The sequence below is a fragment of the Lepisosteus oculatus genome, chromosome 12 (assembly GCF_040954835.1).
Source record: "Lepisosteus oculatus isolate fLepOcu1 chromosome 12, fLepOcu1.hap2, whole genome shotgun sequence".
Taxonomy (NCBI): domain Eukaryota; kingdom Metazoa; phylum Chordata; class Actinopteri; order Semionotiformes; family Lepisosteidae; genus Lepisosteus; species Lepisosteus oculatus.
In genome coordinates this window covers 14,193,054-14,760,000 of record NC_090707.1, presented here as the reverse complement: position 1 = coordinate 14,760,000, position 566,947 = coordinate 14,193,054, and the positions used below count along the sequence as shown (strand labels likewise).

Sequence of the window (566,947 nt, the reverse complement as noted above, 5' to 3'; positions counted from 1 at the left end):
ATCATTATGTACAGCTATATATGCTGACTTTGAAAAGGCGTGTTTTTTGTGTTGAGCATTTGTTAAATTTATAAATATAAAAAGAATGAAGTTAGGCTTTAAAGTAATTTTATTATCCTGTCTGTCAATCTGTCAGTCTAAAAATGAGGCATATACTCATTACTTGTAAACTCCCAAATGCTCTTGCAGTGTCTGCTTTAGGGTTCATTAAAATGCAATTAATTAATGATTTGCTGCTGAGTAGCTGGTGTCTACAGTGTCCCTTCTGCTGCATGACTCACAGTTGCCACGCCAACACTAAACTATACTGCTGCACAAAAGTAGTACAGCACTCAGGGCTAATAGAATTAATGAAATATTTTAAAACAGAGATATCAAACCAGATCACAGAACAGGTGAACAAAAACAGATCAAAGAATCATGATATGTTTTGAAGCACAAGCTGTGACACACTGTGAAAATAAAAAAAAACATAAAGTTACTATGACCTCCCTTGGCATTAACACTATTCTAATAGTTGAAGGTTGGTCCATTGCAGTTCTGTCCCGTTGGTGTCATTAGTGAGTTGGTTTCCCCACTTTTTACTGGACTTGGCGGAGGAGACGAGGCTGGCCACAACAAAACATTGACTTTGTTTTCTTGGTTGTGCCATTATAATCCACATGTCTCTTCTTATTGTCTTCCACCAGACCTGTCTAGGGCAAAATGGCATTAATCGGAGGATAGAACAGACCACTACTCTCTGTGCCACCTCAGGTGTTTTCTAGCTCAGACAAAGCTGCAAATTCCTGTCAACATTACCCCTGAATGGCCTGCAAGCACAAAGATGCTTTTCATGCAGACAACAAGCTATAGTCTTTTTGCTGATGCAAGAGTTATTTCTTCCTGGAGTTCCTCATGCTGTAGCCACTGCAAGTGATTATGCAGATAGATGTGACAGTCCTGGGACAGCGTGGTGGCACTCTGCCTTCAAGAACATAGCCTGTCCCTAAAAAATATCATTTTTTTTCCTGTTTTCTCTGGATTGCTCTGCTGCAACCGGGCAATCTTCATTAAACAATGTGGGCATGGTCATATCTGTTCACTGGTTTTACATTAAATAAAATCTAATATTTTGAATGACTGTTCACACATATCGTAATTAAAATATATTTTGTCACCTTTACCACAATTTTCAAATACTGAATACCTTATATCTCTATGAAATCACAACTTGGTATTTTTTTTATCCCAAGGAACAATACTGGTCGGAATATCAATAAAACTCTCTGCTCATTATTTGCAGTATCGAGTGTAGTACCCAGTGTAGTATCGCGTATGTGCCCAGTGAGCTACTGATCCCAAATGTAAGCTATTTAATTGTCCATCAGTACATCTTGCATACTCTTGCTTGTCTAAATCACTTTTCAGGTCTTTCATAACATTGGAAAAAAGAATTGAGAATGTTTTTTATTAATTCAATGTGTAGATGATCAGGAGATGTAATTATAGATGGCACCAATTTACAATACCAACACTGTAAAATCCATTGTCTTTTTAAACCTGAAGATAAAAGTTGTAGAATAATATATTTTAGGTTTATGTGACAATATCAGCTCATACTGTGTACTCTGTGGTAATTTATATGATCTTGTAAACGACATAAATCATGACTGCTGTTGTCCTAGTAAAACTAGCAGAAAGGATCACCAACATTTCCTATTTTCAACATTCTATGTGCTTCTCAGTAATATAATTGACTGCACATGCTCTGCATCCTTGCATTGTATTCTAGTCTATGACCAATCCAAAACAGATACAGTAACTGTCAAGACCTTTTAAAAGTATTGCTTAAGTCTTGACTGATAGCTTTTCCTTAAAATTTATATTTTAAGGAGCATTGTAAATTATATATACTGTATTCTTCCTATAATTAGGTATTGGGATAAAGCTTATTATACAACATTTTATACAAAAAATGTGTAAAATGTTATGTATTGTAGTAGTGTATGTTGCTGTATTTACATTAGATATTTTGGACTTTATCATAACGGAATTTTAAAATAAGAAAAAATTGACTAGGCTTTTTCTTTAAATGCAAATTTAGTGTAATTAGTTCAGCTTAATGAACCTGCTGCAGTTCACTCCATCACAATATTATTCTTCTCCAATTTTTCATATGACATTTGCGATCATAGCGTCCTACTAACACTGTACAATGCACAATAGTCCAGAATCAGAACACCCCACTCTTTGATATAAATTATGCAAATATATTCTATTTTTTTTAACATTAAAAACAATCATTCCAATTCCACAAAAAACTGTTTTTACCTCACCACTCAGGATTTCCTCCATTGGTCATCACAGGTTTTACCAAAAGTGGTTCCCTTTGAGTTACATGGGGATTATATTTGAGCTCTGAAGCACCAAGGGAAGAATCTGCGTATCCAGTTATCGCTTCCTGGCAATTGTTGTTTTGTAATTCATGTGTTCCAGGCTGAACAAAACATTCCGACACTAAGAGATCGTTCTCAACAAGATTGAACATTTTCTCTACTGTGTACTAATCTTGAAAGTAAGTGAACCTTTGAATATCAGAGTGTTACTTTTACAAATGTGGACAGTATGCTGTGGATGTGGGATCAGTTCTGATCTCATTGTAGACCTGCCTTTCCAAAAGCAAGTACAAAATGAGCATATGCTTTACAGTAGATTTGAGTAGAGTGCGAGTAATCATTCAGTTCTTAATGGCAAACCTTTTCTGAAAGGCAATCCATATCATGTTGGCTACGAGTTTCTCACCAGTGTTTCTCCTTGGTCATCTATGCTGATCTGATGCAATATCTGTTAGTCAGCAAAAACGCAGCCTTACCATTTCTGGAGGGCATGTCAGGGTGATGTGCACGTCAACACATTTTGAACTATTCAGTAGGTTAAGTTCTAAGAACTTAAGTCCTTTGCTTTTCTAAACGTATTATATTTGTAATGAAATAAATGAAATATTTAAAGTGGGATAAGTGGTTTTGGTATCATGGTATTAAGCATAGTATGGCATTGATATCTACCCATAAATCTAGTTTTTCTGAATGTATAACAGCAATTACAAATACCACAAAAAGCTAGCAAATAAAGCTTTATTTATTGCATTCTTTCAATATATTCTAATTGTCTTTTTTTTCTTTGAAGCATAATTTAGATTTTTAACATACTAGATTGTGATACTGTCTTGCACACAGCTAGTTAGGGTATATATACGTTTTGATCCTTTTTTAGAAATGCATTGTATTTGTGCAGGCGGTGGAAAGTTTTGGTGGGGGAAAAAAATAATAATGCAGATAAGGGAAACTAAAGTTATGTCAAACAAATTACATTCAAGTTATTAGTGGCTATTTTGTAAATATCAAAGATCCACTTGTTCCAGCGCTTGGAGCTCCATTTGCATTCTGATGAAATTCAAGTGGATGGCTGTGAACTCGGGGGTTATCTCTCGTGGTGCAGCGATGAGCCGCAGAATCAGACAGTTATGCGTCTGACCGGCTTGAGAGTCTGAGCCACGAACCTTTTTCTATTCACTTTCTTCACAACAATTAAAATATGCAAAGTGATAATTTTCCTTAAGTAGCCTTAAATGTGCGATCTATTTAAATGTGAGGAAAATTGCCTAAAGCTTGCGGCAAGAGAAAAAAAGAATAAATTATGCAAATAACAGAAAGGACTCTACCACTTGAAAGCCTAATTTTTCTGTAATAAGCATACTGTTTCATTTAATTTTTTGCCTCTTATTAAAAGTGACAGTTCCTTTGCACTGTCTGATGGCTATATCTGACACAAGCCCAGGAAATGACTGCTAGACTAAATGCTAAAGCATTTTGGTAGCTTTTAGATGATAGTTACATTCACAAAGTAATTATGCACTGGAGAGTCCAGAAATAAGGTTTAATTACACAGTAATCGCTTCTGATGGACACTGCAGAAGTGTGAACACTGCCAGACTGCAATCCATCAATGACAAACCCCTGGCCACTTTTAATTCTTCCTCATTTGCATCATAACCTCCGCACCAAGTTGCACAAATGCTGTTAAATGTTAATAGGAGCTGTCTCTCCACTCAAAATGAATGCTTAAGCCATTTCACTTTTTTCCTTTCCTCTCTCTCAGACCTTCATAACTAGCTCCTCTCCGGGAGCAAGCATTAGGCAGAGAACACAGTACATGGTCACTGTTGTGCTAATTGGGAGCAACACTTAAAGTTTTATCTCTCAAGCGCTAATAATGTTCCGTGCTGACAAACCACTGCATAAGTAATGCATTCCGAGGAGGAGAAATAGGCATGCTTAGAATAAAAATGTGGCCCACACTGTTGTTTAGAAACTAGCTGTTTGATTGGGCCCTGTAGTCATATTTAATCCATATCCTCAGGGACCTGGGACAAAATTACATCTTTATTAATTGAAAACTCTGGCTGGCTTTAGTTGTCCACCAGACCCACTTATTAATGTTCCTTTTAAAGCTTTATGAAGCTGATGATGAGCAGGGCTTCCCATTCCCAGGTTTCCTTAACCATATTTAAATATAATAGCCATGGTCATACCCACTCATCTATTAAGAACAATAGACAAGGCAAATTGGTGAGCTGGTGGGAGCAATTTGTTTTCCACTTTTTTTAACTCTTTTCACTTGTTGGTGTCAAAGCCTCTGAACTGAAGTGTACAGGCTTGTCTCGCATTTTATATGCATATCTTATTTTCAGATTTTCTTTCCTTTAACATGTCTGTCTTACATGGGTTTAGTATTCTTTACATGACTAAAAGCAACATGATGCTTATTAACGATTTTTCATTTTTTCCCCCAGAAACGTAAAGAAGAGGAATTACTTTATAGAAAAGGCAAGTACATTTTTAAGTCTTTGTATACAAATGATACATTCAATTTGTTAATCATATTCACAGCACAGTTGTTTAAAATGGAAAAAATTATTTCCACATAAATTCTGTAGTCACACCTTTTATCTCTTTAATGCTTCTTATGAGTTTACTGAAAAGTGTGAAGTTTTTTATGACTGCTTATTAAAGAGGACAATGAATTTTCCACAGAAAAAGCCTCATCTCACCCTCAAAGGAAAAGCAGGCAAACACAGTAATTTGTGGATAATATTGTTTACTGCAATAAGGTGTTATTCATAAAGGTCAGCAAAGCACACATTTTCCTTTTCTTGGAGGCTGGATATTATAAAAACTAAATGATTAGATATTTTTCACTTAAGAAGCTTAAGGTAAACTTAAGTAACAGGACGCCTGTTCAGGTAAAATGGAAGTGGAATGGTTTGTTTGGAGTCTCATTCTAGTAAAAAAAACTATTATTTTCAGAAAATGTCCAACATTATGATTCATATATATTTAATATAAAGACAAAGTTTCACAGATTTATTTGTCCATTTGTCTTTTTAGTGAAAATACAATACATTCATCTATGTATGCATGTATTCTGTGTATTTGTGAGGCTTTTAAATATGTTTTTTCAGCCTTAATCTATGATTATTAATCATTAACAGGTGGTTGATATTGGGAGATATAATAGTTCATGTTTTCTCCAGTTGTTTTTTCAAATAACATTACAGTCATATGTATGTCTATATTCCAAATGAAAATATGTATAATATACAGATATTTAAATGAGTTACTCAATTTTCTGTGGATTTTTTTTAATCCATCAGATTTATGTGTAGTGGTAATTGCTATGCATTTTTTCTGATGTGCATATTTACATAAATGTTTATTGCAATATTTCTTTTCAGTCATCTGGACTACATATTATGCTATTGTACAGTATCTAGCAAGATGGGGAACATTGCATTTCAAAAACCTCTGTTTAGATAAGGAATCTCACCAGAAACGCTTAACAAAGGATACTTAATTATCACAGTTCGTCAGAATAAGAGTGAAGAGAAGTATTATTTTCCAAAGAATGAAATACTTTATATTTTTTAGCTCCAGGAACAATATGCAAGAACAAAAGCATACCAATAATTTCAAGACCATTCACAATGAGAGATTAAAAATAGAGGGTACATTCGTAGGACTGCATGGTGGTGTAGAGTTTGCCGTTACAGTATTACAGCTCTGAGGTTCTGGATAAGAATTTTCCCTCAGAAGCTTGGATGTCTTCTCACAGACATCTTCTTTAGACTTTGTACATGTGTGCTTTGGAACATCATTGTGTGTTATGTCTAAGCTGAGGGCCTCTAGATATTGTTTCAGTTAGTAGTGCTGTTCTGTATTTACATATTTTCAATAATGCCAAGGCTTCTATTCCCTAAAGAGCTAAAGTAAGCCAACGTGATGGATGTAATGTGATGGATCCTACACTATACTTGACACACACAGGTGCATTGAACAGCATATCAGAAGAAAACATCATTCCCCACAATGATACTCCTACATCCTTTCACTTGTTCACACTCTTCTAATTATTCATATATTGTATATTATTATATACAGAGAGAGCATATGTGAGTATTTATTGAGAGAGAAGCATTAAAAATGTAACAAATACTATTGGTTCTAATCCTAATTTGTTGCATTTTTAATTCATTTCAGTATATTATTCTTGTTTGACCTCAAAACTTCAGTCAAAGCTGAGGTAAGGAAATAAAGCAGCCCAATACTTTTCGATAAGGGAAAAAACAACACAACTGTGCTAGCTAGCATATAGATATCATTCAGTTATGAGTATAGTGATAGTAATTGACATATCAAGCAAAATATTTTAGTAGAACAACATAGGACATTATAAATCTTAATTATGTAAAGTTATGCTTTTGTTGCTGTTCCAGTTTGTTAGGATACATATCTTCCAATGCAAATTATATGATAATATATGCAAAATAGGAGGCATCTTTAATGCATGCCATGGTGATATTAATAAGGTATTAAATGAATGTTTTTTGCTTGAGGATTTTTCTATGTATATGTAACATGGTTTTTACAGATCCAAGATTTAATACAAATTGCTGTAAATAATTTTTTTCTGTAACCTGCTAAAGATAAGATTTAAATTTGTTGCTGAAGTTGTGTTTTACACTAAGATGTGGTTCATCTGCATTCTCTGAAAGATCGAATGTGAAAAAAATGTCCATAGAACCCAAGACAATATTTGGTGAAAAGAATTGCCTTTTTTATCACTAACTGACTCATCCCTTCTCACTATACCTCCAGGGCACCTAAAACCTGGCTAAATTGTCTGCAGCAATCCCAGAACTATGTTTGTTCTGATAACATATTCCATGTGTTTTAAGGGTCCTTTTGTGTCAGGTGTTCACCTCTTATAATAAAGACTATTAATCAGATTTGATTTGTACCTGTTTAATGCAATACATGTATATCTGTAGAAATTGATGTAATACTGAAACAAAGTCTGTTTTAGATTAATAACAGTTTGCTTTCTTTTTTTCCAATAGTTTATAAAATGTGGTGTATTGCTTCCAACTATACTGTAAATAAGCTTTGACCTTCACAGTAGATGATTCTTTTATTAATTATATATCATTATCTAGTGACATACTGTACGGTACTGTACAGGAACTGATCAAGATTTTAGAAAAGGGAGTAATCCAGAACATCACAAAGAAATGTGTAGGGGAATGTTTGAGTTGCTATAAATGTTTTAAAAATGATTTTATGTGTTTAAAAACAATTTCATTTTCGGTATTTTCTTCCTGATAGTTGAAATACTCCATATGCTGTTTTTAACGTGGTTTGTCAGACATTTCATAGTATCTTTTGCCAGCGGAAAAGATTTGAAATCTGAATGCTGTTTGTAAGCACGTTAATCTCAGCCCTTTGAGGAGCCAGAAGAATGTTTTTACTGTGTTCATGACTGCAGTAAATTATTTTTTTACTGCTACATGTACTTTGTTCTGACTTCTTGATTCATAAGGGTTTTCTATTTTTAGCTGTGCAAAAAGAGGTATTTAAAATATGCCACAAGTCACATTAGACAGTGGATTGTCACACCATATAGTGAAATGGTGGCAATAAAAACCAAATTTGCATGGACTTATGGCATACTGTATACTGTATACTGAACATAAATAGAGACTTCTCACTTATAAGTTCCACAAATGAACAAAGTTCTTAACAGGAAAGTGAAACTCTTATACAACTGGTGCACTGACATTTTATTGAACAGGCATGACATAGGAAAATTCATTATACAGGTTAAAAGCTGTCATCAGTATAGTTGATTAACAGGCGGTTCAGCATTCAGAAGCTAGCAGCAGGTGTTGCAGCTTTTGTAGGAAGTACAAGCTGCCCATCGGTGGTGCATGCTTCTCACCAGGCTGCCAACAATGTGGGATCTCTGTCCTATCCGTTGCGTAGAACCTGGATGAGCATGTTCCTCCTCCCTGGTCTCTGAAATACGTCTCACAAATGTTCATTAGGGCTCAAATCTGCTGAAAGTGGCATCCATGACAAAGCTACTATGATTTCATTTCATGAGAAAAGACCTTGTTAGATGAGAGGCGGGAGGATGTGCATTATCCTGCTGGAATATTGTCAGGATGAGCCTGCAGGAAGGGCAGCAACTGTGAAAGGAACTACTGTGTTACGCATAGTGGGAAGCTGCTGTAATAGCCTGTTGATTTTCATATACAGTATGTAATGGAAATACTTAACACCCCCTGTAAACCACAATGTGCAGTAGTGTCTAGCGATTAATGTACAAACATGACACCATGTCGAACACTACAGGCATACTGTATGTGATGCAATCTTCAGGATGCCTTCCCCATACATCACAACATGGTTGAGGTGGCAACCTAAAAAGAATCCACAGCCAGAGAAGTGTCTACAGTACTGTATATACAGTATCCCTGCGATGACTCGAACAAGGGGGACGCCTGACTGTGCGGTAAGGTAATATGTTGGTTTTAAAGTATTTTTATGTAAAATCTGTGGGAACAAGTGCCAGTTTCTCACATAAAACCATATATGCATTAATAATCTATAGTGCACTTGTGTCTGCTAACTACGTGCCTTGCAAAAGTATTCTGACCCATCCTGAAGTGGTTCCATTTTGTGAAATTACAAAATGATGCACATGCATATTTTTAAACTTAACATTTCAACACCTAAATGCTCAACTTCAGGACTTCAAAAGGTAAAATAAGGTACAGGAAATGTCAGGCAAAGTCAAGAGTAAAAACTAAAATATACTGTATTAATTGACCTATGAACTCAATATTTGGTAGAAACACCTTTGGCAGCAATTACATCTGCAAGTTTTTTTTGTAAAACTATCAAATTTGTAACACTGGCTTTGTGTGGTTTTTGTATCAGGCTCCAGTTGCTTGAGGATCACTTTTGGACAGCAGTTTAGATGTCTTTCCAGAGTTTGTCAATTGGATTCAAGTCAGAATTGGGCCACTCAAGGACATTCACTTTCTAATTCTTAAGTCACTCAACTGTAGCTTTGGCCTGGTGCTTTGGGTCATTGTCCTGCTGAAAGGTGAATTTTTGTCCCAGTTTTAGGTCTGTAGCAGGGTTTTCTTTAAGTTGTACCAGTAGTTTGCTCCATCTACTGTACAGTAGGTTCTCATTAGTTTTGACAAGCTTCCCAGTACTCTGTGATGAGAGGCAGAACTGTAACATACTGTATTGTTGCTACCGCCATGCTTGATTATAAAGATAGTGTTGATGGAGATGCATTTAGACCAAAAAGTTATGAGTTTGTCTTATATGACCACATGACATTTTCCCACATATTCGCAGTATCAATTAAATAATTGTGTGTTGAAAACTATATTGGATTTTGAGATTTTTTTTAAGTTACATACAAGCCCCATATGTGGAGTGACTGGTGTATTGTTGACCCATAGACATTTTCTCCAATCTCAGCCACAGAGCTCTAACTTGTTCGAAGTCAGCATTGGCTTCACAGTGACATAACTAGTTTTACTTTTTGCTGTCTGTACAATTTGGAGGAACATCCTGATATAGGCAGTGTTTGAGTGGCTTCCACTTCTTAATTCTAAGGATTACTATGCTCAAAGACATATTAAGGTACTTTGAAATGTTATTATACCATTCTCCTGATTTGTGCCTTTATACAGCTTTATCCCTGAGTTGTTTTGAAAGCTTCATGGTCTTCATGGTTGAAGTATTTGCTGAAATTGAATATACAGTATGCTGAAATTCTCTACCTGACTGAAAGGCTTACAGATGTACTGTAGGTGCATTTTTTTGTGAAATCAAACCATTAAAATCATGTTTCAGATCATTTTGTGTGCCTTAATTAATTTAGGTTTTCCACACTAGGGGGTAATTATGCAACCACGTGTTTTACGTTTTTCTGTCATATTACTGTATCTGCTTCTTTCTTTTTGTTGTTTGTTTTGAATATGTGTTTGGATATTGTGTATATAATATTAATTGGTACTTCAAAGTGTCATGACTGCAAGATTTAAAGCAACAAATAACTGCAAGGGGTTTGGATGCCTTTCAGAGACAATATGTAACTGGGATTCAGTAATAATAGCAAAGGGAGGATGATTCACACATCCATATCACCAATACAATTTATAACAGGCATTAGATATTATTAGGTTATAACAGTTATTAGTCTTCTTTTGTCTATTGATCCAATAGACAATAGGTAAGTACAGTAAGTCATCCTCTAGTTATACAATATGCATTGCATAAAGGGTGACTAAATTCTTTATGAACAGGAACAGGTGAAAAACAGAGCAGTCTGATTATAATAAGTCCAGGATTATTGTGCCTGATGCAATTTTAACTGATTTTTAAATACAGTTTTAACAATAGCCAAAGTAAAAGTATGTGCTAATATTTGCAGGCAACATATTTAGGGTAACAATGCTTTGGTGACATTTATTAAGACCATGGTTTTTGCCCTTTTCTTTAAACACTTGGGCATCAGTCCTAAGACTGGAATAATTATCATCCAGTTAAATCTCATGTTTTGAACTTGGTTTCATTATAGGTGTTCTAGTACAACTGCCCTTACGATATGAGTGTTAATGTCCCCAACATACTGTAACACTGTCACCCTTTTGCAGCTATTTTTTACTACAGAATAATTCAAACCACATCCAGATGTGCAAGTAAGTGTAAATGTATGCACATCTTTCAGTGTAGCATTTTATTAAAATTCTATATTAGTTTAGAAATGTGCAGTGTTTCATGACATGGGTACTTCACCACCATGAGTTCACCACAAAAACATGAAATAAGACTAGGGACAAAATGTTCCTGAGGAAATCAGAGGTGGAGTCTTCCTTAAAATAAGGAAAGTACAGTAAGCAGTAAGCAAGCCTTGTTACTAAAGTAATGCATGGAAAGCTGTGCTTGGTGCTGGAAACAGCGCAATGTTTCTTTGCTAAAGAGGACATCTACAGTAGATCCATTGTCCACACCTCCTTCCCCTCCCCCACCTTATATCTCCTGCTGGTATTAAGGTACAACAGGGGAACCCAAAACAGTAGTTATATTAGAAACACTGAGTGGTGAATAGGTGTTACACCTGCAGGGTATGTGCAATAGCATTCCAAACAGTTCAGACTGGTTTTGTCTCCTTTGAAGAGTTCTTAATTGTTCACATTACCAGGCGAGGCTAGTTTTGTGCCTGCCGTGCTAAGGCAGGGAATGCATTTTTCTCTTGCATGGCAGTAAGAGTTGTGGAGTCAGCTTCTGATGTACACCTATTTTTGTGCAAAGAGTGGAAGGAATGATTGGGCAGCTCTCTGTTTTTAAAGTATTTTCCTGTTAAAGTTTCATTTCCTGCATAACAACATGCAAATATCTTGTAAATACATTTTCATCACAGTAGCTCTTTAATGTATTTCAAACAAATTCCATAAATAAAGCTGTCAATACAGCCTCCTCTTCTCAGGGCTTTTGAATATTTTTTAAGAAATATATTTTTTATGGCCAAAAGACGATGTAATTTACACAGAAAATGATTTTCCTATTTTTTCCTGACATATAAACTTTCATATTCAATATTAGTCATCTTACATAAATTTAGAATTGGTTTAGTGATCCCTAAACCTCTAAAACAGCCAAAATCCTTAGGCATCTGTTTACAGTACATGAGTAGAGTAAATGTTTTTGATCTAAGGCCTTCTCGCTGTACCTTTTATTAGATTTAAAAAAGAAAAGCCCATCCCTGCCTTATATGTACACAATAATACTATTAATAAATCAAAAGCAAACAAAATCACTACTAGTTAAATCATCTGCTTTTCTTTATTGTTGGAGTGCTACATTTGTAGTATCACTAGAGAGTATGTGTGCAGCTAATTAGTACATTTCACATTTAATCGAAGTTTCTCAACAAAACAATGACATTACTGAAGTTCTTAAAGCAGCATATATTATCAGAAAAAGATAACCATAAGTTTGTTTCATTAAGATCTCAACAGGAGTTCCAAGCCATATGTGTTTAATCCTGCCTTTCAAAACAACTTGAAAGTACATCTTACTGCTTAGCATAAAGTTTGCAGTTAACAGACAGGATGATGCTTTTGTCTTCATAGGGCTTTGTATTGTCAGTGTTTATTATTTATTTCCAGATCCTTTTTTACTTTATGAAGTGATTGTGAAGAGCAAATACGTTTTCTTTTAAACACAGAACATGTTGCAAAAAAATCCCCTTTCCCCACCACTCCATATCCTGTAGTAAGGAAATACACTTTAAAGAACTTAAGTGTCATATTCAAGAATTGCTATTTTGGACTGAGGAAGGTTGATGCTGTCTTGATTCTGTAAGGTGCAGTTTATCTCAGCCTAAGGGATATCAAATGACAGAAAACTTCAATGCCAGTGGTGGAATGCTGTATCTCACTGACTTTTGTGATCACAACTACTGTTGCACATGAAAAATAAATCTTACATTACCTTTTTTGAGACACAAAAATCACATATTTAGAATATATTTTAAATATCTTTATCAGTTTATCAGTATTTATAGGTTTTGCTATTAGTGTCACACAGTGTCCATCATAAATCCATTTAACAGGTTTGTAGATGTGAGTGCATATGTGTGCTGTTTGCTTCCTCCAAGATGTGGATGTACTGTATATAAATGAAGAAGCCAGGTTGGTGCAGATTCCATTGTTCTTTCTCCACCAGGATTGAGAATTGCCAATTAGTGCTGGTGATTCCTGCCATGAGGACTCTTGTCCAGTAACACCTGGCATCCCTCCAAGCGGATGTGTGAAGAGTGTGAACATCTTCTTCTTACCTTTTAAAGGTAACTAATTGGTTTCTCTGACCTGGAATTTTATCAGATACTAGTACAATGTGAGCTTACAAAGCAGTTCACCACCTGGGAATGTGACAGCTGCAATATGATATTTTAATTATTTGTCAGTCTAGAATATATTGCTCTTAGCTCTGGTATAGCAATAACAGGAATGTGAGTAATGTAAGTAGTGGAGTACTCTTATTAGTAAACCAGCAAACACTTTGATTTTAGAAGAAAAGTTAGTTCTGCAGACCACGTGCACTACTTAGCTATACAAATTTGATTGTAATCAACATAAAATCATCAGCATGTTGCACATGTCTGACTGTTACATACAGCCTTTACTTCACCAAGTCTTTGGAACCAGGAACGCAGTGTGTATCTTAAACACACATGTTTAAAAATTAGAAGATCTATCCAGCCTTCAGTTGTTTGAAAGCTGCTTGTTCCTGTAAAGGGTCCAGACAAACAGGAGCTTGTCCTGGAAGGACAGGGCTACACTCTGGATGGAATGCCAATCCACTGTTGGAAACGCACAAGATGGAGACGTGAAATAACCTAGCTTGGATGTCTTTTTTGAGGTGGGAGGAAACAGGAGCATCTGGAGAAAATACAGGCAGAATCTAGAAAATATGCAAACTCCTCATTTGAGGAGCTGCTGTCAAACCCAGGACCCCTGAGCTGGAAGGTATCAGCCCAATGCTCCACATCAACCAAAAGAAAATATATCAAATAAGATTTTATTATTTGTCTGTGATTAGCATTTGTTTTAATGGCCTAGAATAGTTTCAAGTTAGAATACAATATATTGTAATTAACACCAAAGATCTGTGAAAATAAGGTGACTGCCACAACACATTTTGCTGTTAAGTTCTGCTTATTGTGGTTAATGACTTCAAGATCAAATTCTTTCCACATTTAATTAAAAGAGAGGAGTCAAGATAGCTGTCCCCAGTTTTCACCCAATATGCACACACATATGCTTTGCAAATTTATTGTTTTGTAGGTCAGAGAATATTTTAATTAGCTAAATAAGTTTTATAGCCATCCATACAGTATTGCAGGCCTTTCAGGAAGATGGCGTAGAGAAAAAAAAAACATTTAAATTTAGTGTGATATTTAGAAATGGAAAAGTTTCAAGTACAGTACTGAAAAGGAAAATATTACATATTAAAGTTTCTTTCAATACAGTTCTACAACATGTACAGACATTTAGTTGTTTTCACCAATTTCTTACTTTTACTATAAAACGTAAGAAGTACAGCTACAGAAACTGGACGATATACAATGATCAATGTTTTAAACCTTTCCTGACCATTTATATCCCTGTGTGTCATGTTGCTCCCTTTAGTACAGTACATTAGATTTTTGCTTTGAAATATGATGCTGAACCATTCCAGTAGACTTCTTTATCAGTGGTTGTACTTGGTAAAAAGACAGAATATGTTAGATACCAGGGAAGATGGAGCACCATGCCCAAGTATTTTAAAGTTAGAACTGAAGAAAAGATACAAATAATTCAGTGGGTAATTAATCCTAGCATCTAATACTGTCATATCTTGAAGGAAACTAAGGTATCAGCATTGACAAAATGGCTAGGTATGTTGTTCCCAAGTCCCACTGCCTTTTGTGTAAAGAAGTGTTGCTTCCAGAACTGCCTACCAGTATTTTGAATGCTGGGGTTCTGGTATTATGGATTTGATGGGAATATATGCTATAGTAAGAGAGGGTGAGTCTTTATTATCCTTAAAGTGCAATTTGTTTTATAGCAGCGGATGATGTAAAGACATATTGTATAGTTATCTATTATATCCACTGATTCTTCCCTGATGCAGGTTTGAGCGGGGGTTCGAGGGCTCTTCCTGAAATCGATGACTGTCCCTTTGTGTCCATTGGAAAACAATTTTCAGATGTGCTTGCTCTAGCCAGCACAGAGCCGAATCGCACAATTAACTGACTGCTTCACTGTTCTGGTGAAGTTTGCAAAGTTAATTCCTCACGGAAGCTGCTGCTATTGTGGGTGCTAATCCCATGAACAAGAAGCAGGCGTATAATTAATCTACAACAACAGATGAAGTATTATGTATTGTAAAGGCTTCATAAACCTTTCAGTCATGACACATTGATACTTTCTGAATTTACAAAGTCCAGCTAAACCCTTTTCACAAATCAATGATATTAACTGTACAAGTAGTCTTAAAAACAGTTTAACATTGTTACTGTACCAAGTCTAATTACACACATCACTTGTAAATTAGTGTTAAGGACTGTACAATAGACATTAAAGCTTCTATTGCTATAGATGCAATTCTTCTTTGTTTTGGCCTAACTACGTCAGCCTGGCGAAATGTGCGATAGTTGTAAATGGACTGGCTGTAGTGATACAGGAAGAAAGTAACATTACATGCCAGTGTGTGTGTGCGTGCCTTTGTTATTATATATATTTGTGTGTGTGTTTGTTTGTATTAGAAAGATCCCTCAAAATAATCAATACCACATAGCTGCTATTGGACCCTTTGCTGTGATCTCTGAATGCAAGAATTCCTTGATATATATTTTCACTCCAGGGTAAATTTAACTAGTATTGGAAAGGCTGCAGTGGCTGTGGGCTCCAGTGTGCCTGCCAATGCCCACTTCTAATTAGCAGCCAGCTGTGCCGTTTAAAGCTAAGAATCTAGAACAATTTTAGACTTTCTTGCACTGTCTGTCACAAAATACAATAGCCGTGGAGTAGGAGTATCGGGCTGAACAATACCACGGTTCACAATGGTTTAAGATGAAACCCTGAACTAAGACATGACAGGATTCCTATTGTCCAGATTGCAGTGGTAGAAAGTGACTGGGTGTCACAATGGTTCTTACTGCCCTTGTGTATTGAAGCCACAGAAACAAGAGCCTCTACCAATGCTTCTCTCTAATGAGCCTGCATTGCTTCTGCATGAACTCTAATCTCACAAGGTCAGCTCTAGCCCACAAGAGAAGTGACCATTTCACTTTGTACATTTGAACTAGTTTTGCACTTTGGGATTAAGACCAATTCAGATGGAGCTAGAATTTGAACTCAAGAAACATCTTGGTGTTTAAGATCATCATCACCCACTGGCTCCACATTTAGCTAAGCCAACATGTCATCTAGTTACCCTTTACATGGTGAAATTCTGCAGTGTCTAGGGAATTAATGATGTAGTGATCTGAAATGATACCTCCACTACGGGTCTGGCACAATAAATATATTCATTAATGCTTGGAAACGAAAGTCTGAAATCTCCCATTATTTAAAAATAAAATCTTAATAAAGAATTTGGCTGAATAATGACATTATATGCATGTTTTAATTCTGTGGCAATTATCTCTTTTAAATGTAGAATTTCCAAGTAACATTTTAATTACAACAATAAATTAAGACATGGCACCAGTGTGGTACAAAGTCAGGCAGTTTGATTTCTCATTAATTTCTTAATTACTATTTAGAATCCCTAATTGACTGTAATACTAAGTTAGAGCAGTTATTTATCAGAGGTCATATCAAATACAGGAAACCATAGAAGACAGTGGAAATAGGGGTTTAGTTATTGTTACTTATTTACATTGTTCTGAAATGTCATGGCTGACATTTTCAGCTCCTGGACATTGGAATCCTTTTACTGACTCTTAACCTGTGACTGGACACAAGTAAGGGTAATGAAGCCACTCACACGTGCAATAACCAAGACATTTCATTCTTTTTCCTTGCAAATACATTTCCAAATATGTTACTTATACAACATCATTATCTAAATATACTGCTGCTTTTGACTGGGTCACATTATTCCACGGCAAAAGAAATGCAAATTGATTTTATATCCAAAGTGACATTTTTAAGGGGACTGTGCATTATATTCTTTACTGTTTCGAAACCCCTGATATGACAATCTGTTGTAAATGTCAAACTTCAGTCAGCTACCGTTTTGTAGGTTGCTGTTTATTGTGGTGATCACTGAGTAAAGCTGAAATTGGTTTATAGACAGATCAAGTTAAACTGCACAGCTTATGTTTTTTTTCCTGTGTGTCATTTCATCTTTTCAAGAGCAGATCTTTAATAGATTTTGCACCTGCATTAGCCCCTACTTACAAGATTAGTGGTCTGCAAACAGACCTGTATGTTCTGAATATTGTTTCCCACAGAAAAGTAGGACATTCTGTGATTTTATCCTTAATTCAGCTCAATATATTTGCAATGGGCGTACTTCAGTAAAATTCATGCAACTTGATAGACTTCAAAAAAGTTACTGAGCAACACTTTTTTTTTCTGTGATATAGAGAAGGTACAAGTAGCATATTCTTAATATTTCCTGGAAGGTAGACCAATCCTTGCTAAGCATTTAAACACTATTTGAACTCATCCTCTAGTGATAAAAGAAACATTTGTTAATTCATTTAAGATTTTTGTTATGCATGGTTTGGGGGCATAAAATAGTTAAATTAGGTTTATAAGAAATCCAATCAGTATCTGTCTTAGGAGGTGTGTAATTGAGTCTAAAATCTTTATTTTTGTTATAAACAGTAATAGTGAAATATATTTTTACTATTTCTGTTTGCTGCCATTTTTTTCTAATCATTTCCTGATGCACAGAACACAGAGTGAGTGATTTTCATTTTTTTTTCTCTCCAAAGCAGGTGATCAGCTCCTGATTTACTGAAAGTAGTTTTTAAAGTTTTTAGGTTTAAATTTCAAATTTAAGGAGAGTGAATGCAATGTCTTTAAAAAGGACAACTGCCTCTAAGACATTGCCCTTTCTTGTTAGAAACTTGCACACTTGTTTGAAAAATGGTTCAGACGAAAATATTTTTTTGTCTTTTTCATTTAATTTTATACGGGACTTATTTATAATGAAAAGACTTATATAATATTAAAGTTTAATAAAATATATACTCCCCACATACAAAAATATTATATTAAATCATTTTAAAATATTAAGAACATATTAAAGATTTAGAATATTTTAATGTTCAGGTCTGTACTTACATATGCTGGTACTTTGAAACAAGCATAAAAGCAGCTACATGTCTCTTGCGCAATCTAAATGTTTTTCTGCAATTCATGATTTATAACTGATAATGATAGATTCTAGTGGGTGTTAATTATGTCAGTAGGCTATTTAAAATATTGTTTTACAAAATTATTAAAAATGTTTTACCGCATGGTAATTTATAATATGCAAACTGCAATTTTTTGTTTCCCCAAGTTATTACTGTTATCAGCAACACAACGGAATCAGATAGCTGTTTTACCTGGAATGCAAAATGAAGGAATTAGCCAAAACAGCCACAAAACTAATTGTTTTATCACATTTAATCAAGAATTTAACAACAAAGAAGGATTAAAGATGTGACAGGTATTAGGATTAATTTGTGTATAGGCACAAAACAAATCCCATACTGTGTTTTGATTTATAAAACAGCAATGATTAATTGCAATTTACTGCACTATATAAATAACATTGCATTGAGCTACAAGATGTTCTTCAGTTACATATGTTTTCCCCTGACAAAATATGTTGGTTTTAAACTGGCTTTTGTTTTCATAAGTCTGCAGGAATCTTCTGGCTTTTAGGTGATCTGTCATCCAACTGATACAGTATCTAATCAGCAGCATTTCTAATTAAATTCAAGAATATATAATATAATCAATGCCTGCGAGGTAATTGCTATGGTTGTGTTAAGTCTCTTCCAAAGTTACTGTGTCCTTAGGAGGAAAATAGTTTTACTGTACAAGCTGGATACCAAAGTGCCAAACCTCTGCAGAAGCACTTGGCTTTTTTGCCCCAGCATTAAAATGGTCTTGTAAATCTTAATTCCAACAACAAGCACATACTGTAAGAGAAGGGCTCTAGAAAAGAAGAAACAGCAGCCTTGGCTCACACTTAAAATTAGTAAAGGGAGCAATGGAACTTTGAGCTCAGAGGATTTGATAGCAGTGAAAAAAAAAACAGAAACAAAGGCAAGCAGATGGCTAAAGATGAAGGTCAAATCAGATTGAGAAGTTTGTCAAAATGTGATGACATAAGCAATCTGTAAACTGTTATTGCACCTAGCTGGAGGTGCTGAAAAACATTTTGAAATTACAAAAACACTAGAGTTGCCAGCATACTGGCAGCAAAGATAGCCTGAAGTGTTTTTTTTTTTCATGGATGAATGCCAGATGTGGAAAGCAGCATATCTGGAATTAATGATATTAAACATGCTTTTCTTTATGCTCAATAATAACTCTATTATGATTGATACAAAACTGCCGACACTTTATCTGGTACAAATGGAATCGTCTGTCATTGAGTATATTAAATCATCAATTTCAGCATGATGAGGATCATTTAGGGTAACTAATCATCTGTCTAGTTTGGATGTCTTAAAGGCTGATCAGATAGTGGTTTTGAATACTGGTGGAGCAACCATGACAATCTAACCCTTCCATGTAAAGATTGAGAGAGGCCCATTATACTGGCAGCCTGTGGCAATATCATAGCTTTTTTCTACATAATACCCAGCTGTAAATAAATCACTCTGTGCCGCAAAGTTTATTGATCACAAGCACTTCCACACTTGTGTCTAGTGAAGTCTCCACAGAATAAAATGCTTCTTTATATTTTGTCCTGTCAAAATATTAAACGGCTCTGTCAAGCAGAGTCAGGCTTACAATGATGGTGTAATTCTACTGTATGTCTGAGGACTTTTCTTTGCTCTATATCCTGAATGACTATATAAAATTTACAGAGTGTATATTGCTTCAGTAACATTTTGTCTTTGGTGATTGATGTAATTATGGGTTTTACATCGAAGGGTCAAAGAACACTAGACTTTCTTTAAATTTCATATTTTGTTGTTAATTATTTCAGTAATCTATACTTGAATTCACACTTTTGCAGGTGTTACTAAATGCAAACAATAACAAGATGTGGAGATAAAAAGCAATAGAAAGAAAAAATATGAAGTTGATCTGATGCATGTACTGTAGGCTTATTCATGATTGAATCTGTTGAATCTTAAATTCTTCCAAAATCAAACAGAAGACCAGGGGAAAAGTATTTTGTTCTACAGTATATGTACACTTAAATAAAACATTAGGCACAATCTAATGATCAATGGGATCTCATGCTTTACCAAGATTGTTGCCTGTGGCATTCAAGCATTTTTATTTCAATATACAGGTCAATTACTTGGGTCATGTAAAAATGACACAATCAAAATGCTTCTTATGATCAGCTCTGTATGCTCCATGGAACCACAGTATTGACTGCTTGTAAACATTCTCTTTTATGCTTTCAGTGTAATAAAACTATTCTTACAGGCCATTTATTTTTAAGCTTCTTCCATATGTGTGTCAAAATAAAATGTGTTTAATTGTTTAGTGTTTACACCAAATAAACAATTAGCAGAGATCTGGAAAAGCTAGGAAGTAAAAATATTGTATGTTCTTACAGAATTATGCATAAAATATACAGCTTCTGCAATATTACGAAATAATGAAATCTCTCATTCAAGTAGATTCCTGTTGCTCACTGCTCTCCAATGGTCACTAGAGAGAAATCTTACATCAGAATATTCCTGTGCCATGAGAAATTCTCCAGCCATTGTCTTAAATTAACTTTAGTTTTGCTAGGTCTGAGTACAACTAAATGTCTTGCATTTTGCTTTTCAGTTGCTTCTATCTGTTGATAAGAAGTAACCCTGTTATAGTTTTGTTTGTGCTCTGCTTATTGTTTTTAGGTCAAACCCCTTAAAATGTTCATTTGAAAATTGTGAAAACTCAATTGTAAAAAGTCATGAGGCTCATTTCTATCTTTTAACGTTAAAGTTTTAGGAGATTAATGTAAGAAAATAGACTGATGACTGATGGGGGCCATCATTGAAATGTCTTCTAAAGTGATACTTTAGCATTTGGAAAGTTGCCATGAATTTAAACTTAACTGTGCTAAAAATGTCTTTGTTTCTATTAAAGTTGATTTTTTTTTCTAAAATATATTCCACTTTTTATACATTATAATACTAAATGTATCAAAGGAGTAAAAGGTCAAAATTCAGTTTTGCATATGATGGGATTTTCTTTGACCCAGCCCAATAATTAATTTAAATATATACAGTATGTATTCATTCCATGTATTTTATCATATTTAAATTGCATTCAGTAAATTGGCCATGGAGTTCTTCAGCGTGAATATCATAAAATTAGACAAGATCACTAAAATTGTGTGACTGTTAGTGCACATTCTACAACTTTGAAATTGTGAAGAAGAGGGTCTCCTATGACACATATCATGCCATGGCCTGTCCAACTACTTTAATTTAAAAATCATATGATGAATCTTGAGATTGAAATACAATTTTGTGAAGGATGAAAAAAAGTTAAGAAATATCCCAAAAACTGCTTAGGTGAATTACATTTGTTTTCCTTAAGAAAATGGTCAATGACCCCATTTGATACAGTATGTATTTTGGATGGCGAAGTATATAATCTATTAAATTGCATTATGTACTGTATATTGCTTAAGGATGTATTTATGATTTACTCACATAATACTGGTAAATATCAGCAAGAAACCTTGCAGTTCCAACTGTGCAGTACTTAACTAAAAGACATGTTTCGCTGTCCTTGTAGACGAAATTTGATTGACTTCATTTTATTCTATTGCTGTTGCCTTAGTGGTACTATTAGCAAGTGGTGACCAAATGACGTTGCTGTATTATAAATGTAATGATGTAAAATAAATAGCACTACAGTCTGTTATTACTACTATATGAAGGAAAAAAAATAACTTGGCCTTGTGTGTGTCTGGATATCAAAAAAAAATTTCTAGTGGCATTTCAATCCATAAATGCAAATGCCTGAGCCTACATCTGTGATGATAATGCATTGTTAGGATATAGGCTGGAAACTAAAATAGGAAGAAATATTTTTTTAAGCTACTGGGTAGAATCTATTGATCGATGATGCATACAGCACACAGCTAATAAATATTCATCGCTGAATATGATTTGAAACTTTAATCAAAATAGAGAAAGTGAGAAAGTGTAGCTTGAGCACTTTTTGTGCTATTAAGTCTTATTTTTTCAGGTCCAACTTTCTTTTTTACTGATATGCCCTATCGAGATCGCTACTGTATGTGCAAGCAAGTGTTAAACTGTAAGAACTCTTATTAGAGGACACCTCACGACTGGCAATCAGCGCTAATAAGATTCGTCTCCTCTTGAAAGATTCACAGAAAAGCCCTCAATCCATTCTGAGCACATTCAAAGGCATGGGACTATGCACTCCCCTCACAAGTTCATTATCATTCTCAGGTTATCCCAAGCCAAGTGAATCAGGAACGCAAATGAATTAGTGAGAATTAAGGAGCCTCTGTGGTCTGAACCCTCTCCAAATCTCAGCTAAGATGAAAGGTACACACTGATGTCTTGTGTCCCACGGTTCTTGGAATTGGAGCCCCAGTGCCAAGCCGCTTCCTCCAGAGCCCTGCAGAAATGTACAGGCAGTTAATGTTGCCTAACGTCTCCTGACCGCGGGTTTAGCCATGTGGGAAAAGTTTTACAGGGCTGCAAAACCAAATCCCCCCTCACTCGCGATTAATTACAGAAGAGCGGCAGTAGCACCTAGACGTCAATGATCCCTCTCTAAGCATGGCTTTCTCTCATCTCTGCCATTCACTCATAATCAAAGAAGCTCCAGCCGCCTTTAAAAGGTAACAGCACCAAGTGGAAGAGAAAAGGCAGTAGTGTGACATTTAGCTGTAGTATTTGAATGTGAAGTCACAGGTACCTTTTTTCTTTTTTTAAATGCTTTCTCAGCAGCCTAATTTTTTTGGAACAGAACCCTGCAAGGCTACTGTACATGCAGGTGTGCACTGCAACAAAAACAAAAAGCACGGCTTATCGATAAATGGACTTAAAACAGAATTTAGTGATATAAGGTAGATTGGTATAGTTTATTCTGACCTTTAAGACATGCTTATTCATATTCTTTTTTTAATCTAAGGGAGTTCAAAGTAACATGGGCATATTTTTGCCACCAGCAGTTGCAGTGCTGGTCTCTACTATGTGATCAGTGAAAGTCGGGTTTTGAATAAAGATGACCTATAATTAAACTTATTTCCTCCCGGAGACACTTAATTATGCTACTGTACATACAAAAGGAGGTGATATTAAGAATACTAAGACATTGTGCAGCACTATCTACATGATGTTTAAATGGGTTTGATACAAAACTGTGTTGAAATAAAGCTGAAGTTAAAAATGACATTTAAAATGTAACCATTGTCTTCTTCTAATAAACTGTGTTGCAAAACAATAAACTATCATAATTGGTGTTAAATCTGATTTCTATACATACATGTGTGCAGATACAATATATAATATCTATTGTGCCACCATACACATTTATGCTTTATTTTTAAAGGCCATCTTCTGCAGCTGACTGCAGGAACAGCAGTTAATCCCGAGCTAATACAACATCACACCCTGTCCTTGTGCTGGACAAAAAATGACCAGTGAAACCCCAGAGGTACTCTCAAATTTCTGCCTTCTCATTTCATCAGCTGAAAAATCTCTCTCAGTCACGTCCCATATTGTGAAAAGTGGCATCTGCCAGTCTGAAGGAAACAGGACAATAATATGTCTCACATGACAGTAACTTAAAATTTTGGTTCTAAAGCTGTAAGCAGTGCTACAGTGAAAACCACGCCTTATTTGCTACAGTATATACAGTACAATGCAACCTTTCCCTTAATCATTGTATTCAGGTCATTTTATTGTTTGAGTTGTTTTTAATGGGTTTCCAATGTCAGTAACCTTTAAATCAATTTGTATTCTTTTTTATAATGATTATACTATAATTGAATTATATGTATGTTTCACAAATCTATTTATTGATAACAGACACCAAAATTGATCGTGCAAAATTTACATGAAAATCTATTTCACAGAAACTAGAAAACTACAAATGATCTCCGTTTAAAACTGTTCTATTCTCCTCTGCAAGGTGAAAATCAATTTCCACTTTTTTTTCTTTAATTGAATTTTTTTCTTCATATTGTTAATAACAATATTATGTATTTCAGCCAGAGTTGTTCTTTAATTGTACAAAGCATACATTGATAATTAACTGTTAGAAATGTTTTATGAAGCAATTAATTCGTTTGATTAAAAGCAGGTGAAAATTATTTTGCTCTGGCAGCAAAATAAATGTTACAGAGATATTTCTGGATTGGTGTACAGTACCAATCATAGTATCAGCAATTAATATGCCTATGCTGTTATCTCAAGCATTTCATAATTATTTAATTATTTATTGTTTTAATACATCTATCAAACATTTGTTATTTTAAATTGCTATTCAATTGTTTCTCAAATTGTTTTTTTGGCCATTTTTGTAAAATAACAATCAATTAAACACAAAGCTAGTCCAGTCATTTACACAGAATTTAATGTGTAAAATACAGCATATGGGTATAAAAACTTGACATATTTTCAATGGCTTTATAATTTATCTTGCAAAATCTAGACACTCATTTCAGGCCTGCTTTAGTGCAAAGTCTGAAAAGCCATCTTACTGCAAACAGCACTGGCCTGCAGCCACAAAAATGCTAACAGATCAGGAGTATTGCTATGTGCGGGTGCCTTCTGGACTAGGCTGGAGGTGAAGGAGAAAGTATCACACTATCCTTGTCAGCTGCAAGGGTAATTACTGCTGGCTGAAATTACTCAACATTTGTTTATAAGCTCCCCAGAGCATGCTGTAAATAGATTGTCTGTTATAGTCCAATCGCATTAAAACCCTGCTCCTCACAAACTGCTACCTCCTGTTTGCTGTAAGCTAGACGGAGCAAGCCTGCTGCTCACTTATTGAACAGCTAGCACCAAAGAGCCGTGTTAAATGTGATTGTTTTTCATTAGCTACATCCTGTCCAATACTTCATTTGTACTTTGTAATTACTGAATACTGCCATGCTACATCACCTTCATTAACCGACTATATGCTCACTCAGATACTGTGTCCTTTTATCCCCCTTCATTCCTGCTCACAATTAGGGATTTTGAATTTAAATTTGGTCTAATCAAACACTTCTTGCTCAAAATGTACATAGTTTATACTCATCATATATAATTACGTACAGTATGTCATGGGAAGATAGCAAAATAAGATACTGTGGGATGAAACCAGATTATCACAGAAATGAACGTCACTTCATTTTCTGCTCAGGCAGTCTGAGAAATGCCCACAGCCAGATGGTCAGATGTTGGAAACACAAATACTGTACTGTTTGTAACATTGCACCACACCATACTGAAAACAGTCAAATAAACGCTAGCTTACAGGCAGTGATTGAAACAGAAGTACTGCCTTTTACATCCTCATGCACATGTTTTTTTTTCCTTTTGTAAATGAAGATATCAACAACAGCATTACAATACAGAAAGGAGAATTTATTCAACAGTCCCAGCAGTAACTAAGCTTTACCAATGACAATTAAGTCAGTCCTGTCTCACGGTTGTGATCTGTCTCTTATCGTTTTCTTATTATTATGTCTGATTGACTGCAGGTATTTCAGGAAGTGCCCAAGCAGAAGCTGAAGCTAGATAAGATTACATACTGTATAGCTTTGGCTTCTGCTCAGAGTGGCCTAACAGTTCAGAAAGTGACTAGGCATTTGGCAAAGCGCCCAAACTTTGCTGTTTACCCTTAATATATATATAGAAAAATTAAGAATAATAGAATCAAAGAAGATTTCTTTATACAGTTTATATGGTATATGGTATGTTTTCTGTATACAGTTTATATGGTACTGTAACTCCTAACAAAGATGACGTTCTGAAACACTTGATCCACAGAAACTAATTATTGGCTAATACCCTTTGACATTGCAGAGCAGTTTAACTTCTGGAAATTATATTTGAAATAGTATGTAGTCACAAAGAGACATACATAACACTTCTTTTAATGGTGGCACAGTAAGAATAATGAGAAGGGGTCAAGGAAGTGAATTGAGTAAGTTTGACGTTGTCAGGAAGAAATCATACGCAACCTTGTGAAACTTCAAACTTCTAATTTGCAAAAATACAAATAAAATGGAAAGGAACTAGATGAGGAAAGAAAGAAACGGTGTTTCTACTGAAACGAAAACAAACATTCCCTGCAGCTAAAGAGACATTTAGTTATACAAAAAAGAAAAGAAAGGCTTTGTACAACAGTGACAGGTAGAGCTAAGGCTCTTTCTCCTTTCTCCCTGGAAACCAGTCAAATAATATCACATCTTTCTGTTGCAGCCTCCCATCCCCTGCCTCAGATGTCCTCCTAATAATGGCAACTACAGAGGTGACTCTGTGCAAATAAGGGCTTAAAGCTACTGGACATCTATCATATCTCTCTGGAGCAACATTAGACCAACCTAATGGGCACTTTCGGCTTCATTATGATATTAATTCTCTAAATTTTTGAAGTGATTTCATTTGTAAAGTGACAAAGGCTGGCTGCTCAGGAGACAAACTGTTTTCATCCCCCCCCCCCCCCACCTTCCCCCCAACCCCTCCATATTGTTATGCTTACAGTCTCAGTTTCTAGAGAGTTTCAGGGAAAAGAAATTTGATAACATCAGATCTCTTGCGAGATACAAGGCAACTTAACAGCTCTAAGTACTGCCAACATTGTACGAATGACCAAAAGACCAGATGGTTCTCTACAGCAACTCTGCACAATGAGCATCAATGCAAACGTTAGATATTGCTTTGCACTTTTAACCCATAAACTACCGACTTGGGTCAATGGTTGTGAGAGGGTTAAATACTGTATCCCTACTGGTATTAATTCAAAATTAGATATAGTTAATCCAAGGTAATTTAAACTGATGTTTTTCTTAAATAGAAAAATATTTTTTCTTCCTGTTGCTGAGATTCCCTGTCAATTGAGTTCCATGCTGAAGCTTATTTACTAAATACATGCAAGACTAATCTGTAATAGGAGGCTCTCATTGTTCTGCAATCACACAGTCAGAATCAGAATTTTTTATCTGTTTTTTTCTTTTATTCTGAAAATCATAATGATGATCTGGTATCATTAATTAATCAGTATAGAACATCATCACCTGTATTAACTTTTTCATTTGTGCATTGTGTACAAAACCTGATTGAGCTTTTCTTAATTCCCTAAATGATCATTCTACTTTTGTTTCCTCTGGGTAGTCCAAAATTCCACTCAGCCCAAGTAAGATGACTTCATTTGTGTTTATAGAAGAAATACAAATTAACTCTTTAAAGCACCATTAATTTTGTTGTTCATAATGAAGACATTCAAATTGACCTTAACAAGAAGATTTTCTTTCCTCTTAGTAGTTGAGAACTTGCTCTGCCTTTTTACTGCTGGAGAGAAATCACTCATACTTCAAAGTTAAAAGGAAAGAACAAAAAAAAATCTGCGAGCTTGGACATCTTCTGGAATGTAGATGTAGACTAAGTCTGTATAGTCGGAGTTAAGAAAATTTTACACTTCTCTCCTTTTCGTATTTTTTATGACTCAGAAATACAGTTAATAACATCAGCAAGTTTGTACTGACATTTACAAGGTTTTTAGATATGATAGATGCACAGACTCCAGGCTACATTTCTCTGTTTAATAATAAAAGAGAACTGTGTTCTATGTAAAAATTTTATTGCTTGTTGCAGTCAGGCAGTGGTATCATACTTGTAGAACTGTGAAAATGAACAGCTAGATATGTTGCCAATGACATCCAGGGTGATTACAAGGTCAGAAGATCTTTCAGTTGCAACCACAGAGGTTGAGTTGTTCAACATAACTTGTAAATTGTTTCATAAAAATTACAATATTTACTACCTTTTTTAAATTGATTATGTACTACCTCAGAGAAGGTTAAGTACACAGAGTAAAACAAATTTGCAGTTGCATTTGTAAGCAGAAACAATATAGTGCATTTTGGAATGCAGAATTGACACTGTCATACTGACTACTAAAATGTGTAATGGATTTTAATATTTCATACTGTATTAACAAGCTAAGCCAAATATGTAGACTTCAAGTGACTGCTGTCATGTTTTAAAATAAATAAACATATTTTGTTTAGATATTGCAGGTTAGTATGTTCAAATCACATCTCAAACTTGAAAACTTAAGTATTAAACTTCAGCTCCTGCAGTGCTTGGAGTTAAAAATTGAGCTGATAAAAAAGCTCAGGAAGACCAAAGCAGAAATGAAAGTGGCATTTCTAAAATGCAAAAATCATTTTCCCTTTTCAAAGTGGAAATTTCAGACAGGGGAAAAAAACATCTGCTGAAGGATTTAATTCTTTCTTATGAGGATCCTAGTAGTACAACTGACGTGTTAAGTTTTGACATCACTGAAGTAAAATGATAATTGCTTTTAAAGACTAAGGAACGAAAAAAGAAGGAAGATGAAAGATAAAGAAAATGTACTAAAGACCACATTATAATGTAGAAGGGAGGCAGACCATAGAGACTGTCCACATAAATAGTCATGAAATGAGAAGTTTCTGATTCGTATTGAAGTAGAAAAATACTCAGGGAAAGGCCAGGAGGCCACACTAAATAATCCTTGACTTAACGTCCAATTCTGAATCACATATTAGCTGCAGAGATTTTAATGTAAATATGCCATTACACTGTCATTACAGTGATCAGGCTGCATGGCTTACAGGTCACATCTCAGCCACTGTTAATTTTGCAGGCAAAAGCTTTTTTCTCTTGAAATGTTAATAACTTTCTATTAGTTAATGTAGCGTGACTAAAATTCAGATTAGATATAATTCATTTTAATATCTGTGACTGGCTACCCTGATCATTTAGCAATGGTTTCCAGCTGAATACAAGATGCTAAATTGGACTCATTTACATAGAACTGTTAAAGCATGGCTTGTCTCACAATTTAGCCATCATCAAATCAATTTGATGATTCTTTTTGCTCCTTGAGGTACGAGTGTCAAGAATTGAAAAATGTGTACCAGTGCATTTTTATAGACATTTCAATATTTGTTACACAACAGCGTATGTAATGTTTAAAATTGAATTATGGTAGAAGAAAAAAAGTTGGTACTCACCAGAGAACACAGGGTGAGCTAACAATTGCTCTTCTTTGAAAGCTCAGAATTGTGTAATGTGACTTGAATAATTTAAATGCAGCATTTTAAATGTTTTTTTTTATTTGATTATAGTCTCTACAGTTTGACTCAGACTGATTTGGTACAGTTTCCATAGTTGTCAAATATCTGTGAAGGGTGTGGAAGTGTTCGCCACATTTATTTAGTATGGTCCCCAAAATAACTGATATCAAAATAAAGATCAGAAGTTTGATCTGTATGACTGCATTCACCATTGTTAAAATATTAATAACCATTTGTGAATGCGGTGACTTAATATGTGTCTTTATGTTAAAGGTGTTGAGATCTAAGACCTGAAAAGGAAAGGACAACATGGAGGCAGTAACTGTTTTTTGCATAGTCTTTTAGAATTGTCTAAAGGCGTGTCTCAGTACAAGAAGAGTTTCTGCTTATGGATGTTTAGTAGCATTCAATTAATAGGTGAAATAATAAAAGCTAAGTAGTCAAGATAAAATATTGCCGGGACTTACAGCTATGTCTCACAGCCTTGCCACAGCTGGACTAGATAGTCAACCACAACCAAGGAGCAGGATTGTAAAAAAAAATCATTACCCTTACGAATGAAAGGATGAGGTCATGTTGCAATGATAACCGTAAGAATAAATGTGAATGAGAAAAAAAAACCTATTGCACTCACTTCTAAGGTGATTGTTTTTCATCCCATAATGGCAAGTTCCTGGGAAATCAGTGCTTTGTTTATATATGATGTCAGCCCTCCAGCATGCACTTACTACTGTATGGCAAATTAATAAGCTCTTAAAGTGATAGAAAAGGAAGAAAAAGATTTGTGGAGGACCCTGAAGAATGACAAGGGGGCCAGGGAGGAGGCTTATGTACTGAACACGTAAACTAACCAATTACAGGCACTGAGTACTGTATGTGTGTATGAGGGAAAACATGGAGTATGTCTCAAATTCCAAGTCTCTTGATCTTTTCTGTCTATGTATTATTTTTATTGCCTTTGTTATCATAATCTTATCCTTGAAAGAATGATTTCTAAACACTTTTTGACAGTATTGTTCTGTGTAGGCACAAATTCTATTCAACATTTATGATGTGTGAGATTAATTGTCTGAACTTTATGTCCAGGTACTTTACGTTTACAATAACCTTTGCAAGTCAAAGGTTTTTTTCTTTCTATTTTATACTATATTTGTCAACAATATGCACTTATACTGTACATACCTCAATGCCTGTGCTTATAATAAGGTTAATTTCAATTACTGTATATTCCTTTACTGATTAAAACAAACACTATCTCCTTTTCCTGTATCTAAATACTGTATGTGGGAGTTAGTGCTAACCACAAGGTGTGGAGCTCTGGTTACTCTTCTGATGCTGTAGTATATTTCATACACCTATATCTGCCTCTTTATGAGTCTGCTGGCTCATTATAAGAGTAGAGATTGTTGTTTCTTTGATTCACTATCATCGTAATAAACAAGTACAAGTGGCAAAGTATTACAAATCTCATGATGGACACCTGCTTAATGAAATATAGGGATTCTTTCTCATTCTGATTTGGCCACACCTGAAACAAGCATTTCTCATTATTGTTATTGCTTTTGTTATCACTGCAGGAGTGAATGGTCACTTAATTACCTTAATCATATAACATTCCCAAAAGATAGACCATTTTGTTTGTATTTGAGACAGATCTGATCAGAAAGAGCACCAAACAAGCAGATTTCTCTAAGGAGCTGTACACACAAGCATGTGAAAAGAACAAAACATTTTTGACCTTTTATGCCTCCACCTCTTTTAATTAAAGAGCCCAATGTTGTTAAATACATTTTGTAATTAAACCCCCCCCCCCACACACACACCCCAAATAGAAAATAACACAGCCATTTTCTAATGGCTTTGGTGGCATGAAGCAATTCAAGAATTTCTCTGTTGAGGTGAGTTTAATGACCATGTAATTGTTTTTACCTTCTACGGTATGTCTATCTGCACCCTGCTAGTGTATCAGGTACATGAAGTTATGTTTCACTCAGTGTAGCAGGAGAGCCTTCTAATTTCTAGGTGTGTTAAGCAAATGACCAAACTGCTCCAGGAAATGCAGGTATGAAACAAAGGTGGCCCTTTATCTTATTTCCGTGCATAATGGATTGCAGGGAAGGCTCAAAGATTAGAAACGTCTGGAAGAAGGAAATGGACACTCCTACACAAGGCAGAGCCACCTGAGATTTAGACTGACCTCAAAGTGACAAATTTGACCTCTCATGCATCTGTAGCAGCAAAATATAGTGCTAGGCGGGCACTACAATTCATGAACTTTATATATGAAATTACAGCAAGACATTCTTTGCTAGACTAGAGCTATATTTAATATAATTTGATTTCAGGAAGTCAGGAATGATACTGTAAGTGTGTAATAATTATTTAATTGCAAACCTTGAATATTGTTGTGTGTATTATTCATTATTTTTTTATTTTAATCTGAGAGCAAGTCTTCAGTTACCTTAAGACCTACTGTACTCAGTGATCTGATCATGAAATTATAAAGAATTATACATGTTGAAAGGCATCATTGATAGCCTTGTATTGTAATTTTCAGTTTTTATACTGTAGGTATAATACACACCTATATAGGAAAATAGTTTATGATAAATTGTTTCCAAAATGTTTTTTTTTTCATGGTTATTTTGCTTTGCCATTTCAGTTTGTGTGAACTGTAGAATTAGACCAAGTTTTGAAATGATCTTTCATTTTCAGCTGTACCGTATTTTAGTTTGGCTAGCTTGTGTCACACACTTTGGAAATAAAAATGCTAGTGGAGCAGACTTTCTAAAAATCTTCATAATCTAATTTCAGAATTAGAAATATTGAGTAATAGGATGTGTTACTAGATTTTGAACTATTATTTCTGCAAACAAAACCAGAAATTGATAGCTAAATATATTTATTGGCTAAATAACATTTATGTCAGCAGAATTTCTTTTGAAAAAAAAACTGAAAATATCTTATGAAGATACCTAGAGATGGCTTTTTGTGGCTACTCTTCTAATGCAATTATGTTCATAGTGATTGATTTAATAAAGACCAAGACATTTAATTTTAATCCTATTTAGCAACTCAGTATCAGAGTCTTGGACATATTGCTAATGCTGTCCACCTAAAATTTCCATTTTCCAGCAAACAGCTGCATTAAATTGAATTACTTAGAAAGCTGCTGCATGCTGGTTCTCAGCAGTGTGTTTTGACCAAACAGTTTGTCTCTTTAAATGATTTCAGATGTTGCTCTTGGAAATCTTGTCTGTAAATAATGGGTTCACTAAAAAATGCCTTTTATACTTTACATGACAGTAACGCAGCTGCACGTTCAGTTCACTGTTTTATGGGTATAATCTAGCATGAGGGCTGGTTCAACACAGAACAAACAAAAGCATTTTTTTCCAGTATGAATAAGCTTGAATAAATAAATTATAATGCCCAAATCTCAGAAACTGCTAGCTTATTTTAAAGGGACTCATTTAACATGAGAGATTATTGTAAATCAATTTTCTATTTTTCATCCTTAATTTTCTTCAACTTTAATTACTTGCATGTATGTTGCTGCAAATGTAAGAAATTGTGTTATTTCAACTGAATTGTGTTACATTTTAAGCCTAGTCACCATCTTATTTTAATAGAAGACATTGGTCACATTAATAATGCCACATACATTTTAATATCTAAATATGGTATGTCATAGTCATTTAATGATTTTGGAAAAAATACTTTTTTGAATGAGAAAAACACATGAATTGTTTAACAAATTAATGGGCTATTTAAAAATGTTTTTTATACATCAGGACTAGAAAAAGATGTTTATAGGATTTAAAATGTTCCTCTTGTTGTTCTAATTCCAAGTTAAATTCCAGTAAACTTTCAGGTAACATTTAGGAGCTGTAAATGTCATGTCCCTAAATTATTAAAACATCATTAGGCTTGAATGATTACAATCCTAGTATCAAGTTTATTTACAAATCCTGCATCACAAACTGTATGGATTCATCCATTATCACGGCAAAATCCAGTGTTAATAGTTTGTTTTTTAAGAGTTTATCAAATGCTATTTGCAAGCAATGAGCTAAATGTAAACATACTCTCAATACAGTATATTGTCTCTGGCAAAATCTCCACAATTGTATTCAGAAAAATGTGACCAGATTTTGTTCTGGAAGTGTTATACAACAACATTTTGCATTGTTAATGTCTGAGGCTCTGCTGCTTCTTTCGTTTAGCTTCTGTCTAAAAATGTAATGAGGTAGAATTCAGTGAAATAAGATTACCATTTTAAGCAACCTCATTTCTGCTTTGTCTTAATGTTTCTTACAGTCTTAAATGTTTTATCAATCTGAGGTCAGCCAAGGCTTTCAGAGCTATAGCAGATCAGCATAGACATTTGCTAAGGGTGAGAACTCTGTCCTACAGAGATTCTGCCATCTCTACCCAGATAATAAGTGAAATTTACTGAATAAAGAATTATTTTCACCTATGTAATGGAGATACATATTCTGAAAATTTTAAATTTGGGGGGTTTCCTTATCAACCTTTGCAGTATTCTATAGACACTATTTGAAAAAAAGTAGTTCAAAAATTGATAATTTTCAGGCACAAGCACACCATGCAATGTGACTCCTATTAACTTCCATAAAGGTCTCAAGGCCAAGAAATACATTCCATGTAGCATGAAGCATGGGTGATAAAAATTATAGAAACTGAATGACAAATTGCATCCCTTAACAGTGTCAGGGTAAATTAATAACCTTGGTGTAGCGGTTTCTTGAGGGACAGAAGTAAAAAGAGACCTGTCTATCTGTCTAAAGTGACTCTAGGTTTTCATTATGTTTGCTATCATCTTCCAAACAGTATATAAAACAGAAAGAGGGTGTTTTAGAGAGTAAGGACAGTTGGACTGCATTACTTCTCTTCATAGTCCCCTGGTTTTGCAACACATGCTTTCCAATGACACACTAGTCTCTTGATCCCATCCTGGCAGAAGCTTTATAGATGCTGTGAAACCCACAGTTTTACTGCCTGTTAGACCTCATGATCACTTGCAAACCTTTGACATTTGAGGCCATCTTTCAGGGTTTCATTTACATGAAAAATGGGGGATATGATGGAGGAAGGTCAGGACTGTAGTAGGCCTTATGTAGCATTGGGACATTTCATTGGGTGCATGTGCCCGCAGCTCCCTTAACTCCTCAAGGAGATACACAGTTGTTTGGTTCCAGGGCTGACTGGGTGTCACACCACTGGGGCTCTTTCAGTTTTCAAGACACAAGAGATTCACCTGGACCGCACAGTGGTCTGCAAGCTTGCAATGATGTCAGAGATACGTGCACTGCTCCATCAAATCGGCAATACCTCTTCTGGAACTGTAGAGCTTGCAACATGCAATACTAATGAATGGCAGTGACAGGTGAGTGTGTCTTGTTATCCCCTTGCTCTGTGCAAGTCAGTGTTTATTGTCATGAAGACATGTCAGAATTACTAAATTAGGCTGGTATAACATGCTAAATGATTGGTTATTCTTAAATTTTAGAAATGGGATATTGAAACACTTTGGACTACCCCAACAAAAAATCTGGATTCATGAAGTACAGTATATCATTAATTGCATTTGTATAGCACTTTTCATCTCAAAGGATCCTTGATTGCTTTATACACAAGATGCACCTGGGTGACATGTGATAGCCGTTATGCTTCTGCAGCACACACACAGGAGGTTCATGAGAAATTAATTTAGCAATTGAATTTATAGGGAACTAGGCCAGACGGTTCAAGCACTAAGTGGAATCTAGCCAACCAACTAGGAATATTACCTTATTCTTATGAATAGTGCCATAGGATTAATTACCAAGTATTCAGGACTTCAGTTTTGACCTCTTATCTAAAGGTGGCATCTCATGTCACCCTGCAGGGGCAAATTATGGTCCAGAGAGACAGGTCTCCCATCCCAGTATCAACCAGGCCTAACCTTGCATTACCTTGAGATATCAAACCATCCGTGGACCTACAGTACCAGGTTCACAATTACAAAAAAACATTGAACATCAGTAATACAGTAGATGGTTCATCATGTACATCACTTTCCAAAAGTTACCATGCCTTTTATTAAATGATCCAGCTGCACCAGAGAGATTTAAGAGTTAAAGATTTTTTGAGAACCAATGGTAACCATTATGGGTTTTATTGGAACGGTTATACAGTTTTATCTTTCCTTTCCAAGTGGCCAGTAAAAGCATATGAATGTGACCCTGGGTACTTTCAAACAAACAATCAGTTTTATTTTTATGCAGCATCTTTCAATCCACACCATTCTCAAGACACTTTACATATATTTTATGTACAGTATAAAAATGTATGGTAAACAAAAGATAACATAAAATCTCATATAATTGTGAATGAAATAGGTGATGAATTAGCGGTCATATACTGTAGTAACCCTTGTAATGCTGGCCTTGGTGTGGCATCTTTGAGGATGAGTCCTCATGGAGAGCTCCATAATAGAGTGAGGGAGCAGGAGGCTGAGTGAGTGGTGGTTAGTAGCAGGGAGGCTCCTAGCAAGAGAGATAGAGTCAGGTGCAGGGAGGGCCTCGAAGAGTAATGAAATTCATTGCTGTGTCAGCCTGCTGGTAAAGTAAAGAAAACCAAAGAGTTGGTATAGGCAAATGGGATTGACTGAATCAAGGGCCTTTCACTGGTACTCCCCAAAAATGTGTGAGAGGGTGTGAGAGTCAAAAGTGAAGCTCATCGATTTGAGGGAAGCTGTGAATGTAGGGCTCAGCGATGCAAGGGACCTGAAGCATGATCTCAGAAGCAGATCATAGAGGACAGTGCTGTGGGCGAGTTAAGAGGCTCTAGGCCTGAGAGTCAGCAAGCCGAGGGTTCAGAGATCTCAAAATATGAGCTACGTGTTCTGGTTGCCCGATGAAGGGGATGTGTACTTCACCACTGTCAGAGGAGAGTGCATGTAAGTAGGAAAAAGCCAAAAGGTTTTCCAATAGGTGTTGAGAGGTGTGTCCAGAGTGGTGGCCATGCTTGTTCATGCCCAGAGTGGTGGCCACTCCTCCCATGGTGCCACACCCTGGACAAATAATTCTCTTTAGGATGGTAACTGAAGGACAGGACGTGACATCACACTCAGTGCTTTCTCTTCATGCCTCTAGTCCAGACCTAGCACTGGGTTTTGTTATGAGAAGGCCAATGTACCATGTTGTACATCAATACATCTTGGCATTGATTTTACCATTTCTTCTAAAGGTGGTTATTTTAATTAGTTCACATCACTAGAGTAGGGAATTTTCTAAATATGAAGCAGAGTTTTTACTTTCATTCATATCTAAGAAAATGAAGACACAATTTAAAGATAACAAATGAGCTCACTGGCAGCATTTGGAAACAGGCCTATAAAGTTGACCCAAGTCACATTAATAATTTGTTTCAGTGTTGAGAAGTAAAACCTTATTCTTTCTAATCTGGTAGTGAATTTGGCCACAACAGCAGATATTACATGCCCCTATGCATTTTCAAGTCCCTCTTTTTCTGTTTAAGGTTTTGGTTTATGTAGACAAACTAGTAAACCACTTAACACTGCAAGGCAATTAAAGCAGTTTGAGTAATAAACATGCTGCGATGAATGAATACATTTAGAGTAATTATCTCTTTAGGGTAATTTTCTAACTATCATGGTGCATTGTGTGATACATATGCAATATTAATAATAAGGATGGTGCTGCTGTAGCTTTGAACAAACATTGTATTAAGTAGATGTTTGTTAAGAATGTCTTTGGCAGAACAGATGATACCTGCCTGTAAAAACAAAACATCCACTTCCCCAGGTGAACCAAGGAGATATTACAATGGCTTTGGAATGGGATAGTGGAAGTTTGCTGAGCTCTGATCGCTTGAGATGAGGGTCTGACTTGTACTGTATTTATTGTGATGTGGTAACACATAACATTTTTTGTAGAAAACATTTTCTTCAACATTCTTTTTTTATTAGCCCCATTAATTATTCTTGATCTCAATAAATTTACCATTAGTGATTTGAAATCCATAACCCTAATGCCGAAAAGAGTTAAGAAATTTTCAAGTACATATTAATACGTTCTCTAGTAAAAGATGCTTAACAATTTCCACTTTCCTGAAAATATTTTTAAATAAAGCCTAAATGTGAGGTTGAAACCAATTTTATTAGTAACCACTTAAGACATTTGTCAAATGATCTTTATTGAGATTTCGAGGACATAAGCTTCTTATCAAGCATGTTATAAAACACACCATTCTGCTTCAGCACTGAATTTTGGAGATAAAATATTACAATAAACTTGACATATTAAATCTTTAGCTTACTTGTTAATTAGAAAATCCTTTTAAATTAAACTTAGAAAACGTAATAAGTGCATATTTTGACTGAAGAATGTGCTTAGTGCAAGAGAAAAAAATGGTTTATGCTGATGCTTTTCAAATGCATTTGACAAGAGGTCTAGATTTTAGGTCATCTTATTTAACTTCTAATCAACTAGTATTCCAGGTGGGTTCATTTTCCTGAGACTTATACCTTTCATATTACTTATTAATTTTAATGCTGTATGATTCCATATTTCTTTAATTTAACTTAATGGCAGGCATCTCTTTTTGCATTCTCTTCTACCATAAAACAAAACGTGCATCAATGGAGATTCGGTAAATTGAATAAGAGGCTTCACATACAAAAGCACGTACATTTCATGCAGGGGGCCATTGAGACTAAATTTTATACCTCCTATGGGAGAGTTCCTTTATTTTAAGGTACAATTCTAACCATGGTCAATTAGATGTAAATTTCTTTGCTGCTGGCAAGTAATCTAATTGTATATTCCATAAAAAAGGTTGAATGTAGATTTATTATTGAAAGTTATTTTTAATACATATAGCATCAGTGCTAAAGGCTATATTACTAAAGTAAAAGCATCCGAAGAATATGTACTTCATTCTTAGAGGACTGATATATGACAATTATTAGCCACAGTAATTTTCACAATCTGTTCTTTTTTCAAGTGATGGTTTCTAAAAACAAATGAAGCAGTTGCTATTTTGTTTAAAAAAATCAAGATATTTTTAGCTATATAGTATTCTATATACAGTACATATGCATTAGCACAGAATGTTAGCAATTAAGTAATTACTAACAAAAGCATAATTTCCTGTAATGCACATGACTGATGATGATGAGAATCCTAATGCACATAATTTTCTTTTCTTTCATATCAGGATATTGTTTCACTGCAGTAGGAAATAAAGAAAAGCAACATTTTGTTTCTGGAACATTTCGGCCAGGATTCTAAATGGAGTGTAAGACCTGTGAGGTCATTAGATTGATTAAAGAAAAGAAAAAAACATTTAAAAAAATAACTGTCCAGCTCGGACAGCTCGGAATTTGGGATGAGAGTTTGCACTGACTGAGAACCATGCTTTCCAGGCTTTCAGCAGGTGCAGCAGTGTTACCACCTTGCAGGCTGATCTCATCAAATCTTAAGATGTACTCAATACTGGGAGGGAAGATCTTTCAGAAAAAACGTTACTGCTCCAGGGTAGAACATTAGGAGCAGTAACGCAGTAAGTATTTTCCAAACCAATACTAATACTAAAGAATATGGAGACTGTGGACACTGTGTTGTAGGTGGTGCCACACTCCAGATTTGAAATTAATCCAGGATCCTGTCTAAAAGAACCTACAGGGTGGGGTGGTGGCTCTGTGGCTCAGGATCTGTACCTGTGGTTGGAAGGTTGCCGGTTCAAATCCCATGACATAAAAAAAATCCCTCAGTACTATCTGTAAGATGGGGCTGTTGACCCTAGTTAAAGCTTAGATTCCAGTTAAAATAGTTGATGTTTTGTAGCTGGTAACACCAGCAATAAAAAGTGCTGAAATCAAATATACTGTATAAAGTTCAAGTGGGTAGCTGCGTCAGCATGCGTAGGCTACAAAGGAACAAGTAATAGGTTTATTCCATGCTGAAAAAAAGAAGAAATAAATAATTTCAATGTCGTCGCTGCATAATCGTCGTAACCTAAGGAGGATTAGGACAAAAACCTTCCTTTTTCACGGTTCCTTAGGTTACGACGATTATGCAGCAACGACATCGACTTCGAGAACCAAGCCCTCGAAATGTACTCATTTTTCATCAACAGAGGATACCCCAGCAGTGTGATTGAAAGGGCCCTTGCCCGAGCCAAAAAAAAAACCCCGGACCATCAACCCGATCAGGAACTCCCGCCGTAACAACCGCATTCCTTTAGTGCTTCCTTACCACCCTAACACACTTCCTATCCCCAGGACCATTAACCAGAACTTTTCCATCCTACAGGATGATCCCTCCATTGGGGCCCTCTTTTCTGATCAACCCTATCATCTCATATCGCCGACCACCTAATCTGCGTAACCTCCTTGATCACAGCTCCCTTGACCGCCCTCAACAACCATCCACACCAGGCACTTTCCCTTGCAACAGAGCTCGCTGTATCACCTGCAAGTACACAGCCACCACCACACTCATTCAAGGCCCCTCAGGACAATTCCGGATCACCCAGACAGCATCTTGTACCTCCAGCAACCTTATTTACTGTATCTCTTGCAGTAAATGCCCAGCCATCTACATTGGAGAAACAGGAAGGAGACTTGGAGACCGCTTCAGAGAACACATCATGGCTGTGAAGATTAAAGATCTCTCCAAGCCCATTGTTTCTCTTTTCACCTCTGACGGCCACGACCACTCAAATCTCTCCGTCTGTGTTCTCAAAGACGGTTTTCCGAACTCATACATCAGAAAGACCACCCAAACTAAAATAATTCTGCAGCTAGGATCACACATTCTCCCTTCCCTTAACGACAGACTACTGTTCTTTTAAATTTTCTCCATTCATTGGAAGTTTCATTTCACACCTCTCTGCACCCATTCTGACTTCACACCTCTTGATTGGCCTCTCTTTCTGTCTCCTGCTCCCGCCTCTCACTCCTCCTCCCTCCCAACCTTTGTTCTCCCGCTACTTTACCTTTGCCTACTGCCCTGTCTCTCTCACACCTGAAGAAGGCTCTACAGCCGAAACGTTGTGTTCTCTTTCTTCTTTTTTTCAGCATGGAATAAACCTATTACTTGTTCCTATACTGTATAAATACAGCCAAAATTTGTAGAATCAGATATGATAGAGATGTACAGTATGCTTAAATACTGTATAAACTCTCTTAAAATACAAATGATCCCAATTCAGAAAAAATTGTGCATTTGCAAGACTTTATTATTTATTTTGCCAGTGTTTGGCTTAAGTATATTCCAGTATACCGTCAATTTCAGCAACACTGTAAAGCATGAAGATCTTGAATAATGTGCAACCAATGATTTCCAGCCATTTTACATTACAATGTGTGAATCAATAGTTAAACCTGTTATGAAATATTTATGTGGGTTTTTTCCTGTTGCATATTCTGATGTCATAATTGTGAAATGTTAAAATTATTATCGCACTTGAAGACTTTGGCTATGCTCAGGCTTTGGCTAACTTAACATTCTGCAAATTAGAGAGCCTGTGTTTTATGAACTGGCCTTCTTCCACTAATTTTGAATGGGCTAAAAGCTTAGGAGAAGGCATGGTGACAGTATTAATTTTATTGCTGTTGTGTTTGAATTATGTGCTCATTGAACACAAAACACAAAAATATAGTAGTTAATCAGTTCTTGCATTTTTTAGGTTTGCATGATTCCAGTCCAAGTTGTGTAATATTCTTATTAATTTACTTACATTTCCATTATCCGTCATGATAACATATAAATTACACAAAAATTAAATTGGTTACGTAATATAAATACAGCATTGCACTGGCTCTTATTTTGAAGGGGAAATAATCATTGTACTTTGGATCAAACGTTCAAAAGAATCAAAACCTACTCTACAACTTCCTTGACTGAATGTCATGATTTCATTTTTAAAAAAATTTGAAGTCAATCCTTGTGAGCACTAAGAAAATTCTACTCTCTTTCTCACATTATGGCTTTCACATATCTGAGCAGCAGAACTGTGAAATAACAAACATAATTAAAATCTTTCCTACCAACTGTTAACAATGCATTCAGTACATCTGCACAATTAAATGCTTCAGCCTTCCAATAAAATGTATATACCCTTAAGTCAAGGTTTTCTCCTTAGATGAACAACTCTGCACACCATAGAAGTCACCACCCCCTTGAGGAATAAATAGTACAGCTATCAAATCAATTGTGCATCTATTAAGACTTTAATATCAGCAATTATTTCCAAGTCCAATTAAACAAAAACAGCCTTTTACCTTTTTGACAGCAAATTGAGAGTCAACATTCAATTGACCAATCTCCAGTGACAGGATGCTGTTCTATTGAAATGGGAGGCATGGTCAGTCTGTTGATTAAAAATCACAAAAGGTTAACCAATTTGGATTACTCCATGAGCATAATTAATGAAAGGACTTAGTTATTTTTTTTCTTTTGCCCCTGCTGTTTTATCTACCTGGAAATCGCCTTAACAATGTTCTTTTTTAATTAGCAACGATTTTGTTTTAACTTACAGTATAAATAAAATAGTCTTATTTTATTCATCCTTATTAATTCTTGCACTTAAGCGAGCACCCTAAATGCTAGCTTTTAAAAAAGTATTTATTGTTAAATAAATAGAAACCTTTTCTGGTGATATTTATTACATTTATTGAGGAGATAAAGAAATGTTATGTGGTATTATTCCATCTTAACATAACTCCTTAATTGCAGTAGACTATATTTTAAGGTTGTAATTAATTGTATTCCTTTAGACAGTTATATTAGTAATTTGAAATGAAAAACAAAAAAATAAATAGTTTGTTGTTTTATCCTATGATTTCCTATCTTTCAGTATTTTTGAGGGAAACAAAGACATATAATGTCTTTATTAGTTATTCATATGAAAGTCATAGAGAAAAAGCTAAATCATTTAGTTTCCTCCAACAACAATAATACAATATAGAATATAGAGTATTGTCCTTGCTATAAATGCCAGAAAGTAACACACTTTACAGTAATCATCTTCTATAATGGAGTAGTTTTAAAAGGAATGCATACTGTAGGAGGAAGGTCAAATACATATGTACTGGCTTGTTTAATTTTATCTTTTTAAAGTTGTTATTATGGTTTAGATTAACAGACTTTTGTCATCAATTTGTCAAAATTATTTCTGGGGAAAAAACAGTACAAAATAACTCCCCTTCTTCCTATCCATCTAACCCACCCCTTCTGCCCCAGTATCCACAGTCTCTACTCTGTACAGGTGAAACCCTCCTACTTCCCAAACCACAGAGAACCCAAGAATCCCAGAGATACTTTGATAGTACAGTGTATGCACCATTTTCTAACCTTCCTTTCCTTTCTCCAGCCCTGTAGACCCGAAGAGTTTCTTATGTCTGACATCAAGAAAGTAGAGAGCCCACTGACACCAGGATCATGATGATTTGCCATTGACCCACTCACAAATAACGCACCAAAGAAGTGTGAGACAAGAGGTGCTTGATGCTATCTGAAGGCACTGAGCAAACTCATGGATGTCAGTATGACCCATTAGGCAATATTTTTGAGTAGGCAAATTATGTTCTCTGGATCAGGGTAAAAGGATCAACTGCCCAACAGGGTTTATAGAGTCCAACTTCAAATGATTCCAAAAGAATAAGGCATATACAGTATAGAACCTATAACACTAATCACCAGGGTTTTACATGAGAATTTCAATACCTGGAGAGAAGAGACCAGGCCTATTTTTCTGTGTACCTTGCATTGCATTTCATGCAAACTATGAAACCGAAGCTTTTAGCCCCAAGGAACCTCATAACCATGCACGGGTGAATACATTTCTGATTGTGGTTCATACTTGATTTTGAACTCTTTAAACAGACAAAAAAAACTGTGACGCAAATGGAAAGATGCTGTATGGAATGCCATTTTATTCTAATTTTAGTGTCTTTTTCATCAATTACCATACTGTCATCAGATAAGGAATAATAATAATAATGACCAAAAATAGATGTTCGATAAAGATTGTTCATGGTGCTATGTCTGAAATGTGACACCAGGCCTCTTCCAATTCCACACAAATTTCTAGATCACTGAGTGCAATTTGTTGCAATACAAACGTAGTGGAAACGTGAGACTAGAAAAATCTGATGCTGGGCAGTACCTTCATTTTTATTCTAGAAATGTGCACCTGGAGCAAATTGGGCAGTTTTCTGGTATTAAAATTAATGAATACAAGCATGTGTGAGGATGGGTAGATTTTGAACAGTGAAGCTGTTAAGATGCTTTACAATTGGTGTGTTTGTCATTGAGGTATTCAAAGGCAGCAGGTTAGACCACGACCAGTTGATTTTATATCCTAAACATTTTTTTAAATCATTGAAGAGACTGTATAAGGAATGGAGTTGTTAGGTGACATCTTCAGAAATAATACAGTATGTCATCAGCATAAACTGAAATGTGATCAATGCCATTTCTAATGTTGACATGGACAGTGTCATACCGGCTTAGTGCTAATTCAAGGGTCACTTACAAATGCTCTGGGACAGCTGTGGAGAACAAACATAGCTTGCCAACACAGTAGAAAGTGATTGCCTATAAAATGGACTTTATACACTTGGACTTGTTTCCCTCATATACTCATATTCTAACACCAACCATATTTAGTCCCAATCCAAGTGATGATGCATGTGAAAAATACCTCTTCAGCATCTAGAGAAAGGATTGTAAGTGGACTCTTGGTATCGGTGCCTAAATAAATTATATGAAGGAACTATCCTTCCTGATCATCACAACTCAATTTCTAATACAGACATCCCATTTGATTAATTTATTAATTATTTCTGAAGATTATTTTTTTCAACAGCAAAATGTCTTTCAGAAGATAATGGAGCTACAAAAAATGACAAGAACACACACCAATAGTCTTTTAATTGAATGGAAGTAAAACAGAAGTAACAACATAATGTTTGTTAGCAAATCCATGAACATCCTGCTAACAGAAATAAGAATTCTGTGTCATGGTAACATTTGATTTCTTTCTAAGAAAGAAAATCTAGGCTACCAAAAGGCTTATTAGGCCAGTTTAATTGCAGACATGCAAGTGAGTAAATTTAAGTTGGTTATTAGTATTAAATATAAATGCAGAGGTCAGGGAAAATCTGCAGAATAATCTAAAGCTAACATAAACAGGGATGAGTCAATAAAAGTGCATAAACTATGACTAAACAATGTTCAGATCCTGAAAATAATCTTAATACAGAAACAATTACATTAAACTACCTGCACAGTTAGGGACCTCAATATTTCTTTTTATACAGTAGATGGCCATCCAAAATCTTAACTCATTCGTGCAAAGGACTCCCGTAATATATTGTTACAGGCAGAGGCAGGTAACGATGGAAGGGTCTCTAAGAAACTAGACACAATGCAGCAACATCTAAGTGTCAATGGTTCCACTTCCTAGAGCTTCAAACCAAGGGAGGTTTGCTTAGTTGTGCCAGGTGAGAGACACACTGATCAGAAGGTTTTCCTTGGTTAATTAGATTCTGGGTAAATGATTAAAAGTGTCAAAAGTGTAGGATAAAAGACAGAGGACATAACAAGGGAAGACACAGACAGAAAAGAAGAGACCCACAAGAGGAGGGGAGACACAGAACACAAAGCATGTGGCAGGCGAGAGGTCCTTGTTCAAGATCATCCAAAAAGACTCGATTGGAGCTAAGAATTTGAAACTTGCTAAGAGAGATTGCAATGCTGTTTTTTTAAGGAACTTGTATTTCCATTGGCCCTTACCAATCATGGCCTCCTAATAATCCCCATCTATGAATTGGCTTCATTACTCTGCTCTCCTCCCCACTGATAGCTGATGTGTGGTGAGCGCTCTGGCGCACTATGGCTGCCGTCGCATCATCCAGGTGGATGCTGCACATTGGTGGTGGTGGAGGGGAGTCTCCATCACCTGTAAAGCGCTTTGAGTGGAGTGTCCAGAAAAGCGCTATATAAGTGTAAGCAATTATTATTATTATTTAACTGCAGGATTGTATTCTATGTAGAAGGCAGCTTATCTCATATTCTCTCCTTTGTAGATATTTACAGTTGAATACTCGGTAAGAGTTTTCTGGGTGATTAGGACATTAGGGCCTCCGGGATGACTTGTCTGTAAACTTGTACTGCACATACTGTAGTTGTTGTCATTGTCATAAATATTTGTTTAACCAGGTGTAACCAATTACTGCACTTTTCACACCAAAACCGTACCAAGGAACAAAGAATTCATGTGTCTCTAATTATATCAACTGCTCAGGTATATTCTTGGAGAAATCCTTACAAGTTGGGGGTTATAATCATTTATTTTAGTTAATGACTAAGGCACACAGTCAATTCCTGTTATTCACCCTTTTCGTAATCCCCCATCTGTAACAATATAAGACAAACATCAGACAGAAAGCTGGACAGTGTACACCCAACCTCCAAGGGGAGCCCTCTTCATCCCATACCACATGGAAAAGCAAAGCAATGAATACACAGCAATGTCAAATATTAGTACTCCAAACACCATCTCACAATGCAGAGAATGAGAAGAAAGTATCATATACTGTAATTGCACTTCCATCCATTACCGATCAAATCTTAACCGCAAAACAACATCAGATTAATACATAAAAGACATATGTCTTTTATGACTTTGTCTTCAATGGGAACCAAACAGAATTAGTCTATACCATACATTGCATGTCAAGGCTTAACCACAAACACAAGAAGAGAATGAAATACAGTAAGTTAAAACTTCTGTGCCATAGAATCAGGATTGCCATCCAATGGAGTACATCGCAGTGGAAGGTACAGTAGTAGGGACAGGAGAGCTTAAGCCTCATGAGGCTCTCAGCACTTTACAGAAGTTTAGGAACTTGTCTCTCTCAGCAAAGTTTTGCTTAGTCTGCAGAAAAAGCTTTGTGTTTGGATGAGATTGTCTGAGAGAAACTCAGACAATGACCCTCTGCTTCTCACATTTAGGATTTCTAATTATCCAGCAAAATGGACTCTGGATCAGTATAACAGAGAAACATGCAGATCAGAATGCAAGGCATATCAGATCCAGCTGGAAAGAGATCGTAAATACAATGAGATCTGTCCAATTCAATCAGAGTCAGTAAGGATGTGGAGAGCGAGGGGGCCAGAGAAAAGCATGTTCTATAGGTAATGGAAAGGACTCCTTCCTGCCTCGAAGGCAGGCTGACCTGTCAGATGTTGCAGCGATGTGATCTGTCCTCAAGTTATTTAGCTTATCTTGAAATTTGTCAACCATCTGCAGACAGTGACTAACTTTACCTGAGCTTGTGAAGTCCTGTTTAAAAGAGCAAATGACTGCTGTTCTCATACACTGCCTCATGCATGGCCTAAAGCTTTGGCAAGCGTTTGTGCTATCATGCTGCAGAAAGCGCTGCTCTGGGCAAGCTCACTTGATCACTGGTGTCAGCTCTTTCTGAATAGACATTTGTTTGAACCACTTCCCGTCTAGTGTAGCATGAAGGGAGCCATCTCCCTTTTCCTGGATGTCATTTTGAGCTGGGGGTTAAGTCTGAGACTCTTTTGAGAGGGAGAGAAAATCATTACAATGGTTTTATGTCTCGTTATGAGGGGTGTGAAAAAGAAGCCCAATGAGGGGCTACTATCTTCCATATTATGGGATTCGCCGAGATCGGATTTTTTTTAGAAAACAAATTAGAAATTTAAACCAAGTCAAAGAGTCTCTGTTATACAGTAGATGGAACGTAAAAAAGAGTGAAAAAAAGACATGCAGGTTAATAAATTGTATGCGTCTTGAAGATGAATGAGGGACACTTCACAGTTGTTGAAGCCACTGTTTATTTAAAGTAGAAAGAATTCAGTGAAAAATAATTCTGGCCAGCAGTTGGTACCCAGCTTTGAGAAAAATGGCAGACCACCACTAAGCCCCTGACAGTGATGAAGAATGCAGGAACAGTTTCACAGATTCATCTTTGGCTATACAGCTCTGTGAGCTCAGTGAAGAGTGTAGTAATGGAGCAGTCCAAGGAAAAATAAAGCATTGGCTGCTCAGAGAAATATAGGAGAAATATATAGACAGGGAATGATAATTTCTGCATTTCAAGAGTAATATATTGCAGTAAAAATCATAAGAACTGAATTTGCACTCATTGTCAGCATTAATATAGGTTTTCTTTCTTACATTTTCTAGCATACTGTGATATTGCTGCTTGAGTCTGAATAGGCTTAAGGACATTATATCTGCACCCTAGGGCATAAAGTGAATTAGCTTTTGGCACAGTATTTAAAGTGAAAGCCTGATTGTGTAAAACACAATGTGATAAAAGTAAAATAAACTATACTGCTTTGTTTCTTTAAATGGACAGCATTATTTAACCTTTTATGTAAAATGAAACAAAAACAGATTCTTATCTTTTACTTAAATCTATTAACAAACTTATAGTGTAGGAGAATTAAGCAGGTTTCAGTTTTCTTCAGCTGTATCTGAAAATCAGAATAAAAGCAGTAATATACTGTTTTGCCAGTTTCATTAACTCTGAAATGAGAGTCTCTTTTTTTTTAATATCAAGGAGGCAAGACATACTGTAGCTCAAAATGTCTAAGAAGATACTTTTTTTTCTTGATTCTCCTCAAACAATAACAATTTCTCACAATAGTTCTAAAGGTGTACTGTAGAAACCAAACCAGTTTTTGTAGTATAATCATCTTTTACATGGTGAAATGTAGATGTTCCAAGGTTTCAAGGGCTTTTTCTTGATTTTCAGTGAAAAGTACCTCTATATTTGTGTATTCAAAGTGCCCTCTGCTGTCCACAGGCTCAATGACAAGAGAAGATAATGGAACAATTGGGGACTGAGGACAACCACACCAGGTATGAAACAGACTATTAATGGAACTATGCTTTTGCTTTAATTGAAGAAATATTCTTATCTAGTATTCCACACAAAGACCGTAACCCTGTAAGAAAGACGACGAGAGAACCACTGGCTCACAGTGAAACATTGTTTAGTGACACAGGAGTGGCTTTAAATGAACAGATTTTTTACATTGATTAATGTTGAAATACATACTGTATACATTTGTATTTTATCACTTCCATTAGCAACATACATGATAATGACCCTCATTCCAAAATGGCATACTCCACACCACAGGTTCTCTCTTTCCAGATTTATAAGGATGCTAACACCCACAGAGCACAGTGAGTTTGAGAAATTCCTGCGGTCTCTCAAAACGGCTTGTGGTTTTCCATATCTCTAAATGGATCCATAGCTCATAACCTCGTTCTCCACCAATGTTAAGGAGATTAGCATACTAACTTCCTTCACCTCAGGTGTTCTAATTGAACTTTTGGTATATGGTAATAAAAAGGCATGGTACAGTATGTGTATGCATGTACAGTACTTGTTTGGTATCAACTATTAATGGATATGTACCTGAGTGAAGGGGAGTATTAAAGATACCGTTGCAGTGTGCATAACTTGTATCCAATTAATTTAGGGTAAAAAAGGATTATTCAAATGTCCTGTAATGAGATTTTTACAAAATGAACATTAAAAAAACATAAGAAACAAAATAAAGCAGTAGCTATAGCCAAAAATAGATCCACATACACACATACTATCTATACTGTACCGGATGTATCATTCACTGTGCAATGGCTCTGAGTTTCTAGATTACCTGAATTCATTAGTCTTTCTTTTAGAAGTGAAGGAGCTTCTTTTAGGTGTCTCTCCTTTAAACGAGTGATGCTTGCAGAAAGCACTGAAGATCATGACTGTAATTTTTCTCCATATAGCTATGGAAAGCTGGTATTTTTATACAACACCTTTAAGATGATATAGACTTTGGGATAAAGGGGCTATTACTTATGTTGCTGATTGTACACCTGTGGATAAGATTTTCACTTGGTGTTGTAGACAGTTTAGCTAGAGGCAAGCTATGTTAGTAGAATATAAATTTCTGAGCAAATGGATGGTTTCATACTATTTTAAAGCTTTCCCAGTCTTAGATTATGAAGACAGATTACAATTTAATGCAAAGCAATCTAAATATAAAATAAATCATTTTTATCCACTATCCCAGCAGTAAGTAAGGATACTCCATGATGCTGTTTAAATAAAAAAAAAAACACAATTAGTTATTAAAAAATGTTGAAAATAAAAAAAATCTTTTGTCTAGTTTAATTAGGGTGCCAATTGGCGTTTATTTCACACATAGGGAATAATAAGTATGAGTTCATCATTTGCAGGCTGAGGTTAATTTTATTTTTTCTTTCTTAACTTCACCTAAATTTGACCTTAGAAGACAATGCAAATTTACTTAGCTACTGGACAATTACATTATTATTGCAGTGTTTCAAATTATGCAAGCTGAATGCCAATAAGGCTTTTACATGCAATTGCTACATATGCTTAATAGGCCAACATATTTCCCTTTTGCATTAACATATCATCAATATTCAGATATCTGACACAACTGGTGGATCAATGCTGTTGATGTGTCAGGTACATGTGTGTGTTTGCATGAAAAATCTGGTGCACTCAAAGTCAAGTGGATTTGAAAGCTTTATAGACCTTAACTAACATGCTATGTAATACAAAGCAGACACACAATGGCTTAATGATTTTTACCTTTTTAAGAAATGATTGCAAGTTTATCCTGTGAATATTATCTTCTCATTTCTCTTGGTGTAAAACATAAGTATATGTCAATGAGAAATCTGCTGTAGAGTACTATAATCCTAACTACATTTGGAGTACTGATAAGACATTGCCATTTAATGTAATTATAAACTGGGTGGCACAAATTGTTAGTATCTTCAAATGTTTAATATGCTGAAATAGCCCAGTGATGTAAATCATTTTAGCATTTGCTTGCAATTAGCTTTCACATATAATACTGTAACTAATTTCTGTTTAAAATTTGACATTATAAATTTAATTGGCTTTCATTTAAAGCTCTACTGTGACACATCTATCAAACAGCGTACCATTAATACCGATGTGTGCAGCATTATAAATGTGCCACAAATATGTTCTTTCTTTCTCAAATAAATGCTGTTGACCAACATTATTATTACCTCGGCACATAATTACTTTTTTGCTTTTTAATTTAATTGCCTCAATAAAAAAAGAATCTATAATGCATTTTTAATTACACTTTCCAGGTGACCTATGTAAAGAGATTTTACAATGAAGGCACAATAATTAGCCTGTCACAGTCCAGTTCGAGGCTATTGTCTAGTTGTCCTTTTCATTGCTATTCTTGGCATGACTAGCATTCTAAAACCCTTATATATTAGCTCCCATAACAGTTAAAATGGTATTACAATGTGTGCAGCATGAGCACATTTGGGCTTTCTAATTTGTGTCAGCTATTCCTAGGGTCACGTGGAAGACTCCCTTGAGAACTGCTAAGACAGCCCACTCCACAAGTTCTAATAGCCTCTAGAGCCTAAATGGTTGTAGACAGAGCTGTTTCCCCTAGGATTGATAATTAGCTTACATGGCAGACTTGCACCTGAACTAAATCCTTTTTCTGTGTGTTTGGCTTGTTAACTGAAATAAGGGTAAAAAGATTTCAATATAAAAAACATCTTTTTTTATGCTATAATGAAATGTAGAGCACTCGTGCGTACAGCGATTTAGATTGTTAACGGCAAGCCGGTGCTCATATAGAAGAAAAATTAAGGCCAACATTTTCTTTCTCAAGTCTGTCAATGAAAAGAAAGCTTCAGTAGTTAATCATGGATCAATAATATTTCATCTAAAAATTGTTACACTGATAACTGAATAAAATGTAGCTCTTAATTATTTTAAATGGAGAGAACTTTATTACATTAAGGCCTTAACTGAGTCTAGTAAGATAAGTACAGTAGGTAGAGAAGCAATTGGTTAAGGTTTATACGTAACATACTATAGACTGTTCAATTGATAAATTCAGATGTACTGTTTGGATGACTACACAGATAAAGATTATTTTTAATATGATAAAGAATGAATTATCTAAATAAAACTTTGAATGCTATCTCCAAGTATATTTGTGAAATAATAATCAATCTGAATACTTTGAGATAATATCCCTATATAATTATGCTGAATTTAGACTTTCATAACTGAATTAATTGAATATCTAAGCAAATGGTAACACTAGTGAATAAGGTGAAGAATTTTAATTTTGAAATATTTGGAACTAATCTCCAGCTGCAGCTCATTTGACTAGCTTACAAGAGGAAACTATGTCCTTTGGAGCTGACTGACTTTTTTTTTTCCAGAATGACACGGAAATCCAGATTGTGGAATTTTAAATGACTGTTGAGCTAGAGTCAGAAGATAAGCCCCCAGGCATTTTGTTTGGAAAGAGATTTTAGCATTGCAAACCCACTGAAATTCAACAGGTTCTGCAGCTTTAAACTGCACTAGCTGTTCACGGTAAGCCTCTACATTGCTGAGTGACACATTAAAAAAGATAATTATCTTGTGAACAATAAAGTGATATTAAAGGCATTCCCCAGACTAATGATGTCAATAGACTGTTGGAGGACAGAATTAAGTTGGATAATAATTAGGAAAAAAAATATCTAGTTCAGGAGGTATTTCTAATACTTCTCGTGCTCAGCAGAGTTAAATATACTGTTTGGTTCATGAACCAATAAGGAATACATACATTTTAGTTTGTGAGTGACAAATAATACTGTGCACACAGCTGGACAGCAGCTGGAGATTTTGGAGTATCTGCTGCATACAAAACAAGGTGGTTTTAGAGACTTGCATCTACTGCTCAGCCATCCAATTTACTGCACAAAAAGCTTTATTATCAGAAAGACTGTAGAAAAGAGAGATATTTAATAAAATCCTAAAAAGTTTTTATGAGACTCAAATTTGTCTCTAGCTTGCGGTGTAAATTTCCCTTGAGCATTTTTTTCCCTGTCTGTGTTGTGTGAAGAGCACTTTCATACATCAAATATGAGAGAATGAGACTTAAAAATGGCTTTGAGATCATGATCCTACTCTTTATCCTGGTATGAGAGCCCTAATGGCAATGAAAAGGATGGCTTTCAATGGGCCTTAGAGCACCACTTATGGCACCTAGAGGTATTTAAAGATGGACTGAGCATCAAAAGAAATGCATGTATACATGTATGCTTTTAAAACAATAAAGCATACAGGCTTGAGATGTTTATTAAAAGTTTATGGCATATTTTTAATGAATTGATCATGAATGATTTGAGTGAGGTGAGCTGAGTGAGTTTGCTGCATAGGCCTCGCCTATGTCAGCGCTCTCTCTCACTATCTGGGGTGGGACAGAACCAGAAAGACTGTCAATGAAAGGCCATGATGTGGGAGTCTGCATGTCACAATATCTTACCAGGAAAAGCACATCATCTTTCATCATCTTCATGATTGTTTTCACACTGCCAGTCCCACTATATCAGACATGCCAGGTCCCACAAACCTGTGCTTCAGCAGTTCAACTGTGAAGAGGCAGCTGCACAGTCTTCTTTTACAAGCTAGGCAGCCACAAAGGGGCCCAGTGCTCACTAATGTTCATTGACTCAAAAGCAACACCTCAGAGGTATTCCCATGCAGTGGAGCCATGCTCATTTAAAAGATGAATCAAGGTTTTGTATAGACCACCCTGATGAATGTCAATGAGTGTGGTGCAGAAGTATAGAGCAATTAATGAGGAGGTCTAAATGTAATTATATGGACAGAACTTGACTGAATGACAACCTGAAATGCACAGCATTACATTCATCAAGGCCTGACTTGTGCAAGTTAGTTCAATACTGTATATCCTGACAGAACAACACTCCAATAGGGCACCATTTATGATGTTCTATGCCATGAGTACCATACTTTCCACACATCTGAACATTTATAGAATGAGGCTGTACAGGGGGTGACACCTGGGGCTCAAAGACCAGTGAATAGGCATATTCTTGCCTAGGTTCTGTAAAATGAATGGGACAGCATTTGCAACGGGGTGCATCACAGATACATCTTGTATTGCTGTCAATATTAGCCACTCATTCCTCTAACCTGTAGCTTTCACAGTATGAACCCTACTGATCAACACTTTTGATGGCAAAATGTTAATCAACACAATGAATTCATTTATTTTATGTTTGTTAAAAAAGGACACATCAGCTGTTAACATTGCTGCCTTGAAATGCTGGGGCCCTGAATTCAATTCCTGTGGCGCTATTGACATGGGGCTTGTACGTTCTCCCTGTCTATACAGTAGGTTTCCTCTGGGTGCTCTGATTTCCTCCCACAGTCCAGTGACATACTGTACAGACCGTAGACTAACTGGCCTCTAGGAAAATTGGCCCTGGTGTGAGTGTGTGAGAGTGCCCTCCAATGGACTGGCATCCCGTCCAGTGGGTATCCCGCCTTGAGGCCATTGCTTGCTGGGATGGGGTTCAGCTCCACCGCAACCCTGGATTGGATAATCCAGTTAGAAAATGGAAGGATAATCGTTCACCAAAATGTCAATTGAATTACTACAAGACAAACATTGTCCCAGTAACTTTATGAATTCGTTGCAGTGATAAGTGATTGGTTTCTTAGTTGATAAGTATATATTAAGCCTTCTTTTTACTTCATACAATAATTTTACCTATAGCTCATATTCTGCTATGTCCATAAGCTCTGAACAGTCACCAGCATTTAGTTAGCAGAGTATTGTTCCTCCTTGTCTATTTAAGAAACAATAGGAGTTCTAAAAGGTTTTGTGCAAAGTGAAAAACATGCACAGAATTAAAATAAGCATAATATTATGTTGTTTTATTGAAGTTGTCTCATTGAAAAGCTGGTATTCACTGTGACGAGTTGTAGCATATTCTTTGTTCTGTTTAAATTCATTTTAAAACCTTTAAAGTTAACATTACTTTTTTTAAAATGCTCATCCGTTGAATTACAGAAGGAATCAAACAGTGAATTTGTTTAAGGAGTACATAAAAATACAGTAAATACAGGAAAGGATTATTGCTGAAGGAAAAGGCCACTCTGACAGAGAGGTTTTCCAAAAAAACATTATGATTCCTTTTCCCTTGCAAGGCAAACCTACATTGGGACAAGAAAAGAATTCCATACCAATTTTTTTTTAAATTGTATTTATATTATCCACATTAATGCTAACTAATGGATAGATTAGCATTTTTCTCCGTTTTTAAAGCCAAAGACCCTGAATAACTGTTATGGGAAAAAAATGAAAATGTGTACACAAGCATTACAGAGAACAGAAAATATTGGAATTGGTTAAAAGGTTATAGAAATGATGATTAATGATATTCAGCATTAAATATCACCTTGTGACATTCTTACAAAACCTTGCTAAGACAGAAACATGAAGTTATTACTAATGACTGTTAATGTGTATATGCTTCATGTAATTTCATAGTATCTTATTTTAATGTCTGTAGTTTAATGAATTGCTATTTAGAAAAGAAACTATTTCCATTTACTTATTTAATGTCATTATTGACCAAATTAACCTCATGTGGGTCTTAATTACATTTAGTTCCATTTGGCTGATCATGCAATTTATATATCATTGCATTTTACAAATTCACACCCTTAGATGCATTTAGTAAAAGTTTGTATACAAAATGCAGTATTTTGTGGTCTGTTGTTCATTATTCTGTACTTAACTGAATGTGTAGTGATGCTTAGTATGTAACTCATCAGCACTCAAGGTATATTAAAATTACATTATTTTCATCAAGATAACTTTACAGACTGCCTTTTTTAAATCTGAAACCATGTGGTACAATAACAAAAGCTGTACTGATTTCCTTCATTCTGGTCTTAACTTGTATCAATTAATAGACTGAATGGTGACAATCTGGGATTTGTCAGTTTAATATCAAACATCATGTTTACTGTACTTTTGAGCTATATGGAGCCATGTACATTATTTGATGCACTTTCTGTGGGATTGTACATTCACTTCTATAATAACTATTAAAACCTATATACACAAAAAAGTGAGTGTAAGGAACAAAACTAGTTGTATCTGTCTCCTTGCCGTGAAATAACAATGAAACCAAAGACTAATAATATCAACCTACCAGCTGTGTCTATAACACAAAGCAGAGCAAAAACACCAGAAATGGTAAATACGCAGTTTTTGTTTTTAATAGTGATAACAGGAAAAGTCTGGTGTAAAACAACACTAATGCACATTAGTAAACCTCAGGCTTTTTTCTTTTTGAGGGAGATGTTTTGGGATTATATCTTTATCTTCTCAATTTCATATGTGTCGAGTTCTGATAATGAATGTTAAGAATTCCTACATGGCATCGAAAAGAACAGTCCTGGCATATTACATACATCAATGTCAGGAGAAATACATTATCAGTACAGATGAGTTTATGCAGCTGGTAAGGCAATAATTTGTATTTAGGCTGTAAAAAAATTTAAATAAAAAATTGTAGCAGGGTGGATGCATTTGTCAAAATATTATTTGTTTTGTCATGTTACCGTCCTTGTTTTTTTAAAATGATTATTTGGTGGGATATGTAATTTCAAATTTAATTGAAAAGCAAAATGTTATGAAGCTTTTATGAAGAATATGATTTAAAGCTTAATTCAAAATTCATTTATAGTGCTGTTACTACAAAGCTACACAAAATAGAGATAACACGAAGAGAAAATGCTACAATTAAGAGGGAGTTTAAGTGCTTTATTTTAAAATGTTCACAGTGTTGTTTTGCCACTCCCAATATCTTGTTCAAGAAGGACAATATCTTGTCCTTCTTGTTCTTGTTCTCTTTCTTTTAAGGAGCAGGTTTTAACAAGACCCAGCAATACAATACATACATGCCAAGTAGTCCTGTAATAGATACATCAAAGAGTTTAAGGACTTGAGTCTGTTGGGCAGTTATTTCAGGAAACACAATTCCTTGTCTCAAATCATTGGTACAGTAATGAAAGAAATTAATGTTCAGGAATATGATTTTACATCAATAGCTTTGAGCACTGTTTCATAAATCCTCACCGCAAATAACTAGAAAGTAGATGAGATCGATAAAACTTTCAAGTCAAAACCCTTACTGATGTGATATAGATTCTATTAGTTCTCCCTCATTAAGTTTTTTCTTCTGGAGGTGCTTTTATTTTTCTTCATGTCTTAAACGTGTTTGGTAGGAACAATCATCAGGTCTTGCATGAGGCTTCAAAAGGGAAACCAGGGGGACCTTCTGTTTTGCTTCCATTGAACTTTAATCAAGGTAAGAACTACGTTTTATCTTTAAAATGATCAAAATGTATGGATCTCACAAAAAGCAGGACACTGACAAGTCCCTTAAGTCGCGTTTGAAGAAAATTACCTTGGGTCATCTAAATAACATATTTCAAGCTTTTTATATTCAAGAGAAAATATATTCCAATCTTTTCTTTTTTGCGTGCCTTTCTGAAAGCTCCTCCACTGTGACTGAACAAACCACAGCCCTGAAGCCAGTCACCTCCCTCTATAGGCACACAAACTTCTAAGTACAATATGGATGCTAACAGTATCATTCAGGATGCAATCGGGATGAATACAGTACATAAGCTTCTGATTTAATTAATGTATTTTATTTGTTTATTTTATTCTATTTTATTTTTTATAGCGTTTTATTATTTTCTTTTATTAATAAAGAAAACTAACCAAATAAATTTAGCATTACTCTCACATCAACCAGGGAAGGATGAAGATGGAATACACTTTACTCCGAAAGGTGCACATCAGAGCCATCTGCTTCTTACAATACACTGTAAAGCCTGAATGGGCCATATCAGATCTCAAATCAGTTGGAGGAGTTAGATCTCACCTCTCACTGACAGCCCTGCCAACTCATGGACAACAGATAAATCAGTGGTGATTGTGCAACAAACTGTGCATAGCTTAACTGGCACAAGCCAACTCAACCTCCCTGGCTTTCATCCAGCTGTGCTTTAATGTTAGGCAGATCCTGTCACAGTTGGCTAATAACATAGTCCAGATATGTGCCAATGACATCTGGACTATGGGACTCAACCTGTGCTACAGACAAACTTTTTTACTGGATGAAGCACTTCTGAAACTTCCAAAACAATCAACTAATTTTTAAATCCTCTAATGTTTATTCTTAGGAAACAGACAAAGTAGAGCTTCAGTAAAGACTGTATTTTGTTATATTCCTTTATTTCACTCTATGCGCTGAAAATGCATGATTTATTAATAAGAGACAAGGTTAGTCCCATATTCACGAAACACATTCAAATCAGTGCAAAAAATGAAAAAGCACATGAATGTTACAAACTGTTAACAAACTATCATACAATAGATCATCTTTCAAGAGCTTGTTTTGTTTGCCCAGTATTTTGGGAAACTTTAGCAGATTCTCTTTAAAAAGCATTATAGATTTGCCACAGATAATCCCCAGAGAGAACTGTGGCAAACACAACCAGGTCATGTGACAAACTTTTATAACACAAAACTGCCATTACTTCTGCTAGCATTCAACAGTTCCTCTCTCAGTTTTCTATTATAGTGTACCATAATTAATTATTACTGTCATTGAAAAACTATATGCCCTTTTTAATAAACTTGATGTACAGTTTGGCATAATCTTCATCGTAGCTAGTAAACATGGAATAACACATATGTCAATATCATAAATATTATGATTATTTTCAGAAACATAGAGAAATATGTTTATACAAAGCAAAGACTGCATGCTAGGTTATACAGTAACTCTAAACTAGTCGTACACTATTGTACAGTAGAATAACCAATACAGAAATCTAAGAAATCACCTTAGACTGACAGATAAATTTTCTTTTGAGAGGTTTCAATATACTGTACTGTAAAATTGTAGAATATATTGTAGTTGAATCAAATGTAATATGAATTTAGTAGCGTCTCTGAAATCTTTTATTTCTTCTTGATTATCTGTTCCTTTTAAGGGTCACCATGTAGAGTCCTCACCTGCTGTATCATCTTATTCAAAAATCTATTCCTCAGGTGGCTCTTTGTGTTATAGGTTTCAATTTTATCCTAAATGTACAATACGAAATGGCTCTCTTTTAAATTATTGAAGACATGTTTCATGTTTACGAATGCTAATTATATCTCTATGTATTTTAATGTACTGGTGAAGCTTATAGAAGAAAATGAAATAAATAGTACTGTAGAAAGAAAAACATAACAGCCTTATTTTTGCAATTTTTGCATTTTTTTAAATGTGATAAAAAGGGGATATAACTCTTGTTATACTCTGTGTGTTAAAAGTTCACTCTGATGAAGCTGATTTGGGCTGACTGGCACTACAAGTAAATAGATCTACCTTTTGGCAAAGTAAGGCTGTGATCTTAGTATGTTCAGTCAGCATAGGTTCTCCTGTAACTTCAGAGCAGAGATAACTGGTTATGCTTTCTCTCAACAGCTCACTGCATTTTCCACAAGTGTCCAATTGCACTATTGCTTCAGCCTTTCTTACTGTACATACAAAATACGCACCTTGCATTCATCCCGAAAAATGCTCTGTTGTGAACAGCCGTCTACCTTCATAACTGTGGGTTGTGTTCACACTGAGCTACCCCGAAGCTGTTGAGCACGTAGCCAATTAGAGAGTTCCCCAGTGTCTCTTTGCTATGTGTCTGCACTATGAAGGTACCTGAGGCATGCAGAGCTTTAGGACATGCTTGAGTACTGACATCACCACTGGCTAGCTTGGGGAATTCTGTTTTCAATAATTCCCCTTTAGGACAAAGAAGGTGAGATGCCAAATGGGGCTGAGAATGGTTGTCATAACATTGAGATGCAGTAGATGGAAGGATACAAAGATCAGCATTTGTGTTTTTTAATGTCTGCCTAAACCCCTACTGTAGTTGTATATTTTCTGAAAGCATCTTCTTAAAAATGGGAAACATACGTTTATAGTGTTATTTGCATTGTTCTAAAAAGGAAAATGGACAAAAAAGGCAGGATGTTTATGTTGAAATGATAAATTTAAAGACAAACTGCCCAAGGCGTTTATCTCTCAAAAGCAAAATTAAATTAAAAAGCAAAATTCCTGGTCACTTTGTATTTATAAAGTCTGAAGTATTTTTTTAACACTGGGTGCATTTATTCAAGTTTTGTATCTGAAGAACTATTCACTTAATTCTATATATTTTGTAACAACAGAAGTAATATAAGTCAAAGAGCTGAAACTGCAAGTAAATGTGTTCTGGCATCTATATACTGTATGTATATAGAGGTTTCCTACTTTTCTAAGACACTGTTATATGGTTTACTGTATGTATATAGAGGTTTCCTAATTTTCTAAGACACTGTTATATGGTTTTCTGTGGTAAATTTTATTTTATTCATAATTGAGGTAATAACTCTTTTCACAGTAATATATCTACCAATGACAGTAGCAGAAAATTCATCTACAAATCTAAATCTAAAATGCAGTCTGGCTCAAATTGTAGTTCCTTTCTCATTGAATATTCAAAATGCATTGCTCATAACAGGGTTACACAAAATGTGTTGCAATTATTTTTACTGAGCTCACTTAGTAGGTGTATATTTCATTAAAAGTATTCATAATATTTAATTGATGAATTTTTTTAATGTGTTTTTCTCTGTGTAATATGGGCATCCCCATCACCATTATCTAAGGTAGCAATTATATTTCTTTTTTATTTTTCTTCAATCACATTTAATAATGCTGGTTAAGAGACAATTAATCCCACTTAATGCAGAATACCAAACCATTACTACACAGTCGAAGGTAATACCTGATGTTTTGTAGATCTTTTAATTACCAGCCTTTATCCTATGTCTTTACATCTTTAATTTGCAGGTCAAATACTCTCTGTTGAATGCAATAGTACTCCTTTATTTGATTCCATTGTTTTTCATGTATCATACAACACCCTTTGTTGCTCCACAGGTTATAATATCTATATGTTTAAGCTTGAATAGCTGAAATAAGGAAGTATGAATAACAATCTTTGAGGGTTGTGTTTAGCAAAATAAATCTTCAAAAAAATCTCCAAGCTCGCCAAAAATCTCCAAATGGAGAATTATTATTTTGCTGATAAAGTGGCAAGATGCTTTCAGTCTTAGGTTTTAAAAGAAATATGAAACATAATCATTAATCTTACCCTATAAGTAAAATGAGAACAAATTCTGTTTTGAATGATGACCCTAAGAATATCCATTCATACAGCAGGAGCAATTACTGGAGCAATTAGTGTGGTGAAATTTTTCGAGTATTTAATTTTTAGAGTTTTTAAAGTGTGAAAGATTTTACCCAAAGGCTGTGGGAGTATGAAATAAACAGCCAAGCTATATTATCCTGGCTTTATTCTAGAAACATCTGGATGATACCCTTGAATCAATTACTGTAGCTACTAACTACCAAATGTGCTTAATGGGATAAACAACAGCAGCAGCATCCCACCTGAAATATTAACCCCAGACCCAGCAGTCCAGAGCTTTATTCACTATACTACTGCCTTAAGAATGATAGCAGCAATGCACTGGCTGAGAATCGGACCAATTCAATTATACCAACTCCATTATCCCAATGAACCACCAATACCTCTATTAATTGAGTAATACTTTGTGTATGAACGTGTCAGCTTCTAACAACTTATATTATCTACTATCTCTACTATCTCATTTTCAAGACCTAACTATAATTATTTAAAATGCTCTGACAATTATGTTCATAGATTTGTCTTTAATGAGACCTACCAGCATGTTAAGATAATGGTAAATCTCTTTTTGGATTCAGCTTATCCATTTGTAAACTTTTAATATCTTAAAAGGTCAGCTAAGAGGTCATTCGTAAGTACTGTTACTGTTTTTAATTTAAATATATAAAAAAAGGATTAGAAATTAATAGAGTTGTATTTTGAACAATTAACCTAAAATATTTTTAAGCACTTCACTTAAAAATACATTAAATAGTGAGACAACAACTGTATGATAACGTATTATTATTACTACTAGTAATACAAAATCTGAAATATCTGAAAGATCTTTTGGAAAAAAAAGTCTCACAGAAAAGACAACCAAAGTTCTCTTGAAAGAAAATCTACACTGATGACCACTTATCTTTCTCTTGGATGAAAATGGGTTATGAAGATTTTTTTTTTATTCCTGAAGCATAACAGGTTATAATAGACATTTTGAAATTGATACTGACAACTAATTAAGGCACCCTTTGCTCAGGAAAATCAAAAGGACAATGAAGAAACTGTAGAAAACTGAAAAATGATAAAAAAAAAATTCAATACCATTGGAACTGGTGAGTTAAAAGTTTAAAGGTCTGAAATAAAGGAATCTGTCATACTCTACATTAGACCTTTAAAAAGAACAATCCCTTTTCCATTAGTAATAGACACCAAAAAGATAAAGATATACTTTTAAAAAGATAGTCAAAAATGTTCAATATCCTTTACAGATTCTTGTGGATTTGTGCAGTCTGTAAGATTCATTTTTCATTTTGTTTTTAATTTTCTTCATTCTTCATTTTTTCTTTCCTTCATTGTAATGCCAAACAGCTCTCCTTGAACATATTTTGAGAGAAAGGGCATTAGGTCACTTGAGGCTATTTTTATAAACCTATATTCTAATTTAAAGTAAGGAGACAATTTAAAATGAAATTAAACTAAAATTAATATGATTGAAAGTAATTTATCCATTTCATTCCTCTTACTTTATTCAGCTTACTTTAAGCCAGTAAATAACTTGTTTCTTATACTGTATGTAGCTTGAAAGAAAAAAAGAATAAAGCAATCCATTAAAAGGAAACTGATAGACATACAGTAATCTTCATATGCTTTCAAATAAAAATGCCAACTTTCTTATCCCATTAAATCTACTTATTTTGAGCTAAGTACCTGTTTAGTTCTTATCTCGTCATCAGAAGATAAAGAACCCTTTAATTACCATTGACAAACATCATTTATTTAGTTTTGTTGCATAATGTTAAAAATTATTTTGATGTAGACAAATTGTTGCAGTAGTTTTGGTTATATTGATTGTTACATGCTATATTAAATAAACCATTTATGGTTCTCTATTTATATATTTTTCAGGGCATTAAAGAAAACATGATATATACAGTATACAGTATATAGAATAACACAGGGAACAATATCCTACATATTTAAAAAAAACAACACCAAATAATTACAGTAATCACATCTCTAACTACATACTGTATCAATGGTTGCTTTGGTTTTATGTCTATATATGTCTGTGTATGTGTGTGGAAAAAATAGTTATTGTACAAATGTGAGGTTTCATGTCTAAGAATATTATAAAACATTTAGTGCAAATCGACAGAACTATGACAGCTGAATGCCAGAAACAAATTTAGCCTCATCATGTATTGCCATCTGGAATCAGGATCATTGGTACTAAATTTAAATTACAAAAAGACAATGATTCAAAGCAGAAACACTAAAAAGAAATGTGGCAGAACATGTCTGAAGAGGGAACGAGCCTTTCAAAGACTGCCAATAATGAATCAGATTGTCCAGAGCAATGCTCCGAATTTCATTGAAGAAATTAGAGACTTGAACAGGTCAAGAAAAACACAAAAAGGGCAGAGCATTGTATCCTGCACTGCAGGAAGTTTGCTGTGTTTTGTGCTGTTTACTTGATATAATAAAAACAGTCCTTTCTAGAGTTTCTTTTTTATAAAGAATAAATAATCAATAGGTTCTGTGTATTTTCACCCTTTTGAGAAGACAGATTCTGATGCAATAGGTTGTTCATACACTGTATTATACACTGTTAGTTCCTTTGTTTCTCTGAGAGGATCATTGGATAATTTCCAGTAATTATAAATTGGAGGTTATTAACAGTACTATTCATATCAGGCACAGAATGTTTTAAACGTACAGTAATATTTGCACCTTATAACCTGATTTCATCAGGAAAGGTTAACCAATGTTGGTCCTAGTTCAGAATGGAATGGGAGACCTTTATGGAAAGTCAGCTTGCTGCTGTAATGGTGGTGGACCAGTAGGTGTTACTCTTTCTTCCAGATAAGAAATTGCCCCAGTATGGTGACTGGGAACATTCAGCTGTGCTAAGAGTGGTTTATTGTTGCAATCGCCAACCAAATTATTGTTGTTATAAACTGACAAAAGAGATTGATTTTCGTATTTACATATTCATATTTAAGATGCCAAACTCGTGCTGTACTCCAGCTCAACTCCACAGAAGAAGGAGATATATTGAAAAAGATATGCTGTAACTTCAATATAGCAGTCTGCAAGCTCTAGATTACTGCTAGGTAATCAAATAAAATGTTCAATTCAAAGCATCTTTCCAATTTTATAAGATTTCCAAGAATATATTATTCTCTAATATTAATATCAAGAATATACAGTACTGTATCTACAGTATATATAAAAATTGAGTTTTTATCCCTATCTGGACACATATGAATGACATCAATGACATCATATAAGGCACAGAAAATATAATATTTCGAATCAGTTATCTTACTCATCCTTGAACCTTATATGTTTCTTATCTCATCAAGTTATGTTATAACATTACCTTTATGGCATCAGTATATGTGCAACACTGTGTGAGTCACAGCTCTCTATGAAGTGTTATACCTTGTTGTTCAAGATGAAAAAAGATATGAATAATATGAAATGTCCAATGCTTTCTTTGCCTCGTCGTTAGACAATTGAAAAAAAATAAACTGATCAATGGTGTTTTAAGTCTTTCTAGTTGCATGGTGGTATATCTTAAAAGTGCATAGGGTTCAACCAATACCACTTGGCAGTCAAAATGAAACTGGTCGCTGAGATTATTCTCATTTTCATTCTTGAAATTCCAAATTCCGATCCCTCTGGATGACAGTGTCGCTACCGATTTACTTAGTACTGCAGGTACAGTATTTGTTATGCTTAGAGACTAATGAGAAGAAATCAGACATTGTAAACACAAATAATTTTATACTAGAGAGATACTGATTTTCCTGGGTGCAGTGATGATGATCTGGGCAAAAGGTAAAGTACTTTGGCTCTATGAATTGGCTACATTACTCTGCTCTCCTCCCCACTAATAGCTGATGTGTGGTGAGCGTTCTGGCGCACTATAGCTGCCGTCGCATCATCCAGGTGGATGCTGCACATTGGTAGTGGAGGGGAGTCCCCATTACCTGTAAAGTGCTTTGAGTGTCCAGAAAAGCGCTATATAAGTGTAAGCAATTATTATTATTATTATTATTATTATTATTATTATTATTACACAAAAACAGGCTACATACTGTATGTCTGGTGTCAGGAAGCCCTTGACAAATACCAGGAAGAGCATTTTCCCATTTGACTTCAAACTCAGGTCACCTTTCTAATTAAAAAATGTGTGCAAAGTATTTTCAAAGTATTGCAGGTCCACTGATGATGCTGTAATGCCAGGTGTTAGGTTGCAGTCATTCACACTATTTAAATGATGCATGTTATAAAAAAAATCTGTTTATAACATGTTGTTTGAAGGTGTTAATTGAACTCACTTTGATAGTTCCCTCAGGCTAATAAGGACTTCTTAGAAACTTTATTGTCATGATGCTGTAAAAAATATTTTGGAACATTTTCACAGTTATGTAAAAATATATGCCTTTTATATGTTTTTCTTTTATATGTATATCTTTTTTTGTTATTTGGAGGCCGTACAGTTGATCTACAGGTTTACAATGAATTAAGTTTGACACTACTGAATGTAATTCTTTGCTCTATGATGTGTTTATTGGTACAGTGAGTCTGGGCAGGTCCCAAGTGCTGGTCGACAACTGCTCAACTGCTGATGCTAATACTGTTCTCTAGTCAATGTTTTCTTGAAGAGCCCCTTCATGCAAATTGCTTTTCCAACACAATGATGACATGTCCCAGTCCAGCATCAGATAAAGGACTAATCTGTCTGTTTTTTGCTGGTGTGTTCAATTAGTTACTGATTGCAAGCTATGAATAACATTTACTGTATTTACATACTAATGAAGGTCTGGGTAATGAAGGTTTTGGTGAAAATCAGTAGACCTCCCTTGAAATATCTATTAACAAATTTAGCACATGATATAAATGCAGTCTGAAGAAACATATTAAGCATTAAAAGAATTTTAGAACCACATCTTATCATCATACTCTTTATTCCAAAGGGTTTTTATTCTCTGTATTCTAAAAAAAGATAATATACAGTATGTTACAAAGGGGATGATGTGTTTAGCAGCTGAAGACAAACCTTTATTTTGTTAAATACACCAAAATAGAATTTGCATTTAATAATCGATGAAGCAGTAAATATTGCCTCTTAATAGGGAACGTATATTTCAGTATTTTTAAGTTTTTATTTTGTGCATATATAAGAAGTTAAAAGCAACCTTCTTTCTAAGCTCTTACTATAAATTGTGTGTCACATATAATTGAACTTTCTTCTTCCATTTTTGTTTTGAGTTCCAGGTTTAGTCCTTAAGATGTTGAGACAGTGTGTGATACAGAGTTGATATATTTAAAAATATATGTATAATGCTTGTTATATAAATATCTTCTTTATCTTACAAACATTCCCATGAGCACTGAAAAAAGGTCCAAGACCATTTACATCCCTAATTTTCACATCCATTAAATAGATGAATGCTTTGATTCTATTTTAGTGTTTATCAGTCTACTCAAGGGATTCATTAAATTGAACACTCCCTTCAAAACATAATCTATTGCTTAATTAAACTTCGCAAATATGAAATTTGAACCAGCGTATCAGGAGAGAAGTTATTGCTTTGTTGTTCCTTCATTTACACAATATTTTAATGAATATGTTGCTAAGATATATTACCATTTGCATGTAATTAAAGCATTTCCTCAAGCACTTAAGGCTTTGATTCTGCTGTCGTAGATCATAAGTCAACTTTTTTATGCTCTACGAATCTCCCAAGAATAAAATCAAAACTCATTGACTGCTGAGTAAATTTCACAGCTTGTAGCGATGAAGCACATCATTGTAATGTGTGAAATTTTAATCAGAGATGTTGTGAAGAAAGAAGATCAACTGACTGCTATAATTAATGTATTCTGTCATAGAGATTATGATGGCAAATTTGGAAAATGTGCAAGCATTTCAGGAGCAGAAGAAATACATTAAATTATGATCTATAAAATAAAAGTGAACATTGTACTTAAGAAAAGGTACTGTATACGAGCCAACCTTAATTCTCTAAGTAAACTCAATTATGAACACCCCCTCTTCCACAATTGAATTGTATGCTGAAAATCAGGTTTTTAGGGCTCCCATGTGACCATTAAAAAATCTCATTTAGTGCTCAGGCTGAACCTTCTTTAGTCCTGATCAGAAACCAGTTGACTAGCAATTGCCAATTCCAAACTGAGAGGTATAAAAAAGGCAATTCTCAATTTTAAAGGAAAAAAAAAAGGCATGCACACTTTTATTGTACTGAGGGAGAATCACTTCCAATTGAGGAGGTGTTAATTAAACCCACTAGACTTCAGGATATTTTGGTTTTTTTTCTCCACAAGGCAGGACTGTCCTCCTTCGAATGCATCCAATTACTGTAAACTCACTGGACATTTTGAGGAAAGTTAGTCATTTTCTTGTCACTTCCCCAAATTTTTAAAAGCTTTTGCCGATTTGGAATAATTTCCCCTTATTGCGTGATGTTCTGCCCTTTACCTATTCCCCTTAGTCAAGAAGACATATTCGTACTCCTGTGACATTTTTGATTGCAATGGCCTGTACATATTTCAGAATCTAGAGGAAACTTACTTATTCCATAGAACAGTGATTCTACTCCTTCTGTCCAATCCCCCGCCACGAATTCAGTTGTTCATCTAATCATTGCGAATGCTATTATGAGGGGTTTAGTCTCTAAATATTTTTTTGTTATGCCTAAAGCCCACTCGTCATTTGCTCGCTAGCTAATCCACTTTAAAGTAGTTCACAGAATATGTGCAATGCCATTTCAACGGTTCCAGCCCCTTCCTGACCCTTCCTATCACAAATGTACTTAAGGTGTAACCGACTGTTACCTGTATATGTTTTGGAGAACATCCTGTGAAGAAGTACTTTTTATGTAATAGATGACTGTTTCAGTGATGCTTACTGATGACTCCCAGGTTATACTGCCAATGTTAAGGCACAGTGTCTGTTAGTGTTAAGCTTTACTGTAATCAGCAAATCTATGTTCAGGCCCTGGGCACTGAGATATCTTTGAGCCACATTTAATCGCATTTATTATTTATGTGTTTTTGTAGAAAGGACTACTTTCTTTTTCTAAAATCTGTTTCACTAGCCCATTTTCCTTTTTTTTGTTTCTGTGTTATTTTTTATTTTCTTGTGATCATTCTACACACTTCTTTGTTTTTGAATTACTTTAGTTTTGGTACCTTTTACCATCTACATCAAATACTCTAGAATTAGGTCAAATAAAGTATTTTACTACATTCCATAGAATGTGAGTGTTGTAATATCTTGTAGGCGTTTACTTTTAAACTGTTATTTGAGCAATATCTAAGGAACTGAATTTAAACAAACCTGAATTTCTTACTCTCACACAGCCTATTTTAGTAGTCTGCTACATTTTGTTCTCCACTCCTATCATCATTTCTGACCTCATAGGGTCTTCAGCAGGCAGTTCACAAGAACACCTTACCCATCACATCCACTACAAGGGTCGACAACTGAAGCTGACTGTTGGAATCAAGAATTTCCTCCAATTTGACCTAAAACTGTGTCCAATTTCTCATTTTGTAATAGGGTGGCATTAAAATGGCAGGAGGGGGCACATGAGAATTTATTAGCACAAATATGAAGAAATTGACATGGTGATCTGATAGTTTGATGGGTAATAGCTTAGCATTGTGTACTACAAAAGAGGGCTTAGGAGGCAAGAAATAGTCAATTTTGGAGTATGATTTATGTCTAGTCAAAGATAAAATAATAATAAATACATACCATATATGTACGACATATTCTACTGATCAGACATACAATTTCTCAGCGCTCTAAATGTCAGGGATTGGGCGTTCAATCTTCTTTGATTTCAAGTCTATCAAGTATCTGATTCATGTCAGCATTCATATATGAGAATCACATAAATCTCAGTATGTACTAGCAGGTATTTGACCAGGAGATTAAAAAAATCTGCTTCGAATGTTATAAAAACCTGAAACAAAAGTATTTTTTTTACTGAAATATTGGTTTTCAAATATGCCAGGCTCCTTAGTTCCTCCCGTCTTTACCCCGGTGTTGAAAAATCGAAACATCCTTCATAATGCAACTAAGACACTCCTTGGTTTGCTCTCTGCAGACAAAAAAGAAATATTAAGCATCAAATTCCATGTTAATGTGGATTAAATAATGAATCATGTATATATAATGTGAATAGATTAAATTAACAGCTGAAGTATTCACAGAATCCATTAAGCAAGAATGGAGAAACAGCATAATAGCACCAAAAATGACAGCCTTAGCTACAGTGCACCCCCCCCCACCTTCTCCCATCCAAAACAACATTAAGAACAGAAAGCCCCACCATGCAAAATCGAGAAAAAGGCATCACCCCAATCTCCTCCTCTTGTCAAATCTGTGACACTTAGAAAGTCATGATATGGAGGTAAAGCACAGATGCCCCTGATCTAGCTGACACTGTGGATAACAACTACTGTAAATCAACCAAAAAAGTCCCTCATAGTAGAGGAGAAAAGAAAAGACAGTAGTCAAAAACAGTAGAGCAAAAAACCCTACAAAAAAATACAACATTATCCCAGTCTTCCAAACCACTAGAAAAATTCTGAATACCTTCAACAATATCAGTGACTCTCAGCTTAAATTATGTGTCACTTCAGATAAAAATATAAAACAAAAATCTTCAAATCACTGACATCTCACTTATCCATAAGAAGTATTGCAGTAAAAACAACAGCGCCTTATGCCACTTAAAGTGAGTCTTAACACAATAATGTGGCACATAGCAAAAAGGGTCTAATTTTACCTATATGCAGTAACAATAAAAGAATGCTTCAGAAATTACAGCATTCAAATCCTTGAAAAATCAAATCCTTGAAAAAAAAACTATCACTCCATCCCCTCTGACAAAGCAAGACCTTCAGATCTGATGAACTCCTCTGCCTCCCGCATCGAGGTAAGCAGATGTTGTCCGACAGCATAGTCCATGAGCACCACAGGATGCAACAGGGAAGACTGGACTGCTTTCTTCAGTTATTTCCTCACTCCTGCAAAGGCATGTGTCTGCTGCACAGTTGGTGGACTATAATCTGGGTAGAAACACAGACACAGAATGCTCAGCTGAGCAAATACAGTAAGGCCTGTTTTCTTTCAAAAACAACTGATTAGCATTGCACAGGAGAAGTCTGAAAACTAAACATTTGGGGCTTGTCACGGCCTCCAGAAAAGTGCTCTCGGTGTTTTCTGTTGGACCTCCCCATGCCCCGGTCTCTCTGTACCGAATGTAGGAGCCACAAAATGAAGGTTATGTCCAAGAATCTACAGTATGTAAATCACCATGTTTACTTCCCTCAGACATATCCACAATGCCAATAGTATTGAGACAGGAACAATCCACCAACACAATATAGCTACATTCCAGACTCTCCACAATCACTGCATGAATACCCAGTGTCTTTTTTTATTGTTTTTGTTCAACTGAGACCAAGTCCACTTTTGTAAACTATTGCGGAACATGATCATATGAGCGTGTACCGTATGCCCTCGCAACACTCTGTGAGATCACCGCTGCCAGTTCAGTTTTTGTAAGAAGCGTTTTTCAGGTTGTTCAGTGGGAGCTCTTCTGAGTTACTGGGGCAAAGACTCAGCCTTTTTCTGCCCTGATATCTGAGCTAAATCGTGAATACAATAAAATGAAACAAGACAAGGGGCACAAAAACACCAAAAAGGTGTGTCAGGCAACAGGAACTTTAATTTCAGGTTGCCATCCTGGAATCCTGGGCATGTGAACTCTTATTTGACAATATTCTGTGTTCTGAATGGTCCAAAATTGAATAGCTTCAAGAGACTGACCAAAGGTTTTATAGAGACTAAAAGCAGGGGCCTATGAAACCTCTTAGTACCTTGTTTCAAGCATGACAATGCTTCCATTATAGTGTAGACCTGCTATAACACTTAATGGACTGGAATCTTTTGCATGGTTAAAGCAGTCATAAATGCACCTAAGTACCAACATACTACAAATTCTGAAATGCACATACTGTAAAAAGAATATTTTGCAGCTGCAGCCATTATGTTTTCTTATACAGTGTACTACCCCACAAAAATGCTAAATTAGATTTTTTGTGTTTTTAAAAATACATCATTAAGGTTTTGATGAAAATACCTATTACCTGAGGTACTCAAACAACAAAAAGGAACTTCATTTAAAACAGAGTATAAAAACTCACCCATGTTATCATTTGCTCTGCGTAAATGATCCTGACATTCCTAGTTAATCCCTTTGGAAATTATCACTTTCTCACAAGGAATATAAGAGTCTGTGTATTGCTTTCAGGAACGTTATGATAGATAGATGTCATATTCAACTCAGGGACAATGTGAACTTTGCAGAGCTCTAATAGAAAATGCTTATGCTGTCTCCTGGCATTGTGCCAACACTGTTTTCTCTCCACTGTCATATATATAGTATAGAACTTTCATAAGAGTCCTAATGAAATTGGATACAGGTTTAATGTATTTGGCAGCACAACACAGTCCTTCTTTGGTGTAAGCAGAAAATCCCACATGCCATTATTGTGGCTTTTTTAGTTTTCCCTTTAACCAAACACTCTGAAAGGAACTGCAGATCTCTTTACAAAGATTCCCTACTTGTAAAGGAAATGCCTTTTGATGTACAGTGTGTAAACAAGGGTTCCGTTTGGCTTCCAAGCTTTGCCAGGTGCTTTCATATTTTGTTTTCCTGACAAGCACCACTAATGAAACCAGAACGCACTGTGAAGGTATTGAAGTAGGACTTATCTGGGATCTGCTTTCTAAAGACATTCACCACGAAGAGTGTCTATGGAGTTGAGCTTGTTATAATTTACTAGAGGCAACACATACTGGGAACTGAGCAACTTGCACTATCATTAGTTGTCTTGATATCTGGCTGAAGGATGTAAATTGGTAAGTCTTTTTACAATGGCAGACACTTTATACTTTAGATAAAAGACCCTCAAGGAGCGAGAAGACTGATAGGCAATCTCAACTACATAGCAATTGAATCGGCCTGTGCATTGGCATGTCTGCCCAGACAAATTAAGGACAAACATGTCTCTCAACGAGGCAACTTATTTGTTTTTCTCTGCCAACAGATTCATCACTGCCGAGGTTAAACAGGAATAAAAATACATTAGTGTCATGGTAAACTGATAAAGAGAGGTACCCAAATCTAGCATTCTCAATGGTAAAAGTCTTACATCCATATTGATCCGTGTTACATAAATCTTGTTTTCTGTCTACAGAAGTGAATCAGGAGTGACCTTGGAGGTTAACAAACATTGTAACGTCTTTCAGCTGGGGCCGATGCCTGTGCGATCTACACATTGTGATCGCCAAGTCCCATCTTGTCATTTTACAGCCAGGGAGCTTAACTAATAGCTGGCAATCATAACACAATTTAATGGAAGTGGAGACTTTTTGCAATTGTTGCCTGTCTTTTTTTTCACCTTAACAAGGGTTTGGATTCATGCAGCAGAAAACAATCAACACTGAATTAGTCAGCAGGAGCCCAAATTGTGTAGGAACTTTAAGTAATTGGCATGTAAGTTTCCTGCAAAGCCTGTGCCAGGAACGATTAAGCTGATGTGATTTGTTTCAGTAAACTTTTACAAAAGCAAAGCTTTCCTCTTTTCTTGGCTGCTTAAACGTCGTAGCACATTAGCTTATCACTTCTGCCCATTATCTGCAACACAGGCTAATATGGTCCCAGTTAAATTTTGTAAAGTGCTTCTGTCTTTGGATTCAAAGAACAACCTGTGAAATTAAGGGGCAAGTGGAAAGGATCAACAAGGTAGTCTACTGTACCAACCAGCTTGCCATCATGATTATTGTAAGTGAGTGTACAGAGGATGAGTGGTAGGAAATATTCAGTATGTCAAGCTTACAGCTGTACAGTATATGGAAACAAGTGATACAGAATTCCATCTTCAATTCATTTCATTATCTAAGTAATTCATCATTACTATTCCTTTGTTTGAAAGATTGTGATTATACCCTGCAATATTCTCCTGAGATTTATTTAATTGCTGTGGATATTATTTTCAATATCAACTTTCTTTTATACTGTAGCTTTTAAGCAACTTATTTACACAGACCGTGTCTATATACTTTTATATCAGGTTTGATACGCAATTCTGCTTCACTGTCAGAAATAGCTCACATCAATGGCAGTCATATCTTCCTAAAAAAAACAGCAGTGATGTTAGAGAAATTAAGACACAACGTCCTGTGAAACAAATATATACAAGAAAAGGCAAAGTTTACTGCAGTGTTGCATCATAAGACCGTCATGTGGAACGATCCCTTTCAAAATATTTTCTTAAAATTGTTTTTGAAAATAATTGATAAATGCAATGTTACTATAGCATCTATAACAGATCTGAAATTTAACTTTTGCTTGATTGCTCATACACATATAATTACATTTTATTTGAACAGGTATTCACCCAGCAATTGAATTGCAATGATTTTAACTAACAACATTATTTATTTTTTGAGGCGTTGCTGGTAATAACTCCAAATTGATATAATTCAGCAGTATTTTATTATTGCATTCAACTTGTATCATTAGTTCAATAAATGAACTTTAGAGTTCATTATTTTATTTAGAATTATTACAAAGCAACAGATATTGTTTTATTTTAAAATTCTATGCACATCATTACACAAACTACCCCTAGAAATGAGGGTGCTGTGGAAAAATTGTCCCATGTTTTTCTTTTGTGAAATGTAGGTAATGAAAGAATTTGGCCACAATTGTAAATAGGATAATAGTGATTTTTAAATGTATTTTGCTTGATTACACATATATCATCAAAATAAATTGTGATGTAGAGTAGATACCTGGATTTAATTTCAACCTTGCATGAAGTACATAATTGATTAACTAGAAGAATTACTCATTAATTAGAAAAATGTCAGAAAATGCAACACTCAAAGATACATGTAGCTGATCCTGAAGTCAGGTGGGACAATTTGGCACTTAATTGCCTTAAATGAATGAGTAAATCAATGCTATCACTACGCATTCTTTTTTCCAGGGAACTGTCTCAGTGCTGCTATTAACAAGTTTCAGGCTATGGAAGTTCAAGTGTAAAACTCTGTTACATGTATCAGTCTGCTGGAGTGAAAAACAAACCCTCTCAAGGCAAACAGAATCCCACTCACCCCGCTGCTGGCCAAGTCTGAGACACCAGAGATCTGATTTACCCAGCAGCTGAAAAAGTAAAAAGTAAAAAGAGAGGGAAAATGTGCTTGAAAATATATTTACTCTGAGGCTGGGAAACATACAGGTGCTATGGGATCTTACCCAGAGGAAAGACAAATATCCTTGATCAAAATGAATTTAGAAAAATGCATGCATCCAAAGTCCTGGTCAACCACTTACACTTACACTTTGATTTTGAAGGCTGTGAATAAGATTTGTTTGAGCTGTTTTCCCTAAACTGCGATAACGCTTTGACCACTCTTTGAGTGACCACTCTTGGGTTATAATATGAATCTTTCCTTTGCTTTAAATTGTGATGCCACTAGTCATCTGATCAGACACCAGGGCTGAAGAAGGAAAAAAAAAACTCTCCTAATGACTGCCTCTTATGCATCAGTGCACCTACTAATGAGCTGCCAGGAAAAGGCTCTACAAGACTTTGCTAAGGTACAGCAGGAATGTGAGAAGCCTGAGCTATCACTTCCCTGCTGTGATCCCTGCCTTTCTACTAACAGGGAGCCAAGGCTCCAAGCTACTAATGAGTGTTAGAGAGAGTGTCCAAACCAGCACTTGCTGCTTAGAATCCACCTGCCTGCCTTCAGATTTAGTGCATGATGCATGACAGTGGGAGGCAGTGTTATTTCTTCTTTTTAAATAATTTAGATTATATTGATTTCCACCCTATTTGGGATTTTTTTTTTTCCAGTAAGAGACTTTCACCTACATGGTTTCCTCTTTCAGAAAGAAGTCTATGGAATTGAGGATCTCTTTGGGAGAAAGTCTCTGCAAAATAAAGAAGCTGGTGCTTCTCCGCACAGATTAATTCTTCCAAACAAAAATAACCTTTCACCCTTTCTCGGGTTTACCACACTGCACTAAAATAATTAATTAATCTTTTCGTAGATGTTCTGTGTAGAAACCATATTTTTAAGCTGTCAAAATATTAATGTATCAGTTTGCTAAATGAGTTGATAATTTAATCACACTTCTCCCTCTACCTATTTTTAAAATTAAAAGCAAGCTGTTTTTGTCCCAATTATTGTGGCTAGAGTTACAATTCAATTATTTTATTATTTTAAATTTTAATATTAATAACTTACAATTTTGTGCCACATAATGTTCTATCTGTTATAATGTATGTACAATACAAAAAATACCAAAAAGAGAGTTTAAGATTTTTTTGTGCAAAATACAAAATAAATAGTTTTATAGAACTTATGTGTGGTCTCATTAACAGTTGCTTTTTTTAGGGTTTAGTAGCAGTTGTAATTTTTTAGTCAAAATTGTGTTTTTCTTAAAAATGCATTGTATTGAAGTCTACTTGCAAAAAGAGATTATCAAACGTAAAAAATGAATTTGAAATAAATTATGCAGTTAGTGTTCTGTTTAACCTCTTATCAGAAACAGAGGGAAAATTAGTATTCTTCTATTGTCAATATGCTGATCTGTAAACTCTGCTCTTTAAATATTCATTAACTTAGAACATAGTCTGCTCTTCACACTGATTTATAATTCAAATTATATGAATGTTAGATTTTGTGACATTTCCCTCTTAAAGACAGCATTATCTATTACAGCTGTGGATATGTTTTAAGAGGGTATTATAATATTATAATTTACACCAATGTTAAGAATGCTTTAATTTATCTTCTTTCTAATTATGTGGAAAAAAATCATACATTCTACTCTGAAGCCTACGATGTAGAGTTTCTAATGGTACAGTGAGGAAATGAAAATCCTCAAGCTTTTTTTCTTAAATGTTCAGTGCCACCTAGTGTAACCAATGAGGTAAAATGCCATATGGCCTCTTTTAAGATGCATTTCTTCTGCACACCTGGCCCTAGGAAACCCAAAAAGAACTTCTGCCTTTTTTAGTTGTACTCTGTTATCTGAGTATTGTAATCTATCTCCGTCATGCATGGCAACTCACAACTACTTTGGTTCACATAATACGTGTCACACAGAACCATTAGTCTAAACAGGTCACTCTAAGGTCATGTATCACTGAGTGAAAATATGGGCAATGTTCTTCTCAAGTGTGAGCTGGACAATGATCTCAATATCTAATCTTTAAACCTCAAGGGCTATGTGAGCATTAGTTACACTCTTTAAAAAAATGAAAAATTTCGGCACGAAGAGTTTGGCCTGAAAAGGAGCACAATCGGGGTATTCCTTTTTTTAGACTTGAAAATGACACTGTTGTTGACAATAAAAAGAAATACATTTTCTTCAGTTCATGGAAGTTGTAATCATAATTGCCCATGGGCAGTATTAAAAAAACTGTTTGCAAGACAGCCATGCAGGACATTACCTTATATCACTGCCCTGTATTCAATTACAAATAACATTTATTTTTTGCAGTTGTGGTACATGTACAGTGATGTTGATTAGCATTTCCATAAGACAAAAATTCAAAGAAACACAAGAAAAAATCCCTACTTAGCCTACTGACCTCTACTTCATTACAAAATGTAACAACTTGTTTGCTGGGTGAGCACACTGTGATTATTCATTGTAGCATTATTCATAAGAATATTTTCACTTTTTACTCTGGAGTAGGTAAAGTCCTTTTGGGCACAATGACAGATTGACAGTGAGGATGTTCTATGTGTGATAAGCTGCGTGGGGTTTCATAAATACCTGGGCCTAGAGCAGAGTGACTGAGTGCATGGTCTATTTCATCTGCAGGGAGACTGCAGGAAAGGGCAGGAGTCTGGTGAGAGACTGTGTCCCAGCCTCAGCCATTTTTGCAGTACAGGAAAAAGATACAACAAAAGGAGGAGTGGGTCCTGATGTGCACTTTCCAAAGGAGATTAAGATCAGCTTTGCATATTATCAAGAAGGTTTCAAAATGAAGACAAAGAAACACAGATTAAAAATTTGAGCTTGCAGTGACGATAGTGAAATACAGAATGTAGAGAATTGTGCATGCTGAACAGTAGGGAGGAAACAATAAAACAAATGTCAACCAGAGAATGCATATATAAAATGTTAGTATGGTTATAAAATGGTTATGCATACAGTATAGTATATACAAAGAGGACCTAAATCACATCCAATGCTATTGGTTTCAATACTAATTTTCTGCATTTTAAGTGACTTGTGCTATATTTAATATTCTTAGTGCTTTTATTTTTTAATTCCCTTATGCACAGTCTAAGAAGTAGCCTTTTAGAATCAAGTTTCCCTGCTGATGATATCCATTGTAATTGGAGACGTCTCAGTTCTTGGTCTGACCTTGAGGGACATATTTAGATTTCAGTGTATCATGTTAAGAAGGTCAAATCTCTGACCAGATGACCAGTAGCTTCAGAGCTGACACTGCATGTCCCTTAACAGTAAATGAGTATAGTCTACCACTATTGAGTACTCTGATCTCTAACTGACAGCATGGAGTTTGGTCATATGAATGTAATTAATAAAATAAAAATAGTTTCAACCACTTACGTGTATTTAGTATTAGGAAATACTAAATACACAAGAACACTTAAGAAGCAAAAAATTAAATCATACTAACCCTATTTCTCATTTCATCTGAATCTTCATTTGTCCAAGCTACAGATCTGCATTGAATCAGGAAGAAATTATTCAAAGTGGTGTTTTAAATAAATACTGAGAAATACAGTGCTTGTCAGTGTTAAAAACAGTATGCATTTCTCCATATGTACTAAAGAAAGTCTGTTGTAGAATATTATTTAAAATATTATATGGTCTCTCTCTTCCAAACTGATTTCAGTGCTGCAACAACTTTTTTTACATTATGGTGAAGAAACTTTTTTCTGGCATTCTAAATGAGGTCTTATGACTGCATTGTAGAATTTGGAAATAGAATCTACTGATTAAATGCTTCACTTAACTATGCAATACTGTATATCCTATTTTTGGTTTTTATTTTTATTGTTTCCACATTTTCTGTAACATACAGTAATATTTCAGCTCAGATAACCTGATCGATTTTTTCAAGCTTAGGGTATAGATTATGTATAGGTATGTGCTAACAACACACTCTATATATTTACTAATTCCACTTGTCTATATTCACATACCTTTATAGCTTCCACATTGTTCTGTTTATATCTGTTTTGGTATTATGAGCAGACTTGACTGACTAGTTTACTAACTATATCGAGAATGTAAACTACCGATATAAAACAGCAAGAACACAGGTTCCTGTGGTAATCATCTGAACATTCATCATTATGTGTATTTTCTGTTTTTTATTGACCAGTTCTCTACTGAAACCATCTCCTAGCTGTGAATTAAAATTTTATAAGGAGCTTTAGCAAATGTCCAACGCAAATCTGAATATGCCATATCATCTGTTTGTTTCTGTTTCCTTCACTGTTGTTGTTGGTTCAGACAACTTTCTAATCAGTCAGTTAGACATGACCTACCCTTTCTAAAGCTGTGTATTTTTCTCCTAGAATCCTCATACAATACTGATGATCCTCTAGTTCCTGTTCATAATGTTGCAAATAATGGAAGAAAGACTGATTGGGCTATAATTACTCAATTTAATATTGACAGTTTCCCTTTTTATGGATAGGCTGCACTGGCAATTTTCCAGTGCATGGATGCTACACCTGCCTTGAGTGACTGAACAGTTTTGTTAATGGCCTATGAATCACATCTCTTTGTTCCTTAGGTACAATTGGTAGAATACTATCAGGCCCCGGAGGTTTCTCTGTAGTGCTCTTGTTGCCTCTACCCTTCTGTCTCTTCTATTCTTATGATATTTAATACTGAACTTTGTACAATTTCTGCCTGAGGCATGATGTTAATTTCTTCTTGATAAACACACAGTGAAATACTACTTCATTCATTCTGCTTTTTTTAGCCATATGCTTGCAAATCCTCCTACTGCCTTTCGATTTCTTAAATCATTTGGGCCACAGCTTTCTTGTCACAGCATTCTAGCCTCATTCAGTCTAATGGATTGCTTCATTGCAAACCCTTATGTGTGGACCAAAATTCACCTTTTGGTCTGGGTATTTCCACACAAAAACACCAATCCATTCCCAGTAATCCTTTCTGACCAAAAAAAATAATTTGCGTCATAACCAGCCCTTCTTAATCAGTAAACATAACTGGTTCAAGTCCTATCCTTCTAACAACAGTTACAGGAGAAGTAGAGTATTATGTTGAAGAGTTGGGAGAGAACAAGAGGCAGAGTCATCAGTGAGCTGTACTTTGTGCCCAAGGTGAAGGATTTGCTTTGCTCTTGCCTTCCACCCATGTGAAGGCCTGTGGCTGCCGGCTCACAAAGGCTGTTGTGCCACACCCAGGTGGAAGCAGCACCTAAGTTATGGATGGCATGGGTCTCCTCCTATCTTAAAAGTGCTTTGGGATCCTTTGGCATAGAAAGTGCTTTGGTAATGCAAAAAAATCATTAATATTTACTTATTTGTGCTGACATTTGTAATAGAATACCAATGTCACCATTTCAATTAAATAATTTCTAACTTTTCTACTATAAACTGTTATGACATACAGTATTTTCTGACATTTCCAGTCTGTTAGAAGACTCCACATTCAGAAAAAGGCTTTTGACTCAGGAATTTCATGAACACCATTAGGTGAACAACAGTGTCACCTCCTGGTGATACGCGTTTACATTCCTCTTAAAAAATGTGGTGTCAATTTGTGTCGAACTGAGTGAGATAAAGATAATAATAATAAAAATAAAATAAACTGTTTGTACTAATGTTTATTGGTTTTGGATGATGGGATATTTAAAGGATTTCTTCTGCTTTCTAGAAATTACATTTTGGGCTGCAAAACAGAAACAATTCCAAATTTAACTAAAATTAAATTATTATTTTAAAAGTACATTTATACTAAAATCCTATGCAAATGAAATAGCGTGGCCAGCAACAGGTAAGATGTCTGACTGTAAAATCGGATTTATCATTGTATTGTTGTGAATATTTTTTTTTTAATAAATTCCAATGGAAATAATACTGAAGGAAAGGAATGTATTGTAGCATTAACAAGTGTCACCTCCCATGAAAGCTGCATAATTGAGTAATCATAGACAAAGCTAATGGCATACTTTACCTTTTGTTATTTGCTTGTAATGTTACATGTATAATGTGCTTGCTAATAAAATATAAATAGCTGGCAGTGCATTTTGGCAGTCTGCCTCCAGATTTGACTCCGGAGGCAAGGCCTGTCTGTTTTATTTGCTTCTTGTTAAACTTCAAGACTCATCAGCATTGCTGCAGCTGTTGTAAAACAGATTATTAGATGTATCTCATTGTTATTGTTTGTTGTCCCTCTTTAACCATTAATGTTTTTTTAATTACATTTTATTTCTAATGAATTCAACAGTGGCTCTGAAAGGAAAGGTTACTGTGTATTTATTGATGGTTTTACAGTACCTTGTAAAGGAAATCAGACTGTAGAGTATTTGTGTAGAAAACTGTTGAGAAAAGACATGGTTAACATTTTACAGACGATTGACAACTGGGGCTTTTATGACTTCATATTTCAAGTGATATATGGTTATATATGGTTATATGGTTAAAAACTGGAAAGTAAAATATATTAACTAAGCACAGTGTTATGGTTACTTTTATGGAATCTAGATGATTTAACATCTTCTGGCTTATTATAAAATAGAATATGTAAGTTAAATACAGCTGAATGACATTTCCCTGTCTGAATCATTATGCGTTTTATTTGTGATGTACCTGTATATAGAAATTAAAGGGGTGCTGCAATGGTATTTTATACTTTATGTCAGGGTTAGAAAGAATCAGCATTGCTGAGTGCATTTCAAAACACAATAAAAGTAAAATGTACACAGTAACTTGTAAAACCTCCAATTTACATCACAAAATAGACAATATTTCCAGATACGTGCAGCATCATATTGCTGTCATTGTCTAAAATTCAGAACAAGACAACAAAACACCCGGTGAGGTAAGCAGCCGCATTACATTGTAAACAAGCAGGGTTGTGAATACAGTACATCTCTTTTAATTCAATTGCAATATTGTTCTTGACTTCGAGACAGTTTTGCTGACAAATACAGTACTATTTACTTATTAACTCTGCTCTTCTTAACACATTCAATCATTTCTGCAGAGAAATGTCTGCTGCATAAACTGTACTTATTCACTCGCACATCACATTACTTCAGTCAATGAGTACTGTTTCTACAGTGACTAATGAGCAGGAAGGGCCACTTCACATTGCAGTTTGAACAAACTCTTGCTCTCCCCCATGGTGAGACCAGTGGTTGGCAACAACAATGGTGACCATATGGTACACTGTTACAAAGTTCATGATTTTGTGCTTAATTCGAAATTTGTTAAAATTTTCTTGCCCTTTCTTGACTTTCTGCCTGCAAGGATAGGCCCTGACTCCCTAGCAATTCTGAATTGGAAGAAGTGGTAGAAAGTGGATGGAGAGATAAAAATTAATGTTTTGTGCTAATATTTACCTCTGCTGTCACAAAATTGAGAACCATTCACTTTTTAGAGTTTGAATTGCACTTAAATTATGTTTTAGCTTGATTTCTAAGTGTTAAAAATGTGTACAGGATTTTAAATTGGCATGAAGGTGAGACCAATAGTAACTCTATACATTGGAAATGTTACTCCTCACAGAATCTACAAAAACTCTGTTTTTCCTGTTTTGTTTTTCTGTAACAGAGCAAGCTATTTATTTTGTCCTCATTAACTGAAATAAAACCAGTTTGCAGGTATTGTCTTGTGGGATTCTGTCTGTTTCCCCTCATAGAGCCTGGATAAGCATGTGATTCTTCTCTGGTCTCTTAGTCACAGATGCCTCAAGTTGTCACAGTTAATCCCACAGATGTTCAATAGGGTTCATGCAAGTAGGGTAGCCATGCCATATCTGTCACATTCCCATCTCACCTGAAAGCTGGTATAACAGTACGTGGACTGTTGTGACTTGGGATATGCCAGATAGTAAATAACTAAAAATACTGTAGAGTATGCTAAATATACTTTATTTAACATGTGTTCCACTGAGATGCTGATCTCAGGTGATGATGATGATGAACACGTGAGTGAATATTAACCATAACAACCTCATAAGAGGACATACACCACAGGTTATGCAAGAAGCCTGTCATCACAGATAGCAAAAACTGTCCATAACCTTTCTTTTGTTCTTCTGTTCCAGAATTGATTGGGAATCATAGATGGACAGCAAATTTCAAGTCTTGCAACAGTTTGTCAGAATCAAGACAGGATTCCCATGGTAAAAAGCAGAAAAATAGAAAAAAACATTTCTGTTTCAACAGGTGTCAACACTTATCTGATTAAGGGATTCATATTCTAGCAGGTGGTCTTTGCTTATTCCAGGACATGTAGATGTAATCTCAGAAGTAGCTATCCAGCTCCTCTTTCTTTTTTAATTACAGTACATCTCCATTATGCAACGTGTGCCTGTGGTGTACCTGGGAGACAAAGTTCATAATTCATCATCTACTGGATTTGAGCAAAACAGGAATTAAACTACTATTTGTGGTTCAGAGTAAGAGTCATGCAAGTCCTTAGTAGCTGCATTTAGAATAGGGATTTGAAAATGACAAATGAAATAATTTGGAACACTATGTAGGAGAATATGACTTTTGCTTCCAATATTAAATTCAGAAGAAAATAACTAAATTTAATTCATCAGCAAATGATGATGATGTTAAGTGTTTTAACCCCTGAAATCATATCCTGAATCTTATCCTACTCCAGTGAGTGCACGATAAGCACCATCTTACTCATTTTTTGGAATCATCCAGATGTTGTTCTGTTTTGGAAAAGGAAGCAGGACAGTTGTATAAAAGGGGTATACAGTATATGTCAGAAGGTTTGGAAAAGGTATTAACAAATTAATCATAACAATACAGGACTCTGAAAGAAACTCACAACCACCATTACAAACTGTTTTGTTAGATTAGATGCCTTGTCCATGTTTGTGAGGCAAAATTCAAAAGGTTTAGATTGTTTTATTATTATTGAACATAATATTATGTTTATAATATAAAAGGTAATATTGTAACGCATTCCACGTGCACCCTTATTCCCACACACTCGCATTCCACTCATTCCACGCATATCCACGCGCACCCGCTTTCACAAACGCTCACGCCGTAAGTGATTAGCCTATCACTTTTCCCTGCCTTCACTATTTTACTTTCCTTCTTCCACCTGTTCCTCGCTCACTATTGTGGTTAGTCTCCTTGAGCTCCTGTCCTCCTCCTCCTCCTCCTCCTCCTCCTCCTCCTCCTCCTCCTCCTCCTCCGGATTATTACTGACCTTCGCCTGTTTCCTGGTTTCTCGCTCTCGCCATACTGTACGTCTTCGGATTTGCCTTGTGCTACTGCCCTCTACCGGTTTTTGGATTTATTGCTCGTTTATTGGATTTAGATTTTTTTTTGCCTAGTGTTTTTGGACTTTACTTCTTCCCTTTTAGTCCTGCACAGGATCTTTTTACTCTACCAATCCTGATATGACTTCCATCACTACCTTTTAGATCTAATAAAATATGGTATCCAGTACTTCTGCAGGTTTTGAAAATGGCTCTCTAGTGATATCTTAAGGATTATTGCAAAAGTCTATTTTACTGTATATGGAGACTAAACTTGTTACAAAGAGGACTTAAACATCCCTTGAAAAACTTCCCAGCATTGTGACATGGTCTGTGTGTATATATATATGGCATAGTTGTAACAATTTACAACAGTTTATTTTAGTAGTGTTACTTATTCATATTACACATCAGAGACTGTAGAAAATAACTGCATACAGTACTTTCTTTTAAATGTACAGTATACCAGAAAAAGTAAACAAGGTAAATCCCCCACTTCAGTACCAGCTGCGGTAAAGTCTTTATTATTACAACTGAACAGAATAAGAATGACTGTAGACTAGAGATCAAAAACACTGAAGACAGCAGTTGCAATATTTGAATCTAGACTACTGTGATGCCTAGTCTGTCAATGCCATTGTAAGGATCAATCAAGCTGGAGCTGTATTATGCAAGATCTTCTGTGACACCATAGGATACAAGCAGGTTCAGACATCAAAGATCAGGAGATGTTATAAAATGATCTGTCTTAACTGGCTAAAAAAAGGAGCGTAGGAAGTATTTTGGAGATTTTTATTTGATATAGTATATCTATAATATCCTGTTTATCCCTTAGGCACGCTTAATGCACCATTGCCCATAATATTTGGGCTGACTAGAAACATTTCTTGCCCAGTAGATCTTTCTTTGATGCCAATATTGTTTTTACAGAACCTTAAGTGTGTTTCCAAAACTTTGGAAAATGTCATAAAACCAGGAGTTTCTGGGTGAGTTCACAGTTCTGATACTTTATGTTGTATCATGTTTGCAACACTTATGCAACCATATCTCCATTCCATCTGTATTGCACAGTCCGTATCTCATGTTTTATTTCTTTCCTCTTGTTTGTCTCTTGCTGTGTTTACAAATTCTAAAACATTATTATTTTTCAAAGAAACAGGAGATAACGTCTGGGTTTACAGTTACTTTAATGCAGGGGTGCACAGTCAATCGATGGCAAGAACGTTTGGCAAAAGGGCTATTTGACTATTTACTTTTTTCGATAGCCTAAAATGTATTCAGATATGTGCATGTAATGTCATACATTTTACTGCCCTTGTGTGTGTTTAACCCTTGTCGAATGGGTTGTAAAAGTCTCTTCCCTGCGTGTTGGTTAACACTGGGGGAAAGGCCACAGGAGCTCCTTAGTGCCTGTGCTACCCAAGAACATTCTCTTGGTTATTGCCATATAAACCCCTCATTCTTATCCGTGACAAATTCTCCAACAGTTTGATAAGTTTGATTGCCTGTTTGACAGATGTAGTGTTTAAACGAAAATGATGAAGCAAAGAGACCGAAAACTTAGCGTTACCAAAAGGAAGCATGATTAGTTTTTTGTACTTTCGCATTCATATCTGCAATGCTAGCGTCTACGCAAAAAAGGGAAATATAGAACAACATTTTAAAACTGCATAGAAATCGTATGATGTGGGCTTTCCCGATAAAAGTAAGTTACAGCAAAGAAAAGTGGAAAAATTAAAATCTCAACTAGCAGCAGTCGGTTTTCACGAGGCCTAAGAGGGAAAGCGGCAATCATCGCATTGTTGCATGTGAGCCACGTCCTGGCTGAACACAAAAAGCCATTCAGGGATCGAGAAGTAATTTAAAAAGCGTTTGTTGAGGCTGCTGACTTGTTGTTTGGAGATTTTAAAACAAACATTTTTGTTGAGGTTCAGACAGCTGTTGCTTGAAATCAAAGTTTCTCAAGTTGTCGAAACATGGTGAATATGCCCAATTAGAGGATGACCAGTGGCTTCTGGATTTAGCATTCCTCACAAACATGACTGAACTGCTGATGAGCTGAATGTCGAGCTGTAGGGACAAAATAAAAATGTCATCGACATGATCAGCAGTGTCTACACGTTCCAAAAAAAATGACAAGTGTACTCAAGTAAGCTTCTCGGTCCTAATGCTCACATTAAGGTAGGATCTTCTTTTTTCTAAAATTTTTCTAAAATGGGGAACATTACTTGTTCACTGTAGCATGAGTCACTTGGTTTTATTTGCTGTCATTTTAGTGATGGGTATCGTTATTGTACTGACCAGAGCATCAAATTCTCACTGGTAGATCGCGCTGGACTGGCAAATGAAAAAGTAGATCTTACATTAAAAAAGGTTGGACACCCCTGATATACACAATGGTATGTTTGGTTTCTGATTGGTTGTCTTATTCTTTGAGGACTCTTTTTTTGCATTAGAACATAGTACCTGATAGCATTTAAGTTTAAATGGCCACTTTAGTTCCAAGAACCCTGCAACTGTTTCATTTTCATTTTTTTATCTCCTTTCTGTCTCGTACAACATCAACGGCCTTGTATGTCAAAATGTGCCACGCTATTTTGAGTTTGTCAAGGTGTAGACTACCTTCTTGTCCATCAGCCTAATAATCAGGAAAGAAAGAAAAACCTGGGATATACAGTATCTGGCTTTTCCTACTCATGAGTTACCCCTAATGAGCAGAAGCCAGCTGAGGCCAATGAGGATATTGTCCAATTCCTGTTTTGCCCAATCCATCCTCCTGTGAGAAGAGTTGCTCTGTACCTTCTTCTGATCTGTTTTAGCAGTTGTGAAGTGTAGTTAATTACTGAGTGTGAGCTGATTCCCTGAAATATTCTGACAAACATACTATATGAAAAATGTGAAACTAACATGAAGAATAATAACCAAAGACAGAAAAACCAAAGGTTTCTTCTGATGATTGGAAAGTAAACTGTCAAGCCTCCAGTTTAAATGGGCATCTTAACCCCAAAAGGGAACAAACCGTAAAGGGAAGGGGGTTTTCCGTATCCAGACATATTAAATATGAATTTGGTCTTAAATTTAATTTAGTTGTCGCTTGTAACTTCTAAGGAAAATTTAAATTAAACAGAACAGTGAATGCATATTCATGAAATATTTAAAACCCATGACAAAGAAAACAAGGTAAATGTCACTAATGCTGTATACAGTATATTATATTGATAAATTTCTGATATCTATATTTGATTTGAGTTTGGAAATGATTATATACTGTACTTAAACTTTAAACTTTAAACATATATAATTCTATTTAATGCTCTCCACATAATTCAGAAATACTGCACATATACAGTACGGTATATAATAATTATGTCAACTTCAGACAAGCTATTTACCAACAACATTTTGTAGTATCTAAATGTACAGGGATTGTAAAATATATTGCTGATTACTTTGAAAGTGTATTTAAATCAGAACTTTGAGTCTGCTTACAGTACATTTTCTTTGGAGAACAAATTTCTAAGTTTGCAAGTCTTTGTAATTACCACTAGATGGCTGTATAAACTGCTTTTTTCCACAAACCATTTTCTTATGGAATTATTAAATTTTCAGGGTTGCTGCCATCATTATAAAATCATTTTAAACAGATTGATCCTTAAGATACAATGTTAATCTGATTTATAAGAAACTCCAATGTTCTTCAATCACTGTCTTAGTTAAGAACCAATTTTAGAAACTGCAAGTGATACAGTATGTTCCAGAGCAGTGTGTTTTTAGGCACTTAAAGGCACTTTTTAGGAAAAGCAATGGCTTTTAGGCAAACAATACTTAATAGGCTTTTGGTTTACTGTATGTCACTTCACATACTATGATGTGTCAAATTACTATCTGCATAAATTATTGTTTCTTGGGGTGTCATTGGAATGTAATGGTTAGCCCTGGTGCCTCACAACTCTTGTATCCTGGGTTTGATTCCAGGCTGGGGTGCCTTTAATGTGGAGTTCTCCCTGTCTGTGTGTGGATTTTCTTCTGATGCTCCAGTTTTCTCCTACATTTCAAAGACCTGCCGGATAAGTTAATTGGTGTTTCTAAACTGCGGCCCATCAAAGGTGTACTTCTGACTTGCACCCAGCTAGATTAGGTGCAAACTCATTGCAACTGTTTACAGAATAAAACAGACACTGAAGATGGACAGATGAATGTACCTCCTGTCAGTTAATAAACACAACAAACAGCTCAGCCCTTTAGGATTTAGACATTTTGCATTAATCCCACCCTTACAAATAACCATAAACGAACTTTGCTTTTTCTCTTTTTTTCTTCTTTCTATATTAGACAACATGAAATGAAAACCATTTTAATTTTCAGAAACAATAAATACCGTGTTCTAGTAAAGTGACGTAAAACAGAAATCTGATTAGGAATTGCAATATCTGACAGGCAGTTTTTATTTAAACTGTTCTTTATACAAAAATGCCATTACATATCTGGAATGTTAAAAAGTACGGTTAATTCCCTCTCAAATTTGAATTTCTGTATATATTTTTACATTATAAAATGTGTTTTCACACTCAAATTTTTATTTTAGGAAAAAGGAGCGTCAGTAATAACATATGAGACATTAATGAAGGTTTTCAAATTATATGCACATTTAATAACTGTGAAGTAATATTCTGTCACAGATACCAATTATAATCTCTTCTCTGAGGCAATTGCAATCTTTTAATAACCAAACGTAAGCTTAATTACATTTCAACGCTTCAGCCTGAAATTTAATTTGATGTACTGTATGCTGGCTAAATTTTTTTTTAAGAATACCCAATAAATACAGCATTTTCCTGACTCTTTTCCAGTCAGAAAGTTTCATGAGGTTAGCCTGCAATCTTTCATGAGGATTCCCTAAAGAAATGTCAGGATTGTTGTTGTTTTTTTTTTTACTTTGCTGCATGAAAAACCTTGAGAGAGACCATGCCTCAGAATACTAGCCAGTTCTGGGAGAATAAATATTTATAACATGTGGAAATTCTTGGATTATTGGTCAGAAAGGGGAACCTGACTGAATAGATGTGTGGATGTACTGTAGTTTCTGTTAGGGCGGAGTGTTGGCTCTGTGGCTAAGGATCTGCGCCTGTGGCTGGAAGGTTGCCGGTCCAAGTCCCACAGCCAGCAGAGGAATCCTACTCTGTTGGGCTCCTGAACAAGGCCCTTAACCTCCAGGGGTGCTCTACAGTGGCTAACCCTGCGCTCTGACCCAAGGCTCCTTTCACACTGTCTGTGTGTCTCATGGAGAGCGAGCTGGGGTATGTGTAAAATCAAATTCCTAGTGCAAGAAATTGTGTAGGACTAATAAAGTGATTTTACCTGACTTTTTAATACAGTGTGCTGCTAGTTTTGGTGGATAGTGCAAGATGGCAAACAGGGTTGATCATAAAAGGTGTATTGGTTTCCATATGAGTAACTCTCCTATATATTGTATCTTTACCCACAGGGCTTTGTAGCCTAAACTCAATACTGGGCTAAGAGTGAGGTCCTGAAATCCACACCTTCCAGTGGTGATTTGTCAGAACCTCCCACTACTTCTTGAGAGCCAGGAGATCTCGGTGAAGAGATATTGATGTGTGCATAAGTATTTCTGTATCATTATAACATATATTGGAATCTTATGGTGTATTTTAAAGGACAGTACCAGTAGTCTAGTATGACTGATAGAAAATTAAAAGATCTGGATAAATCAAGTTCCAGTATGCATTTGCAGTAAGTAAAACGAACCATACACTGGGATGTGGATGGGTTTCTATGGTTACTCCTAATCACATGGACTGGAAAGAACAGAAAGTAATGAGCCTATTGAACACAATCAGTGCTTTGATAACAGTAAACTGTGCATTAATCATGTTTTAACACAAAATAAATGTAGTACTTTCTATGTACCTTTCATATAAACAAATGACCCTGTATTATTAATCTATAATTCAATAAAAATATTTATCTATATCTATAATAATAAAAATGTCTGTGTTCATATGGCATGATATACTGAGAATAAAAAACACTGTTTATAACTGCAACAAAGCTATCAGGAAAATCATTTTTGTAGTAGGGTACGCTGACATTGTATTGGACAGACAAGACTCAAGTGAACTTATTATAATAAAGTATTTGTCATCAGCAGGGCTGTCCTAAGGCCTCCAGAATGGCCCAACAGGTAAAGGCCCTTGTTCAACCGCAGACTGTAATATCATTGGTTCAAGACTGGGTCATAGGGTCATAAAACTAGTTGACTGAGATCAGAATTAAAAGATTCCCAATTAGTGCCAGACAATTGGCTGAGCAATACTAAGGGTAGGGTGAGATTATTGAGCCACAGATCTCTTGGTTGTCAGCGACACAGTGGCTTCATCGGTCTCCTGGAAATTTCCAGATGTGATGTACTGTGGGTGAGAGACCTCCAGTACAGAGTTTTGATTTGTTAAAAGACCACTGATGTAAAGGTGGACAAGATTTGAAAAGTCTGTCTCCCCTGTGTACGGTTACGAAGTTTCTAGCTGTGAGCCCAAGAGGTGAAAAATACACAGTCGGCTGTTCCACCTCAGGTGTATATCACACAAATTATTGGCAGTTCTTAATGTAATTAAACAGGATTGATTGTCAAGTGGTCTTCTAAGAAAGGCACAGGATAGTAGAGTGTGTGGTCACTGCTGGAAGCAATAGTTATACACTGTACATCTGCCACAGCTGGCTATTGATGCCGTTTTGTAGGATTCCATCCCCTTCCTTTCATGGATCCTGGACAAGCATGTGCCTTTTCATCTTTCTCTGACTTCTAGATGCCACATATGCTCACAGCTATCCCCACAAATGTTCAGTGGATCTCAAATCTCACTGCCAGGCCCTTCAGCTACAGCCTCCTGGGGTGTGTTTACAACAGCTGGGTTCTTCAAGTCTAGTCGCACAGCGTAGGACAATGGGCTTAAGACTCTCCCTTTATCTGGAGCACTATCTAGACTTTCTCGGATCTCTTTATTGTGTCAGCTAATTAGTTTGCATCCAACAAATATGCCAAACTAAAATATATTATTTCTCTTTCGCATTTTAAGTCACCACAAAACAAGTAAAACAAGTCTTGTTTCTTTATCTGTTCCTGATGGCAAGCAAGGGCTTTTTTTATTCCATTCAGCCTGATCCTCTTTTTCCAGGGTTTGAGTCTAGTTGTCTGGGCCTCCATGTAGCTCTGGCAAAGCAAAAGGTTATAAATCCATAAATCCTTCACTGCCTTCCTTGCCATTCATTGCATTGTTAGCTGGAGGAGGGGAAACATGGGACTTGTAATTTCTCCATGGCACTGAGTCATCTCTACTTATGGCATCACAGTGCATAACCTAATTCATGCAGCCCTCAAAAGAATTCCAACAAGTTAATTAGGAAAGGCAAGGTTTAAGAACATTTTCAGAAACCTCAGTGTTTGGGGGATTTATTTGATATTATCTTTTTTGTGCTTTAGATATGGAAAAGTGCATATCAAACTGAGAAAAGGTGGTACTTTCTTTGCAAAAGGAGTACTTTACGTAGAGTAATATTCTGTATGAGTCTGGTGTCTGGCCATATTGGTGAAGCTAATACTTTGGTTTTTATCAAGAAACAGATTTTTCTTTTTAAAGAAAAATCATAAAATCGGTAAGGTGCCAACATATAGGTCTAGATAGGTGAAATGGCCTCCTCTCATTGTTCACCTCATTTAACATTCTTATTCTTATGAATATTGGAACAGCTTTTATTTTATGTACAGAGCTCCATTCATAATGCATCATTTCAATGTGATGTGCTTTACAAACAACAATCAAGCAAAAAAGACAGGTACACACAAATTAATACAGTGAATTAAACAGAATTAAAAGCACAAGTATATAAAAGTTTGTTAGACAGGATGTGAAAGTGTTGAATGAATTCAACATTTCACGTGAGGTGAAAGACAATCCCACAGATTTGGAGAAATGAGACAGAAAGCATGGTCTCCTGGTGTACAGACAGTTGTTTTGTAAAGAGAGCAACTGACAGACCGGTGCAAAGGGGCTAATGGTTCACTGTGAGGTTACAGCCAAACTATTCAAGCCCTTAAAGGAAAATAGGATCTGGAGTTTTTTTCTGAAATGTGCAAGGAACCACTACAAGAAATCTAAAACAGAGGATTTATGCTTATACATTTTAGTTTTGGGTTACAATATGAGCAGCAGAGTTCTAAACCTGTTGAAGCTTTTCTGCATTTTGACTACACCAACAAACACTCCATTCCAATAAAAAAGCCTGAAAAATACAAATGCATGCATTACCCTAATAATGTACAGTATACTGTATATGATATATAAAAAATAGATAAAATACAGAATTCCAGATGTGACAAACTTTGTTAAGGAGGAACATGCAGTATATGGAGGACAATACATGTTCAGATATGTTCATATATTCAATATGTGTTCAATATATGTTCATGAACAATATGTTTCTATTGGCTACGTTTTAAACCAGCAGTCAAATAATAATAACAGCCCTCTCTAGATCCATTCAGCAACATTGTCAAACACTATCAACACAGACAGTGCTAAGGTCCACCAGCACAAAAAGACTGTTTAAGTTTTTGAACATCTATGAATTAAAGATTCAGTCATTTTTAACAAATAACTTTACAGTATATCTTTTTAGAATTTTTTTATAGAAACGAAACGATTGACCCTAACTGGAGCCACAAAAATGACATAAAAATTGTTGAACTAAATTATTGTTCATATAATGTCAGATGGTACAGTAAAAGCTTACTGTACATGTCTTTTCATCTACCCAGTGAAAGGGAATGGGGAGCTACTTTTGGCTAACTTGGCTTGCTGAGGTTTGCCTCCTTGCCTGATAGAACCAGCAAACAAAAAGAAAATAAAGGTTTCAGCTGCTGAATCCAAAGATGACAGTTTCCTTTGTGATAAGCCATACAGTCACAGCTTGTTAAGTCAGACGATGACAGTGATAAAAGACAAGGCCATCAGTTTACACCAGAATGTGACCTATCTTCACATATACAGGCACTGGGATGCCTTCCCACAAGCATCAGACTGAGAGTCCCTAAAGATAGAAACACTGGAGAATAATGCTGAGCTGCTTATCTGGTAGCAAATGAATGGAAAATGTAAAGAGCACAAGGTGTTTTGCTTGCTGCCTAACAACAATCATTAGCCCTTGAAAATCAGCCATTTTTCACTGAAAGGGCAGCATTGTCTTGTGTGTATTTAAATTGCAATGAAAAACTAACTATAAATATAAGCAGATAAAATGAAAAAATAATCCCTTACCGTTTACTATTAAATGAACTACTGTATGTTGAGAAATACCCATATCCAGTTTTCATAATATATGTAATGGAATAATGTACCAAAAACTAACCAAAGGATTCCAAACTGAAGATTTGATTGGTTAAATACTGTATATTTGATTATTTAATTTATGGAATGAGAAAATACATTGTTTTTAGATCTATCACATAGTGACTAGGAAGTCTGAGACTGTCTTTAATATTGTTTGTATGTTTTGCTCAGATGCTTTCGTGTGTGTTGAAACTGAGGTAAGCACTGCTCTTTGTGATCTGTCCAAATGTATTATTTCATGGAAGGGACAGCAATAATATAGACCTTTTTTTAGAAGGTGTAAACTCATAAACAAGCACTATTTTGACAGTAAGGATTGTTGCACAGTCTAAAAGTGTCCTTGAAGTCAGAACTGCTTACTGTCAGAAGAATCATTGTACAAGTATTGGAAAAGAAGGCTAAAAGAAGGTCGTTTAGTCATGTATTGCGGTTTACTCTTGCTGATGAAATTAGTTTTTTAATACATGGCAACAGGCAGCTACTCTGAAAATAAGCAAACTATTCCATATTCTGTTGACATGCATTGTTTTAGTTTTTCATTATTTTTCCACTGAGCAAAGTAAAGCAGTCTTTAACTGATGTGTAACATGTTGTTCATCATGCAACATACTATAGAAATATACTTCTGTGTAGACTAACAACACTCAAGTATACTGTAGATTCAAGAAACTTATACAGTATGTACAGTATATCAAGACTGAGACATTTGCCATTCTATCTTTATAGTGGAACCAGCATGATTTTTGTGTTTCTCAAATGATAATCTAGGTTTGAAGCAGTGAGTACCTAACAGGATTTAACAACTGACTTGTAGTTATTTATAGTCAGCTGTATACATATTTAATGTGTTTGCTTAAACAATTAGGATTGATATATATTTTTTGAAAGATTGCCTTTTCACTAATTCCTACTGTATCTTCAACAACTGAAACTTAAAGGAGGAACCACAGTCCAAATTTCTCAGACAGGTTATTACTGTACATCTAGGTGACAAATTAAAATAATTGACGGTATTGCATAACTTCACAATTTGCGAAATAAGAACAAAATTACGAACTTTGTGAAAGTACTGCATGTCATTTTGGCCATTGTCCATCAACCATTTTTTCCCAAACCACCTGTCTCGCCACAGGCTACAGCAAGAGTTTGCGCAACTGTCTAAATGAAGCGGCGCTTTCTGCTCAGTCACCTTAATGGTTAAAGTAACGCGATTTGCGAGCAAATAAGTACAGGTTGTGCTGCAGACATTTCACCACAGAGTTGTTCCACAATGGTCTGCAAGCAGAGTTAACAAGTAGTATTTGTCTGCAAAACCGTCTCAAAGTTGACAGCAATATTTCTATTGGTTTAAAAGAGATTTACAGTACAAATCCGTTTGTTTAAGCGTACTGTAAGTGTAATAGGATCTTTTCACCTTACTGGAAGTTTTGTTGCTTCGTTCTGAACCATAGAATATGGTGCATACCAGGACATTTAATCTATTTTGTGACGTAAATTGGAGGTTTTACATGTTAACCTTTACTTTTTACTTTCATTGTGGTGCGAAACGCACTCATCAATGCCCATTCTTTATAACCCCAAAATCTAAAAATATTATAAAGCATATTGCCAACATTACAGGTTGTGCGAGCCGGCTTACCAGCGCTTTGATGTCACCTCCCTTTCCTGTGAATAGCAGAGACCTTAGCCGTCGGGCTGATGGAAGATTTCCCTTTAACTTAACTGACTGGATCCCTGTTGAGGGGGGACCGACCTGAGGTGGCAGCAGTGAGGGCACATACCCACGTGAACCCGAGAGCGCTACAATACTATACAATACTGATTATATACTGTAGCTCACTGCAGGATACTAGTTATGAGGGACTGATTTTCAAAGGGAATGTAAATACCTGCGAGGGAGTGTATTCGTTTGAATCATTTTACTAATAATCTGTATACGGTACAGATTGTTCTTAAAATTCTACTTTGTTACTTGCTCAAAGAGTATCATGTGATTTATTGTTTCACCTCTAACCTCAGAAATCCATAAAGGCATAAAAAAACACACTTAAACAGGTGTATTTAACAATCACCTTATATCACCTTATATCAGAACTCTTGAAATGCGGTACAAGTGGAAGAGATGAAGTGGTTTTCTGATGGATAGAAGTGCCACATCACTGATCCTGTTCTGACTAGGTATATTACAGTCGTCCATTCAGACCCTACTCTGCCACATCACCTGAAGTCTTTCAGGGCCACTTTGTTTACTATTGCATCTTGAGACCAAGGGCTGTTTCTCACCCTTATAATGTGACCATGGATGAGGTCTCTCATAGTCACAACTGATCTACCCGTTTCATGTTTGTCATCTGTGAAATTTGTAAACAAAGGTCATTATACAGTATGTTAGTATTTATGTTTGGCTTATTATAGTAAATATTTATTGTAAAGTTCTGTGGCTAAGGATCTGTGCCTGTGGTTGGAAGGTTGCCAGTGTGTATCCCGCGACCGGCAGAGGAATCCTACTCGGTTGGGCCCCTGCACAAGGCCCTTAACCCCAACTGTTCCAGGTGTGCTGTATAAATGGCTGACTCACACTCTGACCCCAAGCTTCTCTCCCTGTCTGTGAATCTCATGGAGAGCAAGTTGGGGTATGCAAAAACACTAATTACTAATACAGAAATTGTATATGGCCAATAAAGTGATCCATCTATCTATCTAAATGAATTTGTGTATTAGTTGCTGTGCATCTTTGTCTTGCACATTGTGGATCCACAGTGTTGTCTTTGTTTCCTCTTTGTTCCACCAATTTGAATCGGGCTCCAGACCCAAACTCACCCCTGGTTTAAATGGAGGATCAGTCCATCCAGAGGAACAGGAGGTGAAGCTTAGGTTATCTAACCTAACACTCTTGGTCTTAATGGTGTGGTACTGTATCCATGCTGCTACACAGTGTAGTTTATAGGGCAGTAGCCTTGAACACTGCACTGTTAGTGGGAAATTCCCTGGAGAAACTACAGTTTAATTTCTTATTTTAATGTTTTGTCTTTTCTCTTTTGTAAATGTTTTTTCTTTGCATGCAGTAAGTAAACGGGCACTTTCTACACTTTTGTGTCTGGCCTTTACTTCCCTGACTTGTGTGACCACCCCTGGATACACTGTCTGGTGGTTTAGTTACACTTCCTTTCGGTGTTTGTGTCTCTTTTTGGACATGGCAGGCATACTCTTGACTGAGCTATGGACTTAAATGCAGATGGTTGCAATGCACCAATTTCACCTTACTAAATACAGTGGGCAAACCTCAGGTAGAGAGTTAGAACAGTAACTCAAGATATCCAAATTAGTGATGAAGTGCACCATTCACTCACAGAGAAAGGAGGGTGGAGCCAGGTAGCATACCAGGGTCAGATTGCAAGTCCATGGGGTAAGAACAGGTGGCATCTGAACAGTTAAACAGAGAGGTAGTGCTGTGTTATTTTACAATATATTGAATGCATCATATTGGTAATATGTTGGGAGAATGTAATCTATGTGTCTATTGATTCTATTTGTGGCCTTTGGATTCACATTGTTAAAACATACAGAAAATTAATGCCATGCTGTTTGCATCTACACAATGGTTTGTTAATGCATGTTGGACTTTCTGCATCATAAATGCATAATTGAGAACATTATTTTGCTTAATTAAAATTAAAGAAACATCTTTGATCTAATACCAAATTCTAAAATAGAAAGCTGTACAGGGAAATCTGTGTGTTCTTACTTCTCAAAGGCATTTATGTCTGCTGTTCTAAAAATATCAGAAGCAATAACCAAAAATTCATCTTCCACTGCAGTACAGTTGTCTGACTCCAGCAAATCAACTGCTTCTTATTGCTGTCACACAGCTCACTGTCTCCAAGACCAAAGCTTCAACTATCTGTCTCTAAATATCGCATCTATTTCTTTCACTCACTTTGCCTACACAGGTATTTTCACATTTTTAATTTACAGTTTAAACTGCATTTGGTTTAAAGTGGAAGACATTTTAGAACCCTATGTCATTGAATTCATTAGCATAGCTACAGAGAAAGCATATCTCTGATCTCAGGAAGAAAAACAAACCAGAACAGCGACAGCTTTAAACAATACAATGGTATTTATTGATTTTTGTAGGTAATTCACAGGGATGGTTTGAGAATATAATCTTTCATACATATAAGCATCTAATCTACATTGTAAAGATCTCTCTGAATTAGTGCCTTTATCCATAAACAGGAACCATTATTCCTTGTCTTCTTGCTTACTACAGCCTTTTAGCATCAAGAGTGCTATGGCACTTCTATTAGACAACTGTATATTTTTAGTACTGTAAACTGTATATCTTTAGTTTTTCTGTTTTGGTTTCATCCTGTACAGAACATTGTAGCTGTGTGGTTATGTTGCCAGTATTAAAAATAGCATAGTGACAGTATTTGAGGCCTTACTATAAAATATTACATGCTGCTACAGTATGTAATGGCACTATGGGATTCATATTTCTTTAGGGGATGCTGGACATACATATATATTTAATCAGAAGAGCAGATGTGATTTCTCTTCATACCCAAAAGCATACCGTGCCTTGAAGGGAAATGTACCCATTATAGAACATATAACTTGGGTCAATAAATATTGCCCTTCATCCTCCATTACTCTTACAAGAGCACATGGGATGTGCCCAATGTTTCCTTGCTAACTATATTGGGCCTTCATTTTTAAAAGCATAATCTTATTTCCCCATACTGTATGTTCTCTTGTAGGTTCCAATATTTCTTTAAAACGATATATAAATCTTAAAATCTTAGAACTGTTAACATCCTATCAGCCTGTCTCTAGTTGAGAGTCTGAGGCTAAAAGTCAAAATGAAAACCAAACAAATTCGGCTAAAGAAAAATAGATGAGCCTGAAGCTGAAAGGAAAGAAAAAAAATTTCAGAAGAAGACTACAGAAATTGGCCATACCAAAATCAACAATATGGTACACTTTTTAATGAAGAAGAAACCATGGCTAATTAGCAAAACTAGGTCAGCAAAAAAACTCTTCTATCATAAACTGCAGATGTTTATCAACTGTCAGGGAATTCAACAACAGCCTCCAGAGTATATGGGTGAAGGTATAAAAATCCACAGTTTACAAAAGTCCAAGAGCAGAATTGCCAAGGATACACTGCAGGATTTAAACCTCTTATCAGCACCAACAACAGAAAAGTCGAATTGTGCCTGCAAGCAAATTCTAATGATGAGCCAAGAGAGTTTTAGAACAGAACTTTGTGGACAGATAAGACCAAAATAAACCTTTGCCAAACTGATGGAAAGGTTACAGTATAGGAAAAGAAAAGAACTGCAGATGATCCAAAGAATACCAAAGAGCTCATCTGCAAAAGGCAGTGAAGATAATGTCATGCCTGGGCTTATATGGCAGGCTCTGGAGCTGGCTCACTCGAAATCATTGATGTAACTACAGTACTGATGGCAGCAGCAGAATTAAGTCTGTATGTATGTAGAAGAAAATACTTCATACTTCTAGTTTAGTGTTTCTCCATATAGCATTGACCAAAAACATAGATAATTTTTAGGAGAAAAAAGTGGAAAATCTTAGACTGGCCAAGTAATTTTTCAGATGGAAATCCAAGTTAGCATGTATTTTAAAAAAGCTGAAGAAAATATGAAAATCAAAACACCGGAGGAATAGGCAAGAACTCAAAGTGGCTGCAACAAAAACTTGGGACGACCTCTCAAATGATTACTAATACTGTAGTGACCTCAATGGGCCACTAACTTCATGCAATTATTGCCTCAAGGGGATATGCAACTAAATACTTACTTACACACTCAGGCATTTACTCAGGCATTTACCAATATTTAAAATCACTGGGTTGAATATAATGTGGGTTTTTGTTCTAAAAAGATCAAATACATACAGTATACTGTATATGACAGGAAATACCCCAAAATAAAATGTGTACTATGTTGTACATACAGTATTATGTACATGAAGCAAATCTAAGCTCCTTGACTATAAAACAAAGAAAGATGTGAGATCAATGCTGCAAGGGAATGGGTTACATTTTGAAACCAAGCTTCAATGTATTTCTGCATTACAGACCTCACCATGTGTGGGTGACAAATTCTTGACACACATCGTTCATATCATTGGCTTCAACTTTTAACTGCAGAAGCTTCCACATACAGTAAATTGGTACAGAATGCAACTCTGTTAAATTGTTTTGAACTAATTCAACAACTCATGACCAGAGCCGTACAATCAGAGGAGAAGAGTGGGTGCATTATTGGTTGTTTCTTATGAATCAGAGGTTAAAAAATTGCTCTGTACAACATATTTCATATAATAAAATCCAAAGAAAAGATTTTGAACATTTCTGCACTCATTTGTTATTTTCATTTATTTGCTATATTATCACCTGAATTTTAGTCATAAATATTGTCTCAAGTATGTTCCAATAAATGTTTTGATATATCTGTTTGTATTTTGATATATAATTTGTTTTGTAACAGTTTGGGTCTTCGGACTGCCTTGTCATGAACTAGAGGGTCGTTACCTCAAGAGGAGGTAGAGAGCTGATGAGTAGTCGGCTCAAAAAAGAGGGTTCTTCACTAAGGTGAGCTAGGGCAAATGGTGAGGCTCTAGAGAAAAATATAGAAGGAATTCTCTAAGGGTTTTTTAGAGATGAAAGAGTGTACCATAGCTGTACAGTCGATGGTGTGGTTCTAGGACTAATGAAGGGGTGTCGCGTGAGAATGTAATATACAGTAGGCTTCTTAATTAGAAAATCAGGTGGTGCTGATGAAACATTTTTAGAGGGCAACCTCGGTGATGGGCCCTCTAGTGTTGAACAGGGGAAAATATCTGTTAATAATTCCACAGTCACACTTTGAATTATTAACAATTGTAAAGGAAAAGAAGTCTACAATACCTAGAAAAAAAGTTTTCCAATCCATGCTACAATCTTTGTCTGACTCATCTGATAACATGTTGTGTGTGTTCTCCTCCTACACTCTTCATATCATCTTTTTCTTCCTTTTGTATGTCTTTCCAGCCACTTCCCTCTTTCTCAGTTCAACAGCGCTTACTGTACTACCAGTGTCCTCCTCTTTCCTGTCACAATGAACGTCCCTCTGCCAGTTCAGTTCCAGTACACAGAGAAATTAATTAAAAAAATATTCCTTTATAAATAATGTAGGAGTGTGTTAACAGTGAACCAAATACAATGTGTTTCTTTATTTTAATTTAACCCATACGAAGCTCAATGTATTAATGTAAAAGACAATTCTTTCATTTTTTAGAAAAGAAACTTATTTAGTAACTTTGCCACAGAATATGATCTAATTCACAAACTAATCATACAGGTTCAATTTATTATTCATTTTCAGGAAAATATTTCCAAACACTATACTGAACAGAAAAATTAAGCCTCGTTAAACATGTCACAATGTCATGTAATTTGATTCATACTCTAGGATATCTTTGCCCTTTACAGCTGTGTAATACAGAGTGCAGAAGCCATTTGTGTTATTTTATTACCGAACCTGCTGTCTGTTTACAATATCATTTCAGCCTCAAAACAGGATCGTTTTGCCATTTATCATAATTGTATTTGCTTTTATTCAGTATACAATGATTATAATCAGTACTTCCAGATGATATTATATTTTTGGCAACTCAGACATGCCTTATAATTTTTACCTGTTCCTTCAACTTATCATTATTAGATATTAATAATTAATAAATTATTATGATTAGGGTGTAACGTAATTTATAACTCTAAGTGAAATTAAAATACAATTGAAGTATTCTTTTAACACATAATTCATATGTAATATATTTGCATAAGGTGTAAAAAAGACACTTCTTTCTTTTATAAGATGTGCATGTCCATGTTATTACATTTCAAGGTTATTGTGAATTCCATTTTGTGGGACTGATTTGGATATTTTTATAACACACAAAATGCTAGTAAGGTTGATATCTGATTAAACTATACAAACCAGGCCTGGGTGTGGCTAGAGAAATTGAACTCAGCTTTCCAAAGATGTGATAAACTACAGTTGATTTATATTTTAACGCTCAAGCTGAAGCGTACTTGGGTTCTGCAGCAGGACAATGATCCAAAACACACCAGCAAGTCCTCCTCTGAATGGCTTAAGAAAAACAAAATGAAGACTTTGGAGTGGCCTAGTCAAAGTCCTGACCTGAATCCGATTGAGATGTTGTGGTATGAACTTAAAAAAGCGGTTAAGGCTCGAAAACCCTCCAATGTGGCTGAATTACAACAATTCTGCAAAGATGAGTGGGCCAAAATTCCTCCACAGTGCTGTAAAAGACTCATTGCCAGTTATCGCAAACGCTTGATTGCAACTGTTGCTGCTAAGGGTGGCCCAACCAGTTATTAGGTTTAGGGGGCAATCACTTTTTCACACAGGGCCATGTAGGTTTGGATTTTTTTTCCTTAAGTAATAAAAACCTTCATTTAAAAACTGCATTTTGTTTTTACTTGTGTTATCTTTGTCTAATATTTCAATTTGTTTGATGATCTGAAACATTTCAGTGTGACAAACATGCAAAAAAATAAGAAATCAGGAAGGGGGCAAACACTTTTTCACACCACTGTAGCTATTTATCATTTTTGCTGTACATCCACGCAAATCTTTTTAGCAATAACGCTCTCTCTGCTTTCATAAGGTTTGATGTTGAAGTGCAATTTGTTATAACAACAATATTGAGTATTGGCACGTCCAAATTAAACACCAACTAACCATCTGTTTAAAATAGATGCTGTAATAGTTATTAGGTCCTATGGATGTCTCTTAAATTAGCTTTTACTTTGCTAAAGTAAAGTCTTTGTTTTTTAAAACTTATTATTCCTTTAATTGTGGTTTTTTTTCAGTATTGTGCAAATAGCTGATACAAAAAAACTTGAAACTATAATCTATATAAGGAATATGTTTAAGGCAGTGTAATGTAATGGCCAACTGTCATGGCTCCAGATGTTGCAGAGCACAAAATTTGAACTATTTTCTGCTCTGGTGAATTTATCATTAAATAATGAATGAGCATTTTATTAATGCTTCATTATTATGACCACTGTTATAGCCACTGTGAAGAACAGTTTTTTTCCATTGTTTTTTTTTCTGTTGATAGGTACCTCTCAAATGATAGTCACATCAGTTGATGATGTAATTTTTGAAAATGAATTAATCATAAAATTTAAGGATTAAGCAATCAGATACTCTTGTATTGCTTTCTTTGAAGTGCATAATATCTGTTTTCTTGACTGTACAGAGTGCTTGCATTGTTTTAAGTGGAAGTTGGCTTATATTTAAAATATGCTTAACCTGCTTAGTATTTATAGTATCTGAATATTAAGAAGAAAAATTCCAAATTTGAAAAAAAAAACATTCTTAGAAATTGCTTGGAGACCAAGTGGTCTCAGACTTACTGAGCTGCTTTTACAGTCTTTAGCTGAGGATAGGCCACATATGCTCAATGCCGTTCATAGCTGGGCAGGATATGATACAAATAGCAATGCCTTCACTACTGCAAACAGATTTTCTTTGAAGGTGAAAATGGTAGTAAGTTTACAATTCCCCCCAAAAATGCATATGAATATTTATATTGCAAGAAACAAAATGACAGTAGCTATTGAAAGGTTATGCTGTCATTAGAGATACAAATAATACGTTTTGCGTCAGCAATATTCTTTGTCTCTTTCTCCATTTTAAATGTGTTTCTTTGTGTCTTTGTCCTTTTTGTTTTGTCCTGCTCGTCTTTTCTGGCTAACAGATGGGCCATGAAATCTCTTAGAAATACAGAGCCAGATGTTTGTCAGTGTTGATATAAGGAGGGTTTTCATTCTGCAAACGTTTACATTTTTACGCCAGTTTCCGTCAGTCTTTAGGCCGTCTCGAACGGTAATGCATCGGTCTCTACTGAATTAATTGTATTTGAACGCACTCAAAAAAACTGAGATTCTGTGTCATTTGGGGTGAGGAATCATTGAAATTTATGTTATATAAATAATAAACTATCAGCAAATATCTTGCAAATGTTTTTTTTGAAGCAGCAATGATGAGTCAAACACAAGCTGACAATTCAGTATTATTTGCGTTGACTTTTCTTCGTAGTTTGTCAGATTTCAGCACCATGGACAAGTCACTAATCGAAAACAAAACCTGAGGAAGCTGCCGTCCAAAAGAGAAAACGCTGTACTAAAAACGGCTTTAACTTTACTGTTACAAACAAAGTGTGTCTGTTATAATGTATATGCAATGCTTATATTGTATGCATCTAGAGCTGAGGGACTTCTCTTAGCTTGATCAAAATGAGAAGTTCACGATTTTCACCAGCTACTGCAATGTCGTTCTTCCTTTTTTCTCTCCCAGATACATAGCTATTTAACATGAAAATATACACACGTGCTATGTCAGAACTGAATTTCAACCTTGTTATAGCGCACCTTTCCCTCTTAAAATTCTGAATATAAAATTTCTTGGCCAGCTCCAGCTGAGCCTCGCTTGAGTAGCCAAAGCTGAGCGTTGTGCACTAAACCCCGAGGGGGTAACGTCACTCCCCCTGGCAGATCAGCTTCAGTCTTCCATTCCCTACCATCACATCGCTTCAGAGAACGGCAAGATCGCATCCATTTTTGGTTGAATTTGAAATGTTTAGCATAAGAAAATCTGATTCTTCCATTTTTTTAATTTACTGTCTTTGGAGTCGGTGTGTCACTGAAAGACGCGGGCATGTACTCGGGCAAAGAAGCTTGTAAATAAAAAAAAAGAAAGGTAATCGGAAGTGGAAAGATTTTCTTTTTGCTGAAATAAAGATGATTTGTGACAAAAGAGAGATCATCAAGCTACAGAGACAGTAACTTAAGCAAAGGTACCAAGCGAACGGTTTGTTTACAGCAGAGCATTTGAAGATCTTTAATCATGCCTGTTCGAAGAGGTCATGTTGCGCCACAAAACACATTTTTGGGCATTATTATACGAAAATTCGAAGGACAAAGTAAGTAATTTTTGGATTTCATTTACTAACCGAAAGTGCTGAACGATAGAACAAATGTGTGTATTTAAATATATTTAATATTATTCCTGAAACAATAGGAAATTAGTTAAAATGCAAAGTGAAAATAATCATATCAGAGTTAATAATTATGATATGTTACATACTAATTGCACTGAATTAAAAATATTTATGGTCTGGAGCCTTTCTTTTTCTGTTTACTACTGTATTATATTTGATATGACAACTTGCATTAGCTGTGATTGGGTGTATTCCGAAAGCCAAAAATAGATGATGTAATAGTAGCCTTTTAATCATTCCTGGACTATGTTGTACCAAAGTTGTAGTCTAAATATGAAAGTGTGTTAGAACATAACGCTTTACTATAAGAACAACAGTTATATAGTCACGAATTAGAGACAGTTCAGAAATAAAGTGGTTAAGTTCACACGTGACGTTTAGAATACAGTTGCGCGTAAGAAATGTTCGTCTCAATGAGCTTTTTTGTCGGGTTTCCTTTCAACAGAATGTATTTTATATCTACATTTAAAATATTCAAATTAATATTTAATGGGAATGTTATGGGTGTCTACTATATAAATATATAGAGAGATTTTAAATGTGTAAGTTAACCAGGAGTCTTTAACCTATCTATTAAAGCACACTCACTGGAAGTAATACTCTACAATATTTTGGACTGGAGTGTGCACACCCTTTCTTAAAAATTACAACATTTAATGAGAGAAAAAACGTTACACATCATCAACAAGTAACTGAAGAGAAATTATAAGAGGCTATACATAAGTGTAGTGTTCTCTCATATCTATTGTATAAATACAAGATTTTAGTGTGCTGAAGCCATTAATGATTTGTTAATGAATTAATGAATGTGTTACTTTCATTCCAGTCGAACATATCTGCAGGACAGGCTTGTTAATTTATTTAAAAAGTGAAATGCTTTTATAATATTTCACTCACAAATCAATTCCTTTTGAATTATTAAGTTTGAATAGTCTTTTACATATGATGTTCGGTTTACTGCAAAATTCCCATGTTGGCACTACAACAATGTTTCAGTATGAATATAATTGTGATAAACTTGGTGTATTACACCTCATGTTGACTTTCATTACAGATAAAAAATTCATAATAGCCAATGCAAGAGTACAGAACTGTGCGATCATCTACTGCAATGATGGATTTTGTGAAATGACTGGCTTTTCAAGACCAGATGTCATGCAGAAACCCTGCACATGTGACTTTCTTCATGGCCAGCACACCAAAAGACATGACATTGCCCAAGTCGCCCAAGCTTTGCTTGGCTCTGATGAAAGAAAGGTGGAAATAACATATCACAGAAAAGATGGTAAGTCTGTTTTTCCCCCTTCCTCCCAAATCTATTAATATATTTATTGTAACATAATCTGAGGAAATCAAAATCAAAAGTCTTTCTGATGCACTCTGCTTTTACCACCACTGGTTAGATGTCCAGTTTGCATCAAGTGTAAATGAATTACTTCCTGCTTTGCTTATAATATGAGTGGAGTCATTCCCTTAGGAAGCATTCAAATGTCTTTGGAAAATACTTGCTCTCTGCTTGTGCCTTAGAAATTCAAGAATGAGTGTCTTTTTTTTACCTTTAGCATCTCATATCACCTAGAGATTGAATTTATTGGTGTTTTGTAACAAAAGTGACAAATGCGTCCAATTTCAGGAATACTGTCAGATCATAAAAAGCCACAATTATAATACAGTATATCTCATGTCTATTTCTATATAATCAGTAAGTGATCTTTTGGACAAGTACAGTATGTTAAATTAATGTGAGTAAACTTTGTGTGGTTCATTGTTTGTATTCATTGTACCATAAAAGAGGTATAATATTTTTCTCCATAGAATTTTTAAATTTGACTGTCACAAAGGATTCCCGATGTATCCCAAAGGACTGTTGTTGTACACATAAAATGAAGTAATACAGAGGGATATTGCAAAAAGGTTAAGCCTAAGACAAAACTATTTCTTAATGGACAAAAATAATCAATTGGTAGTCTAGAATTGCCATTTCATCAGCCATGAAAATGCTGTATTGCACTGTGTGGACTGCTGACTCCTAAAGACCACTTCTGGTATTTTGGATATTTTAAAAATAAATTATTTTTTTTATTTTTATGATCTGTTGCCAGTAACATTAGTATATTTTCCTTCTAAATTCTGAAATACTGCAATGAGTTTTAGAATATTTAAGTAGGATTCTTAAAAGAGCTAATTTGTCATGGTTTTGTTTGCTTCTTAGGGATTTTGTTTGTGGCAGGGGGAAAAGGGCTCCATCACATTTTTGTTTCTCCCAAAGATTGCATGGAGGCAAAACAAAACTGCTGAGGGGATATTTGGTTTACCAAATTTCATTACAATACTGTAAATTACATGGCAGAATGGTGGAGAGAGAACGTTTTTTCGCGGTGATATCATGTATCGGCTACACTAGGAGAACAGCTGCCCAATAATAGTGATCTTTCTTGTTGAAGAATAAAAAGACCATTGCATAACAGTGTAGGTGTGAGTTACTTGGCAGGTACCTCAGCATAAGGTATAACACTGCAATCCAATAAGAACTGGCACAAATCACTAGTGCAGTATTATATACTTAACTAAATTAGCAGTGGTCACTATGAATTTAATAAGGAACATTAATATTTATGTTAATCTTTGTTTTATATATAATTTAAGAAGATGATTAGCATTATTGGTACTGTACAGTAGCTCTCCATCTTCTGTCTGTTAGAATAGTTGTGTTTGATGATTCTTCTCTCCTGATCTCCAATCATGAAATTAACCTTTGGAATTTTCACATTGAAGAAAAGTGTATCTACTATAAAACTATTGCGTCTGAGCAATTCCCTAACAATCATGAATATGATGAGAAGCTATTACTACTTACAACACATTGATAATAGTACACATCGATAATTAAATTAACGTGGCCTTTGAATATGTACATTCAGCTTTCATATTATTTCAAGAGAAGTAAGCTGGACATGTGAGAGTAGGTTAACAAGTACTATATGAAAGAGGGTCTATGAAAGGTCTATGTTCTGTTTGGTTTGAATTTTCTAAGCCTGTAGTGAACTGGTAAAAAAATACCAAAATATTCTACCTTTTAAGGGAACAAAATAAAGCTTTGTGGGATTCATTTAACAGAAGCAATAAAAAATGCATATTATACATTATACCATTATTTAAACCATTATTGTACAAGAATTTAAAAATATTTTCTAATTCTGGGATAATATCACATTTTAGTTTGTAGGCAGATACATAAAATTACATGTCAGGTTAATCCAAATGTGGTAATGTTACAACAGGAATCTAACCATTAGGCAGGTGAATGTATGGTTCTCATAAAGACAAATAATGCCATTTCAGAGCTTTTGCACAACATTTACATCTATCTGTTTGAACCTAAAATATATCAGTTGGAAGGACCAAATAAAGTTGTTACAAATATATGATAAGTAAATTACCAAGCTTTTGTTCTTTAATGTAGTGTACCATCTTGGAGAGTAGGGAATGAAAAACTATTGTGAGGATCTATTTTAATGTTGATTATTCCATTAGTGGTTGAGCATTCTGCAAAGAGCTGATATACCATCTTGCGCCTGTTGCTTGCTGGGATGGGCTCTGGCTCCCCTACAACCCTGAACTGGATAAAACAGATAGGAAATGGGTGAAGGAGTGGATAGTATAGCACATTCTGAAGTTACACATGTTGCAGTTTCCTCCTGTAAAAAAGAGTGATACTTTCTAAAGCCGCGTGTTTTTTTCATCTGACACAATTTTGCTTTGTGACAAAACATTGATGACTTCTTGTTTCTGCGTTAATTCATTCTACTCTTGTCTCTCTTGAAAAAAGTGCACCACTGTGTATCAAAGCAAACATTAATGCCATTATAGCAATATCTCCATTCTTTTATCTGCAGTTGTCAACAGATCAGTAATTTACCATAACAAGATGTCAATAGTTTCCTCAACCAAACCACATTCTGTTGAGATAAAGGTCATTATAATATAGTATAAGCTTATCTATAAACCTGGTTTCTAAACAAATTAACCATTTACAAATCATTATAATAGTGATACTCATGATAAAAGTTTCAGTGTCTTTAGATTGAATCATATGGATAAATACTGTACATATTTTTTAAGAAGTGAAACTAAAATTGCTATGCTAATGTGGGTTACGTTGTTTTTTATTATTGTTCAACAATATGCAACTAATAGTTTAATCAGAGTGGATTCAGTTTAATGGGCCTATTTAAAAGAAGAAAGGAAATATCAAATTTTCTCTTTCTAATCTTGTTATTACACTCCATTGTCTGTCTTCCCACACTTGCTTTAAGACTTCCATTTCTGTGCTCTTTAGAAAAGAGAGAAATCCATATGCTGTGTTTCACTGCTGAACTGCAGTGCTCACAAATAAATATGTGACTCATGGCAAAGCAAGTGGCTACAGATAATAAGTTGAAGCCAAAATTTCAAATGCTGTGGGTAGTAGATAGCTTTCTCAAGCAATAAATGATCTTTGAAGTGTGTGTATTTGAAAAGTTAATAACACAAATGGATATAGTTGAACATGAAGAGCAGCACAAGGGACATGGTAATGGTACTTGTTACTATAAATTTAAATAGATCTCTATTGTATTTTGTCATGTTTTATACATTCGAACTATGAAATTTACAAATTTTGTTGAAAGCTAATATGAAACCTCAGTTTCTCCCCTTTTGTCATACCTTGGCTTATTTTCACCTTCCAAGTGCACCCAGAGGATGAGCAGCAAAGGATCTTCTCAGCTAATAAATGTTAAATTTGACCAATACATACAGCCATGGGATAGATCCCTTATACAGTACATACAAATAAGAACTAAGAAAGGCTACAAGCAAGAGAAGGTCATTCAGTTAGAGTAAACCTTCAATCTCTCTGACTGACTTTGGATTTAATGGACAAAATATGCTGAAGAAGAGTTTTGTCTGTGAAATCAGACATACTGGAGTTTCCCAGCATGTCTAATGGTGTGCTACCCAGGTGGGACACTCCAGGAGTGTTAGAAAACCCACTTGCTGGACAAAAAAGCAGCTGAGTTTGGGATCCCAGAGCTGCACGTTACCGAGACACAAGGGAGCTGGGGGAGGGAGCAAGGAACACACATTCTGGGAATGAGGAGCAGGCTGCTTGCTAATGGTGAGCCGAGTAGTCTCGCATGCAGGCAACCGTGGTGCAGGGAAACACAGTCCAGGGTCGAAATCCAAAACAAGCACCAGTTGCAACCAGGGAGACACTGTGGTGAATTTCCAGGTAATAGGTTGAGGTCCAGTCCAAGTTCAATACCAGGGTCAGAGCCGGGTTGACAAACATGCAGTTAGCAAAGCCAAGGGGTGATCCAGGAACACTGTCAGAAGACAAAACAGGGGTCAGAGTACAAACGAAACTAAACAGGGGAACAAACACTGAGACAAAGCTCGAGGCACTCAGATTTCAGACTCATTGACAGAGCCCCAAGTTCTGTCAGGCCCGAGTACCTGTACTGAAGAGCACCTGGAACGGTCGTGGTTGTAAACTGACTCCAGGTTTCCCAAGCCTCTGGGTGATTAGGTTCTGTGGCAGCCGGTGATGGGACCCAGGTTGACGATGATGTCAATGCTGAAGTTTGGTGTGATTCCCTCATAATTGTCTCTCAACAACACTAAAAAGGTTCTCTCTTTTACCCTGTGAGTGTCAGACATTACCATAAGCCCAATCTTGTCTCTTACTTTCTGAAGCAAATGCACTCGTTATCATACCCATTTGATTAATTTGAGATACACATTACCTATGTCAACAGTTCACTAGAGTTAACTGGGATTTATCATGCATGTACAACCAATTCTTGCATGGCAAACATGTCTGAACTTGTGTTTATAATTCTCAAGAAGGTGCACTGTATCACAGATTTCTATCCTCTTCATGATTCTAGTGGGATGTGCTTATCAGCATCAGGTTTTAAGAATCGCCTGTATAACATAGTCGGAATATTTGGAAAATCTGATAATATTTATTCTTTACACTGCTATGTTTTATATTGGTGTAATTAAAAGGACAAAAACTCAAAAGAAAATGTAAATAACAAACTATAATCACCTACAGATACAAATTTCTTCTATGGTAGAATCACAGAGTTCTAACAGTCTTTCAACAACCGATGTGATGTCTGGATCCATTCATTTTTGGCACATGTGTCAGCAGAGACTAAAAAGCTAAGCAGCTTATGCATATGCTTACAAATTCAGACAGAAGGATAGCAATGAAGATAGCATCATTCCAAATGATATAGATGTTTTGAATATAAGAAGTATTATTTTAAATTCATATTATTATTATATTTATGAAATAGAGTACATTACAAAAAATAACTCTTTATTCTGTTTGTTTAAAAGTAATAACTCATCTCCAACAAGCAGAACATATTCCTTTCCTACTTTAAATTGATTTCCTATCTACATCGTTATAAACACTCTTACCATTGTTTCAGAACGTACGACACTAGAAATGTGATAGCGCATAGGAGACACATGGTTGATACTAAATGGTTAATGAGATTATGAAAGACGTTGATAAATTTTGAGTTACTGCCTGATGTTTCTAGATGAAGAGGTAGGCATATGGCATTTCATGGTGCAAAGTTTCAGATAAGCATTCCTTCTGTTGATCTGAAAGCCAGCTAGCTTTCCAACTGTGCAGAGGAATCAGAGGGTTTGTCGGTAGGTGTTCTGTGTGAGAGCTGGATGACTGATCTTAAAAGGATTGCATGCATATTTTATCGTTCTTGCCCTATTCAATTACTTCTGTTGCAAAACACTTGCAGATTGCCTTTTAACATGTTGCAATTATTAGATTGAGAGTATTTTATGAGTATTTAATGAAACAAGGTTAAGCTTACTTGGATCCATCAACATGACTTTGAAGTGTTGGGAGATCTTTCTGAATGAAATTTAATAAAAACATAGTCCTTCATTGATAGTTGGGAAAGATCTATTTTTAAGGTGAAAATAAGCAACACAATATAAGGGTGTTAAAATGCATGTATATTGTACATATAATGTTATATTATATCTTATAGAACACCATATCATCTCACTACATTAGTGTAAATTAATGTTTCTATTTGGAAGTTATTAACTGAAGTTCAGGAGGGATAATAATGACAAGTCAGTCTCACACAGCTGAACCTAATCTCCATCATTATGAAATTAACTATAACCAGTATATCGAGCTCAAACACCTCCCTTTGCTTTTGTCTCAGACATCCATCTTAAACCCCATCTCCACCTTGCAACTACACCTGGATCACTCCTTCTGAATGGGGTTCAAGGCTCTTCATACTATGGCCAAGAGGCTACTTATTAAACAGGCGGGTTAAGCCAAACATTCCTCGCCAAGTGTTCCAAACATTCACAAAGCATTCTTGTCCCTAGTGAACTCAGAGAAAACTGTTTTTCAGTATTTGCCCTGCAGTCTATATTATTTTTTTGGTATCCACAGCTCTCTTTAGAGTTTGCCAATTCAGCAGCTGTCCTTCTTGCTGTGTTTTAACTTGCAGTCATCCATTCTCTTTAGAACTGTAACAGCAGTTGATGAGTATTACTGTCATGTAAACAAGAATAAATAAAATATGAGAAAAATAAATAGCAGGTTTTTTCTCATAAGGATTGTATTAAAGAACCTATTTTACAGAATATTTTCTGCAGTTGAATACAGTACTTTTCCAGTATACAGAACATATGTACATTATGGGACACAGTACAAGATGTAAAGAAAGATTACTGAACTAGGTTTATCTTATTACCCACATTTGCAGTTCACAATGATTCGGGTAGGACGTGTGGACACAAGGGAAATATATGCTGTTTGATACTGTGTTAGGAAGGAATTAAGGCTCATGTTCTTTATTGGGATGATGCAGAATGACTGAGTAACTTTTTGACTGTTTTTATTCAGAACAATTTGTGTTCTAAGGCAGATTCTTTCAGTTTTTATTCCTCAGCCACCATCTGTTCTGTTTCTTGTAGTGTGTCCATTGTGATAAAAGCCCCTTTGCAAGGCCTTGTGAAAGGTTTAAAATTATTTACAGTTATCTGTTTGATTCTTGCTTCTAAAGGATACAGGTTTGCATTCTACAATTACTGCCATTTATGTCAATCAGCACAGCTCTGCTCCTTAAATAATATAATTCATTAATAATAATAATTCCTTATAATGATTCCCTACACTTATACAGCGTTATTTTTTTTCTGGACACTCCACTTGAATCGCTTTACAGGTAATGAAGACTCCCCTCCACCACCACTACCAATGTGTGGCCCCCAACTGGGTGATATGACAGCAGCCACAATGCGCCAGTATGCTCACCTCACGCCAGCTATCAGTGGGGAGGAGAATATTCATAGATGGGGATTGTTAGAAGGAAATGATTGGTAATGGTCAGGGGGAAATTTGGCAAGGAATTAACACCCCTACACTTTTGAAGAATTGCCTTGGGATTTTTAATGACCACAGAGAGTTGGGACCTCGGTTTTATGGCTCATCTGAAGGACAGTGCCTTTTTACAGTATACCACCCCCATCTTTAGACTGCATGGCATAAGGACCCACACAGACCTCAGGGTGAGCGCCCCCGACTGGTCCTTTAACACCTCTTTCATCCACAACCTAAGATTTCCCGGGGGGTATCTCATCCAGGTCCTAGCCAGCCTCATACCTGCTTCAGTTCCAGAGATTGCCAGCTGTAAATTGCAGGGTAACATAGCTGCATTTTAATGTTGTGCCATTCATACTTTTATATTGCTTTATTTTCAAAACATCTCAGAACCATGTGTTTTGATAGATTCAATTGGTCATTCTTTTGACCTGTTTTCCTCTGGTGATATAGAGTCAGTGGAATAGTTGTGTAAAAAAGCATTAATGATAAAAGAGATGAACAGTTTATCTTTATTTACACAAATTTCTTCATTTAGTTTAGGTGTAGGTTTAGAGTTCCTCAATCGTACTGATGGAAGGACATAACAAATGTATGAAAAGTATGGAGATCTGTGATCTGTTTATTGAAGGGTGATTTTTTCACCAAGTCAGGAATCCTTGATATTGACAAGTATTTCAATGAGTACATGTAAATACAAAGCAGACAGAGCGAGAGATTATTCCAGTCATATACAGTAGTTGCCATATGACTACAGTATGTCTTCATGTGCAAAAACTGAGCAGCTATTGTATGCCACAAACAGGAGTTTACAGAAGATCATTAATCTTATAAAGGAGGCACATGATTCTCGGGGGGACCATGGCAGGAACCAAAAAAAATCATCTCCAAAGCACTTTTAACCTCTGAAAGGGAAGTGCTCCAGTTCTAGGGAAGGCAAACCGCAGTTCTCCTGCATGTTCATACAGTACAAGCACATCTGTTTGTGTTCTGAAGCATAGAGTAGATATAACCATCGAGTCCAATATACAGTGGATTTAACCCCATCCTCTTTGTGATATGGTTAGGGATATACTTCAAGTTAGAAAAGTCTTTAATGCTGTATAATAAAAATAAAATGACACCTAAGGCTTTATTTTATATTTTATTAAAACATATGTGAAGGCACTATAGAATATAAACCCAGGAACAAATGCAATATAATCCAAAGACAATAGACATCAACATACAACAGACATCAGACATCATTCAAATATATATAGCAATGCCCTTTTAAAAGAAGTGATTATAACCTTTTAAGATGAGGTTTGAAACCAGAGACTCCGAATTTGGAATATCTTAGGGAAGGTCAATCCATAGCCTAGAAACAAAGCAGGTGAAGACTCAAGAAAGAGCTTAAAGGATCAGAGGCAGAGGAATGGAGAGTGTAGCAAGGTGTGTAATTTATCAGTGTGTGAGACTCCTTCAAAGACTTAAAAGTGAAAAACTAATATTTGAAGTCTGTACTGTAGGAGACCTGGAAAATCCAATGGAGTTTTTTTAAAGGTTATGTGCCTTGACAATCTGATGCAAAAGTGGTTGAAATTCCACATGTCCCCAAGAATTATTTGATGTTGCGTACACAGCATCAAGTACAACTGTAGAACAGGCAGATGAAACTACTCCAGACTCTATACAATCTCAGTCATCATCTTCAGATGAGATAAGGTTTGTTTGTCTGTCTGCATAGGACAAGTTAAAAATACACACAAAATAAAAGTAATACTGCATCAGTATCATGTTGCAATATTTGTCTTTCACCGTAAATCAGAAATGTTTTATGAGAATTATGTGGTCATTTTTATGACTAGGCAATGTTATTGACATAGAAACGGAACAGTGGTGAGCAATCTGCAATGCATTATTTCAAATAAACTTTGAAGAGCGTCTCCTAATGTAAAGAGAACATATAATATTTATTAGTTTTTTTCCCTTTAACCCAGCACGTTCCTTTACTGTGCATTTTCCTTGAACAGCAAGGTGCAGTATGCAATTATCTGAGGCACAGCATAACATTGCCATAGCAACAGAAACCCAGCAGCAAATAGAGTCATATTCTTCTCTTGTCTAATTCATGGGCACAAAGTATTCTTCCTTTTCAAGGTGAGGACCTTACTGGAGTCATGCGGTATGTTATTTTTCTCTAAATGAAAAGAAAATTTAACCTCCCACATGGGTTCCATGCACCATGTTGCTATTTTTCTACATTAAACTTAAAATACCCCAGACTTCCCTCCTTTATCATAGAAGACTCACTCAATTATTGCTAGTATCCGAAGACCAAGGGTTGTCAGAACATAATTCTTAAATAAAACTATTATGTAATATCACTAAATTATACAATATTATAACAATTATTATAATAAATGTTATTTGTTTACAATGTGTTGTATATAGTGAGATATACAGTATATACATTTCACACAGACAAATGTGTTAATTTTAGTTTTGTAATTATATTGCATTCAGAATTGTGGCTATTGTTATTGCAATTGTTAATCATCACCCTATCATAACATTTGGAGTTATTTGAGTTGTTCTGTATTCTATCTATTTTGTACGAGAAGATCAAATCTAAGATATTCATTTGTTCAAAAAAGTACCTTTTGTTCTCAGTTCTGAAAGCACTCAGCACTTCAAAGCTGACTTTATCAATCCTGTTGAGACTTTTGACAATAATTGACTCAGGTCTGCTCATAGGCTTCTCTGGTGAAGATATACTGTATGAACATAAGAATATGAGGAAACATGAGAAGGTTATTCAAGATATAGAGCTCACCTGTTCTTTAGTAGCTAATTGATCAACCAGCCAATTCATGAAAGAAGCCAGCCTATTAGCTTCAACAACATGGGTGGGTTGCTTCCACTAAAAAGATTATTTTAGCTTGTCAGACTAGGACGTTTCTTTTCATATCTATGAATAAGTGGTTAGAGAAATCTACATGAAGAAAAATGTTTTTTGGAATGTCTGTCCTCTCGATTTGCACACATTAATGTTCCATTTTAATGCGTTGATAATACTGATTTGATTATACAAATACAGTACATACGGTATGTATTTATAGCTCATTTATTCTTAGAGCAGGGCACAGCTACTGCAGTCTTACTCGAGATAGCTTAACCTTAGATGACTAGTAAGAATGAATGAACATATCTCTATAGCCTTCATAATTGCATGCCTCAGCAAGGTATTATTTTATCTTGATCCCTGAAATAGCAACCTCTTTTATCATATTCTGTAATACTGCTTAGCTTAGTTCTATTCTACACTGCAGACAGGTTTAATAGATTTAACTTTCTCTTTCCGTTTAACTTCAGAATTGCAGCAGGACACTTTTGAAGACTGCAATGAATCATTACATAATATAGTTTTCTGTACTTTATTCATTGAAATACTGTTTATAATACAGTTCCTACCACAATAAATACCAATTATCAATATCATTAAAGTCATTTTTTTGTAAAGTAAGTATTAGGGTACAACATGACTGTCTGTGGCATGAAAGAAAAATTACTTACTGATGTATGTTTTCAGTAATTTATCTAATTGCAAGAATTAGGTCCTAGTATACAGTACTAGCCTTTTAATTTATTATAGTTTGTTAAAGCTGTAATAGTAACAGAATCTGCCCAGAACACCATAAGCTAAAGAACAGTTAATATCCATTATGTTTTCCCTATTATTTCAAACTGGAATATTATATTTAATGATGGCAAACACATGATGAGTGTACAATGCTATAAGCAGGTGCTAAAACCACAAGATATCATAAGTCATCAAATGCCCAAGAGTAATACAGTAAGATTGATTTGCACTGAAAATTCCAACATCAGTTCATAGTATATAAAAAAGACCTGAGTAAATGGTATATCAGTAGTATCACAAGTTAGTGACAGTTCAGATGTAATGATGCTGGACCACAACTGATTAAAAATAAATGTAGGGCACCCTGGCTGGTCTCAATCTGCATTAATGAGTTGAGAAGGAGCAGCATATCCTTGAGACAGCAAACAAAGGGTGAGAAAGACAGGATTATTCTGACATCAGTGGCTGAATTACCGCGTGCAGTATTGTGTAAAAAAAGACATAGTACCAGAAATTTTATATGGAAGACAACATATTTCTGCTGTTTCTAGTTTCAAGGTTTATGTCTTGTTGTTGCTACTCCTGCTATTTGTGAGGGGCAGTAGTAAAAATACATGTAGTAATAGCAGTGGTAAACTCACTGAACAAAGTATCAACAACTCCCAGTCACATTAATTATATACTGTACTGTATATATGATACTATGAGAATATTATATTAATAGACCGTCTCGGTGGCAGTCAGCTGCATCACAATTGGCTTTAGAAGCCTGAGACAGAATTCTGTCACATTCCTGGCCAGAACAATCCCCAGATCTCAATCCTTCATCCTGCTGAAAACCGGTGAAATCAGTGGAACATGCCGTTCAATCCCATGCACCATTACCCTCCGAAAGGGGATCCTGAGAAGCGGATAGGATTATCCATGTGGTATACATGACTCGTTCAAGCTGTTTCTGGTGCTAGATGTTGTCTTTACATTAATATTTTGTCCTGCGGCTCTATTATTGTTGGGGTTTTTTTCATCCGTGGCCTAGTATGAAATGCAAACTTGTGCACAATAAAGGAAAACCACAATTTGGGAAAAAGTGATAAGAAAACTATCATGGGTATTGTGTTTCAGTATGCAGTTATTTAGGGTAAAAGAAAGTTAATAATGAACTTTAATTGCTGGCCATGGTTTACTTTCTTTCAAACTGTTATGTAAAGGAATCATGAACTGTTCTTCAGGCAGCTTCACAGCTATAAAGCAAAACATATACCTAAGTCTTCCTTTTAATTAAAGAAAATACTGCCCATGGTAAAGTATGTACTTATTTTTAAAGAAAATGAACTTGTTTTATTGAATTGGTGACTAACTTGCTGAACATTCATTCATACAGTATCACAGGATAATGTATCATTTTTAATATTTGGCAAAAGGCCTTAGGAAAATTATTATACAGTATACAGTATGATTATATCTTTTATGTCTTTATTATGTTACTGTGTAGAAAAGACAAGAAAAATGTGGCATTTCATTCTTTTTTTAGTACTCACACTTAACTCCTACCATTCTACATTTATGTAATCACTCAGAAGACAACTAACTTATAACACAAGCATGCATTACACAGACAATTTGTCTTGAGTCTGCAAAGGCATATCTCCACACTGTAAAATAAGCTTTCAGTATCAGTATCAGGTTTGGTATCTATTACAGGTGTTCAAATGTTTTGCAAATAATTTGTTCATAAAATTAAACAGTCCTAAGTGAGATGTTATTTTCAAAATAAAATGAAATAAAATACACCATGAACCCAAGCTCACTTTGAATTCTAATGTTACAATATTTAGTTTTGAGCGATAATTGAATACACAAAATTTAGAAACTTAATCCCTTATGTCATTACAGTTCCAACATTTTAATGCTGTCCCCTATCAGGTTGTACTTGTTTATTTATACTTCTCAGCAGTTGAGGTTTCAGTACAAAACAGTGTACTGGTACAGATCTAAGCCACATTCTATAGCTTTTGTATACCAGGACTTAAAGTTTTCAAATTGGTATTTGGGCTTTTCATTATGTTCTTTAGTTCTGGCTCTTATAAAAACACGATCGTAATACCTCCCATTGACAGAGTGAGGAGAGGTTTTGGTTGGAAGCCACCATCTTGGCTCAACTCCGGCCTTGAGCCAAGATGGCTGCTGAAAGTTACTGGAAAAAGGTGTAAAATTAGATACACCTGCATCTGAAGTGTGGAGCACTTAAAAAATTGAGTGGGATTCCATGGGAAAGGATGGACATTTTGGCACAGGGACCTGCAGAATTAGCCACGCCCTAAAGGAATTCAGAGATTTATAAAAGCGAGCTGCCCAAGGAGAGAAAGTTAGCCTATGCCCTGACTCCCAAATCAAATGGGAAGGTGCTGGATTCCAATGAGTGGTACGAATGCATCTCTGACCAGGAAACAATTATAGACCATAGGTAATAGGTGTGACAATGGGACATAGAATTAATAAATGTACACTCCAGATCAGTGGGAAGAGGATCCAAGGAAAATGTGGTAGAATAACCTGAAACTCTGACTTATACTAAGCAATCTCACATTTACCATACCGGTTTTCACAAGGTATATTGATATATAGAAGATGCCAGATGAGAAAATAATCAAGTCAAATGTTAATGCATATACTGTTAGTAGCATTGTTGAAATTCCCCAGTACCTATAAAGTACATTGTTTGTAAGTAAATTTAAAGGAGAACTGCAGTCCCATTTTCTCAGACCGGTTATTAAATCACGGTATTAAAATTAACTGATAGTAATTCAAAATTTAACAAAATTTGAATTAAGTGCAAAATCATTAACTTTGTGAAAATACTGTATGGTTGCCATGTTGTCGCTGGCAGATGAGAAACCTTTGGTCTCGTCTTGGGCGAGAGCGAGTTTGTATGAACTGTAGCATGAAAGTGGCCCATCCTGCTCTGTAGCCACTGTAAGCAAATGAGAAACATGGTCTCTTAATAATATTAATCCTTTTTTCTCTTTTTAAAATTTCCAGTATATATTTTAGAAGATGCCTCGCTCTCGCGCATGTGATTGTTCAGAACATAGTGGTCGCAAACAAAACAGAGGATCGGATCAGCAGAAAGTCAAACCTTTTCTTTTTCCAAGGGTTATTGGACAAGCCAAGAGATAGGTAATCAACATGGGCACTGATTGGTTCCACTGACAACTTTCTTGACAAGATGCAGTGTGATGTACGATAGAATAAGTACAGGTTCTGCAGCAGACATTTCACCCCAAAAATGTGTGAATGTGATCTGTATGCAGAATTAACAAGTAAGCACTATTTGTCTGCAAAACCGTTGAGGCAATGGCATGGGCAATGACTTGGTAAGTCCTCCAAACACATACTGTAAGTCCTGCTAGAAAGTTTATTTTAGGTGTGATTTAGCATAAAATAATCACCAATGTAAATGAACTTGAAAATGAATTTGAGTGTGTACTAGTTGGTTGGCAGGTTTCTCTTTTTTGCAATACTAAAATAAAGAATCTAAAAACCATGTCACCTTGTACAGTTCTACTGTATACAGTATGTGACGGTTTCGTGAAAGCATTTAAAATTAATATAAGAATAGGTACAAAAATGGTCTAAAGTACAGTATGTTTGCAATATGATAAGCTTTTTGGGTCACTAAAAGTTTTGATGCCTTATTCTGAATAGCAGACAATGGGCAATATGGCACTACGCATACATAGAAACTCTATTTCTTTTGTGATGTAAACTGGAGGTTGTATACATTACCTTGTATTTGGTGGTTTCATTGAGGTTTGAAATTCACTCAAAGATGCTATGAAAACGTATTGATTTTCTTTTTCATTTTTAAAGTTGGAATATGACCGTTCATTTCATTATAACTTTAACTGAGGGTTTTCATAGATCCTGTCAGCCTTTTATTTCATATAAAATGTTTTTAGAAAAAGTTTGCATTAATAAATTCAGAATATGCTATAGAATTGCCTGTACACAACTCCAGAAAGGTTTCTATTTTTTTTTCCATCTGAGCCCTTAATTACCTAATTGAACTCATTATGCTAAATTGGACAAGTCGAGGCCTTTCCTTGCTTTTAAGAAGCTGAAGATTTAAAAAGACCTATAAATCCTGCTGGATGGTGGCCCATGAGGACTGGAATTGTACTTCCCAGCAACAGAAACATTAAATCTGCCCTCTGCGAGCCACTTTGCAGCAAAGACAGCTGTTTGCCTTACAATATGCAGGGAATGACTCGCATTGTTTAAATTATTGATAGTGGAAATAGAATCTAATGAAATTTCCATCTTCGTGAAACTGGAACTGATCTCCACGTGCAGTACCTATTCATATGCATGCTAGTTGTTCAACTTTGCTTTGCTATTGTAAATGCTATTGCCTGTTTAAATATTACTGCCAAGAATATACCCAAACGGTTGGCACAGCTTTGGTGAAAAGAGTAATAATTCAAGCACACATTATTAATAGTTAACCAAATATTAATAATGATAATATACACACTAAACTACACACATCATAACCATACAACACACAAGTTACACTACGTACAAATTTACAAACAAGGCATCCCAGAGGCCTTAAATCCTGACCACCCAGAAAAAACATGGAATGTTATTCAAACTCTTATATAACTTATAGAAAGGCCAACAATAAAAGATAAGATGCCTCTAAACTGTGCAGAACGTAACCTGGTTAAATCCCTCTCTCTGTAAACTTGGATGCCACTAAATGAATGGGAAAATATCTCCTTATTCTACAAATGCACCCACAAACCAGGAGGGCCATTTTTGACTGAGGGATTTTTTAGACAGGAAATCAGAGTTCCCTAAAAACCACAGAATAGCAAGCTCTCTTCACAAGGTTCAAATACTAATAGTTACATTGTAGCTTCAATCTGGTCTTTCCGGGTAATCTGGAACACATAGCTCTCTCGTACAATATCTTCCTTTCCCTTTTGTTGACCTCTCCTGTGCCTGCCAGTTAGTTATTTACTGTCTCCCTGGACTATTGATCAACACTTAATGATTTACCAAGAACTTAATTATCTAAGGTAAACCAAGGTAAACTTCATAATTGCCTTCTATCCCTGAATATGGACCCCTTACATCTCAGGCAAACATCCCTTTACTTTGAAGCTGAAGATGCTGACACTTGTCAGGTGTTAATAATATAATCAAATATAATATAATATAATCAAAATGTCTTTTTTAAAAAAATTGCATTTAATCCAGAATGATCCTACAGTGTTTTACATGTCACTGGACTTCTTCCAAGTGTAGGCCCACTTGGGTGGTGTCTGATGCCGTTTGTACTCTAGCCGTTCATGATACATCAGATCAGGTGAAGCAGCTCTTGTGTCAGTGGACATGGAAGGGTTGATATACATTTGAAAGGTAATGCTATTTCAAAATATTCCAAAAGCATAATGGAGAGATTGTAAATATAGTCATCACTTCTTTTTTAAATCACCCTTGTACAATTGAAATTGTCCTGTTTATAGCAATGAGATACAGTAACATGAAATTTGAGGATTTTGTTGATTTCACTGGCACAGTAATTAGCTTTGCTGCCACTCAGCACTGAGGCAATGGGTGGTGAAATACCAGAGAGACAAACTGATAGAAACAAAAAGAGTTTCCAACCTTTCACACACCTTTAAAAGTATGAAGTCAATGCAACATCCAGTTGGCAAATGTAGCTGCTGCATCAAGTGAATACTTTTTACAGTCTAATCCCTTTCTCTAATCTAACAGATGTCTGACATACAGTAAAGAATAATGTGCTTTATATAATTGCTTGCACTTATATAGCGCTGTTTTCTGGACACTCCACTCAAAGCGCTTTACAGATAATGGGGACTCCCCTCCACCACCACCAATGTGCAGCATCCACCTGGATGATGCAACGGCAGCCATAGTGCACCAGAACGCTCGCCACACATCAGCTATCAGTGGGGAGGAGAAAAGAGTGATGAAGCCAATTCATAGATGGGGATTATTAGAAGGCCATGATTGGTAAGGGGCAATGGGAAGTTTGGCCAGGACACTGCGGTTACACCCCTACTCTTTTTGAGAAATTTTAATGACCACAGAGAGACAGGACCTCGGTTTTACATCTCATCCGAAGGACAACGCCTGTTTTTTTTTTTTTACAGTATTGTGTCCCCGTCACTATACTGGGGCATTAGGACCCACATGGGCCCATGGGGTGAGTGCCCCCTGCTGGCCCCAATATCACCTCTTCCAGCAGCAACCTTAGTTTTTCCCAGAAGGTCTCTCATTGTTGTTATTGCTGTTTTACAGTACTTATTCAGTAAATCATTTGAGATGTCAATCATTTATTTTATTTAAAAGCAGGTTGCAGACTTGTCAGTGCTTTAACCAGTAAATGCTCTCATTGATAACCATAAGCATGTTTCCCCCCCAGAGACACACACAATTGGCAGAGGGCTACTAGGAATTGCAGTTATAATTAGTCAGCTAGGGCTATCCTGGTTTTCTTGCAAGCAGCAGCTTTTACAATTTTCTGCACACCCGCCAACTCTGGGTGTCTTAAAACATGAATGGTTTGATGGATGGGCATGTTATGGGAGCTTGTCAGCCCATCCTCATTCTCCCCGTGCAGGACAGAAATGTCTGCTGTGAGCTAATCTGTAAAGATTAGTGGGTGATTACAAACTGAATGTGCAACTATCTAAAATTGTTTAAAAACATACTGTAGTAGATTGTAGGCAAAGTGGATCAAATTTTACACAGATTTATTAGAAACCACTAACAATTCAGGAAGTTGTCAATAATGCTTTACAGTGTTGTACTGTATATGGAGGTTTTTATATATTTATTTATTATGTATTTCTTAGTAATTAAAGTTCTACGGATCATTAGTAAAACTTCCACAGCTATTCAGTATTAGTGATGTAAGGTTACAGTTAAGATTATGGTTATTATGAAAACTGTTGTGTACTATTGGTTTGTCGGATTCTCCTGGAATTGTATTAGTTTCCACAAGCAAAGACGTTATTCAGTAGCAAAGTGTATTTATTTTTTATTGAGTCTTTATATTTAATAATTGTATCCAGCACCCTGAAACTAACCAGTTCTCCTGTGCATTCGCATAAGCAATAATAAAGGGTATCATAAAAGTAATAGAAGTAGTGATATACTGTACATAATTTTCAAATGTTTATAAACTGCAACAATTAGATCAATGTGTCAAATTCAAAATTCATTAGAAAAGTAACAAACAGGCATCATTTACTGCACTATACAGTAGCTTAAAATATAAATGCATAAGTCCTCTGAAGTACATTTATTACCTTGTAAGAAATAATGGGAAATATAGTCAGTGACCTCATATTTAAATACTCACAACCTTCCTTCAGCTGTAAGATTCAAATCTGCCTATAAAACCCAAATGAATCAGTTTTGACATCAGTCTGAGAAATGCTTTACAGTATGTGAAACTTGTATCTAATCCAAACAGAAAGACAAAGAGGATGTGAAGCTGAGTAGAAAATGTTTAATCAATAAGACTTTAATTCTCCAAGGCCTTGAATTTGACATTCACTCAGACCAAGGCAGAGCTCTGTTTGCAAGAACCTCATTTGCCCTTCCTGGTTTGAATGCTTATGTGAGAGTGCTGCTTTTCAGGAAGTTATTCTGTAAATAAAGCTTAGTGATATATAATCTAAACTGCTGACTCACTAGGTGAAAATGACAGGGAGATTTGCAGATAAAAACGAATGTGTTAAGCCGAACAATAGCCCATTATGAATCTAATTATCTGGAGTTTGAGAAGAGCCAATATGTACTTCTGAATGATACACATCTCTCTTCAGATGACACTGAAAAAGATGATGTATAATAATTAACGTCACTCTGATTAAAATCAAAATTAATGAAAAGCCATTTCAAATCAAACTGTTGTTTCAAGACAGATTACTTTATGTTTTTATGAATGTTTTATAGTGTATTCCACTGGAACAGGTGAAGTTGTTTCAAACTTTTTCTTATTCTGTATTTTAGATTTACAGATTACCACAAATATATTCATGTAAGGCAAAACTGTCTTTTTCTTCACATTAAGAAGAACCTAATCTTTCATAGTAAAAACGTTTTATTGTAGTGTTTTCAGTCAAACCTAATTCATTCTACAACATATTCCATACCTTGGATGCAACTCCAGTAACACCACTCCTTCTGCCATATACTGTATGTCAGAGCCTTGAAAGGAAGAATAATGTTCCCAACAATATAAACTGAGATTGGACTCCCAGATACTGTATGTTTTCAGATCAGTATTTGATTTTGCAGTCAAACAAGATATAATAGCCCCTTCTCAAGCTCTTAAACACAAAAAGCAAGACAACCAACTGGAAACCAATTTGGAAAAGGACTTTTAGAGAACACGAGGATCTGAGAACTTAATGAACATCCACAAATCTCATACAAACCCATTTTCCTCTTTAGTGTTCATTTACCTCCCAGATAAAATGAGTTTCAGTGTTCAGAGTTAAAGGTCTGTGTGGAAAGATGTGAGTGTCACAGCAAGTTGTATCCAGCCAGAGCTAACTGCAATATACCTTTTTTTATTCTAGGTTCTGCTTGGGTTTTTCACTTATTCAGTTTGGCAGCTTTACTTCCAGGTTATGAATTACACAATGAATAAAAATAGGGTTCACCATGTAGTAAAAGTTAGATGCCAGGCCAGAAGATTTTGGTTCAAATCCTTTGCTGGATGCTGCTGTTGTACCCTGAAGCCAGGTGCTTGTCTCAGATTGCTCTAGTAAATGTCCTTACATAAAAATAGGTTGTCATTGTGAATGAGAATTTGTTCTCAATTGACTACAGTATCTGGTCACGTAAAGAATTTTATGCAGTTTTATCCCACCTTCCAAACATATTAGCTAGGTTAGTTGGTGTCTCTAAATGATCTCTATGTGCATGTGTGAGTCTGCATTTGAATGCCCTGTGATGGCCTGATGTCCTATCCAGGGTATAGTCCTGCCTTGTGCTGTGTGTATCTGTGACCTGAGCTCACCATTACCTAAACAGGAAACAGCTATGTCTAGTGGATGGATACATTTATGTGAGTTGCATAGAGTTTGAGATGCAGAATATCTGAAGTCTTGACAGGGCAATTATACTTTATTATATCATATACCCTGTATTTCAAATATAAGGAAAATATTTTACCTGTAACCTTATTGGTGTGTTTTTTCCAAATAAAATATTAGTCACATCTGTAAATATCAAGACAATTGCAGTTTTGACAGTAGACATAAATAAATGAAACCTCCTCAATGGTTCTCTCCTTGGTATGAAAAGAGAACAGGCTTAAACACAGTCTAACTGAGACACATTGATCAGCTCTGATATCTTTTCTTATTCTTAGACTAAGGTCTGTAGCATGTGAGTGATAAAACCCTAAATAAAATCAATATCAGCAGATTAGTGCTGATGTCATTAGGCTACAGGTCTGCAATATCCCTGCAGCCTCGCATATCTCCAGTTGTAGAATGTTTTTTCTGTGACTGTAAGCCAGCATTATTTTTACAGTTCAGTGATTGAATGTGACATAACTTCACTTACAAGACCTGTGAAATTCTTCTGTCAGACTAATTTTATCAAAGGCAGTGTCACGTCATTTATATATGTAGAAATCACCAGTCCGTGTTTTAACTTAAAGTGAAAAATGTGACAAGCACGCCCTCTGAAGTAAACAACCAATCCAAGTGACATCTTTATAAAAGCAGAATTTTAAAATCCCAGAAAACCCCGTAGTCCAATATATGTTTAAAGTGCTGAAGTTTGGATCTGTGGTCCATTCACTTTTAACTCCTAGAACCATGCTGCTGCTCCTTGCCTTCGGCAAACATAAGACAGTGCTGATGTTCTGGACCCATGTCAGCATAGCTGGAGGGTGGAATTTAATAAATAAATGCATCAGAATGTAAATTAGTTTAGCTTTCGCAGTATTTTTATTCCTAGTAGTGGTCCTATTGTTGTAATTCATCTGTTTTATTTATCCCAAATTTATTTGAAAAGAATGTTATAATAGGGAAATTGTGCATTAAAGTAAACAGGCAGGCACCAGTTTGCATCAGCAATTGATATTAATGCCATTTAATACAGTATTTGGAAAAGGAACCATGTATATTTAATTCCTTATGAATGCAGCTTATGATTTACAGTATGTTTAAAGTCCAAAAATAGAATGCTGTTTAGCTTTTTTAATTTAAAAGAACGCCTGAGAAAGTGGAGAAAGAACAACAGACTCTGTTAGCACAGGCCTCATAAAAATCTAAATTAAAAAGACAATAGTGTTTAATCCTTGCTAAAACTGAATGTACTGGAGATCCTGGATCCTGGAAGAGAACAGTACTTTCTATATTTAGCAACAGTGAAAATAAGCATTTCTTATCTGCTTTAGATTATGCAGCTGACGCACTATCTGTGATTTTTATCCTGAAAATGTCCAAAACTGAAAAGAATTGTGAAAGATTAGGTCTCTTACACTGTAGATCTCAACAATCATTTAAACAACGTGTGATTAATAAGAAGTCCTACCTTAATGGCATTTGAGCAATTGCAAATTTCAAATGTTTGGTGGTTTAGAAGGGTAATATTGTTTGCAACAATAAAATGCTCAAGCAGTGAAAAGCTTTAATCCATTGTTAATTATAATAGAGGTGACATTCAGCAGGTGACAGGATAAGATGTCCCCCTGTTGTTATGTTTTTTATCATAGTATGGTGATCCATATGGTCTGGTAAATGAATTCCCCAAATTGGGTTTCTTTACAGTAGCTCTCCAACCCATCCCAGGAGCTAAATGTAAAGCCTGGACAATACAGTGTATACAGTTTCATCCCTCTTGAAATCTGAGAAAAATAAAACAAAATCTGTTTGTATTTGACAAATGCAGTTGAAGGGATCATTAGTGAATATGCAGAACATACATTTGACTGTAATTTTATCCTATATGTTTCATTAACATTTCTTAGAAGAACAAAAGAAAAATCCATCTGTAATTACAAAAGTTTTTTTATTGTGTTATGGTGGTTCAATCTAGATTGAGAACTAAGCTTTTACCTCCTAAACCTTTATTAAGCCTACATTTTCTCATTTAAGTTTTATGTTTTATCCTATAGCATTAGTAACTGAATATCTACACAAATAAATATTGAATAAAATATTGAGGAATGTTAATTTTAAAAAGCATAGTACAGATTACAAAACCTGTTAATGTTATTTGTTTAAAAGTATTTTTACATTTCTGCATCCAGTGAATTGGTGAATCATGTCTAAGTTTTTAATGGTACTGACCTTAAACCCATGAAAAGTCAAGAAAATATTTGTGAATTTTGGGGTTACTATAGTTGTGTGCATGTGTGGGGTAAGCAAATTTATTGATTAGTGTCATCACATGGCGTTGTAAAGAAGTTTAGAGAATGACTCTTGTGTATGTTTTAAGAATTTCAAAACCACGTTGGAATGTGGGAAAGTGACATGTATACTTAAATGAGGAATCCAGATGCAGGTCAGAGTGTTTATTTTCAGTAGTTTGGCCTTCATTAAAAGATGTTTAAATGGCGTGAAATTTCTTGCTTCACTTGATGCAAAATAAGTGTTCCTGGTAGATGGGCCGTATGAGGAATAAGAATGTTTCATTAAAAGGAGGAATTCCCCCTTGATCTGCAGTCCATGGATTTTAAAGGCAGGGAGTTGTCCCATTAAAGCAGAACTTGTAAATTCAGCGCAACAGACGTGTGTTATATTTAGCAGACGGTAAGCGTTCTGCTAATTAACGCTACTGGCAGTGGGAATGTGAGAATTCAATTTTGGAAGGAACTGTGCAAGTGCTGTTAATGCACCTCCTGATAGTGGTTGGAAACAGAAATTGACAGAAATAAATGTTAAAACTGCTGCAGTTGCACAACTGGGATCTTTTGTACTGCCCTATTATTACATATCAGCCATCAAGCCAGAAGGAAAAACTGTTTAATTTTCTACTTTTCTTAAGGAATATATTTGAGAAATTAAATGAGCTTGGAAAATACTTTCCAGAAAAAACAGTTTCTTTCTCTTCTTTGACTACGTTTCATCTCTGTGCTCCAGAGTATGACAAGTTAATTTCAGTGTGTCATTATGGGAAATGACTAATTTCTACCTCTGTGCTGAGGACTTTGTAAAGCAAAAGTTTCTGTTTGAATTTACGCATAGGCATTTTGGGAATAACATACTTATTTCTTACATACAGTATAGGCCTAACCATAATGGTAATATGGTTAATAATATAATAATAAATAATAAATATATAATATATACTGTATATTATTTCTTTAATGGAGTCTTTATTTTTGGCCTATTTGTCTATAATTGTATAACCATGTGTTTGGTTGTTTCATGAAAGAAAGCCACTGACATACATAATGGCATGCTCTGTGTTTAACATTATTCAGCTTTTTGCTCTTGACTTTTTTTCTCATGGTCAGAACTATACATATGTCAGGGAAGTTGGGAAAGTTTAAGTTTAATCAAATGAAAGGCAGTGATCGCGAAACACTGGTACTGTAGCTTCCCAACTATTAATGAGGTGCTCACACTATGTTTTAAAATAATTGCATTGTAAGCGCCTAGTCAATATTTACATACAGTAACTCCTTCTGGTGTCTTTAAAAATAAGTACAGTACACATGATCTAACAGTTTAACTTGGAATGTCCACTGTCGATGGGAAAGCACACATGCACAGTGTGTGAAGGAGTTGGACAAGGGCAGCATCGTGGGAGTAGTTTGCAACCATGGAACCACGATTCCAGCTGGAAGGATTTGCTGCCTTTGGTGTCATGGGTGCTCTTCGCAGATGGGCTGTATGAGGAATGGGCTATGAGGGTACAGAGGCAGGTCAAGAAGAATGTGCAAATCAGGAAGCCAGTATCAATAACAACCAGTAGTTGTCATGAAATGACTGGGCATCATATCAGTTTACAATTTACCATTCTAACTTCCAAAGCAAACCCGGATTGCTCTCATGCTGGGTCATCACGATCACTTCCCGATCTTTTTCATCTTTTACTGAACACAGAGGTCTGTTGGCTCAGCAAAGGCAAAGTATTCAATCACTTTATTTCCCCTACGTCAGTAGCCAAAGCTTTCACGGAGTCGAGAAATGAAATTCCCACCCCGACATCAGACATAGTGTGGCTGCCTGATGTGGCATTTCTAACAAATGCCAACCACAGGACAATTACAGACCTGATTAATGTAGCTAAAGCTTTTAGAAGTTTCAAAACCTAACCTTAGGTTATAGCAAATGTAGAAGAGGAAACTGTAATTGTTCCTTCTGTGCTTCATTCTGGCAGAAAATGAAGTTGCTGCTGGCCTCTTGGACATTAGCGAGGACAGTGACCTCTTATCTATGCCTGGGTTCAACAACAGATTTAATGATTTTCAACAGCTGGACCTCCTCATGATGTTTACTTCAAACCCTACAGTACATTAAAGTGGAACTTTAATTGTGTACTTTTGGAAGTGTAGATCATCAATCTGTCAAAATGGCAACTGCAATTTAATTAAAAAATCATCCATTACTGATTTTGGGAGGGTTGTGGATTTGGAGCAATACAGTACAGTAACATCTGCACAGGAGCAATGAACTGAACTACCATGTTTGATATGTTTGCATATCAGCCATATCATTAACTCTATAAAATCAAACCTCTCTGACCAATGAACATCCTAACAGGACACAAGTTCTGGGGTTGTAGGAGCACATCATACAGTGTGGATTATTACTGTAGACTGAAAGGTGTAATTCCTTTTGAATTTAATTTCAAATATAGATTTTATAATTCAGTTGTAACAGCTGTGTACAGTATTGATCAATTAATATACAGTATTTTAAATATATGTTTTAAGTACTGTAGCTCAGGATTGGGCAGTGCAGTGGCTCTGTAGCTAAGGATCTGCGGCTGTGGCTGGAAGGTTGCCGGTTCAAATCCTGTGGCCAGCAGAGGAATCCTACTGTCTTGGGCCCCTGAGCAAGGCCCTTAACCCCAACTGCTCCAGGGGTGCCGTTTAAATGGCTGACCCTGCACTCTGACCCCAAACTTCTCTCCCTGTCTGTGTGCCTCATGGAGAACAAGTTGGGGTATGCAAAAAGACAAATTCCTAATTCAAGAACTTGTATATGGCCAATAAAGTGACCTTATCATTTTCATTGATCAGAAGCAGACTTATAAAATTGGTGTTATTGAGCAGAGGTTTGGGTAGAGTTTCAATTCTAATTTCAGATTTCTGCTTCCCCATGCATAAAAGTTCAGTGACTGAACATGGCATCGTGTATCTTTCTAGCACCGCTCCCTCCACTCCAACATCACAGGTGCAGCAGGTCTCCCTGGCTCATTCCTCAGAAATGAGGAGGGATGTGACAGAACTGTCATTTCCCCATCCAGGAGAATTCAAGCAAAAGTACTAAGCATGCCATCTCTTTGTCAGCCCGTCTCATCATTAGTAGAATCTGACAGAAAAACTGAAGAAATGTTTTTAGACAATCGAGAGTGTTGTGTGAATAAAGGCCATCCTACAGCCTGGATATGCTTAAGGAATGCAAGAAACTGTAAAACACTGTTCACCAGTCTAAGTAGGAAGTAAGGGAGTTGCCTGTAAAGCACTGACATGTGTAACAATATTATTGTCTGATGTTGTTTTCTTGTACAACAGTGCTGTTCTTTTCTGTTTTGCGTGCAATGATAATTTATTCAGTAATGAAGGTGGTTCATTGTTTTGATTCATTGGAATGTACAACCAGTAATATGTGCATTGCAAAAGCACTATTAGCAGTATGTTTGTATAGACTGTACAGACTGAATTGCAAAATGATCGAGTAAAATATAATAACTTATTAGTCTTTGCTGCAATATTTAAACAAAAAAGTTAGAATGCCTATTATTTATATAATATAATAATCTATGTTGCCTGTCATTGATATACTTAGCACATTAACGGAATGTATTGCTCAAAAATTTAGTTTAATGTACCATGCAATGTGATCTTTTCCTGTCACCTCCAGTATCAGCCTGCAGACCCTGGCTTGCACCTTGACTTTGATGGGAGTCAACATTATTTGTCATTCCCAGAAACATTTTGGCTAATTGGCCAATCACAAATTTCTTAACAACCATCATCTCCACCGTCATCGCTCCTCCTTAATCTGTAGCCCACTCTTGTTAAACAAGATCTCTTAAGCAAGAAACAGGTTAGGAAAGCCAGATATGGTAGTCCATTTGCTCTCCTTGTAATGCATGTGTACTGTACCTTCTTTTTAACAAACAGCTACCTTCCCTTTTCTAATTATTATATCTAATTATAAATATGGAAACTACAGTATATACAATACAGTGTGCAGGTATTTATAAACACACATATATAAATATATACAGTATATGCCAACACAATCATGTAATGTTTTGTCAATATATAAATACAGTGTATGATATATACAGTATATGTACTGTATGTTGACATGATCCTTATGAAATGTTTTGTCTCTATACTTGCTATAGTAGAATATGTGCTGTTTGCTTCTCAAGTTCTTGATTCTGAACATTTCAGTTCCTGCTTGACAGCCTCTATTTATAGTCTGCTGAGTTGTATGCCTAAGGATTATCCTGAGAAACAGCCTCCCTGACAGAGCTCTTTTAATATGCAAACACAAAAATGCAACACACTTTGCACCATCACAGAAACATGAGCTGACCACAGACGCTTACACTAATGCTGTACCCGTGAGTGAAGTATGATTCTGAAATTTCATTTTGATGTTCAGGTTCAAATAACACTTTGTCCTGATCATGGTCATTTAGAGCGAAAATATTTTTACTCGTGTTAGTATTTTGCCTGGTGATCAAAATCAAGCCATGGGGATGGAGATGACATTTGGCAGTATAAAATGTTGAAAGGGGAATAATATTTGGGAATCACTGTAAACTAGGCTTTGCCTCTTCTAAAGCTCCTAGTCTTTTTTTTTTCATTGTGCTCCTCTGCTATAAACTAGATGTGTGTCAAATACCCATCTCACCACTCATCTGACAAGATTCAATATAGATAGGTCACATACGTTTTGTAGATTTTCCTTAGTCTCCCATATTGAGCAGCAATGGTACTGGCCAAGTAAAAAAAACTCCATAAAAAGTCAATATTCTAAGTATGCAACAAAGTCATCATAACTCTGGTTTTGATCACTCCAAAAAGCGTTATTACAGTATTTATGTTACAATTATGGATTGCAGCAGAAGTGATTATTGCCGCAGGAGTGATTAAATCATAAGTTTATGTTTTTGCTTCTCGGTCTTTTGCGCAAACATTTTTTGGGGGGGAGATAAAGACTAATATCTAGTCTTGAAATGTGTTAGTCTCTGTTTAAGAAAAAGCAATGGCTTCTTTTCAGCTCCTTATTCATCAGGTTGTGCTTTCAGTATGCTGTACAGTATGCATTTCAGTAAGTACTGTGCACTTTTATTTGAACACCATGTTCAAGAACCCGAGATAATGTTTGGCATAGCATCTTTTAATGCCATAAATATACTTCTATGTCTTGGGCTTCAGAATAAAATATTCTGTATCACTGATGTGGATAAATAAACATCCGGCTGTGTTGTAAATTCTGCAGAGCGTGGAACATTGTTGTCTTTTAGGCCTTTTGTCTGTCCATGAGCTATTAATAGTTTTGTTTTGACAGCAGACTTCTGAGCATACCATGCCTTACAAGAGATTCACACTTTGTTCTTCAATAATCCAGTTAGTCAGAAGATACTTGGTGTCTTAATTGTTCTCTGTTGTTGAATTCATTTTTTATTTTAAAATCAGTGCCAATCACTTTAATGGAAACCTTGAACAGATTTTCAATAAATCAGGTTTCAAAGTGCTTAAACAAAGACAGGCTGCCACCAGCAGACCTCTGGTATTACTATTTTCGGTTTCTTCAATTCCAATATTATTGTGAGATTTTGGAAATAATTAATTTCTGGCTAGCTATAAAGGATTGTCATAGACAATGCTGCCAACATTAATTTTCAGCATAATCTATTAACATTACTGTTCAATTGTGCTGAAGTGGACACAGCTGCAAACTACGGCTAAATATGGAGATTGCCACCTAATGCACCACCATACAGCTGGCCCACTGTAGCTTTTTGCTTCTTTCACTTCATGTCCTTTGCATACATTGTATTTCTGCTCCTCTTCTTTTTCATTCATATGTGCATTCAGGATACATTCTGACAGTATTGTTAGTTCCATTTGTAGTTTTTGTAATTAGTGGTGTTAAATGTTAACCTTCTGCCATGAAATTAAACATTTTCAGTTTCAATGTATTATTTTTTTCACTATGCTATAGTGCATCTACATTACTTAATATGGTATCTTATCATCATTTTTATATCTGGAAAAAAAAACAGTATTTACTTAGTTATTGTATGAATGGGTCTAGACATTCTCTCATCACATAAGAGATCGCTCTACCATGAAAGTAAGGTGATTCTTTTGAAACTTTCCCGTCTGTTGCTAAAGGCCAAGAGAGTGCCTGCCAGAGTATCAGGTCAGGTTTCACTTGCAAACAATTGTCCTACCTGTTACAAAAGCTGTTATCACCAGTACCAGGGCATTTCCCCAATATAATCAGATACATCTGCCACATTGACAGTCTTTTGTGGCATTTTGTGTACCCTTTAGCTCACACTTGCTCTGAAAGCTTGCTCAGTTTGACATGTGCTGATCATACATACAGCACTGAAATGAAGGCTGCTTAATCTGGCTTCAGAGATGCTATGTTCCTTCTTATTACAAAACATGTCCCCAGCCCATCAGATTCAGTCACAACATGCAAACAGCATGAGCTGTTTGTTCAACTCAAACAGTCCTCAGCAGTGCTTCTTTAACAATGACCAGCTACACTTTTTCTTAGCCAGTTGCATATTAGTGAATCTAATTACCCATTATACCCTTCCTATAATAACTACAGCAGCAGCACCAACAGCAAAAATAACAACCCAGTTCATTGCTACTAAGCTATTATGTCAGAATTGTTCTTTAACTCCCATAAGAAAATTTATACAATTGATGCAATGTTAAAGAAGAGAATTGTCACACTGTTTTGAAATTTTATTTGCAGTTCTCCAACTGTGCAGTCTGATTCTTTATTGTTCTTTTACTTAGATGTATATTCGTCTTGCTAATGAACTTTCCTTCTACGAATTTCAGAATAAAAGAATGGGTGGGAGCACTTTGTAAACTTGACTAATTGTCAAAGCAAAAAAAAAAGAATCAAAAACGAAAGAATCACAATTTTTGTTAAATCTGAAAAAAAAAGTAAAAATTCAAGCTCTGTACATTGCAGAAAAGGTCCTCATTAATTTGATCATGTGAAGTAATTATATTGGAGCCATACTTTACATCTCATCAGGATTATTTTTTGAAATGGTGTCATTTGCTAATATTAATTACAGTGAGACAACAACAGGATAATGCAGGGAAAATTTGTTATCATTTTCAATTCCAGTTTCTTGTGAATTATGCTGTCAAAGATTGGATGTTTGTCAATATATACAAATAATTATAATGTGTGTTTTCTTTAATTCATAGGATCCATTTTCATGTGCAGCACTCATATAATCCCAGTGAAGAATGAAGAAGGGGTAGTGATGATGTTCATTCTAAATTTCGATTATGTGTTGGATGAAGGAAGCAGCGACTCTTTAGAGAGACTTAACCACACCTCGCCTGCCAAATCTGAGCACCGTGAGTATCATCTATACTGCTATTTGTTTGTAAATGAACATATGCCATTGATCATGCACTTTTTAAAACAATAAACATATTTGTCCCTTTATAATAGTATACACTATCTCAGTATGATCTGTATTAGACATAGCACTAAAGAACCTGTGGGGATCTTTGTACGGTCATTGTTTACCACATAGAGTGCTTAACATACAGTATAGTATGCATGGCATCAGCAATTCTTGCATGTGGACTTACTGCCTATGCTGTCACAGGACTTGTATACAGTAAGTGGGTTCACTAGGATCAGTAAGTTAGCCCACGTATGCTCAGAAGAGTTCATGTTCAATGATTTGCCAGCTTTCATATTTATGCTGCTGTCTCAAGCTGAGATATACTGTACAAGGAGTTTGCTCCTAGATGTCTCCCCTTTGCTTCTACAATGTCCTTATGTTCTTGGAGACAAAAAATTGTGAGTGTTCTGAAAGTTTGTATAGCACAAGGCCAATACATTAGACATTACAATAGTTTCTAAACTACTACTTATCAAGCATACCATTGCTTTTCAGTTTACTAAAGTCAATCAGAAACTTAGGACTTCTCTAGAACAGTGACATTACTGTTGACATGCTTAACATGTGCTTTAAAGTCTTATATATAATTTTTATCTCAACATGGTTTCCTGGCCTTACTGTGTCCAGTCTCTTTAGATGGTGCTATAATCTGTGAGGTGACCAACTCCTAGCACAATGGGGACTTAACCCCTTTAAAAACTGTGGGTTTTGCAAAGACTAACAATTTACTCTTTATATTACCCTTCTTATTAAGTGACAAACATCAACAGATGGGGAGTCCTACACTGCTATATACAGTATCAAAAAGGTTCCCTTTCTGAATGTTGATTTAACATACAGTAATATAAAGGGTAGTAGGCTTTATCATCATGTTTTTTGGATTTATTTATGGTAATTGCCATCAAACTCTTCCATAGTTAAATTAATTTAATTTCTGTATGATTTTCAATTATTTCACGATTCTGTGATAACAACTTGGAGATGTCATACAAGCAATTCATAGGTAAAATTATTGGTGTGAAGTAAAAATATTTCTTTATTTCCAATGAAAACTACGAATATTATTCCAGCAATGATCATTGCAACAGGCATAAGGCGCATGCATTAGTTTGCAGTTGGCAAATAGTCTGTAGTGAGATTATCAAGAGAAATAAAACAGTAGCTGTATAAATTCTTTTGTTGCCTGGATGCCTATTAAATATTTAGGGTTTTGATGCTCCAAAAAAGCTGCCTTTGCTTTTGTTTGCTTCGTCACTTCTGGAATTCCTCGCTGTTTTGTGTTATTTATAGACCTTGCATTTTAGAAAATGGGTAGTTCATCTGAGGCAGTATTTATTTACTTTTCCTTATTTGTTTGTCACAGGGTGTAAATGTCAGTTGAGAGTCTTTTCAGTGTCCTTTTTGAGGTTTAGAGCAGTAAGATTGCCACTTGTTTACCACAGAATAATGGCACAACCTAGCACCGAATAAATAAAACTATGGTGCCTAAGGCATAAGGGATGTCTATAAGCCTCCCTGTGTGTTCCTCTCTGTGACTGCTCTTCAAAGAGCTATAATAAGAACTGATTGCCTGCAACTATGACTGAGATCTTCACAGAGAGGAACAAAGGACAGCAACAGAGCTGAGAATTATTGCATAGTACAACAGGACAAAGGGAAATCTTTAAGAAAAAAGGCCATGCCAAAGTGCATTCGCATTTGTTCATTCTCACAACAGTGCTGTTTTTGCTTAAAGGAAATACTAACCCTTTTCACTGACTTGCTTTTTGTGTTTAAATGTCAATGTGGCAGTTAATATTGACTTAACAGTCTTTTTTATGTGTTCATGTGTAGTAAAAAAGACATGCTAGACATTATGGCCTTCATTTCAAATTCATATTTTAGGGCATAAGGGAACAAAAAATCTAATTATTATTCTATGCAAATGTATTTTCTGGTGTCATGGCAACAGGCAAAAAATAGGCATACTGTGGAGTTTAATCCCCCCATCACTTTCTGTGTAACAGGAAGCATTCATGAACATCATAGGCAAATGTCAATAGATTTCACAGCAAACAATTCACTTTAATTAACAATAAATATTTTTTTAAATGTTAAAATACAGAGAACAAAAAAAAATCCATGTACAATTCCCTTTCCATATGCTTTGTTATATTAACAGGAAATAATGAGAATTTGAAGCTATAGTCTTTTCAAATTATGTATATAAACTTGCAACATCAATCAAAAAACACATTGCGTGTCATCTAATTAATGTCATGTAAGACAGCTTGTCTATGGAAATATTATAAACAGATGCAAAAGAACAATTTAATTGAACAAAGTATTATTACATCAAATATACAGTTTTGCATTTTTAAAATTTTCCTGGTATTTTCTATAAGTAGATTAGCTATTTACTGTAAATTCAAGCACAATATACAGCACCACTAACGTTTACCCTGGTTTTCATTGTGGTCCCCAATTTTCCTAGAGTTAATTAATAACTGATACTGAAATGGCCAAACTCGATGACTGAATTAATAAAAAATTACTTGAAATGTTATTTGATACCCTACTGTATAAAATTAGACAGTATTTCCCATCACTATAAACTGCAATTAATTAAAAAAACAAAAAAGGGAATCAGTCATAAGGGTATTAAAATAGTTTTGAAAATCACACTTTGCAAGTGTAAGCAGCACATAACCACAGACATTCCAGCCACCCATTCCAGCTGAACTACAACAAGACAGTAAAATCAGTAATGCAATATAACAGCCAAGTTAGGCCGCTGGTGCAGAAGGCTCTGTGTGCAAGAAAAGCAGATTAAGCCTTTTATAGGAAACAAAATCCACTGTGTTTTAAATTACCTTGTACATCTAAAAAGAACGGATATGTAGAAAAACAACAGCAGTATTGGAGGAGAAAAACAGTTGAGTAATTAAGAAAACATTGATTTTAATTATTTGTTAATCGTACACTTTATGGAATATAGTAAGTATCATATTTTCATCTAATGCAATTCTGAAAGCTGGAAATGAGATTACCTTATGTTACACATAATTATTTAAATAGATTGAATGCACACCACGCTGTGAGCAGCACAGGAAGGCTTGCCTTTGTTTCCAGAACTATTTTGCTTATCACATACCCAAACGTCCCTTCCATCCTGTTAATGAACCGTACTTAAAGCTCTAAGAACCAGCATGGACATCATTGAGTTAAGTATTATTAGGTTTTGTGGCCAGTCTTAGTAGATGCTTGGATGCTTGTTGGTTGTCCAAACAGTATACTGTATGTCTTTTAGATTTTTCAGTTATTATTATTTTATTCTTTGCTAGACATTCTGTAATCTAAATGTTTATATACTTTATAGTACTAAATATTTTAAGTTGCCATCATTCTGAAACACTACACAGCTGTTAACTGTTTTCAAAGATTGCAAGAATAGTGGAAACTGAAGTTTTTTTATTCTATACCACTATCTTAATTTCATTCAGTTATTACTTAAGGCTCACCTGATGGAATTATAACTCTTAAACTGCCTAGGTTATATTTTCATGTTAATGGCAGGAAGGATATTGCTCAACAACAGCACTACTGTATGTAATTAAAATAACTTAGTAGTAGACTTTCTGTTTTCCAAGAACAGTCCACAACAGTGCAGTGTCTGATTTATTCCTGGTCCACTTAGGAGTCTGTTGAATTAAGAAATTAGATTTATGAAGACTTTTCAAGTACTTTGATAACTGCAGTATCTCTATAACTCTTATTTTTCCGTACTCAGGGTACAGTTGCATAAGTCTACAAGCATCCATGAGGCAACATCGGTTGCATGCTTATATATTTTTTCTTATTGTTGCATATGTTAAAAAATGACTTAAATGCAAGTGTCATGTTATTTTTTAGACAGCTGTAATTTCAATTGCTCAAATAACTCACACATCTTGGGAGTCATCTCACTTGACCCCGATCATAATCATTCCATTTCCAGGAAGCCATTTCCTGAAAGCTATAAACTCATCATGGATGAGACAATTTTGATCTCTGGCAAGAGTCTTTGTTTCCTTGTAACTAGCCTGCTACTGTATCTTCTCCCTCGGTCCCCTGCCTCTTAGTCCCATCCAGCTTCATCGCTGAAAGAGAAGTTTTCTCAAGCTTCTCCTCTTCCCTATCACTCCATCTGCAAAACCTTTCTCTTCACAACCATCTCCATCAGTTTCTACTCCAAACCCAAGCCCACATCACTTCAATTTCATCAAACTCTTCAAAAACATGGCATCTCTTTTCAAAAGAAAAACCTTGAAAAATAATTCTTTTCACTATACTTGTTCTTGGTCTACAATAAACAGGCCTTGGTATTTCATCATACGTCCACATCTTGTGACCCAAGGACACTTGAGCTGACTCTACCTGCCAGGTCTTGTGTCTCGTCCATTTACTTCTGTTGCTTCCACTATGTTGACTAGACTAGACTAATAATCACATGTGAACACACCCGCAGTTAGACCATCCTGAAAGACATCCATGTGTGTAATGCAGACATTCAGAAGAATACATTATTTGTTGTGTAAAATAAACCAATGGATTTCGGAGGCCCAAATATAATGGTATGGGCAAGGGTATCTAGATTCCATAAAACTACCTTTTGTAGCGATTGATTGAGAGGTACAGTAACTGCCTGGGGTCCTTTAATCATGTCCTGTGACCTCACCTGCTGCCTTTCCTGGGAGTTTCTTCTGACATCACAACATTGCAGCAGGACACATCCTCATGCTGCTCATGTAAGAAAAATATAAGTTGGGATGACATGTGGCATCTAGAGCTTAGAGCCCAATAAACAGACATACTACTGTATATGTTGTACAGGCTCTATGAGAGGAATGAGACAGAATCCCACAAGATAACTTCGGCAACCTGATGAAAAGAATGTTGCGACTCTACAGCTTGCTAGCTACAATGGCTACATGCACTACTAGCCTGTGACTTTCACAATAGACCTCCTCTTGATTCACCCAGTTGATGTCAAATGTTAATCAGTATAATTAATTTACCTACAGTATGTCTTCCCTGTACATTAAAATGTCAATAGGCCTGTTATTTCGGTATGAACTAATAAGGTTTTGTTAGGGTTTACTGTTTTCATCAGAGTGGATTTTTGTTGTATCATTTGTAAAATGGCTGGATGCTTTAATTTATAGTTTATCTTGTGGACGATTACACATCTATGATACATTTGTTATACATATCTACTGTATGTTACAAATAAATTGCATTTCTTTCCAATGGAAAGCGACACTCTCTCCTAGAAACAAGAGGCACTTTTTTTTGTGTATTTGCTTATGATCGTTAACATACTGTAGGACTGCTGTTGTCTTGCAGAGCACAGAAGAGATGCTGGCAGCGTAACACATCCAGGAATGTTTGTGACGTTTTATTATTGATCATTATAGGCAAAACATCAGTTGGAGGATACATGCGTGGCTTCACTTTCACATTTCTTTTCTCAATGAATATGGCTTGCTTTATGTGCAGAACCATGATTAACTGCTATGAATCTGAATTTTGCATATATTTATTGTAGACAGCCTCTAACCTCATTAGCGGTAGTAGTAGTTATATATGGGCATAACATTTATCTTTCAGGCTGTGTTCTTTATAGCCACAAAAAACCAATAGCAGTTATACGGTTTAAGGTGTAAATGTCAAACACAAATTGATGTGAATATCATAAAGGGCCCTCCCACATTACAATAGATACCCTTCACAGAAATGAGAACTAAGATGTATGCAACATAGTTTCCAGCACAGAAAAGAGCATACTTGAAGCACAGGGTATCTAGCAGTCTGGTCTATAGTACATAAAGCCATACATACAGGATGATGCAAATGTCTGATATTTTTGCCCCCAGTATCAATTTGTTGTGAACTCTGTTATGCCTTTTATAGCTATACTATAACTTTAATATAAAATAGTATGTTATATACTAAAGTTCGGACATTTTGAAATCAAAAGTCATAGAAAGTTGGTATGTTTTGTTTAGATTATTATTAACAATACTTTAACAATACTTTATGTTCGTAGAAATGCAGCTTTACAGTCCAAATCTTAATATTTCTTTCTTTTAAATAGTAATTCCTTTCTTAGTTTGCTACCTTTAGAAACATTGCATTACCAGATTTCAATTATCTCAAAACTAAATAATGCATGAAACCTCAAAGAAAAAAAACCCAGAGGACTTTATAGAATTTGTTTGATCAAGACATGTTTAAAAATAGCTTTGGTAGAAAGCTTCTAATTAATAATAACAAGGCTGCGAAGTATCAGGAGAGTCAGAAGAATACAGCATGTTACTTCCTCATAAACAATGTTTTAATTTGTAATGTATTTTATATGAAATACAATCTTATGCTGAAGATATATTGTATTTTTATTAAATATCTTATAGAATTTGTAAATTTATAAATCTTCTGTCAGATATTTAATTTCTCTATATATTTTAGATTAGAAAGATTATGTTTTACCTTCAGTCATTTTAAAACCACTGTCAATAAAAGCTGACAATTTAGAGTTCCTTCATCACAGAAGGAGACAAATTGTTAAACATTACAGTTTTATTGTGAAAAGGTACAGGATGTTTTCTTAGGCACGGATAATTGTTCCGAGATTTTAATTTTCTGTTACATAATCTCATCATAGAATCCTTGAGGCAATTCATAAGGTCAAATTTTAAATGCTACTGCCTTTGATGAAGTGAAGGTCCTGCAGTCTTTGGTAAATAGAAAGAGAAATTACTAAATTTGAGAGCTTTAATTCAGCAGTACTGATAATAGCTTCGGTCTGTACTAAGACTAATGATCCTTTAAGCCTCTAAATGTTTTATATACGGTATACTGTATATACAGTAGAAAACAAACTATAAACTATGAAAAAAGCTTTGCAGCAAAATATTGTTATAAACTGGGTGTGTTAAAATTTCAAAATTAGGAGGTTATTGCATCAATATAAAATAATTCTCCCTTTATGTAAGTAGTAATGAATAATCATTTAACCAACATTTTAAGTCACGTGTATTGAGTGTTACAGTATGTGGCATGTGTTTTCATTATTTTCCAGCACATCTTGATAGTAAAGTAATAATCATCCTAAATATATGAAAATATTTATTAACAATAAATAACACAACAGTACAAAATACAATGTTACAAAACATATAAAGTTACCATTATGAACAGATATGTACACATCATTGAGTTCCACCTTCTATTGATATAGAAAATCCCAGAATTCCATACTTATAATCTAGGTACAACAAAACAATTTAAGGGACCAAAAAGAAACTGGGTGCTAATAAACAAAATTGGTGGCAACCAGCTTCCCTATTCTAAATAAAGGCACCATTAAAATGAGAGACATTTTTAGCCCACAACAGATCCTCAACAAATTCTATCAGAAAAACAGCAAGCAACTAACAGCAAACTCTTTTATATAATGAGGCTCAGAGTCCTGTACTCTTTTGGACTTCAGATTACCTGGGCAAAGTCTGGTTTCAAGTCTGATTAGAAAGAGGCACCCCATTGTGGCACACACTGATGATGATGTTTGTTTTTCTTCCTCCTGTTCCTGGTCCTTTGCTTTTCTAGTCCATTCATGTCTTTTTGTATTTATCCTGTCCCAAGAATCCAATCCAAGAATGTTCTGGTCACTCACTGTTGAATATTTGTAAGTTTTAGTATGACTGAGTTATTGATTCAACAGTGAATCACTTTCTCCTGCCTTAATTATTAGGGACACACCTTTACACATGTGTGTCTTCCTCCAAGTTTATTTGTCTAATGGCCCAAGAACAGCTACTTACTGTAAATGCCATTCAAACCATATCTCAAACCTTCAGAGTAAGGTAATCAAGCTGGGAAGTGTAAACGAGCTAATCCTGGCTGAAATTCAGTTACACCTATTTACTGCAGCAATATTTTAGGTAGAATGTATCTTGATAGAATATGTTGGGATATGAAGATATGAATTTGTTTAAAAAAGAAACATTTTTGCTTTTGTTTTAAACATTATGTAGTGAGCAGTGATAACATCACTGGTTCTGTTGTTCCAATGTTTAATATTCCTTTTCTAATTTGAAGATTAAATGTTTTTTCTCCTTTTCTCAGGCACATTTATGGTAGAAATATTCTGAGACTCTGTGAGCTCAAGAAAACAGCTATCCAAAATTATGGACTTCCATTTGTTTTTTTTTTTATGTTGAGCAATGTTTTGGATCATTAATTTTGTTCTGTTGGCTTTTACACTTTGTCAGTGTGAATAAAATCTTTCAGTACTAATAAAATACAGTATGAATATTGTGAGCAAATATTTATAAGGTACAATGTTTGGGTGGTTAATTTTCATTTGATTTTTTTGTTAGGAAAGGGAAGATTTTTCAGATTCAGATTGCCCGTCTTGAAACTTCTGGGTGCCAGCAAGCAGTCTCTCCCGCAAGAAGACCCAGATGCTGTTATGATTGACTCTCCAAAGCAAAGCGATGACTCTGTTGCCATGAAGCACTTTAAATTACCCACAAAGGAAAGTTGTAGCCCCTCAGATGCTGAGGATACAAAGGCACTCATTGGTTCCAGTCAGTGCCCACCTCTGGTGAATGTGTCAGGACCTCTGGATCATTCTTCACCAAAACGGCAATGGGACAGATTGTATCCAGATATGCTCCAGTCTACCACATGCCTAGCCCATACAAGATCAAAGGAGAGCATCTGCAGCATGAGAAGAGCTTCATCTGTCCATGATATTGAGGGCTTTAGCTCCAACACTAAGAATGTTTTCAGGGATCGACATGCAAGCGAAGGTAACTCTTGAAATAATTAATTATACACATTCAAAGGTATTGTAAACACAAAACAAAATCTTTCATCTGGAGGAGGAAAGAAGAATTTCAGTTCATTTATTACATTTTGCAGCACATAAGAGATATACTGTAGTTATTTGGTGGGCTGCACTGGAACAAAAGAGGGTAAAATCTCTTGTGCTGCTTCAGCATTGTCTTTCTGATGCAGATATAAGAGACACTCTTATTAATACACATGCTGGATGTATGTATTTTGTTGGAAAAATGCATATTCGACTTAATGAATTCGTTTTTTTTCTATATTCATGTTGGATAAAGAATACGTGTAATTAGAAACATTAATATAACAACACAGTGTGATTCATAACGCATAGAAGGGTGTTAATTCATCACCTAGAAGGGGATCCTGGAGAAGATGATGCTGGATCACATACAGTATAGAGTGTGGTTTTGCTATGGTTTGATTCTTAAGATCTAAAAGTCTACTTTTAATATCTGTCTTAAGATTAGGCTATACTATTTTCCCTCCTTTCTTCTTTTCAATTTTATTGTGTTGTTTTTCAGACAATGGTCGCAATATCAAAGGTAATAGACATATCACATTCTTGGGATATATTAGACCGCTTGCTGCATGTATTTTATACAATGCAACTAATATAGGAAAATGTAGATTACATCAAGACATAACTACCAAATGTGATGTTGTTATATATATTTTTGAGGATGTTTCATGAAAACCTTTGTTTGTCATCTACATCTTTCCTGTACTGTACAAATTTGGACTGCTAGTGAATGTCTCTATAAGCTTGCAGATCCCTTTGCTCAGTATTAACAAATTGACCCCTTTGTGATGCTGCATGAAAAAAATGAGGCTTGCTATTAACTGGCTTTTTGCAATTAAAAAAATCAATGAACATGAATGCTATCTGTCTTCATTATTCCAATTCCATCCTTAAAAGCTAAATTTGTTTTAGCTGTGATTAATGAAAGTTGTTTTTGTTTTCTTGCTCTTTTCAGCCACACTCAATTTATTTAGGCCTTCATCTACGCCTCTGTTAAATGCTGCTGAGCCTAATGTGCAGCAAAACTCTGCTCTTACATGCTAAGAGTTAATATATAGAACTCCAACATGGTTTTCTTTTATGATCACTGAGAATCTATGATGGAAAGGGTACTGACCAATAAATGGCAATTTTACATCACAAGGTCATCACAGACGCATCTACACTCTATGATCCATGTTGGATTATGTGTGTACATTCACAGCTCTGAGCTACACGGCAGTTTCTAGGCATTCTAGACATTGGCATGAAGTGCAAATATACATTTCTATTTTTAGAACAAATGTAAATGCTACTGTAAATGATTAGTTTTATTTCTCACACTTCTAGCATGAAAAATAAATGTGACACTAATTTTTGCAAAACGCATTGGTCTGGTCAAGTGAAATTTTGTGTTACACCAAGAGAAGACTAACCCTGGAGGTCCAACTGTACTGCTCAATGCTATTCTGTATAATAATACATTTAAACTCTTCATCACTTATTCTTTACACCCTTTTCCCCTTTCTTTCTCCTGAAAAAATAGTTTCCCGTTCCTGGATGGCAGGGGGTATGGTTTGAGTTTTTTCTGTGTTTTGACCACTTAGCATGTGATTGATTTGAGCCATTTAATTTGAATGTAAAAATTGTTTGTTTTGCTGTCCTTGACTATGTACTCTCACCCAAGCGTAATAGCAACATTATCATCCTTGAGAAAGGGAATGTTGTTTTATAAATGTTTGCTTTGGAGGCTGTTCATTGCCAGTATCCAATCAACTGCTTGCCAAAGCATACATGATCTGCTTCTTTTCAAGCTGCTCACCTTGCAGTGAATGTGCTTGTTTACATATGGAACATACTGTATGGGAAATAGTCTGCTTCCTAGATATGTCTCTTACTCTGGTACAGTCCCGACTGTCTCTCATCCTTCAGAATCACTGAACTTGGAACCAAACATGAGAAAATAGGGGAATATTCTTTATTAAACCCAAGCCCAACATGAATAGTAACAATGAAAATCCAAGATTATGTAAGGGTGAATATAAACTCCTAAAGGGTTGCAAAATCAATCAGTTAAACCAATATAATCAATGGATATTGTTTTCTTATTATACAGTGATTTATTGATAGCTACAGCATAATGTAACCCATGAAAAACTTATTCTGTTGACAATATTCAATAGAAGGTAAATTATTTTGAATAAATTATTAGGAATAAGAATTAATTTTACTTTCACATTTTTGATAAACAGGCATAGATTGACAAAAGCAAATGTAATAGATACTGCCATAAAGAGATTAGTAAATAAGTCACTAGCTCTGTTCCCTGCAACTAAATGCTCTTAAGCTATAGAAACCACCAGACTCACACCTACAGGATATTTGAGTCTTTGATTTCTGTATCTTTTTCCATTCCAGGTCCATTCAACCATATCAAATCAAGTCTGCTGGGCTCTACATCAGATTCAAACCTCAACAAGTACAGCACTATCAACAAAATCCCTCAGATAACACTGAACTTTTCTGATGTTAAAAATGAAAAGAAGGCAGCGTCTCCTCCTTCCTCTGAGAAAACCATTATTGCACCAAAGGTCAAAGACAGAACACACAATGTCACAGAAAAGGTTACACAGGTAAGATGCTTTTGTAAATGCTTCCCTGTTGTATTGTATTTGCTTTTGGTTTTCTGAGAAAGTGTTTTTTTCTACATTTTTCTACATATCAAAACATTTTTTAGTAAGTTTAAAATGTACAGTTCTTGTTAGTGACCTGGTATCAGAACAGAAATGCAGTTAATTTATGCTTTACTTTACACTCCCTGTGGATCCCAAAAAGATCCCCCAAAACACATTTCAAGAGCAAATGTTCATAGGAATGGAAAGCATGTTTAATACAGGCTTGAACTTGGTTTGATCTAGCAGATTCAAATGCAATGTTTTAGAGAAATACTGATAGAGAATGAACAAAGTCAATGAACAAGTCCAGATATCAGATCCTAACTAGCTTGTGACTGAAACTCAGTTGTAGGGTAGCAGAAGACACTGTGGTTACCCAGAAGAGTAGCTTGATATGAAAGAAGGAATGAACAGGTAGAGGGTTCATTCTTGCTGAACTTTGCTAGAAACTAAACAGATGAGGATGTCTTGGAAACAGAACCCTCAAAAGAAGAAGCTACATTTGAGGGTGAAACCTTTAGGTGGGAAAAGTCAAGTCAAGGGCCAATACCACAATAGTTGGACATCAAGGGAGGAGGGCTAAAATGGGGGGAGTGTCACCATAGTACGGTAGCTAAGGCAGCTAACAGGGTACAGGCATTAGGGACAGATAGGACTGTGATCAAGAAGACCTGGACTGAATTCTGAATTGAACCGTTCACTGAAATTAGACAAGGTCCATGACATGCTTTGACATCATGTTATTGTTTGCCTGGTCCATAACCTCATCAACTGCTTGTGCACTTCAGCCACAGGGGTTTGACTGACAGATCAGGGAAACTAGTAACAATTGGTCTCATCAGCACCCTTGGAAGCATCCTTTCTTGGGAGAAGTGGACCACTGGGATGTGATATTGGGTTATAATAATGAATAAAATAATCATCTGCATTGCATTCTATAACAAATTCATATGTTTTACACACCACTTAACATGCATAGATACAAAGAGAGACTTGAAGCTCACTGAGTCCCACAGGCCTGTAAGACAGCTCAGTCCATTACTAGCAAGAGCTTTCCCCAAAGTCCTCTCTCTCCTTTCAGGATGGAACTTAAACACAGACTGAAACCTTTTTTTTTGCCAACTGCACTTATAAGCCTCTTAATTAGCCCATAATTCCATGCAGAGCCTATCCTGACAGCTCCTGTCCCTCACGTGGAATCCCACTCCCTCTGGGTGCTAATTAGATATTGAGCCTGCCTCATTGTGCAGGTGTTCCCAAATAACACACAGCCCTCTTTGGCTCAAGGCCACCTCTCACTACCTCACAGGGGCAGTTACCTATACCTGTACAATCTCTCCCACTGCTAAAGGTGGAGGGAACCCCTCACCTTTCCAGGATGGGTACCTACAGTATGGTGATATATTACCTAAAGGGTAAAATTTTTACTTGATTAAAAAATTAAATTTTGTACCTTTTGCTACAAGAACCATCATACAAAAATATTCTTCTAAATGTTAAATAGAGTAGAGTTTGATAATATAGCAAAAGTATAATACTGGATAATTCCCAGTAATTTTCCTATACTTAGGATCAGAATAACATAGTCAAGATACCCCATTATTGCAATTAAGGTTTTATTACCTTTATTACATTAGACAGCTCTATCTACTAAATATTATATTTCTAGGAAACACCTTCAGAATAAAAAAAGAAACATAAAAGATGACCTTCATCTGAAATAGAAAAGTTATATTATTTTATTGTTATATTTAAATAGTATATGCTATATTTTCATAGTGCTAACCTATCAGGCATATCACTTATTCTTACTTTGCTAATTGAGTAAGAATATTAGATAATAATGTGTTGTTTTGATTAAATACTGTTAAAAAAAGAGTCTGTTAAGTACACTAACAAAATGTAAAAACAAGACAACTATTTATTTCCTCTTTTGAAGAATGCAATATATCCTGTACATACATTTTAGCACTGTCTTATATACATATGCACAAACTAATATATGCCCTAAAGTATACTGTATGTGTAGATACAGCCACAAATCAATTTTAATATCTCTTTTCCATTCATTTATATTTCTTATTGTACCCTCAAGTACTTTCAGTGGTTTGAGAAGGTTGCATGATATTGTATGCATTCTACTGTATATGTATTTACTGGATCTTGGAAGCTTCATATGTAATTTAAAAGCATTGTTTTCAATCTATGGATCGTTCATTTTACAAGAAGAGAAGTGAATTTGTTGTTGTTAATCTGAAAATGACATCCATTCAGAAGCTTACAAGTTATTCATTGTCCATCCTTATTGTATTGCATACTTAGATGAGAGAATATCTGTGACTCAGTAAATTAATTTTTACAATGTTCCCAAGCCTGCAGTTTAGTCATGGTCAATGTACTTGAGATCTCAGCATAAAAACAAATCCATTCATCTTTTTTCTAACTGATTTATTGAGGGTTATGAAGGAGTCTGAGGCTCTCCCGGCAAGCAACAAGCAGAAGACAGGATACACCCTGTATGAGATTCCAGTCCAGGGCCCATACAAACACAAATTACACACTCACACCAAAGCCGATTTTCCCTGAAGCCAGTTGACTGGCAGGAGACCAGAGCACCCAGAAGAAAGCCAGTTAAACATGGGGAGAACATGCAGGTAGCACCCTAGGTCCAGAATTGAACCCAGGGCCCCAGTGCTGCAAGGTACAGTAGCAATGCTAACCACTATGCAACTGTGCTGCATAATCAACAGACAGGCATATTTTTTAAAGTCTCTTATCTTACTTTAAAAAATAGCTTTTACATTTCATCTTGAATTATCTTACTTGATCAAAATATATTATAAAATGATATTCTTTTGAAGGAAATGGGTTTGGCTTAAAAAAAGTGCAAAAACCTGTAGGCTAATTTAATTTGTTTCTAGGAGGTGTTTAACTTTACACAGGCAATTGTAAAAATATGTTTTTCACTAAACGAAACACTTCAGTGCATTGGGGTCCAATCCTGCTCCCAGAGAGCCTGTGCATCTGCATATTGTCATTTCAGTTCAGCTTTTAGCAGGCTAAACCCACTGGTTACTTGCCTAACTGGACCATTTCAACAGCTTATTTTCTGGTGCTGCTGTTTTAAAGAGACCTTGAAAACCTGCAGACACGCAGGCCGTCGGGGATCAGAATTGGACATCCTGCGTTAGTGCAATAGAGGCAGATGGCAAACCTTTTCTTAAACATTGTCCTTTTATCTTATCGGTGTTTTGGCATGTACTCTAAATCTTATCCTACTATCAGATGACTGCAAATTCATTTCCAGGCATCTGCAGTTCTTAGAGCTTTTCTTGATTTGACAGCCTCTGCCCACAGAGACATTTCTGCAGCTTGAGAAACAGATGGATGTTTGACAGGGTGAGACTTGAGAGCACCTCAAGATGGATTATGTATTTTTTTTCTTTTTTGCAGCTTTATGTCCATTTATTTTTTCATTACCCTTCCAGGATACAATTCCAATGTTTTCCTTTTTTGAACATAATGGCTGGAGTTATAAAAGTATTTCATAGGCAGGCAAAACATACACATGTTAAGCATGTTTCAGCCTATGCTGATAATGCATTTACTATGGTGTAAAGAAATTACTAGTGTACTTCCTTAACCATCAGAAAATGTAAGATTTAGAAATCCAGAGTTCAATTTTTTGATTGTGGAGAAGGATGACATTTAGTTTGGCATATATTGTGCACATATCTTCAAACTGGAAGGGGTCTATTTGGCTGAAATATAATTAGGTGTGAAGAGCTAATAGTTACATACTGTATACTGTATATATTTATGAGTTTCCAATGACTTAATGTTTTAACATACAATATCTGTATTTCTTGAATGAATTGAAACAAAGGCCTACGTTTTCTCAAATGACTGGAGAACATCAGTACTCTCATTAAGGCACTGTCACTCCTTGGAGATGAGGGACTGGGACCAATTATTTGCTTTTTTTTGGGCTGAGACAGCAGCAATGTAAAAAAAATTGACAGGTATAATTTGAGGTATGCTTTCTATCTATAGGGTAATTGCAGATTGTGCAGCCATATTTATGTTATGTCTTGTATCAAGGCTGCAGAACACTGTCATTCGAGATATGAACTTCCTAGTAAAAATGAAATGCCACTCTACATTTTATAGCCTGGAGTACAAAACTATTTTTTTGTCTCGGTACATAGAAACTACTCTTTTTGTGGACCTATAAGAGAAATATATTATTCACCCATTCTTTTTCTTTTCTGAAACCTGCTTAAACATCAGAGTATTTTTCATCCATCTTTTTTTGTTATTGTGTGTTATTTATAACGAACATTATAACCCTTAATAACTCTTTCACTGACTCTGTTTCAGATCATTTAATCCAAATATTGTAAAGGTTGAGTGTTCAAAGCATTCAAATTTACCCTAAATTAATTCAAGGTAATTAACAATAAGATACATTCCCTATTTTATTTTTTTAAATTCCAAACAACTTTCACGGCCTCTGATCTAGGTTGGTTATATGCTGCGCATTCTTTTTAAAACTTATTGTGTGGACTACTTTAGTGATTTTAAGGTCATTGAGAAGCATCTGGACACTTTAATGGATTAAATATAGTGTGTGTGTAGTGTAATACTGTGACTTTTTCATGTAGAATGAAATACAGAGCATAAAAATGTAATATAATGCTCCTTTTACACCACTCTGACCACAGATATTAGTTCTTGTTGTCTGTAACATCCTGGCTGTCTTCACTTTGCTCAATGTTAAAACACAAAGGTTTATCTGGTGTCTCTGATTGTGTTTGACTTAGTTATTTGGTATTCTAAGAAAAATGTAATAATCTGAGCAGTTTTGCTCATTTTGCTGAGACAGACTTTGTGTATAAAATGACTAGAATGTACAGCAAACAGATTTTTGGATGTTTGCGTTTTTAATCATTGAATTGATATGGCAGATTTTTTTTTCTCACTTTTTATAAAAAAAAATGCATTAAACTGTATTTTTATATTTACTTATTCTGGGTTAGTGACATTGGTAGTTACCTAAAAATCCAGTGTTTAGGTTAGATTAATGTGTTCATTTATTATTTCATTAATTTGTTTCCTAGAATAATTTCATTAAGTAATAGCTCTGCCACCTTTAATTTAGCTCACACCTCAGCAAACTCATCAGTTGCTCCTAAAGAGATGTATTTAAATCAGCATTGTCTGTTTTATGGCCTGTCTTATATCACCCAGAAACAGCACAGGGTTTATTTTCACCCATAGGCTTGTAATTCTGTGTGTGTTTGTTCAGAAAATGACATTTCAGGTTGCATGCTGCTGTCTTGCTTCTGCCATGAAGAAAAATTGAAAGCAGTTTTGACATAATCATGCTCCTTGTTTTAGATAAACACTACAAAGCACATACTGTGGGTAATAGCTGTGACAGGTTGACAGTGTAAGGCATTACAGACGTACACATATTGTACATTATAGACCTGGAACAGGCATTCAAATTAAATATTAAAATAGTCAGTCTGTACCTAAAGATGATTCTTGTCTAAAGTGCAACATCCCTGATTAAAATAATGTGACTGTACTTATGTTTTTTGATCACTAGTCTAGTTGATCATGGAAAATTATTAATTGTTAATTGCTGAAACACAAGGGAATACAGTTATAATGTTAATATGTTAAAATACATCTGTCTTTATCAAATATGCTTTATAAGCATCAAATCATGAAAACCACCATAAACTGTTCAGGCTTGACATTATTAAGCAAAACAATATTTTTTTTCCAAAGAATAGCAGACAATAATTTTTATTTCAGAGGCCTCTAGGGACACTATCAGTACCAACAAGACACACAGCACTGTCCATTTTGTGTAGACAAAGAAACACTATCTAAACTCTTTATGGCTTATCTATTCACTGATAAGGCCTGCCAATAATCTGTCACTCCATACAAATTATTACCAAAAACACACTATTTCTTGTGCTGGAGTGTCCTGTCTTAAAGCTGTTGCTAGGAAGAAAGCAGGATCAGAAAATAGAATGATTCCGCAGTTTCAAAAGTTCAAGGACTGGAGAAGAGCATCTTCACACTTAGAAACCTTATAAGAAGATATTGTATAACAAGATGCATCTGGACTTCAAAGTGGAATGCCTCACTCAGAAAAGTGATTCTTCCACCAAGGCTAAAGCAAGGACAAAAATATTCTATTTATCTCTTTTTTTATTCGTTCCTAAGCTGGCTCATGCAAAACAAAAATAGACACTACACTAGATAGATAGATACTTTATTGATCCCGTGAGGGAAATTGCAGTGCAACAGCAGCTTAACACACACAACACAGCCACAGTGTAACGAATTATATACTAATAGTACAATACATACAATACAATACAAGAGTTACTCACAGTCCGGACACACAAGAGGAAACTAGAACAGAACAGTACACAGAAAATCGTATCACACGTATGAATATAAATATAGATGTAACCATAGATATAAATATAAATATAAATGTATTGCAAAGGTCCCTGGCATATATTGTACAAAAGTGGTTGTAAACGGGAAAAAGAAAAAGAAAAAGAAAGAGAACAGATGTAGCAGTAGATGTGTATATGCGTTTAGTCCAGAAACAGGTCACTGTCGCTGTTGCCTCTGCCAAGACGCAAGGTGGATGCGTTGTACAGTCTTATGGCAGACGGCAAGAATGACACTACACTACAGCATCTAAAATAACCACTCTTTTGATGTGACTTCCAGGTGTGTTGAGGGGTCTCCTTCTTGGGTTTATGAAGCTTGTGAAAATGAATGGTATAATTTACTGTGATTTTTTTTAATTGTTTTGGAGTAACTTGCAATTCTAAGTTGGTTTTCGGTAACTATAATAACTGTTTACAAAGAATTAGATAAATTTGGTTTGTTTTTCCCAGCAGGCAGGCACATAATGAAATTCAAAAACAAAACCTTCAGAAAGAAGGGATTAATTTGGAGCACGATTCGTGGATTATGTACTGCAAATCTCTTTACAGTAATGTTTAACAATTATATCATATTCAAACCAGCAGTAAAACAGTTTAATTGCATTTGCATTGAGTAGTTTTTTTTATCTGAATCCCTGTTGTGCTATAAAAAGTCTAAACCTAAATGTTATGACTACTCTGTTTTGTATGTTGCCAATACTACGTTTTCACTATATAGTACACAGTACGTAAAAATGTTGTTCATGGTCTGTAAACTGCACATCATGTATTCTTTTCCTCTTAAATGTTATCTTCTCTGTCTGACCAGAAATAAATATGAGTGCAGTCCACTTAACCAAATTGGATGTTTATAAACCATTTTGATTTCCCTTTGGAATGCCTGGTGCTCAGTGAGAAAAAACAGATGTAGTTCAATACTAGCTTTTATTCCCTGACGTGTAATTACCAGAAATATATACAAGTGAAAGCAGTTCGTCTCTGGGAATCTGTTCCATCTCAAAGGCAGATAATTATTCTTATCATTATTACGGCGATAGATACAAACGAGAGGAGGTCATTCAGCCCTTTTTGGTAGTTAGTAGTTAATTGATCCAAGGATCACATCCAGCCCTTGCGTGAAAGAAACCAGGGAATTGGCGTCAACAACATGGCTGAGTATTGTGTTCCGTACTCCCAGAAGCCATTGTGATCCTTAGATTAAAAACATTTATAAACATTATTTAGCTCTTACAAAACTTGTATTAAAATCAGCATAGCAGATATGAAACACACACATATACTGTACTGTATATAGAAAATTCACAATAATTGTCATCAGATGCTTTTTTGCTTCCAATTTCCTCTAACTGAATAATGCAATTCAACAAGACTAACACCAGAAACTAACAGAAGAAGGTCATGTAAGTATTTTCCAGCTAATTGCTTGAAATAAGCACCATCAAAAATCTAAATGTGGTTTTGCATTTTCTTTTTGCAGCAAGTGAACTATAACATAGAGATTTCTTGTGTTATTTGTATTAGATAATTTACCATGGACCCTGTAGACTTTAAGTTCATCTTCAAAAGGGCCAACTAACTTATCATTTACAGTATAGGACATGACTGCCTAATTTAATATGTTCCATTTAGAAAGACCTCAAATCCCAAAAGGATTTAAGTCATGCTTTTTAAATACTCTATATAAATATGTAATGTGATCAATTTATTAGAGATGAGAATTATGTACTAGCTAATACACAAGAGGAGTTAGAAGCTGGTGGGAGAGGGATAAGGAATATGAGAAGATCAGTAAGAGCTGGGTTGTAAATGTTATGCAGTTAAAGAGACAGAATTATTTGTGTTGCACGCACAGCTGCACACCCCAATATCAGTACCTTATTTCGAATGCATTTTGGAGAATGTTACAGTACATCACTTTGCATGGAAACAAACACTTCTATGACTAGCAACAGAACAGACAGTACAGTAGGTGGCAGTGCAGGTTTTTACCATTTCTGTTAAAAATAACCTACTTCAGTTAGGTATATATTAGGGTATTGGGGCCTCAGAAGTTTTAACTGGTAAAAGTGCTTGTCTGGGTTAAGGTTGAGCTTGGCCTTGTGTTGTGTCACTACCTGACAATACAATTCCCCAATTACTGGTGCAAAAAATGACTGAAGGCTGTTGAGATTAGGGTTTGATTACTCAACCTGGACTCCCTTGGCTCCCATAGGACCCCTGCAGTCTTTAGTTGTAGGTTAAGCCTTGCTAGCAGTGAATGGTGTGCCTCTCCTCCAATCAGTGTTAAACCTCCTGTACAGGGCCTACGTATACAGGGCATATGCTAAAATGAGTTGCTTGATGGTGGGTGGGTAGGACTTCCTCTTTTTCTCCTGTATGAGGTTGCAGAGACTGTTTGTGAGAACCAAGATGTAAAAAACACACAATTGGCAAGTGCAAAATTGGTTAGGAATTACTAACATAATTGGCGATTCAAAATTTAAAATGAATAAAAAATGTTGAGTTGCTTCACAGCTATAGCTCTACTTTCAAATGGTTCGGATTTAACCTGGTATTTTCAGTGAGTCTGTAATGACATTAGTGTGACAGTCAAGTTCCTTTCCAATAATTATGTTTCAAATTCATTGTTTTTTTTAAGATTTTGTGCTGCAGAAAAACAAAATATTTAAATCTGAAATCCTGCACGTTTGACAGCTGGATCATGTCTGTAATGTTAGTAGTTAGAATACTTTCTATCTTTGCTTATTACAGGTGCTTTCACTGGGAGCAGATGTTCTGCCAGAATACAAACTTCAGACTCCACGCATCAACAAATTTACCATTCTTCACTATAGTCCTTTTAAGGCAGTCTGGGACTGGCTGATTCTTCTATTAGTTATATATACTGCCATATTCACGCCATATTCTGCAGCATTCCTATTAAATGACCGAGAGGAACAAAAGAGAAGAGAGTGTGGATATTCCTGCAATCCTTTGAATGTTGTAGACTTGATAGTGGATATTATGTTCATCATTGACATTCTCATCAACTTCAGAACAACCTATGTCAACATTAATGAGGAAGTGGTCAGCGACCCAGCAAAAATAGCGATTCACTACTTCAAGGGCTGGTTCCTAATCGATATGGTGGCAGCAATTCCTTTTGATCTACTTATATTTGGATCAGGGTCTGATGAGGTAAGCTGTTATGAATGCATTTCCTCTTCTTTTCGATATATGTACTGTAAGCAATTCAATTACGGATCAGAAGTACCTTCTCTGGATTAACTATAAAATAGTTTATATTTGTGTGCTTTTGCATTCATTCAAGAACTTAATTATAACTTATACAGTATATAATTTAGATATATATAAGAAATATATGGCTTTTGGACATTTACTTGGGAAAACCAGTCATCAAAATGCTACCTTCACTCAGGATGTTATAAAGGTAGTTTGTTAAAACAAATTCTAACGTGGTTCAGCATTTCCAAATAAAATAGCTTTGTCATTGCTGTGTCAATGATAATGTAGTTTTGTTCAGTATCAGGGCACATATTGTTGCCTCGATGCATATTTTTCCCAAATTGTATTTGCTTTCATTCCATAATTTACTTGTGAATGCAATTTGAGTGCTTGGGTGCATGCCTTTTATCTGGAATATATACTTACTGGTGATACAGCTTCGTTGTTTTTCACAGATTTCATTTGTATTACAACGATGAAAGAGTTTTTGTGAAATGAAATAGGCATTTACAGTTTTTTTAGAAGAATGAATAAGCTTTCATCAAGAGAAAAGTAGACAAAAGGTGCTGGAGTCAGTTCAAATGAGAAGGAGTGACAATGTTACACTGTAACATTTTAGTAGTCTATCAAAAACCACAAACAAGTCCAAACATGCAACAAAAATTATTCTTATGCAACTTTGTAGACTGTACTCTTATACAGTCAATACAGGTTCTGGACTGTATTAAGAACCTTTTACATTCATTCACTATCAGTTGCTTTGCTACTGTATATGGTGCATGTTTCAAGAATACATTCCCATCATTCCCAACGTATAATGTGTTTGAATGCATCCATGTCTGTTATTATTCACATTGCTATGTGCATTGGATGTATAAGTTATAGCAAGGGTCTCCAGCCCTGGTCCTGGATATCCCCAATCCATTTTGTCTTCCAGGTCACTGCTTCTAAAGATTGGATGTAATTGATCAATTAAGCAAGACATCTGAGATTGAAGCAACTAAGAGGGCTGTGGTCCTTAAGAGCAGAAACGTACACAGAGGTTGCAAATTATCTATATATTATTTAATAAATCACCTCACGAATTGGTCAGAATTACATTGTTCTAGGCCTTTCAAAATATACTCTCCATTGGAGCAACCACTGGTCTATAGTATAGTGATGTGCATGTTTTACATTACTGTAAATTTAAGGAGGTCTGCTTAAGTTTGAGCTATGAGCCTAAGCTTCAGAAGTAGTGTCCCTCGTGTAATGTGCACCATTTTTGTTTAGAATATTTTGAGATCTATTTTTTTTATTCAACCTACTTCCCAACATGAATCCTTCAATGTATTACACTTCATGGGAGACCCACTCTTAAAGTGAAGAGAGATTTAGCAGTATAAAAGGATATTAAATTAACATTTTAATGGTGTGAATAAGTGAATGTGTATTCTCCCTTGTCACTGATTGACCACCCTATATAATTCATCATTAATAAAACCCAAATCAAGAGCATGTGATATCACCAGGAAATCTCAGCGGATTGTATCTGGCACCTAGTTTTAAGTGTAATCCTAGGATAATCATAGATCAGTGCTTGATGCAATCAGGGTGATTCTAAAATGCTGAGAAACACACTGATGTAATCCAGATGTGGCTTTTTCTGTGAATTATAGGAGGCTAACATTGAATGAATAGTTTAAGAAGAGGAAAAATGCAGAAAAAAGGCAATTCTGAAGAAGGAAAAATGTTAAATAAACCTAAGCTATTGAGATAGAATGAATCTTTGAAAATAATACAAATAATAAATCCTGTCTTCTTATTTAGAAGAACACTTGTTAATATTTCACAGCGATTCCATTAACTTTAATATACTTGCATTTGTACTGTACTTGCAAAATGTCATATATTGTCTGCCCAGCAAGTGCTTCAGTCCAGTTAACAATGAATGACATTTTCCAGAATAATACCAGTAAGTGCATTGTGGGTTGATAAGCTAATAGATCTCAGCAATATGTTAATTAACAGTGGAAATGTTAATTTGGACAATTTAACTCACAAAATCAAAAAGGTTATTCAATAAATGTTCTGCGAAATGATTACAGTACAACAGTAGAGAAACAGTAAAGGTTTATTCCATGCTGAAAGGAAAAGAAAAGACACACAATGTTTCAACTGAAGCATTGTGTCTCTTTTCTTTTCCTTTCAGCACGGAATAAACCTTACCCTGTTCCTCTGCAGCCTACATATGTTGATGCATTTACCTTCTTGAACTTTCAGTGTGGAGATACATTTTAGAATGTAAAGATATGATTATGATTATATACAGTATTATACAGGTACATATTTATTTAATATTTATTAATATTTAGAAAAATGTAAAACAATTGCCACCTGAAGTATTACCATTTCATCTACAGTACTTTACATATGTACTAAGAATTGACTTATTACTAACTTACCAACTGTAACCTAATCTAATATGGGACTGAATCATGTTTATTAAGAATATTGTTCATTTCTGTTGTCGGAAGCACAGCACTATTCTATCTAGACTGTTCCCATGGTAATTTTGAGGGAATTTCCAAACTTCCTTCATTGTTTTAACAGAATATTTTCCAAAATTTTCACCCTTTTTCCAATGTCTCTGGTGTACTATGGTAATGTTTAACAATGGATTAAGAGTAAGCGTTCAAATGAACCTACTGTATCTTAACAACATAAAGCATAAGGCCGGTTCTATCTACACCCTAGAAAGAACACCAGCCCATCACAGAGCACACAGATACACACAAGCAGACAAGGACAATTTAGAGATACTAGTTGTCCCTGTCTTTGGAGCTTTGGAGGAAACTGGCGTACCTACAGTAGCAAAATAATCTATACATAAATATGAGTAGAGGGATTTTAACATTATAAAATAGAACATACAAAAGCAACTCTATTTTGACCTTCAGTATATGATCATCAAATGCAATACCGGAAAGTGATAATTTCATATATGATATTTCATATGTGTTGTCGCCATACTGCAATAACTTGACTGAGTCAATATTCACAATGCAACACAATGTTATACCAGGACAGGAATTTTCTTTCCCGGACTGTAAGAAGCCTGTCAGGAGACAATAAACACAAGATATCGAGTTTTTCTGGTGTTTAAAACCCCTCATGAAGGATGATAGAACACAATACAAATGATAGGAAGTGATGCATTACCTATAGGTCAATAAGGTACAGTATAAGTAATCTGACATTGCTTACTCTTTTGATTTTGGTTATTTATAATATACTTTAGGTCTTATATATGCAACTGTGGAAGCAAAAAAGTCTATCAATGCTTGCTTCCAGTGCAGATAGAACTGCTTACAACCCAATGGAAAAAGATCTTAGACAACACTCTCAACTTTGTGATAAAACATCCTGCTTAGCTTTCCAAGGACACCAGCTGTGGATGGAAAAGACAGAGCTATGAATGCATTCCCACATGCTGTGACAAATGAATATCTCCTACAGCCTCTCAGTGTTAATGTTTAATATCCTAAACTGATACAATCTTCAAAACAGGACCAATAAAAGCTTTTTCCTGGTATCAAGCTATTAGCTCTTTCCCAGCTGCAAAGTGTAAGAAGATGTGAATCAGTGCACTTGGTTTTTTTTTCCACACAAAAAAAGATTGTGATGATGTTACAGTATTAATGCAATATAAAGAATGGATACTTACTGTACCAACCTTGATACAGTACCTCAATATTTTTGTCATAGTGTTCAAGATACAAGTTTATTATGTGAACATAGTTCTTTGGAATTAATTACTACTGAACTGAAAAATGGATGGCAAAACCAAAACTGATTAGTAAAGATTTACTGTAAACTGGAGATTATATTTCAACAGTCTTGTGTTTGGTACCCCATAGGACCTGCATAGGTCACCAATCTGAATGAGCGTCTAACTAAATGAAGGCTTTGGCTCGGAAAAAAACATTTCAATGGAGTCTTATTTCTCCAACATTATTCCCAGGCATTTGAGCAAAATAAAACTGTGCACTGGCAGTCATGAAATGATCTGCAGGTTAACATTACCACACTCTGCCCATCTGTGAAGCATGCAGGCTCATAACCAAGGTCATTGGTGTAAGAGAAATGACATCCATTTTAGATGTCGAGCAAGAAACAGCTCCAATTTTGTTTCTGTCTTGTATGAGTAGAATTTGTAGTTTTAATTCTCAAATGTGATGTTCCTAATGCTTTCATTTTCTGTGAAAAAATAGACCATTGAATGTATAATGAATGATTTTATCAGCTTCAATTTCATCCATTCCAGAATTATTGTGAATTCACAAGACATAATTGCAGTCCTTGTAGTGTTGCGTAAATGCTTACATATATATATATCAGCCATTCATAAGAAAATGTCACTTCGTTACAAATGTGCAATATTATCATGATTTGTAATTGAAACTATGCCAAACTCAATATTGACCATGGCAGCTTTCTGCTTAGTATGAGGTGTTTTAGTATTGCTACCTTTTTGAATGATTTAATTTGGTTATATGTGAGAGAATTTTCAAATTATCAGTGCAAGTGCTGACTTCTAAACAATAGATTGTACAGAAGATCCTGGAGTACATATATGCACAACAAGAATTGATGTACAGAAATTGAGGAGTTCATCTCTCTATATTAGATCAATTTTATTTTTTTTATCAAAAGGCTATTGAAGACACAAAATAAACAGTATTGTCAGCAATTGCTATGACCCATAATACTGAATATTCAGTGCCAGGTATACATACAAATCTAATTTTACACTGGTTAGCAAATTTCATGTAAATTTGCAAATAAATGTAAATGAACTTCATCAATTAAACAGTGACATCTAGGGTAAAAGCATAATGTCTTTTTGAATTATTATGCCTACACCATGACTTATGAATGAGGATTTGCTATATCTCAGGGCTGGTTGTTATTGAAACTTCATGTTAATTCAGATTTTACCCATTGGCCATGGAAACATGCCAAGATTAAGTAAAGCAAGATGTTTATATAGAAGTGCAGCTAGCTTAGCTTTGATAGAATTGCTTTTCTGTTGTTGTCATTGTTCAAACTAGCCCAACATGCTATTTTTTATTGAAGGGAAATTTAGTATACAAATAATGGCTAGGTTTGGATCAGTTAGTCATTATGTTAGTCATAATGATTGCACATCTCCTTTATTGTCTACTGTAGGTTTGTGAATAGGTTAAGTAATACTTAACGGGTAGGATCAGTGTTATATACAAATTGCAGTAAGCATGCTAATTAAAATAATAAAGCTTCCACTGTGTAGCAATTGGTGATTATGATAAAGCATAAAGCTTTAGACTTTCAAAGTCTAGAACATAAGAAAGGTTATACGAGAAAGGAAATTTGACGCATCTAGCCTATTTGATTTATTTACTGTACCTAATACCTTGTTCCAGACCCCCTCTTTGTGTAAAAATTACCTCCTGTTTATATTTTTACATGCTTTTCCATGTAACTTCCACTTGTGTTTTCTGGTTTGTGTTTGATGTGTTTGATTTGTTTTTCTACCGATTCTGCAAGTAATCCCTGGGTTAACATTGTAATTGCCTTTCAGGGCTTTGAAGGCTTGTATCAGCACCTCCTTGTAGCCTTCTCTGTTCAGCTGTAAACAACTTCAGCCATTTTAGCGTGTCAGTGTGATTGTCCTCTTAAAGAACATTCCTATTCCTTTAAATCTGGAAATATACTGTAAGTGGTCATTCTACACTGAATTGATCCAGACTGGCAACATCTTTATTTTTACCAAACTTCTATTCTTAATGAGGCCTTTTATATGTATTCTCATTTTCTGTCCATTAACCAGTTCTCAATTTAAATATCCCCATTAATTTGAATGCGTGCTGTGTGCAATTTCAGAAATAATCTTTCACGAGGAACGTTATTAAATGCCTTCTGAAAACCTTAACATGTCAAGCCATATGCTCCGTGTCTGTCTGTTGCTGTTGTATCTTGTTGAAAGATCAAGTTAAGCAAGGCCTAACCTTCTCCCTTTAATCCTATTTCCATGTCAAAGGATGAGTACTCATTACATAAAGTTGTCACTGTTGTCTTGTGTCAGCTGTATCTCTTTTGATTTCTGTTATTATTCTATACTTGATAATCTGAATGCATCACAAAAGTAATTCAGAAACTAATATGATATCCTTGTGTTCTGTCCTTAGACAACCACTTTGATTGGGCTCTTGAAAACAGCAAGACTGTTGCGGCTGGTGAGAGTGGCTCGTAAGCTGGACCGCTATTCTGAATACGGTGCCGCAGTACTGATGCTGCTTATGTGCATTTTTGCACTAATTGCACATTGGCTTGCTTGCATTTGGTATGCCATTGGAAATGTGGAAAGGCCTTATCTGGTGCATAAAATTGGCTGGCTTGATTCACTCGGGATACAGATTGGGAAGCGGTACAACTATAGCGATGCCAGCTCTGGACCCTCAATTAAGGACAAATATGTTACTGCACTGTACTTCACCTTCAGCAGTCTGACAAGTGTTGGATTCGGCAATGTGTCTCCAAATACCAACTCTGAAAAAATTTTCTCCATATGCGTCATGCTGATTGGCTGTGAGTGGCAATTAAACTTTTAACTATTCTATTTTACAGAAGGTTTGTATCTATTCCCTTAAGTGTGTTGTTTTCTCCTCACTTCCTACATGTTTAGTGTAGTTTTTAAAAGATCTATCTGATCAGGCTTATGAATGTGAATAACATACAGGAATCAGTCTATAAAAGACTACTGTGAACTGTACTCGGAGTTTAAATGATTTAAAAAAATAATTGGAATGTTTCAGTCAAAAATATTTCGTTTTACAACTATGTCGAAACCAGGGTTTTGAACCAGTTTACTTCTGTGTTCACATTTCTTTCTTTAGAGCTAAAGAAGGATTTTTGCTCAAATTACCCTGTGTTTGTACAGCACAAAAACATTATTTTCTTTCTCAGTCTTTTAAATTACAATACAGTTAAACTTCCTCTAAAATCTTATATAGGATCAATAACGAACAGAAAGTAGGGGTAATGCACGAATGTACTAGCTATGTATGAGGGGCCATTTAGGCCATTATTCAAACTTTACCGCTCATAAACACAGATTGGTCTCACGTACACACAAAATGCTCTCACACTCTCCATTTTACCTCTCACACAGAAAACGCTCTCACATTCACTAGTTCTGTTTCTCACATTCACATTGTGAAGGAGTGTTTTATGTGTATGTGCGAGGTAAAACTAGTGAATGTGAGAGCGTTTTGTGTGTATGCGAGAGCTAAAATGGAGAGTGTGAGAGCATTTTGTATGAATGTAAGAGGTAAAATGGAGAGTATGAGAGCATTTGTGGTGTATGTGAGAGCGATTTGTGCATGTGAGAGAGTATTTTGTGTGTATGTGAGAGCAATTGGTGTGTGTATGAGAGGTAAAGTTTGAATAATGGCCTAAACGGCACCTCATAGCTACAGCATGTGTCCTGATTGTTTTCAGACAACAATTAGACCTGATAATGTCAGTTTTTGTCACTGTTACTAAAGCTTTACTTCTTTATTTTTGCAATTAATTCTCTTTTGTCCTATTTCATGTAGATGAAATGATCATTTCATGCATGAAAACGACAATCAAATTACACGTAAAAGTTTCCAGCAGAAAAGAGAAAACGAGGCAACAGTACAAATTAAATTCCCATGAGGACTTTTTTTTATCTGCTGTGTTTCGTAGCGCTGATGTACGCCAGTATCTTTGGGAATGTGTCAGCAATTATACAGAGGCTGTATTCTGGCACAGCAAGGTACCACATGCAGATGCTTCGGGTGAAAGAGTTTATCCGATTCCATCAGATTCCTAACCCTCTTCGGCAGAGACTGGAAGAGTATTTCCAACATGCTTGGACATATACTAATGGCATCGACATGAATATGGTATGTGCATAATTACAACAATTTACCAATAAAAATATGGAAGCAACACCATAACTAACTTCTTTATAATACCATATTACATATTACTACTTCTTTGAAATGCTAAACCAACACTAGTGATAATAGCTATGCTACCTCTGTTGAATGCACTCTGCTGTTAGTTCTTGTACTTATCAAAAGTAACATTGTAGGAAATTGTGTTTAACACAATTAACAAAATACTAGTCCATTCCATCTGGAAAAATGATAATAAAGCTTACAACCAAATGGATTGTTTGTATTCAATGTACTTAAAAACCACTTGTCCTTTTTTCTTGTCTGCTTCATATCTAATGGAATGACTACACAACTCTGGTAAGAGCAGGAGGTATTTATGTGAAAATCGAACTGATTACAATTTTTATAAGAAATCATTGCTTGTGGATTTTTTTTCAGGCTTTCAAATAGCTTTCTTTTTTAAAATTACTTTCTTTGCAGAAGTAAGTAGGAGAGATGAGCAGAGCCATTTCGGCATGATTTCCAACCTAAAGAAAACAGTGGAATAACACGATCTGTTTCTAATAAAATTCAGTGTTTGTTTAATTTCTCTCACCCAAGTCATGCACAAGACTTTGGTTCATGTGTATATGGTGACTTCTATTTTCATTGAGAAAAAAATAAATATAAATATACACTGTAGTAACACAGCAGCCAAGCTTTTTCCTTTTCTTTGCAGCTCAAACACATGCATGCCAGCTTTTAATTAGTGTGGCTCTTCGGATTGCAAACATTGTGCATTTGCCACAGATTGACTTGCATGTAGATCTGCAACCTTGCTTTCTGCATGAAATCCGTGTCTTTAAAAATGCTACCATTATTTTCATATCACTTCTAAAAACAAATTAAGATACAGAAATCAGCACGCTTTCGGTTCTGATTTTCTATATATTGTATCATTAAATTGGAAGAAAACATATATTTATGTTTTTTAAAACATACCTGCACCTGGCAAATATTTTGTTACTTTTTCTAATTATTAAAATCTCACAAAGCTGCATTTATAGCTACTGAAGCATTTACTAACTGCTCTTATGGATATCGGCTTTAGACTTATTCTGAAAAATATTTTTCTAATAATGTTTTTACAAATTTGGTATACTCTTTTTATGACCTAGAGCCTATTTTCTTTTTCTACTTATAGCAAACCACTCTCGGAAAATATGAAAAGTTCATAAGCAAAAGACAACTATTCTTCAGTACAGAAGATTTTAGTAAAATATTTTATGTATTTTCACTTAAATTATGGTAATTTGCTATACAAAATATAAAGATTAGATTTCAATTGCAGTTACCAAAGAATGACATGAAAATTATTAAATATTTTGAGATTTGAGTGCATAATAAAACATAACAATAACAATAGTTTTATCAAAATAAATTATTATTTAAAATAAATTATGTAAATATCTAAAAGATAAAGTTTTTGGAATAATCATTTTAGAACAGTGAACAATACGCCATGAAAACAATTAGCAATAAAGCTAAATATATTTATTTGAACTGTGTATGTATATTGAAAATATACTGTTTATACTTTTAGCAAATAAACTGTACTGTAGCTGAGAATAATGGATATATTAAATGGTAAAAAACAGACAGCAAAGTTGTTTTTTATACTTTAGAAAAATAGACTCTAACTTTTTTATTTTAAAAAGGAAAACTACTGTAGTTCTCTTTTTGATCCCTCTGATCCAGAGAGGTAAGTTGTTTTTACAAAACAATTCTGAAGGTACTTTGGCATCTAAAGATGACAAATGATGCTCCTACTCAGATATTTTAAAAACAACAGGATTTTTCTTTGAGTAAATATACTGAATTGTTCTTTCAAACTCCCATCATCTTTGTAAAATTCCTGAAAAAGCATTATTTTAAAATTCTTTCATCAAATTGTTTTCAAATAAAAAAACGTTTTTAAGAGAAATGGCATGGTTTGAAATAATAAAAAAATAATCATATTGAAAAGCAATTTTTTAATTACATTTGTGAAATTCTTTGGTGATTACAATACTAGAGGTAAAAATTAAGTAAGTAGCAATAATGATGATAAATGAGTAGGTTTGTTATTAGTATTAGGAGTAATAGTAATGCCAGTTTAATCAGTTTAATCAAATATATTTAGCTTTATTTGGCAGGAAGATGTATTCTTTTGCCTTATTAAAATTATTTCTATTTTTACATTAGAATTCTGACTCCTACATAAATATGCATGTTTCAAAATTCATATCTGTCTCCTTTTCCTTGAAGAATTATTTGGAGTTTGTGTATGTTAACTGAATAGGACCGAAAACAAAAAATGTATCTTATGAAATCTGAAGGAAGAGAAAGATCAGAACAGAAACTGTTGTAGCAAGCTATTGAGATCCCATGGTTTGGCCATGTAGTGTTTTTATAGTTTGTACTGTCCAGTTGTACAGAAGGAAAGCTTCATTTTTTATTTACTTTATTTAATTCAGATATTATACAGTTTGCTTCCGACCTAGGAATACCACAGTTGGAAAATCTATCCTTTAATCTTTTGTATTTTGTATTGAATATGGTAATTGATTTCAGAAAAATACCTTACGTTCAGAAAGTAATTTGATTACTTTATTGATTGAAAGTGTATGGTAGTATACATCTGTTGTTTGTGTATGTCCCTGTATTCTTTTGTCTGCTGATGACTATAATTAGCATTGATAGTTCTTGCGTTTTTTTTTATTTTAAAATGTTCCTGCTTAGGTCCTAAAGGGGTTTCCGGAATGTCTGCAGGCTGATATTTGCCTTCACCTCAACCAGAGCTTGCTTCAAAACTGCAAAGCTTTCAGAGGAGCTACCAAAGGTTGTCTGCGAGCTCTGGCCATGAGATTTAAAACCACTCATGCTCCTCCCGGAGACACGCTGGTGCATTCTGGAGATGTCCTGACTGCACTGTACTTCCTGTCTCGGGGCTCCATTGAAATCCTGAAGGATGACATTGTTGTTGCAATACTTGGTAAGTATCCTGTGGATACTGTGTTAATATTATGTTATTATAATTAACTCTTTGTGCAGTGCAGTAACCCAAACGCATTAATACAAATGTGTTCCAAAAGAAGCATTATCACCACATTTCAGTGAACGCAGCCGTGGAATTGCCCAATCATTTATGTAAAAATGGAACCATCAGACTTTCTTTGCTCCTGAAAATGTCCATGCTTTTGAACTCGTTACACTCCATACAATAAATAAACATAGACAAAACTAGTCCTCCACTGTACAGTGCGACAATTAAACCTGAAATGCAGCAAAAAAGTCTCTTTTCTTTTTTTGAAAATGTATTAATGCTGTGAAGTAACTAAAAGCAGGACTGATTAGGTGTATTAGGCTTGTCCTTTTTCTGGTTCTGTCAAAAAGCTTTGCCAAACAGAGAAAATTAAGTAAATACTTTAATTTTGTCCATTTGAGTGGGAGGACAAGTTCGTTCTGAAGGTTTAGTGAAAAAAATACAAAAACAATATTGTTCCTTTAATTAAATTTAAATACTGTACAAAATGTGTAATGGGAATTATATCCAGGATGCCAGTCATTGTTATACAGTAGTTCAGGTGGGTAGCTGCGTCAGCATGCCTAGGCTGCAAAGGAACAAGTAATAGGTTTATTCCATGCTGAAAAAAAAGAAGAAAGAGAACACAACATTTCGGCTGTGGAGCCTTCTTCACACCTGACACACCTGAAGAAGGTTCTCTTTCTTCTTTTTTTTCAGCATGGAATAAACCTATTACTTGTTCCATTGTTATACAGTACATACTGTATATCTTTTTCATGATTTTTTTTTCTTCTTGATAGAAATGGAAATTGGATCATAACAAGCTTAAAGAAAAATGTAAAATGTGGCTAATTGTATTAACAGTATTCAGTGTGCAGATTTATTTATTCACAGCAATGTTGTCTGATGAGTGTGCAGTGGCAAAACTGATGATAATTTTCTCACTGTTTCTCATAGCTGCTACAAGCATTCATAAGAAGCTGTAAATAACACTTTGAACAACAGATGATTATGGTATTTTGGACAAGTAGAAGTGCTATGTGTAATAAAGAAAAATTGCATACTTTCTAGTACTTCACTTTTAGATGAAATAGGTGAAACACTTAAGGTCTGGCCTGTAGAGGATTGCTGTTTGAAATATATTATTAGCTAATTTGCAGAGACTGACATTCCCTGAGGGATAGGTGCACAGTATTATGTCCCAACTAAGATACTATGCAGCCATTCATTTTCTGATTCAGCCCAGCACAGAGTACATTAAAGCTGGCAGCGTTTCAAGTCAAAGAGGTCTTCTCTTTCCAAGGGAGTAGAAAATAATTGCTACTTCCAAACAGATAGTCACTTATTGCTGAAAGAGTTGACGATGTACTAATATTACACACTAACCCTTACAGATACCTATGTTTCAGAAGTCACACAGAGCTGCAAAAATGTTTGCCTGCTGTGGAACACAACAAGAGAACACACTACTGCTGTACAATGTATGTTCTCTTTTGTTCATGAAAGTCAGATTTTGTAATATAGTTATTTTTAACATTAGTCATGTAGTGCATCATTGTTACAGTACATTGCTATTTTGGTACTATGGTTGCTTTAGTATGAGAATGCAATTGGTTACCTGTTCTAATGCTTCTAATTTTGCATTCTGATAAATAATACAGAAGTTTTTTTTTAACTGCAGACCTTTCTAAAGATATTATTGATGTATATGTAAGGTTACAGACTAACTACCTGTATATATCTGCATTTTTGCCCTTGCAAACTGCTCTGCATTTAATAGCTGTACAGCTCTGCAGTAGTACTTCATACCTGTGACTTTTCTGCACTCTTTTATTTAATAAGAACATTCCCCATGTGGTTTAAAAACAAACCTTCCAATCCTTTTTTTGTGTTCTAATAGATTGCAGTTGGTTTGGTGAGATTTCTGGCTTCTCTGTAATTTTAAAGCAGTGTGGGCAGAAAAACAAACTCCACTGGTCATTTCTGAGAAAGAGCCAAAAAATGTGCTTTATATATATTTATTAATTAAGGTATATACAGTTTCAAAACATACAATACTTCTGTAGGGGTTACATTAAAAAATCTTCCATATAATAAATGATAGGGAGTTGTCACCCTGCCATATTAATAAGAATTGTATGTTCAGCGTGTACAGCATAAACTACAGTATACAGTATCATTCATTAGCTACTTATTTTCCATAAAAATGTCCGGGTATCCTCCTTCTACAAAATGAATTGAAATCCATTTCAAATAAATATTTAAATCTATGTTGTTGCTGTTCTCACATTTCTCATATAAAGAAAGCTTACCTGTTGAAGCTAGATTTGTTTTCAGTTTGAGCTAAAATGACTAGTCTTGGTCTTGCAGTTGACCAAGCAGTGGAGGTAATAGAAAAAATATTTATTTACATACTGTAGAAATACATTTCTATATTTAACAGCTTTTGCCACGTTTTGCTGTGATCTCTGTTTCCATATATTACTTTAAGATTATTTTATATATATATATTGCTTAGGTAAATTTGCTGCTAGCAGTTATGGCCAAAATCCTTTAATGTGCATCTTTCTTGTGATTTTAGATTTTTTTTTCATTTGTCTAGACTAGACAGTTTTTCATTTGCAGTGAAAAAAAAGACTGTTAGGGATGAACTAATGTATCTGAATTACTGCTGCCAGCTTCCTAATAATGCAGATCTTGTCAGATTACTCATAATGCAGCTTTCATTTTCTGTGAAAAAAATAGCTTTGCACTCCCACACTAACTACAATGCAAGGAAAAACCCCAACTTGTTCTGTCTTTGTAAAATAATATCTCTTTGCAGTTCTGACCTGGTGGAAGACATTTCAGTTTTGCAGCTTTTTGTAAAAAGATTTGTCAGCTGTGAAGAGTCCTATGTAAAGAGCTTTGCAAATAAGTTTTTAAAAGAGAAGGGAAATATTTATTGAATTGCATATTATTTTGATTTAGTCTTCTGCTCCCCACGTAGTATGTGAAGTCAATTCTGCTATTCAGTTATACTATTCAGTGTTATTGACAAGTCTTTCAAATGACTAGAGGATTTTTTCCAGTATCTCACAGTTGGCTTCAAGCAGGTGGTACAGGTTAAGCCTTACTTAAACATGTCTATCTTACACAGTGAATGGGCTTTACAGAATCTGCTGGCATAATAATATCAAAGTACAATGAGTCCTAAGCAAATCTTATAAACTAAAAAGCAAAAAGTAAAAAGGAGGAACCATAATCACTTCAGATACAGGATTTTTACTTGATTTTTATCTTAAGTAATGCTCCTCTAGTTTCGCATGCTTCAGTAGCAAATGTTGATATTTAATGTGGGATGATTAGTTAGTTCTAACATTTACATGTTTGAATTTGGCCCGCATATCTTGGCAGAGTGTTTGACACAATATACTGTACACTGCAGTTGCACAGTTAATCGATAGGTTACACACAGACAGCTTTATCTCAGTGGTCTTCCAGCAACTGTCCATTTCCCATCATCCTAGAATTACTTAATAAATCTAAAAAATGTCTTACTGTCTTAGTCTGTACCTTATGTTTATTTTGTATAAAATCGCAAATAAAATCATTAAAGGAAAGAGGGAAAATGCAGCAAATTAATCTAGATTAAGAGTAAATAACATCTTAATTACTACAGTATAGTGAAAAGATCCACAGATGTGTTTAACTCGTTAGTGTTGAACTATATTAATATAACAAATTCTCTAGAAAAGATAACATTGAGCTAGGCCGTAAGATTTTTAAGCCGTAAGTGAGCAGTATAACCTTATGTTCCAGTCTATCTAAATTCTATAATAAACCAGTGTAATTTACAAAGAATAGGAGATGTATGTTGATCTAGAGTACTAGTTAGCACATGACCTACAGATGTCCGGACATACTGTACTGTATTACACCTTACATTCGAAGATACTGCAGTAGGTAAGCCATAGGAATAGTGTAATCTGTGAGATAAGGTTATATATAAATAATTCAGCATCAGATACTCAGAGCCTGGAGAACCAAGAAACCAAGAAATTTTATACAGGTGGAAGACAAATATGAAGCAGATGGTGTCAGTTTATGAATACAATCTTCATTTTGTTACAGTTCAGAATTGGCTCTTGCATCTATATCTTAATTTTAGACACATGCTGTCTGTTTTGTTCTGCAAGTAAGCCTCACCAAATTTAGTGTCATCAGCATAGCAGTAAAACTCAAGTTCAACATGTAGAATAATGTGACCAAAAGGAAAGATGTGAATACAAAATAGTAAAAGTGCCAGCACCCTGAGTAAGTGGGATAACAGGTTTAAACAGCTATGATTTACAAATTGGTTCCCAGTTATCCTCAGAATCTTCCATGAAATTAACCAGCATGTCATGGTTGACAGCATCAAAAGCTGCACTTCAGTCCAGAAAGATAAGGATATTATGAGACCAAACTTCAGAAACCAACAGCAAGTTACCTTAACAAGCGCAAATCCATTACTGAATCTCTATCAAAAGCCAGACTGTAAAGGTCCAGAAAGCTCATTAGATTCAAGATGAGAGTTTAACTGAGCTGCTACTGCCATTTTTTTAAAGAAAGGTGTCTTTGGAAATAGGATGGTAGTTGTTAAGTAGCTGGTGGTCCTGGCTAGGTTTCACACAGATGTGATAGAAGCTGATGATAACCAGAGACATTGTTCTGTTTGAAGTGCTGTCCTTTGGATGTGGTATTAAACTAAAGGTCTAGACAACTTGGTCATTAAAGATCACATGGTATTTTTCAAAGGAGTAGGGTGTTAATCTCAATGTCCTGGGTTAGTACAATCTAGCCTTACTGAAGTACCTTCTCCATTCAGTTAGTGAAACACTTTCCCATTTTTCTGTATAATCTGTTATACAGTTGTGTAACACATCTTCAGGTGCAGAATCACCACCACGCATCACTCAAATGGGTGCAAAATTTCATGGGTAAAGAATTGAACTTATTTTAGATGCACAAATGCTGTGTACATGCAAGGATGGTGGGTGATGTTTCCAATCTGGCTCTTTCACAGCAGCAATCACAGATCTGGCTGACATGTCTGATTGTAGCTAAAAACATTGTTGGAGCTCTTTTTGCCTTCTTCTTCCCTCTCCCAGTATCACTGGATCTTGGTCTTCTTATTTCTATTATATTCTTAAAATGTGTTATTCTTGTTATATCCATGGTGTCAGTGGCAGAGGAGTGCTGCGGCTGACACAGTCAGACCGTGTTGAATTGTTGCTGTCTGTTGGTATTTTGCAACTTCTTAGGTAGAAACTAGGAAAGGGCTGCCACTGAGGAAGATGGGTAAGCAGGTTTTTGGTGGGGTGCGAGACGGTTATTTTTCTTAGGTTGTGTTGAATTTTGAATGATGTGGTTATGAAAATAAATATAAATCACAAAATATTATTATAATGCTGTCCCTCTGTAAAAAAGTGCCTTTATGGCTCCTATTTGTGTTTACCTTCAAGACGTACTAATTTGTCTGCAACCCTCACCAGGAGTAAGTGATTTGAAAATGAGATGACACATTCTAATCTGAGTGAATGTCAATTCTCCCAATTCAGGGAGTTTTTTTTTTTATTCCTTTTGATTCTCAGTGATGTTGCACTGTCTAGAGTGCTACTTGCAATAGCATTTGACCTGTTTGTGATTCGGCAAAATCTGGTGGTGGTGATTGCATTCTAAATTCTTTATAAATCTAAAGACAACTGTGGAGTTAAGGTGCAGAGTTTTAATATATCTCTGCAGTTTGCTGGTCAGATTTAAGAGAAGAATTAGAAGGAATTGCATTTGAAGACTGTTTAAATGCTGAATTTCAGTGCCATAAATACTAGCTAGGCCAAAGGTGTTACTGGGAGTAGATAGTGTAGGACTATTATACTACCAAATATATCAATTCATGGAAATTTATAAAACTCTGACAGAAATGTTGAATAGGTGCCAAGTCTGTAAACTGTATATAAAGTTGAATTCTGAAGAGAGTATTTTGGCTTCAAACATACAACTTATGAGTCTTGTAATTCAAGATGTAGATGTAGGTCTGTCTACACCTTGCCATAACAATGTGGTATAATGTAGTCTTGTCTGGGTTTCAGTTAAGATAAGAAGATCTCATTTATAGTCAGTGATAAGACCATTGATTAAACTTCCTTGGCTGGCAAATATCAGTATCTGCCTGTGATTAAGTACAATTGGCATACAAATGAAAATCAAGATTGTATTCATGTCCCAAAATAAAGGATATAGACAGAAAGCAACAGGGGACCAAGCAGGAGATCCTGAGGGACACCAAGCTGCACAACACATAACTGTAATTACAATCATCAAGCGAGACAAATTGACGCTGACTTGAAAGACAGGACTCAAATCAGTCCATAACTTTACCTAAAAGGATAATAAAACTGCAAGTGATATAACAGAATAATATAATAAACGGTTTCAAATGCAAAACATCTAAGAAAATAGGAGGTGTATTTGTTTTAACTTTTTTGCTATGATAAGGTTACTACAAACCTCCAATAAGACAATTTTTGTGCTGTTGTTCATGTGAACAATATTTGTGTTTTCTTCTAGGGAAGAATGACATTTTTGGGGAAATGATTCACCTTTACGCAAAACCTGGAAAGTCCAATGCAGATGTCAGAGCATTAACTTACTGTGACTTGCATAAAATTCAAAGAGAAGATCTATTAGAAGTGCTTGATATGTATCCAGAATTTGCTGACCATTTCTTGACTAATTTAGAACTCACTTTCAATCTACGAGATGACAATGCAAAGGTATTTTATTAGGATTGCTTTCATTATTGGGATAGAAAACATTTGTGACTCAATGATTAGCCTTATGCTGACCTTTATCACATCCATGTTTTAGTTTTTTTTATATATTTATTATAGCAAGATTAATACATGAATACTAATGAAACTAAGGATGTGAGTCTGGTGAGTCTTACATTGTTGTCCCTGTGTGCATTTTCTGATATATTTTGTTTTTAGATTGCATTACACGGTGAATAAGAGCAGTCAAATCTGGTGTATTTTTAGATCAGTGGAATGTCCTTGGTTGGACTGTTTACAATTAATCCTCGGTCTGTATGACCTAAAACTTGATAAAGTCACAGAATAATAGTATTCACTAAATCTAAAGAAGCCAGAAAAAGTATATTAGTTAAAAGAAATCCCTTAAATTAATGAAAGTAAAATAAAATTCACTTTAAAAAAATAAAAAGATATTCTATATATATAAATGCATAATTCAAAGAAATACAAAATTCACAGAACACCAATGCAAGAATCAATGTTACAGTTTTGATCCTTTCTACCTGCTGCTAAAGTCAGAGGTTTAATGCTATTTGTTTTACAGAAGTAAGTACACACCTTTAGCAATTAAAAAACTGAAAATTCTCACAGGTAAACATCTAAAAATGAAAACTGCTTGATGTATTAGTAAAGAAGCATACACAGACAAATAAATATCTAATATATATTGTTTAATTGCAGGCAGACTTCTCAGATACTAACGACTCTGATGAGGAGGATGGCAAAGGACGCAGACGAAAGATTTCTTTTAACCGCAAAACAGACACAGGTAAATTCTAAATAATCTCTTTCACTGTATGTGCAGTATGTCCCATTCATTATTTACTACTGTATCACTCCTTCAACTGAAGCTGACTCTGCTCCAGACACTCTGTGGCTGGCAGTTTGAAAAATGTCAGCTGCCAGTGCGCATTTCAGGGGAACACATGAGCCCTTCTCTTCCATCCTGTGCTGATATGCCAAGTAGATTAATATGTTGCCTTTCCAAAACTGGGAAAATGAGTGGGGGCCAGGAAAGTTAGCACGGCTCCAAGTGCTAAAACAGGTAGCCAAGTCTAGTGGTATAATAACTGGCTATAACAAACTCGGCTAAAAAGGACTGGTACTTTTAATAGCTTGAAAGACAAAAATATCACTCATTATGTAGTGTGTACAGCACTGGCACAAACACAAGCAGCAGTCTGTGCTGCAGAAGAAATTACTTCACATGGCATCCTTCAAGACTATAAAATCCCAGCATGGCTCATGTTTTATAGGATTTGCCACGTAGTGTTCAACATTAGTACGGTGTTTAGAACAGACGTAATTGTATTAAACAACTGTTTTCTATTCTACTTCAGGAACGACCAGAATGCACAAGGATAGTGAGTCATGCTAAATAACCAGTATTACAGCCTGAGAAAATAATTTACTCAGGCTGATCTTGAAGCTGCATCTTCCACTCCTGTATAATATTTCTCAATGCTCTCTCAGAATTGGGTATGGCTTTTCTGACATAGTTAGAAAAGCCTTTTCTTTCATTCTTTAAATGCAAAATAAGATAATTTTATTTGCAGGGTATTTTATTTTGCACATTTACCAAATGTAATTACAGTAAGTAGGATTACTTTGTTAAGAGGGCCGATGCTTATAATAAAAACTCTACTGAAGAGCTTTAATATATTTGATATACTGTATACTCTGTGTTCAGCAATTTCAATTTTTATTTTTTATCCCATGTTGTCCCTATAAAGGCTCCTTTGGCTCATTATGTTTCCCCATGAAAAATAATTAAAACTGCTAATTACAATATAAGGCCTGAGCTGCCTTTTGCTTCACAGCTCAGTTGCCGAGAGTTTTTCTTCATCGATCCCTCACACAAAGGTGATGCCGATCACTAATCTCAGAGCCCATTTAACTCGCATTTCAGTCTTTCCAATTGATCCATTATAGGGCTGCACATTTGTTTTCTCTAGCTGTTAAGTGAGACATCCCCATAGTACTCTTTAGCCAGAATAGAGAATTACAGTAAGTAGTGTACAGTAATTACAACTATGATATTTTAAAATTCTTAAACAAAACCATCCTACACCTAGAGGGTAGTTAATATATTTTGATAAAGTGGGATCTAGTGAGGAGGCAATGACTGCTAATTGCATTTTAAATGGAGGTAGTTCATTGTGACACCAATAATGCAAAACACTGAGTATACTCAGCCTACCTCATATTAATATTCTTGATCACATATATTCAGGTGTGTGTAGTGTAAAAATGCTTTTAACTTGTCTGGGATTCTGGAGGCCTGGATGATATTGACCCAGACATCAGTCTCATATTAAAAACCCTAAATTTGATGGAAAAGTTCCACAGAGTAGAAAAAGAAGCTTTTGCAAACAAAGTTGCCATTGTACAGTTGGTACAAACTGCAAATTACAAAAAACTTTTTTTTTTTTACTCCCGGAGCTCAGGTTTTTTAGTTGTCTTCTTTCTAATGGATAATTTCCGTGATGCTGAACTCTATGTTCCAGCAGTTCATACTGACTGTGATTCTACAGGGGAAAATACAGAAGAACAGGAAAATAACAAAGCGCAGGAGAAGCTGCCTTATCCCCAGTGTTCATGGAAAGAGTCAGAAGAAAGAAAAGAACCTACATTATCTTTTTCTAACTCTGGAGATGAAGAACAGAAGCAGCTGTGTTCTGGAATCCTCGGCTACCCTTCCATAATGGACCATACGCCTGGACTGGGATTTGTCCAGACAAGTGAAGTTGAATCCAGGAACAGAAGGATAGAAAGGAGTCAATCTTACAAAGGTAATGGCCCAACCGTGACAGATGTTTTTAAAAAAATACCATTTGGCATATAGAACATACAGTATAGCAAATCAATTTTGCATTATACAGTGTCTCTAGTCCTTTTTAAATAAATAAGATTTAATCGGAAAGTAGAAAGTGCTACCCAAACACTAGAAAGAGTTGTTAGAAGAAAACCATACATAAAAGAGATCACAACATTTTAATAGTGAAAAGGAAGTAACCCATTAAGTGAAACATCTCAGTAAAGGGAATCCTTACTCCCAGACTATGAACTTCAGTGTGTTGCTCAAGAGACCATTTCCTAGTACAATATTTGTGATATGACTGTACTGTACTTGTTCTGCCTCCGGAAATCCTAACTCTCAAATGATCCACTTAGATTTACTTCACAGAGTATACTATTTGATCTCCCCATAGAATGTGTTATGAAGAGAATTTTTAGTTGCCTGCTACAGGTTATCAGGGTGTTGTTAATGGGCACATCCAGCAGTGCTACCACTACTGTATGTGGCCTGATGTTGTCAAATTTCAAGCCAAATTTCTGCAAAGGCTGGGTCAGGTCAGTACTGGGATGAGAGACTTCCAAACAAAAGATTGCTGTTGCAAATGGTGATATCAGACGAACAGTTGGGCATCTTCCCTCTGAAGCAGAATTTCTAAATTATTGCCCAAGTATGGTGACCATGGAGGGGCAGAGTGCTGACGAGGGTACTGTCCTTCAAATAAGGCTTTAAACTGAAGCCTGACTTTTGGGGGTAAAGGGGGCAATGTTCATAAAGGTAAGACTATTAACAGCAGTGTCCTGACTAAATTCCATTCTGGGCTTGCACAATCTGGCCCATTGAAATTTTCCCCTATGTTCGGTTGGTGAAATAATTTGTCCCTTCTCCACCTGACCTACTGTGCTTTGGGGCTGCTGGTGAATAATGACTATCATGCATCAGTCACATAGGTGCTGCACTTTTTGAAATGGGTATCCACCTAAATGTAAAGCACTTTGATGAAGCTATGGGTTGAAAAGTGATATATAAATGTACTGTAATGATATACTATTATTATTATTATTATTATTTCATAGTAAATTAGTATTGATAATATAACATTATATTATTTGAACAAGGAATAGGTTTATTCCATGCTGAAAAAAAGAAGAAAGAGAACACAACGTTTCGGCCGTGGAGCCTTCTTCAGGTGTCAGTTTTTTTGTCTTGACACCTCAAGAAGGCTATACGGCCGAAACGTTGTGTTCTCTTTCTTCTTTTTTTCAGCATGGAATAAACCTATTACTTGTTCCTTTGCAGCCTACGCATTCTGACGCAGCTACCCACCTGATTATATTATTTGACCCCCATCAATTTTATACTTCACATAAGATGATGAGGTTGTACTGCTAACTAAGGCAGCAAACATAAATGCACTTTGATTGCAATCCAATATGTCTGATTATAAAGCAGAACAAAATAATACAAGCTGCATCATTCAATTTGGTTCAGAACATCCATAATAGAATTCATAATATATTCCCAAAGCCCTGTACTGACTTTGGAAAAAAAATGAGTATGGAAAAGATTCAGAGCCTGTAAGTCCTTTCCAAAGCTTAAGTCAAATCATAGCCCTTTTAGAGGCTTTAGTAAAATCCTCTACAGTGTCTTTCCCTGAAATGCGTTTCTGATGTCTATGCCCCAGTTCTTTCTTCTAAAGATGTTAATACCATACTGCCACAGAAAAAGGCAGTCTGTCCTGGAGTGACCAGATTGAAAGATTTGGGATATAGGCTGACAATGCAAGCACACCTCTGCATTCCCGTTGAGATTTGAGCTAAATGCCTTTCACACTCTTGGTGTTCCTGTGAAAATGGCTGGCAACAGCATACTAAAGCTTTTAAAGAGACTTAAGATAATGATGAAAAGGCTATACCTGTGAGGGTTGTTTTCTGCCAAATCAGGGCATATTATAACAGGATAAGCAACAAAACATGACCACATCCTGAGCCTGACTAGGTAGAACACAGAATGCAGTGTGTTGCCTTTGTCTTTATTGATGAAAGTGCAGCATGATTGCCTGAAATCCATTTAGAAATTGAAATATTGTGTGGCTGTAGTGGATTATACCTTGTCCAACCAGATTGATTCACATTAAGCCATTTTATAGCAGAAACAATAAAAATATCTCTTTCAGTAACTAAGTGGATAAATGTAATCTTTCGGAATTTCTAGATAATTAAGACATGATGGTTTATGGCTTGCTGTATTCAGACCACACTAAAGTGTTTCTGCATCTTTTGACCTCAAGCTAAATTATTGCTGGCATCTTCCGTAGGTAATGTAATAGAGTGGCTTATAACTGGTGGTTTTGCCCTACAAATTGTAATTAGTGAAATATTACTCGCAGAACCTAATTTTATTGTCTGGTACTGGCTTTAAGCTAATACAAAAATGATTAGAATATATTATTTTTTTCTTGGAATGTATTTATGGTGTATTTCCTGAAGCAATTCTTATTGCTTAAGTATACTTACAATGTATTACATATTTCAAAAATCTGTATATTGCAGATACCATATCATTTCTATGAAAGAAATGTCCCCTGTTTTTGTAAAAGTGCAAATGTGTACATGGTTGTCCAAATTATTCCAAATATTATTTATATTTATCTGTCTGTTTTTTTCACCGTCACCACTGTGAAAGAACAATATGATCACAGCTTGCTCGCAGTAAAGCCCATGTACTATACATTTAATAACAAATGCTTAGAAAAATCCATTATATTTGTTTTAAGTACTGGTGTACACTTCAGTTATCAACCAATTTCAAAACTCTCGTTCAAAAGAAAATAAGTTAAAATATATTTGTTTTATTCCTGCGTAAAACAAGTAAAATATGCAATGTCTGGAAAAGAATAAATAATTTGCAGTTCAGATCACTGACTCAGTCACACAGTGTAGACAACAGTTGACACAATTGATCCTTATCCTTCACAGCCCACTGCTGGAGATAGCCTGCTTGTTCTGGTCATGTGTGGTACAGCTGGGATTGTGATCCTTGCAAGAGGGGGTTCGAGTGGCACAAAAAAAATTATGTAGCTCATAGATGATTTATTACGTTCTATTTTTGTGGTTTATTGTTTGAGTGATTAATAATAATGCCCTCTACATGGCTGCCCTATATATGGAAAAAATAGGATTTGTAATTTTTTGTTGTTGTTCCTGACAGATCTTCGATGTGAAGAATGGGACTCTGAGAAGTCTAAGGAATATCCAGATGATTCAGCACAATCTCAAGTTATGAGGGGCATCTCAGAAACAGAAAGTGAAATTACATATGGAGAAGTGGAACACAGGTTAGACCTGCTTCAAGAACAGCTAAATAGGTAACTATCAAATTGACATTCCAGCTTTCTGAAATGCGTAAGCTAATGTCTACCAAAGGAAACAAAATCTGGGGTAGTTTCTGAAGGCTGTGGAACCCAAGTTTCTTCAATATTAAGAGACATAAGACATAAACGTAGAATAGAAATTCTCAATAGAAAATTCATTTTAGTCATCAAAAAACAGTGATAAGTCACTTCTATTGTAAATGCTTACTGTACATATCTATAATGTATATTGTAGCAAAGAGCAATGGTTAAGGGTGATACAGTCATCAATAATAAGATGAATGATGTCATTATTGTTTTTAATTGGATTTAACATAGTTTGAAGCACTTTAAATTCAATGAGATTTGTTCACTTCATTTCAGGATATATTAATCACACAAATTGCAAGTGGGTAAGGCAGTTTTCACTTAGACTGATTTCTATGTGGTTTCTTCCGTAAAATAATTTGAGATTATTTGAAATATAGTGCATTCAAAATTTGTTTCAGTCTCGGGTACAAAACTGTTTAACTGGTCTATGCTTTCATTTCTTTTACTGTGGCAAAATAACCTTAAAGAACATTTGATCTAGTGTAGCTTTTTTATCCCAGATTTTATACAGCTATGTTTATACTGTTTGGATTTGCATCAACATGGAAAATTGAATTGGCTTTGATTTAGTGGGAAGGCATGCATTGTTTTGTCTTGCAAATTGGTGGTTTTAAAGACACTACAAACATGCTACAGCATTCAGTAGGAACGGTAGTTTAACTTGTGTTTAGAAAATGTCAAAACCTCACAAATGAATCTGCAGCTGGTATCAAGATGCTGGTAAACAATGTGCAATTTACACCACAGTGGAAACCTGATGTTTTGCCTATATTTGAGAGTCTCTTTTATAATTGAGTGAAAATGAAAAACTTATTGATGTCTTTCAGGTTTGAAAACTTAATAGGATAGAAATTATGGTCATAACTCACTAAAGTAAAATACAGGATAAAAGATTTGTTGAAATTGGATATGAATCTTAAATGTAACAATCTTCCCTGTTCCGGTGTAGAAAATAAATCACTTGTCACCTCAGTCTTGAAAAGACAGTTCTGTGGCAGTATCAGGCTGTTTGTTGATTTCCCATTTTCATACCCAGTGTTCATACACTCCTCATACTTTGAACTGTCTAGTCAGCATAATCTTTTGCATGGTACTTATTTAAATGATAGTTGCTTAACGATATTTATATCATGGATAATTTATCACCATTTTAAAATTTGAATAGCTGTAATTAAAAGTCAAAAGAATACAACAAATTCTATTATAAAACTACACAGTCCCAGTTGTGGAAACATTTACTTTGTCCAGGGTGATGTGAGTCTGAATACAAACACAAGTTATACTTTTGGCTGTGTAAACTGTTGTGGTTTATCATATGAGAGAGTTTTTGTATAACAGTGCTGACAAGAGATACTGTTAAGAGACAACAACAGTCTACTACTAATTTAATAAGTACTGATCCCAGACATTGCCCCTGGAGTCCCTAAAACAGAACACTGTTCTGGCCAAAAGGCTTACATCATCCATGGTAAAAAATGCTAATATGTGGAAAGATTTTTGGCCAAATTGAAAAAAAACATAAAATGGCCTTTTTAAGGACACTTTGAAATGGTTTCAGACAGCTAACAGGGAAGAAAGGCTTACTGCCAATCAGTTCGAACGTTGTGCATTTTAGTATTGGCAAGCGACTGATGATAATGGAAACCACAAATGAGTTATAAAAACTAATTTTATTCCAGCAGATAATAGGTTCAGACAGAGCAGGTGGTGGTTTAAGAAGAAAATCTACAGAGAAAAAGATTATTTTAAACTAGAACCATCCTGCAGCAATAAAGATAGGGCTCTGTTATCATTTAAAGGGATGTTTTCATGTGTACTCTTGCTGACCTTTATATTTTATTTCTGCTGAAGAAAAAGCCCTAGGCTACAGTTGATGTTGCTATTTAGGAGTGTGTCTTCTTGTTTTATCTTTGATTGAGAAATAATGGCCAGAAATACAAAGCATCATTGAAATAATTGCCTAGCCCTTGTGCTTGTATATCATACTAAAGCAAATATAAAAGACAAAAACAGGTTGTTTTGTTCAAATAGAAGCATGTGTTCCTTTTGACCTGATAGCTGACATTCTGGATCCACACCCTTATCTATTACACTGCCTATTGTCTGCAATATAAAGGCTCAATTATGTGGATTAAGCACGAGGGACACTGGCACTAAATACATTACCTTTCATTATGTAAAATGTTTAATGTTAAACTTTTCTTAGATTTGAATAAACAAAATCATTAAAGATGCCATACAAATGTGCCTAACCATTAGCCTGCTGTATATGACACAAGGTACTGTTTAAACAATAGAGACAGATTGAAAAATTCTTTAAAAGGTCTTGTTTAGGGTTGTATTTAAGTATTTACCATATACAGTTTACATAAATTAAACATGCTTAAGTATATATTGTTTCTTTCATGCTAGAAAATATTCCATGTGGACACAAAAACAACACGAGGGGAATAAGATGAGAAATTGGTTTTATTTACCTTGATTTACAAGAGCAAGAGAAAATCACTTGTAATAAGAGAGCCCACAGTCATAAAGCAAGTGAAAGATGTGTACAGCTGACTAATCCAGTTTTCCAGCCATGGATACAAAGAGGAATAATTAGATTTTAAGAACACATGTTTGTTATTTAAGGATTTAAAAACAGACACGCTAAGGAACACTGGGGACATCTGCTTTATACTTCCAATACACAGAAGAGATTTAGAGAATAGCTAGAGCAAAGGCTCCCCCTACTGTTTATAATCTGTATTACTCTCTTGAGGGTTGTAACCTTTTGCTTTATTATTTATAAATTAGTGTCGCAGAAACGAATAATTAATATTGTGAAATTGCATGACCTGAATTCAAATACATAAACATTTGAATGTTTGAAGATTCTGTTGAATCTTGGTTTCAACAGAAAAAACAGTAATTCTCTTTCCTCTGTGGCACAGCATATAAAAGATTTGTGTTTTCTTCCTAGAACATGTTTTTAAATGGCAGATAGATGTAAGACAAACAATGTCATCAAAGACTTCAAAAGCAGTACACATCTTGTTTTCCCCTTTTCAAAGATGTCTGAGGAATAAATTAAACTTTGCATTTTAATTTTGATTTCTCTCCCCAGACTGGAATCACAGATGACAGCTGACATCCAGGCCATTCTTCACTTGCTGCAGAGGCAGTCTGCATTAGGGCCTCCTGCATACAGCACAGTGGCAGGCAGCTCAGAGTATCACAGGCCTGCCATTCGGGTTCAGCCTGTAGCTGCTATAAGAACAGACAGGAGCTTTAGTGTATCATCGCAGGTAACAGCACTGCAGTAAATAATTGTAAAATACTGTATTTCTGAAGTGAATCTGGATATGGCTCAAGGCCTCGTGATTAAGTATTATAAAGCATGCGTCAGCCACCAAGTGTTATGACAAGAAATATATATGAATAAGAATTAATTATCTTATATTTAGATATGTTTAAAGATATTTTAATATTTTCCATATCATTTTAATAGAGTAAGAAGTCCGGTCTTGTTTGAAAAGCATCCTTGCTTTCCTTGCGTTTGAGATCAGCAAAATTCAGTTTACCGACTGTTCTATATTCACTCACACAATCTCTTGGTTCAAATCCCAGGCACTCAAGTTGCCAAATATAGTGGCTGAGAGTCCAACACTAGAAATGGGTTGAGTTAATGGGAAAGGACTTTAGATGTCTGCCCAACAGTTTCCCTTATCTATCATTATCAATGAAAACCTTTTCAGATGTTACCATTAAAAAGGAGTATCTCTTTTCGATCCTAAGATCAATAGTGTCTTAGACATTCTTGTTTCCCTAGGGAGATATCTTTTGTGCCTCCAGATTAAAGGCTTGGTGACCCAGAAACATGTCTGTTGCTTGTGCAACTGGAAGAAAAGCCCTATTTGAAAATTTACGAAAGCAAAATGACAAATAGGAGACCAAAGGTCTTGAAAGAAAAGACAGAGCTGTGCCAACCAAACATTTAAAGGGAGCCTTAAGGTTTGCAACTCAGTGAACGGAACACATTGGGTATGCAGTGCAGTGAAACAAGTATTACAGTCCTGTATTTCACCTTCAGAAGCATACCATATTTTCTGATTTTAAACATTATAAAGATCTAAAACTAAAAATGTTCTTCATACAAACTATAATGTAAGTTCTCGATCACACCATGTCTATCTATTAAGCTACTAACATAGCAGAAATGTGGAATATCTACTTTTGTTTCTGTGCATGAACAAAATTCTAGTTTAACCTTAGTTTAATGTATTATATAATACACATATACTTTATCAATATGCTGAAATGTATCGACAATTGAATGGCCAAAGAAGAACCGATGAAAAATATTCACATAACTCTTTAAAATGTTATATGTGCTGTATGTGCTTTATTTCAGAGCCCAGAACTCTTAGACTTGGAAAAGCCCAATGTAAAATCCAAAGAATCTTTATCCAGTGGAGTCCATCTGAACACAGCATCAGAGGAGAACTTAGCTTCGCTTCTGGAACAGGAAACTGAACAGGAAGATGAACATGAACATAACCAAACAACTCCATTTTATCAGCCTCAGTCCAAATTTTTCCTTCTTCCAATCCGCCACCCTTCCCTGCCAGATTCTTCCCTAAGTAACGTAGGAATGTTGGGACTCCACAGGCATGTTTCTGATCCTGGTCTTCCTGGGAAATAATCACACCTCAGATCGCTCGCATTACTGTTATGTCTGTCCATTTCCAATATAAATTAAAATCCTCTTAAGTTTGACTCAGGGTCTAGAAGGATAATGTCATATGCAAAGAATACTGTAGATTTTCCTAAAATTTTTAGTTTCTTAATTTAGTTAATAAAAAGGTAAAAATAGTATCATGTATATATTTCAGATGTAACACTGCCAGCAACACAAGGCACCTTACATGCTTGTTTCAGAAAAGAAATGCATGTTTGGAAGTGTTTTATGTTGCATGAAGTTCTGAATATGATTTATTTCAAGGGGAATCTGATTTGGTGTTCGCATGTTTTCTAGGCAATGAATAAAGCTTTTATAAAAATCTATATAGGACACAACTTACTTGAACCAAACTTTGTTAAAAGCACATATTTGAATTTAAATGTCCAAATATCACATATTTTGCTTTTTACTAAGAAAATCCAGGTCATATTTTTAATACTTCTGTAAAGTGATCCAATCTATGGTATTCCTGAAAAGTTTTAAATAAATAGCCAATAAGCAGACTTGTAAACCAGATGCAATATTGTGCCTAAACCTGGTCACAAACCCCCTTTTCAATATTTTACGCATCCAAAGTCTAGGAAGACTAATTGTATTCGGATAAACTGTACATACACAGTAATGACCCAACTGTATTTGTAAGTTAAATGTACAGCTTATCCAAAAAGAAGAAATAATAAATATATCCAAAATGCCTAAAGTAATATTCCAAATATTAGTATTGGAACTAATAGCATTTTTGCATTTTAATACCCATCACTGTATTTTGAAAGAGGTTATTTTTAAAATACTTTATTTATGAAGTGTAAGTAAAATGTTTTAAATTGCACCACTAAATCCAGCCCTGTGCTTTGTAAGCAATAATATTGAAGTTCCTCATTTCCAGTTGACAATCTTATTGGGCACTTCAGCATTACCATGGAGATCACCATTAACAGAAATTATTAAGGTTGTGAATTTTAAAAGTAAAATTAACTTTCTGGATTGAGAAACAGTAGAACTTCAGGGAAACATCTGGCATTAAGTACGTTTGAACAACTTGCTCAAAATTGATTAAAATATAATTTGCTCATGCTAAACTGAAGGCTTAATATTGTTAAGATCAGCCAATCCACAAACAGCCAAACTTTGTCAATTCATAAAATGTCTTGAATAAACTTTAACAAGGGTGTGCATTTTATCATTTCATGAACCATTTCATAGGTGTCCTACATCTGTACACAGAGATAAGATATTGTGTGGAATAGGATTGGTTGAGAGAGAGATGTTGGATTTTCCACTTTTATTTTATTATGTTATTACATACAGAAAGCGATGCACAGTAATACACTTTTGATAATTGTCATCCAATGGATGGTGAACATGTACAGTATTTGCTTTCCAGATTTCATTCCTTTTTAATTAGCAAAGTTGAAGTTTGTTCTCAAACAAAGAACATAAGCTAACACCATTTTCATGAACCTGCATGTTTGAGAAAAAGGGGTGCTCAACTGCATCAGCCGTTTTGGAATGGCAAAGTTCAGGTAGGTTGGTTTTCAATTCAACCAAACCTAAGCTTCTCCATCCTTTACCAAAGCTTGTCACCATTCATTTTCTCTGTATCAAAATCTGAATTTTAAGAACTGACAAGGGATTTAGTTCTAAGCAACATTGTCCAGATTTGAATTTCTATTAACAATCAATAGCAACAATGTTCATGTTGTCAATAGTGGTAAAATGAACCCAGAGGTTTGACAGAGGCACAATGGTTTGACAAAGGCATTGGTCAGTTTCTGGGTGGTGTATCATTCCTCAAGTTCCTAAAGAGTTAACTTACCACAGTTCTTTTCAAAGATGAAAATCTACCCAAATGTTTTAGCACTGGTTTTGGATATGTTATCTATCCTTCACAAGATTTTAACTACTCTTGATTTTACACAAGAAAAAATGCAGCTATTTGTTCATAAATGTATTTTTTATTTTGCTTCAGTATACTGTATTACTTAGATAATGGCATGTGAAAAAACCAATGGTGTCTTGACAAGTCCTCCTTCTTTTACAGTGAAAAGCATAAGTCATTGTGACAATGCAGTGAAATGTATCATTTTGTGCTATGTACAAGTGAAAGTTGTATTTCAGATCAAAAGATAAATATGAGGAAATAGTACAGAATGGCAGCTTTCTTGGAATTTGTGTGCATACAGTACATGTTTAGTCATGTTAGAAGAATGGAATTTGTTGTTTGCAATCCCTCTCCGATTTTAGAAGAGCACACGAGCACAATTTGGGACAAATTAACTTAAACTACTGTGTAGTTAGAATTTGGTCACATACCCCTGATATGCTAAAACTGCTGGAACCATCATCACCAGCATTTTCTTGATCCTTTGAGATGCTTGGCCAAGTCTCACCCAAAATAATATCCAAAAACAAAAGCTTACATTCAATAGTTTTGCCTCATACTGATCTTGTGATCTGAAATACACATCGCATTAGTGCAAAGCAAAAATCACAACTTTTACTGCACTGTTAACTTTTTACTTTGACCTCTTCCCTTACCTTCAGACTCCTGCTTTTCTCAATTTCGCTCAACACTTAGCAGGCCTCAAAATCTTACGTATCACTGAGAATTCCAAATTCTACTGCTTTTTAAAGAGCAAATAAGATATATCATGAGTATGAAGTTCACCCCCCACAATCCATAGGCCGCTAATCCATTATTATTTATAAAACATTTTTGTACATTTGTAATTACATACCCTTTTGACTGAATCATTATAGCAGTACAAAAAACAACATGTATCAACTATTCTAGCATGTTTAATAAATTAACTTACACATACCCTTATATATATATAACGTATATACTACTATGGTCAAAATCCACAATAGTCCTTTGTGTTGAAAATAAGGAATATCCCCATAGTCTTTTTTTTTCCTGAAAAATAAAAATGTATAAGTTGCAAGACATGTTATAACTTGTTCATGACTCATCACTCTACATACATCAGCTTTAGGCCTTCCTTTTAAAATACCCTCTGTTATGCAAAGACATTTTTGGAACTCTCCCAACAAAAATATTTGCCACATCGAAAATATAAAATTGTCCATGATGATGCTTGCTCCAAATTAGGCTTAGGTAACCTGTATAATACATTCTTGGGGACTATGTAAGAAATTATAACATTCATAACCCATTCTTCCAAAAGACTTAATGGGCACATACATTTTCTTAATAACCCAAATCCTTTTGATAACCCTAACCCTACTTTGTTCATAAATGCCAGTCCCAACCTTAACCATAGCTTTAAACCTAAAACATAATGTTTTATGAACACCTTGTTCATAACACTTGTTACATGATAACTTGTGTATATGTATACAAGTGTGTGAATACTTGTGTATACATAACACTGTTATGCAATTCTGCATACTTTGTAAAGGTTGAACATTTTTGTAATGTCACTGTGTTGCATCTAAGAAGGTATTGTGCAATTTAGAAGCCACATTCCTTCACTGAAATTGGTGGGACGATGGACAGATGTGACAAAGTCTGTCTCAAAGGAAGTGTTATCTTGTCCATTTCATGAAAGAGGCAGCAGACTTACGAATGTCATGAAAATAATGAACAAAAAGAAACAATAGGACATACGTGATGTGGAAATCACAAGGAAGCACATTTAAACCTGATTACAGGAAACCGTTTTGTACACAGAGGGTTGTGGGAGTCCTGAACAAACCACGTTGCTAAAGAACATACCTTTGGTTCTTTCAAAAAGTGACAGGATGATATCCTTAGATCGATTATCTGATAGCAACAAAACAAGACACATGGACAAATTAGTATCTTCTCATTTTAACTATCGTTCTTATAAACATCAAACGTGAGAACTTCTGATGTTTATACTGGTAGTTTGAAAGTAAATGTGATATATAGTTTGTTATATTCCTCAGTAGAAGCTGCCCATTCATGTTAAAAAGGGGCTGGGGATTTATGTGGCTAATAGTTAAGAACATTTCTTCCATCACCTTTTTTTTTGTTTCATTAAATGAGCAGGATTAGTTTAACCACTTCATAAAACTGGCAATTTCAGTTAGTCTAGAACGCACTCATACAAAATGTTACAAGTGAACAGCTATGATATGAAGAGTTCTGCAGTATTTCATGAACAATTTTAATGAAATCCTTTTTTTTAAATGTATCAATAAATGTATTTATTAGGAAACATATCAAATGTTTGTATGGCAAAATTGTACCTATCAAGAAGTATGGGTCTGGTACCTGTACTACTACAAAGGCAATTAAGGCTTGGAGCCACTTCATTAAAAAAATAAACTGATGGTGTAGCTGTGCTGAAATTGTTAAGAGTAACTGGCCAGCAGACAGATCAACAGGATAGTTTCTTACAAGGCTTTTAGATTTGCCTACTTTTGCACATATTTCAAACTGGTTGTATTGAGGAAATGTCACTTTTTAATCTCCTAGTGCGTTACACAATTGTTTTTATGTATTTATAAAGTTTGCCACTGTATAATATTTTATACAATGCAACACTTTACAGCTGATTTGAATGTTTCTGTTCCTAAAAACAATATTGTGTGTATTAACACAGTTGATTTAGGTAACAACTTTTGAACAATTGTATAAATAAAACATATACGGTATACAATCTTTTGTTTATTGTTTTGTGTTAACATAAAAAATACACAAAATCCATTAACGTTTAATCAAGTTGTTCTGTGTTATAAACTATTTGAAATAGGTTGCATTTGTAGCTATTAACATAAAGCTTAAGGTAGCAACTGATCAAAGAAAAACATTGTAACAGTTAATATGATTAGCAGATTCCCTGTGGTTCACATTTTTTAATTATTAGCATACAGCAGACAAAAATAACATTGAACATCCCTTTTGGCCTGCTCAGAAATTAAAAAAAAAACTTGATACACTGATTAACAAGTTATCACAAATGTTGCTCTAACACTGAAGCACTGCAGTTCTTTACTTTGTCTTCCAAATTCTAAATGTACACAGATAAAAACTGTAGTTTATGGCAAAATAAGAAGCACAAAATAAAATCATTGATGATCCAAGTGCTTGTAGATGATGTTGGCACTTTGTGTCAAAAGAGTTGCCTTTTTACCATAGGTTTACTGGGCTCATACCCAAGTATTATAATGGCACTTACAGTACACCAGCAAGTAAATAATGTCACACTCTAATAGGGTAATCCATGAGATGTAACTTGAAACGATCTGGACATCTTCAGCCACCCTCTTTAGTAAATTTATCTTCTAATAATTATAAAATGGCAACATTACATCTCAACTTCCCAAATAAGGGTGATGCACATTCAAGGTTGTAGAAATCATATAAAAGAACAATCATCCACTTAGAAGTACTAATCAGTCAAAGTAGTGGCACCTGATTTGTCAAAACATAATAAGATATGTCCCTTTTGCCCTAAGGGTTTATCACAATTCAACACAATATAGATCTTTGTACAAGCTGACCTTGTGTGCTTTACTACATGCTAAATTCCTATTTTGGATTATATTATTAAATAAAAAATTATATAGTACAAATGTCCATTATACATTTATAGTTTTGTTTTTCGGTCGTGCTGGTCTATCTTTAAAGAAACATACTCTTCTAGCACATACTTTACCACACAAACACAGCAGCTGGTGTTCTTAAGCTACAACACATCCAAGTAGACTGAAGCCTTCGAAAGCTGTTCTTAATCCAACAGGTTTCAACCGCTGTCCTCCACAGATTTCGATCATGAGGTAATCAGATCGACATCGTGCACAATATGAACTACAGTCAAAACAAAAGAAGAAGCATAAATTCGCAAAGAGTTTTCATATAATTCAAAGTATTGTAGGGTCTTGATATTCACAACTGTTTGGTGCAGAGAACCATCGCAAAAAGCCAAATCCACATATAACCAAGTCCAGCCCTACACAGCTGAATAATCTACTACAGTATATAGAACGTATGGTTAAGAGACATAAGTAACCCTCCCTTATATGATAATTAAAGTATTAATGTATTGGTTTTATTTTAATTAAAATGACTTTGATCAACAAACAATAGTAATCACAATCTTATATTAATCACCTAACTGCAATCTCCTGACAGAACCAGTTGTGTTCAAAACAAGACCAAAATCCAAAAACAATACAAAACAAATACAAAATACATAAACAAGGCCACTTGAGATGCACTCGTTCAGTAGTGGGTACTTGGGCAAGGGGCAGGGAAAGGGTCACTCACGAGCTAGATTCATCTCATGATTCTAGTCTGTCACGCGTCGAATTTGAAAAGCTGAGCTTAACAACCTTTGGCTCAGATTCATCCTGCTCTTCCTCCATACAAGACTCCTCGGCCAGACAGAATCATGAATGGGTGACTTTGCCACTGTTAAATTGGCAGATGTCAAGACCCTGCTGTCTCAACATCCCCATTGCTTTACATAAGTACTTACATCATCATACTGGAAATTTACAATTCCTTGTTGTGCAGTATCTCTCCTTCTGAAACTGTCTATAAAGGGGGAAAAAATATTTAAATGAGCTCTTTTTGCAATCTGACTCTGCAATAAAATATCCCATTCATTAATTTAAAAAATTGTATTTAATAATGTATTATTTCTCTTTCCTACCCTGTTTATACTGATTGCCATTTGACATTATGCAAGCCTACAGTGCCCTGTTGAAGGGTGTGCATATACATAGAATAAAGTATTTCTCACGGACAACACTCCATAGTCACTGGGTGCTGCTGTTGCATTAATAAGGATTCTATAACTGCCCACCCACTACACTGGCAATTAGGCACAGCCTCTTAGAGAAACCCAGTCACTCCTGATTAATGAAAGAACAGAGCTAGACCTGAACTGGCAACATCCAGATCAGAGAGCACAACCTGTGCCTAAAACCACAGTCTTTACTGCTGAGCCACTTGAGAAGCAACTGAAAGTTTCATTTTCACTAGAATAAATACATTAAATTAACCATTCCCTGGTAAATCACATCTGTCAAATTTCAAAGTTGAAATAACTGATGTATTCTGTACCTGTGAGTGCTCTTAGTTTTACACAGCAGGCTACATAATCATCAAAGAAAATCCTGCCATTCTTGCTGTAGCGCTTTATAATACCACTCAGCACCTGGGGACTAACCCTGTAACCTAAGAAAACAAAAAACAGTTAATCTCCAGTCATATATTAGATATTAAAAATAGAGCTTGTATGACAGAGTAATCATGTTATGTACTGTATTGACTTTATGATGATTTTTACATATTACCAGATGCTGTATATTAAAATTAAACTTTACAATGTTTAAGTGAACAAAAAACATTTGTTTTAGAAATTAAACTGGCAAACAAAATATTACACAGCACGTAACTGCAAAATGTTATTGTTGTTCTTATAGAAACCAAATATAGGAAACCAACTAATTTAAGGGTTAAGGTTTAGTGGGTGAGGTTCAGCAGCTTACAGTGCACTTACCCATTGAGGAAATGGACTGACTCATTTCATGAGGTTCCACAGTTCCACTTCTGTCTTGATCAAACATCATGAAATTCTGCTTCCAGCCATTGAGAACTCCAAAAAGCTCCTTGAACTCATTAAATCCCATCTTCCCAGTCATATCTCTCTAAAAGAGTTATGTTAAGTACTGTATTTATAATGTTCATTCAACAAACACCAGGTGGGTGCCACACATTGTTGGTGATGGAGGGGAGTCCCCATGACCTGTAAAGTGCTTTGAGCGGAGAGTCTAGAAAAATGTTATATACTGTATAGTAAGTGTAAGGAATAAGATCACTTTATTAGCCCTATACACTTTCTAGCATCTGTGACTTATACCCAACAGTTAACTTTATAAATAATAAATAATACAGATGAGAGAAGCCCATTCACTGTCATTTAACTATGCACTTAAAGGATACATCCAGCATGGCAATCATGATTCTACAGGTCTCCAAACTGAATGCTAGAAAGAGAAAATGCAATTCACAAAATTGTAATTGACACACATTACAAATACAACATTATTCCTAACAAATCCCTAGTATCACAAAATCCAACCTAATTAAAAAATACTGAAATGTTCTACACCAATGTGTCCAGTCCTCACCCTAGAGGGCCGTGGAGTCTACACATTTTTAAGGTCTCTTTAAAGTAGCAGCACTTGAAGAGCTGGGAGAAACTGTTGAAACGGTCCAATTAAGGCAGAATCAAGCTGGTTTACCTCACTAATAACTGAGCTGGAATAAAATTCCGCATGGACACCCTTATAATTTTGTCCACTACCAATTACCATGTACACACTGAGCAGAATATCCTCTTTTCTTCTTATTTGAAGCATTTTCAAAAATGTTGTAAATTCTTCATTTTGTTGCCTATACTTACGACTGTAACTGCCACTAATACCACTCTGCGTCAGACATCTTTGAAGCTCGTCTGCATCAATTTCACCATCCTGAAAAGGAGACAAAAAGAATTATTACAAAAAGAATATACAGTACCGTAAAAAGATGCATCTTATTAAAACCATGACATAAGAACACCAAGCTACACATCAGCTTCATTTTTTTTAAAAGAGGGGCCTTTTCTTTTCTGACGCATTCTCATCATCTACCACAACTTTCCTTTCCAGTGAAAATCAAAGGAAAAGAAAATCTTACACCAGGATGTTTCTGACCAACAGGTCTTAACCACCTAAACATAGCCAATGAAGCAAACTGCCAGAGTCCTGAGTCATTACTCGTGTTTCTTAATAATGTCAATTCATTTACAGTATAGTCTTAAAACCAGGCGCATGCCCAGGGTGAAGTCAGCAAGACAGCCTCTCCAAACACAAGCTGATGAGTGAAATATAGATAAAATGACCTGGGCCTCCCTGCTTTCCTCTGTACTGTTTAACCTGCCTCTTGCTCACTGCTGTAATTGAGATATAACATGTTTGGGCTGCAACAGGTAATACTCTAGTCTGTCTTGTAAAGAGAGAACTACTTACTTCTCTTACAGTTTATTCAAAAAGCGAGGGAGATTCAACTCTTCTATTGATTTGAGCTAGTACATCAGTTCAAGATCATTCTTCTTTATTTCAAGGGAAATACAGTAAAAGAAACTAGGGAAATGCATTGTGCTGCATTGACAATTGCTAACAGTTACACACACCTCTGAGGGTCTGACCCCTCTTTGAAGTTACAGAGATGTTCAATGATCACAACATACAGTACAGGTCTATCGAAACCACTTCAAGAGTGCCAGGCTAAACCGTTTTTTTTTTTTTCCCCAGTGATATTCTTTCTCACTGTACATAATATGCCACTATAGTGCTACATTTTTATTTTTCAGATGTTTTTTTTTTGAATCTGCATTAATCAAATACAGATACTGAATGGAAAAGGGTGGTAATGCTCTACCTGAGGTGCCATAATAACTAGCATGGCCAAAAAGCAAATACAAAGAACTAGACAGCTTAGAATTTAAATAATTATCCGTTAGAATCTATAGGGAGGCATGCAGATAGTCAGTTCACTAACATCCACCTAATCTAGGTGTCATATCTTTACCAGCTTAAAACAGTTTTGATTATCTGTCTGTATATTCTTACTGACCTGTCCTGCTATCGCAGTAAAATAACCCCACAGTGGGTCATTTACAGGTGCAGCACCAAAATTCCCGGGAAAACCACCATAACCAGGGTATCCACCCATCTGAGGTCCTCCCATCTGTCCTCCTGGCATCGGTATTCCGTGTCCTGGAACTCCTGGCATCGGTGCTCCATAGCCTCCATACTGGGGAAACAAGTACAGACAGATCATATACTGTAGTTGATACCAAACAGTTCATATCAGAAAGGGCAAGGCATATAATCAAACTGTAACACAGTCTTCATCCTAGTACAGGCGCCCTATAATATTAATAATAATTAGATTAATTATGCATAATACATCTTCATAAATTCTTATTGTGAATATATTGTGAATCTACATTGTGAATAATAATTACAAATAATCTTTATTCCTGTGAAATTGTATAACACCAGCAATGCTAAAAGTCTTAGGATGGTCCCCTACATCTGCAATATACGTTTGTTGTTACTGTTATTCTGTTTCAAACACTGACATACATGCTTGCTCTAGTTCCTTTTATTAATACCCATTTCCTAAGAACAAGGACATCCTGACTTCCTTTGTGATGCAAATACTGATTTCAAAGCCCGCAAGAACCATCAACACAAAGCACTTTTCAAAGAAATTGCAGACCTAACTAATTTCATCATTTCATTACAGACAAGATTCCAAAGTTGCATAGTTATTAGTCTATATTTTCTGTATACAAGTACAGTAGAAGAAACCTGTAATGTAATGTATCCTTCCATTTTCTAACCTCTTTATCCAACATACAGCAGCACTTTATCCAAGAATCCCAAGACTAAATTCCTAAACATTTATATCTACCAAGAGCACACCACTCCTCCGCCTACATTGTTGACAGTTCAAACAAGTGCATTTTTGTATCATTAGTTTTATTTTTGGAAGAAGCAACACGATTTATTCCCATAACTCTATGAATAACACATCCAGCACCTTTGAAGTATTTTATTTTTCCACATAAACATCGTTTTATGAGACAAAAAAAATATAGGAGATCATTCTGAATAGCGGGTGTCAGCATACAGCAAGGGCGCTTTGGTTCAAAGTACAGGATATAACAAGCAAAAACGTGTAACGCTAGAAATCGTCAAACGGCAGATTCAACGCACAATAGTTTGGTAGCATGCACACTCATGCTGGCAAACCCGTGCGGACATGTTTCTGTGCCTGCAGTACAACTTCAAGCCCTCACTTTGGTGCGTTACCACTGATTGCAAAGTTGTCGAGGCTATTACCGCTCCAGTCGAGATAAACGCTGTTGGCATTACAGGAAGGGAAAACAGAATAGTTTTCAGCCAAAACGTACTGTATTAATAGACATTTCTAGTTCTGGAACTACCCTCGCTTTTTACACGCGAAGGAAGAAGCAGCTAGCCCTACCAAGGATCGGAGCGATGGCTGAACTCTTCTTGTACTCCCATGATGATCTAACATATCTAAATTAAGCATTCTAAAAAAAAAATTATCTTCATGTTATGTGAGTAACACCAGTCCTGACACCAGCACGATGTTCAAAACAGTAGCGAACGCAGCTCGGGTTATAAACCGAGGTGGTCTAAGTGCAATATATAATTGTTCAGTAATGATATAACCCGGAAATTATAAAACAACCGTTTAACTCAACAACGGCGCTACTGTGTGTCTCACAGGACAAAGATTTTTCATTTCCCAATTTCGAAAACGAAAACTCAGTTTTCATATTCTAATCGCGAACACTGGATATTAGATTTCGTTTTAACATTATTAACAAGGCTAATAATATTTTACAATTTTGTTAATATGTGTTTTCTGCATATACTGCTGTATATACCCTTCTGATGACTTGGAGATTGTAAAAAATCTGATCAAACCGATCAAAAGATTTTTCTAAGTATCTCAGCTGCCCAGCCTTTTTCACGCTAAATGAAAATAGTCCCTATATGTATAGTATAGCATATATATACTCTTCTGGTAAATCCCCGCCCTTTAATCGTTTCAAAGACAAGAACAGAAACATACACCGTTAAGAGACTCCCATTCCATTTTTTACTTACTCCACCGTATCCTGGGTATGCCATATTTATCCGTAAATACAGGAGGTGCGAAAAGAAGTTACGGATTTGGATACCAGATACCAGAGAGTAAACAACTTTCTGACAATTTTCAAAACTGAAGATAAAACGCCCCTACAACTTCCGATACTTCTACTACGTCACAACGGGATGTAGTCACATTCTCTTCTTCTGACCAATTGATTGATCACGTTGATAACCAATAGAAACGTTGTATCTGAAGGCTAAAAACACATCACTGATCACAAAAAAGTACCGTACACTTAAGTAAAAGTAAAATACAACAATAAAAACCACAGTTTAACATAACTGTGTTGTCTTAAAATGTACATTTAGAAAGTAAAAAATGCAATATTATCACACTGTTCCTAAAATTATTCTAATCACCTTAGGAGATTTAAGTCTCTCTTTTATTATTTCATTGGGTTTAACACGTTTTTTGTTTTGTTTCAGACAAAAACCTTTATTTGTTGAACTGCATTAATATTTAGTGAATTAGTAAACGCTGTGGGCTATATGTGGTCATATGCTGTTCTGTTTTGGGATTTCCACAATTTCCGTTTGCTTTTACGAAGTATTACGTATAGACACAGTTTAGGGGAATCGAAAGTGAAAGATGGGCGTTTAAAACCCGTGTCTGACTGCGGCCTTTTTTGGTTAGAAGCTGTTTCACAAGCCAGGACTGTTCTCTTCATTTGCTCCAAAACAAATCGGCACTGAGCTGGGTTTTAAAAATGACTTCTTCTATGCCCGATGAAACCTGGTTTTGGCTAATAGATGATTGTTTTCGGAACAGAATAAGGAGACTTATTCAAGTAGAGCCCGTCCTGGATAATATCAGCTTCATAGAACGGGAACAAAAAGAAATGATAATTGAAAAAGCAAAGAATGCGGGTAACATCCGAGCTGCAGATCTCCTTCTTGATACAATAATCAACAGGAAACCACGTCCTGTCGGCTGGCATAGGGAATTTGTCAATGCACTTCGGCTTGGAGGTTGTAAACATGCTGCAGTTTATGTAGATCCAGACGAACTCCCAGCGCCTTCTTTGGAAGCTGAAAATGATCACTGCATTCACCTCATAGAGCTCCTTGTTCCTAATCTTGTAGACAAAATGAAAACTACAGACGTCAGTTTATGCTGTTATACACTGGATATACTGACTACTGAAGACAAGGAAAACGTAAGTGTTTTAAGATTATTACTAATGATAATTCCCAATACGTAAATAGCGCAATTCTGGACACTCCACACAAAGAGTCTTATGTAGTGGGGACTCCTTTCCACCACCACCAAAGTGTAGCCCCCCACCTGGATGATGTGATGGCAGCCAAAGTGCGCCTGTACACTCACCACACATCAGTGAGGAGGCCAATTCATAGACATGGATTATATTAGTGTGAAATACTTTATATCACAATGTTTTTTTTAATTATAAAAACCTGTAAAGAAGCAGAATGATTTTAATTGGAATAGCAAGATGTTTTTAAATTGGAGTTGCACACTATTACACTAGTTACACTTTGGCAAAATTGGGTTTTATGGTTGGGATTAGCATCTGTTACTGTTCTGTTAAAAGATCAATTCCTTTATTTCTGTGAGGCTGTGTACACAGGAGTCGTTCGTGGGGTCACGACTGTGCCATGTCTTCAGATGTCACCCACAAACAACACACCACCCTATTTCCAAAATCCTAATGCCCCTACAAAAGATTTACCCCGGTCCGCAAAATCCAGCTGTTTCGAGTCTGGCTACAAAAATGTAGGTGTGATTGCAGAGGTAAATACGGTAGCAAAAAACAACCCTTAACCCTACTCATAACCCCGGTCATCCCAGTTCTGCGCATAACCGGTATAAAATACGAAATCCAGTTTTCGTTTCCGTGTTTATTTTATAGCGTCATAACTGAAGAAAAACTAATTTCCCACGTCGTCTTTGTAGATTTTTCTGAAATATTTTACTGCTGCAAGGGTTCTATGTGATACGAAGGTGATTTAAACTTGATAAAGCTTGGCACAAATAGTTTATACTATATATGATGTTCTGAAAATGTAGCAAAAGAGTTTTCAGACTTATTATTAATCATAAAATATCTTACTGACGAAATACTCTCATAGAACAACAGAGCAGAATATTTAATACTCATCAATCATAGTAGAAAACCCTTATGTTTAAAAAATAAGTTATCTGCAGTGCAGTCTCAGTTATTGTTTATTTCTGCTCAACGGCTCTTTTTCGATATTTATATTTTATTTCATTAAAATAGTGAAGACTGAAGGTTAGGCAGAGACCTTTTCTTGTGTATAGTGTAGATACTGTAATGATTTCGGCAAACCAGCACTTTACAAGAAATGTTAAACTGTAATGCAGAAGTTAACCACAAGACGGCAAGCAAGTACTAATTTCAACACATTCAGATTTCCAGAGACCACAAATTGCAACCTGTAATGCCGTTTTTTTTACCATAATACAGGCAGCATTTATTTTCTTTGCAATTGAAAATGGTTGTAATAAGTAGTGAATGCACTTTTGTTAATTACCCCCTCGCTGTTATTTTTTCGATAAATTCAAAGCTAGTCTAAGAAATATACACGCACTTGTGAAAATTCACGAATTGCAGATTCTTTCAGTAACAGGGAATACACAGTGTCGGTTGCAAGAGCGTAAGAGAGATTTTCATCACTTTGTCTGGTCAGTTGAATTCCTAGGTCTAGGCCTTGATAAAACTGGAGAATCAGTGCAACATAGCGTTCAGTCTCATACCATAATCGCCATTAAAACCTGAACTGAAAGCAGTCCTACTAGAAGTATGGAATATGACTTCTGAAATATCCTTTTTTTTAGTACAGCTTATAACTGCTGCATGACAATTCAGTTGGTCTATTCACAGGTATCATGTCATTTCATTCTCATTCTTAATGGCAAAAGCCTTCTACTAGAATAGTAGCTGTCAGGCTGTTTTACAATTACTTTTCATTTAAATATTTTGGCCTGTTTTGCATATTTACAATAATTGTATTTGGTGATAATATATTAAAATGCATTCTGCATGTCTCCTTAATGTACAGTATACAAGCACAGAGGCTGGTATTTCACCTTCTCCACAAAATATTACAAATTAAAGTCAAATTACGTAAATGAACATGAACGTATACTATTTCTGCTTTAGATTTTGACAGAATGTGCAAACAATGGAAACAGAAGTGGTGCGCGATTGCTTCTAAGAAGAATAATTCAGAAGCCACCTGGTTGGTTTTCAAACTTTCTGAAGGCGCTAGAAAAGACAGGACACAAGGATCTTGCCCAGGAACTCACAGGTGTACCCCTTGAAGAGCCATCACAAGGTATGAAGCTCTTACTGGGGAGCTGAAGGTTCTTGAGTGTTTTCCTGGGCAGCACCATGCTGTGACAGTTAGATCTTTGGCTTATAGTTCTTGGCTCCAGGGTTCAGTACTTGTCTGAGGTGCTTTCTATGTGGAGCATGGTCTCCTAAGATCTGCATGAGCTCTCTCCTGATGTTTCAGTTTTCCCAATCATCCCTAAAGAAAAGCTGGCTAGGTTACTTGGCATCTTTATGTTGTCCATGTGTGTTCTGTGATGAGCACTTCCTCTCCAGACTGTGGTCTAGTCCTGCACCCAGTGTTTCTGGTATAGACTGTGGGGTTTTGCGATGCTCCCCACAAATAAGCAACTTCGTGATAAGAAATGCATTAATAAAGATGGATGAATGTTCTCTAATTTTCAAAACTCAACTAAGTTATTCTAAAAGTCATATACAATAAATAGTCTTTATTTGGTTAATTGTCAAAGACAAGTTGAATAAATGGAACGCATTTATCAGTATGACCTGTATTAACTTGAGTGAGTAAAATTAAATATCCTGCATAGTAAGAGAGAACATTTTTACCGTTCAAAACTTTTGCAAAGTAATGTTGGTTTCATTAATAAGATAGGGCCTTACTGTATGATAGCAAAGGCACTGTGGCAATGTAAAGACTGGCTTGGCGTCACAGATCTTTATTAAAGAAGCAGTAGTTAAAAGAAGTAAGATTATTTGGGTAACTTAATTATTTTAAATGTTTAGGTATATTCAGGTCAACGTTTCTATTCTTTTAAAAAAGTTTTACATTTTTCATTTTAGAGGATATCACAGATGAAGGCAATGAGTCTGGAGTTCTGAGGGATCACCTCTCTGAAAATAAGGATGGAGAAGAAAACAGTTCCATCTCTCATGAAAATGAAGAGACACTGAATAGTAGTGTGGACAGCGTTGACAGATGTTTAGATGAATCCATTGATGATGCATCTATACATTCAGGTACTATAGATTTACACTTTCCTCTTCACTGCATTTTTTAAAAGTCTAAGATACAAAAAAAGGATTGTTGCTTGTCCACGCACTTTAAATATACCATAATACAATGACTCCTGCAGTTTTTTATTTTCTGTTTTCTGAAGCTCTTCTATTGCAAATTATATCAAACATAAAATTGGCCTGTTTTTTATAAGGGGATGGCTGTAGGAGACTGTACTGTGCACTCTATCTGCTACCAGTGAATAGTGGATGAGTATTGTCCATTTAAATCAAATTGGAATTTAGAGATCTGATCTTCAGATATGAATATGAACCTATAAACAAATAATAATAAATTATAAACATTGGATAAATATAATTATTATAACTAAATGAATAATAAACTGTTATTTTACTTACAGTTACGCTCCAGTATTGCCTGCTTACATAACCTAAACATACTAGGTCATTCTTGACTATTTTTACTCATCAGTCAGGGTGTAACAATGAATAAACGTCATGTAACTCCATGGACCTACTGTATATTGGACTTTGTCGCACGATCATGTTCCACCATTTCATATATACAGTATCCAGGGACCATCACTTTTTTAAGACACCCAAGTAACAAGAGACGGTAATGTTTGTGAAAGTGGGTTTTAGACTGGGGTAACTAAGAGCCACATTTCACTTCATGTCTTGCAACCAAGAGCTACAGCTACAGCAGTCAGCAGCCATATCACCCTGCAACTCACAACTGGCAACCCACTGAAGCTAAGCAGGTGTGAACCTGGTTAGTACCTGGTCAGTACCTGGATGGGAGACCTCCTGGGAAAAACTAAGGTTGCTGCTGGAAGAGGTGTTAGTGGGGCCAGTAGGGGGTGCTCATCCTGTGGTCCATGTGGGCCCTAATGCCCCAGTATAGTGACGGGGACACTTTACTGTAAATAGGGGCCGTCCTTGAGATGAGACGTAAAACCGAGGTCCTGACTCTCTGTGGTCATTAAAAATCCCAGGGTGTTTCTCGAAAAGAGTAGGGATGTAACCCCGGCGTCCTGGCCAAATTTCCCATTGGCCCTTACCAATCATGGCCTCCTAATAATCCCCCTCTATGAATTGGCTTCATTACTCTGCTCACCTCCCCACTGATAGCTGATGTGTGGTGAGCAATCTGGCGCACTATGGCTGCCGTCACATCATCCAGGTTGATGCTGCACATTGGTGGTGGTGGAGGGGAGTCCCCATTACCTCTAAAGCGCTTTGAGTGGAGTGTCCAGAAAAGCGCTATATAAGTGTAAGCAATTATTATTATTATTACAGAATCTAGACAACTAACTTCCAGCTGTATTACAGCAAATTAGCTAAATTTGTGATCTACAGTTTAGAATCCTGTAGCTTTCCTGTAGCAATACTTTTTTATGAACAGCGTTACATTAGTATTGTATTAAAAACTAGTATTTAAAAACTCAGTAGTGATGCAGCAGAATGAATTATCCTTAGTAAAACTAGATTGTTGGAATTACCTTATAGGTATTACATGATATACAAATTGTGTCCACTGGGGGGAGCATATGAGCTGCAGAACCTCAACAGTATGAAAGTACTGGAGTTAAATATTATAAAGTGAATATTAAAACAATAAATTAAGAATAAGGAGAAAAGAGTCATGTCTTTATTCTTCTTCAGGATTAGTATTAAATTAATGTAGAGTAAATCATGCAGAGTGACATGGCTATTCAGTATGTGTACACATAGCTGTACTAAACCAGAGCCTTTATTTTAGTAAAAAAATATAATTATTTTAAACTTTTGCTACACCTAACATTCAATTTGTATGTTAAATTGTACTAGAATCATGTCATATAAGCAGGGGGCTTAAAAGATATTGGGACTGTGGGAACCCAAAAGTATATAATTATTTTTGTTTGTTTTAGATAGCTAAAACTAGATAGAAATGGAACAACAAAACAAAAATGATTTGCTTTTTTACAGAGAACCTCTATTCATGCTCCACACAAACAGTAAATAAATGCTTTCAGTCAAATAACTAGCCCATTCAGATATAAGTGTTTATTTCAGTTTCAGACCTGTACTCAGATGGTCCCGAAGGTGAGAAGCAGGAAGAACTGACCGTGAATGGAAACAGTTTGCAATCCAATGACTTCTCAGAGTCAGGTATGTAATTTACAGCATCCCCAGACTAAACTACTCCTTTACTTGGTACTATTCTTGGATCAAGTTTCAAGAAATCTTAAAATATCAAAAACTGGACAGAAGAGTTACAGTATGTTTTGCAGCCACAGTTTAATATTATAATATACTGTACTTCCAAAATGTAACAGAGAAAAAAGCATGCCTTAACAACAATTTATGTATTTAGACTGCTCAGATTAATCAGAGCATATAATCATCCCTCATAGAGTTAATTCTTGCCGAGTAGTTTGACTTTGTTTGGTGGAAAAAACTGCTGAGGAAACCCTGGACACATCGAATATTGTATTACAACAGCTAGAGCACATTTTAGTTTTCTGAAAATAATTTGAATCAGTATTACCTCATTGACTTATATTATTTTCATTTGTGTGGCTATGGCCAAGCTCTTGTTATGTTTTTCATCAGTAGCTGCAAATCATTATTTAGCTTTTATTTTTTGTGGAAACAGAACTTTCCTTAAATATATTCAGACTGTCAGGCTGTGGTGACGTACAATATTTTGGATTGTGTTTGTGCAGTGGTTCCCACATCAGTCTGTCTCTTTTTTATCTGTTGTTTAATGTACAGTAAATCTCCCAATTGCTGCTTCTCAAGTGAGACTATTTGTCATTTCAGAATAAAAAAATAACACAGCTCCTGTAAAAAGTATCGGTGCTGATTAGCTTCAAACTGAAACGTTTGGTGATGGAGTATTTAAAAACCAGTCATAAACCACCTTTCAAGTGAAGCCTTGTTCATCCTTGTTGAAGGATGTTTTCAAGACCTTTCGTGCACTATGAATAAAGTGTCCTATAAAATGATGATTCACAGAAAATATTAAACAGTGTTTAAGAGTGTTTGCATTCAATCGAGTATATAGTGATCAATAAAACAAAAGATAAGTATATTCTAAATTCAGTATTTGATCACAATGGCAAACAAGTTATAAGCATAATAGAAGTATCAATACTGTACATACAGTAGCTCCTGATATTTGAATATAGGACTCCTGACCTTGTTACTGAGACACAAAACTGTCAATACCTGTAGTGTTGAGAATGTATCTGATTTTTAGTCCAAGGTGGTATTTTAAGTAACTCCCGTCATCTCTGACAGACAGATCAAGTCATCAATATTGTCAGAGCTCATACTGACATCACATTCACACATGGAATCTCCTGAAGGAAATATTATATTCACCAATCATAAAAGTAGTTGACATGACCTGTCACAAATGTTTATAAGTGCTTCACTTACTAATTTAAATGCCTAATGCTTCACTAAAGCTACAGTATCTGTTAGAAAAAATGAAATCAAGTTTTGTATTTGTAAACTACTTTGAAATGTACTACTTATACATGCTTGAACATATCTGTTCAATAAACCGTGCATACCTACTATTCATGTAAACATTGATATCCTGTATGTGAAAATCAGTATGATTCTGAAAACTCAAAATGTATTTATTTTTTCTGCTCCTGTATATTAATATTCATTTTTTGGCAATCACCTCCATGCAACAGCTGATTTATCACTTTGTACAATAGTTGTCACAGTTTCATAGCTGACTGTTCAAGTTCAAGTTCAAAGTTTATTTGTCAAGATGCACATCAATTCAGTGGACAGCAGTAACCGCTGTCAATGAAATGTTTTTTTCCGCAACTCAGTCGAGGAAATAGAATAAAAATTACATGAGTTAAAAGTTACAATATAAAATTACATAATAATTAAATGCGGAACTGTAATCAACAAACAGCATTCTCACATGTGTTCCTTTCTTATCCAGGTGTGAGAGGTATGGAGGGCAGTAGTGATAGCATCCTCTGTTGACTTGTTCTGATGATATGCAAATTGCAGTGGGCCTAGGGTGTCAGGCAGTGAAGAGACTATATGTGCTTTGACCAACCGCTCGAAGCACTTCATAAAAACTGATGTGAGTGCAACAGGGCGGTAGTCATTCAAGCAACTAACTCTAGTTTTCTTAGGAACAGGAACAATGGTGGTTTGTATTCGTATTAGTAATGCAATTACTGTATTAGTAATGAAAGATAAAGACAGGCAATACATTTTTTATTGCACCTGATTGTAAGATGTACTATAACACGTACAGTACAGTGACAAAATAAATGCAAGATGTATTTTTTTCCAAAGTATCACTAATCCCATTATTACGTGAGATATAAAAACCAGGACATAAAGTACACAAGAACTTAACTCATATTTCACATGAACATATAATTGAACTTGAGGTTCAACAGCTGACTTATCAATTTGTACAACAGGTATCACAGTTTTATAGTTGACTGTAATAGTAATGCAAGATAAAGACAGACAATATAATTTTTATTGCACCTGATTATAAAGATGTACTGTAACAAGTAGAGTTACATAAAGCTCCCATGAACACGTGAGCTACGTGTTGAGACACAACAGGAGAGCATCAGTTTATCAATAATTCACTCAAAAAAATCATCCCATGCTTTTCTGCAAAAAAACAGCATGAGAATTCAACACAAGGGTGATTCGCCTATCAGACCCTGGTATTCTTCATTTACACAGCATCCAGGAGAAAGGGGGTCTACTCCATTAAAAATAACCTGCTTCTGTGAAAACACAACAGGATCTGATCTGTCATCAGTCTTGAGCTGCATATCTTAAGTACACATATGAAAACTCCTATATTGAATGGTCTCCAATCAACATAAAAAAGGAGAAAAAATGTCATAGAGAGTTATCATTCTTTTACAGTAACCAAAAGAACGCAGGGTAGTTTTGAACTGGAAGATATTCCTTTAGTTCTTAATGAAAGCTAAAAATTACACAATGAACACTGACAAAGAAACACAATTCACCCTAGCTGGCTATGAAAATATGTTCCATGTGTAACGCCACAAACCTCACAGAGGTTAAAGTGTATGTAATGGAGCCAGTGTTCTGAATTGCAAACACATGCAGCTTAGTATTTTAAAATATCATCTGACTTTTGAATTTCCTGAAAGTTTTGAAACATTTATCATGTTCCTTTACTTTTTTTGCCTCTTTTAAAGGTCTGTATAAATACTGTATATAGGAAAAATAAATATGGACAAATGGAAAATGGAAAAAAGTATTTGTTGTTCCAAGCAATGAAAAACATAATACAGTATGTTAATATGATTGTATTTCCTTCTATTATTAAGATGACAAAATGAAATACATCTAGATATTTTATTTTTATTATTTGATTCACCTTGTGTTATGTGCACACTTACTGTTTCATTTTAAAAATAAGCAGATCCTCCTTGTTTATTTTGTATGGAAGTAAAGCCAGTAATCTCCAAGCATTAAGTCAACACAGCATAATGTAAATGCCAATCTGCTGCAACACTTTTATACAAACTGGATTTAAATAAAAGAAGCTTTAAAGAAAAAACTCTTCTTTAAAATAGAATTTTCTGCTGAAAAAAAGCACAAAATGATGTTGCTTTAATCATTATAATTCATAACAAATACAGTAGATATACTGTATATCTTAACAGTTGGTTGTAAACTGTTTGCTTCCTGGAAGTTATGCCAGAAATACATTTTTTACATATGTTCAATGCCAAAAGAAATGTTTCAGACTGCAATATGTGTTCAGGTTATAATTATCTCTTAACATTGACTTAAGAATAAAAATGAAACCATATGTTTTATTTCACATTATATGCCTTTACTTGTAACTGATTAATGTCATATGCTGTATGGTATGTGTGCTGCTTACATTTGAAATTTGTACTATAGCTGGTTGAATACATACTGTACATGTTACAACCAGTGATGGATATTTATCTATCCACATCTAACCAGAGGTTGCTCGTGATTGTTAGAAGAATATGCCAAGACTTAGTCTCAGTTTTGAAGACTACCAAAAACCTTAGAAAGAACAGAGCCTAATGCAGGCAGCTTAATCATTTAATGATCAGTTAATCATTCCAGAGCTGATCCATGGATATATTATGATCACCAAACAAGGGGTAATTGCAGACGTGGATACTTACATGTGAAATCACAAGTTCCATTGTCATAGCTAAATAATATTAATTCCCATTATTCTTAGCAACTGCTTGCTCTTAAAGAGACACCATAACTCTGAAAGGTGTTCCTTGTAAGACATGTATATTTCTATATATTCATGTGTATACATATGATCTCTCTTCATACATATACAATCACGCAGCAAAAAACAAAGTAAAAGCTGTCCATTACACAACATGAGCAGGTGATTAAACAGGAAGGATGACAGAGTTGTGTATCTAACCAAAGTGCATCAATACTTCATCAAGCAAGGAGAAACCAAATACAGATAGAAGTTAATATTTGTTCTAACAGTGAACTATGGACACTCTGTGGTATGATTTAGGCACTGCATTAACCTACACCCAATAACTCCAAAAAAACAGCTATCTTGTTTAAAGTGACACCTGGGAACAATTGCATAAGTATTTTTTTATGGTGGATCCATTTAGCTTACATTAGATAAATTGCAGGAGCTATCAGATTTATTACTTGCTAAAATGCATTTGAGGAGACTAGTCATATATTTGTTTGCAAAGTGAATCCATCCAGATGAGACAGGGCAGAAGTGCTGCGTATATATAAAAAGTCACATATTTGTTAAGCTTTTAAGATGTACAGTGCATACGCTTTTCAGAAGCTTTTAGGTGTGTATGTAATGTTTTTGTTCCATGCATAAGTAGCCAGCAATCTGCATTTGAGGTTGTGTCATTATGCCAGGACATGCTGTTATCATTTATTAAGTGGAAAATGTTCAAATAAACTGATGAATCTGGTATATTTTAGTCATGTTTCATATTTACATTAAAGATGTTATAATAAATATAATTCAGGACACAATGAGGGAAACAAGAAATGGAAACAAGATCTTGAGTTACAGTACTATTTTCGTAAAGTTTTAAAGAACTACTTCTTAACATATAACTTTAAAAAATTAAATGATTCAGTATTGGATTGATACACTGAAGTTAAACATTGATATTTTTTATTGTGGTAAGATTTTTCTTTGTCTGGAAAAAATGAATCTTAAAGAGTAGAATTAAAGATTAAATTAAATCACACCTGTTGCTATTTGTTCATCTATTTATTTCTGCAGTCCTGTTGGAGTATGATCTTTTCATCGAATTATATATGGACATTGTTCATACTTTCTCCTTTTCATTGTGTAATCAGATGGTTGCTTACAGTATGTACAGATTCAAAATGTTTTTTTTAAACCCAACAGTGAAGTAAATGATAAATTCCCCAGCTGCCTATGTCAATCCAATTTGAAATCCTAAAAGAGAATATTTCAATGCATTCCGACAAGGGAACTGAAGGTGCATAACGTGTCAGTGATGGCTGAAATAAACTTTAACAGTACATGACAGATTCAAATCACTTTGCACTATATCATTTTCATTTGCTTTTTTATGTCTAGATTTACCGTTCTTAAAGAAACCTAATTATAGTTATCTTCTTATACTGTCTATCACCACAATATTTACTCATCAAGTATTACAGACAGTATTAAAAGATGAGGCATTTACAGTGTAATGGTTTATATTAAAACCATATGGCTTGTAGAGATTAATATGTGTTAGCACAAGCCAGTATATAACCCTAACATTAACTGTAAATTGGACTGTAATTAAATCATATTAAAACCAGTTTGCAATCTTATCACAATGTAACATTTTAATATGATAAGAAGTTAATGAGTGCCAGTTAATTATATATTTTAAATTTCAGAAGCTTTGCCAGATGTACTAACTTCCTAGAAAGGCAAAATGTCCAAAAAGGCTGCTAATAAATTTCTTTTTTAGTGCCTCTTGGAAAGGAAAAAGATCCCAAACTTCAAAATGGCCTTAAATATTTTGATTCATTTTGGAAGACTGATCTGCTGATATTTTCTTTCATTTGTACAGCAATTTAAACTTCTTGGATTTTACGTTTAATCTTATTTTTCTGATATTATCATTAATATAAATGGATGGGGATGGTTGTAACACAATTGATAAATTATTGGCTTCTACCATTTTAACTGTGGCTAATTGTGGAATTTCCTCTAATAAAAAAGGGTCTGGGAATATCTCATAAAAAAGACAGGAAACCATCAGGGGCAGTCTGCTTCCTGGTGAAAAGAGGCCCACTTCTTTTTTTCTATATGGTTTCTGCTGTTTGAAACCCACAGCACATTTTGTCCCAGACATACCTTAGGTGAATAGGAGGATTTTTAAAACATTATTAGGGAAGACTGAAACAATATGAAGCTGGGGAGTGCATAATATATCTGAACAGCTTATGTAATAACCAAATAAGCACTTGCTTTACTCAAGACACTTTTTTATTACTAGAAAGCTGATGTCTGCTTTCAGAAAACACCAAATTCCAATCCAAATACCTTTCAAAGTATTCCACAACATGCAGTGGATAAAGCTGTCCCTAAGAACAAAAGTCATTTTGTTTATTCTCCATCGTAAATGCTATCCAGGAAGTTGTGGATTAAACTGTGCCCTAGGTTGTTTGTGAATAAGTAAAACTCATTCCCTATGAAAAATAACCATCCCTGATGGGAATATTTGGATGAACTTGTGCCCCTAATGATTTTAGGTTTTGTGCATTCTTACTTGAAAAGTTGTATAATTTATTTTTGTACAGAGAATACCTAAAATGTTTTAAAATATCCTGTTTGAAGGGTTCATGCTGGTGGGATTTGGTGTACAGGTTTTGAGATCATGCAAGATGTTAAGGGGGAACGTCTGTAATTCATGTGTAATTGCAGGAAATTCTGTTTCACTTTTCAGATTCCAGTGCTGGGGGTTTTCAAGAAGCTGAGATTGTTCTTCGAGATTATCAGATGGAGGTAGCAAAACCAGCATTAGAAGGCAAAAACATCATTATATGCCTACCAACAGGAAGTGGGAAAACCAGGGTTGCAGTCTACATCACAAAACAACATCTGGACAAGAGGAGAATACAAAAACATCCTGGGAAAGCTATAGTTCTAGTGAACAAGGTACTTATAATAGAGACGCCTAAAAACATGTTCACAACCAGGGTGTAATAAAAATGACCAAAACTTGCATTATTTCACAATTGCCATGCAGAAATAATGTTATTAAGTATAAACATAAATAGAAAATGAAACTTTTGTACTTAAATCCAACATAAAAAACATCTCTGTAGTAAATAAAGCTGTATTATACTGTACCTCAAATGTTACTAAAACATCTCATTCACTAGCGGCATATTTGCATTCTTATCACAAATGTTTCAAAGATTGTTTTAGCTTACTACACTCCAGTTCTAATAAAAAAACAGGACAATTTATACATATTTAGAATTCACTGTATCTAGAAGCAAATTCAAACAATTGCCCTATACAGTATAAAATTCAGTTTGGCTTCATGCATACTGTAATTCTATAGTAACATACAAAATATACATGTATGAAAAGAGAAGAAAGAGTACTGTATGTAAGAAGAAACATTCAGAACAATTATCATATTTTCTTCACTCTTTAGAGAACACATTATGAAAATGGATGATACCCCTCACCTTTCTTTCATTAGCATGACAAAGGGAGAACAGAAGGTCTACTGAAGCAAAATAAATTGAATTTTGGAATGGAACTACCAATGGGTACTTTTTTATCAAAACGTCCAAAAGTATCATCTTTTTGATGAAGTACAAAAATAAACCATAAATTTCTGGGGGGTGAATGAAGGAAATAGTTTAAAAAGTTAGTGTTGTGTGTGGTCTTCATCTTCCTTTACGTTTGTGGTGATTCACAATTGTATTAAGCTATATCACATACCTATACTGTAGTTGCTTAAAAGAGCTTAAGAAGTGTTCAACAAATGGAAATTTTATTTTTGGTGTAGTACTTTCAAATACATCACCACTCCAAAAAACATAGAATACACTGCAGTAATAAAACCTCACTTTTAAGCAATTATGCTTACTCAAACAAAATCTATCCACCATAAAATATTTAATGCAGTGTTTGAAGTTGATTTGCATTACTTTACAGTATACATTTATCTTACCAAGTAAGGTATTTCAAACCTACAAAGTCAGTATTTCTTCTCACGCAGACTCACTCTAGACTTACACTAGTTGATCAATATTGTTGTGTCAAACAAATGACAGCAATTCGGGTGTCCATGTAGCAGAAGCCTTCATTATTACATATGCATATGGGAGCCAAGTATTACAAAGAGTGGTCTTTTTATACAGTAAGGTCTGTAAAGCAGTCAAGCAAGCTCCTTATTGTTTTTGTAACTATGGCAGTTATGCCTTGCAACATGATATACGTTGACAATTCAGCATATATAGACAAAAGCAGAACTACATACTTTTGCAACCGTTGGAGTAGAAAGTTACAAGACACAAGTGTTTAAGATATAATTAAAATATAATTCCCACAATATGACCACTCTTGCATTTCCTGGGCTTTTGAACCAAAAAGATGTTCTTCAAACATAATGCTATAAGAGACAAATTATAAAAAACTTTTGACTTACATGGGACTTAATATATATATATACTATTGTATTTCATATCCAAATAAATGTATCATTCATTTTCTAATATTGTCTGTATTTATGGTTAGTTTTACATGACAGCAGGCCTATCGTGTTACTTAGCAACCTTCTCATCATCTCTTCACTGACACAGCATTCACATTTATACTGTACATCTTGAAATACCATTTTTGGAGATTCTAGTACTTCATTACACAGATGCTACTTGAACTTGTTTCTTTCCTCACAAATCATTTTTACCACTTTAGAGGTTTACACTGGAGCTTAACACCGTTATGGTCTCACCATCCAACACTCCTCTTCAGAACTGCACAGTTATATTGGTTTTTGGCATTCTGACTGTGGATATATATTTTTTTTTATTTCTGCAGGTGCCTCTGGTGGAGCAGCATTACCGCACAGAGTTTGGCAAGCACCTAAAAAGCCAGTACAAGGTGGAAAGAGTCAGTGGAGATTCACAACTGAAAATCTCCTTCTCTGACATTGTCAAAAACAATGATATTATTATCTGCACGGCACAGATTCTGGAAAACTCCTTTTCACAGGCAAAAAATGAGGAAGATGAAGGGGTTCGTATGTCAGGTAATGTACCTTTGTTTATAGTTTTCCCTTATTTATAATTTATATTTATAATTATATTTCCCATATTTATAATTATATTAGAGAAGTTAAAATGGCACATGTTCATTGAGGAAAAAAACAACATTCAGCTCAGTTTTGTGTAACAATTGTTGTTTAAAATGTTCATACAGCACATAACATGAAAAATGCTCTTAAGTGAACACAACTTCCTAAAAATATATTTTACTGTATATTAAGCAGGGCTACAAAAATAGTACAGAATCTGAAATAAAGGTAAAATATTAAACTATACAACCATTTAAGTAATGTAAAAGTAATGTAATGTACACATCTGCATTAATAAATTCATAGTAAATTCATATGACTTTTGCCACATGGTTTCAATCAGTTTTCAAGATGTTTCCTCTTGGCTTCACTGTACTTAGCACACTTCTCCTTCACATGTTTCAAGCTATAATTTTATAGCTCAGCATCAGGGAGACTTTGAATTGAAATGTTTTTGATTCAGCAGCTTCAGTACAAATGGTAACTTGCTTGAGCAAATTTGCACATACTGTACAGTAGGTATCGGATCATTAAACACAATCCACCTTGGGTCAGCTTCCTTCCTATTTTGGCTGGTGGTTTTCCTTAATTTCTCGATCCAATGGGCATAAATGCTTTGCTGTACCTTTAGTTTAATGTTGCCTATGCTCAGCCATCAGTCTTTCTTTAGGTCCTAGAAAATGGTTACAACATTTATAGTTGGTTTTGGGGCTTATGGATGATTGTCAAAACACTTTAGTGGGAGATGTGAGCTCTTTCTGCTGTCTGTTAATGCAGTTCATGCATTGAAGCATCAAAATAAAAGATATAGATCCTGGTTATCCTAAACGTATTATATGAAATGACCTACGTACTGTAAGGTCTTTCCCAAAAGACATACACTTGAACTCGGCTGACCACATCACTGCTGTTGAAGATCCATCGCTATTCACATCCACAATTCATTGACTCAGTTTCACCGAGTTTTCCGCTTTACCCGGAACTCTCTAGCAGTCCTCCCCACAGACAAATAGAGAACGAAGGAGGGGTAATCCACATAATTCCAAGAAAAAATTGACAATGAAAATTGGCTGCAGTCAAAGCATTCTCTTCTTTTCGCTTACCAGGATGGGAAGTCCCCCTCCCACATTTATTTTTCTTTTCCTAAGGTGTAAAATGCAACACGGAGAGAAAATAATTTGAAAGAGAAAAAAAAAAAGTTTTTTCCCCCAAAGACAAATGCATAGAAAATAATTTTCACCCCTGCAAGCGCACCCCACCTAAACACTACTAACTCCTGCCATAAAGAATGTTAGTTTATGAGGATAGCAGCACCAATATGTTTGGAGACAGTGTTCTGCAATGATGAACTATAGGATCACCCCTTGTTGTACTTTGATTATATTCACTTGTAAATGAATATATATATATTAAAAAGTATTTTTTCTGGAATGTTAGCATTTGCATTAAATTCCAAATGTACTTTCATGGTTGGTTTCTCGATATTTCTTTTCCTTTTGGGAGCTTGGCAGTTTTCAGAATGTTCCAACAGATTTGAGTAGAGACTAAATGTGTGGTCAGAACTGTACCCCTGTGGACTGTACTTTCAGAAGGGTTTGTTGACAGACTCAGTCCTTGAGTTCTCTTGGTTGGCTGTGCTGGCACTATTCAATCTAAAGTCGAATTCCCATTTGTATAGCATATGCTGTTTGTTTAAAAGCCTGGATGTTTTTTTGTCTTTGGTTTCCAGGTCTCACTGCTGTTCAAGTCATCAGTCTACAGATAAAACAATTCACAGGAGAACTTCTGTCATTGTGGCAGACAGAAAATTTAATGTTCCTTTCCAGATTTATATTTGCCTCTGGGGTAGCATTTGTAATAACCTTCTTAAACTTCTGTTAGTAAACGTAGGCATTTTATCACCTATTTTTCATACCCTGACAGTGAAAATGTGTTAGTTGTTCAACATATTTGTCTTTGAAATGTTAAAATACTGCATTTTAAGAAAGGCAGTAAATTTCCATGAAAAGTTAGAAAGGAGTTTATACACATTATAAAACAACGCCAACGATATCTTGGACAGACCTTTAAACAATATCAATTATGTACCTTTACACTTTTCTTTTTATACAAAGAGGAATACATATTTAAAATTCAAATGTAGAGCATCAGTGGCAAAGGTTTAGCTGATGCATGGCAGTGAAATGAAAAATAAATAAAAATGAATGAAAAAATACCAGAAGCCAAATGTTTAGTTTTACATATAAAATATGCCCCTAAAATACTTTTTGTCCATTAAATTGAATTCTGTTAGTCAAAGTATTTTAGCATTGTTTTTCTTTTATACACAGATATCTCCCTCATTGTGATAGATGAATGCCATCATACTCAGAAAGGAGGAGTATATAACAATATCATGACACGCTACTTAAAGCAAAAGATGAAAAATGAAGAACTCCGGAAAGAGAATAAGGAGCCTGTTCCCATTCCTCAGATTCTGGGGTTAACAGCATCGCCTGGGGTTGGGGGTGCCAAGAATTCACAGAAAGCAGAAGAGCACATCTTAAAAGTAAGCAGTTGATGAATGGCATTTCTGAGACATATCACGAAACAGGATTTTGCTAAAAATATGGACCTCTCTCAAGTTGTGTTTTCTGTAGCTCTGTTTCCAAAGTACTAGAAATCCCCTGGGTGTTATAGAGCCATAAAAACTAGCTATTACACTTTTGAAGTTTTAGAGCAATATATTGAAAACAGTTTTTGTTTTTCCTTACAGGCTGCAAGCCTGCTAACAAGAGTTTCCTTCTCCAAGAAGTGAACTCTTCAGGAGTCCACTTTAAGCGAACTTGTTGTTAGAAAATACAATGATGTGTGTCCCCTTTCAACAATAAAACTATTTTATTTTTCAGTGTTTTATAGTTTTAAAATATATAAAAACAGAAAATGATTTGCACCTACTAAATAGCATTAGTAAACAAGTCTTAAAAGGATATAATATTTTAACATAATAAGATAACATGTGTTGTACCATTGTTAATACCATTACCTTTTATATACTGTACACTGTACCTTTTTGCTGAAGGCATTATTTTTACTTTATGTGAGTGCTAGATGTACTGTATGCAGGTTCATAAAATAAACACCTCAGCACCACTGTATACTGTATACATTGTTGTTAAATTCCTTATTAATTTATAATTAATACAATTTTGGCAATTCATTTACAAATTATTTGACTTCTCTAGATCTGTGCAAATCTGGATGCATACAAAATAATGACAGTGCAGATAAATGCCGGAGAACTAGGAGAAAAAGTAAAAGAGCCATACAAAAAGATTGCAATTGCTGAAGAGAGAAAAGAGGTAGGTTCTTTTAAACTGCCTAGATTCATACTGAATCCAGTTTAACAATGTCTACACAGTTTTCATTAGATATTTAGCCCTGAATTACACCTTCATATTTAACAGTTCATGAAACACATTACTGCACATACTTCAAGTCTGACACAAACAAAGAATTTTCCATTTATCTGGGGCCTGACTATGTATATGCAGTTTTACCTACGGAAAATTGATGCATCATAAAATTTATGGACATGGTTCTTAACAAAGTACTCCCCACCCAAAGGGAGACAAATTTAGAAAACAGGAAAACATTCCAGACATTTGGTACAATTAACCAAAATCACTCGCTGACACCTGTATATTACACCAATCAGATCCCATATACTGTATGTTGTCGTAGGAGAGAAAAACATGTTGTAGGTAATGGATAGTGAATAAAACTGCAAAAACTGCACTAGAAGAATCTTATTGTAGTATTGTATTGTTTGATGAATATGAGGAGCCACAAACTGAAAATTCTGCATAACTGTAGGCATATCACTTAATAACATTGACTTTAATATGCTACATTTACAATTAACCAATGCACAAGATGTATTTGGTCTAGGTCATGGATCAACATAACTATATTTTAACTTGTTAAGCAATCCACTCTATATTTCAGGATCCTTTTGGAGATCTAATTAAAAGAATTATGCAAGATATACATGAACACAGCAACCTGAAACCATCTTCAGACCCAGGCACTCAAAACTATGAGCAATGGGTAGTTCAGAAGGAACAAAAAGGTATGGCCAAGGACATAACGTATGTAATTTACTGTTATACTACAAAAGTAAATAATACTGTATCTCTGAACAATGCACACTATTTTGTTCCAATCGGTGACAAGTTAATGAAACATGGTGTTCAACTAGCTGCTCCTGTCCAATTGGTCAAAGTTGAAGTGCTTTGTTGTAGAATTCCCTCCTCACATTGTAAGGCTTTATGTGCACAGCTGTGTTTTGTAAAGCTAATTTGAAGTTAAATGTGATTAATTATTTCATTGCAGCTGCAAAAGAAGAAAACCAAAAAGTTCGGGTCTGTGCTGAGCATCTGCGTAAATACAATGAGGCATTGAATCAAAATAACACAATTAGAATGTCAGATGCCTTTAACTTTCTGAAGAAATTTTATGATGAAGAAATAAGAAACAAAATTCGGCCCGATGAAGAAAATAGCACAATGTTTGCAGAAACCAGTGAAACGGACAAATATCTCTTTAAATTATTTCAAGGTATATTTCATTTTTTGTTCATAACACACAGTTTGTGTTTGTCCTGTAAAATGATCATTCAATAAAAGTATATTAACAGTTTCAATGAAAATAATTTCATATGCTATGGCAATGTAATTGTACACCTATTTCATTTTTGTTAAGATAACCAGCAGACTCTTCAGGATTTGGCAAAAAATCCTGCTTATGAGAATAAAAATCTGGCACAACTTAAGACTACTATACTAGAAGAGTTCACAAAACCAGAGGAAGCAAGAGGGATCATTTTCACCAAGACCCGTCTCAGTGCAATTGCCTTAAACCAGTGGATTCAAGAGAATAAAAAGTTTGAGGAAGCTGGAGTGAAATCCAGTCACCTCATCGGGGCAGGCCATCAGAGTATAATAAAGCCAATGACTGCGGTAAGTGGAATATGAAGACCTGAAGAGTAAGCTGCGGCTACAGATAAATGGTGACAAGTTCTTCCATTACTATGCATCCCCTTTTCCTCCCTCATTTTATGCATTTTAGATATCACACTTAAGACTGGTCTGAGCAAGACAAATGTCTCCTACAGTTTCACCTGTTTCATATGGAAGCACAACCATCAACAGTAATGATCTAATTATTTTTAAATTAATTCTATGGTTAACCTATTTCTGGGTATTCTTAACAGGCAGAGCAAAGAGAGGTTCTGGACAAATTTCGTCATGGTGAGATCAACTTGCTTGTCGCAACTACGGTAGCTGAAGAGGGACTGGATATAAAGGAATGCAACATAGTTATTCGATATGGCCTTGTAACCAATGAGATTGCTATGGTCCAGGTGAGTTATTCAAAACTAGTTTAGCACAGCTTAATTGTATCACCAGCAATGCAAGACATAGAGAAGACCATGCATCCATATTTAGAAAGTTGCTTAATCGTGGTATTTCCCATGATAACCTGTAAAATGTTCTGAAAGCACAAGGGCACAAGATGGGACTCCGGACAACAGTCCCAGTGAAGAGCAAATTTTAGCAAATGTTCTAATTCACAGTTTCACCACCATTGTAACTGCAAATGTATAACTTATAAATGTGTGAATTCCTTGTCATATTTTAATTGGCTGAGTCACTTGACCAGTTTTGTCTTAAAAAAAGGCAAAATGCAATGTGTATTTACTCTTATCCTGTGTAGATTGATAAGGAATTATGGTGGAAGAATCGCAAATTGTTCAAACCCCCTACCAATACTGCTTCAAGTCACATTGTGATGAAATGCTTTATAAATGATTGCTAACAAGCAAGCATGTAATTATGCAATGGACAACTGTTTGCTAAACATTACTAGCAATCAGTAAAAAACACATTGAGAGACCGGTTCAGTTTTAATTATCACAGGATTTAGTCACTGTTTGTACAACATTACATTAGATATTAATTCACTTTGATGGGTTTCTCTTTTCAGGCAAGAGGAAGGGCAAGAGCAGATGACAGCACTTATGCTCTAGTTGCTAGTGAGGGATCAGGTGTTGTTGAGCGTGAAGGAGTCAATGTTTTTCGTGAGAAAATGATGAAGAAAGCCATTGAGAAAGTACAAAGATTAATTCGAAAAGATTATGAGAAAAAGGTAAGACTGGGATAAAGCATCAAATATGACACATGGAAGGTTAATAAGTCATATAACTGCCTGTTTCATTTGCATTATATAAAGAATACATATATCTAATGTGTTTAATTAGCTGTTTAGCTAATTCAAGTCCATATGAATAGTGTATTATATGTTGAAGAAAAAGTTGCTACTAATAAAGTTGAAGAAGTTGCTACTAATAAAATTAATTTACACCAATAATAAATATGCTAAATAAACCAGTAAGAAGCACTGTTATTTGCGAGATCTCTGTTTAGTTCACAAATTATAGGTTCTTAAAATATGAAGATGTCTTTAAATTTGTGCATTTTCTACTGTGTTAAGATTAAGGGATTTCAGATTCAGGCTATTATGGAAAAGAGAGTGCGTACCAAGAAAAAGAAACAAAGGGTGCTTCAGGAAGATCCATCAAAAGTGAAGTTTAGTTGCCGAAACTGCAGCCAACTCATCTGTTCTGGTGAAAACATTGAGGTCATTGAAAACAGTCACCATGTAAATGTTACTAAAGAATTCAAGTAAGTCCTGCATTTCATATACTGAGCTGTTTCAAACTGTGTCACAGTACGAGCATGTTTCACACAAATTCTTTAAATCACTTTTTCAACTCATGCTTTTAATTTGCACAATTACACTCTCTGCGTCTGTCACCTCTTGATTCGTTTTTAACAGAAACAGAAAGCAGGTGTTTTCTGAAATTCATGCAAGTTTTAAATAAAGTTTTGAAAACTTGGCACAAAATGTTAAGTTAAAACCTTCATCATAGGGAACTTTCATAGGTAATGTGATAGAAGAGTAATTATGAACGATACATTTTCTTACCCAATCTTTCTGACAAAACTTTGGAGATGTGATCTCTATTGGACTATTTAGAACTATTGGATATCTAAAAATTGGAAAGAAGCGTAATAGTTGCAGTGAAAATATCTTTTTGGATTTGGACACCACGCAAACTTACACATGAGCCTAGATTAACCATGTCATAAATAACTCATCCTAGACAGTGCAATAGGCTTCATGTTGTAGAAACATGTTACCCAGATGTATGCTTGCTGTTTGTGATGGAACAATATTTTGATTTATAATAGTTTGCCCATGATGTCAGATGCCCCAGACATTTCCCTTTCAAGCCATATTACTATTAATGTTCTAGTAATGGCTTTGCAATGGTTGCCAATGCAAAACTTTTTTGCACTATGTATAATTAAAACTACATCATTTCTATATATTTTTACAATTCTGAATATATCATCAAATTCAGTGAAATAAAATGTCCAGTTGGTACTGTAAGATGTTTATTTATATTACGCATAACATCCTTTATCATGAGTACCGACTTTCCTGTTTAGTTGAAGAGTTTAACTATCAAAGATCTATTAAAACTTTGATAAATATATTTATCTATGATGAATTTATATATTTCATTTATTTTCAGAGAACTATTTTTAGTGAGAGAAAATAAAGCACTACAGGAAAGGTTCCTTGACTACGAAGTTAATGGTGAAATAGCATGCAGGAAATGTGCACAGGTAAGAGTTGCTTAAAATATTACTATAATTAAGAGAAAAAATATATTTATGATAAATAATAAGTAAAATATTCATGCTATTTCAATTTATCTTTGCATATTGTTTAAATTTGAATATATTTGCTAATATGCTAGGTTTAAACTACACTGTTGTTGACCAGAAATTTGCAACTATTAGCAATCTGGTTGTCTTACATGATCATCAAAAAAACAACATTTGAATAAATGTGGAATTTCTTACATAATACAAATTGGACAGCTCATTGGAAACTTTTATAAATTTTTGTTACGTCTTAAAAATGTTTGAGATCATGTGAGCTCCTGTAAACCTTAGGGAAATAATTAGCAGATTGACGAACTGTTTTGCAAACAGGACTTTTTGTGATCTGTTCAAAAGACTAAAGTAAATTCATTTAGATACGACAGCATCTAAATGTGATCTAACATATTGCATTGTAACACATGCCAAAAGTTATCCCCAAATTTAGTAAATGTGTTAACGTTGCAACAAATGTAATCAAAAGCACTATGATGCATAAGAATTTTGTAATCTTTTTTTTGCATGTAAAGAATCAGAGATTCTTTGTTCATTTTTGTTTAGGCTTGGGGTACAATGATGGTACACCGGGGAATCGAATGCCCTTGTTTAGGTATCAAAAATTTTGTGGTGTCCTTTGAAGACAAGCAAAAGAAAACCTTCAGCAAGTGGAGTGAGCTTGCAATCAAGTTTCCATCTTTTGACTACACTGATCACGTCTTCCTGGATGTAGATGACTCTGATGATGATTAGTCAGCTCCATATTTTAAATCTTATACTGTATATTTAAATATGTGATTATCTTAAACAGTGGATAGAAAAACTGGGTACTTTTATCTATGCGTGTATGTAATGACTGTTGTTACATCTGTTTCAATAAAAAAATTAGAATGTCTCTGTTGTATTTAAATCAACTAAATTATGCAGTAGTAAAGGAACAAGTAATAGGTTTATTCCATGCTGAAAAGAGAAGAAAGAAAGCACAACATTTCGACTGTGGAGCCTTCTACGGGTGTAAGAAAGATAGGGCAGTCAGTTGTGTTTTCTTTCTTCTCTTTTCAGCAAGGAATAAACCTATTACTTGTTCCTTTACTACTTTGCAGCCTATGCATTCTGACGCAGCTACCCACCTGAACTACTATGCAGTAGTAATACATTATACCCATTCTGCATTTTAAAATCTGCTTCCTTATAAATGTGTTTTGTAAGCAAATGAGGAAAAAAAGGTCAAATTTAAGACAATAACTATAAGTTACTGTCAGTTTAGATTGTATGCACGAAGGTGGGAAGAGTGGTTTTTGCTTTACTTGGATTAATGCCTATCTTGAAAAGTGGATCACTTCACAGACAATATGCCAAATAACTACTAAAATAAGATAAAACAAATCATTGGAAATAAGCCACATACTGTATGTCTAAAATTGTATGATATGTTCACTTTTGACATGTAATAATGAAAGTTTATATGGTAAAAAATAATAAAAAAATAAAATAAAATGTGTTTTCAAATGTCTTTTTTCACATATTTCACATAAAGTCCTGAATGGAGGTCCAGTGATCCCACAAGATCAGGGCATGTTGATCCTACTCTTTCTTGTGAGTGGTAAACTGTGTGGCTAATGTCCTATTGAAATGCTGAACCAGTTTATTGCACTGTTGATAAAGAGGAGTGGTCCAGCTCTTCTGCCTGCCCCAGAAACCGGCACACCTCTGAACACAGCTGACTTAAAGTTCAATGCCTTGTCACTGTGAAGCTACAGTAATTCGGTGCCCCCAGCCTCACTCATGAGCATTGCATCCAGACGTATGCTGGCAACAGGGGTGGGGCACAGTCCATAGACATCAGGTTATGGTGATAGCCATCTTAAAAGCACAGAATGAGCCCAACACATCTGCCCCCAGATCCTGGAATGTCAGTAGTGAAACACTGCACGACCCAAAAATCACAATTCTGCCAATACTATGCCACATTCTCCACACAGTGACCCTAGTACAAGAACTGCTGGAGACATTTAACAGACACTATTCTTCACTTCCCCAAAAAATGTAATCCCTGATATACTATGGCAGGGGAAACCCTGGAATGCCAGGGAAGACCCGGTATAGCTTCAACAGCTATCTGATTCATTGCCCGCCAGTTCCTCCTAGCCATAGTATGGGAGCTCCTCCTGGAGTGTCAGTGCACCCCATTGGTGGCACATATTTTGACACAACTGGCTTAAGGGACAGGGCATTGTGCTATTGTTTCCAGCTATATCCTGCACATCGAAGCACCCCTTCAGCATACCACCTGGCAACCCGGTTTACGGAAATATTGGTAATGTTGGATTATGACAGCCAAAACTTCCCTGTGCATCACACAGTGGTCTCGTTCTGTACAGCTGAGAGCCCAACTGAAGTATACAACCATCTGCTCTCCCTTCAAGCCTTCCTGAATGAGCATCTACTAATCCCCTTGTTTAACACACATCAGTGTGCATCAGGAAAGTAAGGTAGTAAGGTAACCTCTTATCCCCAGCCTCTCACTGCAACAAAAGTACGGCATAAGCAAGGAGGACTGAGTGAAACTGTTTCTGCTTTGACTCAGACCAGTGAATCCTGGACAAAGGTAATTATTGACCAGGCCCAATTAATTATTGAAGAGCCGGCAACATGGTGGCCAGAGACCTGGTGGACTCCTTACAAGAAGACCTCTTCAAACATCAGGGCACGTGGATCCTGCCAGACGAATTGTTATCAACCGACGGATACATGGTTCCGACTAAGGAAGGGGTTAAGATGCTCCCACTTTCCTGCTGCACAGAAACTGGGTCCTACAGTATATCATCTGTCATGACTCAACTGACCAATCTGACACTTGCGGTGTTTCAATATACCTTTCTAACCTTCCCATGTGACGCTTCCGTGTGTTTACAGGTAGTTGATTCCCTCCGTCTAGGGGACCTGCATCTACCTGGATGAGTATTCACTGCTTTAAAGATGTACCACTGGTGGCACGGCCAAATGCATGAAAATGACGCTCTTGTCAAGGAGGCTAGAGATTTTCAGTGATCACTCAAGCTATAACTTATACTCAGAAGTTAGGCCAACAGACTAGAGAAATATCACAAACTGATATTATCAAACAAACTGTGAAAACACTTCAGTCAGGTGATAGTAGGATGGGAATGCATTATTGGGGATGGTGGGACATTCTGACAGTGGCTTCGGGCTGGTTGGCCAGTGTTGTTTTGCTTATATCCTTCCGCATGTGTGTTTATTTTAAGTGGACCACAAATCAAATCCTGAAACTCATGTATCCTACTATGGTTCCCTCAGCCAATTTGGTGGTGGTATTATATTATTATATTACTAATATATATGCAAATATGCTTTAGAATCATCTTGAATCATCCCAGCCTGTATCTCCGGTTAAAGTTATATGAAAAGCCATATATTCATGTATCTTAATTATGTTCATGTATATTAATACATTAATGCCAGCTGCCTAGCATTCCACAGGATATTTTGAGAATACATCACTTGGAATGTCTAGGAAGACATCACATGACCTTGATGGAAGGAACTAGTAGATAGTAATTCTACATCATCCTGATAAGAATTGGTATGAACTGGTTTGCTGGGAAAATTAGTGTGTGGGGGGGGTAATGTACTAACCCTGCTGGTTCAAGAAGGGGACACAACGTTCAACATCTCCATGTCCAGGGGTTGCTATGGAGACCTTCTTGCTATGGCCTTAGGTTTCGATGATGAAGGTGAAGACGACTAGGAAAGAGTGTCATGGAATGTAAGCTGGGAAAGTACATCTGATGGTCAATTGGTAACCATTTACTGCACTGCGTTACTCATTAACCAATTAAGATAGAAAGAGATAGTGTAGGTGGGGGAATAGATAATTAGCCATGCCAACCTGAAAATGTATTTAATCTTTGATGCTAGCTTTGTACTATCAGTTCTACTTGTGAAAGTTTTACTTGTGTTGTGGAGCTCCCGTTGTGCACACACTGTGAATAAAGGAGAACATTTGTCTTACTGCTGTCTCTGGTCTGATTCACTTGGGACTGCTGGTTTACATAGGAATGAGAAAAATCACATTGTGATCAGAGTGACCAAGAGGGGCCATGAAATGCATCAGGAATAGTAATTACACTGGTACAAAATGTATCGTTCCTGGTGGCAACATAGTCTTTTGTTCAGACCTTCTTTAAATTAGTGTGATTAAAGTCCTAAAAGTATCAAATAATTTTCAACCTCTGAAATATGAGTTGCAGCTGAGCCGCAGTTTGTGGAGGAATACAAAAAAGCTAACACAATAATGGAGGCAAATTTGCATCAGGTAACAAGTTTTACAACCAATGATAAGAGACTGCAGGGCCGTGAGAGATTTATAGTATCCGAACAACAGTTCTGGTTCACATAAAAACAGACTCCTCCACCCCCCCAGTTTGAGTGATTCATCGGTACGGTCAGCCCAGTGCAGGGAGAAGTCCCGCTGGTGTAGCTCTAAATCCGATACAATTTTGAGCCATGTCTCAGTGAAACACAATCACCAAGCAACTGCCAATACCTCACCTGGAACAAATCAGAGTAGCCCACTTGACCTTGTTAGCCAGGGAACAGACATTGAAAATGGACATTATACAACGCAATGGTAAATGGTGTTTTCAAAGCCGTACTAAAATGCCAGCCCTCTTTTCCTACTTTAGTTTGGCGTTCATGTTTCTGGTAGCAGATGTGTGCACTTGCACCTGTGTCCGCATTCCCAGCAACAAAGTCCCTTGAAGAGTAGTACAACTTCAGCAGAAATTCCATTTCTCGAATATGTAACAAATCAAGCCTCTCATACTTCAGCGGACCAACTCAAGATCACATACTGTACATACTGTGAAACAAACAAAACGATAAAAAAATGTGTTTTGTGAACAGACAAGCAAACACCATATCTACCCAGTGTGGCACCATACCAGGGATATTTGCTGTCATTGCCTTCAGGTGGGCATTTTAGACCCCCTCAGCACTGCTTGTTTGTGGCGAAGCCATAAAGCTTCAGAGGCAGTTCCCTAGCTAGGCATTTTGTTATCCTTGGTATCCCACTGCTAACACCAGTGTGGCATTTACAGGGCTGTGAATTTACTATGCTCACAAGGGGGAGTAATATCATACCTAATGCAGAATATACAATAACTACAGGAAAGAAATATCACTCACCACTTCTGTACATACATACACATATGCACTCACTCTTCACACCACTTACTGAATACCATCCATTTTGAAACTACAGAGTCCAGATCTAGGGATTTACAGTAGACAACCAAATTCCCTCACACACTCATTATATTTTCACTTGTCAATTTCAGTCCTGTTTTACCATCCTGTCTCTGCAGGTCCAAAAGAAAGTAGTGTATAATCACCACCCAATCTTTATTATTAGTCCAGTTCTGTGAAAAAAGTACCCTGAAGCCTCTGAATACAACAGTAGTTCTGTATAAAGAAATCAAATGTACTGTTGTTACGTCCCCGTGCGTTTCGGTATGTTTTGTTTTTTTTTTTAATTAAACTAATTCGTTGCACCCACAAACACATAAAGCTAGCATACAGTACTAGACTATAACGCTATAGTCAAACAGTTCATACTTTAAAACAAAATCTTAGGCATTTACATTGGACATTGCTTCTACAAATACAGTATATGATTTATCAAAGCATGTTTCTAAATGTAATTAATATAAAGTTCACATACAGCGCATATATCTTGTAACTAACCAGAAAAGTCGAAAAAAGCATTTACAGAACAAGATGACTGTTTCGTGGTTAATGAAAAACCATGTCCCAAATCTTAACGAATTCTTCAACCCCTAAAATTGAGTAATCCGCGGATTCTAAGACAGCATCTGTGTGCCTGGAAGCATTTTCAAAGTCTTCCTACAGTACGCTCTGAAATGAAAGATCCTGTTAAGAAAGGATCATTCAGTTGTCAGAGAACTTTAATCGGGACCATAATTTATAAGTCTTCTTTTACAACATAGATAAGATAATATTTAACAAAAAGTCTTGGGAAGCAAAAGCTTCATTTAATAGTTAGATGTTTAACCTTTGAGTATACTTCAGGCGTCTTAAATCTCTTCACCACGTCAGCAAATCCTGGAATTTATCAGATTCATAACTGGGTCTTTCCAGCAGTGAAAATACCGTTGTGGGTCCGGTAAAATCATGAAGGTCAGTAATCGTTTGTTTATTTTGTATTGACCTTTTTAAAGCCATCTTCGAACTTTCAGGGGTTAAAATCAGTTTAAGAGTAGAGAACTGAACGACACAAAGAACTGTTTAACTGGAGTATTGATAATAATTGAGAGCAAAGGTGTTTTCTCAAATCTACTTGGATTTAGAAACGTTGAAAACAAAAATGTTTTTGAAACATGCATGTTTCAGATCTCTGTTTCATAAACTGAAATAAACATTAGAATAACTAAAGAAAAGAGAAACTTACTTTACAGTCATTTTTACTTTACTTTTTTCTAGACTTGCCAGGTGTTTCTGGGGTTGGCTGTAGCCGCTGTCGTCATCACTTTAATAGCTGTTCCCGCGGCGATGTTGTTAGGCAGTAAGTTGTGTCATTTTCCTCCTAATTACCGTGTCATTACAGACAGTGAATTCATTTTTGTGTATTAACAATTATTTATTTCTAAACGTGTTCCATAATTGTGTACTTAAAACAGGGGAAGCACGTTCCTAGACTAGTAGGAAACCCGAGAAAGTTACCTAAAGCGATGAAGATGTTAGTTAATGAAAGCCAAATGTACAGTATACTGTAAATGAAACTTCAGAAATCTTAACCATGTGCTTTTTCTGGATTTTTTTTTTGAAGAAGCAATGAAATGAACCAATATAAAAGAATTAGAAAACTTTTCTGGAAAGTGGTACAACTCGATATATTTAAATCGGTCAGTATGACACTAGTAATTAGTGCAGTGCTTTTGTCATATAAAATAAATTATGATCATGTAATCTTTGTGTCCATTTATGTTACCCCTTTTAGATTATTTTATCTTTTTTTTATTTCCTGGGTGGTTGTTGGGGGAGTGGGTTGAAGGTCGTCTAAAATTAAGGGGTTCAGTAAGATACAGTACAGTAGTCAAGAGTGTAAAACTGGACGATGTGTTACAAAGTATGGACCTACAGTACGTGGTGCTGCGTGATGAAACAATAAAGGGAAGCTTTAAAAATAGAGATTGCAGAATCATGTTAGTCAGAGAATCATGTTAGTCATTAGTCAGAGAACGATTTCAAGAGAAACTGGAAGATTTATATGCGTGTGAATACTTTTAGAGTGTGTGCTTTATCCACTTACCAACCCATAGAAACGTATTGTGGTGTTATTTGTAATATGAGCCACTGAAAATTGACATTTTGCAGTTATCTTCTGCAGTAGCACGTTGTAAAACTTTGGTTTGGAGACATTTTTACTGGGTATTTGATCTCTCTCATTTAAAGCAGTTAAACTGTCTCCGAAACAGCAGCAGAACATAAAACTCATGATTCTCCGTAGTCATGTGTCCTGGGAATCATTTATTGGGAACTAAATATAGTAAATACAGAAGTGGCAATATGCACGAAGAAAACTGATGCTTTTGTTTTTATATTAAGCACTGTAATAACAGGAAAGAGCAAAATGGCAAGTATAAAAAACGTTAGCTAAACAATGTATACCTGGTTTCATCTATGAATTGAGCATAGACCCATTATATTGTTTTGGTCTCATATTGAGCAATTATATTTAGGTACTGCAGAAGAAAAAAATACATACAGAATATGAAAAATAATTGAATTGGCTTTAAACTTTAAATATGTATATTTTAGACTTCAATAGGTGTACTGCCAACAGGTCACCATTATTTCCAGAATGAAATCAATTTCATTTAAGCAGAGAAGTCAAAACTGTCAGATGAGAAGCTACAATTGCTGTTCTGACATACTATATTTCCAGTGGAAATAACTCTTTTCAAAACAGAGATTCAGTATAAGATTGAGATCAGAATGATTACCAGTGTTATTCTTGCTATATTTTGTTTTTTTTTCCTTCTAAATAAAATCCTAAAAAAGACCATCATTACCAACATAGACATTAAAGGTGTGTGATAATTTGAGTACATTAGATCAGGGTCTGCCTTAATACAAATACTATTTTAGCAGTTACAGTCTAGAAAATGAAATAAAATCAACATGCATCAAAAAGTTAAACAGGTCTACAAGGTACTGTATATATGTGAAATGTGATTTCCCCATATTTTGACAGACCCGCCTTCCTTAAAGTGGCATAATTAAGTACGGTACTAATTAAAACATACTGTAGCTATTGGGTTGCATGATATTACACCTAACAACTTTTAAAAAATATAATTTGCTAAGAACCTACTTTTCCTGCAGTATGTATCCACATTAATCAGATATTCAAATATTCAACACAATTACTGACAGAGAGTTTAAAAGGTGGACTTTGGTGTAGTAAATGCAGATACAGATAGAGATTAAGTATCCACAAACATTACACAGAAGTCTGAAGAGGGTATTTTAATGATTACATTTCAAATCTCTCCTGCACATTGCCTAAAATATACCAGCATTAGTCTCTTACTTTGTATTAAACACTACTGTATATCATTTTAGTATCCAGTCTTCTGCTTGGATTTAATCAAATAAGTATAAGTCCAATTAATTTAATTTATTAAGATTAATTTTAATTTCTTTGCTAGGTAGTTATATAGAACCAAGTGTGTAGGGTGCATTAAGACATACATACGTACGTAAAAGATTACAAACCTGATAAGTTATTGAGCCCATGTAGCATGTACTGTACAGTATGGTTGCAAAAAAAATAGATTTAAGGATCTCTCCAGACATTTCTTGAGAGCTGTTCTTATGTTGTTTTCGCCAAATTGGAGGGAAAATGCAGTTTCTAGAAACAAAGAACATATACGTGAGAAATCACAGCCGCAAAAGCATACTGCATGAGATGGCACATAGCCTGAGATGAACCCTCAATAGTGAAGTGTTAGGCTGATATATATAATATAAACAAATTGTGCTTGGTTTATTAAAACTGTGTTTTACCTGCCCAAATTATCTTCCAAATGTCTTTGATGGAAATACAGAACTGAATAATCTCAAAGAATTCCATGACCTTTTGAATGCGAGAACACATATACTGTACACTTAAACCAGAGGTATACAATCAAAGTGCTAAACCCAGTTATTTACAGCACACCATGGCTGGAACCTGGAGAAGATAATAGGACACTGTGCGTGAAGCTCCTGCAGCTTGAGCTCATCTCTATTTTCATTTGAAATGTGGGTTTTCAAGTGAAAATGGGTTCTGGACTTCCTGTGTTGTACTGTACATCATACTCTTTTGTATGCAGGATTTTCCCTATCCATCTCTGAAGCTGGTTTCGGCAGCCAGAGATCATTTCCTCAGATTTTTCCACCAAACTAATACGTGGATTGCCACTTCTTGTCCAGTAACACCACATGTAAACACTCCTAATGTCTTCCTATGAGGATTTTGAATACTTGAGTCAGGTCCAATTGTAGTCTTCTAAGTTCAAGATTGATAAAAAAAATTAGTCGTCGTAGGACTTTCATTCAAGCTCTTCTCCAGACTGATTCCAGTGTAGCAGTTTTTTTTTTGTAGCATGGTGACCAGAATTCAACACAATATTCTGAATAAGGTCTTTACGAATGTGTAGTGCTGTACCCCTATTTATGTAAATTCTAATCTTTTAACTTACAGTATATAATAATAACAAGTCATAGGTTTATTCCATGCTGACAAAAAAAAGAAAGAAAACACAACGTTTCAGCCGTGGAGCCTTCTTCAAGTGTGAGGCTCACAACTGAAGAAGCCTCCACGGCCAAAACGTTGATTTTTCTTTCTTCTTTTTTTCAGCATGGAATAAACCTATGACTTGTTCCTTTGCAGCCTACGCATGCTGACACAGCTACCCACCTGAACTATATATATAACATTCTCTTTGCTTATTTATTGTTTTTCTACTGGCTAAAAAAGTAAAGCAGTGTAAACATAGCATTTCAGAGAAATCTTCAAGCTCAGGGTTTCCTATTTTTTTATACATCCTGATCTAGTATGAAAATAATGACTCACTAGGGTGTTTTGCAATTACAGAACATCTACATCATCCATTTTAAAAAACTTAAATTACCACATGTATTTGCATTCTTTGTATTTCTGAATTTACTTTCTTGTCATAGACTTTTTTTGTGAGGATCTATGAATCTTTTGATTACAGATAATGTTTTTTAAAATGTAAGAATCTGTTTACATTTTTCCAAAAATGACTCTAATCATTTGGCGCCACCATGTGATTGCAGGTTTCCACTTTAATTTACAGTCTGCTGAGACATGTCAGCAAAGTTCATGACATCCCACGAACTATACCTGGAATACTGTAATACTGTTTGTTCTGTAAAAGAACTGACCTGGGCTATGAAAAAAAGACAAATTCTAGAGCCATATATTTCTTTTTCAGAAGGGGCATTATTCATTGTTTTGCAAAAATAAGACAGAGGTTAAAGCATCCAGCTTGTTAGATATTAACTGAAAACGTACAGTAATGAATACTTTATGCTTCTATTAAAGCAAATTGAAATTAAAATAAAAGGACTGCTAGGTTTTAATTAAGGAAAAACACAACAGGACACATTAACAATCATTGTTAAAACAAATTTAATAAAAATTACTTTATCTGTGATCCTCTTGACTAGGATATTATGGGTGTATTGATTTTATTTTAGACGTACTGTAGCAATCATCATAAAGTTTGAAGTTCTTGCTAACAGATTCCAATTCTTAAAAATACGAGGCATTCTTTTTTATTGTGATAAAACTTTGAAAAACAGCTCCTTGTGTTTGACTGTGTAAAGACTTTCTTATAAAAAGCACTTTATTTTTAAGGAAATGATCTTAAAGAAAATGATTCCCAAAAAACATTCTCCCTGGATGACTACTTCAATGATACCATCAGGTACAAATCATACAATCTGCGGTGGATATCAGGTAATAAAAAAAGTTACGCTGACTTCTGAAAAGTGATTTAGAAATCTGTTGTGTAATATATATAGAGAAGGAATGATTATATAGAACTTATTATTATTATTGTTGTTGTTCTCATTATTAGGCAAAATGACAATTGTTCGGTCAGTAACCATTTTATGATGGATTAGCTAGAGCAGTGGTTCTCAAACTGTGGTACGCGTACCGGCAGTGGTACGTGGAGTCCCGCCAGGTGGTACGCCAAATGACCCTGGAACTGTGTCGTGTGCACTGAAAAATCGGGACGGTTTTCATATTTTGTATTTTAATACGTGTCGAATACGCAGCCTACGTACTACGATACAGTGCGCGCTAATACTTCAGTGGACACAAGAGATACTCTGTAATTCTATACCACTCTATAGGAATGTGTGCTAGGGATGCAAGTGACCAATTGTATTTAAAAAAGCTACTGTATCTCCAGCAAATAGGGAGGTAGGAGAATATGCGTGATTTTGGAACAATGCCAACGTTGTAAACACAGGAATGCATAGAAATACGTGCTACGAACACTGGTAATCTTGTGAGCACAGGAAAGCGTGATAGATAACAGAAAAATATTTAAGAACTGTTCTAAGTTAATTTGAGAAAAATACACCGAACGTCTCTGTGTTTCGCTCCCATGCACATGAAATAAAAACTTTAAATAAATACGGAAATAAAAACGGAAACGCGGAAAAATGCAAGCTTGCGGGTTGCTAAAGCAGGTAAGCCACGCTATTTTTGAAGAACCTTATTTACCGTTGGCAAAAGAGCTGACACGTATTATGTGTGGAGAAAAGGCTGCTAAACAGCTCGACCTGCTGTCCCCCCCTGAAAGACACAGTCATTCATAGAATTATTGAAATGAAGGATGATATAAAAAGTACGCTGATAGAGTGCGTTAAGATGAGCAGATGTATTTCACTGCAATTAGATGAGGCTGTAGTCGATTTGGCCAATTTGCTCGTTTACGTTAGATACGAGTTTGAGGGTACGTCCCATGAGGACTTTCTGTTCTGTAAGCCGCTACCCACAGGAACTACAGGAGAGCACATATTTCAGCTTCTGAATGAATTTATCGAAGAGAATTGCATCGACTGGATAAAATGTGTTGGAGTTTGTTCAGACGGTGCTAGAGCGATGACAAGCCGACATAACGGTGTAGTTGCACGAATTAGAGAGGTTGCACCAGAAATTAATGGACGCATTTCAACATCCACCGCGAGACCTTTCCGTCAAGAAAATGCCTGACGATTTAAAATCTGTATGACCCTGTTGTGAATTGTATCAAGGCTCGAAAAATTAATTCACACCTGCTTTGCTCGACTAAACAGGCCAAGTAAAAGCAGTAAAACACTTTGAGAAGCCACCTTTAAAGGCGCTATATCAAATAAAGTTTATTATTATAATAATATTTATTATATGTATGTGTGAGTGTGTGTGCACGCGCGCTCATGTTGGTCATTGAGAATTTCTGGGGTTCCTATGAGATGATGACTTGTAGGTGGTACTTGGATGCTTTGGTTGGATCAGGGGTGGTACTTGGTTCAAAAAGTTTGAGAACCACTGAGCTAGAGGATATTATCTTGAAGCATTTCAAGAAATAATGCTGCAATAGAGGTTTGAAAAGTATAAAACATGCCAAAAATAAAGAGTTAGAAATTAGTAAAGTTTAAAAAATGAAATGAATTGTACAGTGTAGATTCTCAAACATATCCCAATTTCTCTAAATATGATATCAAGTTGATGAAAAAAGGTGACAAACAAATGACAAGTATGGCATACAGTACAATAATCTGTGTATAAATAACACCACAGAACTGTTTTTTTCTCTCGCAAAACAAATGCTTTAAGCACAAGATGAATATCATGTAACAGCAAACTTAATGTAATGTACATATGACCCTGTGTTTTCTTCTAATAGATACTGAATACCTGCATAAAAGAGGAGGAAATGTCTTTCGATATGATGTGGAGACAAATTATGTTTCAGAGTTTTTGAGCAACAACACTTTTGTAAGAAGTTTTCTTTTATTAGGTAGTCTTCATTTCAAGCTAAAATATCAAATAGAATTAATTTCGTTTTTGTATATTTTTAGGCTCAAGTGGATGCTTCAGATTATCTTTTATCAGATGATCAGAAATATGTCCTTTTTGAAAGCAATTACACAAAGGTAATTTGGAAGTTTTTCTACACTGTATTTTAAAGATGAAGCTTTCCTGATTACAAAAAAAAGCACTAAATAATGAGTGATTTATTCTTGTTATATTAAGTTTAGCAATATTGAGGGTGAACAGTACTGGGATGGGATACCAACAAGGTCATGTTGCTGTTGTAAGTGATGTTGGTTGACCAGTAGGACACTCTTTTTCCATCTCAACCAATGCCCCCTTTGGATGACATATTAAACCAAGGCTTTAATGACTACCTGGTCATTAAAGATCCTGCAGTATGGTTTGAGAGAGTAAGAGTGTTGATGGCAGTGTTTTGATAAAATTCCACTTTGGGCTCGCATAATCTGGCCTGCCTGAAGATCCATTTTAATTCTGGTAACGTGATGAACTAATTAGATTTTTTCACATGACCAACAGTGTAGTGTGGCTGCGAATGTTTCCAAACAAGTACAAAAGAAAAAAGTGCTTTATAAATACTTAATTATAATTCCTCTCTTAACAGCTATGGAGGCATTCATATACAGCTTCTTATTCTATTTTTGATGTGGATAAATCGTAAGTTTCTTTTTTTCTTTGTGTTCAGAAACATAAAACTATGAACCACAACTTCTGAACTAACAAGTAACTTGTTCATATATCCTTGATGTGATATTTTGTTCTAGAATTCACAGAGCTTTCTCAGCCTTGCTGGTCTCAGCAAAATTTATAAGTATAAATTATATGATTATTGTTGTATTACATTTTATTCCACATTAAAAATAAATTGCATTTATATTTACACATTGTGGCCATTTATGTGTGTGCATTTATTAAGAAAAAGACTTTAGAAATACATAATTACTGGAGTTCTGCATTTTGAAGGACAGTACCATTTTCTCTGCATCTTTTTCTCTTTCATAGAACGTTTGTGACATCATCCCAACTACCACACAAAATACAGTATATAGAGTGGGCACCAACTGGGAACAAGTTGGTAAGTTAAACAAATAGGAATTTAACTTGTTACAAACTAAATATTTTTTACTATCCAGCAACTATAACAGTACAATATCAGTGAACTTACCTGCTCTGAATTGTTTTCAAGGACACTGAGATATGGGCATGGAAATAAAGCAATAAAAAAAGATATCCACTTTGTACTCTTGTAACCCATTTTCTATTGTGACACTGCACATTGTAAAGTGCTGTAGATCATAAAGATAATAAAAGGTGACTGCCTATCATGCCAACATTGGACTAAGTAACTTATTTTTTTAGAAATCAAAAGTTCAGCATAAAGCTTCCAATGCTGAAAAATGCTGAAAAGCTTCTACTTTGCTCAAAGAAACTGGAATTTGTTATTGACAAGTGGGTGGGTGATTTTATTTTTATTAAATACCTCATTCAAACGTACATCATCAGCACCGTAGTCAAAATTTAAACCCACAATCTTCTAGGTGATAGTCGAAAGCACTAACCACCACTTTACACTGCAGGTGATTTAACAGAGGCCCTTATTATATACACTTACTTTATTCCGCCTAGATCTGGAATAAGAAGGTTGGTGAATATCATATTACTACTAAATCACAATTTTCTTACAGGCATATGTGTGGAAAAATAATGTTTACTTAAAAACAGATGTTAATGCAGCACCTGAAGCTGTAACTACTAACGGAGAAGAAAATAAAATTTTCAATGGCATCCCAGATTGGGTGTATGAAGGTAAGATTTTTATGGTGGACAATGAGTACTAATAGCTTTGAACCCTGATACTGCACAAATGTTTATCTTTATTGTCTTATAGTTTACAATCCTATTCTTTTTACATGAAACAGCATTATTGCGTACAGAAAATTATTGCTACTGATTGTTTTTTATTATCATTGGCCATGTGAATATGGTCGTACGATTATGATTTTCCACTAATTCTTCATTGTACTGTCACATCACAAATGTTAACTATACTGTATTTTTGGAAACAGTTTATGGCATTTATATTTTCCCCAAACCAATAGAACATATGAGAAACCACTGGCTCATAATGATCAGTTCCAGGAGACAGAGAGGTTGCAAAATAGTTTCAGGACGTTAAGCATTTCTTCCATTCTACTGAATTTTGCTGAGCTACTGCCCAGTGAATAAAGTGTTGCATGACGTAAACTAATGAGGGGGGTGGTGTTGAGTCAGATTGTGACTGAGTCCACACTGTATAACATCAGCAGTGCTTAAAGTCATTGGACAGTTCCCTTACATTTACAATATACTGTACAAGTTCACTGTTACCAGTATTCTGTCTCAAAGACTGACATGTGTTTCGCGAACTATTTTATTAATGCTCATATCCTGAGTATTCCCACTGTTTCTCTCTTTCGCCTTTGTGACACAAACACTGATTTCACAGCTCGCAAGAACTATCAATTTGAAAGCACAGTTTGAGCAAATTGCAGTGCTAATTCATTTAATCATCATTTCATTACAGAGAAAATTATGGAGTTGTAAATAGACAAGGGGAAAAAGAATGCAACCACACATTTTTCCATTACCAAGATGTTGTGTTGCAGAAATAATTACTTCTGAATCTCAAATTCATAATCCTTTCCTCCTATTCATTCCCTAAACATATTTATATTACAGTACAAGTGCATTCTCATTGTGTCTGATGTCTTTAACTTGTTCCGTTTTCCTTTTTCTTGTTTTCATCTTTCTAAGAGGAAATGTTTGCATATAACTATGCTTTGTGGTGGTCTCCAAGTGGGAAATTTCTAGCATATGCACAATTTAATGATACGGAAGTAAATACCATTGAGTACTCGTTTTATGGAGATGGACAATACCCAGAAACGGTCATTTTTCCATACCCTAAGGTATAATACTTCTCTTTGTGTGCATGCTTACTTTTGTGCAAGAATGACAGTTTGGCTCTGTTCTTAAAACACTATGCTTGCAACACAAAGGTACAGGGTTTAATCTTTACCTTTTATGGCATACATGCTTTAAACTACTCTATGTGTTTTCATAGTTTTTGCTATAAAACTAATCATTACAAAAATGAAACACTTTTTGAGTGTTTTATCAATATTTGTCATATATTATTAAAATATTACTGTAAACACTTTTCATAAGCCATTTTTTAAAAAATAATCATTCTCTTCCACCAAGGCTGGGTCTACAATTCCTATAGCAAAGCTGTTTGTTGTGGATACCTCAAATATATCACGAATTGCAGAGGTTATTGTACCAGACCCTATGCGATCAAGGTACAGTATACTACTACAGTGTTCCATTAAAATTACATTAAAAAAATGTTTTACCTCACTCTCCATAGTGCATGTTTAATAAAAGCCATAGAAAACCAAATGAAAAAATATGGTATCCTTTTGACCAAAAATGTCAATGATAAAATCTAAAAACTTACAAACTTTTTTCTAAATATTTTGCAAGAAATATCAATTACTGTATAAACCATTATGAGCACTGTTGTAATCCGTGGTTTTAATAAATATACAGTAGATTTACTGTTTTTAACATGCTTAAGTATCTTTTCTTGTCTTAGTGACCACTATTTAAGCACAATCACCTGGGTTACCGACAATCGCATTGCAGTTCAGTGGCTATTTAGAGCACAGAATCACAGCATTTTAGTGGTCTATGATTACAGCACAGCTGGTTGGAATCATCTAAAGGTGTGTATCTTTCTAGTTACTTTCACATAATCTACAGTTTAGGAGTATTTTATGCTTACATACACTTCAGTAAATATGCAGGCATCCTGTGTATTTTATCACTTCATATAGAGGTGAAATGAAATAACAATTTAAGAAATAAAGTACCAGAATCTTATGGTAATATTCATTTACATCTGACTTTAAAGTTGAACAAATCTATTAAGTTGTACCCTTGTCCACAATATCAATTTTATATTTCAAGCCTGCAGATACGTTTAGATATAATGAAGGGTTACCAAAAACTCATTACGGCCAAAAGCAAAATCTGAAAATAACTTTTGCTATATTAAAAGCTATATTGCTTAATATTAAATTGCAATTCATATATTTTCTTCTTTTCTCAGTCTTATGAAGAAAAAAGTCAAACGGGCTGGGTTGGACAAGTAAGTTCTAATCAAATTATGTGGATAAATGGGTATAACTGCTAATTGAACACTACATCACAAAGAAACACCAGAGTGAAAGATTATTATGTTCTTCCATATTGTATTTGTACCTCTTCTGCCACTCTAGGAAACATGCTGAGGTCTGCTTTGATGTAGCCTGTTAACTTAAATCAAGGAAAAACATTAGAAACAATGTGTACAGTATTTGTTACAATTAGGTCAATTTTCTGCACCATAGTATGGATAGAGCACTGTTATATTTACACCTTATAGTTTTAAATAATAAATACATGAGTTTGCATAATTAAAATTATACTTAAAACAACAACACTTAATTAACATTACTTTCTTTACAGTTTTACCCCCTGGAACCTTTCTTTGCTGCAGACAACATCAGTTTTTACAAAATAATGAGTGACAAAGATGGATATAAACATATCCATTACGTGAATTCATCAGTAAGTGTTCCGATAAGTTAAAACACATTGAACCAGCTGATTAGAGTAAAGCTAAGAATTGAATAAACTACTGCTGTATTAATCGACTAGTGGCATTCAATTAAAAAGCAAATAAATAAAATCAGAAGATGTGAATGTGAAAATGTGAGTGAGAAAAAGTCTTACACAAAATTAATATTGATTTATAATTCTTAGGATAACAGTGTTCCAATAACATCTGGAAAATGGGAAGTCATATACATTTCAAAACTAACCAAAGATACCATGTAAGTACAGTAGCTTGAATATATTATTCATTTATTTATTTGCCTAGGTGATGTCTTTATGAAGGACAAAAAAAATCATACTAAGTGTAATGTAGTGTACGTCTGTTAAATGTGACTATAGAAGTCTGTCTATAAAAATTCAGAAAGACTTGAATAGGATGGTATAAATATCCATCCATCCATTTTCTAACCCCTTTATCCAATTCTGGGTCATGGGGAGCCAAACCCTGTCCCAGCAAGCAAATGGCGCAAGGCAGGATATACCATGGAGGGGACGCAAGTCCGTTGCAGGGCAGACACACAGAGATGCACAAATTGTAAATATCCAGCCAATTAGATGTATACTCGCCTTTTAAATAAAAGTACTGTTCACCATTTCAAGAAATATGGCCCAGTGGTTGACGGTGCTGCCGCCTCAAGAATCTGGGGTGGTGGGTCCAATTCCAGACCGAGCCACCTCCTGTGTGGAGTTTGCATGTTCTCCCTGGGTCTGCACAGGTTTTTACTGGGTGCCCCAGTTTCCTCCGACTTTCTAACGACATGCTGGTTGGGTGAACAGATGTCTCTAAAATGGCCCTGTGTGTCCATCGATGGACAGGTGTCCCTTCTAGGATGCAATCCTACCTTGCACTGTCTGCTTTCAGAATAAACTGGATTGCTGCAATCTTTAGCAGAAGGAAGTGGCTTTCTGAAAACGGATGTATGGATATATACAGAATGAAGACCACAGATGAGCATACCAGTAACATTACTAATTTAACCCAGATTAAATTAAATATACATTTTAAAATGTGAATCATAAGTATTTTTAATAAAAATTAATGACCAAGCTGTGGTTCTTTTTGCAGCTACTATGTTAGCAATCAACACGAAGGACGTCCAGGACAACGCAACCTATACAGGTAAGACTAATTCCACACTTAAGCTATGAAATTACTTCAACCTCAGATGTGCTGTGGGATGATTTAAAATGTTTTTAAGGCTCTGGATCTTAAAACCTATGCATGTTTTCGGTATCTATCAAAAGGATAGAATTCTGGTACACATTTTTATAAAATTAAGTGCATAGTATTTTGAACATATCTGGTGAACAAATATACACATTTGTAAAGGACTGTGGCATTTCTGTGGTTCTGGCATTAGTGTGTAAAGACAACTCATAACCTACTGTATATGTACTGTAGTTGCATGTGAACCCGAATAATTCACTCCCATCTGCTGGATTTCAAAATATGTGGGGCCTTATTTATACAAAAATGGAGGGGGGTGTTATTTATTTATCCTTTATTTCTGTATGTTACTGAGGTCTATCAACAATAATAACTATGAACTGCAAGAAGTATGAAAATGATTATTTTCATCCTTCTACTATCTATGCACCAGGATTAAAATTGGTAGCACTCACTCTAATCCAGAATGCCTTACCTGTAAACAAGATGAAAAAAGATGTCAATACAACTCAGCTTACTTCAGCAAAAATGCGAAATATTATCGAATGGACTGCTATGGTAAGTTTATGAACAATAAATTATTTTAATCCACATTATTTTTTATCTCTACCAAACAGCAAAACAAAAAACAGACCACAAACAATAAATAGCTCAGAAATGGAACTTATCGTTTGGACACCATAAAAAAAACTGAATAAAGAGTACTCTATACAGTATGATTTTTGTTTAGATCTGCAGAGTATCCTCAGTATTCAAATACAATAAAGAATATTTAGGAAGAAATATATGGTTATGGTTATGGTTCTGAACACTGACATTGCTGTTGACTTTTCAGAAATTGTAGAAGTTGATAAATGTATCGGCACCAACCGAGTTTTCCAACTGGCAGCATTTATACTAATGGAAGACTTACTGTAAAACTTGTACTAAAGTAATCCCAAACAATTTGTAAAACTAGTGCTAGTTGAGGCAAAGAGAAATGCGTCTTGTAAGAAATATTAACTGTGTCTAATAAGTTCAGAACTTGCTGGCCTTGCCTATTTATGGCACAATTTCTTTTAACAGGACCTGGATTACCTAAATTTACACTGCATAATTCCTCTGGTAAAGGTAAGTTTCAAGAATAGTTGTTGAAAAAAGTCACATGTAATGAAATGACCAGTTAGCTACACTTAACAACAGTTTTGTCCTAATTAAAGCTGTGCATGCATGATATTTCAAAATTGAAAACCATAAGGACAGCTAAGATGCAATCTTCCTGTTTACTACAGCATACTTCTTTTTTAAGAGGTATTCAAGGTTGTGACAAGATGGTGTCATTCCAAATTAAGGCAGTCTCAGAGCAAATTAGGTTTGGACATTCTTTGGCCATTTCAGCTGTACCAACTGTATTAATTTCCTTAATACTGAAGACTTTGTAGTTTGTGGACAATTCTGGACAATTTTAAAACTGAAGCTACAGTACAAAGTATGACATTATTTCAGTACCTCTGAATATACAGTATATAATGAAAACTGTTTTAATTTGTTTTATTTCAGAAATTAAGGTCCTTGAAGAAAACAAAGATTTGGAAAACATTCTTGCAGAATTTCAAATGCCAACCATACGTCGTGAGACCATTAGTTTAGGAGAGTTTCGTAAGTGGTTTCATTTTTAAAGCTTCCTCTGGAACGGAAATACAAAAGTTCACTAGAACATACTGTAGAACTTTAAAATGAAAATGCTATAGAATCTCACAGTTTATTTTATTTTTTGCTCCTGCAACCATTTTGTCTTGCAGATCTTTGGTATCAAATGACTTTACCACCTAATTTCGATGAATCTAAGAAATATCCACTGCTAATTGATGTGTGAGTTATTTTTACCCCTGTCTAGATTTGCTCTCTAAATGCATAGGTGATTTGTTCATTTCTATAATAGAAACTGCAATTGCACTATTTTGGCAATATGGATAAGTAATATGAGGTTAATTATTACCTTTAATGGCCCATCAAGTGTTTGTACAGTATATGTACAGATATACTGGAACTTGTATAATTAATAAGAGGCAATAAGAATACAAACAATCGTTACTGGTTGGCATTTTTCCAGTATTGCGGTGCATGTCAAGGAATTAATATATTGATTAATTGTCTTCAGGTATGCGGGACCATGCAGTCAGAAAGTAGATTTTCGCTTCAGGCTGAACTGGGCTACATATCTGGCAAGCACAGAGAAGATTATTGTTGCAAGTTTTGATGGAAGGGGAAGTGGTTACCAGGGTGATAAAATAATGCATTCAATATATCGACGACTAGGAACATATGAGGTGGAAGATCAGATTACAGCTGTGAGGTAGGATCATCACCCACAAGCACAAGGCCACAATTATGGATGGACGTAGTGTATAAGCAATCTACTCCACTATGTACTGTATCTGAAAGCAATAAAAGGACATCAAACAAATAATTTAACAATAGTCACTGTTTTATATGATGTTTTTAACAACTATCAGTAACATGGATTTTGTAAGAAATACAGTACATAAAAACAGAACTAGTATAATTAATATTTAGCTGCTTCTCAACTACAAAAACATCTAACAAAAATTGTGTCCTTTTTTAGGAAGTTTATAGATATGGGCTTTATAGACAAGACAAGAATAGCCATTTGGGGATGGGTAAGTTGACATACCTTACATTGAAAAATGTTATTATAAAAAGATTCAATGCTAGAAAAGGTACCGAGATCTATTTTATTTGTGTTCTTTTTTATTTTCATATTAGACAAGGGCTTGTCTTCAGGTAAAACACTGAAGCAAAATATTATTTAAGCAGAAACAGCTTTTTTTCCCCTTTCCATTTATTACCATGAAAACCTTTGTTTTGTAGGTAGCAAACTGTCCAAGATCATTTCAGATTATGATAGAAGCAGGATGTTACAATGGAAGACTAATAATTTTCGTTCATGTTGAACTCATTTCTTCCTTTTCCAGTCGTATGGTGGATATGTCACCTCCATGGCGCTTGGTGCTGGTAGTGGAGTTTTCAAGTGTGGAATAGCTGTTGCCCCAGTGTCTAAATGGGAATATTATGGTACGCAAAAGTTCAAACGAAAAAATGTTCATTTTTTGCTTTGAAACGGACTAAATGTAGCATACAATATGTGTCTCACACACTATTTTCCCTTTGGAATACTGCTATGATGTAATTTTAAGATAAAACGGTCAGTACTATGGACATTATCCAAGTTTGACCAAGACCTTCATGTTCTTTTCTTCTGTTACATTATTTAACTCACAAAGCTTTAATTAGTTTTCATATTATTTACTGTAAGTATGTTAGAAACTAATAATGATGCTGCTTTTTGAAAGTAAGATAATTTTAGAAATGTAAGGATTTTCCCAGAATATTTCTATTAGAAACATTGTTCACTGTTTCATTTTTTAAATCATGTGTTAATCATTTAAAAACATTAAATAACTTATTTTAATATGCTCAGATGCCATCTACACTGAACGATACATGGGACAGCCTACAGAATCAGATAATCTAAAATTCTATCAGGTAAGACATTGTATAAAAATATAGATTTCAACAAACATTGTAAAAACTTTACATTGCAAAAATTTAAAATCATATCAAGGTATTCTCAGAGAAAGGATAACAAGAAAAAATAATCTGTATATCCTGCTTTTATTTTTATCAGTTTGTAGAGTTTCTATAAACAAGGAGATCCTCACAGTCAACCTACTATATTTTCATGAAATACCAAACCTAACAACATGTAAAGAAAAATGTTAGCAATTTTCTGTGATTTTTAAAGTGGAAGGTTAACTTAGAAAACTGAACTCAAAGTAAAATAAAGATCTCAGAAGAAAAGTCAATACAAACCTTCAATCTATTGAAAAAAATGTTTAATGCTATCCACTACACATACTGTATGTTTATTCCACTTTAGCAAGGAGATATTTGTAATGAGTGTTAAATTTCTAGCATTGCAGGAAATTTTTAAAATCTAAGCAGATACAGTATCTTTCAGAACATTAAGTCTATTTATTACAGAACATGACAAAAACAGAATTACTTAACTGATGTCTAAAACATTATCAAATACTTTTTTATTCTGTTTGTCAACAGAATTCCACTGTAACAGGAAGGGCTAAGAATTTCAAATCCATTAATTATCTTCTAGTACATGGAACAGCAGATGGTGAGTGTTTAAGTCACTTAGAAGATACATCTTTACATATACATCAGAGAAAAAATTATAAATATCAAAACTGTGTAGCTCTTTCTATCCAGCAGATACAGTATAAATATGCATGTATAATTTTAATGGGCGTTTTTGTATATACTGTACAGTATTTGGCACTCAATAGTTTTTTAATGATTTACTGATGTATAGAGATATTCCGTATCTTACACATCTGTCCTTATTTTATTACAGATAATGTCCATTTTCAGCAAGCTGCACAGATTTCAAAAGCACTTGTCGATGAACAGGTGGATTTTGAAGCTATGGTAAATAAGTGTTTATTTGTTCCTGAAAGTATTGAAACTATATCTGAAATAAGTAAAAAAAAATATTTTAAACTTAATGCAGTGTCATATTAATTACATATTAATAGCAGCGAGCAGCACAGTGGTGTGGCAGTAAATACTACTGCCTCACAGATCTTAGAAAGTGCATTCACTTCTAGACTGCAGTCCATGTAGAGTGAAACCACTACTTGAATTGGTAAGGAATAATGTTGGAACTTTAGGGATAACAGATTGTAAAAGCTCATTGTGGACTTTAGCCAGAACCCCAGGGATAACACCCCCTACTCCGTCAAAAAGAGTCATCGAATATTTAACAACCAAGTAGGCAGAGTTTTGGTTTAATGCCTCATGCAAAGGATGGCACCTCCCACAGCTCCGTGTCTCTGGTCACCATGCAAGGTCACTGGTTTGGGAATTCTGTTCCAGATGGTGCCACCTACTGGTTCACCACCACCTTCACAACCTATAGACATTGCCCTGAAAAAGACGAAAACAGCATTTCCCAAACTGCTGTAAATTTGGCCACACAACACTATTTACAGAACGCATACCATACATGCCGGGCCTGGGATGGAGCATGTGGAGGTTTCTTACCAAAAACATTCCGTACGTATTACTTAGAAATTCATTTAAAAGAATTTTGGAAGGAGGACAGTTAGAAAAATTACAAATTAAGTAACAACCCTAAATAATATAACAGTTGAAAGATTGATTATTACAGTTCAAAGATACCTTGTGCATTAATATAGAAAGGACAATTTGGTTCAAAAGTGTTCTTAGTATTTTTTATACTACTGTAAATATAAAATGAGGTGTATTTTAGAAAGAAAAAATGTCGCTAGCAAGGAAATCTATTCAGAGTGTACCCATTAATGCTGTGTGGTATTATTCCGTAGAACACAGGTTAGGAAACACTGCTGTAAGATAGAACTGTGGGCAGCACTGCAGGAAGATATTTACTGTGGATGAGAAAAATAAAAAATAATTTATTATGGAAAAAGATTGATTACTCTTGATGTAACAAATTCATCTATTATTCCTCTCAGTGGTGACACAGAACATAGCTTCTTAATTGAAATTCCTTAAAGATTATTCAGACTATAATATGTAAAGCACCCAAGCATTTGCAATTGGGAATATACAGGCTTTGCTTTCTGCAGATCCTGTAGTGAATGAGTGGCTAAGATATGGTAGAGTGGAGGAAGGATAGCCAGGGGATAGGCTGTCAAAAGCCAGACTGGTGAATATCCCACTGAGGGCTGATACAATGCCAGATTTTCCTACCCATGGAAACTTCCCATCTGCTGACACATGTAGAATACACTCCACACAATTACATTTCTTCTGAACTACCCAATTAAAAAAAATCCCTTCTGTGATCTACAGCCTAGCTTTTAACATACAATTTTACCATTTTAAAAAATAACAATGCATTGTAATATCACTTCAACTACAACAGTTAAAAAGGGTTTGAAGTACACAAGGCATACATGCTATTGATACAAATCACTTAACCCTTTGTGGTCCTACAGTAGGTCGGTCCTGGTTTGATATTCTATTTCCAGTCCAATGCAGGACATCATGGAAAAACCTTTTTGAAGAATGCAGAAATGACTGAATAATCCGTTATAAACCAAAAAGAAAAGAACACCTACTTTGTAAAGAACACAGGAAATAAGCATATCATAGAGAAAGCTCATCAGTGGGCAAATCACATTTTTGATAATTATTTAAATATTTCCTTTGCTCCACTGTGCCCTTTCCCCTTTCATTAAGTATTATTAAAGCGCTGTCATTTTAATTCAGTTTAAGGTCTAAAAATAGATTTCTTCAGAAATAAATACAATTTGTGCAAAGGAAAAGGTTGACAATGTTTAAAAGGATAGATTTCCAGAAAGATCCAATCTTCATCCCTTTAAGCACAACATAGTTTCTTAAGAAATTATACTGCCTTTCAGAAATGACACTAACTTTGGGGAAAACACAACTCAGATTTTACCATCTGAAAACAACTCTTCTTTAATTTAAACTTAAACTTATTAACTAATTTCTTTTTCTCCTCTTCCAGTGGTATACAGACAAGGACCATGGGCTTGGAGGATCTGCGTACCATCATGTCTACACACATATTAGTCATTTTCTCAGGAAATGTTTCTCCATAAACTAGAAATATTCATCTTACTTTTATACATGTGAAATTGTTAAATATTCTCTAGTCTGAAAGCAGACACTATATCCACACAGTTGTTTTTGAAACTTTCTAATAATTTGGCCAAAAAAAGCTGTATTTGTGTTGAACACCACAGCATAATCACTGGCTCTCTAAGGTTTCACAGTGAGAAGAGATGGGTTGCTGGACAATTGATATCTTGGATGGTTTTGCATTAGTGTGAGTGCTGTAGTTTTAATCTGCTTCCATTACAAATAGCCATAGAGTGGTTGAGTACACAAAGAAAAAAAATAGTTGATGGTTCTAATTTAAAATAAGAAAAACAATGTAAAGTAGGACTAATGATTCCCACTGGATGAAATCTCTGAACAAGTTTCTACATAAGTTTTGAACATACTGTAAAACCAAAATGTAATTAAGTATGCTTTTCATCATGACTGTGGTGAAGACCTCATCAGCTCAAACGTGTAAAATGAACAAGCCATTTGCAAATGAAGCTGCCTGCATGTATTTGTACATCACAATTTAACATAGCTTGTTTTGTTTTATTAATGAGTTTGTTTTTAAACTTGCACTGAATGTATTGTGCATCTAAAGCTGGATTTTCCATCATGTATGTGAAAATAAAATGTTTCAAAACTTGTTTCTGAGCTTCTATGATAAAATAATTTCTTGATCACTTTTGCTGTAAGGAACTCTCAAGAGCTTCTTTAGTATTTGTTGCAATTAAATACTATTTTACCTGCCTTTTCATGATGGCATAGCAAATTTACTTAGAAAAGTCAGAAAATAAAATGATGCACTGCTCGAATTGAATGCTTAAGAAAATCAGATCCAGTTCTATTGGGAACAATAGACCACAACAATGAAAACATCATTCTTATTGACCCTTCACATATCCAATACAGTATGGTACAATCCAATGTACTGTACAGAGCAGTGAGAATATCATAGCTATGCTCCTCTGTAGTACTAACCAATCAGATCTTCATGCTCCGGCCTACAGCATCATAACCACTCAGAACATAAAAATGCAACACTGCATTTGATGCAAGTACTGCAAAACGTAGCAATTTTGGCTGACAGTCTCTTAGGTCTACTTACCTTGCTTTGTCAAGAGCAGCATACAGCTTGCTGTATGAATACAGTACAGTACCATTTCCTGCACAATACAGTACAGCACAAAGTTACTTGAATTAGATGATAAAATTACAAGCCATAAGTCTTTCAATATCTCAAATTTATGTTAAACTCCAGCTTGTCATTTTTATTTATTTTACTCCTCCTGCGAATTGTAGCCGAGTCTGTAAGTATTTTGGATAGAAACAAGAATAAAATTCTAATTCGATTTCTGAAACATGTGTCCAAACACATTAAAAACCATGTAAATTTTGTTCATGAAGTATGGGATGATTCTGCAAAATGATAAGACCTAGAATGGCATTTTAATAATAATAATAATAATAATTGCTTACACTTATATAGCGCTTTTCTGGACACTCCACTCAAAGCGCTTTACAGGTAATGGGGTCTCCCCTCCACCACCACCAATGTGCAGCATCCACCTGGATGATGCGACGGCAGCCATAGTGCGCCAGAACGCTCACCACACATCAGCTATTAGTGGGGAGGAGAGCAGAGAGTAATGAAGCCAATTCATAGAGGGGGATTATTAGGAGGCCATGATTGGTAAGGGCCAATGGGAAATTTGGCCAGGACGCCGGGGTTACACCCCTACTCTTTTCGAGAAACGCCCTGGGATTTTTAATGACCACAGAGAGTCAGGACCTCGGTTTTACGTCTCATCCGAAGGACGGCACCTGTTTACAGTATAGTGTCCCCATCACTATACTGGGGCATTAGGACCCACATGGACCACAGGGTGAGCGCCCCCTGCTGGCCCCACTAACACCTCTTCCAGCAGCAACCTTAGTTTTTTCCCAGGAGGTCTCCCATCCAGGTACTGACCAGGCTCACACCTGCTTAGCTTCAGTGGGTTGCCAGTTGTGAGTTGCAGGGTGACATGGCTGCTGGCTATTTTATTTCACTAAACGAGAAACTGATTTTTTACTAAATTATTCCTGTCAATGCAGACAGTTACAGTATATAATGAAAATCCTACTTTAACATACAGTAGAAGATGGTTCCTCTTATTTTCAAAACTGGATTACACCACTTGGGTTTCACCAAAAGTATAGTAGTGCAGAGTATAAACTTTATTATGCTGGAATATTTACCTTACAATAAACAATACATTTACTAATCAATAAACTAAATATTTATAAAAATTATACATATAAAGAGCAATTGGTTATAACCAAGGTGTTAAGACAATGTACACAGAAGCTGCATAAATATAAGCTATCCAGATGCTTTGTGTACTGCACATGTAGCTAAACTTGGAAAAAATTTTACTACAGAGTTTTGTAGTTGTGTAGCATTTTGTAGAAATATTTCATGAAAAATGATAATGTAGTGTTGGTGGCATGGTGGCACAGTGGTAAGCTTTGCTGCCTCACAGTGCTAGGGCCCTGGATTCAATTCCGAACCTGAGGTACCAACGGTGTGGAGTTTGTATGATCTCCCCATGTGCCCATGGGAATTCACCGGGTGCTCAGGTGTCCTCCTAAAGTCCAAAGACATATTGGTAGGTTACAAACGAACAAGTAAAGGTTGATTCCATACTAAAAAGAAAAGAGACAATGTTTCAGCTGTGGAGCCTTCTTCAGATGTTGGTTATTGGTATATTGGTACAGTAGGTTAACTGATTTCTGGGAAGACCGGCGTTGGTGAGAGTCTGTGTGTTTTTGTCTGTCTGTCTAATGATGGACTGGTGTTCCCTGCGGCATGTGTCCTATCTTGCACCCGCTGCTTCTCAGGATAGGCTCCAGCATCCCTGTGAGGCTGAATTTCATTTATCAGTTATAAAATGTACGGACAAGAACTGCAAACTAAGCACTATCCTCTTGTTTTGTTATCACAAAATCTAAAGCATTAAAATACGAAATACAAACTCTAAACCTGCACTTTGACAAGAAGCAGCATTAAAAAAAATCAAATATTGGATTTAAAAGTGTAACACGAGAGATCAAATAAAATGGCATTTGTATGTACCATTTTAGCACATTTTCATATATCTGAGTAGTATTCATGAATGCCACATAAACCCAAAACTGAATAAATCTCCAAATATTAATGATGTAAAAGCTGTAGTTCAAATGTAGAATGTTATTACCTTTTTTATTGATGTAATGGCTAAGATAACATATATTTAATTTAAAAAAAAGATTTTCTTTCACCAATGCAATACACTACATCAATTGGGTTTGCTACACATTTATGGAAAATAAAAAGCCCCCCAAAAAAATTAACAAATGGGATCCCCCCCTCAGAGTCACTCAATGAGCACAATGTATTTTTTAGCATTTTAAAAAAATAAAAAGACTGTAAACTACTGTACCTATATTATAATGAAACATTGCAACCTATAATTTTTCCAAAGGCACAGGTGCAAACCAAGTTTACCAGAAATTAAGATTTGTGCTAATATTTTTTTTCAATTTGACAGAATAGCATCCTGTTTGATTTCTACACCTAAGTGACAGCTTATCTCTTCTGGACATTGGCTACATCTCACTTTAAACGGAAATAAATCACAGAGGAAGCAGGAATACGCGAAACCCAGTGTACTGAAAAAAACTAAGTCTAATGGATTGAGACTAACAAATGTGCTAAACAATCACCAAACATGCCACCTGGGCAGCCTGTCATAGCTCACCACTATATAAAGCTGAGCAGTCAGAGGCATGTCCACAAGAGCAAGAAGAAGTCATCCAACAGAGAATCAGCCAAGCCTTTTTTCGTAGAATTCCAACTGGAATACAGGTAAGACCCTTACTGATTTCATTTTTTTAAAAGCGGTCCAGTAAAGATAGGTTTGTGCAAGCTTTTTTTGTAATTAAACCAACCAAATACCAGGAGGAAATAAGAAGTGTAGCATTTTACAATATGCTATTGAAGATGTTCACATGTTGCTTGTTAACATCATACAGTACTTCCCCCAAACTCATTTAAAGTTATTGTTAAAAGTAGTTACGGACAAAAATTAACCTTATATCTTTGTCACAATGTTTCTTATGACTTCTCTTTAAACGAGATATTTACTTTTTTCTTCTGATAGGACACACAATGAAAGGGATTCATTCTCTGGCTGGGTTGCTGCTTTTGATTATCGTTCAAGGAAGCTGGCAAGTCCCCTTGCAGGACACAGAGGATAATTCAAGGTACATCCTAGTGAATACCATGTTCCTGATAGACCAAGCATTTATTACATGCTTGAAGTGATTCTAGAGAAAATCAATTAGAAAATAAAGAATTGTTTTAATTAGCATGCTTTCATAACAAAGATTTCAATCTCTGCTTTGAACAGTCGGCATCAAAATGCAGAATTGTACTGAAACCAAGATGAATATAATACAGGTGTTTTTTTCCCTAGATTACTTACAGAAGACAGTTCTATTGATGAACCCAGGGAACTTACAAATGTGAAGAGACATTCACAAGGGACATTCACTAACGATTACAGTAAATACCTGGACACAAGGCGTGCTCAAGACTTTGTTCAGTGGTTAATGAGCACTAAGCGAAGTGGGTAAGTGTTTCAAGCAAGCGACATCTTTTTGTTTTCCCTGTCTGAACTAAAACAGTAAGAACTTTTTTTTCCAAAAATGAAAAAGCTCAAGGCTGAAGGCAATGGGTTACAAAACACATCCTACAGTATATCCAAAAGGAATGGAGTGCACGATCAGAAGCCTAATCCATATAGTTGTCTAGTGTTACATAAAACAGAATGCTTCGATTAAAAACATGCTAATTAAGACACATTAAATGGGATAATCCAAGATTGAAGGTATACTCTTATTTAACAAAAAATAAACAAGCGATACCAAAAGACAAAAAAAAAATGTAGAGTAAATCTTCACAAAGTTCTAAACCTCTGCAATGCCTTGTTTTATGCCAGACAGGAAAACTTGGTAGACATTTTCTCAGAGAACTGAAATTGGCATATTGCTACCAGATATCAAAACTGATAATGTTAAGCCTACAACAATAAAATGATTTATAAATACAGAATATACCAGCATATATTATAGGCTTTTTCTTATGAAACACATGGTACATATTTTCTGAACAACATTAGCATGTGCAGTAAGTACCAATTACTACAGAATGCAAAATACTGTACATTATGTTCTGGTTTAAAACTGAGATTTCAAAGGTGATAGTATGATAAAATGTCATCTTAACAGTGACAAACAGAACATTATACACATGAAAAGGAACCATATTCAATTGCATATAATCAAATGTTTTCCCAATTTAAAACATAGTGGAACATCAAAACTGTTCATATGCATGTACAGTACAAGAGATAGAAAAGCAAACATTTTCAGCTTTAATGTACAAACTGAATTACAGTATAAATAAAGGACAGGTATATCATTCTCATATGTATTTCTTCCTGTCGTACAATGGAATATTTAATTAAGAAAAACAAAAAAATGTTATGCATATCTGAAGCGTTATTGTATGTCCCATACAGTAAAGTTATAGCCCCTTAGTTAAGTGGTTTTAGTGTTATTTTGTGGATAGGTGTAATACTGTTTACCAAATGAAAACATCAAGTTGTTTTAATTCTTCATCTAGGCTCATTTTATAAATCCATATTTGTTGCATAAAGAACATGCAAGACCAATAAACCCACATACTGCAAGTTCATTTTTAAGAGGTAAAATCCCAATACAATTCAACTAAGGCTTTATCTGTAAATCCCCCAAGCTATATTTGTTATCAGAGTCCTTGAGTGGGACATGAGGAAATATTTAACACTGTCTGAACATAGTATTTAAAAGAAACTGATTTATATGTTTATTCAGCATTTCATACTAAAAGAATCAACCTGTCACACATTTTGTCTTTAAAGCTTTCTCATCTGCATTGGCACATACCTGTAGATGCCATTGTATCTACTTCTACTACTTAATAAAAACATCTCCCATGCATTAGACCTTTCTGCATGTAGCCAGCAGAATTTCACATTCTTTGGACTCTTACTTTCTTCAAGGGGAATTACAAGACGCCATGCTGATGGTACCTACACTAGCGACGTCAGCTCCTACCTGCAAGACCAGGCTGCCAAGAAATTTGTTACTTGGTTGAAGCAAGGACAAGACAGAAGAGAGTAGGATTCCATTCTATTAAATTAACAGCATCTTGTTCTGTGCCTAGAGGAAAAGAAAAAAAAAACATAATAAACAAATGTATAATTTAACTGTATTATAACATGTTTTGTATGACCTGTATTGTTATTTCACTGGTCGTGCAAATAAATCTACTGAAACTAAGCTTTGAGTTTATTGGTATTACACAATATTTCTTCTTGCTCCACACAATGGATAAACATTCATTGAAATATCTGTTCTGAAATATAAAATTTGGAAAAAGGACTGCCAATCTCAGAAATAAAACGGCTCAATCTTAGACTGTATGTAAAAATAAAATCTGAAAATAGCCTACAACATCAACTCAGAATTATTTTAAACACGTAGACTTGAGAAGCTTACAAGCCTTCATATACGGACAAAAACTGTAAATCTTCTAAATTAGTTTTTCAGAGGAGAGCAGTGAGACTGAGGAAATGTACAGAAGACATGCGGATGGAAGCTTCACCAGTGATGTTAACAATGTTCTAGACAGTATTGCTGCAAAGGAATTCATAATCTGGGTCATGAACTCTAAACCTTCTGAAGAAAGGTAATGATGGGGAATCCATACTGTGAGATACTTTTTTCTGCTTGTTTTGGTTTTCCTACAGAACAAAAAAAAAATCAGGCTCTAACATTCTTGTAACCGAGTCTGAATTTTGTTTCTTTTTCAGCGAACCCTTTAATGTGTAACAGCGAAAGAAGAAATGTGCTTCCATGTTCAGGAATGTTTTTGGTACTGAACAGCACTGTCGCAGCTGGGAAACCTTCAAGATCTTGTTTCAGCAAAAGACCTTGGATGTCACTAAAAAAAGCCATACTTTTTTTGCATGCAATTAAAATAATTAAATTGTAAATCTTTGAATTATTTAAGAAAATAAACACAGAGTAAAAGATATAAAGTGCATTGTTCAATGCAATACAGCGTAATGGGTTTCACTACTTTGAAGCATATCAAAGGAAAAACACTACTCTTTTCTGAAATTACTGTAGTATTCTATAAAACTGAAATGTTTCTATAAAATATAGTCATTTATCATGAGTTAAAGACATACAAAAAATAATGGTAAATGAATCCACCATAACATGTTAAAATATTTCATGCAAGCAGTTTCATTATTGCATTTTTTTAAAATTATTTAACTCCTGGAATTATTGAAATGTTGCAATACAGAGTAGTTACAGTACTGTTCGAACCCTTTTCTTTAAAAAAAGTGTTATTTCTTTAAAGGCCTACGGATGAAGGAATCTGGAAATTCTCATACTGTAGCTCAGTAAGAATAGCTGCCTAGTTATAGTGACCTTCCTTGATAATCATACTGTATTAAGGAATACAAATGCAATCAAGGAAAATAAGATGTATGAAATTATCCACCACATATAAAAAAATATACCTTTTACCTATTAGATAGTTCTTGGACAGAGTTTATGGGATTGAACAACAAAACAGGACAAAGTTTCAAGGGAATGGACCCAAGTATGAAATGAGACAATTCTCCCCGATAATTTGTCCCTTGTGACAAACTGATATTACGCTGATAAACTGAGGTACTGTATAATGTACTTGAAATACAGTAAACAACACGTTCTACTCTACAATACCATGGGAGCAGTACTCTACGATGAAATGACACTTCCTTGTCATTTATAGTACATTTAGACTGTCTTCCCAAGTTGCATTGAAATGCCTTTCACAAAACACGGGAAATGTGTCCGTCAATAAATTCCATGAAGAAACTCCTGTCTTGATGACGAGCAAAGAAACAGCCGGTAATCCCTTGGTTTTGCCACCAATGAAAAAAAAAAAACACCTTCTCTTAAGGATACCGTGCCGTGGGATGAAGTACATCCCCAAGCTGTCAACATCACACCATCTGTTTAGTTTTCGTTTACAGGTTCACTTGCCATCTTGTGATTCCCCCCCATTTCAAACCTACCGGAGGTCAGCTGTTGCAGATTTCTATTCAGAACGTGTACGATTAAACCACTGTAAAAATAAATAACGTTTACGTTGAATGCATAATTACAGTATACAGCTCAAATAACGGCGGTCTTGGATCCATTTAGAAAACCCTTATATGAACTGTAGGTTTTGCAATCCGGGTATTGGCATACCGTTCTAAAAAGTCTAGAACCATACTGTAAGCCGTTGAAACTGAAAACGTTTAAATATTCACCAACGGTTGGTTGTGATTTTTGGTTTCGAGGAAAATGTACCCCGCCTATATGTCCTAAAATGGGAAGAATTAAACCTGAATCAAAGGCTGCTCATAAAATAAACAGTATAGCATCCCACGTTCCTGATGTAGTTGTATACGGAGATCTTTCCAAGGAAATACCTTACGCAGAGAACTTCCATGGAGTCCTTCTATTCGCCGATATATCGGGTAAGGAAGAGAGATTTGCATAACACACATTAAAACACAGTTAAATCACAAATTTGTTAATCACAATTTCGATACTGCACCACCTGCAAACTATGCCCCTGCTTGAAAGACTGCGTTTGATTGGAAAGACGCACCAAGCCTCTGTTAATTGGCAGACGAGTTGCAATTGTTTGTGGAATTTAATATCAATCAATTTTTGTATTTGATTACCGTTAAGTAAAAGCGTATATTAATACTTAACCTTTCTGTTTGATTTTGATTTTATTTCCAGTAGTTTTCATTAAAATTGAAACACTTCTACACAAAAAAAAATTACGATGTGTTTAATTTTTGTTTTGCTTTGAAAGTATGCCAGTGTGGCCACTTAAAATATAAGCGTCCCAAACCAAACGTATGGGGAGTAATTAAGAAGATTACAGTAGTGCCAAAAGGGGAAAAAATCATTAATTAGACTGCACCTGACCTTTTAAGGTAGTCAAATTAAAAATGTACAACTTTTATGTAAGAGTTAATGCAATGAAAAGGGATATCATATCAGTTCTTAACAGTAGAAGACCTCATATTAGTCGCTGTGATAAAATGGTCAGTGACTGTGAAGCATCATTCCGGCTTTTAATGTTTTCATCTACTGTACATGTTTACTTTCATTGCTTTTGGATGAAGAATGCTCTGGCTCAACGGGTAACTCTCCGTGTTCCCCGTTTTCAGGGTTTACAGCCCTCACTGAGAAATTCAGCATGAGTAGTAAGAAAGGTTATGGGGCAGATCAATTAACCAGGACTCTGAACAGCTATATTGGAGAGATAGTAACTCGTAAGTTTGTTTTGCTTGTTATTTATCTGTACAGTAGAGGCAAAGGTATATTATAGTCAAAGAATTCCTGAACAATATTTAATTCAGAAATATGTTATTGGGTAGTTTCAGGATTTCTTTAAACTGATGTAAAGTTATTAGTGTTTTGGGTGTGACTCAATTTAGTTTTCAAATAAATCTTTTTTTTTCTTATTTCAGTCACAGAAAGGCTATATAAAAATATAGACAAGAATTAGACTATACAATATCTGTTCTTTCACAATGTCCATGCTATTCGGATGGACTTTGTCCTCAATTTGTTATAAAATTAGAACTGTATATAAGTTCTTACAAACCCTAGAGAAGCAAAAATATATATTACAAGTTTGATCTGTATCTACTCTTATGACTTATTCATATTAAACTGAAAACACCTTATTAATCTTAGTCAAAGATACAGTAGAGTAAACATTAGATAGCACATTGATTTGTGAAAATGAAAACAAAACAGTGGTGAAAAGTATCATAATTATCACAATACAATTGTGTTCTTATGTACTGTGGCATCATTTTGGTTACGAAACTGTATACCCAACCCAAAAGACTCTTTACACTGACAAGGATCCTCATAAACCTTTATGTTACCTTGGTGTTGGAGGGATACTGCAAATTAAATCTGAACAAATTGCTTGTAAACTGCTATGCATCACATCAATGTAATAAAAGTCACATTATATCACATATCGCTTTCTAAGTGGATAATACTAGGAGTTTAAGGATACTAGATCGCTAAAATATTGCATTTGTTGTACTTTATAGTAATACAGTGCATGGCTAGATTTAAGGCTATTGTGTAAATAATTCCCACATAGATAGTGATACATACTGTAGATCTATGGAGGAAATACTTTAGTGGTGCAATTCATGGAAAAGATGTGTGATTTTCTATCAGCAAAATAAAACTCCAGCATAAAAATAGTAGTGTTTTTACTTTTTGTTATGCATGTGCAGTATACTTCATGTATTAAAAGTCTTGGGAGACAAACCACATGCGGAGAAGGCATGATAAACAGGACTTTATTCTGTTACAGATATTCTTGCTGCTGGAGGAGACATTCTGAACTATGCAGGTAAACTACTGATTGTTAAAAACAGAAAAAGGTCATTTTGCATAATACAGCCATAACAGTTTATATGATCATCTACTAGATGACTATAGTGTTCATTCACTGTGGAAGACACCTCATTTTACTGTGGGACTCATTCATGTGTTTGCCCATGATAACCTTACTGCCACATTTGCAACATTCTATTCTTAACTCTCATTTTCAAGTGTGCATTCTTAGTTAATCCAAAATTACCTCCATTTCTGGAATCATGGACTTCCTCTTCTATGTACAGGTGATGCCATTCTAGCACTTTGGAAAGTGGAGAGAATGCAGCTGAGTGACGTGATATCCTTGGCGGTGAAATGCAGTCTCAATATCCAAGATCAATGTGGCATTCGAGAAACTGAAGTAGGCTGCCAACTCAGGGTGAAAATAGGTTGGTATTTATGAGGAGAGGCTGTGGGGCTGTGCAGCATTACAACTACTTGACTACTGTTTGAGGACGTGCTTTCAAAACCAAGAATAAGAGGCACTTTTTTGTCAATGCCAAAACCCCTTTTCTTTCAAGAAATGGCTACTGTAGGATCAGATCACTTATCTATCTAATCAATAAGCTACTGAAAACCACTTGTGCTAGATGAGTCAAGTGGTCTACTCTCTTTGCCAATTTAGTTGTTTTTTTATGTCCTTAAATCATAATTTCCACGAAAACGGTAAGATTTATAATACCTATACCTAAATTGTAAATACTGATCTGCTGTAGAGTAAGTCGGTATGTATCAGCTGGCATCTAAAACAATATATTATGATTATTGCTTATTACATTTTCCTGGGTTTTCTTTCAGTTTCTCATTATCAATTACCATAAAACCTGGACAACTTACTCTTAATTTACATAATCAATTTTACAAATAGGAGATTGAGACTAGTCACACTAGTATTTACTATTAGTATTTAATAAAGAGTCTTAGTATTAAATGGTTTCATTAACCATAAGCAAACTTAAAACTTAAGATTTCAGAAACAGAGCTTACATTTTTTTAGCTTTTTTTTCCTAAGCTTTTTCATCTGTGCTTATTTCAGGTATTTCAGCAGGAAAACTATCTAAAGTTATTATGGGAGATAAAGTCAGTGAATACTTTGTTGTGATTGGACGAGCAGTGGATGAAGTTCGACTTGCTGAAGGATTAGCAGTGGCTAGCACAATCATATTGTCACCAAATGCTTGGGAACTGTGTGACAGAGACAACATAGCAACTGATCCCATAGAAAATGAAAGGGCAGTTAAGGTATGATTTATCACATACAGGGTACTTGTTTTCAGGGTTCAGAATACAGTGCCTTGCGAAAGTATCCTGATCATTCCTTTGATGTCCCATTTTGTGAAATCTTGCCCATTGCCTATTCTTCTTTAAGCTGATTTGTTTAAGCTCTCTCACTTTGCTTATAAAGTAATGCTGCATCCACCATACGTACAGTATGACAGTACGATTAGATAAAAGAAGTTCCAATTCTGTCTCGTCTCACCATAAAATCTTTTTCCATGTGTCTGCTGTATCACTTAGGTGCTTTGTTGCAAATGCCATGTGTGATCTAAGATGTTTTTTTCTCAGTTCCATATAAGCCCTCCTAGTGGAGTGACCGGAATATTGTTGATTAGTGGTCTTTTTCTCCAAACTCCATTTCACTGAGTACTGATAGCAACTGTGAAACAGTAAGTGTTTCAAAGTCACTGTTAGCCTCAGCATCGTTTCACTACCCAGTTTCCTCCTTATTCACCTGCTTGGTTTGAAGGGATGACTGATCTAGGCTTCTTTGTGACACATTGCCTAAATTCTATACTGAATCTAAAACTGTTAATGTTCTCTAAATTATCTTAAAGATCTCTTGTGCAAAATGTAATTTTAATGTAGAATTTAATTTTACTCCTGTTTTTTGTACTCCTGTGCTTTTATCGCTTTTGCATAGCTTCTGATGTGTGTTATATACAGGTATGTGCTAGTGTCAACTCGGATTCTTGACTGCGTTCTTGAAAAGTGCTCATAAATAGATTGCATCTTTGTTCACTTTGAAATGTAGTAAAATAACATTGTGGTATAGTACATCAAAAACAGAAATGGCAAGAAACCGTGGCATAACAAAATAAAAGCATAGTACAGTTATGGTAAAATAATAGGAAAACTGAGACTGTCAAAGCAAATTCCATAAAGAAGCCTTTTACTTTGCCCACAAGCTTCATTCTGTAACTTTTACAGGTCAGATATATAAAGCAAGAACCAAATTTTTCTGTTGAAGAGTATATACAATCAAAAGGAAAACACCTTTCCCATGAGAATATTATTAAAGGTAAGTATTTTTAAATGTATTTTATATATAGTACTGTAAATAAAATATAACTCACACTGCTTAATCTACTCTTCTTTAGGTGTTGTGAGGAAAGCTTCAAGATTGATGCCAAATGCAGACCTTGAGAAAAACCTACGGAAATATGTTATGCAAACTGTTTTGCAGAAAGTAAGTGTAAAGGAAAACCTAAGCCAAACCATAAAAGCTTTACACAGAAAGTGTTTTTCTTATAGAAAAATGCATTATTAATTCTGTGTAAGATTGTTTAGATTCTTAATGAAATTTTGCCATACATAGTAATATGATCATGGGAACAAGTAATAGGTTTATTCCATGCTGAAAAAAAGAAGAAAGAGAACACAATGTTTCGGCCGTGGAGCCTTCTTCAGGTGTGAGAGAGACAGGGCAGTAGGCAAAGGTAAAGTAGCGGGAGAACAAAGGTTGAGAGGGAGGAGGAGTGAGAGGCGGGAGCAGGGGACAGAAAGAGAGGCCAATCAAGAGGTGTGAAGTCAGAATGGGTGCAGAGAGGTGTGAAATGAAACTTCCAATGAATGGAGAAAATTTAAAAGAACAGTAATCTGTCATTAAGGGAAGGGAGAATGTGTGATCCTAGCTAGGATCACACATTCTGCTCCCGCCTCTCACTCCTCCTCCCTCTCAACCTTTGTTCTCCCGCTACTTTACCTTTGCCTACTGCCCTGTCTCTCTCACACCTGAAGAAGGCTCCACGGCCGAAACATTGTGTTCTCTTTCTTCTTTTTTTCAGCATGGAATAAACCTATTACTTTTTCCTTTGCAGCTTACGCATGCTGACGCAGCTACCCACCTGTAATATGATCATTATTACTTTCAATAACTGCTTATACAGTACAATTCAGGGTCACAGTGGCCCAGAGCCCATTCTGCAAAGCATCGGCTGCAAGGCAGGATACACCCTGGACAGGACACCAGTCCATCACAGGGCACACAGAGACACAAACACTCTCACACCAGGGCCAATTAATCTACCTGTATGTCTTTGAACTATGGGGAGAAACTGGAGCACTTGAAGTAAACTCATGGAAACACGTGGAGAACTTAAACCTTCACACAGGTAGTACCAAAGGTCTGGAATTCAAGCTAGGGCTCCAGTACTGCAAGGCACCAATGCTAATCACTTAGCCACCATATAAAATAATATGTTAAATATACATTTTTAAGGTTTATTTTGTCTATTCTGTTATAAAGAACAAACCAATGTATACTAAATCAGTCCAGAATTGAAAAAAATAGGGCACAGTCAGGTACATTAAACAAGACCCTGCAATGCCTCATGATAACTACAGTATCTACAGTATGTCTCCCTCAATAGCTGTCTAGAGAACTGTGGAGTTGTCTGCATGACACAAAGATACCGTATGACCTGCAATTCTATACCCAGTGTTAAAAGAGATGAAGGACAAGGCTGTGCATCTCAAGTGTACATTCTAAGCCTGCATTAGGTCTAAGTGATGATAGATTATTTTGTTTGTTTGTTTCTTTCAACACTAGATTGATGATGATCAGCCTCTTGAGTATTTATCTGAAATGAGACCAGCAACAATTGTCTTTGTTAACCTACAATTCAGGCATTATGTAACTGAATCAGCTCAGTGTTTTGCTATACAACAAGCAACAGATGGAATTGGCCATCAGATGGTTAAGCATCAAGGAAGAATAAATAAAGTATTTATGTTTGACAAGGTAGGTAGTAGTACAATGACTTGAAATTACATTTATGAGAGGAATACCTAAAAAAAGCAAAGCTAATGTTATATTTAAGGTTTTATATTTGCTGAGTATTTCTAAAATTATGACTGCACATGGCTAAATATATATTGAAAATTAATGTATAGTTTTATCAAATAATGCAACTTTCATCTTTTACCATAGCTAATTTATTAAACAAGTTCTGTGTCTTCTGTTTAGTGACAAAAATGTTTATGTGGATCAGATATATTTTTTCAGGTAGTGCTGACTGCTGTTTGACAAGCCTGTATCCTGACTGTTACAGGGCTGCACCTTTCTGTGTGTCTTTGGCCTTCCTGGTGATAAGCGAGAAGATGAGAGTTCTCATGCTTTACAGTCAGCTTTTGGTATACATGAGTTTTGTTCAAAGGAAATAAGGGAAGTAAGGTATAGTGACTTTTTTTATCTTTCAGAATGTTTTCCACATAATTAAGTGCAGGAGTATTGCAATTTCACCTACTCTATTTTTTTAACTCAGATAAATAACACAAGGTATTTTTCATGATACGTATCTATCTGCCAAGCATTTGTGGCCTGTTCTAAAGTTAATTCTGATTCCATCATAGTATGTTCTATGTTAAAATAAAAAATGGAAAAGCATGATTTGAACTCAAAACCCTTACATTACCGTTAATCTGGAAGCATACTGTTAATAAGAAAACTTTGTTTTTTATTTATATATCTAACACATTTTTCACATATATGACTTTATACAGTATATACTGTATATGACTACCACATACAGTATGTTTCTTTAAGTGAATAAGCTATATATGTTAGATACACTTTAGGAGTAGAATTGCAAAAAGCCAGCATTCTATTTCATACAGTGATTAAATTAGGTATGATTAGTCATTTATTGTTATTCAGTTGTAGCTTGTCCAATTGTGTTTTTATTATCTATGCTCTACGTTATTTTGGGGAGGTTGGCATAATATTATACAGTACTTTGCTTAGTACTACATTAAAAAGGACAAAACAGGAATGGGGTTCTTCCTGCAAAACTATTTTATTATTATCTCTAATTTTTATCTGTGTACAAAACATATTAAAATACAAGGCATATTAAACTGCTTGTAAAATGTTTCAATTCCAATACAATGATCATTAAACCCACAGAACAAGAAATGAAGTCAGGCTGTCAATGCTGTATAATGCAGTCCAATATCCCAGGATGCCAAAAGTTACTGTTGAGAACTTAATTCTTGAAGATAAAACCTACTGACCCATTTAGAAACCCCATATCCAACAGGTTTTATTGATAGCCCGTAAAAAATAAATGTCTAAAGACTTGAAACTAATTAATTTATTTATGGATCATCCATCCATTTTCTAATCGCTATATCCAACACAGGGTTATGGGGGAGCTGGATCCTATCCCGGTAAGCAGCAGGCATAAGGCAGTATACACTCTGCTTAGGATGCTAGTGCATCACGGGGCACACACAGACACAAACATGCACACACTGTCACCAGGACCAGTTTTCCCAGAACCCAGTTAACCTACAAGTATGTTTTTTAACCAAAAGAGAAAATCCAGTTGGCCAGCAGAAACCCACATGAACAAGTCAAGAAAATAAAACAACAGAACATGCTGATATCTGCCCAGGAACTAAACCCAGGGCACCAGTGCTGTGAGGCTGCAAAGCTAACCACTGTGCCACACAATTGAGAGATCATTTGGGATAAACATTTGAAAGGTGATTTGAAAAAAAAAATTCAGCCAAGGTCCGAGAGTTCTCTGAATTGAACAAATTACTTGTTTAATTAATCTATAAATTGCAAGTGCTGCTAAACTTTTAAAAGCAGGGAATATATATATATAAGAACAAGTAATAGGTGTCACCTGAAGAAGGCTCCATGGTTGAAACGTTGTGTTTTCTTACTTTTCTTTTCAGCATAGAATAAACCTATTGCTTGTTCCTTTGCAGCCTACGCATGCTGACGTGGCTCCCCACCTGAACTATCTATTTAAGAATATAAGACTAACTGGAGATCTTTACTATAGACCCTCAGATTCCAATGTTGGAGGTCTTCAAACCCACCCAATTTGCTGAATGACAAAACTGACATGGATTTCCTAATCTTACAATGTCAGTGTCTCCAAAGAATCATCTTGCATGCAGTAACTGAAATATTTCATAAGGTTTTGATTTACCATTTGATTGTGGCTGATGTGACACTTTTAACTGCAGTAAAACAGATAGTAATAAACTAATTAAATTAATGAGAGGTGTACAAAAATGTAAAACATTAATTTATGTGGACACTTATTCTTTAAAGAAAGTTGTTTTTTGTTCCACTTTACAAGCAGTGCAGGAATACGCACACAAACAGATGTACATTACCTGTTTTGCCTGGCATACTATATTGCTTTGCGTAGTAACTATTAAGACATACTCCACAGTCTATAGGTTTAGCAGGTAGATTTTGAATTGTCCATTTCTAAATTCAGCAACAATTTAATTCTGATCAATTAAATTGGTAACTGAGAGCTTAGTTAGAACGAAAACAAAATATCCTTCTGTCCTTCAGGATCAGTGTTCCCTTCATTGAAACATTACACAGCTTATAGATCTAAGGAGTTGAATAAAATTATCACCTGGGGCAAACAGCCTTACTTCCAATATCTCAAAAAGTAAGACGTTATTTTCAGTTTTAATAGATAGAAGTCTGTATTGCTTTAAAAAGTAAGCATTAATGAACAATACACATGTCTACACCGGGTTATAACACATCTAAGATAAATAATAATTTTACAATTATGTTAAATAATTTGATGTCACTTCTGGAACAGCACAGCATCTGTTGGTGTGACAAGTGGCCCTGTGTTCTGTGGTGTTGTTGGACATCCTGTACGTCATGAATATACAGGTACATTTCTTTAACACTTTAACACTTTTCTTTACTTTTTTGTAATAAAATATGTATATTATTTCATGGCTGGTTATTATTAAAAGATTTATATAAAATGATCTAAAGATTCTCTCATCCTTTGCTTGATCATAAAAATATCCAGGTAAGACCAGGGCTAAATCTGGGGTGGGTGTATGGATATAACATTTAATTAAAACATATATATGCTAATTACAAATGAAAGTTCTGTGAGGAAAAGAACAGAAGAATAAAAATGGAGGTTTGTGTCAATTTTTAACAGATGCCATGGGTCACCACCATGTTACCTAAAGAGATTCTACATTATGTATTCCACAAAAGCATAAAAGGCGTGCTCTCCAATGAACAATCAAAAGAGAGTAGTTTGAGGTAGTGATTGAACTAAACTTTAAATATGGGTATCCGTTGCATTAATAATGACTGTAGAAACTGGGCATCAAAGGGAGTTTAGTGTCAGAGAATGAATTTCAAAATAATAAAAGGGTACTTTATTCTGATATTGCTAGAGTGTGATGTCAGGGGAGGGGGAGCCCATAAAAATATATACAGTACACTGTAGACCAGTACCCTGGTTAGTCAAGTTCCACTAATGGCACTAACAACTACTCCAACTGCTGCCTAAACAACCTGTGAACTGGATTTCAATAATTATCTTTCAGTTATTGGTCGGAAGGTGAACTTGGCAGCTCGGTTAATGATGAACTACCCTGGAGTAGTCTCCTGTGACAGGGAGACGTACTGTTATTCAAAACTTCCATCTTTCTACTTCAATGAACTACCAAAAAAAGCCATGAAAGGTGTGCAGAACCCTGGGATCATCTATCAATACTTGGCCAAGAAACATCAAAAGTAAGTCAACATGTAAAGTTTTTAATTACCCTTAACTACAACATACTCAATGCACATTTTTTAGAATTTTACACAATCCTTTATAGAGCTTTAAACATAACAAAATATTCTGCTGCAGGATATGTTATGACATGAATAATTTTTAAAAAATGTATTTAACATAATATATTTTAATTCTGGTGATTTGGTTCTATTTAATATTAACAATATTTCTGCAAAGTATTAGTACAATATCAATATCATTGTTTTGCAAAAGGACTCAATGTAAAGTCATTATCCACATGACCAATAGTATGTTATTACAGGTTTGGTTCTTTAATATTAAGCAATGAAGTGGGAAGTTAATATATATCAGGCTGGCACTCATCCATTATTGTTCAAAAATAAAATGACCTAGTGTGAGTTATTTTAAGAATTATTTAAATACAGTGAGTGCACAGTGGATATACAATGTATATTTTTGCTTGCACATGTTCAGTATTGTTTTTTTTCAAGGATTTTTTAAAATGTCTTAAAAAAACATTTTTCAGAACTGTTGGTAAAGCACTAATGTCAGTTGAAAGAGAGGAGAACTATCCCCTTTTAGGTGAGTTATACTGTATTGTTTAAACAAAAATGACAACAGAACTTTCTGTTTATCAAGCTACAGGTATACTATACCTTTTTAAGAGGTAGTGTTTTTTTGACAAAGACAAAGCATTCAGACTGTAAAATTAATTAGTGGAAGTTAAACAATTAGGACTATATGGTGCTATGGTAATTGTTTCAAGTAGAACGTAACTTTCCATTCCTAAGGTTAATTACTTTTCAGGTTGGAATTTATCTAATCATAAATTTGTTTTTAATTCCTAATCCACTTTGTTATTCAACCATAAGGATTATAAGTGGCCTGAATGCAATTAAACAATATGTTTTTTCAGAACAATATCTGTTTCAGAATGGCCTTTTTAAAATTGAAGACGTTTGGTAATCATTTCAATACTTAACATGCATGCTTCCCACTAGGGCGAGAAAAAGAAATGGAAGTCTTTTCCAATGCGTTGAAGCATTTTTTGCAATGCAGAAAATCAGGTTCCAAAGACTACCACAATGTGGTTATATACGAGGCAGCTGTTGGTTATGGAAAAAGCCGTCTCCTGGCTGAAATTGTTTTCAAAGCAGCTAAAGAAGGATTGAGGTGTGTGCTATGTTCTGTTTGATATATCCATAAATTTTATAACTCCTTCTTCCAATTCCGGGTCATGGGGGAAGCAGTAGCCTATCCCAGAAAGGAACGTGCTCAAGGCAGGGTATACCCTGGGACACCAGTCTGTCGCAGGGCAGACACACAGATCTGCGCACACTCACACCTAGGGCCACTTTCCCCAGAAGCCAATTAACCTCACTGAATGTTTCTTTGGACTTCGAGAGGAAACTGGAGCACCCAGAGGAAGCATACATGAACACAGGGAGAACTCCACAGAGATAGTAAACCCAGGGCCCCAGAACTGTGAGACAGCAATGCTAACTACTGCTTGATACAATAATACCTTAATCCCAATAATATAATACCTTAATACCAATATAATACAAATAATATCTTCCCCTGCTGCTTGATTTTTTGAGAAACAAAAATTGAAAATATTTGTAGATCTATACAGTATGCTGTCCATATTAACTACAGTATGCCTGCTTTATGAAATACTCTGTAAAATACTCATTACAGAATCACAGGGAGTGGTACTACTACAGTACTTCAGGTCGGTTCTCGCTGTTTCAGAGCTGTTTCAGGTGTCAGAGCTCGCTGTTTCACCTGCAAGTATACATCCAACACCACACTCATTCAAGGCCCCTCAGGACAATTCCGCATCACCCAGAGGGCATCTTGTACCTCCAGCAACCTATTGTATCTCTTGCAGTAAATGCCCAGCCATCTACATTGGAGAAACAGGAAGGAGACTCAAAGACAGCTACAGAGAACATGTCAGGGTTGTGAAGATTAAAGATCTCTCCAAGCCTATTGTTTCTCATTTCACCTCTGACACCCACGACCACTCTAATCTCTCCGTCCCTGTTCTCAAAGACGGTTTTCCGAACTCATACATCAGAAAACCGAAACCAAACTTATCCTGCAGCTAGGATCACACATTTCCCCTTCTCTTCTCTTAACGACAGACTACATTTCACACCTCTCTACACCTATTCTGACTTCACACCTCTTGATTGGCCTCTCTTTCTGTCCCCTGCTCCCGCCTTTCACTCCTCCTCCCTCCCAGCCTTTGTTCTCCCGCTACATTACCTTTGCCTACTGCCTTGTCTCTCTCACACCTGAAGAAGGCTCAACGGCCGAAACGTTGTCTCTTTTCTTTTTTTCAGCATGGAATAAACCTATTACTTGTTCCTTTGCTACTACAGTACGTGTTGCAGAAGCTTGTTAAAACATTAAATCCAATATGTTTGCTTTTTTCACAGAGTTATTTCTTTTGAGCTTGCAAAGACAGACATCAAACAGCCATTCTACACAGTTCAAACCCTAATGGCACATCTACTGTCTGTGTCGAACTGCAAGAGCTATGTTGAACGTGAAAAGGTTTTAGTTAGCAAGATCAGGCAGCCTGACCAGCAAGACTACCTTTGCTTCTTCAATGATCTCCTTCTTGTTAAGGTGTTGTAAATTGTATCTGCAGCATGGTAAACGCTCTGAGATTGTTTGATATTATTTTCAATGTATGTCTTACAATCAAAAGTTTTAAATAGCTCAATTTTTAAAATATTTGAACATTCGCTACTGTATATTTCTTTTTTTTTTCATTTTAGTTTCCACTTTCAAAAAAAGTCTCTCTTCTGGAAGGAAAGGATAAAGCTCAGCAAATGAAGACATTCTTTATTAATGTATTTCACATGGTCAGTATCTTTTCTCATAACTCAGAAGGGAAAGGAGTGGTGATGAAGACAGTAGAGTGCAAACCAGAAATTAGATTGTTAATTGCTGAGACATACTGTATAATGTAGAGCTTTTGTAACACACACAAAGGATAAATGATCCTAACACATCCATTTTCATTCAGTCATTTTTGCCAATTTTGATTATAGCCTTAATATTCCTTGTGTGTTATCTTTCCTTCTTCCCATTATAATTGGCTTTATGATTGAATTGGCATTATTATATGCTGAAAACGTTGAACATTTCAAACCCCCTTACTGCACATCCCTCCTCACAGTGAGGATAAAAAATTAACCCCAGATATCGGTGATTTTAAACTCTTGCTGCAAGGCTTTCTTTGTGAGAAACGAACTCCCACCCAAGCGACCCGTTTTGAAATGATAAAAGTACTGACCCGAACCCGCCCCATTAGAAATTACACCAAACAATAGTGATGCGCGAGTCACCTTTTCTGTGACCATAGCCCGCCTGACCCGTGTGTAATCCCGCACCCGCCCGCGAGTGTGAGTCAGCCCGCGCATTACTAGTGCTTATGTCTGTATCAAACAGGCTGAGTTGCCAATACAAACTCTTCTGCACCAGTATGCTTTACTTTATCTTCACCAGATTTCCCCTTTAATGGGCCATCTTTGGAGGACAGGGTCAAATCCAGGTCACGGATCTGAGAATTTCTGAGCATACTGTATGACCTTGTTCGGAAAATTTCAGAATTTCATTAACGCGTGTTCAAATACTATCAGAATTTCATTAACACTGTGTCCTGTTTCAGCCACCTCTTCTAATTTATAATGTAGAATACTCCATATGCATGTATGTTCTGCTATAATTTCCATTTCTAATAGATTGTTGAAGAAGAACCATGCCTGTGTGTTATTGATGAGGCACATTATATTGATCCAGTTTCATGGGAATTCATTAAGGAAGCATGTGAGAAAACTCCGGTCTTCATGAGTATGGCACTGCGTCGTTTGCCCCTCCAGAATTCACTTTCTCCAGCAGCTAACAAAGTGATAAGAAATCCCAGAACACTGTATGTGAAATTGTCCGGGCTGGAGGCATCTGTAATTGCACAGCTAGCTTGTCAAATACTGGGGGTCATCAGAATTCCAAGAGAGGTGGAACTGTAAGTTGAATACATTTGTTTTCCCCTTAGAATAAGATTGTTCTGAGCTATTACAATGGTCTAGGAATAAAATATGTGTTCTCTTAACTTTGGTTTCTTTTTAGTAAGTTACAGTAATTAGAGTTACAGTAATTTGCAATTGAACTGACAGAAAGCATCAGTATCACCCTCTATGATGCTTATAGGAATTTCTAGATATACTGTACACATTTTCCTAATCTATTATTTGCATTGCTTTTCAAAAAAATTTCTTTCCTACAAAATTGAATTTAGATTTCTGGTGGAACGAAGTCATGGAGTTCCATACTACTGTGAAGAAGTGTTAAAGAGCCTCTATTTAAGTTCTGTGATTGTGTTGGAGGAAATGGATGATGAAGAGGAAGATGATGATATAGATATGTTGTTTCCAGAACCACAAATAGTCATTAAAAAATCTAAAGTCAGTCAGATTTGGAATCCTGAAGAAGGTATAAAAAGCTATTTTAACAGAATTGTCAGAAGAAGTTTTTGAAAGCAAACTGATTTACCTACTACCAATTCTACTAATGTGCTTATTTGCTATGCTTTCTTCATAGGTTCTGCAAAGACAGAGCTATTAAAAACCCGGAAGGTCAAAGCCCTTGATAAAGCTTCCTCTGACCGCAAATTTGTCTGTCACATTGGAGAAGCAGCAAAGCTGCACGAAATCCCAATTCCTCTTGCACTGAAAGGTATCACTAAACATTTGATATTGAAACATTTAAATATCAATAAAACTCAATATGAATTGTTCTTTCATATGTCATATTTCAGAATTTTACTGAAAGCACTTTGGAACCGCTGATGTAATTCACCTAAAGTGCAAGAATTATATTATTCTCGATATGAGTTTTATACTATTCCATTTTTTTTACTTTTTTGTGTACTGCAGGCATGGCTCTGTCTCAGCTTGATCACATGCTGCCTGCAGAGCAAATGGTTGTTAAGTTTGCAGCAATAATTGGGCACACATTTACCACTCAGATGCTTCAATACATATTGCCTGAGGTGATGGATCAAAAGTTAAACCAGTCCCTAGTTTCACTTTTCAGGTCACACATTTTTGAATGTGCCTCCGGACATACAGAAACCTGGCATCCATTTGCAAAAGAAACTGAGCATTCAGATATGTTAGACTGCTTTTGTCCACTGGATGACAAAAAAGATGAGAAGGGTAAGTCACCACTTCATACATACCATAGAAACTTTACAGGAGAGAAACTACAATGTAGCATGTGCAACAATAAAATCTGGGATTACGTATTGATTACTTTGGAGAATTTAACATTCACGATAGTTTGGTAAGGTAAAGGAAATTTCAAAAAATCACTTGAAATATTTCACACTGCCCCTGACCAAACATTGTTTCACTCCATTCCAAAATATTATATGGTCAAATGTTTACAGAATTTGTCTGTATCTGCACAGTATATTGAAAGTTTGAAAGTGAGACATAAAATATCAAAATGCTGTGTGTACAGTATAACACGGAGTACAATTAATAGCTTTTAAAGCAAAACAAAACATTCCTTTGCAAAATATATTAATTACTATTTTTTTTTCTTTTAACCAGAGCACCCCAGTAAGGCTTCTGATCCAAGTGACTCTGTGTGGAAATGCAAAGTAATGAGATTTTCCACAACTCTTGTGAAGGAAACAGCATATGAATTGTGGCTTAAGGATCAGAAAAAAGAAATTCACTGTAAATGTGCTGGGTACCTTTTGAAACAAGCCCATAGATGCAATAGCTGTGGGGGTGATGAGTTTATATTTGGACATAAGGCAGCTATAGGGTCAACTATCATTGAAATCAGCCCTGATGTCTTAAACAAGCAACAGGCAGAAGATTACAATTTTGCATCACAACAGGTGCATCAGAGATATCAGAGGGGTAAGCAACACAAAAATAATAAGGAAGGGTATTTTTCCCTAGAGCAGACTTTGCTGTTACTTATTTCTAATTCCAGTTAAACAACATTATTTAAAAAAACACCTGCTCTCTAGACATTGTACATTTTTTTTAGTAAATAAACACCCTTAACTAAGGGGTTACTGTTTATTTAACCAATATTATAATAGATACCTCTATTTTAACCACATTATATTGAGTAAATGTGTAGATTTATATTCTATACCATCTGGTACTTATGCTTGAAATGACAAGCACCAAATAAAAAGCAGACCTTGAAATGAAATGAATATTTGTACTGTATTTAATAGCTCCTGTTGCATATTTTACTTAGAGAATTCTGGGATATTTGGTCCATCCTTGACAAACAACAGAGTTTCCCCTATGCAGTCTAGCAGGTAGGCAACAAATCCTGTGCCAGGCTCAACCTGGGTTCAGACATGCTATGATTTTTACCAAATGTTTTAAAAAAACTTAACAGATGGGGGCTTCCATATGGTTCAAGTGCTAAAGGCATTTGTTTGGAGTGCAGTTAAGGCTCTATAGTACACACACTGCAGACTATGACTAGGAATGCTCAGGTGGTGGTGCAGAATTGGCCCAACTCTGCTGGGACTGAGTGGGCTGGATCTGGCCAATCCTGTATATCAAATAAAGCAACACTTAACACTTTATGTCCATGTTGGAAAAAAAAAAAATCTTACAAGTCCCATCCAGTTAGATCAGAACATTAACTGTTTAAATGGACATTTTCAAAAAGTTAGACTTCTAAGCTTGTATAAAGCACAATTAAATTGCTAAATTTTTCCCATCTTAACAAGATTCTTGTTCTTTTTTCATTGGCAAATGTTTTTTTGTACGTAAAACAAACAGAATACATTATCTCCTGTCTTTTATACTATTTAATTTATGATTAACTTTAAAAATACATTTTGCACGCCAATTTCCCTGCAGTTGTGAGAGCAGTTTCTTGACCAAATTAGACAGCAAGTTGGATGACTGTAAAGTAGTGGAGGAGAGCTGTAAACACTGCAGATGTGCAGAGATCATGGAATGTGTGTTATCTCCCATGGTACGACACTGGATGGGCGTGGGCGATGTTCCAAAGACATTTTATTATCTGCTAGAGACAGCTGCTGCAGCATCATTTTTATCCAACAATCTGAAGGTGTGTTTCATTTTTTTTATTTGAACTTTCTAAAACAATCTTGGCTTTTAATTCATCTTTTATCAAATGAACTTGACTTTCAACAGGCTTTGTCATATTTAAATGAAGCCACAATTATTCTGGACCTGCTGAAAGCTGGGACAGCTCCTTTTGAAACAGCAGAGACAAAACGGAAAATAAAAATCACAAACTTTGAGAAGGCATGTGTATATCGTCTTAAAGGAGAGGTACTGTATTGTGTCTGAACTGTGTTTCTGAACTTGTCAGTGGCAAAAAAATAATGGTGCACCGTAGATCATTCATATTTTTCTCTGTAGAATAATTTGAAGAAACAAATGCTATACATTAATTTACTGGATTGACAGCTTTTTGACATTTTCATGTAGATAAATACTTCCTTTTCTAGTTGCCATTATCATCCAGTTACCTTTAAAATCGGCACTTCAGCTCAGATGTAATTCGATTATCCAGGCTTTATTCATATTGTGATTAATTAAAGCAAAAAAAGGAAAAAACTAAATCTAGCTAATGATTCATAAATACTTCTGAATACTCTAACTCAGACAAACCCTTTTAGAAAACTAAAACACATGTGGAAATTCTTGTATTCTAATAAAACAATTGTTTATGTTTTTGTGTTCACGGGTGTACTACTGTATACTGTATACAGTACTTTACATAGACCAAATTGATTGCTACAGACTGTGTGTATGGCGGCCTCTAGTGGCAGCCTTATGGACATTGCAGTCTTCTCATGGGGTACCATGCTACATTGGTAACAGACTTTTCACACTTGTGTTCCTCAGGTGATGTTCAACACTGGGCAAATCAAAGAAGCTCAAGAGATGTTCTTGAATGCTTTGAAGCTGCTAAACAGGAGACTCCCAAAGAACAGAATTCTTGTGTCACTGAAGTGCATCATTGAGAAAATCAAGAGTTTCCAATCAAAGCACATTGAAACACCGGTGTAAGGGTCATTATTAATGTATATATATGTTTTTTATATGTATTTTTTAATGGTGGTCAGCATTTGAAAACAACTGGATATGTTCGCGAAATCCCAATAATAAAACTAGATTTGAAATAAATCATTTGCTTAACCAATTATTAGCAAATTAAAAGGAGAACACAATAGTGGGTGTGTTTTACTCTCCCCACATAATTAAAGTTAGTTACCAAGCAAAATGAAACAGTTTGAGGCACAAAATGAAAGGTTATTTTCAATCTGATTGTTCCATTGTCTTGGTACTCTATTCAGGCACTACCACTACTGATTAAAATTCCACATTAAACCTCTCTGTATGAAATGATACAGGAAAGAAGAAGTTTGAAAGTGCTGTGTAACAGACCTGCAGCTCACACACAAGAGGATGACATCACAAATTGGAATTAAATAATGACGAGTAATGAAAGGAACAATTGGAAAGATTACAGACAGATAAATCCATATTTTAGTTTTTCAGATGAACAGAAAATTGCATGTTGGAAGAAAATCCATAAATATTATTAGAATATTGTCTGATGACAATTTTGGCACTATCAGAATATTGAGTAAAAACATAAAATAACAGTACACCTCAGTCTTTCACATTTTCTACATCATTTAATACCCTATGGAATGCTTTTTAGTATGGTGATCCTAAACACAGATTCATGCTACAGAAAAAGACCACACGTGGCCTCAATCTCTCAACACTTTTCTTAACACAAAACCGATATGGAATGGATACTGAGCCATGAGAAATTAAAGTAATACCAAAAGGAACTACAATTATTTTGCAATTTTGTATTTGTATTCTACTCTTTTCATTAACATTTGTGCATTTCTCAACAGGGAGAAAAAGCTAGCTGTTTTGCATGAACAAATTTGTTGTTTATCCTATATCTCGCAAATAAGCTGCATGGCAAAAATACCAAAATACACTGTATCTGCTTCACTTGCCATTGTGATGGAAGTTAATTCTGCTAAACGCAGTGCAGAAGAACACAAGGTTTGTCAAACCCCTTTCCTCTCTATTGACAACAAGGAGCTGGTAGGTATACTCCCCTACCAGGGAAATTGGAGAATAAATTGTGGTCAGTCAGTCCACTTTTAGTAGAATGTCAGTTCCACTTAATGTTCATGGAGATACAGTATGTGACCACTTAGCCAAAAGTTAATACAGCTCTGCATATGATGTGATGAGCAGTTAACTGTATCTGCTGCAATGTTCCACCCTTGAGACACATTAGTTAAGTTTGCTGCAGCCTTCAGCAAAGCCAGTGGAATATTCTCCCAACAGTTGCAGCATTTGTGAGGTCAAGTACATTAGACCTCTTTCCTATAGCATAGCACAATGGTGAGAAGCTCTGCTCTTCTATTACTTAATAGAACATAATAAATTGGATAGCTTTCCCACTGCTTCAGACTATATGCGTATCTCCTATATATACCTTATTTATTTATGTAAAGCAATGTACAGTACAGCATATTATGTGTAGTTCACTGTATTATAGTAATATGCAGACCTCAGAGTGTTAAATTAAAGATGGTATCAAGCAAGTTTAATGGCATGATTCATATCTCTCTTTTCTCTTTATTGATGTTTTTCCCAGATCATTCATTCCTCTGTTGATTACTTTCACTACTGTCAGATTATGGGACTGGAAGGTGAACGCAAACGATATGAAAATCTCCTGTATGCAAAATGTGCTGAATTACCACATACAATGGAAGGAGTAGTGCTAATTAGCTATTTTGTGCGAACACTTTGTGCTGTCAAACTATTTTCAGGAGAACTAAGTGAATCAATTGAATATGGTAAATACCGCTGAACCATAACAAAACTTTTCAGAGATACAATTTCAGTAACACTGTAATGTTAGGCTTCATCTTCTTTTTTTGTTTCACAGGTTTTCGGGCCTGTAAAATTGCAAAATTGCTCAACAAACCAGGACTGGATATGTGTACTATCTCCTTTATGTATACACCTCTGCTACTGACCTACAGGTTTTTCCATCTATGAAGTATATATTGTTGTGTTCTGTTATTACAATCAGTAAAATTTGTTATAAGGACTTGCAATATGACTTTAACCTTGTGAAATTTGATTTAGAACAAATGGAAGAAAAAAGTAATATTACTTATTTGGGTGATGCTGGTAAAGTACGGTAACTTACATTTGTATTACAGCACGGAATTTTATCAGAGCAATTTGGTTGAAACACCTTCACAATGTTTCACTTGGGTCTTGAATGCTCAATCTTCCAGAATCCTAACCATTGCTCCACACGGATGCCCCCATATAACCGAAACAGTACACAAAAGTAAAAAAAAATATCAGAGATTTCTGAATCCTACCATATGTAAATAAGATACCATTCATCAGGATAAAGATGATGGTAAATGTTGGTTTTCTTGTTTTTGAAATGACTTCTCCTTGCATGCTTGTAGGTTCCCTGAGTGTGTTAGGTTGCTTCAAACCTTGGAATACCTGGCAAATTCAAATCTCAACAGTACAGCCAAAGGCTGGTTCTATACAGCATGTTTTGATATTCTACTTCATACAGGTACAGTAAGCATGTTAGGCTACAAGCTTAAAGTAATATTTTATTCTGTACTATAGTCAGTCATTGTTTCTTAAATAATGTGAATTAACTACATAATTTTCACATTTAGGATGCTCTGCTTTATTCATTTTATGTGAAGGCCACAAATAATTGAGTAATCACATTGAAAACCAAAGGAAACATCACAATGTTAGGAATTAATTCAATCTTCTTTTGTTTTCTCTAGAAAATGTGGGATTTTGAAAAATGCTCAACTGCTTTTGGCAACTTTTGCAATACATGTGTACTGTCTTTCTAGGATTTGTTTTAAAATCCTTTGATGAGTGTTTGAACTTTGTTGAAGAGGCCGATTCTGACCCGACTCTTGTCGTAGACAAAAGTTTAATGTTGGACCTGTACTCATCTGTTGCACTGTGGTACGTACAGTTGTTAGTGACTGTCAATTCAAGCAGGATTTATTTATTGCTTAATATTGTTAAAAACATATGCTATATGTTATGTCACTAAACTGGGGCATTAGGACCCACACTGACTCCAGGGTTAGAACTCCTTATTGGTCCAACTAACATCCAGCAGCAACCTTAGCTTTCCCAAGAGGTCTCCCATCTAGGTGCTGGCCGGCTCACACCTTGTTAGCTTTAGTGGATTGCTAGTTGTGAGTTACAGGGTGATATAGCTCCTCTCTATATCATAGTAATGACCTATGAACTACATGTCATATTTTAAAAACGTGTTCCAACATTTGCCAGCCAAGTATTCTAATTTACTTCAATTTGTATTTGCAACAGGTATGCAAGGATTTGCGAATGGGATAGAGTCTGTTTCTTCTATGTGAAAGCCAGAGGACTAGCTTGTCAAGCTCCATCATCTCTACAATCCATAAATGGACATGTGAAGTTTCTGGAGTGTCATGTTTTGGTGTTCAGGAAGGCTCTATCTGAACAGAATAAACATGTGATGAAGATTTACCAAAAGACACAAAAGGTGACTTTCCTGAAATGAAAGCTCTTTAATACTGTAAGCAGATAATCTTCAAAGTACTAGTACAATAGAAATAGGCTTTTGCTTGCAGAACATCCACAGGTCCCCAGTGTACAACCCACTATTGAGATACTGGGATCCCTATCTCTAGATGTAGATTCAATTGAATAAGATTTGGAGAAAAAAGAACCCTAAATGGTTTCAGCAAAATATCTTAGATGATTCTACAAAGTAACCAAGTAATCACATTGTTATTCCCCAAAAAGCAGTATGAGACAAATATAGGTGGCCTAACAGTACAGTATCTCTGTGTGAGTTCCTTTACAAATATATCATTTCAATTTATGGCCCAAAAACAGGAAATTAATTGGGGATTATATTTTTACAAACAAAACAAAGGATACTCATCTGTTGGTAGCATGACTTTCAATGACATTTAAAATTTAGATTTCATATTTCTAAATCATAAGTAGAAAACTGCTAAAGTCTTTTTCTAATGCTTTTTGTTCCCTATTTCCAGCTCTTTCATGATTTCAAGGCAAGGTATGCAACCAGCAAAGTTTACTTTCCCAGGCTTTTGCATCTAAAAGCATATGTATACCTTATGTCTGGACAACCGAGCATTGCAAAAGGCCTTTTGAAAAAAGGTTCAGAACTGAGTCAGAAGCATGGAAATAAGTTAGAAGAGAGCTGGATAAAGCAAAGTGAGGTCAGTACTGTTAGTGTTGTTCATAGAAAAGACAGAAATGTAGACTTAAAAAAAGTATTTTTAGTATGTTCATTAGAATTTTCAGAATTTATTCATACTTTCACAATAATTTAATGGAATTTAAATTAAATTAAAATGGACTTTGGGAGGAAGTCCAACCTTAACCTCGGCCACTTCTACATGCATATAAATATCATGATCAAGCCATTTTTGCACTTAATTTTGCACAATACGAGAAAGCACTCATCCTCTTGAGAAAGAGACCTTACCATGTAATTTTTCTCAAATTCCCTTTTCAGATTTCGGTGTTTTGCAAAATGTCTCATCATTATTTCTTCTCTTTTTGGTACTGTACTTGGAGCCAGAAATCTGACTTAATCCATTCAGATACTATGTTAGCATTGCACCCAAGTCCAAAATGTCCCTCAGAGATGTCTCAACCATTTTCACCTGCAACTAATTCATACTCCTGGGTACTCAAACCATTTTGCTGACTTACTCTTGTGTTCAAAGTTCTTATTCAGTCTCCATTCTTCCATTCACTGTAAACCGTAATTCCTACTTCATCTTTCATATCCGCAAACTCCACAGGCCATCAAAAGCAGGAAGCCATTCACATGCTAGCTATCTGCCATCAAATTTTTACCTGCTATGGGACTCCCATTCTGAATCAGCTTACACTCCCCTCTTATCAATAGTCCTGACAGCCCTGTTTCTCCACGTCATCTGTCCTCTCAAATGAAGAACACTGACCAGCCTGGGCCAAGCACATTTATGCATTACTGTCAATTAGACTCAGCAATCAGTCCTTCCAGACATATTTATTTTGCTTATCTCTCTCCTCCCATCCAACAGTCTGTTAATCAACAAGAACTGGGAAATACCTGTAGTTACATGCCAGCAGTTTCCACAAAAGTTGGCTGTATTGCCAAACACATTGGTTCTGAATTGGTGCAGCATCCCCTGCTGCTCATTGAAGAATCACCATCCAAAAACTAAAATGTCTAAAATGCAGGTCTTCCGAAGGCTGCCAGGCACTGCCTAAAAATGGGTTCTCTGTACATTCTGTGTGGCTTTCACCCGCGCCTCAGCCTTGCAAAAGTTCTGATCTCCAATTCCCATTTATGATTCCTCGCCAGCACTTTGTGATTTATGTTTTATAATCCTCATCATTTTCTGGATGTTCTTTAGTGCCAGAAGTGGTACAATGCAAATGCTGACTCCCTGTACATCTCTTCCTCACTCAAAACAGTATTATTCACAGCGCCATGCCCCAACCTCTTTACTCTCACTGGTTGGCCATGAAACAATACTAAGGCTTACACTGGATCTGTCATATTCCCTTATATTTGTATTTTCTAATAACTATATTATTTTCATATCCTACATGAAACTTTGTAAATTAAGAATTCTATATTAGTGTTATGGGGGCCTAATTATTTGGCAGGTTCTGACAGTTTCATCCTTAAGGTCAGATGATTGTTGGCTCAGCCCAGATAGGTCAATAAATCAACCTAATTTACACCTGTGTTCTGTCTTAAGTAGGGTTTGACCAACCTACTTAAATTCAGTTTTAAAAAGAGGTCAAATCTAATCTTGTAGGGAGCTGCGTCACCATGTGTAGGCTGCTAAGGAACAAGTACAGGTTTATTCCAGGCTGAATAGAGAAGAAAGGAAGCACAACGTTTCGGCTGCTCCCACCCGAAGAACGCTCCACAGCCGAAACGTTGTGTTTCCTTTCAGCATGGAATAAACCTTTATTTGTTCCTTTGCAAACTCTTATCTTGTCCACTGAAGCCTTTGAATTTGCAAAAATATTATGATTCTTGTTTACCCCCTAGTTCATTATATTTTGCATCCCTTCCCACACCACATCTTTCCCCTTGCAATAGGTCCTTGGCTTAGTAGTTCAGGTGGGGAGCTGCGCCAGCATGCGTAGGCTGCAAAGGACCAAGTAATAGGTTTATTTCATGCTGAAAAAAAGAAGAAAGAAAACACAATGTTTTGTTTTCTTTCTTATATTTTCAGAATGGAATAAACCTATTACTTGGTCCTTGGCTTATCCCACTTAAGAAGGTGTGTGGGGGGGATCCCATCATCAGGGTATCACTGTGTCAGCCAGGCACGTTAAGACAGTAAATCAATCTGATCTCAATTATGTCTGTATTCTGACTTAATTGTGGTTTTACCAAATCACTGAACACAAGGAAAATAAGAAACAAAGTTTACTTTGAAGAAACAAGAAGTGAAAAGCTACGTACAACTTGGGAGAAGTCTGCTCTTTGATTTATAAGATGCAGCATTTCAAATATTTAAATATCTGTAAAGATAAGAAATTAGTTTTAAGTACTCTAAATACAGAGGATGTCTAATCTTACCCAGTCTAATGCATTCGCTACGTGAGTGCTTGGTCATCAATTTGCATATTATGGGACAGTAAAACATATTTTATTTATACTATTGTGTAATCTTTTTAATTTGGAAAAAGTCTTTACTTCATGTATCAAAGAAACCTTTTATAGCAGATCAAGTCATAGTAAGTTTGAAAGACTTGAAGTTTAAAAAAAATGTAATAATTTCTGTATTTGTACCATTTAAGGACTCATGGTTTGGACAGTTAAGACAACCTACAGACCAGTGGTTAAAAACAACAATGAAAATTCCAGATTGGAAAGAAGCAGCGGAAATGGAAATGGATGAATTGTCCAACACCAGGTATCTTCTGACAGGCATTGAAAATAAAGCCTCTGATCCTGGCCCTGCACATGAAGGCTCAACTGTGTTTCCTCCTCTTGAAAAAACAGATGCAAAGTTGCTGTTCAATGACATATAACTAAATTCTCTACTCATCCATGAATTATCATTAAACCAAATCCTTATCTGGTATGTGACAAAGCTAAATATTTTGCATATGATCAATAATTATTTTAAAACTAAAAATAGGATATATATATAATTAATTTACAACAAATACAAAAATCAACTCATTTTATGTATTTTTTCTCTTTTATCTCTTTTATGTTTCTTATATTGTATTTACTGTATGTCTTTGAAGGACTTTTTAAATGTTAACTTTCAGGCTCATAAAGTTGAGAAAGTGATGTAAATGTAATTAATTAGGCAACAAATAAATACTTACAAACAAAAATCATGTACAAAATAGTTGTGTTCATATTTGTAAGATTTCCATAACATTTAGTTACAACTGTTTTGTAAAAAGGCTGAATAATTTCTCAAAGGTAATTCTCAGTAAAATGTTGTAATCTGTTCTTAGAATTCTTTTTCACCCTCTGTCCTTTGATCTGTAATGAACTTGGAACTTCTCTGAGATTATCATTTTTTACAGTCATTTAATTAGATTCCCAAAATATTGTCACTGTTTTTAATAGGAGGTATAAGTGAAGTCATATTAAGTATTCAATCATATGGACAGTTTCAGGAAAGTTAAGCTCAATTAATTGCAATTAAAAACTGATAAATCCAGGAAGAAAAAATATAAAAGTGCAACACATGATGTAAAACATACTACAACAATTGATTTTCAATATACAGTGTATTTTATTGACTCATACTTGTGAAAACATGAAAGTTAAATACATTTAAAGAGATTTCTCAGGAAAAATATGATCAAGGTGTAATCTATCATATTTGAAAAAGAAAACATCTGATTATATCATTTTTCATTATACAAAGAAATTCTAGAAATCTATTTTTCTCAGTTAATACAACAAAAATTCTCTGAATATTGTCCTACTAATAAAAGAACTATTGCATCTTTTCCTAAATCATTTTGACTCCTGTAACAAAGACATTTCATATAAGCAGCTTCTTTAAGCATTACCTGAGCTTCTCTCCCTGTCTGTGTGTCTCATGGAGAGCAAGTTGGGGTATGCAAAAAGACAAATTCCTAATACAAGAGATTGTATATGACCAATAAAGTGATCTTATCTTAAATCATGGCTTTAACAGTTAAGTATAATTCTTTTTAAAGGACAATGTCCCATTCAAAGTTTCAAAGTTACTGTGATTAAATCTGGGGTTATTCTCATGAAATGGGCTATTTTATATACAGTAACGTATACATGGCATTTTAAACTTCTTAGATTAGTCTTATAATTAGTGCCACTACAGTTCTGAGGATTTTGTATTAATGCAGAATGGTACCATAACCATTCAGCCCATTTTCACAGAAAGCTGTGATTAACTAGTTAAGAGTATCATGGTTAGTTCACACAGTACTTTAAAAGTAACAGATTAGAGAAATTATTCACATAAAAAATATACAAATCCTTCAGATGCCTGTCTAATATCTCTGATGAAACAGCACTACTAATGAACAGCATAATGAAAGCACAATAAGTTATAATCACTGGATAAAACATTGAAAACAGAGTCTTTTTCAATTTGAAAGAGGCATCTGTATGTGATAGCATCTCCTTGAAAAACTGACATAATCCAAGCCTCTGGGAATGGCTGCAAGCAGTTCTTCAGCACAAAGCATTGACATTGTAAAATGAAATTTAAAATAAGCTGGTTATCTGCCTAATTATTCAAGTAAATTTAAAAATTTGTACTTTATTGGAAATAATGTATGTTTCCAAATTCAAAACATTTTACCTGTAGACCCTGTATATTAGCTACTTTTAGCCCTTGCAATTTAGTGAAGGATGTACAAAATGTAACGATTTAGCTCGGCTTGACTCCAAGTTCCGCAAAGTAGTCATCTGAAATACAGCTGAATGAAAGCCATAATAATTCGAAAAAACTGCAAGGTTATTATAACCTTTATATAATTCTCTGAAAGCAGAATAAAATATACTTGCTAAGTATGTCGGGAGTGATGAGACATCACAGTAAACACTTGAATTCTGTTTATTGATCAGTTAATATATAGATTGTAGAAATTAAATATTGTTTTTATTATCATCAATAGGATTATTTTTCCATGAATACCTTCAAATGATCTTATTGCTATGGAGATGAATCTGCCATCTTGTGATTGTGCCTCAAGTACAAGAACACAAACAAATCTATAGATTGATTAGACAACTAAACAGGAAGAATATATTTAAATTTTTGTTTAAAACAATTATTTATTGAGTGTGCAAATCTGAGCCTTTTGCTTGCCAAATAATAGGCATACAACTAGTCAAAAACTGAATTGTATTAATCTCTTCTAATGGCCTTAGCATTTTTCAGTAGCAGGAGATTCTTCCTAAAAACAGCAGGATTCAAATCCATTTATGATTAAGAAGTACATGGAATACACCAGCTGTTGACATCATACATGAATTTTTTAAAATATATTAACTGAAATCTTCCTACTGCATGTAGACCAAAGATTTCCCAACACTTCTATTAATTTTTTAATCAATATAAGCTTCATAGGTGAATTACTAAAAGTGTAGGTTTCTTATAGTTTTGGTTCAATAACTAAATAGTAAAAACTGGCTTCTTTTAAAAAATAAAGTAACACAATAATGCCATTGTAACTGATTAAGCCAAAGAGTAATATTTTTCTTTATTTTTTTGTATTTTAATTTGTTGTGAACTTTTTTTCCAAAATATTTACCCTATTAACTCTAAAAAACAACATATTTTGTTGGAGCTTTTGGCTTTATTTGTTATAAAATGTCAAAGATCTGAAATGAACAGCTATTCATATAATTTCCTGTTTCAAAATAAACAACATGATCAGTTTTAAGAGTTCAGTCTTAGCTCAAAAAATACTGTATATATAAACAAATATTCCTCACACTTCCTACCAAGACAAATGCAGACACATAAATGTTAACATTCATGTGCTGATAAATGACATAGGAAAATTTAGAGATGTACACAACAAAATCATACTCCTTAAATTTCATTTTTATAAGATTCATAAACTGCATATGTGATTTGCTGAGAAACCATGATTATGTTTCAAAATAATACTGGTGTGACAGCCGAGTCTTCATAGAGTAAAAACCCTGAACAGTCCCTTTACTCGAATACCAACAGAGGTACCTGTATGCAGGAGTCACTACAATTTAATCTTGGAGGGTTAGTTCTTTGCAGGTTTTTAACAGTACCTGCCAAAACAATTACTATGTTATTAGAGAAAAAAGTCTTGCTTGATTATACCAGCAATCAGTACTCAAAGAACATGTCTACTTCAAGAAAGAAAAAGTAAAGCTTGAAAAAACATTTAAAACATCTAGAAAGTTCAGTATATCCTGCAGTTATTGAAGACACTGCCCTACCCCTGCACATTTTCCATAAGATGGAATAGGATCCATATACATCCATGAGATGGTGATGAATTTCAGACAGTTTTGTGCACTTTGCACAAATCAAAGCACAGCAGACTATTAAGTTTAAAGGTATTACCATTTTTGGTGCATTGAAATAAATGAAAGCATGATTTAAAATAATAAATGTACCATCCGTCGTACTGTTTTTCATCTAGGATGTTATAAATTAACACAGTCACTCTAGATGGGAGTACAAGATGTGAAACTATGAAATGTACAAATATGGTTAACCTATCTAACCTGTCATTATATTATTGCATTATAAACACCTTATAGTCCCATTTACACAAAATGATAAATAGTATAATTTTCTAGAACATTTTCATCACTGTATATTTGAAGATCAATTATATTTATCATTTATTTAATGTAATGTGAACATCTATTATTAGGTTTCATTTATGTTAGATGACACATGCTTAAAACTTTCAATCGGCTGTAATTTAATTGGATGATTGCAAATTGCTTTCCTTCAATTTCCCCTATTTACAGTATGCTTTCGTAATTTTAATTACTCCATTTTTATGGTTGAAAATCAAGACTTTTTAAACAATACAGGAGAATGATTTGTATTATCATCTTTAGAAAAAAAATAAATACAAAACATACAAAATACATACTATTTAGTTTCAAAGAAGAATAAATTTAAAAACCTTGTAACATCTAAATCCATCACAGAAAAGCTTTTTTCCCTGCACTTGTACATCTGTTGCAGTGTTGGTTTTACTTTACATTTACATACACAAGAAAAAGAAACATGTTGCTTGTATGGTTTTTGTAAGAAAGGTACAGATTTAGAGGCATTAAGAAGAAAACAGTTTTACACAATGTACATAGAGACTTAACGTGACAAAACGTTCAGAAGTGGTCTATACAATTGTATACTGTGGCACACTTTTTTCATTTTTTAAAAGCACAGTAACCAAGGAAAAGTCATAGACATGTCTCCCTGTCAATGTTCCTCTCCAAATCGACCCTCTTCTCTCGTCTTCTGTCGCTGCTATTGGAAAAGCTACAAAAAATGCCAAATATCACTCATTACTTGATCAGTCTTAAAAATGCCTTCATTTTCATAGATGGAGAAAGCACATTTCAGCTACCCACAATAATGAGGTAAGGTTTGTTGTTGATGCCAGATTAAGAAAAAAAGTTGAAATCAAATTTGTTGAAATGGTCAATTTTAAAAGCTGGCGGTCTCATAGTAGCTATAGCAGAACGAAGTGAGGTGATGTATCTAATTGGACTTTGGTTCACATTTGGAATGGAGAAGTCCTCCTTCATGTATTGTATAGAAAGCTGAAAGGTTTGGTTAGGATGGAGAAGGTTACAGAAGCCTCAGGCAATGCCTGTGATAAAACAGTTCTGTTCTACTTGTAAAAAAGGATTCGATGTAAAAAAGGGCTTACTGGTAAAATACAGATACTTCGCTTTAACTATTTTTTGTCACCAATAACAACAGGACATGTCAACTTTTACAGAACTGTCATTTTCACATCCATTGCTGAAGTGTACAGGAGTAGCATGCAGATAAACTGTGACAAAAAAAAACAGCGTCATGCACAGAGGAGCTTTGTCTGGAGTCATACCTGTTTCCTGCCTCACATCACTATTTTAATACCCATACATTATTATCTGCATCAACATCTTTGGTTAAAATAAAAGAAAAAAATGTGTTAACCATTTCCTGTTGGAATCAAAATAAAACAGAAAACAAGTCGTTTTTTTTTCTCCTAACAGTTAATGGGTAACGCACTTTAAAAATGTGGAGGGACAAAATTGACCCTGTAAAATCTACAATATTTGGAATGGTTTTCATCTTTGTCTGATGGACATCAAATGTACAGTATATAATTTTACAATTTTCTCAATACATGTAATTTTCCAATACCAGTTTTATGTAAAATGTCCAGATTTGAAATAATGAAACAAACACACAAGGTATTTATTTTTAAAAACATATTTTCTACTTTGAAGATTACACAAAACCCACAGTATGTGCTTCTAATCAAATGAAGACGAATATAAAATATAATTCTACTTTTTCTGCACAACTTCAAATTTGGACACGTTGCACAATGCTCAATGTAACTGAAAATTACAGGTTTTGAGAATATTTTTTTTATATTTAGCACACACACTCTCTTTTTAAAAGTCACAATAATACCAGAATAAATTAAAATTGAAGAATTTTGATTTGAATGACTGGAAAGTGAATAAACATTTGTCCATAAAAAGATCTAGTGCACCTTTTACATTGCGTCTAAAATTTAAAAGCATTCAAAAAGAACAATTTTAGGAGATCTGAGTATTCTATTACAAATTTGCTTTATATCAGGCAAAGATTAACCACATTTATCAAGCAGACGTATGGTCATTGATAGGGCACGATAGTGAATTGACATGAGAAGACAAGAATGTACAGGGAACAGGGTCTTACCTTTGGGAAATCAGCTTCTATAGAGGTTAGGAAAGGGAGCTTATGATAGAAATGGAATGAAAATTAAGAGAAGAAATGTGTTAACTTTATCAGCCCTACGACAAGGAAGGGGAGAACAGCCCAGATAAGATACAATAGAAAGCTACTAAAATGCGTCAGAATAAAGAATTACATGTAATATCTATAAAAATCAATTCTATGGAAGTATTGATTTACATTAGTACTAAAACTGTGTCACTCAAAAGGAAGTCTACTATAAAATGAAGCCTTGATTTTTAATAAAAGATATGCATAAGCAAGCCCCAAAGACGTTTGATGGGTTTTTTGAATATGCACTGTTTTAAAAATCAAGCGTCACAATGTGACAGAAATACAATTAATGTAGCAAAAGAAACATTTTTTTAATGGAAAATGTCATTTGGACCATGAACGTCAAAGGTCAGTTTTCAAAACAAAGCATTAGAAAGGCACATTTTATTTTTTTAAGGTTTTGCTATATACATAAAAATATACAGCCAAACAGTCACAAATATAATTTTTAAACCTCTGCATTTCATTTTTGACTGTTTTTCTCTGTATATTAAAAAGTTTGGTTTTCTATATTCTGAAGGGAAATATTTAATGATTTATAAATACAAAATGCAGTCCCTCTCTAGGTGTCAATAATAACATGTCTTAATGTCTGAATTCAATAATGCCTGGAGAAGGAGGACAGCTCAGTATCACCCCTTAGATACAGGTAGATAGATTGGGATGGAGTCACCTGAAATGGAAGAATTGTGCACTGTTAAGGTTACTAGGGGATACCACAAAGTTCTGCACCAAGCTCTTGCACCCTGTGCCCTGTGGTCTGACGTTTCTTCTGCCAAGTCATTCACACAAAGAAAGTCACCCCTGTGAGAACCCTAGCACAGTCTACAACTTAAGACCTGTTGCTGGAGTGATAAGGTACTTCAAAATGCCACTTCAGGGACCTTCACCCACCTATTTAATTTAAATGGACAGTCCGTTCTAACATAAGCCTCAAGCTTTACATTTTGATGCTGTAACTGATGCATTTATTGAATGAGAAATTTGACTGGCTTTTCATTTTTATAAAGATGTGATCTGAAAAATGTAAACTGAGAAACTGAATGCATTACATTATTGTCCAGCACTAATGATTAATAATCATTATTTTAAAGCTGTTTTTCCCTTTATCTGTGATCAGCAGACCTTTAGGGTTTCCAACTTACAATCAACAATAATAATTTAATTTATGAGTGTATTTCAAGAAACAAATAGAATGTAACATCCTGAATTATTGCAAATATATACACTTCAGAATAAAAAATAACATTTTTTGTTAATGTTAACTCAGACCTACTGTGTTAAATGTGTTCTTCTATTTTTAATACAGGTAAAAACTATTGCAATGTTATAATCATATAAGCTAGATATAAACTGCAGACATATTGTAAACAAATAATCTCCATTTTCTTAATTAGGTTATCAAATAACATGATTTTAAAACTTCTAACTTTATCCTTTTAATCATAAGAGTAAATTAAACATTTTGGGTTTTTTTTCTCAAATATATGTGCAAATTATTAACTGAGTTTTATAAGGGAGGCACTTTTTATCAAATTAAACTGGAAATTCAAAACCTTTTTGAGGGTATGCAGGAATCTTTTTTGGAGTTTTCCGTATTCATGGTGAGGGTCTTCCAAACTGAAGTTTTCGCCATTTCATCAGATATGTTAACTGTTGAAGGATCATCCCTAAAAGAAGCAAATAAAATTAAATACATGTATGACAAAGTGCCAGATTTGTTTTGAGATAAAAATGTAATAAGAACATAAGAAGTTCAACTTCAAGCCTTACTAATTTTTTTTTGCAACTGCAATGCAATTGTATATTTCTAAAAAGAAACATTTATCAGGAAAAGTTTTCAGCACTGCAAATTTTCTTTCTGAACAAAATTTAATTTTAGCATTTAAACATTACACAGTACTGATAATAATTTCCCACACTACAGTATATACATATTTGAAGTAATAATGTCAGTCTGCATTGTACCATTTTACACTCAGAAGAGCAAGTATAATGTTTGTAGACAGACATATAGGCAGGTGTCCATACATTTCTTTACTAATCAAGTATTGCATCTTACTTGTAATTTCCTTCCAAAGGCAAGTGTACTATTCCCTCTTCCTCTCCCAGCATACTTTGTTCTTCCTGAAGAAGAAATGAGAATCTAGTGATATTTTGTACAAATTATATTATTCAAACCTATAATTGATAACATACTGGTGGTGTAAAATAATTTGACTACAAAACTAAGTCAGTCTCTGAGCTGCAAAGTAACAAGCTAAGGTTAATTCCTCTAGACAAGTCTTCTTCCATATTTAACTTCACATGAAATCTACTTATATTGTCAGTGATATGTCAACTATAAATTGCATTACTAGGGTCTGTAAAACCTCTGACATTTTAAAACAATCTGAACATTTTGAATACAGCAGATTTGTTCTATTTTACATAGAAGTGAGATAATAGCTTCAAGGTTTTTTCAACAACTTAAAAATTAAAAAGAATATACTGATTTCATAGAAATATACATTAATTTCAAGAATGAAGTTACCTCTTCCTGAGCATCCTCCAGTTTCTTTTTCTTACTTTCTGGCATTAAATCATCCAACCAACTTAGTTCTCTCTTTGTGAATAAGAAATCCAACACCTTCCGAATGAACACAAGTGCTAAAACCTTCACAAGAAAATAAAAAGCAGAGGAGATATCACTATTCTGAAAATTTGATGCTGGTGTTCTGCATTAAGTAAAAACCATACCATTACTTTATCCATCAACAAAAAGCTGTTTATTCTGAGTAAGGTCTATTCTGTACACATAATAGGGCACAAGACCGGGATACACTTTACGTAGGATTCCAGTCCATCACAGGGTAAACAGTAACAAGTTCCCAGGTAACCAAGATTGCATGTCGTTGGAGAGGAAACTTTCCAAAGGGAAAGTGTTTGGGAGAAATCCCATGAAGACACAGGGAGAACACACAAAATGCACACAGGAGTGGATCAGTCCGGAATTGAACCCAGACCCCAAGAGCTGTAATGGGGCACCGGAGCTAAGAGCCACACCACAATAATGTTACATTTTTATCATTTAGAACATAAAATCATACTGTAAGTCACTAAGGGTTTTTTTTCCTCATGTACCAACTCTAACTGCATTAGGTGAAAGAACTCTGCTTCGTACCATCATGGGGAATACAATGGCCGCCCGTGAAGTCTTTATTACCCACAGCAGGACCAGGCAGCTCAGCTGGATGACTGTGAACAGATGAACTTTCCTCAGTGGGACATGCCGCAGATAAATAAAATCAGGTTGGTGCTTAGGTGGCATCCCAAAAAGTTTAAAACGATCGAAGAGCTGCAAAACAAGGATTTAAAGATACAGATAGTCATTAAGAAATATGAAAAAGTAAAAAAAACGAAGATTTTATGTGAACTGAATATGATGTTTTGCAGATTGCAAAAAGTAAAGGCCTAACACCCTTCAATGTGTAACATTTCTATTTGTTCATAGGTATCATAGGCATCGGTTCATGAAAGACAAGAATGCTAGTTGATATCTTCCTAACACAAATCTTAACAAAAATATTCACGTACTGTAGTACATGTAGCTGCACAGTTTTATCTACCTGAATGCCTTTCAGCGATGATCCTCCCATGTAAAGGAAAACTCCATACAACACTGGCATTGGAATGAACTATAAAACAGATAACATGGAGAGAACAGGAGAAAATCATGTTCATTTTACTCACACAAGCATCAACATAGTACTCGGATGTGCCTTAGTAACCAGAACAGTGCAGTCCTCCATTTACAGTATATAGCACAGTATGTACATTTATACTGAGTATTTGTTTAAACCTTGTTAAATACAGTACATTAGCTGTAAGTCTCATCAGCCACACAGGGTGCATCACAATTCCACAACACAAAAAAAGCCAATTGGCAATACCTTGGAACAACTGACAAAAACATGCAGCTACAGCTGCAGAAGTACTGGAATGGTAGCATTATTAATTATTAGCTTCGTGGTTTAATGTTGCTTCAAAGCATAATAAAAAAAAAACTTTTTTCATAGCACAAATCTTACCTTCAGCACTGAGGTCATGAAGACAGAACAACCCATCAGTAGAAAGATCATGAGCCCTGTGAACCTCTGCTCTCTGATTCCGAGGAATTTGGGTTGCTCCCCTGGAGCAGAGCACTCCGACTCCAGTTTGAGGCTGTTCACATGAGAGATGGAGAGGACAGTGGCTGCTACAAACCATGGCAATCCCATTATGGAGCAGACTCCCAGCATGACGCCCACCATGAACAGATCCAGGTGGTACCCACATCCTTTCTGTTGGCCAGAAAAACATGGTCTGGAATTAATTTTACAATTTGCAATGGAAATGTTTAGTTTCTATCTGGGAAAACTGAATTAAGCAATATGCCAACAGCTCAGTGTATACTGTAGGATTTTGCAATGTTTTGTCAGGCATGAGGTGAACCATGCCAACACATACCTGTACCCTGGATTACCATACTGGAATTATGTAATGGTTCTGAATCAAGTTAAAAGGTTAAAAAAAACAACTGAAAGTAATGTATTTGATTAAAACATGTCTGTTAATATTTGCATGACAAGTATTTTTGTAAATGTGTGATTAAGTCATAAAATAAAACATTACAACCCAACCAGTGGCTCAAGAAGTAAAGACAGTGAGGGTTGAGTACCACTGTTTCATATGAGGTCCCATTTAGGCCATTATTCAAACTGTATCTCTCTCACACACACACAAATTACTCTCACATACACCCAAAATGCTCTCAAACTCTCCATTTAACCTCTTGCATACACACAAAATGCTCTCACATTCACTAGTTTTACCTCTCACGTACAGTACACACAAACGCTCTCAAATTCACTACTTTTACCTCGCACATACTGTACACATAAAACACTCCTTCACAATGTGAATGTCAGAGACAAAACTAGTGAATGTGTGTGCATTTTATGTGTATGTGAGAGGTAAAACTAATGAATGTGAGAGCGTTTTGTGTGTGTACGTAAGAGGAAAAATGGAGAGTGTGAAAACAATTTACTTGTGTGAGAGGTAGGCGACTGTCTAAATGACACAATGTGATTGGCTGAGAAAATTTACCAACAAGCTTTTTCATTTTCTGCTCCAAACCAAACACTGTCATAGATGGATGGGCTACAGCTGGCCTCAACTTGCCATGAAAATCTGTAAGGTACCAGGTGCTTTCATGTTTGCAATGCCTTGTCAGTCAGACCCACACTGCTGCTTTACTTAATGCTAACTCACAAACTCTCTGCTTTTCTGCCAGAGAAAAGTGTGAGCAGAATAAAACAAAAAACTGTTATTTTTCACATTTAAAGAAACAATTTTGTTGATAAACTCAGTGCAGTAGAGAGATATGTTTATTAGTAAAAAAAGCCTGCAATTCGTTATCCTAAAATAACAACACATGTAAAACAAGACAGGAAGAATAATATTGAATGTGAGGTTTACTGATTAGAATGAAACATCCATCCATTTTTTAGTAACTGCTTTGTACTTAACAGGTCACAGTGAGACTGAGCCTAACCAGGCAGGCAGGGCTAAACCTTAGCTGGGAATAGCATGAACACGTGTAGAGAAAGCAATTTACAGGTGTTAATTAAACTAGATAGCATGTCTTTGAACTGTATCACCAGTGAAAAGCCATGCAAGCATCTGGAGAACATGCTAAAAAGTCACCGCAGGCTAGAACTGAACCCAAGACCCAAACGATATGAGGAAACAGAAGTATCTGCCATGCCGCCATATGACCATACTGAAGAAAATTTAATCTTAATGATTAATGTGATGGACCGTCCAGGGTGTACCCTGCCATGCACCCATTGCTTGCTGGGATAGGCTCCAGCTCCCCTGCAACACTGAATTGAAAGAAGCTGTTAGAAAATGGATGGATGGATTAGATTCATTCAGATCTAGCGAAATGAAATATGAAATTCACATTATGGAGACTAAATGCCTGCCTCGGAATGAGAGGTAATTTTTGTAAAGCGTCTTGTTCAGCAAAGGTTCACTTCTGGCATTTCAATGACAAACATTCCAGTAAATGCAGACAGATGTCCGTTTATTAGAACAGGGTTTCAGCAAAGCACTGAAAGTAGGTTAGAGCCCTAACATGAATAGATGATATCATTGTAAGAGTAAAGAGACTAAAATGGCAATAAGCCAGACACAGCAAGAAAAAAATGGATCATCGTTCCAGGAAAATACTGGAATGGAATCCAAGGAATGAAAAACAATCAAGAAGACCTCCTGTGGAGAGGGAAAGATGTAATCAATATGTTTGCAGGCACAAGCTGGATGAGAAAAAACTGAAGGCAAAGGTTTGTAAAAAAATCTTGGGGAGGTCTTTGTTTGGCACTAGACTGATAAAGGCAGAAGATGCTGATAATGTTTCTCTGATTATGAAATTAACTCCATTCACTGAAATTGGTACCTTGAGTTTGTGTTCCTTTCTGTTGATGATAACTGCTGTGATCTGCTGGTCCATGAAGATCAGAATAGTGCACAGCAGGGCAGGGAACACAGTCACTATGGTGGTCCACCATGGATTGGGACCCAATGGGTTAACCAGCCAGCCTCGATCATCCCTGGTGGGCTGGAAAATGGCAACATTTGAAAAAAAAAACATATTCACAATATATGATGAACCGTAAGCATCTTAGAGCACACTTCATGCATTCTTCCACAATAAATACTTGGAACTATCATAAATTAAAATGCTTTTGTTTTGAGTTATTCAGTAAAAAAGGATGATGCTACTGTTAAAGTTTACATTGCGACAATACCATTAAGGATTCTCATTAAAAAAGTCACTTTTATAATTATTTTTGCTAATTTACTAACAGAACGACTTTTGCAAATTTAGGCCATGAATAGAAAACGTTTTGATTAACTTATCTGATAACAAACAATATTTCTCACAAATATTTAATGGCTTGTTTTAAAAGTTTTTTTTTACCTTGAACTCATTGGGAACTTGAAGTTTTGGAGATGGTATTCCTAAGCCATAGTCAATCAACACCATAGTAAGAATGGTGAGGAACACCGCAAAGTCACTGATTATCGCCCGAACCTGGAAATGAACATCACCGGTGAAAGAGTGTACACAACTGTTTTGTTAGTACCGAATGAATCACTTTTATCCACAGTACTCAGTATAGCACTTCACTGTCTTAGATATGTCTCAGCGTCTCAGCAGTCAAAACCTGGAAAATAGCCACTAGAGGGCACCAGCATTCCATGAATTCATTCTGTAACCCTGATTCCATTTCAATTCAATTAACGTCAGTTCAAACTTTCACATTAATCCCAATGGGAAATTAGTTTTCCTGACAGTCCGACACAATCAATGACAAAGGGGTCAGGACAAATAATATTTCAGGAAATAAACAGAATTATTTTACCCTATTCAAAACTGAAACGGAAAAGGAGATAAAATTATTACCCGAGCCTGCTTCTGTTGCGCCTAGGCGCTTCTTACAGCGGTAAACTGTGTTTGGTGATTCTGGCTTACCTTAGTGGGAAAATAGCGGCTGGTCTTGAATTCCTTCAGGAAAGAGGACATTGTTACGGTTGAGAAGAAAAGAACAACGGACCAAAAGAGAACGTCAGGGACATATGGGCCATGGGGCCCGCAAGCCCTTCCCACAAACTCCCCATGTTTCTCTATGCAGTCCTGAGGAGAGAGAGAGGAATGCAAAGGGGAGAGACGGAGATGGAAAGAGGGGAGGAACAAGGGACATAGATGATAAAAAAGGAAGAGAAAAAGAAAATGTATTTAAAGGGGAAAAGACAGAGCATTACTTTCCTCACCTCCTGTTCTCAGAGGAAACTACAGCACTTGGAATCATATATTAAAATGTAGGACAGGGGGTGCTTTTTTTTACACAGAACGTTATAGAGATTTAAAACAAACTATTCCAGGCAGGTTTCTGAATACATTGGGTGAATCAATAATACAGTATTTATGATCATTCGTCAATTTTATACATTAATAGACAATTGGATTATAAAAAGTTAGCATGTTCTTAATTTAAATTAATGAAACAATATCACCTTCGACCCACAAAGTATTTTAAGCAAAAAAGATTTACAAATGTCAAACCAACAGAGATCTGCAGGAACCTGTGCGTGTCATTAAGGAAACATGATATATGACTAATAACATGTCTTCTCGTAACATGATGACTTATGAGTTCAGTGAACTGAATTTGAAGTGAACTCCTTACATACTCCGAGAAGCCTACAATGAAGATTAAAGACAATCAGACATACTACATTTCTTTAAAAATCTCCAAAAGTTTTGGTTCATGTCAGCCTGTTTCTATAGTTAGGAAAACATTTGTTCTCGTGTAAGACAAAACAAGACTCTAAATGTACATATAGAGTACTGTAGTTATTATTAAGGGCCCACAAGCCACCTAAGAGAAAATTTATTTTATGAAAATGTGCTTTTATGGTGATTTTGCATTGCTAATCCAGCGTAATCCAGCCCACATGCCCTTAATCTCTTCTCTTGGTTATACTCCATCTGGGAGTGCATGCTGTTTAGCAACAACTCAAGGTCTTCCCTCAAAAAACCTCATGCATTCAAACACTTCAAACAATGACAAAAGTGGTATGAATATATTTTTGTCATTGTCATTCCCATTTCAGATTTTTTAGGGTGCATCCATAGCCTCTCTAAAACTGATCTATTATCTTAGCATACCTGGATTTTCTTTATCTTAATTTTACTTGATGTTCATTTCATCACCAGGTAGGATAAGATTTGTTGTAGCGTGTACCAGCCCCGACAGATAGAAAATACTGAGAGGTATGAAAAATGCAACAAATGAGTATTGGAACAAGGGAACATCCCTTATGTTAAGGTAGTCTTCTCATTAAGTATTTTGTTTTTATTCATTTATATTCATTTTAATTACTTCCTTAAAATAACAGAGGAGTAGATGGCTTCTTGGACTATGGATTAAATTACTCTGTTCCTTATTTCTTAAGAGAGATGAAGAGTCCAGTTCAGTTACTTTATCTTAAACAGATGGCAACTCTGTATTATGGCTCCAAATCCATACATTCATAAATATAATACAAATTGAACCAAATTAATCACATGTCTAACAAACCTCTGTGCTCTTAATGCATCAATCTTTTGATCTAACGTCCACTTTAACCCAAAGGTTCCACCATAACCAGAAACATAAAGTGTCAACTCAAGATGCCAACACACCACAAATCTATATCCCAGGCTCGCACTTATCGCTAACCAAAAAAAGTCTTGTCAGTATCCACACAATTCATGCTTACATGTACTTCCAAGCCCTCCCAGTAGATTTCAGATGCAGTAATGTTATGTTCATCCCAAAATGTCAAGGTTGCATTACTTGGATCGGGTGGCTCCACACAAATACACCTGAATAAATGAAAGCAGAGGCGCGCTGGGCAAGAGGCATCTGGTTTTTGAAGCAATAAGAGTAAAGTGTAACCAAATGGCATTAGCTTCGCCTGGACACTACTGCTTTCCTTTAAAAATATCTGTATATCATACGTATATAATACTAGTATGTGATATGCACATAATATACATACTGTACATTTTAACCTTTCATATTTCCCAGCACTCTGCAATGCTTTCTTTAAACAAATATGTTTAATCTTCCGATATTTGGACAATCGCACCAATTAAAATCGAGATGAAACATTTACTCACGAATACTGAGTGAGCTTTTCCAGGTTATTGTTCATGTTGATTGGGTAGGTTTCGCCAAGGTGAATTAACTTTTCCAAGGCCTCATATATAAAAATAATACAGATAAGGGCAGCGAACGCTTCTTCAGTGAAACGAGTAATGTAGCAAACGAGGGAACTGGCATCTGTTGCCACAAGGACAATACACAGGAATGCTGTCCAGAGTCCTATACACGCTCTTAATGAGAGGTAGGATAATCCATATTCCCTGGAAAAAGGCAAGAACAACAGCATCATATGAAAAGTATACAAATACCCTGTAAACACCTAGTATGGGTGTGAAGCACTTTCATTAGGAGACTCCCTAGTGGTTCACCTACAAAATGTGCTAGCCCAAGCACAGGTTCAGCTCTGCCACAGAGGGTTTGAGCCTGGGTCACGTCATTAGCTGGGTGTGATCAGGATTCTAAAACAGTCAGTGTGAAATTTGCCAAGGGCAGCCAAGGGTTATGTGGGATTCATCAGCCACTGCTCTTTGTACTCTACAGCGACTCCTGCTGTCTACGGGTGCTGGCAGGCTTTTGTGCCTCCAGTGTGGAGCTGTGTTGCCAGTGGCTAGTTAGGAAGTGTCTGCCTTCAGTTCCCCCGTGTGCGATGTCAGGCTTCAGGGATGCAGCCTGAGACATGAGAAGCACAAAACGGGCTATATGAAATAGGGAGGGTATAACAACTCTACATTTCAAAAGAAAAAAAATACAAGATAACCTTCATTGATGCAAGATTTTGAAACAATTTTTGAAAAAGGGTACATGCAGGTGTTCAATCAGAAACTGACTTTTTTGTATTTACAAGCTTTTTTGTATTTTTACAATTGTTAGCATGTCAAAAAAGACATCAGCTGGGAATAATACTCTCTAAATGATTCTGTTAAGTGTTGTATTTGTTCAGTGAAGACTTACAAAGAGGAAGATACAAGGTTATTGATGAAACAAAGTCATTCTTCAAAAAACACTTGTGGCCCAGACTTACCTGCAGAATTTGTACAATATCTTTTCAAATACCAGGACTGGCCCTGTGCTACCCAGTATTGTGAGTGGCTGCCCTGCAAACAAAGAATAGGCTATTCCCGTCATTGAGGCTCCAAAGAGGGATTCGATTGCACTCTGGAAAAAAAAGAGCAATACTGTATATCTTCTGTGTACTGAGAGAGGAAATAAACCGAAATCATACACCAAGTATCAAAATCTACCCGTCACCACTCCTGTTATTCACAGACAAATATACTATGATGTACAACCCTGTGGTATTGCAGTCTAAATAGCAGTCCATTCAAAAAAGACACAATAGAGAAACCCAACACTTTTATTATTTGTTGTCGTTTTAGGTTGCAGATCAAAAATGTAATTTTAGGTGATGAAATATCTCTGTCTTCATAGGAACCTGATCTTAACAGTGAAATTCACATTATCTAGATTTGATCCCTCATTTAAAATTAAATGAGATACAAAATCATATATGTATTTAGGAAAAGGTTCTTACTATACGGCCTTCAGTTGCCTCTCCTAGCAGGCCTCCAAATGTGATCACAGGTGACATGCATGCACAATACAGGAAAAGGAATGATGCCAAGCACTGCAGACTGACGGCATCAGTGTAGTCAGACAAGTAATGTGGAGCTTTTCTTTTGATATCCATTATCAAACCACCAAAGAGCCTACAAAAAAAAAGACAAGGCTTTGAAAGAACAAACCACAGTTTAATCAGCCTCTGCCCATCCATGTTAATCGGATGGGATCATAAATAGAACTACTTATGCATGAAAGAATTAGACCGACTGGCAAAAAAACACAGACATTTTTTACAATCCAGAAGAGGTTGACGCAGTAACTGCAGCCCAGGCTGATCTAGCTTACTGGATGAAATCAGAATCTGCTGCATCTGATTTCACCCAGATTTAGAAATCCAGAAACCTGCGTCCTGGAAATGGATCACCAAATTAAAGTTAAGATAAGCTTATGCTCAATTTTAGTGAAAACGTCACACTTGTCTAAATGCAGATAACACTCTCCTTTTAATTGCATGTAACAGAGTGAATAGCCAGGAATGCTGCACAGATAAACATTTCTGTAAGGTATACTTAATACATGAGTAACAAATCTTTTATTTTTAACTGCCTGGAAATATTTTTTAGGTGAGCTGAATGAAATATTCACTTCTAGCTTTTCCAAAAGTCAGTTGATCAGCACAAAGCCACCAGCCATATCACCCTGCAACTCACAACTGGCAACCCACTGAAGCTAAGCAGGTGTGAACCTGGTCAGTACCTGGATTGGGAGACCTCCTGGGAAAAACTAAGGTTGCTACTGGAAGAGGTGTTAGTAAGGCCAGCAGGGGGCGCTCACCCTGCTGTCCAGGTGGGTCCTAATGCCCCAGTATAGTGATGGAAACATCCTTCGGATTAGATGTAAAAACGAGGTCCTGACTCTCTGTGGTCATTAAAAATCCCAGGGTGTTTCTTGAAAAGAGTAGGGGTGTAACCCCAGCGTCCTGGCCAAATTTCCCAAGCCTCATAATAATCCCCCTCTATGAATTGGCTACATTACTTTGTTCTCCTTTCCCCCCTCCCACTCTGACGGCAGGCGGAGCATCGCGCCGGTTGGAGTATTCTCGGTCGCATTTAATGGATTCAAAGATTTGGTTCAAACCACCAAATGGAGACTGGTGTGCCGACAAGCGGACCCTGCTGATGTGGGATTAACGCTAGGAAAGAGAGAGTTGATCAGCACAAAAAAGTTAATGTCTACTTTATCTTCAGAAAAGGTTATACGAATAATCTGCTAATTATTTATACTGTACTCTATATCTGCACAGCATTTCAACATATACACTACCTGAATCCAAAGAATAACCTCTTGATATGAGAAAGAAAATACACTATTTTAGAAGACGAAATCAACACAATGCATGGAATTTTTAAATGTAAATATCCTAAATGAACCTTTACAGGTACAGTGTGACGAACTGGGAAGAAATAGGTGGCCTCATGATAAGGGCTATGCAGAGTTTTCCTGAGTTGACAGACTCTGACTACAATGCAAGACAGAATCTCCAAGGTTATAAAGTTAACAGTAAAGGACAGAAGATGACTTATATTAACACAACTGCAATATTGCAAAAAGATTTCATCAAATTCACTAGCTATAGCTCTGAGAGGTGTTGTTGGATATAATTGACTGTTCAATTGTGGAATTAGACTTGCCAAGGATGAATGGCATACTAGGATAAAGGTCAACTGTTTTCTCTGATAGTCTGAAATAACTGAAAGCCAAGAAATGTGTGGTCTGCCAGGACATTCTTTACCATGACCTTGATCAGAATTACAAAATTAAACCAGGTCAATCAACAAACTATCATATTTTATTAAAATCTTTGAATTATTCAGTTTTTTGTAATCCAAGTCATACAAGTTAAATTCAATATAATGTAAATTAATGAAAACAAATTCTGCTTAAAATTTAAATTATTTCAGCACATGCAAAAGCACTCTCAGATCCCACAAAATGAATGCAAAAAACAATGCAAAAATATTTCTAGAACATCTCCATAATGTTCAGCGCTGACAATGAAATCAAAGGGCAATTTCCTGGTTGTGAGATTAAAAAAGATGTAAGAAGTCTTCATTTAATTACCATTTAAAATTAACATTTTATATTCTTTATATTATTTTAAGAGCAAGACATTCTCATTCACCGTTTCAATTCAATTTAAAACATAGAAACTACGTGGAATTAGACGTATTATTCCTTGAACTGTACTCATTCCTTTTTAGTCTTAAAGACATAAACAGGTCAGTCCAATTAACTAGAACTAATGGCTGCAGAAGTGGCCATCCAGTCTCATCCTTGTTAACCAGCACATCATCAGTTTCTGACGCTTGGAACGCTTCTTTGACCACTTAAGTAGGAGACTAGTACAGTTAAGTACTTAACTAGAGATCATTGGAAATGGAAATGTGTATACCCTACAGATTTCAAGGATCACAGATGGCCAATTCAGTCTATTATTAAATCAATTCCTTTAGTAATTTGATCAAAACACATGCCTTACCAGAATATCAAGCTTTTTGTGTCCTCGGCTCCCATTGACTTATTCTAATTTTACCCTTCCTGCTTCCACCTCGTATTGACTTCTTTAATTTTATCCTCTGTATCTATTTTGTTTCTAAAGCAGTATTTCATTGTCCTTTCCCTCGCCCAAGCTACACAATTTGTGCCTTCCTCCAGTTTCCCCAATTGTGTAGTGCCTTTTACCTTTCTCACTTTTCTCCCCCCCTTCCCTCTGGTAAGCGTTATAGGAGAGTATAAAGGGATAAAAAACCTCCAGATTCAGAGACAGTTTCTTCCCGCACGATGTCAGATTACTGAACCCTATCCCGACCACTAACTAAACTCACATTACTACACCTACATTAATATTCACACTGATGTGTTTTTTTTCTCTTCTCACACTGCTTGTTTGACTTGTTTTTTTTTAAGTTGTATGTTATGTAACTTGTTGTTGCTGCTGCTGCTATTCTGTGTTTATGTTTCAGTGATTCCTTAACATCTTTGTATCGGAGTACACACTTGTGCTGCATATGACATAATAGTTTCCTGCAAAGGGGAACACAGATAAACATAATCCAGGATAAGGAGTTCAGGGAAGGCAAAGTGCACTTCTAACTGACCAGAGTGAAGATACTTTCAATTGTCACCCACCTTCCAGTGCGCTGTAGCTCAGGACCTCCGTGACCCCCATGTTCCTCAGGTTCCCCAAGTGCAGCTGTGCCATTAGGCACTGCAGGCATCTTACGTTTCTCCTGTTTTAAAAATACATTATTGTGGGTTCTGTATCTATGGTTACAGGAGTACTCTAAAAGCTATACTAGTGTGTGCTAAATTGCTGAGATTTGTTTTTATTTCTTCTCCATGGAAGTATATGTACTACTGATATCCATGACCAGACTGAAATTCACAAACAAGGCTGGTTTATATGATTGGTGCAGAGCAGTGTGGGTACAATCAAATCAGTAATACCTGAGAGGGCACGTTTTTTGGTGGCTCAATTCTGATGGATGGATCCCACTCCCCAGGAGGCAGCACTGTCACTTGGTCAAGAAATTCGTCGATACCAGCAACTAAGTCATTACGATCTTTTGCTTTGTAAGCCACGTCGTGGAAAATCTGAGATTCAGAAGAACAAAAAAAAATGATGCATATTGTTGGTTACAATGAATGTTCTTACACTTCTTATATTAATTAATTACTATGCTGGGAACTGACAGAACAAAATTCCTTAAAGTATAAATAAAATGAACAAGTAAAGGTTGGTTCCATGCTGAAAAGAGAAGAAAAGAAGCACAACGTCTCGGCTGTGGAGCCTTCTTCGGGTGTCAATAAATACATTGAGAAGAGCAAAAATCCAGTTTAACATTTTACATTCTAAAAAAAAGTCTTTAAAATTAATAACTGAGAACTTTGAATAATTATGAAAATCAATCATTTCAGTGTGTACTGTATATTCACAGACTAGTCAGCGGGACGCAAATATGTCGATAAGCGGAACACAGAACAGAACAGAAATGGTTAAGTGGCGAGTACATTTGGACAATGAAGGAAGCTCAACTGGCTTTGTCCCCAGAAAGCTGAAGTTTCAATGCTTTGTTTTGCCCTGTCTAATAATTGGGCCCCATTGCCTCAGCTATGTGTGAACACACCGTCTGTTCATCGCTTCAAATTCAACACTGAGACTGTCCGTAAGAAGCACATGTCTGAACACTGTCTGTTCTATTGTTTTGCAGTCCTACCAGTCTTGCTCATATTAAGTATGTTTGTTTAACCCCATCTTCACACTGGCAGCATATCAAGGCTGCAGATTTGGATATTTGCTCAAATTATTGTGTTATGTTAAATTATATAATTATAATCAAGGAACAAGCGTCTGCTGTGCAGCATTTCTCAAGAAATGAATACAAAAGTGCCTTTCAACATTTTCTTGAGATCTTTCAAAGGATGAGCGATGATGCCACACATCTGTGCACAGTGTACCAAGATTTGCTGCATGCAGAAGTTCTGTGTTTACTCACTGTAGATCAAAAATCAAATCCAAGATCAGCATCATAGATTTGGAAAAACAATTATGATATTCCCAAAAACTAAGTGCACAGTATTTACTCAAGCACGGCAAATACTAAATACTGTGAAATCTTTAAAATCTATGGAAAATGCCTTTACCTTCAATGAGTCCTTTGCTCAAAAACAGTACACAGAGGGAGCCTAACACAATATGACTTGAGTGAAGTTCCAAATTTCCAATTTAATATACTTGTATTTGTGCTGCTTTCTGAGGCAAGATTTACTTTCCATAAGTATGCTTTATTTCTGTACATATCAAATTAGTGGGCATCAGTTTTTGACTTGTTTTACAGTTTTGCCTTGCTCTCATGGAGTTTAAAAACAAACATTTTAAAGGGATAAAAGCAATCAAGGTCTCCCTCATCGTTGCTGCTCTAACTCATAATTCTCCATAACATCACTTCCTGAAAAACTGTGAGGACCACAGCCCCCCTCTCTGTTGCTCACAACATCTTTCTCCATCTCTCCTTCACCTCATTTCCACTTTTGCAGTTCCCCCTTGGTTAACTCCTCTCTCCTCCGTATAATCATCCTCATCCTATGGCCAGGCAGTTGGCACTCAGCTAAGTGGGTTAAGCCAAAGTTTCTTATCCCCAACTCCTCAAGAAACATTCCTAAATGCATTTTCTTTATCACATGATGTTATTTCTTGTGAAGAAATCTTAAATTGCATTGCAAATACATTTGAAGACCTTCTTGAGTAGCTTCATTGAAACTTGACAACTCCAAAACAATCATATCAAGCTCACATGTATTTTTTATGATGAGCTGTAAACAGAATTTCATAACATTGTAGCGGCAATGCTTGTTAATAAGACAGAATTAAGTGTTGCGGTGCTTTCCCAAATGAGGCCCCATCTCTCTCTTCATCTCTGTGGTGCAGCCACAGAGAAGCTTTTCATGCAGGCTGATTTAAAGATGTTTTCTTTTGATGAGGGACAGCTCCCAAAGGGGGATGCACTTAGCTAAGCCTGGCTATCATGATCAATGGTCATCCATTGACGCCTATCTGTCTAAGGAGTGACATCTGGACTGCATTCCTAAGTGTCAGGAGTAAGTGACTCATATCTCACCTTGATCAACCAATCAGGGACTGGTAGGGCCGAGTAACCCATGTGGGACTCTGATGCCCATGGAACTTTCAGCCAATGAATGAGCTGAAGTTCCCCCAGGTAAAAACAGGCAACACAGAGCTCCAGGAGAATTCTGTGGACTTTTCTAAAGGGAATTCAAAGGAGAATTCCAGGGCAGGACGGCCCAGGAGCAGAAAGCTCCCAAGGGCAGGACATTCTCGCAGCGCGCCTCCTGACCATCCTGAGACTCAGCCCAGACAACCACAGAATGGCCAGTGTGTCCAAGTGCCAGAACCTTCCTTTGTTCTAAGAGTTTAGAGCGGAGGTTGCCAGAGAGTAACCAGAGGATCCACCTGAGGTTAGCACCAGCAGCAGGCCTCGTGAACAGGTCGGAACTGTGGACAGCTGAATCACTATTCAGAACTAGCTCTTCATCAGGAACGAACTGGTCCTCTTCCTGACTTGCTGGGACCCACAGTCATCTTTTCTCCTGTGCACAAACTTTGCTAGTTAAAGCCAACACTAACTAGCCGGTCAGTGAGCATCAGCAGCGCACCGTCGCAAGCCGCACAGCACAGCCTGGCACGCAGCCAGAGAGCGCGGATTGGACAGCAACAGCCTGCAACTGTTTCTTTGAGTACCCGGAGATCTGAATCCCCAGAGATTGGATGAGTATTCAACTTCAATGCATTACAGCTCGAGAATTCAATTGATATCCCAACCAGTTGATATCAATTTAATTCCTAAGAGTTATGTACTTGTTTTGAGTATCCAATGTAGAAGTTATAACCAAGTTCATTTATGAAACTGTCTAAATGAATGATATACCGAACGCATGTCCTCTTGATATATGTAACACTTCATAACTGATTGAATATATACCTTTTGTATTCTGATAACCCTCTCGATAAGATCTGTTAGGTTTATATGCAGATTTTATGTATTAATAAATGTATCCTCGTGTATTAGTACCCATGTGGGTGTGCGTTGTTTGAGTTATATCGCATGGTTGGATTCTAAGGCCATCAAAAGAATCATTTTGTGATTTACGGCTACAATTTATAATTGTCCCCGTAAATGCCCAAACCCTACAGAACTGGTGCCTTCAGAGAGCACACTACAACATTTTCTAACAATTAAAAAACATCAATTATAAAAATGCCACAGAAATACAAACATTAACACTTATGCATAAAACGCAGGTAATTAGTATTATTTAGTATTTACTTTCTTAAATTTCATGTGAAAGAAATGCTTTCTTTAGAAACATTAATCGGATGTCCCCCTTTAACAAGGTTAGTAGTCTCATGCAGGCTAATGTAATGTAACCCGCCTTTCAACCTTTGGAGAAACAAATACAAAGCTCTCCTCTGTTCAAGACTGTTCAAATGGAAGAGAATGAGCGTTTGTTATTGAGGGAGGACAAGCAGTGATCAGGAATATCTGAGGACTTCCTGCAAAACGCCTCACACAAGCAAAGATTTTCACATTAAGGTTTTCTGATGAAGGTGTGCTTACCTCATCTGTCATTAGAGTTGCAATTGATCTGCCAATCTCATGGTACTGTTGAAGCTTCCCAAGGGGCCCCAAAAGGATAAACAGGAATCTGAAACAGGCCAGAGAGTAAGGAAGAAACGTATAAAAATGTGTTACTTTCTAGAATGCTTATTATAGAATCTGGCACCTTCATTGCAGCTTGTCTTTTGTTTTACTATATATAACCTAATGAAGTTTACTTACTCAGCCCTCTCCTACACTTTCGTAGGATTACAAATTTGAACAACTGCACAAATTGACAGACAGAATAAATAGATGAGTTCTTCACAAGCCACCACAGACTCTTAAATGTATCAATTTAATATTTCTCCTGTACGTCCTAGTGATGGACAATGCCTAAGGCTTGTCTTTACTGCAGGGCATTTCACTTTTGTGATCAGTTACATTGCTGAACGCTAAGGAACCTTGTTGAGTAGGTAATAAACTGAGCATGTTGTTAAATTGCTACTAGTATCTGTGTTGTGCTGTGAAAAACAACAGCCCCAGTTAAAAATATAAGAATAGTTTGTATGCATTATGTGCTTTCCATGCTTGGCCTCTCTGTTTACATACTTTAATAACCTACTATATAAAGGTATCATTGCAAACACAAATGTTCTGACAACTAATTCCTATACTATAAATAAATGTGTATAAGAATCAGCAGTGTAGCCTGAGCACGTGGGCATTGTAACTACTAGAATGAAATTTAATATTATTAGTGGTGTTACTGGACCAAGAGGTGGTGCTCTTTCCTCTAGACCGGAATTTTCAGATCAATATTCCAGTGTAGTTACTGGGAATGCTGTGTTGTAGAAGGTGCTGTCCTTCAGATGAGACATTAAACTGAACTCCTGATTATGTGGTCATTAAAGATCTCATGATAATGTCTGTGTCATGGATATGTTATCCTTAAATTTGCAAGGAGTAATTTCTCAGTTCACTACCTGACGAAATTCTAGCATCAATTAGCTACAACCAAATGGGCAAAACAGACCACCTATTTTTTTTAAGTATGTTTCATTTGTGAGTGGGTGTAAGTTTTCAATGAATAAGTCTCATGTACAAAAACGGAGTGCATGATCCTTTAACAGAGGAGCACCAGCAATCCAGAAAATCAGAGCTCACCTGGTTGGAATTGGGACTTCAGCCAGGCCTGTCAGCAGAACTGCAGGTGACAGGCGTACAAAGGCCACCACAGGCCGATCAAGAAATTCCAGTTCACCAACCAAAATATTAGAAGCTTCTGCTCCGGGTGGAATCTTTTTCATAAAGTGCAGGTCCACCTAATTGTACAAAAATGGAACAAATATTACTGTCACCTTTTCACAAAAGCCAATGCTGAACCTTCCTAGAACAGTGGGGATATTACAATCAGAGTAATCAAATGTAAGTCTCACAACCAGAATTCAACCAGAATTGTGTTGCTTAAAGTACAACATCAGTTCTATACAATATACAATATACAATATACAATATATACTCATTCCATTGGCAGGATTGAAACTATGCAATTTCAGGAATTTCACATATGTCTTCAATACAATAAACCTTTGGTTTAACAGTTCACTTTACCAGACTTTGGACTGAAATCTACCAAAGTGGAATTTTGTAAAATCAGAAAGACTGAACGTTCCCCGCAATAATGAAAAAATTCACAACCAATAAAACAAGGTAAAAATTAATATTACATAAGTGTAAATTTCAGGAATAGGAACAGGAATCAATAGAGTCCTATAGGGGTAGACCAATCGGTGTAGGTGTGGTTGTTTTGTTGCTTTAGAGAATTTTATACAGTATATTATTCCAACATATGAAATTAAGGGCTTTTGTAAATTTATGAGAAAAAAGGAACAGGAACAATTTTCATTTACATTGTTAACTGCAATTGGAAAAAAAATGTCAAAAGATATTTTGACTATATTGTATAGTACATTTATCTGCATTTTATTATTTCATTATAGTGTGTTTGTGGGCTGAAAATATGCCCAATTTGTGATTCATTGAACATATCTTCTGCTCTATTAGTCCAAGGGTCTGCTGAAATACTTAATGTATCTCCGATATGCTTAAAAGGTCACTGGTGTAAATACACTTTACAGATTTAACCATATCCAGAAAAAACACTCAGAAATCTCCAACACTGGTCCTAGATAGCCTAATCCAGCAGATTTTATAGTTCACCATTAAATCTCCAGTTTTTAAAGCTATAGAACAATTCCATCATCATCAATTAAACACGTGACTTGATAAAATCAACAATTTAGAGGATTGAAATTAAGTACTCTTCAGCTCTCAAGTACCAGATATATTTGAACTGAACAGATTACTTGCTTTATTCATCAATCGTTTACAGATGCTCACCATCTTTAAAAAAACAGGTGAGCTGTAAGAGTGACTGGAATCGAACTTTCAGGATCTGGGATTAGAGAACCTATCTTAAAATTAAATGTGGATTTCAACAAGAAAATCCTTCACATAATTAATCCTTCATTGATGGGGAATTGAGGCCGGGCCTTCAAATTAAACGTCAAGAGAGTAAAGTGGGAATAAAATTATACCAAAAAATATATCATTAGGCGATGTGTTTGGGAAATATCATGAAAACACTATACAATATGGAGAAGTGCTGAGTGCACAATATCTAACAATATTATAATGGTTTACTATGATCTTTTTAAAATATGCATCTCCTCAAGGAAACACATCCTAGACTGCAGCTCCCTTATCTGATTTGTATTCTGCTCCTGCCTCACGTGGATCTGCACTGCGTCAAAACTAATAGCTTGCTATAGAGTGGCAGGCAGAACAGCAGAGCGCAGAATCTGATTGCCTCTCTAATAGCACACTGCCTGACATTTGAAGAGAACAGATCTGTTTCTTTATACTAGGAGAGTAAAACACTATTAGTCTGTCAATTATGTTTTCAATCATGGGGAAGAAGTTATGTAACATGCATATGGATTACATAACACTATTTTAATCCCTAAATTTTCACCACAACATTGCATGATCAAATCGTCCGTCCAGTTATTTTCTGTCTAGACAATAGGGAAGATTATGCAAATACAAACAGAAAGCACCTTCATAAGCAAAATCATATCCTACAGAGTAAACATAAAAATCGAAATAACCTGTGAACCTATGTAACAGACGCACTCTATTAAAGGTCACTGAAGACCTATGTACAGTTTGTTATTTAGGTATAAATAATGACCTATTACAGGTCATTGTTTAGTGTTGTAGGACAAAAATATTAATTATTGCCTCTGATTAGTTCAACAACATGCAGAAAGAACTTATTTTCTTGGGCTTTTTATTTTGTGAAATGTTTCATAAAGTGTTTTATGGTGCATCAGTATTATTACTAAATATGAATTGAGATATTATTTTACTTTAAATGTAATGAACAGTAAATGTATTCATTTTTTCACCCCTTTTTTCTCTTTAGTACGGTTCTAAATTTGACAAAGACACTGCAACTAATAATGAGGAGCTTCTGATTTCATTCCTGTGCTTTATCTTCTTTTTACCCAGCAACCTTGCTAGGAAACTGAACCTGAATATGTAGTAACTGAGGCTGCGGTCCCTCTAATAGAGCTTAATTAGGTGTTTTCACTTCTTGCCGCTCCATGATGAGACAAATACTCCCACAGAAATGACAAATAACACATGAATACTGCTGTCCTCGGCCAACATTAGTAACTGGATTCCAACCACTACTGTCAAATAGGTCAGACAGCATTTCACACGCTGGTTAGCTTTGAGACACATATTATGATTTTCTCAGAAGATGAAAGTAGAGTTTTCAGCTAGCTGGTGCTCAAAGAATAGCACTGCCCACAGCCTGGCAGAAATTAAAGAGATGGTGTGCTGAGGTTTGTGTAATCCCTGTCACACTCGGCTAGTGGATTAGCCCAGATATAGAAGCATGACATCAGGTGTATAAAAGCCCAGGCTGCTCTCCAAACAGGAGTCTATACCTACAGAACCGCTCAAGAAGGGGAAGCAAATCAATGAATTTCTGTATGACAAAATTGTACTTCTTTGCTCTGTTTCTCCTGTCGCAAAAATCGTTTTGCTTTGCATATGGCTACACAGACCATGAAAAAAGTAAGAAACCAAGTAATGTGATCACTAATGCGATTTCCATTAAATTGATTCAAAAATTATCTATGCCAATAAAAATCTCAAGAACTCTTTTACTGTGACCTGGGATGGTTTCCCGGACATTCTTTGGCAACAAATCATTATACTGTATTACCTTATGACAATTTTATTTCTTTGAGTTTCTCAAGTTTTTGATGCATCTGGGCTGTGAGTTCCACAGATGTGATGCAGCACATAAAGAAGGCTCTGTTGCCCATTGTGAGAAGCCAGGTGTGCAGCAACATCAGAAGTCCTGACTCAGCAAATCGCAGATGAAGAGGTACAGCCCTTTTGCAATAAGCCCTTAAGTAGCTTGTAAAGAGATCAGTCGGTGTCTTATATTTGAGCAGAAGAACCTTAATATTTGCTCCAAATTTCACAGAGAGCAAATATAATTTACAGAGGACGGCAGCTGTTGCTGATGCAGACCACTGATAGTCATTAAATGTTTCTCAAAGTTGTTGCTATGCTGAAGCCAATTTAGAACCAAAAAAGATAACCCCGTGTGTAAGGCATTATAGAAGTCTAATCATGATGAGAAATAGGCATGTATCAATATTCCTATATCGAATACACAGAGCAAGGATCTTTAACTGAGCCATGTTATGTAGGTAGAAGAAAGACACCCCTGGAACATTTCTAATCTTAGCTGCTCTTAGCTCTTAAACGACAGCACGTGATCAAAAGTAAAACCAAGCTTTCTGACTTCCATCAAGGGCACTGTCAACAACATACCGAAGTCACAGAGTTTTCAAAAGTAATATGGTAAGAGTAAGTGCAAAACCGCAGTCTTGTCACAGTGCAGATTAAGAATCCATGTTGTGTGCACATGTGAAACTGCAGTAGCAGCATCAGACTTGGTCTGAAAGTTAACCTGAATGTTATCAGCACAGCCCAACATGGTGAATAATCTGATTAAGAAGTAACATGTAAAGGTACTAAAGAATAAAAGTAAAAATAGTATATACAATAGTATATACAAACCCATAACCTGCCTTAATTTATTTCCTCTATAAAACAAAGCATACTTTCACTGAACCCTATCAGTTCTAACATTTCAATGCCATTCCAGTTATTTTCCTTCATGGGGCAGGCCGGAATTTAACAGCATGTTAGTACATTATTTTGCTCTCAGATCAACTTTCAAGTCTTTGAGATAAAGCCCTATAACACTTCAACATAGCCTGTATCAATAGACTTAGTATAATCCTGCAGGCTAAATCTGTTAATTCTATCACAATTAACACCATTCATATCCCCTTTCATATTTGCTAGCTCTGCAATGTGAATTCACATGTGCATTTCCAACAATTTCTAAAAGACTTAAAACTAATATCGCTGGGGCAAGTTCAGGTTCTCATGGGAAAAAAGATCAACACAGTTCCACAGATACAGACGTCCTGTATACCTGATCTATGGCTCTTCTTTAGTCACTGTTTTGAAGCTTACAAAACATCCAGTGTGCTGTTGAATTTTTTTTTATTATAATGCTACATACCTAACAGATAAAACTGTAGTTAGTGAAATTAACTCTAAATTCTCTGATTATGTTTTTAAGAGGAGGAGCACTTTCTTTAAGTTATAGGGTGACTGTACTTCATGTTTTAAGCCTTAACAACAACTGTATAGTTACAGTACACATCAAATGTCAACTGCAGCATCTAGTTGAGAAAGTCGACAATCAATGGTACAAATGCCTGCAAACAAAACTCTTAGCATTTTTTTCCACTTATCAATTCACTAGGAAGTATTTTGTACTGCTAAACTGGGATGTTTGTGTAACTCTGAAACTACATTCGTATTACCTTGTGGCTTTCTGAACCCCAGAGTTCACTTATTTGAGTTTATTAAAAAACACTGTGGCAGTGATAATTCCAACAATTAAGGAACATTTTTGTTCTTATTTCATATGAATGACACATCATAACCATTACTTACCATGTTCACAAGTGTCAGCACTTATTGTCGTTTGACAACATTCTTGAATCAGGTGCAGTATAAGAGGCAAGGGGGCACAAATGTTCTCTCCTTGCTTGTAGTCTAGTTTGTGTCACTTACAGTGTATCGAACTGCATCACATTAACTTCACCGATTTATTCAATCCTCCCTCTAGGTTCAGAGGTTGGGTACATCTGTTTTGTCTGGGGTCATACTGACCTAAAGTCTCAAACACAGTGAAACTGGGGGGGTTAAATTGATTAAATGTTTTATTTGCAAAGCTTTTCTCAAGGGTACAGGCTACATGTTTTAAATAAACAGAAAATCCTATTACAGGGATTAAAGGATACATTTAATTGCATCACAATGTGATACATGTAAGGATACATGTACGTTTTAACCCAAGTCTCATAAAATGAGGCTGTTTATATGAGCAGTCTGTGAGTACAATAATGAAAATGTGCAACAGTATTCATGTGACTTGATTTCTTTCACTACTGATTACAACTATCAGAACATTCTAGGTTCACTGCCAATCACATTTCTTACATGGCCAATAAATGTGGATTAATGATCATGGAAACAAAATGTTTCTAAATGTTTCTTTAATTCCTTATAAATTCTTTAACACGATTTATCCCCAATAAGATACATACAGTATTGTACAGTATATTAATTGTTCTTGCACTCTGGTTATTTGAAGAACAATTTTCAGTGCAAATTGAGAGAACATAACTGAGTTTACACAGCACATCCTGGGCAGAAACAACACGTGTTGTTTGCACAGGTGCTCTTTTTGTTTCACATTAAGTACAGCTGCTTCTGCTACTGCATAAAGTATAGAAAATAATCTTGCATATTTCTTTCTAATGCCAGTTGGTGCAGAAAGAGATGTTTGCCTGCATGAAATATAATGAAAAAAGAGCAATTGGATGAGGATTGCTATTGGATGAGGTGGTGACAAGTGTCTTGCCCAGAATTTCCGGGAAAAGTAGGCTTTGATACAGTTTGCCAGTGTTACATTTTAAATTATGTAAACTAAATTCGCTGGAGCAAGCCCAGTTTCTTATGGGAGGGGGGGGATGAACAACACAGCTCCACAAATATATATATATATTTTAAAAAATTATAATCCTGTATACCTGAGTTTAAATCTGAAATATTTTCGATCAGTCTACGATCAAAAAGAACCAATGCATTGCTTGTCAGCACTTCTACAGTATAACTGAGTTGAAGAAGATGGCCAATGGCCATCAGGCATTTAAGTGTTGGCAGGTATAGGTTTGGTGTCAGCTTATGCATTTTGTCTACTCATTTGCAAGAGTTGCAGTCTAGTAGAGTTGCAATGTAGGGTCTAGAGTTGCAACTTTCTGGACTATGGTCCACTTTAGGACGTGCCTAGATAAGATTTTGCAGAAGTGCATCTTCACATTATGACCTTGGAGACCTTCATTTATTTATACAATTTTCCACATCCCCTAAGGTTTTTCAGGAGCTTCTCCAATCTGTTAATCTCCAGAAGTATTCCTCCACACATGCAAAGAAGGATCCTCAGCTTAAACATAATTTTTTTGCATATTGTTTTTCAGTGAAGAAATCATCTGTAATTGTCCCTTTACAACTCTCATGCTAACACAGCTCCACAGTCTTGTTTATGCAATGTATAGCTGGATCATGCCCTTATATTTCTGTCATATTTAGGCAAATACTTCCTAAAGATAGTGTCCAGTACTTTCCTAAAAGCAGTTAATTTGTCTCTTTCACATGATCTGGCCATGGTAAAATGTTTGTCAAATGCCTACCAGTTTCTGTATCTTTAAGATTCAGAGTGGTTTTTCCTTTGGATCTGTATACAGTAACAACCCAATATCAAACACGTCAAAGTTCCTGTATTCTGTTTTGCAGCTCACAACTACAAAACGGGAAAAATCTTTTAAAAAGTCACAAATGCTATACAGATAAAGACAAGTACAACTAGAACTAATTATAAACTAGTGCTGGGTCATAAAGCCCCAAAACATAACAGGAGTGTTAAGCACAACATTAGAATTGATGCATACCATCTAATGCAGGAGTTGTGGTAGCTCAGACGGCAAGGGTGTCTGGCTCCTGACTGGAAGGTCTTGGGTTCAATCCCAGGTAGGGGCATATGATGTAGCTTGCATTACTTCCAGATGGCTCCCAGGTCCACTCAGCCCACTTTCCAAATGAGTACTGGAGGTTAATCCTTCTGGGTTAATAGGCTGGCCAGAGCGTGATACTGACCACAATGCCTCCAGCTCTAGTGTTGGATGGTCGAGGGGAAAAAAATGGTGGCACTTGCTCCCCCATTCCCCCATGGGCCTTTATGGCCTGAAAAGGGGACCTAACCTAAAATAACATCACTTTATTAACCCTTTACAATTTCTTGCATTAGGAATTATCTTTTCGCATACCCCAGCTTGCTCTCCATGAGACACACAGACAGGAAGAGAAGCTTGGGGTCAGAGCGCAGGGTCTGCCATTGTACTGCGCCCCTGGAGCAGTTGGGGTTAAGGGCCTTGCTCAGGAGCCCAACGGAGTAGGATTCCTCTGCCGGCTGCGGGATCTATCTTGTAATGCAGTTTACAAGATAGATAGTAATAAAATATCTTGTAAAGCAGTTTAATTACTTACATAGCAGAGAGGACATTTCTCCTTTTACAGGTAATGCGTTCATTAAAGTCTCTTAGCCATCCATTATTTGGAAACTGTTTCACAGACAAACAATACAAGGACTAGTGCAAATAGTTCAATAAGAGAATTATTTGAATAATGATGGTTCCTCTCAATGGAACTACAAGGGCCAAACCCACAGAGCAGATTTGTTCTTACCTTACTAAAATCAACAGTGCTGTTTTCTCGGCTGACATCACCTTTCCCCTCCGTGTTGGTGGGCATAGATTGTGGGGAAAACATCTGGCCTGTTTGCATTTAAGAAATAAAAAAATGTATTCTCATTTACTCTAGAAATGCATGCACATCTGAGAATATGTTGTAGCAAGCATCTAACTAGGCTGCCAATTTCGTCAAACTTTATTTTGGAGAAAGATCTTTTTTAATTAATGCTGTGTCAAATGCATATCTATCACTGATCACAATACCGCATTGCTGAAATGCGGTATTGCCTATTTTGGCAGCTTCATTTTGAAAGAACTACTGTACAGTATGTTGGATTCACACATTGAACATTTTGTAAGCTCCAGGATGGTTAACATATGTTGAATGGCTGTAGAGAATAGCTTACAATGTTCACAATGTGATGTCAAAGCGACTAAGAGTTTGCTGATTGCAAATCCAGCATTCTGGTTCAGTTTACTAGATTGAAACTCCAAGATTGATACAAATATGAAATTAGCCCAAGGATGGCAGTGTGATCAGAGGAGAAAAGATTAGTATTTAGTATGCCAGCCATTCACCTGCACTAATCTCAACATTTGATTTGTGCGTTTGCAAGTGGCAACTGTCACAAAATTTCACGAGGAGCATAAGGAATATATTAGCACCCTGCATAATGTCTGCCAGTAAAAACTGCAAATGCAATCCAAGTAGTCCACTTGAAATCGGTGACAGCACTTTAGAAGCCATCTAAACACCCACTTGCCAACAATAAAGAAACAACAAAATTGAAAGCAGGATAAGTAAAGTGTTCTGTGTACATTACAAATTCAAGGTTATTATGTACAGTACATGAATGGACATCATTCAGTGCAGATTTCATGCTCCATTAATACCAGAATATTAATGCTTGTATACTTGCTTCCTAAACATAATTCCGGTGAAAGGTATTCAAAATGCACAGATCCAAAACGATCCAATAAGAAATATGTTTTATTATTTTAAATATGAAATATGTATTCTCTTACAACATGAAAACCTGAATTGATCAGGAATGTCACAAAAGTTAAACAATGGGAAGAAATAACTTACCTTGATTATTTTTATAGTGGTATAGTGGCAAAAATGCAAACATACAATATACAAAAAATAACTACAGGTACCACGTATTGGTACCTTGCCTATACCTACCTGTTTAACCATTAGGTTAGAAATAGAAAACTGATTGATTCCAATCAGTCATACTGGGACTTGTTTTATCTTTTACAGGAAAAATTTATATTAATTCAGGAAGTTAGGAAGGCTGGACAATCTTTTCTGTCATTTTTATTTCTTACTTTCTGAAAAATTATTTTAAGAAGTAAAGGCCACTGATCACCAACACAAAAATGCAATTTCAGAATACCGCTTTAATCAATTATGTTTGAGGAAGGCATAGGGAAAAAGTCTGCCAAATTAAGTTGCCTGCATCCGGATCCTCTTCCCCATCCACAGGCTGCATATCAGGGATTTCTGTAGGCTTTAGCCTGAGTTTGTTTATCTGCTGCTTGTGCAGCAGTTTAGCAGAAGAGAGGTGAGCAGAGGATGGTAATTGGTGTGATGAAGAGATGATGATACACTGAGAGCAACACACAGGCCATGGAAAACAGGACTTAACCTGACTGCCACTCCTATCACCACCTTTAACTGAGCCCCACGGGTGGGACATTAGAGCAGTGCACAGAGCTGAGCCTAGTGGAGACAGACACCAAGACAAAAGAGGAGACAGAGCAGTTGACTGAAAAAGATGAAATACATTGAAATGAAATGGTTAATGCAGAAAGTCATAAACAGCCAAGAAAAGAGGACATTGTGATCCTTCAGCTAAATAAAGACTCCATGTGCTTATACACAATACATACATGTACAGTACACAGGCATGTGGACATAATAAAAAATAAATGAATAGCATCATTGAAAATACCAGAACTATACTATAGTTTCAATTTGCAGGATACATATATATAGACAGGTGAAATTATAACAAGTTTATATACCATGTTCAGCATTGCCTATTTAATAAATCCTGTTTTGCATTTAATGAAAAAAACGGTTGAACAAGAAAAGGGGCTCAAGCTTATTAATAACAGACAACTGAATTCTATTAATTGAGCCCCCCGAAAAAAACCAAACAAACAATATTTCATCTTTGTATAAAATGTGTTCCCTGCCTTGAGAAACAAAATTCAAAGTCTTCTTTCCGGAAATCTGAAACCTAGGCAATTCACCATAATTAGGCAGAATGTGAACTGAAGCACATTTACAGGCCTGTCAGCAAAGCTCACCATTTTTATCCATGGAATGGGGCTCAGATTGTTTTTTGCCAATATCTGCAAATGAGCGAACAATGGGAATCCGATTACTGAGTTTCTTCTGGTTCTGGTGGTGGTGCTGCTTCAAAAGAGCGTGTCGCACCTTCTTGCGCACATCGTCAGACAGCTGCCCCAGAGACTCCTGCTGATCCAAGATCATGTCTGGGAAAAGAACAAGACAACACCAGTGAAGTTTCAAACAGTTTTTGTTTCTCTGCATTTTGACGACTTTTGGACACTGCCTTTGCCTCCAAAAAGTCAATGATTTTGCATTCCTGAATGCAAAAAAATACAAGTACCTTACAAGAACATTGTATAAAAAATTATAATAAATTGGGATCTCTAGACATATTTCTCAGATAAGACAGGGGCTAAAGAGATAGTTCGAACCAGAGATGTCAGGATACACACACGGCCTCCTCTCAATGTTCTTGAAACATACAGTAAGAAGGCTGATAAACAAGGAGGGCTTGTGTGTGCGTCACAAGTGTGTGCTCTGTTTAAAGCTCTTTGGGAACATTTGGAGCGAAAAGTGATATATAAGTATAATGAATGCTTATTTTTAATTATTTAAACCTGATTGTACTGCGGCTTTTTAAGATCGCTATTCACTCAACAGAAAGTGTGCCATAAAATAAAAAACTCACATTTTTTACTTTGAAATTGTTTATTACAGACCAAAATATTTTTCCTTATCAACTGCAAAGTCAATTAAATTCAAAATGCGTCGTTCGTAGATTGACGATGAACAAAATAATAAATGTAACAGAAATAACAGAGGAGAACTGCTTTAGATAAGTGTTTTATGTTAAAATGGAGCATTACGAATACAGGTCAGTATTAGGGCAAAATAAGAATAATTTTCTTGTAGCTTTTAAACTGTCATATTTCAGGATTTGACATCTAGTGCATTTAAAGAACACTGACCTTTAAAGGTCTGAGGAGAAAACAAGACTTATCACAAAAAGCACACCTGACTGGCCTTTCTGTGCTCATAACCTTTCTTGTGTACTCTTTGAGTGACTTATTTTTATTACCATCTTCTTCAAAAAGGCTGTGACACATGCAAGGCCAAGCACTGCCTCACTTTAGATCTCCTCTGCTTATTATTGTGTAAATCAAATGTCACTGTATTTTTCTGCAGTAATCTACTTGAACTGATTTTTTTACATTATTTCAAGTTGCAAAATCAAAACTGACTTCAAAAGACTGGAATCCTCTCACAAATTCTTTTGAATGTATAATTGCTAGCTTTTCTCTACACCCAATATGACATACACAAATTCATAATTAGCTCATACATGCTTCAACCCCACAGGAAGGGTGAAGCCTCTACAACTGTGCTCTGAAAGTTGCACTTTGAAAGTAATCCATCTTCTTCTGACTCTTGCAGGCCGCAGTGCAAAATAAGAGCATTCGAATATAGAAGGGAAGAGATATGCAGCTCACACAGGTGTCTGGCCAGCTACAGAGTTCAGTACAGCATGATGAGTTAAGAATACCGTGGTCAGCCAGGTGTGGTTCTGCTTGGTGAACATCAGAAACACCAGGTTAGTGACAACTTTGATTCTGAATCTGCACTCTGCATGGATAGCTTAAGAAGTTGAAAAGCTCCAGAGGTCTATCAGATATTTCATACTGCATTTGAAAAACAATTGAACAAATGTGCACTAAAGGATAAGAGCACCATGTTACAACCTTTTCTGTATCTTTTCAAATTACACCTTTTAATAGCTTTATCACTGCACACATCAGTTCCATAAACACTGGCTAGATGAAGTTCAAGAGCTACAATATAATAAAAACCCAACTACAATGTTAGTTCCACCAGTCTGTAAGGCAAGTTAATCTTTTGGTTTTTGCTTTGAGAATGTACACTGTTTTAAAAGGTTCCAATAGCCTTATCTGCAAATCCAAGCACAGCAACATCATTCTGTCAGCAATGGAAAATACAGCTTATCAGAGATGTATAGCAGACAGCATTATCAGCCACTTCAAGGTTCAACCACATTTCACTTGTCAAACTACTTGAAAACTACTTGTCCATACACCATGTCTGTAACTGATACACTTCAGTGGGTAGATTTAGTCACAACACTTACATTCCACACAGCACTTAAATAAATATAAAACCAATTCTGTGTAATATTAATAAAAACCCACAATCCACTAGCATCCACAAATCCACAAATTGAACCCACAATCCACCAGTACATGAAATAACTCACAGGAGGCAGTTCACCGGAAAAACAAGGGGTCTTGTGTGGTTTATTAATGTATTGCAGAAACACATCCAGTGCTAAGACTCTGGAAAGTTAAAAAGCACTTCCGAGAGTCATTTATAGATTAGATAAAAACTTTAATGGCTCGATTTCAGGAGGAAAAAGGTCAAACCTACTCCTGTCTACATCCATGGGAGTGGCGTGGAGATGGTGGACTCGTACAAGTACCTGGGAGTGCACATCGACGATAGACTGGAATGGTCTAAGAACATCGAGGCCATCTATAAGAACGGACAGAGCCGACTTTACTTCTTGAGGAGGCTCAGGTCCTTCAATGTGTGTAGTAAGATGCTACACATGTTTTATCAGTCGGTGGTAGTGAGTGCCATTTTCTACGCAGTGGTGTGCTGGGGCTCTGGGATTAGAGCAGTAGATTCCAAAAGGCTGAACAAGCTCATCAGGAGAGCAAGCTCTGTCATTGGGTCTGACCTGGACCCCTTGGAGGTAGTGGCTGAGAGGAGAATGATGTCCAAACTAGAGGCCATCATGGACAACTTCTCCCATCCCCTCTATGACAGGCTTGCAGGAATGAAGAGCACGTTCAGCAATAGACTGATTCATCCACGGTGCGACAGGGAGCACTACAGGAGGTCATTCTTGCCGTCTGCCATAAGACTGTACAACGTATCCACCTTGCGTCTTGGCAGAGGCAACATCGACAGTGACCTGTTTCTGGACTAAACGCATATACACATCTACTGCTACATCTGTTCTCTTTCTTTTTCTTTTTCCCGTTTACAACCACTTTTGTGCAATATATGCCAGGGACCTGTGCAATACATTTATATTTATATTTATATCTATGGTTACATCTATATTTATATTCATACGTGTGATACGATTTTCTGTGTACTGTTCTGTTCTAGTTTGCTCTTGTGTGTCCGGACTGTGAGTAACTCTTGTATTGTATTGTATGTATTGTACTATTATTATATAATTCGTTACACTGTGGCTGTGTTGTGTGTGTTAAGCTGCTGTTGCACTGCAATTTCCCTCACGGGATCAATAAAGTATCTATCTAAGACATTGATCAACAGCATACCACTCATCAAGGAGGATTATATAACCTTACTTAAATTCCAAACTGACCATCACTAAATTAATCAGGCAAGTTAAATGAGACCAGCTTGGCATTTCTAATGAAAGCATGCATAAGGAGCTTTCTCCACAGCACGAATTACAAAAAAAAGCATTCCAAAGAAATCCATAAAGTTCACAGAAAAACAACAAAAATTTCATTACAATTATCAATGCAAAAGCTGATCGTGCTATAAAAGTTGAACAATACAATTTCAGCATAACACCATGAGTGACAAGTGGCCTATGCAGGTCAAGGTGGTGTTCTAGTTCCAGAAGAAGCACAAGCCTCAGATATTACAGCCTAATCATTTAAGACATCTTTAAATTCAGCAGGCTTTTAGAACCTAGGCTGTAAACAATACACAATAATGAACCCTAAATAAAACCAAAACCATTTAAACAAGGTTGGTATCAATTGTTAAAAATTAAACTTTGTCCATATTAGTTTAAAAAGTTAATTTACTATGAAACCATTTACTAAATACTTATACAGTAAATAAGTAACAACCTTTAGTTCAGACAGTAAAGATTTAGTTAAAAAACATTGGATTATTAGTTTTTATTATATAGTTTATATTAATATTTATATTATTTTATTATTATAGTTTTTATTATATAGTCACAGGTTTTAGTCTTATTTAAATTTTTGTTGAATTGTGTCACAATTATGACTATAGACTGTGGTTGTTTTATCCTTAGACTTCCTCAATCCACCCATTTTCTAAGTGCTTTATTCAATCAAGGGTTGTGGGGTTGTTAAGACTTTTCATAAACACCACATTGCATGAAATATGAAAAGACATGCAAAAGACAAGTATCCCACTTCTGGAAGTTCTGTTTACTAAGGCAAATTTCAGAGGTCTGGGCAAATTCCAATAACAGTAAAACAAGCCAACAAATATAAAGTGATAGCATACTACATACTTCGGTGTTAACAAGACTGGCTGAGGGAATGAACCCCTCACTTATGAAAGATAAGCCAAGGAGAAAATGTTATAGTTGTGTTGTTCGGGGGCGAGGAAGGGGTGCTAGAAAAGATGTGTACAGAGTTGTGTGCAGCCAGGGAGCATTTATACATACTGTAGGAGAGCAGAAGGGCAACATTAGAATTTGACCTTCAACCAGACTTCTGTTAAACACCATATACGGGTCTTTATTCCAATCTATCCCAGAATCCACAGCTCTAACACCCCTCCCCCCATCCACTCACTTCACATCAGCACCGTAGCATCTCCTCTGTTGCTGGCAGCATTCCAGCTTCTTCATCCTCACAGCCGAGGCAGGCCTCAAACCAGGCAGGAAAAGATCTACCATTGCTTAATATCTATAACTGTTCTGGCTCTGTCACAACCGTATTACTATTGATATCTAACATCAGTCTCATGCCCCTGCCATGTTTATCAATTTACATGAATTGAATGTGTTACCTCAGCGTGTGCAATTCTTCTTGTTACCTCTTGAGCTGACTCACTCTGACTCGTACCTAGCCCAGACTGTTCTCTTTCCAAGCCAAGCGGCTTGAAGACATCTCATCAGTACGTGTGACTGCTTCTAAAATGTTTGCATCTGCATTGTCTGCTACTGCCGATTCTGTTTCTGAAAACAAATACAGGGCGTGCTTGAGTAGTTTCTGCGGGGGTTACAGTGGTGTTGAATGCCATACCTGCAATCTCCTCCAGCATGTTTGCTCTCATGTCCAGCAGCACAATGCCATTGAGGATGCAGCTTCTTAGCTCAAACAGACTGTGGAGTGATAGAGTAGCAACATACGGCTTACTCCAGCGCTCCCCTCCATCCTCCACGTCCTCCTCAAACTTCAGCCATCTACACAGACAGAAACAGAGGTTCATCAGTCTTCAAACAATAATCATCCAGGACCACGCAGTTTTAGGGCAGTTCCCTTTACATGTTTCAGTCAATGCATCTCTTTGCCAGTCCCCCCCCTTAAACAGCGCTCTGACACTCAAAGGAAATGTATACAGCACCCCTGGAGCAGTTGGGGTTAAGGGCCTTGTGGAAGGGCCTAACATAGTAGGATTCCTCTGCCGGCCACGGGAATCGAACCAGCGACCTTCCAGCAACAGGCACAGAACAGTACATTGTATATTGTACATTTTTATCTATTACGAATATACAACAATCTATATTTTATCATTCCACACATGGATTCCAATTAAGCAATCATATTAATATGAAACCAAAATGATGGAAAAGCTTTGCTGAAATATTACAAAACTACTTCTAGCAAACTTCATAACAAGGTGATCAGGAAAGAAGCAACTGAAATAATGTGTTATATAATACTAAATATTATACTATAATACTGAAATATTATACAGCTCTGAAATATATACATGAACAAAATATATTGTTATAAAATATATATATATATAAAAAACATATTCCTTAGAATGCCTCTTGTTTTGCTTTATAAAAAGTCTTATCCAGAGATAGAACTAAATCACCTTGCTGTCTCTCTCCATTCTGCCTCCTCGCCATCCCTCACGCAGATCTCATCAAGTTCTGTGAAAAGGTCATGAGGAATGTGCTCCTCATCATCGTCCTCGGTGCCCAGAATAAACTGCACTCGCTGGGAAGGAGTATCTGAAAGAAACAGAGACAAACAGCAAGATTGCTCTTGTCATGACTAGACAGGAAGTGAGATAAACGTCTTTAAACTTCAAAAGTTGCTAATTTGGCAACTGACATCTGACATTGCTAACTTATAAGACAATATAAAAGATTACTGTGCTTAACTTTATTTATAGACTTCATAGTTTCAGTACTAGGTAGTGCCTAGCAGGTGTCTGTACTAAACAAGAGTCTGCAGTCTGTACTAAACTAAACAAACAAGAGATTCTGCTAAGCATAGCAAAACCTATTGATTTCCACTCCTAAAAATGTTCTACAGTTTCAAGATAATACAAAAGAAAATACTGGACCATGACTACACTGGTGTTGCAAATAATGTGGATGTGAAGGATAATGGCTGGAATGCTCAGTAAGTACACTGCTGTGCCCCAAGCACTGCTGCACTTATTGGGTTACGTTCATACATATTATTCAACATTTACTGTAAGTCAATGCAAGTGGGCAGAAAAGCCTCTTGAATCACTTTTCTTCCTGACACTACAGTTCTACAGTGAGGTGGCCCATAGGCTTGAATGAGTTCACTGCAGAATTGATATACATAACTCACCCACATCGGTTAATGATGGTGAATTGCAATACACACAGTAGCTCTGAAATTAATATTTGAGCATTTACTTCCATCCAAAAATACTGAACTGTAAAAACAGCAAACAAAAACAAAGCCAAAATCTAGATACATCCAGTGAGTGTTCCCTGTGAAAAGGCATCAATCTTTGATTCCTACAAAGTCAGTGCGACACATTCAGAAGTACACTGTAACTTTTTTATGCACTCTCTATTTGACAGCCTCTGTGAAATGTTAACTAAGTTTTTGACTCTTTCCCACAAGAAAATTTCTAATGACTCATAGCATAAATCCCACAGAATTAATTAACACTTTTTGTCTTGTCAGCCCTTTGTCACATATGCTTCGTCTGCTTTTCCCACAGCAAACTAGGTTAAGACAGCTTAAACATAGGAACCTTAAGAATCATGGTATTCAAAATACAAGCCAGTCAACCCATTATTACAGTAAACAGTGATTTACAAAGCTAAGCAAATGCAGAAAATATGGTAGTTCTGTATATGTACTAAAATAAACTAATTCAGGTTGAAGTAATTAAAACTTAAACAGTTGAATTTAAGTAAATGGACTGAGAAAGTAATTTAGTAAGTCTGCTAATTTCTGAGTATGGAATTTTCAAACATTCTCACAGTACAGAAACAAAACAGAAAGTGACCTAAGTAAAATAATTGGTTCTCTGTGAATTTCTCTACTACTGAAAATCTGAAAACCATTATTATTTGAAGCAGATTTTACTGCCCACCACCATTCGATACTTTCACAGCTCCTGAACTACAGAAATCTGAAAAGGGTAATTAAAGACCTGCTGCTTGAAATTACCATATGTTGGAGACTCTCTGCCATCCTCTACACCCGAATCCCGCTCTCTGTCTCTCTTCCTGTGCTTGTGTCCACGATGCCTGTGTCTTCTGTGGCTTTTTCTTCCTCCCAGTGGTACATGCACACCAATATACAATGTGCGGTGACCTTGGAAGAAAAAAGCAGGATAAATACAATGGAAATTAGCAAATTACTTACCACCATTGCAAGTGTTCTACTTCATTATTAGACGTATTACTAGTAGCAGTACTGTCTACATATTTTCTCATTTCCTGATTCTATTTTATAACCATAGCTCTGGTAATGTTAATCCATTACCAGAGCTATGGTTATAAAATAGAATCAGGCGGAGCGGTGGCACTGTGTCTGGGAGGTTGCTGGTTCAAATCCTGCAGCTGGCAGAGGAATCCTACTCCGTTGGGCCCCTGAGCAAGGCCCTTAACCCCAGCTGCTCCTGTGCTCTGACCCCAAGCTTCTGACCTGTCTGTGTGTCTAAAAAGATTAATTCCTAATGCAAGAAATTGTATAGGGCTGATAAAGTGATGTTATGTTATGCTGTGTTAAAAAAAATAATTTTAGTGGTATTCACAGTATTTACCTTCTAATATTGCAAACATCTCTACTTACTGTACATGCAACAAAAGAAGCTGGACTACTCAAATAAACTAATAATGAACGCATTGTATATTATGACAGATTCTGGAGTATCCTGCACGCATTGGTTGACAAATGAAATGTAAAATTAAATATTTTATGTGGTATTCAAAAATCCTCCTCATCAATGAGCACAAATAGACTTCTATATTGTATATATATATATATTTTTTTCATTTCATATGTAATTAAAATGTACCTCTGGGAATGCAAATAAATCATTAAAAGTGGACCACCTTATTCTTTTTCGTTCAGGGTCTTTAGTTTCTTTAAGTAGTATCAAATATTACAAACTCTAATTTGTTTACGAAAAGGGATTTATTGGTAGCAGGTATTCAATATTTCATGTGTACCGGATACATTTTTATATAGCTGAAATGTTATTCTCTGAGTAGCAAAAACATGGTTGCTTTTTTTTTTAAAATCACTCAGCACTTATGTTTATGTCAGAAATATTAGTGAACAGCACTTAATAGCACTTTTCCCTGAAATGAAATGAATGGCTTCTCCAAAATCCTTGACATGATCCCTTTTTCATTTACCCATTCTTTTAAAAGCATGGCCACAGATACAGCTTCTAGGAATTTGGTTTAGTCCTAAATCAGGCCAGGAGACATCTGCCACAGCATTAAAATATGGTCGATTAGTTGGAACTGGAGCACTGCTTTGACAGGCATTCCTTCATGGTAACACTGAACGTGACTGAGGCTAAAACACACAATGACTCCTTCATGAACAGTACGTAACATGATACAACAACATTGTACCAACTGTGAAAATTACAGACATGCAATTCTTCAAAAGACAAGAAATAGTTTCAGTCGAAAGCTAAGAACAGGACTCCAGGAAGAGAGAATTCAGGTGAAAGTAAGTATAAGACACCATCAAGTACTTTCTGCAGGTGCAGCTCAATGGTACTGGTATGTTTCTGTGAAATTTTATTTTGCTATATGTTTTTATGTGAGTTTTTTTAATGTGTTTTACAGTCTTACTATAGTGTTTTTTATTGCTAATTTAAATTCTCTTAAGTTCGATTTCCTATTAACTCAGTCTCATCTTACAAAGGTGAATCAGCTCAGTGACAAGAAAATGTCATTGCATCACCAATGATCTCTCGATCTTCAGTCCAATGCGTTTATATCTTAATTCCACACATATCACTTTCTGATTAGCATGGTTCAAATTACGTTTAAAGAAGTTATCATTTCTTCTAATATTCCACACTGAAAAAAAAACAGAGGACAAAAGTGGAAACTCCAGAAATACTGTACATGTAAAACTAAGTCTAGGAGGGCTACAGTACCTGGCAGTGTTGTTGAAGCTGATACCCTGGATGAGATCCTTGGTTCAAAAAGCTACTCTCTACCAAATGGATTAGATTGGCCAAATAGCCTCCTCTCACTTATACCATTATTATGCTCTTATGCTAATAATAATAATTAATGATAATTGCTTACACTTATATAGCGCTTTTCTGGACACTCCACTCATAGCGCTTTACAGGTAATGGGGACTCCCCTCCACCACCACCAATGTGCGGCATCCACCTGGATGATGCCATAGTGCGCCAGAACGGTCACCACACATCAGCTATTAGTGGGGAGGAGAGCAGAGTAATGTAGCCAATTCATAGAGGGGGATTATTAGGAGGCCATGATTGGTAAGGGCCAATTGGAAATTTGGCCATGGGGTTACACCCCTACTCTTTTCGAGAAACGCCCTGGGATTTTTAATGACCACAGAGAGTCAGGACCTCGGTTTTACATCTCATCCGAAGGACGGTGCCTGTTTACAGTATAGTGTCCCCGTCACTATACTGGGGCATTAGGACCCACATGGACCGCAGGGTGAGCGCCCCCTTCTGGCCCCACTAACACCTCTTCCAGCAGCAACCTTAGTTTTTCCCAGGAGGTCTCCCATCCAGGTACTAACCAGGCTCACACCTGCTTACCTTCAGTGGGTTGCGGGTTGTGAGTTGCAGGGTGATATGGCTGCTAGATAAATGGATACTTATGTTCTTCCATGCATCCATTTTCTAACCACTTTCTTCAATACAGGGTCAAGAGGGAGCCAGAGCCCATCATGACAAGCCACGATCTCAAGATAGAATATACTTTGGACGTGACGTCAGATCTCCCACAGACACTGACAGCAGGGATAGTTTTTTTTTTCAGAAGCCAACTAGCCTACCAGTGTGACTTTGGACTGTGGGAGGAAACCAGAGCACTCACAGGAAACCCACATGAGTATGGAAAGAACATTCAAAAACAGACAGCACCCCAGGAATTGAACCCAGAGCCAAAACACAGTAAGACAGCGATGCTTACCACTGTGCTGCCCTCTTATGTTTTTATAGTGCATGTTTTATACATACAAAGTATACAAATAATTTACACTACTGTCTGAGTTTTCATGTTGAAGAAATCTTTTTATCTTTTAAACTCAAAATATAATTCAAAGCTTTCAGTCCAATAAGTTTGTTAATTAATATAAAGATACAAGTATTTATTTCACTTCTTGTCCTGCTGTATTGTTTTCAGTACAAAGTTACTAATGTAATATGCGTATTGAAGTTAATAATTCATCATCTCTGTATCTACCCATTTTCATTATTTAAATCCAAAAACCAGTGAAATCTCATTTCACTGTCTGTTGCCTTTTTTGTGAAACCAGGGTATGATTAGCAATCTGAAGTAGTGTTAATCCTTTTTGGCCTGTGGGAGTGATATATAAAGCATCAGACAGGCTTCTTCTGGGTGTTCTGCAAAACCAGCAATGTAATGCCACTAGTTATCAGTGCAAAAACCTTTTGGGGCCAATTTAAACAAACACAGCTAAATCATTAGATCACCCATAAATGATGCATTATTTGTAAGTAATGCCTCCATAATATCAGGCCATTCTTTGTCCTGCGAGAAATATCCTGACTGTATATCATCTTTATGTGTGAAGTGAACATTACTACCACTCATTTCAAGAAACTAAATGCTACGTTAATGACTGCCGAGGCAGTGCCAAAGCAGCCCATACATCACATCTCATAGAGAGCACAGGTGCATTGAAAAGCAGCTGCAGTGAATAAGCCGCCATTCTGCACTGACTCCAGCATAGACAGGCAGCAAAGCATGGAATCATCTGTCACTGCACATCAAAGGAGCTCAATGCTGACAAACGCTCAATGGAGGCAAAACACAAACTAGCAGATAAGTGCTAACACAGCAAAGAGGCTCTAAGAAAGCCGCTTTGTAGCCGATGCATTAAAACTGTTTAAATAGCCAATTTCAACAACGTGCTACAGAAGCCACGCCCAAGAAAATACCATCCTATATCTTCCCATGATTGCTGAGCACAGTAAATGTGAAATGTGCAACGAGGCAAGCTGTTGCTACAGACAAAATCTCTCCTGTTAGAAAGTGACTCATTTTAAAAACGTACAAGTTAACTAGTTGGTAAAACACAGATTTTTATTTGAATCAAATGAATCTTAAGAAACAGTCGCATAACAGTAGTTACCATTATTTAAAAACTACAACTTATCAGCATTTGAAAGACAACATTATCAGACTGTAGTGCTCAAATATTGTTTTCCTTAAATATTTTTCAAGTGTTGTCTCTCTGTTATTGTTGACTGCAACCATCACAGCCTGCCATACAAGCATCTTTTGTATGAAGTGTTTTTCGAAGTATCTTTTCTTAAATCATTATTCACCTAAATATTGTTAATGTCTGACAAAAACGTCTGTACAGGAAATTCCTTAATTTTCAAACCGTTTTGAAATCCTTCCTGTAAAAGCATCTGTGTTTAGTGTGTTTAGGAACACAGCGTTGAAATAAAACAATTCTTGTAGTGAAGATTATGAAGAAGCGGTTTCACAAGGATCAATTAAATGCACTTGCAGGTGTATTTAGGAGGCAGAGTAATAAATGGCTGTCCTCGTCATTCCTTACTTAGGCAAAGATTCAGTCGATACTTTGACCCACTTGACAAATGGAGTTCACATCTAAAATTTGGGAGTGATGACAACAGCCAAGTTCAATTTGTCTCAGTTGTCCTATTTGGCTCATAATCATTACTGATGGCACTTCCTAAATTAAAAAAAGAGCCTTTTCTCCTCAATAAGCTGTCCTATGCAACTACCCCTTGGTTAACTCTTCACTCTGCATGGGTGTCTCAGCCTCCTCGTCCTACAAGCCAAGGGTTTGGTCCTCAGCCAAATTTACTCTGACTAAACACTCAACAAACATTTTTCAATGCATAGAAATCCCTGTTTTCTATTCCTCATGAAATGTAATGTAAATAATAGTTACTGCACATCATGTTGTTTTTTTCATGCACGAGAGGCTTCTTGCTTTTACCTATTGGAATCATGCCATCACCTGCTGGCAGTGTAATTTCTGAATATTGAAATGTTACTTTTGGATTGTACTTTGTAACTTTTGCTGACATTTAACTTTTCACCCAATTAAAAGCCTTAGGTTTGTGCCTTCATGCCTTGATTAAAAATATTCAATATAAAATAATATAAAAAAGTATGTCTGTCACCTGTAATTTAACAAAATCATTGGAAGGGCGTGAACATTTTTCCAGGGCACTATATAAGTGACAAAAACAAGCTCTATCGTTCAGTCAAAACACTTTAAGAAATCACATTGACTTCATCATCAACCTCATTTCTCTAGTCTTTACAGTCATTCCCTTATTTGAATATATAAGTTGTCCAGTTGCTATTTATTATATTTTCCCTCAATTCGATTAGTTTTGACTCAACATACCCTTGGATTACGTCATGTACATTCTCAGCGAGGTGAGAAAGGAACAAAAATATTCCATTAAGCCTTGCAGTAGGGCTCCTCGTAAGCCCTAAACACTAAATCACTTTGAGATAACAGCAATAAGAACAAAAAATACCTTCCAATTCTTCCTTTTCAAAGTGAGTTTTCAGGATGGAGCGAGTTCCACCTCTGTCCACAACAGCTTCTTCATCATTTCTCTGAAAAATAAAATTAATATTTCACCAAGTTTAGAGACCCTAAAGAAGTAGTGGTTCTAACTACCATAAAACCTTACACTTCATTAAGTTTCCTTTCTCTCTCTCTACCTCATGGACTGCTGGCTGCTGGTCTATTCTTTCTCTTACTCTCTACCCCGTTCATGATTAGCGCACACTTACCTGTTAACGGTTTGAGAACAATAAACCCTGGTGAGCCTACAATTCTGTTCTCTTGTCCCTCCTTCCCCACTGGCAGACACAGCTAAGTCATAATAATAGAGGAAGATCGCTGCAATATCATGAGTGGTCATTCTCTATTTGTTTCATCCAATGGCCAATAAAGGGTTACCTCCACCTTACTTAAGATTCAGGTTAGGTAAAGACTTGAGGAACTGAACCCTCTTATAACCCAAGGAGTGGGTGCATATATAACCCACCCCAACCCTTCTTAATTGCTAATTGCTAATTAAGAAGGTGTTATGCAGAGGAAATGTTTTGTTGCAAAGGTAATAGGATTTCGAGCATACTCACCAGCATATTGACTGAAACTCAATATACACTTCTATGTGAATATTACAGTGTAGAAATCAATGACACCTCAGAAGTAAAATTCATTGTATTTTACCTTGAAATATATGTAAATGTATGTAATTATTTTCTCTAAAAATAATTTTGCAAATATGTATGTTTGTGTATTAAGTCTAAAATCCAGATGATTAAAAACCCTGTAACAGCATCAAGCTCTTTCGAAGTACTTAAACCCATTTCAAAATCAAATTGAAAAGCCCATTTTAATAAATTCTGCCCTGATTACTTTGGTTATAGTGTCTCATGTGAAATTCAACTAAAATTACACCCAAAGCACATTATTATCCATCCATTTTCTAATCCATTTCCTAACTTCTTCCAATTCAGGGCCACAGGGGAGCCAGAGCCTATCCCTGCAAGCAACAGGCTCAAGGCAGGATACACCCTGGATGGGACGCCAGCCTACTGGAGGGATGACACACACAGACACATACGTAGACAATCTCAATCTCATACGAGGGTTTTCCCAGAAGCCAATCAACTTACAAGTATGTTTTAGTGGGAATTTGGAGAACCCGGAGAAAACCCACATGAACATGAGCAGGTCATACAAATTCCACACAGATAACACTCCAGGTCCGAAAATGAACCCAGTGTTGCGAGGCAGCAATGCTAACCACTGTGCCCCAGTACCACACACATATCATTATTTATGATGAAACTATTAAGATAATGCTAATTAATAGTAGAAGCACTAGTAGTACTTTCATTTTTATAGCTCTTTTCATCACAGGGGATCTTAATGTGCTTCACATATATTGGAGAGAACCCAAGTTAACCACCTTAACCTTAATCCTCCTGTGTGACACATAGTAGTGGATTAGTACAAGTAGCAGCATTGTACAGGAGATCAACAAAATGAATTAAAGGAGAAATTCAGGTAGCCTAAATTGTGCAAATACATTAGAATTTAGCAAGGACACCAGGGTTAACACACTTAATTCTATGAACAGGGATGTCTAATGACCGAATAGTCAGAACTTTACTGTAACATCTTAAACCCTTTTGTCACATCGGGTTTAAATACAAATAAGTAATTATGACTTACATTCTGTTACGGAAGTTTGTTATGTAATTGTTATTAATTCCATTGAAACGCAATTGTTGCTCAAACATTACAGAGATGTTTCTCATTATAACCTGGTTGCCTGGAGCTAGAAATGAGCTCTTAATGAAAAAGCTTCAAGATTTAGATTTCTTAATGGAAGTGACAGCCTTTTCACTCTGGTAACCATTTAAAATGTAACAAAACAGAACAGAGATATGAAAAAAGAACCTCCTGTTTACATTAGGTTTGGGGCTAACTTTTTCTAAACCATGCCAACGGTAGGATGTTTTCATCACAGATAATGTTATGACAAAATTACTCGTAAACCGTCTCTTTCCGATATTTCATGCTGAAAGAAAGCGATTATATTTGCTGAAAAACTCAGACTAAGGTTCTTCATCCTACAGTGACTACAAGCTTGATTATTCTATACTCTCCTCAATCAGTAGTAGTTCACTTGCTTTTACCAAATGGGCTAGATGGGCCCTCCACTCCTTTCATTTGTAACCTTTCTTATGTCCTTATGTACTATGTTCTTTTTTGTGCATATTTTTGTAATACAGTATTTCTGAACAAATCACATACAAACGATTTAAAACCACATAAAAATAAAGATTTATATAAGGATCTTGCAAAAACTCTGAAGAAAATCTCATTGCAGCTTTAAGATTCCTATGGTTTCTAATTTTCAAAGGAAAGCTCTTCAATGACATTAGGCCCTTGAGTATTTTTGGTCTGATATCAAAAGCTTTTTGCATTGGATGAATTGTGGCTAACATTTATTTCTGAACTAATTCACAAGATGGGAGATAACACCCAGTATTTTGCAGAACATTTTATTTAAAAAAGGCTTTCAGACATACTGTAAATCCTTGAAGTTCCACCCAGACAGTTAGGGCACCATAAGGAATATTACCAAACAATTAAAACACTTTCTGATTGTGTAGTTTTGAATTAGATGAGGAAATCCTAAAGATTAGAGCAATCCACTGCTTCTGGACATACACATGTTAAAACATGTGAAAGATAGCTGGGAAAAACAGAGATCCAAGCAGATGTTTGACTGGAGCTGGGTGAAGAATAGAAGCAGGATCCCTATAAATTACAGCTGAGTATTTGCAAGGAATAAACCTTACTAATACAGATATTTAATCTGAGCAGATTAACATTTATTGTTTTAACTTCTTCCTAGTCAATCGTCTCCCAATCTCACTGTTTATCATTTATGTTGTCACAAATCATGCAAAAATGTTTTAAAAAACCTGCTCTCAATTTTCTCTCATTAATTTCTGAAACTAGGTCTGAATTTAATCATGTAATCCCTTTACATGAGCCAGCAATGCCTCCTTCATTTGAAGGTAAAATTCAATGAATAGCCCCTCACAAACATTTCACGATGAATCTGTCATTCAGTTTTCTTTGATGTGGGTTCCACACCAGCAATCACACAGCCTATGAGCTGATCTTAGGTGGGAACCAGGAAAAGGATTTTGGAAAAGAAAGCAAAATTATAAAATACTAATCTCCCTGACTTGAATTTACACTGAATACGAGGTCACTAAAAAATTATTTGTCATATCAGCAGTTCACTTTCAAATCCTTCTGAAACACATCTTATTCAACAAGAATACATTCAAAAGGCTTCCCAGATGCAAAATTAATAACCAAACAACGGAGAGAAAACATTAACTAGATATATCGCCTTCTAAAACAGACATTTAGAATATCCTGAATGACTAAAGTGCTTCAGAGGTTAAGGAGCTAGTGTCTTAACAGAAGACAGCAAAGACATAAAGAACACCACATAAAAAGTAAAATCTGACTCCAGTTTTTGTGGGTTGATCTATTTATAAATCATCCTGCTATATATTATACTTTTACTGCAGGGCAGCCTAGCAGTGACATTAAATCATCAAATGTCTATTTAAGGACATACATCTACAGTAATATGCCATGTATACATCAGATTTGATGAAAACCCTCTCTGGTAGCATGCCCATGAATATAAGAGTCAGATTAAATGCATTCAGGTGACCCTCTCTGCACTAAGCCCATCTCAGCACGTTCCTGCTCCCGTGAGAAAGCAGCAGAGTATTTAATCCAGGCAGGAGCATGCGCTGTTACAGTGCACTGAATCAATTCTAGAAAAAATGAATCAGCTCAAGGGCACCTTAAAAGGACAGTACTGAGTTCTACACTAACAAGGAATTTTACTCCCAGTAACAAAAAGATAATTTATAAAGTAGGTCAGGAAATTATCAGACGCTATATTAACCTACAAAGTTTCTGCATGTCTATGAAAAGCAAATGCCGTTTTTCATGCTTGAGTTTATTCAAAGACGTATCAATGACCATTTAATGATCAGCTGCTTTAGAAATGCTGCACGTTCTTTGAAACCGCAACCTGTGATTTTTTGAAACGCAGGCTTTGATGGATTTCGATTCAGAAAAAAATGAAATATAATTTCTTTGGCTGTGAAACTACGGTAAACACTTCCCAGTATGTTCAAAACATATTCCAAAGAACAACACAGAGGTTTTCTATACACTGATTGGTCCAGAGTCAGATGGGTACTGCTAAAGTTTGGCCTTCTATAGCAGTATGTGGGCAGTGCGGCACTGTGTGGGCTTGGACACTCTTTACTTGCAGGCAAAAACAACAACAGAAAAGAAATAAGCAGCTATTGCGCTCCAAAAACTGTGTAATCCAAAGCCAATATTGGAAATATTGTCTGTGTGATATTCCGATAAAACACTAACTATGTTCCATATTTTTTGTAGCCGAGGTCGTTAGAATGAATGATTTGTCCCTGGAATCTTTTCAGACTTTTTCAAACCAAAAATATTTGTTAAGTTAATAAATGGAAAACTTATCATTAGCTGCAATGAAGACTATTGGCACTTTTAGAAAAACAGTTTCTTGTAGTATCATCCGACAGACTAGGAGGGTGTGATTATATTCCTCAATACATAAGAGATTTAAAGCATCTGAACTATACAGTGATTGGTATTCTCTTTGATATATGTATTCCAACAGCAAAGACGGGGAACTGTGCGGGTGACTTTGACAATGATACAAAAAAGCACATAGTGACATAGCCCCTTGGAGATAATAAAGACTCTCTTGTTTAGCCCGTACATTCCTGTGCAATTGGTTTCTGGAAAAACATTTAGGTATTTTTAAGTTGAAGGACTTCTTTTTTTCTGGAATGGTTAATTAGGATGGTTAATTTTCCACCTATGCAGAAAAGCACAAAAGACAATTATAGAGGACCCACACAGTGAGGATACACAGCAAGTTAGAGATTATACCTCACAAAATTGCAGTCTTAAGTAGTAGTTAGGTCTCTGGTCAGAAGATAAAGAAACAAAGGTCGATAGTTCAATTCCATGGTGGGGTACTGCTCCTGTATCACTGAACAAGTACTTCACTCAAAACTACTTCAACAAAATGATCATTTTTCTTTGGCTAATGGAACCAAACAAATAACAATAATAATAGATATTAAAAGACAGATATACAGTCTCCTAATATATATATAGATGATTTCCCCACAAACCCTTTATTCTATGAAAAACAGACAAAAACATGACAGCCAATATGCTCCTTATTTATACTCTACATATTAAAGAGCAAAGATTCATTACTCAGTGTTCTAGTTTTCTATGTTGTGTTTTTCATAAACTGTTCACAATAATGTGAAACATTATTTGCTTCTGCAGTTCAAGATGACTCACTCATTATCAAGAAGGACATGCAAGGACATTTCAATGAGCCTCAGTTATGTATATTTGTCCAACAGCCTATCTAAATCAGAAAAAAATGGCTACACACAGCTGTTCTCGGCATACGCCTTCAGGAAGATGTGTAGTTGACAAAAAAGCAACAGAATGGGTACTGACATTAGAAATTTATATGTATATATTTCCAGGCTTGGTTGCTTGTGTAGTGCTTTGGAATTAAGGTTCTCAAAAGCTAGTTCTGGCAGCAAACAGTAGCCCGCTGTAAAGTGCTGATACAGGACTTTGCTAGGGCTCAAGACAGTAAAAGCTGTCTTTCAGAGCACTAGTCAAGTCCAACAGACATCTTTACTTATCTTTACAGAAATAGCTGAGAGTGACTGCGATTCCTCAAGCTGTGGTGCACAACTAGCTGATTCCCAGTGGAAGAGGTTAGTGCGGGCCTGGGCTTGAGTGGACCAGTGTATTCTTTGCCTGCTGCAAACGGACGACCTACAGGTAGCAGAGCAGTGGCTCTTTGGCTAAGGATCTGTGCCTGTGGCTGGAAGGTTGCTGGTTCAAATCCCACGGCCGGCAAAGGAATCCTACTCCGTTGGGCCCCTGAGCAAGGGCCTTAACCCCAACTGCTCCAATATAAATGGCTGCCCTTGCGCTCTGATCCTCTTCTCTCTCCCTGTCTGTGTGTCTCATGGAGAGCAAGATGGGGTATGGGAAAAGACAAATTCCTAATACAAGAAATTGTACGTGGCTAATAAGGTGATCTTCTTCTTCTTTAAACTCTAGGACCTGCTGGGTACGTCTGAGTTCAGCCTGTTGTTAGGGAGAGCTCCATCTTTCCTACAGTGGATACAAACTCCCCTGAACAGCCACTGTGGGTCTTGGCAGTGTACAAATTGGCCGACATCACTCACAAGTGCATGTTCCTGGAAGGAAGCAGCCATGGGACTCATCCACCATGTGATGGTATAGGGGTCATGGCAGGAAGCCAAGCTGGGTAACACACAATTGCAAATTTGAGTGGGATAAAGAGAGACCAAAGGGTGAATACAGACTTCATCTTAAAAAGGACACCAATGTTATAAAGTCTATTATATATTTTATTTTAGGATTTGTCATTTCTTGTTTCTTACTTGCTGCTTAGTGTATATTGCTTTGGATACAGCTTTTATTAACCTTGGAAACGCAGAGCTGCATACTGACGTTCAGAGATTCTTGCCAGGGTCGTCCACTGTACACAGTAAGTACTGTCAACCAATAAATCTACCCCCTTTTTTCCTAGTAAGATTCTCATGGAAGAATGTTCTCTTGTCTATTATACATCCCCCCACCCCCCAGTCTTCACTTAAAATTCTTTCCACTTGATCACCTAGCGCCAGTCTCTTGCTGTGCTTCATTAAATGTGAAGTTGTTAATCTTCTGCATTTACTTAAACTGTAAAGTGGCTCTTTTATGTGAAATTCAGAAAGAGTTCTTCCCAAACAAAAAGTTAGCACATGAATTTTAAAACTTTCATGAGAATTACACATTTAGTAGATAATTTAAAAGATTGCCAAACAAGTCATCTTCCAAGCAGAAAAACGCTGTTAAAGCCTGTAATTGCACTGTCCATGGTTCTGAAATTTGACTCATCCTATTATTATAATCATGGATTTTGCTGGAAAGATTGCAGCCTATCAGGTTAACTATGTTTACATTCATGATAAGACTATATGATTAAGAGGAACTCCTATCATGAAAAGAACAGTTTGTCATGCTAGACAATGCTTTTTCCAAGCAATGATTTATTGTTTAGTCAACAATTTAATCTTAAACAGAAAAAAAACATTTCTAGAACATCCTAGGTTTATAGACAAATACTAGTACTTTTTTTTGACAGATTAGAACAGAAACTATTAGTTAAGCGTGGTTTCATCCAACAACAAATTCCAACTGTGATCACTAAGGTATAATATACACACAGACAGGGCTTATTACATGTATACTTAAACTTACTTTCACTTTCTACATTAGCTAATTATTGTATTTTTTCAATACTGTATTCTGTATCTTTTTTCAACTAGTTTTTTTTTTACTTTCAATGACAGATGATTGACAGATCACTATTTTTAAGTGAAAAGAAGACATATCTTCAATGTATATCTTCTATTTCAAAAAAGCTTGAAAAACTACTGAGTACAGGAGATCATGTGACTGCAATTTCTTGGTATGTCCCGTATGTATAAATTGTTGTTATCTGCATGAAAATCTAATTATAGCTGTAATCATGAAATTATTGCATCGTTATTAGCAATCGTACTTTGCCATGAACAGCCGGATTTGTTTGGAACCCTGCTGTGGCTCAGCACATTATAAAATGTGGTTTTAAATGCAGAATTAATAGTGTCACGCAAACATTCGTACTAGGGAGGCTATCAAGAATACTATTCACCAGAATATTTACAAATTCACATGCATCTCTTGAGAACATATACTGTATTTATAATGCTATTCTCACTATGTCTTTTAATTCAGCTTAAAATTACTAGTTTTATATAAAAAAGAAGAAGCTTAAGTCTCAAAACCAATTATTCCAGTTTAAAAATAACATTCTATGAAGGATGAAAACTATAACATGTTTATGTTTTTCTTCACAGTTTTGAACATCACCAACTACAAAATACAGCATTTTACCATCTTTAGGACACAGAAACCTACAGTTGTTTACTTTCTGGGTTGGAAGATGAGCTGCAATCTGGTACTAAATTAATTTGGCAGTGGTCAGATTCTGTCATAGAATCAAATGTTACACATTTGTGTTTTACATGCCCAGGATTACTTCTCTAAATCATTTTTGCAAAATATTCTTTAAGTCATCTGTAGCATCAACTATGTTAAACACAATGCATAAACAGCACTCTATTTCTATTTTGCCTTAGTATAAATACTGATAAATTATTTTGCATTATTTTTATTGTGTCTTTTCTGATTCCATAACAATCATTTTGTGGCACTACTGTTTATGTATAGCATGTACAGGAAAACAAGCTGGAAACAACAATGATGGAGATGTAGCTTGAGACTTGCTACATTGTTATCTTTGTGTACTGAATGAATCACAACATGCAGTTTGGAATCAGGCTTAAAAGTCATCTGAAAACCAGCAAAGTTTAACAATGGTGAAATAAATTCAATGACTCAGCCTTTATGATGGCAGAGCTGATCTCTACAGATGGCAAAAGTCACAGCAATAACAGCCAGGACAGCACATAAACTGATATCTTCACACATTACTAAAACACACAGTACAATTTTGCATATTTCTACCATGTTCTTCAGGGTTTTTTAATATTCTCGTGAAACTCATCTAAAGTGTAAATTTATGAATACAGTACATAATGATTAAACCCCCTCTCTCCATCCCCTCCCACACACACCTATTTAATACAGTAATATATTAAGCCATATGTTCGTTTTTACTAGTCTGCCAGTCTCATAAATTGTTAACTTGAGTAGGACAAGCTCTCATCTGGGGAGTACCACAACCCATCTGTCACACAAATCTCAAAGACCTTTTGATAAGAGAAAGGCATTGCTTATCATTAGAGAGCCTACAGTGAAAGTGAACAATACACTGCAATCATAAAATCGCAAACCTATCTATAAAAAAAAAGATTTTATACTTTAGGGCTGCAAGTTAAAATGTTAAAATTACATTAAATACAATTTTGAACCAGTTATGGATAAACCAGATAAAGCTTTAATATATTGTTTTTATAAATTGCAATTTTATCAACTTTCTTGATTCGCAAGTTATTTACCAATATAAATCACAAGTCAGCTTCTGTGTATTTTATCATGTTCCCAGAGGACAACTTAAATACTTCCAAATGTGCAAGATTTACCAGTCCTGAATTTCTTTGGTAACACTTGTGATCTAGAAAACAGATTCTGACTAAGTTCAACTTCCTAAAACCAGCCTTTCACATTATTAGTTATCACACTGATATTTAATTTCCCATTTTCCCAGTAATCACACGGTAAAAGACATAGTTAAACAAGAAACATGAAAATATTAGCATCTGTGTACTGCTTACATTATCCACAGATAATAAATCTGGTCAATCATACCATCAGGAAGAATAAATAATTTAAAAAAAAAATTCGTACCTGACAATTTATGTTACTGCTTGGGTCCACGATCCCAGAATGCATGACCCCTTTCTCAAAAAGCCCCAAAGTTCCCTTTTTCTATGACAAACAAATGAGGAAGCTCAGAGCCATCTAGCAGTGATCCGTTGGGACAGCCTTGCTACACAGCAGTAGAGCTAGTCATCATGCCAGAAAGCACATATAAGCACTGTGTTGATCCACAGAACCTTAATATTTTCGACAACTGTGCAGTTACAACCAACCAATCCCATGTGAGATTAAAAGAGTGACATCACTGATGCTTTCCCTGCTTATCTCAGAAGAGCCAGAGCTAAGCTTGAGTGTCCCCCTTTCATGTTGTTTTAAGGCTAAAGCCCTAGAGCATCTCTCCAGCTCCTGTCCTGCACTACAGTGTCCTGAGCAATACTGGTAGTATTCTAATATCAGCAGCTGAGCAGTCAGGACATTGGATACAGCTGACCTTGTCTTCTGCATAGTAAAGGACAAGTGAAATGCAAGAAATGTAATAAAAGGCTAAATACATGAAGTCGTTAGATTTCAGACACTATAAAAACTCTCACTGAGGAAAAAAACAGGTAAAGGATGATTACTATTACATTGATATTCACTATAAATACATATTTCAGATGGAATTGTTATCCATTCTAATACTGTGAATTATTACTGTTCAGGACATCACAATTAATATAAACATGAATTTGATCTGTTGGAAATCAGGTTCACACAGCTTTACCCACAGTCACGGCAAGCTCCCCAGCTGGTTAAAGACATTTTCTAGCACAATGCTAAAAGATTTCATGGGACATAACTACTGGGTCTTAAAAGGCAGCACTGGGTGTGAAATTTCCTTCCCAGAGTGAAAACAGAGAACAGTGTGTGTCAGATGATACTGGAATAGAACCTCAAAGATATTTCAACCTCCCCTGACAATGTGTTCAAAAATAGAGATGTGTTTCTCGTTTAAAATAGAGCACCTACACTGAGAAATATGCAGCAATACAAATACTGTACAATGCCACTCAGAAACCAATACTAGGCTCCCACAAGACACTACTTGTTATTTGAAACAGGCAAACCAATAGTTGTGTACTGTTCCATAATATATTATTTTTGATCCGTATTTGCTATTTCATAAACGAACAGGCATCATCCCTCACAATGTGTGAATATATCCTGTATATATGCAAACACAGACACTATATGCATGTATGTCTGTTTAAATATACACTCTAAACTATTTAAATTGGAAGCAGACAACACAATTGTGTTCTTCCCTAGAGAATGCACACACTCTCAAATGCCCTTCTCCTGACTACTAATCTCTACCTGAAACCATCCATCCATTTCCTAACGACGAATGCCATGGAGGAGGCAGACCCAATCCCAGCAATCAATGGGCTCAAGGCAGGATAAACCTCGGGCAGTATGCCAGTCCATCACAGGTCACACCCTGACACCAGGGCCAGTTTTCCCAGAAGCCAAATAACCTACCAGTATGTCCTTAGACTGTGGGAGGAAACCGAAGCAGCCAGAGGAAACCCATACCAACGCAGGCAGAACTAAGAAACTAACAACTAAGAAGACAGTACCCCATGTCCAGAATTGAACCCAGGCCCCAGTGGTGCAAGGCAGCAATGTTAACCACTGTTCCTCTCCATCTGAAACCTAAATGGGCCCCGAGTGGGTAATACATCCTACAACCATAATGCTATTAATAATGACAAAAAGAACAAATGATAGCAATCAACACCTTCAACAAAACCATGTTTATTTCTTCACATTAATCATAATTAAACCTTTATTTCTTTAAATAATGAGCATTCTGTATCATATTCCAAGGATGGTTCTTTCTTTATCAGAGCACAATTACATATAATTGTGACTGCAAGTTTTAAAGGTAAACAGACTAAGGGAGAAAGGAAGCTTTGGTTTTAAAACATGTCTAAATAAGAAGTTGAATGTAGAATGAGCATTTGTGAATGTCTGTATTAATTTTACCAAAATAGAGCACTTTGGTCCAATGTGAATACACGCACAAGGAAGACTCCTCAGAACACATATCTTATATTGGGTAATGAACATATTTAGTCAGAAAACTTTCTAATAATCTACGTTATCATCTAATCTAATAACAGCATTTCCCTGTTTGTGTATGATTATATCAAATCTTCATGATTTAATTAATTGTCTTACAGAAGAAGAACCATATCGTCACTGTGGAACAAGAGCAAGTAGTAGGCATAGTTTTATCATCATGTATATGCATACATGACTTGCATTCTAAAATGCTACTTAATTTAGATTTTGTTTCCAGAACTGTTTACGAAGGTGTGTAATGACCCACAGTACCATAGAACACAGAAAGATTAAACTCTGTACATCACAGCGCACCAAAAGTCACTTTAGAGCATGTCCTGGTCCAGTCAGTCTATACCAGAGAAAGCTGGTTAAACTGGAGGTCTACCCTCTAGACCAAATTGCAAATTATTTGAAGAAAATAAATCAGCAAGTCAATATACAGCAATCTACAGCAGGGTAGGATGGAGTTAGAGTTTCTTGAAAAGGTTTTTGAAATAACAGCCAGAGGAATTCAGACAGAGAAAGTGTATTGCCTTTGTGAAGCATTCTTTTAAGTTTCTTATTCCATTTAGGTTTGTTATTTATATAGGTTAGGTTATGTAGGTTATTTCTAACGTTCTGTGTGCCCTTTCATATAACTTTCTATCTATAATAACTGCCCCCCCCCCCCCAATTTCCTGCCTCCTCTAACTCAACCAACTACAGTACTTGAAAGATACACAAAAGCAAGATTTTTCCAGATTTTAAAGGGGCAACCCTTTGCTTTTCTAGGATACACCGTTTACACGTCTTTCCCAGTGAACGTTGATTTTCTGTGCTGTTTGTGTGTCTGTGTTGTCTATGGATTTGATGTATTCAGTGTCAAGTTGCAAACTGACAATTAAAAATTAATGGCCTCTGGGTTTTACATTTGAAAAGATGCCAGGAAACAACGAGAGAATAACGAAAGAAAAAGCAAAGCCCCTGAGAGTGTTCAGAAAAAAAAGTTTTAAAAAGCATAACATATTATTATAATGATGACGATGATTTAATAACTGGCACCTGTTACTATGTTCCAGTTAGCTCTCAAGATAAGGTGTTGTAGCTTTACTTGTGATGTGTCTTTAAACAAACATGCATGATACTGACACAGTCATAGGATATGTTAGACCTGACCCAAATTAATTTCCCCTGACACTGAATCACAACTCAAATGTTTACTTTTTCCATAGAAAGTTTTAAGAGCTTTAAACTATGTAGAGAACAGATGGACAATCAGAAACACAACTCATAGAAAAGGACACCTGTGCGTACAGGGATGTCTACCTTAGTGGTAACAAACTGTAGAAACATTCATGATACATTTCAGTTCCAAGCAAAAAATTGTGTTTTTTAACAGAAGTTTGGGAGGTGGTCCAACACATTCTATAGCTCTCCAGCAAATACGAACTTGTTGGCTACTTTCAACTCTGCACATATTGTTTTTAGTCCCCCTCCCTCTACCCCGGCTGCACCCATGGAACAGCCTCCTGGGTCAATCCTTGTAAGTAAGGGGGGCTGTGACAGTGCTGTCATTTCTTCAACCAGCCAAGTTAATGCGAAAGCACACTATCCCTGCATAGTCATTGTCTTGTTTCATTGTTATTGGAACTTCAAACCATCAAATAATGGATTATCAAAATACACAGGTTTTCTAGAAGAGTGTCAGTTTTTTGTCCAGGTTTTCATGATGCTACGCCATGGCACGATGAGACTCAAGAGATTCTGTCACGCACACCTTCTAAGCATCAGAAAGAAGAATGTGAAACACCAGCACCCTTTGAAAATTCCACATGAGAACCTGGTGATACATACTTAAGTAAGGCATCAGACTCTACCCCCCAACAGACTATCTTCACTATCTTCGAAACAACTGAATCAACCACCAAATTTAAGAATAAAAGAATGTTAAACTACACATTAATCTACAAAACAAAAAAATACCAAGTGAAGTCCCTTATTTCAATAGGGTTATTTGTGGTATGCAAACTGCACTAGTTCAGTGAAACTTTATACCTTCAAAATGCAACAAACAAAGCTTGCATTGTACCTGAAACACATGAAGTACAAACTAGGTACACTACATTCCAACTGTGACTAAAGGAAATCAGTGAGGGCAATGCTCAGCTTTGTCCTTATCAAGAGCACAGAATGTTCCTGCTAAAATGAGCTGTTTTATTTAAGCGGAAATGCAACACTTGTCAGGGAAAGAGGGAACCAGGAAAAATAGAATGATGAGAGGCTGTCAAGTGGGTGCATTTTCTTACTGCAGGCACTCAGTAAATTACAGGACTGGTTTTGTGGGTAGCAGACCAAAATCAAGGCCAATTCATGATTGCGAAAACTCACCCAGTATGTGCTGTAATAAGGCAAGCTTAACCATCTATAGCATATTCTATAAAACCCTTGTGGGCAACTCATTCAATACACAAAGCACATATGAAGCATGCAATTGTAAGAAAATTATTTTGTCACCTAATTTGAAAAGCAGAATAAAAACTGAAAACAGTGGCTAGTGTCAGCTAGCTCCCAAAAACAGTGACTGCTTTCTGCTAACATCTGCCGAATCTGATTTGTGCTAACATTTTTTACTGATGTAAACATACAAATGTTTTTGAAAAGTAATGTTAAGATGCATCACTATTATACAGCAAAAATGGACAAAGCTATGCTCCAAATTGAAAACAAAAGTAAAGTGCAACAACTGAAGTGCCTAAAACTGAACCAATAAAAAATGTTAGCTTAGCAGGCAGGCAGAAAATGTCCTGTTTCAGATAAAATATATTTTTGTAGTTTAGATAAAACCAAGGAACTCAAAGACAGTTACATTTTATTATAATTTGATTTTTTTTGCATGCACAAATAAAAATGTTGATGTTCAACTCACCACACTCTTGTTTCCACTAGTGGTAAGTACCTGCAAAGGGTATAACACTGTCAACCCAAATATACTGAAAATGTGATCATTAAACAATGCAAGAACAATAATTAAAACAAGTGTTTACCTAGTAAAACATGTAATGAGACATAAAATGAAAAGCATTCCAAAAATGAGCATAAATACAAACAGCCTTCATATGCAATTGCCACAAGAGTATCAGGCCCTGAATGTTACACTTAAAATGACTAACTGCAACACTGACTGAGGTGTGAGTCACACTTAGATATCTAACTAGAAAAGTAGGCTGTGCATCTTGGGTATTGGGCAACTTCCCTGAGTAAGATACTTCAGGCAAAAGGCTGCCCAACTTAGTTATTCTGAAGTTGTCCTTCCTTTATATTTTACAATATATTTTACAATATTACAAAAATACAATATGTCCGATTTATATTTGACTATATTTTGAATACTGGCAGTTAGAATGTAGATTTGGATGTCTTCTTTTTTTCTAGACCAAAAATGTGAACAAATATCAAAAATATTTACTCCAAACCTAGCCTATTTAACAAAGATTTGTTAATATCAAGTTGTGTTAGGTTGATTGGAACTGTACAATTCTATTTGCATTTAAGTGCTGACATGTTCAGAAGAGCTATCTGATGCTTTTCTAGCTATATGTGTAGATTATTACCAAAAATATTTTACCTCCACCTGATATTCAAGTATTGCGGAAAGCATGTGTTTTTAGCCGTTAGTTTTAATATCAAATCATTGTTCCATTTAAAACTGTGAAAATATCACTCACCAACAGTAAGTGTATAACTAGTACTAATCCAATCATACAAAGCAAGTACTATACATGATCTGAGCTCATTTAGGACTCATTTTAATGAGATTGTACATCTTAGAATATTCATGTGCCTGTAGCAGTTATGCACAATGAGAGACTCCTGATTTACTTCATGAATATGCAGTGCACAAGCCCAATTTATATTCTTGCATTTAGCAGCTATGCTTTCAAGCGTATGTACAACTGACAATTTTCTCTTTCTTTAAAAGAATACTTCTTCAAATTCATGGACGAGTATGTTTTACAGGTTAGACAGTATAATTCCATCCATTTTTTAAATATTTTATACAAAACAAGGTCGTGCAGGAGCTGAATCCTATCCCAACAAGCAATGGGTGCAAGGCAGGGTATATCCTGGACAGGACGCCAGTCCATCACAGGGCAGACACAGAAACAAATGCAGGCACACACACTCACACCAGGACCAATTTTCCCAGAAGCCAATTAACCTGGCAGTATGTCTTTGGACTGGGGGAGGAAACCCATGTGAACATGGGAAGAACATACAAACTCCTCACAGACAGCACCCCAGGAATGGAACCCAGGATTCTATAGATGCGAAGTAGCAATGTCAACCGCTGTGACACCCGGCACTACAATTCCTTAAACTGGAAATTAAGTTTTCTTCACTTGTAATCTGCTTGCTAAAAATAATCAGTTCCACTCTTGTTCTGTCTCTCTTGTGCTCTAAGCCTGAAATAAACATAGGTCAAGGATTTACATGCATTACATAAACTAACAGTTAATAACAGGATTAAAAACAGGCTGTGTGTCTGTGACGAGTATGGGATACAGACCACGTCTTTGCCTTTTTTCACAATTTAAAATTCGAAGAGGATTTTTGGAAATGCAATAGGCTTATAAAGCTACTTAAAGTGAATATGACGACATTTTGTTCAACAGAGTATGAATCACATTCAATTAAGGTCACTAGTTTTCCTGTGTGGGAAGGCTGGGGGTGTTGTACTAAAAATATGAACTAGTGGGGAAAGTGGTGGTCTTGCTAGCTCTGTTTATTACAGTTTAACACATTTCTACATTGCTTCTGATTAAGAAATTTGAAAGCTTTTCTTCGATTCCAAAATACCTATTCTTCTCCAAACTGTACTTAATGCATATTTAATTATTTTATAGACAAAAGTGGAAAAATTATAGGAGATTCAGAACAAATAGTTCAGGTTATACAATTTACAATTTATTCAAAAGGAGTTTGTAGATGAGTATCTCTGTGAGAGAATGCTGATCTGCAATTCTAAACCTGTCCAAAGGCAAATGAGAGAAAGGGTAATCAAAATGTTGTGTGGAAAATGTCACTCACTTTTAATGCATTTTGTCAAATAGCCTAATACAATTCACCTATGCCATTAATGGATTTTTAATGCAATGGGGAAAAGTCGTTAGTATACTTAGTGGCACCAAAACAAATAATACTTGGAAAGGAATTACAGAATTTTGGATTTAGAAGATAAAACTAAAAATTAATTAAGGATTAAACTAATACTGGATTACATAACATTAAAAGTATCCCAAACAGTGTCTGGCTCTATGGTATGACATTTGGACGACACTCATTTCACACTAACTAAATTATTTCATTTTGTAACTCATATTTCTTCACATACTGTATAAAGCAATCATGTGCAAAAAGAGAGAAATTTAATTTAGTCATCATGTTCTGATTCATTCCAAAACCCTAGGAAGCCACTTTGAATCAGGATGTGTGCTTTTACTAAGAATGCATTTGCTTTTGTATGCATTATAGAAGAAAAGAGAAGAATAAAGTATTGTTTATAATAAATTACAGACATACATTAACAATCTGGTCTTGTGATTAACAATACAATCATAAGTAAGGTCAGTTTGTTCAAGGTTATTAACATGCTATGAATGTTCAGTTAAGATATTACATATTGTATAAGATTTATACATGGAATTTGCAGTCCCTTTTATGTTACAGTATAATCTACCAGTTGTTTCAGTGCTTTTGGTGTCAAAAAGTATAAATCCCCACATTTATCATGTAACAGGAAGAAATATCGACAGAGGAGATGAAGTCATAGCAATGCTTTCCAATGCAGTGTAGAAAGTATTATGAGTTTTTGATTATTGCTTTCAAATTCCATCTCTTGGTCTTGCCCTTGCATTCATAATTTTTAAGACAATGAATTAAAATAGCTCCCTGACATGGAATCAGGTGGATCTGAGGGACATCTGGCTAATCTCTGCATCTTTGATGAGGTAACAGATCAGCACAGTTACATGGAAGTGAGCATTCTGTTGAATGTCTCACACTTGGATTAACAGCTCCAGATCATTTGTTTATTCATCTGTACCTACAGAGTTATACTAAAGCCTTCAATACCGTGCTTGAGAAAAGGGTGTTTGTCCATAAAATGAGTGTTATTAGCAGATCATGCCAACACATTAATCCAAAACATGCTTTTCATACATAATAACTACATGTAAGCTTTTCAGCCAAAAAATGAATCTGACTTATCAAAGGTAAATCTGAAAGGTTACTTGGGGAACTGGACAGGTAGAATAATGTTATTCTTTCATATGACTTGAGTAGCTACATGCTCCACTTAATGCTATGAAGGAAGACATCATTTTTTCTATACTACTTTAAAATATATGCAAGAGGAGGACATATCACTTAAGATTCCAAATTTCACAGTTAGGGAATTTGTTTTCATATACTTCATGCTCAAACATTCACTATAGTTATTATATTCACCTTAAGATTTCTTCATTAAAATTCAGGTTGCTCAACATTTTTACTTTACAGCATGTATATACTTTGACTTATTAAAGAACTGCAATTTAAGTTTCCAAGGAGTGTATAGATAAAATCTTTGCAGTGCCTCGGTTGGCTTAAAAAAACACCACTCACAAAAAACTTCTACCATCTTTACAACTAGAAACACTGAGATCCATCCAAAAAATGTAAAGGTCACCGAAATTAAAGGCGACATGAAAAGCCTCTGTGTTATATTTTAGTGGGATGTGAAAACTGCTCAACTACGAAAAGCAAAGGATATCGAGTGTCAACAGAAAATGTTGACTTTGAAAGAAACGTGAATCATCGTCTTCACATTGTGGGTGACGGAACAGCAGCACATTTTATTCAAATCAGGTATCTGAACACATCTCAGTGTGTTATTTGATGACTACAATCTGGTCACCTGCCATAATAACACAATAGAATCTTGTGGGACTTCTTTCAATTTTATTCTTATTTCTGTATGTAGCTGCACAATATGAAAGGATGTTTTTTGGGGTGCAACATTGCTTTCACTGGGACAGTTTCAAAAGAAATAGCACAGGGTTCTCTTGTAGGCCATCTGAACTCTTCCTTTATCTCTGAAGAAGTCACATGGTATCATAGTTAACAAAGAGTGAGAATTGTTTTGTCACTCTCAAAAGGTAGGATTAACAGCTGCTGAAACCTTAGAAGGTCTGAAATGTTCTGTATCTATACATACATCATGAGCTGCTCTGCAGACTAAATACTGACTCATGAGTGAAAAGAACACATCACCAGCGGTCCAAAGCTCTGTCTGTAAAGACACAAATACTAAGTCATCTGCTATCAGGTCCACGTCTGTGCAGTCGATTCTTAATCGACTGTCTGGAAACAGACCTTGCAGTGGCTGCTACAGATTCTAATACATCTCAGTGGAGGTCATCCAGCTGTTCTGTACACAAGAAGGGGACATCAATCTGTTATCTATTGCTCTGGTTGACAGTGAATCACTCAAAATGTGCGTGGATCACATTGTATCCTGGTGTCACATCACATGGACAGAGATGACAGAGATCTATGACAGTGTTCCTCTGTCCTGGTCCTTGAGAGTAAAAGTCCTACAGGATTTACTGGCCTCTTCATAACATTACCTGCTTTGTTCCTGGGGGGGAAGAGTCCAATTCATCCCTTAAGTGAATAATGACTCCAATTACCTTATGAAGAGCTCAAGAAGAATAAAAACTAGGAGATGCCTTGGCCTTCAGGGACTGTTTTTGAGGAGCAAGTACCTAAATAATGGCCTGCTTCCATCATACCAACTGTTCTCCACATTACAGAAATGGACAATCTTCTGTCTCTCACACTCAAAACTTTTTATATTCAAAACCTGTTTTGTAAAATTAGACATTCTTTTCTTGAAGAAGTATTCCTTTATACCCAGCACTTCGAACATGTGTACAATAAATATTGACTGTATTGGGCACAGGTACAATTTCTCATGCTGTGCATTCAGTTATTCCTTTCTGTAGTGAATTTAATGCAGATTTGAAGACGTTCTAAACCTTACCAACTCTTCAATCTGTATGAATCTGGGGTTTCATTTGGGATGTACAGGATATGTACTGTAAATACTAACAATCTGAAGTTCACTTACCTCATTAAAAATTTAGATTTTTAAGGGTTGCATGGGTGTTGACTGAGATAAAGCCCAAAACATCATCTTTCACCACTTCCCTCCAAATTATATTCCTTCATACCATTATTTACTCATAAGTTTAAGAGTTACACAGCATTAAGGCAGAAACTCGAAAACTGACTAGATCAGATGATCTTCATAATTGACTAAGCATTTATCCTTAATTTGACGGACAGATTTTATCAATCTTTATCTCAGAGGGCTAAAATAAAGAGAACTGCTTTTATAAAATATACATGCACTGTATATGCACAAAGGTATCTGAATATTTAACCATTCTTTCGTGCCTGCCAGCTTTATGAATGAATGTCGTATTATTATTCAAATCGCTTAATATGCATTTACATAATGCGTTCAGTACTGATTTATTGGTTATATAAATTTGTACATTGAACAATTTGAGATTTTTTTGTCTGACATAAATGAAATGTGCATTGATCTCAACCTGTGTAATTCAAATATTATATATTTTAATTTGAACGGTCATTTAATAATAATAATAATAATAATAATAATAATAATAATAATAATAATAATAATAATAGATCAGCATGCCGTGGCTCACTAATGGATGCAATGTGTCAATTGTCACGTCTGTTTCAGTGAAAGATAGAAAATCCCTATCCACCCAGCAACTGAATACTGCGTCTTGTATTTCCTTAAGCACAAAGCCAAAGATATGGACCGCTAACGCAATGCAATAAAATGCAGCGTACTGCTCAAATAGGAGTGCTTACCGTCGGCAGCAAAGGCTCCATTTGGGCTCCTTGGTCTTTAATGTCCATGTTTTATGAATCCTTGTGCACTCTTTCGATCTTCGTATCTATGTCCGTATACCTGTACTCTTTCTCTTTTTAGTATTCCTATCAGGTGTCTGTGAAGCAGGACACAATTCCACACAAACCAACTCGGAATGGTCACATGGCGTACACAGCCTTGAGAGACTGCCCACATTATTACTCGGTTGTGAACAAATTCAAGCGTTCATGCCACTAGCATGGAAACTGCGTTATTATGATGAGCCTGCGCAAAAAAATAAATAAAGCAATTCCGCACCTCAAAATGTACAACGAGCGACTCACCTATGTATTATTCTCCATGATATTATTTGGTGGAAATACTAATAAGGATTAATAATAAGAATAAAACATCTCTTTTATTCACTTATTAAAGAAACGCACTGCATTCCGTCAATACAAGATACGATGGAAGGGTTGCAATAATCTTTCACTCAACCGCTGTTAATCAGTAATAATCTTCTGTAGAACATGGTGATTGAAGATAAATTGCTAAATACATTTAGAATACTATAGGCATGTACAGTAGATGTATTTTCATACTATTTAGTCCTGAAGGTAAAAATGGATAACTCTATTTTGAGATTTATGTGGTGCCGATAGAAACGGCGAAATAGTTACTAATCGAATATATGTTTTAGACACATGCGTCCCAAAATCTATTTACTACAAATGCACATTATTCTACTTTCCTAAATGAAGTTTGTACCATTTTACCTACCATAGTGTAAAATGGCCTCTTGCTTACTTTTTCATAGAGAATTCATTATAACCGTATGTTTTGAAATGAAAATTTATCATTATATTAAAATGTATGCATTCTGCTTCACTGCTATCTCCTAAATTCCAGTAATCTTAGAATTTACTGAAGAGTTGTTCAGGATTATTTTATAAATTTGGCCCACTTGCTCCTCTTGTCATCTGCTGTGTTGTCAGCCATTTTCTCAGAAAATGAAATCTTTGGTTTGATCTCATTCAAATGCAAAAGGTTCAAAGTGGAGGAAAAGCCGCAAAATCAGGAGATGAAAAGACTGCATAATGTTGTGAAAAACACCTGATCGTTGGTTTAAATTTGGCTAAGGAAGGAAAATCCGAGAATGAAATCAATGATTTCTCTCCGTTCTTCAGTGCTGCAGTTTGACCTGTAATATGTTATTATTTTCTTATATACTGTATAGGGTTTGAGGATTTGACTTAATATATTAACTGCTGGACTTGCAAACATGCTTGATTGATTGAGGGATTGATGGATTATCGTCAGTACCTTACATGACACTTGCCAAGCAGGAGTTCCAGGACGAACCACATTTCTCTCAATGATCTCACTGCGGGTCTGCAGGCTCTTGAAAAGTATCAGGAGTCCCCGTTTCTCTGAAAGCTGGGAGAGCTTTGGTCAGGTTGTTCCCACCGTACCCAGGTGGTGCTCTAAAAATTCAGCAAAACGTCAGAAAGAAGTGACACAAGCAGTGACTCAAGTACTGATCGCCCACGCTCAAACTGGAGATATCTAGACTGAAGGGGAATACGGACTTGGTTTTTAAGGGCTTATAAATATCTAACTTGTGCTCAACCAGTTCAGACCTCTATGCAGAGGCAGGGTGTACTTTATAATTCAGAGATTGTCTGGACCTGGAATATGATATTAGAGAGCTGTGACTGGGATCCTAGAATTAATGGGATATACAATAATTAGCACAAGTGTGATTTTAAGCAGTGTTAGGTCAGCTTATCATGAAATAGTTCCTCTGTAGTCCACAGAGATAAAGGGAAATGCATCAGCCCTCTAACTGAAGCCTCAGCTCTGCTATTGACACTATAGCTGGGCAAAGAAGCAAGTCTGACAGGGAAGGTTTCAGAGGACGCTCTGCAAGTTATCTTAAGCCCTCCTGTTCACCTGTTGTGAGAGATGAAACATTGAGCTAAAATATGTAAAACTTGCAAGATTGGAAGGGAGGTGAGGTTCAGAAAAAGCTAGAACATTTGAAATAAAAAAACACCAAATGTGAGCATGCATTTTGTTGTAGTAACATCTTATCTAAAGCTTGACTGGCAGTAATTTTACTGACCTGACAGAGTCATTGCAAGCTGAGGTGCATCTTGGGTAGACACACTAGTATGACCCTGCAAACTACAGAAGAAGAATATAAGGTAAACACTTAATGGTAAGTGCTCATTGAACTTGCAGTAAGCAGAAGAACACAAGCCACAGAATAATTAGAATTTCCATGTATCAGGAAGAGCAAGGAGTAGCCTACCCAGAAATATGCATCTGGTGTCCGGGGCTCCATTCATTTATGTTATAAAATCTGTGATTCATTTGAGCTTCTCCTGTCTGATGGATTAATAGACAACAACATGAGAGAATATTGCTGCATACAGACAGTTATGCGTATTTCTAAACATCTGAAAACTAAGCTCCACATGAAAAGTAAACTAGCCAGAATCTGAAGCAATGAATTTCAGCTATGACTCAGGATAAGTACCTGGTGGGATTAAAGTCACAGTAATTCCACTCATCACTGGGTGTCCTTTCAACGGGCTGAGGTTAAATATCTATAATCTAGTTCATGCTCTATATGTGGGATCATGCAAAACCAAAATATTTGTAGACAGCCTCTCACTTTTATCATTGTTATTTTATGGGTCAAAGAAATTAAATAATGCATGCCCTGACTGTACAGGTACTGCAGCTAAGGTATAAAGTACCTTCCAAAAGTATTCACATTCCATTAATGTCCCATTTAGTTGAATTACAAATGTAAACTCATTTTAAAGGCACTATACCTTTGCCAAAAATATAAGATCTCATCCATTAAGTAAGTGATTTGAATAAATAATGGATACAATGGAACTGGAAAATGTTATAAGGTTAAATTGATTGACTGCTAAATTGATCAACAAAATTTAATCTGACTTCTCCTTGAAGGATTCCAGACAACTGTCATCATCAACTACACTGGACAAATATTTTCAGATTCTGTGTTTAGAAGCGCCCTGTATTTTCAGTTTAAATTGCATTTCCTTTGAATTTCCCCCTGTGTTTTACTGTTGAGCTACAAATAGTCAAGGAACGTTAAATTAAAGCTCCAGCTACTGTTTGGAATGTTGCCTGTTTTTGAATAATGTAATGGAATATCTGTTAAATTAGCCTAATACTTCAACTAGTCTCCCAAGTTTACATGTACTTGATCTTGTATTTCTCTGGGTGTTGTCATGGAAACCAGATCTGAGTCTTTGCCTATAGTGGCCTAAAGCTCCATCATTTTCTTACATCAATGTTTTAAGTATTTTACCGTCATCCCTTCACAGAAATCTGCATAATCTTCTGTTTTAGTCTCCTAATGCTCCAATAATGTTGTTTTTTACTATTTAACTTAATTTAAGTCAGGTACTTTTTCAAAGAGAAAGGATAGGAGAACAATAGTGATATGCTTCATTCATGCTTCATTCATGTGCCAAACTTTAAAATCACTGGTTAAAAATGTAGTTTGTGCTTGTAATGTCTGTAGTTTGCATGAGGTCAATGACAAATAACTGCTCCTATGCCATACACAATTTATCACAAGAAACAAAGTATTTTTCAAGAGGACCAAGGCATGCGGCCAAAGACAAGACTTAGTCATCCCAATTTACAGAACATTCAATGGTATCCAATAAGTATTTTGAGTGTTACATACCTCGCAATGCTGGGCCCCTGGTTTCAATTCCAGACCTGGGGTGCCGACAGTGTGGAGTTTGTGTGTGTTCTCCCTGTTTTTGTATGGGTTTCTTCTGGGTGTTCCAGTTTCCTCCCACAGTCCAAAAAACATACTAGTAGGTTACTTGGCTTCAAGGAAATTTGGCCCTGGTGTGAGTGTGTGTGTGTCTGTGTTTGTGTCGGCCTGCTCTGTGATGGACTGGTGTCCCATCCAGGGTGTACCCCTGCTTGCCGGGACAAGCTCCAGCTCCCCTGAGTTGGAGGAAGTGATTAGAAAACGGATGGATGGAATTCTTGGAGTTAAAGAGCAGTACTCCTGAGGTATTTCATTCTGAACTTAAAAAAATGTAAATGAATTATAGGTATAACTAAGTGACTTTTCCTTGTTTTTCTGCTAAGCCCATTTTGTTTTCTTTTATGGATCCCCGTGGTCACTGTGTATATAACATTAATGTTTAATGTCTAGAAGCTCTAAACAAAAATTTAGAACTAAGGATTTTTTAATTGTTTCTAGTTAAAGCCTTTAAGATCCCTGAGCTTTAGAAAAACAACATGAGTAATAAGATGTACTTTGAATAGCAAGGACACTCTGTTCTGGAAGTCTGTGTAACTGAAATAGCTGTTTGAAAAAATCTGCACTTTCTGACTGAGTAGTGAGGAATGAATTACCTCCCAAGACCTAGCATTAAACAAAGATCTTCTAAATGCCGTTCTGAATGTTGTAATAAGTGAATAAGTGAATATACAGTATACTGTATGTATGGAGGAAACAGTGGAGCAGTGTTTAGCATCGCTGTCTCACAGTGCTGAAGCCTAAGGTCCAATTCTTGACCTAGGGTGCTATCTGCGTTGAGTTTGTATGTTGTCTCCATGTTCATGTGGGTTTCCTTCAGCTGCTCTGAATTCCTCCCACAATCCAAAGACATATTGGTAGGTTAATTAGCTTCTGGGAAAATTGGCCCTAGTGTGAGGGCTTCTGGGGTAGGTCCTGGCTCCATTACAATCCTGAATTGGATAAAGCAGTTAGAAAATGGATGGATGGAGTGTATGTATCTATTCCTATGTATAGGGGTCCTGGCATTTCTAAATTTCTACTGAATGACAATCCCCGAGGCCCAGGTCAAGCACAAGCACACCAACCCAGCTAATAAAGAGCACCTCCAAAAACATTAGTCACAACTGCCACATGCTTCAGGGATGGACATTATCATATTATAGTGCCATGAATAAATGAGTGTAATTAATCAATACAAGTATCAGAACATCCCATTAAAGGCTTGTCCTCACACACAGCTTATTTGGTTCTATGTAAGGATACCTTGTAAACTCGCCTCCAGAATGTGAAAAAGTAAAAAATATTAACACAGATAAACAGAAAATAAGACAGATATTAATATTAATATTAATTATTTGTGGAGACTTGGCAAAAAGACCTTTAACAAGGCTTTTTTTCTGTGAGTTGGCTTTGATGGAGTCAGCAAGTCACTAGAGTGCCTTGACCCACTTAGGTACTAATTAGATTTTACTCATTATTCCGTGAAGTGACACCTCATATATAAACGAAGCAAAATGCTCAAGAAGAACACAATTGTCTGAGTGTTATACTTACAGTTTTTCTTCATATCATGTACAATAATGCTTGTCACCTTTTTACAGCAGCATATATTTTCTGTCTGCTTGAATTCATTTTGTGAAAAAATATAACAGGTATTGCTAGAATACATAATTAAATACCACAGAGAATTAAAGGCATACACGGAGTTACAGTATGCATGAAATGGGGTCAAGAGAGCTTTTCAATAACGTGAGACACAATACCCCCCGAAACAAAATCTGGGACATAAATTCAAGAAGAGATTTTTAAAAATGCAATGTAATTCAATTCATTACAGCAATCCATTTGTTATGATTTTACCGATAGAAGCAATCACCGGCGATACAAAGCATTCCGATAAAAGCGTTTGCTACACAGCCGTCTATTGGGGATATTGTGGGACAACACAGCTCTCTAGTGTTTGAAAAAAGAATTGCGGTGGTGTAACAAAAGACTACACCCTTTCGGTGCATTAAGCAGTTAATGGATATTATATTTTCAGAAAAAAAGGTTAAAATGTTACTTATGTATAAGTGTTCATGAAATTAAGAGACGCCGAGTAGGATGGAATCCTAATACTCAATTATAGTACTTATAGTAATTTAATTATAGAGACGTCAGGTACTTCTATGCTTGATGCTCTTTCTTGAGGTTTTTATCCAAATGCCAAACACGGCATTTGCACCCATTTAAAACAGCTGGGTATTTTACTGGAATAATGTGGGAGAAGTACCTCGTTCGAAGGCACAACAACAGTGCAGACTACTACCAACTGTGCTTGTCAGTCAGCATTCTTCCGAGCATCCTTCATATTTTGTGGGGATGGGGTGGGTAGTGGGTCGTTGGAACGCGCTATATAAAGCAGGTATAATAAAAAAATAAACATCACCATTGCGATATATACTGTAGCTTATATATGTGTCGATACGCCTCGCATGAAGCGTGTACACATGTCGAAAGAGAACTGAAGCGTAACAAAATGGCCTATCTGTAGATTTAAAGAGGTGAGACTGTTACTAACTACAGACGGCTTGCTATATTCCTCACAGATGCCAAAGACACATATCAGACAACAGACCTGATAGCTCTCAGAACAATTCGGGAAAGGCAGGAGGTCTTTGTTTAACCCATACTAAACGAAATACTACATGAGAGAATTGTATTTTTTTTTCCCGACAGAGGGCAGCAGAACAATAAGACTGTGGTAGGATGACATTGTATACCTGTAACACGACATCACGGTAGGACATTCCCTTACAGTTTATATTCCCTTAGTTTTTAGAGAGATAACGGCATGCAGGTCTATTTTTAAAGTCTGTACTGTAATATGTTTCCTTGTTCGTTGATATTTCGGCTCTTAAAGCAAGTTACAATAATAATACTAATAGATCTTGAAACAAGAAACATTTACAAAATTAAATGCTAATTAATGACATTTCGTACTACGAATAATAATTTGATTTTTCCCAAGCAACTCCAAGTACTTCAGGCTTAAAGTTAATTAAGCCCTGTCAACTTTGGTCTTGTTTATTAGCCAAAAGAGGCAGAACTAATTGAATAGTCGAAACAATAACATAAAATAAAGGTATAAATATTTTTGGGCAAAAACATGTACAATAAAAATGGAATAATGAAAAGTTAAGGTTTAATAAGGTCTCTTTAAATAAGGTATCTCATTGAATGCACAAATAAAAATAACCACACGAGGTCAGCACAGTACAAGTTTCTGTTGGGTTACTCACCTAAAGTAGGGGGTTTTAAGTAAAAGCATGTCTTAATACACACAAAAACGTACTTTCAAATTTATTACCTCCTTCATAATTGGGTCAATATTCTGGGGAGCTACTGCTGGATTGTATTGTTTTGTGAATATGTACCTAAACATAGTAGCAACAATTCCATCTAAGATGTGGAAAAAAGTGACTAGATTAGTAGGTGGATGCCATATTGCACCTTTGACTGTCCGTTACATAGTGGAGACTTCATATTTCCTGATGTCTGCTGTGGAAAACGTTCCAGAAGAAGTGGTAAACTGGGATGTGGGATGTGTCGACGAGGAACTCAACACTAGAAGAAAAAAGCAATGTGTTCTACACCAAATAAAGCAAACTGAAACAAGTGCTCAAAACCGAATGTCTGGCCTGAAGGTTTCTGCTCTGAATATCACAGTTGTGTAGGTGTGTTGGTAAAAGTGTCCACAGTATGTTTGGAATTCAGTATGAAGCCAGTTATCTCATGTGTAAATGCATAGACATAACAGCTGCCCCAAGCCTACAGAAAATGGGGTCTAGAACAGTATTTATACACACATGTAATCAGTCTTGCTACTCATTGTTTGCTTGGACAGAGTACTGTAGCTTTCTGGAGAAGAATGCTTTCACTCACAATACATTGCCACATGTTGTGTTATGATGTGGCAGTGTATGTTTCACAATTAAAACTAGAGATATGACTTTTTGTGTAAGGCACAAAAATACTTCAACCAGCACCTCACTATAAGCATGAACCTTAATGGTGAAAGACAGTACTGTATGTCTTCTAACATGACAACAGACCACACCAGAAAACTGGTAAAGTAACTCAAGATAAAACATTTCATACACAACTTAACATTCTGATGAGAAACGCAGTAGAACAATACCAATATGAAACGATATGATGAACCAGTAAGAGACTGCAGAGATCTCTGTCTCTCTATGCATTACAAAGTGCTGCAAAGGTGTTTGTCTTCTGGCCATTTAAAAAAAATGTAATGAAAACGTATTTCTAGAAGTGCAATAGTTATTAAGGCTAAGGCTGAACTTTCAATCTATTAAATAGATTGCGATCTACTGTCGTTTGTTATTGTTACTGTTGGCCTAATATTTTAAGTAATATAGTGTATAAGCGTGTTGTACAGATTAATCACGGTTAAATTTTAATAGGAAGAAACTATTTTTATGTGGCGCCTTTAAAGGTGGCTTGATTGTTACATATGATTGTTACAAACCGACTGGCATGCCCTAAGGGGTGGACAGAGTTTTCTCACCTTATTAGAAATTGGATCATTCAGGGTTCTACTAGCAGTAAATAGACACATACAGATAGCACGACTACTTCACTTTTGTGTTAATTGTGGGATTCTGGTTGCAAAGGGGCCACTCATATTCCCTCAACATCGTAACTAACTCAGAAAAGAGAGAAAAGGAAGGAACGAATACATCAGTATTTTATATAGTAAATATTTGAATATTGTCACTAAACTAGGCGACTTTGATTCCCCCGTTTCCTTCTTTTGCCAATGTAATGAAATGAAGATTAAAAAGTAGCTGTGCAGTCTAATTGAAAATTATTACTGGGAGATTCCAAAATCGGGATGCTTGGACTGTGCTTTCAAACGAGTCTAATTTCTTTTCAAGACAATGAAATATATATATATCAGATTCTCAGATATTTTTTTTCTCGGTCCTTCATGGTATAAGGTAATTGTTATTCTTATTTCATTTTTTATCTCCATATTTTATCTGCACGATTTCTTTAATCTTCAGCGCACGTTTACGTACTGTATGTCCCGAACTCCGAGCAGTACTAGAAAAAAACAGGGAACCGGATTCCACTAGGAATCGCTATCTGTGTTCTGGCACAAGCTGAAGAAGGTATAAATAAAGCCCATACGGACGCCTATATGACACCGCCGTTTCAGTCAAATGAGCATTTCAGATAATAAAAACAGCAATAAAAAATTGTTTGTTTCTCAACGGTGAATTTCTTATTATTTGTTTTTTCGGGGAATGATAAGCAATCTAAAGGCACTATCTGTATAGCCTTGTTGAAAGCAGTGATTAAAAATAATCAATTAATTGGTTATTCTACATAAATGGATACTCATACACTCATGCAGCAGTGCAGTTTACATATCGCAATGATAATATAAACTAATCATTAACTAATTTTTTGGGAACAAAATATGTTGTTATAATTTTACATTGTCGTTGAATTCATTGTAGGACTTTCCATGGCCAAATCTGTTGTTTTTTTTCATCGGTGCAATTAACAATGCGAAACGATTTCCAAAGCTACTTTGCGAGTTTTGTGATCTCTCCTAAAACTGTTTCATACGCACGTAGGTCACAGAAAATATGTGACTATATCTAGAAATCACACCGGAAAGAAATTATATACAAGGGTTTATTGTCACTGCTTGACATACAGTAGTTGCAGTTGTAAAAAACAAAGTTTCTGGGGTAAAAACCATGAAAATAGCGGTTCAGCTATTACCGATAGAGGTCAAGGCTTACTATTTTATATTATTCGAACAATCCCTCTAAAATGTAATGGTTTTAAATACTTATAACGATAAACGTTTAGAAAATACTGTAAGTATTAAATAAGTTGATGTCGGCCCTAGAGTAATTCGGAGAGTATACCTATCTTAAAATCTCTTACGTAAAACATACCACAGGTTCAAAGACAAAACAAGCGTGTGTTAAAACGGCACTTTGTAATGTTGGAAATACAAACTGTTATGGGTTAACGCAGTTTAAGATCAGTCTATTTAACAGGTGCAGTTAATACTGAATGGACAGAGCAGGTAGTACAATTAATGCTTTTGTGTCAATTCCATAAACTCGTGCTCATGGGTATAAATTCCACATTAGGCCTACTTAAAAATACATCAAATCTAAATTCATTAGAAATACACTCCAAAAAAAATTATTCGAAACAACAGATTGGTGCTTAAACAGAAAAAAAACAATTGCAAGGCAAACTCATTATGCATCCTTTTGATTCTATGACACGGCGATGCGTGAATTGCACAGATTTGCACTACAAAAACCATAACCACTTATTCTTGTTTCGTCTAAGTTTAATACAAAATTATTTTGTTCCAGTATGATCGCCAATTTCTTGCATTTTTGTTTTCTGTAGCCTACATTTTTCAACTTGTATATTAAAAATACCTCACTGTAATGTGATGTATAATGAAATACAATATAACTTTTCAAAATTGTTTCTTTGAATTACTGGTTTTAAAGTTCCAAACTCAACATTTAGCTTTGATTGAACAGCATTGATATTCAATGTAGAGTTTACAAAAGGTGGATTTCGACTGATATTTGTGGCCATGGGTTTGAAGAAATTGTTTTATATTATCCTTAAAATGAATCACTTCGCCTTTATGGCGAATTTCCTGTAACCAAGACCCAAATATACGAGTGCATTTCCATTAAGGATTTTCTGGAGTCCGAGCAATAGAAACCAGACAAAAGACATACCTTGGCAAATACAATGAAGAGCAATCAATGTGCATAAACACCTACAGTACAACTCATTCAACAGCGTCCACACCTCGCAATTATGTAACAGTTTAACTACAGGCCACCTAGAGGAGAGAAGGGCAGTAGCGAAACAACGTTTCATTTATCAAAATGTGACAACATGGAAACACAATTTAATTTTTTTAAATTAACAGGAATTGGAACAAAGTTAACAACAGCAGGGATAAAAAAATAGAAGATGCCCACAGAGAATTGTACCCGCTGTTATGAAACGTGTGAAACAATTTAAACATAGATAGCTAAAATACAGTCTCCATCTCATAAAATACGCATTAAAAACGATTTCTTGGTGTTGATCTCTCAGTGGTGATGACACAATAACTGCGCAGCAGAATAGTCTTAAATAGGCTGCTAATGTTTGGACATTAAAGGTCTGTGGCACGGACAAGGGATTATTTTGAGCATATTGAGTTTCGTGTAATACCAACTCCTCCAGTTGGTAATATTTTCTTTTCCATTTATTTAAAAAGTTAGTTTGAGGAATTCCAGTGAGTTTAGTTTTATCAACCTATTTTATTGGCGCCTGTATCTTTCCTCTACTGAAATGTTGTCTTCCCTTACAATTTAATATTAAACTGGTATAAAATAGATTCAGACATAATTCGTAGAATGCATAGCACAATTTACATGTCTAGTTTAAAAAAGCATTAAGCATCATTATTGAAAATATTTCCCGTTTCTTCGGTAACAGCACGATAAGAAAACGAACTTCCCTTCAAATACAGATATTAAGACCATAAAAATGATTAATAATAAGAAGGCCATTTTTATCAACTAGCTTGCTACACGTTGGTAGTGACGCGAAGACATCTAACATCCGTTGGTTTTAGATTGATTAGCCATACTGTAGCACCAATAAATACGCAATAGGTCATTTGCAAGAAATAGATATCTAGTCCTACTTATAAAATGTTAAAGTTTGTGGTCTAAAATTTTAGCTGCTGTCATCATTCTTTTTTCATGTTAACGATTACATTTCCTGTAGTTCAAATGAAATGCTGAAAGAATTCTTAACAAGCCCCTGTAATTGCAAATCATCGCGATTTAGATGCTTTAGAATTAAAAGGCGTGAAAGAGGCAATTAAAAAAATCAATAGCATTTCGATGGGGTTTTGTGATTGTAATAAAGTATTTTTTATCACATGGTAATGCGAAATATCTTACTTGCAGAGGCTACATGACCCCGAAACGTCACACGTTACATTTAAAGATTTTTTAATTGAGTAAAAATGTACAAGTTTTCACCATAACAACATATACAACAGTTTACCAATAAACAAACATGTACACAAAGTAAATATTGGGAAGTACAAAATGTATACTTCACAGACTTGATGAGTTAATAAAATTTGAAGACAAGTTCAAGGTATTGTCAAATTATTGTACAACCAAGAACAACTGTGAAATATCGCTTATAATTACACACTACCTTCCCCCACCCTAATAATCTAACAAACATTTAACGTTTTAAAAAGAAAATGAGCCTATTAAATTAGGGCATAAATAGACTTTAAAAATGCGGTTTGCTACTAGGAAGTCTAAATACTCTTACGACCTTGTACAGTTCATTTAACAGGAAAACCAATACACATCACTCTTGTGACCATAGACAATTGCTGAGTAGCAATTAGTCTTTATAATGCTCATTTTGAAATATCAAAATGCAATACAGTAAAATGTACATACTTCCACACGATACAATATCACTAACAGCTACATATGTCTGTACATTTCTTCTCATAATTACAATGACATACACATTTTTAAAAAAGAGCTCGACTGGGAAACACTTGCAGGTCAGCAGTATTTTGGCATTTTCTATAAAACATTCCTATTTGGCACTGTATTGGATACAATTCAAAATATGAAATCTACTGCATTAAGACGATGTATCAAGTTTCGGTGTTGTCACATGGTCCTGTGACTTCAAAACAGTGTTAACTGCGTGACAATTGGGCAACTCCAGATCCAGCAACGTTTCTACAGCCAAACACTTCGGTCTAATGCTATACCAGGCCTTATTTTGTTAGTAAAATGCTAATTATAACTATACAGCTTGATAAATATGGTCCCAGGAAACGTAAAATAAAAAATCAAGCTTGTAGGTTTCACAATTCACACTTAGCAAGGTTTTGATGTTTCCTGATTTGTTTCAGCCAGTACTGCTATTCTTAACAGTTTTTTCCCTCCTGTTTCAGCTTCTAGCTATGCGAGTAGAAACTATAGTAACCAATGTCCTTTGCACAGTTCTTCTCACATTCCCTTGGCGTTAACACCTCGCTTTTCAGTGGGGAGGCAGTTTCAGAAACCGGCGTGGCAGAAGGTGAAATCCGCCTCCGTTTTGCCTGCTCAAAAATCCCCGAATCGCTGGAGTCGATGGACTTAATGGAAGAAGGAGTCTCTATCCAGCTTGATTCCGACAGGTCTTTGGGTTTGGTGTCTTCGGACCCCCCTAGCGGAGAGCGTTCTGTTGCAAGGCTGTCCCCTTCTTCCCCGAGATATGAGTTTGAGGCGCCAGTCCTGCTGCCTGTGCTGTTGGTGGGCCAGCAGGAAAGCACGGAGCTCGATTTACTGCAGTACTGCGGTGGAGTGCGCGCCCCCCAGCCCGAGGGGTCTGTGTAATAACCCAGGGGTCTACCTGAGCAGCCCGCCGTCGGCAGCGGTAGAGCCTTAACTCCGGCAGCTGCGTAAGACAGAAGAGTAGCTGCGTTGCCAGCAAAATCAGCGGCGGCGGCAGCGTCGTATGCCGAGGCGGCAAAGTCCAGTCGGTTGTTGGCAGGGGTGACAAACCATCTCTGCGGGGAAGCCGCTGCGGTCTCCTCTGCTTGCTGCGGGGATAGCAAGCTGTTGCTGTGTGGGACGCTGCGGTCCGTGCCTGGACCAGTCCCAGCGCCAGGGTGGAAGCGGGATTTGGCATAACTGCTGACAAATTGGTCCTGCAGGAAAGAGCCCGCCATGGCGTATCTAGCACCCGGCACTATCTGGGAGCGAGGAGAGTCACTTGGCGACGGTGTCAAACGGTCTATGTCGCAGCCCGTGTAGATCCTGAAGACAGAACACGAAGACGTCGTGAAAATCGCAGAGTAAACAGGAAAAAAACGGCCCCGACAAGACATTTAAGCATTTATTGTCCTTTCAAAATTAACAAAGCAATTGGGCAAGCCAAAATTGATAGGTCTGCATGTCGTGTGATTCGGTTTTGGAGTGCACCGGCTTCTTCAACTTAAAAACTAGTTTTCTTGTCCATTTAAACTGTATGCATTTCAACAGTATGTACAAAAACGGATAAGACTGATGGTACTTATGTTTTGCAATCTGAGCTAATTCCTGTTAGACTATATAAAGTGTGAGCAACGAGCGTTTTTTTCCCCATTAATCATTCTCTTTGAGATTTGTTGTTAACTACTTCTCTGTTTTAACTCTGTGACAGGGAGTTTGACAGTAAGCATGAAAAGCGCTCTTTAAATAAGTTATTGTATTACCAACTACTTATACCGAAATCTCGAGAAAACCTCAAGTTATATCCCCCCTATAAAACAGTCAACAAATATTTCAAAGATTTAAAAAACGTTTTGGAACAATGTATTTTGCAAACATACAATTGTTGCGTCGACATAATTTAAATATCGTCTTCATTTGTTATTATCCTATGTATTATCACACAAGCGATAAATGCATACAAAATGGATATTTGAAATTACTTCCTTCGAATTCACTTTTGCGTTTTCCGTTGATTAACGGAGGTGCAAGAATGATTTTTTTCCAGTTCCAATATTACATTGCTCAGCGCTCACTAACTTTTCACACGAAATGCGAAGAACTGGCGTGTAGAAAGTGTTCGCTTCCCCTGTTTATTATAGTTCTTTAAAACAAGTGGCACTGAAACTATATAACCGGAGGCAACAATAAAGTGCAACGCCTTTCTCTAAAATATTTTAAAAACACGTTGACAAACTAAAAACATTTTTAAAAAAAACGTTTTAACATAATTTGTTTCCCCGCTTTATGGGTGTCATTTTGTGTTTCAAACACAAAGTCGTATCACATTTTGGTCTAATAAAATTTAATATACACGGGGCTCTACACCCCACGTCTTAACAGTTAAGTGCAATCAGACAGGCTGTACAAAGATGCGATGCGGTTTAATAATTAGTATAATTTAAACATTTCGAAAGTTCACAGTCTTAAATTTGCTATGTTATTAGGCCTGTAGCCTAAAGTAGTTTACATGGATCTCTATTTTAATCGAAGCGAAGAACTATTCATTATTTATTTCAATTTAGTTGAATCTCGCGCGATGACGCAACTCCCCGGTATAACAATATGCAGGTTAATGAACACTTAAGCAGTAAAAATTATTATTATCAGTCGATAAAATAACACTAAAGACTAATGATACTCATAATCATAAGTCTCGTAATAATCATTATTCACAGAAAATCGTTTTATTTTTAACCTTAAACACGTTAATGCAAACAGGTATATTTGTATGCGTGTGCTTACGGTTATTTAACATGCACAGAAATACAAAAGTACAGTAATATATATAATCAAAATGTTTTTAATAGTTTTACTGTGTAGATATGTGACATTTCTCCCAATATATTTGTATACGCCCAATACAGAACTTATAAAAACACTTGTGAATTTCTGTCAATTTAATTTGTTCTTAATGGTTATCACAAACCTGACATTAATCGACTGAAGAATTTAAAAACTCACTAAATAATATCGTGAAATGTTTTCAAGCAATATATAGGCTATATTTGTATAATTTAAAAATAACGTTATGCTACACAACAAAATCAATATATTCTCACGTGTCGTAGTTGTCCCGAAATCCTTTTGCAAACGGATTGTGGTCGATTTTCAGTTGCGTAATCTGAAAAAAAAAAGATCAGTTTCCTCAGATTTGATCTACTTCTCGTAATATTCAACTGTTAAAACAACCAGCATTCAAATGACTATTTTTTATTGTAAAGGAACAAGTAATAGGTTTATTCCATGCTGAAAAAAAGAAGAAAGAGAACACAACGTTTCGGCCGTGGAGCCTTCTTCAGGTGTGAGAGAGACAGGGCAGTAGGCAAAGGTAAAGTGGGGTCATAATAATTAACTTTTAATATTTGGAGAAAAAAAGCATAGTTGCTTAACTGTGGTCTGTCAGTAGGCCGTGTATCGTTTTGTGTTTTAGGGTAATTTTGCATTTAAACGCAATAAACAGTCTCATTCTTTGTTTTTACCCTCTTTACCTTTGCCTACTGCCCTGTCTCTCTCACACCTGAAGAAGGCTCCACGGCCGAAACGTTGTGTTCTCTTTCTTCTTTTTTTCAGCATGGAATAAACCTATTACTTGTTCCTTTGCAGCCTACGCATGCTGACGCAGCTACCCACCTGAACTAATTTTTTATTGTAGTTGTGTCATAATAATTAACTTTTAATATTTGGAGAAAAAAAGCATAGTTGCTTAACTGTGGTCTGTCAGTAGGCCGTGTATCGTTTTGTGTTTTAGGGTAATTTTGCATTTAAACGCAATAAACAGTCTCATTCTTTGTTTTTACCCTCTGCCTCCCCGATGTGTTGGATTACCTAGATGATTATGATTCAGATATGCTTATTTAAAATAAAACACACTTGTATTAGGCTACTGCGCTGTTACAGGTGGGAAAGGGATGATCTTACATCGGTGTTCTGATAAGCCGTTACAGCGATGAATTGTGTCTCCGGGAAAGTGAAGGTCTGCACTCTTCCCGGCTGGCTGGTGTCCTCTGTTCCATCCTCATTCACTTCCACTACGTGCAGTCTAGGCTGGTATTTGTGTAGCGACTGCAAAACCACCATCTAAAGAAGAGAAATCAAAATCAAAGGGACAGGGTGAAAAAAACGAAGGTATTATATGCACTGTCAGATTCTTTTCGACACTACAATTACATTCGCCAAAGCAAAAAAAAAGACTCAGAGTGTTAGCCTGTAAAGTAGTATTTTGTCAGAATTTATCATTCGAGTATAAATGAAAAAATCCGCTATCCTCCTTATTGTACGTGAATCATTTCTGAAGTTTCATAAGCGTAATGTAGTAATTAAGGAAAAACAAGTCATTAATTGAAATAATTCATGTGACTTTTATCTTACCTGACCCGTGTTGTTAGAGGCTCCTTTATTATTTGTTAACTTTAGTTTCCCGAAGGAAATTTCCTGCCGCATCCAGTGAGCTCCCGTGTTAGGAGAATCTGGATGCATATAAACCCGGTTTCCTGCATAAGTGAAGGAATTAATAAGTACACAAATAAACAAACAGATACAAATCTTCGATCTCATTATTACTGCATATTCACAACAACATTTGTAGTGTTAGAAGGTATTTCTGCTAAATACATTTCCATCGGCTAGGCGCATGCTGTCAGTTATATTTTTTCCGGCAGCTCTGCAGTGTGGCGATTTTGGCTACGCGGCTTGACCTCGATTTTTGATATTGAACAGTCAATATGGTCCCTGTTGAGTCCATGATTTTTTAATTAATAATTCTCACCTATGTCTGTTATGAGAGTGTTAATTGGAAGGACTTGCCTTGCACATTTGTGTCCGCTTTGCCACACGGAACCCATTTTCCTCCTTGGAATCTCCAATGGTTGGGGTCGGCCAAAATCACGTCCACGAATATATTATAATGCGCCGTCGGGTCAAGTCCAGAAATATTAAAACTCAAAAATGGAAACATCCGTCTGGAAATAACAAGAAGAGTTTTAATGAATAGTGACCATTTATTATTAAAACGATAAGTCTTGTTTGGATTTTATTTCTCTATGAGTAAAAACGGGGGGAAATTCAAGGTTCTTCGCTCTTACAGCAATATAGTTGTAATACATTTATAACGCTTCAAGAAAACAGATGAATGACAAATAGGAAGCTGCACCTGTTCTCTAAGACATTGCTTCAATATGATAAAGTTACATTAAAGAAGTAAAAAATCGTAAACAAAGAAAAGTCACTAGGCACTGAAATATCAGTCAGATATTTCTCTCCATCACAGCAGTTAATAATAATATTTACGTTTTAACCAAAACATGTGACCCATACAGACCTGGTGTAAATCATAAGGTCAAAACCTCGTTAATAATAATAATAATAATAATAATAATAATAATAATAAAATGGTACTAGTGTAGAAAAACTGAGCAAGTACAACAGGAGTTAGATTTTTTTAAATAAATTTGAACATTTTCTCAGTGCATCTCTAAATATTTTAAGTGAGCTGCATTTGGTTAATCATGCCGTTGTTTTCAATTGTAGAAAGCAGATTAAAAATAAAGTTATGCATCCAAACCGAATGGGTAAACTAAATCTAGTACGCAGGCAGTTTCACAGTTCGATCGTTTCTATCGGAAGATGGTTTAAAACCTTCGCAGTTAGCATATTCAAGTTTTAACAGCGTACCGTGTTTTTCTCTCGTCTCTATCGAGTTCGTCTTCATCGAACGCACGGCCGTCTTAAATCGGGAAACCCAAAATAATGGTCACCTACCTTCCTTGCTTGGTTATAATCATCTCGGTTTGATGCCTGTGGAACTTGAGCCACAGTGCCCTGTTGCACAAATAGACCTGGGCTTTACCAGGAACTAGCCCAGGCTGTGCAGAAGAAAACTGGTAGAACGGTCCTCCTTGGTAGGAATGGCCATACTGCTGGGCGTAAGGGTATCCAGCAGTTGGGTAGCCTTGCGGAGAGGTGTTAGACAGAAGGCTGTTGTATGCTCCATTGGTAATCACTGGGTGATGAGCCATGTATCGGCTCGGACTTCCAATAGAGAAAGCTGGATGCGTTGGTCCATGCTGACTTGGGTAAGGGAACATTGCACTAGGTGCAGCGGAGGCAGGCTGGGGTTGGCTAGATTGAGACAGCAGATACCTTTCTGCCGCAGATCCATCGAAATTATGACGAATTTCAGAGACCCCGTCCAGAACAGGAGATAGTTTGCTTCTCTGGACGTCCCCCGGTGCGTCCTTGGAGTCAGGAAAATTGTCTGCCTCTGACTGATTCGTCATCCCCCTGGAAATTTTTTTCAGAGGTGAACTTCTCTCCAGGTTGTCAGTGGAGGATATAATAGGATGGTCCTGCAAGGCAAGCTCAGATCCGCCTGAGTTTGGGTAACTACTGCTCACATTTAGAAATTTCTTGGAGAGCATGATAGATGGTGAGAGGCAATGCTCCAGCTGCATAGCTCTTTAAACAAAAGCGATTCACGCAACCTTTGTGAAACCTCTCCTCGGTTAACTTAACGCCCCAAAAATCTAGTTTGAAAGAAAACGCCTTCCCGTGGTTTGATCTAGTTTTTGTTAGACAGCCGATTAGCCAATTGACACTATGCTGTAATCAGACAAGGTTGCTTTTGATCCTTCTGCCAGCAATGCTAATGAAACGACTTTTGCTATTGGTTCGTTGCTGACAGTAATTTAATTAGACAGACATTAATTACGATAATCATCTGGGTCCTAATCGCAAAGATAGCAAATAGCGAGAGATGCACACAGACGCGATACGGGGTCTCTCTGTGACTATCAAAGATAGTTCTTTGTTTTGGACAATTCGATCTTAGAAAGTGGACCCAAATATTTCAAAGTATTTTAAATTAGGCTTGTGCTATTTATCCATTTGTGATATTACCACCCACGCAATAAACGAAATATAAACATAAATGAACACATAAAGCCTTTACATAAATGTGCATGAAATACATATTTTTCAGTTTATTTTACTAGAATTTTTAATTATTTGAAAATGGTAGATAGCGCACCGGTTTCCCCAAGAGCAAAAGCGAACCATTTTTTCTAGTGCATTTAATCTGTTAAAAAAAAAACAATTTATAGGTGACACATTATAGAGGGAAATGGGAACAATATTTACCCATTAACGTAGCAAGAGTAGCAAAGTATGTTTATGAGTGAAACAATTTATTATTAAAATACAGAAGATGACAGCACACTTCATGCCTTAAAATGTTGGTGATATAGCGTGAAATGATTCAGTACCTTTAAAGATGTGTTTACCGGTCCCGTAGCAAATGAATATTTTATGTTGGTACTTAGGACTCGATATGAATCAAAACGCAGAAGTCACCTAATAGAAAATGCATTCACCAAATGAAAAGCGTTAAATACCTCTTGGCTTCCAAGGTATTTTTTGACATTATATAATTAAATTCGCTCTCTCTCTATATATATGCGTGTGTATATACAGTATGAAGGTCGCAGTTAGCCTAGTATAGTTACAGACTGTTAAGCCGACCGTGGTGAAGCAATACAACTTTAATGCGTTAGAGCATTCCGTTCGATGTTGAAGTACCTCCTTCTTTGCCAGAATTCGTATAATGACATATATGTATTTTAAAAATCAATTTCCGCAGACGCTGAATCTTAAAACAACAAAATTTTGATTTTTGAAACTGTCTACGAAGCAGGCCTATACATTACAAACATCTGAAATCAAGTTTCAGATGAAAGTTTATGAAGAGTACACATCTAATACATTAATTAGATCCACAAGCACTCAAATAATTTAAAAGGGCCGTTTTATATGGTAAGAAAAAGACAAGAATAAAGCTTGTGGTCAATAATATTCACTCTCGCTATACTCGGAACATTTCGCTTAGAAATCAAGAAAAAACATTTTTAACAAAGAATTACAATCCGGTGAACGGCGAATAGGTAGTTGAGTTTTCCTGAGGAAAAAAAAAATATTCCCCAGCGAATTTCATCTTCTCAGCAGGAACTGGACCAATTATTTTTCTGTGTGAGAGACTTCTTGATGTGGAGGACTGTGACAGCGTTTCTTGCCAAAACTGGAGCAAAACAGATAGCGGACCGGCCAAGGTTTGAGGCTGAACGCTAAATTAACTCAGGAAAAAGTGTTGATTTCTGCATCTAGCAAATGCAAAATATAATCTAGACTTTGCACATCTTAATACATAACCGCAGGGTTACTACAATCGGATGGCTCAAGTCAGTGATACCCGGGCTTGCAGAGCAAACTATACGATTTCGTTGATAAAGATTTTTCTCCTATACCACATCCATTGTATCAGCACCTAAACATTCAGAATTTAGTCAGGAAAAGAACAGCACAGTGTACAGTGACTGTGTACTTAAACATTACAGCTAACCATTCATATCAAAACTGATGATGAAATATGTATCTTACAAACTAAAACGAAAATGTAAGAAACGTTTTTCTATTTTTAAATGGTATTTACAAGGGGAACTAATGTTACATCAACAATTCCATTATAACATTCTATGCAGCAATGTAAAAAATCTGCCAAAGCCTTAACCGTCAGACAAAAGGTGTAAAGGCAGGACTACATCCTTGACTGGACAGCAGTCTGGCACAGGGCAAACACACACGCTGGACTAATCATAGGCTGCCATTAACCTAGCCAACTGGTCTTTAAAAACTGGGTGCAACCCAGAACACCTGGACAAAACACATGCAAACTCCACACAGAAAGCACCCCATTCCAGAATCAAAGCCAGTAGTGCACTTGGAGATGTCTACCTTAGCTGGCACTGTAAGGGATTAGTTTTTCCCCCCTTATAATGACACTGTTGCCATGCACACATGCAATCAACTATGGGTTGTCCAGTGAGAAACACTACATTTGAGGAAATGCAAGGTGTAAGGCAAATGATTCAAAACACCTTCCTCTTTATTTCAGCAACTAATTAGCTATCTGTGGGTGGACTCAGGAAGGACTTCAAGCCCTCAAGAAGGTGGAACAAGAATGTGAAAGGGTTCCTCACCTTTTTATTATACAACATCCAACATTTTTTTTTTGCAACTGCTTAGAGTCTCATTAACATGCATAAGTATTCTGACATCCCAGGCCTTTGTTTCAGAAATAGATATTAAATATAGTTCACTTTTATCATTCCAAGCTCCTGAACAAAGCTGTTTCTATATAGTCCTGCATCCGAAAAATCAAATGGCTCTTTTAAAACATTTCACACTGATAATGCAGAAAACAGAAAACAATTTTGAAAAATAATCAAAAATGGGATTACTTTATTTTAAAATTCTCAATGTTTTATGTTCAAAGAAATAACCAGTCAACATTAAGCATTGGCAGTTAAAGATCAAGGTTCTGAATTTGTCATCTTTGTCTTTATTTTTAAGAGGTGATAAATATCACTACATACAAATAAATCCTGATCTTTACAGATATTTCAAGAAAATTGCAAAGTAGCATTCACCTGCACCTGATATTTTAAGAAAACCATGACGAAATAGTATTCTCCTGCACCTGAACCAAAAAACAAAAAGCATTCCTCCTAGCATGTAAAACTGACAAACTGTACATTAACTGAAGTTTTGTGCAACATCAGTGATGGGGCCAGACATTTATTCTGAGGGAATTAATTAGCGGCAATATGTTCACAAACATGTTATACAAGTTACTGTTTTTTTAAAAAATAACTGAAGTAAAAAGTAAAGAATAAGTATGACTTTTAAACAAAGGCTGCACTACTGAAAGACCACTGTGTCCAACATGGCAGCTAAGCACTGCACAATATTTGATGTCATCAGAACGTCAACATGTTCTTCTAAATGACGTTTTGGATCCTGTGAAGAAAGAAAAATGTTATTTGTTAAACATTTAAGTTGCCAAAGGCAACTAAGATGGTTCATTTGTTGTAACAAAACATTTTTATTTTTAACATGGAAAAGCACCTTTACATCTTTGGATATAATAAAAAAATCCAATACATAACTGTTCAGTTGAACATCACATACATTCCAAAAGAGGAAATCAAGATGAAAAAATTAGCTTAAAAATTACAGACAAAAAGCCCACATCTGTAAAAAAAACCTAAGATGTATACCTAGGGAAATGAAAATATCCTTATTTCTCAGTTTTACCAATTAAAAAATATCAAAGCAAACTGATTACATTTAAGAAAATGTCTTAAACACCTCTGTTTCAATTTTGCATACAGAATTTAGAACTCTATATGAGTTTCATAGATTATACTTGGAATTCCATCACATATTGTATGGCATGGAATTATTTACATTTTAGTATTTTATTAAATTTAAAAATACTGAGACTCTTCTTAGTAAACAGTAATGCTCATAAAAAACAAATAACTTGCCTGTTTTCCAACATTTTTTATTGCCAGCTGTTCAGGGGTCATCTTATCCTCCTCTTCTACAGCCTAAAATTAGGAACAAAAATATTTAATTTTTGTGTTTATAGTGATTTAAAGATGTTTTGGAAGCCTGTCTCAGAAGCATCTTTTAATCATTTCTGGAAATTTCAATAATTTAATTAATTCTTGTACATTTAACACGATCTAAATTCTGCTTAAGGTAGCGAGCGCACTGTTAGTTTTATCAAAGAGCTAAAGCTGTAACAAAATGAAGTGTTACTTGAGGCTTGGTGGTATCACAATGCAAGCAGCCACAAGCTGTTCTGAAGTGGATACTGATTGTCCATTAGTTTTTTTTCTCACTTGATTTGTAACAATGAAGTCTTTGAATAGTCTCACAAAGTCAACTCCAGTGTAACCACTAGGCTATTTGGCCAATAACCTTCTTGAAGGTAAAAAAGTCCAATTTGCTATCATTAAATAAAGGTCTTTATTGATGCGCTGCAAAGGGAAAAACAAGAAATCTTAATTTAATTGTAGTTAGAAAACAGCAAGTCTGTTGCTACATCACCTTGTTGTAGTTTTTGGCCAACTCAAGCATCTCCTTCACAATCGTTTCATTAAGCTTACAGTGTTCACTGTAATCCTGAAGGGTCAGTCCTTCCATCCAGCTCTTCTTATGCAAATTAAGCAGCATCTAAAAATAATATTTTTAGAGACATGCATGAAATGAAATTTAAAAGTAAATATATTACCTAGAAAATAGTGTTGTGTGCTGCGGTGCTGAAGGATGCCCACAAAGACTACCATTTATTTTGGGGTTTGGTAATTCTGGAAATCTGGGAGCAAGTCTGAGTAGGATTTAGATCTCCGAGTCTGTATACATTAATCATTTGGAGATCACCTATATGTTCACTTGGAGAACATAATCTGTTTTTAAGAGGCAGAACCAGGTTATAGGGAAAATACATAGTATTCAGTAAAGAGCACTGCCTACATGTGATTAGTAAATTGCTTTATTTTAACTTCAGTACTGTGATAATGGTAAACGACCCACCTTTGCAAAACATTACATCAATTGAAACCAAACAAAATGGTAAATTAGCTGCTAGCAGAGCTAGGTGGGTTGAATTGTTATCGTTTGCAACCCTTTTTATGTTTTTATATTCTTTAAAAGCTTCAAACGGTAATCTTATTTTAGGTGTAAACTTAGGTTTATTGTTTAAACTGCATCCTATTTAACTAATTCAACATCTAAACATCTGTTGTGAGGTTTTAATGCATCAAAATTAATAAATATGGGCTCTGACTGTTAAAACAAAAATCAATTTGATAAAATGTTCCTGTCTGTTCCGTAGTTTTGAGAAATAACTCCCATTCAAAATCAGTACAGAGAACACAAATGTCTCTTGTTACACTGTCTAAATCTTAAAGACTCAATCAACCTTACATTAACAAAATCTAAAAACAGTACAATGAAGAGACTACAAACCTTCTGTTCTAGTTCATTTTTCCTGTAGTTGATGGTAATTGAGTAATAATGCCTGTTCAATCCATGGATTAAAGCCTGCAAAAGAAACCGAGGTTTAAGTAATGTACAGTGATAGATTAAACAATTATGAAAAACATTACATTAAGGTTGACAGCTCTGTGGAGTACAAAGGAAACAATTTTTGAACATGATTCTCAAAGATTACAATATATTAAAGTTTTGATATCATTCAGCCACCTACAAAGTACTATTAAGATTCTTAAACTACTTTATCAAGATTCAAACATGAATTGGAAACCCCATGTGTACTGATTTTAGAGTGGAAAGAATTTGCTTTAATGTGTAAGAATTTAATTTTGATTTAAAATATGGCTTGCAATTTTTTTTTAGAGTACCTAGTGCAAACCAATTAATATTACTTTAGGATACCAATTAAAAGTACCACATGTTACTTCTTAGTGACCACAGTGGTTATATTTAAAGTGCATCACACTGTTTGTGACAAAGGCTATGTAGGGTTTCAAATCACATGGGTAAACCCTGCAGGTCAATTACATTAGCCAACATCTTTTAAAGAAGTGTTAGAGGTAAAGAGAAGAATTACTTCTCTCATTCAGACAATGTGCATTGTTTTATTAAAATTGAAAAGACAAAAAATATTGTTTTTTTTCCACTGGATACATTTAAATGTGCAAAACTCTTTGTATGATATTCCGACACAGGCTTTGTGGAACCACAAATTGTTTATATAATAATGAAGAGGTCTGAAGCTATAAGGTTAACGAGAGAGGTCATTACAGCTGTGCAATAAGGTCCAGTAATCTATTCTCTTGAAACATACAAGCATGGACTTGCCTATGCCCAATCAAGAGGCCAGACCATTTCCTACTCATTATGGTTCACTTTAACATCCACAGCAGACCTGTAGTTAAGGCTGTTTTTTTTTTCTATACCCACTGCAGGCAAGGGAACAATTCAGTTCCATGGTTTATTTGTCTTACTTTTAAAAGTTATTTGCATTCGACTAAGCTAGTTACACAACTAACCGAATCGGAACCCAGAATCTCTGAGGAACACCTGTAATTATTAATGACAACGCTATCTAAACCTCAGGGTTTTTTTGGGATGGGGAGGGAGGTAGTTGCAGCTATTTGTTTACTCATATGTGTTTTACTGTAGACATAACCATTAACTTTGAAAATCTTGATAGAAATAATTGGGCAATAATAAAAGTGGAGATTTTCTTACCATGTTAAATTAGCTTTATTTCTGTACATCAGTAGATCACAGAATTCTAATAACGACATACCTTACTTGTTTATTATTTGCAAAACTGGCAATCTTTTTTAGAGAGCACATTTTAATTGAACACTAGATGCAAATATCATTCCCTAAATACATATTATATTGGTAATAACATCTTTGTAATCAATAATAATTAAATCCCATATTTATTGGACATTCCTACATTTAACTTGCTCATTCTATAAAAAACACAAGGTTAAGATGAAATAATTTTTAACATTAATTCATTAAACCAATAAATATCATCTCAAATATAATTGCTCAGTTTCAGAAATCATCCATTCAAATGTGAACAGTTCAAACTTACTATTGCATTACATAAACCACTAACACACATTATTTGGCAGAGTGGTTTAAGGCACAGCTTAACTCTTAAGAGCTGGTTCACTGAACATGGAATAGAATACCACTTATTACCATCATTCACACACCACGTACTTCTCCCTTTTTGCTTAAAGCAGGGTTTACTGTAAAGTTTTAGAAGAGGAAACCACTGCTCAATTCTGTTAATAAAATAGAGATATGCTTGTATTTACCAGGCTAATATCAATTACACACTACAAAACATAAATTGCACGTTCATCAGTTCATTATGGATATTAGAATTTTATGGCAGCTGTATCAGTACATAAGAGTACATCAGTGAGTTACTGGATGACTTGCGTATAAGCAACAACCCAGAGTGTCTAATCATATTTTTTTCAGCATTCCCTTTAGAAATGATAAATATAGCAATCCAAACATTAACCAAAGCTTCTATCCAACCTTTCCAATTTTCTTTCTTACCTGGATGGATGGCTTGTTTAAATGACCTAGGTTTGATGTGGTTTGCCTTGGTTCATGTCCCAGAACCATCATATTGGCATTGATCAGTCTGAAGGCATCAATAACAACCTATGAAAACAAGATGTAATGTCAAATGTGTTCACAAACTGCATGCAAAAGGGCAAAATCCACAACACATGCACATCTGCTTTTGGATATCTTCCAGATAATTTTAATGAAAAAACTATAACAGAAGGAATTTCCTGCTGATCGCACCATAGGAAAAGTGCCATTTAAATTAGTATTTAAGTTGACAACATTAATGGCAATTTTTGTGCAGGCCTTGTTCATCGTTTTAAATATTCAAGAAAAGGGTATGATTTTCAATGTAGGCTTTTATGTGACGCAAAATTGTATGGCAATGATTTCTATAGCTTATTGTTCCATACATGTTTTTCCACCCAGGTCTAATTTAATCAATGTGAATGACAAGGAGAGAAAAAGACTGAAAGTGAGCACTGGCTTAGGGAGTTTATCTAATGCCCAGTACTGTCACATCAAAGGCATGATCACTATACTCGAAATGACAACAAAATTATAGCCAGTAAGGAATGCAGCCCTAGTATACTGCTCAAGTCAGATGCTATTGCTTTTTCTGACTATAAAATATTCTTCCATGTCTGATGGATAAACATGACCCATCAGTGTTGTAATAAGGGCTCTGCAAACCCAGAGAAGAGTAAATCCAAGGTTATTTGCGATTCATGACAGGTAGTGGCTTATATTACAGTGTCACTAAAATTTTTATGTGAATGCATTTAAGATTGCCTCTAAGTTATTTATGTGATGTTATTGAAATACATTTCTACAGACTATTTTGAACTCATATTTATGACAAAATAAGAGCAAATAAACATCCAGCATATATTTTTGCATCTTTGCTTTAAAGAAGGTGGCGATTTCAAATTTGCAGAAATTAACTAATAACTAATAATTTCCCACATTTACACAAACAGTATTTACATGTCCCAGAACTTTTTTCTTTCCTAAATCTGGTTTACTATTGTCACAAAGGATCAGTCTCTAATGTGGAAAGGAAAGCCAGTGGTCTACGGAGGACTGCCTGGACAGTTGTGGGTTTTAAACCCTTATTAGCTTACTTTCCCGAGATGAAGGTACTTGTTGTCCCTAGAGATCAGCTTCTGTTTCTCATTATTTTACACCTTTTAATGCTTAATAGCGGACATCTTTAAGAAAAGGATTTTAAAATTTGAGGCCTAGAAACAACAACAGAGTCATGTTTTGTAATTGACAGTCAACAATTTCAGTGACAAAACTGAAATCTCCCTTCTGTGATGACAGGTGGACAAATGTCTCATTCTCTTCAATTCAGTTTATTGTCATATGCAATGAAATGCTTATTTGCATGCATGCTCCAATACAAAGACATTAAGGAAACACCAAAAACAAACACAGAACAGCAGCAGCAACACATAAACATAACATCCACCACAGGACAATTCAAGTTTTCATCCTCACAATTTCCATTGTGTATTCAAAGAGTAAGATACATATAGGATATATAAAATGGAAAATAATTCTGGTAATAACTTGTGGTTTTGAAAGAACTGATTATTTTTAGTACTGGGTACAGAGCATGGTGAGATTAAGAACATCTATGCAAAAGAAAAAAATGGATTACAACATGCATGACATAAAACGGCTCCCATTTAGAAGCAGCAGGTGCAGTGCATTGATTAACCTAAGCCAGAGAACCCCAGGTTAACTCATCTGTTCCTACTTTCCAGACAAACCTTGAATTCCTCTGAACTTTGATAATGACACTTTTGGGTTGGTGTAGTAGATTTTATTTAACCTCAGATACTCTGGCTACATTCTTTCCAATTCTTATTTTTCTGTGTAACAGCATCACATAAAACAAAAAAAATACCCCCCCACCTAAAGCTCTAGTGCTGAATATTACATTTAAAGACATCAAAACCTAAACAACTACTATACTGTCATCTTGCTCTTTAGAGCATTTGTTCATGTATTTTTCCAGAGAATAACTTATTTACATGTACCATATAAAATAAATTTCTGTTATCTGGTATGAACAATGTGACTAAAATATTACAGTCACAGAATTCAAAATATATGGACTAAATGATTTCCTAGTACTGTCAACAACCACTTAATATATACATATGCAATATCTGCATGCTCACATTTTCATTTTAATCTATCGATGTAGTATAGCAATACAAGACCTGCACTAATCCTCAGTAAATGAGAAATTAAATTATCGCCAACAGTCTAATTTCATAAAAATGAATGATTTGTTTGATTTATTCTATGTAGTTTAATATTAACCTACAACCTGATGTTAGAACACATTAACTTGGCAAATGCAAGACAAAAATAGTTAACAGTGAATTCTGTATTACTAATTGCTTTTTTTGGAGCAGAGAATAAAATAAAATGCCTCATTAATGTCCAGTGTACTAATGAGGGGAGGGTGAAGTAGGTGTTAATGATGCCACAGATGATTCTGTAACAATTCAGGTGGAGAAACTGTTGTGTTGCTGAAGAAAACTCATTTAAGTATTACAGAAATTCAGCACAACTAACCCAGTGCATCCTGGACTAGTCAACACAGTTATGACAGAAATATTTTTACCTAGTCATTTGTCCATAGAGGCAAATATAGTACAAAAGGGAAAAAAAACAATGATGGCCTTCTCATTGAGTACAGATTTGATGCTGCATTTGAAAATCTGTGATTTCAGCAGCATTTGTAACTCTTGTATTCACTACTTAATGAGGCAAACACTAAACATAATGCACTCCAATGAAATGGCATTTCCATCATAAATGTCTACAAGTGTAATCAAGGTACAACGATAAAAGAATTCTTAAAGCAACATGCAGTCTGTTTGGAAAAATGTTTACACTATTTCATAAAATATCAGAATATATGGCTGTTTGAAACCAAATGCCTCATTACCAGTTTGGTTCTCAACGCCTCTTTTCCAAGTACACACACAAGCAAAGACAATGCTAACTTTGAACCAAGCCTGGTCTTACACGACTTGCATATTGATAGCTATGGTAACTTCACATGGAGAGTAGCATGGAATAAAACCTTCCTGGTGAGAGCACCAACCTGACATCTTAAGAGAAATATATTGGGATATTAATTATTTCTTGTCTTTAGAACTGCCAATTATTTTTACACACCCACCCTATTTGGAATAGCCAGTGGTGTGTTTATTCATCGCTCCTAGCTATGAACCCCATGACTGCACACATGGGAGAAGAAGCAAGTTTAGGCAGACTCCTCTGACCCACCCACCTCTAAGCCATCCGTTTTTTAGCACATCTTTTAAGGCAACACAACCCCATACCAGAGGTTCATCACTGGCTGTAGGAGAGGCATGTCCCTCAGCTACAGCACCACATGCCTGTAAGTACCCAGGAAACCGCAGAGGTCACTGCCTTGCAGAGAAGTTCTGAGTGACTAGTGCCATCCTACTCTCTATGTTGCTCAGGTAGAGGCCCAGGCTCGAACCTGTAATCATTGAGCTCAATCTGCACTTGGGTGAGCGCCTCTACTGATGAAACACATGGGATGCCCATCATTTGTTTTTAACAAATCTGAGCACATACCTTATCATTTTGGATAGAAGTTTTCAGTTCTTAAATTGTAAACAAACCTCAGCTACTTTGCCAGACCCAGACTGAATGTGTCTTCCTGTAATCTACAGCACGGTGAGAAGCCATCTTCTTCGCACCAGCTGAAGCCAAGCGACGAGAAATGTCAGTAACTCCACCTCCAGCCGGGTTATGAAGCAAGAGTTTCACAGGCTAGATCACGTGCTACTCAGCAAAACAGCCAGTGGAAAACCAACAGGAACCGTGTATACAGAGCCCCATGGAGGTTAATCCTTTACTGTATAGTCACACTTCAGAAGCCTCCTTAGTTGTTGTATGACTCAAAAATCCACAGAAAAAGTAAACAGGTCCTTATGGTATTTACAGGATTTCTTTCGTTTTCTATTTTGAATCTTTAATTTAAAGGATTATCTTGGCTGCTTTGTAACGGGCATGTAATTGTTAAGGTACTTGAAAAGTGTGAAAAGTTAATAAAACAACTCCAGTCCACTTTCAGCTACAAAAAAAAAAGATGTTGTCAAATATCTATGTAACTCAAAGATGTTGCATGAAATTTAATTCTATTGTAGGTAAATCAAAGTATTTTCAGCACTCTGTGAAACTCCAGAAACTTGATGTCCTAGTAATACACCTGTAATAGGAGTTAACTTATGTAAATAAAAATTTCAATGTTTTGCACACTAAAACCGAATTTTATAAATATAGCAAACAGAACATGTAAATAGTATAAATAAGTGGATGTTCAGAAATTGTCAATTTAATTATTTAGAAAGAATGTTTCTAACCTATTACACTTAAAAACAAAAACTGAAAAAACTCAAAATTGATTTCATTTTTCATTTAATGGCCACCAACAGGTTTATCTGTACCACACAATATCTATTAAACCAGGGACACAAACATTTTTTTTTAAACGAATCGAAAGATATTATATCAAAAATCACAAAGTGGAGAAAAGGGCTAATGTCCCATCTAAAACTTCTTTTATCACCTGCAACTGACCTGTTATCAACTGTTCAGTTTGTTGCTGGTTTCTTTAATAATTAAGGGAAACGTGTGACCTTGGAAGTGCAGCTGGGGTTTGCGACCATTTTGTTATTTATGCTGCCATGCACTGTCAGACATCTACAAGTGAAAAACATCATCTACTGTCCCTGGTAAGCCCACGGCATAAAAAATTCAGGTAAATCTTACTTTTTATGCCATTTTTGATGAAAAGCGCACAGAAATGAAACTGACTTATGCCAAATGAATATCACTGAATCGCTGTGATTGTGGGGTTGATGTTTGTAACATTGAAATTATTTATAAAACATCAATTTTAGCTTAAGAAAAGCAATGCCATGAAGTGTGTGCATTTCCTTGGTCTCCTTAGAGATTCTCCACATATTTGGCCTCAAACCTGAAAGAAAATATCTATATTGCAACAATATTCAGCATTTCTTCTGTAAGGAGGTCAAAATGCTACACTGTTTCTCACACAACTTAGACATTGCTATAGCCCTGAAATCTGCATGCAAAGCTTAGGCCAAAAGAAAGAAAAAGAGCATTGAGATTTTATTTGCAAACTAATTTAGCAAATTAGATGTAACTGAAAAAAGATTTTACAATTAAAATGTATTTATCAATTATTAGCAGAGGACAAATAAAAAATAATAATAATGTAAATAGTGCATCAATATCTCACAATGTTAAATGATACACAACATCTGACTGGTTTAAATAAAATGTCTGAAAATTGTCTGAGCCATTTCTGATGATGACAATTAGGCAGTGCAAATCAAGCACTAAACCAGTAATTAAATTATAAATCATTTTGTATAAAAAGCTGTTGCTTATTGAAATGAAAAAAAGACCTTGTGGAACAGTGTGTCTAAAACCTAAGGACAGCACAGAATGCTGTTTTGGAATCTGAAAAGGGAGTGAACAATAGATTGATTGCCATATTACAACCGTAGACTCAATTAAAATAGCAGGCTGAAATCACAGTCGAATGAGAAAGTCATTAAAAATGCAGCGTGAAAAGTGCAGCCTGAGGATTATCGCTCAAACTCATGTTTAATTTATAGAGTTGCAACACAGTCAGTCTTTTTTTATTCTCAAGCAAAACAGGTTTAATACCAAAATAATTGTGGCAGATAAAAAAAAAATCAGTAGTGTGATATTATGAAAAGGACCAGTAGAGAATCCATGGAGAAAAATATTTTAAATATTTAAAAATTAGGCGAAAAAATAAAGCAATTGAGAATAAAGAAAAGCTTTCTGTTTAAGGTCTTTAAAAACCAGACATCTGTTGTGCTAAGGCTTTAATGATGTATCATATACATCATTTTTGAGTACAGACATGAAATACAGTTAATACAGAAAATGTTTTCACCAATACTTGTGTAGAAATTAGATTAATGTCTCAAAAAATATATAGTAAACCATAGGGGTACATGCTGGAACAACACGCCCCAGCAGAAGTTTAATGCAGTAAAGCCCTAAGTCAATTTCTTTATGTGCTGCAGTCTTTCTTATTCACCCTCCCAATGGCAAAGCAAAATCGAATTGCCTCTCACATTTAGAGACAGCTCTGTGAAGGTGATAATAGAGCTGCTCCCTGCTGTCTGGAGGCAGGAAATAGGAAAATGGCATATGGGGCCAAAATAGGAATAGAAAAGAAAGACGACCAAACAAGGGGGAAAAAGAAATAAAGGTTAACATAATCCAGAATTTTATCAAGAAGAAGAATGGTTATTACTGCAAACCTAAACAGTATATCAAAACCTAAACTATCCATTTTGAATACCCATCAGCAATTAAAACACATTCACACATTATTTAAATCCAGTAGTGCTCCTTATTGAGTTGGAGTATAATATTAATTTTATAAATGAAAAGAATGTTAAGCCTTACTCAGAAATAAAATAAGGGTGCAAGCAGGATACCTTTCACTATGAACTTAAATACACTAAAATTACAGTTTGCATTTTTTTTTCAAACTAGTAAACAGCATTACAGTACAATGACATTTTGTAAAACATATATGTTGTGAAATTAAAATGGAAAACACAGCAGTGCCAAAATTAGAATGCCTCTATATAAAATATATGCACTCACCAAACAATGCGACACAAAAGACTTAAACAACTTAGTTTTCTTGCATGAATATGCACAGATAAAAAATGACAGTACCTTTCCTTTAACACTCTGAATAGGGTCCACTACTACAGCAACAGCCCGCTCTGACAGGGCTTCAAAGCTCTGCTGAGTGTTGATATCCACGCCAGACAGCCAGCACCCAAAGCCAGGGTGACTGTGGTACCAACCAACCACCATCTCTGGCCTGAAACAGACAGGGCATTGAGAGGAAGAGCCTTAACTGTACAGAGAATGAACTCCACACTCAAAATGAAAGAGGATCTCAACAAAATGGGTATAAATTGGGCAGGGTACAGGGAAACACAGGTGTGAAAAAAAACATGGGTAAAAAAATGCTTCTTTCATCATGCCATAGTGAAAACATGAAAATGAAGAAAGTGCGACAAAGGAGTGTTATCATTAAGGGGATGTGCATTAGCAGTGGAAGATCATGCTTTCAATTTTTCACCCTGTTACCACACCTTCTCTGAGCCAGTTTTTACCCTTTCAGCACTTGAGACTGAATATCCACCCTTTAAATATCAATTAAATCAGCAGTGGGACTAAGAACTCCGTCAAGAAGCAATTTGCACTATGTTGCTGGGCTGCTGAGCCTTTTGTTCACATTAATTTTGAAGTTTTTCACAGTAAAGGTATTTGAGCAAGCAGATGACAACTGTTGAAGGGCATAAATGGTATAACATATGACTATAATACTGTCTTATGTCTTCATAGTAAAAAATACAAATGCATATTACCAGGCAAGTGCACACACACAAATAACCAGCTACAAAAAATGTTAACAAATTGTACTAATGTACAATACAAATAATGCATATTTACCTTCCAGTCTGCTTAAGCATATCTAACATTTTAGCTTGAAAGACAGGGTCAACTGCTTCAACACTGACTCCCTGTTTAAAAAAGCAATTTCATTAGTCCTTTTTTAATAGCCTATAAAACAAAATTCCCCAAAAAACTTGTCCCCCAGATCGTGTGAAACGAATGTGTATGAGAATAGAATAGTGTATATGACTCCTTCACAGTGTCACTTTAATACCGCAATGAAGGAAGTGAATAACACTACAAATGCCTAACAATTTAGATTTATATTGATACATCTAAATTGAGCACATCTTTTTTAGCAGTAAAAATGCAAAATTACAGCAACCAATTACAGCACACCTCAAAAGATTAAAACTAAAAGAAAAATTACCTTTAAGGTTACTAATGACTGCTACACATAAGTGTTTTGATATCCCCAATTTTTTTTTTTTAAAAGGCACATATGGTACATATGTCAAACAGCTACATATGCTGATTTATTTAACTGTGTGATGAACAGACAAAAGCTTAAATTTGTGGACTGATATTGTGAATGCCTCTGCACTTTTACTTTAGAAATGATTATTATAATAAAAAAAGAGTACTCACCGTTCCTGATTGAGGCATCGCAAACACATCAATCACTCTGACGGTGTAGTCATCCACAAATTCCCCCAGCATCAAACCCATGACTTCCATCGGAACACCAGCCCGCCCATGTTTCAACATCTGTGTAATAAAAAATTACAGTAATGGAAAGATTTAAAACGAGTTCTAAACATTAGCAAACGAACACAATGAAAATGCATCTTACCTTACTACAATTTTCCTACAAGTAATTATAAACAGTGGTTAATTAAGTAACCTGTTTCTCAATCAACATCACGTCATTAATAGTTGTCAGAGCAGCAGTTAAAGACTTTTAGTGCCACATGTCACCGGCACTTTTTTTCTTTAAAGCAGCCTTCAGGATAATTTGAACCTGACAAGTTATCACTATAATGTGGAGGTGACATGACACGGTCTTCAAAGGCAAAATAATCAATGTGAGCGACAAAGAAACAGAACCAACAGTGATTTGAAGTATTTCACTTAGTAGTTCTTAAGCATAACAAAACGAAGCATCAAAGTTAATAAAGCAGAATAAAAAAAACTACTTTTTGATTAATTATTTTGTGGGTTTCATGAATATTCATTTTCTTACCTTCAGCAACGCAAGGGAAGAAATGTACACTTGTTCTGCTGTATCTACTGCTGGGGCATCGGTTGGAGGACCCTGAATGGAAAAAAATGCATACTTTCTACACAATTTCTAGGATTTGTGTTTAATACAGAAAGAAAACTGCAAGATTTAAAATGTTATTGTTTTGAGATACATAAAACAGCTTATATACCCATTACATGGTGGTTTCCTTCTCTGGTTATAATGGGAGATCAATTTCCCTCTTGAACTATCTCTGGATAGGGTATCTAATTCAAAAACAGTAATACTCCTGTATCATTTTAATCATGTAACAGAAACTTTAATTCCACTACTGTTACATTAGGCTAGCATTCTTACATTTTCAAGAGTAATAGAAAGGGGGCAATAAAATATATTGTAAATAAACATTTTTCCTTGTACTTAAAATGAAATTTATATATCTAGCACATTCACAAATATGAAATGAATTCTTGGATAGTGAGATTCCCCTAGTTTTAATTGCATAGCACTCATATACAGTATGGAACATATTCATACACAACACAAGCCATTACTGGTTATACTGACAAGCTTGGTTTAAAAGCTGTGTGTAGGTATAGTATTAAAAACAAAAAGTATCTAATCACCTAGGCTAATACACAGCCTGCCTAGTGACGTAAACCACTGTCATTTTCCCTTTGTCAAAAGTCTTTGATTCAGCAATTATCTGTGCGATTCTAATGGTGGTGTGAAGTAAACACCACTGGGCTGAGTAATAATCAACACAGCAAACAACAATCTTCTTGGCACTAGCAGTTTGAGTTCTAAAGATAACTTGCAGATTAGGGCACTGGGAACGCTTTGCAGGTATCTGCCACAGGTACAGCAGGAGAGAATTGTATTCACTATCCCCAGGTAGAAAAGCTGTGAACAAAATACACAGCTATTTGTCTTGCGCTAAATTAAAAAAAATTAACACAATTTCTTCCAGATCATCAGTACACTGTCAGACACTGCTAAACATGTTTTTGTACAAGTTTTTATTCCACTTTTATTAACAAATGCAATGTGTCCTTTATATAGGCAAAAATGAAAACAAGATGAATTGCTTTGTCTTCTAACAAGTCTGACTGTAAAGCTTGACCTGATTTTGCTCACTATGGTCTCATAGCTAGGTTTTCCTCCAAATTTTTACAAAATGACACATTGTCACATTTTTCCATTATAAAGTTTCATTTTTGCACTTTCTTGTGCCAGAAGGGGAAAGAGTAGGGGGTGTTGTTTGGAAGAATACTGTAGCTACTCTAGGCATAAGAACTTGAAATTAGGTCGTATTTCTTCCTCTTAAATGTGTAAATGTACATATGAGCTAGCATTTCAATTCGGAATATGTCTACACTTCAAAACCTCATTTTCTCTCCATCTTGACAGCATCTGCTCAGGTACTAAGTGGGATTGTGTACAGAGAGTACATATGTAATTCTACACAGCTTTATGCATGCCAGATTAAATCTTGTGGTTTTAAATTTTCTGACATTTGGAGAAAAAGGTTAATTATTTTGTCATAATAGCTGCAATGCAGGGTATGTCTGTGATGCATTGTGAGTCACTTTTTCACAATCTTAAAATACAGTGAAGTGATAATATAGGCTTTCACCATTTTTTATTTAAAATGCATATCTTAGTTTTTCAAAGTTTCAAAGAAGCAGTTAAATTTCCTTTTACTGGTCAGAAATTACAGTGAGATCACTGTATAGACTCCAGGAAATGTTCGTGAAACCAAGGAATCAGATGTAAAAACAACGCTAATTTGTAATACAAAGTAGCCAAAGAGATTAAAACCAACAATCAATGTCGTTGAAGAAAGCCATTTCAATGATAAAATAATCAGCTTTACAGTGTCACAGTATACACAGGATTTAAGAAGTGCAGAACCTCCCGAGTTGCTCAACTGGTAAATGTGCTCATCTGAGCATGGGGTGAGCTCGATGATCACAAGTTCAAGCCTGATTCACGTCACTAGCCGACTGGCACGATCCCGCAATCGGCGGTACACAATTGTCAATAGTAGGTGGAATTAGTGAGAACGCTTGATTCACAGAGACCACTGTAGCCACCTAGATGCGTACACGCATGTGGTGCTATTGGTGAGGGCTGTACCTCCTGTACTGGGCTATGACAAGTCAGAAGTGTTGGAAGCCAAATGTCTCATTGGTAGGCGGCTTAGAAGAGCCTGCCTTCACTTTCTCATTTTCCTTTCTGCCGTTATGGAAATTGCAGCAACAAGTCGAGAAAAACACACAATTGGCTTGTTTATATTGGAAAAGTATCATAAAAATAAAGGTGATTCAATTTTAAAAAAAAGAAAATAATGGTCTTGTACATAGACTAATCACTGCACATGCTTGGACCGACCGGGATAATTTTTAGTCAAAGGAATTTTAATACCAAACCAAGAACAAGAACTTCTGAAGACTAGGTATTAAAACAGATACAAACATTACTGATTAAATATTAACCAGTAATGGGTTTGTAGATGTTGTGTGTTAATTTCACTAACATTTTATAAACATTCTATTTTTGTCTTCTATCTTGTGTCAAAAAAACACAAATCACTTTTTTACTATAAGGTTAAAAAACCTTTAGTATATAAAACCACAAGGTATAGAGAGCCGAAAACTTTATCATATAAATTAGTCTTCAAAAGGTTTTACATCAAATTATTTTCAATATTGTTTAGCACCCTAACCAGTGAAGCTCTGCTTTATTCAAATGTAAGTGGATAAACAGAAAATCCATCCTCTAATGCCCTTTTCCAGGGCAAACAAAGTTACAAAAAACTCTTTTCAGATTTCTGGCTAAATGATACATACGTTGCTCATTTTAAGTTAAATATTTAAGTCTAATATGTACTTGGGTTAGATTTAAGCAAAAAGTCAAGATTCTGACTTCCAAACCATATATGTGGCAGAAGAAGTGATTCACCATCACATCCCCTTAGAACTGGCTGACGATTTCACGGCATCCTTCCTAATTGTTTTCGGACTGAGGAAAAGTATAAAATTCCTTATCCGTACACCTTGGCAAAGTGTCCTCATGGAATGCTTATACTTATTCAATTTTCTTACTTATTACTTATTATTTCTTACTTACTTATTCAAATATGGAAAGCTTGCATTTTTCCCAGCTAGTTAACTGGTGGTCAATGCAATTTAAACAAAACTAGACAGACTTGTTTAAGAGATTAGAGGCTGATACCGAGCTTGAAAGAATGATTTGCTATTAAAAGTGTTAATACATTTATAGGTAGTACGCATTAAGAACAACATTTGTGCTTTAGGTCTAAAGCACTAACTGCTGCTTTGGGTCTTCATTCAAGCACACTTTTTACCAGAAAAAAAAGCTATCAATTTAGAAAGCTAATTAAAATACCTGTTTATTCTAAGCATTAAATAGCAAACGATTAACATTTTAAAATATACAAATCATGCAACTCAAATGTTTGATAAAACCACAAACCACAAAGACAAAGAAACAGCATGCTCATTGGCACAAGAGTGATAGATCTCCAGAGGACTGATTAGACAAACAGAAACCAGCAACATTACATATGGTATGCCATTTTCACAGCTTCAGGATTAAGAAACGTAAAATGTTTCCTCTCACCAAGAAAGACTGATGAAGCCAGATTTACAATTACTCTGACTGCCTTGCAAAAAAAAAAAATGTAATGCCTTCTCAAATTTCACAAAATAATCGTTTACTTAAAATAACTTCAGAATCTGTAGCACTTTTTATAAAAGGACCGAATATCATTTATTCTTTCAAAAATCATTGTCATCATCAAGATCAAGCAGCATGGCTCATAAAATATACTAGCAGATTCTGGGAGAAAAACTTGGGCATTAATGAAGCCCTCCACCCACTACTGTGAGGAAGTGTCAGTCAGTAAACTGGTCTGCCAGCATGGCTTTAAACTTTGCCCCAGCCAGATGGTTTATTAACACTCTACTAAATAGCTGGATTTGTGGGTAAACCTTAGTAATACAGATCACATCTATATATACAAGCTACATATATCAAAAGGATAAATTGCCTTTATTTGATATCATAATACATTTTGGAAAGTGTGTTTTTCATTTTTTCCATCAGTGGCTGAAATGATAAGCTTGCTCTTAAATATTTAAGTAAAACCACTAGAAATAGAATGTGGTATTTGGACTGCCTGAAGCTGCTCTTGTTGACAAAGTGTTAAGAAAAGGCATTTGTCATCGTAACAGCACAAAGCTAGCACCTCAAAGTGTTATCCACAAAGTCCTTCTCTGCAAATTTGTTAACGCTATTAGATAGATTACTCCACCTTTCCCATGGTGTGAACCGGTATCAATTATTGAGCCATCCTTTGATTATTATATTTTAATAAAATACCTGCTGATTAATTGTGAGCCAAGGTGTTATTGTGAGACTGGGTCACTGGCACTATTTACTTTACACTCACATGAAGCAGCATACAATGATTATTTTATTAATACCAAGACGGTTGCAGAATAGGAATGTCCACAGTGCACACTTCCAAAGGTGTTTCTGCATTTGCTCTATTTTTTTTAATCATTAACCTCTCTAAGCACTTCTACCTGCAAAAGGGACTCAAAGGAACACGATGCCCATTGTGATTTTCACCTGGTGTGTTGGAAAATTCACACCCGCCTAAAGTGTTGTTTAGCGCACCAGTCCAGTGTTACAAACATACATGGAAAAGCACATAAATGCATAAGAAACCACTCGGAAATAATCAGTAAGAGATGTAATACTCCACCAGAAAAAGAGAGAGTAATGTCTTCCTACTTTGGTGAGACTAAAATGTTTTAAACATATCTCATTATGTCTTTTACTTTTTTAAATATGTCTAGTTCTTTTCCCTGGTCTGACATTTATCAAAAATACTGGTCATGTAGTTAACTACTGCACAGAGTTTCATGACAGCCTTACATTTTGTTATTTTTCTACAGAGTGCATATTTCTTTTAAAGAAAATAAAGATCTAAATCCAGCCTTTCCATATCTACACTCCTCGTCATTTGATTGGAACAAGGACATTTCCAAAATTCTGGTTCACACAAAATGAAGCAGAAGATAATAGTAGATTTAAATCTTTTAAAGTACTGAATATTCAAAGAGCAAAAGCGGAAAACAAACTGCATGTAAACCAATTCCTCCTCTCACTGCTTCTGTGATATTCAGAGGCAACCTGTTATTGGAGGTGTTAATTGGCAAATTCAGTACAAGTCAGGAGCATGTTCCCTGTCGTCCTAGCCCAGCAAGGCTAGGTCATTAAACTGGAAATGAATTCTTTCATGCTGTCTTAACCCTTTAAATGCATGGCTTGCTATAGGTCTTTTCAGCTTTATAAAAGTATAGGCACAAAACATAACTGGCAGTCAAGACAAAAAAAATCTGCAATATCATTTTCATTACTTTATTGCATTTCTGGTTAACAATTCCAGGTGAAATCTAAAATCCTGAGTGCAACAATTAAATATATTCAAAGCATTTATTTGATTAAAGCTCACTTAGCTGACTGTGGTTCTGCTTTACAGAGAACTCATTAAGATATGAATACATCAACTAAAACATATGGAAAAGTTTGCTGCATTTGTATTCACCTTTGGAGATCAAACTGCAATTAACACTTAGCACCACAGTAACAGGCAGTGTTTCAAAATATAGCTACAGTAGCTGGAACATTGTAAAAAGATCAAAAACTGAATTTACTAAGAATCAAAATATCATATTCATTCTTTGAAGAATTGCATTATACATTCCAGAGCAAGAAAGTGCCCAAATTATGGAATGTTTCATAAAAAAAAAAATCCATTACCACATTACAATGGATTCTCATGTTAAGCCTTTTTCTTCCCCGAAATAAGCCTAATCTAATTCTGGGCTAGCAACTATACAATTATACTAATTACAAATTACAAAATTATTCTAAGCTAAGAAGTAACATTTTTGTTTCTGCCTTTAGATCAGTTTTACACCTGGGTGTAATTCTTCAGTTTTTAGTGTTTGTTATTTGTATTTCAGGAACAAGCACACAAACAGAAGGCTTCTACCACAACACTTATATTTGTGAAACCTGAGAGATAAACGTTGAGTATATTCATACTTAACAGTTTACAGATTGGCTTAGTATGTCCCAACACAGCATTTACACAATCAAAACTCAATGCACAACAAAGATAAACACCTGAAAATACTTTGAATATATTGTAGTGCATAATTAATAATAAAAAGTATATATATATATAAAAGTATATAATAATAAAAAGTAAGTTTTATTATAAAAGTATAATAAAAAAATATTCAAATTAATCTTTTCCAGACTCATCAACTATAAATATAAAACTCTGTATAACACTTAAATGTATTTCACTTTTGGAACTGTCCCATTTTTTTTTCTGAAGACAATTAAGACAAGGCACAACAGGAAAGCTTTGTATTTCAAATGTATATATATATAGGCTGTATAAGACATTTAGCGAATACGAAGAATTTTCCTTCTTCTTTAAAATTATTTCACTGTACTGCTGACATAGAACAGTTTGACAGTACCTGTTGCTTTGCTTAACTATATAACATCCCACTTTAAGTGGCTGTAGAATGCTATAAGTGGAAAGAAATTCAATGTCAGAATTAAAAAGCAGTCTGTTATCGGACATGCTCATGACACAATAGCCTTACATAAATTACCCAGTTCACAAGTCTGGCATAATGTTTAGATGCCATCCAGGCAGCCCCCCCAGACTTGGAGAATCTCCTTTGGGATTCTTGTTGAGATCTCGCCGCTACCTCTGTCATCACATTCTGTATCTGCCAAAATTACTCTCCAAGATCAGAGTTTTAAAATCACCACAGAAACAAACAAGGGGATAGCGACAATTCCTTGCTTTCGGTCCATGCAAGGTATCAATAGGTTGTGCTTCAATTTGAATGCGACCCACGGCACCCTCAGAGACTGTTGCTGCCAATTCAATGACTTGCAAAGCAGCACGTGCATTACACACTGTTACTCTTCAGGCCCACATTATCAGAAACCTGGGTTTAACCTCAACAGCTCCTCAGAGCAAAACGATTTTTACGTAAATTAGAAAATAGCTGTATATTTGAGTTTGAGAGGAGGCGCTCTAGTTTTGTCCGTTTTAGGTTTCTAGTTATTTCTGACTACTTTAAGTGACCTTCTAAACTGTGAAAACGGCATTGCCACAAACTGTAGATACATATACACACTTTCACTATTAATGGTCTTTATTCAGTGAAATATGTATTATATCCAAGGACAAGAGACATGTGGTCGATTCTATTTCGTACACTGTAATGTCCAGCTTCCATCTGCTTATTTCAAAGAAACTATTCCGCACATCACTTAAACATGAGAGCAAAGGGAAATCACTGGGTGAAAACTGACACCTCACCTGACCCAGTCCAGGCATCCCACCACCAAGCCTCAGGAGTCTGTCCATGTTTCTTTAAAAGAGGAGAAATGGAAAAGTTATTATGCCTGCAACTTTCAACACAGTAATTCACCTTCAATCTTTAAATGTCAAAAATATTGGTGGTAATTACTACACAACATCAGATTTCCTGTTAATTAACACCACATTCTAATTCAAGAATCTGCCTTCCTTGCTAATTAACAGAATCATTTTTTGCTTTGTTTTGAAGGTTACCTTGGTTTACTGCAGGGCTATACCTATAGAGTTTTCTCAACCAGATGAGTTCTACTCTTCATGCGTTGGAAGGCTGCCTCTCCTTCCAAAGTAATAGCTTTGGAATACCTAAGGCAACTCTTATTTTAAAATTAAGTGAAAAATAAGGTTTCACTACACATTAAGGAGAAATCTTGATTAGTAACTCTGATGCTAATTAACTTGCAGCTTGTCAGATATAATCAATACCTCATGTGATACGTGGTGTCAAATGATATCAATCTCTAAACAAATGAGTGTTTAATTTGTATTTCAGGTCAGGTAAAGCACAGCTTTATGTATGTTACTACTGGATACCATAACAGTTCAGTGCAGCTTCAAGAGATGTCTGTAATAATTGATCACAAACCAGACCCTGATTTTAAGACTTTTTAATAAATAAACCTAACGGTACACAATCCAAGCTTCCCACTTGTCATAAAATTTGGATTTCTGGATAAATGTGCATTTTAAAGTAAAAAGTGAGTAAAATGAATCCTTGTTGTAACACAAATTCATATAATTGTCTTCAAATCAGTATTAAGATTAATTAAGAAAATTCATTCTCCATCTGTTTTAATTGAAAAAGTGAATTTTATAGGTGTCACGTTCATTATCGTCATTCCTTCTGTTCAACTTCAGCCTGCTTCAGGCACTGTTTTGCAGATGCAGAGTGGAATAAAATAAGAGGAGGTGTTCACACTAATTCTAGGAAAAGCTGTGCGCTTTTCCAGGAGTGGACTGGATGAATTAAATGGTGATGCAATAGTACTTTCAGTATCTGACAGACCATGATGACAGCAGTGTTCACCATGTATGGTGACCTACATAATACTGCTGTAGTCCTTAGAATAGCCATTGAAAAATGACCAGGAGGGGCTCTGGATAGCTCTAATACGATTTAGTTGTTGCGATATAACCCTGTAGAAGGCAAAGTTATTGAGCCAACAAAGATAAGAGAAATGAACAGGAGATGTACAAAGAATTCACAGATTTATCTTAAAAAAAAAACATAAGAACTTATGTTTTTTTTCATTTTAACCTTAGTGTTTGGTAATTTTGGTATTTGTCCCACTGTAGCTCACAAACACAGTCTTCACCTAGAGACCCCATATACCGAGTCAGAAGGCGGGTCTCATTTTCTCTGAGCAGGGATTACTAAGATTTTTTTCACTCAGAGATAGAAATTACCTTTTGAGGTACCCAGAACTAGTACTCGGCACAAACGATCTGCTGAACAAATGTAACCCTTCTCATCATGTTCTTCAAACTGTGATGAACTGACTGCTTAAAAACACATAAAGGCACTAACAGAATCATGAATTAAAATATGAGTGCATGCAAAATTACTATTACACAATCTCTTATTGCCTTATTGATCCGATCAGGCTCAGAAGTTTTATTTTACTGATTAAGCAGTGGAAAATTCACATTAATTTTGCATAGATCTATGAACAGTCCACAATATGAAGAAGAAACAGGGATGTCACCATCAGCATTTATCTTTTGTAATTTTTACCTGCACTTCCATATTCTCTCATTACATTAACCATAATCTTTCCATTCTCTTTGCTGTACTGTTTTCTTTTCCCATTGCTATTTTGTTCCCCCACCACAGGATGCTTTTTTGAGTAATTATACATTATAGAAATGATCAGGTTTTCACAACTGAATCCACACACATTAAAAGTATAAAAACAGAGCAAGACAGACATGATAATCTTATTTCAGACCAACTTTTAAAAGGTGATTTCTTCCTAACACAAGCTAAACACTGATGGTGTGCTAAGTGGACATTAAATTGAAGGTTTAAATTACTTTCTACATTCCAATCCATTTCTACATTCCATGGGCTTGGTGAAAGGTTCGCCCAAAAACTTAACACCAGTGGCTGTCAGTTAGGCTTAATTTCCATCACACTAGTAACCTCTGGCATAGAAGTCAGCAACCTATGGCATGCGTGCTATTATTGGCTCACAAAGGGATTTTAACAATGTGCACTTGCAATAAAAGTAATTAACAAAGAAAGTAAGTTAAAAATGAATAAATCAATACTTGACTGTTCTGTAATTCTCTATAACATGCTACCCAATAATGGCTCTTTGGTAAAGAAAAAATGATGCAATTGATATATTTACTGCACTGTTTTTAACGGGGCAAGCTTATCATTTTCACAGAAAAGCTCACAATCATTGCAGCTGATAATTGTTTTTACACTTAAGTGTAAAGACAAACATTTTGGACAAAATGGCAGCTGCTATGAAAGTTAGATGTTGGCTCATTTCTGTTCTTTTAGAGAGATGATTATGGATTTGTTCAACACAAGACCATGTGTTTGGGCTCTAAGCTGTGCAGACAAGGCGGAGACTATCAAACGTACCAATGTCTGCTAGATCAGAGGAGTGATGCATAAGTGAAATGGCTGAAAAATGGTAACAATCAACAGACACTGGCATTAAAAGATGAAGAAGTATTTAGTGTTGCACATGAGTGCATTGATATAAATGACGTACCGCAATAAGCAATTCTTGCAAGATTCTGTGACTCAAGATGGAATGCGAGAAGAGCTGTAATGTCTAAAAACCATGCAAGGTACAACTACAGAGTGAGACAGAGTTAAAGACATTTATGTATTATGTTGTGAAATATTTTCTGTGACAACTGCCAGTGCCCTTGCTATGCGAAAATAGAAGGTTTTTGCAAAGATCGCTGCGGCTCACACCAGCATCCCACAGTAAATTTTAATCTTATTATTGAAAAGATCTTTGTGCCAAGATTTCAAATTATGATCTCAATAATGTAATGACTACAGGGGTGAAAACAGCAAATTTCCTGTTCCTCGGTCTGCCTTGAAGCTGAAGGAGATGGACATCCACATTCTCTAATATTTAAAGAGGGAGAGTTCTCACGAATCGCGACGTGGCCCTTCCTGCTCACTAGTCACTGTAATGACTAATGTAATGTAATATATGAGCAAATTAAGTACAGGTATCACTTAATACCTGATATTAGCAGCAGATATTTCAGTACAGAAAGTTTCCAATGTGAGCTGCATGGAGAGTAATAATATGCAAGTAATAAGTAAGTTCTATTTATTAGTAAAATCAAAGCGAAATTGAGAATAATATTTCTACTGTATTAACAGAGATGGATTCACAAGCCTGCTCATTTACAGTGTAATAAGGCTGCAGCATGTCACTGGAAGCTTTTTTGCCTTGTACTGAACAGCAGAGAATAGTGATGTGCATTCCTGGAAATTTTTATCCATTTTGTGATGTAAATTGGAGGTTTCACAAGTTATGATGTACATTTTACTTTTATTGTAGTTTGAAATGAACTCAGCAATGCTGATTCTTCCTAACCCTAACATGTTAAAATAGCATCGCAGCTCCCCTTTAAAGTATCAAGCTATAAGCTTAAGTTAAGAGAACTCAGAAAGGTAAAGCAAGTATAAGGATCACACTAAATGATAAGGCATGCACATAAGATCTAAAATCAATAAATTAATTTTAATATCACATTTTAATTACTAAAACTTAAAGTAGAGCTATTCCTGACATTAAAATGATGAGCCCTATTCTAGTTCATTCCAGCAATACCGAGAGGTATTAAGACACCATTTATTTCTACTTTTTACAAAGTGTAACAATAAAAAGAACATTCCCCGGGAACCAAGAAGAAATGGTTAAACAGATAGATTCCTTGCATTCTATAAGCTACAGTAATACAAGATGGGCCTTCTCTCATTTGTACGCCTTATATAGAAAAACTGATTTTTTTTTCTGACAGTTTTGTAACGTTTTACCCTCTACAATCTAGAATTGGCGGCTCTTAAATATACTGTAGCTTGCACTTAAAAAGGAGAGACAGAGATAGTCCCTCCAAGACATAGCTTGATATGTATAACCTACTCTTATTAAAAACAATGTGATCATGCCTCACTTACAAGAGAGCTGAAGCACTGCTGAAAGGACAGATAACACTACAAGCTCACAGGTGCTCAGCAAGCCACAGGGGCCAGGGTCATTGATACTGGCTAATGAAACAGCATGGATTCGAAACAGTAATATCCAGACCGTTGGGCTCTGGATGGGCACCTTCACTGGCTGAATAGCTAGGAAACCCGAACTTTGTAAAACTGTAGGTTTTACAGACCTACAATCTTTTGTGTTTGTCAGGTTACATCATTGTTCTATCCAGATTAGGCCCTTAAATTCCTGAAACTATAATCCAGAATATTAGTTTTAACTCCTGGTTTAAAAAGTTTAGGACAAAAAAGGGAAACATGGGATAAACTAGTACTTCACAACTGAAACAATACCAAAGGCTGATAAGAGAAAGCAATGCTTGCTCACCATCTAGGCCCAGTTTTCTCTCTCTCAATACTATCTAAAAAGATCAAACTAGTTTATGGTACTGTTCTTACTATATACAGAATATGGCACAAACCCACAACCAGGTGCATCACTTTTCAAGATAAGTAAAAAAAGTAACCCCTTACTGAAATCCCCACTAACATGTATTGCAGCCAACTAAATTCATAAACAAATTCAGGAGACAAACTTAAAAAAAAAAACTGTACATGACTACTACAATGACCACTGCATAAAGTAACAAGTGTGTACCGAGCACAAAGTATATTCCAAGGAAAAGATTTTGAGGAAATATTCATCTTTACTGTACTAAAGAAAGGCCAAATCATGTTTCTTAATATCATAAGACCCATTAAGAGTTACCATACAAAAAAGGAACATGCTTCATGGTTACTGTCTTAAAATCAGAGCAGCATAAATATGGCACATTTAAAAAAAATACATGAAGCTGTATTACACAACCTGCAAGACATGTTAATTCATGATAAATTATGAATTTGCATAGTGCTTTTTATTTCAAAGGATACCAATGCACAACCAATTCAGCTAAAACTGAAGAGCAGCACTACTATTAACACGCCTTAATATTTGTACCCAATACAGTGGGACATTTTATTGGAGCAATCCGAGTGAAGAAACTTGGTCGAGATAAAACTGCATGACTGCAACTGGAATTTGAAACTACAAAGTGCCACTTATGAGTTCAGAACCACTACCCAACACAGATGCCCCACAGCAAATCTGGTGAAGTACTTACAAATTACTTTACTGAATTAAGGGAGATTTAGAGAGGCAACATTACACAAGTCCAGAATGGAATTAGCCACGACAGCTCAGTGTAGAACCCACATCATCCAAACACCACTAGGGGACATATAATGACCAAGCAGTCAGGTTTAAGGTCTCCTTCAAAGGACAAAATCACCCATAGCACAGTCTCTGCTGTCACCATACTGGAGAATTGGTCTAAAAACTCTGGTCTACAGAGAAGAGTGCCACCTACTGGTCCACCAGCAACAATAGTAGCAGAAAGCTGGTTTCATTAGGTCTCCTATCCCAGTAATGACCAAACAAACATTGCTTAGTTTTGGGGATTTGATGAGATCATACAACAGGGCAGCAATGTTGCTGTGTCACTATGTGTCAACTATATTACAAAATTAAAATCACAAATGTATACACATTTATTAATTGTCTACAACGCCTAAGTAATGCATACAAACAAGGAGAAATAAGTCAATGTGAAAAAGTAATGAAAATATTGTATTTTCTACATTTTGGTGATGCAGTCCTATTTTCACTTTGTATAATGATGCCAGACCTTGCTAAAAATTATTATAGATATTTACATGATAATGTCACTGCAATGCTGAAACGTATTGTCCAGGCTCTATAGTACTTAGCACTCAGCTAAACATTATTTCAGTATTGAAGACTGATTTATCGGCTTAAAAAACATTACATGTAGTGTGAGATTATATATAGTCAACAAACTGAAGGACACCCACAAATTGATCATTCTTAACATTACAAATTGAAATGGAAATCAAAACATACAAATTATATCGGGGTTAAAGGTTATTGCAATTTTACTTTAAAAAAACTGACCCTATACTTGCTGTAGATTGCTTAGTCACCTCAAAGCTAAACTAACGAAGTGTATCGTAGACACCAACGGCAGAAGAAAACTCTTACATAATAATCTATTATTATTCGTTTTAAATTACAGCTAAACACTGAGGTAAAATAACTACACAGCAAAAGTTATGATAATACAGCGAGGAAACCAATAACTGAAAAATCCTGACACTACCACGTAATCTCATTTCCCTAACTTCACGTTACAATAGAAGTATCCATAAGGTACGTTAAATTGTGAATTTTACATTACAAATGGACACGTTCAGCCTTTTGTATTAGAATACTTCAACTGAAATATAAGTGATGTCAGGTGTATATATATATCGTCAGCAGTCTTAACAGTGTTGTCAATACAACCTACATAACAAAAGTAACAACAAACACAAATACATTTCAACCGCTTTTATATTACGCACGTCTAAGAACACCGTTTCTAAACATTTCTTTGATGGATAGCTTGACAGAATTCAAATGGATTTTATGTAGGCCGTAGTTACAAATGCCCATTTTACTCTTGGTAACGACTAGGCCTTTGAAACATTTCTACAATTATCCCTGGATCTGCACATTTTACACAGTCATTATCTATACACATATAAAAGTCTCCTGAAGCAGGCTGTATACAAAAACTACATTACCTGTAAAAAGGCAACAAAACGCAAAATCCCCTCAGATATCTAAACGTGTAAACCCCGTTTAGCGTCTGCAATGAATCAGCCGGATTTCATTCAAAACAACCTCGCCGGCGCAGGAAACACTTCCGGGTCACCTCCTATTGATTCCGTAAGTGTTGAAGAAATTAAGCCTTCATAAACAGAAGGCTGAGAGCCAAGTGTCACACTTAGATACTTTTTTTTTGTGCGTAGTAACATCTTATTTTTCACGCGTAAATTATGATGAACCTGATACTGTCGTATGAACTGTAAAATGTTGTTTTCGTTTAATAAAAGCTTTTTTTGTGTATGTGAAGAGTTCAGACTTAAGCATACTGATATCAACCAATAGATGGAAGATGAATGAAACAGATTGTAAACAGACGCCGGCTTCGTGTGCATCATAGAGTCAAGGAAAAATGAAGCACTGTGCGATCGATAGACGCACACACATTTAACATAATGTGCTGGACGCATTTATTCAATTTACTTTTCATCAGTTCCTGACGTCGCTTCCATTGGCTGAGAGTGGATCTAAGTTTAAAGGACGAAAATTAGACGGGGATAAGGAAACATAGCTTTGTAAAAAAGTTGTAAATTTAATTAAATGACGAAGAAATTATGACATTACCATCATTTGATCATTCAGGATGAATCTTTTCTGGATTAGGAATTTTATTAACCCTTTTATTGTAAGAACAGCCATTTAGTCCTAAAAACAGGTTCGTTCGAAAAAAGGTTTAATTAACATTCTTGTTATTCAAAAAGTATGGTATAAAAGTGTGAATATGAAGAGACCCAAACATGTTTAATATGGAAATAAATAGCATTATGCAATTTTATAAATACAAATTGATTAATAAGTCGCGTAAAATCATTGTTACATAACTGTAGTAATTCCAAATCAATGTAGAAAGGATTATTTTGTGTGTGTGTTCCACATATTCGTGTGCGCGTTGCTGTCAAAATACTTGCCTGCATTCCTGTGTAACTTGCGCTATTCTGAATGCAAATTGATGTTTGTCGTAGTGTCAGGATCACGCTAATTTCTGACAGATCTCGTAGGATTTCTCTCTATCCTTAATTAATATATAGGAATATGAAATATGTACTGTACTCAAAAGGGCATATGAATGTACTACATATGCTTTAATGTAAAGTGCTTAGCCGACCTCACCTATTTTGTGCAGTGTTTTACAACATACCACTTAATACTAGTAGCTACTATAAACATAAGGCATGTAAAAAATAGTAAAAACGCCGGAAAATCAGACAGACCTTAATATTAGGTAAATAAAGCCTAACGAACTTCACACCGCTAGATATTTATTAACATACAAAGATATTAATTCATGTTTTATATAATCTCCATCAAATTATTGGGTTGCAGGGTACCGGTATGAAATACAAAATTAGTAGCTGCAAATCTGAAAAGGGGGCATAAAAGGCAGAGACGTAGCGTGCTTTTAATATTTCATCCCAATATATTTTATTCAACGGACCTATATTTCCTTTACATTTAACTGTCACTAATAATGGTTAATCGGGTTTGACAGGTGAAGATCTGGTTTGTCCTCTTATTTTCCAGGACATGAATCATTACAATATTATTGAAAGGCATTTCCTATTACCATCATTTTAATATTTGCTGTGTGTATTTCACAAAGACCATACGTACATAGACACAACGCATAAAATGAATTAATAATATACTGTATGTAAGATAGCATTGCGAATTAGAAGTTCTCAAGTGTATAAGCATTTTTATGTTAAAGGGAGGTCTTTTATTTAGTTGCACAGTGCTTATTTGATTTTGTTTGACATCTTAAACATTTAGCGTGCCCGGAATTCACGTCGTATTGTAGTCTTCTGTGAAAATATTCTTGCTTTTTTCTCTCAATATCCCTTTGAAACGTTTTCATGTTCTTGAGTTTGGTTTTGTATTCCATATAATGTTGAAGAATTGAATATATTTTACACGAGTGAGTTCAGCTCTCAGGTAATATAGTTTTCACGTTGATTTTTTTTTCTTTCATGGAATGTTATTCTATTAATTGCCAATTTGCATATCTAGGCAGATGCTGTCTTGGCTCTGATCTCTGTATCAAAAAGCTTGCTGGAGATATCACAGCACTTGGCAGTTTTCCCATATGAAAAGCGAGTTTTGCTAAACTCCAGAACATCTGATAGACCCTCATGGTGAATTACAATTACACTTTTCACACAAAATCTGCAGTGATAGCTGTTTGGAAAGAGGTTTCTTCATATCCTCTCTGAAAATTGGAGAGAGAAAAAGAAAAGATGGTCACGCTGTGCTTTTAAAGGCATTTTGGCTCGCTTATGTGTACCTATATAGAAATGAAGGCTTATGTATACTGCAGTCAACAGTGTGTATGTACTGTATATACAGGGATGTTAATTTTGGATTTGCAGTTATGTTAATGGCATAAACAAGGAGACACACCCTGTTATGTCTTCATAATTTATTCTCTGTTAGGACAAGCCATAGGGAAAGTTGGCTTAAAAAATCCATACTTCTAATCTTACTTAGAAGAGTGTCACTAAATCCTCTTTTGTAAATATAAACTTTTGAAATGAATGTTTTTATTCCAAGCTTTAAACGCCATTACTCATGTGCACTGTTTGAATGGACCTCAGACATGAATCATTTAAGGCACCTATGGCCAAGCTGCCATGCAAGTAATGAACATAAGTGTCCAAGTTCAGTTTATTTAAAAATATTAACATTTTAAGATGAAGCCTGTGATGCAAAATATGTCTTCTGTACATGGATAGGGGCACAATGTATGCTTGATTAACACCTCAATTAGAAGCATGCTGGGTAGCATGGCCATTAGCACTATTGTCTCAAAGATAATTGGTCCTGGATTTAATTCTGAGGTGAGATGCCTTCTGTTTGGAGTTTGCATGAAAATTATAAGACTGTACTTTACACATAGGTGGGGTCAGGCTCCATCCAACACTGATGTGTAACATCCACAAGGGAGATGCGCTGCCTTCATAGCCCCACTACACAGCAGATCAGCTGAAGACGAGAGATGTTATCTCACCAGGTGCATTGAGAAGCAAGTCTTGGGAGGTCAGATCACACCAGCCCAGAGTAGAATTTAGCCAGGCTAGGGATAACATCCCTACTGTTACAAACAGTGCCATGTGATCTTTATTACCTAGTAATCAGGACTTTGGTTAAATGTTGTGTCAGAAGAACAGTGCCTCCTACAGCACACGGTCCTGTGTTCATGTGGGTTTTTACCTGGGTGGTCTGAACGCTGGCTAGGTTAATTTGTGTCTCTTATCTGTGTGTGCCCTGTGATGGACTGGCTACTGTCCATCAGTAGGGTGTAATCCTGCCCTGCACTCCATTCTTGTGGGATAGGCTTCTACCCCTATTACCAACAATGAGTGGGTTTCTGATATTAGTTGGATTAAAAGCGTGTTCTTGAAATGATTAAAAATAAGCTGTGCTACACTTAAGAAAGAACAGGGTTCATGGTCTCGATATCATAGCTAAATCTTAAGCATAAAAATAAAATACATATGATAAGCAGGCATTATATATTCACTGCAGTGCAGCTTTTCATATTTTAAAGTGTAGTCTTGTTTTGGGTTGGGGGGTTATCTAGTGACTTAAAAAAGAATAATTCGGATTGTCCTGTGAAATTAGTCCTGAAAACAATTTCAAATGAGGTGTTTATCTGCAGTGTAGGGTCGACAATGCCATCTTTTCAAACAATTGGGACTGGCTCCAAGTTGAAATGTACTTCTATTAAATGGCCTTCAAGCTTTGACCTCAGGTAGCACTGTGATTTAATAACATTTTTGATAAGTCTTAGACTCAGTGTATTAAGATCTTCCACAAGTGGTGTTGCAATGGAATCAGGTTTTTAAATTCACATTAAATGAATGAATAAGTGAAATCCAGCGAGGTAATTGATTAAGACAATTTTACAGTGTTAGTGTAACAACCTCTGGACCAAGATGTTGATAGCAAAAACATAGTTCTGATTAAAAATCAATCACTAAGGCCAATATGGACTGTGCTACTTTTGGATCTCTTGCTGTTGCAGGAAGGAGTCAGGTCTTGTCAGTTTGATATCGATAATGTGGCACCTGATTGGTTGATACATGATTGTAATTATCATGTAATTCTCGCATTACGTGTCTTACTGTATATAGGTTCTACATACACACTTATCTGGGCAAGGCCAACAGACAACTTACATTTTCATACACATGTCCAGGACTGTGGGTTCAAAATATGCTCATTAGCTATGATTGTACAGCAATCTTTATTCTGAAGTGTGATATAGTGGAACAGATTATGGTTACTGCAACATCCTTTACAGTTTTCACATAAAACTGGACTTTCAGTGAAACCTAGAAGAGGCTGTATAGTCCACAAATGGAAAAAAGGTGATGAAATTTTGTTAATCAGACTCCTTCCTGGACATAGGCATATGTTAGCTGGAATTAATTGAACATTGAAAATTGTAGGATTCATTATGAAAGGTGTATATAATATGAGATGATGTATAAAAAGGAGAGTATGTTATGATACGATATGTTATCCTTATCCAATAAAATCTGGATATAGACAAAAGATTTCTTATCAGAGGGTCAATTGTATGCAAACCTCTTAAGGCACTGGCAATTTATAAACCCAAGTGTGAAACATTCAAGACTGGAGAAATACATATTCATCATACATCAAGTCAAGTCACATAGTTATTTAAGATGTAAATGGTTGCAGGCAGAAGTATACAGGAAGTGCATTTATTGCTGAACAAAAACAACAAAAGAGGGTGAGAAGTCATGGAGTTGATGTTAACAGTTCCTTTCAATGTCTGCAAAAAAGTCCAGCATAGTTAAGATGTAACATCTAAATTACAGAGGAAAATGCGCAGATTGTGTCATATAAATCAATGGACTTTTGAAAGTGATGAGGCAGCACATACCACTCACGAATACCCTGTAGGGATCGTTTGGCTCATTCGTATGCAGGGACGTTTTTTATATAACCTTAAAATAAGTGAAAATCCCCCTTTCGTCCAATCTTAGCACTTAGGCTACCGCGCTTTCCTAAACCGGTGACTTCGTATTTTTCCGAACTCCACGGCTAGTGTCTACAAAGAAGCATGGCTGATTAGCATGCAGTAATGATTGTGAGCTGGGCTCCATTGTTTTAACACCTCCCCTCTCCTCCGCGCCAATCTGTCACCGTTCAGCAGGCGAGCGCTGCCTCAAATGCTGCTCTCCACAAATGAGATGGATAATTAGTTGCCCCGCACGAATGCTGCACTCTTCTCACCCCTGATTGCTATCACCTTTTTGCTCCTGGCAATTTTGACACCTCGTAATCAGCCTGCTGCTTCTCCCTTTCAATCCTTATTCCTTTTTTTTTTCAAATGCGTTTCCCAGTGTACCTGCTGCAGAAGATAAAACCACACAGAACAACAAGATGGCCTCTATAGCAAAAAAACTAGTAGCCACAGGGTGGAAAACATTGAACTCCCGAGAGTTAAATTCTTTAGAGGGTACTTTTTTTCTTTTTCCCTTACATCATTTTATTAACAACTAAGTCAACATAATAAAAAAGGGAAAAAAAACGGACCTGGTAACTGTCAGTGCTGCATTTCCATTCCAAATAACGAGCAATGACAGTATAATTATGTACAAGCAGCTGTCGATGATTCCAGAGAGAACATGATACAGCCTGTGCGAGGTTTACCAGCATATCTCTTCCACAGAATTCTAAACAAAAGTGTTAGAGCGATCGGTTATTTGGTATGTTTTTGTTTCTAATGAAACATTTTAAGAGTAAGAACCCAACACCTGGGTAGAACGTCGAGTAAAAGATGCGCAATTTGGCAGTTTATTCCGATTCTAGTTCAGGCTATATAACAGGTAACACATCACACAGAATGACATAAAATAAACAGCATTGTAAATTAAATATACAAACACGTGCTTTATTAACATTTTCTGTTTCCTTTGAGGATTTTTTTCCAGAAAATGTGTCGAGTGTGTTCGGATTTGAAAAGCGCTATTTTTTTTTCAAATGTCGGCATTGATGATTAATTTGTTAGCAAAATGCATGTGTGAATAACAGGCACTTCATTTGATAGTCTGCATATAAGAGTCAAACTAACAGAAAACAAAGACCATTAGAGGCTTTTCTTTTACATTATGTTCAGTTTGCTTCATTTCACAGTTAAAATAAACCAGATCCATGTGTCAAGCTATTTTAGACAAGTGTGATCCCAGAGGAATTCATAAATATGATTGTAATAATAAGCCTGTATCGGATCCGACTCTGCCACTTGGAATATTCAAGCAAATGAGAAATAGTGTTTTTCTCAATAATCAATTCATGTATTTTCACACATTGTATGGCTTATATTTTCATCAAAGTTAAACCTGATATATCTTTTTTTCCTAATTAGGCCTATTTTAATATGTGGTTTTGAGCCATATAAATATATATGCACCATAAAAGGCCATGTATTGGCTAGTGCAAACAATGATTTAATCAGTCCTGCAGACGTCTATTAATTCATATAGCATCAGTGTAGATAAGAGCAGCATACACAGTGTTCTGTAATTATATTTAAATGTAAATGAATTATTAGTTTTATTGTAATGTCTGAAAAGAAAAAAATATGATTTTTAAAACTATTTTGGATCTGAATAATTCTCCAAATCAATGAACAAAACTACATGTAAAGGGTCCTTTTCATACCAGTATAGACAGGATACAAACCATACTTTTTTATGTAATCTGTTATTTAAAAGCATTTCCTCTTGTCAAGCATTTTTATAGAATCGGTTTTGTTGGAGTTTGTTTTACATGCATGGATTTTACTGTATTTTAGCAAATCACCTTGATCATTTTTATTTTTAATCTAAATGTTATTTATCAACACGAATTATTGTAGATAGCAAAAATAGCATCATTTCCTGAATATAAAATATTCATTTAAAAAAATAATATGTACTTTGCAAAGATCATTAATAAATGATAATACATAGATCATATTATTGAATTAAGGTTTTAACAATCCTGTTTATTTGTATTATTGTTTGGATTAATATGTGTCATATAGCTAACTGTTTGAGTGCTAGTTTACCTTCACTGAATGTATTTTCATAGCCTGCTTGATTTAACGGCTTTCACAAAAAATGTGAGTCTAAGGATTGTCTGTACCCCGAAGCCTGAGTAATACACAAAGCACAACTAATAAAATAACCAGTTAGCAATCTTCACACCAGCTCATCGACATAGCACAAGTGTTACAAACCCACATTAAAGGGGCTACAAGGTCCTCTTCACATGATGCTGTGTTTAAATAAATGATCCTTTTTATAACACATCATCTTGCAAGTTTGTGAAAATTATTAAATTTGTTTGCAATGTTGTTAATAAACATACCCCTTAATCAAATGGTGGTTACAGGCAAGATGCTTAAACATACCATTTGTTAACTAATTTGTTGCCCTTATCTCTAGCTTTAAAAAATGTAATTTTAACATTCAGTTTTAAATGCAGATATTTTAAAGACCAAAGGAGTTTTAAACAATGCCCATAACTGATGCATTTGCAAGATTAAGCTAAATGATAAATACCATCCAGTAATCACACATGCCTGAAATCTGTTTAGTTCCTTAAATCTGATTTCAGTCATGACCTCTCCTAACAGAACTCCCCATATTTAAGAAAACCAATAGATTTCTACAAGGATTTGGACACACAATTAATTGCCTGTTTTCTCACTATAAGACAGGACTTTCTAAGTATAATGATAATTACCATATTTCCAAATAGACAAATGATATCTATTACCTTGCCATATTAAAATGAGCACCCTCAATCATAATTGTTCAAGTAAATTCTACTGGAAACCATTTTCTCCACACCAATTTTGTAACAAGTGTATAAATAACCACCAACGGTCTTCTATTAATCTTCTATTTCAGGCTCTGTGAAGCAAAACCACCAGATATTTCTTTGCATGTATCTGCTATGTTTTACTTTTAATGCTGTATCATGCCCATATTATCCCTTATGAAAGGACACATTTATACAGTATCTGGTATAATTTCTGTACATAGGTAACAAATATTATTTCCCATCCTGTATAATATGCAAAAAAAGAACATGTACACTTAAGGGCCAAAATAAGATTAATATTTTTAAAATATAACAACCAAGCTATGAAATTAATTATATTCGCTGTTGCATTGACTGAAAAATTATGTTTTAGATTTCCAAACACTGTTAGAAAACTTTAGGACAAACTACACATCCCCAAACCAAGGAAATACTGTGAACAGTATACAATGGGAAATGATTTCACAAGTAGCACAAGGGATACAGATAAACTGATACAAAGCACAAAACATCAAACTGTAAAATTCAGAATAGGGTAAGATCTGTACAAAAGTCCAAGACATACAGTGTGTCATGATCAATTCTTCATATGAAAGGGCCGAGATGAACATTCAGAACCCAACCCAGATCAAGGAAACTGGCTAAAATATTTCAAGTAAGTAGCTACGTCAGCATGCATAGGCTGCAAAGGAACAAGTAAATTTTTATTCCATGCTGAAAAGAGACACAACATTTTGGCTGTGGAGACTTCTTCTGGTGTAATAGCTAAAATATTTGTGAAACTTTAGGAAGTAAGCTTTTCAAGAAGCCCATTAAACCCTATGCTAAAGGCTGGGAATCTACTGAATGCATAATAATAGCAGAATCCAGAGTATCATTTCAGAAGTGAACAGTGCAGTTGTACCTGAGAGTAGACATGCTCTGCTTTCCTTGCACAGAACTTCACTCATGTAATAAAGATACCAATGACTGGTTAGGCAAGGATTAACAGATCTTGACTGCAACATTCCTGCTCATTCCTCTACTGGTGTAACCAAGCAGCACCCATGAGATCCGATACCACAACTCTTGGGAAGTTAGGGCCTTATTCACTGTTTTCTAAAGTTGTCCCAAACATTCTATGGATGGTAGTATCCGGGTTTGTTAGTGGGCAAGGGTAGCAAAATTGTGTGTTAATGGGCTCTCATTTACAGCATATGAGCAAATTCTTACAGTTGGTGTCCAGATGTGTACTACTGTTGCCTGATCCAATTACTTGTCTTACTTACAGGGCTCTGTTGACCAGCAATCAGGTGGCGTGACCTGAGTCATGACTTTAAAGGGCAGCTAAAATGGTCTGAAAAGAAACCACCTTAGATACATGGTTAAAACACAGCATTATTAGAATTACACTGCGTTATTTTCACAATAAAATCAATCCATAAATTTCATAGCCTTTTAGTTATGCCTTTTAAATGACTATTGAAAATGCTAGCACCACCTTAATTGTGTTTCATAGACTAGATATTATAATTCCTAGTAAAGCAAACATAGGATTGTTCTCACTGTGTGTCTATTTTCATTTTTGACAACGACATCCTTGTTATGTTCGTGTGATTTGGACATTCTCCATCTTTTGCTTTTTGTACTCAGTACATTAACAATCAACTGTCTATTTGTTTCTATATTTTAACATTTTGTAGGCCCTGCATGATGGCATGGCAGAGTAGAGATTAGTACTGCCTCCTTGTAGTGCTGGAGCCCTGCGTTCAATTCTGGGGTGCTGTCTGCATGGAGTTTTTATATTGTTCCCTTGTTCACATAGGTTTCCTCTGGGTGCTTCAGTTTCATCCAACAGTCCAATGGTGATACTGTAGGTTAGATGGCATCTGGGAAAACTGACTCGTGTGTGTGTGTGTGTGTGTGTGTGTGTGTGTGTGTGTGTGTGTGCACCCTGTGATGGACTGGAATACTGTCCAGGGTGTATCCTACCATGCGCTCGTTGCTGGGATAGGCTTTGGATTCTTAGTGACCATGTACTGGATAAAGTGGCTAGAAAATGGATTGATGAATGGATAACATGGGAATTAAAATTAATGCAATTCTGTTGTGTGTGACTCCAACTATGTTTGAGGTTAAGTCAATAAATTGTACTTTCACTTGTAATGCATGCATGTAATATAATAGTGAATTGTGCAAAAGTGAAGTGGCCATCTATTGACTTATTAGTACCCTGCCTTCCCTGTATGTGGTGCTAATTATTGTGCTGTAAAGGTGTCTGCCCCACCACAATATTCTACCATCATGGAGCAGGAAGGTATAATTTGATTTTTACTTATAGAAACCATCAAGATGTAAGACATTCTTACGAAACTGACTGCAGAATATGGTACAAACCAAATGGCACCCACACATTGCAAGTGTTACAGGATGGTGCAGGGACTGAGCTCTTACCCCACCTACCTCAAGGTCCAAACCTTGTCCCATCAGATTTTCATACGTTTGTCCCAGTGATAGCTGTCTTCACCCCAGTTGAGGATCTTCTAGAAATATTTTCCAGATTGGAAGCTGGAATCGTTAGGAGTTATCTCCTTATCTGCCTGTGCTATACAACAACAAATTAGACCTTGTCTAAGGAGGAGAAGTTTTGCAAATGCCCTCTGACTCTCTACAACAAACAGCACGACATTAGACACCACAAGGAAAAAAAAAAAAGAGGCAGATCTAAGGAGACATGGTGATGTATAGTGGAGCAGTCCAAGATCTCAAGTCCAAGAATTTGACCTGGGAAACAGCACCCAGAACAGCAGCAGATTGACAGAAGTGGAGGTCTCCTACTGCTGCCTCGTGTGTTCAGCTCTGGCTCAAGAGCCAGTCCTGAGTGAGTGAACGAATGCCTCCCTGATGGGTACTCTACAAGGTCAGAAATTCGGCAACGACAATGAGATGCAAAGTTGGTGCAGGAATGGCTCAGGGACCAACCAACATTATTTTAACACAAAAGCATCCCTAACCTTGCGAAGTGGTGACAGACGTATACAGATGTGTAAGGAGCTGTGCCAAAAAATAAAATAGCTCTAACCTCCTGTGACCGCTGTGTAAGTGTATATATCCCCTCCTAACAAAATACTGGAGAATAGTGGGTTAGTCCACCTCCAGTGGTTATTAAAGCTGCAAGACATTGTGCCACCAGTTTCACTACATGTTCACAGGTGTCCATGGAAAATGGGACTACACATCCAACAGTATTTGATGTAGCTCTGTATCAGATGTGGTTAGTGTTAGCCTTTCCATATTTTTTTGTACCTGAATTGCAGTTCCTGTTGGTGTTGTTTTTCTTCCAGCAGCCACAGCCTGTAAACCCTTGAGGCTGAATCGGCGTTAGCTAGGCCTGCTGTTTTTTTTGTCATTGAGGTACCAGAGGTACGTGAACTAACAATTATGCCTCTTGTGAGGCCATTTACTCAAGTCATTTCCCAAAACACAGCACACCGAGGAAAAGGCTTTGTCAGGTACTACTGTATTATAAAGTCCTCACAAAAAAAGGGACTCCCCACATGCAGGGCTTTTAATACCAGTTGTGACAGATTTAGACAATACCATTCTCTTATGCTCTGGTAGTGCAGTGTGTTTGTGTGTACCAGGCCTGTATGTACTGAAAAAACAGTTGGGAAAAATATCCAGACCAATAATTTTAGAAAAATATACAGTCAACATTTACAGTAGATCAGCAGATTTTCTAGAAATACACTGTAGTCCCGTCAGTGACACTTTCTTGAGCTGCTTTTCTGACCACATTAGTTAGAAAAAACTTTTTTTTAAAGTTTCACACAATTATTAGTCAGTGTTAGACCTTAAATATTAGGGACCTTAAACATTAAACCTTAAACTGTGGCCTTTAATGTTTTAGCCCATCAGTCCAGTTGATCGTATTGGAATAACCATCTCAATGTGTTTGAAAGCTCATTAATGGTAGATAATCCTTTCACATCCATCCATGTTCTTACTGCTTTATCCGATTCAGGGTCTTGAGGGAGCTGTAGGCTATCCCTGCAAAGCAATGGGAACAAGGCAGGATACACAGGATACGCTCTGAAGGGGACACCAGACCATCACAGGGCACACACAGACACAAACACGTAAACTCACACCAGGATGAATTTTCCCACAGGCTAATTAACCTACCAGTATATCTTTAGACTATTGGAGGAAACTAGAGCACCCGAAGGAAACTCACTCAATATGGGAAGAACATATAGGGTATATTAACATTGCTTACAAATTTTTTATTTCTTTACATTTTCTCTGTTTTCACTAATTTTGGTTTTCCATTATGAGAAAATTAAAAACTGTTTAGATTATAAAAAATAAACTAATGTGCAAAAAAGAAACCAAACATACAGTACTTTTTTTTTACTACGGTGGTTTATCACTCAAAACGTGTTTTGTTTAGTATACATATTTCCATGGTAGTAGTCATTGACTTTCAGTATAAAAAAATACAATTTTTTTTACTTGGTATATTTGTAGTGAACAGAGTACCCTTTTTAATCCAACACAGGTAACACTTTATTTTTAAAAATACACTAGGCTGCTGAATGATTAGTAAAGTTGTTTATTCTTTAATTCAACCCACTCAGACCAAGTGTCTATTTCGATTCACTTGCTTGAAAAAAGAAAAAAAATGATAGGATAAAGGCAGGTTCATTTTGTGTTGCAGATATTTCAGATAATTCAATATCCATTCAACCGGAAAAGAAAATCTTCCCCATCACATGTACAGACACGTCTATTTTTTATCCAAACTGTGATACATGATACAAAAATCAATGCCTTTCATAAATAATCATATGGTTCTTTAAAGTTTTATATGAAAGATGTTTTAATTAATTGAGTAGTATTTCACATTGTGCACTAGAAATATACAATACAGCCGATTTAATATAAAAAGTTATCTAAAATGGAACAATTAAGAGCTGCGTAATGCTTCAGTGCTTCTTGAAAATGAATTCACATCAACAGTATCACAGTTAATCTGGTTACCTATCGTGATTTATAAAATATATTTGAGGGGACACATTGCGTATTCAACATAGTCTTTGAGTTCAGCTTTCACTCATTAAGATTGGTCTAAAATCAATAAAAAAATAAAATGCAGTAATCCACTCAGATATCCAAATGCTTAAAATGTGAACTCTCACAGCCATTAAATGAGAGAGGTGTGTAGCTTTATTTCCAAATTTATAAAGCCATAACAGATTTTGCAGTAAACTGACAAAATCTTAAAATTAAAACGATACGCCTTTCCATGTAGTTGGAGATATCGGTGAACTGCATAATATATATTTTAGCAAAACTACTGTACAGTTTCTTTGTGATTATTAAATGTGATGATATTTCATCTATATGCTATACCTACTGTGTGTGTATATATATGTTTTTCACATTTCATTTTCATTTGAACCTTTTTATTCCGTTTCTGCTCCTAACACAGTCTATACTCATCAAGAGCAGAGTACAGATCAGGGTAAAATAAATCTCAATGGCTAATTATTAATAAAATATTTTTAACAATGACACATTTGAAGTCAAATGGTGACTCAATTGTCAAGAGACAAACAAGCCATAATGCAAATAAATCCTCTTTGCTACCAAAACACACAAATAGTTTTGGAGTCATAGTTGGATACTTTCATTAACTATCCTTGTTTTATCTGCAAGTCTGACACACGTGATCCTTATTTCTTAAATGAATACAAAAACAAATATAGTCAAATAGTTTTTTTTTATATGAAGCTAATGTCTACAATAGTGGAGACAAGGTTTTTCTACTAAAAATCATTTACATTTTTCGTTAGGGTCATGTTAAAAATATTTAATGGTGTTTAAAAAATGCTAGTTTAAAGTACATTATGAAACTTATACTTAATAAAAACCTAAAGCTGGCCTCCCTGTGTGTTGTGAGAAACAATCCAAACATTTTAACACTGCAAACATAGGCAATGTATATAGAAATCAGTAATGGAGTCATAAATCACTTGCAATATTTTTAATAGGCACTGATTTTATTATAACACAAAGGCAGTTTTACTCAACTGACATATACGCCTGACTTACTGCTGACTGCCTATTACATGCCTATAATTTACAGTATGTGCTTACTAACCTGTGTAAATTCTAGAAGATATTTCTTTGCCACATTAAAAAGCCTATGATGCATAAAGAAGAGGGACACACATACCAGTTAAAAGGCAGGCATTGAGATACACATTTTTAATGCATAATATTCTACTTCTGAAGCCAATCATATAATTCTCCTTCCTATTTTATGAATTCCTTGAATTTACAGCACAATGAAACCCCTATTTTATGGTCAAGACATTAAGAGTGAATAGAGCGTCTAGAGCAGGTAACCATTCTATTTATTTCACAGCCCGAACATATCTTAAACATAGGTTTTAAAGTATACCCTTTTTTTATATTAACTGGAGGTCTCCTTTCTTGAAATGTACAAGTATAATGCTTCACAGATAACAGATAAACATCACAATTATAATGAGCTCAAAGCAAAAACTACCTTTGGTCCATTACACAGACACATTTCTTCTATGTTAGATACACAGTATGTACAATGCTGAAATGACTAAAGCATAGCTTTTTTACACAGCATTCCTCCTGAAGAATAATGGAAATGATACTGGTCAGTTCTTGAAATTGCTATATTTTAAATATAGACACTAAGGTCGACCTACTGTATGTACCCTGCTAACTGAGGAAATTAAGTAGCTGTTTTCAATAAAGGGGCATACATTGCAGATAAATGCAAATAGCTTCAGCTCCAGGAAAGGAAAAAAACAACTATATAATAAAAAGATCTGGTATTCCAGTGTGCAAATGTCTACCTATTAAAATCCATTCCTTGTTTTATTTTCAAAGTGTGAATTAAGATGCCTAAAAAAAGTGTCTTCTGGGAGGATGGCATCACAGAATGCACAATTTTCAGGGTTTCTCTTCTGCTCTGGATCAGTATAGCCTCCCTCGCAGTGCTCAGGGCTCCAATAGGGCTACATGCAAGAAGAAAAAAAAGCTGTATTTACTTACTACATTCCATATTTTTCCATGTACATTGCCTGTCACAATTACCACATGAGTAGGAGCATATATCATATGAATAAAAAGACTGCAAAATGTCATTTAGGCCTAATTACACAATTTCATTTTAATTATCTTCACATTAGAATATGACCTTTCAGTATATGAAGCCTGGCCAAGTATCAAGTCAGTTACAGTAATAGCCTATGTATCATGTGTGTCGTAGAGACAAAATCCAGAGATCACTGCTAGTAAAGAACGGTGCATATTATTTTTTGCATAAGGACATGGCTGGTATTTAGAGTTCACTTTTTTACCCTAGTCCCTCAATAACCACAGGGGATATTATCTGTTTTTTCCATGTTTGTGACAGTAAAGCAAACACCGTGCAGTGTTTACAATTTTTGATATGCCAATTTGATACTCTAAGCATTCACTGATCAGTGTCATAACCCTCGAATTCTTTCTGAAATTCGAGGGGTTTCAAACAATGCAATGATTTCATTATTAATTTGAGGGTTACTATTGAAATAATTCTGAAGTATTTTTAAACAAATGAACAAGAAAACTCATCTCCCCCATCATCCACCCACTCATATATATTTGTAGAACAATGTAGGTTGGTTATATTCTGCTGAACATCAACACTTATTCAACAAAAATATTTTTTTTCATATTCCGTTCAAATTCCTAATTTCCAAGACATAATGGCTTGAGTAACTAAAACCTGATGTATTAAACTTTTCATTAATAATAAATGTTAAGAATATTATTAAAATATTTGAATCAAGGAAAAATATTTGAGACTAAACAATTTTATGCTACTTAGAATCATCCATGCTTTTGTGTGGGTGTGCATGGGCATTTGCATTTTGTGGATAACAAATATGTAACAACTGCTTGCGTACCCTTTGAAAAAACAGTGACAATCAGTATTAAAAAAACAACGTAAAAATCTTTTCATCTACTTAACGTTTGTTCAAACTTAAATGTGCACAATAAATATAAATATGAAGTGACTTTCAAAAGACAAAATAATATGTATAACAATATATCTCTCTTAGATGTACTGTACATTTTGAGATACAAATAATTTCTTAGCTTCATTATGAAATTAGAAAAAACAATAGAAAAGTAAAATCAATTATCAGAAAATTAAAATATGAAAAAGTGTCATAAAAACATTTACATTTTACACACCTCAATTTGAGATGCACACAACTTCCCTTTGAACAATATTGTGTACACCACACAGAACATACAGAACATGTAAAAACATCATTACTGTGACAAAAGCAGAGCACAGAGAAATCATGGTAAAACACAGAGGTAAATGATAAAACAGGAGTATCACAGTTTATGAAAGAAACTGACTCATCTTAAATTAAAATCTGCAAAATTATAGTGCAGACTAAACTCTCATAAGGGCACTCTGGGGTCCATCTTCTGTCCTGTTTGTGAAATCCTCTTTAGAGAAACTCCAATACCCTTACCTCCCATAACTACAAAAGACAGTACTCAAAAAAGGATAAAACTGCATATTGTAGTTATCTGCACATCCTACAGATCCCATATGTGCTCAATTACTTGTAAGTAATAGAGGCAATTAAACGACTGCTTTCAACTTTAAAATCCATTTACTGGACTGAATGCTTAGTATGGCAGTATTGGACGAAAAGTCCTCCCTAGTGACATTTTTTACAATCAAACTTACCAGTATTGGTATTTGCTTTGTATAGCCATTTGCATAGATTAATGTCTCTGATCAAGACAAACCTGGTTGACACCTCACGCTTTAACCTGCACATGCGGTATATCAGAATAAAGAGGGGTGTATATTTGTATATGCATAACCTCTAGAGCACAGTGGCACCCAGTAATGCGGTTACTTAGGGAACCTTTCTAAATGACATCATGATGTCAGTTTCATATTGGAGACATTTCAAATTGTAATTATTACTAAGTAAAGGAATTCTGATCTAAATTAAGTAAATACTACTAATTCTCAGTGGCAACAGCATGTGGGTTAATCAAAGGCCAACAAGTGTGTTAAATAAAGGATAAATACTGTGAAAAAAGCAATAAAAACATTCTTATAGACAACAGAACAAGTAATTGCACATACGGGAAATCTAGTTTTTCACAGACAACTTTACATTCCTTTCTAAAAAGAGAAGTAGTATTTTAGGGGAAACTGCCTGTCTTATTAAGAGTTAACAGGTGTACTTCAAACTTGTCTCATCTTTTCCATTAGCACTACACACTGGTGCCATACCTGGCCGGAGGAAATCAATATATTGAAATAATAAATCCCACAAAATAGAATTCAGTCAACCACTAGTTTTATTAGCACCAAATGTTATTGATTAATAATCTATTCAACCTGTAACCTTCTTTGTCGTAGATATTAGCAGTGATATTTTGCGATTTGAAATTAAAACATTTCCCCCGCAAATTGCTTTGCACTGTAAACAATGCAAGGAAAAAAAAACTACAAATACTCTGTTCAGGTTTTAAGGAGCTGAACGCAGAAATAAGACGGGGGCCTAGGCATTTTTTTTGCAGAGAAAGATTGCGTTATGGAATTTCATTACTGGAAAAGTTCCCAAGCAATCTTCACAAGATTGTTTACCACGTAGACCTAATTTTATATATAGCGTAATGAGAACAAATAAAATTGTCACTGCATAACAACTACTGCTTTTGATGTGACCCATTATCTTTTCATAACAGAGAAGTCTTCAACACATTATTATCAGAAAAAATGTCAATTATCTAACCCCCTGCCCCATGCTGCGCGCCGGCTCAACACCAATTCTTTTATTTTTTAAGCAGCATACTTCACCATAAACTTGTAATCACATACCAGCTGTTTCATTTATTTTTATGCAGTTTGTATGGTACAATGCAGGGTGCCAGCTACTGAAAGAAACAAGATACACAATGCAACTAGTAAAAGAACAATCAAGAGAAATTATGGAGAATAAACGAACAAGTAACAAGTAATGTAATATAATGTGTGTTTCACAGCTCCACAGGACCTCTACTAGTTATAAATGAAATGGCATAATTTGGTTCGCTAAGTCTCTTACTATTACAGCTGTGATAAAGCGACACTTAAGAAGATAATGTTTACAGAGTTTTATATAAATAATTGAAGAACAACTGAGTTTTCAGTTTCCACAGTCAACATAAATGCTTTGCTTGTGAGATACTGATGATGAACAAATATGTGAACAGAGAAATGCCTGTACGTTTTCAACTTTTCATTCAATCATTTTGAATTATTTACAAAAAGCTGTAACCACTATGCTGCTGTATTTAAGTCTTCCTCTGCCAAATCATATTACTGAATAAATAAACAAGGACGTTTTCAGTGAAACGACACCCTGGATTGTAACAGCAAAGAAAAGGCTTTAGCATATATACATGTACAGTGGGGAACAATGTTTTGTCATTATTGTTTCTGTCAGCTGTTTTTTATGTTTCCTAACACATAGTATTGGGTTCTAAATCTTTTATTGTTGAAGTCCACAATACTCAGCATAACTGGAGATTTTACACACATTCCTGTGCGAGCACGAGGCGATGTGTTTTAAAGCTTACCTGCTGTGGTCCTCGAACGTTCTCATGGGTAAAAGAAGTTGAAGGGGAAGGTGTCTGAGATGTAGGATTTGCAAACGCATATTGTACGGGAATATCCACAGTCTGTTCATCAGTCACCCTTGGGAGGCTGGTAGCCAAAGCATGATCATTTCTTCCTGGTGCAAGATCTAGTTTTCTTTCTGGTGCACTGTTTAAGAAGACGTCATATTCACTCTCTGCTGGTGGAAACTTGATACTCAGTTTAGACAAAGATTCCATGAATTCCCCCTCTTCTGGACAGACTCCCCGAGATGTGATAGATGCAGAGGTTGTCTCTTTATCGGAGTCAGACTTTTTGGCCGATGTGAAGGGTCCCTCAGCTTGTTCTACTGTTACATCAGTGCACTGAATAGGCATGGAAAACTGTTGTTCTAAAAAACAAAAATGTAGCATTTTTCACAATTAGTTTAGAGAAGGATAACTAACCATGTGCTTAAATTAAACGTGCTAAAACTTACAATAAATACTATGACAACATTTTATAGCTGCCCTTCCATCTTACTTGCAGTTCTATTAAAACTATTAAATACGTTGTTAATGGTTTTAGCAAAAGGTATATATTATAATCTTATAAAGAATCTGAAAAGTACTTTGTATTTGCCATTTGTATTAACACAATAATATATTTATGAGTAGTTTTCCTTAAATATAAAAAGAACAACAAGATGGAAACTATGCTTTACCTTGTGCTGTGTCATTTGCTCTGCATAATTTGTTCAGGTGATCCTTCTGTTTTCTTGTTAAATTCTGTATCACATGGAATTTACCCTGGATCTCCTGAAATGCCTCGAGAATTTCTTTACTGAAAGATTAAAAAGCATCGACATTGAGAAAATACCTGTTCAGTACGTAATTTTAAAAAAATCTTGAATAAAAAATATCAGTAAGAAAACTCTGTTTGAATACTGGAAAAGAGTGTGGGTACCTTTTGTCATCAGAAATTCCAGGAGATGAATAAACAGTCATCTCTGGAGTTTTCATGCTTTCCTTCAATGAAAGAAAATGATATTGGAATAACTTCTAGTTTCTGACTGAAAAGAGCATTCCAAGAATTTCTTACATGGAAATTTTTTCCACAAATGCTAATAATGCCAACACCTAAGGGAACCTGAAAAAAAGTTATCTTATTTGCGGCAATCTGAAATGGAAAATTCCCCCTATCCCAAATAAAAAAAGGAACTTTGCAATTTTATATGATGAAATGTAATTGTTTTTAAGACTCAATAAAATACGATATGAAAGAGCTAACTTGTTAAGGAAGGTAAAATTAGTTTCCAGTAAACAATAACTTTATCTTGCAGCTTTTATAGCATTATTTGTCTCTTTTCTTCCTGAATTGATGTGAATGTTTTTGATAAGAAAAAGGGTTGGGGATCATTTTTCTGATGAAACAGGGTGAAAAACGTGAACCACTGGACTTGTGCTCCTATGAAAGGCAGTAGATTTCCCCTTAGATTTTGCAACAGTAAAAATATATGAAGCAACACATGTAGAATATTATGATATGCCTGTATTAAGATCATATAAACTGTCAATTAAAGCCTGGACAAGAAATGTTTACTGCTTAATTACTAAGTCATAAAAGCTGGTAACAACACTTGCTTAATTAAATATATACACAATTCACAAGAGTAAGAACTGAAGTTAATTAAAGATGATGTGAGGTACATTAAAAAAAATAAATGCCAAATTGTGTTTTGGCAGATTTCTACAATTTTTGCAACACACATTTAATTAAAGACAAAACATCTTTCTTTTAGCTTCCATCTAAACCACTGGCAAAAATATTTCAACAAAGTTATAGACACAGGGACGCAGAAAAAGAGTTGTTTTATGTAACAAAACTTGAATTTAAACTTTCTTTCAAAGAAAATATGCACTATTTTAACTGTTTTATCATATGAACATAGAAATGTTTCCTCTATCTATTCATGCATTTATAGCCAAATTCTCATTTGTCTCCTCTAAGAATTCATCATTCATCCCCATTTTTATTAGAATTCCCTGCAGGTTAAATCTTTTTAAACTAGACACCAATTTTATTCTAATATGTTATTTCAATGCTTCATTCACTTTAATCACAGCATACTCATCTCTTCAAATATGGTTTTATCCTACAGCACCACCTGCTGAACAAACATTATTTTTATTTATCCATCTCTGGCTAGAATTGTATTTGCATTAGCACTGTGTACAGTATTTATTCCTGTGATTCACTAAAAACCAAATGTAGAAGCTGAAGCTTTACACGCCTGTGGTGAAATGAACAATTTACATCTGGAGTCCAACATAAAAAAATGATTGATGTTATCTGCTGGAGTCTGGAGTTCCTTTAATATCTTATTTATCTAACAGGAATTAGGTTGCTACTGCTTGGTTTCTTTATCTCTAAGATCCGAGACCCATTCCGAGGTATGCAGAAATAACATTCATAGTTATACTCCAAGCATAATTTCAAGCAAAGGTCAATCACTGACTTTGATGAATTACCATTACATGTTTTTGTCTCTGCCTGTTTGTCTCGTGAAGATGATCACATTGTGACAAGGGCTTTGTTTCATGTGTTCTTTGAGCTGGCAAATGACTATCCTTGATTTCGGGCGTAGCATCACTGCCTTTCACCCTTCCTAAAAAAAAGAAGACCTTTATTAAGTATTTCATTGGAAATATTTGAAATTTAGTACTTCTACAGATATTACAATGCCTTTCAAAAGCTTTCAGACCCTTGCACAGTTTTCACATTGTTAGTTTAAACCTCCAGTCACGACACTATGTAGCAGTTTACCTGTCCCATCAACACCTACTCCCATATTTGCCCTATATATTCAAAGCAAAAAACAGAAAGTACATAACATGAAAGAACAACTGAAAGTTATGATTGCTTACGTATTCAAATCCTTTGCTGGGGCAAATCAAAATTAATCTGTGTTGAGTGGCCTCTGGCCCTGTGCAGTAACAGTAGTTCATTTCAGAATAAATATAACCGTCTCCAGAGCAGGTAGATATTCAACCATACTTTTAAAACAAATCAGAGCTAAAGCTATATAAAGGTTCAGATCAGAAGAAGGGTACAAACACATTTCAAAAACCCTCCCTAGTATCTCTTTGAGCATTGTAAACCTGAGCATTAAGAAGTGGAAGAGTCTCACATTAGTCTTATTAGACCTTGTCTTGCATTTCCTTGTAGATCTGGTCCTGTATTTAGAAAGTTTTATTTGCATTTCAGCATAAAACGTATACCCGTCTAACACCCAAAAAAATAAATAAAAATTGGGATCCAAATGTGAAGGATAAAATAAGTATTTTCATCACAAAAGACAAATAAAAAAAAAAGCTACTAAATGGACAAATAAAGCAGGAGCTAATTTTTATATACAGTACCTTTAGACAAGCTTCCCACAGAGTTTAGTTGGGATTTAAGTGAAGCAATTTCCTGTTTTTGGTTTTCTAACTGCTGATGGAGCTCACAGATATACCGGTCATAAGCTTCTGTCTACAAGAGAGAAGTATGTGGTAAATTAATGACAGAACAGAGCCTATTGTATGTGATATCTGCAAATAACACTTTTTAAATTTGCAAGAAAAGTTTAAGTGTTTTTGGGAACAAAACATCCAGAATAAAGCAAGGCAGTTAGTTACATGGTGTTAGTGAGTGCTTTCCCAGGGGAATGCTTTAAAAAGTATACATAACATCTATAACAACCAGTTTCAAAGATCTAACACTAGATTTTCAACTAATGGGTACGGTCAAAATTATACAGTCACACTTTAAAGGTTACAATATTACATTCTATAAATGGATATTAAGCCACCTGCTAATACATTTATAAAGTATTAGCAATGGAACAAGCTATCTTCTTCAAATACCCTATGGATGGTGAAGTGGGGCATAATCATGGTTTTATTATTAACATGCAATTGATCAATAGTACAAGATGTTTATCATAACATTTTTGCTACTCCATAAATACAATTTATATTAATATGCTCCAATTATAAAGTATTGAAATATGACATTCACAACCCCTAATCTAAAGTGTTATTTTATATATTTAAGAAGAGTTACATCAGATTGCAATCTAAAACCATCTTGCTTTCATAATCTAGTTGTGAAATCCAACAAGATTATTCTAATAATTCCTGTTGGAATCATTTCACATTTTTCAGGGAACTCTATTTTAAATTCTCATTTTTTGGAAAATCAAAGAGTTACCTTGAAAACAAAACAGAAGCTATAATATAGGACAATATGATAATTGAAGTTAATCATCTTGTTATAAACAAAAAATAAGCAAGCAATCTCCGCACAATTCCACAATTCATTTTTTTGTGTTATTTTACCAACACTTGTAAAGGTATTCTGGAATGTAACTGAAATAATTCATTGATTTTAATGTCTTATTTTCTAGTCGTGCAGATACCACTAAAGGGGCTGAGAGATCATAGTAGCTGTATCTAACAATCTGGTGCAAAACAGACTGCATGCCAAATTCTATTCAAGACAATCTTGGGATCAGCATATAGACAGAGAAGAAGGACGAGATATTGGACAAAATCACAGAAACACCAATGAGCCACCATGTCTGGTCAGGTCAGTCCTTTTCCATCGTGGCATAGAGTCTATAAGCATCACGAATTCTGCAACAGGGATGCAGCACCATTCTTCCACGACAAATTCAAACAACTCCCCAACCAAGCAGGAAAGAAATGTTGCAACATGGGGTAAAGATGATCTCTCAGTACCATTAAATAGCAATTAGCACTGAACTTGGTTCTAAGGGAATGAGTGCACCCAAACCATGTCAGGAAACTGCCCCACCACATTACAGAACCACCAGACCCCTTCACTGTTGGAACCAAGCACTCGGTACTGCAGAGTTCCTTGGCTGGCACCACATGTGCACTAGTCCGTTGGTCCAGGACACAATAAATGATGATTCATCTGTCCATAGTACATTTCTCCACTGCTTGGTAGTCCATTACCTGAGCTTTTTTCACTACTGGGCTCGTAAACATGCACTGTCAGATCTGACGAGCTGTTTGTACACTACTACATGCCTATACAACCCACTCTGTTGAGTTCTCGGCAGACTGTTTTTGATTAATCTGCCTTCTCGCGCCCCAGATTGACATTTGTAGTTAAATGATCTGCAGTTGCTCATCTTTTTTGCCATGTAACTTGAATAAACGCAGAGATATCATGATCCGGTAGATCGTCTTTCCCTCGGAGTTCCAAGGAGACATCACCTTAGACCAGGCCTTTCCAGCATTGTTAAATGTGACCCTAAGTATGCAGGGATGTTTCTTACTTACAGTACCATGATCCACACTACGAGGAAGTTTTTGCTTTCCATATACTTGCTGTCCCATTTTTATCCACTACATGTATGTTACCTATGAAGCACTGTGTAACAGCAATTAAGGTACTGTACGCAAAGACCTTTCTGTAAATAATTGCAAGCACCATCATCTAGACAGTAATGTACAAACACAATAAAATGAGAACTATAACACATTTTGTGGGGAACTTTAAATCAGTACCAGGATAAAGTTACTTCCTAAAAATAATGCAAAACAGTAATTCATACCTTTTGCTTGAGTTCCTTTCTAGCATTTTCTTTCTCAATTGATGCTTGACGGTAGGCTTCATAGGCTTTGTTGAGCTGGTCTCCAATATTTCTGTCTAAACCTCGCTCCATTACTCCATACCATTACTAGTGGTTCAGTCTTGAGACCTGGGTTTAAATTGAGCATGGAACAACAAGGACATTGCAATACAGTTTTTAACAATAAATAACAGCAATGAAGACAGAAGCTTACAACATCTGTACCGACTCTTAAGTTAAGACCTAAGTAAAAGACATGGAGGTACTTATGTCTGTTAAGAGATGAATTTGAAATTGGTTACATTAAGTATGCCTAACAGATCCCTTATACTAAAGAAGATGGCTAGTGTACAGGTCAACTTTTCTTTGCAGTTAATTTACTTAATTTACAGTGTAATTCAGAGCATCTTTTCCATGAATTTTATTTATTAGGGCATCTCAAAAACTTGGAAGTCTGTGGCTCTCCAGGACCTGGGTTACAATTGTGACCATTTTATCACAGTAACACAAACCTTATCCAACTCATTAAGAGTCTAACAACATTACTTTTTCAATATTTTATGTATACAATGACATCTCCAAAAATACAACAGTTTCACTCCTGATAATTACTGTAGGTAAACTGCAGTTATCACTACAGTCCTTTACATGTCAAGTACAAATCATTTTAACAATCTTAAAGGGGAACTGCAGTCCCCATTTCTCAGACCGGTGATTAAATCTCGGTAGCAAAATAAAATAATTAATAATTGCGCAAACGCCAATGTGAAGCAGCGCTCACTCAGTCGCCCTAATGACTAACGTAACACAATTTACGAGCGAAGAAGTACAGGTTATAAAGCTGACATTTCACCGCAGAACTGTTCCAAACTGATCTGCATGCAGTTAACAAGTATTTGTCAGCTAAACCATCTGAAGCAATGTTCCCGTTGGATTAAAAGAGATATATTCACACGTCTGTTTGTATATAATGTAACAGGACAATTCCACTTCTGTATGTGTTGTTGCATCATTCCGAATCGCAGAATATATATCGCTGTGCATACCTGGAAAATGTGTCTATTTTGTGATGTAAATTGGAGGTTTTACATGTTACTGTGGACATCTTACTTTCATTGGGATTTGAAATGCACTCATCAATGCTGATTCTTTCCAACCCTGAAGTATAAAAATAGAATCGCAGCTCCCCTTTAAACAAAGCTTCAGGATCAATAACAACTTGCTGGTGAGACTGAAGTCATGTTATCATGCTAAATATTCCTAATTAACTTTAATGGACTGTGAAAATATCTAAAAATACCGGTATAGGTATTTGCAAACGCACAATTAGATTATAAATGTAGACATTAATAAGACCATTTTCAAAGAACAAAGCAGCCCTGGCTCAGTGGAGTAAAATCAGTTAAGATGTACCATGTCTTAATTGCTATAATGGGGTTTTGTTTCCTATAACTGTTAAAGGTATCCATTGTGGCTACAATATAACCATGTGATATTCCTAACAATTAATTTGTTCTAGGTAGAAAGAATGTTCCAGTCACACCACCTGTGTCAGTCTGTTAATCACAGAAAGTGCAATACCCTAACCTTTATACACGTATTAGCGGTTTCTAATGATAGCTGAATATGCATTTAATTTTTTATTTTCTACTTTGTACTATTTCTTCACAGGACGTTTGTGCATATGGCTGAAGAATTAATGTTTTAATTAGTTAAACTAATGAAGTACTTACAGTAAACTGAATCGAGGGCTTGCAGATGTTGGAAATTGTACTAAACCATTACTTTGGGTGGAGAGGAAATAAGGAGAAAGCAAAATTTTACATGTATGTGTAAATAATTTATTGAGATATATCCTATCAACAGAAACAAAAAAGCGTCAGCCAATTAGAAACTAACGTTTCTGAATTCAGCTAAAAAATGAATTATCAGGATACCTGCTGTGACAAGACTAGTCAACGTTTAATGGATAACTTTACAGTCAAGACTTGCAAAAGTACTAGAGATGTTTTAAAAATTATGAAAGTTCTAAACATAGTGGGAATATGTTTGAGACAGATGTTAGGGTCAAATCGATAACCTTTCTGGCAACTTAATTAAACAAATAATTTTAATTTTAATTAATTAGACAAGACTCAAGAAGGCATGCACTGGTCCAAGAACACTTATAATAAACAGACCTATCTATTAATGATTTTAAGAAAGTTTTTCCATAGACATTTTTTTATGCTGCAGAATGCAGATGAAATCAATCCATACATCTGTTAACAGCTTTATACCGTTCAGGGCTGCAGGAGATGCCAGAGCCTATCCCAGCAAGCTGCAGATGAAATATCTTTTTTTTTGCATTAAATTCTATTCCTCTCTATATAATACTAGATATCTCCTTATCAAGTGTATAAATGGATATATGCAATAGTTGGTATTAGTTTACGATAGAAACATTTGCACATGTACGTGTAAATGCATTTATCCATTTATTGACTTTGTATGATTCTATTGGGTGATTGAAATGTTCTGAAACTATAGTTATTTAAAAGATTTTGGCCTGCTATTCAAACCACTGTTCAGTCAATGCTAATGTACAAGAATATCTCCAACTGCAACAAAAAACAACCCCAAAAAAGAATACATAACCAGTCCATAATTTTCAAATAGCTGTTGTTAAGCCATAGAACTTATTAAATCACAATTTAATAATCACTACCAGCACTAGGTCTGTGTGTTCCAAGTCTACGAACTTGTACCAATGAGCACTGAAATTACCATTAATACCAGGTCGACACTGTTAACAAGAATTTATTCTCAATCGATTTATCTGGTGAAATAAAACATGCGATTTTTAATGAGATGAAATTATTTGCTTTCAATACTGATAAAGAATAGGGTAGTTAAAGTCATTACTGAAACATTAAAAACAAAGCCACATAACCTGTCATTACAAACAGTAAAATTTTAAACAATTAACTAGTTTGTATCCGATAGACAATTAAAAATACATATGGACTATATTTTAGTTGAGCCCCATTTAAAGTGCCTACAGAGCTCTACCTCATTTTAAGTTCACCCTCGTTACAGTGTTTAAAATGACAGTTTATCTGCACAAATATATTACTATAGAGTGTATGGTGGTTATAACTTGTCTAAGTGCCAGTAGGCCGCTTTGCGCTACTTCACACATTTACACAAATTCAATAAAATCAGATGACTGTTTTCGATAAAATAATTAAAACAGGAATCATACTTTCTGTAATAAAGCCATCTGTATTAAGTAACAGTACACAAAACGAAAAGACATCATGATGCAGTGTCATTTTCAGTTTGATGCAAACTATACGTTCTATCATACAAAGATAATGCTAATGCTTGATCATTTCGGTTGTTGCTTTTCTATGTTCAGCTTTATCGTTTACTAAATAGTACATTACCTTAGTTCGCAAAACTCCCAGCAAGTAGGCTACATTTATTCGACTGCTTGAGTATTCGGACCGTTTTTATTCTTGAAGTCAAAGTTTTTTTTTCTATCGTCCCGATAGAGGAAACAGCGCATTTCTCTCAAAATGTAGCAACATATTACATGTGTTATGAGCTGGGAACTTCCAACGGGGAATCCCCAGTCTGAGACTTCCGCTTTGCAGACTTACAAAACCAATCAGGACTGGAGTTACTGATGGACGGAAAATGGTCGTACACGCTGAACTGTCAATGTGCAACTCGACATTTTTTCAAGATATATTATTTTGAAACGTCCTGCTCCTCGTTCGGCGAAGGCTGTATAGATTCATAACTGGATTCCCCCATACATTGTGAATGTCAGTGTTCTTAGGTTGTTTTCCTGTTTCAGCGACTTTCAAACCTTGCGTTTATTTTTTAAGATTTATTAAAGCTGATGGCTGGCTGAACGTTTTATTAATGAAAGAAAACCTTTCTTTCTCTCTCTCTCTTTATAGTGTAAATACTAAAAGCATGTATCACTGTTATGTTTTTACAGTCACTTGTTCTGTATTTATGTCGCATGGCGCTAAGTATGAGTTAGACAAATATACACATCCATAGCTTAACGCCACCAAGAGGAAACGACTATTCAGGCAGTAGCCCTTAAATCTAACATTAGATGTTAAAGTACGTCTCTTGCTGTATTCAATCCAGTATCCAGTGATATTTTAAACACTCGCTCATCCTACCAAATGGCAGTTAATACATTCAAACCACCGGAAATTTCAAAATGCAGAATTTCGGGCTTTAGTAAGGCTGTCACCGCAGGAGTATATGGCTATGCCCAGCTGTTTATCCTTCCTGGACAGCTGGCATCTGAGCTATATAACAGTGGCTCACACGGGAAACCTCCGGAGGTTATTTGTCCCTCTCTCCTTCATTATATTAAGACACTTTGCCGCAACCACTTTATATCCTAGAGCTAACGCCAGCATGACCAGCAGTATTTATATTAATCCTTGAAAAAGTTGTAGCTACAGCCAGGCCAGTCTCCTCTTCCAGTGCGTTCTAGATATCGATATCTACTCCATCTGTAGAAAAAATATATTGTAATATATTGTAAAAAAAATAATCGATCAACATCAAATAAAAGCAGGAATTCACAAATGTTCTGCGTGGTGATCTAAACCGATTCTTAAGTGCCCGTTGGGTTCACCAGCAGATGGCGGCTTACGAGCACAGCACACAGCACAACTACTTACAAGCAAACAGGTGAGAAACTACATCAAAATCAAAACTATTTTTCATTCTTTATAATGTGTCCTTTCCTATGATAAACAGTACAGAATTGTAAACTGGTGTTGGAATTTTTAAATGCAAGTAAACATTTGTCCTTCAACCTTTTTTTTAACAAAAGTGCATTGTGAGCCTTAAATAGCAGTATAAATGCTTAACATATTTTCTGTAGATTTAAACAACCTTTTACATTTTATTTGTTTTTATTCAATCTGCTTTTAATGGTTTTGTTCAATAGACTATAAACAGACATCTGTTCTGGGTTAAATGCAATAGTCATTGATAGTGTGTGGATTGTGGTGGTTAGTGTGGTAGTTTGTCCGGCTCTCTTGCTGCTCTTGGGTTCTAGGTTTGATTCCAAGATTGGGTAAAATATATGGAAACTGAAGCCCATTTTGTCCTTGTTTGCCTTTTCTGGGAGCTCCAGTTTTCTCCCACCTCCACAGATATGCTGGCTTGATTTGACAGGCTAATCTTAATTGTTCCTTTCTCTATGGCCCTGCAGTGGATTGAAGCCCTATCTGGGGTGAAAGCGATTATACAATTCATATGATTTGAATCATGTGGTGTGAGATGTACATGGATTCCTAAATGGTGTTAAATGGTATTTAAAACAATGATGTACTTTGCAAATAACATTAAAACCTCTGTACTGTAATATAGCCTAATGGCTTCAGTTTACTATCTCATGCAGTATCATCACACAAATATTCAGTGACAAGGCCACTGTTATCTTCTGTATATATGTCCCTATTTAAATAGATAGACATGTTTACTTCATGAAGTTAAACACTTCACCAATTGCAGACAGGCAGATGAATACAGTGTGCCAGTTTGCAGCACTAATTAGTGACAGAAGGAAATGTAATCTTGAGGTTACGCTGGCTGCCCACACACAAAAAGTCTTGCAGTTCCTACATGTTTGTAGTAATCCTTTGTTTTATCTCTGTCTGGCTTCTCACATTTGGGAATCCTGAAGGGGTTCTGCAGGACTTGCCATGCAAGAATCTGTATGGATGTTAAAATCAAAGTTATTCTGAAACCCTGCAAATCTAGCATTATTTTGTTCAGTGGGTGCAAAGAAGACAAACTGAATTCTGAGAGTTAACCATTCAGACATACGGTAAGTGACATCTTAAAAGTGCCATTAATTAAATTTAACCAGATACAGTTGGGATGTCTTGATCTTTCTTCCTTCATTGCCTTTTCCCCATATTAATTTAGCTGGTTGAACATGCACTAAGACTCAATGCATCTATATTCTCAGGCCAGTCAATTAGTCCTTCAGCGTTCCTGGGAGCTCTCTACCTCAGCCCAGCCGCTTGAATCCTACCTCCAGCCCTGTTACATACCGCTGCCTCCCCCCCTCCCCATAGCTCAGTCAACAACAGCCTGTTCCCAAAGTTTACCGTAATCATTCAGTGTAGGATGAAGATTGTAGAGTCAGGTGGGTTTGCCCTAAAGCCAGCACCACAAACAGGGAAGAACAGGGCCTGTACAGGAAGTTAGGGTGGAAAAGCTGTAGAGTTGCCTGTGCAACTGAAGTCAGTACAAAGTCCAAGCAGTACATAACTACATGGACGTAAGTAAAAAAAGAATGAAGAGCCAGGTAGCATATATTGAGAAAGAATGAAGAGCCAGGTAACATATATTGAGAAAGGAAATCCAGGATGGAGAAGGGACAAGGGACCACATTAAAATAACTACTATAATGCTAATGCCCTTGTTTCTCCAAATAAGATGAGAGAAAGGAAAATTACCATATGGAATTTATTATTGTGGAAAGTAGGAAAGTGAGAATGCCATGCCTTGTGGGATTTTAGAAATCTTTTCCTTAAACACCAAATTGTAATTAAGTATGTAATTATGGGGATACAATCTACAGTGTCTCAGGGCAACATCATAATAAATTAAATCATGAAGTCTGCATGGAGAGACCAGACAATCTTCAAGTGGATGTCAAAATACTGTAGTATCAGGGTTAGACAGTGATTACAGATGGAATTGGAATTTAAAGCTTGGCAGAGGTAGGTTCACCACAAATCTTTCACACTGCAGAATGAAGAATTTAAAATGCAGTTACTTCCTTTTCCGTATGGATATATATGATATTTTAGCGTGCAAACTAGCTCATTGCTCTAATGGGGGAGAAAGGGAAATCTTATAACTTAAAAAAGTCAAGCCAAGAAACACATTCCTTTGTATTATGCAAATGCAAGCCTGAAGTGTTAAAACGTTATTGAAAGTTGATAGCAGGTAAAGAAGAATAAATCCCAGTTCCAAGAGAATTGAAATGTTTGACCTGCAGCACATTTGGAGGTACACCAGGTTTCTCCATTGCAAAATTTAACAGCAGCAGCAGACTTCGAACAGTTGTTTTTATACCCAAATCATCTACAATAATTAGCAAATGAGGCAGGAACTGGGTGACATTGTCTACACATAATAATTTATTGTAATGGTTGCATGCCCAATCATATGCAACAATATGGCTCTGGGCTTTGAAGTGGTGTCTTTCAAAGTACCAAGAATGCCAAGATCTTTATGAGATGGACTCACATTTCTTATTCTTCCTGCTCCTTCAGCATGACTATGAAAAGGCAGAAAAATGTGTCAAAGCAGGACGAGGAGTGACCTCTCCAAAGGACCAGTGAACACTATGTATTCAGTAAGTCTCAATTGGACTTAAGAGTAGGGAAGAACAAACTATTTAAAATTCATAATTCAAATACCTTTATGGGCATGACCAATTAATTTTCCAAAGCAATATGAATCAGACTAAATTTAGAAAAATAACATGCTATTATTTGAGAGACTCAATCTCCCCCCTTCTCTGTAGTATTAATTGCTATTCTGATTCCGTGGCTGTCTCATTCCTGAGTATTTTTTGGAATGTTGCAGAAAGAGCAGCTCTGTTTCTGTTTCTCCCTGTCGACAAAGAGAGCACAGCCTTCCAGGGTAGCCAGGTCGGCCTGTGTCACCAGTGTCTCAGGTCTGCTTCTCCTTGTCGTTCACGCGGGTCTAATGCTCTGTGTGTATTACCTTTTTAGGAAGACCAGCCATTTTGCAGACCTATATGGAGGAGCAGAACAGGCTCTACACAACTAATTCGTTTTTCTGACCAAAATGTGACATTCTCAATTAGGGAACTCCAATTACATTGGTGTGAAAGCAGTGTTAATGAAAAAATTGACCGAATGGATAATAATAATATTAATATGATTCAATTGTGGATTGTCATGAACAACTGATGCTAGAAACAAGTATACAGTAAATATATAAAAGTGACATTGTCTATTGTACTCTTTTGTGTACACAAGTCCAGATAAAGCATTTCTGTTTAGGCTATTTGGTATGTTTATAATGCTGAAATGATGTAAACTACAACATAAAATTAAATGCAAGCTTTGTAATTTAAAACACCTTGCACTGTACCTCTAAAGCAAACTATATTAAACGATGTACAGTCATTCCATTCTCTAATTTGTGACATTAAACAAAAAATGTTTTAATTTTTGATCAAATATTCAGTAATGTTTTCTCAAGAAACTGCAGTCACTTACAGGAAAATGTGTGTACAAAATTATTTACAATTTAATTTGAAGGTAAAAATATTCTTCTTAATCTCGATGGTTTCATCTTGCTGTTATAATTTGTTTAGACTTTTTTCTAATTTTTTACGTTTATTGAAATACCTGGCGTGAAAAGGTCGGTGTGAGGTTATAGTTCAGGTGGGTAGCTGCGTCAGCATGCGTAGGCTGCAAAGGAACAAGTAATAGGTTTATTCCATGCTGAAAAAAAGAAGAAAGAGAACACAACGTTTCGGCCGCGGAGCCTTCTTCAGGCTGAAGAAGGCTCCGCGGCCGAAACGTTGTGTTCTCTTTCTTCTTTTTTTCAGCATGGAATAAACCTACTACTTGTTCCTTTGCGGTATGAGGTTATTACAAGAGGCCACTAGATGGTGCCCAAATACATGCTAGATTTCTGGCGAGATTTTAAACTGCATTTTTATTTTTCGTTCATTGTCTTTCCTGCGGAAGCCATGCTTTTTTGTGTACGTAAAAAGTGGACAAATACGGTGACTTAGATTTAAAATTGTTAATGTCTACTTTATGTTTCTTAAATATAAATGTACTTAATAAAATATAAAACGAACTTGTTTTTGCATAAAACTGCTAACAAACCAACTCGGAACAAAATTGCTAGCTTTCTTCTAATTAGCTTGATTTTAATGAATAAGAGAAGCATCAAACTATGATTAAAGTGTCTTTATGACCTTTTCTTGATGTCATCATTTTGCAAATAACCTTTTGTATAGTACTTGAATTCCTTACCCAAGAGATATCAAAGAAGATTCAAACTTTGAAAAAGAAAAATGTGAAAGGTTCGTTCCTGCCATCTGTACAACGCTCAACAGAATGCTAGGCATAGGTAACAGGTGTCTAGTCACCAGATTGTGTGTTCAATGGACACTTCACTGTAACAGGTGTTGCAAATATCTCAACAGACTTTTACCAAGTATAGCATAAGATGTTTAATTAGTCCATTTGGGGATTGTTTCCATAAAAAAGTTTTATGCGTGATTTATACACAAAAAGAAAGTAAAAATATGGAGACATCAAGTGGAGAGAGTAAAATAAAAACACAATGTACAGTATCTGCATTTAAAATGGTACAGAATTGACTATCTTTTACACGAACAACATTATTCTTTGAACATTAAAGGGACAAACTTAATATTTAAAATCACTAAAATGAGTGCAGTCTTTCTGCTGTTGTAAATAAACGTATGCACCTGCTAAAGATGCATTCTCAATTCTCAATAGAATATATTACTAAGACAAACCCTGGGTGGGGTAATTTCTAAAGATACTTAAACTTGAACACTTCTTTAAAATTAAGGAAATAATTAAAATAGAACACAATTGTATGTACTTAAAAATAAATTATAAATATATAAATCACATCATATTTTCCCTATTAAATCTTTCTTGCACAATGCATTATAGACTGCACATATCAATATTATTTCAGGGTTTGAGTACATGTGAAATGATAAAAACAAAATTCATGTCTGCAGCATCAATTTGAATTTTGATCAAGATTCTGTTTTGGTATATTGTAGTACTTTATTTGTGATACATAAATTGCAATGTGTCATAGTGCACAGTGAAGAGAACAGTATTATATGTCAAAAGTCCTTTATAGAACCATATATCTATGACTAACATTTCCTTCTTTTACAATCTGGGTACCGTCAGGGTCTCAGGATACAATGAAGTGTTACATGAAGATTAGGGCCTTCTCTTATTGCATTCTAGAGAGCCAAAGGAAGAAGCAGAATCTTGTTTGTCACTGCTCTGAACCTGAAATGCGCTCTTTTATGAACATTGGGGTTTTGAAAGAGAAAATAAAAGCATGTTTGACCATTAATATCAAATATGTCTTGCCCTATATAAAGAAGAAATGAATTGTTGGAGTTCTGAGAATGAGTAATGCTCAACCCCTTCAAATTTCATGGGCGAATACCGACCCCTGAGTTACCCGCATTTCAAAGCGAAATCTCAAAATGCCTGTCAAATGCCAAACGCCTGGAATGACTTCCAATTGAATTGATCTTAAAAAATAATTAAGCAATCAACACATGATGAAATGGCTAATTATGAAATACTCAGATAACAAGGGAAAATTATGGATATTCTACAACTGATGCATTTAAAGATGAGGTTTAACTGGAGGTTTGTTATTTTAGGGGCTAAATGGATGCACCTTCAACAGCAAAATCCTTTCTTTGACAGATGGCACCCAGCAATACCCATCTGGTGGTTTGCAGACTACCGAGAAAGATTTATTTTGTGCAACCTGCAATTTATCTTTGGACCACCCTAGAAAGCTGCAGTAATCCAACATTTAACATCACAGGAATACAAAAGAAAAAAAAAAGCTTTCCTCAAAACAAGTTTACTCTATATCTAACAAAAAGATACCAAATACCGAAATTGTATGCCATATGAATTCATAGGCGATGCTTCAGTTGCTTGCAATAAAAAATCAAAAACACAAATCTGATATTTGTTCCATAACAACTAATGAGCACACATATTTAATTTATTGGATATGGACTAGCCAGTTTGATTTTTTTTTAATTCAATTTTTAATTCTTGATTGAAGCATTCTTCCATTCCACAGCTAATAGCAAAATGTTAATTGCTGATGAGTGAGGCATTGTAATTTCAGGTTGAATGTTATGATGTCACCCTGATTCTTATCTTCAGACTGATATTGTTTATGTTATGTATATTAATATATGTTGATATTCTAATAAGCCTTACAATAGAATTCTTTTATGTTTTTCACCAGATTCAGAGCGTTTGACTTACAACACAAGGCAAACAACTTCTGGGTGAAATAAGCGTACCTGCTGAGATAAATATAGGGATAATGCAGTGTGTTTACACTGTATAATAGATGGCAAATTAACACTTATAGATAGTGCACGTCTATGAAGTTTTTTAAAGACTGTCTAGCAATTACAGTAATGCATTGTGGTTTATGAAGTCTTTCCATTCTCCTGTCTCCTTTGCAGAGTGCCCAATCAGTGTAGGTGGATTAGTCATTGGAAAAATCATTATCTGTAGACTTAAAAGAAGGCTGAGGCATCACTTTTCTCTTACTAGTGTTAGGCAATGAATATAGCTGTTTGGAGTTCACCCAGATGGTGAAAACATTTGCTTAATATTTGCCTGGCAACTGGAATGAAATGCAAAGATTTTTTTCCCCTATTTTAGCCTGAGATGCTATCTACCTCATGAACTTTAGGAGGATTTCTGAAGACACATCTACACCATCTGCTCCAGGGGCACATACATTTGTTCCAGCCATCTTGTTATCAAGAAAAGAAGACTTAACCACCTTATCTGCCAGAGCTTGGTCATATTCTTCATTCGGAATCAGGATTGTTTTTTAGCACATGGTAACTTTTTCATGTTCTGCTAAGTCTGAATAACACCATCCTATGAAACTTCGTTTTATAATGGTGATTTAGAAAATGTCCACGAAACTGAAATAACTAAAAGAAACAGGAGTGTCTACCTTTAATTTAAAAAGTCTAAAAGTCTTGGTTAAGAGTATTGCTGTATGCAGTGAATCCTGCAGAATAGAGAAGTGTAACGCTACTGCACATATACAGTACATATTACAAAGCATTTATCTACTAGAGATAATCAGATATGTGAGATCAAGTGAGAAAAAGGCTGTAAATGGTAAAGTCATAAATACATTCAGAATTCTGAGCTGGCCTTTCACCAAAGATAAGCTTAATTGAACATGCTGCAGTATTTGGATCTGGCTATCCACTGAAGCCTGATTGAACACAAGCAGGCCGTAGTTGATTGATCCCTGCAAGTGTATAAATCCCATAAAATGCACTTCCCACAAGATACTGAGAAAGATCCTGTGTCAGGAAGGCGTAACAGTCTTGAAGCCCAGGCCTAATCCCCACAGTGTGGAAGCACATTGCTATGCTTCCAAGGACAAAGAATGGCATCAGAGTAGCAAGACACCTAATATTTTGACAGCACTGTGTGGATTTAGAATACAAATGACTTTGAAAAACTGGGTATCTATTTACATATAACTTCTACACAGATATCATGACTATTTCAGTTAACAGCCTGCATAAATAAGGAGATGGAGATTTAATGTTTACTGCTTTGCCTTTGTGTGAACTTTTATTTTTGTAAATACATACACATATACTGTACTATAGTCATATTTCCCAACCCCTGGTCATGTGGACTGACTAAAGTCACAGGAGCAATGGTAAGCAGTCCCAGCCATGTCCTGATAGACAGAGTCAAAGAGGCACAGTTCCAATACGCAAATTCAATATTTTTTCTTCCATTGTTTTTAGTTTAAGCAGCCCTCAGATGAGGAAACACTTAGGGAGATGGTCTCCAGTACATTAACTATTGAGAGTCACTGTACTACAGCATTTTAAATTGTGGTTTCCTTGATGTGCACTAGGTGGCACCGATTAGCAAATTATGAACAAAGCATTACACAACCGTGCTCTACACTAGAGGTACATTTTTTATTTTGCTTGAAGGGAACTGCTTTAACCATTTGTGTAATTTATGAGTTTTAAAAAGTACATAGAAAGACATGCAGTGTCTACCTTTTAGTTTTTCAGCAGTCATAATCATTTTACCACGATTTTCTTCAGAGCTGTGTATATCATAGAGAGACTTTTCTTCTGTGTGTTATCTATCCTGCACTCACTATATATTTACTTGTCATATAATACATAGATTTGTTTATATTTGTATTTGATTTAATTGTATAATAAGTGTCCTTCTATTAATCTCTCTGTGTACATAGATTATAGATTGAAATTGATATATTAGTATACGTTATATATTCACATGAAAACATACATATATATGTTATATATTTACATGGATAAATGTAACTATAAATGGGATGTTTTATTTTTCATATTTTTGTTGATTTTAGTATCTTTTATACCAGCTCCAGTAATGCTGTTCCAAATGAGCTTTTTGTTCAACATTCAACACTAAACAGAAACAATACTACAAAAAAATCAAAATGCTACTTAATAAATTACAAAATAGAATATAGTACATGTTTTTTTTCAATATTTGAGAATTAAATTAGGGAGGATGAAATGGCAAATACATCACTGACCATCTGGAAACTCAGAAATCTATTAGGAAATGCATTCTTTGCATTCCTGAGTGGCACAAAGCTTGCTTTTGAGAGAATAATGCTTGTTGAGAAATCAGAACAGGAATGTTCCAATCACTTAAGACAACAGACTAGAGATCTTTAAAGCAAGGAGAGTACCATGTTTTAAAACACAAAACCATGTTTTTAACTCCTTTATTTCACAGTCCTAATCTGTGACACTACAAAGTATGACACAGATGGCAGTAAGGAATGTAATTGCTCAGTAAACATCTGTTTTTGCTATAGATTCTGGAACTTATTAAACACTTTACATGTATCTGTTTAAATGTTGTTTAAATAATGAAAATGGCGGGAGTTCACTGAGGTGTAACTAAAAGCTTTATGCTCCTGCTTCTTTAGACTCCTGTTGTACATGGGTGTAAATATCTGCAATACAAAACTACTGGATGTAGATGATTAGTATTAGCTGACACAATGTTAATACTAAACCTAGCTACATTTGTATGATTTGTTATCAACACCAACATCTTATTGAAATTACAAAATGAATGCACTCTAATGATCATTTTCTCTTTCTGTATATGTACAGTATTTTCACAGGTATTCCTTTCTTATTTCAGCATTTGTCTTATTTTTAAATAGAGCAATTGTATATTTTTAACTTGTTATAATTGTTTGCTTATTACACTTCCCAAAGGATCTCAGACCACTTTTAAGATATAGAAGGGTACCCATTTCATCCACTACTGAAGTACCTACAGTATGTAGGTGATGTGTTATGAGTATTATTAGCCAGCAGCTATATCACCATGCAACTCACAACTGGTACCCCATTGAAGCTAAGGTGCCAGCCTGGACAGTATCTAGATGGGAGACCTCCTACGAAATTTACAGCTCTACCATCACCACTCACAGCAACAACAACCCAGCTGTCCTTAAGAAGTCCCCAGTCACAGTACTGAACAGGTCCAGTTTCACTTAACGTCTGAGTTTTAATGAGCTGCTATCAATTTCCCCATTTGAGACTATTTTGAAATAAAAATATTTTTTTTTTTAGGGTAATAGCTAATCTGTTGTACCTGCACTGTTAAAGACAATAGGGCGAGATACCTTACAGCAAGACACCATAACAATTTTAGGTAAAAAAGACTCATGTCAGTGTATTGTTGAGCCATGTCAAAATACATACAGTTTACACTCAAGCAATGACAGCAATTCCTTAATAATTATTCCAGGGCAGTTCTGTATTAAATCCCCAGTCATTTCATTACATAAACCTCTAACAATTAAGTAATGAGAATCAGCTGTGCCAAAAAGTCAGCAATGAAAAAGGCTGAAATGTTCACTAAGTGGGAACTCCTCTTCCAAATATTTCTTAGAATATTTCTGCTTCTTAGCAACACGAAGAATTATCTTGTATTTTATGCTATGCATTTTCTGCCTTTGTCGCACAGGCTTCTCTCTATCATCCTTGTCAGCAGTCATTTGGATAAAAAAAACTGCTTGTTACATTTAGTGTAGTTCTGAAACTGTTTCCTGGTAAATAGTAAGCTTGTGACCACTTGTGACCATGCTCAACATGCTACAGTACCTTAAGGTGTATGGACCCTTCAAATGAATAGTTGTACAAACAGTGGATGATGCTTCCACAGGGTTCTGTGGATTAGATCTATCTGCTTTGTACTGGATTTAACATCAAACAATAGATTAGTAAATAAAGTAAAACATTCCTTGTACGGTATCATAAAGTTCTTAGATCTGTCTGTCACGCCTAGTAAGCCAGTCATCTTGTGAAAGTAATCCACAGTGTGGAAGTTCATGATGTAACAATCAAACATGCGTAGAAAACGTATATCATCTCAGACGTACCCAGCTTTCTTAAAAATTATGCTAAGTATCTTTAAGGTTTAAGGTTTATTGAAACCAAGTGGACATTTCTGTATAATTAAAAATTCAACAGCCTGGAAAATCAGAATGAAATAAGTGTGTGTCATATAACATGGTTTTGGGTATCATTATTTGTTGCCAGGACATGAAAACTGTAATCGTGGAAAATCAAAAACCACATTGTCATTGGAAAAACACGAATGTCCAAAGAGGAACGGAACCAGATTTGCATTTGCCCAGTACCAATCACTTAAAACAAAAGCACAGTGTCCAGAAAACATAAAATAAATCAAAGCACAGACCTACAGTATTTTTTACGTCAGGCAAATTAAAACAAATGCTCTAAAGCTGCATTTCTAACAAACAAAACTCAGGCTTAAAGGACCTTGGCTGAATCATGGAGGCACGGTGCTTTTGTTCACTCACACAGCACTACAAACCTTCTAGATTATATTTACTGAAGTCAACATCCACTGTGCTGTCTGTCACAATCACTACTCCTCCTCTTAAGGAGGCTCCAGTTCTTCCTCGTTTACCTTATTCCCCGCACCTGTCCCTTGTTCCAGCCTCCTTCCTGTCCCCCTTTAAAATCTCTTGTTTTGGATGGATCACCCGGCCATGGACTTGTTCAGTTTTGGATTCTCCTTTGGATTTCTTCAGGATTGTTTGTCTCGGCCACACCTCCCCGGATCACCAGCACTTTATGGACACGCCCCCCCTGTCTTTATTCCCGTCTCCTGCATGACTTTTCCCCCCGTGTTTTCTCACTATTCCGGATTGGGTCGTCCGCATAGGGTCCGAAAAGAACTGCTAAGTGACACTGTCTGCAGAAAAGGAAAGCCGGATGCAGGTCTCCCTAGGTTAGCAGTTAGACAAACTTGTGTACAAATATGTAAGTAAGAAACAATTAATAATTCATTGATTCTTTTCTTCATGAATGCAGTAGGGAAATGCAGGGACTCCAAGAGCAAAATTTTTCTAACAAAGACATCTTATTGAGGCAATAATTTTTAGTGTAATCAATCCTTTTATTAGCATATCAATACAATTTTGCAGGCTTCCTAGCAATACTGGTGTTATTTTTGTATATTAGTTAGATGAAGAGGATTTGTTTGTCATGACCTACTTAGTTTGACCTTCTTCCTGTCCTATTATTTTTTGTACTCATTTCCAGTGTTTAGCAGCTTTGTTCCATTTTATCTTTGTGTCACATCAAAGCATTGATATATTTTCACAACCACTATGTTTATCAGTCATTGAAATTTCACCATACGTTTCTCTTTCCAGACAGCTGTCGTGAATAAAAAAACTAAAGAAGGAAGCTCTGTGGGTGACAGCCTGATTTCAAAAACAATATTTGTTATTATAATTGTTGAAATGTAATGCATATAAACTTTGGACCTTGTCATAGTGCCATTTTTTCAGTGTGGAAATCTATGTCTATTGTTAGATTTTCACCATTCATTTTAGTTCTTAACGTTAAAATAAGGACAATGGACAGTACTCATTCCCTAAAAGCCATCCATCCATTCTCTAACTGCGTCTTCAGGATCGCAGGGGTGACATAGCCTATCCTGGCAACAAGCGCAAGGCAGGGTACACCCTGGACAGGATGCCAGTATATCAGAGCAGACGGACATTCACAAGAAATGACAACGCCCAAAATTCAAGCGTAACAAACTATTGTGGAGCGAATGTTTGGCTTAACCCACTTGGCTGAGGGCCGACCTCCTGGCCATAGGACGAGGAGGCCAGGACCCCCGCGCATGGTAACCAAGGGGTAGCTGCAGAGGTGGAGTTGGGGTTGAGGTGGGATGCAAAAGTCGCACGCAAGGAAGAGAGATATCGCATTTGGTATTTATAATGTTCAGTGGAGGAAGGACGAAGGGAGTGATTGCTAATCACTGATGGCTGGGAATGATCGAGCATGGTTGTTGTCATCCCTCCTGAACTTTAGTTAAATAAACTCCATCTAACAGCCACTCCAGGGCCAATTTTCCCACAAGCCACTTAACCTAGGAGTATATTTTTGGAATGCAGAAGGACACTGGAGCTCCCAGAGGAACATGCAAACATGGGGAGAACATACAAACTTCAAGCAGATAGGACCCCAGGTGTAGAATTGAATCCAGGGACCCAGCACTGCAAGGCAACGATGCTGAGCACTGAGGCTCAATGCAGCTCAAGCCATGTTAATCTTTTCTATTTAAAATCCTTTTAAAATATAACATTAAAAAATGTCAAAATGTCATCCTATTTCTTTTGTTTAGTATTTACCCAATATTAATATTTCTACCAAAAGACTTTTTACAGGATTTTTTAGGATTTTGTTTTATAAACTAAAACAATCCATTTCATTAGTTAAGGGGGAGTTATAATAATAATAAACTTTATTTTAAATAGTGCCATTAAAGGTGGCTTCTCAAAGCGCTTTATAGAATGACAACAGCAACAACAACAATTCAAAATACACAATAAGCAATAAAAACTACACAAGATAAACCTGATGAAAATATGCAGAGGAGACAGTAGATGGTGGCAATGTTCTGGTGCCTGGGGGGCGTGGCACAGGCGAACAAGTCCAAAACAATCCTGAAGGGGAAACCAGGAAGCAGTCCAAAGTCCATTGCCGGGAGATCCATCCAAACAGACACAGGAACGGCGATGAGGAATCAGGAACACTGAAGTAAAATCATAACGGAGCCGGGTGCTCTGAGCCCCGGACTCAGATGGTCAGTACGCCAGGGAATAAGACCTGCCCTCAGGCTACCTGCGAGCCCAGCGGATACGCAAGCCTCGTCACGTCCATTTTCCAATACTGAGCCCTGAAGCCCGGAGACGCCAAATTTAAGTAGTGACAGGAAAATGGGAGACAGGTGCAGGTAATAATGAAACTAAAAAGGTCAGAGCACCCTCTAGAGGAGGGATGACAACCATGACAGTAGGAGCAGAGGGGTAAAGAATGGAACCAGTTATGTAAAGGCCCTTCTAAAGAAGAAGGTTTTGAGTCTGGATTTGAAGGAATTTAGAGAAGGTGAGTCTCTGATATTCTTGGTGAGAGAGTTCCAGAGCTTAGGGGCATAACAGGAGAAGGCCCTGTCACCCATATAGTGTAGATGGGTTTGGGGGACAGTTTGGAGACCAGAATTAGAGGAGCAAAAGTTGCAAGATGGGGAGTAGGGTGATAATAGATCAGACAGGCACTGAGGTGCCAAGCCATGCAGAACCTTAAACTGTAGGAGAGCATGAGGATTTTGAAGTCGACACAAAACTTGACAGGAAGCAAGTGCAAGAACTCCAGGATGGGAGTAATGTGATCACTCGCACTAGACCTGGTCAGGATTCTGGCTGCTGAATTTTGGACATGCTGGAGTTTGTTCAATGTGGATTTAGATACACCAGCGAGTAGGGCATTACAGTAGTCAATTCTGGAGAAGACAAATGTGTTGATCAGCTTTTCAGCCACAGTTAGTGAAAACATAGGTGTAGTGTAGTGATGTTTCTGAGGTGAAAGAAAGATGTTTTTAACAATATGCTGCACAAGTGGGTTGAATGTTAAGCCTGAATCAAATATCACCCCAAGGTTTTTTAATTTATGTTATGAGAGATGAGTACAAAACATTAAAAATGCCCTCAGTTATTAGTTATATATATATAAATTGATGGAAAGAGATCTACTGTACATAAACTCACTGAAACAAAACTAATTGATGTCCCACTGAAAGTCAGAAAGAAAAATCTTAATGTTGAGCCTCCTTCAGGTCTAAGGAAGAAAGGCCACAACCAAAAGGTTGTTTTTCTTTTTTGGGGGGCTTTTCAGTGTGGAATTGACCTCTGCCTGCTCATTTGCAGCCCACGTGCTGACACAGCTCCCACTCAAACCTCTATAATAAGTCACCTTTGATAAGAGGTTAGTATCCCTTGCTCTCTACAGAAATGAAGCACAGTACAGCGAAGACAGTCTGCAGACTAGAAGATGAAAAAATCTCTGGTGCAGTACAGAAGTCCAGAACATGACTAATTCACCCTTTAAAACACTGAAACTCTTGATAAATGTTATTTAATTAAAATAAAAAAAGATTCTTTGCAGAATTTTCATTTCCAAGACCGCTCATTATTTCTGGGTCTATGTTGTTGTGATTTATATTTACATGGTAAGAAAACTGTTTATGTTTCTGGCAGAAGGTCAAAAATGAAGCCTGAATTTTTCATCTTGATTAACTTTTCAGAAAAAAATCTGACTTGTGTTCTCTCAGTTTATTAGAAAACTATATTATCTTACACTAGCGATGCATGTTGTGACATTCTAAATTTTGTTTAATGCCCTTGTGCCTGCCTGAACTGAAGACAGACAAGTAAAAAGTGGAATCATTTTAAGAACTGCATGTTTTTTTCACACTTGTCTAAACCATTGTTACACCATTCAATGGGAAAGTAAACAATAGCTCACTACCGGTTTAATACAGTAGGTGTTTTTGTTTTTATTAGCAAGAAGGCTTTTCTTTTCTTTTCCAGTCTCTGTTGTTTAAAATCTTGGAGATTTTTCACAACACGATTAATGTCTTCAAAAGCTTTAACACCTTGGTTCTTTATGTTTCCAGACATTTAGGGGGAAAAAAGGGCAATGAAATTACATGTATGCTAACAAATACAGAAATAACAAGATAACAAAAGATATCACATACAGTACATATCACTGTGATTATTTAAAAGCCGATGTTTGCATACAGAGTTAATGGGAAAGGCTCTTTAACAAGCTTTTTTATGTTTAAAATTGATATAAGGCAAATCAATAAATAATATAAAGTTACCTAACTAAACATCAAACAATTTTACTCAACTAACTTTATATTACTTATTGATTATTGTTTTAAATGGAAGGATGCTCAGATGAATTTTCCTGCACAACAGGCTCTTGAACAAGTCACACCAGGATAAAGCTTTGTCTTCCTACCATACCAAGCACAAACAATTTCCATACAGGTCTTTCTGTCCTAATGGCTGATTAACCTTGAAGACTCCAGGCACTTTCTGAGGCTCTTGGCACTGGTCCAATGAGGATCTTATTATTTTTTAAAATAAAATATACACATTACCCGCACATGCATGAAATCTCTTATATGTATCTTCTCATTTTAACAGTTTTGATTTCCACACCTGCAATGCTTTGGAAACACACAAAGCATTAAAATACTGTTAAGCAAACAGATAATTACTTTCACCATCTTCTTATTTTCTTGAGAGGCACATTACAATCATTTTTCAAAAATCTGAAAAAATCAAGGACTTGCTTGTGAGTGATTTACTTAGGGGTATCATTAAATCTAATCACCATGCATCAGATTGCACAAAAAATAAATTTGAAAAATACACACCTCTTAAATTTGCAGTTTTAGGAGATAATGGAAACAACATTAAAATTGCATTACTCCTAGCAGATGTATTTTAAATCTGGGATTCTTTATTTTACAAAATACACATCACACACACATCATACTGTACTGTATGAGAGCTGTACCTCAGATACAGTATTCTGATGATGACTCAATGTACAATTTATGGATTTTAATGCACCCCAAAATAACACAAAATATAGAAAGTATCAATATTTATATTGAAATATTATTATTTAATATTAAATTTAATATTAATATTTATATATACTTTTCCAACTGAATAATCTCAAATATTTAATGATGGCTTTCTTTCATCTTGCTGTAATGAAGAACAGTAATTACACCGTGGTCAACTAAGATTGCTGTTACGGGGAATTCCGAGTTCAAATGGATTAATATTATGATCACAGTGTGGTGAATACAGAAGGACTTTTCAAATTTATGATTGAAGTACTTTCCAGTGACAAGAAAAAATCTTTTGGTACACAATGCTTCAGAAGACACGTACCTAGTATCATGTGAATCTATGTAGGCTAATGGTTTTACATTCTGTCATTCAGAACAGAACAACACAATGCATTTCTTTGATAATCAAAATTAAACTTTCGTTCTTGCATTCCTCTGCTGATAAATGGTAATAATAGTAGCAAAAATAATAGAAATACCCATGAAGGGAGTAATTGAAATGCTTAAGTCACAGCAGATTTTATGTGCACCACCTAATCTGCCAGCACAGCATAACCCAGAGGTACCATTTTCTCTTCTGCAGTTTTGGAAAGAAACAGCTGCGTACTCCATTAATTTACACCTCATCTCCTAGGTTGCTGGTAAATGCCAAACTGACAATGGAAGCAGCAGGCGCTTTTTATAAACAGCGTTTGAGATGGGCAGGGGCTTTCGCAGAGGGCTGAGTGCTGATTAACAGTGGAAGGACCACATCTCTCTCAGGCACATGAAGATAAAAAGGCAGTCTTGAGCTTCATCACACTAATCTCAAGGCCTCCTTCAAAGCTGTAACCCCAATAATCAGCTGGAGAAACGCTTTCTTTTCGTAATGGTATTATTCTTGAGAAACTAGGAAATATGCATACATTTGCATAAAGTACACTACATTTATGCAAATGCAAAAACAGGTTTCCTGCTTTAACAGACTTTTAAAAAGCTACTGGAAATGCATTCTGAAATGAAATATAAAGCTTTGTGTTTTCAAATATGTCTTTGGCGGTATTTTGGCTTTTGTCACAAAATAGTAATAATAGAGTTATCCGCTGTTTTGATATGCATTCATATTTGTATTATTATCTGTTGCAGTGTGTTGCTCTAAAATGAGCAATTGAATGGAGTACAGGAAATTCTAACTTTAGTGCTACTGAGTACTGAAAATGTTAAATTAGTTTTTTGTTTACAAAAGAATAATGTACACACAGGAAAAAGGTACCATTGTAAATTGCATTTTTTTGCACGTGCAAGGTAATGTTAATAGACAATGGTTTGAGTGGATCGTGTCCCATATGAGGTGTATTTTCTCCATTGTGTTGTTCTATCATGCTCTACTGAGTGCACAGTGTACGCATGGGAGAGTATCAGGGATTGTGTCTGCTTGAACTCTGTATTTTATGGAGCTCACGTGCCATAGGTTTATCTTATTTCTTTTTGGTATTACATGATTCCAAAAAAATCTGTTCACTGAAAAGAAGAAAAATGAAAACGATTTACTATGAAACAGGTATTATGAAGAATTTCAGCAAAGCACACAAAAGATAGAATTTTGTTTACGGTGGACTACAGACAAAGCCGAGCTAAATTAAATCAATGAACTGTGCTTTGGGAGGACTTATTTTTTGCTTTAAATTCAGACTCTTTCACTTTATAAGCATTTCAGTTTAAAGTATTTTAAATGGTTTAAAATAAAATCTGTAATAAAATCAAGAATCGATAAAGATCAGTAATGGATTTCTATATATAGTGAAGAAATGAAAAATAAGCTACTGCTAGAGTGACACAAAAATGCATTCAGTCTGAAATACACCCATTCATACATTTTTTAACTGCTTTATCCAATACAGGATTAAAGGTGAGACAGAGGCTATCCTGGTAAGCAATGAGGGCTAGGCAGGATACACCCTGGGACACCAGTCATTATAGCACACACAGAGACACAAACACGCACACACTCACACCAGGGACAGTTTTCCCAGCAGCCAAGTAACCTACCAGTATATCTTTGGCCTGTGGGAGGAAACCTGAGTATCTGGCAAACATGGGGAAAACATGCAAACTCCAGATCTGGAATTACACCCGGGGTCCCAGCACTGCAAGGGAGCAGTTCTAAGCACTGCGTCACCATTCCACCCCACATGGAATTCCAGCACAGGAAAACCCTAAAGTAATGATGCAGCAGTTGAACGATGCTGATGAAACCTACGAACTGTTTATTGCTCAGGCAAACGGTTTGCTTCTGAGAATGAAACATCGCTATTGGGAACACTTCCTGTAGAAATTGATTTCTTATTCACTTAATTCAAGGACTGTTTACTACTTAGAAATTTGGCACAAAGGCAAAATAATTAAATTTATTTTCATGATTGATATGTTGTTTAGTGTTACTATATTCCTTAACATTTAGAACTGAAAAAAGGACCAAATTGTTACAGATATTGTAACATCAGATATTGTAACTGTAGATATAGTCATTTTATAACTAACAATGGCCAATTTACTAAAAAAATAATGTGACAGGTGGTAACATAATTTTTTGTCTATTTTGTTGACAGTGTTTGCTTCAGTTTTATAAAAAACAAAATGGCAAGCTAGAGTTGTCTTCATGTCCAAGTATTTATAATCCATCTATACACAAATAAAGCAAACTGTTTAAGGTACATCTCTGATACAATATTTGGTAAGGTGGGGAAAGATTAGTCTTCGAATGAAAGCCTAAATAAAATTTTTAAAAGAATTTAAAAAATGTAAAACATATCACAGTACTCTATCCTTTGCTTAATGGTTCTATGGGAACTTGACATAACAATTTCTAAATGCAGCTGGGTATTAAGAACTGATTTCCATGTCTGGTTTAGGAAATAAACCTCTATAGCTTCCACTGACTCATGGCTGAAGGTAAACTAATTCAAAACACATATTTCATTGTAATCCTTTTAAGGACCTCCAGCCTTCTCTCCATGGAAATTGACCTGTCAAGGAATCTGTCACAATGCTTCTGTCCTCAGTTGCTGTCAAGCTCTGAATAGAGGCAGAGATCAGTGACTATAGTGCTTTCCAGACCTCTAACAAAAACGCTCCTTTTCCCCTCAGATCCTCCACTCACAGTCTCAATAGACCACCACAAGCTGCTGAACCCAAACTAAAAGCAGGCCTTTTTATACAAGCCTTTGCATTGCTGGAAATGAATGAGCCAAATTGACTCTTGGTGACAGTTTTTTTCCACTTGTATTTCTGAAAATCATTCACTTTACCATATGTTTCCCCTCTTACCAATCAAAAGGCCACAAACTCACAGTAAAGCAACACAAGGGGGGGTGAAAATATTAACCCTTTCTTGTAATTTCACTTACAACCATATCCTTATAGAAGCACTACAGGAGCTGATGCTTTTGTAGAGTTTTCAGACGCACTTCCTATTAAAATGTCATTTAGGAGCGCATTGAACATATCGCAAAGAAGCTTTCAGCTTTCATTGGTTGTTGTACTCAGGTGAAATGCCTTTAAGGGTTGCAGATAACATTATTAATTAAAACTAATGAACCTTTTACATCCATTAGTAAGTATTAAATTATCATCAAAATATATATATTTTTTTTAGATATAAAATATTTGAAAACTACAATGGTGAATTGCTGATTGGATGTATTCATTAACTCATCATTCCCTTAAGAAACAAAAACGAACATCTAGGCCTGGTACTGTGGAATAATAAATTGCTTTCTCATGCCCTGAGCTACAAGGACACCTGGGGTCAGCAAGATCACAGACTTCAGACTTCAAAAGTCCTCTAACTCTTCAGAGTTTCACCCCAAGCCTTGATTAAGCGAGGAAGACCTTTTAATTAACTTGTCTCTTCTAACGCTTCTCTCCCAAGTAATTTAAGGAAAACCGGTATTGCTTTACAATTAGCGCTGTGGTTTTCACCAACGTTTTCAGAAATTAGAGAGAAAGAAGCAAAAACTTTTTTTCTGAAGGTTTTGAAAGTGGGAGATTTTTTCACATCACTGTGATGTCTTATTCTGAAATCAAAGATGCCAGGTGTGACGCATTACTTCAGAACAGTTTTCTATAAAAAGAAATGAAACTGAAAACCTTTTGAGTGGCAGATATTTTTCTGTCCTTGAAATACAACACTAGGACCTGAACATGATTTGTGATGATTTTTCTTTCGAAAAAAAAAAATGCCCTCGAATTCTGTTACATGTGATTATTTTTTTTAAAAAATGCCTTGTCAGATCCAATCCTCAATGTCAGTTCACTGAATTTTGGAACTTCAAGAGAATTCTCAAGTCATTCAATGCTACAGTATGTATGCCAGAAACTTTGTAGGACATAGAACTATTTGAATACAGCTCTAGAACATAGAGAGCTTTGGAAAGCTCAGAAATGTTAAAAACATTGTTCCTTCTGCAGCAACAGGGGGCATTCTAAATGACTTTATTCCAGCAGCCACACACTTGATAGAAATATGTGGATATTTAGTATTTACATAATTGGTAAACCATCCATCCGTTTTCTACCTGCTTCTTCCAGTTCAGGGTCATGGGGGAGCTGGAGCCTATCGCAGCAAGCAATGGGTGCAAGGAGGGATATCTGAAATGTACGCCTGTCAATGCAGGGCAGAACCAAAGACATGCACATTCACACCAGGGCCAATTTTCCCAGAAGCCAGTTAACTTACCAGCATGTTTTTGGACTGTGGAAGGAAACTGGAGCACCCAGAGGAACACAAGGTCAGGAATTGAATGGTGGGCTCCACTACACCTTTTTGTCTTGAAAAACCTCAGGCAAACATGAAAAGGAACTCCCAGAAATCAAAGCTGGAAAAAATGTAATAGACACATTAACAAGTAATCATTTTACATTTCACAGAAATCGCGCCAAATGTTTTAATGTGGAACAGTCATTAAATTCATTACACTACGGACTAAGAAAAAACAGTTTTTGAAGTTAACTGTTGACTGTAAATTAATGACACACTAAATGTTTTAAATATATCATACTTTTATAACACTGTAATAAATGTGAATGTGTTGTCTTTTCCTTCTAGAAATGAAAACATTGAAGTAAGTGGCTTTGGGAAAGCAAGTAATTCCCAGATGTTACATCATTTTCATATACTATATTTTTGTAGATTTTCCCTAAAGCAATGCTATTGCATTCAAAGATTTTTTACTTATGGTTCACATAGAGTTTTGGGATAAATTCAAAAACCACTGTTACAGCTGGATTCCTGTGGTTTGTTTCACAATTAATGTAATTTTAACCAAAAAACAGGTCTCAATATATGTATTCAGAAAATAAGTGCTTGGAAATGTTTTAAATATTTATATCATTATGCTAATAACTAATATATTTAATTATTAAGTATTGTAATGTTTAAAGGATAACAATATGTATATTTCAAAATACAGAGATGCTGTAACCTGAATTTATAAAATCAATATACAGGAATAACCTGGTAGGATGCCAGGACTTCAGTAAAAGTGTCAAATGTTTGAATTAACAAAAAGACCTTTTATTTTATTTCTCCCTTAAAGTTTTAAGTCCTTAATATGACCCATTGCATTTTGTATCAAAACAATGACAAAGCCCCTACTGGAAATTCAATACTTATAGCTTTATTTTGGGAACAATCCCAGTTTTTTTTTTAAATGTCTCACTCCTCAGAAATGTATGATGATTGCCAACATAGGGCTACATTGCAACTTAGCCAAAGAGACAATCCATACAGTATCTTTGGACAAAAAGCCTTATATGCAAACTCCACAAATTTTTAAAGAACAGACGACAACAAATATAACATGCTTCTAGCTCAGTGCTATAGTACTACAGCTCCAGCATATTACACCCAGATCAAAAAGACCTAACAGAAGATCCAAGATCTGATTAGCCGAATGCCAGATCCAGTTAAGAACATCATGTTCTCACTCAAGTGCAGGACTGCTGCTTTTGATCTCAGATTCTCACAGAACTGGTTATTGGCAGCCTGCTCTCCACAGTTTTGTGATTTGTAACTATGCAGCACAAATACGGCCATCTGTTTGCCTCTTTACACTCAGCCTGCTACACTGCTCAAAGTGGTCCCTTCCTAATATAACATGGTAATTCTATCATTCAAGTTCTTCTCAGAACATTTTGCCATTAAATTCCCATCAAGGCCATAATTAAACACGTAATGTGACTACAGACACTCTGACAGAAAATAAAATATGACATTTTTATTAATGATACATGCACTATAGTAAACCATTTTCACCCAGAACAGACTGGATTTAATATTAATGATATCTTGATCCAGTGTCTCTTGAATAAACAAACCTCAATCTAATTTTAATGTTAAGATTCGTGACTTGCCAACTTTCCAAAGTGTTGTACCTTATATTTTAAGAAAATGAAAATGAACAAGAACATGTATATTTTCCTTGGCTTTTCCTGTTGTGTTGTGTTTTCATTTTTGTTACACAAACAACGATATCATTTATTTTTAGAACCAATGTTAAACTTTCTGTCAGGGATTCAGTAACTGAGAAAAGTAAAGCAAGATGAGATAATCAGCCATTTTATAAATGCTCATGTCAGTATAATATATCTATTTTAAATTCGCTCATTTTCATAGAGTATCAGTCCAACCGAAGCCCTATACCTCCAGGTTTAAATTTTCTGCATACAACAAGAGACATATGCTTCTAATCTCCACTTTGTTATCAGTGAGGGCTGGTGCTTTTTGGCTGGGCGGGGTTAGGCTGTTGAAGGAGTTAGAACATACTAACTTAATTCAGTGGTATAGCCAGATGCTTTCCATTAAGAATTATTTTGCTTTCTTTGTTCCCATTTGCTGATAAAGATATGTTGTGCACAAATAAAATACTGAAACAACTTGTACTTTTTCTGAATACACAGTAGTCTGCATGCTTAACCTGAATAGGTTTACCCAGTAAATATCTTAAATATCTTAATTCTGGCCTCTGTATTGCACCACACTTTCATGTGAATGGTTATTGCTATGCTTATTTTGACTTGAGTTTATCAGCGCATATAGAAATCCAGCAGAAATGTATTGTATCATGATCATGATTACATTCGAATATTACTGTCTACTCTGTTCTGCTGTTGAGCTTGGCTTTTACCAACAAGAAATTAAGTAATGATTTGAAATGTTCATCTGTAGTCTCACTATGTGCATGGTCCACAAACGTCTTCTTCACTAAATTGCATGAATTAACTTATCGGCCTTGGAGCCTTCTTCAGGTGTCACCTGAAGAAGGCTCCACGGCCGAAACGTTGTGTTTTCTTTCTTCTTTTTGTCAGCATGGAATAAACCTACCCACTTGAACCAAGTTATTGTACATTGGAGGTGGCTGAATGGCAAATCTGACATAAGGGATTAGCCAAGAACCTCATTGCAAATCAGCACAGCACATCCTGTGCTGTGGGCTGTGCTGGCCTTTAATTAGGAGCCACTAGATGGACATGTCCAGCTACAGTGTTTTTTTGACAATACCACCTCAGAGAGGATTAGAAAAAAACATGTTCCTAATACAGATCCTTGTGGTACTCCGCTAATTACATTACCCCAGTTTTTACATTGATTCCTTTTCTGTACACTCTGTTTCCTTTCAATGAACCAATTCTTAATCCAAGAACACGAATGCTTGAATGCCTAAGCCCAGCAATTTTAGAATTTCATAGTTATGAAGAACTTTCTTATATGTTTTCTGAAAATCTAAATACACAGTATTGTATACTCTGTATTTATTACTGCTATTGTTTGTTCAAAGAAATTTAACAGGTCAGCTCATCAAGACTTACCTTTTCCTAATCCATGTTTCCAATTAATGGGTATTATACCACTCTTGAGAAACTACTGGAGGAGTTTTGTTGTATGAATAACCTCTTGTTTCCTTCAGACAGAAATTGGTAGAATACCAACGGGCGTGGAGATTAGTTTATCTTAAGCAGTTAAGTGCTTCTAGTACCAGTAGTACTTCTGCCTCTTCTGTGCTAATATCATTTAACACAGGACTTTCTTCACCCTCAGGCATGTTCAGTTTTTCTTCATTGGTAAACAAACAATATATCAGCCGTTTCCCTTTAAATATCTAAATGTCTCTAACATTCTCACCTTAACTGTACTTTTGCTTGAATATTTTTATTTTATGATTTATTTAAATGTCCATTGCAATATTGCTTTCTAACATTTTTTTGGCCTTTCTAGTGTCCTTTTTTAACCTATGCCTGCAGTTAATTGAATTCCTTTTCTTGAACTGGATCCTATTCTTATTTGATCATTTTGCTTGTTGCCTTTGTCTTAATTGATTTAATAAATCATTTATACCTCTGCTTTCCCACATCCTACTTGTGGAATGAATCTGTTTCTTGCTTCAAGGAGAATATACTGTATTTAGAGTGTTGCCTTCAATGTTTCGCTGATTCCATATTTATTATGTCCTATTTTTCTTCACTTATGTTTGTCTTATTCTTTCATAGTCTGGTTTCTCCAAAATTAAAATCCTTTAATATGGATTCAAATGTACTTCATAACATACTATATCCTGATCCTAATATTATGTCTGCTTCTCTCTGGCCAGCCCAGCCTGGTTTATCTAGCTCATTCTCTACTAGAATGTAATAGGAGGATGAATCACATCCATGATGTAAGAGGATGAAAGTGAACAGGCTTTCATTAAAAAGCCTAGGAAAATATTGTATGAGAGTACACAGGTCCTTGAAGGCCACACTCTGGTTCTTGGTTAATCCCTTATGTTCACCTACAGTATCTGAAACTGAGTATGGCCATAAAGTATATTATGTAGTTCATAACATAACACAACATAACACCCACCACTTCATTTCACTAAGTCATTCCTGCTGATGGTTAATTATCTCATTCTTTTTCTCGTTTCATTCCTGATATCATTACTTTGCTTTACCAAAACAATATCTTTATTCCATATAGAAATAGAGCGTTCACTATGTGCTGCAGCTCCTGCGTCTTGTGAAATTCCATCCTTGTAGCTTGATCTCCTGCGATCTCAGAACGTAAGCAAGGCTGAGCATGGTCAGCACTGGGACAGGAGACCTCCAACGAAAACCAGGAAGAAGGTGCTGTCCTTCAAGTGAGCATCTAAACCTGACAACTTGGTTGATCACAATCCCATTGCATTGTTTGTAAGATTAGACGGCACTTCAGTATGGGATAATGTTTGTCCCTTCCTATATAGAAAAATGGGAAGCTTTGAGGAGGAAAGCCTTATTCAGATGTTTTATTTTCTGGAGTTACAAACTCTCGCCCACTCTCCTCTCTTGGAAAGAGCAGAGTTTTCCGAGTATAATGTATATTATTGTGTTTTTGTGTTTTGTGACTGAATGTCCCTAAAATGATTTCTAGTCATTTAAGATACATCTTATCCTTCTGCTCTATGGATTTCATCATGTTCGTGTTTGTAAAATTCCAAAATGTATCAAAAGTCCACTGCAATGTGGGAGTTTTGTGTTATATTGAGGCAAATTCCAAGTCTCTGTCATTTGACAAATAAAGTATTTGTTTTTATACGTGTGTCTGCAAGCTATAGTATATATTTAAAAGTCCATTCCTCTTAAATGCTTGCATAATGTCCGAAAGCTGTTACCGTTTTCCATGTTGTGTAAACAACAGCACAAAATACATTTTCTCCCTGCAACTACACTATGTCATCACTTAAGCATTCCCCAGGCAAACTTCTCTTTATTCCTGTGGAAAGGAATTAATCACAGAATTAAACTTTTGTTTGATAGGGCCATGAATTCCCAATCTTGGACTGCAAAGTCAAAAAGGGGGAAATTCAATATGTTCAGTAAACCCAATCCAAAAAATGATTCATCTGCTTCAAACCTGGCTTTAACTCTTTAATTGTCACTCACAATTGAAAATGCACAAGGCCCCCCAAAAACATAGACTCCAGTTGCTGACATCTTACTGAGCAAAAAAAAAACTGGACTCTTGCTGATAATTTCTATTTCAAGATAATGATGCTCAATGGTTAACAAGCCTGTTCAGTTATGCACGTAATGACTTTTTCTGTGGTCCTTACAGCATGACTGCTAAATGAAAAATCAGGAATACCAATAAAGACAACTCATACAATTCCAGCCTTGAAGTATTTCATAGTGTGCATTATAAACCCATTCAGAGCACAAAATAAATATGCTCCTTTTCCAAGAAAAAACAGAATGTGTTTCAAGTCGCTCCTCTAGTCAGTGTGTATCTTTCCGACAGGGGGCATATTAACTGCACCATGGATTTAAATATCAACTCCTTCCTCTTCTTTTCCCTCTGAGTAGTGACTTTTAAACCACCAAGTGCTCCACATACTCTAGAAACACTATTCAAGGACTCGTATAGGAATTCAATACTCTAGAGAATGTATTAATCATAAAATGGAACTGAAAGTCATAAAGGTACTGTTTCCTGACACAGAAGGACTGAAAATTATTTTGTGCAGTTTAGTGGAAAACTTTGATGATATATATGTGTCACTTTTAATTTTTCATCGGCTACTATCATCCGTTCATTAAGCTTCTTGTGAAGTATCAATTCATCATATATGCTTCTGAGGCTTGTATTTAATGTGTTGTGCTCATATATCCAGGGAGCGTTGTATTTTAGATTAAAGGCTGAAAGTTCTGGGCCCATATTTAGCGTGTCAGTAAATCTTGGCACTTCTAATGCCTTCTCCCACGTCTCTAAAGCCAGAAAAATAAACAAACCGCTGTAGGTCTGTGCTGATGAAAGATCAGTCAAAGGGCACTCCAAAAACCCCAGGCATCTCATGGGGGAGGGAGACCAACTTGGAATGCAGAAAGAAAAAAAAACAGATATCAAATTTCAGGGACCTGCAAATCAACTACCTTTGGGATCAACAGTTAAAGGTCCAAATAATACATAACTTAATGCAAGAACAACAAAGAAATTCTGAATTTGGTCATTTTAAAGATCTTGGTTAATACATTCAATCACCTTTTTCAGCAAGAAAATGTTTTCTTTTTATTATTTTTCTATACGACTGCAAACTAACAGCATATTACAAGATGGGTTATTTTTTGTAGTGAAACTAATACTGTAACTACAAGAGACAAAGATTGGTTATTCATAAAAGCATATTGCACTCTATTTTTTCTTTATTTGAAACCTGTAATACATGAATATATATATACTGTATATGAAAATAATTATCTTAAAATCTAAACATATATTAGAACATAAAACCTGAATGCTGATGGCTTAAGCTAATCTTCACAAGGTTAACTTACAACCCAGTTTTGTATCCTACTAAATCATATGCTAATTGCACAGAGTCGGACAGATTTATATTTTTGGATGGAAAATGGCTGCCCACAGGAAACAAAAAACCTTACCAAGTATTGCAAGGCAAGTATTTTCCCATCAAGTGAGTAAGCTAATGATGGAGAGAGCTGTAGATAATGATGTTGTTTTAGTTGGTTCTAGTGACCCATGGGATTCCTGCTATTATAGCAGGGATATGGGTAGAAACTGAAACAAATACACAAGGACATTGATGCTAAGACGTATGGCACTGTAAGCAGAGGGTATGAAAAAGGATTGATTAATGAACATAATTGGGAGATTTTGGTCATTTGTCTTGTGTACTTTTCTGAATGCCCTTTTTTGATTTCCGTTTCTTTTTTTCCACTTTTTTATTTCACATGAAATAAGTGTGCACAAATCATATCAGTTGGACTTATCTATGTCTTGGAATGAAGTTTTGCTTTTTAAAAGGTGTGCTTGTTCATGCCTTCAGGCTGTCCAAAATGTGCCAGACATTGTTTAAAAAATGAAACAAAATATAGAAAAAAGTCATTGTTTTCAATGCAACTGTCAAGATATAGTCATAAGGTTGAATATGAACCAACGGGAACTGGGATTAAAACCTTATAGTAGAGATTGTTTTTTTAAAGCTAGGTATGTACAGTAAAAATATAATGCAACGATATTCAAAAATGTAGTTGAAGTGTGACCTTTTTCCGATTGTGTACATCTGACACCCCGAGCTGAAGGAATGATGAGGAGAAATTTATTCTTAGAAAACAACTGAGGTAGACAGAATAATGTGAGTTGAAAGTGAGCTATACTTTATACATGGTGACAACAAAGATGTCTGTTTCGGCACAGCAGTTTAATAAGCTAGGACAATGATTGTATATTTGCATTAGTCACATTGAAATGTAATGCAAAAGTTCATTCTCAACATTACATTAATTATAGCAGTAATTGCCATGTGCATGAAAAATAAACAATGCCTGCTATGACTGTTTCACAGCAAGTGAGATCTAATTAAATAATAATTGTGTTTCTGTAAACTCAAAGCATTTTCAAAACAGATGCAGTTATTTCAAATTGTCTGCCTTTATCATGACATCTGTGTTAATTAAATCAAGCTGGCTAAGAGAAGCTATTTCAGAAAGCTTCGAAAATGTGTTCAATTAGTGACGCCAGAACTCCCAGGCATCTCTAGACACTGAAATCCAATCAGCCAATAAAGCTGGATCTCCAGAGGAAGTGGGAAGAATGTTGGAGTCCCATTAACTTGTCATCTCACATCCCCATCTTCTGTCATAATGTAATTTGCTTATTGCGCTCAGATTTTTTTCAAGCAGCAAAGTTGTAAGGTTCTACTTTCCACAAATGTTAATCATACATATCTGCGTGACCCTTAAACAAACTAATTACTGCATTATTACCATATTTGTGACATTAAAGGTTTTACATTTGTACATGATCTGCTGGTTTGTATAATACTCAACTTAAGCTCAACCTTTTTGAGAGAAAAATACATTATTTGTTTAGAGTTGGAGAAAAGAATGGCCAAACACGAGTGACAGATTAATTTTGCGAGACTACAGAGTAATTATCATGAGCTATAATAATATAATGAAAGTGCAAAACTCCTGAAATAAAACAGATCATAAAATAAATTTGATCTTTCAGATCTATTAATCAAACAACTACAAAAAACAAGTAAAAAGTAAAAATGCATTAACGTATAACAGCATTAAATCTGGATGAGAAAAATTGGGTTACCTTAAACAAGAACATTCATAGCAGGGGGTGGTGACAGTCTGTTAAACACGTTACAGTGAACAAAGACTATTGAGTTAGTAAGCAGATGAGGCCATACTTTACCAGTGAATGAAAGCTTAACAGGAAGTAAATATTTGTGAGAAGAGTGGAAACAATGCTTTTATTTCTCACTTCTGGCCTCCAGTGAAATGGAAGTCACAATTAATCAGACTTAAAGGATAATATTCACCCAGTGGTCAACAATTCCCACTTTTCAGATCTGAAACTAGTAGGGTTCCACTTAAAAAAACACAGTGTTAAATCCTACTCTTTTTAAAAAGGCAGTGGAATCTGGTTAGGTGTTGTAAAATATTTTTTCGTTCTTTCATTGTATTAAAGACTAACATGTTGATCAAAATGTGTATGTGTATCACAGCACATGTGTATGAAAAACAGATTTTCTGTCTCCTAATAGAAAAGGAATTGCCAGAGTGTTTAATGACACATGCCTACCAGTAACTCCTAAGCAGAATGAGTCTGTAACAGCAAAAAAGAGATCAAATACAGTTCTTGTCTTTACCCCAGATTGAGAAAATCTGTATCCAGCGTGAAGACACAGAGAATTTAGTTGAAGTCAAAGTGCCTTGCACACAACTTCACCTGCGTGCAGCTTGTGGTGCTATCCGGAATGAATTTATCCTTTTGATGAATGAGTGTGTCATCTGTGTACATCTGGTAGTAAGTAGCAGGACAGATAGATGGTGGATTATTAATAGATAGTGAAAAGAGCAGTGAGCCATGATCTGACCCATGAGAGACCCTCAGGCTTCTTGGAAATTTATAGAAAATGCAGAATTTATTTTAATTGACCAGGATGAGATTCAAATTGTAGAATTAATTGTAGCATGAGTGGCATAATTGTGCTCTAGAAAAGGTAACCAAAAATGCTTTTTGGGGGCTTTCAAAACTCATTCTCCAGCACAGATATCCATGTGATAAGCATTTGAGATTTGTTGGACATACTCCACTGACATCTTGCCATGCTTTTGGTGTTGCTGAGTGAAATAAAACTGTCTGTTCCTCTGCCACATGTTTAGTCATCAGCTGGAAAAGCCCACAGTTGTCTAATTTAATGTCGTGTTTGTGGGTTCTGGAACAAATATGTGGCTTTTGTCCAGGAAGTAAAAGGCCTGATGCCCAAAATCTAGTAAACAATTAAGGAAAAAAATCAACAAACACTAATGTACAGTAGCAATAATGTTCAACTGAACATTCACAGTCTACGGTCTTTCAGCAACAAATAAACACCTTTCCCCTGCAGTCCTTGGGCAACATCTCAGGCAAACACTCTCAACTATTCCTCAGCTTTCTCAATCTCATGCGCATACTGCAACAAACAATAAAAATATTTAATTCACAGAACACCTTTCATGAGAACACTGTAATGTGCTGTACATTAATAATAACAACCTTGTAGCATTATTGATTAAAAAACAAGGTAAAAAAAAGTTTAAACCACTGTTTTAATAAATGTTTTACATTTTCTATTAAATAACAAGGCTTTTCATAACCTTTTTGCATTACACACAAGATGTATGGGTATTCTACAGTCAATCTGAGAAAATATGCTGAGGTCATTTCATGTATTAAATTCATATGCAATACATGTGTGTTTTTGGTTTTGAGAAACAATTTCTTCTCAGTCCCATGTTTGACTTTTTTGTAGCTTGCCTTAGATCAGGTGTTCCTGGTTTGAGGGGTATTCCACTATTTTCTTTTTTTCTGTTGTATCCCCTGAACTTGTAATTAGGTAAAATTATTTAACCCTTAATGTAAAGCAGTAGCAGTGTATTATTCCTGAATCAATCATTTTCAAACTAAGGCTCTGCTGTTACAGTTGAGTTCTGATGAGGCTGTGTTATACTGTAAGTCAGAACTCAGCAATTGCTTATCTTGGTCAATCCTGCAGAGAAGCATACATACAAATCTCAGTGCAAAAGTGAATACAAACTGTTTACTTTCACCTTTAAACTTCATTTTTACCTAAGCAATCTTAATGTATGATTGGTAACTCTTTCTGTTTACTTCCTATACTGTTAAATACTATAAAAAACATTTTCCATATTGGCTTTTTTATATCCTAACAATAATTTAGGCTAATTGTTGCTACAAAATTGTGTCTGGAAAAACTCTGGTGCTCTATTTCAACAACAGAACCCAAACTAAATCTTTCAAAGCTAATATTTAACAGATCAACAGAATTTGCACTTATACTACTTATACCTGTTAACAGGATATGTAATCTTAATCTAAACTAAGTTGAACAGAGTTCAGATGTGACGGAAGGGATGTTTTTCTCTCATTGCATGTCAACTATTTCAAGTACGTTGGCTTCTATGCTCTTATCTTTGCACTGTTTGGCGTTTCTCGCAGGAATAACCCCAGCCCTTCCTCAGCAGGGAATGGAGTTTCCTGCTGCTATGTTTAGGAAATTCTCACTGATTGGCTGGCTGCTACAGGAGCCGTGACTGTGCTCTTCTCAGCCAGTGTCATCAAGTCCCAACTGCCGACAGAGCAATATGCCCACTTCAGATTCAGGTTGGGATGAGTAATATCAAGGACACTTAGAAGTGACAAGGGAGAACAAAAGGGAGCTGAGCACAGCTGGATAGCCCATGTGGCACTATAAAAACCCAACCTTTCACCACAAACTCCTGAAAAATCAAGAAAAGTGCCAGTCATCTTATGTGACCAGATATATGTTGTTTGTGGAAAAACATGAAAACTCTAGGCATGATAACTAATGACTAAAACTAAAGTGTTTATTTTATATCTTTTTTTAATCCTATGAATATTCAAGTAAACACAGAGGGGTTCTTCAGCCATTGCATTAAATTTAATGAAACCCCCACACTTACTTTAACCCTTCATGCAAAAGCCCCACTAATTTAAATTTCCAAAGCACGTTTCATGTGTTATGTTTTTTTGTTGTTAATTTTGTGTAATGATACTATTTTCATCCTTTAACCGGACATTGTTTCTTGGTAAACGACAAAAAATAACCAGGAAAGCAATATGTTCTAAAAGAATGCCACAGTATTTGGTGATCATAGTGCAGTTCTGCTGACCAAAGACCTTGAGATGATTTCCTGTTGCCTGTAGATAACCTTTGAAAACTTCCTTAGGGATCCCCACTGCACAACTAATACCATACACAGTACTGCAAGTACTAGAGGGAATTTATTTTTTTATTTTTTTAGCTGATCATTATTTCCTTTCTCTGAGATAAATTTCAGCATGAAATATACAGTGCGTACATTTTATGTCAAAGGTGTATTTGGAAATGTAGCTGCGGCAGAGACTTTTCAAGGACATATCGCAGCAGTATAAAAAGTCAAACACTTTCCAAAATGTCAGTTGGCTATCCATCTCAAGTCATATTTCACTCTTGTTCACTTAAGCAAAGCACAGGTGTCAGAAATGACAGTTTCCAAGAGCCAGGCAATCTGCAGTTTATAGTTGGGCGATGCGTGGCATGTACTAACTAGACTAACCGTCTGTAAAATGTTTTGTTTGACAATATTTCTTCTCAGCCACAGAAGCATCAGGGGAGACAGTTCAATGAGCAAACCCCTTTGTATGCAGGTGAATGACTAAATTACAATTTAGCAATTCCATTATTATTAAATTGATCCATCAAATATTGCTTTAATAACACTAGCAATATTAATAAAGAGACTTGTCCATAGTTTGGAATCCAGTAAAATGTAAGTATAAGATAATACTCTAGATATAAACTATAATGTATGAATATATTTATTGAATCCATGAATGTGTTATTAAGGAATTAAACAATTTGTCTGTAATATACAAATTAAATCCTCTTTTCTAAAGAAGAGCCTGGCAGGCATTATTGGATTGAAATTGGTTGAACAAGTTTGCCTATGATACTTGTTATGATATGATATGATACTTGTCATTAAGAGTCCCTGGCCTCCAGATGCTTTAAGCATTAACCCACACTGCCATCTATTTCCTTCAACTAATTCCTTATGAAAGCTGGATAGGCTGTTAAATCAGGTACCACACGTTACCAGGGAACATTAACATATTTTAACGTGGCCATCAATCATGTAGACTGACACACTTCTTATATCCACATTATCATGACACAGGTTGCATGATTTTGTTTCTCTTTTTCATTTCAGAAGATTATTGTCAATGGGCTTTCAAAGATGCTATTGGAAGTTTGAAAAATAAGAATTAAAAAAGGAGAATACATGCAGAGATGTATTTTATTAGATCAACTGTAAGAAAACTGTTCAAAGACATACAGCACAAACTGTTTCTGCAAACAGAAAAATAGAGAGTTAATGTACACATTTACATTTTTGTCAGAGTAGTGGGAATTCTATTTTAATTCACATATTTATTAAGTTGTAGATTTAATAAATAGTGAATATATTGTACATGTACATTTTTATGCTTTAAACTATTAAATTTACCACATATGAATACTAAACATAATGTTACAGGAATGACAACAATCCTGTAGAAATTAAATTTCATTGTTATATCCTGCAGATAATATGTGAATTTTCTACGAATTATTAGCACTCAGAAGAGAGTGAGAAAACTTTGTTCTGGAAATTCTTTGGCAAATAATACAGACCTTGAATGACCCCTCATTTTGGCAGTCTGCTTTGTGTTTTGTGTTCGTGCCACAGTTTCACAACAGTTTCACAGGTTTGTGCTCTCTGAAAAACTAATAGAGTGTAAGTTTCATTGCTTAGTAAAATGAGCTGTCAGTGATGCTAATTAGAGGACATGGAGAGTTAAGGGTCTTGATGAGGAATGAGTGGTGTACTGTAATAAGGGTGCTGGCAAATTCGTTTATAACAATGGTGCATGTTTAATTATTCATGTCAGGCTATACATTCATTGCAGAAAGAAATGTGAGGGCTATGCTTTGGTATTCTGTACACAAAATAGTTTGTGGTTAATCTGGCATCAAAGAGGAGGAAGATATGCTCGTTATTTTGTCTGGATATATGCTTCAAAATATACTTTAATTCAATTGAACACAAATGCCTTAATGAAAAACAGGGGTCTTAATTTTTCTGTTTATTGAATGAATGTGTCTGAACTTTCCATTGAAGTATTCTTTTGTAAGTGAATAAATTGTTGAATGGTTCCTGTGTAAAAGAGGGCTAAGACTATAAGAAGCAAATAAACAAAAAAACAAACAACAAAAACAGGTAGTTCTGATATTTGCTACAAAGAATGACAGGGAGTTTTAAATTAACTTTGGCCACTAGAATGATGTGAATAATGGCCAGCGAATCCTATTGTTCCAATGTCACACAGTTAGCATGATGATCCTGCACAGTTTGCGCCAAAATGCTTGGTTTTATTGAATAAATATTCTTCCACTTTACAATTATTGCATTGCACTCTGGTACTTTACAGAGCCTGTATCATTTGTTTCCTATCTCATGTTCTGTAGCTCAATTTTTAATGTTCTAAAATATTTGCGAATGTGTCAGTCTGCAGCTGTCATTATAATTAATCTGGGCAGGTGTAACTGACAATATTACCACATGGTGACTCGTGAGTAAGGGCAGGTGGTAGTTAAAAGTGTGTTTAATATTGCCATCTTTAAACACTTTTTAGATGTCACTTAAAATGGGGAGAAACCCCATTTATAATTAATAAGATAAAACATATTAATTGCAAAGATATGATTCCTTCGCTTATGATCCATGCTTTGTTTTCAATAATTGGAGAACTGTTATCTGATAATCTGAAAACATGCTAGTTAAATTTCTCTGCGCATTTAATAGGCTTACTGTATACTGACTCTTCATGATGAGTTATTTGCCATGATGTTATCAGAGAGTTAATTAAATAATTCAGAAATTAAATAATTAATTTTTCAGGTAATGGCATCATAACAATGAATCCATGATTAATGCATGCAGTTAAAAATTGGGTGTAGAGTAAATGAAGTTAATGTACAGAATTTTGTGTGATCTGTAACTGATCACACCTTTCACATCATCTAGCCTTTCACATCATCTAGCTGGCCACCTTTCACATCATACGGCCAGCAGCCATATCACCCTGCAACTCACAACTGGCAACCCACTGAAGCTAAGCAGGTGTGAGCCTGGTCAGTACCTGGATGGGAGACCTCCGGGGAAAAACTAAGGTTGCTGCTGGAAGAGGCGTTAGGGGGGCCAGCAGGGGGCGCTCACCCTGCGGCTCATGTGGGTCCTAATGCCCCAGTGTAGTGACGGGGACACTATACTGTAAACAGGCGCCGTCCTTCGGATGAGATGTAAAACCGAAGTCCTGACTCTCTGTGGTCATAAAAAATCCCAGGGTGTTTCTCGAAAAGAGTAGGGGTGTAACCCCGGCATCCTGGCCAAATTTCCCCATCGGCTGTTATCAATCATGGCCTCCTAACAATCCCCCTCTGTGAATTGGCTTCATTACTCTGCTCTCCTCCCCACTGATAGCTGATGTGTGGTGAGCGTTCTGGCGCACTATGGCTGCCGTCGCATCATCCAGGTGGATGCTGCACATTGGTGGTGGTGGAGGGGAGTCCCCATTACCTGTAAAGCGCTTTGAGTGGAGTGTCCAGAAAAAGCGCTATATAAGTGTAAGCAATTATTATTATTATTATTAGCCAGTATTTGTCAGATCTCAGCCACTAATAAAAATTATACCTTGTAGGTTATATTGGTGGGCCAGTAGTTGGCACTCTTCCCTCTTCCCTCAGGACCTAATTCTTAACAGCAGTGCCCACGTATGGTAATAATAATAATAATAATAATAATAATAATAATTGCTTACACTTATATAGTGCTTTATTGGACACTCCATTAAAAGTGCTTTACAGGTAATGGGGATCTCCCCTCCACCACCACCATTGTGCAGCATCATGACTGAGTACTGTAGGAAGTGCTGTCCTTCAGATGAGACATTAAACCAAAGTCCTAAATACTTGGTCACTGAAATCCCAAGGCACCATTTTTAAAAATAATAGGGGGCGTTAACCCTGGTGTCTTTGCTAATTTTCTCTTTGGACTTGCATGATCTTACCTCAATAAAAAAAACCTGGTGACATGAGAAATTCTTTCATCACATAAATTAAGGAGGTTTTTGTGTGTTGTGAGGCTGCTGGCACTTAATGGCTGTTGTGTATCACCCAGGTGGGTGCTGCACTTCAGTTGTGAATGAATGTGTCCCCTACCATATGTGAAGTGCCCTGGGATCCTAAGAGATGAAAAGTACTATACAAATGCAAGCAATTATAATTAATTATTAATTAAGATCCCCCTTCCTGCAATGACATAGATTGATCCGTGTCATTATTCTTCCCTTCTGTTAGGTTCATATCCAAGCCTTCTGTTTAAATTTAGTTTTCTTTTCTTTCCTATTTTTTCCTGTAGTGCATTGTTAGAACTACTCAATATTGGCTGGGTTTGCATTATTTTACTGGCCAGCAACTATGAAGAGATATAGGACTTTAACGTGAGCTCCAAGACCGGCAGAACAACATCGACTCAGATAATAGCCAGAAGAATGAATTTGAACTCTTGGTTGAAGTGTCCTTTCATATGAGCAGAAATGAGCATAAACCTAATTTTCTCAAAATCACTGAAAGTAAGTCCTCACTTTACGTGTTGGCAAATGAGCCCTTGTCCACACTTCATTTAACTACAGGAATTTAATACCACAACCACCCCATACTGCCCTAAACGTCTGGACAGCATGACCATATGTGGGTCATTGCTCTCTGGAGCTCAGTGGCTAATAAAATCTATTGTGTCAAGTGGTCAACAAACTCACATTAGCAGAGCAATAAAGAAGCATTTTCACAAGGCATAGCTGCTAATGATTACCATATTCACAACAGAAACAAATTAATATTTCTTAGCACAAGGTTATTCCACGAAGTCGCTCAATGAATTGGGTTTGCCTCATTCACAACAAACATTTTATTTTAGAAGGAACAAGTAAAGATTTATTCCATGCTGAAAAGAAGAAAAAAAACATGACATTTCGGCTGTGGAGGCTTCTTCGGGTGTTTTATTTTAGAATTTTACTCATACAAAAATAAACATTTTTCTGCCTATATTTGAGAAGAATTACCTATTACTTTTAGGATTTTGGGGGTCTTTTTCTGAATTGGTCAGAGCTACAGTTGATAGCAAGTGGCGGAAAATTCACGATATCCACCATGTGAAATAGAAGAACACAAAAGCCCATGCCAGAATGCTTTTGAGAAGGGATGTTTCCTGCATGAAAGCTATTAAGCACCATGAGATGTAAAAATAAGAAGACAATTCACTTAATTACAGTTAAGATGACAGCTCATCTACATAGCTCAATGAAGCCAAAATCAGTTGTGATCAACAGGGACTGACTGTTCTCCTGAGATCTCTCCTGGCTTTACAGTACACTCTCCAGCCACATTAATCTTCTAATAAAGAGGGTGGCAAGCTAGTGTAGCGCATATGTGACTTCTAATAAAGACTGATTGTGGTTACTCCCCCACTCGCTCATTACCACCCGCATACGTTTACAATCTCCCTCACATTTTCTTAAAAGTTAACATGTAACACTTAATACACTGTAGAGAAATGCGACATAAAACGGCTTTTGTCACAGTTGAAGAAAAAAAAAAGGTGAGTCCACGGCGATCGCCCTTGAAAATACATATGCCCTACAAGTTACCAGTTACAAGTCTCCCTTCATCCTAGATAAAAAACGCTCCGATTTATGCATTAATTGCCTGACTGATTACAGTAAGGTTGCCCAGTGTCTATCGTTCAGGACCGAGGCACGCTGACAAAGAGGCTGCTCAGCAAAGCGAAAACTCCTTCGAGACTGGAGCTCGAGTGTGCCCTCTGTGTTCCGCAGTCGGTTCTTGGGTGAGGTCTGTTCTTTGCAATCTCTCACGGAGGAAGCAGAGGAACAGTAGGAAGCACTGAAGTAACCTTCAGTTCCTGCACTGCAGGGTTACATTTCTATCTTCATGGGAAAAGTGTGGAAACAACAGATGTACCCCCAGTACACTTACTACTATCCCCAGTACCTGCAAGCCAAGGTACGTTAATTTCGTTTCAAGTGTATATGGCTATGAAATATTAAAATAATGTGCTTGCCTTTGTTCTAGAAAGCTGCTTGTGCTGTATACAGCCCGACTTTTGAAAACGTAATTCGTTTTTATTGGTACATGACACGAACTGAACCGGATAATCTCATGCCTCAAGTACTTTTATTCTGTTTAATGTTGTCAGAACCGTTGTTTTTTTTCTTTTTTTGCATAAATCCTTCTTCTAACCTAAAGGTTGTAGCGGTCATTTCCAATTAACTGTTGCAACTCATAAGAATTTGTTTCCTGCCTTAATATTTTTCGTACCGCAGAAAATGTGGGCGAAACCGGAGCTTCAGAGGAATCTGGGTTGGTTTGGATAGTTTGCAACTTCGTTTTATGCCTCTAGAAAAAAGGGAGAAACTGAGTTGAAGCATTTACACAAAACTTATGAAACGATCCGTTAATTGAAGGCGTTTGTTGTTGATTATTGTTACTTATAATACGCTATAGTTAACTATGCTGTGTAGGACGTTAAAATGTTGAAGCGAGTTAGTTTAAATTAGGTAGTGAAACCGTTTAGTGATTTTAACTGCTTGTCAATGGTAGTAGCATTACCATTTCCCAAATGTCCTTCTGGACATTTTAATACTAGAAATAGCATTGTATTATCATATTTGAATAGATAATATGTAGCTACAAGTACTCAATATATGTGAGTGGAAAGAAAATCAAACAAATTAATGTTTGCTGTTAATTTTCTGGAAGACTGTAACTGCTGCGCAATGCAGTCGTGTTGTTTTACTAACAGTCCATGTAATTTGATACTCTTTTGAGAGTTCAAGTTCAGACTGAATGGTAAAACTTTAAATCTGTAAATCGTTTGAAGAATTTACTATGGTAATCAAATAGTGTCAATAACTTAGGGTAACGTTTGATAGTATCATATTCACAGGACCTATTTAAAACATACTTCATCTACATACTGTATATCATTCCACGTGAAATAATATCTTCCTTTAACCCATTTATTGGGCACTGCAGAATACATAAGTCTATAGAGAATATACATTATATTTTTGGATGGACTATTAGGTCTTTTACAGGGATTTAACTATTACTAAAATGCTACTATTTACAATTTCCATGATTAAAAGTCTGATATTCATTTATCAGTTTAGAAGAAAAAAATAAAACAGGATCACAGTTTTAGTATGGATCTCTCTGACATTTCAATTTTTTATGTTGCACAATATGGTAACTAACTTTTTTAAGAATTTAAGAATGTGAGAAATGTTGCAAACATGAGGAGGATATTGGGTTTATCTAGGCCATTTGGTTGTTTATAGCTAATTAATTAGAAGATCCCATCCCACTATTTCCTGCGATAAGCCAGGGTATCAGCTTCAACAACACAGCTGGATAGCCATACACATTTAACTATATATTTAGTTTCCTTCATTATTGCTTCCTCTCATAGTATAGATGATGATGATATATTGTATCAACATAAACAGCTAGGCATGCCTTCTTTAAAAGCAGCTGTCTTCAAACGAGGATAAAGGTTTCTGATATTGTATCTGCCAAACTTTGTTTTTGCTCTCTGCATGAATATTCTGCATTTGTCTAAATGAAACATCATATACCATGTGTTGGCTTAGTCTTAATTTTTATCAACATTCTGTTTAATTTAATGTGATTTTTCTAAGATGTTTGTTAATCCTTCTAGTTTGGCATTGTCAGCAAACCTAACCAGTTTGCTAACTACAGCAAAATCAAGTAATGATGCTTGAATCACTGATTTAAAATGAGAAGATTTAGTACTATAGATCCTTGTACAGATCCTTGAGGTACTCCACAACATACATCACCCACATTTGAGACTTTGCCCCTCGTCTGTACTCTTTGTTTTCTATATAGCTGTGAATTGGTTAATGGTTATAAACTCTCAATTCCAGACACAGTCCGTGAATGCCTACCGACCTATAAATTGAGAGGAAGCCTTTTGAAAATCTATATGTACCACACTGTCTGTGTGTGTGGATGACTGATTGTTCTTAGAACTCAACAAGTTAGTTCAAGCTTTTCAAAATCTTGCTTTTTTAAATCTATGTTGACTATTCCCTCTGAACTAATATCCATATAGGTGATCCTCTAATTCTAATCCTAGTTCTAATTATCGTTTCCATAAACTTACATATGATTGAATCAGACATATTGGTCTGCAGTTATTTTTCTTATGTTTTGCCACCCTTGTATAGATGGGCACTACCCTAGCAGTGTTCCAGTTCTAGCAATTTTTGTTTCTGCTCACTAAACATACTTAAGGTGTTGTTCATAAAAATAGATTGTATATCAATGCTTCAGCCTTATTCATGAAAGCACCGTCAGGGTAACATAATGGTTATGTAGCCCTGGAACATTAAAAGTCATTGGAAAATTAATTACTTGCAAGTGTGGACTTCAGTATGCAAGAGTGCCCAAGTCTGACTACAGGGTAATGGTAAAGTGAGCTGTGGTAACGGGTTGTAGAATTCAAATTATAGCAATAGGACAAAGGTGCAAAGACAGCTGAAATACTCCATTCCCAAATGTATTCTAAAACAGGAGCTTAGGGAAGTGTCAGATATGCTGTATGAAGCTCCTGTAAAAAACAGAAAAAACGTTTGGCCCTTTGGATGGCAAATGGCCATCTCTACATGACTGAGAAAATATGAATGAAATAGGTATCAATATCAACACTCCATAAATGTCCTTGTTCACTGTAGAGACATACGGGAAATCATAATATTTGCTTATGGTATACACAAGTAAAGAAAGTGTGTATGATCAAGGTGCACCACTCCATTACAGTAATGCAGTGGTGCACCCTGATCCTAATTGTTTTTGTAATACAGAAGCTGAAGTGCTATTCAGTAAATCTCCTGCATTTTGTTTAAAACAAACATTGCATTTATTTAATTTCTTTTTAACTCGCATCTATAACTTTTTCTCATTGTAATTTTCTTAACACAAACCTGTAAAAAAGAAAAGGCATGGAAATTTTTTCCAAATAATCAGAATTTCACTTACACACTTCTGAATATAAAAAAATCTTACAAATGAGAGGAGGCCATTTGGCAAAAATTTGGCTGCTAGCTAATTGTTTCAAGGATCTCATCCAGCTGATTGTTGGGAGAAGCCAGGGCATCAGCTTTGACAACATGGCAGGGTAGCTGATTCCAGACTCCTACAACCCTCTGCAAAAAAAAAGCCTTGAGAATTTTCTCCAAATATTCAATATTTCATTTAGAACTTATGAAAATAAGAAACGCTGCAAACAAGAGGAGGCAAGACAGCCTATCTAGCTCGTTTGGCTGCCAGCTAATTGATTCAAGGATCTTGTCCAGTCTCTTTTTGAAGGAAGCCAGGGTATCAGCATTGACAACATGGCTGGGTAGCTTATTCCAGACTCCCACAACCCGCTGTGTAAAAAAATAAAGTGCCAGAAATTTGTCAGACCAGAAAGGGAAAATTTTAAAAAATACCATAGATTTTATTTCAGCTTCACAGAAAAGGAAAGAACAAATTAACTGCTAAGAGTTACACAAACATAAGGCTGTTCTATATAAGGGAAGGCATTCAACACTTTAAAGGAGAGACATGTAGAGGTGAATAAGGGGAACTGAGTACAGTTAACCATGCACCTTAACAATGTGGTATATGGATGCTTTGTACCCAGACCCAGGGGAAAAAAAACCAAGTAGACGAGATACAACTGGGAAATATAAACGTTTTCTGTCAGCTTCAACTAGGGAAAATAAAACTGTATTTTATGTGTCAGGAAATACAAAAATAAGCACTGGGCTTTTGAAAAACATAAAATGTGAGATGCCTTATGAAAGGTAACCATAAGTGGTATTCTAATGCTACAATTACAAAATTGATCTTCTATCAGTGATAGCAATGGAAATGCATATAGTATATTAATATTGACAATAGCCTCATCCCAGAATGGACTCACTCACAGTATTGCATTGATCCAGCAGTGTGGGAACTGCTCACTTAGGCTAGGCTTTGCACTTCTTTTCTCTGTCTCATCCTGACAAAGATGTAAAGTTGTTCTGTCTGTTGAGCTGAAGTCTTTGTCTTGTGTCATGATCAGAGACAGGGAAATGATCCTTTTGTAGTTTAAAGCTACAAGCCAGCAAAATCAACCTCACGGCTTTGATAAGTCTCCTTTCCCCTGCCAACGCCCTTAGTCTTAGTCAAGTTGATAAGTACTGTACTTATATTACTGCCAGAACTGAAATTGCATCCGGATTTTAAGTGCAAGACCTCAATGACACAACAGCACACATAAACATTAATTTAACATTGATAGAAAAATATAATGTCAGACACCAACACATCATTTAGGGAAAAATTAAATAAAGTAGCATGAATGTTTCCCATTGACAAGCCTATGTTCTTAACTGCTGGCAATTCAGTAGGTGGTATTTTCCATGTTGTAAAAGCCATTGACCATTAGCCATTTTGATTAATCACTTTTAGTTTATGCAAATTAGAAAAAAGGGTTGTTTTGACTTTTTGTCCTTTGTCACAGTAATACAACCACCTTCCCAGCAAATCCTGTTATTGAATTTGGTAAAAAGGCACAATAATAATGTCCTTTACTGCCCTTGTAAAACAGCTGGTAGGATAACCCTTATAGAAAGTATTAAATATCTGATTGTGTCAGAAAAATATAATATGTAAATGAGTCACAGCCAGTTCTCTGAATAATAACTTTATAATAACAATAGCTTTTATTTATAAAGCGCATTTCCAAACCCAAGGACACTGTACATCATGAATAAAATAAAGAAAAACAAGACATACAATAAAAGTAACTGAAGACAAAAACTTAAGAGAAGCTGAAGCTTATCCCTAAAGCTTGTGGGCAACACTTTAGATTAAGGGCAACAAATAGCATTTATAAAAACATTAAAAATTAATTGTATTAATTAAATATTATTATAGTGACCTCAATGTAATAATACCCTGATCTGCTGAAGATACATTTGTTAGTAACATAACCCTAATCCTGGCTGTATCTTGAACTACATTATTAACATTTTTATGACTGTTTATAACATCATTACTAACATGTTAATAGATTATGTATACATGGTTATTAACAAATATGGAAACTAACATGATGGCAGGAAGTGCAACAGCTGGGCTGAAGAAAATCTGAGCAGCTGTGTGTTGCTGGAACTGGGATTACTTTATGCCACAATGCTATCGGATAATGGCAGACAAGGATCACTGTGGTCACGGATAGTTGTTTTGGTTATAATGCTATTAAGGATTATTTTTTCCAAAGAACTACATTATATGACTTCAGTGGCCAGCTTAATAAAGTAAACTGAATTTATGGCAGTGCATGTGGCAGTTGTTGACGGTAAAGTCAAAGCCACTAGCGAAAATCAAGGATGAAATGAAAATTCATGACTGAAGAAGGATGGAAGAGGAGTCATGCCTCATTATGCACAGAATACATGAGCCGGTGCAAAGCTGATAAAGAAAAGAAAGGACGCTCTAAAAGGCATTGATATTTGCGACAAAAGTAAATGTTTTTCTGTCATGTCTATCACTTTGTTTTGAGTAAATGTACCATAGGTACTTGTTTAACCAGTCCTGTGCACTGTGGTGTTTTATTTGTTTCAGACAGTGAAATCACTTTTAACTAAATCAAGTAAGGATAGTTGCAGAATACATCTACATGATTATTATAGTCTTCATAAAACAGTTTTATAAAAAATTACAAATTTCCTAGATTACGTTTATGTAGTCTGGAAACAATTTCCTCCCTCACAATTTGAATATATAAGAATAAATATTGTACTGCATCATCCGTTAGAGTACCACAGAAACATATGTTTAAATGAAAAGGATGTGGTCCACTCTCCTCTTTTATATAATTAGTTTATCATATATATATATAAGCAAGATTTACAAAATGGCCGAGATATTACAATTGTTTTTTTTTCAAGTATTTTAAGATGATTAATACAGTTTGCTCAGTTATTTTGTGGATTAAATGGTTCTCATATTAATAGAATACGTTTACCACAAGAAAATACATCACTGTATTTCTATTACATTTCTCTTGCCTTGCTAAGACACTATGTGTAGATTAATGTGGTGCCTGTGCTTTATATCACATTTAGAAATAAATGCCAGCCTTTCTGTTTCATTAATCAGTATACGATTCTAGCCATTTGAACAAGTTCTACAAAAGGTATGTCTTTGTCTTTAAGCTTTTATTATACTCGTTATGCAATTTTGTATGAATGTGAATCCTTTATTTTGACAGTATGCCATGTATGAATATGAATTGCGACTATGATTTTAATATAGATCTGCTTTTTAGACTGAGCTGCTCTGCAGTGGTAATAAAAAGGAGTCTTGCAAATAATTTGATCGTATTGCCCAGTATAGTAATTATATTCATTGCAGTACAAAATCATCAGAAAAAAATAGGTCATAGCAGAACTCTTCAGCTGTTTCTTTGGGTGACATAAATGGAACTAAAAGCTGCACATCTTTGATTATTCTCAGCTACATGCAGTACCAGAGAGGGAATGCTAAATTGTGATTATTTGTAAGGTTAAGGTTGTTTTACACATCATAAAAAGGCACAGAGGTTTGAAATCCTTGACTAATCCTAGTTTAGTCAAATTGAATCTTGAAAAAAAAGTGGTTCATTTTAAGTGCATCGCCCCTGCAAGCTGACTGAATTAAATAAACCAACAAACTCGAAATGCCAGCAGTCAGGACAGGTGGCAGGGCCACTCACGTCTTTGATGAGACGAAGGAGAAAACCCACTGACACAGACAGTCCAGATTACAGAAGCGCCTCATCAGTGTTTTATCATTTACAGGTCATTTACCAGTGTAGAATTTCCAGGAAAATAAGTAAAACTCTTGCTCTTTTTAATTAAAAAACACATCCATTTTTTTGTAAGATATACTTTGGAACATGAAATTACCATTCATGCCTTGAAAACGAAAAATGATGTTGTTTCTGGGGAAGCAGTGCTACATATAGAGGATTCATTCCTCAGTGAAGATTATGCATGCAGAATATTGTTGTACTTAATAGTAGTATTACTCCATGGGTCAGGGGATATTTGGAAATGTTTGTGGTAATTTTTGTGCTATAATATAACAAAAAGATATCTCTAGGAGTAATTTTGCATTTTTATATCCGAATGATTTGCTTTATGTGCTCTTATGGAACATACATTATGCATGTGTTTAGTACTGTTTTCTTTGATTGAAAAATGTAATTGACCTGCAGCAAATGATAGGAGGAGAAAAAAGGTTCTTGCTTACACAGTACACAGTACAGTGTCAAATTACATTTAAGAGACTATCTGGAAGTTAGGCCTTGATTTTGGGATTGTTTGTCATGATTTTTAAGTGTGGTATTTTAGAACATCTTACAGTTTGTATTTTTGACTACAGGGATGCAAGGTTATGCCCGTTTAGTTGAATGGTTTGTAACTAATATTAATGTTAACACATGTGATAGAGTCTACAGGGTCTAAGAGCTAGATATTGTGTTAGATTTATCAGAACAAGAAAAGTAATTTACTATATTGAATTATTGATGTGGCATTTTGAGTAATAAAAGTCGCTGTTCCTGCCCTTTTTTGTTTATTAGCTTAATTTCGGGTGCATTTACAAAACTGGAGACTTACCATTTAGTTTACCATTTATTTTACAAGAAGAATCTGTGAACCTCATTTGACGTCTTCCTGGGAAATGTACTGTATCACCACAGACTGTATTGTTATTATAGTATTTGGCGCTTTCTGAAAGGCACACAGACCTACTGATAGTATTAATCTTTAACATTAGTGCGTTATGGTTATTTTACAAGCACTTTATAGGTTTCTTAGCCATGTTTTGTTAATTTCTCTTCAGAATATTAATCGTATTCCATTCACGACACTTTTAAACTACTTTTATATCCATGTGTATATTGCATCCTTTCACTGCTTATTTAAAAAGAATATTGCTATCTTCGCTTGCTCTTTCTGTCTCTGTATACAGATGCAAATATATATGTACTTAGGTGCAATATTATTTATAGATGTATCATCAAATGATCTTTTTACTTATTAAAAGTCTGTTGAATGGACTGTCCAATTGTATTTCATATTCGTTATTTTTACTAAAATTGGTTAAGATTGTTTATGTATTAACATTTTTTTATTACAGGAGCTTATGATGTTTCCTTTTTTTAATTCAGACTTTAATAACACATAACTTTTTCTCTAGAATAAACAAGACAGATTCGGTACCTAACGATTGTGCAGAAAGGCAGCATTATAGATACACTCTTAACTGTGTTTTACTAGCATATGCAGATCGACTGACCAACTTTAAAAGGTCTAGGTGCAGAATCCATTACATTGCATATTAAGCACCATGCATGTTTAATAAGCTTGACTGCATATAAAATCGCAGGCTCCCTTTAGGGCATTCCTTCCTATTATGTAACATTTAAGCACATGAATAATGCATTAATACTTTATAAAAGAAAATAACTGTCTCTAGTACTTTTATATCTACTACAATGTTATTCAACAAGCTTTTAGGATAGCTGAAAAAGAAAGTTCCTAACATTTAATATAGCTAATGCAGGAGCAGGTGGCTTGCTTTCCATCTAAATAATTAAAAAGGAAAAAACTGTAGTAATGGCTCATAGTTAGAATGTGGGCAGGATCCTTGCTCAGTTTTAAGCTCGTAATGTTGATAATGCCCACTAGGAGTGCATAATGCATTTTGTATTGATCAGATCAATTAAAGATCATTTTAAATTCTGTAACTGATACATCTAGAAAAAGCTCCTATTGTAATTTAACATAAAAAGCTATGTAACATTGTGATGTTTTTATAATAGCAAAATTGATCATGATGATGACAGTTAAGTGGACGACAGAAAAAGCTGATTCATGCTAATATTGGCAGTGTTACGTTTTTATTTCACAGGTTAATTATATTTCACCTGAAGACCTACTGTTTTACTTTACAAGTATTAGACTTTATAGAAGTCTTTATGTCACCTGAAGTCTTTTGTGGTTGTTTGTAAGACAAAATTTTACAGTTATATAAAGTTAAACCAAAATGACAAATTCATACTTGCAAAAACAAAATATAATGCACAAACCATATTTGTATTAATTATACAAAATACAACAAAATTTACTTGATACATTTTATAGATTAAAAAGAATGATTTGTAATATAATATTTAAATTCTAGATAGGATTTTTGGGGGTCAGCTACAATTAAGACTGTTTTTTTTTATTTGGGTGTTATCTGTGCTTTCTGACCAGTCCAACAAAATAACTGACCAGAATGTTTCCATCTTTTTCTAGATGGAAAACCGATTTTTTAACCTAGGCTCCCTGTCTATAGAGTCATGAATGAAAGGTAGTCTTTGCAGTAGACATAACAAGGAAAGAGTCATAACAAAGTGGTCTATTTCGTGATGAGACTGGGGTGGGCCTTTAAAGATTGGTCTCCCTACTGACCTTTCACGAAGGTGACTAATACAATTCCATGTTTCGGTAGACAGCCTTCATTTTTTCAAACGACAACTTGATCATTAAGGTTAAGATTCTTCAAATAACCTATTAAATGTGCTTCATGACTGTTATATTCAGCATAAAAGAAACCTTTTTAAAGAATTTAGACTGTTCAAGTTACATTATAAAAAGAAAAATATATAGTAAACTACAAGTTAAACACCTGAATAAAGATGTTCTTTTATATTTTTATTTTTTTATGTATAGTATACAAATTACTAATTTTTTCATAGCTTCAGACTGGTTCAAACACTGTTCCCAACATTGTTTTTTCATAGTTTGGATTTGCATTTCATTGCCCAGGGACAAAGGTTGCTAACTGTTAACCAGTAAACAGGGCCTTGCTGATCAGAGTTTGCCTTTCTGGCAGAGATTTCTATTGTCCAGTTATGAGAGCACGGCCTTGGTGAATTTGTATGTGATGAGAGTCTGTCGTTTGCATCTGCGATTGAACTCACAAATGGTAATGCTAATTTGCTAATTCTTGGCAACTTTATGTGAGAACATATTTGCAAATAGTTTTCTGTAATCTGTCTGTAATTTCTTTTTCTGTAACCCACATTTCTTTCAGAAGACATATTGTTCTCTGACAGAGGGATTCTTTAAGAATTTATTTTTGCTTCATATATTGCAGCATTTTGGACAAATAGCCGCAGGAATGTTCTAAACCATTGTAGAAAGCATGACATATTTTATAGACAGCTGTATATTACAGTCAAGGTAATGAGCCAAAACTCCAGATCTTGCATGGTATATTTTTCAACCATTCTTACTTTGAAAAGGGCATATTCCTTAAAAGGAGTTTATTCTTTTAAGTCAAACACATGTTGCCCATCAAACACATCTTGGGCTTTATTGTTACAGAGCACAGCATCTTGGCATAGATGCTCGGTTTAATTCTTAGTGGTAGATCATTTTGTGTATAGTTTGCATGCTCTCTCCCTGTTTATGGTGGTTTTCTATGGATCCTGTGCTTTCCTCCCACTTCCCAAAGAAATACGGTGTACTGTAGGTTTGTTTGTTTGCTGTGCAGGTTACCCTTAGCTGTTGAAAATAACATGATATGTCATCTCCTGTCACGTGTAGTGTATGAAAGAAGAAGTAGCTTACTATCAGAGTTCTTCATTACATAATCAATAATGTAATTTCCAATTAAATACAGTAATTAAGAAATATAATAAAGTCATATCTACATAATAAGTAGCATGGAACATGAAAAAAAAAGTTTTTTTGTAGATTCGAGTGACTGTTTTTTTTAACGGATTAATTTGTATTGCTGAAATCCAAAAAAGCAAAGTCCTTTTTTTCCATGTGATAAATATAGCCATTTACTTACATTACTCAAGCTTAGTAACCTAACAAACCAGATTTCATGATTACGAAGAACATGATTGATTGTACATTGCTCTATTGATTTTGTACATGTTTGTGACAGGACTTATTCTGAGCAAGGTTAGAGAAGTTAAAAGTTGACCTAGTGCCTTAAGAAAAATGTTTTTCCGTTCAAGGAGAAAATGTTTTTTTTTCTTTGAATAAAATATAAATCCATATATGGCCCATTACCAGATTGTAAAAGCTGTAAGCTCAGATGTCTTGCTTGGAGGTTATCTCCTTTGCCCCTGCTCCAAACAAGTGACCATTGCCAAATGTTCAGATATATTTTTTGTTTGGCAGTCAGCAAGATATAACTGTAAGAATGAACGCATTAACTGTTGTTAGACATTAAGTATAGGCAATAGGAACAATACCATTATGCTGATCCTGAAAAAAACCGTATACAATGTTTACAATAAAGTTTGGAAAGTTGCCTGGCAGCAGAGTGTGCACAATTAAACAGCATAGCTGTACTGCTCTTTATGTCAGCAGGGAGCTAAAAAGCTTCTATTGTACTCATATGATTCTCATTCCTGATACTTTTGACATGAACAGAATGAGAGCTCAGTCTGCAGTAATACCCTCATCATTGTTTATGCTTACTATGAAGAAGCTATTTAAAAAAGAAAGAAAAAAAAGGCATCTACAGTATGTTAAATCTGTGATGCATTTTGGATTCTTGGTAATTAATAATTGTAATTTTTACTAGGATTGTCTTATGTATTAATATTTATGTCCAGAAAAAGATGTAAACACTCAGTAATGATTGATTAAAATGATGAGGCGTGACTGAAAGCAACGAAAATAGCACATTCTGTAAGTCTAGCTTTAGTACAAGGATTAATTTAGGAAAATAGCATGTTTAAGTGAATAGCTTGCAGACACATGACTTTGCAAAAGAATTGATTCTTCTTATACTGCAAAATGCATATTCCCTCTTGTCTGTTATTCAATTAGATATCTTGTTCCAGCCTTATTAATATTAACATAGTAAAATAAACATTTGTGTATATTATTGTTTTCCTGTATGTTTGGTTGTTTTAAGTGACTGGATAGAATATTTTAATGATTTATTTTATGATTTTATTTGTGCAAATTATTTGTAGTATATGAAAAATGGCCTAAAAAAGAAACATATATTTCTAACTTCTTCATTCAAGATATACAGGATGATAGATATTTATATTTTTAAGATAGTGGAATACTGTGATTCACAGCAGTAAGTTAGGCTGGGACATCGGGGGAAAAAACGTCTCTTTCAGTGGATCATTATAAAGTAGTCCTTTAGGTACAGATCACAGTTTCTTATTTATTGTGATAAAAGGTGCACTTAGCTATTGATGCATAAAATTATTTAAAAAACAATTATTGCATATGAAAAAGTATGAACCAAAAGAACACTATAAAAGTTTGGCATGTATTCTGGATTAATATCGAATAGCCATCGACAATATCTACAAACATAGCAAATGTTTTAAGAAATATTGTAGATAATATTTTCTCTCAACTGAGAGTATTAAGAAATTCTTAATGATTAATATTGAACCAAATGTAGATTACAGCATTCAGAACAACAAGGTGCTTCAAACTTCCCACTTATGATAAGAAGAGGTTGTATTCAATTGAGAGAAAGAGGAGTGATTGAGTTAGAGTTACCTAAAAGAATTCTTCTAAGTTAGTAGACATTTCATATTCCATTATTTTGCAAATAATTTTAAAAATACCTTTGAAGTATAGTGTTTTATTGAGTTTTCATTTATATCAAATAAATTCATAGATGATGCTATATTAATGTTTTTATCAGAAGAACGTTTTGTACGTCAGTGCAACTTCAGATATGATAATCTTTCAATTTTGTGTTTTTATTTCCTTCAGAAACTATTTTCTCATTGTGTTATTCTGTTAAATGTTCAAGTTTTTTACAGAACATCATATTACATTTAAAAGTATCCATCTGCAAAAATATTTTAAATTTAAATGTCACTCAAAATCCATTTTAATACTTTCTAATATTTGCTACTCATTTTGCCAAAGAGAGACTTTAATAAAATGGTAAAAGGAGACTTTACAAGCCTTGTGGTTGATTAAATTTCCTTTCTGTCCCATACCATGTACAATTTATACAGTAGAAAATAAAAGAAAATAATATTATATATCAATATTGTGAAGAAATGATCTGCGATTGGAAACCTAATATTGGTTAAGATGAAAGTAACAGACAGTCATAGACAAACCTTATAGGTAACACCTTTTAGGCTTATGGTGTATTTTAAGAATGAGTATTCACTACAAATTATGGGATTGATATATTAAGTTATGAGCAGCAAGTATCTAAAGACACTTTTTATTCCCTTTTTTCATGTAAAATACATTATAGTTTGTGTTGTTGGTCAAAGGTAGCAATGTCATGTTAAAAAGCCTCAAGTTCAAACAGCTATCCTTGGTTGCTAACTTTGTATTTATATACACAAATAAAGCAAAAATAGTATGAATTATTAGAATTTGTACGGTTCCATGTCCTTCAGCATTGTGAAACAGTAGCGGCTAATTCATATTCTTACTCATAAAAACTCAAATGTGTTTAAGGAACTTATGATTTTGAGAAATTCATTCTTTTTTTCTGATTGTGACGATGTTTTTATGGAACAAAACAACTTTTCCTGACTGTCCAAAGTTACAGCCTCGTGCAACAGTATTTTCATTACATAATTTCAGTATATTTTCTGCATTTTTGTGATTTGACATTGTAGATTATATAAAAGTTTTCAATGACAGCAAGATGCTTTGTAAATTGCTTTTGACATTTCTTGTACTGGGTTTTAAATTCTGCATCTGTATACAATCAGACGCTATACACAAAACAAAATAGACCTTCCTTTGTAGGAGAAACTACACAACACAATAATCCCACTCTAAAACATACTGAAATTGCAACAACATCAAACAATTTCTAAAAGAGCACAATGTGAAAACTATGGAAAACAAGCATTGAAAGGTACAAATGTGTTATACAAGGTACAAATGATTTATACTGCTAAAATATAATTAGGAATCAATAAAACCTTGTACACAATTATCGTATATATATAAAATATAGCATTATAGCAAAAAATATCAATTTAACTCACTCAAAATATAGTTTACAGTTAATATGATTATTTGTAGATCTCAACCAAATATATATGTCCAACATGAAACCTTTTAAAAATTAATTTACTCATTTGTTTTTTTAGTAGCAAAAGGGGCCATTCTAAAAAGGAAATTTTTCATGCATGAGAAAACAGAAATTACTGGCAAAAATTTCAGTTCTGTAACAGCTTTTTCTTAAAGAGGCTGCTCTAAATTATAGTATCGTATAATACCTCATTGAATACAAACTAATTTTGTTATAAATGAGTCAATACAAGCTTGTTTTTAAATACTGGTATCAAGTAGCAAAATAGTCTGCTATGTGGTGTTTTGTTGCCGTGACCTGTTGGCGGGATCTATGGTATGTAATCCCTTTTGATTGTGTCTCATTCTTTCTTGGAATTTGCTGTTCAAGTGCAGGACATTTCAACACACTTAATTGCAAGTAATCAGGTTTCCGCATTTGTGCCCTAAACCATGCAATAAAGATGTCAGGTGTTGATGCATCTGTTGGCCAGGCTACAGTTAAGTATTACAGATGTTTTCACTTGGATTTGAAACCACACATTCTTTACAATGAGGGGACACCATTAGGAAAACTGCCGTTCCATATATTCATTTGTGAACACACAGAGAGGTTCACTAACTGTACACTGTGTTGGACATTAAGTTGAATCGATGTTGTCCTATAAATAAACAAACAGAAAGTTCCAAACTTACCATTCTTATTAGAAAGACCACTTTATTTGTCAGTTCCAGTAAAGTATTAATAAAGTCAGCCGCTGGGTATGGAAGAACTTTCTATTTTTAACAAAATAGCTATCTTATAAGCCACGGATCAGTCAGCTGCTTGGATCATTACATCTCTAAGTGAGGACGCCGGGGAAGCTAATGGTAGGTATTTTATATTGTTGCATGACTTCACAGAAGCAGTGGGCCAATTTGTAAATCTATGGTTTTTCTCCTGCACATTTAGACTTGGTTTCTTTCCCCTTATTTGTGCAGGCGGGTTTTCTTTTCTGAACACCCAAAGTACAATAAAGACTAGGTTGCAAGATAGATTTCATGCCATTTTGTGCATCCATTTTTTCTCATTGTTTTCTCACTGTTGTTTTACAATAGCCATTACTTCCTTAAGTGTCAGATGAAGCAGGTTTTTTGTTAATACCACTGAGGCTTTTAATTTGACAGTGAGCATGAATGTGTTTTGCACACATTTGGCCATGCAGGTAAGCCAAATAATGAGCCACACTTGATTGGTGAAGTGACAGATTTGTAAAAATAAAATTAAACCTTAGGTTGAACAACAGTAACACATAAAATTAAATGATGTTCTGTTGTAATTTTGGTGTTTGATTTCTTAGGCTTTGATAGCTTTTATAGCTTTTTACAATTACAAGTATTTTTCTTTCAGAGGAAATTTGAAAGAGAACACACCTGCTGCATATTTAAGTAGCAAAGTAGCAGAGGGTATTTCTGTTTTTTGTGTCCAGCGCTCTGTTGAAACAGTCTCACTCTGGACTTCATAAAATTGAATTGGACACTTACTGTTTGACCATAGCTCTGGCAGAGTGAATTATTTATTGTTTCTATGGGGAGAAAAGGATCAAGACTACTTTATTTTGTTAGGTCCACCTAAGGTCCACCTACACTACTCCTCTTTCAAAAGAGCGTGTTGCATTATGTGCAGGTACAAAGGCAGATGATGAATCTTAATTTTTAACTTAATCAGAAATACAGGAAAATACTGCTTCCTGTCTCTTAACAAGTGCTCTGATGAAGGAGTGTAATCATTATATAATATCTTCACAATTAATTATAGGACAGTAGAGGTATAAATTGACAAATAATCACTGTCTAATAAATTAAATAAAAAAAAATTGACAATGTTATTTGATTGAAAGGTAAAATGTAAAAAATTACTGATTACTAATTAGTACTATTAGTACTATTATTTTTAATGTGTCCCATCTGTGATTCTTAACTCTGAAAAAGAAATTGTATTATGATAAATGTCCTTTAAATGACATACTAAATGAGCACCCTTACAAAAACAAACAAAAGGTGAAAACATAATAATGCTGTCCTGCATTTCCATCCTTGTGTGCAATGTTATGTAAGGGCATAGAAAGTGATAGTCATTCCAGCCACCAGCTTTATTACCTTGAAACTGTGGATCGAGGAAACAATCTCTACGTTCACCACCCTCATTTCTGCCACGACACATACACAACAACCTAGAAATAAAATCAGAAATAAAAAGCTTGCATTTTTTCTCTTGGAAACCAGTATGGTGTCATAGGTCATAATTAGTTCATGACAGCTATAGTAACACAGTTGCTTCAGCAGATTGTAGGTGGTTGTGATCAATCCCTTCACCTTTATTGATTACTGGTTGGATGCCAGAATGTAGTTTGAAAATCAACCTTCTTGTGCAAAAGGCTCATCTTCCTGTCAGCCAGAGGAATATTGGGTCACTGTGTCATGCCAGTGAAAAACAGTCTGTATGCAAGCCGAAAAAAAAAAGACAAAAAAGGTCAGCACAATACCTTCTGCAAACACAGGAAAATATGGATGAGCTGGTCAACAACAACTATCACATAAACGGTATTTCCTTTAGCGGCAGTTACATTTCCCAAATTCTTTTGTTTTTGATTTTGGCTTTCTGAAACCACAATGGTTTCATAGTAAGAATGTGTACATGTTTCTCAGGAGACAGCGGGGAACATCTTTACAGTATGGCCAACTGTGGACCATAAGCCTGTAAGGTTTCCTGGAGTTTATTACTCTGGAGAGGTCACACCTGACTGCAAGCGTGTACTGGACATTGCAGATTAAATCACCAGCTGGTTTGTGTGATTCATATGCTCCATACAAAGTTTCATGAACTGTCTATGGTGTTGTCTTTCTGTTTTATGTGACCATCTTTTCTTAGTCAGGTATCACAATGTGTTTTGTGAGAAAAATGAGCATCACATATTTGGATTCCTTAGGATGAAGACTAACCGATGTGTTAGAAAAAAGGACATTCAATAAAAGAATAATTCAATTCAATAATTTTTGAGGCTCTCTCCACAGGGTTTTGTGATAAAAACAATAAGATGAGTAGGATACACCTCTTTGCTTCATAATTCGCATATATTCTCAATGTTTCAGCGCACAAAAGCCATACTCAGAACACATCCATGTAGCTCAACAGAGATCTTATTAAAACATTTTAGATCTAGTTAGTCATGAACATATGGTTTGAAAAGAAGTCTTCATGTGTTGAATAACTTACAGAGTTATTCAAATTGTGTGAATTGTTTCAATTCTTACAAAATAATCTTTACAACGTGTGTGAGTGTAGAAAGGATAGCAGTTAAAATGAATACCTCACTGCATGCTTTTTACTGCCTGGTTTACTACCCTTAGAAAGATGTTTTGACTGCAAAGGTATCTGCCAAATGCTCTACACCATAGAATGATCTGTAGTTTATTTTAACAAAGAATAATACATTATGTTATCATCAGATCAAGTCTTTTGGCACATTAAATAAATAACCAAGCAATGATATGATAGAAACAAATTTCAGAAGTGGCTTAATGCAGAAGTCATGCAACCCTACTGTAAACCTTTCTATAATCTCCCTGGCAGAAATGAATGCATTTAACTTTTATTTAACATTTTCCATTTAACCAGAGAGATTTTTTCGAGTTCTTGGTATTCTGCTGACATTTCAGAATTTTCTGTATAAATTCAAGTTGTCCTCAGATTACATGTATGCCTTCCCTGAAACCTACCAATTAAAATGTTTGTTTTTCCATGTATTTGTACTATGGAAAACCAGTGCTACCTTTGAGATTAATTACTTTATGGTCTGTATGATGATGCTTTAAACATTATGGCCACTAAAATAACTCATGTTATTGTTGTATGGCTACTGTATAACCATAGTGTTATGTAATGTGTTGCCAGTATAGTCCCTTTCTTTCTTCTAACAGTGAAAAAGCAACACACACCCTGGTTATGTGTTCATTGTTCTGGTTCATTGTTCTTGCACCTCTGTTTTTCACTAAATTGCAATCCTTTTGAACACACATGTAATCCTCCCAGTTTTAACTTAGCTATTTCTACATTTTTCTGTGTGCTAAATCTTAACAGTAGGTGTAAATCCAGACAGAATATTTAGTGTAAATCGACATATGTAAAAGCTACAGACTGCAGCTTCCTTGCAGTGTAATTCAAATGGGTGTTTTTAAAGAGTTATGTAGACAAAAAAAACATATATGAGCAAACCTCACCCTCATTATGCAGTGTAATAAAACAAAGTGGTTTGATAATGCTAATATAGACTTTCAGGTAAATACAGAAATAAAAGTAAAAAAAAATATCAGGCCTACCAAAGCCATATACAAAAAGTAAAGTGCTAAAATTCTGTGTAATAATTCCTTTATTAGGCTATTATTCACAGTAGTACTGCAGTCTTTCTATATTGATTAATGTGACCTATGTTTAGGAAAGAATAATATGCCACTTATAATGATGCAGCAGTAGTGCTAAAATGACCTTGAAATTGTTAAAGAATGCAAGTACTGTATGCTATTATTAATGCATATTTGATAAGGTATATTATAAAGGATAATGGCCAAATATTATAATTAGCTATAGGTGTGTAGTATGAGTAGTTCATTAAGTATGTGGGTGTGACTGTGGTTAAAAGACTGACAGCTTTATTTAAAGGACAAGAACTTGTCTGGAAAGCAAAGAGCTGGTTCTCTCACCAATTCAAGCCAATTTTACAGTCATCCTTTTAGCTTCCCCTTGAATGGAGTGCAGTTTGACACATCCTGAACATTGTTATAATATGACACTCCAGTGCTTGCAGTATGTTTATTGCTCTGCAGTAACGTCACATTGAGAGAATGTCTTCTTATATTGCCTATAAAGAGTTTATTTAAAAACAGAGATGTGAAAGAATCAGGGGTGGGTAATGAGAAGGCAATATTATTAAATGCAAATATGTAATGATCTTAGTAGTGTCGTTTGTCAGCAAGAAAATTAACTGTCAAGGGCTACTTTTTGTTGAATAAAGATAAAATACTTAAACGTTTAAATTTTCTATTCATACATGGTTTAATCATGTTTGATTATGACAAATTTGAGAACAGCGTGTTCCAGGTAAGAAAAGTCTGTAATGGATTGTTGACTTTTTTTAGGAAGTGACAAATGGACTAACAGGCATGTGACTGATTTATAGCTGAAAAAGAATTGCAGGATATTTGACTAGCAGGAGAGCCCCAGGGAACAGCGGTCTGAGTTTGATATTTAATTTAAGTTGTTAATTTAGATATTATTATGGAATGAAGAAAAAGTCTCAAAATATCCCTTCTTCTCAACTTTCCCCTCCTCTGTATCTTGATCGTTGGATAGGAGCCCTCTTTAAAACAGTTTTCTGTTTGAGCTGGCCCCAGAGGTATAATCACATGTGTATATTGCTTTTACTTGTGCTTGTTGACCCTTCTTCTGTTTAAATAAACAACAAATTGTGATGAAAAATGGACATAAAATAAAATGATCATTTCCTTTCTTTGAGTTATCTGTTGTACTTTTGTACTGTGATCCACAGAGTTTGGAGAGCCTCAGGGTTTTTACTGTTATTGCCTTCACAGTGTGTCGAGGCCAAGCCCAGCCCCCACCACAGACTTCTAAATATTTTTGTGCTTTACTCTCCTTTCCTACCAGAAGGGTGTCTCCTGTACTCCTGTTAGCAATCGGCCCATGATCCACATGCATGCACAGCATTAAGTTATGTGTCTACCCCACCCCCCTCTAATGGGCTGACTTGCGGATTTGCTGTTTGTAGCTTGGCTTCCTGTATAACACAGTCTTGCTGGCGTTGCTTGACTGTGACACCCAAGAGCTGTAACGATGCTACTGTCTTTGTCGCAGATGGGCTTCGGCCCTCGTTCTCACCCCATTCAACCAACCAAAAAGGTAAATACCAGGCTCTTTACATGCCTTCTGCTGATTGCAGGTCTGCAGTGTTATTCAATTTTCCCTTTCATTCTCCTCTGTCTGGAAGTGGCTCTGTGGCAGGGGTTAGTGTTGACAGCTCTAACTAAGGAAATGACTGAGAAGGAAGTTGCTGGGTGAAAGATTTGAGCCCTGAAAGGATGTCTTGTCAAGTATTGAGTTAAGGAACGTTACGATAGCATTATAGTTACTATATCGGTTCCTCCATTCTGACTAGGAAATTCAAGAAACACGCACAACTTTGTGCTTTAATACTTAAAAAGATTAAGTGCTATAACTGCAATTGAGAAATATATTTTCTAGCTGATAATTATCTATTTAAAAAGGCACATGTAGGTGAACTATTCAGCTGTGTTCTAATTTTGCTCTAATTCCTACTAGTGTTGTTTTAAGCCTTGTATGAAGGCATCTAGAATTATTTTTAACACCTCGATTAATATTTATGTAACGACTTTGTTGAGGATGGCTTAGCTCTAAGGTTTTAGCCAGGTTTGCTTGAAGTGAAAATGAAAGGGATATGGTGGAGGGCAGGGGTGGGGTTTTGCTGATCATTTGTTTGCTCTGCCGATTCAGCAGAGACAGCTGTGTTGTGTCAAAACACCCTTCACATGAATAGATTAATAGTGATGTCCTCAAACTTCAAAGTTCTAAAGATCTCACCCACAGCTTTGCTTTTGAGCAACTTTGCTGATGACCTAATAATTAACAGTTATTCTCTAAACCATATATGTGTTATTTTAGGATTACTTGTACCTGTTTGGGAAAACTAAGAGTTCATATTGTAGTGAGATTTAAACATTATAAAAATGTGGACTTAAGAAGTAGGCCTTTCATGTGAACACAGCTCTATGACTTGTGTTATAAATGGTTATTTGTTTGTTAAATGTGGATGTATTTAACAACAGTATTTAATCCACACATAACTAATAACAGTAGGATAAAATATGTACTGTAGAATTTGTGAATCCCTATCAGCAAATATCTTTAACAGGAGGAAGGAACAGGATGTTGTGTATTTGAGCAAACTATTTGAAATAGGCTATAACATTCCACATGGTTTCTAGTCCTTTTTAAGCAATGACCTACAGCCATGGTACATCTGCATTATTTCTGTTTTCTTTTGTTGGCCTTCTGCTACTATATACTGGCCTAGCAAATGACCATTCTCATTTTACTTTTGACCTTCGGTTTGCCTCATGGGACTCAAAAGCAATATTTTCTCTCTCTGAGAGTCACCCATCAAAACTGAATTTATAGAAATTGTACAAATTCTAGTTGCAAAAAAGGTGAAAAGGTTAATTTCTGTACCAATCAATTGTTAGTATTTAAGTACTTAAAATATTATTTTACTTTGATAGTTAACAAAATTACAATGTCACACTTAAGTAAAACCTATTTACCCTTCCCTAGTACTGGATATATTAAGTGCATGTGTTGAAGATGTCTTAAAGAAAATTAGGAAGTTTAAATGAACTATTTTCACATTTGTCAAAATGTGCAAAAGTGTACTGTACATGCAATATTCACAAAGGTGTTTCCTGCTTTTCTGCTGATGTGCTCTTTTTGACAGAATTTCACAAATATATCGTGTTTATATTAGGCAAAAGAATAGATGTATCAATCTTATTAGCAATTATTTAAAATGACACAGCTTTTCACAATAGAGTAGGTAGTGGTTAAACACCGACAATACAGTATATTCCCTGTTTAATTTTACTTCATGATCTAGGTTGAGGTATGTCTTAGAATGAACCACATTTGGTCTAGAAAAAAATTACTGAGAACACAAAATAAGGCTGTTAGTCTGTATTCCGGTATAATGTCTTGTAATGTGCCTCCTTTAAACAAGCTGTGATGCTACTGACAGTAGATCAGCATGGAATCAGGTTACCCTCTCTGCTGGAAGGAAACTGAATGTCCAATCACCGAGGAAAGTGGCAGGCAGAGCTTTGGGATTTGATCTCACAATCTTCTAATGTGCCTACTGCTGAAGAATGGTGGTGTTCTAGAAATGTCTCACTTTTTCTTTATTGCAGTTGATTCAGTATTGCCTTGCAGAAGTCATCCTCACATTGCTGCTGGCTCCCATTTCTGTTTGCATAAACATGCGAGACCACAGGAGGCATAGTCTTCAGCAGCCATAAGGCATTTTAATTCATCTTATTTTCAAAACCTGATGTGGTATATTTAGGTGGCATCCTCTTATTTCCCAGTTATCAATAATATATTTTTAGTTTTAAATAATTGAATTCATGCACTTTAAAAACTGTTTTGGAACGTGTGCATTTGAAGGGGATTTTCTACGAATCAGCTTTCCTTCTAATTTTGTTTTGTTCTGTGCTGCAGCCATGTCTGTGGTGTTGTTTTGTACATACAGTAACACATTGTTAACAGAACTGTGATTTATTTCCATATTTGAAAGCAAACCACATTTCTCAGTGGTCTGAACTCTTTCAGTCCATGTCAGCAGGTCACATAAAGAACTCTGCTCTCTATGAAAGTTTCAGTTCAATTTATTCTCTTTTTCTCAATTTATAGAAGCTTAACATGTACATAATAGAATTGTTATTAAGATTTTTTTCATAATCACATCATTTGATTATTATCATTTGATCACATCAATATAACTTTATTGGCAGTATAAAATCCATGCTCAGTGATTCATTCTTTTATATTGCTCACATCTAACATCTTGACAAAGAATTTACAGAAAGTCTGAATTGTGATATGAATAGGTCCTTTCTGTTTTGTTGGTTCACAGAATAAAATATGTTTCTCATAGCTACATAAATTTGGTAAGGGCTAGAAACGAAACACTCATTTATAATCCAGTTAGCTAACATTCAATTAATTTCTTTCTTTCCTGTCAAAAATGATTTATATGATATAAGTGCTGTAGTGTACAGCCCCGAGGCTTGCTGGTAGCAATACATTTAATTGCTGCTAGAAAAGGAGGACATCTTTGCAGGTATAAATGGAAGCTCATATGAGGAAGGCTATAGGTAATATGAAAAGAGCTATGTTTCTATACTCCTTTTTTGGGTATTTTCTTTAGACCCAGTTAGCTACTAAAGACTGGCCAGGGAATTTCTTGATTTTGTAAATGATTGTTTTTGAGCTTTCAATGATATTTTGTTTATTTTAGGAAATGGAAAATAGCTTCGGACAGCGGCCTATTTCAAATGACAGTTTTACAACTCCACACTACAAAGCTCAGTTGAAGCAGTTTGCAGCAATTAATGGTGTTAACAGTTTTGCATAAATACTAGATATTCTAAATATAAGTTTCATCTGCGTTTCTCTTTGCAGGACTGCTGCTTAGACAGGAAACATTATATTGCATGGAAAACCTTAAGAGTATATTTCAAGCAAGAATCAGAACATGAGTATAAACTGGGAAATTCTTATTCTCAACTAATATATTAACCTCATTTTAGATATCAAATGTTCAATCCAATGTACAAAAACAATGGGTTGAGTATGAATCTAGTCACTGTGACTGTCAAATATTGCTAAAAAACAATGTTATTTTGTTCCATTGTCACTTCAAAGTGTTCACATTTAATGGTCAATGTAACTATTTAGTACCACACTTAAAAATGTTTTAAATGCAGACATTAGAAAAGTTATATCTTGAGAAGACTACTTTAGTTAATTCCCAGAGGCATCGATTGGCCCCATATTAATCATACTTGATCAGAGTGCCTTGAACCATTATTACTTGCCTTTAAATTGCCGTGTATTTGAAATCAATGAAACTCCCTACTAATTTCTTATAAGGCTGATAGTTTTTAAAACATTTGGAGCATGTTTTAAAAGTGAGTGCTAGAAACACACAATGTTTGGCCCATATCTTATTTCCCAAATGTGTTAAAAGTTCTTACAGAAATCTGCCCAGGCTTTGAAGCAGACAGGTGTTTTCCTTTAGTTGCTGAAACGGCTGTGTTGGATTTACTGACAGGTTAGTGGGTTATCATCTTTAGAATTAAACTTCAATCAGCCTGTGCCATTTGCAGCTTCTGTTCTTAGTGTTTGCGATGATGGGAATCAGAGCTGTGTGGAGGTATGAGCTGATCACGATGTGAATGTAGACTACTAAGTGATAAGAATCAACAGAGTGGTCATGACCTTAGACAATGTGTTGGGAATGAAGGCTTCCACTAGCAGACTTTAAAGGGCCCTCAGAACTGTTAAGGGGATGAGAAAGTGGATTTTTTTTCTTTCTGATAAAGAAATTAAATGTTTAAGTTCAATGCTAAAGGGAAGGTGATGATGATTACAAATGAACTATATGTGCTTTATTACTCTAGGTGGTATTAATGAATTGCGGGTGTATTACTGGAATTCTTTTTGTATTTACGTGTTTAATTATCCAGATAAATTGAAAATGCTGATTAATATAGTGGAACTTTATCTCTGTTGGTAGATTACCCTTTAAAGCAGCTGGCATTTTCTTCTTGGTAAGAGGTCTATGGTATATTCCTTATGCTGTATTTGTCTGAACTCCCATTACTGCAAGTGGTGCAGTACAGTACTTTAATCTAAAGCCAGAGATTAGTTATTACATCTATTTGCATAGAACAGCATCCTTTGGCACATTCTAGGGTTTTTGATTATAATATAAAGGTACAAATGTCTAATTTTCTGGAGAAGTCACTAAGAGAATTACATTGTAGCCTGGAGAGCTTAACTGGTTTGCTCAATATGAACTCATTCAAACTTATTAAGAATTATTATATATATATAATTTTAGATTATTAATACAACCAAGAGCAGGTAGCACTTCTTTAACCCAAGAATTGTTACAGAATGGAGCTAGTCAGTCATCCAGTCATTGAAGCTGATAGCTTCTTGCTTCACTTAGCAACTAAATACTAGGTGGGCTAGATTGGCTAAATGACTTGCTCTCAATTGTAACTCTATCCATCTGTTCACTTTCTAACCACTTTATTCAATACAGAGTTGTGGGGGAGCCAGGGCCTGTCCCAGCAACCAATGGGCGCAAGGCCCTGGATGGGACGCCAGTCCATTACCAGGGCCAATTTTCTAGGAAGCCAATTATATTACCCCTATGTGTTTGGACAGTGGGTGGGGACCGGAGCACCTGAAGGAAACGCACATACACAAAGGGAAAACATACACACAGATAGCACCCTAAGAACTGAACCCCAGCGCTGCAAGGCGTCAATGCTAACAACTGCCCCACCGTGCTGACCGCTTGTAACTCTTCATCTTCTATTTTGTACATGCATAATGATTAGATTATACAGGATATCAATAGTATAGGTATTATTGACCATTATGTTCAAGTAACCTCCTATCTACGATGTCTGAGTGTATGCGCACGTTTTACTCTGTACTTAACATAATTGATTTACTCGTTTCAGGTCCCAGTTAAAACTAAGACACATTAGACGCGTTCCTCCATCAGCTTAAAGCAGAAATCAGAGATGTAAAGCATAGCTCCTGTTGCTCTCTGATGAAAGTCACCCCCTGTGGAGTATGTGTTCTGGAACTGTGTGAATAATGCTTTATGTATGAGTCTAACACTTGAGCATTTAGCTCATATTAGGTTGGTTATTTTAAGAGTTGAGGGGTTAGGGTGGGGCTGCGCGTTCATGAATGCTCAGTGGTTACACCCAGAGGACAATAACTAATTATATTAAGAATAGGTTAGTCAGAATACTTCATTCAAATATCAGAGACGTCTCATAAGGGGCAGAAGGGTAGGCGAATCTGTTCAACCCGAATTTAACAGGTCCACCGTCTAGAAATGTGTTTTATGTTGCGCGATCGATACAGGAAACCGGTGCAAAATAGTTGATGTTTAGTATATTTTGAATGACACATTTTCTTGGTAATTGTTCGTGCTGTGTAGTCATTGTTCCCCTTTAAACACGGATGATTTATATTGTTTAATACTGTTGAATGCCTTTCGAAACGATATTTCTAATGTTAATACATCACAATAAAATCAAAACTCGGCCAGCACGACCAATAAAAACGAAACCGCGTTTAAGAAACAAAGTCCTTTTAAGAACAAGGTTGCCAGATACAAGACAAGGCTCATCTATAGCCCAATTTGGTGTTAAGCTGCTAATTGTAATATGAATGCCAACCCTGTGAGAAATAAAACGTTTCATTTTCGATTATTCACGAATACTGTAACTGCATCTTCGCAGGCGTTCCCTTAACTACACGCAGCACCCGATCGCAGCTCTACGGAATTTGTGGAATGCCTGCCAGAATATACTAAGAGCTGCAAGCGGAGGGTGGGGGACTACTATGCAACACATTTCAGGACGTAGCAGTGGGTTTTGTGTGTTGCAGGAGGTTTCAAGATCACCGGCTTGCTTAAAGTAACCACGAGAGTGACAAATAAGCTTCGCATACTGTGAAAAAAATTGTTCTGGGGCAGATCGGTTTGTTTTTGGTCGTTCCCTATCCAATATAACCGAGTGGTTTCGTCCTTCCCAGTAGGTGGATCTGTGCAGCAGGGAACTGAACCGAGATCAATGAACTCTGTTAAATAAACTGGTTGGGAAATCAAAGTTGAGGCAGATTCGCTATACACCGTAACAGAAACTGGGACGCTGCGTATTACAGTGGCTACTCCGTGTGATAGCGACAAGGATTATTGGGTTCCGCATAATCCTTAACTCTATCTGGTATAGAGTGTAATTAAATAACTTTCTGCCGGGTTTACCTTTGGATACAAATAAATCAAACATCTGCGCAACGGGGGCAACTCGAAATTAAGGGATGATCTTTGCAAATACAGCCAACCCAGTGAGGACGACATATCGTAAGCAGGTGGGCCTGAGATAAATGTTTAAGAATTATTATAGTATACCTGTACACGCGTTCTTTAGGCTTGTTTTTAAGGTGCCGGCGGTTGTGTTATTTTATCCGTGCTGTAACTGAGATCTTGTATCTAAACACGCACATTATCCCGAAACTCCGCAGCCATGGAGGTGATAAGTCAGATGCTGGCAGTGGAGGGCAGTTATTTACTGCTGCTGATAAAATGTATCTCAATATGGGGGTCAGATATCGGTGATCTACAGTAAGTCTTACGAAATGTACACCAGAATGTGCCCGCTTTTGCAGTATTTTTAAAGTAGTTATAATTGCGAGCCAGGAAGGCATTTCTGTAGTTACTTTCATTAGGAAGTTGGTATAACAAATAATTCTTAAAGTACAGAAGTAGATTAGGTGGAGACACTGGGTAGCCTAACACCAACAAAGCCATTGTAATATCGACCAGGTCGTTAAGTTATTTTGGGATTTCCTGGTGAATGCCATTGAAAAACTATTTCTATATATGTTTCCTAATAGGTATTATTGACCAGGACACGGAATCTATACTGTCGGTCGGTAAATCTACTATAGCTTAGAGAGGGGAAAAGTTTATTGTAGTGGTCTGTACTGTATGTGTCAGCATCTTGCAGTACAGAACAGTCCTTTTACAAAGTGAGTATGGAGTCTGTGTGATAGTGAACCACACAAGCTTTGCTGCTCAGCTGCTGTTTCTGTTTTTCATTCACCGATCTTGTTTGGAAAACAGAACTAGCTTAGGCCTTTAATATTTGGCTATATGAGCACTCCTAAGTGCACACACGTGTTGTTTCCAGAAATGTTCAATCTATTGACAGAAACGCATCTGAATACAAATTAATACGTGGGCTAAACTCAGATCACTGAAAGAAAATCGGTGACCTTGTCATAATATAATGAAAAGTGGCATAACGGAAAGAATCCTGCTCTTATATTTGTCATTTGATTTTATTTCCTCTTCAAACATTTGAAATGTGCCATATTTTATAATTACTTGTGACAACTTTTAAAAAAAGTGCTTTGTACTTCCTAAGTAATTTTCCAGTTAAATTTTTTTAACTTGGACCAGATGTTTTAGAAGTTGAAATGTCAAGTCTTTTTTTTTGTCTCTATTTTTTTTTGTCAAAGGCTGCCACAGTATGTAACACTTCAGGGGTCTTGCGTGTTCATTTGCTTGGTGGCAAAGCTCTACGGGTGTTAGCAGTGAAATGAGAAAAAGCTCTCAGGGCGAGGCCTTTTACTGGAAGCACTGTGTGTTTGGAGTGCGGATATGGCTCTTGCTTCTGATCTGCAGCCGACTGATAAGATGTACTCTTTTCTAGCCTTAAACTTCTCAGACTTTAGGGGGGTTAATAGGTCCGCAGAACCAGGAAAACAAATAGGCTTTCAGTCCCTGAAAGGGTTTCGGAAACCGTAAATGTGTGGGTACTAGAGGGACACAAAATTTAGGGCACCACTGGCATCTGTCTCAAAGGTTCCCTTTGTCCACATATAGCCATCAGTTAGCCAGACACTTCCTACAGAGTCGTCTGTCCACCAATGGGGTGGTCAGATGATTCACATTGGTTTCTCAGAAGGGATCCAGTTTGCAGTCTTAACAAGTGATGTCATAAGATCTAAAACAGATACAGTGTGTTCTGTTCTTTTCAAAAGCAGCAGCCTACATTATGTGCCTAAGTTTAACACACATGAAACAGTTTGGTCAAAGATAAATTATAACCTTATCGTTTAGGGAAAAACAGGAACTTCCTTGTGTTTCTCTGCCTACCATAATTTAAATGATGATTATGATCTAATAGTAAAATTGAAGGTGCATTATGAAATCCAAATCCTTAGAATGTTTCTGTGCTTCTTAAGCTAATTGTCATTTAAACTTTAATATATGCCTATTCGGCATAGGTTATACTGAAAGGAGATTCAGCTATCAAATAAGTAAATCCAGTTAATAATTAAACTGATTTCTTTATTTGATCTTTTCCACACAAAAAAAACATTTAATGTTTTGAGGTCTTTCTTGATGTACTGTAGTCCTGTAAAACTGTTTATCATATTATTTGTTTGCAAAACCTAGAAAAACAAGTTTATTGTGCACATTACCTGGATATCAAGAATAAGAAATTGAATTGTTCAAACTAACATGTTAAAATTACTAGAATAAGATTTATGTGTTATTTATACATGAATATACTGTATGTATGAATGCTGGAAAGGACAATGATTTTTGTTTCTGAATATTGTCATCAAAATACATTGTTCTTTTTTTCTTTTTCTGTTTGTGTGTGGTATTGTTTAATTCAGAATGAGCAAAACACAACAAAATGAATTAAAAATGTATATGCAGGAAAGCTATGTTTTCTGTTAGAACTTCTAATCAATGGCACTATTTGCAGGAGAGGTTGAAGACTGAATTTCACCCTCCTTTTCTCACTGTCACTAAAGATCATGTTTTGGATTTGTTTTAGAACTTCATGCCAATGGTTTTCAATCATCTCGCACTGTTATTGGAGACATGTCACACTTGACCTTTTATCTCTTTCGCAGCTGTTCAAAGTTTGAATCATACATGTTCATTGAGTTGTTGGGGACTGTAATATATTACCTTATTTAGGTCTTCATTGACGGATGAGCCTTTTGTTTCTGGGGTTAAATTAAATTATATTTCCAGATTCTGACCATGTTAAGTGAGCAATGCGTAACTGTTATGGAATATAGAAAAAAAATAAATTTGATTGCTTATGTGTCAAAATTCAAAATGTATTTTTGCACAAACCAATTTATAGCACTGCCTCAGATTTTCAAGGACTCGTGATTTGGATTAAAGATGATGAATTCATTTAGGGGTCTTATTCCAAGTCACATCAGTTAATGAAGGCATTCGGCAGTGCAAGTGGGTCTTGGGATAGTGGTAAATCAATCAAGAAGGAGAGGGAAGTCTGTTTTTTTTTCCTTCCAGTTATCTTTTAGCATATCGCGTTTTGGTCTGCATAAGTGAAAGTATTGAGAAAACGGCATAAGAGTGGCTACACAGTCTGACTTTATTGCCATTGAATTGTTCATTTAGCCTGGATAGACCAGGTCTGTGTTTTTTGTATGTGAAGTTCGTGATCATGTGTGCTGCTCATGCTGATGTGTAAATGTCAATTATTGTGCATTGAGCTCTCTATGTTCTTAAATGACTTCTATCCATCCGTTATCAGAAAGCCTCTTGTCCTAGTGAGGGTTGTGACAACCCTGATCCGAATCTAGAAACCTGCTTTGCAAGGTGGGACTGAGAACCCCTGTTTGCTCTTGCGCTGATCACAACACCTCTCTGTCGCAAGGCCCTGGAAAAACGGTTCTTTTGGGACAAAAGCACATTAAATCTAGCCAGCCTGTCCTTTTAAAGTGAGAGGAAATGTGTGCAAATAGAGAGCACCATGCAAGCTCCACACAGAATCATTACCTTTTAGTCCAGTATTTGATCTAGAGTATAACCACTTGAGTATGGTACATTTATTAAAAACCCCTATGTATATCCTTATGGATTCAAGACCCTTGTGTTATGATGTAGGTTGCTGTTATTAACCCCATTTTGTTTTAAACCTCTCAAATTGGGTATTTTTTAAGTTGCTTTCAAAGTAGATTTGTGGTTTATATGCTGATTTTTTATTCATTGTTGTATTGCAGTCAAAATGGTGGGTTTGCATGCTGGCTTGGTGGTGGTGGCAGAGGTCCTGTGTCATGTTTGATTCTGGCCTTTTGGCTCCTGTTTGTGTGGCGTTTGCACATTCTCCCTGTGCTTGAGGGGAGGAGTCGCAGTATTCTCCAGCTTCCCAAAGACTTGCAGGTTAGGTTTGCCTGACTACTCTGAATTGTCCTCAGGGCTTTGTCCTCATGAGGAAGGTGACAGGGCTTTCCTCCAGTTTAATTTAGTACAGTTTACCCTGGAGTGAAGTGACTTTGTTTCTTCTTTTCCATAGTTCTAGTTTGGAAGTAAAATATAGTAGATGTTAATGGTATTTCTGACATTGTTTTGTATATTTATATATTTGGTTTTGAGTCAGTCGCACTTCCATATAATGAATCTTGGTCTTTAGTGTTTAGTCTGAAATTGCACATAAAATGTAACCCCCATGGCGCACTCCCAAATTTATACCAGTCAGGAAATGTTTTTGGAACCTCAAATATTTTCTAACTCCTTCTTCAGAGCTCTGATCAATGATAATTTACTTTAAGCTGAAAAATGACTACCTTTAAAAGTTTACCTTGAAAGAAGAAAACTCAGAAACGACTTTTAAGCTGTGTGTGAAATTTGGAAGTCTCCAATACTGCATTTGCTTTGTTTGTAAATTTAACACTTATCCTGAGTTTTACCTTAGCACACAACCCAGTTGGGGTCAATTTGATCCATCTCATTTGTAATGAATAATCAATTCAGTTCACTTTTGTAAGCCTCGGTGACATGCAGATTTTGTAGGTCTGAGACATTTGCTTTATAAAGAGATCTGAATTAATGTGGATTCTGTAAGAGTGTTTTTCAAACTGGTGAGTGCTAAGTAAGAAAGACATCACACTTGAAAATGCCTTTCCATTTTAGATGCTCTTTTCTAGATCGTCTTCCTGTTTTGCTGCTTCTTTTGTAAGCCAGTTAGAAGACAATATTTTTTTTGCTGTACTCTTTCAAAATCAAATACAAATAAAATCAAATATAGATCAAAGTAAGTTACTGCTCTGCTGTTTCACACATTCTCATAACTTTTATTGCTTTAGTCTTCGTTAATGTAAGGAAAGTGGAGATTGTTTTAAATGCCAAACAAATCTTTCACTTTCTGCTACGGTTCTTATCAAGCCATAAACATAAAAAAATCTTTGCGATCATAATATCCATCCATTTTTATGATTACTTCTTCGTGGCGTGGGGGAGCCAGAGCCTATCCCAGCAAGCAGTGGACACAAGGCAGGGTAAATCCTGGATGGGACACCAGTCCATTGCAGAGTGCGCACGCACACACACACACACACACACCAGGGTGAATTTTCCCTGAAACCAGTTTGTCTTTGGACTCTGGAAGGAAACTGGAGCACCTGTTGGAAACCTATGCAAACACAGGGAGAACATCCAAACTCCGTACAGAGAGCCCCTCTAGGTCTGTAATTGAACCCAGGCCCCCAGGACTGTGAGGCAGCTGTGCTAACCACTGCGCCACCATGCCGCCCATGAGCATGATATCACGTAACCCTAAGTACAGTGTATTAAAAGATTCATCATTTTTAGAGATGCTGTAACCATCCATCATATGGATGAGCTTCTCTCCACATGCTTTTGGCTTCCATCAAACTCTTGGTTATAGAGATTTCCTGAGTCTCGGTTTTCAAAGAGTTTTCGAAGTTTTGAATCCTAAGTAATAACCTATTGGGTCTCTATGCTGTTAATATTGGCATTTATTGCAAATCTCGCCAAAAGCAGTTCTCTTAAAAGAGAATACCAGATGTACTTGTGCTCTTTTATGAATGAGTAAAAGGAAGGAAATGGTATACCACTGTGGGCTGATCTATGGCTTGCTTAAAACAAGTCGAGGGCGTTTTAGCTGAGCTTTGCCTCACTTTAAGGTTCAGGTCATGGTTTTTTTTCCCTATTTGGAAATTATTGACAAAGTTTGTAACGTTAACTTCATTAAAAAAATACCGTGGCAAAACATATTATGAAAAACATTTTATACATTAAAATGACATTTTACATTTGTATGAATCAATTTTAACAAATGCAGTTTTTGAAAATGAATTCTTTACTGCCCTACGATTGTTAAAATTCAATTTCTTGAAAAAAAATAGAGGGGTAGTGGATGTGAACTAATCTATTTTACATGTTCTAACAAATATCAGTACTACATATTGTATCTCACAGATGTATTGCATTCAGCTGGATTCAATAGATAGCACAGGCTATGCATTGAATAACCCAAGCAGGATCATATTAGTCTTGCCTCCTTTCATATAAAATCCACTATATGACGATTTCATCCATGAAGAACACCATGTTTACAACTCAAGGGAACAGAATGCCACCCAGACACCCTTGAAATGTATTCTTCTCTAAAACTTAATACAGGGTTATCTGTTTTTTTGTGTGCAAGATTTGAATATGCTGGCAAAAGGTTATGCATGTCACAGAAATAACATCCCATGGCATTAAACAAAGACTATGGTAATCCAGGATCTGAAGCAGCAAACATTTAAAAAACACAAGGTTAACTTTGTTCTAGTACTGGTGATGGCATGTGAGCTTTGGAAGCTGATCTTAAAGTTGGACTGCCTCCAATTGAAGATTGCCAAATTCTGTCACCACTCTGTGCTTCGCATTCCATGAACTTCCCCTGCTGTGTTCTTAAGAGTGATCGGAGCCTTGGGTAAAAGATTTAGGTAACAAGTTTTAAACATAATCATGTTTTTCAGTTCAAACTGAACTAAAGCAATTGCTCAATTATTCAACATTCGTTTCAGTTACAGTTTCTAGAATATGCTGGGTTTACCATCAAAGCTTTTTTTTTTGTTTGACATTTGTTTTTTTCATAGTAGTTGAGGTGGGTAGCTGCGTCAGCATGTGTAGTCTGCAAAGGAACAAGTAATAGGTTTATTCTATGCTGAAAACACAACGTTTCGGCTGTGAAGACTTCTTCAGGTGAGAAAGACAGGGCAGAAGGCAAAGATTAAATAGCACTGAAGAACAAAAGTTGGGAGAGGGGAGGGGGTGGAGAGGCAAAGAGGTCACTCAGGAAGTGCAAATTTGTTTTTTTTTGTGTAATAGAAGATGTCATTGCTAGTCAAGATCATGCGATAAATGACATATACATCTGGTACCTTCTTTAGAAGCACACAGCAAAAGATTGCGTTACGTCTTGAGCTGTGGTTGATGAGGCTACGATGAAGTACACGTCTAAATATATATTTCCTTCCAAAGGATGATCATGTGACAGATTAGACTACATTTTTCAAACATTCCAGCCCAAGTTATTACGCGGAAGATGTAAAACATTACAATTAAAATGAAGATTTTTTTTAGAAATGAATGTTTGTTTACAGTTGAGTTTGGAAGTTAGATTGAATATATGGAATGAAGTCTCTTCTTATAATGCATCTTAAATTTGATTACACGTAACTATTGCAAAGGAGGAAATGGGTTTATTTTTATCCGTGTGGTTTGCTTAAAGAAAAGAAGCAATTGAAAATTTCACTGCACTTGCATCTGAGTCAGCACTGGCTTTGGGCTTATTGTTTGATGAGATCTATGTCCTTGTATATAGTCAGACTCTCAAAACCTTGTTTTTATGATGTGTTGCATTTTGATATCAGTCTTGAAATTTGCCTTTGTAATTTGGCATCAGCACCTTCTTGGCAGTTGTTGATTTTACGTGTGAGTGATTCCCTCCTGTAAGTGCCATAAGGCAGTAAGTTGCACTGCATGGGAAATCGAACTTGACTTGTTAGCTCAGCAGTCACTGGAAGGTGTGAGGATTGCCATCTCACACAGTCTTTGAGTGTCACATTGGTGTTGTGTTGCAGCTCTGTTTCCCTTTTGAATTCCAGTGTGCTTTCTAGCAAATGCTGAATACCATGATATCCGTGCATTGCATTAACACACAGACTGTTTTTAGTAAAGTTTTCTGCGTCAATGACCAATAAGGTCAGTATAGGAGGTATCAATGAATCAGCAGTTTTCACTTACAACATCCACGAGTTGTACACAACACTAGCCTTTTTGCTCAATTGACCCATGATCCAGAGGTCAATGTCACTAATACTTTCTTTCTCTTCCTCTGCAGCAACCTGTTGCTCCCTCTTCGCACCCTATGGCGCCGCCCAGTCCCAGTACTAACAGCAGCACCAACAACAGTAGTAGCAGCAGCAGTGCAGGATGGGAGCAGCTCAGCAAAACCAATCTTTATATTCGAGGACTGCCTCCAGCAACAACAGATCAGGACCTGGTCAAACTCTGCCAACCGTGAGTTGACGTAGCTTCTCCTAAAACTATATGAGCAAGAAGAAATAAAGATCACTGCAGCATGACTGCTGGAAAGTTCATTTGCTTTTCCTGTCCATAGATCCAGTCATAATCTAGACATCTAATGGATCATATGTGATGACATGTTTAGAGTATGATACTGCTATATATATAAACACAGGACATTTGCCCGCATTTTTTTACAGACAATGAAGCTGCCTAGCGTAGGTTTCATATACTGTATATATATATACACATCTCTGCATGAAGAGTTAAGAATTGAAGTAAATGATGGTGTCATGCATGGTCCTGGAAAATCTGATGGCATTACATTTTAATTTAAAATGACAAATGAAATGTTGGTAGCAGCAAGGACAAACTAGAACCTAATAAAAACTGGCAGTTCTGGCATTGATGCTGGGTTTTGGTATGTGTTTGTTCTCCCAGAACTGCTTGCTATAAGTAATAGATGCAGGCTGGCTGCTACTTAAGCTACTTTTGCTACTGTATACCAGTCTAGTATAAAAGGACCACTAAGGTGACTTTGAAATCTCATTTTCCCGTCATGAAATCCCCCCCATGCACAATGTGAAGCTGACTTTGCAGCACATTCGCTCTTCTAGAATCTGCTGTCGCATCCTTATTGTGTGTGAGGTGTCTTTGTCTGGAGCGCACAGCTCTGTAGGCAAATAAATTCCCTTTGTCTTTTTAGGTAAGCTCATAGCAGATACAGCAGTTGTAGCTGTATGAACCTTTTCAATTGGGTAATATTATGAAGTTACCTAAATCGATGTTTTATACATTTTAGCCTGGAAGAAATGTTAGGCTATGTATTGCAGTAGTAAGGGTATTTTTAGTTTGCATCACCTGTATCATTCACAACATAGATCTGCACTGAATTTAATTTTATCTGAACAAAAATGTATGGCTGTTAAAGTTTAATGCTCTGGAGTTGAGCACTGTACAGTAATTCTGATAGGTGTACAAAAAGGTTTGCAACTAAAAAAAATCCAACTATTTCCTATGCTGGCCATGAAATCAAAATGAAAACATAATTTCTTCATTTTACACTACCCCTGTATCAAATATAACAAAATAACTGAATTTCAATATAACTATTTTAAGTTTATTTTCAACAGCAAGTATGGTGAGAAACTGAAGTAACTTTGCTTTGGGGCCTCAGAGAGATTATATTTAATGGAATGGTCATTTATATTGTAGATTTATTGTTGGATTTGGTTGGCTGACACCCTCATCTAGGGAGACTTAGTTTTATATTGACTAACTAGAAAGCAAAATATAGATGTGATTACAAGAAAGTACAATAAAATGAATTCAATTATGGAATGGCAATAAAATTACAATAAGGCATGCACAATGAGGTTCGATAGTGCAACGCTTGCAATCTACAACAAAATAAATCGTGTTTCTGTAATGAAAAGCCTTGCCATTCTTTTGGAGAGAACTATGCATGTTCTGTATGGCAGTACATTGAATTTATGTAACTTAGGTTTAATTAACTCGCTCAACTGAAGTGCAGTTGAAGAACAACATGAATTCTGTTCTTTTTTTGTCCAATGGATGACAAACAAATCTCAGGGTTTTTTTCCAGCATTATGGATATTTGTAGTAGGCCACTATGACTACATTTTCCCAACTTATGGCACTCAACTGGCAGAGCATGGCTGGGGTAGGGTATGTTAAGGGCTCTCAGCTTTTCAGCACACAGCGACTCCTCTAACTTGCCAGCTACCCATGGGTTAGTGGTGACTTTAGTGACGGACACACTGCTCTTCCAGTTAGCACTAACTTTCCTGTTGACACTGCAGAGCTTGTAGTGTGATAAATGATGATGGCAGCACAGAAGGATGTTAGAGGAGCATGTTCACATGTCTCATTCTCTCATTGCTAGAGAGCTGAGCCCTAAATCATTGCCCATTCGAAATGTAATTGGTATGTAATATTTACTTATTCCAAAATTAAAATCAACAGACGAGTTTAACACTTAATATGCAAATCAAATTTTATGAACCTTGAATAAAAATGATAGATATGTTTTATGGAGTATGCTATATAATTTATTTAAAGAATTGGATAGATGTGTAGATATAAATATTGGGTTGTTTTCTCATTGTACATTTTAAATTTTAGAATGACTTTAGACATTTAATTGCATATCCTTGATAATTAGTGATCAGTGATCAGTGTTTTTTTTCATATTTTCATTTTTCGAATATGTTTAATGTGTGGGAATAACAAGCTGAGCCACAATATTGTTAAAAGAGCTGATGCCTGCCTAAAGATATAGAATGAAAGACTATATACAGAGTGCACACATCAGCTCTGTGTGCTTTACAGAAATGCCCCCTGCTGTGTTTTGCAAGGGTAACTGTACCATTCATTAACAAAACGTTCCCAGAACCTAATCAAAGGGATTCTGGAGTGCAAGTGTAAATACAACTATTTTGAAAGACTGGTATACTTTCCAAACTGTTAGAGTGGGCAGTCATTCTGTGTGTGCTGCAGAAGTTAATTCCATGCTGAAAAGCAGAAAGAGAAAACAATAAAATGTGTAATTAACTTCTAGTTAAGCTAGGCTGACTAATCCTTTAGGAGATCCCATATTTCACAATTTTGTTTTTCCACCCCAGCTAGGGAATATTAATCAGTTAATGATTAAAAGATCAAAGCCTGTTGCTGTCATCAGCCAGTTAATTGTTAATCAATTAGAACGCCTTGCTTTGAATAAACACAAAACATTAATCATGCATACAGTAAAAGGAGGCATTCATTGTTTCAACCATCATGGGTACATTTTGTCTGAAGTGACGATGGTTAAATCTTGTCCCTTTTTTCCCCCCAAGTTCAAGCACCCAGTATAGCCAAGGATTACAAAGAACAGATTGTTTCTGGTGTGACACATTCCATGCATGATAATTTTGAAGGCAACTTGGATTTAAAAAAAAAGCCAAGCCAACTGATAACAGATTCACACATTATTGACTTTGCAAGCCAGTGTAAACACAGCAAAGGATAAAAGCATTGTGGGCATATTTGATTAGCACCCATATTTTGCAATCTATATGTGCTTTATCTCCATCTCAATATTGCAGTATCTCAACCTGTACAATTTACTAAATGAGTTCCTTTCACAATTGTATAATATTTATGCTTATGAATGTTGAGAGTGGCAAAGTATTTGCAATGTATTTCAAGGTTTGCTAGGTGTCTTGAAAGCACCAGCATCTAAAGAGCAGCCAGAAGCTGTTGAATTGGTCCAGTTAAGCTAATAAAGAGCTGATGTAGGGTGTTGAACTAAATAGAACTGAAAACCTGCTGACATGCTGGTCCTCCATTATATGGCTCGTACACTGTGAAAGCAGTGAATGAGACCTGAAATGTGTTTCACTGTTAATGGGACTGTATAACTTATAAGACAAATAAGACTAATTCATTAATAATATTGATGCTGTGGCTTTATATATACTATGATTATTTTGAAATGATAGATACTTTATTGATCCCGTGAGGGAAATTGCAGTGTACAGAAAATGTGAAAAACCCAGTATTTTGACTTGCTTTGGAGTTTGGCAAATATTACAAAACAGACTTGTAATTTATAACAGTTTACAAAAAAAGTATAAGAACTACCAGACATTTGATAATGAAATGCATTTTGCAAGTACATGAAATAAGGATGACCTTTTTTGCCCGGACTAGCCTCTGGCTTTGCAGAATTGCTTTCTGATGGCCTGCACATAGACATTCAATCTGATTAGCAACAGAAAAGCAGTGGCTTTCAGAAGCTCTAAAGTAACAGTATTCCCACTACAGTTGCATTCAGAAACTGGCTTTCCACTGCACAATGTAACCTGCTAGTATAATTATCGGATTCTTCAATGGTCTGCATTAACCCTTCTTTTTATTATTAAAGTGATAATCAAAATAGGTCGTTTGTTTAGAATGCAAATGTTAAAAATACATTTTTTTTTTCATTTTAGATATATTTTCCTCTGCTGTCTGTGTACTAACTTACAGGTGATGGCTGTCTTGCAGTTAGCTGTTAATGGTCTAAACAAACTATAATTTCACATATAATGTTAATTTCATGAGTATTCAAATATTACTGGAGTTTTCTCATGTGGTCTGTCTCATTGCTTTGTAGGGTTTTCCAATTTTACGGTGGTTAAAAGACATTTAGAAAAGCACTCTTGCAACTGTGTTTATGGGCGCCTTCAAAGTCTACCATTTATTTAGATTTCTGATTCAGATCATGGCCAAATCCAGAAGATGGGCTGTGTTCCAAAATCATTACTTTTCCTTAAACAGCCCTTCAAGGAATACCATCAGGTATTGCTGTTGAAGATATAGTAAGGGCGTAACAGTTGTATTTAAATGCTAGCTGTTTCAATCATGTAATATGTTATTTTGTTTGTGTTTTAATGGGGTGCCTAGTCAGCGAACTTCGTCTTCATTTTCTGAACATATGAAAAGAGTCCATTGATCATGTTTGCGTCTATATAATGTGGAAATGCTTTGCTTTCTCCATTTAAGTAAACTTTTTTTTAATGTGGTGTTTCCTTTGAATACTACCTTTACAACTGAGGTAGTGAAATGCCTCTGAGCCAAACTGACATACAGTCACATTATATGCGGTTATTTTTTTGTTGGTGCTGCCCTGTGAGAGATTGTGGAGTGCCCAGAATCAAGTGGATGCTTCACCCCGTTTTATAATTCAATTCCACTATTTGCCGTTCAGGTCAGAATATCCTCTAATGGTGTCCACGGAAATCAATAACCATGCAGCAAATAGTAACAAGAGCCCTGATCGGCAACCGTAATCTGATAAGGTTTGAAAAGGAAAGGTGGGTGAAATGAGAAGCCATTGTTCACCCGCTGGGTCTTGCAGAAATGACATTGTATCTGATTCGGACTCTTGCACTAGTCCGTCTGGCTACAGTAAGTTAATTCATTTGTAATAGAATTTCAGCACTAGCTAATGGTTTTGCTGTGTACCAGCAACCTTGTTTCTTGTCTCTTGCAAAGAAATGTCAAAAATTAATTTTCCCTGTTTCCCTTTCTTATGTGAAGTTGAATAATACATATGGTTTTCCAAAAGATTAAAAGTTTTAATTATGGAGGACCGATATTTGTTGAAAGGATTATTTAAGATGGTTTCCAGACCCATTTTATCTAACTTTATGATCATCATTTTGAAGCGAATTACAGAGCAAGCCTTTTATATTGTGGATGAATTACTGTATCTACGTGGTCTCACAAAAGGCCAGAAAAATCTGTAACTCTCTTTTCTCATTTTGTTATTTACCATCTCAGCAAAAAAGGCTTATTTTAAACACTCTAGTGAAAACTATTCAAAAGGTGTGTTCCACTGTTGTCTGAAACAATACCTTGGTAATTTTATTTTTCCATGTTAAGAGACTCCTTACATAAATATTTTTACCCCAAGATTTAAAGAAAAGCGACAACAATTTCCATCTTTGTTTCACACTGAAGGATTAATTAATATTCATAGTCTTATACATGTCACAGTTTCATTGACATTGTAAACAGACTAGCTTGAAATACAAAATTGCTATGTAGTTTGAATGACTGTGGTTCACTGAATCAGTGGAATTTTCTACAAGGTTCAAAGCTAAGACTAGACAATAGAATAAAAGAGATTAGTCCGCTGCTGTTTTGTATACCTTGGTTTGAAGCGAAGACTACTACTGTACATGATAAATTTATTCTCTTTACTATTTGTAGCCTATAGTCTGTTTCTAGTTTCTAAATCATTTGATTAAACTGTATTTTTTAAATGTATGTAAAATCGGTCTGTTGGCTTCAAACATAAATGCAGAAAACTCAATGTTACAAACCTTTTTTCTGTTTAATTTTGATTTTTCTAGTTTGAAAAGTTTAAGAACGTAAGTGGTAAGACACACAGGAGAAGGCCATTTGGTCCATCTCTCTTATTTGGTATGTATATTTATTAAAAACCATATTTTGCACAGTTAAAAAGACTCATGACAGAGAGGCTAAAGGCATTGAGACCTTGTGAGAATCGCATAAAGTTGAGGGTCTTGGGTCAGTATCAGACTCTTATTAATATTCAACTCATGGTTTACTTCCTGTTCCAGGTCAAGGGTCAGTCTCTCTTTTGAGCTTGTATAGCAGTGCTTTGTTTGTAGTTTCTTTAATCTTTGTTGGCAGGCTCTTTAATCTCCATAAAACCCGTGTTGCCAAAGGGGATTCTTGGATGTTGAGTAGTAATGAAAAACGTATGTGTAATATATAATTGAATGTGACTTTTTGGTGTTGGGTATTCAGTATGACTGTCTTAGAAAGTGAGGGACAGGTAAATTTGTGTACTGATTGTATGCCTGGTGAGCGTTTTGTTTTCATAAGATGAATGATTAAGAAATTCAAAATTTCTGAGAGTCAATATTAAGCAGATTTTACAGGTTTTATAAATATCAAGTATTAGTACAGCTTTTGAAATGGCAGTGAAATGTCATGATGATCTTTTCTTTGGAGTTTTATCACTTAATGTGCAGTGGAGCTAATGACAAATTTTATTTTTATTTTATAACTAGTAGCCTTGTACAATACACCCAACAATGCCCATGATCTTTTATTATGCATTTTTTGCTAAATATGATATTGGTGATGAGCCTGGTAACATATTTAAGAGTTTTTTTTTACTTAGAAATGTCCAGGAGGTGCAAAAATCACTGCACATTTTGAAGTTACTTTGACAGCTTCTAATAGCCATGTAACATTATAACTATTTAAAATTAGTTATTTTTTGGACAAAATGATTTAATCCTAAACAACTGCCTCTTCAATCCAAGTAAAAGAGAACTTCTTTTATCTTCTTAAGAACATAAGAACACTCACAAACATAAATAAAATGCTATTTGGTCCATCTAGTCCATTTGGTAGTTAGTAGTTAATTGATCTGACTGGTCTCATCCAGCTATGTCTTGGAAGAATATAAACAATTGGGTTTTGTGGACAGCTTATTCCTGACTCCCACAATTTTGGCTTCTTCAGTATAAAATTTTTTGCTTTAAAGAAGGGGAATGATTTATTAAATTTCATTTTCTCAATATATGTCATGGGTGTAATGCATTACATCACTGCTCTATATAGTACAAAAAAAACATTATTTGAAAATATAAGCACTGAGATATTTTGAGTAGTCCAGTTGAAATATAGGCCTATATATTGAAAAGTAGTTCAGGTGGGTAGCTGCCTCAGCATGCGTAGGCTACATAGGAACCAGTAGTAGGTTTATTCTACACTGAAAAGAGGAGAAAGGAAACTTGTCTCCTCTTTTCAGCATGGAATAAACCTACTCCTTGCTCCTATATATTGGTAAGACATACGGACTATTGTGCACACACACCAGAAATACATGTATAAACTGTCAGCTAGAGTAACCACAGCTGCAGTCATTTAACATAAAAGTTCTGTAATTGAGATGTAATTATTGTTTTGGATTAAATAAGTTAAATTTATATTTAAGGGTCAGTTTTTTCTGTCATTGCTGTTACTTTAACTAGTAGTTAAAGTGGTCAAGCTGAATAATTCTCTAGTTTTATTTGTAAATATATATACTTACAGTGGCCTACATTTTTAGAATTAAAGTAATAAATATTTTAATTTTGTGCAAGGCCATTGCGTATGAAACAATCCACCAACATTCAGTGTTAACACGAAATTAATCTTTTAGAATGGATAAATAGAAAAGTAAGAGCTGGAAAGGAGTGTAGTGTAACATGTTACCATTTAGACGTCTCCACAATTATAAGAGTCATTTATATCCTCCTTATGTTATTCCTTATGCCTAGTCTTTGAATGCTGTAAATCCTTTTATTAGAGTTTTCTGTGAGGCCTGATCTTCTTTTGCATGTGCTGGTACTTAGCCACTCAGAAACTGCTCCTGAAGCGACTTTTCATAATTCATGAGGAAGTGTGCACAATACACTAAAATCTGCTAGATTGCTTTCCCCCTACAGTGATTGTTTTTCTTCAGGTTTGCAAAGTTTAAGCAGAAAGAATGTAACAGGCGCACTGCAGAAAGAAAATAAAGGAAAACTAAGAGGCCTTTTAAATTAGCTTAATATTAGATCCACCTTTGTTTGTTGTCCTAGCATTGCTGTCCATCACAATGTGGTGTAATTGATTGCTGTATCTTTAATAACAGCACCACTTCTCACAGTGACGTTGTATCTCAGGAAATGACACACTTTCTGGTTCCAAGAAACAATATTGTTGACTTCATATTGTACACATTTCCGTTAAGAAATTAATTGCCTGTTAGTGCAAGTAAATTTATCATACTGTTGTTTCTTTTGGTAATAATGATTTATTACAATGTGGTACTTGACATTGAGTTTAATTTAGCATTACACATGGATAACTGGTCAAGGTAACAGTGAAAAAGCCCTTCATATTCTTCTCTTACTACTTTCTTGTGCAGTATGATGAATTAGGTTAAAATGCAGTCTTTAACTTCAGTTTTAAGAGTTAGCATTTGATTTTTTTTTAGCTTTTTAATCCTTAAAAATGAGAAAATAAGCACATTTATGTTACAGGATCACCTAAGGATTTGGATAGTTATGGCCAGTTCTAATTGCCAAGTTACTCTTTCCTGTCTACATTAAATAGGTTTTCTTCTGGACTGTAAATACTGAGAAGAAATTTTGAATCTTTATGCTGTTGACTTGAACCATATTTATTACATTTAACTATCACCTCGAAGAACATAAATATGAATCTGGCTGTTAATCTGTTTTTTGTCATGTGGGTGACAAGTTACCCTTTGTGGCTCTGCTTTGTCTGTAAAGAAAACGCATACAGATTTTTTTAGAAAATTACATTGTCTGATTTTCTTTAAAAAGGAAGTTGCACAATGAAGACTCATATTTTGAAAGCACTTGTATCCAAGTGGAAATTGCTTACTATTGCACCCCAATGCTTTATACATGAAGTCATGGATTCTTGAGCTGAGCTCCTCTTTCACTGTAAATTGACTGCAGTGAGACTTTTAATCCATATAAAACAATCTCTTCTTCTTTCGCAGGTATGGCAAAATTGTATCCACAAAAGCTATTCTGGATAAGACTACAAACAAATGCAAAGGTATGATCTTATTTTTTCTATGAAACACTTGGCTTCCCTCAAATACATATAGTCTTTTTAGCCTGTGTTCAATTCTCACTTCCAATAATGACTATGAGTAGAAGTTTGTGCACTTAAAACTTCATTCTGACAAGGCACTGCTCAGTATCCTGTCCCAGCCTCCAATACAATGAAAGGAACTTTTTTCACCTTTACTCCAGCTTCCTCTTTCTCACCCATGTTTGAAAAAATCTGGGACTGGCATCTTACCCATCTGCGCTTATAGCACTGCTAGGTGAAAGTTGCCAAGTCAAGTTGTTCTTCTAATAGTTGATTGTCAGTTGTGCACTATGTCAGCTATTGGAGGAAACCCAGGTTCAGATCTGTTTACAGTCTCTTCTGGATACTCTTGGTGTTGGCAGCTATTTTTGAGGAAACCAGACCCAGAAGCAGCTTTTTTTTCCACAACACTTTTATATAAAACATTTTTTTCATTCTACAGTTGTATGCTTTTGAGAATATCTACACAGTGCAGACCATATTACCAAATCAGTTTAAAGAAATATCACAAAGTAAAGTTAAAAAGATTATTTTTAAATAAAGTTCATGATGCTAACAACTCATAGTTAAAGCTGTTGTTAGATAATTTATTAAATACATTGGAACATAGCTACAAAATGTTATTTTGGTAGTTGGTACAAATTTGTGATTTTTATGCTTGTAAAACCTTCCTTGCCTTCCTAAATAGCTCATGAATATATGACAGGGTCATTATCGGGGCTGAAAATCATTCTTTGCTTATGTATCCATATTCAATTCACGTAAATGAGATGGTGATGGTATTTTACCCCCTGTCAGTTCCCCTTAATAAATGCTCATTCCAGGGTGATGGGAAATGCAAATATTTGTAATTTGAAAGGCCTAAAGTATGATGGCTTGTCGTAAAACAGCATCACAGCAACATCAGCTCCACTCTGAACAAATGGGAGGAGTGTATTCTTCGGAATAAAACAGCTGGAGAAAAGGCATAAGGTATCTTTTTTTAAAAAAAATGCCAGATACTGTATAGGTTGCACTTTCATAGAAGGGCATTGGAGGTTTGCAAGACTGGCAGATGGCCCATGCTGAGCACAACGCCCAGGCTGCCACTTTGACTTGAGTAAAGCTGACATGCGCAGCATTGGCTGGCACTGGGTCCATTTTTTTGTAGGAGAAATGAAATGAGAAAAGAGCTTTGTCCTTGCCTGAGAAGGCCAAAGCTGCTAAGAGCTGGCCATCACTGCATAACGCAAATCTGCAAGGATTACATGTTCTGTAAATGGCTGCTTTAGTGTGTGTTAAAGTGGCATAGTAGTTCTTGATTGCTTTTTTAACTGAACTATTCATGCCTGCTTTTATTAACCAAGGGCAGAGGAAATCTGCAGTCATAGTGCCAGTTCTGGAGGGAGTGTCTTTAGCCAAGAGAGATTTTAATCGAACTTGGCACCCAGCACAAGTGACATGTAGTGAAATGAGTTTGTGCTAAACCAATCACTGCACAATGGGTGTTGACAATCATTGGCCCTTTGAGCTACTACATACCCTTTGGGGGGGCTTCAACTGTAGCATCTCAGTGTTGAGGAATTGTAGAAGAGAAAAAAAAATGGCGTTGGCACTGAATTGGCTACAACACTATTAGCATGATGCCTTCTGCATCCTGTGTCAGTGTTATGCAGCACCATCTTTGTTGCAATGGTGTTTAGCCCATATGACTTTGCAGTGTCCTCAAACAGTGAATGTAAAGGAATTGTAAGTACGTAGAAAAGTCTTCTAATAAAAAGGATCTGTTTGACCCATCTTGCTCGTTGGTAGCTAAGTGAATCTAAAATTTCATCCAGCCATTATGTAAAGGCCTCAAACACCACATTTGTTGCACTTATTGCACTTCAAACATCAAAACATTATTATTAAACATCCTGAAGACTTCAGGCATAAAACTTGAACATTTTGCCTATAATGAATATATACTACAGTTGTTTGTTTCATATAATTAGGTATTACAATTAATATATAATGGAGGTTATACTTTATTGCCTCATAGAAACAACTAACACATCGACTTCCAGTGTTCCTGCTATTAGCAGTATTTCTGTTGATTGGAGTCATGTAAATATAAAATATTAATTGAGAATCAAGTGAAATATAGTTAGATAACTCAGTCGTCATGTTTAAATTTGAAAGTAATTGTCTGTTATTTACAGTGCATACCAGGTTTATTCCTGATGAAATAGGACATAAAAATATTATGTCCAATAAATTGGATTGTTTTGCTTAGGAAAATCTGCAAATGTTGTGGTATCATCTTAATAGTGTTGCACAGAAGAACATGAAATTTGTCAAGCGTAATTTAAGTCCACAAAACACGAGGGGAAATTTTTCACACCTCTGTAGGTCGTATTTTTGTAAGTCCTCCTCTGGCACAGATTACACTGACATGATGCCTCCTGTAGTGTTATGAGGTGTTTGCATATCAGTGGGGGAATTATTTCATTGGATCATTCCTCTAGGCATAATTTCTATGTTCCTCAGAGCCCATGTTTTCCGTTTGTGAACTGCTTCATTGAGTTCAGACCGCAAATCTTCCATTAAATTGAGGTCTAAAAAACGAAATGGCCAATCGAGAGCATGTATTTTGTGAGCAGTTATTGACCTCTGTTGATTTTGGATTATATGCTTTGGATCATCGTCATACTGGAATGGCCGTTGTGGGCACGCTAGAGTGTCTTGGCAGAGGGAACCAGGTGTTTGGCCAGATTGGCTTGTTACACGTTGCAGGATTTCTCTCATCTTAAAAGACTCTTCAGCACCCATTAATACAAAACATAATAGACCCCCTGACAATTTTCACTCTGGATGTGAGTTTTTTGCCTTTTTTACTCCGGACCTGATGAGTGTGTCCAAAAAGGTCCATTTTTGTATCATCTGAATTTTACACGTGGTTTAATTGTGATTCAGATGTAATTTGCCAGTCTTGGCACGTTTTTGTGATCTTTACTGACACTGGAGTTGTGTTGGAGACCTCCAGCCTTTGGGTTTACAGTTGCCTTCTGAACTACTTGTCGAAAGCCTGTGGTGGCAAGATACACTTGCAGCCTTTTTATTGTTCATTACAGCGATAGCCTGAAATGTCTTAATAATGGACACTACAGTTAAAACTGTTAGATTAAGCTTTTAGTTAATTTTTACATGATCAGTATTTTGATTGTGGTCTTCTGAGAGATCTTTGCTCTGAACAATGTCCAGCAGAACAGGAAACCTTTTGAGGTCTGTCTCTGTACATCGAGGCTTCCAATGCACTTCCAAAGAACCAAATTGTCGCAGATTTCATGTTACGATTTTTTTTGTTGATGTGAGTAGTTCTGAAAGGCACAGTATTTGATGGAATGCTTTTTTACTAGTAGCAGCTTTGCTACCTGCCTTCACCCTATAGCAGATATTATCCATGTATTCCTGAAGTCAGACAGCTTATGTACACATCTCTTAGAAAGATGTCACAGGTTCAGGAACTTTGGTATGATGTATGCCCCTAGTTTCAATGTAGCATGTACTCTTGTAACAATTACCCTGCGCTTTCTGTTTAAAATATCTAAATATGGATATGCAGGCTACACTGCCTGGTTAGGATAACACCCACAATGTAAATTGAATTGTGCATCTCTACTGTACAGGCCCTCCATATATGTATATATAAACATAACTGCACACATAATAACATTTTGTTAATATACTCTTATTCCTGTGCTAGCTTTGTCATCTCAAGTTCTTAATTTGGAACGTTTCTTCCTGGTAAATGCCTCGTATTTTCTGTCCACAGCATTATTTGCCCTGAGAATTGTACTGAGAGAAAGTCGCCATCGTATGGCACTTTGTGGCATCATCAAAACCTCTCCACAAGGAAGTGTTAATGAGCCTCGGAGGTTGTATCAAACACTTTCACTAGGTTTAGTGGTGAAACCTTGTAAGAAGCATGGTTCCAAAATCATAATATTGCACAAATAAATTACCTTGAAAATTTATTGCTGGGTTCTATATTAGTGCTTTGCAGTGTGCTCAAAATTGCATTTCTTTATTTCTCAAGTTGCCCCCAAGAAGTAAAAATTTAGTAAGTTTATTGCCTACAGCTGTAATTCAGAACAGTCTCATAAATTTGTATTTCCATATTTGTATTTACTTGTTTAGGCTTAGCTTAGCCCATTTTAACAAGAAAATGTATCTGTTATCTTTAAAATGATACTGTAAGTGATTATCAATTGATACATAAAACATATCTTTGTGCATAGATGTAACCAAGCATGTGAGCTGGAACTTGAAGTACTGTATGTATTCCTGTTATCAGCTTCTGCAGCCTTGCCTGGTTATCGTATCCAGGTTTCACTAAGTCCTTGTTGTTGACTCTGTATGCTATTCCAACAAAAATCTTGAATGTTTGACTCTTTAAACATGAAACCAATAGATGCTGCCATAGTAGGTTAGGAATTCATCCAGAGATATGTGCCCCTTTATTTGATCACATGCATTGCTTTGTCTACTGTATTTTAAAGCAAAATCAAAATCAAAAGAAGCATAATCTACTGCGGTACCTAAGTGAGTTAACACCTTTTATGATATACTGTGGAAGTAACATTATTGGTGCCACTTAACCATGCAGTCAGAATGGGGAAACTGTCAAATATGCTGTTTTCTTGTTGTAAAACCCAATGTAGTATGGAGGTAGATGTGTTATATCTGAGCTGGAGTGCTTAAATGCTTTTTTTATTCATTTTTTCTTGTTGAACTGTATGTACCCGTGTACCTGGATTTCATTTAAATGTTGAAATTCTAAACAAAGACAAAGCTTAAGCATATCTTATTATTCACCCTTATTTCCGTCATTATGATTAATAATATTAGTTGTATTAGGGAGCATGTCTCCGTTGTTCTGTTTTTATGATATTCCTTTTCGGTGGATGTGTAGACATTTAGAAAAAGTGGAGTCACTTTTTTTTCTGTTGAAGCTGTGGTGAAGCAGTCATCTCAGTAAATCTTTGGAAACAGGTTTTACCTACAAGAGAATTGTATAAAAATCTAGGCATTCAATAATGTTATGTAACCCAAAGCTATTTCCCCCATATTAATCTTAATTCTCCCATAGTAACATTTGTATTTGAAACCGGTTCTGTGTTGTCTTTAAAAAGCCCTTTTGCAAGTGCAATTACTTTGTGAAGAGATGAACCTTCCTCATGTGTTAAGGTGAGTAATTGTGTTCTTTTTCAGGCTATGGCTTTGTGGATTTTGACAGCCCAGCTGCTGCTCAAAAAGCTGTTACTGCTTTGAAGTCGAATGGTGTCCAGGCCCAGATGGCAAAGGTAAAAATCTGATTTAAATGTCACATTGCATTCTGATTACCAAACTACGGCAATACCATCTGGGAATGAGAAATGGATTTTTGATAGTTATGGTAAATCATCTCAGTACTTTTAGATTATCAGCTATGCTCTGCATTATCTGCCAGTTCCAGTAGACATGTTTTAAGCTGCCATCCCCAAAAAACAAACAGGAATACCTTGGAAAAAGTCAAGAGAGGAAAAACTTAGAACATCCGTTTACTGGTTAATAACCCTTGAGTCATTGTGATTAACAGCATGAATACAGTACATGTAAATTGTTAGATGGCAAGTGACTTTGAGATTAAAATGATCAGATACTAGTTTATCAGAAACCATTCACTTCATATATACTGTAGCTACACATTTGAAGTTTATTCTGCATAACCTATCCTAATCAGTGTTCCAGGGTTTTAACAATTCCATTGTGAAGATCTGAAAAATCATACTACTTTTACAATACAAAAAATAGTTCCTTAAAACTGATACAGTGAACGTTGAATATGAAAACAGGCAGTTCACTATGTCCAGCCTTTCAGATATGTATAGTACTGTCGTTCTGGTTAGTGGATTCAGCATATTACTACTTCATTGTTGCAAAATCATCCTGACTGTTTTTAGGTTCTTTGTTTCATTACCATAGTCTGCGATTATTTAAGTGATAGAATAACACTCTGCTTCTGAAAATTATTTAACTCCTGCAAGTGCCTTTATTTAAATACCAACAGAGACATGATAAACTTACAACCATGTACAACCTAGTTGCAAAAACCTGAAGGTGTTTTCAAGTTCGAGAATACATATCTCAAGCAGTGCTCATTTATGCCAGAAACTCAATTCATTCCCCCAGAAAAGTCAAACCAACTTGTTATGAAGTGGAACCTGTAAGCAATTTGGGTGGAACAATGCTTACTAAAGCATTTGGAGGGCAGATGGTTTCTTGCCCAAAATAAGGATGTGTATACCTTTTTGCTAACCAAGACTGCTAAAATTTGGTAACATGAAATTAATTTATGGTATTGCATAACAAACCTGACAGCATTGTTACTGTTCTATGGTCTGTTTGACTATGGTCTGTCTGAAATATACCAGACATAGGAGTGTAGTGCCTTGCAATAGTTTTGACTTTAGGTTTTGCTGAGAGTCAATTGGGCAGTGATTTCTTTTTGTTGGTCTTCAAAGAGCACTACTACTGTAATGGCTGGGAATTAGGTGGTTTACATTCTTGAACTGAAGAAAGGGAAGTAAATAATTGGAGGTTGTTATGGCAACCTGAGCAGTAAACCCAGGGAATCAGACTATAAAAGCTAAACAGGAATATTCAAATTAAATTCCCTGTTAATCCCAGCTCTATAATATGACCTTCTTGACATGCATCTGTGGCCAGTATTTAATTTTTAATTACGATAAAGCTGTTTTGTTAAGCAACCCAGGCTTTAATCCAGGTATTGTTCTAGATAAACACTAGAGACTTCAGGCTTTTAATCGTCATTTCCATGACTTGCAAGGGCTTAAAATTCATTTGTTTCAGTGTTTAAAGAACTGTTCAGCATGTGTTATTTTCTAAAGAGCAATGGGGTGTATCCTATCTGGCTTTAAAAAATGTTCTGTACTTCTAAAACAAAGTTAAATATTTTAAATATGACTATGGTGTCTTATAATTGAAAATTAGAAATTGAAACAGTGTAGATTTCTATCTATAAAATGGTAAACGCTTTTACACAGAAGCAGAGCAAATTAAAGTTCATTTCCCATTTAAATCCTCAGCATAGACTTCAGAAACAGGCCTCACCCCAGGAGCAGCACATTCTTTATAGGAGAAGACAACCATTAAATCCCTTTTCTATCAGCGGATCTTGAGTTCTGTGAACATTCCCCAGTCACATGATGTTTAACGACTGGCTGTTTTGCTGGTGACCCCATTCACTGCAAAAACAGATGTCTTATCTTTCTGCCAAATTTCTTTCCTGCATTTTAGGAGCTGTTCCACACGCACAGGGAATATTTTTTTTTCTTGTTAATTTCTTTCAGATGATGAGTGAGACTTTCTTGCATCATGAAGGACCTCTGGTCTGGACAAACATTTGTTGTTTAAAAGCTGCATTCAGCTTTTTTTGTTTGTTTACATTACCAAATGTTATAACTCAATTTGAGGCAAGGTATTTATAGAATATCTGTAAACCCCTTCTGTGAGAATTTTCTTTGAATAGTATTTATCTTTTGGATTCTTCTGTAAAATTTCAAAATTTGAAATCTACCCCGATAACTTATTTCTTTATTTTGATTTTTTTAAACTTTATTTTATTGGAAGACAATTACAAATTTCAAAATGGTGGTTGGCATTCCTTATAAGGGGTCTAGAGATGAGAATCCTAATGAACATCAGGAAGAGCCTATTAATATTTATACATGTATGTTTTAAGAATTTGGGTATATTGGTCAAATGGTTTTAATTTTTAAAATTGAAATAATGAGCACTCAAGATTTTTTTAATATCAAAGCTAGAGAAAATCAGGAAAGAAATGCAGGGAATGACAAATATGCCCTGCCTCTCAAGAGAGCAAATCCTTTGTGCCGTTGATATGTTAGAGGCTGGACAAAGGCTGTGTACTGTTGCTCGCCATCAGGGGTGTTCAAATCCAGAAATTTCAAACTTGGCAAATTCCACTGTATCAGAAATTGCAACAACCAGTAGTTAGTGTGAAGAGGTGGCTAAATATTCATAGTTTTCAAATTGGCGAACCACACAACAGTTGGTTGCCAGTGTTCGTTGATTTAACAGAATGGGTTGATGGGAGCAGTATTGGTCCCAGCTTTGTAGGCACAGCGTCATTTGGCAGGAGACAGTTTAAGTTTTGTTGCACCCTCATTTAAACTAAAAACAACACTTAGTAGCCACTCCTCCGTCCAGTTTTGGAATGTGTCCGGGGTCATGCTGCCCTGTAGTTATTAAGAAGGAGAACTGACAAGAGGAACTGCCATCAGTTTTCCTGTTGCATTCCATATTTATTTGAAACCCCCCAAAAATACCTCCTGTGCCTGCCCCTTACATAAGCAATGCCTCAGCCGGTTTTGTGTAGATCACCCTGACGGAGGCTGTCAAGTGTGGCACTCTGGTGCAGATTGACATGCTAATCGGTGCGACTGTGTGACTTGACGTGTGATCAAGTCCTGGATCCTCTCTTGCTGTCCTTCCTGCTCTCTCATCCTGACACAACAGAATTTCAGCAGAGTGACGCACATCCTCATGTTGCCTGTGTAACGATGTCTTTCTTGGGGAAAATGGAAAGGTGACAGGTCTATTGTGGATGGCCTATTCATGAGACTTGAGCCCCGTTTAACATTTGTGAGATAAGGTGGGGTAACGTGGCATCTAGGGCTCAGATCAGTGAACCACCACATGCTTGTCCAGGTTCAGCATAATCGAGCAGAATTCCAAAAGACTGACTGCAAAGAATATGTGAGCCATTGCAGTGTTGGCCTCACATAATATAACCATGTGACTTTCACAGTCGACTTTCTGATGATTAGAAATGATAAGCAGCGTAATGCCTTTACCTTTGTCATGTCTGTTCAATTTAAAGACAGTGAACGTCTGCCAAATGAATGCTCAGCATATGTATTAATGATACTCGGCTTAAAACAAAGCTGTCCTGTCATATGTGGTAAAATTAAACATGCTTAAAATCTGAAAAATGCAGACATTAGCAATGTCCCATTTTCTAAGTAAAGTTGTTGTAATTGGATCTGCTCATTTTAACTGAGAGATAAAAGTGAGTAATTTGCATAGGTAAACAAATATAATTTTATTTGGAACAAATAATTTTGATTTCCCAAAAACCATGATGGTTGAGACATTTGTACATCCTGTTCCTTTTCATGACTTCAGTTTTCATGATCAAAGGACTGAAATTCATTTAAGTCTCCATCTGTAAAAGATAAAAACAGATTTGTTCTTTTTTTGCTCTTGCATATTAACAAGATTTTTATGGACTTCACATAGTATGGCAAATTTACAGTAAATGTGACATAGAGCTCATAAAAGTTTCTCATAGTTGCTTCTATTGAAATTATTTCTTTTAAACAATTTGGAGACGCAATGAAAATCCTACAACATGTGGACATGTAGTTAAAAATAATAGATTTAGATAAAGGGATGTTTTGTTTAAATTTTGTAAAAAATGATTGCTGCTCTGAAATTAGTTCAGAGAAGAGCAGCCAGATTGCTCTGGGCTCAAGTTAAAGGAACTGGAGCTTGTTAGTCTTGAACAGATAGGTCTGCAAGGTGACCTGATTCACATATTAACTAAAAAGGGAAAATCTATCTGAACTGCTGAAAGTTCAATTTACAGAAAGATTTGTGACTTTTAATTATTTTCTGGTTATTTGTTTAACTTTCAAATGTCTGTAAATGCTAAATATTTCCCTCAAAATGGGTTTCAGACCATAATTTAAAGTCAAGTTGATAACTCTGCACAGACACCAGATCAACTTGGCAAATCAGTATGACATTTGGAGTTCCTGTGCTGATTATGCATTGTAAAGTTAATGCAAACTAAACTCAGCAAGGTGCATGAGCAAATTGCCTCATGAGAATACCCCAGTTATGCAAATTTAGGATTAGAATTCCCAGTGCATTAAAAAAACATTAAAATAATAAAACTGTCATTTCACATTCCCCAGGCATGGTCTACCTTTTGCCCTTGAATGTCAATTGCATGCCGCTCCACATTTCAAGACTGGCGAAACAATGATGGCTGCTAAGGTTTTCAACCGGTCTGTCCCTCTTAAGCCTTTAGGAAGCGTTATTGACAGCACTGGTACATGTGGCGTTGTTAAATACAGTGGCTTAATTTTGTCCCAGTGTAACCGTCATGCTGTTTTGTTTAAACAACCTTTGTTGTTGATGGTAATTTGCAAGCATACATTGTTCGCTAATGGTTCAATCTAAATTTTTGTCAGCCTATTGCTCTAGTAATCCAATCCTTTCTCCTTATGGGTATGAACGCTCTGCTGTAATGAATATTAATGCGAGCTGTGTATTCTCAGCAGACCTCTTTCCATATCTTCTGTTTCTGCTGACTCTATTAAAACACAGAACAGAAAATCAGCTGATGTATGAAAGAACAGGCCACAGGCTACATCCAAAACGCAATTCATCACTCTTCCCTGTGACCCTTTATTAGCCTAAAATCTAAGAAAGACGGAATGAATTGGAACAAGTTTTAACTTCAGAGCAAGTTAGAAAAAGTGATCTTTGTACTTAAAACAAAGTTTCTTAATGGGGCTTTAGAAAATGAATGTCCTCTCAGAGCTGAAGATCACAATATCAAATTCATCCTCTGGGTTTGATAGATTATAAAATTTTGCCTTTTAATATTAACCTGTGGTTTGAAAATTAGACTATTAAAAAACAATGTCTTACTTGGGTAATTTATTATATAGGTTTTACTCAATTTTTAGTTTTCCTGGATTTTGTTGCAAAGTCACATATAAAGTTTATTAATGGAGAGTGTTTTGTTTTAATAGCAACAAGAGCAAGATCCTACAAACCTCTATATTTCCAACCTGCCGCTCTCTATGGATGAACAAGAACTAGAAAATATGCTGAAGCCTTTTGGGCAGGTCATATCCACTCGAATATTACGTGATTCTAATGGTGCAAGCAGAGGAGTTGGCTTTGCGAGGTAGGTATTTTACTATATTTGAGTTTTAAGTGTTTGACAAACATGTTTGTCCAATGAAGTGTTTAGTAATTCATATCTGCATGCTTTCAAGAATCATTTTCTTATTCTAGTTTTACAGTATGTTACACAGGTTTCTGTTTTACTGTATACAGAATGTAAGATTTATAAGTTGACTGATGGTGGCTTGAAAAGAGTAGTATGCACTGGTGTGCCTTTTAGTAAGCAATAGAAATACGGTAGCTTGATATACTGTTAAAGGTAGCTGAATGATTCCCAAGGCCCTGCATGCAGCATTTACGTTTTGCTAAAAAAATGCAAAAGCGAAGCATCTAAGAATTGATGTAAGTGTATTTAATTTTCAGTACTAAAACATGTCTGTGAGGTACAGTTTGCATTTTTGTAATTTATATTGGAAGTGTTCCATTTATCCTTTTGTAATATTTACAGGCATGCTCACTCCCTAATATTTATGAGCTCTTTGAGTAGAGCTCGTTCAAATCACACAATCATGGTTTAAGTGAAAATATTCGGAGTTTTTTCTCTCTTAGTTGACGACATACTTCTGTTATTACTTTCAGCAAATTGTGTTCTACAGTAAAAAGCTTTGAAAACCCCCACCTGCCACTTCAGTTAGCAGTATCCTTCATATGGATTTAACAGATGAAATGCTATGATAGTGTTTCACAGTAAAGCTTTGATATTTAGAGCTGAATAAAAACCTACCCCACACACACTCCCACACACAAACAGTGGTAGCCTGCCATTCTGTACCTCTTGAAAAAGTGACCAACAAATTTCTTTTCAGACTTGAATAAGAGTGACTGTTTCGTCAGTTTACTTAAAACGAAAGCAGTGAATCATTAAAATCAATTGTAATTGTCTTATTATGCATGTTCAAGTTTCAGCTTGAAAATTAATTTACAGAGTGTAAAGAGCATTTTCTGGAAATACACTTAAGCCAAAATGTATTTGTGGGTATAATTTAGTTGGAGTAGATGGCATTTTAGAAAAACTCCTAATTTGCTCAATATGTAAGACATACCGCAAAAGTATTTTATTTTGTGGATTGCCACTGCTTTATTTCACAGCAGGTCTAATGAGTGGGGATGTGTTTTGGGTGGTGAACCAGTTGTCCCTCTAGAGGTGATAAAATTAGGTTTGTCTGAATCCCAGTGAGAACAAGCAAAACATTTTATCCTATACTTGAATTGGTAGTCTCCTACATGCTTGGGCTACCAGGCAAACAAATTGCGATGAAATATGCTTTTTAACCACTTGAGCAGGCTTGCAGTGTAATTGATTTTGCAGGTAGGGATTAGTCTCCTATTTTGCTGACATGTTCAGTGAAAACGTGAACTAAGCAGACCTCCACAGTGTACCAAAAGATTTCTGACATTCCTTTATGTGGCCATTTTGATCGTTTTTTTGGGCTAGGCTTTTTTCTCTTGGTGTATGAAATCGGCATTTCCTGCAATGTGTCCTAGAATTTTTGCTTTCTTGTTTTCAAAGAGCCTTCATTCTTTTTTTCCAAAGAAAAAAAACACATAAAAATGCTCATTGTTCTGTAACCCCAATAATGATTTAAATTGCAGAAAGCGTAAGTTTATCATTATCATTATCATTATCTTATTGTAGGTATTAAGCATGCGTTCATTGTCAGAAAGCTGCTTATTCCAACTAATTCACAGCAACCTGGAGTCTATCCCAGAAGCATAGAGTGTAAAATAGGACTACACCCTGGACAGGAAGCCAGGCCATAGCAGAACATGCACACAAGCACACGGGTAATTTTAGAGACATCACTTAACCTAACCAGCATGTCTTTGCTAGATAGAGCTGGGTGGAAACCAGAATATGCAGAGGAAACCCACACAACACAGAGAGGACATACACACAGAAGAAACCCCATTCCAGAATTCAACACAGGAAGTATTTCAACAATTTACAATAAATAGCTGTAAAGACTTAAAGGCAGGAAGATTAGTCAGAAATTATAACCAAAAATCCACAACACTCATGAAAGTATGAGTTTCTCTTTATGCTTTTCAGGATGGAATCAACAGAGAAATGTGAAGCAGTCATTTCCCACTTTAATGGAAAATTTATTAAGATGCCACCTGGAGTCCTTGGTGAGTATCTTTTTTTATTTTTGAATTACTATAGAGATTAAAGCCATGACACTGCCTACATGGTTAATACAAGGATAACGATAAACAAGTAGCACAACTATCTTTCTTAAATTGGCTCAGCATATAGAACCAAGTTCTGGTGTTCCGAAAAGTCCTTTTAACCAATGTATTTCCACCCATTGAACAAATGTGGGTAATTTTTTTTTTCTCAGGTTGCATTTAATTAAGCTGTGCCATTCAAAAGTGCAGTTTTGTCAGTGTTTTTTGTTTATTCTGCAAACACGTTCCATGGTAACAAGAATGAATGCAGCTCTTCAACAAAGTGCATTTTCTTTCATTTTCTGGCTAAGTGTAAATCGGACTGAAAGCAGTGTGCAGACATCCAGCAGGAGAATCTCTTATGCAGGTCTATATTTAAATTCTTTAATTTAGAACTAACCTTATGGTCTGTACCTGTTTATTTCCAAATTTCATTTTTTGACATATCAGCAAAGTGGTCTATAATGGCTGTCAGTTAAAGCTGTATGCCACATTTGTTGCACTTACATTGAAATTTATTATTACACTTTTTTGTTGCTCATTAGTTTCCTTCCCAAAGAATGTTTTCTTCTCCTTAAAGAATAAGGCATGTGGGAAGTCCTATCCAGCTGATTAGCAGCAGAAAGCTTCCCTGAGGGCTATGTGGGGCCTTCTTTGTCATTTTAAGCTTTTTAATTGGATTATGAGACTGAAATAGCCACTGCAGGCAATTGCCCGTGTTGATTTTTGGAAAGGGGGATTACTGAGCTGTTGGTGCCACTTTTGATTTATTTGCTTTGCAGCATTTTTCAAAAGGAGAACTTTAGGCTTTGATTTCCAGATATCTGACAGCGTCATGCTTTTCTACTTAAAGACCTGTTGCCTGGTTTTGTCTTGTCTACAGCACCCTCAGAACCCTTATTATGCAAGTTTGCAGATGGAGGCCAGAAGAAGAGACCAAATCAGAACAAATATGTTCCGAATGGCAGAGCATGGTCCAGGGAGGGCGAGGTGAGACTTGTAAGTCCCGCTTCAACATTTCTATGAGTTTGTAAGAATACTCTGTACGTTTCAAATCTGGGGAGTTTTTTTTTGGTTTCAGCACATTTTGCTCTACAAGGGTCTTTGGCTTACAGAAATGAGCTGAACATATGGTACAATAGTCACTGAACAACAGTTTATTTTCTAAAGATAAGTAGGGAATAACAGCACTGTGTAGGAACTGTATAGTCTACGTTGTCTCTGCCTGTGTCACTCATGGTCTGATCTTGTCTGACCTCTTTCAGGGGACTGTTACTGTAACATCTTAAGTTTTACTCCTCTTGATAAGAACAAGGGCACTATTTATTAATGAATTGTCAAACAATCTAAGCACTTTATTTAGAAAAATAGATCATGTTTAGTTTAGACGTTTTATTTTCAGAAGTCTTTTTTGTTTTGTAAAGATTTCTGTAAGGATTCACTTATACCTCTATAGGTACAAAAGCAGGACTCCTACAAATCTTTTTGGTATGTTTGCTAATTTTGTTTACTTAAGAGGTTTGGGTCTTTTGAAAGTAGTCCTTTTAAACATTGCACACTAATGTTGCTTATTGAATAGAATTCAGTTTTCATTGTAGCACGAATAACTGGTCACAAACCTGCCCTATGTCTTAAATAATGTAAATACTGTAGGTGTTTATCACTAGAAAAGAAAACTGTTTTTGTAATCACAACAGTATTTTATGTGGACTAAAACAAAATAACTAAGAATTAAAGAGTATTAAACCAGTATCGGTACATGCACTATTACACTGTTCACCCTTGTGATGGTATTTAAATTTACATTACTGCCATATGTTATTTACCCAACTACAGGTTAGGGTTATTGGGAAACAGTATTGCAATGTAAAGACCATTGACACTGGGTCCAGTCCATCTGAAAAGTTGTGCATTATCCAAAATGTTGTGCTAAAACACAACATTCAATATTCAAATTATATTAAAAAAATGTGCTTCAGATATTTACTCCTGACTAAGTTCCACTCTGGGCTTGTACAGTGTAGCCTGATCCCCATTAATTCCATCGCTGAAGTCATTTTTCACCAGAACTGCTGTGTAGTGGGGCTGCTGAAGCATAATGGCTGGCATGCATCACCCGGGTGGGCGTCTATGTAAAACACTTAGCGATCCTTTGGAATGAAAAAAATTATTATTATTATTATTATTATTATTATTTAAGGTCTGGGAGAAGTATCAAGGCCTGATACAGACTGTACAAAAAATGCACATGCTTAACCTGTATAGCTCAAATTGCTGGTTTTCCTTCCTTGAAGTTTTAAGCAATGAAAGAAGAAATTTTCAATAAGTAAGAGTCAAACAGTTGAGTCACTGTTACAGACCATAAAGAAGACTGATGCACACCAAACCTGTTCCTATTCTAGTGTTGAATTCAATTAAGCAAGAGAGGCAAAGAATGTGTGAATGTCGTTGTTTTTAGAGCACAGACCTCCTTTTGGAACTTGTACATTTTAGAGACACCAACACACCAACCTAGAAAAATCTAATTTAAGCATGAAACTAATTTCTATAAATATATTCTTGATTACGTGGCCACATGATCATATAGTTTGGAATATGGAAAAGTGTATATTTATTATCTCTCTCCTTGTATCATTTGCTTAATTTATCATAGAATGTGCTTCTCCAGAAACATGTTAAGCATTTAGTCAGGAATTGCAGTAATCCCATTTTTACCAGTTGATTTATAATTTTAATGCATGTCAGATGGAGGTTTTTAGTTCAATTTTCGATGAATGACTGTCATGAAACATTTTAATAGTATGATAAGCATATTAGCCAAAGGGGGACACAATTAAACACCATATTCACAAACCACCATGAGGAGCATCCGAAGCTATAAAGACACTCGATGCATGCACATAAAAAAAAATTAGGTGGTGGGTTCATTTGCATCTGCTGAATATGCTAATCACATGCTAATTCATTCGGTTGTGGAACGATAGCACTAATGAGGGTAATGACATGCACATGGTATTCTACAAACCCTTCCTAATCACGAAGAGTGCCTTAACTCGCATGCAAGTTTGTGCTGATGGAAAGCAGGTGTAATATTGCCGAGATCCATCTTGGGAAAAGCCCCAGTGCAGTTTGTTTGTTGGCCACCATTATTGAGGGACTGAGTTCTAGCTCTGTCATGTATATCTGGTATCTCAGAGTGCAGAAAGATTGGATTTTTCTGAGGTACCTTATTTTGCTGATAGTCTTCAAGGTACCTTTTACAGCAACAGATGTTTCTGTTTTTTTCATTTAATGCAAGGCATGTGTCTTTTGTGAATAATATGAATTTGGTAAATTCCCTTTCAGTTTTAGGTTTATTTAATTAGCTCCATATTGGCAAAAATGTCTTCCTTGTTAAATATTTTCTGTATTTTGTAAGCAAGCATTTTCTAAAGTTTGTATTTAAATGGTAAAAGCAATTATTTTTTTGCTTTTCCAGGCTGGAATGACTTTGACATATGATCCTACAGCTGCTGCTATGCAAAATGGGTAAGATAACTCCTGCGGAGTGAAAAAAGACATCAGTAGTTTGATCAAAGTTTATTTGTTTATACATGGAATCAGGTCATTTTTAGAGTTAATCTTTTCTTTCTGCAGATTTTATCCTCCACCATACAGTATTGCGAACAGGATGATCACCCAGACTTCTATTTCACCATATATATCACCAGTTTCAACATATCAGGTTTGTATTAAGCATTGTTAGAAGATTTACATTGCTTTAGAAATATATGCAAGACATAAGAGCTGTTTTAACCTAATGTAGCTAAGAGAAAACACCAGTTGTGATATAGAAAGTAGATGTGTAGTGCTGTATTGACACAGTTCAAAATGTGGAATGTGTGATTTAGCCTAGCTGTTAAAGGAGGTTTCTAAGTGCCCTGAGAGGTAATATTTTCCCCAGGATAGCTCTCTTTAAGACTGGTGAGTGCCCCTGATCACTGGAGCGGGAGTAGTTAAAGCCAGGCCTGAAAGCCATAATCAGGAGACAATACACCACATGGGCAGGGTGGACTCGCTATTTCAACTCACTGACAGCTTCCTGTTGCTTCAAAAGAAGCCATGTGCTTTCCCCTGTGGAGTCTCAGTCAGGATGTTTTCCCCTTGGAGCCGTTCTCAACAAGGAATCATCCCCTTCTGTCGCCGTGCTCATGAATTGCTCTGCCAGATACGGTCTTGTCAGTCTCGTCTGGAGTCGTTTCATACAAGCTTGCCTATTAAGCATTAACCCACAGCCCTGTCAGGAGTCCCTGTCTTAGGACTGACTCCAGGTCTGTTGCCCCCAGGGCATTTCAGTAAATCTGGGATTGCACAGACTGAGAACAGATACACTGGAGAATTTCTTCTGCTGAACAGTGCAGCTTTCTTAGAATTACATTGTTGCTAAAAGTGCAGCTTTCATCAAGACCAAAGCTATGCCCTTTTAAGTTATTCTTTAGATAATGCCAAACCATTGTACACAATGCTCAAGTTATAACAAAATCTAAAACTACAAATTCTAAATTGTCATACAAATACTAATGATTTAGTCACCTCTGTCAAAAGACTTGGATATACCTTTTCTCATCAGTGTCTGAGAAGTGCATTTGAACTTCTATGAAGTATCATTCTCTTACCGTGCCATATTTACCTTTGGAATTTCTGATTTTTTTTATTTCACAGGTACAGAGTCCTTCCTGGATGCCTCATCAATCTTACATCATGCAGCATCCAGTAAGTTGTGGTAATTGTTTCCCTTTTTCTATAATAGGTTACTCAGCTGCAACTAATAAAAGGTTCATAATAAAAACTACTGCTCAGAAAAAAGACTTGAATTTTTTCCCCCAGTGCTGTTTAGGAGATGTGTATGTAAGATATAATGATATGTCATTATATACAAGACTAGATATATAAGATATGCCCTTCAATGAATTGTATACATCCTCCTGTGGAATTTTGGATGTACAACTGTAGACTGAGACAGTACTCCAGAATCGCTCCTTTCAGCTTACTCATTCTGTTTTTTTAACCACAGGAACTCGTGGTGAGGAGAGTAGGAAATGCCTTCAGCATATGCTGTGTTCATGACTCATACTGTCTGCATTTTTTCACAGGTGGTTTTGAGTAGTAAGAGCTAGTTTTTATCCTGATTTGCTAAGGAAGTATTTTTCCAGAAGGCATTTCGTGAGTGTACATTTGGTTTGTTGTTTTTTTTTTAGATCAAAGCACACCTCTGTTGCTGCACAATAGCAACCTAGAACTGCATGATTAATTTGACCATAAGTGCTTTTGGGTAGTGAAGGCTGTGGTAGTTGTAGGTTACTCTGTATGGACTAAAAGTCAAATGCATGCTTTGTCAGTGATTTGTCTCTTAAATCACTTTTTCTTTTAAGCGATGATCAGCTCTTATGTTACCAGTTACAGGAAAAAGGCTTTTCATCACAGTGTAATGCAAAAAACAAAACTTTTCTTCTATGGTGCCCTTTAGCCAAATTCTCATTGTTTCTGTTAACAGATAAATACCAGTCGGAGACAGTTATATAAGCAAGTTAAAAACCTCCACTGATCAGTTGTGCAGGCAGTAAAGCTTCAGAAGTGACAAGGAACTTATTGAATCTGATGCCTCTATTATATTACACAATTTGACTACACAGATATAAGACATTTGTATTCTGATTTTTTCCTGAGTTTCTGAGTTTAACTCGGTTTCTCACAGCTGATCCCTACATTTGAAAAAATCCAGAAACCTGAGCAGGCAGAAGGCTGTATTGAATAAACATGCAGCTGTCTGTGGTTCTAATGTCATACATACAGGATTGGCTCTGGAAGGGAATAGAAGTTAGAATTAGCTGCACTTGTAGGGAAGATTTTTTTTTAAATATTGCTTGACACAAACTCAGAATAATTTGTGTAATTATTCCAATACTGTTGTTCCCAACATGAAATCTATATAGCCCCTTTCAACTACAAAAGAAAAAAATAATATTGAGATTTTGCCCAAGAGCAACAGAGGTACTTATTTTGAATATGTGTGTCATTTTTGAGTAAAATATCTTCACTGTTTAACCAAAGGGAATTTAGATGTAGCAGGTAAGCTTTTCTCCTGGGAAGCTTAGAAGAGTAGTGGTATTTGGTGTTTCCTGAATATACAGTTAATACAATTAATAAGGATTTCGAATTTTCTATTTCATACTGAATTTAAAGTAAAATTAGAAGCCCTCAGCAGATATGATCTGTCTATTTTTGCCCAGAACAGCACATTCCATGTGTAGTGATATTGTATTGGCTACATAGTTATGGTTTTGAAAGAATCTGATCAGTTTGGACCTGATGTAATCTGAAATGTGTGTAGAAGTGTAATATTGAATTCACAAAAAGTATAATATTGAATTGTAATATTGTTTGTAATATTAAGGCAGGTTCCTTGAGGCATTCCTGACTGGCAGAATTTAGTATTACATTTGAAATTAAAATGGAAGTGATGACAAGTAAAGGGTCTTTTTATATGTGTATTTGCATAAGTAATTATTAAGCATTAAAAGTTGACAGGTGTCATATCAATAGACTGGTGAATGGTAAAATATTCAGTACCTGGTCATTTTATGAGCAGTACTGATATTCTTTAGTGGAAATGCGGGTTTCTGTCTCTCTTTTGCCTCAAATGTAGAAACAGGATGTGGCTCCTTTTGAGTGAGTTAGTGAAAATCCCAGCTGGCTGCAATGTCCTCTTGCTCATTTAAGAGCTTTTGCCAGAACATAAATTGATTTTAAATATTCATGATTTACTGTCTAATAGCTTAATAGGGACTGTGAGAGAAGTTGGTTAATATGGATCCATTTTGAGCTATTGGATTTTTTCTTGCATATTTTTGAATTAGATCTAGACAGATTTAATGATGTATAGTATTTTGGTTAAAATTGTATATGAAGTAAAAGTGTGTCAGTATGCAGTTCTGAAATGCATTTAATTTTTAATGTTTAATTTAAATCTGTACTTTTACCTACATAATTCCTTGCAATATTAGCCAAAGTGAAAAAAATATTTTCACAGTATTTTGACTCTTTAGGTATCATGATCGGCAACAATCTTCCTGATTGTTTTACTGTAAAGCTTAAGAGCATTTTCTTAAATCTAACCTCTTTTCTGGATTGTTTTCAGATAGTAGAGAGAAATGTGAAATACTAGTATTTTTTGTTTGTTAAATTAACGTTTTCATATTTCTTGTGCCTGTGTATTTTCTTCTGTTTCTCAGGGAGCAGTAATTTCGCCCTCTATGGAGCACACAATGTCAATGCAGCCTACATCCATGATGAGTCCACTCACACAGCAAATGGGTCACCTCTCTTTAGGCAGCACAGGAACGGTACTGGATCTCTGAAAATGATCTGTGTTACAGAGTTTTAGTGTTGCTGTTTAAACAAGCCATACATTTGTCTCCTTGTTGTTTTAGAGCACAGTTGATTTGAGTATTTGTGAACTGCAAAATCCCAGAATACTACTTAAAAAATCTTACAGATAAGAGGTGGCTATTCAGTTCATCTGGCTTGTTTGATTGCCTGTAATCTCATCCAGCTACTTCTTGAAAGAGCCTGGGGTATTGGTTTAGATCCCATGACTTGGGACTTCATTCCTAACTCCCGTAACTGTTTTTTTCCAAAAGCCTCCTGCTCTCCATTTTAAAACCATTTTCTCTTAATTTGTACCCCCTCCCCCATCCCCCCATGGTTCATTTTCACTTTTGATTCTGAAGAAGTTCATTAGGTGGTCTTTTTGAGAATATTCAAAATTATTGGAAGATTGACTCAGCTATTGTCATAGATGGAAAAGGTTCAGTTCTTTTAGTTTGTCAGAGAAGGACATTCCTTTCAGCCTGGGAATGTATCTGGTTAGTGTTCTTTGGGTTTATTTTTTCCAGAGATGGAAATGTTTTTTTTTCATATTCTTAATGAGGTCTAAGTGGTGCACTGAATAGAATCTACTTTGTCCACATAGAATAGAAATTTTCCTTTGACCACACTTTGACCAAAAAACAGTGTATATGTAGAGAACATAAAACATTCAGTGGATTTCACAGATGTATACAGTCAATGTAATATAAATAATAATACCATACAAAGCAGTAGAAAAACAAGATTCAGTTTTGAAGCATAAGACACAAATGTGAGCTACATGCACATAAAGTATACTGTATGCTGTCGATGCAGTGCTGTGAAAGAGATTGTACATCAGAGTTTCTGAGTACCAGCACTCAGAACAAATCAAATCTTAAAAATGTTTTTAAAAATGTAGCCTTTGGTACTCTGAAATCTTCTGGATGGTAATTTGTCAAACTGGTAGTGTAGTGGATGTGTGGCATCATTTACTACCAACACTGCCTTCCTGTGAACACTCCTAGTATAGATGCAGCTCAGCTGGTTCTGTTGCTGACCAGTAATTTCGCTTCCTGTGTCTATAATCCTTGAGATCTTGGCTTTACCCCTAACACCAAGATTTCCAGAACAAGTGGGGATGTTTAAAGAAAGCACACCCTACCAGACTTGTGTAAGCCAGCTCTAAGATCTTTGCTTACGTCCAGGCTCCTCAACCTTCTCAAGCGGCAGAATCTTGGCACAGCTTTTTAAAAACAAACAATTTTAACATAACATTCCTTGAATTAAATTCTACTCCTTACTTTATAAACTAATGTTTTGTTGCCTTTTTTCCCCCTTCAGCACATGTATAGGCAATGTAAATGTCTCTCTCTCAAAATATATTCAAGCTTAGTATTCCTGATTTAGTGTCCATATTTTTTTTGCTGCTTTATACTCATTACTGAAATGTGATCATCACAAATGTAATATTCCACACCGACTACAGTAAACATCTGCCAGGTTATTTACACTGTAATGAATTTCAAGTAAATATTTTAAGAATTACAGAATTTGTTAATTAACTAATTAGATCATAGTCAGTATAATTTCCTAATAATATCCCTAATAGTGGTACCTATGGCTAGGGGTGATGCAATAAGTGGGATACAATACGTGTTACAGATTTATATTTCATCTCCTTATTGTTTGCTGCTGGGGATAACTTATCTTGTGTGCATTGTTCAATATTGATGTATATTTCCTTAAAAGTATATCCCTAGCTTTTTTTGTTTTCTTTTATAGTTCATGCCTGCCAATACAGCCATGCAAGGAGCCTATATTCCTCAGTATGCCCACATGCAGACCACAGCAGTTCAAGTTGAGGTTTGTTACTTGCTTCTGACACCCTTTCTTTATTATTTCTCGATCTCCATTGTTCAGCGTGTTCTTGTAAAGCTTACCTGATGTAAAGGACTTCCTTAAATGAAGGTAGTAAGCAGCTCCGAGTGGGAATCTTTATGTAATTGATCAAAATTACCACTTTTTTTACATAATTGATCCGCTTTTAAATGTAAACCTAGTTCAATAAATTGTTCCATTTCCAAGGCAGATAGAACTTAAGTGTTACTTTATAGTTGTTCTTGAGTCCTAATGGTTATGTTCTTGATGTTTTTGGTAATAACATGCACAAGGAGTTGTTTTATCACTCAAGTGGAAATGGTACTGCCCAGAAGCTAAACGGAAATGCATATTTATGTAACTCCATATAGGCTGTTGACCTTTGGGCTTTTTGAGACCAGTAAAAAGTGTCTATTCACCATTAAAAATGGACCTCCCAACTACAACCAGTAAAGGCCCTAAGTACAGATGGAGAACTATGATCATGGGCTCAAGCATGGGTCCTGTAACTAGCCAACTGTGACTGGTATTCCCTGAATGGGGCCACTCAATTGGTTGAGGGTGGGTCGGGTCAATCAAGGGCCTTAGCTGTGGTGCCATCACTGAAGGATGCGTCTGTACTTCCAGTAGGAGGCTGTACAGACAGTTATGTTTTAAAAGTTTTATGTGTGTATGTCAGTCTACACTTCCTTCTTCTCCTTATGTGCAGTTCTCAATTGTGAGCCAAGACCTGAAAAATACACAACTGGCAGTTTTACATTAAAAGGGATTAACATGTTAAAAGCTGTACTGTAATATGTCTTTATTTTATTTAGGAAAACAGTGGGCAGCAACAAGTTGAGTCATCAAGCGATCATTCTCCTTACACATATCAACAAACCAAGTAATAATCTGGTATGGACATTTAATTTTTAAATTCAGTATGCGTTTTGATTTGATGGGTGTACTAGTTTAATTTGTGCCTCTTAAAGAAAGACTTCAGCTTTTAAACTTTTGCTGTTTAACTTTTTTTAATGCAAATTTCTCTCTATATGTAAAAGTCAATTGTCTTGATATTTGTGATATATTCTCTCTTAGATGCTCATTGATAACCCAGAAGAGACAAGAGAGAGACAAGGGGGAAGACTGAAACAATCATGGTTTCTTCTGATGTGCTTTAAGAGTTTATCTAAATTTTGCACAGGTTTTACAAACATTTACTTTTGTTTATAATAAAATCAACTGAAACTATTTTTGGTATAAGTTCTGAGGTGCATATAAATGCTTACTTTCATCAAAAGGATGCTAATTCTCTAAAATAGTTTTATTTTAATAAGAAAGAGTTTATTTTTAACAAGGAGTGTCACATCAACACAAGAACTCTGTACATGCAGAAAACCATGTGACATGACTAAAGGTGCATGACAGGAAAGATGTTTTTGTTATGTTTTTTTATGATTTGTGATGAAAATTACTTTTGTTTTCTATTGAGATTTTTTTTTTCTGAAGTTTTTCAGCCAGACATCTTTAAAATGATGTTTTGTGCTTGCTGTGTGAGTGTTGCTATGGTGAAGTGTTACATGTCATTTCTTGTTAGGTGTTTGTCTTTTTGGTCTAGATTGATCTGTTTTAAAATTTGCCTTAAATTTTTTCATACAATAGCTGTTTAGGCAACTCTTGATACAAGATAAGCAAGAATATGTTAAATACAAATGCCTTGTAAATCGGCAAAATAGGGCTTTTTTAGGAAACAACTAAATAGACTTTCTTTCAAATGCGTTTTAGATGTTTTTAAGTTTTTTTCCACTGATCTCGGCTGAATACTAATCAAAGTAGAACTTTTAGAATAGAAATGTTTTGAGTGAAACACATTTTCTGAATCTGATGAACTTTCTAATAGGATGTAATGTTTGTATAATCAGAAGGCTTGTGTTACTTCTGATTGTCTGAATGTGCTAGAATTTCTGAATGATTAAATTTAAACTCTTGGTTTTTTAACTAACTTGATGTTGTAGTTTTAGCAAAAACAAATCAGATTGGGGGAAGGGGAGGGATCAGGATTCTGAGGGAGGTAGGGGGGTACTCTGTCAGACTGGGAGTACTTTTTTTTCCTTTTGCTTTATAATAAAAATAAGTGGATTTATGATTGTGCAAAAATTAGCAAACAATGCTTTCCTTGGCAACCGAGGCAAATGTTTTTTTTTAGATTTAGGATAACTGAGAGATATAGGCAAAACCAATTTTAAAGAAAAACTAGCTCTTTGTAAGGATAAAAAACTTGGCACTTTCAATAAAGTTTACTTCACCAAAGAACTGTGAGCTAGGAATTGAATAAAAAAAAAAGTTAAGGTTTTCTCTCAGCATGTGCATCTTATGTAATCTACTTTTTTGCCGGACCAGTTTGCAGTTAGGAGAATGTGCCTTTTTTGTACATTTGCGTTTAGTTTTTTTCTAGTTTTATTGAGGTATGGACACAAAGAAGCATGAAGGAAGATTTGGATCCAAGCAGTGCCACACTCACTACACCATCACTACAAAGAAATGCAATATGTAAAATAAGAAAGAAATACGATTTGAAACTATGAACTGATTTACCACAATAATGATCTGCTTTTACATTGTAGAACCAGTCATTTTATGAATAAAGCTTTATTGTTTTAATCATTGTAGCTTAAAAAAGCTTTATAAATTAAGTTGTCTTCCAAGAGACTGTGTTTTGACCTGGTCAGCGACAATTGATCAGTTATCTACCTCAGAGTTTTGTTTCTCTTTTGTATTGGGACAGGTTTGCTGGACCTCCCTGTCCTCCCAGACCAAACTCTTCCAGCTCAGGAGCTGGTGATTTAACAGCTGTTTTCTTTCAATTTTTATCTTTTTATTTTCAAAACATTTTTTTAAAATTTTAATAGGAATATTGTATGTTGAACATGTTTAGTTGTGTCCAGACATTCAGTTTCATAGTTTCAAAAGTAACTGCTGCTTTCATTACTAGAGATTCCAGTAGTTGAAATCCTTCAAGAAACAAGACAAAGGTTGTGGTATTTACTGGATCTGTGCTCCTCGAAATTAATTGTTGCTTTGTCAGAGTCCAGACAGACCTGCAGCAGCTTTCACTGCGAATTGGTAGATTACCAAAGTTAAGACCTGTAAACAGACTTGAGATTTCCATATGTTGCCTAAGACTGAAACTTAGTACTGCTTAACACGTGTGCAGGTTGTGCTGCTAGTGGTGTCTGAACTAAGTGCCATACTCTGTCTGGGTTAGAGTTGGGAAAGTACTCTGTACATAAAGAAATGCTCATTTAATTAACATCACGTGCTAGACAGACATTAAGTTATATAAAGAAATAATTTATGAAGAGAGACCTTTTTGTACAGATTGAAGAAAAAGATTTTCATAGAGATGTCTATATGATCAAGAGTTAATTTTTTTATTTTTGTTTTACATGTGCCACAAACTTGCCAGTGGTAACTTGTATGTCCGGTTAAAGATACCTTTCTGTATTTTTGTTTTTTAGTACTTGTAAAAGCCAAAAAGACATTTTTGAACTGTAAATTTCATTAGATTGTTACTTAAGTTTTATTTCTTTTTCATTTCTTTGGAAACTTTTGAATAAAAACTTCAATTGGAAATAGTGTCTGAATAGATTTTCATTTGAAATGAAGCACCAATGAATAGAAGACGGTGGATTCTCATTGTAATCATCTCAGAAACTAAGAAACACACACTTGCCTTAAGACACTAGAATGAATATTATTATGGGAAAAATTGTTAGTGAAATTAGACTGAGTGGGTTGGAGCCCAATCCAAACAAGTTGTAGCTGAGTCATGCCTTCAGCCTGTGAGCCGTTTAGCTCATTCCTGACTGCCAGCTTGATCTGGACATCAGCGGGGGGTACTGTATCTCTGTATCTCAGCATTATGGAACTGATATTGATTTAGTTCACTGAGCTGAGCCCATCCTGCAGACTCTTTTTACAGCCCTAGCACAGTAGCACCCTTGGGGTAAGGCAAGACTACATTTGAAGGTCACGTATTTTGGAATGATGACAACCTGTTACCTGTTGGTTTTTAATTTTCATCTGAGCCGAAGAATTTCATTGTTACTTGAGATTTATTATCTGTGTGTTTTTCCAATCATCTATTGGATCCATACAATGCTCATGGTTAATCTTCCTCACAGTGCCCAGTGCTTTGCCCTCACCTGCTTTTATTAGTTTCAGCGCAGGAAGATGGGATTGTGAGAGAAATGGGTACCCTGCGTTACTCTCTCCCTGTGCTTTCTCTGAGTTGAGGTGTGCCTGGCAGGAGAGCGGTATGCTTAATACTTTCAATACGGCTGTATTTAAAAATTGGCGTTTTCCAATATCGTTAAAAACAAACTGCAGGGTGGCATAAACTGCATTTTTACGTTTACCACCAGAGGTCAGTGTTGACTCAGCTATGTCAGTAACTTAATCTCAAAACATTCTTCTTAGGGAGGTGCACACTGATAAATGCTTCATAACTCCTGTTACGTGGCCAAGTGTTAAAAAAAAAATCTGTCCTGGATTGCCAACTTCCTTAGTCAATTACGAACTTTACATTTTTATTGTTTGCTCTCTGTGCACTGTGGAAAGCCATTATTCTGGGAGAAGGAGTCTGGGCAGCAGGAAATTCAAGTACTATTTTGAGGATTGACATCGGATCCCATTTTGACATAAATCTGTCTGCTGTGTGTTCTGTAATATACAGACTATAAATGACTCCCTGATCTGGATGTTACGGAAACACTCTGCAGAGAAATGCACAATTCATCCTCTGTGTTACACACAGATTGCTGGCTTTGTATAAAGGGATTTCTTGTTCACATTAGTATCTCTAAGTTGCAGCTCAGCTACAAAGGCTGTTCAAGCTGTCACAACATGTGAATGCCTTTGTGTTTGTGGTATATCTGTTCGACAAAAATCCTAACACATTGCTTACTTAAATTGCTTAACCTCAGTACCTAGAGATTGTAAATGTCAACATAAAATACATTTTTTCATGAGTACTTTCTTTTTCCTTCATTTGACTAGCACTTTTAACCTAAGCAATTTATGATTGCTTTGGGTATATTTTTAATTCACATTTACAGGTAAATAGAAAACCAAACTTATAGTACTGAACTGATAAGTAGTCTTAACTGCATTATGCAGATTGACTGCCAATGCATTTCTTGCAACATCATTTTAATTTTAATCTAGAGTTGTGTGTCTGACCTCATCCAGCTCACTGACTAATATAGAACATAAATGTTAAATGTCAAAAGTCGTTGAAAGTCCAAGAAAACCTGGAGAGTAATTGGAGACAAATGATCCATTTGGTTTTTCAGAAAATGAGTTTCTGAGGAATTTCCAGATTTTGCATCTATTGCAAACTGAAGTTATTCACTTAATTTTAGTTTTTAATGAATCTACATTTTTGGAATTCAATGTATTTTCAGCCCATACAAAAACTGGGGAAAATGCTTTTTACAGTGGATAGCAACTAGGTTTCATACAAATGCAATGTTAATGATCCAGTTTCTCAAATGGTATTTAACAAAAGGTTAAGAAGAGGTCATTTATACAGCTAGACAAGTTAATGCTAAACACTAAAGTCCTTAACTAAGCTATCCCTAAAAGTCATCAGCTTGTTCCATTGCAATTAGAATGAGTGGGTTCTAATTGCAATGGAACAAATCAAAACAAATCGCTTAACATAGTTCTATCAAAGAATATATGCAGAACCCTGATCACAAGCTTAAGTATAACTCCTGTCTTCGCTCAAGCACAAAACCTAACTCAAACTCTTACGTACAGCCTTTAACTGAGTTCCAGCACTAAGACTAACCTTGAGTATCATATGCTTAACCTTTTCTCAGCTCTAATCCAGCACTAAACCTAAATACAGCCTTTATTATATATCCAAACTTAACCCTACGCATCAACCTTATGATCTCTTCAACCGTAACCATCATCCTAAATCTGAATTTAAATGTACCCTATATACAAACATTACGATAGCTACAGCACTTGGCCTAAGCATACCTGTACAGGTAGCGTCAACACTAAATATGATCTTTATCATAATTATAACTCTTACATTTAACCCCCCAAAAATTAAGATCATGATATAATTCATTTTTTCTAAACCTAACTGTAACTGTAATCATAACCATACTGTTTGTTCTGACTTAAGGCCTGTTCTTAATACTATTTAAAGCCCTTTCTTTAGCAAAACTCCTCTAAAAAAATAAAAGTTTTAAAGTGTTGGACAGAGAATAAGTGTAAGGTCAAAACAATTTTTAAAGTTAGAAAGTATAATGTGGAGTTCAAATTAGCATTAAGGTATGGATTAAAAGGTGAGTAACTGGGTAAGGGTTAGGATTAGTGTTAAAGTTATAGTTCACATTAGAGTTAGGATTATTAGGTTCAGACTCCAACCTTCCAGGAAAGACGATACACAGATAATTAGGGCAGATGGCACTGGCTCACACTACTTTAGATTTTAAATTAGGCCCACGTATTTTCAATTCCAGCACCCTTTTCCTTGAGGGAATCCATAGGGACTTTTTAAAGCATATATGAGCTAATTCAGTTCACCTTATGACATTGCCACAGCATTTTATGTTTGATTTTAACCGTTGCAGCTATCTTTATTAACTCCCATCTGGGAATAAATTGTACATAGACCATTGACTCTTGGAATAGATAAGTTAGTAAACATACTTCCCAATACTCAGAATGTTCTGTGAACTTTCACATCATTGTTGGAAATTGAAATTGCTGCAATCGTAATAATAAATGTATTGTTTTCACAGGTCACAAAAAATTGCAAAATGTGTTTCCTGAATGTTTCAAAACTCATCTAGAAGTCAGGTGATTCTTATTTTTAATTAAGCTTTTATTTCTTTTCAGTACGGATTCACTTCCAAGAATCCATAGGTCACTAATCGGGATGGGATCGGCACACTGTCTGGTCGGTTCAACTGGTGTTGTTTCGGAAGATAACTTGTCATTAAATCTTGTCATGTGGAGCTCTTGTTGCCCCACCAGGTGGGTACCATACCTGATAATTTAACACACACTGTTTAGAAATCCCCCAAAAAAGGAAGGGTTCTTATCAAACTTATAAAAGGCTTGCTTGGCTTTTATATCCACTTCCTCCTTGCCCCGCCTCTCTGCTGCCCTGGCTTCTCCTAATGAGGGGGTGTGGTTCTGTATTGGGCCATTTCCAGGGAATCACCCCAGCCAGACAAGCTCAGCCTCGAAAAGAAGCTCAGAGTTGAGCGGAACAGAGCAGAGCCAAAGACCAAAGATGCTACGTTAAAATACAATGACAAGAGCAAACTCAGCCACCTCACTGAATGATTTTATTCAGTATCTGTAGGAATAGAACTGATACTGTATATCGCAGCATTTGGCTCTTTTTCTCCTATTTAAAAAAATACATTTTCCCTGGAGAGTGAACATCTAGATTCAGCACAAACAGCAGCATGTCTTAGTTCATGAATGAGCTATTCAGCTCCATCACAACACCATGAAGAAATTTATACCTAATCACGGAAATTACAATTTAAGGGGCTTGTTTCTGAGGCTGGGGGCCTAAGCTTCCTGAGGAGGCTCATTACCGCTGTCTGTTTTGGAATATAGATTATTTTAGTCTGTTAAAAAGAGCATAAGAATGCTTAAAAATGTGGAGGCCATTTCATTCTTTTAGCTGCTTGGTATCGATCTGAAAATTTATTCAAGTCTCTTTGTAAAAGAAGCTAGGGTTTTGGCTTCAACAACATGGTTGGTTAGCTTGTTCCATCCTCCCACAACCTTGTGTCTCAGAGAACATCGTCTCAGAGTTGGTTTCACTCTCAAAAAAAGATACACAGGCATAACTTTTCCATGTGTCATCCTTGAACAGTTGCACATTTGCCTGTCAATCTAAATTTAACCTATTATACTGCTACTAATGAATGTGAAGCATTTTTTGTATCAGGCAAGCAGTTGCTACCATCATTCAATACTGCAACATGCTTTATATCTTAAATGGAAGAAGAATAAAAACGTCATGGTCTCTAATGCAGTTTGCTACTTTGGTTTAATGTTACTTTGTGGAAGAGGAGCTATGAAGCACATTGTTTTTTTCTCACTGGCTTGGTGGAATTGTTTGCTTTTGACAGTATGATATCACAGTCATCTGCTTTTGGTAAGTTCTATGCTTTGAAGCTTTTACATCTTTAATTTCAGAATGGGGATTGGGCAACACAACACAATAGCAAGATATTGTTTAAATGTATAATTTTGAAACTAAAGCAAAATGAGTATTAAGATCTAGAATGCTAACTTTAGTTGTTTTGTTGTGGTAAACCCTACACCAGTCAATACCAGTTTATTTAAAAGCAAATCTAAGATTACAGTAATTCTGTTGAAGCAGAAGATATCTACTAAAACCTTAGTAGGCCTTTCATTTCTATCTGTGGTTGTCAGGGAGGGGGCATGAGTTTCTTTTCTGTCACTTATGTTTACTGTTCAGATTCCTTGGTACAATTGAGTAATTAGTAGAAAACAGTCACTTTTTCATTCAGGCAGTAACACAATGCTCAGGGAGCAGGAGGAGAACAGCACACTATCACAGCAGATGGTGTTCCTTGGGGGGGTGTGCTGGTGAGCACTGATTCAAGAAAAGATGAGAAAGTGGTCTATAATACAGCTATGTGTGCACGACAGCACCTTAAACCAACAGTGCATTATACAAAGCCTTCATACCCAGCAATTCTGTTTAAGACATCGACTGGTATTTTATAGAAAATTCACATTTAAAAAAAGACATGATACATTTGCTGAAGAGAATGTTCCTTTGTTCATTAATTATTAACCTTGACTGAAAGCACAAATGCTTGCCTTTGCTCTCACCAGCATTTTGTTATAATTTTATCTGTACAATTCAATAAAAGGAAAATGAATGTAAGGGAAAGTCTTGCATGCCTTTTCCATCTTTCTATTATCCCTGGAGTCAGAGGGCACATTTTCTGGACACCCTGGACAAGACACAGTTGGGTCAGGGCGGAGCGGTGGCACCTTGGCTAAAGATCTGTGCCTGTGGCTGGAAAGTAGGAGGCTCAAATCCCAAGGCTGGCAGAGGAATCCTACTCTGTTGGACCCCCATTCATTTGGGTTTCCACCAAGGTGCCCCGGTTTCCCCCGACAGCCCAAAAATATACTGGTAGGTTAATTTGCTTCTGGGAAAACTGGCCCTGGTGTGAGGTGTGAGTGTGTGCGTGTCTGTCTGCCCTGAGACGGAAAAGCGTGCCATCCAGGATGTACCCTGCCTTGAACCTGTTGCTTGCTGGGATAGACTCTGGCTCAAGTGAATTTAACACTGGAGCCAAGGGCTCCAGCCGTTACTCTGCCAGGTGCAGTTCTGTGCACGTCCTTCCCTGCAACTTGAAAAGAAACATAACTTTCAAAACACTGAACCTCAAATCTGTAGTGAGAATCCACACCACTGATAATAAGAATACATTATTTGGCACTTGTCTACTGGGGGGAAAATGACAAAAGACAAAAGAACAACAAAAACAGAAGTAAAGAGAAAGTGTCAAAATGTACAGGTAGAAGGACATTACAATCTAGAAGTTGTCATCCTCTTCAGTTGCTTTTTCGTATGGAAGTGATCAAGATATACAAGTAGTATTTGTAGAACAAGAGTTTCAGGAGGTTTACTTCTTTTCTGTGATACACTTTTATATATTTTACACTGCATGTTCTGATACAAAAAAGGAAGTTGATTTTTTGTGCAATCCAGAAATATTATTTGTTAAGCAATATAAAAGGAAGACTTCGATGAAAAAGGGCATTTTTTTCAGTGATTGACATAACATTTAAAATTTATTTATTTTGAAAGCGTGGGCTTTAGAGTTGGATTTTTAACAGTACTTTTCATTCTGGTTTCCTATAGAGAAACAATAGATTTTACCTAATGCAATTTGTCTTGACTTGATGTGTAGATTCCCTTTGTGTCATGCTGGCACAGCAACTCCGTGGTTAACATACTGTAACGGTAATTAAAAAACTCCTGTGTAGAATAATTTTGTTGCCCAGCTTTTTTTTTTCTGGGCTGTTCTACCTAAATTCTATTTCAGGAACTTTAAGTACAAAAATTCTACAGTATGTAAAAACTAAAGCATCATTGCAGATCAGACTCTGAAATCCTGCTTAAGTTGAGTGTGCTTTAAGGCCTAAAAGGTACTCCTCAGCTCCTTACCAGCACTAGTTCACTTGACCAAACAGACAATATTTTAGCCTTTCTAAAAGAAGAAGTAATTACAGACCCTGGCTTTAAGAATGACACAGTGTTTATAATGATACATTTTATCTTGGTCTTGAATTAGGGAAAAAAAGGCTCACCACCATTAAGCAAAACGTGCAAAGCTCGTGATTATTATCTAGTTCTATGATTCGCTCTTTAAAATGCGCAATCTGTGCTGTATGCCGGGATGTATGTATGATTCAGCTTTTAAAAAAAAATGAAGTTCTGTTTTTGCTTGAAGTCGGTTCTTAAGTGTTGAAGCAATTAGCCCTGCCTCTCTGCATCTGCTGACACAGCAGCTCAGACTAAGGTTACGGTACTGGAACTTCCACCAGCGTAGTACTGGTAAATCAGAGCAATGCAGGAAAGTTTAGCCATCACAGACACAAGCAAATAAAGACAAAACTGCACATGGCTTTGAGAAGGTTCAGAATTGTTTTCTTTTTCAAATGACCCGATGTGTTGTAATTGCTACTCTTACAACTTTAAAATGAATTCTTTTTAAAACATGTTGATACCTATTAACCTAAATATACTACTTGAGAACTCCCAGTAATGCCTCCCAGTAATTTAAATGAGGGATAAACCCACAACCAAAATTGAAAGCAAGTCCCATAATGAAAGTAATGCACAATTGACTTACAGTGGCATTGTCAGCACTCATAAAATCTTATTTTTTCAGTCTGTCTTTACAGTTAAATTGCATTGCAGGTGTCATTCAATTAGTGCTATTCCTGCTTCCTCCCAGTGCAGCAGTAAAGCAATTAGAAAGATGGTATACAGTGGATCTCTTCATTTATAATTGAAAAGGACTCAAGCTTTGACTCTTCTACGGTTGTTGACACTTTACACAAGTATATTTTTTGTTGTTTTATAACAGAATTCACAAAATAAAATATGGGACGCTGTTTACACATAAAGGTCTAAACTTGAACAGTCATCTTCATGCAGCTTAGGGAAGAATCTATTTGAAACCATAAATTGATGGGGTTTTTACCCCATACCATGCAGGGATTCAAGCATTCATGCATGTTGGGATACCTCTCAGGAAAAGCAGGCTGCTACTGTGAGTATTGCTGGAGGACCAGTAGATGGTGCTCTTCCATCTGGACCAGAATTTTCCAGCCTGTGCAACAGTATGGGGACCAGGGACGCTTTCCTATAGGAAGAGCTGCTCTTTGCATGAGACATTAAACCAAAGCTTTGACTAGTTTAGTATGAAAGATACAGTTGAGCTGTTAACAATGGAGCTGTCCTGGCTAAATTCAACTCAACTGGATTTGTATGATCTGTCCTTCCAAAAGTTTCCACTTCATTTGAATGCTGAAGCAAATTCTCACTTCTCTCTCTGCCTGATCTACTGGTTCAGAATGGGTGCCACACGTCACTCAGAGGTGTGCTAGCACATCAGTGGTTGGTGAAGTGTTCCCCTCCTACAAGTTATGGTCTTCCTACAGGATGAAAAGCTCTGTATAAATACAATGAATTATTATCATTACACAACAATCTAAATCAAAGACGTATTCTCGAGATTACAACCCTCCGTGCCTTTTAACGTTCATAAATTAATCCTCCAGCGTGTCCCTAAGAAAACGCAACCTCTGCTTTCTCTCAGACAAAGTCTATAAATGGTTTGAAATCCAGTCTATTATGAACTTTGACCATGTTCAGTCACTGCATTAAAATATTAAATACAGTCAGTTTATTTTTGACAGCTAAGTTTAACGAAGGCACTCACATTAATTACCAATTGCAAAATAGACTTTGAAAGCTGGCCTTTATTTCTTGTGAGGCCTCATGCTATATTCAATAATGGTATTTTAAACGACTCCACTCCTTTTCTTAGAACACATAAACCAGCTTTGCAAATTATAATCTTTCTTTTCTTTGGGTTAATTATTAAAAAATATAACCACTCCTTGGAAGAGTGGAAACCACAAGTTTGTCACTCACTGAAGTGCACTTTGTTAAACATTAACATTCTCCTGTATGCCCCGACAGGGTTTGATCAAACATCCTCAAGTCCTGCCTTGTGTTGGCTAGCCATATGTTAAAAAATAGTTTTTCTTCCGTCAAGTGATGAAACCATGGGCATGTTTTGAGCATGGATTGCAAAATTAAGCTTTCTGTTTTCTGTTCTCCTCAAACATTGTCTTATCCTACTTCATCCTGTTTGGATTTTAGGAATTATTTGAAAATTACGGGCATCACTGTGGTGTGGTGCTTATTGCTGCTTCCTTACAACCATTGGATCTGGATTTGATTCTGGTCTGGGTGGGGCTCCCTGAGTCCACATGGGTTTTCTCCAGGTGCTCCAGTTTCCTCCCACCTCCCAAAAACATGTTGGCTGGTGACTCTGAATTGTGCTTGTGCCTCCAGGATAGGCTCCAGGTTGCTGATTCCAAACCAGGAATAAGCATCTTTCTTATGATGGATGAAGGGATCCAAACATCATGTGAAAATATTTTTTAATGCATGAAATCATGGTGTAATTGTACCATCAGCATGGTATAAACACATAAGCATTTTATTGTTATTCTAATTGAAAGATCCCTGCAGTCTTGAAAGGTTACAATAACACTGAGAGAATGTCTCATTCTCCAACCTGTTTAACCGGACAACTGATTCATCAAGTTGGACTTGTGGATTATTGTAGTATTTCCAGATATCTCTTTGTCCAAAATTAAGAAAATACCCTGTAGTTAATCTTTCAAGATGGTATGAATTCTATGTTCTACAAATTAGTCTAACTACACAAATGTATTCCCAGTACTTGGGTGAGGCCAAGGGTTTTCAAGTACCTGGATGAGTGGTTGATTTGTGCCCAGTTGTGGGAGCATGCCAGGGATCACTGTAGCATGGTGAGGGATCACTGGCACGGTTTCATCTCAGCAGAGAGAAGACTGGCACTGGTACACCTCTTGGTATTTCAGTCAGACTCGAGGACCAACTACCCTATCTGCTGGTCTTTCTTTCAAGTGGGAAAGTCAAGGTGGTGTTATGCCTCAAACAGAGGGTTTATTGGCCACAGCCTCCCTGGTCATTCCACTAGGTCTGTGACAGATACTGTGCTCGACATGAGCAGCCCTACACTGGTGGAAAGATCCCTGAAACTTTGAGTCCCACTAAAAGGGAGAGAGGCGACGATCACAGGCACCTTGACTACGGTTTGAGGAGTGGTCTGGAAAAGCAGGGGTGCCATGGGGAACTGAAGTGATCTCCAGCAGACGTCCCACTTCTGGCTTTAAAAACATTTTCTCTTCTAGTGCTCAGAGGAAGACATCCTTGTATATAAGGACACTAAAATGATGGTGTCATACATCAGCCATCTAGGATATCTTCAATCTCTCTAGTTAGATCACATAGCATTAATCTGTAGACATAAGGGCAGCAAATACTCTTGTCGCTCTGTGCAGTTCACATGCATGGCTCAGGATATTCATATAGAGGCATTCAGTCATAATCACACACATGGCAGCTTTACACCAAGAGCTCCTCAGCCTAGTGCATGTACCAAATGTCTAAACCTCCTGATTCCTCTGGTATTGTGCTGGTTTACTATTGCAACTACACATCATCAACATTTAAAATGAACCTGGTGTAGAGTGTAGCAAAACAGCCCCACTTACAATGAGGCCCATGTGTTTGTACACACACCCTTCTATCATTGCAGATTCTCAGTCTCCTATAACTCTGGAAGGAGAATTCAAGTTGACACAGGAGGGCTTTGTTTGCAACCTTTCTGGGATTCCTGTATGGTCAGCCGTATTCCACTTTGGCTGCATCTCCTCACCCAGATGAAGAGGTCACTGTAACTTCAGGCTGTGGCAACTATAGCTTTGAACACCTAACCTGTCATCTTTATGTTACCTGGTGGAATCATAACCTCTAGACAGAGCTGGGGTTCCTTCAGAAAGATCTTAGCACTTTTATAGATAAACAGTTTTCTCAGAATATGTGTTTGAATAGAAATCATAACCTGGTTTCATCCATGCCAATTCCCTCTGAACATTGAAAATCTACCAGACAGCTTTTTTCTGCATACCACATTGAGGTGAGTATCGGGAACCCATTTCCTGGTCTGCCATGTTTTAAAGAAAATATATGTTTTATATGATAATATGTTTTGGACAGTCAGAGAGGTATAAATTGGTCTGGTTTTAAATATGGCAAATCTATTTGCCATCTCTTTGGCAAAAGTATCACGGATTTACGTATCCTTTCTCAGTTCACCCCTCCTTCTTGTACTGCTGAACTATTGACAGGTGAAACAATCCCTTCAAGAAAGGGTCACACAGCCCATAATATGAGATACAACATATAGGTCTTCCTTTATATTGCTTCAGTGATGGATGTTTGTATTCCAATGACTCTGTACTGGACTCTACTACAGACATTCACAAGGCTCTACCACTTGAATGCTGTAGGTGAGCTTCTAACTTCTCTATTCCTTTAAAGGGGTACATCTGTCCCTAATATCCAAAGTGATCAAAGTGATCAACACTTTATATTCCATCACCGTATCTGAACTGCAGGTTTGGTATGCATCTTCCCGGATTGTTGTTTTCAAATTAAATGTAAACAGCTCATTATATATTTGATTGTAGTCTTTATTCCTTTATTCGTTTAGTCTTTATGGAGCTGACAACTGAAATACAAGGTGGCTGTTACACAGCAACACAGCTCGTCACAAAATCACAAATAACACCCAACTGATGCTCGATTTATCAATCCAAGGGAAGCATGACCTGAGATGTTAGTTGAGACGGTGATATTAGTGCTCAGCAAGCCTGCCTGTCTGGTACGGATACCCCACACCTTAAGACTTATAAACATAATGTATTGTTAATTGTTGCATTCAAAAGAGACCACTGATTTCTATTGATGTCCCTTTATTTAGCCAACAATTTTTATTCTCATTCCTTCACAAATGTTAGTTGGTTTCTGTTCACCATGGCTGTAATTAGTCAACTTTAGCTAAAACAATTTTATGTTATTTATTTATTTTTAATTATATATTAATTCAATATTCACTACTTAATTATGTTGAGCATTGTTTTAGAATCACACAAGTACTTGAATATAATTGTCTTTTTGTGTGACCTCATATCAAGAGCGGTTTATGAGTTTTATACATGAGAAAGGGAAACTGTATGAAAAACCTCCTGTTTCACAGCTGGTGACGATGTTGTGTTATTTCCAATCGCTCCTGGCCTGGTCTGTGTTCATGCTGTAGGAGTCTCCCTGTCTCACCTTCCTTTGTTCCGCTGTCGCTCAGCTACATCTGATGGCAGCAGAAAAAAATCCAGATGGATACCCCACCGTTGTGCCTGGCATAGAGACTCGGCAAGCCTAGGCATTCAATGCGGTTTCAGTCCAAAAATGGAAAGTCCCTATTTTTGACTACTTTTTTCACTGCAGCTACAGAGAGCTGTAAGGTTCATTAATTGTTCAATAATGAAACAAGCTTTTAATGAACAGCTAGCTTCTGCTAGTCATTTATTTCACATGTGCTCATATAGCTTTTTACACTTTCCATCCAGTCATAATAGTGTCATAAAGCAACCTGAGATGCCACACACTACTAACATCCATCAGTACAGTACTACAATGGATTTAAGTTGCATTGCTAAATATAATTACATCCCCTTTCCTTCGAAAGCTGAAAAACAAATTACATATATATATATAAACACAGTGACAAACATAACTGAATTCATCTCATACTACTAGCTTATACATTCATCTGGATTCATTCATTTTAAAGATTCAGTTTGTCTGTGTTACAGTGGTCATCTGCACCTGGTTGTTCTGTGAATGTCTCTTGTGTTTTAAGAGGCTGCTGTGATTCCTTCTGAGTATCTGTCCATTTTTCAGTTTTCATTGTGTACAATCTTAGACTCACTTCCTCTAGAGCTGTGCCTCTTTTATTCCAAGAATTTGTATCTTCAGCATCATTGTTCAAATCAAAGCATTATTTTACTCCTGGTACCATATAATGTTCATTAATTGTTCAATAATGGAACAAGCTTTTAATGAACAGATAGATTCTGATTCTAGATTCTAGTCATTTATTTCACATGTGCTCACGTAACTTTTTACACTTTTTGTTTTATAGTTTTTTTTTATATTACTGTCGTTATAGTGTTGTAGCGCAACCTGGGATGCCACACACTACTAACATCCATCAGTACAGTAGTACAATGTATATAAGTTACATTGGTAAATATCATTACAAAAGCTATTTACTGTACCTAAAGTGCATTCCTGCACTCAGCTCTGAGAAGCTAGCCCTGGAAAGAAAATCACATCTTAAACTGAAAAAAAATTAAACTGTCTTGTAAAAACATGATATAAAATATATCCAAAACCATTTCTGTCACATGGTTCAGCATAATCATTGCTATACCAGCATACTGTGGTATAAAAGGCAAGATGACTGGTATGTATAGAATTTATACTGTAGATTGTCAGTGCCTATCACAGTAAACCTGGACTCTGGTAGTGATCCGGTTAGTGAGAAAATTGGATTTTTAAATACAAAAAGTATTTTGATCAATCCTTGGAGGCAAACATAAAACACAACACAGAAAATGAAAGTCAGTCTCGGGAATCTCATCTTCACGATTGACCATTTCTGTTACAATTTTTCCCCTGTTGGTAGGCAGACTCTTCCTGCTGAGTTTGTTACCTACTCATCTGGAAGGCTAAAACAGACTTGGTGTAGCTTTTTAAGTAGCTGCCTGTGAATGAGTTTAATATTTTCAAAAGAAACAATTTGATGGGATTTATTTCACATTTATATGCAAGCCCTTCAAGAAAGGACTACCCATTTCATTATATTCACACATGTTCTAAGAGGTGTGGGGCTGGTACCAATGGAACAATAAACACCAGGATTTTTTACCTCCTTTAGCTGAGGTTTTTGAGCATCAAGCACATTCAATTCACTTTTTTTACTGTGACTCTTAACAATGCTTTGGGAACCCCACAAAAAAAGAAAAACTACAAAATGTTATTTAGTTAGATGAGTTGGAGCATCAAAATAGAACTTTAGTCTTAAGATTACAGCTTGTGTTGTGTAATTAGATGATATTTCCTTTAAAAGCTGTAATGAAAAGGTGTGATGTAGTATTATATTATTGCCATAGGCTTTTATCGGTAGAATTTCTTTATTTGAGTATGTTATATAAATGAGTAACCTCATTAAACTAGAGAAACATGATTTTTGACCTCAAGGCCACATAATCCATTATTAACTGAGAGTTATGCTGTGTTACTAAGCTTTTTTGCTAGTTATGTTTTTGGTTTTTGTTCATTACACTCACAACGTTTTTTTTGGGGGATGGGGTGAATTTAGTAATGGCAATTCTTTAAAAAGCTAGTTTCTAACTGAAAATCAGTAGCAATATTTATTTCATCCTAGACTGTGTATACATTCAAGTCTTGGAGCCACTGTGGTTTGTATACGGTACATGCCTCATTAACAACTAAAAAACAATCATTTTATTTTGCCTATTGTGTTTTGTTTTGTTTGGAGACTCATGGTTTCAATCCCATTCCTTAGACTCTCGGTACAGCACTTTATTTAGGCATTTGAACACCTGTTGTGTAAACTGTACTTAGTACTAACACTGTATTTGGTAGATCCCCTTTTACCAATAACAAAGAGAAGCTACCATTATATAAAGGCAGCTCATGAATACCAGACTTTAGGGCTCTTAGTTTTCTTCTGGCTTGTATATTTCCTCTTTCACAGAGCAAGGTTTTGGTTATAACTGAAGCCACAACAGTCATACAAGACGATGAGAAGTGATACTGAGCATTTCTTTTTTTGCAAAGTTTTTATGCTGAGACTTTAATTCACTGCTTACCTTTCGTTAATAAACACTAATTCAGTGTTGACTATTGAGGACATCTGGAACTCTGTGGAAGGCCTGTGTTAAATTCAGGCTTTTGTCGTTGTTTCAAATTCTCTTACAGTACATATAGAACCAATTTTAACAGATCACTCATTGAACCTTCTCTTTTATAACAGCAATGTGAAACATATCATATTGTTCACTCTAAACTTGCTGTAGAGTACTCAAAAGTATGCTAATTATTTTTTTGAATAACAATAACCGTGGCATAATCACATATTTCTTTATTTTAATCCTTTTTCTTAGACATTTGAAATGTCAGAGAAAAATCAAAATTTTACTGTGATCTGGCACCTATAGCTTGTGGGGGTTTAATGAGGAGATGATTGCTATGGGTATACAGTACTATACTCTTCTTGTTTTGTAATGGAACAAAAATACAATGCCAATGTACCACTGAAAAATATCTCTGTATGCAAATAAGACATATAAGTGGGAAGTGAAATACAGTGGAAATTGTGGGCACATTTTGCTTATTTTGACAATAAAAAAGATGAGCTTTAACACTTAACAATAATACATTGAATAGATATATTGTTTTTATAAGTACTGAAAGAAAAAAATCCATACTTTTTCCATAATTAATACTCACATGGTATGATCAGCATCAATCGTTTTAAAACAACTTAATACATTTCAGACACCACCCCATTTTATAATTTAAAAATACATTTATTAAATGTATCTAATTATGCATCAAGCGCATAGAGTTTTCCAATCTAAAGCCTACAATATAGTGGAGGATATATCTTCCTGCCTCAAAAAGGACACTAAATAAAAAAGCTTTTCATTTCATTCCTTAAAAAAGTTGAAAAGGAAGTGTACGTGGATGTACAGAATTGTGAAATATTAAGCTACTACTAAGTAATCTTACCCGTTTAAATAAGAGAACATACCTCTGAATCATGAGGACAAAGCTGTGTTTCTAACTAGTCTGTAATAGTAACCTACCTCAAAAGGGAAGAAAAACTGGGACTGCTTTGATCATGTAGGATTACCTTGGGAATACGCTATTTTTTGCACTAAAGAAGCAAGACATTTAAATCGAATTACCTGCGCTCCCGGGATTTACCTGTAACGCCATCTATTTCAATACATTTCCACACCTTTTTTTATGCTGTTACCTGTACGGAAGTGAGTATAAAGGGTTAGGCACGTAAGTATGTCTGAACAACATTCAGTGTCGGCGATACCTTTCCAGGTGAGATTTAACTCTTTTTTATTTGTAATGGATTAACAATGGGTTTAAATGTCATTTGATCGGTATTTCTAAAAAGAAACAAAACAGGGTGAAAAGCGCATATAACCGATTATTTAATAACTGTTTCGTTTTTACCTGTGGCAGAAACGACATTGAAGACTAATGGAGATCTTACTGCTTAGTCTTATTCTTCTACAAAATCTCTGCGATGTGGAAGGTAGGAATTGTATGAAGTTCATTTCTTCCCGAATTAATTTAATCTTTAATTGGGAGCCTGGTACCATCACATAAATAAGTCAATAATGTAAATCCTCGTTTTGGTAAATCTGAATTCGCAGTCGACTGCAAGACTACAGTTATAATGGAATGATCTTTAGTTTGTACGCACAGAATATTTCTGTGATTTGTTCATAGAAGGTACAATTTGAAAACAATGCCTTAGTATAAGTGAAAATCATATGCATTGTGAGTCCCTGGTATATCTTAAAAATGTAAGGAACCTCTGCGTTAAAATGCATTCGATTCGATTGTAAAGAAAATCGTTATTTTGTACTTTACAGTATAGTATGTGGTTTAACAGAAGGCATGCTATCTGATATTCTTATTTCACGATAAATAAAAAGGACCAGTTAACGTGCTAATGTGGATATCAACTTTACATCTTTCCTTGAAACTGAACACAGAAGAAATGGAAATTGCTTTAATTTGGTTTCAATATGTTTATTTTAGAAACACAGTTTCCAGTTTAAAAATCGTATCTATTACAATATTTGCTGATGTACTGGATATACTTTTACAGTATACCGTATACCTGGCTATACGTAAGTATACTGTACCTAAGTATACAGTAATTATATACTTAGGTATACCTGGATATACTTAACAATATTGTCTTTCTTTCTTCCATCTAATATAAATTAATAAGGTAATTTATTTAGTGTTTTTTTTTTGCTTATTTCTTCCGGCATAGCATTGTTTATGCTTTTCACTTTTTAACCAAAAGCACAAAGAGTGCAAGACGGCCGTAATCTGCATTTCATCACATATGCTGAAATGTACAATGAATGATAAATGTTGAAAGTCATTGTATAGCAAGTGAAACTTTGAAGTCGTGAGAAGACGAACCGCTAAAACCATTGTTGGTTGTGATAGGAACTTGTTCATCGGGAAGCGCAAGAAACTGCGAGGACTGCTTACGACTTGGACCACACTGTGCCTGGTGTTCTCGGGAGGTGACGCAAATGCCACATATATTAATACATCAACCACTGTTTATATGCTATGTAAAACATATAAATCTATCACTTCCCACAAGCACAAATACATATCTGATACTTTCCTTGTGTTTCATTACACCTTGACTTTTAACGTAAATGCAACTGTATATACAGTATACTGCACATTCTTAATATAATTGAATTACATTTTTGCATCTGGAATGTTTTTTGTTTCCCTGCTTGCACTTAGTGTGATATGGTTATTAATTAATACATTTCCCATTTCAACTAAAGGAAAATGTGAAAAGGTAGGGACTCGGGACAATTCCTATGATACAAGTGTTCCATCTGATTTCCTAAAATTCGGTTTCAATCTGTTTAATTCTTAGAATTTTACAGATTCATTTTCCACAAATGAGAGGTGTGACACTGTGGAAAACCTCGAACGTAAAGGGTGTCCAGTAGAGTTTATCGAATTTCCAGTCACACGAATGCTGATTCACACCAGCAATGCTCTGGGCAAGGACGGCAACTCCAGTGTCACACATATTGCTCCACAAAAAATGTCGCTGGAACTACGACCAGGTAAATGCCACTACTAACTTGGGTTCACAATGAATGAACAATAAGTGAAATGTATGAATGAACAATAGTGAATGAACAATAAGTGAAAAGGTGCCATTTTCATCTAAATACTGTATATGCAATGTACTGTACATAAGCTATCTAGAAGGGAATTTGATAAACTTAACACATTTTAACATTTGCATGTCAAGCTCAATTAAAATGCCTTTCCAGAATATACAAAATGTACTTTTTTGTAATTGTTGGCAGCAAGCAAGATCACATTTCAAATCACTGTTCAGCAAACCGAGGATTACCCGGTGGATGTTTACTATCTGATGGACTTGTCGGCTTCTATGTCTGATGACCTTGAAATGATCAAGGATTTAGGATCTACCCTTTCCAGGGAAATGGCCAAGCTGACAAGTAAATTCAGGCTGGGCTTCGGATCTTTTGTTGAAAAACCGGTACTCCCTTTTATTAAAATCACCCCAGGAGAGTTGGAGAACCCCTGCAGGTAATGATTTAAACATACATTGAGCAGATAATGATTTTAACTTAAATTTAATGGTTATAATATAAAGCCTATCAATTTTGTAACATCTTCTTAATTAACCTCTTCTTAATATTGTATTACTTGAATAATTAAATGCTACGGTACCTACAAATTGCTTTATACTAGAAGCAATAATTTCTCATGAATAAAAAGTTCAAGTTTAACCTTTCCACCCGATGTGATTATAAACAGACCAGGTGCAGAGAAGTGATAATGAACTTTTAACATTTACTGTTTTTCAGGAGCCATGAAATGCACTGCTTGCCTACATTTGGATATAAGCATGTACTACCACTTACAAGCAGTGCAGAAAAATTTAATGATATCATCACCAAGCAAAAGGTTTCGGCTAACATTGACCTACCAGAATGTGGATTTGATGCTATTATGCAAGCAGCTGTTTGTGGGGTAGGTGGCCTTGTAATTGCCCAAGGATGTTATTTTTCTATCAAGCATTTAGCTAAGTTATGTGGTATAACTAAAAGTGTAGTAAATGAAATATATTGATATTCAAATACTTCAAATAAGTACACAAACTTATACTCCCATTCACATTTCTGTTAGAAAAGTATATGTTTTTTTAATCAATTAAAATCATCTAATGTGCACCGCAAAATAATACCTCTCTTTTCAGGATAAGATTGGGTGGAGGAATGATTCTATGCATCTAGTGGTGTTTGTTAGTGATGCTGACTCTCATTTCGGAATGGACAGTAAAATGGCAGGGATTGTCATTCCCAATGATGGAAAATGCCACTTGGACAGCAACAATGAATACTCCAAATCAACTGTTTTGGTAAAGTGGCACCTTATATCATTTTCAGATTTAATGCAGTATAGTGATGAATATATTGTGAAGAATATATTTGGCACAAATGTAAGAATTTAGATTGAGAATGTCATGCAACTACAATATAATGTAGTGTAGCAGCAATACAACAAGTTAGGAGCTTTATAAGTGGCTAAACTATAAGAATTAAAAGTTATAAATGAATATTTATATTAAAGGTCTTAAGAAAGGTCTTAAACAAGAGAAGGCCATTAGGTCCATCTTTCCAATTTGGTTGCTAGTGTCTTAATGGTATATAATTCCCTGTATGAATTTCTACTGTGTGTTACATTTCTTAAAGGTCCCCACTGAGTCAGAGTCCGATTATTTTCTTTCCAATGTTTTTAGGAGTACCCAACGCTTGGACAACTAATTGAAAAGCTTGTGGAAAACAACATTCTTCTGATTTTTGCTGTGACTGAAAACCTAAAAAATAACTATGATGTGAGTTGACATCTCTCTCCTTTTCCTGTAAGAGCTTTTCAAAGAGCTTCATTTTTAAAGGGATGAAAACGGTTCATTTGTAAGAAGGAGACAATTAAAGATGGAACAGATCCTAAGGCATGTCTATGTTATTAATGGAGTTACATTTGTCTAAAGCAGTGTGACCACCTTGTAGCCTGATCTCATCAGATTGCTCTTGCTAAGCAAGGTTGGGCCTAGTCAGTACTGGGATGGGAGAGCTTTAAGGAAAACTACTTTGGTGGTGTTGGTGCACCAGTAGGTGCACTCTTCTCTCTGCTTCCCTCTGGAGCAGACTTGCAGTATTATAGTATTGTAACCCTATGGTGACAGAAGATACTTTGTTGTAAATGCTGTCGTTTGGATAAGACTTTAACCCAAGGTCCTGACTCCTATGGTCATTAAAGATCCCATGACACTGTTTGTAACAATAGGGATGTTATCTCTGATGTCCTGGCTTAACTCTTGGGTTTCTTGAAACTCCCTGACTTTCTGTAGTAATTTAATAATTGAAGCAAATCCTCATTGCTGTACCTATGTGTACTGGGGCTACAGATGCATACTGGCTGCTGTGCATCACCCAGACAGATGCTACTATTCAGTCATGGATGATGTAGGTCTCCGCCTATCAGGGCTGGCCCTAAATTGTTTGGGGCCCCTAGGCAAGATCTTGGCAAGGGACCCCTCCAGATCCCAATTTGCACATGCACTACTATTATCAGCTCCCAACACAACCTTGTTTTACTAATTAGGACAATAAAATCAATTAATTGTATAACTTTTATTATCCTGAATCTATTAACTTCTGGTGAAAATACCTCATGTAGTGTACATCTCTAGCTTGAAAATGTTATGTCTACCGTTTGCTTGATATATGTATTCATTATTACAACATCTTGATTAGGCATACCTCTGTTTTGAGATCCTGCTTTTTTTTCTGTGCTTCAGAAACGTTATGTACATTCGATTGTGCTTGGCCATTTTTTTACTTCCATTAGGGTACAGCAGCAATGGAAAGAGCCTCTCTAGGGAATTTTCTGCTCACATTTGAACGCCATGTAATGTCATGTCATTTGCCAAAACGCTTTACACCATACAGTGTCGCGGGAAGCCGGAGCCTACCCGCAAGAAACAAGTTCAAGGCAGGTTACAGCCTGGATGGGGTGCCAGTCATACATGGGGACAATTTGGAGGCCACGGTAAAGGCTGAGGGGGGAAATTTGGCCCTGACACTGGGATAACTCCCTACTGTTCTCGAGAAATGCCTGAGAAATGCCCAGGGATCTTTAATGAACACTGAGAGTCAGAACCTCGGTTTAACGGCTCAACCAAGAGATGAACATTTGAACGTGCAGATTAAAAATATGTTGTTTTGCACAGTGAGGGGCCCCCTGGTGGCCTCAGGGCCCCAGCAGTCACCTAGTTCGCCTGTGCTCAGGATTGGCTCTGCCTACTATTGCTTAAGCACTTTGGGGACCTTTAGGAAGCAAAGTAGAACACCAATATGAGCATTATTATTATTGTATCAACATTAATGTGATTGGAAACATTTAATACACCCAGCACTGGTGCTGTATGTTTTGCTCTGTCCAGCTTCTTAGTACTAATGTCAAATTTGCTCAAGAGAAAAACACTTCCCAGTTTATTATCTGACCCGTTAATTAGTAATAGAGACAGCACCATCTCTCTAAAGCAACATTGCAAAGCAAAAGCATGCTTATCACAAATGTGTTCTCAATAATCAGGCTCTAGCACGATTTTTTGCCAAAGTGCTGTGACTATGTACCATCATTTAAAATAAAGTCTGTAGAAGTCCTGAGGTACGGTTGATGTTGATTTTAGACTAATAAAACTACTAAAAACATTTCACAAAAATTCAGTTTTTATTGCAAAAAATGCAACTCAATTCAGAAGCTTGATTCTGCACTCCTGTCAGCACTCCTTGACAGTTAATTACACAATAAATTAACAATACATGTGTATTCATGTCTCTTTACATGCACTGCAGACAAAAGATTTGTGCAGATTGCATTCTTGTAACCATAAATTACATTTGCAAGCATAAGTTGAATGTTTTTGTTCCTGAGGAAAGAAGCTATTTCAAACCGTAGTGCACAGCTTGGGAAACGACCAAAACAAGTTGCCAGAAATACACATATTAATATCCATTAAAGTGAAAAGCTTATTGGGAGTTATGTGTAAAAATACTTTATTGATGGGAGATACTGTAAGTAGAAATGTTGTCACAAATAGGTTATCACCAAAGCATGGAATTACAAAGCATGGAATTTTATATCACATATATGGGTATGATCAATGGGACTAGTTTGATTTTGTTATTCATTGTTATGTGCATGGTGTCCTTTTGCAGAATTATGCACAAATGATTCCAGGTGCCAAAGTTGGAGTTCTCCGTGATGACTCGAAAAACATCCTTGAACTCATTGTGACAGCATATAAAGTAAGACAAGCAGATTGTATGTGTGTGTACTAGAGATTTATTTCCATTCTGTAACCTGTTTTCTGTTTGATTAACATGAGGATTAGGTTTCCACGTCAATACACTGTTCACAAAATACATAATTAACAGTTCTGTAAAAAACAAACACAGGGAAAAACAGGTGAAATGAAGAACTAGGGCCTGGCATAGGGGGAAATATGTAAAGCAAGGTCAAGGAAGCTAGGTGTGAGAGTATTTATAGTGTCTGAGCAAGGGTTCCCCTCCCTTCTCTAGGCTGAATCATTGTCTGCAGTTGACAGGCCTCTGCATGCTTCTTGTTTGATGTCTTCTGTGTGTTTTTTTACCCCTCAAATCCAGCTTCAGACGTGAAGCGCATGAGGAGGATTATGCTAAGAAGCAAATTAAAAATCTTCCCTGTCTCTTGACCCTGACACAATGAACAAAGCAGTAGCATTTATATTTCTGTGTAGTCGGCTGTATTTCTCATTTTATAAGTGGTTTAAAATATGTGTTTTTTTTTAATCAAACAGACAACTCGTAGTAGTGTGCATAACTGATAAAGATTCTGGATTCCTTATTGAGAGGTTGGGTTTCCAGGTTGAGATGCTGTTCCTATATCCTTGAGTAAAATGCTCTGTCCAAGAGTGATGCAGGTAGATATATATATATTAGTAAGTATGCAGCAACAACTGTATGCAAAAAATAGGTAATTATGAAAAACAATATGAGTGGCTCAGCTGGTAAAGTTCCCCAGTTCCCCAGGCAACAGTGCGCAATTGTCTCAGTAGGTTGGGCTCAGTTAGCCAAGTCTCTTGCAGTTGTCAGTGATACATTGATCCCTGTGGCCTCGCAGGACACCTCTCCTCCAATCAGTGCTGTTGAAAGGTGAACAGCTTGAAAGTGGGAGGGTCAGAGGAGTATGTGTGCACTTCTTCATTCTGCCCTGTGCACAGTTGCAGGGTTCACGGGTTTCTGAAAAAAAAAAGTTGCTTTGGAACTTATCATTTTCAGGCCAATTATTTTTGTATTATCTCTGAAACATTTTGAAAGGTTTTGGTTTATCCAAGTCATTTTATACTTGCATAAACACTCACAGCAATTACTCATTTGTATTTATTTATTCAGGTACCGTTTAACTACTATTGAAATTAAATATCCTGACTCTTGTTTTGATGTTGTTGTTTGTATGCTTGTTTTTAAGGGACTGCGCTCAGAAATAAAAATGGAAGTTATAGGTGACACTAGTGACCTACAGATTTCTTTCACCTCTCTATGTCGTGAGGGAGAAGTTGTTCCTGGGCAGAAATACTGTTCTCATGTGAAAGTAGGAGACAAGGTTAGTCAGAATGGAAGCGCTTCATCACTGCTTTGAATCATTTATGATCACATGAATTTAACAAATGTGGCCAAATATGTGAAACAGTCCAGACAGTCAGCTACAAAAACCAGTTCAGTGCACAATGTTGTGATGTCCAAGCAAGTGTTTAGCCAACAACAAATGCAACTCTATGAAAATATTAAAATCAAAATTGGCCTGTTCACTCACTCCACTGGTTAGTGAGTTGGGGTACTTTGTATCTGTGCTCATTAAAGGCATTTACAGATTCAAAGATCAGATAATTAATATATTGAGACATCTGGTTAACAAGGCTGATACCCAGAAATCATTTTATTGTGGAAAAGGAGTTTACACAGACCTACAGTTAAAATGCTAATGTTATGTAACAGTCTGCAATATGATACTGTTCTGTCTTAATTTTCATTCTTCAAAAATATAGTTTTAAACACAGTTTGCAGTACAGAAATAAGTTGTGGAAAAAAGCTGAACTTATCGTGATACAGAGCACAGCTATGGGGTGTGCAGTTACTAAAGATAAACCTATTGATCGCATGTTGTTTATGCACAAAAGATCCCTGAAAAATTGTCCCTGTAAACATACTTTCCCAGGACTCCTTCACATAGTTTCTATCATGGGAATGAGTCACACACTAGGGCTGCTGAATTGTCCACAGAATTTGAGTGGTGTGCCTGGCTCCAGATGGAACTAGTGTCTTTTTTTGGCATTGGCTATTTATTTTCTGTTACCTACTCTACACCACTTTGTGGGAATCAGAGACATTTTTCTGCTCAAACATTTAGAATTTATTTGATAATTTGAGTGTGTGTTTTACAGGTTTCCTTTAATGTTACTGTGGAATTGTCCAACTGTCTGAAGAATCCCAAACACTTTTCAATAAAGCCAGTAGGATTCCAGGATGCCCTAGAGATTGAGATTCAGGCCCTGTGCAGCTGCAACTGTCATCAGGCACCAGAATTGAACAGCACCAGGTGCAGTGAAGGCAAGGGAACCTTAGAGTGTGGGATGTGTGTGTGCAACTCTGGCTACATGGGGCCCCACTGTGAGTGCACAGAAGACAGTATGCAAACCAGCAACTGCAAGGAGCAGCCTGGGGCTGAGTCCTGCAGTGGCCAAGGAGAGTGTTACTGTGGGGAGTGTATCTGCCATCCTTCCAGCTTTGGGAACATTTATGGAGCTCACTGTGAATGTGACGACTTCACGTGTATGAGGTTTCGAGGAGTTCTGTGTGGAGGTATGTAGCCACTGGCTCTGTGTGAGCCAGTAACCACATCACAGAGCAGTTATTCTAATTCATGCCAATGAACTAAAAGTGTTCTGTTTAATGTTGATGATCCTATTTGTCTCCTAATCAGGGTACAGATAATAAGCTGTGCTCAGATCTCCTTAATTATTTTTAAAACTTAATACAGTATATTGCACCTTTATTTCTTTCAGATGCAATATTTAGTTATCTGTGTCCTCTCAGGCAGTCATCTCCTTTAAATCCCAGGGACCTGTGCTATGGCTTAATGGACAGATATTTATTATTTTTCTGTCTGTATATTTGAGACTTTTCAATAGAAAGTTAGCTTGTGAAATTATTTTTTCTTCTTACGAACCAATCAGCATAGAAAGGGTCAGAACAGAAATAGATATGATTCATTCACGCTGTGTTTTACTTATCTCTTAACTGCATTTAACATATCTTTGAATGCACACAAGGTAGACATAGAAAAGGTACACATAGAAAAATTAGCATGTCTCAAGGGGAAATTGTGTTTGCTCAAAACAATATTTAGAAAAAATATAGCAGTAATACCGAAAGAAAGAAGTAACATAAAATGTAAATTAATTCCTGATATCAAGCTGAAATGGAGATTAGACATATTAATGACTTTGATTGCATCTTCTAGATTGTGAAAAGTGAAAAATAGTAATTGGAAATGAAATGTATGTTTAAAGAATAATATTTAATTGTTTCTGACTATTATTACTGTTTGTGCTAGGCTCATATGTGGAATAGAGAGGTTACAATCTTCTTTTGATTCTGTAGCAGAAAGAGTTTGGTTTTTTCGTTTAGAAAAATGGAAAAAACTTACTGTGACCTACTGTAGTATGTTTTATGAATCTGGACCTTTATACATTCTTACATCTGTATTCCCTGAGAAACTATCACGTACCTTTCTGTTGGTTTTATGGTGTTAAGGTCATGGTGACTGTGACTGCGGAGAATGCCTTTGCCACAGTGGCTGGACTGGTGAATACTGCAACTGCACCACCAGCACAGACTCCTGCTTGTCCAGTGAGGGAGTTCTATGCAGTGGCAGAGGGAAGTGTGTCTGTGGTCAATGCGTTTGCTCAATTCCTGGCGCTTCGGGTGACAAGTGTGAAAAATGTGCCACGTGTGGGGATTCCTGCAGCTCTACAAGGTAAATTTAGCAGAAATTTATCAGAGTTAAGTGAATACTGTATACTGATATAAGTGATATTTACGTTTCTCCTTAAATAAATGAGCACTATTATTATAAAGAAGAATGTTCCCTGCCGGTTGTATGAAAAACTGATAAAAAATAAACTTATTAAATCAGCAACTGATTTTCTAAATCAGTGAATACATTTAGTTCTTTACAAATAGCTTGTCAGGGGTATACATGTCTCAGTTCCTGGTAATGGTTACAAAAAACCCCACAAAAACAAGAGTATTTTCTTTCACTTTTCTGAAAGCCATCTGCATGAGTTATTTATATAACATCCAATATCACTTGTTAATTCCTTGGGAAACTCTTATCAAGACACTAATCAAGTATTTGAAAGTTTAAAAAAAAACAACACAAATGTTTCATTTAAAGAAACAACCCTGAGGGTAATAACTGCTCCTGTTACAACTACCTGTTCAGAAGCGTTTTTTGGTGTGCCTTTGTGCAGAACAAAAACACAGTGCAAATACGTTATCTTTAGAATATGACAGAGATCAATGTCTGTGTTTTATTAGAGGTTGTGTGGAATGCCACTTGTTTGCAAAAGAGCAGTCTCTTGAGGAATGCCACCAGAAATGTAGTGCACTTCATATAACAGTCAACCAGACATCAGGTGAGTGAACTGTGAGACTGACTGTAAATTCACTTAAATATTTCTCAGAAAATGCTGCAAACATTCACCATTAACTTTAACATAAAGACTACTTAGAAACTTAGGTGTTAGTCTTGTTGTCCTTACCGTGATTCTCCCAGATATCTGAAATGATTAATTATACCACACAATAGACCTTGTTTGTATTAAACCACTCTTCTGGGTTCCTGTGAATCAGAATATCATGAGTGGGAAAATATTACTGTCATATTAGTTGTCCTAACACAAGGTATTTTCACAACAAAAAGGAAAAATAGGTTATAACATTATGTTATTGTTTTGTTGTTCCCTTTTCCTAAACCAAAATATGCTTTTATAATTTACAATTGTTAACACTGACTCAGTCATTGTTAGTACATCTTTATATGTATACTACCATATATTGCCATAGTAGTTATAAGTAATATAAATATTATGCTTTTTGATTTTATGTGGATATTTAAACTTTTCACAGAATCATATTGATCTGAAACATATGCTTAGCTGAGAGCAAGAACAGTGCTATAAGAAGATATAAAGAGTAATAAGTGTTTAACGTTGTGCATCAATAGCATGGGAGTTTCATAGTAAATTATCCTTAGAGAATTCTAAACTAAGATACCATGTTAAACTTTTACACGGATCAGGAAATCCTAGGAATGCTGAACTCCGATGATTCCCTATACCCACAGACTCCTTTGGAACACTGTCTATATTTGTTAGTTGTGACACTTAACAAAGGATAACATATTCTTTACCTTGTCGTACAGACAAGTCTATTGTTAGCCTTTTGAATGTGAGCTCTAAATCCCTTAAATAGTCATTATTATGAGCTCATTCACACTAATGCAAGTTGAGAGGTGTATCTGATGGGCAAAGCTGATGGACCAAACATCTGAAGGCTGCTAATCTGAGCCACAAAGAGGAACAGAGAGCTTGTCAGTCTTTGACATGGAAATCAGAGCTGCACAAAAAACAGACTATCTTCTTACACTTCTATAGGCAAGCATTGTTGAACAAGGCAGAAGCAGGGGGATTCTATAAATTACCATAACCCCACTTTAATTAAAGTATTGTTTGGACTCTTATGTTATTGCAATGGGTGAAACAGAAATTCAGGAGTCACAGAGGTATAAAAACAGTCAGTGAGAGAAGTTTAGCTTTTCCATTAACTAGGCTTAGCTTGATTCTAATTGTAATTGGTCCAGTATTACTGGGCATCGCATTTAATGTATCAAGTACGTAGGCAGCAAAACTGATTACAGTTATGCGTGTACTTTATATATACAAGATACATATTTTTGAACATTGTTATTCAATTGAATGACCTCAGCTATTTTTGATAGATCATGTTGGGTTTTTGTTTTTTGTAAGCTAATTGTTTCTCAGCTTAATCTATTTGAATTTTCAGACAATATAGGAAGTGAGTCTCTTTTCTGCACTTTAAAGAGTGAAAATGAGTGCGTTATTTCATTCTATGTGGTGGCTAATGAGCACGGAAACAGCGTTTACAACCTAAAACAATCTGGTGAGCCTCTTTTATTCATTCATTAAATGAATTTGTAGTTATACGCAGCCTTTATTTGCCTTGACTGTTTATGACGTCAACTGGAAGTACCTTCCTATTCTGAAAAGGGTCATTTGTTTTGGATAAGGATTTTTGTGCTGCCTGCACCATACATTGGCGTTTGAGTGTATTATTATATATGCTACTGTAAGTTATTCTTATTTTGGAAAGGGTGGAAGAAAACGTTCTGTGATTTAATTAAAAAAATAAAAAATTAGAATTTGATTTCATTAAAAGTTCTTTTTTTCCATGAACAGATATTTTTTTTAATTGCTTTAGCTATACCAGTAGTATAACGTGACACATTCTTGTTTCAGGTCCTTTAGCCACAAAAATTTAACTTAAATTCAAAAAGTCAGAAATATCTGAATATGAGTACAGTATATGTTTAAGGAAACTCTGCTCTAATAAGTGGAATACGCCATTCTATATTTTCTTGTTACAGATTGTCCTGAACCACCAAACATAATAATGATTGTGTTGGGTGTTTCATTGTCAATTCTTACCATTGGAATCATCCTTCTAGTCATCTGGAAACTGCTTGTCTCTGTGCATGACCGAAAGGAAGTGGCTAAATTTGAAGCTGAGAGGGCAAAGGCTAAATGGCAGACGGTAGGTTTCAATACTTGTGCAATCAGACTTAAACAATATTGCTATTTTCCTGATCCTTCTAACAACCAGTTTTTTTAAAAAACAATGTACAACTCAAAAGCCAATATCAATCATGTCAAAGCAAGGAGGGCAGAGGGAAACACTGAAGTATGCTGAACTTCAGTCCAAGTGCAATTCTAGGTGTGGAATGTTTAATGACTCCTCAAAAAACAAATACACCTTGGTTTTTTGTCATTTGTGTAAGAAGAGGAAATAACCACATTTCTCAATACTACTGTATGTATTGAGTGTGGCACAACAGGAGTCACTGCAGGGCCCAGTGATGCATAGGGCATGGCCACCTTTTTTCCCTGACACGTGCCTGGAATCTACTAAGACATTCTGTGATACAGACATCTTAAAACTCCTTATTTGAGAGCTATCCAGTAATATTGGAATGCCACTGACAGCCCTGCAACAGTCTGTGTTTAAGGATTTGCTGTCAAACACAACAACTTCAGAACATTTCAAGCATTAAGGAGTACCTGTGTAGTGCTGTGTGGGAGCATATTCCTTGTAACATTGGGCAAATACATCTTTAAAACCTCTGCTTATGCTTGATATATTTTTTTTGTTTGTTTCCATATTTCATATTTGGTAGTGTGCTTTTGATATATGCGAGTATCCTCTAGTTCTGTGCTAGAGAAAAATAAGTAATAACATCTGTAAGTATATTTTATCAGAGTTCAGATGTTTTTTGGACACTAAATTTGTTGCAATGTCTGTTTTGTATATGTTCAAAAGTCATGTTTTATATTTATTTTCACTAGAAAGTTTTAACATTTGCTTTCTTTCTCATCATAGGGAACAAATCCACTTTTTAGAAGTTCAACATCAACTTTTAAAAATGTGACATACAAAAACACTGGAAAACAAAAAGTTGACATCTCCGTGGAAAAATACTGATGGCAAATGTATTTCATCCTAAAATTACGTTTATGAAGCCACGTTGTGAACTGCTCGTGTGCATTTTCACTACCTTTGTGTGAGTGTGTGTCTGTTAAAAAACACTGTTGTAACATTTCAGAACAGGTACCATTTATGGTCATGGATTTCTACATTACAGAAATCCCCTGTGAAGCACTAGTAAATACTTTATACATGCCTTATTAATGATACAGAAGGGCATGCAATAATCCATTATTACCAAAGAAAGGTAACAAGTACCTAACCAGCCTTTAACATGTTGTCCATTTGATATGTTAAGTGCTAATAAGTTCATCATACATACTGTATCTTACAAAAATGCCTTAGAGGTACTTAAAATAAAGTGTAACCAACACTGTACAGTATATGCTGTCACAAAATTACATCATGGTGATTTCTGACTTCACCTACCAATGTTTAGATATTTACATCAAAATGAATAGTTTCTTATCAAAATTTAACTTTGTGTGTTTCAGGGATATTTCCACTTAATGCACTACAAATTTGCTGCTTTGAATTAACAAGAGAAATAAGACACAGAAAAATGTAACTACTGATACTAATGTTTGAGTTGAACACTGGATGTTTTTGTTGTTTTGTACATTTTGTCTTTGAAAACTGAACAAGTTTAGACTCATGAGCACTCAAGTGCAGTACAGAATAGAGGCAATTTAGGTTGAGTTTGTTCTTTTTTAAGAGAAAAGTGTTAAAAATGAAAGAAACTTTTTTTAAGTATACCTGTTTCATTAAGGCTGCGCCTTTATTGGATCAAAACTATGTTTTGTACTGTAAATGGAAATACTATATTTTAGCTTGTTTAGAAAATATGACAATAAAGTTGAACTTTTATTATATGTCTCATTATTATTTATTTTGAAATGGTAATTAATCTACAAAGTCACTATATGTCAGTGCAGTATGCTTAAAGTAAAAGACATACTTCATCTTATTTAAACTTTTTGTTTGTATGCAGTAGCAGAAGTCCGAAAGTGAGTCTACAGTAAGTATATAAAATGAAGAAAATTAATATGTGCATAAACAGACAGAAGGTCAGTTATTTTATTTAGCAAGCAATACACAGTTTACAACAGGGGAAAACTACACAAGAAACATAAAATGTCAGGTCACATTTTATATTTTATTTGTGCTTTCTGAGAGACAATTCTGACTTTCTCTTTGTTTCTATATGTCATACTTGTTAGTGAACATGGACATTAAATGGTAGGTTTTGGGAGTATTGTGTTTGTGTTAGTAGTGATATGGAAATTGGAGTCTTACCATTTAACATGAAGCCTATTCAGTTCTCAGCGTTATCTTCACTAATCAGTTCTCGTATAGCATGGTAAGTGACTTATGGTGCACATACCTGTAATCACAGAGAGCACCCAGTCATTACATTCTTTGAGCTCCTACAGCTGAATAGGACTGTGGTGGTCAAATCACACTCAACACTGTCTCTTCCAATGAAGCATAATAACTGATTTATATTTTAAATATTGGCCTTATATTATTTGTTCCACCTTTTGTAGGAGCTGCTGTTATCTCCAGACATTTGCTTAAGGGTAACGTAACACTTTCTCACACTAAGATACAGTAGGTGTATTGAAGATGTCCCTGGAGACAATTGTATGAGAAGGAAGGATTGGAAGGATAATGTTCTGGT

General features: G+C 35.7%; 12 protein-coding genes and 2 long non-coding RNA genes across 33 annotated transcripts; 8 read left to right on the top strand and 6 right to left on the bottom strand.

Moving 5' to 3' along the window:
* The first annotated feature begins 103,254 nt into the window (after window positions 1-103,254).
* LOC102693565 (potassium voltage-gated channel subfamily H member 7) lies at window positions 103,255-189,412 on the top strand. 6 transcript variants are annotated; one of them, XM_015358918.2, is made up of 17 exons: window positions 103,255-103,678; window positions 104,811-105,041; window positions 134,486-134,641; window positions 143,097-143,531; window positions 144,096-144,116; window positions 145,119-145,142; window positions 145,991-146,205; window positions 155,487-155,912; window positions 162,170-162,569; window positions 163,713-163,912; window positions 166,679-166,922; window positions 173,547-173,752; window positions 174,473-174,560; window positions 176,299-176,583; window positions 179,799-179,955; window positions 183,158-183,338; window positions 184,445-189,412. In XM_015358918.2, exons 1-17 carry the CDS (start codon window positions 103,603-103,605, stop codon window positions 184,733-184,735), a joined length of 3,636 nt encoding a protein of 1,211 aa, XP_015214404.1. In that variant the 5' UTR covers window positions 103,255-103,602; the 3' UTR covers window positions 184,736-189,412. The 6 variants fall into 6 exon arrangements, with proteins under 6 accessions (XP_015214404.1, XP_069052888.1, XP_069052887.1 ...); XM_069196787.1 differs by having other exon boundaries at window positions 166,670-166,922; window positions 176,326-176,583; XM_069196786.1 differs by having other exon boundaries at window positions 166,670-166,922; window positions 176,302-176,583.
* A 6-nt stretch (window positions 189,413-189,418) lies between these two features.
* Window positions 189,419-196,627, bottom strand: gca (grancalcin). 2 transcript variants are annotated; one of them, XM_006636545.3, is made up of 8 exons: window positions 196,469-196,627; window positions 194,394-194,573; window positions 193,180-193,249; window positions 192,717-192,760; window positions 192,274-192,421; window positions 191,835-191,948; window positions 191,245-191,303; window positions 189,419-190,574 (listed from the first exon to the last, which is right to left on the bottom strand). In XM_006636545.3, the coding sequence occupies exons 1-8, from the start codon at window positions 196,490-196,492 to the stop codon at window positions 190,548-190,550; spliced, it is 666 nt and encodes a 221-aa protein (XP_006636608.1). In that variant the 5' UTR covers window positions 196,493-196,627; the 3' UTR covers window positions 189,419-190,547. The 2 variants fall into 2 exon arrangements, with proteins under 2 accessions (XP_006636608.1, XP_015214410.1); XM_015358924.2 differs by lacking the exon at window positions 196,469-196,627 and adding an exon at window positions 195,816-196,127.
* A 343-nt stretch (window positions 196,628-196,970) lies between these two features.
* ifih1 (interferon induced with helicase C domain 1) lies at window positions 196,971-221,434 on the top strand. Of its 2 annotated transcripts, none has more exons than XM_006636616.3 (16): window positions 196,971-197,670; window positions 199,657-199,831; window positions 200,629-200,805; window positions 202,861-202,956; window positions 209,796-210,007; window positions 211,910-212,120; window positions 214,496-214,713; window positions 215,390-215,506; window positions 216,153-216,276; window positions 216,540-216,764; window positions 216,909-217,165; window positions 217,420-217,569; window positions 218,193-218,354; window positions 218,700-218,890; window positions 219,808-219,901; window positions 220,502-221,434. In XM_006636616.3, exons 1-16 carry the CDS (start codon window positions 197,221-197,223, stop codon window positions 220,688-220,690), a joined length of 3,048 nt encoding a protein of 1,015 aa, XP_006636679.2. In that variant the 5' UTR covers window positions 196,971-197,220; the 3' UTR covers window positions 220,691-221,434. The 2 variants fall into 2 exon arrangements, with proteins under 2 accessions (XP_006636679.2, XP_069052890.1); XM_069196789.1 differs by lacking the exon at window positions 196,971-197,670 and adding an exon at window positions 199,212-199,377.
* Window positions 221,435-225,824: 4,390 nt separating this feature from the next.
* On the top strand, window positions 225,825-246,308 carry fap (fibroblast activation protein, alpha). Its single transcript, XM_015359033.2, has 26 exons — window positions 225,825-226,156; window positions 226,460-226,541; window positions 230,910-231,011; window positions 232,954-233,045; window positions 233,129-233,203; window positions 233,707-233,759; window positions 234,105-234,177; window positions 234,788-234,908; window positions 235,896-236,050; window positions 236,346-236,443; window positions 236,740-236,869; window positions 237,256-237,294; window positions 237,654-237,755; window positions 237,951-238,021; window positions 238,870-238,923; window positions 239,405-239,529; window positions 240,037-240,081; window positions 240,511-240,609; window positions 240,753-240,822; window positions 241,112-241,306; window positions 241,577-241,631; window positions 241,947-242,046; window positions 242,453-242,517; window positions 243,091-243,163; window positions 243,401-243,474; window positions 245,564-246,308. The coding sequence occupies exons 1-26, from the start codon at window positions 226,151-226,153 to the stop codon at window positions 245,660-245,662; spliced, it is 2,253 nt and encodes a 750-aa protein (XP_015214519.1). The 5' UTR covers window positions 225,825-226,150; the 3' UTR covers window positions 245,663-246,308.
* Window positions 242,749-254,421, bottom strand: LOC107078799 (uncharacterized). 2 transcript variants are annotated; one of them, XR_001479767.2, is made up of 3 exons: window positions 254,268-254,421; window positions 251,845-251,949; window positions 242,749-243,972 (listed from the first exon to the last, which is right to left on the bottom strand). It is a non-coding gene; the product is annotated as an uncharacterized lncRNA (long non-coding RNA). The 2 variants fall into 2 exon arrangements; XR_001479766.2 differs by lacking the exon at window positions 254,268-254,421 and adding an exon at window positions 253,866-254,018.
* gcgb (glucagon b) lies at window positions 249,466-252,824 on the top strand. The gene is made up of 6 exons (XM_006636546.3): window positions 249,466-249,550; window positions 249,846-249,948; window positions 250,161-250,316; window positions 251,790-251,906; window positions 252,332-252,478; window positions 252,603-252,824. Exons 2-6 carry the CDS (start codon window positions 249,854-249,856, stop codon window positions 252,619-252,621), a joined length of 534 nt encoding a protein of 177 aa, XP_006636609.2. The 5' UTR covers window positions 249,466-249,550; window positions 249,846-249,853; the 3' UTR covers window positions 252,622-252,824.
* LOC102694164 (adenylate cyclase 10) lies at window positions 254,093-279,428 on the top strand. The gene is made up of 32 exons (XM_015359032.2): window positions 254,093-254,315; window positions 255,024-255,128; window positions 256,199-256,237; window positions 256,509-256,652; window positions 257,300-257,505; window positions 258,472-258,562; window positions 258,642-258,730; window positions 260,093-260,284; window positions 260,595-260,716; window positions 263,127-263,203; window positions 263,884-264,073; window positions 264,604-264,659; window positions 265,079-265,250; window positions 266,525-266,717; window positions 266,870-266,956; window positions 267,839-268,119; window positions 268,393-268,586; window positions 268,695-268,829; window positions 269,030-269,311; window positions 269,711-270,028; window positions 270,381-270,444; window positions 271,001-271,214; window positions 271,301-271,441; window positions 272,021-272,181; window positions 273,049-273,205; window positions 273,810-274,014; window positions 274,107-274,203; window positions 274,648-274,763; window positions 275,062-275,179; window positions 275,552-275,747; window positions 276,265-276,453; window positions 279,053-279,428. Exons 1-32 carry the CDS (start codon window positions 254,165-254,167, stop codon window positions 279,284-279,286), a joined length of 5,016 nt encoding a protein of 1,671 aa, XP_015214518.2. The 5' UTR covers window positions 254,093-254,164; the 3' UTR covers window positions 279,287-279,428.
* A 559-nt stretch (window positions 279,429-279,987) lies between these two features.
* Window positions 279,988-348,897, bottom strand: LOC102696586 (sodium-driven chloride bicarbonate exchanger). Of its 4 annotated transcripts, XM_015358961.2 has the most exons (27): window positions 348,658-348,896; window positions 342,635-342,664; window positions 328,043-328,124; window positions 322,480-322,626; window positions 320,909-321,047; window positions 320,107-320,267; window positions 315,055-315,243; window positions 312,728-312,816; window positions 304,916-305,073; window positions 303,770-303,857; window positions 300,081-300,227; window positions 299,763-299,863; window positions 296,545-296,719; window positions 296,035-296,168; window positions 295,028-295,273; window positions 294,625-294,730; window positions 292,835-292,996; window positions 292,280-292,393; window positions 291,755-291,916; window positions 289,344-289,595; window positions 288,882-288,950; window positions 288,437-288,610; window positions 287,807-287,929; window positions 287,336-287,400; window positions 286,830-286,943; window positions 285,184-285,222; window positions 283,670-283,758 (listed from the first exon to the last, which is right to left on the bottom strand). In XM_015358961.2, the coding sequence occupies exons 1-26, from the start codon at window positions 348,703-348,705 to the stop codon at window positions 285,210-285,212; spliced, it is 3,288 nt and encodes a 1,095-aa protein (XP_015214447.1). In that variant the 5' UTR covers window positions 348,706-348,896; the 3' UTR covers window positions 283,670-283,758; window positions 285,184-285,209. The 4 variants fall into 4 exon arrangements, with proteins under 4 accessions (XP_015214444.1, XP_015214445.1, XP_015214446.1 ...); XM_015358958.2 differs by lacking the exon at window positions 285,184-285,222 and having other exon boundaries at window positions 279,988-283,758; XM_015358959.2 differs by lacking the exons at window positions 285,184-285,222; window positions 342,635-342,664 and having other exon boundaries at window positions 279,988-283,758; window positions 348,658-348,897.
* A 10,886-nt stretch (window positions 348,898-359,783) lies between these two features.
* Window positions 359,784-370,255, bottom strand: tbr1b (T-box brain transcription factor 1b). Its single transcript, XM_006636548.3, has 6 exons — window positions 366,845-370,255; window positions 365,891-366,045; window positions 365,456-365,577; window positions 365,006-365,164; window positions 364,147-364,208; window positions 359,784-362,371 (listed from the first exon to the last, which is right to left on the bottom strand). Exons 1-6 carry the CDS (start codon window positions 367,534-367,536, stop codon window positions 361,528-361,530), a joined length of 2,034 nt encoding a protein of 677 aa, XP_006636611.1. The 5' UTR covers window positions 367,537-370,255; the 3' UTR covers window positions 359,784-361,527.
* Window positions 370,256-370,358: 103 nt separating this feature from the next.
* On the bottom strand, window positions 370,359-398,348 carry psmd14 (proteasome 26S subunit, non-ATPase 14). The gene is made up of 11 exons (XM_006636549.3): window positions 398,225-398,348; window positions 391,300-391,351; window positions 383,850-383,921; window positions 383,255-383,374; window positions 382,664-382,734; window positions 381,875-382,025; window positions 375,044-375,151; window positions 372,953-373,027; window positions 372,032-372,157; window positions 371,464-371,526; window positions 370,359-370,933 (listed from the first exon to the last, which is right to left on the bottom strand). The coding sequence occupies exons 2-11, from the start codon at window positions 391,345-391,347 to the stop codon at window positions 370,835-370,837; spliced, it is 933 nt and encodes a 310-aa protein (XP_006636612.1). The 5' UTR covers window positions 391,348-391,351; window positions 398,225-398,348; the 3' UTR covers window positions 370,359-370,834.
* Window positions 398,349-412,161: 13,813 nt separating this feature from the next.
* Window positions 412,162-426,088, bottom strand: tank (TRAF family member-associated NFKB activator). Of its 3 annotated transcripts, XR_001479771.2 has the most exons (9): window positions 425,899-426,088; window positions 422,453-422,599; window positions 420,246-420,357; window positions 419,355-419,491; window positions 417,790-417,851; window positions 417,548-417,666; window positions 416,826-417,235; window positions 416,086-416,141; window positions 413,173-413,191 (listed from the first exon to the last, which is right to left on the bottom strand). XR_001479771.2 is itself a non-coding variant. In XM_006636619.3 (8 exons), exons 2-8 carry the CDS (start codon window positions 422,561-422,563, stop codon window positions 413,033-413,035), a joined length of 1,110 nt encoding a protein of 369 aa, XP_006636682.1. In that variant the 5' UTR covers window positions 422,564-422,599; window positions 425,899-426,087; the 3' UTR covers window positions 412,162-413,032. The 3 variants fall into 3 exon arrangements, 2 of the variants coding, with proteins under 2 accessions (XP_006636682.1, XP_015214543.1); XM_006636619.3 differs by lacking the exon at window positions 416,086-416,141 and having other exon boundaries at window positions 412,162-413,191; window positions 425,899-426,087; XM_015359057.2 differs by lacking the exon at window positions 416,086-416,141 and having other exon boundaries at window positions 412,162-413,191; window positions 419,361-419,491; window positions 425,899-426,087.
* An 88-nt stretch (window positions 426,089-426,176) lies between these two features.
* On the top strand, window positions 426,177-430,661 carry LOC107078801 (uncharacterized). Its single transcript, XR_001479772.2, has 3 exons — window positions 426,177-427,177; window positions 429,787-429,869; window positions 430,252-430,661. It is a non-coding gene; the product is annotated as an uncharacterized lncRNA (long non-coding RNA).
* Window positions 430,662-465,395: 34,734 nt separating this feature from the next.
* rbms1a (RNA binding motif, single stranded interacting protein 1a) lies at window positions 465,396-535,806 on the top strand. 4 transcript variants are annotated; one of them, XM_015358991.2, is made up of 14 exons: window positions 465,396-465,593; window positions 500,363-500,541; window positions 509,633-509,691; window positions 514,963-515,054; window positions 520,602-520,759; window positions 522,809-522,888; window positions 523,811-523,917; window positions 526,406-526,455; window positions 526,564-526,651; window positions 527,629-527,679; window positions 530,199-530,309; window positions 532,099-532,179; window positions 533,010-533,088; window positions 533,272-535,806. In XM_015358991.2, exons 1-13 carry the CDS (start codon window positions 465,522-465,524, stop codon window positions 533,079-533,081), a joined length of 1,200 nt encoding a protein of 399 aa, XP_015214477.1. In that variant the 5' UTR covers window positions 465,396-465,521; the 3' UTR covers window positions 533,082-533,088; window positions 533,272-535,806. The 4 variants fall into 4 exon arrangements, with proteins under 4 accessions (XP_015214477.1, XP_006636613.1, XP_015214476.1 ...); XM_006636550.3 differs by having other exon boundaries at window positions 465,397-465,593; window positions 523,811-523,926; XM_015358990.2 differs by lacking the exon at window positions 465,396-465,593 and adding an exon at window positions 485,583-485,687 and having other exon boundaries at window positions 523,811-523,926.
* A 4,385-nt stretch (window positions 535,807-540,191) lies between these two features.
* On the top strand, window positions 540,192-566,138 carry itgb6 (integrin, beta 6). Of its 4 annotated transcripts, none has more exons than XM_015358815.2 (16): window positions 540,192-540,376; window positions 551,747-551,819; window positions 552,755-552,834; window positions 553,209-553,404; window positions 553,654-553,900; window positions 554,182-554,347; window positions 554,574-554,735; window positions 555,117-555,212; window positions 557,602-557,691; window positions 558,893-559,027; window positions 559,866-560,283; window positions 561,238-561,460; window positions 562,024-562,121; window positions 563,551-563,667; window positions 564,152-564,318; window positions 565,162-566,138. In XM_015358815.2, the coding sequence occupies exons 2-16, from the start codon at window positions 551,765-551,767 to the stop codon at window positions 565,261-565,263; spliced, it is 2,352 nt and encodes a 783-aa protein (XP_015214301.1). In that variant the 5' UTR covers window positions 540,192-540,376; window positions 551,747-551,764; the 3' UTR covers window positions 565,264-566,138. The 4 variants fall into 4 exon arrangements, with proteins under 4 accessions (XP_015214301.1, XP_015214302.1, XP_015214304.1 ...); XM_015358816.2 differs by lacking the exon at window positions 540,192-540,376 and adding an exon at window positions 551,318-551,602 and having other exon boundaries at window positions 564,233-564,318; XM_006636620.3 differs by lacking the exon at window positions 540,192-540,376 and adding an exon at window positions 551,319-551,602.
* The last annotated feature ends 809 nt before the right edge of the window (window positions 566,139-566,947 follow it).

Excerpts from the sequence above, each read along its gene's own strand:
- LOC102693565 (XM_015358916.2), top strand. The coding sequence starts at position 103,603 with ATGCCTGTTCGAAGAGGTCATGTTGCGCCACAAAACACATTTTTGGGC. Across the intron at positions 103,679-104,810 it reads ACGAAAATTCGAAGGACAAA|ATAAAAAATTCATAATAGCC; the intron begins GTAAGTAATTTT and ends CTTTCATTACAG. Across the intron at positions 155,913-162,169 it reads TTGGATCAGGGTCTGATGAG|ACAACCACTTTGATTGGGCT; the intron begins GTAAGCTGTTAT and ends TTCTGTCCTTAG.
- gca (XM_015358924.2), bottom strand. The coding sequence starts at position 195,884 with ATGCTTAATTTAGATATGTTAGATCATCATGGGAGTACAAGAAGAGTT. Across the intron at positions 193,250-194,393 it reads TTACTGCGATAGCAGGACAG|GATGGTGAAATTGATGCAGA; the intron begins GTCAGTAAGAAT and ends TCTCCTTTTCAG. Across the intron at positions 192,422-192,716 it reads TCATGATTGCCATGCTGGAT|AGAGATATGACTGGGAAGAT; the intron begins GTATCCTTTAAG and ends TAACTCTTTTAG.
- ifih1 (XM_006636616.3), top strand. The coding sequence starts at position 197,221 with ATGACTTCTTCTATGCCCGATGAAACCTGGTTTTGGCTAATAGATGAT. Across the intron at positions 212,121-214,495 it reads TGAAGGGGTTCGTATGTCAG|ATATCTCCCTCATTGTGATA; the intron begins GTAATGTACCTT and ends TTTTATACACAG. Across the intron at positions 219,902-220,501 it reads CATGCAGGAAATGTGCACAG|GCTTGGGGTACAATGATGGT; the intron begins GTAAGAGTTGCT and ends ATTTTTGTTTAG.
- fap (XM_015359033.2), top strand. Across the intron at positions 240,823-241,111 it reads TATCCACTGCTAATTGATGT|GTATGCGGGACCATGCAGTC; the intron begins GTGAGTTATTTT and ends AATTGTCTTCAG. Across the intron at positions 241,632-241,946 it reads GAATAGCCATTTGGGGATGG|TCGTATGGTGGATATGTCAC; the intron begins GTAAGTTGACAT and ends TTCCTTTTCCAG.
- gcgb (XM_006636546.3), top strand. The coding sequence starts at position 249,854 with ATGAAAGGGATTCATTCTCTGGCTGGGTTGCTGCTTTTGATTATCGTT. Across the intron at positions 249,949-250,160 it reads GACACAGAGGATAATTCAAG|ATTACTTACAGAAGACAGTT; the intron begins GTACATCCTAGT and ends TTTTTTCCCTAG. Across the intron at positions 251,907-252,331 it reads CAAGGACAAGACAGAAGAGA|TTTTTCAGAGGAGAGCAGTG; the intron begins GTAGGATTCCAT and ends CTTCTAAATTAG.
- LOC102694164 (XM_015359032.2), top strand. The coding sequence starts at position 254,165 with ATGGGAAGAATTAAACCTGAATCAAAGGCTGCTCATAAAATAAACAGT. Across the intron at positions 268,587-268,694 it reads GATTTGGAATCCTGAAGAAG|GTTCTGCAAAGACAGAGCTA; the intron begins GTATAAAAAGCT and ends CTTTCTTCATAG. Across the intron at positions 274,764-275,061 it reads TGATATTCTACTTCATACAG|GATTTGTTTTAAAATCCTTT; the intron begins GTACAGTAAGCA and ends CTGTCTTTCTAG.
- LOC102696586 (XM_015358958.2), bottom strand. The coding sequence starts at position 348,705 with ATGGACATTAAAGACCAAGGAGCCCAAATGGAGCCTTTGCTGCCGACG. Across the intron at positions 321,048-322,479 it reads CAGAGAGTCTCCAACATATG|ATACTCCTTCCCAGCGAGTG; the intron begins GTAATTTCAAGC and ends TGTTTCTTTCAG. Across the intron at positions 296,169-296,544 it reads AGGCAACTGAAGGCCGTATA|AGTGCAATCGAATCCCTCTT; the intron begins GTAAGAACCTTT and ends TTTTTTTTCCAG.
- tbr1b (XM_006636548.3), bottom strand. The coding sequence starts at position 367,536 with ATGCAGCTGGAGCATTGCCTCTCACCATCTATCATGCTCTCCAAGAAA. Across the intron at positions 366,046-366,844 it reads ATTATAACCAAGCAAGGAAG|ACGGATGTTTCCATTTTTGA; the intron begins GTAGGTGACCAT and ends TGTTATTTCCAG. Across the intron at positions 365,578-365,890 it reads AGCGGACACAAATGTGCAAG|GAAACCGGGTTTATATGCAT; the intron begins GCAAGTCCTTCC and ends TCACTTATGCAG.
- psmd14 (XM_006636549.3), bottom strand. The coding sequence starts at position 391,347 with ATGGACAGACTCCTGAGGCTTGGTGGTGGGATGCCTGGACTGGGTCAG. Across the intron at positions 383,922-391,299 it reads GGATGCCTGGACTGGGTCAG|GGTCCTCCAACCGATGCCCC; the intron begins GTGAGGTGTCAG and ends TTTTCCATTCAG. Across the intron at positions 372,158-372,952 it reads AAAATGAACTAGAACAGAAG|ATGCTGCTTAATTTGCATAA; the intron begins GTTTGTAGTCTC and ends TATTATTTTTAG.
- tank (XM_006636619.3), bottom strand. The coding sequence starts at position 422,563 with ATGGAGCGAGGTTTAGACAGAAATATTGGAGACCAGCTCAACAAAGCC. Across the intron at positions 417,236-417,547 it reads AGCAAATGACACAGCACAAG|AACAACAGTTTTCCATGCCT; the intron begins GTAAAGCATAGT and ends TTTGTTTTTTAG. Across the intron at positions 413,192-416,825 it reads ACGTTCGAGGACCACAGCAG|CCCTATTGGAGCCCTGAGCA; the intron begins GTAAGCTTTAAA and ends TCTTGCATGTAG.
- rbms1a (XM_006636550.3), top strand. The coding sequence starts at position 465,522 with ATGGGAAAAGTGTGGAAACAACAGATGTACCCCCAGTACACTTACTAC. Across the intron at positions 515,055-520,601 it reads TCCAGGCCCAGATGGCAAAG|CAACAAGAGCAAGATCCTAC; the intron begins GTAAAAATCTGA and ends TTGTTTTAATAG. Across the intron at positions 520,760-522,808 it reads AGAGGAGTTGGCTTTGCGAG|GATGGAATCAACAGAGAAAT; the intron begins GTAGGTATTTTA and ends TATGCTTTTCAG.
- itgb6 (XM_015358815.2), top strand. The coding sequence starts at position 551,765 with ATGGAGATCTTACTGCTTAGTCTTATTCTTCTACAAAATCTCTGCGAT. Across the intron at positions 554,736-555,116 it reads ACTCCAAATCAACTGTTTTG|GAGTACCCAACGCTTGGACA; the intron begins GTAAAGTGGCAC and ends CAATGTTTTTAG. Across the intron at positions 563,668-564,151 it reads TTACAACCTAAAACAATCTG|ATTGTCCTGAACCACCAAAC; the intron begins GTGAGCCTCTTT and ends TTCTTGTTACAG.